General features: G+C 39.7%; 6 protein-coding genes across 17 annotated transcripts; 3 read left to right on the top strand and 3 right to left on the bottom strand.

Annotated features, from left to right (window-relative positions):
• Positions 1–33,958: 33,958 nt before the first annotated feature.
• Positions 33,959–52,590, bottom strand: LOC118249676 (prostatic acid phosphatase-like). 2 transcript variants are annotated; one of them, XR_007707898.1, is made up of 12 exons: positions 52,375–52,578; positions 49,111–49,206; positions 47,573–47,659; positions 46,601–46,753; positions 43,811–43,909; positions 41,865–41,969; positions 40,715–40,847; positions 39,231–39,313; positions 37,289–37,399; positions 36,571–36,736; positions 35,455–35,636; positions 33,959–34,318 (listed from the first exon to the last, which is right to left on the bottom strand). XR_007707898.1 is itself a non-coding variant. In XM_050709140.1 (11 exons), the coding sequence occupies exons 1-11, from the start codon at positions 52,486–52,488 to the stop codon at positions 35,518–35,520; spliced, it is 1,266 nt and encodes a 421-aa protein (XP_050565097.1). In that variant the 5' UTR covers positions 52,489–52,590; the 3' UTR covers positions 35,228–35,517. The 2 variants fall into 2 exon arrangements, 1 of the variants encoding a protein (XP_050565097.1); XM_050709140.1 differs by lacking the exon at positions 33,959–34,318 and having other exon boundaries at positions 35,228–35,636; positions 52,375–52,590.
• Positions 52,591–61,452: 8,862 nt separating this feature from the next.
• Positions 61,453–76,489, bottom strand: LOC118249574 (prostatic acid phosphatase-like). The gene is made up of 11 exons (XM_035549657.1): positions 76,376–76,489; positions 74,856–74,951; positions 71,552–71,638; positions 70,780–70,932; positions 69,703–69,822; positions 68,486–68,584; positions 66,767–66,862; positions 64,376–64,508; positions 63,096–63,178; positions 62,099–62,205; positions 61,453–61,609 (listed from the first exon to the last, which is right to left on the bottom strand). The coding sequence occupies exons 1-11, from the start codon at positions 76,487–76,489 to the stop codon at positions 61,453–61,455; spliced, it is 1,245 nt and encodes a 414-aa protein (XP_035405550.1).
• Positions 76,490–129,029: 52,540 nt separating this feature from the next.
• CPNE4 (copine 4) lies at positions 129,030–372,832 on the top strand. Of its 2 annotated transcripts, none has more exons than XM_050708809.1 (16): positions 129,030–129,099; positions 180,237–180,424; positions 258,478–258,657; positions 269,219–269,290; positions 271,817–271,891; positions 283,203–283,286; positions 284,194–284,283; positions 317,967–318,065; positions 328,271–328,357; positions 328,966–329,025; positions 332,820–332,953; positions 348,707–348,761; positions 357,709–357,760; positions 362,866–362,999; positions 365,307–365,543; positions 372,536–372,832. In XM_050708809.1, the coding sequence occupies exons 2-16, from the start codon at positions 180,245–180,247 to the stop codon at positions 372,665–372,667; spliced, it is 1,671 nt and encodes a 556-aa protein (XP_050564766.1). In that variant the 5' UTR covers positions 129,030–129,099; positions 180,237–180,244; the 3' UTR covers positions 372,668–372,832. The 2 variants fall into 2 exon arrangements, with proteins under 2 accessions (XP_050564766.1, XP_035405598.1); XM_035549705.2 differs by lacking the exon at positions 129,030–129,099 and adding an exon at positions 170,495–170,555.
• Positions 372,833–378,412: 5,580 nt separating this feature from the next.
• Positions 378,413–407,560, top strand: MRPL3 (mitochondrial ribosomal protein L3). The gene is made up of 10 exons (XM_035549872.2): positions 378,413–378,553; positions 379,935–380,113; positions 381,175–381,266; positions 382,098–382,196; positions 385,672–385,771; positions 387,332–387,392; positions 395,420–395,528; positions 397,093–397,170; positions 398,171–398,248; positions 407,313–407,560. Exons 1-10 carry the CDS (start codon positions 378,486–378,488, stop codon positions 407,460–407,462), a joined length of 1,014 nt encoding a protein of 337 aa, XP_035405765.1. The 5' UTR covers positions 378,413–378,485; the 3' UTR covers positions 407,463–407,560.
• Positions 407,561–461,842: 54,282 nt separating this feature from the next.
• On the bottom strand, positions 461,843–569,941 carry NEK11 (NIMA related kinase 11). Of its 9 annotated transcripts, XR_004779136.2 has the most exons (17): positions 569,670–569,890; positions 566,352–566,605; positions 550,229–550,394; positions 545,047–545,165; positions 538,900–538,964; positions 537,513–537,639; positions 527,686–527,835; positions 527,529–527,607; positions 526,928–527,013; positions 523,303–523,422; positions 521,084–521,177; positions 520,085–520,223; positions 496,458–496,582; positions 491,434–491,494; positions 483,507–483,603; positions 463,162–463,496; positions 461,843–462,006 (listed from the first exon to the last, which is right to left on the bottom strand). XR_004779136.2 is itself a non-coding variant. In XM_050709170.1 (16 exons), exons 2-16 carry the CDS (start codon positions 566,519–566,521, stop codon positions 463,292–463,294), a joined length of 1,803 nt encoding a protein of 600 aa, XP_050565127.1. In that variant the 5' UTR covers positions 566,522–566,605; positions 569,910–569,941; the 3' UTR covers positions 462,277–463,291. The 9 variants fall into 9 exon arrangements, 8 of the variants coding, with proteins under 8 accessions (XP_050565127.1, XP_035405563.1, XP_035405564.1 ...); XM_050709170.1 differs by lacking the exons at positions 461,843–462,006; positions 569,670–569,890 and adding an exon at positions 569,910–569,941 and having other exon boundaries at positions 462,277–463,496; XM_035549670.2 differs by lacking the exon at positions 461,843–462,006 and having other exon boundaries at positions 462,555–463,496.
• ASTE1 (asteroid homolog 1) lies at positions 569,919–575,840 on the top strand. Of its 2 annotated transcripts, none has more exons than XM_035549669.2 (4): positions 569,919–571,349; positions 573,089–573,299; positions 574,219–574,411; positions 574,700–575,840. In XM_035549669.2, the coding sequence occupies exons 1-4, from the start codon at positions 570,036–570,038 to the stop codon at positions 574,989–574,991; spliced, it is 2,010 nt and encodes a 669-aa protein (XP_035405562.1). In that variant the 5' UTR covers positions 569,919–570,035; the 3' UTR covers positions 574,992–575,840. The 2 variants fall into 2 exon arrangements, with proteins under 2 accessions (XP_035405562.1, XP_050565126.1); XM_050709169.1 differs by lacking the exon at positions 574,700–575,840 and adding an exon at positions 571,846–571,963 and having other exon boundaries at positions 574,219–574,364.
• Positions 575,841–576,716: the final 876 nt, after the last annotated feature.

Below are 576,716 nucleotides of genomic sequence, written 5' to 3'. Positions count from 1 at the left end.
TGTGTAAAATTAGCATACAGGTCTGAAGTGTATTTGGCAGTGGTCTTATTGACATGGGATTAAATCCATGGGTTGGCATCTGAGAGGCTAATTTTGCTGTGCATGTGCATCAGTTTTGTTTTCTGGGAAAGGTTAGTTGGTCTCTGGAGTCTGTCCTAGAAACGTAGTGCATGTCTGTGAATCTTAAATAACCAGAGACTGAAAATTTTTGGCTCATGTGGAGCGATTGGACAGCGTACTGCTTCTGTCAATTTGTTTCTATCTTTGGAAAGCTGTGAAAAATTAGACTTGTACATTACATCAGCATTATCATCTTCATGCTGTGTTGCTTAGTTTTATTTCCAATAGAAATGTAGGGATGTTTTGTGAACCACGGGAGTTGGAGATTAAGGATCTGATCTTCAGACAGCAGGGGTCTGACTGCATTTTAATGCTCGTTTTACTTGAGGTAGACACAACTGTTTTCACAAGTTTGGCAATTTCCAGTTAGAGGAACTCCAAATAAATAAGTTTGCAGGTTATATAGGAACTAAGCTTCTTGGTGTGCTTTAGTCACAGGTTTTTAATTCTTGTTCTCTGGGTAACTGGCTAAATGTCAAAATCCATTGTTTTTCAATATCACAAAATCCTGATGTGGTGTGTTCCATGCAAAGAATTAATTGATATTGGATAATTGGAATTCTCTTCTCCTTTATTCTTGTATGCTTTGAGATGATTAACCTTATTTCTTAGTCTGCAACTTCTTTTGTCTCAAGGTCAGCTTTCATTGAGTGTTAAAGCTTGATCAAAGCCTGTGTTTGAGCTTGTTTGTGGCTGGTAAATTCTGCGCCCATGCCTGATTATGCTCTGCTTAGCCTTGCAGAACTTCTTTGAATGGCTGAACAGGTGAGATGACATTAAGTCAGAGAGTATGAACAGAAATAGGGATTAGCCAAGGAGCCGTACCCACATATGCAATGCAAGCAGGTCCTCAGAAATGAACAAGAATGGGGTTTTCCTGGCAGTAGCCATATAGTGATGCTTCCTCCCAGGAATGAGAAACTCCAGTTGCTCTCAGTATTTCTTCTGCTTTCCATCACTGATGAAGGGGAGAGAGCAAATAAGTTTGGGAAATTACTGCCCCCTTTTTCCCAGAGAAGAGTGTTGGGGCTTGTCAGGAGGGTGGGTTTGAGGAATTTCCTTCCCCTGTTTCTGAAAGGAAAGCTTTGGCATCTGCTTAGTGGTGGCACCTTATAACTCCAGGGCTTGGTTCATTGAGGGGCTTGTTTTGAAAAAAAACGGGCAGGAGGATGATGATGACTTTATAGCCATGCTCTGAGCCAAGTGCGATGATGGTGTAGTCAATCAGCCCCTCTTCTCCTTCAGCTGTGATGGGTAAACCCAAGAGCAGCACCTCAGAGTGCAGGCCAAGACTCAGGCTTTAGACTCAGGACAAACACCAGCAATGGTGGGCACGGAAATGGGGTGTTGTAGGCAACCATTGTTTTTCTCCTGGGATACTCTGTTTGCTTCTGATGGAGGACAGGCTACCAAGTTAATCAGCAGTTGTGTGTGAAATGCTGGCAGCCGTGTATGGGTCTGCTCCCTGGAGCTGCGCCACTTATGTGGATTTACTGTGTTCCAGGTGCTGCTGAAACAAATTTCACTGTATTATGAAGCAGCCACACTCTAAGAAGGTTGATAGAGATGTCCCCTTTACAGAATTTTGCCTCAGTTTTGTCCTTCTACTTAAGAATAGCCACTGTTTAGCTCAGCTCTATCTGGAATATCATTTTCCAGCTTCTCTGCCAATGTAAAGGCTACTTCTGTTTGAATATGATATGGAATGGCTTTTTTGGCAAACTGAAGTATCTGGGGGTGGATGAATCATCTAATTTACCTAAGAAACACGTTATATTGTAGGATACATTTCCTTTCTCAAAATATGGCCATTCAGAAATCTAAAGAGAAGGGAGTAATTCTGCTTTCCTCTCTCTCCCAGTGGTTATCCCAGTGGTTGTAGATGGCTTCTCATGAACCGGAGTCTCCCTTCTCCAGTTTTATAACTTGATCCTGAATTATCGTGAAGAAATATTCTCCCATTCTTACAGAGGCTATTCTAGTTCATATTAAACAAATAAATGTCCTTTGGGCAAAAGCAAGAAAGACTCGTGTCCTCATAGCTGAGCCTGTGGTAAGGACCTATTGAGTTTTTTTGTTTTGTTTCTGTGAATGTGCAATATTTACCTCAACACAATTTGTACACAAGAATATGAAAATATGTCTTGGTGTAACATGGAAGGGATAAGGAATGATACAAATTAAAATATATATAAAAAGTGTGAAGAAATTGGAAGTTGGTGAAACACACAAAGCACGGAAACAATATTTGAAAGTACTTTTTTGGATAAGGAAAATAATTGCCTTCTAATTTTGTTTTTATTGGAGAGCTTTGCAAATAAACTGAAGATGAGAGCATGATTTTTGGTAACGCCTTGTTTTTCACACCTCCCATCATTAATTCAGACTACTGAGCTCAAATTACTATGTTTCTTTTTAGCAGGTAATTGATAGGCTCTTGCCTTGATAGGAGACTATAAAGTTTTGAACACTGGATTGTGTTTATATTTGCAATTAATTAGCATACAAATGCACTTGCATACTGTATTAGAAGACTCACAGTATGGTCTGCAAAATCAGTCTTAAACTTAGAAGATCTCCAGAATTAAACTATGCATTAGAAATGCTCTTTGCAAATATGTTACGTTTTTTTTTCCCTGTCCTTCAGGAGACAGGATAGACAGTACTTATTTAGGAGAGATTCATTTCACTTCAATATAGTTGCCTAACAATTAGGTATGTAGCTGAAACCAGAAGTCTAATTACCTCTAAAGTCTAAAGAGAAATAGAAGAAACTATGGATGGTTATTCTTCCTGCTCATCTCAGAAGACTGTCTTGGGATGCAGTGAATCCCCTCTGGAGATGCATGCATCTCTTCAGTGAGAACAGAGTCTACATGACTACATTAAAGTGGGTCTTTTACAAAACTATATTTAGGTGAGGTATATCCTGCCCTTGAGCAACTGTTCAGTGTTGTATTGCTGCCTGGGTGTTCAGTATTCAGTGCTAGTCTTTATTGCCATGTTGGTTAACGTCCTTTTCAAACCCACCTCTGAAGACAGAGAATTATTCATTTTCTCTGACCTTTTCTACAGCAATTGTCAGTATGTTAGCTGGGTGCTTCATAGAAATGACTTATAGCCACCTTGGGAGATAAGGAGATACTATTACCTCTATTTTATAGGCAACCTTTACTTTGGCATTTCCTTGGATTTTAAATATCTGACTTTGCAACTTCAATAATGTAACTTTAATTTAGATTCCTTATGCAATTTAAAAATAAATAAATAAATAAATAAAAAGCCAGCATGTGGTATTTCATTGACGTAAAAATCTTGTGATAGGCTATCTATCAGAGTCATCTCTTCAGTTTGAAACTCCATTCCAGAGGATCCCCACCTGGCACGGAAAACTTCTTAGAAACTGCTGCTTATTGCAAGGATCTGTTTCAGGGCTATTATCAGTTTGGAAGAAGTATCCTGACTCCTAGTGTTCACACAGCCAGCTTTGATTGCAGCTGCCCCTGAAGTTCTAAGTAGGAATACTTCTGATTTTTGTTCAGTTTTATCCAGGTTTTCTGTCATTAAGCAGCAGACTTCAGGATAAAAGATAGTTTTCTAGTAAGGAAAAGACTTCAGTACTAATAGCAAAGTTAGGAGCATACATCTGATGCTGAACTTCTTTCCTAGGTCTCACGGAGAAGTCTTGAGGAACAGAAGTGAAGGGAATCGTTCATCAGCCACCCCCAACTTCCATGCTAATTTAGGGGGATTTACTGTCCTGAAACTTCAGTTGGCCCACGAAGGTGCAAATTAAGCATCTATTAAGCTATACAGGAATGACTTGACATGTAAATGGACTTCAGAAAGCATTGCAGCCATAACTGGACCTTTTTCCTTTTCTGTAAGATTTTGCAAATACCTTGTTATTAAAGTTACCCACTTTGCAAAGACAATGTTATGGCTTGCTTCTAGAGTGCTCTCAGACGCATTACTGAAACAGATGCTGGAATGGGAGCATGGCACTTAGAAAGCGATTCCTTCAGCATGAAGGTTGCTATCAGATTTAGGGGTGGGTCATTCTGATTACGTTAAGAAAGTTAAAACCTTTAAAAACACTCTAAAGATCTATTATTCTAATGGATAACAAGTAGTTAGGGGATCCAACTGTATTCCTTCCCCAATGGACAGTCTTGTTCTAAACCCCCTATGAGCTTCTCATACAGATCTATGACGTATTCTAGCCCCCATTTCAAACAGTGAAAAAGTTTTTGTTTTGGTGTTGTTTTTTTTTTTTTTCTTTTTTAATGTTTTTTTTTAAATATACTGAAAAACACTAGGATCTTCCTCCAAACAGTTTTAAGTCTAGTCCAAAATTTCTCAAACACTCTTTGTGGAAGATATTTAGTGTGGAGAACTTTATCCTTGTCAATGGAAGCCATAAGAAACTGAACAGAGGGTCTTCTAATAGGAAATTCTGGGCAAATGTTATGTCAGACAGTGACTGCACTGGCACTAATTGTTCACTAAGAATTCTTTGTTACATAAAAAGTGAGTTTTCCAGTGCCCATATGGCATATATTACCATTTTTTTCAGAATTCTCTCAATGTAAAACAATCAAAGAAGCCCACAGAAATCATGACCATGTTAAAGAAGAGGTTTACTCTGACTATGTTTTTGTTTCCAAAATGAAGTTGTCATTGTACTGGGTTGCACTGAAAAGCTCTCATGAGAGCTCTTGCTGTGGTCAGGATTTTACCTTTGGGACAGATTATAGAGTACATACTTGAAAATGGCTTTCAAAATACCACTCCTTGTCATTCTAAGCAAAAGAGAAAGTAATGTGGGAGACCTTCCTGGTAGGGGAAAAGTTTGCTATCTGTTTTATATTTGATGCATACAGCTGTTAACTTGATTTGGGTTATACATTTTGCAGTCCCAAAATGAAGAAAATATTTTCTTCAAAGATATGAATTTGGGACACCTCAGAGTGTTTGAGAGGAGAGATTATACCTACGGATTTTTCTCCTTGTTAGAGGCAAATTTCTGGTTCTCTTTGTTGTGGAAAAAACCTTGAAAAAATAAATGTGAAAGACTTCAAGTGTCTTTGAAGTAAATGTAAAATTCTTAAAATCTAACAATGTTTTATCTTCTCCTTTATGCTCTATTAGTAAGATATTTACTTTCACAATCCAGTATCTTTAATTCAGTATCTTTAATACTCAGAATAGGCATTGTTTTTCATCTACATCTATCACTGAGATACTTGCCTGTTGGACAAATACAAGTTATTTAATTGCCAGTCTGAAATGTGCACAGATGTAATGTGATGTGATGCTCGAGGGCTATCGGAAAATGTTGGCCATTCTTAAAGTGGGTGGAGATGCACCACGTACAGAAAAGAGGTTATTGCTGCTGAGATGGGTATGCTGGTGAGCAGAATATCAATGAAAATATTTCTGTACTACTGTGCTCTAATGAACTCTGATTTCTAGAAAGTATAAACAGAATTTTATATGTGGAATTCCTGTATTTTTAAGAACTTTGCATGAAAACATCCCAACTGTCATTAGGCAGTAAAAGTAGCCTGTCTCCCTGAAGAATCCTTGTATGCCTGAGGCTGTGCCATGGCATGGTATCCTTCCTTCTTGAACCTCCTTGTAGGTGTGCTCTTTTCCATGTATATCAGCCTCCCTTCTCTCCAACTTGCTTCTTCATAAATTGCTCTTATCAGTGCTATACCAATCTCCCCTTTTTTATAATGAATTTGAAACATTGGTCATCAATCAACTTATATCTTAGGTGCCTGAATGTTTTAGACGTCAGAGCATAAGTGTGCTCTTGTGACTGAGCTTGAGTGGCTTGAAGGTACCACCTCTCAATTGCTGTCTGATATTCTCACCTCAGCTCAGGTGCTGTAGCTGACAGCTTGGGCTTCAACTGACCAATCTGTTGTATGTACTCTACAATCATCATAATGTTTGTATTTCACTTATCTTTAATATCATAATTCCTGGCATGTTATTGAATATCAAATAATTGTGGTTTTAACCAAAAGTCCATTAAACACTGCAATTTAATCTTGTTGATGATGTCTTGAATTCTCAAATTAATTTCTGAATGAAGAAATATCTTGAAAAAGCTTTGAAAAACTGTACTGTACCGGTCACTTATTTTTGCTTTTCAGCACTCCTTGGAGTAATACTATTCAGAACTTTTGACTGCATTTCTATCTTTATGCAAATATGCCATAATTAGTTGAATGAAAGTCATCTCTTTGACTTCTGTTTTTCAAAATTCCTTCCAAGCAATAGAGTATTGTATTCTAACACTTTTTCTGCGTTTTAATGCCTTCAGTGCTTCATTTGCTACATAACTTAATTCTGTAAAATGCTATCGGCTTTAGCCTACTCAAATGCAGTCACCTTTCCTTCATATGGATTAATTCAGACAACATACTGTATTTTAGTGCACAGATCGCTCTAGCAATACTAACTGTCCCTTTAGGAGATTATCATTTATGCAATGCTGCAGAACTTGGTATTCTGTCTATGAAGGTGATAGAGAAGTATTTACTTTAGTGTGGCCTTTTTTGTATAACTAGCTGCTGGATGATGGCTATCACTGCTCTTCTACTCATTGCTCACACACATTCAGCAATTGTACCACCTGTTTTTTTTAATGTGTGAATTTCATTAGTTTTTATTTAAATGTTATTTTTGACTTCAGTTAATTTTTTTTTTCAGCCAGGTTTGTTAGCTTGCTATTAAACCTTGTGCCAAGAAATTACAAGTCTTCCTGACCAGACCTACCTATGGTCACTTACTCTGAGTGTTGGCAGAGGAAGTGAGTGCCTGCTGCCTACCAGTGTACCCTTAGAAGCTAGGGCTAAGAACTGCTTTCTCAGTCAGGAATGTTCACTGGATTTTTATCAGGCCACGCAGGAGTAGGTCTGTCAGGTACAGCTTGTGCTCTCCCCTTTCTCCCTTCCTTCTTCCATCCCTGCTTTGTCTTGGGGACATGTGGCAACTCTTGAATTACATGATACCACAGAAGACTGCTGGATTTACAAAGCTGAATGGGGATTGCTGCCATTACATAAAAGCATTGCAAAGCAAATTCCTTATATCAGCTTGTTAGATGCTTATTACCAGAAACCAAATAATGACATTTGTATAATGAAATTGGTATAACAAAACTAGTAATCAACATTTTCATAGCTAGATTTTAGTCAAGCATCATGGATTATATTTCAGCATATTTAGTCAGTTCAAAGTAGCATTCCAGCAGTAAACTGTGTGTTTACCTGTCTGTTTTCCTTTTATATTCTACTTCTATTTTCGGACATGCTTGTTATAAAGAAATGTTAACTTTGTTTATAATGCAAGGGAATGATTAAAGGAAAGGAAGATACAAATTTAAAGTAAGATATAAGAGAAAGTGGAGCTGAAAGAGAAATTATTCAGAGAAAAAGAAAACAAAGGTAGTACAGATAAGTTATGGAAACTAAATTTTACAACATAGTAAAATATCTTTCAGGAGTTAAAGTAGGTCAAGATTTTGTAAACATTTAGTTTTAAAGCATTCATAAAATGATAATCATGTACTGGCAATAGCACTCTAGTTTTCAGGGTCATTTCTTCTGGTGAGATGTGATATTACTGGATACCTCTAGGGGGTGTAGCTTTGTTTTTTCCATTTACTTAAAGTTTTGTGAAAAGCCTGGAATACCGAAAAAAATTGTTTTTGAATTGCTATCTTCCAATTTTAAAGGTTGCAATATTATTTAAAAGTAATAATAATAATAATAATAATAATGATAATAATAAGAAGAAGAAGAAGAAGAAGAAGAGGAAGAAGAAGTCAGCAAAATTCTCACTCCATTGAAGTCCATAACAGTTTTATTGTTAGCTGTGACACAGGCACTGTTTCACCCTTAGTTTTTTCCAGTCATTTACCAAGTCAGGAGCTGTATTAGGGCCACCCTCATTATTAAAATAAGAATAGCATAGCATAGTTTTGATATCTTCCTGAAAGATAAAATGTTCAGTTACTTAAGTCTAGTTTGGAGAAGTGAACCCATCTTCATTACTTCTAGATCTTTCATTTGAAGAAATACTGCAAATGTCAACCTGACCTTGTCAGTTTAAATACTGCAGTTTGCCGAAGAGTTCAGGCCACCTCCAATTTCAGAAGTCTGTCCTTACCATGCAATTACTGAAGTCCAGAAAGAACGAAGAGTTCTAGTCCACTGCTAAACTATTTCTGTGGTCAGCACCTAATCTGAAAGACAGTGGTTTAGAATGGCTGAATTCTTCAAGCACTACAGTGCTTTGATAGAACAAAGAGCAGCAGTAAATGCAATGATTTTTAAAACAACCTATAATAACTGGACTCCCATTGTTTTCAAAATAGATTTACTGAGGTTTATAGCAATAATGTGGGATGAATTTCTGTCTAGGCTGCAAACAGTGAGCAAAGGACAAAACTCCTTTTGCCAGCACTGTCTGTAATGTTGGGGCAGAATTTTGTGTCAGCTTATGGTGAAAGGAGAGATTCCTCCACCCTTCCTTGTCTTACAAGGAAAATTTTTCCAGTAAGATTGGGAAGGTTCAGTTCACCTTCTTATTCACAATTTATTTACAGTGCAGGATTATCTACTCTGAGACCACTACTCTGCTTTTCTGCCACAAAATGATGGGAATCTGTCCATTCATCTTAGATTATATCCAAGTGGTATGCTGCAACTTAGTATTAATTTTAGTAGGATAATTCATAGGGGATATGCCTGACAATTGTATTTTTAGATCAGCAGCTAACAATAATTAGGTCATAATAATAATAATAATAATAATAATTTTATAATTATATAACATAACATGGTCATGGTCATATATAACATAACATGGTCATAATAATAATAATATTAGGTCAGAGGTTGGACTCGGTGATCTTGGAGGTCTCTTCCAACCTAGATGATTCTGTGATTCTGTGATAATATTTTGATGACCAATTATAGGACTTCTCTGCTAGAGAATAGCAGAAAGATTTTCATAGGGACAAGGGGGAGATGGGGGAGATAAGTGTACAAGTCCCACCTGAAACCAAAAAAGTAAGAAGCCTATGAAAATCTCTCTCAAATTTATCTCTTTTACTCCTAATTTATTGCAGATACTAACATATAAGATGCACGGAGGGTCTTCTGGGAATCAGACCCACATTACTGTATTACTCTTTGTTCTGCTCTTTGTTATCCCAAAAGTACACTGAGGCTATTCTGAGAGGGTGCCAGCACTTCAAAGCCCACATCATATTTTTGTGTATCTTTCTATATTTTATCTAAAAATAAATACAGATAATATTGGTAATTTATCTTCTCTGTGATATTAACAGGTAACTTTTGGATGCTCCTTATTAATAACTCTATATTTCCTGATAGACTTGTTAAATGATAACTTGTTTGTTATCTCAGCTAATAGCTTGATAATAACAGCAGCATAAGCTAATTATCTTCATGATACTGTTACTGAATTTTGTTGAATTATTAATAAGGAGCATCTTCAGTGCAGTGATTCATGCTAAACTGTATTCATGTTCATACAATTCCTTTCAGCTACAATAAGCCCTACTCTTTTATTTGGATACTCTTCTCATTTTGTCATCCACATACAGATGGTAAATGCTGCCATCTTAGCTTCTGATCTCTTCACCTTCCCATAGCTCTGTATAACTCAGTCTCTTTCATGTGTCTTTTGAAGATAATCAACAGATTTCCCTTTAACTTTTTACTTTCCAATGGGTAGATTCCAGTCTTAGATTGTGTGGATAAATCTGACATAACTATAGGGAATATAATAGATTTACTTAATATTCCAGATGTCATCCATAATACAATGAGTCTTTCCATGGTCCTTAATAGCAATGGACAGTGACCTAACAACTGGTAACAGAAACAAGTTGTTTAGTAATGCATAGTTACACGTTATTGTGGGTAAACTATTACTTTTATCAGTTGAGCTTGTATACAGGAAAGACAAGTGATAATACTTTAAAAATATGTTCCCATTGTAATGCTCTACTTCAAACTTTGATTAGCATTATCTGTTCAGGACTATGTTTTTCATATTGGTTGTCTGCCTTATAACATGTCTTGTTTTGATGTAAAGTTAAAGGTAAAATACTTTTTGTTTGTTTTGTTTTGTGTTTTTTTTTTTTTTCAAACGAAAAAGTAAAGGAGAAATACATTGTTAGCCCATGGAAAAGAAGATACCAAAACCCTTTCACGGAGAAAGTCCTTAATTACCTTCTGTTTTGATTGCATTTAGCCAGGTTGTTGACATTTGAAAAAAAAAAATCCAGATTCAGTGGACACAATGAGAAATCATAACAATGACAATTTCCAAATACTCATCCTGAGGTGGTTTTTTTTTTTTTTTTTTTTTTCATCTTAGCTTGCTGAAAGCAATCTGCTCTTTCTGGTTCTTGTGGACCATTTTGTGATATAAGGTACATGTCTCAGTCTTCTTGTCTTCCCACTGTGATGTGCAGCTCTTGCAACAGAATGGCCTGAAACACAGGCATTCAAGAAAGACTAGACTGTGCAAGGGGCCTAGGGGAAGAAGAAATTGGAGCATAGGAAAAATAAGACTAGAACTGCAAAGCAGGTACTAGTTGAGGCCAATGTCATAGCAAAATGTTTTTGCATGTGGGAATCAATATGTAAAGATCTTGGAACAACTTATAAGGAAGAAGGGGAGCTTCATAAAGGCAGACCTGAGAACCAGGAAGACAAGAATTATGAGGCTACAACTTGGGAAATTTTGAAGAAAAGAAAGAGGGGGAAAAAAAAGATTATGATCAGAAGAAACACTTATGTAGGGAAAAGAGGCGTTTTTCTCAAGGAGACTGGTGCAGAAAACCCACAGAGGAGGGAAGGTGACAGAAGGAGAGTAAGGAGAGTAACAGTGTTAGTGGTAGTAACAGTGGCTGAGAGAAAAGACTGGGAATGTCTAGGGAAGGAGACAGGGACTGAACTGAGGAATACTCTGGGGAATAGGAGTGTCTACATGAGAGGACGAGAATAGGATGCTGGGAAGAGTCAGATGTAGAAGGAAGGAGAGGGAGAAAGGCTTGGCAGAGCAGCAGTCTGGAAAAGAGGGGAAAAAAAAGTGCTCACAATAGTCTGCTAAAATAGACCTTAGGGTTTCTCCAGGATGACTCCAGCTGAAAAACGTAGTGCCAACATGTACTTAACATCATCTCTATTGGACAGCAACTTATTCTGTTGCTAGTTACTGTGCATGTCAGAGATAGGTGTTGTACATCTGGATGTGATATATTGTATAAATCCACATCATAATTCTGTGGATTTTTAATAAAACAGTAGAATTAGACATCTACACCAATAACCAGCTGTGTGATATTGACGCTGCAAAGCCAAAAGGCTTTGAAAGATAGAAAATTCCAAAAGATTAGAATCGTATTGGCAAATAGTTGCATGTTTATGTACTTTTTTTTTTTTTCCATGGGATCTTTGCCTTACTCATGCCACAAGATGAAAAGACTTATTGAATGAATGTGTGCAATACTGTGTTCTATACACATTGCTTGGATTGTTGGCCCAAGATTTACTTAGTGTATGCTATAACAGCTCTATTATTTGAGCTCTAGAGTTATTCATTTCCACACTGACACTTCTGTGACATTCTTCAGTACACTGAGTGATCCAGGAACATGAATGAATTTCTATTCATAGCATCCTTGTGATTCCAGTGATTGACTTCTTGAAAGCACATTAATGTTTTTTTTCTTTCTCTATATTCTTATGTATAATCTCCAGATATCCTAGAAGAAGCTTTAAAAATCATTTCTCTCTTTGCAAAACCACACTTACTTCTCCTGTTTTTTTTTTTTTTTTTTTAAAAAAAAGGGGGGGGGGTAACTATTAGATTCTCTCCCAGTGTCCTTTAATGACTAATAAAAGCATAACTGCAGATACCATGCATTCCAGGCTTATTCAGTGTGTTGATCTATGTGATACCATGTCATGTCCAGTTTTACCTGCCTTACATATTTGAGAACATGCTCCTGCCTTATGAAATTCAAACACTTGAACACTTGAGACTTGGAGTTGTCAATTTCTTCGTGAATTTATCTGCCTAAGGTTGATTCTTAGTGACGAAACTAAATATAAATACTAGTTCAGGAATAGAAATACTAACAATTTGAGAAACTGGTCAAAAGTGGCAAAAAGTTATGTTCAGCAATTAAGGTAGCAACAAAAAAACTCTTTTCAAAAAGTGACTTTAAATATTGCTCAGAATATTTTCAGCAGCAAAAGGATTTTTTTTTTTTTTGGTAGAACTACTCATGGAATCACAGTAAGATTTCTTGAATGTATATCTTCATTGTCTTCCATGTATTTAAATTTGGGCATCCAAACCAAAAAGAGCTCTGAAAGTCAAAAAACATTCTCTGTGTAGGCACTGCAGCTGACATCAGTGGGACTTATGAGAGGAACATGTATGCTTGATTCCCCACTGCGGCATACAGAGAAAAAGTAAGTACTAATCTGCCAATTCACCCAGCCTAGGGTCAAAATTCAAAATTAGAAACAATAGTGGGGTTGTAATGCCCAATGGAAAGTGGTTGTGAATGAGGCAACAAGAAGGAATTATTAACTTTGCCCTGAGTATCTCAGGAAATCAGAAAACTCTATTTTCAAAGAGTAAGAAAGTTCTTGAGAATATCCAGCCTTTCTTCTATGAGAAGATAGACTGTGAAGCAAATAAAGAAGAGAGGAGCTTACAGTGATGTAACTTTGACATTTTAGTCTTATGAGAAAGAATGTGGATCAAAAGGATTCCTTCATTATTCCTTTTTGGGGAAAAATAAAAATCAATCTTATTCTCCAGTACTACGCCTTTTACGTTTTAGAAGGGATGGTAGCTGAGATGTGAGAAATGCAACCGTGTATGAATGATGTAGCTGCACATTTGGTTTGCAAAAACAAAAGAACTTTTTATGGCCTACTAATGTTTCCCTACTCTAATCCATCAATGAACACTACCAGTAATAGCAGCAGAAATAAAAAATTTTCTGGCTACAAAATCAAAATTGCAAATTGTGGGGAAGCTGTATTATTTTTACTCCAGTTTAATCTCAAGCACTTTCTGTCTATAAACACAATTTACAAGCAGAACACATTCTCCTCTTGGAATTTACCGAAATGTATTTTAGTTTCATGAAATGTCAGTTAAACACGAGAGTGCAATTATCTGTTTACTGGCAAACAGGCAGTCCACATTAGTTCAGATCTGCTTCACTGAACTGTGTTCAGCAGCTCAAAGCATTCAATTGTTTCATTATAAGATTTCATCAGACACCCATGGCTCCAGCACCATGGCACAGAAAGGGCTGTGCACTATCCCTGCTGCTTTCCATGTTTTGTCTGCTGCTGCTTAAAAGCTGCCCCTGCTCACTACAGAAACTGTTTACAAGATTTTCAAAGGTTATTGTAGCTTCATGTGTATATGGTTTGTATTATTTGTGTCTTATCTAGGTTGTTCTCCCCCTTCATCCATTTTTTTTTTTTTTTAAACCATGGAAAGTTGAAAATTAGCTGCAGTGGCTTTGCTTTGACCTCATTTCAGTCACAATGCCTAAAAGTCAATAGGGATGGTATTTTGTACTATATTAACCACATGCAGCCTTACATCCTGGTGTAAATCCCTACCACTGCACATGAAGCTTCCGTGGTCTCTGCGTGGGCAGAGCTGGCATGCCATACACTGACAGCGCAAGGTACATCTGATTGAATTGCCATTTACACCTGAAACTTCTGATGGAGCCAGAAAGGCCTTGATCCTGGGAGATGTTTCAAGTGAGCTGTCCCCTTCCCTGATGCAGATGGATCTTAGATCCAAAATGTCATGCACAATTACCCTAGAGTCCTTGACTCTGAATCTCCTAGGAACTCTTAGCATTACTCAGGCTCTCATATTCCCTCTGATAGCTTTCAGGACTTGATTTCAATGAAGATTCATCCTTCCCAAGTACTGGCTCAGAAGAGAGCCATGACCTAACACAGGAAAAAAAAATACAACATTCATTCTTACAAATTAAGCAGCAGAATACAAACTACTAGGAAAAAGTCTGCACAGTGATGTATTCTTAGTGTTCTATCTAAAGATTTCCAGGCTATTTTTCATTTCCACAGTTTGAGGCATCTCCAGGGCAAAAACCTCCTTTTTCATGACTGGAGCACCTAGAGACCAGCACTCGGTTTCAATTTGTACTGTGATTCCCCTGTGTATCATAATTGCTATCTCATACTTGCGTTGTGATTTCAGCATACTGCTCCATTTCACTTATAAATCAAAATCCCACATAATGTCAAGCATTTTCTAATAAGTAAATTTGGTATTAAAGCATTAAACCCTCCTGCCATCTCAGACCTATTGAATAGACCGGAGCCTGTAGTCAGGACAGGCAGCTCCCAAGTCCCCTTGGCACTAAAGGGCCTAAAAATATCTGGCCTATGACTTTCCAAGCTCTTCATTGCTGTAGCATGGAGGAGACCTGAATCAAGTAGGATTCAGACAAGGAGAGGTGAGTGGCTATCCTTTGGTTAGTGCATCAAAGAGGTGCTTCGCTAAACCATGGACCAAATCGTTCAGCTTGGCAGCAAAAGGGGCATATGGGACATCATCTTTGGCATGTGAAGCATCACTGGTTGATGACACACATGATGACACAGTGGACACCATGGAGCAAAATGAGGGAGCTGAACCCATGGAGGTGGCCCCACAGGTATCCCCTATAAGCATATGCTTTCACCCTCAATGTGCACAGGCAAGAGGACTGGTCATTCATGTAACGAATGTATTAAACCTACCGTGCAACACGTCAGTGATTACTAGTGCTGATCTGAGTCTGGGGGTGGAATATCACTGTCCAAAACACTCCCTCCTTAGAAGAAAGAGAATAGGCACAGGCAATGTGCTTATGAAGCTTTTTTTATGAGCTGTGTACAGTGATAATCAGATTATATCTATGTTAACAACAGAAGTAGACTGTAACAGCATAGAGCAATAATGCTAAACTCCAGAACTGCCAACTGTAGACATAGAAAAGTTCCTTTTCTCCTGTTACTGAATGATGCCTAAACTGTAAGAACACCAGACAAAGTGAATCATTAAAAGAGCATCAGTCAGCATAATCTGCAGGCTCTTTCCCTCTTTTTACAATAAGCAGAAACAGGACTTTAGAAATGTCTGTTTTGTTTTGGATTGGTAGATTATTTTTTTCTTAAATCTTTACAGTTTTATATTCATTTTTCTCATGCTGTTTCTGCTTACAGCTTTCTCGTTATGATTGAATCATTGATTTCCTTACTAACTTCTTGGTATTGCAGGGATACCAGTATTTCAGCTTTCAGAAGTGTTGCTTCTGATGAGGAAAATGTTTTCATCTTCGATATCCTTAAAACTGTATGTAATCAGATGACATCAGATGTCTGTAATCACTTGACCGAATTAATGGAAACAGAAGCATAAGCATCTGAGAAAGCACAGCAAGCAAGGCAGAAATCTACACAGTAAGTTAACACCATTTCTAGCATCCATTTCAGGCAGTATATTATCCATATTATCTTCCCACCCCTTTTGCTTTGCTTTGACAAAGATCGTGACCATCAAACGATGCGTAAGGTACACGCTGTTGTTTTTAAGCATAAACATATGGATACTTATGTAATCTTATTTAGTACTAGTTGGTAATTATGCTACTAATGCTTGGGTTTGGGGCCAAATTTATGTGGAACTTCTGCTGTCTTATTTTTAGTGTAAAGCAAGCATGTAAGAAAATAAATTTGAATATATCCTTATTTACACCTCTTTATTTCTTGAAAGTGTTGAATCATTAGTGTATTTTACTAACAAAACAGGTTTGGTAAACTGAAATTAGCTAGTATGCCTGTTTAATTAATTGGCCAGCAAGTAAATGTTATCCAGGTTAGAGGAGGATAGTCTAAGGTGTTTAAAAATGTTTGAATGTGTATCTCAGTTGGGGTGATGTTATTGCAGCCATGAAAACAAACATTCTCTATCATACAAGCACAAAATTATTTTGTTTCTGCTCTTGATCCAAATTCCATTTGAACAAATCATTGTTCACAATTTCTCTACCACTATTGGAGTGTCAGAAAAAAAATCATGAATGCATAAATCAATCACATAATTGCTCAGGCTTTTTACTGATACTTCTTCCTCACAGTCTGTAAAATAAGTAGGGATAAAAATAAAATAAGTAATACATTTGTTATTAAAAAAAGGCATTGAGCATGTTCAAGCTGAATCTTTTATGAAGAGATAATTATTTGCATAACACCAGAAGTGACCTGATCCTTACAAGAAAACTTTTTTATGCATAGTAAGACTGAAGTCAAGAAAACTATGGAACATACCCTACAAAGAAATACCCTAAAACTGAATTGTTCAAATGACTCAAATATTGTTGGAATAAACTTTAGAATATTTATTTTCTGTTTTTTTTTTTTTCCTTATATAAAAACGACTAGCAATTATGTCTTTGAATATAACTTCTTTTTCTCTGCAACTAATGCTTAGAGATCTAGTGCACTCAGTGTTTGGGCAACACTAATATAGCTAATACAGAGTGCAGAGTGCTGACTCATCACTTGGCACTGTTCAGTCATGGCCCTAAATTTATTCAACTAGTTTACTGGTTCAACCAGTAAACTGTGCTGCAGTATGGACTTTGCCAACTAAAAACAAAACTTTAAAACAAACAAAAACACAAAAACAAAACAAACAACAACAACAAAACAAAAAAAACAAACCAAAACAAACCAAAACAAAAAAAAAAACAGGGTTTGACAGTGTTCCATCTTGTAACAAGCTGATCATGTGGGATACTGTTTTATGTTTGAATCCTGATAACTGTTGGATTCAGGCATCCCAGTGCAGAACATTACTGGTTTGATTGTTTGTTTTCTAGAAGGAATTTGCTTCCTCTTCTCAAATTCCTAGGTAAGAAGACTTTGCACCCTTGACCAAAATTTGAGGTGCTTACAGTTCTTTGGTTCACTGCTAATGCCCTTACCATATAGGAGGACCTACCTCTGCAAGCCTTTGCTTATGCAAGCACTCTGAGTGTGAGCAGAGTCAAAGGAACTATTTGCACGAGTGGTGAGAATCACAGAGGTGAGGATTTCCAGGAGGTTGCTGATAATATATTAAATACATTTTTTCCACATCTTCATGTTCTATTACCTATTTTTGTCTCACATATTCTGTGTTGTCGGAACATTCTTCAAGCAACACTGCTCTGTACTACAACAGGCAACATAAAGTTAGTAACCAGTTTTCGATCATTAACTTGAGCTACCTCAAGAAATGCCTTTTTTTTTTACTGTGATTACTACTATTAAAAGCAATATAAATTCATTGCAATAGTTAACTTGCTTTCAGTATATTTTAGTTTTTGATAGTTATGCCTAGTATAAGATCTTGAAGGGAAGCTTGGAAGTGGGAATTCCCTTGTCGTGGGATATTTCTCAAACTGCTACAGACTTAACTATTAGTAGATTGGTTTTTTTGTTTGTTTTGTTTTTCTGGAATTTTTATGTTCTAGATTCCCTCAAAATTAGAGAACTACAAAGTTTCAAACTTGCTAGGCCTCAAAAATCTGTTTATAGAACAAGAACATTGTTCATTGACTTCTGATGGAAAACTTGCATCTGTATATAATAGCATTTGACTTCAAATGACAACAACTGAAATTCCCAGTGTCGGGTTTGAGTGGCCAGATATGGTGGGATGGATTCATCGTTATAATCAACAAGAAATGATAAATTCTGGTGGAAGGTCTGTGCTCAGGATGGAAATTGACTTTAGCAAAGGTATGTTTATATCAACAGATAGACTCTGAGCAAAGATATTTCTTTCATTTTTGGATTCAGTTGCATTAGCTGACTACAGGAATTAAGTAGTTTGACTTGACATTTTCTCTACTATTATCAATAATTTTGTGCAAGAAGAATTTGAAAAATTAAGTTGTTGATTAAAGGAGCTTCCAACAATAACTTTCCGGTATACAGAAGTAACTCAGTAAACAGTTAGCTAAATCTGGTGCTTCTGATTTCAAGCAAATGCTTTTGGACTAGTAGTTATCATATTTGTTGTACAATATTGCATGTTACTATATATTAAAAAAAAAGTTTTCTATATAACTTGTTGAAGAAAGTAAACAAAAACTTCACACACTACTTCAGTACAGTAGAAGATGCTATAAATTAGCGCGTAGCACTAGGGAGATACTGATCTATCAAGCACAACATAATTATTCCTTCCTTCTATATAACACAGATTAAGATGGTCCCAGACTAACAGAAGGTCAGAAAAATGCAATCATTATCTGAAGTTCAGACATTGAATATGACTGAATAGGAGTGAAAATAATTACTGATTAAGCCCAGAACCAAGTGTGTAGTGAAGTCCTTTATTTTCTGATCCACTCATTTGCCACTAGTCTACATATCAACTTCCTGCATTCATGACCTAGAAGAAAATTGTTAATAGTCTCTTTTCTACTCCTGTAAAAAGGAAGCTAGCTTTGGAAGGACAGGGCTGGCCTTTTAGCATCCTAGATGAATTTGACTCGACTCTGAAGCATCAAAGTGGGCTAAATTCCATTTAAAACAGGTTTTCTTACAGGTTATGTGGAAAGGTGCAGGGAGCTTGTAAATGCAGTAGGTGGCAGACTGCTCCCAGTAATCAGTCAGAAATTGTGATTCAAGCTTTTCTGAATGCCCATGGGGCTGTAATTAAAGGTGATGTGAACCTTTACTGTTTTCAAAGTCTTTCTGTATGGACAGTTGTTACAAGTACTGGGGAGCGTCCTACCTGCTTTTATAAAGCGTTACAGGGACAGTCTGGTAAGGACTTGCCAGGAGGCTATGTTTTTCCTACACACCCTGAGTTATCAACACCTAAAATAACTGTGGCTTCTTACCATGCCCTGTAGCAGCTTGATGACACTGATCTTGCGTTGGAGTATTTGCCGCTGTTGATAGGAAACCAGTGCTCTCATGGTTTTGTCTCCCCTAGAGAACAGCATGTCTGTAGTTTACTCACTACTCTGAAATCCCTCCAGGTTAACTCCAGATACACAAAGGACTTTTTAAAACCAACACAGAATTACCACATTGATTATTATTTCTACAGATAAACCAAGGTCTCCACTGTTACCTGCATGCATATGAAATTGAAGTTGTGTCTAAACATTATCCAAACAGCAAACCATCCTGTTAAAATAGCTTCTGCATGGTACTCAAAAGCTGGGCTCCAGTCCTTTGACGAAGATTTTTTCATGCTTGCTGTTCCATAAGTGATGCTAATCTGGAACAAATCTCCTTTTCTCTACTCAGCAGATTTTTTTTCAAGCTTAGATTCATCTGCTGCTAATAATGTAGTTAGGGAAATACCTGGTCCCTTAGCTTTTGTCTCATGTTTTGTTGTAATGGAAGTTTGTGGTGCTTCCACAAAAAAATGGGTTTTCATGCTTTTGTTTTGTGGATTGCCAAAGCAGTATCTAGTATATGAGACATTTCACTACCCATCTAGGACTAGGCTCTTGTGTCAAAGTGAGGCACTGCCAATAGACTACTCAGAACAACATAACCCATTAGCTGGTAAACACTTGGGGGAGCTGCCCATCCACTCTACAAGAAAGACTTATGGAATGGTATGCTTAACATTCACCAGGTGATTTAAACAAAATGCTAAAACAGCTAATTTTATTAGTAGACAAAATTTAAGGGCAAAAGAATTCATAAATGTAGGTTTCCCATAATGGGAAAAACATTACAAAACTACAAAATAATCAAATATTAAGATTATATTTTTATTAATATTATAGTATTTTTGAAATTATACTTCTTCAACTGTGTCTGTTTTTAAGCTGACCTCTGGGACTGAGCCATCAGGCTTTGTTAATGGTTACTGGGGCATCATGTGCATACTCAAAGATGTAGTTCTTTTTGCTTTCCTTCTCAGGTTATTTAGCATTTCGACTGGATGACTTGATTAGACTACAACTATGCCATTAGTCTTTCTCCTACTTATATCTTCCTTAAAACACAATGGAATAACTTTCTAAATTGTACATAATTAAACATACAGAATGTCTGAATTCCTTTTCATCTGCAGTATTAGCTTGCTATCAGTTTTACATCAATTGCTTAGTGTATGAAAGATCGATATGAAGATGTGCATATGTGCATAGTTCCTCTTTTTCTTCCCTCATACACATGTATTCATTCAGACTTAGTGGAAATCCTGAATGATCTTGTCACAGCAACATTTACTAGGGCTCAATGCACATATAAACACATAATGTAAAATATATATATATACATATCTTTTTTTTTTTAACTTTTGGGAAGTTCTGGGAAAAAAATGACATTTTTTCACAGAGTGTCAGGAGATACACAGATGCTAGGAGAACAGAAAGAATAGCTTCAGGATCATTCCAATCATTTTCTGACAGAAGACTTAATCTTATTTATTTACTTATTTGATTTTATTATTAGGAATCTTTGAAATTCATACTATTCTATGACTATTTCTATGGTATTTGCAGTTCTCTTAGGATTTGCTTTGAACAGGTAAGAGTCTATAGCACCTTTCTGACTCAGAAATGAAGTACTTTAATCATTGTGACTTCAGGATATTTGGTCTCTTTCTTGAGCAGTGAAGTTCTGTCATCATAGAACTTTGTATGAGTCTTTGTATTTTCACTGATAACAAATATACTTAGGACTACATCCTAAAACTATGTCCTAAAGCAGAAAGATATGCTGTTATAAAATGACGTATTCAAGAAGAGTCAGAGTGTTTGCACATAATACGCATTTGCACATAAAGTGGCAGTTACTTCATTCAAGTATACAAGAAAGTTTGTTTAGAGCCCTTAGTTTGCTTTTGATAATGTAAGCTCTGGTTATGAAAATTTCACATTTTCTTCAGGCATATTTGTCTGAAGCATCAGGTAAGTAATTATTAAGTACTTGTACTGACTGTACACTTGCCTGCAATTCTGCAGAAAATGGGATTCCTCTGAAGTCTCAAGTGAGACTGTCATTAATGAAAACAACATTTCATGATGGAGAATGATCTTTGGTATTCAAATCATAATGAAACATCAACCAAACAGACCAACAAAGGCAGCTACAACTCAGCTAATAGCTTCTTTACAATATTGATATCCCTAAGTATGTGGTCAGAAAGGGAGAGATATTAATCAGTAGAGACTGTACTTCAGTACATATACTGTGGTCAAGTGTGGTCTTTAGAATGAAGAATTGAAGGGACTGAAGACCCATTTGATTCCCATCTATGACCAAATAGTTTTGGTGGTTAAAACATGCAAGAGTAAGCAACAACAACTCATACTGTTCACTACAGTTAGATGTATTTATAGTCTTTCCTACCTGTCCTGCATCCTACCAGTAGTTCAGAGGTGAGAGCAGATAGGCAGACAAGAGAAGACAAGTCAGTACCTATGCTGGAGATTGCCTACTCACTGCACAGCATAGCTTAATATATCCTGTCTTTGCCAGCTCTGTCTTTCCAAACAGTAAAGTGAAAATTAGGCTTTTAGTTGTCAGAAAGAGATTTTCGTGCACTTACCTAAACGGTCTTAACTTACAGACTAAGGTGTTTTAGATCTAGATCTTCCTTTACCAAGAAAAGAGGAGTCCTTATCTTTGTTTCTTGTGCATAAGTTGCTTGATACAGCACTCTTCTGCCAGGGTATTAGAGAGGATACACAAGATTCTCATGCAGGGCTGCTTCTATCAGTAGCAAATGTTCTCATCTTTTCACAAGAATGTAACATGCTATGTTTGAGTTCATTTAACTCATCTGATCTGGATAATCTGTTCCGTCCTGTAAAAGTACTTCTGTATTAATTGCACAAGTGAATTAACCGTAGAACAGCAAACAGCAGTTTACTAATCACAGCCATTTTCATCTTAAGTGTATGTGGTTCAAAACTTCTGAAAAATAAGTAGTCTTCAGGTATGATTCAGCTTTTGCTGCTTCCTGAGAAGCAGTCAGAAGAAGCTCAGAGAATGTCTTAGAGCTGAAAGAATGTAGAAGATGAGATTGCAGGAAGTACTGGAAATGTCCTCAGTCAGCTCAATAGCTGTGGGATTACAGAATTTTGCTACTTTGCATGTAATTATTGATTGAAATGCTGTCATGACTAGTATTTTGTCCTCCATAGAGAATGGAGGGCATGTCCTTACCTATTTGGGCCTTAGGTTAAAGCACATTACAAGGTTTTAAAGTCCATATAAGCCTTTCAATACTAATTTTACTAAAGAAAAGGCTTTATGATCATGCTGCATTTCATAACCATTCTTTCTGTAGTTTACAGGATAGATGAGCTAGAAGAATTGCTGTGTCCTGTGAAATCAGGGGCTCCTGATAGGAAGAGGGCAAAAGCTTTAGTTGCTATAACCAGGACGAAAAGTCAGAAGTGTTTTTGACATGGACATGACTCCAGATAAATACAGAAGAAGAGAGCTGGAGCCGAGACTATTTTCTTTTGCCACTATCTATTTTGAAATGAAAAATAGTATCTTTCCTGTCTCCACATTTTTATTTTATTTTTTTTTAAAGATCACGGGAACCTCAGTCTGCAGGAAGGAAGGATTTGGCAGTGTCCTATAATTCTTGGGAGAGGAAGTAGTGGCATTCCTCTACATGAAGAGAAATCAGAGAAACTAGCACAACTGGAATTTGGGTATGTCTTTATCCGTCCATCCAAATTGCATCTGATCTACTAGATGTGGTCTTACAGGCCTTGCCAGCGCTAAAATCCCTTTAGGAGTGAAGCTGGCTAGTCATAGAAGAGATCATGTAATGCAATTGTTCATATGATTTGCTGTTATTTCAGTAGCAACTCATGTTTATTTGTTTAAACGTTAATACTTGGCAATTTCTGATGAACAAGCCTTATTGTATAACTCAATAAAGCTAGTCCTTTGTAGATAAACATCCACCTTTCATCCCTATCTTTCCTTATAAGAAATGCTTTACGCAGTATAGTAGCTTTAGGCATTTCATGCCATGATGCAATCCTATGCAGTATTGCTAACATCACCTCAACATGGATTTGTAAAGGCCAAGATCATATGCCTAAGAATAAGACCTGTCATCGCTGTCAGATTCTACCAATGTAAATCTTCTTCATAGAGTGAAATTTTTAGCTTTGTTGTTGTTGTTGTTTGTAGAGAAAAAAATTAGAAACATAACCTTTTTCTTCTGTGGTTTAATCCAAACTCATAATTTTTTGTACTCAACTTTTTTTTTTTTAATGAATCCAGTGCATTTGTTATTCTGTTTTCTGTATCCTACCATACCTCAAAAAATGTATTTCAGTGAGAAGAAATAGTATCATTTGGACCAAGTGTCTCTAACATTACAGGTATAAATGAACACAAGTGCTTCAGAGTGATGTGGTATCACTGTGAAGTCAAATAGCTATGCTGTGCTGCCCCAGCATGTGCAACATTCAAGACAGTGCATAAACAAGTTCCAGAATGAAATCAATTCAGTAAGAGAAGGTTGTTGCTGATGGAACTGGAAAGTGCTGTGTATGCATTGCTGTCTGACGTATGTACCAGGAAATCCTGCTGCAGAGCTGCTTAGTCGCTACAGTAATTACAGTAGAGGCAGATGTGGGCAGTGCTAGAGGGCAAATGGAAGAGCTTGATGTCATTACTGTTAGTGTTATTCATGTTAAAGCATCAGTGCTTTAAAACTCTGTTTTTACAGAAGGACCAACACTAAGCATTCACTTTTATATGAAAACTATAGGCATACCAAAAGTTGCATTGCTTTTCAGTCCACTACAATTACAAATTTATTGTTTCTTTAGAGTACTTTATTGCCATACTACAGGTTGCTTGGAGATGAGTTGTCTTCTAATCACAGTCTGCAGATTCTACTGAGCAAATTGTAAATGTGGCTAAAAAGTGAAAAAAAAAAACAACACAAACTTGTGTAACACAACCTTTTACTCCACTGGAAAAATTATACTTGACTTAGAGCAAGATGAAGTGGCTTTACTACAAATAAGATTATGGGCTTACGTTACTAATGTATTGCATCCTTATTGTAACTTCATTAATTCTGAAGTTACAACATCTGAATCTATCCATTACATTTTATGCAACTTGCATTCACTGCTATCTGTTAAGAAAAAAGGTGTCTTCAATAAAATTACTTCATGACAGCTTCTACTGCAACTAGAATTGCCTCATCTCCTGAAATCCTTTGTAAAAGCTTATGCTTGAGTAGCATAAGCCACAAAAGATGTCTCAAGCACTTCACATTTTACTTTCTGTCTGGATGTGCCTCTTTTTGTAAGAAGCAATGTCGGGAAAAGCATGCTTCATTCTGCTTCTTGTGGAGTGCAACTGACCAACTGTGTGATCTCTCAGAAATGCTTCTTACTGCACATTATTAGTCAATGACATATCTTCACTTGTCAAGGATCTGACTACCTCTAATGAAAGATATTAAATCTATCAGTCAGTGCCAGTAGCACTGTGGTCGTGGTAACAGAGCTCAGCATCAGCTTGTCACTGAGTATATATTTTCAGGATCTAGGTTCAGTTTTAGTTTATGCTAAGCTCTGCCCTACTGTGATTCCACTGCTAACCACAGAATCACAGAACCGTCTAGGTTGGAAGAGACCTCCAAGATCATCTAGTCCAACCTCTGTCCTAACACTAGCAAGACCTCCACTAAACCATATCACTAAGGGCTACATCTAAATGTCTCTTAAAGACCTCCAGGGATGGCGACTCAACCACTTCCCTGGGCAGCCCATTCCAATGCCTAACAACCCTTTCAGTAAAGGAGTTCTTCCTAATATCCAACCTAAACCTCCCCTGGCGCAACTTTAGCCCATTCCCCCTCGTCCTGTCACCAGGCACGTGGGAGAACAGACCAACCCCCACCTTGCTACAGCCTCCTTTAAGGTACCTATAGAGAGCTATAAGGTCGCCCCTGAGCCTCCTCTTCTCCAGGCTAAACAACCCCAGCTCCCTCAGCCGCTCCTCGTAAGACTTACGTTCCAGACCCCACACCAGCTTTGTTGCCCTTCTCTGGACTCTCTCGAGCACCTCCATGTCCTTGTAGTGAGGGGCCCAAAACTGAACACAGTACTCAAGGTGCGGCCTCACCAGAGCCGAGTACAGGGGGACAATCACCTCCCTAGTCCTGCTGGCCACACTGCTTCTTATAAAGGCCAGGATGCTGTTGGCCTTCTTGGCCACCTGAGCACACTGCTGGCTCATATTCAGCTGCCTATCAACCAGTATTCCCAGGTCCTTCTCGGCCAGGCAGCTTTCCAACCACTCATCTCCCAGCCTGTAGCGCTGCTTGGGGTTGTTGCGCCCCAGATGCAGGACCCGGCACTTGGCCTTGTTGAACTTCATACAGTTGACCTCAGCCCGTCGGTCCAGCCTATCCAGATCCTCCTGCAGAGCCTTCCTAGCCTCGAGCAGATTGACACACACACCTAACTTGGTGTCATCTGCAAACTTACTGAGGGTGCACCCGATGCCCTCATCCAGATCATCGATAAAGATATTAAAGAGGACTGGCCCCAGCACTGAGCCCTGGGGGACTCCACTAGTAACCGGCCTCCAACTGGATTTGGCTCCATTCACCACAACTCTTTGGGCCCAGCCATCCAGCCAGTTTTTAACCCAACAAAGCATACGACAGTCCAAGCCATGACCAGCCAGTTTCTTGAGGAGAATGTTGTGGGAAACAGTGTCAAAAGCCTTACTGAAGTCAAGGTAGATCACATCCACAGCCCTTCCCCTCATCCACCAAGCGTGTCACTTAGTCATAGAAGGAGATCAGGCTCGTCAAGCAGGACCTACCTTTCATAAACCCATGCTGACTGGGCCTGATCGCCTGCTTGCCCTGCAAGTGCCGCGTGATGACCCTCAAGATAATCTGCTCCATGAGCTTCCCTGGCACTGAGGTCAAACTGACAGGCCTATAGTTCCCCGGGTCTACCCTCCGGCCCTTCTTGTAGATGGGCATCACATTTGCTAGCTGCCAGTCGACTGGGACCTCTCCTGATAGCCAGGACTGCCAATAAATGATGGAAAGCGGCTTGGCCAGCTCCTCTGCCAGTTCGCTCAGTACCCTCGGGTGGATCCCATCCGGCCCCATCAACTTGCGTACATCCAAGTGCTGTAGACACAGACACAGATTTCTAGGTTGGAAGAGACTTCAAGATCATCGAGTCCAACCTCCGACCTAACACTAAGTACTCCACTAAACCATATCGCCAAGCTCTACATCTAAACGTCTTTTAAAGACCTCCAGGGATGGTGACTCCACCACCTCCCTGGGCAGCCCGTTCCAATGCTTAATAACCCTTTCGGTAAAGAAGTACTTCCTAATATCCAACCTAAAACTCCCCTGTCGCAACTTTCGCCCATTCCCCCTCGTCCTGTCACCAGGCACGTGGGAGAACAGACCAACCCCCACCTCACTACAGCCTCCTTTAAGGTAACTGTAGAGAGCGATAAGGTCGCCCCTGAGCCTCCTCTTCTCCAGGCTGAACAAGCCCAGCTCCCTCAGCCACTCCTCATAAGACTTGTTCTCCAGACCCCTCACCAGCTTGGTCGCCCTTCTCTGGACTCGCTCGAGCACGTCCATGTCCTTCCTGTAGCGAGGGGCCCAAAACTGAACACAGTACTCGAGGTGCGGCCTCACCAGAGCCGAGTACAGGGGGACAATCACTTCCCTAGACCTGCTGGCCACGCTGCTTCTTATACAGGCCAGGATGCTGTTGGCCTTCTTGGCCACCTGAGCACACTGCTGGCTCATATTCAGCCGACTATCAACCAATACTCCCAGGTCCTTCTCGGCCAAGCAGCTTTCCAACCACTCATCTCCCAGCCTGTAGCTCTGCTTGGGGTTGTTGCGCCCCAGGTGCAGGACCCGGCACTTGGCCTTGTTGAACTTCATACAGTTGACCTCAGCCCATCGCTCCAGCCTATCCAGATCCTCCTGCAGAGCCTTCCTGCCCTCGAGCAGATCGACACACGCACTTAGCTTGGTGTCATCTGCAAACTTACTGAGGGTGCACTGGACGCCCTCATCCAGATCATCGATAAAGATATTAAAGAGGACCGGCCCCAGTACCGAGCCCTGGGGGACACCACTTGTGACCAGCCTCCAACCAGATTTGACTCCATTCACCACAACTCTCTGGGCCCGGCTATCCAGCCAGTTTCTAACCCAGCGAAGCGTACGCCAGTCCAAGCCCCGAGCAGCCAGTTTCTTGAGGAGAATGTTGTGGGGAATGGTGTCAAAAGCCTTACTGAGGTCAAGGTAAACCACATCCACAGCCCTTCCCTCATCCACCAAGCGCGTCACTTGGTCATAGAAGGAGATCAGGTTCGTCAAGCAGGACCTGCCTTTCATAAACCCATGCTGACTGGGCCTGATTGCCTGCTTGCCCTGCAAGTGCCGCGTGATGACCCTCAAGATAATCTGCTCCATGAGCTTTCCTGGCACTGAGGTCAAACTGACAGGCCTATAGTTACCCGGGTCTGCCCTCCGGCCCTTCTTATAGATGGGCGTCACGTTGGCTAGCTGCCAGTCAACTGGGACCTCTCCTGATAGCCAGGACTGCCGATAAATGATGGAAAGCGGCTCGGCCAGCTCCTCCGCCAGTTCTTTCAGTATCCTCGGGTGGATCCCATCCGGCCCCATCGACTTGCGCACATCCAAGCTCCTTAGCAGGTCGCCAACCATTTCCTCATGAATAGCGAAGGCCACATCCTGCTCCCCATCCCCTTCCGCCAGCTCAGGGCACTGGGTATCCAGAGAACAACCAGTATTGCCGCTAAAGACTGAGGCAAAGGCGGCATTAAGCACCTCAGCCTTTTCCTCATCCTTAGTAACTAGGTTTCCCCTCGCATCCAGTAAAGGATGGACATTCTCCTTAGTCCTCCATTTCGCGTTGATATATTTGTAAAAGGATTTTTTGTTGTCTTTAACGGCAGTAGCCAGGTTGAGCTCCAGATGAGCTTTGGCCTTTCTAATTTTCTCCCTGCACAGCCTCGCTACATCCTTGTAGTCCTCCTCAGTGGCCCGCCCTTTTTTCCAAAGATTATAAACCCTCTTTTTTCTGCTAAGCACAAGCCGCAACTCTCTGTTGAGCCAGGCCGGTCTTCTTCCACGCCGGCTCGTCTTTGGGCACGTGGGGACGGACCGCTCCTGTTCCGTTAAGATTTCCTTCTTGAGGAGCGCCCAGCCTTCCTGGACTCCTTTGCCCTTCAGAACCGCCTCCCAAGGGACTCGGCCAACCAGCGTCCTGAACAGCTCAAAGTCAGCCCTCCGGAAGTCCAAGACAGCAGTTTTACTGGTCCCCTTCCTGGCCTCGCCAAGAATAGAGAACTCTACCATTTCGTGGTCACTCTGTCCAAGACAGTTTCCGACCACCACATCTCCCACCAGTCCTTCTCTGTTTGTGAAGAGAAGGTCTAGCGGGGCACCACCCCTGGTAGGTTCACTGACCAGCTGCATCAGGAAGCTATCTCCCACGCTCTCCAGAAACCTCCTAGACTGCTTTCTCTGTGCCGTGCTGTGTTTCCAGGATATATCCGGGAAGTTGAAGTCCCCCACGAGGACAAGCGCCGACGATTTTGCAACTTCTGTCAGTTGCCTATAAAACTCCTCATCCGTCTCCTCATCCTGGTTTGGCGGTCTATAACAGACCCCGACCAGGACGCTAGCCTTGCCGGCCTTCCCGCGGATCCTAACCCACAGGGATTCAACCTTATCATTCCCAGCCTGGAGTTCCACAACATCAAAAGATTCTCTAATGTAGAGAGTCATGCCACCACCCCCTATGTGCTGCCTGTCCCTCCTGAAGAGCCGATAGCCAGGCATTGCAGCACTCCAGTCGTGGGAGCGGTCCCACCACGTCTCCGTGATGGCAACCAAGTCGTAGCCTTCCTGCTGCACGATGGCTTCCAGCTCCTCTTGTTTGTTACCCATGCTGCGTGCATTAGTGTAGATGCACTTCAGCTGGGCCATCGCCTTCTTCCCCAGCCTAGCCATTGTTTCCCCCGGCACAGCTCCAACAAGCCTTGTTTGAGCCCCGTCCCCCTTCTTGCCTAGTTTAAAGCTCTCTCTATGAGCCCCGCCAGCTCCTGGCCTAGGATCCATTTTCCCCTTGGAGATAGGGACCCGTCTGGGGCCATCAGGCCGGGTGCCGAGTAAAGCTCCCCATGGTGAAAAAACCCAAAATTTCTGTGCTGGCACCAGCCTCTGAGCCACCTATTAACCACGTGAGCTTTCCATGTCCTCTCCGTGCCTCTCCCTTCCCCCGTAGGGATAGACGAAAACACCACCTGCACTCCCGCTCCCTCCACCAATCGTCCCAGCCCCCTATAGTCCTGTTTGATAGCCTTGAGGCTTCTCTTTTCAAGATCATCACTGCCAGCCTGGACTATCAAAAGAGGGTAGTAGTCAGAGGGGCGAACCAGGTTTGGAAGCTTCCTGGTAATGTCTCTGACCCTGGCCCCAGGGAGGCAGCAGACTTCCCTATGCGTGGGGTCAGGCCGACAAATAGGGCCCTCCGTTCCCCTGAGGAGGGAGTCGCCCACAACAATCACCCTTCTTTCTTTCTTGGTGGAGGCAGTCCTGAGGCGTGGAGTCAACTTCCTCACCTCAGGCATCCTCCTGGGTAGGCTTCCTACCTCGTCCTCACCCACCGGTCTCTCAAGCTCCAGGGCCTCAAACCTATTGTTCAAGGGCACCTGGGAAGGCAGCGCCGGAAGGGGAGGGCATCTCCTGCGAGGTCGAGAAGGGACCCATCTCCATTCCTCCTCAACTCGCAGGTCCCCTCCCTCGGCCCGATGGCAACAGGGCAGGGGGTCCACCCCCCTTTGGGGCATCTCACCCCCTGTACCTCTCCCTCCGGTCCTGCAGGGAGTTGCTCCACCAATCTATCTCCCGCTCGCACTCCCTGATATCCCTCAACCTCTGCACCTCCTCCTTGAGTTCCGCCACCATGCGGACCAGGTCGTCCACCTGCTCGCACCTCACGCAAGCAGTCCCTCTGCCTCCCGCCGATGGCAGCAAGAGGCTCAGACACTCCCCGCATCCGGAGACCTGAACTGCCGCATGTTTGGACGGGCAGTTGGTCTGGGTGTGTACTGACTTCCTAGAGAAAGCACCGTGCCTGGTGGAGACCATTGCAGCCCAGCTGACGGGAGAGTGCTGTTAGAGGAGGTGTCCCTATGGGCGGGTGTGAGCGCTCCGCCCTTCCTGCCCGCCCTGCCCTCGCTAACTGCCGCGTCAGTCCCCCCGCGTCACTCCCTGTTTGCCGGCCCTGTTCGCCGCGCTCCTGGTCGCTCGCGCTCCCTAAGGGCTGCCTTTGAATGGCCGGGGGGAGGAGCTGTCGCTGACGCTGCTGGCTCCGCCTACGCCTCATCAGCCTCCCTCACGAGGGCTGCCGGTGCCTGGCGGCTCCCTCACGTAGGCTCGATGCCCAAAAAATAGCCCTGCCTGTCCCGATCCCGCGCTCCGCTGCAGTGCTGTAGCAGGTCGCCAACCATTTCCTCGTGGATAGTGAGGGCCGCATCCTGCTCCCCATCCCCTTCCACCAGCTCAGGGTACCGGGTATCCAGAGAACAACTGGTCTTGCCGCTAAAGACTGAGGCAAAGAAGGCATTGAGTACCTCAGCCTTTTCCTCATCTTTTGTAACTAAGTTTCCCCCCGCATCCAGTAAAGGATGGAGATTCTCCTTAGTCCTCCTTTTTGTGTTGATGTATTTGTAAAAACTTTTTTTGTTATCTTTAACGGCAGTAGCCAGATTGAGCTCCAGATGAGCTTTGGCCTTTCTAATTTTGTCCCTGCACAGCCTCGCAACATCCTTATAGTCCTCTTGAGTAGCCCGCCCTCTTTTCCAAAGATTATAAACCCTCCTTTTTCTCCTAAGCTCGAGCCACAACTCTCTGTTCAGCCAGGCCGGTCTTCTTCCGCACCGGCTCGTCTTTGGGTACATGGGGACAGACCGCTCCTGAGCCATTAAGATTTCCTTCTTGAAGAGTGCCCAGCCTTCCTGGACTCCTTTGCCCTTCAGAACCGCCTCCCAAGGGACTCTGCCAACCAGTGTCCTGAACAGCTCAAAGTCAGCCCTCTGGAAGTCCAAGACAGCGGTTTTACTGGTCCCCTTCCTGTCTTCGCCAAGAATAGAGAACTGAACCATTTTGTGGTCACTCTGCTCAAGACAGCCCTCGACCACCACATCTCCCACCAGTCCGTCACTGTTTGTGAACAGAAGGTCTAGCGGGGCACCTCCCCTGGTAGGCTCACTAACCAGCTGCATCAGGAAGCTATCTTCCACGCTCTCCAGAAACCTCTTAGACTGCTTTCTCTGGGCTGTGTTGTGCTTCCAGGATATGTCTGGGAAGTTGAAGTCCCCCACAAGAACAAGCGCTGACGATTTTGCGGCTTCTGCCAGCTGCCTGTAGAACTCCTCATCCGTCTCCTCATCCTGGTTCGGCGGTCTATAACAGACCCCCACCAGGATGCTTGCCTTGTTGGCCTTCCCTCTGATCCTAACCCATAGAGACTCAACCTTATCATTCCCAGCCTCAAGTTCCTCAACATCAAAACACTTTCTAATATAGAGAGCCACACCACCACCCCTTCTGTGCTGCCTGTCCCTTCTGAAGAGCCTATAGCCAGGCATTGCAGCACTCCAGTCATGAGAGTGGTCCCACCACGTTTCCGTGATGGCAACCAAGTCATAGCCTTCCTGCTGCACGATGGCTTCCAGCTCCTCTTGTTTGTTACCCATGCTGCGTGCATTAGCGTAGATGCACTTCAGTTGGGCCATTGCCTTCTTCCCCGGCTTTGCCATTGTTCCCCCTGGTACAGCTCTGACAAGCCTAATTTCAGCCCCATCCCCCTTCTTTCCTAGTTTAAAGCCCTCTCAACGAGCCCTGCCAGCTCCTGGGCTAGGATCCGTTTTCCCCTTGGAGATAGGGACCCGTCTGCGGTCACCAGGCCGGGTGCCGAGTAAAGCTCCCCATGGTCAAAAAAAACAAAATTTCTGTGCTGGCACCAGCCTCTGAGCCACCTATTAACCACGTGAGCTTTCCATGTCCTCCCTGCCACTGCAGGAATAGACGAAAACACCACCTGTACTCCCGCTCCATCCACTAACCGTCCCAGTTCCCTAGAGTCCTGTTTGATAGCCTTCAGGCTTCTCTTTTCAATATCATCACTGCCAGCCTGGACTATCAAAAGAGGGTAGTAGTCAGAGGAGCGAACCAGGTTGGGAAGCTTCCTGGCAACATCCCTGACCCTGGCCCCAGGGAGGCAGCAGACTTCCCTACGGGTAGGGTCAGGTCGACAAATAGGGCCCTCTGTTCCCCTGAGAAGGGAGTCGCCTACAACGATCACCCTTCTGTCTTTCTTGGTGGAGGCAGTCTTGAGGCGTGGAGTCGGCTTCCTCGCCCTAGGCATCCTCCTGGGTAGACTTTCTACCTCGTCCTCACCCACTGGTCTCTCAAGCTCCAGGGCCTCAAATCTGTTATGTAAGGGCACCTGGGAAGGTGGGGCCGGTAGGGGGGGGGCGTTGCCTGCGAGGTCGAGCAGGGACCTGTCTCCATTCCTCCTCAACTCCTAGGTCGCTTCCCTCTGCCCGACAGTGACAGGGCAGGGGTTCCACCCCCATTTGGGGTGTCTCACCCCCGTACCTCTCCTTCAGGCCCTGCAGGGAGTCGCTCCACCAGTCTATCTCCCGCTCACACTCCCTGATAGTCCTCAACCTATCCACCTCCTCTTTGAGTACTGCCACCAGGCGGACCAGGTCATCCACCTACTCGCACCTCACACACACGGTCCCTGTGCCTCCCTCAGATGGCAGCAACAGGCTCAGACACCCCCTGCACCCAGAGACCTGAACTGCCGCATTGTTGAGCAGCCGGTCAGTCTGGGTGGTTACAGACTTTCTAGAGAGAGCGCTCTGCCTGGTGTAGACCATTGCAGCCTAGCTAGCGGTCGACAGCCGTTAAAGGTGTCATTCTTATGGGCGGGGTGGAAACTCTGCCCTCCCTGCTCGAACTGCTGCGCCCCGCCCTTCTGACGTGCCTCGCCCTGTTTGCCCGCCCTGGTCGCCATGCTCCCTCGGGGCTGCTTTTGAACGGCCGGGGAGGGGGCGCTGATGGCTCCGCCTACGCCTTGACAGCCTCCCTCACGAGGGCTGCCGGGTCCTGGCGGCTCCCTCGAGCGGCGTAGATGTCGGAAAAAAAGACCTGCCAAAACATCTCAGACTTGTTTCTCAGAGCTGCTATAAAACTTTTGAATACAATATAGACATTTCTTTAAGTTTTTGCACTGAGGATAAGAACTACTAGTTAAATTCTGGAGCCTGTATATCCAAAACATCTGATTTAAGAATAGTCTTTTACTTTTTGACAACTTTTCCCTCAATTGTTGTACGATAAAAGATCCTTACCATGTAGGAATCAAATCCATCACGTGATTATCATATTTCCTAAAATAGATGAAATGGAAATATTAGGGAAATTTCAGGAATAATCAGGAAATATCAATACTAAAACCTTTTTACTAAGTGGGAAATATTTCTTCAAAAGATGAGTACCCCAATAGCTGAAGTTACTGCAGGAAAACACGGTGATTCTTGGAAAATACTTTATTTCCACAAGTTTTTGCTTTTCTGCTTGGTTTTTGCTATTTAAAATCCATACATCTAACAATATCACATTTTAAATGTGTCCATTGCTGTAATATTGAGGGCAGGTCTCTGTAGATCAGAGGTACTTCACCCAAGGTCCTGTGCTTCAAATTGCAACCCACAGATGTGAGTCAAAGTCAGTCCAAAAACAGCATATCCACACTGATGTGATGCTACGTGTGAGCTAAAGCAGCTCAATCTCAGCTTTTTCTAGGCTTCTGTACCTGAATAGGACTCATCAGCTTGAGCACATGATTGCTCATTGTGTCTGTCAGGTTGAACTTGATGTTGGCACCTGTCTGTATAGATGTCTTGATTTTTAGAAAGGCTTCTCCACAGTAATGTAAGTCACAGTATCCTCTGCAGGACTACAGGATAAAAATGTTGATTCAGAAGATATGGTAATAAGCAGTATTTTATACAATGTCAGTGCTTATGAGACTAGTTTATGATACTAGAGAGCAATTATAGAAACACATTCCCTACCCCTAGGAGCTTACAATCTAAACAAATAAAATATATTTCACAGAAGAGATTACTATACAAAAAGCAGAATTATCCTTATTATTATTTTTTTTTTCTTCCAGTGCATGTCCTGATATCTTGAGAACATAGGTGATTTTGAGTTGAAGTTGAGCAAGTTTTTTTTTTAATTTTATTTTGTTTTTGAGTAAAGCAAGCATTAAAATGTTAAAATGTTTAACAGAGTGATAGCCAGAGGAATCATTTGAGGAGTGGCTCAAAGAACTAAGATTGTAGAAGGGACCTGATTCAAGACAAAGTACAGATGCATCAAAGAAAAGATGCAGGGCAAAGGGTCATCCACGAATGAGAACTCAGAAAAATAGGAAAGAAGTATTTTTACAGAAAATATTATTTGCCTATCTATATTATTGAATCTGTATGCACGGACCAAGATCCTGTCGCATTAAGCTTCTTGATGCTTGGTTATGTGACAGTGCCCCCACTACATTCTACAAATTTCAGTGAGAGCTGTAGTAGTATAACTCCTTTGAGAAACAGACTGCAGGTTTTTATTAGCTGGAGGCCAGGGTGAAAATGCTGGTATGAATATTTCTCACACAGTACTTGCAGCTTCTGTTCACTGAAAACATTTTCCTATGTATCATCAAAATAGCCATTTATAGAAGTAAGAAAAATATTGCAGCCTATGATTTTCGGGAAAGGCTCCTTGAGCAGGGTAAGAGAGAAGCAGAGGTCTAAAAGGTAGTAAGCAATAAAAAAAAAAAAAAAGGCAATAGTATCCCTTCACTCCAGTGTTTGATATAATAATGTTTAATAGCAGTGGAAAACATAAAGAAAATAATTGGAATAATTTCTTCTTCCTACAAATGTAAATGCTTAATAATAACATATTTCTACAGTGTTTCTCACTGTAGATATTTAGTCTTTTAGGAGCTAGGCCACAGATACCTCAGCTCTTCAAGTTTGCTGAACATGCTTTGGAGATTAATTCGGCCAGAGTAAACTGATGGATACAAACCGGAGCAACTTAAAGAGTTGTCTGATGTCTAGCTGCTCTCTCTCCCATTTCTTCACCTCTCCTTTAAATGTCTTGGTAATTGCTTCTGTGCCTGCAGCGTCCATAATGATAAAGGAGGTAGAGCAGTATAAGGTCAAAAATGAACAACAAGCCAACAGCAACAACAAATCCGATAAAAATATCTGTAAAAAAAAAACGACAAGAATATTAAGGAAAGACATATATGTATGTCATCTTAGATACAAAGATAACAGTCTAATGACAAATAGGTACCATGGTAATATTTTCATAGCTGAATTTTGTTTGTATTTCTGTCAAGATCCCATGGACTGCATTTACTGACATATGCAATGTAGGTATGAAAATATACACTTAATCCTGAAAACACATAGATAGTTTACTGTGCATGATCAAATCTTACTGCTAGGTTTTCACGGGGCAAGTGTGACATTGCATGTGTAGTTAATGCAAACAGGAGTTTCATCAGGGATCAGCAAAATACTGAGTATATGCAGGAAGGGGGAAATACCAGGACTAATGAAAAGTGTCAAGTGTTGCCTTGACCCTCACTTCCCTCCTGGAAATAATATCCAGGAAGGAAGAGAGGAATTTGGCAAATGTTGTCAGCTGTCAGTAGTTCAAGGCAAACAGCTGCTATAGCTGCAAAGATCAGCTGCACTGTACATGTACAGTGGAAGCTAAGGTATCCTCAATACATAGTACTTATGCTAGAAATTCAGATGCATCAGTCTTACTGTGCATGTGCAAGCCATTTATGCTTTGCATCTGCAGAAGGTCTTGTGCATCTAATATAAACAGGACTCCTTGCATAGCACCTATACCTGTATTTCTGTCATTTTCAACAACAGGAACTCTAGTTTTGGTCGTGTCCTTACATTGCTCCTTATGTGAGTATGCAAATAATAGCACTAACTTCACACTGGTAGGTAAATCTATCCTTCACATTCTTAGAGAAATTTATTTTATATCTGCTTTCTTTGTCTATATTAAAGCTGGTCCACACCTGTTAAAAGGAGACCAACATATTTTGTGAAAGGTTCAAAGTTTGGAGCCCTTGATACGTCTTACATAGAAAATACAGAGCTGTTACACTACCTTTTGTTTTGTCTTTTTTCCCACATTCTTTTGACCAGCTTTCCGTAATTATAGGAGAAACTAATTCAGTGAACTTCTCAAGTGGGCAAGAAGAGGTGCATCCTGGCAGAGTGAGTAGGTAAGGGTCCTTCGAAGAGTCATTCCGATAATGCATTTCAATGCTATACTGCCTGATTAACGACATCGAAAATATTTTACTTTTTAAAGTTCTTAAATAAAAGGTTTCTTATGGAGAGACAGAATGTTGCAAATAGGCCCTAATCTAGAATTTGGTCTTCTGGAATAGAGGTTTTGTAAAAGACATCTGAAAGACAGTTTGCAAAAGCCAGTTACCACACAGATCACCAGTTAGGTCAAAAGGTCCTTTAGAAGAGCCTTCTGGCTTTTCCAAACCACCTGGTTTACCTTGGGATTTATGAGATGTCTTGGAAATCTTGCTATCATTTGAAGAAACAGGTAGGTTTGTTTTACCACTTATTTCCAACTGATAAAACTGTTTTCCTCTTCTTCCTGTCTCTCAAAGCACACGGATATACACATATCCAGCAAATATAATTTTTATTGTTTTTAATATAACATTGTGCCTGTGGACTACTCAATGAAATATCACTTTAAAACAAATTAGTATCTTTTTACAGTATTTGAGAGAAAAAGAATTTTGGGGGAAGAGGGAGCCAAGTTCCAAACACTCCTTGTTCTTACATAGATGAGAAGATACTTGCCCACTGCTTTCTTGGTAGAGTTCAAAAAACTGACAAGCAGCATATGGTGGCAGTTTTCCATTGAAAATATTGAGAGCGATCTGGAGGGCCCCAATTGTGGTGTCATGCTATTGGGAAAAAAAAAAAAAGTCCATCTTTTCATTCAGTAAAGCGTGAACTACCAGAATCATGAGAAGAGAAAAAGACTAGAGAGGGAGTAGAGATTCAGATAAAATAAAACCTGTTTAAAATTGACAATAAGACCTTATTCAGTATATTCACCATCAGGCAAAATGTTAACAGAGTACTACAGACATCAGGGGGCATTTTCAAAGAGTTACTGAAGTATGTGTCTTACATCTTTTGGCTATATTTCAGAGAAGAAGTACTGGAGGAAAACAAAATCTGATCTGAGAAATCTATTTTTTTCAGTGCATTTCCTCCCCACACCCTTCCTTCAGGAATGCTTTTTGATTACAAGATCAGATCGACTGTACGATGTAGTGCATCTCATCACATTTCAGGTAAAGATACAAGTCCTTTTTAAGATATTACACCAAACGGTTGCATACAAAGACTGTTCTCCTCACCCCTACATATGCTCCAGAACTTTTTAAGCCGTGGTTTCTTCTATTTTGACTTACACAGTAAAATCTCAGTTTGGCTTCTATTTTTGATGGAATCTGTTACCCTCCACCCACCCACCTGCAATCTCTTCCTCTTCCCATTATTCCTTCTTTTGCAAGGAAATCCAGGAGGAGGTGTTGAATTAAAGGAAATCCAAACAATTTGATACCTAAACTTCGTAGGCATCTCTGTATATATGTTTGCTAGGTTTGTTTATATTATAGTCTAACATCTGCATTTTAATTATTCAGGATCAGTTTCAAAAATAGTGAGTATACATGGCCCCACGATATTAAAACAGTAATGAAAATTCTGTATGCACTTCTTGTTCTTCTCAAAAAGAATATACTAGAGCTAGAAAACACACAGAAAATGCAGCAGGAAAAACTTTGGGTATTGAGCAGATTCTGTATGAGAAAAAAATAAATAGATAAGGACTGTCTCAGAAAAGGAAAGATAGAACAGATGAGGCAGAAAATAGTAAATTCATGAGTGAACCAAGAATGGCCATTCCCTGTTTCTCACAATAGAAGTGCTAGGAGGGAGATAAACCACTATTAAGTTAAAAAAAAAAAAAAGGGAAAAGAAAAATAAGGAATTTTTTCTTCCTTTTAAATTTAGAAGTCATTGCCACAGGATGTTGCAGAGGCCAAAAGTACAAATGTATTTAAAAAGTGAGTAGATAAATTGTTGGAAGAAGGTCTGTCAAGAGCTATTAAAAAAATAAAAAAATCTGTGACAGATTCTGTCACAGGAAGTCCATAAACCACAGTTTGCTGGGAAGTTGTATCACAAGAAGAATCACCCCATGCTGGCATTATTCTCATGTTCTTCCCTGCAGCTGCCTGAGACAGGATTGCAAATAAGCTAAGTGGATCTTGGTCTGAATGAAATGACCCTCTTCAACCTCTAAAATAATATAAATATAAATATATATATATATATATATTTTTAAAGAATACTCATCTGTATCATCCTTTTCATGTGTATGTGTTTGGAGACACAGCTGGGATTCTGCTATATGTCAGTATCTCTGGGTTAAAAGCACTTAAAGCAAGATGCAACTTATAGAGTCTGCATCAATAAGTTTCAGGAAAAAAAAAAATATATATATATAAAATACATAGATATATTTACCAAATACAGTTTGACTGAAACTGAGGTGTGAATCATGGTCCTGATGTATTCTGGTACTGACCTGTGTTCAGCTTATTAGCAGAACTGAACTATATATTATTTTCTCATTTAACTTACATGGAGACTGATTATTCTCATTCAGAGACTTTTACTAGTGAAATCATATCAGTATTTATAAAAGGTGAAGATACTTACAGCAGAGTAGACCTCCATTTTTCTTTCTTTTGAAGAATTGGCAGCTTGTTTAAAACTATTTAGAATAATATTCACAAGGACACCTTAAAAAAAGATGGGGAAAATGAAGAGGAAAATAACGATACTACATTTGCATAAAACAAAAAAAGCAAAAGATTTTGAGTGTCAAACAGAACGCATCTACTCAGGCCTCAAACTATTTTTGTCTTTTTTTTTTTTTTTCAGCTTTCCACAAGTACATAACTAGAGAGAAGAAATTACAAAGGGGAAATATATCATTCATCATCCAGGTCAACTGAAATGATGGTGTTTACAGAAATCAGAACTATGAGAATTATGCCTTTTGTGACACTTCCACTTTCGTTATGCTGAGACCTCTTTTTTTTTTTTTTTTTTTTTTAAGTGTTGTAATAATGACATCTGTGGCAGCCTCTTCCTTTCTAGATGCTGAAGAAATATTTTAACAGTCCAGCCAGTCACACAGTATCAGTTCTTGTTTTTTCCTAAGCTCTTTTGTACTTCTGGTCCAAACCAGAGATACTCCAAAGCAATGGAACAAAGGTAGCATAAATTTCTTGCAGCACGATTTGTATCATCTTAGAGGAAAAGGGCATAACTAGTGTTTCTATTAACACTAAAAAAGGTCTGACCTCATGTTATGGCAAGCTACCAGCTAGCAGGTCCAGTGCAGGTCTCAGCCTGCAATTATTATATGGCTTGACCCAGTGATGTTTATGCCCAGACGATGAGGCTGCTAATAATTCTTTACCTAGGTTTAGAATGCAGGTTGGGTGCATTGCAAAGCCTTGCAACAAACAGTCCAGACTGTGGACATTCAAGTCACTTGTCTGAGTTTCCTGTTCAAGGATACTGGGGGATCACATGCTGAACGCCTGGGTCTTTTCCTAGTGTATAGCCAGAATGTGCAGAACCTGTGCACCCCAATTTCAGAGCTAATCAGTAGTCCCAGTTCTTGCAATATAGACATAACTTGAATTTTTCATCTTCCATTGTGATCAGACTGTTTTGGAGCAGCTTTACATCGGGCTCTCAGGGAGCTATCACTGTGTTGCCAAGGTCTTTGCACAATATATAACCAGTACATTGAAGGGAAAAAAAAATCAAGAAACAACAACAATATATATTGGAGATATGCAATTAAACTTAAGCTAATATTAGACAAGTGAAGATTATACCCATGAGGCCTCATTTTTTTTTCCTTATATTTCTTTCTCAAAATCTTAATTTCTTAAAATGTACAGGATAGCTAACTAAAGACATTCATGTTTATACTTTCTTTCAGTACCCAATCCATGCAAATCCCAGTATTCAGCACATATTATCATGCTTAATATGGCATCCAATCTCTACAGTTACAAATCAAGGTTCTGGTAAATAATTTTGCATGAGCAAGGTGATTGGATGTTGTACATTATCATAAGCATTGTATCCTCCTTTCTGAGAGCTAAGCATTTTTTATTTACCTCCTTGTAGTCGTGATTTCTCTTCTGTTTTATAAACCCCAAACAGGGATAATAAGGACAATTCTGCCAGTTTTTCCATCTTGTCCACTACATCTTTGGTGGCCCATACAGGGAGAGAATAATTGTGAATACCCTAGTAATAAAGGAAAACAAAATGATTTTTTTTCTTGTTTCCATCTTTCTGTTGCCCAGTTTCACACTACTATATTTGGACTATGTGTGGCTGTCCTGCACTTCTTTGTTCATTTCTGGTTTTTATCATCAGCATGCCTTGAAATACCCTCTGCGGGAATTCGGATCAGCCTGAGGTGGATGAACAGGAAGAGCTGAATCATCTGTGTAGAGGGAATCTCTTGTAAGTACAATATATTCTTGCTATAATGGTACTTTCCGGGGGTGTTGCTAGTGTGAAAGATTGCAGACACATCCTCTTTCTGTCTTCTACTCGTAGGTCTTCAGGGTACAATCCAGCTCGAAATTGTCCCACCTTTTCTATGAGGTTGTCCAGATGCCAGTTCCATCACTGGTCATTTATAGACAAGTGTCACTCTCCCATCACATAAGAATGACTGTGTCTTACAGTGCCTAGGTACCTCTAAATGGAGGATATGTTCAACAACCTTCACGTACTGCTAATATTGACTGGGACCAGATGAAATCATCCCATGCTTAGGGAGTCTGACTTCATTCACTCTGAGCTATCATCACCTCCTAATTTTCTAACTTGCAGATCATAATCTTACCTCTTGTTTTCAACATGTAAGTATTTTGATGTTTACCTTTTGATAGATTAAACCAGATAACTTCATTTTTTTCTGTTAAGAATTCATAAATACAACCCAGCCAGCATGCTCAAATAATTCCATGACAACATATTGGAAAGGAAAAGGAGGGAACAAAGGGAGTAGATTTTGGTACCAGTGCATCAGGGTAAAACATCAAATGAAAACAGTAGTTTTCCAATCTGTAAACCATGTTTTTGAGGTATCTTTTACCATTGCACTAAAGTTGGATTCAGATTCAATGATAAAAATAATAAGCAAATTCAAGAGAGAAGGCAGCTCATTCCTATGAAACCACATTGGCATTGTTTAATTAAAACATATCTTGGAGTTATTTTCTTTCCCAACCCCTACTGCATTATTATTACCTCACAGTATAGTGTATCATATGTATTCCAGAGCTGGAAATTGTCAAGTATTTTAAGATGATTTAGTTCAAGTCCTGTGTTAACTGCCATTGTTTGTAAAAAATCCTGGGGGAAAAAGAAAAAAAAAGTGAAGAATACCACAGATACTCAGTACATACAGAACGTATATACATACAGATTCACTAGCATCCAACCTGGCAACACACTAGTATTTAATCTTACGCAGGTGAAACTATCATAAGGGAAGATTTTGATTGCAGTTTTCATTTTGTAACCATTTTAAGATGTTGATTTCTATTTCAGACACTGCTTCTTGCTCAGCCCTGCTATAGGTAAGTCTGGTGCTCTCACTGCTGCCGCCTTCTCTCCCTCTTCCAACTGCTCTGTCACCTCAAAACTTCAGAATTAAGGAAGAAGAAGGCATTAATAGAAAAGGAAGATGAGAAAATAGGTGTGGTGAAAATAGAAAGTATATATAAAAAAAAAAAAAGCAGAGGCAAACACTCAGGATAAGGCAAAAAGAAACTGAAGAGGAAACAAGGTTTTCCTTCTCTTATTTAAAGGAGGCTGATTGTCTAAGTAATAGTTTCACAACAGTTCCCATAAGGATTCTTACTATGTGCCACCATAGAAGAGTGAAGGGATTGGATAATATCCCTTATTCCTACATTACCTGTTTCATGCTGGCAGCTGAAAGAGAGGACTTCTATGAAGCTGTAATACGCCTCCCTGGCAGGTGAATGAATCTGACCAAAGTAATTGAGCTACCAGAAAGTTAGAATCCAACAAAAAGGAAGAAAAAAAAAAGTTGGGTTTAGCCCAACAAGCATAGAAAGTAAACCTGAAGTGACTTAGAGAGAATGTCAGGGTATGAGAAACACAAGACCCCTTCTTTATTAGTTCAGTAGTGCTATTACAAAGTGTACCGTATGCATATGAGAGCAGCAATAACCACAACTACTGTCCATATGGTTGCTTGAGGCAGGTATGCCATCCATGTACCTACAGTCTGCAGTAGCACTGGAATGAGAAATTTTGGATCACTGATTGTGGATATTTGTGTCAGAACCAAAACAGAAGCATATCTTATGATGGACCCAAAATGCATCTCTGAGAGAAATTTACACAAATCAAAGTGTTGCCTGGTTGGGTTTCTTTTACTCCTCTGTTATCATAGAATAGTTTGGGTTGGAAGGGATCTTGAAGATCACCTCATTCCAACCCCCTGCCATGGGCAGGAACACCTCCCACTAGACCAGGTTGCTCAAAGCCCTATCCAGCCTGGCCTTGAACACCTCCAGGGATGGGGCATCCACAACTTCCCTGGGCAACCTGTTCCAGTGCCTCACCATTCTTATAGTAAAGAATTTCTTCCAAATATCTAATCTAAACCTACTCTCTTTTAGTTTAAAGCCATTACCCCTTGTCCTATCACTACACCCCCTGACAATGAGTCCTTCCTTACCTTTCCTGTAGGCCCCCTTTAGGTACTGGAAGGCCACTATAAGGTCTCCCCAGAGCCATCTCTTTTCCAGACTGAACAACCCCAACTCTCTCATCCTGTCTTCATAGAAGCATCTGTTGCAGTGTCAATTTCAGAGAGTCACAGCAGCAAGACCTAAACCTTCCTAAGTTTCACGAGTTTTATCATATTTTTAGAGCTAATTTTGTGCTGCCCTGCGTAACTGGAAATTGCTGCATCCATGAATTTCTTCTCCCCTTGGATCACTGAACTTTAATTATATGAAGCTCTAAATAGTCTTAGAAAATGAATGTTAAATTCATATTTTAAAATACAAATTAGTATAAACAAACAAGCAAACATGAGAAATGCATAAATGTATCAAACATACTTTTAAATGGTATTGGCCTAAAGATAGATAAATATTTAAATAAAGATATATTTAAATAAAGATTGAAAAAATTTAATCTTTATTTTGTCTTACCATGTATGGTTGTATTCTACTTTGAAATTCAGTAGATGTTTGGGTTTCATTCTGAAGTTCATCAAAACGGGGACAATCACTCAGAGGAAAATGCAACCTCTGAAACAGGAGAAGTAAAACTTAAAATAGTTGTAGAACTAACAAACACACCTCTAGTTTCTCTGTTGCTGAGATTGCTGATGTAATATTTGTGAGATGAATTGTTAGTGACCCTGATACAGCTACTCCATAATAGTTCATTTGGATACCTTGTTCATGAATTCATGAATAGAGGAAATGGACTGTAGTAGCTTGACTTTTCAGTGGCTACCTGTGGCTATGATAGCTTGATTTCCATCAGTCTAACTGATTTTGAAAGGAATGCATGTCTGTCAGGAGTTTGCTTTGGAAAACTGGTCAGGGTCCATGATCAGGAATTTAAAAAAGATACCATTTACCTCTTTTAATTTCTGAATCTCACTACCTGCAGCTTGACTCTACCTACTATTGGAATCTGAATTGCTTCTCAGTCTGCATGTCTTGCTCTCAGCTGTTTGGAGGTAAGTAATGTATTATGATAAACACTTTAAGTACCACTTAATGGTCAGAACTTGAAATATGAGTGACAGATAAATCATGCTTCTGAAATATCCAAAAATATGAGCCTAATAGCTCCGCTCTTGTTTAGAAGCATGGTTTCATATTTAATAATTCCATGTCTATGCATTATGAGGTCACCTGATAGTACGTATTCGATCTGAACAGTGTGTGAATACATATGCATCCATCAAACTCTGTGTGTTGGCAAATACATGTTTTATGCCAGTTGCAGAAGGACGGATGATACCTAATAAAGTCTGCTAATAAAGTTATGATGAGCAAAATAAGCTTGTGCTGGTTCAGCACTTTATGCCACATCACTAGAACATTTTTGACCCAGCAGTAATATTATCCTGTAACCATACAAACTTTGTAATAGAACAGACTTAACGTACAGTAGAGAAATTCTCTCTCAGTAGAGGCTCCTAGGAAAACCCCATGCCATTAAAGTTGAATATCTATGGCTTATATAGGACTTAAAGTGCAAGAAGTTCTACTCTGACTTGGGATGAACATTAGCATGCAGCATTTAGAGTACATCTCTTTTTCTCTTTGATTAATCAACATGAGGCTTGCAGCAGCCACCAACTGACAGTAGCACACTTTCACTTGGACAGATTTCCAAGGGTACGTTTTCTCTGTAACAGAAGCACACTGCAGGGTGAAGTCTCAAAGCTGCAATATGAACCTTGGGAATGTTTAATTACACAATAACAAATGTTTCTCTGGCTGTATGTCTTAATTATCCCCTCCCTTTGGCTTCATTAAGCAGTGTTCAGTACTGTTGCCTGTCAGGTCTTGATGGATCTCAGTGGCTCAAAAATAAACTGTGATTATTTTTTTTTCGTTTTTTTTTTTTTTTTTTTTACAGGATTGTAGGTGGCCTCAATTTCCCACTTCGTGTTGCTTAGGGCTTGAAAACACCTGGCTTAACAAGGCAACAATGTTATTTTTCCAGGTGGTCTGCATATTTAACATGATTTTTCAATTACTGCAGAGGTGTGTTTCATCACCCAAAGTGAAAAATCAATGCCCAATGCTGAAGCAGCTGCAGAAGTGATGGGTACTACACATTTCTACAGATGAGCTTGTAGTCTGCAAACAGCTTGTGGCACTTCACTGTCATGTTCCTAATAACTTTGAGACTTTATTTGGCCAAAGCTCTGACTGTTTTGGTGCTTTTAACATCCTGGGGTATAGGAACTTCCCCTGGTATTCAATTTTTATATAATAGTGACAGTATTATTTTTTGTTTAGGGGCAGAAGCAAGTTTCAAGCTGAATCACATTGTGCCTAATCAAGTTTGTGGGAACCCCTTCTCCTTGTACCTGTTTTCAAGCATGGCTTTAAAATAGAGAAAGGCCAATGGGCGGGTAAGTGTGGCCATCCCTTATGAAAGAGTCCCTCTTCTGATGTTGGTGACTGGACAGGCAGTTATTTAACAGGTCTTTTGCATACGTTTCCTTTAAGTCAACTTCTATCCTCAAAGGCAGAACAAAATTAACTTTTCTGGCGCTACATCTAATAATTTTTTTTTGGTTCTTAATTAACATATTTCCTTACACAGTCCTTGTTACAGGAGCCAGTGGCATTAAAATCTAAATCTGAGTCAGCCAGGAAGAGGTGCGTACAGCAAAACTTCTACAAGACCTATCATTCAGGTAGGACTGCTCTTATCATGAACCGTAAGGCAAATGCTAGTTTCATTAAGTGTTTGTATAGCACTGAGCATAAAAGGGCCCTTGTCTGTAATTAGGGTGCCTCAGTGTTACCAGAACAGGAAAGTAATAATTGAGAGGTCATTACAGTGGCTGATGTAAATCCCATTCCTTAAATAAGCAAAGAAACAATATGCTAAGGAGGGGAAGGTCTGTCTAGCTGATTGGTGCTCAGAAAAGCACTTGTTCTCCATGCTGTTTTAGGGCAACTTCCTTGCAATACTGTCCACAAGCATCTTATGAAGAAGTTGTAGAGCTGTACCTTGAAGAAAATGGTATGTGGTTGACAAAACAGGTATTCTGCAACTATAGAGCAAGGATTTTCATGCAGCTATTACAGTTGACCTGTGACATGCTTGTCAGCCAGTAGATGCTTTCTATTAGATTGAGATCAAAGGGAATAAAATATTTTCTTTAATTTTTTGTTTCTTTTTTTTTTCTTCTTCTTCCGGGAAAGCCAAGACATTATAGGAAGTATCCAGACAGTACTCACCCTATCTGTTGCTTTTGGCACAATATGAACAGGAATGGGTTGCCAGAGAAGCTCAGGGTTCCAAATTTGGCTGCTAGTTGGTGGAAAGAGGCCAGAGAGGTATGACTGGGCACTCATAATTGTGCGATCATAATCTGTACTTTGGATATAAAACTGGAGATAGAATGGCAAAAAATTAACAAACAAAACACCAACAAAAAAAGGAAACTTAACTCATCAATCGTGGCTTCCTGTTTTCAGTTGTATGTTTTTGCATAGAATCAGAACAGTGAAGCTGTTAGTTAGAACTTTATAGGGCTCTACTTCATTTGTATAAATCAAATTGCCAAAGCATCTTTCAGTTTGGGATCTAACCTTCCAACTGTATATTCCAAAAAGTATAAGAAGACATGATTTTAAACGTGATTTTAAAGATCGAAGCTCTCCATCTGAGTTTAACAAAGTCTTTCTTGGAAGCTATAGTCTTTTATGCCTTCCCATCATTGCATTCCTCATGTATTGACCAAAATAGCAGTGATATCTTCCCCACAATGGATCTGTGCCGTATGACAAGCATATCCAAACAACAGTGAGGCTTCTCATTCACAAGACAAAGTATGTGAACATGGCCCATCACATTGCCCATACGTTCATCTTTAAACAAGGTAGAAAAATATTGGGTTGCTATGGATAAATATCCAATTCATTCGATGGTGTGGAGCTGCTCAGACCCAGAAAACTGAGCCATGGAAGAACCAAAATGAACTAGGAACTTTTAGTAGGAACTGAAAGTTATAGATTTGATCCTATGTTTTCACCTTGACATAAAAGCCTGACTTCCAAAAAGTTCTTCTGCTACCTTAATTTTTGTATTAATTAAAGAAATATGATGACGGATGTGCTTTTATCTATCACAAGTCCGTAGTTTATCTATCACAAGTCCATAGTTCTGCTATGCCGGAGAACTGTCCTCCAGACAGTTCTGCTATATACCTCTTTCCGGTTGTATGTGCTGTTCAGAAAGTTGGCATATCTCTTCCTCACGTACTGTCCAAGTTCATACAGCTGCTGCATTCCAGTCTGTGAGGCAAGTGTACAGATGGCTATTAGATTAAGGTGATTAGAGAATGTCAAGTTTCTTTTCTATTTCCTTTTTTGTCTTCAGCAATTTCTTTTTACATGATTATTAACCACATTTATAGCATACTGTATATGTTGTAGGTGACCAAGAATTTTTAACAGAAATAATCATTTATATCTATGAAAAAATGATACATTCTGAAATTCTAAGACTTCAACATCTGCTACAGGAGAAGCAATGCACCTGATTCTATATTAAATACTGTTTCCACAGTGCTGTAGCTCTGTAGATGCTGCTGGAGTTATTCATGAGCAACACTGTGAAGAGTATGTCAGTTAGTGATAGCTGAAAAAGGAGTGTTAATAACCTAGTATTCATTACTGTCATTGCTGTGCTAATTTATCAACCCGATAAATTATAGAAATAATTACAAAATAAATGATAAATTGGTGGCTTACATTCCATGCGTTTAAAATTTCTTTCCCATCTTTGTTTTGGTACACCTGCAGTTGTCTTACACTGCGCACTGTCTTTTCTATCATTCATTTCCAAGACTGTGAGCAGAACTTTGTATCTTTTAGCTTCAGAGAAGTACATTCTTACTACTGTTGCTAAGAAGATAATAACATAGAAAAAAGCTCTCAAAAAAAAAAACTTTACGAAAGCAGCAACTTTTTTTTCTTCTTACAAGTTACTTACAGGGAGATAGTAACCTGTTGTATGAATGCCTGAAGTTTACAGATCTTTAAAGCCTTACTTCAAATAATAAATGCTGAATTGTCTCCAATTCATGTTTCTGCATCATGATGACATATTGTTAAGGAATGCATTGGCCTCTCTTTGCTCCAGAATTTCATGTGCCATACACAGTTAAAAAGCTAAGGCTTGATCTTAATGTTGAAATGCCACAGCAAGAAGTAGGTTCTGTGTATCCTAGTGAAGGTCTGGGCTGAAAACAGCCTTATTAGAAAACACATTTCCCCAGAATTAACTTTCTCCTGTAAGACTTCCCTTTTTTATTAATTATTTGGGGGGGGGGGGGGGCATCCTTTCCGTGAAATATGAAATCAATATGAAATATGGATTCATTACTTGACCTGGTGGGAAGGTGCTATTCATTTATTTTGTCACAGATCCCAGTGCTTAATGGTCGTTAGACTTCAGCAATTTTAGAGTAAGGATAATCTTTAAATTTGCCATTTGTTTGAAGGCAGACACACTGTCAGGAAGTTATTGTTTGTAAGAAGATAGTTATATAGCTATGATGAACAAGACTTCAGAGTACAGTAGTTGGATGAGTACTGTTGCAAAAATATTTATGAATTACAGGGTATTGCTAATGGGCACTGTCAGTACTTGGAATTTGCTCATGTCTGCAGGGCACACATCAAAATCTGCCCATTTCTTATTTTTGTAGCATAGGTAAGTGCTACTGAGAGAGTTAACATACCTTGGTAAGTTGCCCAAATCCTTGGGGCCATTCACTTTCTTTGTGTAGATCAGTTGGAAAGTTTACAATTGGCGTTCTGTCACCATGTCGGAAAACCTAGTAAAATTCCCATTAAAAAAAAATCATCTCAATAATAAATCTCAATCTCAATAATCATCATTAATCTCAATAATCATCACGAAATAATTGATCCTTCAAATTCCCTTGAAAATCGTTGTGTACTACAACATTTATTACTCCTGGGTTACAGATAACCTTCCTGGCCTGTTGGAAGACATACAGCACAGAAGGATGAGAGAAAAGAAGGAGGCATCATAAAATCAGAGAAGACAATGGAAGGGTAACGAGGACATACATAAAAAGGACAAAGCACACCTGCTGGATGTATTCACTTCAGTTTCTTTATATGAAGTGCTTCACCTCTGTCTGTTCTCAGAAGTTATAGATGGATAGTTATTAAATACCCTCTCCTTTAACTCTAGTACAGCTTGAACCTGGTTTGGTGTCTGAGTTCTCCCATTGTTTCTTTACAACAGTGTGAGGGTGAGCATTTCAGATCGAAATGGCCATGTGAATCAGACTTTGACCAGCATTTGCTTCCATTGTTATCAGGCGAAAAATCATCCTGGAGAAAAACTAGGGTGGGGGAGAGGGTAAGCTGAGAGCATGTCATGTATAGTTTACAAAATATCTTCATTCAGAAATACCACGAATAACAGTGAATTATGTGCCTCTGAGTAATAGTGGGCCTCATAAAGACATTTTTATTGATAGACTGAACTTCAAGCAGAAAGATTTCTTGTTTTGAAGCTGGCAGTAGGAATGGAAAAACAATTGATCAATGGAATTAGTCATGCTGCCAGTTCAGAGAAACCACAGATGAAGAAATACTGAGCATGTTTTGTCAAGGTTTCAAACGGCTTGAGTTGATTAGACAAATATATAACAAGCTCAGTCAGCACTTCCTATCTTTACAAGAAGAAACACATTATGAAATCTCTGTACTTCAGAAAACCACACCTCTTTGTATATATGACAGGTGAAATGAGTGCCTGTGTGGAGGCAGAAGTTACAGGTCAGAATTTCCTTATAGAGATACAATAAATCAGTATTTCTACTTGGGTACCCGATGGTCCTAAATATATTTTTTCTGTTCTATTTCAAAATCAGTGCACAAGAATTATGCTGAAGATGAGTGTCAACATGTGAAAAGGAAAGCTAAAATAGCATTTTGACAAAATGGCTGGTGTTACAGCTTTTCAGCCAAAAAGACTTGTGGCCAATAATTAAAACACACTAAATCAGCACAAACATGGAAGTCATGAGGAGAGAGCGAGGCACCTTTCCATGGCACAGCAGAAATCTGGAAGTGAGCAAAAGGGAACGTTTGTCTGGTTTCCCTCCCCTACCCCACAGGTATGTTTTATCTTGTGCAGTTCTGCTAAGAAAGTTTTAAAAAGTCATTGTGACACATTTTCACAATGCAAAAATACTCTCAGGTGACAACATAGCAACTTACAGAGGATGGAAAATGACCACTGAATTATCTCAGAAAGACGTCTTTTAGACTTGCTTTGACTGTAGCCTGACTGTCATTTTATTCCATTGTATTAGTGTTATGTGCTGGGGCCAATTCCTGTCTCACTAATTTCTGTTTCTGCTAGCAATTCTGTTCCCATGTAAATTCAATGAGTGAGTTCAGAAGACAAAATTCAATTGAACACACAGAAGCCATGCCTTGAGGAAGGAGATATATATTGATAATAAGACTAAATCTATAGTAACTTTTTAGGCAGTCCATCTAAGAAAAAGTATCAGGGATAAAGGAAACAGTTTAAATTAAATTTACACATTATTTTAACTTCAATTGTGTCAAGTTACTTCATAAATGGATATAATGGTATCTTCTTTTTTTTTCTCTCTCTTTTTGGTGGTTGGGGAAGGTGGCTGCATAGGTGTGATAAGGAAGATGATTTCGGGTAAGAAGGCTCTTATCTCCAAATGGTAAGCATTTCCTGTAACTTTTTTTTTGCAGGACTATTGCTTGTTAGAACACAGTAACAGCTGCAATTCAGTAAAAGCCTCGTTTTCTTCAGCAAGTTAAATCTCTAAAGCCTTCTAGCTGCCTGATTTCACCCCTGTGTCTAGTTGTCCCTCTTAAATTGAAATATTTGACGATAATGCTGTACTCAGAACGTTACTGGAATGAGGGTTAAGTCCCTGCTTTGTGCACTGTCTGATACAGCAGCACGGCTCAAAAACAATAGGAACTGGTTTTTCCTGTGCACTCTGGCCTTTCTCCAAGTGACACATCTACATAATCCAGCCAATAAACAACTAACTATTAAGTGCTTTATCAAAATCTAGATCGTATGTTTTGGACACACTACTTCTGTCTGTTATGTGTGCACTCAATGCCTCAAATACAGGAAGGTGGAAGAATATCTTTAAAGTAAAATTCTTATTTATAAATGTCAGTTCCAATCCCTACAACTTTGTGTTGAAAATACAACTCTAGACTAACTATACTTTAGGAGTATACCTCTAATTAAAAAATAGATAAATTAGGATGAAAAGGGTTGTGATGCAACCTTCAGCATCCAAAATACTTTATTGAATTAATCTCTATTTTTCCTCAGCTATTGAGGAAACTGATGCTGGAGTACTGTCTAGTTGCTTTAAAACAAGTAACAACCCAGCAAAAAAACCAATTACAGTCCATTTTCAAATACCTGAAGTTAATGCAGCTTAAATCTCTACACAAAATGCCCTTTTCTGTTTTTTCATATACTACTGTGCCCATTCAGTTCTTCTGAAGTGGAAAATACTTCTCTTTTTATGGTGTCTTCTATTTTGGAATCTCAAAGCACCTTATAACATAAGCTTCCAAGCCCTGAGAAGGTAGGCCAGAGTCGCCAGTTCCGACTGTGCAAGAGTGTCAGCTAAATCAAGCAAAGACAGGTGGACTAGACCTCGGATCTCTGAAATCCTGTGTGCTATGCATCTATCACAAAGCTAAGCGGCTCAGTTACCCTGAAAACAAACAAACAAACAAATCAAAAAAAACCAACAATGTAGTGATTAGGAGATGAAAACTCTTGAGATAAAATGCCTCTAGTTATAAGTTTTTAAACTCTGTAAGCCAAAGGGCAGTAGTATTTCTAAGTCAAAAAGACTCAAAGCAACTGCACACCTTCTTTGATTCGACAGCCATATCAAATTCCCCATATTCCCCACTACTAAACAGAAAATAAATCTACTTACTACAGCCACAAACTTCAGTTCTCTTTCTGTGGTAGCCTGCTGAAGTAGGGTGAAGATAATATAGAAAGCAAAACACGGAATCCTAGATGGGTTGGGAAGCCGTATCACTCTCATCCTGGCAGCAGATGAAAAAAGCCTTTGTAGCTCCAGCAGCTGTTCAGGCTGAACAGCCCAGACGTGAGGCTGTACTTCAAAAGGGGTGGAACTGCTGCTGGTGAATTTCAAATCCAGAAGGAATGCTGTGTGACTATGCAACAAATCCCAACGCCCTTTGTTTTCAAATTACTGTTTACATTCCATTTAATGAAATCATAATTCATTTCCTTTTTCTCTCTGAGATTTTTCTCTTTTGGAGTTGAAGGATGAGGTTGAAATATGAAGGAGTTCTTAGGCATTTATAATGTTTCAACCTACCTGTTCTACTTCCTCTTCTTAGGGCTTTGAATTTTTCCAGACTACAACACAGCCAAAAGGATGAACTCAGAACCAAGAGCTAGGCAATACTGTTTGTTTTCTCTTTGCTGTTCAGTTCATCCTCTTTTCAGCTACCTTTTTTCTTTATTTATCTACATTGTCACTGCAAAATCAACATAATTATTTTAAACAAGACTTCATATATGTTAAAATTGCCCATCCCAGAGATAAAATAATCCTTACAACAAATGCATTCTTTAAGCTGCTTTCTGGGCAGTTATTTGCTCTTCAATTTGAGTGTGATGTTTTTCTTTTCCATTGGAGCATGTCTATACTTTGTCTTTTGTAACTAATTATGTCAAGTTGTCTTTTGGCCTCAATTCTCTAAGAATTTTTTCATGAATAGGCCCTGGAGCTCATATTTTTTTACTGTTCCTGATTAAGAGCACTGTTTCTGACACCCACTGGCTTTGAGCAGATTGCTCAGCTCTCCTCTTCTGGCTTTCTGTATATACAACAAGAGTAAGCATAACACTATTTCTGGGCTTCATATGGATTTTTGGAGCAAATGAATTACAGTTTGAAGAGGCCTATAAACACACTTTCCTAGATGTTAAAACTTAAAATCACCTGTGTGTTGTCTGAGTCATGCCATTCCTGTCTTTTTGAAAACAAATGTAAGTTGATTATCCTCCTGTATTATTTAAGAGTGCAGATCAAAAATATACATTTGTTAGAATATTTGAAGATGCCTATAAATTTAAGAGTGCCCTGCTTTTTTAATCTATATAACATTTACAGTAGATGTAAAGTCTTAAGCTTTTTGGATCAAGAAATCCTTGATTCTCAGATTTTTTTTTCTCATCCTTCATAAACCTTTACCATGAAATTCAGAACTCATGAGTTTTTATAAGGTTTACTGTTTCATTGTGTTTGTGTGATGAGTGGCTGTGACTAATGAAGGTGTGCATGCTGTAGCTTGAGAGTCTAATTATTATACAACCCTTGCAGTAGCCTCACTTTAGAAATGAACTAATTTGTGTGTTTGTGATGCTGAATGGCATTATTTAGGAATGTTTAAAAATACATCATGACTGCTTTTTGTAGAATACCTTTGCTAACATCTCTTGAAAATGACAGTTGAACCTGAAATCAAGCACATGATATAGTTCTACTTTGTGTGGCTTCATTCTTTCTTTTGGCATGTATATTTTACTAGTGGGATTTTTTAATGGAAAAATCACTGAAGAATGCACACTATAATCCTAAATGAATCCATATCCCTTGCAAAATGAAAAAAAAAAAAAAAAAGCCTCCTTCATGTGCAACAGTAGTTAAGACAGGGTCCTGCTGGCAACATGTAAGTATGTTAGTAGTATGTATTTCATTTGGAAAATTCCTTGTTTGTCTTGAATTTTAATCCCAGTTTGGGATATGGGAAGATTTCCATTTCTTCTATGATTTTGACAGCTATAAACTTGTCATATTCTGCAACAAGTAAATCCTTACTTTCTTTTTAGGCAAAGTTGCTTCAAAATAAAATAAAATAAAATAAATGTTCCAAAATTAGACATTAAGATTGCCCAAGTATCACAGTATAAATACACGTCAACTATTTGAATAATGCTAATGCTTTATGCTAATTTGGCTCAATGGCATATATTATAATTATTAAATTATGGCATTAAGTGGAATTAACTTATTCAGAATTGTCTATTTTAAGAGCTTGTATTTATCTTGAAGGCTCGCTGAAGCATAGCTGAAGTGGCTTTGAAGTGCAAAAGTTGCAAAAGAACCCGTTCGTTAACGTATGCAAGGGTAATCTTAGCTACCTGCTGTTGGTGTAGTGCAACCTGTGTACTCACTGGGTCATTGCATTCAAGGCAATCAGAGGTGAAACTTCTGCCTGCACTCTTGGATGAGCCTACGTACATGGGGAAGCATCTCAAGTTTGGTCACTGGCTGAATTTGCAGGTTGTCACTTAAACTGGTTTGGAATTAGGTGTAATCATTTTATTCAAGCTTCTTTTTTATTTATTTTTTGTTTTTTAAGAAGAAAAAAAAAGAGGGTAAAAGAAAAATTTTGGTTCCAGTAAACAGTGACACATTTCCAAGCACAATTCTGAAGCACTTATGACAAAAGCAAATGGCTAGGTCATAGTGTTGGGGTGATTTTACCCAATTGTGCATGAGGAGGATGCAAAATAGCTTTATGACACAAGAAGAATTAATGTACTTAGACTGATGACTGGACATGAAGCTACATCTTGCACCATGGGAGAAAATTCCATGAGCACAAAATTGCTTTCTTAAGACTGGCAGGGGGAAATCATCAACTCAGAGTCCTCTAATAATTTCTCAGTTTGTCCAACATTTGTAATATTTATCTAGTTACAGAGCACTCAGAATTTTTCCTTTTTTTTTTAAGATGAAGATGTTTGCCCGAAACATAGGAACCCAAGTTTTCCTGGACTGCAATGTAGAAACAGAATGAACAACAATGAGAAAGAGACAGGAAACACTATTTATCTTCATTTTCCTCTTTAAAACTCTGCAGCCTGGTGGTCATTTTATTTTCTGGAAGATGTAGTGTTTGATCCCTTTGGTAAAACAGGGTTTTGAAGTTGTGTCTGCCACATCTCAGATGAGTACCCAAAATACCGAGTAAAAAAGAAGATATATCTACTGGTAGCAGTCCTGTGAAACAAATCAAACATAGTCAATGGATTTGATCCATACTTGTGAATCATTTGCGGAAATTTTAAAAAATTGTTCTTATTTTTTGTGTTCATTCAGCTCTGTAAATAATCCGAAGAGAAAAGGAGGTGGTGAAAAGAACAAAATTATAAATCAGGCGATTCGGTACCACATTGCCCAAACAGCATAAAATTTCTCTTGTTTTTCTGCTATTGTTCGTTCCCCACCTTGCTGACATTGTTTCTGTGTATGATGGGAAAAATAGTGAACATCACAAGCTATATCTCACCTAAAATACAACATCTGTGACTATTCAGGTGTTATGTTATACCAAGTTTTCTTTAATATATGGCCTGACTGTTTATGCATTGTTTGTGAAAGAAGGGAGGGAGTTCCATTTTCGTGTGATCTTGCCATTGCAACATTATATATACATATATATATTAAAACAAAATTTAAAAAAAAAATCCTTTTCATTCTAAATAACTCCAAAGCTGAACTGTAGTTTGCTTATTTTCATTTTAAGAAAAATCGAAAGACAATTGCTAGTGATTTATTACCAGCGAAAGACTGTGGTACAGGTGTTTCAAATGAAGTTAACTGGTACAGTTGCAGAAAAACAACATTTTAAATGTTTTGCTAATATTATTAATTCACTGGCATCTTCAATTTATATTCATGCAAAAGATGTGGGTTTGATGGTCTAGCCTTAATGAACACTGACATTAATTTTTGTTTAGAGTGTGCAGGGAATAAAGAACATCTTTTATGTGTTGCTCTAGTGATAGTCTTAAGAACAAAAAAACATTAAAAAGAATGGGTGTGATGGGGTTTCTGTTGAACAGGAATAAGGGCAATAAAATATTTTAGAAATACTTCAGAAATTGATTTTTTTTTTTTTCTCTACAGAATTAAAAATACTCTAGGTATGTTTGCTAGGTCATGTAGCAGTGAAGAAAACATGGCCTGATGATGTAATGTTAAAGGGGGACCTTTTTTTTTGCAGTTCTGTGAACTGTTGGTTCAGCTAGGATGCACATCCACGTAGCTGTGAAGTGCTGGGGCCAGGCTCTAGCTCCATGGTCCCCTACCCCAAGACAAAACTTAGAGATGAAAGAAGGGTCTTCGTGTGGTTCTGAACATTTCTTAGAGGTGGATTTGGGTGAGGAAGGAGAGGAAGAACAAGGAACTGGGTGCTAAAGAGAATCACAAAGAATGTCTCAGCTGTGTGAGTACTGCACTCTCTGTGTGAGCCTGATCAGGTCTAAGACAGCTGAAAGGTTACCCTCCCCTTTAGTTGGAGGAGAATGAGTCCACCTTTACAGCACTTGAACTTCCACTTAAAAATATCTAGCCAACAAAACACTGAAAGCAACTCAAACTCTGGTTCAGGGGGGAAAAAAAAAAAGGAAAAAAAAAAAGAACACGTTCAGAATAAAAGAAAGGTCACCCAGAAATTTGGTTTTGGAAGCCAAGGTTATGATATCGTTAGTAGTCCAATGCTGATAAAAATAGTCTTACATTTTCCTTTCTAATTTCCTTTAGCATTTTTTAAAAGTTATTTATTTCTTGTTAAAGGAGGTGTGATGATCAACTTCACAGTTTTGAAATGCATCATGTAAAGCATTTACACTGACTCTTTTGTGAGGGCTGCCAGACCTGGGAAGGCTCTCTGCCATTATGGACATTAAGGTAATATGCAACAAGCAAGCAAACAAACAACAAAAAAGCTTGTTCTACTTTGCATTAGGAAGCAGCTACAACTGCTTGTCTTATTGTGTTAGAAAACATTTTTACCCTTGTTTAGATGCTATGGTAAAAGGGTCTGCTTTTTATTCACAAATAACAATCATTTATTTTTATCATATTTTTTAACCACTTTGCTGTGAAATCCAATTTTAGCTGTTCTTCCTGAACTGTGTTTCCTGTTCCACCTTAGGAAGTACAACAGTTGTTGCTTGGGCCCTGCTGATCAGAGAACGGGCTTTAACAGTGAGAATTCTGAAACTTAGATTCTTGCTAGAGAGAAAAGGGAACTTTTTTTTTTTTTGATTCTTTTGTAGTTATGGAGTAGCAGTTATCTGCTTATGCTGTAATTCTAAAAAAAAAAAAAAAAAACACAAAATATACATTTCATAAGCTTAGCCTCCATTTTCAAAGCTTGGTCCAAGCAAAGGGAGCCAGAATGTTTTCTTTTTTGGCATCTCATCTATTACTCTGTTTCTCTGTGAAATGACCTGTGGGCAACAAGGCAGTTGACAAAGCTTCTATCCTTTGTGAGAAAATAAAACATAGAAAATAAAAAGGCTAGTTTTTCAAGCAAAGAAGTATCCACTATCTTCAGAAGTCAGTTGTATCTGACAGTTCCAATCCAGCGTTTGTAGTAACAGCTCAAATAGTTTTTACAATAGCAACGTTAGAAAATGTAACTAGTTAAGGATTGCCAGCACGTTCTGCATGTTTTAACTAGCACATAGCTGTAGAGTCTTTTATTTTGCGTTGTCAGTAGGATCTTTTTGTTAATGACAAAAACAACACAGGCTGATGTATCAGAAGCACAGAATTTATATTATCAGATCAGAGTATATTATAAAAGTAACATAACAGAAGGAAGGTGTTTGTAAAGCTATTTGAAGTCACAAAATATTTTTCTTTCAAAGTTGACAATTAGCCTTGCTGTCTTTTTGGAAAGAGATAGAATGGCTCAGTATCTGAAGGCCTTGTTGGGTCAATTGCCTGACAGGTCTTAATGGTAGCCAGATTGACTGTAAGATTCTTTTAGGTCTAACTCCATGGTCCGTTCTTTCTGTAACTGTCATCCTCCTTCTATACAGAGGTGTAATATTTGTGTATGTACATGACAGAAAAAAAAAAAATCTCTTCAGTAAGTAAACAGCCGTTACCCTTATTTTTTGTAGCTTCTCAGATCTCTTAGTGTGAAATACTTCGTTATTTCTTGAATAAAATAACGTACGATGAAACTGGAATCATTCCCACTGTTGTGAGCTCCTTTTGAAGCACTGCTTTCCTTACCAGTTCTGTAAGTTGTTGTCCCAGTCTTCAAAACAGGACAACACTCCTTCAGAGAGATTTTCCAACTTTGCAGCAAATTAAGGCTATAGTTTTTTAAAACACTATACCTAAAATTGTGTTCTTCAATTAATTCTGCCAAATCACTTTGTAATGAATAGACGTTAAAAAATTACTCCATTTTCACAATGCATTTGGTTTTTATACTTAAAATAAAGCTAATGTTCATGAAAGATAAACCGCTTCTTTCTGTAATTATGCAATGTAGCTGTAGTGAGGAATGTTTTCGTTTGTTAAAGATCAGGAGACTGTTGGTCATGCTGATGGAAGTTAATGAGAAATGTTAGACTGTAGTAACATCACATCGTGGGAGGAGATTTTTCATAAGGCTAATCATGCTGAATGTCCTGAAGGGTACACCTAAAGGTAAGACAAAAAGAGAGTGTAATTTTCAGAAGAAAAAAAAAAAGGAAAGAAAAAGAAAATAAAAAGGGCAAATGTATTGATACTACTTGAACAAGTGAAAAGATCAGGCTAAGTACAGAAGGGCTGACAAATTTGATCCCATTTGGATGCAAGTAGAAAAAGTCTGTTGAAATGGTTAGCTGATCCACCCTGAAAACTTCCCAAGAAGACAAATGAGCACAGAGAAATGTTTTAACCCCTTCCCAAATAAGCTGAGCTGTCTTCACTTCCTATGTTCCATACTGTAGTCATCGTCATGTGGGGAAACTTGGCTCTGACTTATACCACTCTCGAAATACTGCTACCACTGTTTTGTGTGACCTGTACTAACCATACTTCCCCAATCACTGTATTTCCCTATACTGGGGACGTAAATCATCTCTGTGAACCTTCATTTAAGCATTTTGTGGAAACAGCTCTGTGTGGGAAATGTTGTCTCCATGTAGAATAGCTATCTAAGGTTAATTTTTGAATGCAGTCACATCCTTGGATTTCATTCCAAAAAATTACATTTATAAGCTCTGTTCATCAGAAGTTCGGATACCGGTATAATCAAAGTATTAACAAATGCAATAGCAAAGAACAATATTTGAGATTGTTTTTGACAAATCTGCAAACTGCTGAATCAGTGATGTTTTAATTGTGTATTGCAGGTGTGAATGTGATCTGTAATCTCTCTGCATTACTCCTCAGCTTGTTTTTGCTTCCTGGTGTTAACAGACCAATAGGTCAAGCCTATCTGCATTCACTGAGAATTGGTAATACATTTCGTCACTGCTCACACTGATTTAGCCCAGTACGGTCCATCTGAGAGCTTGCTGTGCTGTGCAGGTTTTGGAACAGTGTGTCCAGGTGACTGCCTTTTCCCAAGTGCCACTCATGCACGGCAGAGACTCTAAAACTTCTTCCTGCAGTTGTTATGAGTTATAAAACCCCCAAATAGGAGCTGATCCCAGCAGCTACTGAGATGGAATCATTCTGAACCAGGACAAAATACAGGAAAGTGTCAAATTTCGCTATGACAATATGTCAAATATTTTGATTGGAGAGTCAGTTGTGGTTATAATCTCTTCTGTAGCCCACATGCGTTTCCTACACTTAGGATTGCTGATGAAAGCAGTTGTGAGCAGCAATGCTGGACTTAGTGTAATAAGGCTGGATACCCTCTAACTTTTACTTAGGCAAAATTTGAGAATTGAAACAATGTGCAGCCTTTGTGTTGAACTTGAAGGCTAAATATTTGGGTCTTTATTAATGACAATTTTTGATTATATGGTAGATATTTTTTCTATTCATTTACTTGGTCAGTTACACAGTTTACTCTCTGAAGGAAGGGAACTAATTTCCACCAGACTTAGATTACTAAACGCTATAGTATAAGCATGAAGTATTTATCACTGTTTTCCATAACTATATTAGTTGCTTGGCAAAAAAAAAAAAAAAAAAAATCCTCAGAACCAACCTTCTCCTCCTCCCACCCCCCATTCCCCCTGAATCACGTTTTGCATATGGCAATTTCCTGATGCATTTCCTGAGAATGTGTGAGCAGTGAATACAGTGAAACATATCTAGGGAACCATTATTTTCTAATTATTCATCCATTCTAGCTGCAATATCTCCATTCTGTTTATGGATTCAAGAAATATATCAGGAAAGGCTTTGCAACAAAATGAGTTGGTCTGCCTGCATTCTTCTAATCTCTGAAATTTTGAATTCTTCTTGAGCTCAGTGGTACAGAAAGACATATGGGATGATCATCAAGAAAAAAAAAATAGGGACGTGAATCCTGGGGCCTCTTTGCTTTTCCTTTCTCTTAATAAATACAGAGCTGCATACACAAGAGACATTTTTGCCTTCCTGCTCCTTCTTTCTGCAAATGTAAATATAATCAGTGGTCAAAATAGAAAGCTAGAAATTCTAATATGGAGATATAGACAACCTACTAGGGAATGAATTAGTACTTCCCATGTTTGGCTATGTATGTTTGATACTCTGGTAAGCACCAGTTCGATATACTATTCCATATTCATCTGCTTTGATCTCTGAATGACTCCTAAAATCAAGAGAATGCATGGTGATGGTAATCAGCTTGGACACATACTCTACAGTTAGAAAAGATGAGGTGAATTAACACAGTTACCACATTTGTATATGTTTACTCAGTAACTGAAGGTCTTTTTGACTGCACAAAAATTAAAGAAAAAAAAGACACCATGAAAAATAGTATCCTAAAGTATAATCAGCCTTGATTCCATTTCAGCAGAAAGTTGGGTGGGGATAGATAAATCTACCAATAGAGCAACAACTATGGCCATGGATACAATTCTTTCTTACTGGGATCTGATTTTTTTTTTTCAGACCAGACCCTTATGAAAAAGACTGTAACTTCAAATGAGCTCTTGGCAGAAGATGTAATCTTGGCTTTAGTTTTGGGTACATGTGCCCAAAGCACTTAACTTACCTTTTTATGTTCTATATCCTACATTCTCTTGTCCAATGTTGTGTGAGGACTGGGGAAACCAAATGAGTAAATCTTTCTAGTGGACAGTGAAATTTGCAGCCAGGGAGAGTGAGGGGGTGGGGATCTCTCAAAGAATTATTCCGATAATACATTTCTATGGTGTATTGCCTGTTTAAAAAATACAGAAGGGTCAAAATAAAGTTAGGTGTGCACAACAGATTTTCCGTGTTATAAAGTAGGGATTATATTTTGAGATGTAGGGGTTTTTTTTTTGTTTGTTTGTTTTTTGTCTTGCTAATAATACGTATCATTATTAATCGGACAGTATCTTTTTAAACAACAGATGGTCAATACCAATTTGCATGTAGATTGTCTTATTGGTAAAGAGTTAAGGAATTAAATAGATAAAGAGGGTAGATTAAAATATCTCAACTGTAATGAAACAATAGATAGTGAGGTTTCAGACTGCAATGATGTGGTTCTGCTGCTGTCAATAACTCCTCAAAGGAGTCCAATTATAATAATTAAAATCAATCTGTGATCTTTTTCTGTGTAGTGAACCTTGTGTATCCAGTTTAATTAGTCTGGCATATTAGTAAACTGCTTTTAGGAAAAAAAAAAAAGTATATGTTAGAAGTACAGCTTACAGATACTTGCCCATTTTTTTCTTGGTAAAGTTCAAAAAAATGGCAGGCGCTGTAAGGAGGCAATTTCCCATTGAAAACATTGAGTGCCATCTGTAAGGCAACAATGGTGGCTGCATGCTGTAAATAGAAGAAACATTTAATTAAAGGTATATTGAAAATCATTGTGTGCATCTATTATTTAACAGTATGTCCAATATATTATCTATACATTTAACATTACTTATGTGATCTTCATTAATTTTTTCCCTCTGCCCTCTGCAGTGTTGAGCAAGTACTGTTCTTTTATGGCTGTACAAACTGAAATGCTGCATGTATAGAGGATATACATATTTAAATATTTAAGATGTATTAAGGACTTGCAGTTCTTATCAAAGTTAGTAGGATATGTGAAAACTTATTTGAATAAGAACTGGTGGTTTTCCATGGTAGGTAAACAACTGAGATCTGAAGAGAAAGCTCTTTTGCTGATATATGTCTTATACTTCATTATCAAATTGCAATTTAGCAATAGGAGCTTTTTACACAGAGCAGTCTAAGAATTTCCTTTCCGTTTGAGAGTGTCTGCTCATTCTAAACAAAAATACAAGGTCACAATTGAGTGACTGCTTTCATTATACCTTCTAAAATAACTTACATTAGCTTCATTTTTATGTTCTCCCCCCCCCCCCCTTTTTTTTTTTAACTTTTGCATCTGAAAAATGTGCAGGAAGGAGGAATTTTGTTTCTAAATTATCTTCGTGATACAGTTTCAATAAAACAGAGGTCTTTTCAGTTCTCTGCTCAATCAAAACACTACTACAATGAAATATACAATGCCATCAGGTAGAAAATGGAATGCTTCAGGTTTCAAAGTAGTCTCTATTCATTAAAGAGTGGGAATAATCCAATGATACTTAAGGTTAACCAAATAAAAATGCTTGTATCTGTATTTCATAAAGGAAATGAAATGCTTTCACTGCATTTAAAAACTGCAGAAAAGTAACATAAAAGAAACAGCGAGGACTCACCGCAGAATACATAACCATTTTTTGTTGATGTGAAGGCCTTCTAGCATCTGAGATATGCTTTAGAATAGTTTTTAAAAGAATACCTGAAAGAAAATGGGGAAGCAATGACAATGACTGAAAGAGACACTTTTGTTAACATCCTTATTGTTACTATTTTAATACTATCTGTCTTTAAATGCACCAGATTTATTCTATTGCTCTTATGGATAATTTGTACACAGTGGCCTGATAAGTCTGATATTAATTTTTACATGAACAGTTGGCCTGATTCTGAGTCCATGTAAAATATTTCCAGGATTCCTAATAGCCTCGAGAGCTTTAAACTGTCTGTTCAGAGCTGCTCTGTGCCACCAGAACAGTTCAAGAAGATCACTGTAATGAATACTACCCTCTGTTGTGTGTAACTGTTGACTTCCCGATTTCCAAAGAGCAAATTCATTGGGCTCTTGGCCTTCTTAAATTACATGATTTTATTTTGTTAACTTCTGAAAAATTGTCAATGGTAAACTGTATGAATTAAATCAATGTCAGTGCTAATATGTTAACATAAGATTGAAATCTTCCAGGAATTGAAGTCCTAAAATGAGAACTGTATATGCTAATAGAATTAAACATGCCTGTTTTCTTCAGCTACTGAAACAAATTTTAATAACAATTGGTAGTAAAGCAGAGGTTTGAGTTTCATTCTTAGTTTTGTATGTGAGAGCTCCAAGAAGGCAAACAAATTAATATATATATGTGATTTGTCCTTGTAGCTCACAGAACCTAACCGTACAGTGGCCATGTAAAGTGAAAATCAGGTCAAAGGGTTGACAGTGGACGAATCCAGTGGATTAAAAAGGTATAAGCTATCTTAAAATTTCAGTTAAAATTTGTTGAGCAGAATAATAAAGCTTAGAATACTCATTTTAGTACTCTCAGCAATGGAAAATGAAAACTCTTAGGAAACAAAGTTACCATCCTAGCGATTATTACAAATAATATTTTGTAAGTTAAGCATGGTGGCTTATGTAAATTTCAGAGTTGATTAATTTCAGTAATAATCTGTATATTACTTTGGGTTTCTTATGCAACGTAATCAAAATGCTAGCTGCTTTATAATGTTGAATTAGTATATTTGTGATTCATATCCTCAACATCTCTTGTCCCATTAGTCAAAATCTCTCAGTGCTGATCACCAATATCCAAATCACGGCATCTGTCATGTCCATGGTTATTACACACGCTTACTTCTTTCCCATTCTACTCCTTATTTTAAATGGGGTAAGAATTTGGCTTACCTCCCTGCAAACGTGACTTTTGTATTTGTTTGTGGAACCCGAATTCTGCCTGTAATAACAATTCTGAGAGCTTTATCAGCTTGGTCCTGACGCCATGAGTAGCCCAAACAGGTAAAGTGTAATTGTTAATATCCTACAGTGAAGAAAGAAAACATGATGATTTTCTTGTTAGTTCCTACTGCTAATTGTTAGTTCTTTTGGCACAAAATACTAGTCAGAACAAATTCTGAATGTTTTGCTCAAATAAATCTTTTTCTTCATAATGACTATATTTTGCATTTAGACAGCTGTGGAATTCTTATTTATAGCATCACACTGTTTAAAATAAATTTGAAAGGCAGTGTTCAACAAGAAGAGGAAATATGCTCAAAATTATTACGTAAAAAGCAAATGGCATTATTTATGACAATTTCAAATGCAGTTGTCAGTTGCAAAAAATTCATGTTGTGACTCTTCTTCAGCCATCTGCTGGAATACATCCTGAGATATTTACTGAAATAAATCCTATATAGAAGGTAAAGTATAATGGACTGATTTTTCTTTTGGGAAGCTGCCCAAGATAAGTTAAGGCTGGCTTCTGTGAGAAGGAAATATATTCCAGAACTCCTGGTTTGCACTGCTCTGAATTCCAGTTTAAATAAAGTTGGTATCCTTTTTGTATTTCAATGTAATCTCTATGAGTGTGAGTTGTTGGACTGAGCTCACCAGGTGGAGTTCTAAAGGCAAATGCCAGCTACTTAAAGACAGGATTTGTTTAGATAAGTGAAACAGAACAACAACATGTTAGGTTAAACCAGCTCAGGTCACTTTTTCTTTTAACAAGTGAGATTTGTGTCTTGAGAAAAGAATTGCCTAGTTACATGCTATTTAAGACAGTGCTGTAGGCAAGCAAGCACCTCAGTTTCCAAGCTACCCAAAAGTCAGATTACAGCCAATAATAACAAATACAGAGATGCATGCTAATGCAGTTTCATAAATTCTGTTTTAAAAACTAAGAAAGCTCTCTTTCAAGTGCTACACTTGAAAAAGTAAAAGTGTTTTTTGTGGCAGACATCTTAATTTATACATCCAAAGTCTTCACTGAGTAGTATGAAAGACCAAAGTTCAACAAATCTGATACTGGAAAGAATGACCCAAATAACTGGTTTTGTCTTCCAGTATTTAGCTAGCTCCCTGATGAGAGCTGCCAGTTTTTCACATTTCTCGGGTCACACAGGTTTATCAGTATAACGATTGAATCAAAAAGTTGTGGTCCTGAGATGTCCTGAATTTGAGCAATATGGAAAGGTAACCTAGCTGAAATTACAGTGAGGTACACCAAAATTTTAACACTTCACCTAGCTCAAGGCTCTGGCTAGCACTGCAGTCAAGACTTCATTGATCAAAGTTGGACCTACTCAGAAACTGCAGGACAGAAGGTAAACACATCAGCATCACACCCAAGTGCTACATGTTGGGTGTGAAATACATCTTAAAACTGTTTCAGTTTTCCAGGGCTATCCCAGTATTAATGAACAAGTTATTATTAATACTTGAATTTAAAAATAATTATGCTGTTAAGCAATTTTTAGCAAGTGCTGCCTGCAACAACACCACAGACATTTTTGACACAAGACCCTGAAATTTTCACTTGCTTCATCTGAGTTAAGTCTAGACTTGGATACGGCATGTAGTGGGATTTGTTGCTAAATTAAAAGAAGTCAGGATTTTTTCAGATCCCAGTCAGAGATACCAAACTGTTGGGCCTATACACCTATGACAGTTGGGCACCATGTACCCCTTTTGTACTAAAATCCATGCTTCTTTGTGATGTGCCGGGTCCCTTTGCTAAGAACAAGCTCCCAAACTTGCACAAATAACCTTTTGTACTATTCCAATGGCTGTTTAATTCCTGAAAATACTGTGACCACCACTGTCCATATGCAAATAATGACTTCTCTTTCTTATGCAATTTGTGTAAAATCTTTGTGGAGGGATTCCTATGTTTCTTTTTCAACAACATATTTTACTCCTGCATGTCTCTATGATGGGGTTTGGAAGAGTAAGAAGACAATTTTATCTGAAGATATGCTTTTGCCAAATAGTCCACATGCAGTCACTGACAAGATGTTGCATTTGGTAGGCCATTGGTCTGTGTTCCTTATAGTGGTGGATGACCCACAGCAGCTTCACACAATCATAGTGTTTTTAGAGGATTTTCAGTTGCAAGTTTGATTTTAAGTGAGGGTTTCTGAGTAAGAAGCTGAAAATAGACTGTGGTTCAGAAAAAAAAATGAAAGTACAGACTTACCTTCTTTTGATGTCTTTCAAACAGTAGAAGTAAAAGCTGAAACTGGTTTTAAGAAAGTGCAAGTATTTCTGTTGGACCTTGATAATTTTTGTATTATTTACCTCATATTGTAAAATGTCAGAGAGCTTCCAAATTCTTTCAGTGTTCAACTTCTTCAGTGGGTATCCAGTGTGAGAGGCTAAAAATTTGAGAAATGGCTGAAATAAAAAAAGCAAATTTTATGTTGCACACAGGGACTTTCTACATTTTTTCTACACACTTCGTACTAGCACATATCAATTTTTAGAAACAAGATAGTCTTTGCATTTAGTGCCTATGCACCATACCATTGTCTAGTGGTACTCACAGGCAGACAGTTACTACCTATTCCACTGGATCCTTTTCCTTTCTTCATGATTATAACCTGGCAGACATAAAATGAATGCTTGTACGAAAATTCATAGCGATCTTGTGAAACCTTGCTTTCATCCAAGTTTTGAGTTGCACCTTCCCTTCTGCTTCTACATTCCAGTTACAAGTTCTCATTTCTGGTCCTTCTTCCAAATGTTTTCGTTCTCTGATACATACTTCATGTGTATATCTTGCATTTGTGTTGCCAAGCACATGGCTTCTCCATTCCTACCTTGGGTTTTCCTTAATTACAACCCAATCTACTATTTCAGTCCACATCCTGATCTTATTTTTAGCCACATCCTGGTCTTACCAAACTATAAGACATAGTATCACATACTGATATTGGGGAAATTACGATATTGGGCAATGGGACAGGACACATACACCAAGAAAGCTTAAAGAAACTAATTTATAATTTATATCTGCTGTATACTACTAGTTTTTCTTGGAAAAACATCAAGATTCTCTTTTAGGCTGAAAAGAGAATTTGGCCTATTCATCTAGAAGAGGCTGGTGATCTGAGTTCAGGGTTGAAGTACATGCATAGTTTTTGCTTGGTGGGAATGTTCAGAAGTGGGTAGAGGAGATGCAGATGTATGAGGAAGTCTGGCAGAAATCCAAAAAGGGTTCAAAGGAAGTGCGATAAACACTTTTATTCTGATATTGCTACTGAGTAGAAGGGAGGTATGATGTAACTTTGTTAAAACTGGGAATTATGGTTCATTTGACTGTAATATATAGATGCAGAGCCATAGGTAGATGGCTGTTTCAGTGGCTAAAGATTAGAGAAAAACAAGTGAGTTTGGTGGTGCCATTTTGAATAAATCCATGAAGAAAGTTGCAATGGAGTAGACAAATGATTATGTACTCATGGCAAAGAATTTGATGGTGGAGAAAGCTAGGGAGACATTAAGAATGAACTTTAAGTGAGTGTCTGAATGAAGACTTCAGGTGTGAGATAACTGGTACTTGAGGAAAGCACTGAGGCTATTATAAAGATTTGAGGAATTGAGCTGTGAGAATTTTGTGGTGGAAGAGGAATCTGAACTAGCAAGGAGTTATACAGACAGAGATGTCAAAGGAATTACTAACATGAGACTGAAGAGAGAAGTATTGAAGTGAGACACTGATTTGATCTAAGTTTTTGTTTTCTCTGCTCTCCTAAAAGGTAGGTGTAGTAGGTTTTTTTGCAAGGTAGTCAACAATTCATCTTTTTTATGACTTGCAATTTTCAGTTGATGGGGATAGTCCAGTCCAGCTGGCTCTGTAATGTAATTGTATTTTGGGTAAGACGTATACACCCACTTTGAAGATGAGATATCTGGAAGAAGCATATTAACTGCCATTTTTAAAACCTACCTGTTAGATATTGTTGCCAGAAGTTGTACATTTGAATTAGAAGATATCCAGAACTAAAAATACCTTACCCTGTACTGCTTGAACTGCCTTTGGAAATCCCTTGTTGCAAAGGTTTCTCTTAGAAGTTCGTTGTATTTTGGGCAGTGTGAGAAAGGTAAGTAGAGCAACTGAAAATAAAATTGCAAAACATTAGTTAGGCAAGGCACTTCTTGTTCTGCAATTCAACATACACTTTGAGGATTGTTGTCCTGATTGGCTGCACTAATTAAGACAAGCTGCAGAAGTTTTGGGGAATGTTGTTTTCAAGGATATTCATCTTCAGGACCATAAGAGTCATATTGATGACTACTTACAAAATAATCTTTAAATGTTCAGAGGAGTAATAGTTACAGCAGTTCAAAGGTAAAGGACTCATCTACACAAGTTGAAATTTGTCCCTTGACAGAAGACTAACATAAGCCCTCATGTATTTCTTTGTACTTGGCTTCCTCAGGAGTGATTTTACTCGTTGTGTTCAGTCTTTGTTTAAACATACCATCATCTTTTTACAACAAATTACCAGCTGGACTACAAAAGGAGTCTTTGTGCATACTCAGCTCTATTAAATGGACTTAACACAGCTCCATTTAATTCAGCCAAATTAAAGAAACTTAAGTTTCCATAACTCAGATTTTTCTTTAATTCCAGGTACTTGAAGGTTAAATGTTACATGTGAGATGGATAATTTAACAATTTGTTAATTCATTTATCTAAGCTGAGTTTATTCTTGTTTGAAGTTTTTTGGTATTAAATTTTAAACAAAAGTTAAAACAAATTTTTACACTGAGATATTATTAACATTTTTCTCTAATGTTTTTTTTTTTTTTTTCAGAAATAAAGCTCTATCTACACAGTCCCACAGTTAAAAGAGTTTAAAGATAGAAAAATAATAATAATAATTGAGAATCGTGATGGTATAATTACCTAGGATAGCTTCACAGCAGTTTCTGTCTTTTTAAAAACATAATCTATCCTTTTCAGAAAGTAGGCAAGTATTTCTGAATTATAACCATAGGCTCATGAACAGGCCTGACTTTAGCAATAAATACATGATGAACCTTTTTTTTGGGGTGGAAGGATATATGTGGTCTCAATCTTACATGTATATGCAGTAAACATGAATATCGCTAAAACAGAAATATTAGGGAAAAAAGTAGGAAAAAAGCATATATATTTGTGACTATGATTTTAATTTTTTTTTTAAATAAACTTACTTGATCCCTTAGGTGTGAGTGAGGTGCAGTACCTGCTTGCTGAGGGTGATAGCAGTATTGATACTGGCCAGGTGTATTTGGCTGTTTGATGGAGTTCTACCGTCTGTGACAGTGTCAGAAGAAGCTCCTGACTCTACACCAGGGCTGTGTGCCTGCACAGTAAGACATACATCTCCATATCCTCCATCTTCATGCTCTCATCACCCCGAGGTGAGAACCAGAGTTCCACGTCCCTGTTTAAACTGATTTCCCTATCACAGACTGTGTTAACTAGACTTGTAAACCCACACAATTTATCTCACATAACGTGTGAACGTCCTGTCCCATAATGGGACTCACATTGTACACTCCTGTTTTTTCTTAGCTTTTTACCATAGATTTTCCACAAATGGGGAAGTCCAGCACCACTCATCTGTCCAACTTTCTGCTCTAGGCCAGGTATACGCATGTTACAGAGCTGCTATCTGCACAGCTCTGAGGTGAGGAGTAGAGGAAGGGAGATGAATAAGTATATTACCCTATGAATTCACGCTCTTAAAACTCTTAGTTATCTTTCCTTTTCTACTTTTTCTGCCAAATCTCAAAGTGCATGCACTGGCTTTCAAAGTGCAAGAAAAACAATACTGTGACACAATTCTCACTGTATTGAGAATCACAAAATAATTCTTTTACCTTTTTAGTTGTCTGGAGCCTAAAAAAAAGGTGAAGCACTAGTGAGAATAGGTATGCTTCCTCTTCTCACATGAAGAAAGTCATGGTTGTGATAACACCAAGTACAGGATCAATCTGTTACTATTTCTAAGGTGTTTTACTCTAATCATAAGTGTTTTGTTCTGTGTTGTTTTGTTTTTCTCTATGATTTTTTTATTTCTTTCTCTTTTTTTTTTCTCTATTTATTTTTTTTCATTAACTCCAGGTCTCTGTTATGTTCCATTCTTGTGGAAAATCTTGACAGTATTTCTACTCAGATTATTAGTCCTTTTTGCCCAATGCTTGTAACTTGATATACCTTTCTTTGTTATTACCCTGCCCTTTTTCCTGCTCCTTCATGTCATTTTGGATATTTTACTAATGCTTAAGGGAAAGCAAATGCCCCTGTTTATACTCACATTATCATGTGACAGTGGCACTGTGTGAACTGGAATTGGCTGCCAAAGGATTCTGGGGTTCCAAATCTGGCCTTGTGTCAGTGGATATAGCCCAGCAAGACTTGCCTGAGCACTCATAAGCGTTTGATCACAGTCAGTACTCTGCACATAAATCTGAAGGATGAAAAGAAAAGATTTAATTTTTTGGGGGGGGGGAGGAGGGGAGAGTTGGTTTTCTTCTGATAATTTTCTTCTTTTGGTAAAAAAGAAGGGGATTGGTACTGTACTGGAGGAGCTGGCATTAGAGTAGGGTAAAGAAAAAAGATGGGGGAGGGAGAAAGAAAAAAGCTGGAATAGGGCCTTGGAATATAATTTTGGTGGACAAGAGAGTTGTGACATGGTAGCTGTTCCCTTTGGGTCCTAATGAAAAATGTAAAACTGACTCCATTTGGCCAACTAGGCTTTGGGATGTGAGGGATGCACTGCGCAACTGGAAATGAAAAGTAAGCTGTATCTGCACTGCACATGGAAGTGTAGAATTGGAGATATCCAACACAGGTAGTCTGTCATACAGCAGTGAGGCATCTGAACCTTTTTACAGCCTTAAAAACCTTGTGCATGGTTTTCAATTAACCATTAGCTTGAATTAAAGTTGAGCCACAGCTTCAGGGATACTTTGAAACCACATTGAATTCAGTGGGTTACCTCCAAGCACACCAGGTTCAGACTCTCATGGATTCAGGAAGTTCTGGCATCCATGAAAAACATCCTACCTCCCAGATCCAGTACTTGCCTCACTCTGCTTGTAAACAACACTCAGGAAATGAGAGTATCTTCTCCGCATGTACTGTCCAAGCTCATACTGTTGCTGTATGCCAAGCTGTAGAAGTGACAGAAGAGTGTAAGAAGCTCAAGAAGTGTGCTGTGCAACTATTCCTATAAACCAAAATTTAAATAATCTTTAATAAATAATTTTGAGAAAGATCTTAAAATATTTCATTTCTAAAGGGGAGATGGAAAGAGAGCAGGAGAAAAAAATCAGTAAAGTCACTGTGTTGACAGTTATTTTCTGACTTGCACTCTGAAACAAGACCACTGTGTGAACATAGTCTCATTAACACTTACTTTCTTTAGCCATGGGGAAAAAAAAAAGAAAAAAAAGTAGAGAAAAGCTGTTTGCACTCAATCTACATATTGCATGCAAATGGAGATCATTACTATTCATCTCTGAAACTTAACATCTTAATGAGTTAAGCTGAAACTCATATCTTAATGGACAAGTAGTCACAGTCCCCTGTGCATATGGCTGTAGTTTAGGTAGATGCCGCTTTCTGCAAAGGGACTTAATTAGGAAGTAGCATGTCTGTAGTGATCCTAATGCATCCATCATAGGAAAAGGATTGCATTTTTCACCCTAGAATGCCTGAATCCTTGCTGAGTAAGTACTAAAGAAAATAAAGGTGTAATGTCCTTGATTAGAGGGGCATGGGAGTTTACCTTATTTAAAAGAGATTATCAGGCAAAGGGACAGTATTTGTACTAAAATAAATGAACATGAATTAGCCATGAGCATATTTGAAATGGAAATTGGAAGGACCATCGGGGTGAAGTTCAAGAACAACCTTTCAGTGAGAGCAATGGAAGTAAAAATACTTGACTAGTTTGAAAGCAGAGCTTGGTAAATGTATGAACGCAGATTGTATGATATGGCTTTTTGCCATGGCAAAAGACTGGCTTTGATTGCTTAAAAGACCCCTCCTATCCCTGTGTGATAAGAGTTGTCATATTAAAAGCTGCTTATTAATTAATGTTATCTTCACAATACGTTTTACTGTAAATGTTATTTGCCTAATTACTGGTCATATGACAAGAGTGGGAAGAATGGGCCATAAGGATAATATCAGATATGTCTTCCTGGCAGATACAATTTTTCATTTTGTTTTACAGTAAGCTATGTGGTTGTTTATCCAAGCTAATAAGATTAGCTGAGGGACAGGGTTACTTAAAGCAGGTACAGAGATGTCCCAACAAAGTTGTCTAGTTCCTGTTGTTTTGCTGGCTCACCGCTCATTAACTGGGAGTGCAGGCACAGCAACCAGCTGGCTATGAGGATATGTCCAGGATATGAATCCCACAGAATAACACCAGTGATTCCATGCAGAAGCTACACTTTCAACATGAGCAAGGTCTTCTGTTTTGGGAAGACAGAAAATCTTGAACAGAAGACTTTGAGTAAAAGTCCTTCATGCCTTTGGGTGTTTTATTGCAATGGTTAATTGCTATCTACAGTCTAAAACTTTTGATTCTTAATTCTGACCTATGTCCCCAGCTTTCAATCCCTGGATCTTGTTACCCTTTTGAATGACACATTCCTAGCAATCACAAATCTTACTCCCAGTAAGCTAATAAACAATAAAATGGTATCAAGTCACTTAATCTCTATGTTAAACTAGCTAGATGACAGTTCTTTACTCACACTGCCAAACAGGTTTTCTAACCTTAGCATTTTTGTAGCTCTTTGCTGAACATTTTCCAACTTAACATCATCGTTTTGTAAAGACATGACATGAGAATCACATGCAACGTCCCTGTAATTGTCTCAGTGTTTATGATCTTACTTGTACATAGTGTTTCCTGGACTAAATTGAAATATATTTGACTTTGCTCATTTAATCGTTATTCTGCACTGGGATCTGAAGTACAGTGATTATTCATTGCTTCCCAAAGTCCATAATTCAGGTTGAAATAGACCTCAGGAGGCCTCTAGTCCAACATCCTGCTCAAAGCGGAGTCAGCTATAAGGTCAGACCAGGTTACTCAGGGCTTTATCCAGAATGCCAGTCATGGCCCAAAATATGTGTATGTGATCGCTTCTTTCAGTTTCTGGAATTGTGCATAGGGGTTTCCTAGGAAATATGCTAGGCCTAGGCTTCTGCCCCAACTTGCCTAATATGTGTGTTGTTAAATCCTGACGCTTGGGTCTTGAACCCCTCCAGAGCTTACATGGCCTGTAGCACGCTGGCATGTAGCGCTGAACTTGTGTAGTGTACATGTGAAATGGTTGAGTCATAGCCGAATTAAGGTATGAGAAGCTGATCTTAACCACCTTTGAGACATTCACTGTTGCTTTCTGCCCGATAATGAGCTTTGCTGCAAAGCTATTGCTCCTTTTTCTCAAGGGAGGTGGTGTGAGAGGAAGTAGGCCTGAACTTGTATCAGAGATTGGTGTGGCCTCCTGAGAACAGAGCAGAGGAGAGGCCCTGTGTGCTGTTTGTTCTCTTCTGATTTTGTTGGAGACCTGGTAAGTGACAAGTTCTCCTCAGAGAGAGAAACATGCATTGTGCTGGACTTGCTGGATATAATATGACAAACAAACATACTGTACAGCAGCCTCACAGAGGCACACATACTGAGCAGTCAGCAAATACATGCACAATAGCCATTTGTCTGGGACTTTCAAGCTTTTGGCACATCTAAACAACTTCAGTGAGGCTTCTGGGTTCCTAGAATACTGGCCAAATGACTAGTGCATTTTTTGATACAAACAGCTTATCTTGGGGAAGGAGGAATGAAGCACAGACACAATGGATAGTGCTGGTGGGAGTGGAGCAGGAGAAGGGTTAAAATCTCCCAGTGCTCCCATATTCATCTGGAGCCTGATAGTACAGGATATTTATGTGATACTTCTGCTAGAACTGATCTTAGTAGTCATGAGCTAGGCATCTCTGCTCAGCAGAGACTGAGGGTGGTCTGTGAGTGTTTCCACCACCTTGTTCTGCAGTTGGTTAAAGTTATGTGTTTAGTTTCATGTGAACCGTGGTGCTGCCAGCACCTGTCTCCACTTGGAAGACCCCAGTCTACAATGAAATATCTCAACATGTGCTGCTATTGGACCAGAACAGGCCAACTCGGTGTCAGTGAAATCGGTGACTACTCACAGCTGTAGCTTCCCAGTATGTTCTTTGTCTGTCCTACAAGAGATCTGCATATACCAACTTAATAGGGGCTTTCTCAAGTTAAAACAAAGTACTAAAAAACAAATATCAGCAGACCATGCTCTAATATTTCTGTATTTTGGCCCTGGTAAACAAACACACCTTGGTAAGCTGTCCATATCCATACTGCCTTGCAACTTCTTTGTGTTTGTCAGTTGGAAAAAACTCCTGTGGGGTAAGATCACCGTGGCGAAACACCTGGTAAAATAGACAGAATTCCCTTCGTGTTACTGAGCTTTTTATGGTGGATATAGTTAGTGCAGTCCCAAGGATTATGCAATGATAGAGAATACTTTATCTAGCAGCCACTAAATATATTCATGGTACTTATCTTGGATCTACATAACTACAGTACCTGTTACTAGACAATGTAACTCCTGTTTTTTCCTGGCATTTGGAAAACAGTTAGCTCAAATAAATTTTTACAAGTTATAAAAATTTTATAATATTTTATATATTTTACAGAGGTTTTATGTATTTGTGGAGGTACAGACTACAACAGTGACAGACAGTAAACAAACAGAAACATATAAATAATTTTCCAGGAATATTGGAACATTAATATTTTCGTAGGACTAACTGGGAGTTCAAAAGGAAGAAAAAAAAAACAAAACTACTGCTCAGCAGTACTTTGAGCAGTATTTTGAGTATTAAAACAAATTAGTCTTAAAAAGCCACATGTTGACTTTTTCATCACAAGAGGTGATGACTGTGTCATCTAATATCCAAATACAGGCTAAACTGTTACTTGGAAAACACTGAACCTGTTACGGAGTTTCACTTCATACAAAGGATACATCTATAAAGATGCATCGAGATTTTTCATTCCTGTGATGAATTCTCTCATTGCCCAGCATAATTCCTGTAAATATATGTTATAAAATTGTAAAATTTTACCACCAGATTTATTTACTTACTTTATTTCTTTGGCCAAATAGGGAAAAATAAAATTGAATCTTCAGGAGAAAAAAAAAAATACAAGTGACTTATAAGCTTGTGTGATATTCAGAACAGACCAAATTCAGGCCTCCTGCAAAGAACAGTATGTCATAATCATTGCAAATAGCATTTGTTTTACAGCACGGGTTCTATGTTGCATATTCAGTGCCATCGTACACTTTTTTGGGTTTCACATAATTAAATTTGATTACTTGTTAATGCAGTGAAACCAGTAGAATAGCAGAAACTCTTCTATGGTGAAGAGGATTTTGTTAATGCAGTGAAAATAGCTGAATAGCAAAACTCTTCCAAGGTGAAGGGGGTTTTTGCAGGCCATTGAAATTTAGTTATGAAATCCTATTTTACAATTTAAAAATAATGATAGGCAATTTCTCTCTTATTGATGTAAAAATAATAATTAAAACAAACAAACAAAAAACACTCTTAGTCATTCCAGAAGGTTACTTTCAGTTACTTCCATCCAGGACTGCACAAAGGAGATAACATTATAAAATCTTATTTAAAAAATGGGGATTGCTTTTTGTACAATGTAACAGTGAATTCTGAGTATGCAGTACACACTTCAGTATTCACAAAGTACCCCCCTCTCCCACACTCCAGACCATAAGAAGAGCAGCAAGTGACAGGTTTGAGGTCCATTTATCCATGAACCATATACTTACTACGGACACAAACTTCAGTTTTCTTTTTGCTGTGGTTTGGTGAAGGAAGACGCAGAAAAGGCAGAATGTGAAGCACAGACTCCAGATCCCACACACCAGCTGCCTTGACCTCATTCTGGGGGTAGCGTTCAGTTATTTTGCACCCTGGAGCCCCTGGCTGAACGTGGTACAGTAGATATGTGGCTTAGAGGGGAGGAGTCAGTGGTGCTTGGTGGCGTCCAAAAGTGGGCTGTGTTTTTGCCTCTGCCTGTGGATCCATGAAATGAAAAGTGCATTTGGCACTAGCACTCAATTTCTATGTCCCACGTCTAATGGGAAGAAGAATTTTTGAGCTCTTCAATTCCTGCGCAAGGCACCTGCAATACAGGTGAATGTAAAGAACTGTACATGGCCTTCCATCAGTTAAGCTAGGATTTGGTATGAGTCAGCCTTCTCAAAAGTGAAAATGCTGCAGATATGTTGTCTCTTGCTATACCAATGCTCACACAGTCTTCTTTGAAAACTTTGAATTAGAAAGTGAGAGAGTACGGTGCTGGCAATTGTTCTGTAATCAAGGATCTCTGGAGTTACCAGTAGATTTGGCTGTGGTCTTTAGCAGAAATAAATATCAGAGGACTTTCTTGCATGGCAGCAGGGATAAGCCTAAACTGACTGCAAAAAATAAAGATATGTCTATGAACTTTTCATCTCTATAGTAGGTCCATTATGTGCCTAGTGACAAAGTGTGTGCCACCGTTTTCTAAAACTATGCCTAAAATTTCACAGTTAGGTAAACCTTTGATTTTCAAATTTCTCTTGCTGCAGATGTTATTGTTTATGCATTGTTTATGCATTGTTATAACATGCATAAATCGAGAGTTGTCTCTGTCATTTCCCCTATACATTTTAGATAAAGAAAAAAATCTAGCTCATAGACAGTCTTGCAAGAGACAGAATTGATCTTACAATCTTGGTCTTAGCGTATAGGTTCAGTCACAGTACTGTGTTATTAAAAGCCCTATTAACATGTAAAAATTGAGGGTGATTTCTGAGTGATCAAAAGGTCTCTGTATGTAAGAATTTTAAAGGTATTGCTGAAAAAAATCTTGTTGCTGCCCCAAAAGGTTATGTAATCTCAAGCTAGTTTAAAGCACAAATAACAAACTTTCCCTTGTAATTATTAGATGTGGGATTGCCTAGAGGGATCAGTTCTCTTTCCTGAAGTAACAATGCCATATCTTTCACATGTCAGAACTGAAGAGATTCCTCTATGAAACATTCAGAGGTCAGACTTTCTTGGTGCAAGATGGTTCATATGTCATTTTTGCTTTTGTGTCTGACAAATCTAACCTATTCATGCAAAAATAGATGGATATATGGAGTTGCTCACATTTGTTGAGAAAGAGAATTCTTTTATTATTATTATTATTTAATAAGAGCCCTCAGGGAGATGTGGGTCAACTGATTAAAGCTATCCACACTCTGTATGGTTTCCTGTCTCTCCTGTCTGTAAAATTTCAAAAATCTCTTTGAGTTGACTGTGTGCATTGCAGTTTCTAGAGGACATGACATCTGAAGACACTCCTAAAATACAGTACTTTGCAAGGCAAGTTTTTTTAGTTATACAAACTGGTATCAGTGAGAAAAAAAAAAAAGAGAGAGAAAAAAAACATTTTTGGAATTGCAGGGCTCCATTCAGGTTCTTCAGATACTGTAGATAAGTCTAGCGGGGACAACAGATACATGATAGGAGCAGAAAGTTTTAACTTTATTCTTTTCCAAGCAGTCATTGTCTCCCACGTTTTGTGAGATTTCTGAAACAAGGAAGATAAAATTACTCTGACTTCGGAGATGACAAAACATTAGGGTAAAATCTGATCTTGGTCCTGCTGATTCTGTGGAAAGAGACACATAAAGTGTTGGAGTTATTTTAAAGTACACCACGTTGGTGTAAATTTGTTCCTGATGAAGGTTGCAGAAGGAGAATGAAACTGTGCTGCATCACATACCCTCCTTCCTGAGAGTAAAACTCAGGAGATGGAGCTTTCGTGGCAGCTATCTCACACCTGCAGAAATCCTCTGTTGTGGGTGGTGAGTGATGTAAAAACTACAGCTGGTTTCAAAGTCAAGGTAAGAGATTCTTTTGTATGCCTGCAGACAGCGTAAAAACAGGAGAAGGTGGAAGAGGAGGAGATAATGATAAAGACAATAAATGAACCTCCCTGACTACATTAAAAGTACAAAGGAAAACATCTCAGGTACAGATTATATGCCTTTATCTTACCAGTAAAGTTGGTGAAATACTTATTAGATGATGTTAAACATAATATTATTAAGTAAAAGGACACCTTTGTGTGTCATGCACTGGGATATCTGAAAAGTCAGTGTGTTAAGTTATGCTGCTGACTCTGAATTGTTTAGGGAATACAAGTTTCATTAATGGACCTTCAGCCCTTCTAAGTAGGTTCACAGTTCGTTCTGTTGTTTTTAAAAGCTCTTTCATCCAAACGATAAAATTTGTAACCCTTACCCCCAAACTGCAATGTAAAGAATTTTCTCCTAGATGTGATGTTTGTCCCCCTCCACCATCTTTTATTAAGTGTAGGGTTAAATCTGTCTGGTATTTAGACACAGTATGAGATTGGACGTGTACCCTGATATGCAGCTTCTCCACTGGCAAAGGGGGATCAGGAGCAGTGGAAGATACACTGATAAGCAAGTTAAGAGAAGGCTCCAGTGTGGAATTAGTGGGGGTAGAAGGAGGAAGGTATAGGAAGACTCCAGACTTCCTACCCTGCCTCCTCTCCTTCCTCCTCCGTGAAGTGTACCCTGGTAGGATACTTGCTCCAGCCTCCAGTGTTGAAGTCATGATTCTGTGGCTTTTGCAGTCTTGATATCTATTTCCACTTCCATGTCTGTTCCATGTCTTCTCTCCCCAGCTCCACTCAGATCAGGGCTGTGTCTGTCCCTCAGCAGAGTTCAGTGTAAGGATGTTTCCTCTGGCTTGCAGTTCTCCTGTTTATCTCTTGCTTGCACACCATGAGCAAACAATAAAAAACACTGAGGGCATCATTCACTCAGCTGCAATAAACTTATGGCCAGAACAAAAGAGTTCCAACTCCAAATAATTTTCTTAAAGTCTAAATAGATAGGTATCAACTGCCTCTGTTTGGCTAATGCTTAACATAGACTTCTTTGGTCCTTTACGGTAGGAGAACAAAAGCATGTCATGTCACCTTGCCTGTGTCACAGGGACACATTACACCCACCTCAAAAAGAATTCTGCCCTAATCAGATGTACACTTTCTGTTAATGATTGCAGTGCTGGCATGCAATATTCTCTCAACCCATTTTAAGACTGGGTTAGAGGTATTTTCACACCTTCCCTGAGGAGCTGGATCAAGGCTTGTCAGCAGCATGAAAAAAATACAGCATCCACAGCCTGCAAATAAAGAAATCTGCAATGGTAACAGGATGTCTAGAGGGCTCTGAATGATGTTTTTGATGCTGCTGGCAGGAGCCATCATTTTCCTTCAATGGCATCAGAAAAAAGAGACAGCAGTTGGCGTTGGGACTTGTAAACAGTGGGGCTGTGGTCATTCTTAGGCCATTCAGCCTTCGCTGGTTGGGTCCAAAGCTGTACTGACATCAATCTGAGATAAAAAACTTTTTTTGCACAGTGGCCAGCTTATTCTCTATTATATTTATGCAGACATAGAGTAACTACACAGAAGCTGATGGAGTTATTCCAGATGCATTTCCCTTGAGGTTTACACAGCTGTTCTTCCATGGATATTACCCTCAGCACCTTCTGATCTCCATTTTGTGGCTGTGTTTATGTGCATCAGGTGCTCCAGATCATCACTCAGTATGATTTCAATTAGCTCTTTGTCTTTGATAGAGTTACGCTGGTTTGCAGGAGCTTCAAAATACAAGAGAAGGAGAACATGAAAATGCTTTTCCTCCAGCTGCTCTGATTAAAAAGCATTATCAAAAAATGGGAAGCTGGTGTTCAGGCAAACAGAGATCAAATTCCAGATCCAATCTTCATCTGGGGTTTTGCTGTGTTGTAAAGCCCCTTCCTTTCAAATATAAGCACTTTTTCTGCAGTTTCACATGATTTGTCTTTGTCATCATAAAGCGCGTGACTCAAGAGAAACAAGGCTGATGCAGAGGAGATTAAGATGCAGCTTGGTAGTTGTGTCTTAACAGGTGATGACTTTAACATCAGATTGAAGGTGGTGTTATTCCGCTTTGTGGTGATGTTTATTTTGGCCTCAGGCCATCCCTGAGACACAAACCTAAATTCTGCACTGTGTAAACCATCTTTATTTTTTTGTCACAAATTCCACGAATGAATGAATTCAAGCAACATTTTATGGAACAGATCACACAACTGGACTACCACTGCAGGAAAGAGGTAAGGTTTGTAGCAAATTTCTAGGACACAAAGGTCTTTAGACCACTAACACTATCTAATCATCAAGACTTACTAATTACTTGTATGGGACTGTCAGGCTTCATGTCATTTTGACAGCAGAAGGTAAGATATTTCTTGTACTGGAGGAAGAGAAAAACATTTTCTTCCAGCTAGCCGTCATTGCAGCTGTCTATCTGGGGTTAAAGCCAGAAGTGTTTCATCTGGGTGCTAATGTAAGTTCAAACAACCTCCTCATGTTTAATCAAGCATCAAGCTATTGTCCTTATGTGCCTTAGAATACCTGAGGGGTTTGGGCTCCTGCTTTCTTTAATTTTTAATAATTACATTTAACTTTGAAGTAACACACAATAACTATGATTAAAATGATTGTTCTGCTCAGCTGGAATGGTTTCTGATTGTGCCCTAGCACAATGTGGCAAGATTTGAAATGTAAATATGTGGGAGTGAAGATATGTTCTTTCACTATTTATTTATTTTTTTATTTCCACTGGAATAAAACAAAAAATACTTTATAAAAACACAACCTGAGGTCAAATGCAAGTCCAAAATTTTTCATAAGTATTACATCTTGCTGGTGATGAGTGCAATCTACATGTGGTGGTAGTTTCAGTTTTGGCACTTAAATCCTGAATTAGGAGTGAAAAATTAATAAATTAGCTGTTTGCTTCAGCAAACTGTCCTCTCCTTCTTCTCCCTTCTCATTCTGCTTGTGTGTTGTTATTATTCTTCAGTCTCTTTGGGTTCTTGGTACTTTTTGTTATTTTTGCTTTTGTTTATTTTAACTATTGAAGCATTTTATGCTAAGATATAAGCATACTGTAATGACACATTTCAAATCTGTTTTGGCCAAGTGTTTTCTTGAGAGAGTAGTGGTTGATTGAAATATTGACACAAACATTTTCTGAATGAAACTATCAGAACTGTTACAATGGAGGACTGTTATCAAACTGTCAAAGTTCTTGATATTTCCAGTGTGACTTTTATCAGTAAAATTTTCATTGACTTGCCAATGTGATTGTTATAACCAAATTAAATATGTTTCAGGGCATATATCTAATTTGTCTCACATTAAATCAAACTAGAATAAGTACTAAATATCAGGGTGATGGAGGTTGAGAAGTTTTGGAGAAAAACATCTTTAATTTGGTGACACTGAGTTGCTTCTGTCAGAAATTTTAATATGCTCTCTAATATATGTGTGTATATATACATAAAGTGATATTCCATCTTCTTACCTACTATGTTGTCCATATAAAGTACAAAAGGTGTAAAAGTGTATTCTGCAAAACTATGGAACGAGCTTTCCATAGGGCAATAGCCGAAGTGATGAACAGACAATTGTGGCAAGTAATCTGCTGGGTTTTTTTGGGATCTTTTACTCGTACCTCTTGTTGGCAAGGAGGGTAAGTTGGGTGGGTGAGTCAGCTTCAAGAACCCATTTTCATAGAAAAAGAAGGGACAGTAACAGGAAGGTAGGCTTGAATTCATGCAGGGAGGTGGCCAAGGCGTTTGTGAAGTGCTTCCATCACTGAGACAGATTAATACTACCTTCAGATGCTGATCGTTCTTGGAAACAACCAAGCTACCCAACAATTAGTAGCTTAGTTGATAATTATAATGTGGGTTTAGTTTTACAAAGTGTGGGTTTACAGGTTTGATTTATAACGTGTTGGGCTTTCCAAAGAACTTGGGAAAGTGCAACACCAAATACAGGTAAGCCAGCCAAAGTACTTTGGTTAACTGTGGTACAACCCTCTCTATTCTACCTGAATAATTGACTTGGCCTTCAGTAAAGGCTACATGCTCAGGCATGAGTACAAAATGGAGAAGCAATGTTAAAGCCTTAGGTAATGGAATAAAAGGCTACCCTAAGGAATCCTGAGTTTAACAGATATGTGATTAAGCTCATGTTCTGATTGACATCAGTAGATGGAAGGTGGTAGCCCACAAAAACAAGCTTTGCTGTGATTTACATTTCTCCAAGCATGATAGAATTGGTCAGGTTTCATCTGTGGTTCTTCATGTTTTCCACATACAATGAATAGTGAATAATATATAGCATCCTCTCAGTCAAACTGTGAATCTCTTCTGTTTTGTCAGCTCTAGATCAGAGTAGTGTCTTACCTTAATTCAAAGCATGAAATGAGAAAAATGCAATAGTATGAAAGTTTATTTTAGTGCAAACCAAATAAAAAATTTATGCTTAAACCCACAAAAGAACCAAGTAGTAGTACAGAGGTTAGAAAAATGTTTGCATATATCTACAGACACCTTAGAGAATTATTTTACAAAGTTATATTGCCATCTAGTGCTAAACTCCCATCTGTTCACTGTACTTTGAGCTAGTGCATTTGCAGTAGATTCCTGACTGACACTTTTATGAGGATCATCAGAAATTCAGTGATATATTGAGAAATGTAGAATAGCAGGACCACAGCCAGATATTAAGAATGCATGACTCCATTTCCAAATCTACATAAAGGTTAAGTTCAATGATTTTTCACTTCTACAGTCAGGGTTGCTGCCAATATAAATTTTCTGTCCAGAAAGAGAGAGTTTGTTAAAGTTGGTTCTTGTTTCAACATTGATATAAGTAATGAAAAAAGTTTTTTTTTGTTTTTTTTGTTTTTTTTAATATATACTTGTAGTATTAACCCTTAGAAAAATTCTCTTTGTGCATTTCATTTGTATAGGCACAAGAATTCAACATCTTCATAGAGAGAGATGAGTCTCAATTAATTTTACGAAGTAAGAGAATTTGATTAACCCAGCCTGATCTTTCTGGTCAATGTAGCTTCTTCTCTTTTTACATGTAGGCAAAGAGTTTGGCTGATTTTATTGCACACTCTTTGCCTCTTGTCAGTAGTGGTCTAACATAATTACTTTCAAGATGTCTCTTTAACTTCATTATCACCTCATGAAGCAAAGTGTATCTAAATCTATACCCTGCTGTTTAATGTTTAGTTTCCTGGAAACAATATTTCATGATGTATTTAAAGGCTCAGTGTGGCTTGATTGGTCTCTAAATTGTTAAATATTCTATTGGAAATCTATATTTTACTGTAGTCACTGCATTACAAATACCAAGTTTTGATAATGACATAGGCAGTCTTGGTGATTTTGGAAAAATTGCAAGTAAATGCAGTTTGGGGACTGATATGAATTATCCCCCTTTGGGGGGGAAAAAAAAAAAAGGAAAGGGAGAGATCTCACTGCAGATACCAGAATGCATTTTTAACTGATTTACCATCCTCCAAAACTATGAGACAAGCACAATGTTCTGGAACTGACTTGTTTCTTTATAAATGCTTCAGAATTATTTCAGAAGTGACACTACTATGGAGTTAAATCAGCAGAACATTGTTGATATACCTTCTCTGGTATCATCTCATCTCCTGGAGACATATAGCAGAAGGACCTGTGTGACTTTTATTTCATGGAGTTCTACATTTGCTCAGTGGTTAAAACTTAAAAGTACAACTCCCCAAAATGTGAACTAAACCCTGCTGCTTTATGTATAGTGTATAATACACAGTCCTGTTCATGTAGTCTGGTTACACATATTGAATATTCACTAAACCAAAACCACTACGAACTGGTGACCTTGGAACTTCTGGCCTCTGAAGCGATGGCATCTTAAACAGGACATCTTAAGCCACCTCTGATGTGAGATTTGTTTGTTTATGCACAGAGGCATAAAGTCCCCTACCAGAAGGGATTTATAAGTGTATTACAAAGAATGTATATTTTTCCCTTGCTTAAATACATGCTAGAGCAGAAAGAAGCAAAAGAAGTGAGAAAATATTAGGCAATGCTTATGAACATTGAAATGTTCTGTCTTTTGAAAAAGCAAGACAAAAAGCATATTTCTGATACAAAACATCCTGGTACTTCTGCCTGTTCATAAGACTTCATAAGGCCCTGTACCAAGTGTGGTCAGGAATTGGAATGGGCTGCCTAAAGACATGGTGGAGTCACCATCCCTGGAGGTATTTAAGAGATGTGTGGATGTGGTGCTTAGGGGCATGGTTTAGTGGTGGACTTGATAGTGTTAGATGATTGGACTTGATGGGCTTAAGGATCTTTTCCAACCTAAATGATTCTATGATTCTATAATTTCGAACAAGTCAGCTCCAACAAGACTCAAACATTATGTCTTGATGTACAAAGGAGTGTGAGAGACCTGTGGCTTTCCATGGCTCTGATCAGAACAACAAGAAAATTTTACTGAATGTTTACTCTTTGAAACAAAATGACTGTAAGTGGGAAGTGTCTTGGAGGAATGTGAAGTCTGGCTTGCAGTTCTGACTAGGCAACTGTTTATTTTACTGTTATCAAATTTCTTTCAAAAATCAAGGGCAGTATTATAATGCTACATGCAAATACATTTTCCACCTTTGTTCTTCAGGAAAGAAGAATTCTTTTCACTGTATTCCTTTCTATTGAATACTAAAAAAGACAAAGTGAAAACCAAAATGAAACTCTGTATATGAGGTACACTGAAGAGGTTAAAAGTTTTTTATATCTTTCTCAGAGCTCTTGAAATTTGAATGTTCATGTTCACCACCATTTAAGGTCTGAAAGATGTAGGGCTATTTAGAGTAAAGAAGACATGACAATAGCTTTCACATATTTAAAGGCTGCAAGTAAGAGGAAAGTAATAAACTTGCCTGTGCTGGGCAAGGGAAAAAAAAAAAAAAAAAAAAACTGGAATTGCAGAGAGGCAGGCTGAGCTTATACATTAGCAAAACTAAAAATAAGAAGAGTGAAGCACTGCCTATGGAAACTGAAATTTCCATCATTTAAGATGTTTGAAAGTGAGTTATGTGACTTTCCAATAAACAAATAGTTACACATCTGCTTCGTGGAATTGGAAATAGGCTAGATTGTCTCTTGGTGTCCCTTTCACTTCCATTTTTCACTAATTTTATGATTTCATAACACAAATGTCTTGGCATGTACTATTCACTAATTCTTAGTCTGAGGGAGCTGATGTTCTTTTGGGACTGAAAACTCTTGCAATTGAAAACTTTTGTATTTGGTCTGGGTAGCATAAAATAGTTATATTCTGCTATATATAGAGACAACTTGAAAGCACCATCTCCTGTGTGCTTTTAATTTCTATGCATTGCACAGTAATGTTTTTTGTCTCTTTCTAATTAATGAAGTTCAGTTTAAAAAAAATGAGTTAAGTTTCACCTGCTTAATATTTACATCTATTCTGGCATAGTACTGTAGAATATTTGAAGCTGATGAGTTTGAAGGCAATGAGGCCAAATTCAAAGTATAGCCCAGTTGCTAACTCCTCCCCATTATGATACAGATAAGAGATTACATTCCTTGCAGACAATTTTCTTTTTTTTGAGTTGTGTTAATGAAGAATATTGTGGATGCTTCTGCAGAAATGAATTTCCTCCTCAAACCACTTAACAATTCCACTTACTGGTGTTTTGCCAAACACTCTGTTTTCCATAACTAAAGCTTCTGCAGTCAAATTATAAAAGATGACAGCATGATAAGAAGAAATCTAGATAATTGTGCATAGTGTGGACTTCATGCCCATCAACTCCATGTGACAGCTGGTCCTCAAAGGTATGACTGTCTCTAATGCCTACTAGCTGTTGATTTCGATACTGTCAGGCTTCTGGGATAACTGATATTTAGCCTTAGTCAGAAAATGGCAGGAGACTGGACAAACTGTATGTGGAGTAAGCTGTAACATTCTGGAGAAATTACTTTTTTGATTGAAGCCCTGAACTGATTTGCAGACACCTGGCTGGAGTTTAAGACCACAGTTGGTTTCCTGTTTGATTTCTGATGTGAGCTTTTCGAGGCAGTGGAAGCAGGGTCATGGGGCCTGGGAAGAGTACGGGCATGCTGCCTGAATGTGCAGGGATGGGATCAGGAAAGCCTGTGATTGCAGTGCAGAGGCTGCTCCTGTTAACACAGAGCTAAGCTTAGCTGCCTGAGAAGCCCAGTGAATGAGCTGAGTCAGGGTGCTGTGAGACTGTGACTGAGATCCCTCCATGCTCCAGCCTCGCTAGCTTGTTACTGCTGCAGTTTCAGTCTATCCAGAAGCTAGATCTGTTACTACTGATGAGATACTTTCTTTGTTTAGAGGAAGAAAAGTAGGAAGCGTGCCTGCTTCATCTTCCTTTTTTTTTTCCCTGATTATGTATTGCTTGCATTTTAACCCAATATTAAACTTTTCTGTAATTACCATATTTTAAAAGCTCAGACTGGTGACTTTTCTGAATAGGTCCTCTACAGTAGTGCTCAGAAAGCAATCTCTCACTTAGATGTCCTGAGCATTAACTGATCATCAGATCATAAAGAAATGGATTCCCCTAGTATGCAATTACATAATTAGAGGCCATTTTTTTTGTTTTTGTTTTGTTTTTATACTTTTTTCTTTTTTTGTGGTCTACTATTATCAGGCAATGATGAATTTTAGCTAGATTGCACTGTCTTTATGCTGATCTTCACTGCCAAGATCCTTCTACTGGGAGATCAATTTCTGCTTCTGCTCACATGGGTAGCACTCATCTTAGCACTACGTATAAGACAGTGTGTTACAACAGCCATTGAATTCACTTGTTAGAAATGTCACACTGAAAGTCTCCAGCATACCTCTGTAAATGAAAACCTAAGTTAGTATGAAGATGTTAAGCATGAGAAATAATCATGTTAGGAAAGGTCAGACATTTCAACTGTATTGTTAAATCAAACAGATAACCCTCATCTCCATAAATGCTGACTCTAACTTTCTTCCCACTTCAGGGAATCCACAGATGTGTGGATATATGATCCTGAAACTGTATCTTTGTTCTTATCTCTACTGCCTTTATTCATAAACATTTCCCTGCCTCCCCTAGTAACACTTATTTCAAGGACAGACACTAGTGTGTAGGTAATAGAGTTCAAAGCTGCAACACCTTTTACTGCTTACACAGAGATGAACAAACCTGCTGCCTGTACAACCTTATTCTCTGTTCTCAGAAAGGGGGAAAACCCTTTGGACTTCAAGCCTACAGACGTCAGGCTGAGACGCAGTTCAGCCTCTGGCTTCTTTCCAATAATACTGCCTGGAAAGCAACACTTGGAGGTTTAAGAGTGGAGAAGGTGCAACTTTGACTTCCTGTGAGTCACAGCCTGAGATTTTCCTGTGGCTGTAGGCTGTATAGCTCAGAGACCTGAGGGCAGAGGGAGCAATGGGAGTGTTTCAGAGGGAAGGAACAGCTCCTCACTTAGCATCACACACTTTGCTGTAAGAAGAGGTAGCCTGAATATGCAGCTGGAAGGCGTGCTTTCTCAGCACTCTTTGCACCAGAAGTTCATGTTGGTTCGTTTCTTAACATAGTCAGGGGTTTGGATAAACCTTCACCCCTAGTGCTCATTGCTGCCGACTAAAGGTGGTGGTTTTGGCCTGGGAGCCTTTTTTTGGTAAGCATAATATTGATTCTTGGAACGAAAAAGGAAGTTGTCTGACCCTCAGGACCAAAAATAATAATGTCCTTTATGTGAACACAGTCCTGCTGCATTAAGAAATGTCAGTCACATCAACAGTGTGAAAGTACCCTGGAAACTGTGACATATCCCACTGTTAAGCTATTGGAAAACTGTAACACCTCATACTCAGGGAGAAAGGCAGTTAAAGAAATGGCTGTTTTAATAGCCAAGGATTTAAGCAAATGAAAGTTCCTTACAAACACTTCTTCATGACATTCTGGCCACAGGAATGATGAACAGTGCGTATGGGATAGACTGCCTCAGTGAAACAGAAATCATAACAGCTGTTTAACAAGGAAGCAGGGTCCCATAACCTCATTTTCAGAGGAAGAACTCCAGTTAAATGGTAAAAAATTTGAGTAGGGATATCTATAGGCTGTTCATTTACCTCTGCAAACAGTTACAAGGTGGGGTTGGAGGGCCCAAATGTGCATATGAGATTTGTCTGCTATAAAATTGCTGCGTAGAGACAGTTTGTGCATTGCTTGAGATACGTTCCTCTTTGTGTCTCTCAAGGAATCATTAATAGAAACTAGATAAGAGTAAAGCTCATGAATTAGCTGTTCATTTTTATAGTATGTCTGATCTCTGCTACTATTTTTTTCTCTAATTTTCAAGTAATACTAGATGTATCCAGCAACACTAATCTGACAATAGTTTCTATTTACAGCTGGTAACAAAGGTATTTCTTTTCTGAGACATGCCTGTACTGTTTTTGACTGGTATGTTGACCATGACACCAGTATTACTTGGAAAACTGAGGACCTTATTTGGAAAATAAGGATGGAATGGAATATAAAAAAATAAATGTATGCTGTAGTCAAACAGCACATTTGTTGTATTCTGCCTCTGTCTTAACTGTTTCTAATCGCTTCTCTGACTCAGCAGTAATCTCTGTATTCATACATGCTTGTGTGTGCCCAGACACACACATACATAGAAATGCATTCAAACTGTTGGTCTCCAGTAGTCCCAGTGACCTTACTTGCAAGAAGTTATAAATCGTTATGCTCTGGTGCAGAGAAACATATGATACTTGCTTGCATGCTTCAGACTCTGACATCTCTGATCTGTAAAATGTTGGTTGTTTTCTGCTGGGTTTTTCCCTTGAGGAACATGGGACTGTCTTTAATGTTCTTTTGCCGTGTAAAGAGAGCCAGTCTGTGCTGTTCTTGAACTCCAGTGAAAGTGAGGCTGTGGAATATCCAATGTGAGTCTTCTCTCTTTCTGATAATTGCATTGTGCAATCCAAATATTAATATTTACCTTGTGTATTTTGTAAGAATCACAAGTTAATTAGCCAATGCATAATTCAGTGCATTAATTTTCAAGTTCTGAAAAACATGCATTTTCTGCTGTAGAGCCTTATGGTTACATTAAGGCATAGAATATCTTCCCTGGGCATGTAGAGATGTGAAACGTATAGTGTATTCTGCAGTGACAACGGCCTTCCACAAGGCCAGCTCCTTACCCCCTTCTAAAATCCTCGATCAGGAAATCCTGCTGATGTAGACAATCGAATGTTGTGATAACATGGGTTGTGGCTATAAAAATGTAACTGGGATTCTTCCTGTAAATATGAGATGTTCCTGCTTGTGAGTGAGGGAAAAGAACGGATGAATAAGTAGGAACAGATACCTCTGAAGTGCTACCCCTTTCCAAAGTCTTCACCATTGAAACACTTGTGATTTCACATGGTATGTGATCCCTTTTCCCCCTGTCGAATGGGATCCATCCAACAATCTGATCTCATTCACAATGCCTCTGTAGTCGCATTCAGTTTCTTGTAGCCTATTTTGTGTTAGTACAATATACAATGCATTTCCCAAAGCACCAACTTGTGATTGCTTTTCAGACAAGATGTATGTTCTATCAAAAAGAAAGGATGGTTTCCAGGAGGTAAAGGGGAAATAAATAGCATCAGTGTTGTCTGCTAGACACTTCTGCATGGGCCTTTTGTCCCCACCAAGCTCTATGCACGTTTCACATCAGCCCTGGTTTGTACCTGCAGTAACCAACCTGTGTTTGTGTAACTAAACACAACACCCAGTAAAGCTTCCAAGCCATTGTATCTTGAACTATCCCCCTTTTGAAATCCACTTGATACAAAATGACCCACCTCTTTCTGCAGCTATTGTGCTGCTAAGTTTCCATTACATTCTGTGAAAGCTGCAGCTGCCTGTACAGTACCTCTGCAAGCCAGCATGGCCTGAGGACAACGTGAAGATCAGGAGGTTATCTTTGTACAAATCAGTGGCATTGCATATCCAGTCTCTGACTTTGTGGTGAAATATATGTTGTATTTAAGAGCAGGTCCTGTCTTCCATTCTCCCCTCTTGGCATGCCATGTTTTGCAGTCTACTGCAATGACATTTCTGGTTCTTGCCTTCAGTTTCACGGCTGATGAACTCAACAGGTTTCTCTGTCATGTAGGTCAGCTTTATGCATAAAATGAAGCTAACCAATTTTCAGCTTTGGAATATAAACTCTCATATCATCTGAGTGTATATATCTAGTTAGTAGTATTGGTTGATAACTTGAGGGCAGAGCAAATGGATGCACAGCACTTTGGTATTTTCAGGCAATATTTGTGGAGAAAACAGTAAGCTGAGGGAATTTTTATTGTTAAACTCCAAGCAGGGACAGAATTAAGCAGGAAAACCCAGCCAAAATATCCTTCTTTTTGTAACCCTTAGCAAAAGGTGTGAAATTTTGAGGTATCCAGACAGATAATGAACAACCAGAAAAGATAGTCCTCCACCACACACTAGTCTTTTTTAAAAGTGTACGAAGACTCCCAACAGGTCAGGCTGAAGTGTCAAAAAATTAAGTATTCAGGGACTGTAAATGATACAAGATGGTCCAGATTTGTCAGCTTCCACTACACAATCCTTGCCTCTATCTAATGTTGATGTTCTTTCCTTGTGTAAGTACAGCTTTAAGGTCTCTTGCTAGGTGCTTGCTTATTTCTTTATATTCACAAAAGACACTCCAATGCTTCCTAGCTCATACTTGGCTGCCATTTGGAAATATCTCTGCTTTACTGAGCTGTGTTATCTGCATTCATCATGTTTCAAAGTCTTTTTTTCTCTTTGTTTATTGATCTTATTAGCATATTTTTGCAGCTGAAAACCATCAGACAATTACTGTGTGGTGTGATTTCTGTGCTCTAGAAATGGTCTCTTTCCTTAGTGAATAGCAATACACTGTTTGTCCTTGGTTTTGAAGCATTAGCCAACTGGTAGCTCAGCAGCCACTGTACTGTATTTTTAGTTGGGTGGTAGCATAATGGCCCAGAGATAATTTTCAAGCTTCCCAACAGTTACAAACTCAAACTTTCTCTCTTGAGAGGGGAAATAACTGATCCAGGTTGTAAGTAAATGCAATTTTCATTAAACAAATACCAGGTTGGTCCTCCCCTTCATACTCCTCTGAACAGAAGCCTGGAAAGGCCTGTAAGAGCTGCAATTCTGCAACATACCTACAGGAGATTTTGAAAAGCTTTTCAATTGGTAGTTACAAATATTATAGCAAATTTTTAATGCTCTAACCCTCCTTGGTCATGTCTGACCAGATATGACCATGACTTTGTCAGGCTCAGGTGAAAAAACATGTCTATCGTAACCACAATTCATTCTTCTACCACATGGAGAAAGGTTCCAAATGTAGTGATGAATCTGGTCAACAGTTGTTTATAAAGTAGCGACAGGTGTTTTTCTTTGATTGTGGGGTTTTACTTGTTGTTTATTTTCTTTTACATATATAACTACACACTGCTCAAGGCATAGCTCTTCTGTTCTCTTTTCATATGGTTGACGCACATCTAGACTGACTGTGCAGTGGTATTTCTACCTTGTAGGGCATCCATTAACCATGTTTTTGCAGAAGTTGTATATGGAGCTTGCTCTCTCAGGACATATGTATTCCCTCACCTTCTCTTACTTTTTTTTTTTTTTTTCCCAGAGACTTTATACTTAATTCTATGCTAACTGTATTTTCTATCTGCCTCTTCTAAAATATTCCTTCTTACTTCTACATGCTGTCATTATTTCATTGTTTCATTATGTCCTTTTCAGTAGGAGATATTTTGTAAATATTACAGAGAGTGAAGGAGTACAGCTGGATTAATATGCATTATTGTGAAATGGCATGTGTCAGAAATCAGGAAGCAAATTCCACAGGCAGAGTTATATTAACAAAGTTTTTTCAAGACTAGTAACAAGTTTTGCTGGTCTAGTCTTGAGTCATCGCTATATGACTGGTTTGGGCTTGGATAGAGTTAATTTTCCTCCTAGTAGCTGGTATGGAGCTGGGTTCTGGATTTTGGATGACAGTGATGCTGATAACACACCGATCTTTCAGTTGTTGCAGAGCACTGCTTACACAGAGTCAAGGACGTTCCAGCTGTCCATACCGCCCTGCCAGCCAGAAGGCTGCGGGTGCACCAGGAGCTGGGAGGGGACGCAGCCAGGACAGCTGGCCCAAACTGGCCAGAGCCGTGTCCCATACCGTACGGAGGAGTAGTGTTGAACAATAAAAGGGGGGGGGCTGGCCAGGGTGGGAGGGATGGCTGCTTGGGGATGGGCTGGGCATCAGTCAGCAGGTAGTGAGAATTGCATTGCTCATCGCTTGCTTTGTACATCCTGTTATGATTACTATTGTCATCATCATCATTTCCCTTCCTTTTCTGTCCTAATAAACTGTCTTTATCTCAACCCATGATCTTTTTCTTTTTCCTCCTGATTCTCTCTCACCACTAAGGGGAGGGGATGAGAGAATGACTCTGTGGTGCTTAGTTGCCTGCTGGTTTGAATCACAACAACAACACATAGTTGTTTGCTGTTATAATTGCTTTTTTTTCCTGTATTGTAATGAGTTTCATGTAGGAAAGTATGACCCTATGGAAATTATTATTGCTGGTTTTGGATTAATTATGCAGTATAAAATCAAGGTAGAATGAAAAACAGGACATGGAGAAACACTGGGATTTGGTAAGAAAGACGCTAAGGAGGGATCATGACAAAAATATTAATAATGATGGGTATTTCTTTGTTTCTACAGAGCACAGAAACTTTGTGGAAGACACTGCTTCCAGAAAGTATTCCCAAGAAGTCAAAAAAGCATTCAGAATTAATATTGATTATTGAAAAATCCTCATTTACATGAAATAGAATTAAACTAACTATACATGGAAATGGTTAAGCATTGGGGTATAACCCAATGCAAAAGAAATAGGAAGAAGTTTCAACAGTGGTCAGTCTGTTTCCACATTATCTTTCTTTTCTTTCATATTGTCCCCAAAGGACCTACTTCTCTTTAGGGATTCTCGACTATACAGAGATACAGTTTTTTATGTAGTAGTCTTGGAATGACTAGACAGTTTACTCTTCACTAAAAAGGTCAGTGACGTGTTTATGTCTTCATCTTGCAATGTTGTATTAGTATGAGTTTAAAAAAAAAAGCCCATTTGTACAAGCAGCTTTGTTTTGTATGTTTGAAAGATTCCATTTTTTCTTTTCATATTTATCGATATTTTTTTTTAATCTCCACAGAAATACAGTTAGTAAGAACACGACCTAAAGAGGTCATTTGACTGCTTAGCTTCAATAGGATTAAGCAGTAGCAAGCCTCCACTCGTCATTTTCACAAAAAATAACTGTCAAGAAGAAAACACCTGATGGTAGAAAAAGGAGAAAAAGATTAGTGACATTAACGATGGAGAATGTATTAAGTATTAATGGATGACATTTATGCTCTCCTAATTAAGTAGGAGGTTTGCTTGGTCTAACAGCACTTATTCAGAAATACACTGGTTTGCCACAATGAATCATCTTAAGACACACAAGCAAGGTAAATGGCTCATGTTGATGCTGAGAAAGCCTATCTCATGTGGTTTTAGTATCCTAACTAGCAATACTCACAGAAAATGAAGCAGCTTTTTTGAACTATGAATGAACTCTTCCTCCTTTTACATAGGGGTACAGTTTGCCCATCATCTGTTGTGAACACATCTAAGGATATATTTCTCATAGTTTGTTATAGAATATTCTTCTATTGTCAGCAAAATTTGAAATACTTTACCGAACTTCTGCCACCATGTAGAATTTCTCTTTCACCATTTTTAATGCCAAAATCTTGCCAGATGAGTTCAGTGAAGGAACAGGTATTTTTACGACATCTGCATTTGGCTCATAACACGTTACAGTAATGTTCCTTGAAGAAATAGCTGGTGGAAGACTCCAATCCTTTGTTCTGCTTTGTTGCTGTTCTACTTCTTGACATTAAATTACTCAGGCAAGATGTTTCATTTGAATATCTACGGTATAAATTACCAGTGTTGTTCTTCCCTAGCATTTGCTTGACAAATTAATTACCAATACAGTTTTGTGCAGCCTGTGCATTTGCAAGGCTGTGTGAGGTGGCAGCTGAGGGTTCAGCTTGTGTAAATTAATTATAGGTGCAATTGACCTTGTGTGAAAGTGGCTGTGGCACACATAAGATTAAGAACCATTGTGTTAGGCTGTCACTGGGAAGCACCTGCTCTTTTTCATTCTGATTCAGTCAGTGTAATGAGTGGGATTGTTTCTAATGAGAGTCTGTGGTATCTCACTCTGGGAAGTGGGAGAGCAAGGGAGGGGGAATAATTTGGAAAGTGACTGTACTTCAGGTGCATCCATTACCTGATGCAGATGTGTTGAGGAGACTATGATCCAACTTTGTTCCCAAAGGGTGTGGAGTAAATGGCATTGTGGGGATGTTAACACTGGCCTAACTCATTTGCTGTGGAGGATGGCAGTGCTATGTGGAGTTATGCTAATTTTCCACTCCTGGGCGACATGCATCAGTTGGTGGTACCTATGAAGCCTTCTAAGCTCCCCTGATATACCTGCTATGTAGGAAGGAGGAGTCTTCTGATCAATGAAAATCAGGCAAGCAGAGGACAAAATGTAGCTAAACATTGGCCTCAGTTCAGAGAGACATCTGCTTAGCAACCCTCATGTGCCTCAAATTGTCCAGATACTTCTGTACTTTGCTGAATTATGACTATCATTTGCCTCCTTGTTTCTCAAAAAAAAAAGTTTGGAAATTGTTACATATATACTTTGCCTGCTGTTCTGCTTTTTAGCTTGGGACAGGCAAAAGTTTTCAAGGTTCCTTTTTTTTTTTTTTTTTTCCTGCAGATTTCATCATCATCTGTTAATTCCTCAGCTGAAAGAATAATCTATGAGATCAGTTGTTTGCTACAGGAAGGATTATTCACCTTGGGATAATTATGATTTCAGGTAGGGAATAAAAACAGGATCAGACACTTCGCAAAGAATAAGTAGCTTATAAAATTTCAGGTGTCCTTGGCAAAAATACATACCTAGTACTTAAAAAAAAAAATAAATATCTGAGTGTAGCAATGCCTTCTAAGTGTTACCTGGGGCAGAATTACAAATACAAACATCAAAATTATAGCATGCATAAGCTTTTACAGCGAGACCTGAAATGCTGAACACTGCTGAGGCAAAGTGCCAGTGGCACGCTGGGGTGGGGTGATGCTTTATAGAAAACTTCGGAAAATTCTCTAGACAGGACTTGATTTCTACCTACATCTACCTACATCAGCATAAATTGCAGTATGTCTCCTGGAGATGACATCAAGGGTTGGTGCTGAGATGAGAAGTGAGAAATATCTTCATATACAAAGAGCCCAACACAGGTTTTTTTTTTTTTATTCTTCCTTACCAGACTGAAAATGCCCGAGGTCTCTTCTCACCTGGGGAATTTTCCTTTTAAAATCTTCATTCTGGCTTCCATTTTCTGGTCAAATGAACATCATGACCCCAGCATGACAAGGCTGAACGTGGTGGGACTCACATTGACATAGGTGCAGGAAAGGAAGTCACCTCTGGAGGATTTTCATCCAACCCTTTGCTCAAAACAGGTCCAATCCCACAACCTCTCACTGTACCAGTGTTTGACCATTCCGCAGTAAAAAAAATAAAAATTAAAAAAAAAAGGAAATTTTCCTAAGTTCTAGCTTGTGATTATTGCTTCTCCACCTACTTTTTAACTGAAGAGTCTCACTCTCTTTTCTACACTTCCCATCAGGCAGTTGTAGACAGAAATAAGGTGTCCCCACGACTTCTCATCTTAAGGTTAGACAAACCAAGCTCTCTCAGGCTTCTGTCAGACATCACGTTTATTCTCATCTTTGATGTTTTAAATATCTCTACTGCTGCCGGCTTTCTGCCAAGCCCTGAAGGCACCGGTAATCCTAACTGTCACTGCCCAGCCACTCTAGCCCACCTGCCCATCTTTGCCTTCCTGGAGGTGCTCGACGCCTTTTCTTCTCCTGGCTGGGGCAGTGGGATGGGCTGTGGCTGGTGAGATCCTGCCCTGATGGACCCCTCAGAAAGCCCCTGCTGCTCTAAGCCCCCCAAGGGAGCTGCTTTCCCTGCAGGGCCCTGATACACCTCATCTTCTACAAGGGAATCCTTCTGTCCTGCTCATCATCATCTTCCAGGTTTCCATTAATTTCCTCCTCTTCCCAGTAACAGTTTCTCAGACCTTTCCCCATAGGTCTGCATGCACTAGGGACAAATCACTGCCACTGTTGGGATGTACTAATGTCCTTTGCTGCCATAAAACAAAAGCTCGTGTATAACACTGAGGCAGGGTGTGCTGTTGACCTGACTGAGGGCTGAACCTCCTTCCTTTTCTTCTCCTCTTTGCTGACCAGATTCAGTGCAGGGAGTGGATCAGTAGCTGCCTCAAGCTGAGGCAGTCCCTGTGCATGACTGATGATAACCTGAAAGGGCCAGACCCAGCTCACAGGCACTGCCCTTTCTGCCTCCCTCTTCCCTCTTATTTTCCAAAAGGGGAATTCATCTTTTCTGCTTTCTTATGTGGATGAGGGATATGCTAGAGGAGGAAACAAATGAATACCATTACCTCATTTTATATAGATTATAACTAACTGATACTAAAATGCTGTATGAACACTAGCAGTCTTTGCTTGTTTCAATGAGTGAGCCTAAAGGGCTCACCTTTAGGGCGACCAAGCTGGTGAGCAGGGCGACCAAGCTGGTGAGGGGTCTGGAGAACAAGTCTTACGAGGAGCGGCTGAGGGAGCTGGGCTTGTTCAGCCTGGAGAAGAGGAGGCTCAGGGGCGACCTTATCGCTCTCTACAGTTACCTTAAAGGAGGCTGTAGAGAGGTGGGGGTTGGTCTATTCTCCCACGTGCCTGGTGACAGGACGAGGGGGAATGGGCGAAAGTTGCGACAGGGGAGTTTTAGGTTGGATATTAGGAAGTACTTCTTTACCGAAAGGGTTATTAAGCATTGGAACGGGCTGCCCAGGGAGGTGGTGGAGTCACCATCCCTGGAGGTCTTTAAAAGACGTTTAGATGTAGAGCTTAGCGATATGGTTTAGTGGAGTACTTAGTGTTAGGTCGGAGGTTGGACTCGATGATCTTGAGGTCTCTTCCAACCTAGAAATCTGTGTCTGTGTCTAAAGGTGAGAATCTTCATATTGTATTAGATTCCTGTCTCATTGGAGTAAACAGAAATTTTCCTTTGACTGTTACCATTCAACACTCAAGAAAGCAGCTAGAATTTTGCTGCTGAATTAGATAGGTCCATAATTAAATATTTATACTGCACAAAGTTGCTTTGAATGTGATTGTTTCAGAGATTTCTGAAGAGCTACCAAAGGGCAGCTTGAACTGCTAGGGGGGACTGTACAGAGAACTGAGTAATATTTAACAACAAATGAAGTCATGATGGTAATGAAAAAACAGATGAGAGGAAAAATACACTCGTTCTCAGGAATTCAGCACAAAACCAAAGAAGAATGAAATTATTTGAGGCACCTCAGATGTATGGGAGCAGTGCGCTGTGCCTAGCTCTTACAGAGCTCTTTCATTTAATATGTCCTTCATATTAGTGCTTTAGAATTAGTTTATATTCCACAGGGTCAAACATCAGCATTTCAAATTCAGTAACAACAGTTTAACTCAGGAACACATTTATCATCCTTCAGTTCTGCAATTGTTTAGATACAAAAGTACAGGGAAAAGGATGGCTTTTATTATTGTTTACTTTTTTTCACAAAACTTGATTAAGAGCAGTTTACACTGAGTCTTTAGAAGTCTATGTGCGTTTACGCAGCATAATGCTGCTGAAGTGTACAAATACAAAAAAGTCTTCTCTACCAGGGACAAATCATTACATGTGTTTCTAACTGAGTTTCTTGGTCACCTGATGATAGCTACTTGATTGCTGATATGTGTTAGTTCACCTGTAGCTAATGCCCTTGAAAAGCACTCTCAGAGAGAAGCCTTGTAGAGCTATATTGCAGTTTTACCTGCCTTTGTGTTACCTCCAGATGACATTTGGAAATGCTTGAATATATTGATGAAATTCTTTACTGTGAGGGTGGTGAGGCACTGGAACAGGTTGCCCAGAGAAGCTGTGGATGTCCCACCCCTAGAAGTGTTCGAGGCCAGATTGGATGGGGTTTTGGGCAACCTGGTCCCATGGGAGATGTCCCTGCCTATGGCAGGGGGATGGAATTAGATGATCTTTATGGTCCCTTCCAACCCAAACCTATGATCCTATGAAGCTTATCTTCCGCCGTGTAGATGATAGGTACAGCATGCCTAGGTCCTTAAGCAATGAGATGTTGCCTGTTTTAGCCAGGGCATTAGCAAGCATTAATTGCTCTGAACAGCCACACCTTGGGTCCCTACCCACATCCTCTGCCCATGGGCCCTAGAGCCCCATTTAAGCTCAGCCCACCACCTTCAATTTCATCCTGAGCTATGTTGTGGATTTTTTTTTCCCCTCTGTCTCCTGGCTGGACCTTCATCATCTGCTGTGGGTGGGTTGTCTCTTGGCTGAGCCCCTTACTTGTACATTGTAACCTTGTCTCCTTTAGCTCCTGACTGGAGTCTTTGCTTGGACACCAGACCTCATTCGTTGCTTGATGTACAGGTGGTTACTGAAGGAATCTTTAACCTGTCCCTGGGTCTGCCCACTGTGATTGTGCCCTGCATAACTGTGCCTAGTTAGCGAGGGCACAGCCTGCACTGGGGTCACCTTTGACATCTGGTTCCTTTTCACACCCCTTGCTGCTCTCTAATGCTTCTTGGGAAGCTTACAATTAAAACTTGGCTAAATGCTCCTTAGATTGCTTCTTGTACCTTGTTTGTAGTGTTGTGAGACTGGTTCCCCGGTCATTTATTACTGATCTAATGAGAGAGAACGCTCATAGGCTAGAGTGGATCCATAGCTGATCCCACATGAATGTTCTAACAGTGGTTCTTCTCCCACATGTGTTCATACATTGCTTTCAGACTCATAACATTTGTAAAGAATCAAATATGGTATGAATTTTCATAGAAAAAAGAAGAAAAACTGAAAATCAAATGAAAATTGCATTACAGTTTACATGCAGTGTAACAAAGAGATAAATGGCTTATTTTTAAAATATGTATTTTATCACTTGACTGAAATATTAATATAAATCTTCAGAAACAATGTTCTCGGCTCACATTTATGTAACACTAATCTGAGTCAGAATGCTGGGGTAGGTGTCTGTCAGGTTTTAGGTGCTAAGCACATACGAATTCTGTGAAGTTTGGCGCTGAGGGTGTTCAGTTACTGTGTTGCTGATTATTATTATTATTTTTTTAAGAAGTTAATGGTCTTATGTGAATTGGGGCTGTTTCCAGTTAGATGGGCTGTTAAATCAGAACTCTCTCTTCCCAATATGTGTAAAGCCAAAAACTTTGGGAATTCTATATTTAGTTTAGCGAGAACACAAAAAACTATCAGATGTGCATTGCTAATTTATAGTAACTGTTTTGGGTGAACTCTGATTAAACAAAATGCAAAAATCCTGGAAGAGCAGGGGACAAATGTTTCACAAGGCTGTGTGTGTGCAGAGAGGGTAGGTGGCAATGGGTCAACCAAAAACCTGCTAGAAATTGAGTTATACTTCAAAATGAGCTTGGAAATGAATGGGGTAGGGGGTGTTACGTTTCTTACGGGCATGTAAATCTTGTTTTTTATATAAGCTGAACATCAGGTTTGTTCAAGGGAAGAAGTACTGTTGGATTCTTATATGAAAGACCACATCAGAAATAAGTAAGCCCTTAAAAATCAAAAAGCGTTTTGTACCTGAAACAGAATGTGCCTTATTTGAATTTATAAACAAGAAACGAAAAGTACAAGGAAATTACTTTGAATATTTGGAAGGAAGTGTTTTTTTTTTCTCCTGTTGTCCTTCTTTGAAGAGTTGTCATTTGTGTCCACATCTGGACCTGCAAATCATAAATATATGTGCACATATATACAGTAATATATGCAGCCCGGTAGTATGGTAATGGGCAGCAGTACTGTGAAATATTACTGTGAAATATTCATAGAATATCCTAAGTTGGAAGGGACTCCCAAGGATCATCAAATCCAACACCTGAGTCTGCACAGGACCACCCAAAAATCAGATCATATGTCTGATAGCAGCGTCCAAAGGCTTTTTGAACTCCAGCAGCGTTGGTGCTGTGACCGCTTCCCTGGGGAGAATATTCCAGTGTCCAGCCCTCTAAGTGAGGAGCCTTTTCCTGATGTCCAGCCTGAACCTCCCCTGTCACAGCTCCATGCTGTTCCCTTGGGTCCTGTCACTGTCACCAGAAAGAAGGGATTGATGACTAACCCTCTGCTTCCCCTTTTGAGTAAAACATAGATTGCCATGAGGCTTCCCTTCAATCTCCTCTTGTCTAGGCTGAACAAACCAAGCAATTTCAGCTCCTACAAATACGTCTTGCACTCTAGACCCTTTACCATCTTTGTAGCACTCCTTTGAATGCTTTCCAGTGGGTTTATAGTCCTTGTACTGTGGTGCCCAAACTGCATTTAGAAAACTGCATTTAGTACTCGAGGTGAGGCTGCACCAGTGCAGAGCGGAGTGGGACAATCACTTCCCTCTACTATGCTAGATATTCTTAGAGCTGGACTTAAGATCCTTATTCTCTGTATTCTGGTGATGATAATTGGTTAGCATGAGATGTCTTAGTTGTTTTTCTGTAGGTCTTTTGTCCTATCATCTCCTCTGGGGATTTTTCCTTTTGGAGACACATGCCAGTAATGATTGATTACCCTAACCTGAGTCATTCAGTGTTTGATATGTTGGCTATATGGTTCATTTCTATCTACTCTTTCTCAGGTTTGCTTGGTGTAGCATGAGGATTCAAATAGCCTTTCTATGGCTGGCCTTCATTCTCTTAAGAGCATGCAGCAATGTACTTCTAGTTTAATATAAACTCTGGTCCTTCTCCATTTGAGGAAAGGAGGTGCTCAGGAAGTTGGCTAAGTGAGAAGAAGAGTATTTTACATCTTTTCCAGTCTTGCAGTGGTTTCACTAATTAATGAAACTTACTGAACTACTTTTGAGGGTTTTCAATCAAAGTTACCAAAACTCATTTAAAAAAAAAAATCCAATTATATAACATGTAAATTTATTTTTAAGCATGATAACCACTTGAAAAATATTTCTGTAAATGATCATGAAAAAACAAATCATGTTTTTTGAACTTGGGTAAGCAATACAATTTTGAGGAAAATCATTCATTTAAAGGAAAAATGTTTGGTTAGATGACATTGACCGTTTCCTTTGAATAACTAGATGATGCCTTTCTCCAAGCACCCAGATGAAAAGCTTGCTTAAGGAGATTTTTGCCATTGTTTCTCAGTCATATATGTACTCTGCCCCTATACCTGGCATAGGTGGCTTTCCACCATGGATGTTCTCTGCTGTTCTAATGCCCTTATGCCTATGAGGAGGGGAGCAAACCTGATTAAAACTGCACTTTAAACAAGTTAGCAGTTCTATATAGCCCTGTTCATAAACTGGGTTTGACTCTCTAAATAATCTGCAATTTGACTCTTATGAGGTTGGTTTCTTCATTCTTTTTTTCCAATGGAAGTTATTTGGTGTTGAATATTTGGGATTGTAATGCTTTCTCAGTAGTTTCTTCCCTAGCAGAAAATAAGTCCTTTCTTATATTCTTCATTTCACTGCTCTAAATTTGGCCTGTGTATTGACCAGGGAATGAAGATTTTTGATAGTTGTACTTGGCTGTATTAATCATGGTCTCTTTAGAAAAAGGAACTTCATTCTTTTGGGAGAATCACATGAGATTTTATGGTATTTTCCTGGTAAGATCTGTGCTTCACAAAGAGCTACATGTAGAGTACCAGACCAAAATCTTTTGGCATATGTTAGTGATACCACATCAGCTGCCTCTTATTTTAATTCTGTAAATGAGTTAATGAATAGACACTTTCAGTAACTTAATTTTCAGTAATTTGAACTGAATTTTTCAGAAACTTAAACTGTTTAAAATCACTGAAAATTTAAATTACCTAAACTGTTAATTTTTATTTAGTAAATTGAGAAAGAACACTATTGGGATTCAGGCAAGTGTAGGAGGGATCAATGAAATCCTAATGTCTTTATGGTAAAATAACTTATTTAAAATGTTAAATTATCTATCATCTTTACATATTTTAATGTAGTATTTCTATGAATGTTTATGATAGTCCCAGTCCCATTTAACTATGCCTCTGACCCTGAAGCTCATCTGGGCTTCATGTTACCTGCACAGTCAAAGGAAGGAATTTTACTGTGTTCTGCACAGTTTTCTTTATTTATTTATATATTTATTTTTCCCCTGAAAGCAGTATGGGGTACTGCCACTGGATATTTTTAGCAATGTGGCCAGTTGCCAGTAATGATAAGCTATCAGCAAAGAAAAGGCTGGGAGGTTTTAGCATTTGGTAAGAGTCAGTACTGAGAGGATGGATAATAACATTGGTGTGTCAGGACGCAGATAGGGAGTTGTAGCCAGGACCAAATCTTTCTATTCTCTACTGCTGTTTGAGACATCTTAATTCCCCCCTTGCTTTCTGTGTGATGAATTAACTATACAGTCCACGGTCAACTGGAAGAAGTCTGTGCAGTGACTAGAACAACTCTGTCCTCATTAAATCCCATTGAGTTGCTGACAATTCTTTCCGAAGCAATTTTGTAACACTAAATTTTTAGGTTTAACCCTTGAAGTTGTCAAACTTGGGTGGCCAGGGGCAGGCATTGAGAGCTGGTGGCTGCACCAACATGCCTGGCACTGTACTGAAGCTACAGAGCTCCTCAGCACTAACCCACAGGGCTTCTGCATGAATCCTGAATTTGGGCAACTGCCTCCAGAGAGGCTGCGTTTGAGGGAAGCAATGTAGGAGAAACCCTACTGCAGGTGTCTTCTGCACTAAGACAGTTGATATAAGCAGCCCCAACTCCATCTTTGTCTTGGGAGTTTCTCCTGCCTCTAAAAGTCTGACCAAAGCGGAAGCCAATACTGCTGTTAGCATACTGCATAAGAGGCCACTTGTTTACACAAATAATTAGTTTCTCAACTAATATCTTCAATTACATTTTATTTCTGAGGATTTGTAACTTAGCATTTCAAAAAGGCAGTTAGAGAGCTTGTTCTTTTCTGAATTAAGTAGTCTGTACTTGATTTTGTTTCTCTTACTAAATTCTATTTAGCAATTTTTTAAATTGCTGTTGCTGGGAATGCAATGAATGTAAGTACTTTGAGACTTTCCTTTTGAGATTTTTCATATTTTGGACAGAGCATGCAGTTGCTAATATACAAATGTGGGAGAATGCCGTGGTTTTGTCAGTGCATACCTCTAGCTCACCATTTTCACTTTCACCTTCACGTTCACTTTTGTCACGTCAGCTAAGCTGTCAAGATAGTTTTGTGTGATGATAAAGTAGTATGTTAAAGGAATTGTCAGCTCATCCCCTGGACATAATAAAATAATATTTTACCATGAAAATTCAAACAATGAGGGGTTCAAAAGGAGCCAGAACAGAAAATCTATTATATATTCCCATATTCATGGGCCCCTATTAGTATGCTCTCTTGGCCAACTTCCATGAATGTTGAGGTCAGAAGCAGGAATTGTGGTATGGATGGATAATGCAGACTATGTTCCGTTCCTATGACAATCTCTTCAAAAGTGGTTCTTGACAGGATGAAGCTGTTAAGGACATTCCTGTAAGGAAGATGTGTGATGTATAGCCCTTTCCTCCCACTTTATATACCTTTTTCTGTAAGTACCAATATCAAATCATTCATTTTATTTTTGAGCTGATATGGCCAAGAACTAATGTTCTGGAGAAGTTTAAGCTGCATCTGCCATATTCCTGGAATGCTATTAAGCTGTCATAGATAACTACAGGATGTCACACAGCATTTATATTTTACTCACTGGCTTTGTATGTTAGCATATTTCATATTGTGAATGATTTTACCTGTCACAGTTCAAAGCTTTAATTCAAATAAATATTTAGGAGCCTAGGTGCTTTGTCTTAAACTTTTTCAATAGGTTAGAAATATATCTTGATAAACTTCTTGGATTTCATTCAGCAAGGACTGTCTTGAGGAGAACCTTTTAATATTTCAATCTTTCGTCCTGTGTGAAACAGGTACACCTAACTATGTAATATAAGTTTAGTTCACCATCAAGTTTGAAGCAAAACTTTTAGTTTCACTGGTTAATACTGATGTATATAGATTTTCATGGGAAATGAAAAATAAAGGTGGCATCTTTAAAGGTAAAAATCATGGAGTTTGCTGCTTCATTTCATTACTTAAAAAGTGAAAAAGGAAGTAAAGTTGGTTTTATTTCTGGTATAATATAATTGACTTCAGTAGAACTATATTGATTGCAAGGTGGCAGAGTTTAAGTAAGTTTCTTGCCTCAACAAAACAGTTAAATTCTAATACTACTAATTTCAATGAAAAGAAAGTGCTCTGAAGTTTGTACTTCCTTTTTTTTTGGGGGGGGGAAAAAAAGCTTTCGAGGGGATATGAGATGTCCAATACAATTAGTTTGTCTCCTCCTGAATATGAAAAATCCTGAAAATATACATCCCAAACAGCATAACTGCAAATTCCAAACATAAAAACTACTAAGTACACAGACTTTGTTCTTTCAGTGTTTCACTTTCTTTCTTGAGGCAAGAACCAGTTGAGGGAAGACTTGGTTAGGGTGGAAAGTCTACTGAGATCATGTTGCATTGAAACAGGCTGCCCAGGGAGGTTGTGGAGTCTCCTTCTCTGGAGATATTCAAGGCCTGTCTAGATGCCTACCTGGGCAGCCTGCTCTAAGGAACCTGCTTTGGCAGGGGGGTTGGACCCGATGATCTTTCGAGGTCCCTTCCGACCCCTACAATTCTGTGATTCTGTGAAAGAGGATTTATCAGAGTACAGTGTTTGCCTGTTTCAGAGCCCTAGTAAGGGCTTTCACTGAGACAGTTTCACAAAGTTTAATGTATTTAATAAGGTGACATATAACAGATTTGGAGTTGCCATTGATAAATACAATTCCTGCAGTAGTGCTAATATATGATAATAATGCTGGCAAAACGCTATCCTGGGTATTCCTCACCAAAGGATGAAGGTGCAGAGCTTGCGAAGAAGGTGTTCTTGTCTTGGAGAATAAAGGGCACAACCTATTCTATGTTTCTAGTTTCTTTCCCCTCACTCCCTTTTTTTCCCTTCAGTCTAACTTCATCTTTTTTTTTTCTTTGTACTCTTTTTTTTTTTTTTTTTTTCTTCTGTCTTTATGCTAACTCCTGATACTCTTATATCCTAACCTTATCTCTTCCCTTTCTGGGGTGATGTCTTGCATGATTTGGGTGAAGAGTTGTCATATATAGTCATATATGTTTAGGATGTACTTCTTTAAGCTCATTATCATATTCAGGGGTGTGAACTTTAATATTAATTTTATGCATAATGGAGCAAAAGGTTTCACTTGGGCATTGTGGCCCTCAAGATTCTGTTCTGCTGCCAGAATGGGGCTGTCCCACCAACACAAAACTCTTTCCTTCAGCAGCCTCTCATACCAAGCTTGTGGACCTCCATCCACAAAGTTTGTATAAGAGAGAAATAGGAAGAAGCTGTTCAATTCCCTTTTGCAAAAAGCTGGTGCTTATCAGTGACACTAACATATCTGGCTGTTCTCCATGGAACATATGCAAACACTTAAAGAAGGACCCAGTGTCCAAAGAGATCTTGAACTTTTATATTTTGCTCATCATCAAGCACTATCCAAAACTGGGGAATGTGTTTGTTTTTTCTTCCCTGCCTTCAGTATAACTGCAGTAGTGAGGAAAATCTCAGAATTGAACTTTATCTATATCACTAAAGAATTTCGCCTCCCATTCCCCGTAAATCAGTCTATAGGGACATGTCTTGCAGATGATCTACCAGTGACCAAACATTTCATGCAGCTGTCCCTATATCAGACATTCAGGTGCAAGGAGATAACATCCAATTTTGTTTGCTGGACGCTCAGTTAATGGAAGCACTGGTTTGATTTATAGTTGCATGACTTTATAAAGAGAGAAGTCAGTGCCATTGCATTCAAACAAAATAGCCCTCTCATTTTATGCGCAGGGCTACAGCCAAGTGCCCAGTGGTGTTTCATTTGTATTTGTTCCATTTACCTATCTTTTGCATAAAGATATCACCATTAATTTGATTTGTCTTTAATAACATAACTTTTATACTGAAATAGTAACGTTGGTACTGGATCAACATGGAATGTGTGTACTTAGTCAAAATCCTGTAGTTAAAAAGAGGTAATGTAAGGTGTGTTTTTACTTTTTACAAATGCTTAGGAACCTTGTTTGGGCGACTGAGGGTTTAGAGATATTTTTGCCATGCTGGGGATAAATGTGGACTCCTGGCATGCGACTGAGTTTGAAATTATGAGAGAGGACTCTGCTTGTAATCTCAGAGCAGTAAATGTTACTGTTCATCTGAGAATCTGCTTTATGAGAATGGTGCAGTGGATTCTTCATCCACATCAAGTTTCTTTCAAAAGTTTGAGCTCGTCACTGAAATTCTGTGTGTCTATGGAAAGAAGTACAAGTAAATATTTGCATAGTTATTAGGTTTTGATTTTTTTTTTGCAATAAGTCTGTCGCAGCCCGACATGAACAAAGGTGGAAAAATGGACTCAGGTCCACAAGGTGTTGTGGAGGCTGAAATACTTTGCCCTTGAGATTTTGCAATGTGATTAACAGCATGGATGTATCTTCTCTGCTTTTGTGATGATGAGCCTCGACAGGTGAGATTTCTCTAAGCAGAAGAATTGTAAAATCTGTCTGTCATTTTTTGAGGAGCACTAACTTAATTTTTAAAACAAACACCTGGACATAGAAGTATAAGATAGGAGAAATAAATATTAGGTCAGAGGCAAGCATCTTTTGCCAGTAATCTGTCCCGAAAACCCAACATTTTTCAAATGTAGATTTTGCTCAGACAAGAAAAAGTTCAGAATTGTTTTCTGATAAAGTTGTGGGAAGTAGAGACCATACTAAAGTGATCAATCCAAGACGGTCCCCAGACATAGGGTAAACATGTTGAGTTCTGCAGCTCTGTGTGGAATATGTGGTTTGCAAGCTGACTGGAGCACCCTGACAGGGAAAGGATTAGGGTTAAGATTGAGGAAGGTATTTCCTTTATTCAGTCTTCAACACCAATCTGGTAAATACTGGATTGTGGTTTCCACGAGTCAGCGTTACATATGGAACCCGAGTAACATTGAAGTCTCACAGGCAGAGGAATATAGAGCTGAGGGTAGCTGTTAATACTGAATGTAAGAGTAAAGGATGTGATTTGTTTGTGAGTACTGAAAACCTATGAAGAGAGGCTGAGACTTAGTATTTACATGGGAGTGTGATGATTGTTTGATGTACTGATGTCAGAATCACTTCGATGGATTTAAAGCAAAGCTTAAGGTTGTACAAGACAGAAACAAAACGTAGTTTATTGACAGACTATTGGATTCAGTAGAATTAAGACAGGACTGGTATTTGCAGGGAAAAATGTTGTATCTCTCTTTGTTGTCTCTGCTCAAATTAATTCGGACACAAAAATTTGGGTTAGAAAGAAGGTGCTGGCAAACCAGCCAGCTTACATAGACCCAGTATGAGTAATATGGATGGAAATACCACCTCTCATCACAACTTGGCAATGCTGGAGGATGTGGCCATGAACATGTGGGCTTCTCCTTCCTGTAAGCCTAAACCAAATCTTTTTCTATGGGACTTGTAATCACATGTGTACAGGGAAAAGGGGAGCCTTGTCTTTGATACAATTCCAGTAAAGTAACTGGGTATATCTGGTGTAAATTTGGTTCTATCTGTCCTGGAAGCAATATGCTTTCAGAGTAGGAAGAGAATAATTTTGCTTGCTCCATTTATGGTCTAATAATACTCGGTTATATTTTTGACCTAGTCATCTCGCACAAGAAATGTTTGTTGCACGTGAAAATCTATCCAGATTGAATTTGATAGTCATTTCAACTGTTGACAGTTGAACAGTTTCAACATTTGACAGTCATTCAACTATCCAGATATCTAAGAATGGATGCTGGAGGCATTTCTAGAGCTGCTACACGATCAGACATATTGCATAAAAACAAATGTTTCTGTAATAGAAATTTTACTTTAGTACAACTAAAAAAGAAATGTGTGCTATGGGTATTTATAGAGGGATATAGAAAGAAGGTTGCAAGCAGTGCTGGGAATTTGATGGTAGACTACTGAAATAAATTAAGTTTTCACTCACTCTAAAACGTTAAGGCATTTTGGGAATGTCAGGCAGAAGTACTTTGCCCCTTAAAATGATGTGATGCAGCTTATCCCCTGGCAGAAAAAGAATGAACAAAGCACTTTGAGTAGATGCTGACTGCTGGTGGCAACTTTAGGGAAAAATATGGTTCATCACTACTCAGCACTTGTCTTTTTGACTTTAGTAAGTAATTAAGTTGCAGTGGCCCTTTTAGTGAATCTGAGCTATGCACAAGAGACTCGATGTCCAAAATCCAATAGTGTGTGGTCTCTTGTTTCCTCACTAATCCTTTAAGGTGCAGTGGGTTGAATGGATGATCTAATAAGAGACTATAACTGCAGTCAGCTTACTCTTCTACAGAAATTAATCATGAAAATTCTCTAAAATAGAAAGTAATTTATAAAGGAATAATAAAATAGAGTAGAAAGTTGCTTTATTGGAAAATCAGATTTTGTAAGCAATTGTGCTAAGTGTCAAGTGTCACTGTGCAGCACGTGCATGTGATTGAGTCTCTTGTGTCTGCTCCCTCTAGTAACCACATTGATAGGAATTGCCCTGGGAATTTGGTTTCATGCAGTGAATCATTTAGAAATTTGGGCTGCAGAATCATAAGTGGAGACACATGAGATTTCCTCACTTGCCCAGCAAGTTTGTAAAATAAATAAAAATATATAACTACAACATACATGTAAGTAAAAACTGCATTTGTAGAAGGAAAGAGAAGGTAGACATTGAATTGCAGAAGCTGGTTATTGGGTCAGTTATTAAATCGTTTTTCTCTGTAGCCATATTACACTCAGTGAAGTATTGTCACATTCGTGTCATAAAAAGCTACACATGGAGCATATTTTGCAAGCTATGGAAATGATTAAATACCTCCTCACAACATTTTCACCAACCCTTCTCTTTCTGCATTGAGAACATCCCTTCTCCTGCTAGTGCTTCATTTTCACTTTGCCCCAGGACTTAGTCCTCCATGCCTTGTCCAGCTCATCTTCTGTCACTCCTCTCAGCCCCTCTGAACCTCTGATGTTCTGAGCTTGCCCAGAAACCAAAAAGGGACATTAAATACAAACTACATGTCATTCTATAAAGATGACCCGCAGCTTCACTGCGGCTTCTTCACCTGCTGCTTTGGCAGCGATATTGGTGCTCTCTAGCAGCTGGCAGCTTACCATACTGCAGCCCTCTGCAAGACAAATCGGGGCCAAGGCTCCTCAGCTGTTTTTAAAAAGTGATGGATGAATTTCCCTGGAAGGAAGTTCAGCTAGTGTTGTGCCACTGCCAGTACCAACACCTCCTGAAGTACTGTGAACTTGGTAGTTTACTGGTAACAAACTTTGTGAAATCTTATGTTGGTGGAGATATCAAAATTTTTCAGGGAAGCTTGCATCTGTAGTTATGTGCTCTTCTGGTGCATGCAACTCTTTTTTCCTTTCAACAAACATGCAGCTGGCAACTCCTGTGTCCTATGTGCACCTGGATCAAGTGCTGTCACTCTTCCCAAGGAAAACAAAGCAGTAAGTGATTACTTTCCTAATTTGCTAGTAGACCTGGGCAAATAGTAGAGGTTTCTGTCATGTATAACACACTTTAGGCCACATCTTGAGTGAGGAACAGTGACAGGATGAAAACATTTCACCTAACTCTCACTTAAAAATCAATTTGACAAACCTGCCTCAATCATCTGTAACAGAGAAACAGACTTCAGTGAGTGTGGAGGTATCACTGAAATACTGGCAATATTTAATGTAAGACTCCAAGGCCCTTTGGGTGAGGTCTCTGAATGTTTTTGAAGAGTGCACAGCACACAAACTTTGGTCTGAATGTAACAATAAGGTTCCTGACTGTGTATAGGCAGACTAATGACACTGGGCAGGCACTTCGTAGTTCACTTTCTGGACCCGGTGACAGTCCTACAGTTTCTGCCTTTGAGGCAAGACCTCTGCCCTGGGGATCTGCTCTCCCACTAGTTGGGTGAAAATCTGTAATTCTGAGTACCAAGAAACTGAGAGGAAAGAGGAGATGCTTGTGGTTGTTGACCATACTTGGTCATCTTGTCATCTGTAGGACATGTTCTTATCTAAAATGGCCACAGATGACATGTAGTTTAGCATGAATGCATTTTATATGATAAGTCAGTTACAGGATTCCAATACCTTAAGGTTTCATAGTGACAGATATCTTGGATTAATAACCAGTTTATGTATAATATCAGGAGTCAAAACATACTCAAATTCTTGGATATTCTGATGAATTCTTTTGCTGTTCATTGCTTCTGAACAGTGGGTTTTCAGACAGATCGCTATGTCAGGAAATAGCAATGTTGGTGTTTCAGAGGGTGTGTAACTGTGGGAGGCTTCTTTTGGGAGGTTTCTTCTGAGGCCTGGTTGGTTACTTGCCATGAACATGGAAAAATTTCTCGTCTGGCTTCTGCTTCAGCTATTGTTTTTGTGTACAATGGGTTGAACTCATTCCTTTTCTAGCTCCAGTCAGTGGAGTTAGTTAGGATTAATTTGGAGCTGTATTTGAACTTTAGCACTCAGGATTAGAGCACCTTGCTATGGGTTGTATTGCTCCTAAGGCTCATTCTTTATCTGTCAGAATAGTCTTCTAGCAGCTTTTGTCCAATCCTTGAGAATAGTATTGGAGGGAAGCAGGACCATTTGTGGTACAAAAGCTCAGTTTTGTAGGCGTTGACCAGGCTAGGGGAATCTATGTGCTTTCTGTAGGTCATCATACACCTTGTCGCTATCATAGTGCTGGATTTGAATCAATGCTGTTACACTGAAGGGCTTTTGTCATGGCCAGATCATGCCTGTTTCAATTCCTTTCCTTTTACTGAAGGAACTAGATCTTTGGCCTGTGCTAGCTATTTTCCCCAGAGACATTGGCATCCATCTTATAGTGATGTGTTTTGGGGTTTTTCTCATTTTTACTAAAAGTATGTCCAGTTGTATGTTTTCTTTCTTTACAGAACAAAGTACAGCTGAGCTTCACTCCCTATTACATCTGATTTTTAACCAGCAAAGGCAGGACAGCTATGAACGTATTTAGCACAATGTTAATTGCTGATAGAGAGAGCACTATCAGGTCCAAGACCCTCCTTCTCCTCTATAGCTGTCTGAGAAGGGGGCTCCAGTCAAAGAACTAGAAGCTTTATCCCTCCTATTTCAGTGTGTCTGTGCGAGGGATGGGCACAATCTTTTTCCTAATAAATGTGTTTTCCTTCTTAGTTTATGTTAAGGTCTATAACATGAATCACAACATAGTCCTGGTGCCTGTTATACTCCTACTCTGTACACCTACAGCTAGCTCATGACAAACCAGCTTACAAATTACGGCTTTTCCCTGCTACTTTTTCACACTGATACTGGTATTAGAACAGTAACTTATTAGACTGTTCTTTGTAATCCAATAACAACACTAATGAGGGAAGTGCATGAGATCTGATTGAAAGTGATCAAATCTGCCATTGATTTTGAGGATGACAGGTAGAGAATAAAGGTGGTTGAGATATCAATTACATTCATAAAATCAACCATGAAAGATTTTCTTGTAATGAAATGCTGAGGGAGGTCTATGATAGGGACTGTTAGAATGTTACTTTTCTTGTGTATGTAGTATAACTTCTCATATTTCCTAAAGACATCCCATTCAGGAGGAAAAACACATCCAGCCCAGAGTCACTGTCTTCCTGTGTGGAAAGAGAAAACAGGCATATTGTGTGATCAAAAATAGCATTGGCTGACATCCTCTAAAAATATTCATCACACACCATTAGTTATTTTAAATAGCTGGCTAAAGGAAGAAAACACCTCCAACATATCTCAATCATGAAGTATTGACATATTAACATTTTACATAAAAGAAAGAGTTCCTCATCAGCAGACAGTTATAATGAAGTTTCTAAGCATTCTTTAGCAATTTTGAACAATAGACTATGAAGATCCATTACTCTGTATCCTCAGAGGATACAGGTTTGGGAAATGCCCAGAGGAATTAAGTCAAAGGAGGTACTTGCTGCATCACCTGCAAAATGCTGCTCGGTTATATAAGCTCAAAATTTCTGTTAATGACACATGATCAGACTAACACCAAGCAAAAAGCAGCACTGAAGGGAAAATAAGACGATACAATGGGATGCAATTCTGAACCCCAGGATCATCCTGCAGTACCTTTGTTTACTTAAGGAGTGTTTGTTTTTGCTTTGCTTTTTAGCATTTACACTGACATAAACTGAGAATTATGACAGCCCTTAAGGACAGATTTAGCTGTCATCTTATTTCCCTGGATTTTGGAGCCTGGAAGTGAGGCATCCGTAGGTATTACAACTGGGATGGGAGCAGGCAGTTAAGTGTGTTGTCTTTCCTTACTCTATTTACTTTTCAGCACAGATGACCAAGCTATGAAATGTGCAATTATGTTGCACTTTTCCATCAACCATGCTAATACTCTTTCTCTCTCAACTACTACTTGATACAAAACAAGAAGGCCCAGGGAACAAAGATCATTACAGGAATGTCTGCAGTTCACGGTATCACAGAATCATCTAGGTTGGAAGAGACCTCCAAGATCACCTAGTCCAACCTCTGACCTAACACTAACAAGTCCTCAACAGTACTGGTGGGGTAACAGCTTACTTATTACCTCTTCTTCAAGAAAAAGCCCTGACGTGTTTTAACTTTTGAATGGGGCAAAAATGCTTCCTTTGGAAAACTTTTAAGTTTTATAGAATGGCCTGGGTTGGAGGGGACCTTAAAGATCACCTAGTTCAAACCCCCCTGCCATCGGCATGAATGCCAGCCACTAGATCAGGTTGCTCAGGGCCATATCCAACCTGGCCTTGAACACCTCCAGGGATGGGGCATCCACAGCCTCTCCGGGCAACCTGTTCCAGTGCCTCGCCACCCTCTGAGTGAAGAATTTCCTCATAATCTCTAATCTAAATCTCCCCTCTTTCAGTTTAAGACCATTCCCCTGTGTCCTGTCAATATCTGATTGAGCAAAGATTTCCTGCAATAGCTTTCTCTACATCCTCACTTTGCAAGTGGTCATTGTAATTTTTACTGAGAGGTTGACAGCAAGGGTTACTTGTGGTCCAGTATGACTTATGGGGCAGGAGTACACCAAAAGGGGCTCCGTATGCAGTGTGATCATCATTTTCCAGGGGTGCTAAAAATATTCTTCGGCACAGATCTGACATTAGGGGACTTTTTAAGGCATCCATCTGATCTTCATTGCTCAGAAGACAAGCATTTTTTATTAGAATGTGACATGGAGTAAGGAATTCAAAGCTTTCATTCTGTTGAGCTTTTAATCTCCTTTAATACAATTCTAAAATAATAGTTGGTTTGAGTAGAATTGTATGTGGATGTTTCCTAATTTTTCTTCAGTTAAAAAATCTCAGCAGACAGATAACACATGCAGAGTGACCTCTGGTTGTCTTTAGCTACACAGTATGAAATGATAATGTTTTTTTCAGGACTCATTACAATAAACATCTCTTTTGGAGACAATGTAGTCTAATTATTAGGACATGGGTTGTGAATTGAAAAAGGCTTATATTATTGGTAACGTTTTTGACTTGCTGTAAGACCTTGAATAAAAGTCTGTCTACAATGCCTCAGTTTTTTTCCAGCCACTTCTTCCCTGTCTTTCTGTAACCTCTAGAACACAGACTGTCCCTTAAAGAAAAAATAAGTAAGCCAACTGTCATATGTGACAGCTTTGCAGTTGCAAATAATAAGCAGATGTTGTTTGCTTTTCTTGCTTTTGGAATCCCTAATTCTATGAAGCTGAAATGGAATTTATTCTTTATACAATACAGAGTACAGGAAAGCTGTAAGAGTAGCACATATCCATCCTGGGATGGTAACAAATGCATAGGATGAATGTGCCATTGTCATGCCAGTGATAATTGTCAGTGTTTCCTGATCTGGCTAATACCAGATGAATTAAAAATAATATACTCAATAACTTGACTATACTTCATTGATTTGCTTTACTAATGAAACAAGAAATTGATTTCTCTTAAAGAATGGACAGGAGGAACTCCCTTTTTTGAAAAATGAATTTCTGGAGTAACTTACACTTCACATTGATGTAATATTAAGGAAAACATTGTCAATTTGAGAGAAAATATGTTCTATTTCTTTGGCTCCCTGTCTCACTCTTTCAAGAGCTCCTTTTCACAGAAGCCACGGAGTCCTGCTCTTCCTGATCTTATTCAGAAAGCATGCAGTGGAGTTTTACTGTCAGCTCATGAAGGTTTAATAGTGAACTGCATAACAGCATAATGTACTTGTGCTCTTATTACTGTTTGACATCTCTAGCTGTATTCTCTGGACAGCCTCAGAAAATGTTACTTCTGGGCAGCAGAGGTGATGTGAGAGTTATTGCACTTACTGGTCATATCCGAAGTTCTACTTTCTGTTTGTAGAACTGCGTGATGAATTTTCAGGAGGCTTAAGATTATCTAGCTGAACTGCCATAGATTTTTATGGTTGTACAGAAATATTCCTCTATGTGAACTGTCCACTGAAGAATACAAACTGCAGTATTTCAGGAAACCTGTTTCCCTTTAGAAGAGGAGACATAATTCGGAAAAATATTACACTTATTCTGGAGTAGACAGTACAAAGAGGTAACTATTCTGAGGTAGCTATCCCTCTGCCCCTCGCTTCCACCGGTTAGGCGTGCTCTGGTGGAATAGCAATGTGCAGTAAGCAAAAAGCTGTAATCCACTGTAATTCATACAGATCTATGGGGATAACCCTATTGGCACGTTAAGTTCAACTGGGAAGAATTAGCAGGTCATTCCCCATGTGTCATGTGAGGAGACTAGAGACACATTACCTTCTTCAGCAGCAATTTTGTCTCTGAGGTATACACTGAGTCTTCTTGCAGCATCCTTAGGGTTAGAATAAAGTCATGAGCGTTTCCTGTTTAGATTTGTGTAGCACTGAGAATGGGGAAGTATTTTCTATGCTCAGGTCTGTGTTTTATCAATAGGTAAAGGATATCTGTAAGTGGGTCAAGCAAATACAAATAAGGATATTTCAAAGTTTCTTTGGGATCTATGTGCCTGCCCCTAGCTGCAGAATGAATGCTTAAAATGTCTGTGTAGGGTAGTGGTAGGCACCTGAATATAGATCAGGTTTGACAACTGAATATAGATCGTGATGTAGAGTCTTGGCTTTATTCTTTATACTCACTGGTGCTTTTTCTTAAGTTAGTACTTGGCTGCATCTTTTCTGAAGTTCTTTCCAGGTTTTGTGATAGAACCTAATTATCTTTTTCACTTGGAGGCAAGGTGGCTATTTATATGGGGGTGGAAAAGCACAACAAATGCAGTTGTACCTAAGAAAGCCACAGACTGGATGTATAGATGTGGACAAAATCTGAGCTCCTGAAAGATACTTATGGTTTTGGTGATTTCTCAGTGGGAAATTGCATCAGTTTTCTTCCTTTTGTTACCATTGTTTGAGGAGCTGTTGTGCTCAAAGTGCTAGTGGATATAAAGTGCTTTAGAAATGGAAAGATTGTCTAAGCACTGTTGCTGTTATTGTTATCGTGACAACTCCAGACTAAAGGGGGTGAACTCTTCCCTTGCTATGTTGTAGCTGGTAAATAAAATAAAATGCAGACTTGTCACCTTTCCTAGTGCTGGCGTCAGGTGTTTGTCATCCTCTTCCCTCAGGTTTCCACAGCAATTTTCTGTTGTTGTGCTTCAGAAGTGAAGGACTTTGAGGCAGAATACTTCAGTAGGCTACTGAAAATAGATGTGTGCCGGTGGCAGTGTATTTGGGTTATGAACTATTTGGGGATAATGAATTACTCTTCCCCTTTATAATCAAGTTGTACAGAATCCAGGAGGGGAAATAATTCACAATAATCCTGATTATTGTGCTGTTCTGCAAAGAATGCTTTTGATAAGCCATCAACAGGAATTAATAAACATTAATAAAACTTGAAAGCAACAGCAAAGTGTTTGATTCAGTGGTGGTAAGCACTCACCTGCCGTTACCCTAGTTGATGTGTGATCTCCAGGCATCAGGGACTACTGTAAGGAGAGGAGAGCCCACTTCAATGGAAGCTGTGGTGGTGGCCCTGGCAGAGAGATGAAGGCTCACATTTCTCAATATGCAGCGTAATGCTGGCAGAAAGTGACTTCTGTTAGCAGAGGAGTAGGTGTGGGGCTGGGAAGAAACTCAAAAATGGTTTTGGAATGTGACTGGATAGCACAGTACAGATCAAAGCCTCTGCTCTCTTGGGAAGAGTCACAGGGGAAAAAGGCAGGAGATGGATGGCCTGGGGAGGACATCTCTGGTCAAGGTGGGAATGTGCTGCCCTCAGGTTTCACACAGTTATGAGCAGTGTCTAGGCTCTCCCCTGTAAGCGGTTTGTGTTTGTTGCTTGTCAGACTCTGGAGTGCAGAGAGCCCCTGGCACCAGGCTGGAGATGGCTGGCCAAGGTCGGTGGCTGGACTTCAGGGAGATGGCTGGTGTGGTGGATGTGCTCTTCCCCTCTTCTGGATAGAGGGCAGGTTCCAGCTCAGCTGATGAGCAAACCTCTGGGTGAATGAAGACGGACAGTGAGATAGGATGTGGAACAGACATAGCAAAGCATGAAAGCTTGTCATTTTGCAGATGGTAAACTGTGGCTCATCCTGTGCGATTTGACAGGACTCCTAGACCTCCATGTGATGGATTCTGTTGCCCTTGCAGCAGGTAGTGTGGGCTTCATGGGGCTGGGAGGAAGTCCTGTTGAATGCAGTCAAGAATAAAACTTTAGGCTGAACTGGAGTGGAAGAGGTGATGACTGCAGTACCTACATGCTGGTGCTATCCTACTCAGCTGGTCCCTTTTATTTTTTCACAGTGGTCCATATTTTTTTCAGTCCATAGCTGGGTCAAATACTTCATTTAATAGCTCCTCTCCAAGAGAAGACTATCAGCTGGAACTTCCAGGGCCAGTTATTCCCCAAGGGATGAGGACAAAAGGGGGCTTTGCAGGGCAGGGCAGCAGGGCAGGATATCTCCAGCAAGGGACCATCCTACCACCCCAGCAAGGAGCTGGGTAGCGTGGGCAACCCCAGGTATCAGGCAGCTCCCTGTGGCTCCACTGGGGCAGCGGCTGGCAGCCCCAGGAGGCTGAAATGGGGTCCAGGGCTGTGGTCAGGTGCGAGGAGCCCCAGGAGCTGGGCAGGGACAAGGCAGGGCTGGTGGTGCCCTTGGGGCTTGGCAGTTGCTGTGGATGGCCTCAAAGGAGCCGGAAAGACTTCAGCAGATGACTTGCATGTGGGTGGAGTGTGACATATAGGAAATAATGGGCTCTTTCTCTCTGACTTACAGCTAATGATGACCCTTGAGAGCAGTCTGTAGATAACAGATGATGTGGGCTTCTCTCTAGAAAACATGGGCAAATCTTTTGACAGGAGCTGTTGAACCCACTGATTCAACACTGATGAGTTTAATATGGGAAATAAACACTGTAGCTATGAAGGACCCAGTAAATAGGATCAATAGTTTTCAGGTTACTGTAAGCTGTATTTTAGTGGGAAGCCTTCCTGGGGAACCCCTGCTTCTGGAGCTCAGATAATTTGCTGTTCATGCACAGGAAGGCAATTATTTTCCTAATTGACTTCAGTAGCACAGCAGATGTGTAATGAAAGATTGTTAATAAAATGATAAAATGTCATTAATGATAATGTTGACAGACCTGAATATCTTTTGGAAAGGAAAGTAAAGCCAAATTTAAGGTTAGTGAGACAGAGATGGAAAAGAAGAATTAGCAGATGTGAAGTGAAGAAAAAAAAAAAAAGGAAGCCCAGAAGAAATACTTGAGGCAAGATTTGTGAAAAGAGGCAGGGTCTGCACAGAGAAGATGAAAAAGATCCTAAAAAGGGTAAACCAATGAGTTTCAGAATTTCTCAAGGCTTCCTGCATGGAGCTTCAGAACCACTCAGAGGCGTGGAAGCACACGAGCACTGTTTCCCTTTGGTCAGGAGTTAGAACTTTAGCCATCATTTTTAATTTAAGCAAGGTGTTATATATAAAAGGTTTTTAGCAGATGGTTGAATGCCTTCTTCACAGGTAACAATTCAAGTGCATAAGGGTAGACTCTTGGAACTATTTCATTAACTTGCAAAAAAAAAAAAAAAAAGTGGTTGAAAAGGGAACACCAGGAGATAACCCTTTGTCATTAAAACTTAGGTATAAATCACAGTGACCTTGAAGTTCTTCTCGTTACCTTCAGCCTCCATCTTCAGCATCTATGCAGAAAAATATTGGCTCAGCAGCGTTAGCCAGTGTACAAAGGAAAGCCTTCCTGCAGGAAATCTAAGGATTCCTCAGTCCTTTTATTTATGACACAATATGATTGAAACATCACGAAGCCCTGTTACAGGCTGAAAAAAACACAGGCATGCACACCACTCTAAGAAAGATTGCCATGCTCCTTTCTTTTTCTTTTATTTTTATACTTTTGTATGAATTAGAGTCAGATAGGATAAAAGTCAATGCTTTGGGGAAAACCTGAAGCAGCAGCATGCCAGAACTTTCATGCTGAATCAGACCAATGCTTTGTCTTGTTCTAACATTTTTACCTTTGTGGATGGCCACATTGCTTCAGCAGGAAGGTGATTCATATAGAATAATCTGTGCATAGGCAAAATTTCTTCTCAGTCTTGTCAGATAGTGGTTGGGATTTGCTGTGCTGCATGAAGAGCTGCAATCCTTCTAAACACTGAGATTTTTATATAGCCACAGATTCTGAAAAGTGTGGTTATAAATACAGTATTTTTTCTTCAAGCTTTCATCACATCATTTGTGACTGATCCCCGTGAAGTTCTGCAGAGCACCATTTGTAATTTGACAGAGCAAGAATCCCCCTTGGAAGGTTCACCTTATTGTGGCCTCACTCAGAGTATTTTCTTTCTTCTTGAATTTCTGTCAGTCATACCTGTTTAAAACACTTCTCCTGTTGCTAAGTGAGCAGAAACAACAGTAGAGAAACAAGTCAGCATCCTGTTTAACACTTTACTAGTAAAAAGCATTGCAAATAACACATTTTATGCATCCTTTTAGGTAAAAGTGCTTTTAATGTATATTTTCACCACCCCTGAAGGCCTCTTCTGTCCTTGATCCATGGTGAATTTCCTCTTAGTACTAACCCAAACAGCTGGCAGCGTGGCTCAGGCATCTCTGTTTGCTTCTGGCATCATCCTCACCCCGTCCTTGCTATAGCTCTCCCTACCCAAATGTGAAAAATGTTGTGTATAACATTTGGGAATGAGGGAGGGTTAATTCCTTACCTCCTTCCATAAATCTGAGGCTCATCCAAATCCACATTGTTTGAAATGTTCACTGAGGTAGCTGTACGTTTTCTAATGTAAAGCTTTTCCTTTTCTTAAATAAGGAGCAGTTGTTTAAGGGTAAGTGCTTTTGTGCTCAGAAGCAGAATGTGAGTTGTTATGATCCAATTGTTCGTGGGAGCACACCGGGATGGACTGGGAAAGGGTGACTGGAAGCTATGGATGTTCTCTGGGCTCTGACACTGGTTTGTTAACAAACCCTTTCAATAAATTATTGATTTCATCTGTGTCACTGTTTGCCCTCTCATGTCCACCTTCTCTAATCATCTGCTTTGGGGCAGGGCCTGGCTGACTATTTCATTACTATAAAGCCCCAAGGCAGTGGGCTTCAATTTCAGCTGCGAGCCCTGGGTACTGCTTGAAATACTTATTTTTTAGCAGTGAATTTCATTGATTTAAGCTTTGCAGGAGTGGACTGGTGTAGAGGCCAGCTTCTGCAACAAAAACAATTTTACTTCAAGCTTAGTTGAACTAAATCCTGTATTTTAAGAGAGGAGAGAGAATCCATTTCTCATCGGTTGAATTTCTTTTATAATTCCTGCTAATACGTTTATCCATGAGCTCCTGAACCTGTTCATTCCCCTACTCATTTTCTGCAAATTGTTTTCTCTTACCCGTTCCAGGTCATCACCGGTCTCTTTAAAGAGTGAGGGGTGAAGAGCACAAGCAGATATGCAATAATAACTTGGCAGGAGAACATACTGATCCTGTTGCACAGTATAGAAATGAAAACCAGGCTGTGGGCTCTTCTGGGTCAGCTATTGAAAGCAGTAGTAAGACGGATGTCATTGTTACTAGTCTGGGAGTGTTCACAGCCAGACATTAGTGGATTTAATTCTGATTTTTAATTGCTTTGCAAGGATAGTTGATAAAAATTAAACTCTTATGCACACTTATCCCCAACTGCTTTGCAGGGAACCTCAAATTTTATTTTTTTTTTTGGCTTTGCCCATAAATGAGAAACCAGGCCAGGGTATTCTTCCTTCTGCCACAGTAGGGAAGCCAACATTATTTTTCTGTTTCACGCTTGGAGGATATGTGTAAGAGAATTTTCTGTTGTGACAGTGAAAAAGTGATTTTACCTAATAGAATACTACTTTACTTTAGGAGAGAACAGGCTTAAATGTGTCTTTAAATTGTGAAGATGAGATTTTTATGGGTATTGACTGTACATTTATTGGCAAATTCCCATTTAGTACAGTATCTCCTCATCTGTATTCTCATAAAAACAATAAAAATCAAGCTGTATGATACAGGGAATATGGGTTATCTAATATCTTCTATGATATCAGAGCTCTAAGTGTTGCCAGGAACCATGGTACCGTGTAAAGTACCACCTCTGACCCTGATGGTAGGGACTTTTTATTACTGAAGCATTGAGATAGTCTCCTGCTGTGCGTGAAGCTTCAGCTCAAAAGGAGCTGGGTGTTTTTAAGCAAACCATTATTTCTAACAAAGGATGCTTTTCCTCTCTCAGCCAATTGTTGAGAGAAAGCAACAGCCACTTACTGTTAAACAAGCTTGAGAGTTTTCTGTTCCAAGGAAAATAGCATGAGGTTGGCATAATCAATTGCTATTTGACAGAGTGATAGAAATGCACATGTTATGGAAGAGCTAAAAATCTGTCAGGAAGCAGCCAGAATGGCAAATAACAGAGCACATTTCAGCAACAACATGGCCAAAGTTTTGCATGGAGCTTCATCTTTATGCTTTCTTAACTCATGGATGAGTAAAATGCAGTTAACCTGAATTCTGATTTCTAGATAAAATAGCGTGTTACATTCAGGGAAAAGAAAAAAAAAGCTATGATGGGACAATTATTCTCAGCTTGTTTTAGGCTGTGACCTTTTCTCATTCTCTGCTTTGCTTTTGGTGGTGTTGGTGGGGGGTGGACTAGAAAAAAATTTTGTTGGTTGCCTAAACGCAGAAGAGGCTGGTAGGAGAAACATGAGACTTGACCGTTAGACTCTTGATTCAGAGACTTGACTGTAAGAGTCTTGATTCAAAGTGGTATTATATTAGTATATTCTTGCAAAATCATCGCCAATGTCTATTAGATGAGCCCAGCTATAGTTCCTCCCAGTTCTGCCATTGCTGTAAAGGCAAACTTTCTTCAATAATGCAATGCCACTTTAAAACAGTATTTGTCTTCTTAAATGCTATGATCTGTCTTTACTTTTCTTTTGCATGATCTTCATCTAGTTAGCTTACATCTTAACCATCTTTTAAGTTCACCCACATTAGATTCAGATATAACGAAAATGGCTGTGAACAGCTTCCTTCCATGCATGGCAATCCTGCATCCCCCATCCCTTGACACCGTATGAAAAGGCAGGATGCTTATGACACCCTGAGTAATTCCTGTTTGAAACACTGTCAGATGCCATGACAGCATTCTGCCTGTTGGATAGGGCTTACATCGCCAGTCTGTTGGCAAGTGGAAGACCACATTGGATACATGCACTGGGCTTGAAGGTCCACGTAAGGGCAAATGCAGCCAAAATTGTGATGCTGTATTGACAGAGGCACAGCCTCTCCTAACTGCTTGTCTGATAACATGAAGACTTATAAAATATGTGGAGTGTGGGGTTTGTGGCAGAGCACTGCCCTTAACGTTGTGTCACAGTGAAATGCATCTCTGTCGTTGTAGCTATGAGAAATCCCTTGTGATTTTTCTGGGGAGAATGAGGGGGGATTGGATTTTCCTTGCAGTTTTGGGCAGTGAGAAACGTTCTTATTCAGAGGGAGAACTATTTTTATTGTCATCTTTATTGATTGACTTGCTGTCACTAAGCAGTGTTGGCTTTGTGAGATAACACAATAGGAATGTATATACTGGAGAGGGGTAACAGCACCACCCATGGCAAAATGCCCTCGGGATCTATTAGCAGGATGGCCAGACAAAGCTAAGGCTATTTTGTGTATCTCTATCACCATCCCTCACCACTTTCTTTATATTCCCTTCTTATAATTTTCTTCAAATGCATGACTTTTTCTTAGAGTGATGAGGATATCTTTGTCAGTCTCAGCCTTTACCCCCTCAATTCTTTCACTTGTCACTGCCTAGGGATGTCAAATAGCTCATCAGGTGACACTGAAGTTAATACAATCTTGCCAAGTCAGTGGCATCAATTTCTGTGTCAGTTATTGCTTGTGATTCTCTTGCTTGGGATGACTCTTGTCTCCTGAGAGCTGCTAGGAGCTACTCAGGCTCCTTACCATCATGCCATGGCATGAGTAACTGCCACACAGCAGTAGCAGACAGCATGAGATGATATTGCTTAGCAGGGCCAAAGGAGCCTTGCTGAACAGCACAGTGCCTTCCTTCAGGCTAATGTGTACCTTCTTCACATCACATTACCCAGTAACCCCATCCCACTGACAGCACTGATGTCAGCTTTATGGATAATTTGTGCCACTGAGCTGTGCTAAGGGATCCTGGAGTGATTAGGGATTGAAGCCAAGATGCTCATATGAAAACACTTTGTTTTGAAACCAGGATCTGAAAAAGCAAGAGGATTCAAGTATTGTTGTCTGCTGAATATTGCTACAGATGAGTGATAAAAGACAGCATGTCAAATGCACAGAGTATCTTTGCTGTGGACTTCATTGTGAAATTTGTAGAGAGAATCCAGAAGAAAGTACTCTTAACTGCAAAACAGTGAGGGTTTTCCCCCCAGGATTATTAATGCGTGTAAACTTACTTCAACAAACAACTATTATTTTCATGGGAAATTCCAGCCTTGTTTTCACCTATATTGGAAGTAAAATGTTGGAAATACAAATTATTCAGACAAGTCAAATGTAAGCAAATTTATTTACAAAAATATCGAAAAGCTTTCCTTTGTTTTCCAAGTGTTTTTTATATTTTTTATTTTTACTGTGTATGAAAACACAATAGGCAGTAAAATTAAAAACAAAATTCAGAAAAATGAAAACCTGAAATAGTCACTTTTTGGTATGAGTCTTTCCAAGCCATGAAAAACATCTCCTCACCATTTATACCATCATATATACAGTACTTGAAAAGTTTTGTTTCAGGGAAAAAATAATATTTTTTCTAATGGAAAAGTATACAGTTGTAAAGTTTTCTGTCAATTCTGGTGGAGACAAGTACAATGTATCTTTGATACAAGGGATTTGAGTGAAAAGCACTGCGTTCCTACTCATAAATGAATTGGTCTGCTCTAACTAGGGTAAAACTGGCAGTGTTCTTTAACAGTTCGGAGTGATGAATGAAAATGGAATTTGATGACTTTGAACTACCTCACAGTAAAAACACAGACTTTCTTTGACACTGGAAATAAAACTTTAGACATGTCCTCTAACAATGCATGGGCGGGCTGTGGGAATTGAGGGCACATTTGCTGTCTCTACCTGCAAGGGAAGCTCAGCTTTCAGAAGTCAGTGGAACATTTGTACAGAAGATGAGTAACAAGGAAGTACTGAATTTCAAGGTTATCGTCTGTAAGGGTTCAGATACTGTCATGCATCATAAGATTGCCTAGTTGATTTGTATAACCACTAGGATTCAAAGTTACAGATGTAGCCCCAGTTGTTTTTTTGTGCTTTTTTAAATGATTCTCTTGTTTTAATTTTCTCTAATATGTTCAGTAACTCCAAGTCCTGTGAATACAATGTTCTGGCAGAGGACATTGGGAACTGCTGGTTAAAATTCTGCTGCCAAAACTATGAGAGTTCTAGGATAATTTCCTGGACTGGGAGATCAGTTCCTCTCTAGACGCTATCAGAGCTGCCAATGTGTATCTGTTGTGCCTATCTACAACATACAGAAGGACCACATGCAAAATTAAGAACAGCACCATTGTTGACAAGAAAAAAGCATCTCTGTGCCACCTGCTCAGGTTGACTGTTGAATGTAGAGATTCATAACTCTAAATTTCAGGAGAATAAATCTTGCCTTTTTTTTTTTTTTGGGTAGTGACCTCATTAAAAATAAATTTATGGGAGGAAATGGAGAAATGGAGTTGTCCCTAGATCAGCACAGTTCAAAGCTGATTGTTAGGGCAGTATATGTGACTTCTGGTCCTGGAAACGCCTTAAAAGGACTCTGGTTTTCAGAAAGCAGCTGATTAGCGCCGTTTGAACCTCAGCATTTTTCCACATACCTAAGCTTTAAAACAAAACATTCCCTCTCACTAGTCATTGGGGAGATCGAGCATTTGGTCTCCAATGTGATTAACCCAGGCTTTTTTCAAGCAATGGTGTCAGTGAAGTTTCTAATGGAGTCTGGTACAAGTCTGGTAGAAGTCAGGTGTGAATGACAGGTGAATGGCTGCAAAGGCAACTGACACCAACTTATATCAATTTAAAAGCTTTTAAAACAGCAAAAAGAATATATATATATGTGTATTTTATATATATAATATATATATAAAGAAAACTTTCCTGATGTGCTTTTGAAGTTTTTGTTTTCCCCTGTTTACAGGTGGTGTGGCTGCAGGGCTAAGTGGATCAAGCTATACAGTGGTTATGGGCTCAGGCTGCGCAGCCTCGTAATATGGGCAACTGAACAGCACAAGTCATTCTCAAATTCTCAAGAAAGTATTTTGAACTTAACATGAGAATATGCTTTGTATTCTCATATATCATCATCTTAAGAAGTATAGGCTAAATAAAACTCCACAGGCAAGTAAGGCAACCATTTGCTCAGCAGTTACAGCCTTGTGGCTTTAGACACTAGTCACCAGTGCTTGTATGTTTGAGAGCATGTGTTGGCTTGGAGTGTGAGCTGACTTGTCTCAGTGTGATAAGGTCATTGCTGATCTGCACAGCTACCAGAAATGAGCATGACAGTTGTAATGTGACAGTGCAAAAACAGGGAACAGCCCTGCTCTGGTTGTGAGTGGAGGCCTTCTGAAAGCCCTTTACATCTGTCGCCTCTGTCACCCTGGCTTGCACTTACATGTCTGTGTCCTGTTGAACAACTGTGCTGATTCACTTGTGTTCATCAGTTTGTTACCGATTAGGTTGTGTAAATGGATATGAAACTACTGGTGATTATAAAGTTTTGATTTTGCTGAAGCTGTAGGTGCAGGGAGGTTTAATTGTACATTTGTATCCTCTTTTTGTAATAACTGCAACTCGTACAGGGCATGGGCACAAGGTGTGATAGATCTTCGTTTATCAGAACTAAGGACTGCTGGAGAGATAGTGATTCCAACTCCTCTAAATCTTCTGTTTAAATTAAACATCTATTGGTTTATGTGAGCTTAGCAAAAACAGCACTTGCACTGCAATGATGACTGCTGTTGGCAAACAGGAATATCATCCCTCTCCTCTCTCTTTTTCTAAACCAGTTTTGGTCTACTGAAGATATTCTGATGCCACCCACAGGAAGAAGCATGTACTTGTAGCAATTCTCTTCCTAATTTACAGCAGCTCTCTGTCCCGTTAAGGGTGTTCTAACAACACCAGCAGGTAATACTAGCGAGCAGAGGAAATGTCAAGGCACGTAGCTGTGTGGGCACATAACTACAGGGTGACATCCAATGCTCTTGTTATCTCCATGCCTGAGAATGGGAAGTATGATTTGAGTGCTGGAGCAGAAGATAGAGAACAGAAATCTCATTCTTAGCGTTCAACCTGACTTAGCTAAGTGCAGATTGGGGTTGGATCCTGCTCCCTCCTCTCAGTTTCTCGGGTGGTAGACTCCAGTCTACATCTGTACAGCAAATACATTTTGTGAAAATCTTGCCAAAACCATTCCCATAGGACGTGCTGGGTTTCTGACTATTTTCCACAGTGCTGAGCAGACTGTCCAGCATCCTGGTGTGCTGGGAGGCTGTGTCCTGCTACCAGGAAGTAGCTGCAGCTTGCTGACAGCTCCCAGCTAGGACACAGCATGCAGAGTCTGGAAACCAAGCAGCCTTGCCCAACAGCTGCCCAGGGACTGCACATACCTACCCCTGGAGATATGAAGGGAGCTCCTCTCGAGGCTTCACCAATAGGTCTTGGTGCTTTCCTTCTCTTCCAGCTGTACTGCAGTACAGGGCACTGTGGTTCTGCTGTTATTAAACTAAACAGGTTGTTGAGAGCCAAGTAAACCCGAGGGAAACCTTGGCTTTCCGGAGAACTTGATCAGTTCTAGGGTTAGGCTATATGCACTAAGTATTCTAAAATCACAGCTTTACTTCTACAAAAATACTTTTCTACTCACCTCTTCTTTGTTACAAGGGAAATCATACTGAGTAAGATGATAATTTATACTTAGATGAGTTTTATGTAAAACTCACTGCTCTATTAAAGTAAATTAAGTTTAGTTCTGTGGGTGGATAAATACAATGACTGATCTTTGATTTTAGTGCTGCGAACAAATTACTGATCAGCAATATTTTTTGCATGATATGCTCAGTAAAATGCTGCCATTAATTTGTACTTTATCTGCATGGTGAAAAAAAAATCAAGTTTATAATGTATATTTCTAATATGTGCTTTTGATGCTGGCAGTATTACGTTCAAATCTCTAATCGGAGGGCCAGGTTTTCCTAGCAGGGGGTTTCAGCTACACTGTAAGTGGTTTTTAATATAGAAGAGTCGTGATATTTCTGGTTTGGGCTAGTGAATGTGTTTGCCTGCTCTCCATTTCACACTTCTCAGTGCTCAGGGACAACATTCCAGGATTTGCCAGCTCAGCAAACATCTGACATTAAATTCATGGCAGAAGAATGATTTGTCTTTGTTTTGAGGTCCTTTCCTTTCCTTGACTATTTGCATCACTAGAGAAATCTTCCTTTCACAAATGTTCTATGCATACATCTTTATGCCTGTTCAGGGGAGGGCAGGATGCGGCTGCAGCATCTCTCTCTCGGTGCATATGCTACAGGAGTTCTGTCATTGTCAAATATGTGTGCCTGGGAGAGGCTTATGAATTTATCTTCATCAAATTCTTGTGAGATAGGGAAGAGAAATTAGATTATACAGATGGGGAGCCATGACACAAAGACGCTCTATCCCACGAACATGTAGGCACGTGTTTAACTGACAAGTGCAAATCCAATTCTCTGCGTAATCTGAGGATTTCTGGGAAGTCAGCCAGGCTTTTCACATGAACATGCTTTGGCATCACCACAGCTGCTTGGTACATGGAGAGCTGAATGGCCTCCATGGGTGGGCAAAGTCAAACAGTGAATCCTGCTATCCTCACTCCCCATGCTCTGTTTTAACTGTAGGAACTATTTTGTGCTTTGCTGGGGGCAATTCTCTCCCTTCTCCCTGTGTGGGTATCCACAGAGACCAGGGGTGCCTCAGCAACTAAGGCGGTGCTGCTCTTCCCTCGGCCTGCGGGCGCAGTGCTTGCTGGCATGTGGATGTGACAGCCTGCGTTTAACCTCGTGTTTAACTCAAACCAGGAGGCTCTCTGGAAATACCCCTTGGCCTTAAAGTCCACCTGTGCTCACAGAACCTCAAGCAGAGCCGTGCTCCTCCGGGGGCCGGGCGGCTCCGTGCCTGCCTCAACCCCCAGGCGGCGCTGCCGCGGGTTCGGCCGGGGCCGGGGCGGCTCCGAGCGGGGGGGAGCTGCCGCCCGCCTCTTCCATCCCTCCCTCCGTCCCTCCGCCCATCCCCTCCCCTCAGCGGTGGAGCCGCCGGGCTCCCTCGCTCCTCTTCACATGGGGCTCGCCCCGCCGGAGGGACAGCGCTCCTGCCCTGCCGCCAGCCGCTGACGGGGAGCGGGGCCGGGACCGAGGCAGGCAGGTAGGGGCGGGCGGCGCCCCTGAGGGAAGTTGGCGGGCGGGGCGGGCGCGGGGGGCTCTGCCGCCCGTTGGCGTCGGTTGTGCCGCTGCGGCCGTTGGTAACGGCACATGGCGGGTGGGAAACCGCTGGGGCAGCCGCGCAACTTCGGGGAGCGACCCGAGCTGAGGGAACCAGGGGCGCTGAGGGAGCCGTCGCCCTTCTCCCGACCGTGCCAGGTTGCCTTTGGGTTGTCGCGTTAAAGGTCGCGGCCGGAGAGCAGGTCGGTTATTTGAGAAACTGCTTTATTCTTTTTTTTGGCTTGTTCTGCTGAACACGGAGCGTTGGTGAGGTTGATTTCTGTGGCTGATAGATTAAACGCGGGACAAATTCCTGATGTCATTAAAGCAAGAGTTATGGGTTTCTAGAGTTCTTGTAATCTTGTGTTCTCGCAGCTCAAAATAAACCTTTTCGTTTCAAGGCAGAAAAACGGCTCCAGCTCTTGCTGCTTTTGATTGATTAGAGCTCCTTCGTGGAAATCGGCAGGGAGTTTCGCCTGATTAGGACCCGTAAAAATTGTCCTGAGGTTTGTTACACAATGGGCTGTAGGCATGCAGCCTGGGCTCCGTTAGGTAACTTGGCATCTGGGGCTCCTTTTTGCTGGTCCAGCCAAGTGCTGTAAAGTCACATTACTTCAGGTGCTTCACTTCTAGGAGCCAGCCCCTTAAACTTGGGATGTCTGAGAGAGAGGGATCGCCATCCTGTCCTCCTTAAGGAAAAATAAGTGTGTTGGCTAAATGAGTAACAATCTTTGATCATACTGAAGTTCAGAAATGCTCTGTGTGTTTAGATGGCAGTAAAGCCAACTGTTTTCATCCTGAAGACATTTTATTCCTTGATTGTGTTGCAGCTGTGCCTCAGAAGCCCTAGTCAAGAAGCAGGGACCTAGCTGTAATAAGATGAGTACAGGCACATGTACTCAGTCAGCCTCACCACTAACGAGCTTGCTTTCTTGTTGATTTATGCAGAAACCTTGCAGAAAGCAGAGAGCTGCTCACAGAAAAGCTTGCTGGTTACCAGTTTCCCCATGTGTGAACTGACTATTCAGTTATTGCTGTTCTGTTTTTTCTGTGTTCCTAAAATACCTGACGGTAAGCAGATATAGGGACTCCCGTCAGTTGCTTGTGGAACTTTTTTTTTGTTATTGCAACTGCAAGTGTTGCTGTAAAAATGCATTTGTTAGGGTGTGGAAGAAAGGAAAATAAAATGGTAACTTTCTTGTACTTAAAGTAGTAGCAACGTAGGACCGGACTGAAGTGTGGGGAGCACTCCTTGTGCTGTAACTGCTTTAGGATGAGAAAGCTTTTCTGGGATGGCAGTTCTCCAGTTCATTCTGGGGTCCTCAGAATTTCAGGTTGTGAGTCTGACTGGTTCTTTGAGTGAGAAAGAAGCACTGTGCTGCATTGTGTGTAGCTCAAATGCAAGTTGGAAAGTTTCACATAGCCTTAAAACCCCTCTGAAGCAGGTGTATTTGCTATGTTTGGGTCAGTTGGACTTGGTTACAAAAGAACAGGTAGCGTTTCTGAAGTAGGGCATACCGGTGTAACTGTTAGTTCTGGTGCTTAAGTGATGGCATTCCCACATTCAGACCTCCATCTGGTAGGAATATACACGTAAAAATTCAGTGTCTGTAGATAGATGTTTGGGGATTGCTAACCTCATGGCCACACTGGAGATTTGGATACCTGATACCCTGAAGCACATGCCTCGTTTTTTTTCCATAAACTTACTCTTAAGATCTCTTCTGGGCTGAAACCTTAAGAGGAAAAAATGTCACTGAAGTTAAGCATTCAATAATTTATTTTTTTTATAAAACAATCAACAAAGATTCTTAATAAACATGTGAAGAGCACTAATAGTTTGTTTAGCTGAGCTATCAAGCCGAGCTTTGGGGAGAGATTTTTCTAGGATAGTCTACTCAAAGGTACCCCAGTTTAAAATTCTGCAGTGAGGTGACTTATGGTGAGCTAATTTTACGAATAAGAACTTGATGTTTGTACTTCTGGCAGAAAGTCTGTGGACCAACTCTCTTCTTAGCAGTATGCCAAAGCTCAGAGCTCCTGATACACAGACAAGCTGACGGTGAGGTGCTATGTGTCTGAGGCTCTTTTACAGAAAGCATTATGTAGCAGCCATCAGTGATGTATCACAATTGCTGGTTTATCTTCACAGGGGTGGGATAGGAAAGTGCCATGGATGCAGAGAGACTAAGTGCCTCGCTGAGTCACTTAGGAAGCCTGAAAGAGCAAAAAGTTGAAGCCAGGTAGTAAAAGCTCTAGACTGGCAATCCTAGCTGCGCTGTCTGCCTTCGTTGCTATAGATTGTTTGAATTATGCTTTGAGAGAGGCATTGCTAGTTCTTGCATCCAGTGGTTGGCTGGGAATGTTTGAAGTTAAAACATTTTTTGACTATATGGCTTTCTATGTCTCTGCATGCACGTGCTATGTGGTGGGCAGCAGTATTTTATTGTGGTGCTTCCCTCTTCCTAGGCTTGCTATTTGAATGTTTTAAAATGACCTGGTAGCCTCAGTGCGGAAACAGCACTCTGTTAATGGATTGTTAGGGTGGGGAGTCTGAGTGTGAGATACCCCGTGGTCAGCATTATGGTTCCTGATGCAACCATTAGTAAGCAACACTTTGCATAAGTATCCAAACTAAAATCTAATATCATCTGCTGTAGTGTACTTCATCAGTAAAGTGACTTTAAGCAAGCAGAAAGTTTTGAGGAAGAATACTTCCCTGCAAAGAGCTGGGCTGGGATAGCTGTCAAAATAGTAACTGCATTTTTGTACTTGAAAATTGTAACACACGGTCAAAAAAGTAGCTAAATAGTTGAACTTTTTTTTTCTTTTTTTTTTAATACAAAGGTTCTTGACAGGAAAACCTGAGCCAGGCATGTTGCTCTGAGCAACCCGACTGTTGTATGTGCTTGGAACTGAAGTGTCCTTTGCTAGTGCGATTGCACACGTGTGAACAACAGCAGTGGATGCTGGCTGTTGGCAGTGGGGGCATTTATTCCACGTAGGCTCAGGTTTGGGCAGCCAAAGACCCCGAGGCTGTCTCCCACTAGTCAGCCAGTTGTGGTTTCTGCGTCTCCCACAAACTAATAAAAATAAATTGTGTTAATGTCCTTCTGCTTGTCACTTTTTCCTGCAAACACTGAGGGCTGTAAAGTCGCCTTCTAGCTGCAGTTTGAGTGTGTTCTCCACGCTGGTGCGGGTGTCCTTAGGCAGCGCTGATTTGCAGAGCAGGGAAGTCTGAAGGTGGCATTTGTGCCCTAGAAAAGCTGCACAAGAGAGAGCGCCAGCGAAGTGCATGCTAACACACGTTAGCGCTGTGGCGGATGCGCCTGATTGCTCTGCTGGATCCCAGCCGTGCCACATTTCCACGCTGTTGGGCCACCTGAGCCGCACGAAGAGGCTTCGTGCCCGCCGCCGGACAACAACGGAACCGCGGCGTCGCCAGAGCCTCAATTTAGGCTTTGCCACAAAACCTTCCCCGAAGTTCTTCCTTTGTCCGGGGCGCTCCAGCGGCCGCCCCGCGCTGAACCTCCCGGCCCCAGGCGCCGCAGGAGCGGGGCGAAGCCGCCGGGGGGCGCGCAAGGAGCGCCCGGGGCCGCCCGGTGCAGCCCGGCTCGGCCCAAATCGGCCCCTTGGAGGCCCGTCCTGGGGCAGTTCGCTGCCGAGCCCGGCTGGGGAGGGCTCTGGGGAGGGGGTGGCCGGCACCCAGGCCGGTTAACGCGGCTTTGGGCGAGCTGCTGGAAGAGAGGTGTAGGGCAAGGCGAGTGCTGCTTCTGCAGCTGTTTTTGTCCTGCCGCCGGGTCTCATAGGGGCTTGTCTAGCCAGCACCAGTTTCCCCTTCTGGCTGGTGTCCATCCCTTAGCTTGTTTTTCCCTTTTCTGACCTCTTCTTCTTACCACCAGCCTTTCCTACTTTCCCAGCCCAAGCCCGTCAAAGTTGGAAACAAAAGGTCTGCCTGCTTCTTTGGGAAAAAGGAGGGCAAGAAGCACCTCAGGATGGAGTGCTAAAGGACCGCTGGCCGAATGGACTGTTTGTGGCAAGAACAGTGACTCCAGGCTGTAGCTCCCTTTGTGACTTTTGTGGAATGGCTTGGGTTGGAGTGGACCTTAATGATCATCAAACTCCAACCCACTGCCATAGGCAGGGATGCCACCCTCTAGACCAGGTTGCCCAGGGCCCCATCCAACCTGGCCTTGAACACGTCCAGGGTTGGGGCATCCACAGCTTCTCTGGGCAACCTGTTCCAGTGCCTCACTACCCTTACAGTGAAAAATAAGCCCCCCTTAAGTATTGAAAGGCCACAACGAGGTCTCCCTGGAGCTTTCTCTTCTCCAGGCTGAACATTCCCAGCTCTCTCAGCCTTTCTCCATAGCAGAGGTGCTCCAGACCTCTGAGCATCTTTGGGGCCCTTTGATTTCTCATTTATCCTCAGTAGAGGCACATTCTTCAGGTTGATTCAGGGGGAATACCTACAGCATTTAGCTCGCTAATGAGTGTCATTCATGGATCAGCAAAGGTTGTGAGTGGCTGTTACGGAGAGTTGCAGTAGCGTGGAATAAGATTCAGTTTAGCTGAACACTGGACAGGTAGAAAACAGATATAGTATAAGCAAAAAAAAAATTTTGTTAGTGGAAAAGACTGTGAGCTGTGGAATTTTCTGTCACAATACCTGTGCAATTAATCCACACTTTCCTCATCTACTGCCTGCTATAATTTCCTCCAGTGCATTATTTACTGTGAATTAATCACTAAATGTTAGTTGGATTGTCATTAGTTGTCAGGCAGTGAGACAGAAATTCACTATGCATCTGGAGAGGGCAGGGCACCCTTCTCACAGGTGGTAAAAGCCAATTGTTTGGCTGTGGGGTGCGCCTTTGACATGGGTGATGCTTGAGATTAATTTCTCATTTGTTTGGTTTTCTGTTTGCGAGAGGAAAAAAAATCCCTCAAGTATTTTGTCCAGAGGCTGAATATTGTATTCTTCAGGAAGATCTGTCCCTGTGGCTCAGAGTAATATCAAGTAATAGGGTTGTTAGTATGTTAGTTGCTATCTAGAAAGATTCTGTCAATAAGCATCTGGATATTTTGATACATGCATAATTGGATTATTGAATAAACAATATTTTGGGAAAAATCTGCAGTAAAAGAGTATCTGTACAGTTAGGTGAAGGAGATGAGTGATTGGCACTGATGTCGATGCCATTAAAATCCTTGGCAATGTGGACAAATGAATAACCCACAGCTAGCAGGATGCTAAATAATGTAGACAGCTGTTTCTTATTTGGTCTTATGCTAATTGCTGTGAAAAAACTGCTGCAGTTACCATTGCATTTGCCAGCTGATGGAGTTGCGCATCGTTTGTATACTTCTGGTGCAAATGTTGCCTTTGTACATCAGTGTTGGTAACAGATAGAAACAGATGCTTTTACTTGGCTGTTAATTTATAGTGAAAGTTTTATGGGATCATTAAGTTTTACTGAGAAAGATTTAAAATGACATTTGGCTAGATAGGCTCAGCTTTGCATAGTGATGAAAGAAACGGGGAAATATATATTCATATTATATATATATGTATATAATATAAAATGTTTGTTCAGTAATAGTGTGTGTATATATATATATATAAAATATGATAATATTTATATGAAACTAGCATATAGATGAAAAAGAGGAGAAGAGCAAGAGAAACAGGAAATAGGACTAGCCTCTCTGCCAGGGTGGTTTAATTAATGTCCAGTTCCCTGTGAGGGGTTGCAGGCTTGGAAAGTGCATGGGTATGGGCTTTTTTCCAACTTGTAAAGGCTTTCAGTCTTCTAAGCTTGTATTAATGGTCTGGGCTGAGGCTCAGCTTCCGTTACCTGGAAGAAATAGAAGGTTTGCCATGCTACAGCTTGATTTTAGGTTATTTTGCAGTTGCATAAAATATAATATTACGTAAGCGTTGGGTCCAAGTGAGAGCTGGCCATAGCCAAGCATAGAATGAGCAAGCAGAAACTTTTAAGGCATGTGTAACGTTCTCTGAATTTAGGAAAAGACCTTTTGTCTTTTCAGCCAGATCAGCTGCTGCTTGACTAATTTGAATTTTGCTTCTCACTGTGACATAAGTATTCTTTTTTTTTTTCAGTTCTGATTTGATATAAAAGATCTCATGCAATTTACAGGAAAAATGGCAGCATCAGCCCTTCCTCTTCATATCAAACACAATATTATCTTCCAGAAGAAAGAATTGTGCCATAGGACTATAGAATAGTCAGAACTAGGGGAGGTGGTGAACTTTGGAAGTCACTTTTTCTTCACAATCTCAGATACCTTGTGCCCCTCTCTGTTGAGGGGCTAAGATATGATGCTTCAAAATAAATGCTTGTTGAACTGTAGTTACAACATGCATATAAAATGTCAGATGTAGAAAACAAGAGACTAAATCATCATTTGTATGAAGATGTAATGAATGGCTGACTTATAACAGCGTACACAAAAAGGTGTGGAAAAATGTTTAAACAAGTGTTTTTATGAGATTATACCTTAGTATTGAATTCAATATTGTCTCACGTCTGTAATGTTATAAAGGCCAAGAAGGGGTAACACGACATTGTCTGATTATACAAGGAAATCCTGTTTATTGGGATGGAATTTTCAGTCTTGTTTATAGGTGGACTGTGCTCAACTATGAACCTGTGGAAGAGATACCACAAAGTAGACCTAAAAAAGACCAAATAACAAATCCAGTCAGTATGAAAAATAAATGTAACTACAACATTGGATAACACTGACTGCAAGGAGAATTCTGTTAGAGAAGTGGTCTTTAGATGATTCTTAAACGTCTTCCGTGGACTGATGAAAAAAAGACTGTCTTCATGCGCAGAAACTGGAATACAAATCATCCAGTTCATGGGGACTTGATATGATCAAAGACTTTCTTATTTTGTCAGTGCATGTGTAACAGTAGAATTTTAAGAAGTATTCTGTGCACTTGGTCAGCAGCAGAAAGACTCTTGAATGCTTGTCGCTCTTTCAGACCCTGTCAACCAGCCCCATGGGAGAAAGCTACTGCAGTTAGCTGTAACACTCTCCGTTTGGTCGCTTTGTTCACCGTTCAGTGTGTGTAAAAAGACTATGAAAGCAGGACATGTGCAACTTTAAGCTAGTTATTGATTGATTGAGATGTGTGGTAGGTAACTGGGACTACTGAGCTACCAGGCAAAACATTAACATACCACCCATAGGTAAGGCATCTGGTGAGGCTTTGCTGGCCCGTCAGTTGTCAATACTGGGGAAGGCTGGCTCCTATTGCTTCTTGATTGGGCTCATTTTCAGTGTTACTCACTTGCTAGCTTCTGTGTTTTTTTTTTTTTTTTCTCCTTCCACTTGAGTTCTTGAACTGCTAACCACTACCATTGTCTTAAGGTTCTTATTCGTGGCTGCAAATTTACTGTTCTTATCTATCGTGGCTCTAGTCTAAGTATTGTCACGCTGCTTTCTTGCAAGCTGGCAGTTTCCTTAGAAGTTTCATCCAAGGTTATGCAGTTTTGCTGCGTCAAAACTAAGCCTTGGAGCACAGACAGCTGAACCCCTAGGAGGAAGATTCACACAAAGCTGAGGTGTGAAATCAGGATAAGCTATACTGTGCTGATTCCCTTAGGAGGACACACAGTGAATAGTAACTGCAAGGTTATTTGATCTACTTTCGAAATAACTGGATTTCTGCAGGAGAACTATGCAAGTTGAGCCTACCCTGTGCTGGACTCTTACTCGTCAGTGTGTTTTTGTATATATTTGACACACATGTGGTTTATAATTGGTTCTTGGCCTGGGGCTGATACAGATTGCCTGTGGTAGGAAAAACTAAAAAAAAAAAACAAAACCCTCTGAAAGAAATAGAGGATAGAGGAAGGTGAGGCTTAAAATGTTGACAAAGGATGTAAAGGAACAATGGAGGGGGCAGTCCAGTAGGTAAAATTGAAGAGAAGGGAAAATAAGAACAGGTTTTAAAAAGAGAGGATAAGATACTTAAAGATAAGGATAAGATAAGGGGGTACAAAGATCAGAAATTACAAGTAGGTTTTAACAAAGAAACAGTGGGTAAAATTCTGGCTATTGTGAAATGCAAAGCTTATATTGCCTTCACCAGTCGTGTCTTGGATGTCAGGAAAGAAAGAGAGCTTGACTTCTTTTTGTATTTGTAAATTTACAGATTTTGAAAGTTTGTTATCTGCAGTGAAAAATCAGGTGAAACACTAGGAAAAAAATTCTCACTTGTGCAGTAGTGTAACTGGAAAAAAAAATTCTGAAGAAAGTGATTTCCATTATCTGGAAGTTTTCAGAACAGGAATCGTCTGCCATGGGTTTTTGGGTTACAGTTTCTTCAGTTTTGGGGGCAATTGATATTTCAGTTGCATCCTTTGTGATTTTTATAAACTTGTCCAGAAAAATGACTGAGTTATGCTTGATCCTTTCCACACAGATGGCAAAACTTGCTTAAAGAAATTGTTGGTCTCCATGCAGCATGTGAGGGAAGCCAATGTATTTCTGATTTAACATAGCAAGAGTTAATATTGTGGGAGTAGTCTTTTTTTTTTTTCTGTGACCTAAGATTTATGATGGAGTGCATCAGGTAATGGTACTAATTTGTAAGCCACTTATTGATTTTGCTCTTTTTGCTGTTCTAGTTTAGCTAGAGAAAAGTATTTATATACATATATATAGAGACAACCGAAGCAGCCCTGTATAGCTTGCTATTATGCACAGATATTAGCTTTACATCTTTGGAAAAATCCACCCCTCTTCTGGTGTTAGAGTTACGTAAAGTGTGATGTGAGTGACTTCCCATGCTGCTTATGAACAGGGACAGAGTGTGTGCTATCTTCATCTGAGAGATGCCACTTAAAGCTGCAGACTTGGTGGCATAAGCATTCATCAGGTGTTATCAAGGTGGCTGGCCTGACACATCAGTCATCTTCTAATATCTGCAATAAAATGTAAGTAATTGGATTGCTAAGGATTATTTTATGCACCAGAGTGGTTATGTGTGGCGTGGGATTTTTCCTTTAGTGAAGTATTTATTCTGAGAGTAATGAAATTGCAGCAGTTACAGGACAGCTTCCAACTAGTTTTGTTTTTGGCAACAACAACTGAATGGATCACAGGACTGAATACTTTGCAAAATCCCTATTTTTATCAGTGTCTGGTGCAGAAGAAGGCTTTTCTCCAATCAATCTATGATCTTTGCTTCCTGCTGTAGCGAAACAACAAATTGTGGTGGTTCTTACGTTGAACTGCAATTTCTTCTAGCAGCATTCTTTCCAAGTGTTCACCCAGTTATATGTTGAATTTGCTGCCTGAGTTAGTTTTACTTTGTTTAAAATAAACAAAGAAGTGAAGAATATTGGAAACCATTTGGTTTTTTAGTAATTTAGTAATTTTTTAGTAATTTAGATTAGTAATAACATTTTTAACTCAAAAAAAAAATTGTCCTTAAAATGTTTTGGTGTTAATTGGTCAAAGGGGTGTATTTGAAGGTTGTCAGTGATTCTCAGCAGAGTTGGCCGGGAGAACTTGTAAAAGTATCTATTCTTGTCTGCAATGGAAATCACTTTGGTTTGAACCAAAGTTAAAACAGTTTAACCAGTGTTAGTAGAAACTAGTTTCACAGTGAAGATATTTGTTTCCTGCCTTAAACAAATGTTTAATTTCCGCATCTTGTTACTTGTGATATTAACGTATAGTTTCCTGTCCTGTTAAGTTATATCTGGCCTTCTCTTAATGATATGTCTTTCTGCTAGTTTTCTTAGATAAATACTGCCTATGTATTGTTAAGAAATTCTAAACCTGGCCTGTACTAACTATAAGATGAAACACGTCTCTGACAAGTGATAATAATGAAGCCAAAAGTGTTCTGTAGGCATGGTAGGACATAATTAAAAAAAAGCGTATTTTTACATGACTTGAATTTTATTACCTTCCTAGATATAATGCATTTTACTGTGGGCAAACAGTTGCTGTATAATCACCCTCTTTAGTAAGTAACCAAATTTAATTCGCTTATTTGCACTTACGTCTTGGTAGTGTTTTATTGTGGAAGTAGTTATGTTTAACAACCCATTTAGTGGGTGAATAATTCTTTCAAGATGTTGTATCCGTTTCCCACTAACCATTCCTGACTTGTCAGATACTAATTTTTTAAAAGGGTTGACTTTTAGATATGTGACCAGAGGCTAAATTGCAGTTGAACGAAATAGCACAGAGACGATATTGAGGATTTGATCAGTCTGAAATGGTCCACTTCTCCTGCAGCCTGAAAGAGTCAGGGAAGATGGATACAGCGAGTGACTTGCTTTGTAGCTTATCTCTGTAACTCCACTACAAAATACGAGCTGCACTTTAGAAATGCTCACAAAGTACCACCGTGTGAGTTGCCAGCAGCATGTGTGAGACCTGTGAAAGCAGCAGTGCCCAGTGGTTTCTGAAAGATATGGGAAATGAAGGAGAGAGTAGCCCTAGCATTTTTCATACAGCTGTTGCCAAGAAGCTCCAGCTGAACATAATCTCTTATTGACTGTGGTTTTGGTTTAGTGAGGATATAACAGACCACAAATTCAGTTTCCGTTAGCTAATTCTGGTGTGACCTATCCCTGGCCTTGATAGTAAAGAACTTTTATAGTGTGGATTTTGTGGGGTGTGTGCGTGTGTTTTTGTTTTGTTTTTATTTCACTGAGTATGGATACTGTAAGCAGATGGAAACCACCCAGTGGAACTGAAGTTGGAAAATAAGTTAAAGTTCAAGTCACTCATGCGTTGAAGGGTAGGAAAATTAGTATACAGTTAAAGGCTTCTGTTTAATCAAAAGATTGGTGTTAAATGTTCATAATAGCTGTGTGTTTGGAGGAAAACTCAGAAGCTGACCTCTGTGGAAAATGTCTTGCATTAGCGATCAGCATAAAATGTCTTGTGAGCCTTGTAAAGAGCGAGGGAGTTGCATTTGACTTTTTTGGTTCATAATACTCCACCAAGGAGAGTGGCTTACCAGGATGTCGGCTGCTGGTACCCATGAGCAGCAGAAGGGCAGGAAGGTGTTGGTAGGGGTGGAGATGGATCTGTTGAGTTTCTTGCAGGGAGTCCTACCCAAATTGTCTGTTAATACCTTCTCACCTGCCCATGTGTTTAAAAGAGCTCCTTGTGGCAGCTCCCACAGTAAAATCCCTTGTGTTATCTAGGTGTGATTCATGAGAGCTGCTCTCATCCCTTTTTTATTGAATGATCTCTGGGGTTTCTCTTTAACTCTTGGGTAGATGCTTTGAAGCTGTGTGAGGATGCTGGTGTGAGGCTTTTGGACTAAGGAGGCTGCACATTCCTGTTTTAAAACATAGTATTGTAGAATCATAGAATGTCTTGGGCTGGAAGGGACCTTAACTATCATCAAGTTTCAACCTCTCTGCCATGGGCAGGGATGCCACCCACTACATCAGGTTGCTGAGGGCCTAATCCAACCTGGTTTGGACACCTCTAGGGATGGGACATCTACAGTTTCTCTGGGTGACCTGTTCCAGTGCCTCACCACCCTTTGAGTGAAGAATTTCCTCCTAACATCTAATCTAATCTTCCCTCTTTTAGTTTAAAACCAATCTCCCTTCTCCTGTCATGATCTGCCCGAGCAAAAAGTTGCTCCCTGTCTTTTTTTAAAAGCCCCCTTTAAGTATTGAAAAGCTACAATAAGGTCACCCCAGAGCTTTCTTTCCTCCAGGCTGAACATCCCCAGCTCTCTCAGCCTTTCGTCATAGGAGAGGTGCTCCAGCCCTCTGATCATCTTTGTGGCCCTCCTCTGGACTCACTCTAACAGCCCCACATCCTTCTGGTACTGGGGGCCGCAGACCTGGACGCAGCACTCCAAGTGGGACCTCACAAGGGCAGAGCAGAGGGGGACAATCACCTCCCTCCCCTGCTGGCCACCCCTCTGTTGATGCAGCCCAGGACGCAGTTGGCCTTCGGGGCTGCAAGCACACGCTGCTGGCTCGTGTCAAGCTTTTTGTCCACCAGAACCCCCAAGTCCTTCTCTGCAGGGCTGCTCTCAATGAGTTCTCCCAGTCTGTCCTCATGTCTGGGATTGTCCTGACATAGGTACAACACCTTGCACTTGGACTTGTTGAATCTCATTGGGTTCATATGGGCTCACTTCTCCAGCTTGTCCAAGTCCTTTGGTTTTTAGCATTAGCCTGCTCCATGTCTTCATAATATCTCTCATGAACAAAAAATTGGAGGCAAAGATATTAAGAGGCTTTTGTTGTTAAGTTCTTACTTGCAAGGTGTGAGGTTTAGGTATTTGACGTGAGTGGAATGCTTTGAAAATGGAAAGTGAGACAGAAAACAGTACTTCCTATTATATTGTTTCTCTAGGAGTTTATCATGAAGTATTTGGGGATTTGATTCCAAAATATTAGTTAGGTTGTGACTTTGCACCTGCTGAGTGATCTAGGATAAAATGTATATTCATTTATTTCGTAACCAGTGAACTCTACTGGCTTCTTGTTATTTCTTTGAAGAACAGTTTCCTTACCCAACAGGATTGCAGCAGGATTACAGCATTTGCAGGGCCCAGTTTTGTGAGTCTATTCCATTTGCCTTCATCAAAAATGGAAGTTATAGAAGTTTTACTCATAAGGTGTCAAAAAAAAACTGAGCTAAGTAGAAAACAAAAAAAAATAATAAAAAAAACACAAAAACCAAGCCACAATATGACACAGTTTAATATTATACGTTGTTTGTATTGTCATCTTGGTTTCTTGTTAGCTTTCTTGGTCTCCACTTTTTTCTGTCCTGAAATTAAATGTAGACATCTGAAAAAGAGGGTTTTGTGTTCTATTTAAGGGAATGATTTATAAAGATTTTCAACTGAGCATTATTTTATTATCAGAGATAAAAAAAGATCTCTTTTTAAACACTCATTTAATGTCTAGTCCTTAGTTCTACTAAGCTCTTACTGCTAGTGTATTTTAAAAGAGAATTTAAGGTTTTTGTGGTCCGTCTTCTCCGTAACCATATTCAGATTGAAACAGTTGAAAAAAAAAATACTTCTAATTATTTCAGAGTTATTATATAACTCTTATTTTTCTAATTATAGAGTTGTACTTCTAATCCATTGACCTGGATTGAAGCAGATTTGCTTTCTGGCTTTCATGTGTCAGAAAACATTTATGTTTACTTGCAGAGTACGGCAAATAATGTGTTTTATTTGGTTGTTTGGCCAGTGAGCCAAATAACCTCAAATGCTTGTTTGGATTGTTCTGACACAAATCTTCACCTAACTTGGTTTTCACATTAGTAAGAATTTGGAAGGGTCAAATGAAATCAAGACAAAATATTCTGATTTCATCTGAAGTAGTTTTCCTGGCAGCAGAACATGGGGGTCCCTGGTCATTTGGTGTACAGGCCAGTGGTCAGAGCAATTCCTGTGGGTAGACTGAAACTTTTTTTTTTTTTCCTGTGAAACACTTGCTTTGGAGCTAGGCCAGCAGATGCGAGAATCCCGTCTGGTTTCCCTGCTCAACCGGCCGTGGTGGGGAAAGGAGGCACCGTGCCTCAGGCTTCAGCCTGGCTCCGTGTTGCATTGGATGTTACCCACAGGAGCACACCATTTGTGGGAGAGGCCAAGACAGCACCATGTGCTGGGCTGCTAGCACTAAGGTTGGGAAGGAGAGAGGAAAGCCTTTGAATCCTCTTGGGTAGAGGAAGGATTTGAACCTCCCCCTTTCCCATCCAGGACCAACATCATTTGGACAAAAGGAAGGGGCTGGCAACAACTCTGTGCTGTAAATTTCTGCTCAGTTTTTAGTTGAAAGCGCTTAGCAAGAGGGGTGGAAATCATGAATCTGCCACTTGGAGTGACAGACGGACTGAAACTCTAGGTGTTGGAGGGGTTTTTTTGTATATTTTTTCCTAATGAACATTCGTGTCAACTCTCCCTCTGCCTAATTCAGCTTGCTTGGAAACTCCAAGCAGTATTGCTATTGCACAGGATATTACAAGCTCTCAGGGACGGTGGCAACTCTGTTTTTTCTGCTCTTATTCCTGCAGGCAGAGATGAAGGTATTCTGGGGAAAACAGCATCCAAGTGCGAGGGCTGTCAGGGCAGTAATGCAGGGTCACAATCTGCCTTCAGTCCCTCTCAGGGTGTCAGTTATGTGAGGTGTGTATTTGGAAGTGGGTTTTTAGCCCTGAGGGAAGGAAGATGCAACATGAGAGGCTGAAGGGGGAAGAAAAGGTAGGGAAGATTAAAAAAGAAAAACTGCCTTTGAAGTCACAGTCTATTCAACATTTGCAAGAATTCATAGGCTGGTTACTGTTGTTCCTCAGTGCCTTGGTGTTTGAGTCATAAGCATTGCTAGGAACCAGGGGACAGCAGGGTTATACTGTTTGTTTGCAGTTGTACCATGGATCTGTGGCAGTGTAGCATCAGAACAGGGATGTTTGGACTCCCAGCCCAGAACACAATTAGGTGCGTTTCCCCGTAAAAAGGGTTTGTGTGATATTTTATATATATTTGAGAGAGAGCAGAAACCTGATCGCAATGTTATGTTTAATTTCTATTCAGACAGATTAAGTGCCGGGTGGAAATAGTTGCCTATTATATTTCAGTCGCGCATATGCTTTTGGGCTATGTGGAAGCACTTGTGGAAAAATTGCTATTTATGAAGAGATTTAGAGCCATTTGTCTTCTGTGAGCTATTTACTTCTTCAACTGAGTTAACATCTATTAAACTTTCATTCTAGTATAATATCCACAAGAGTCAATTTAGGTAAACTGTAGTACCTCTTTCTAGACTAAAAATTGCTTTGCAGAATGGACGTAGAAAAATCCATTAAATTAATTTTTCTTTTTCTCTCGGTCTTTATAATATGTTGAGATTAGAAAAAATAAAATTGATGAGAGACTAGGGAAGAAGGGAAGAAAGCTCCTTTGTCAGCTACATAAAGGGGCAGTCAGAGCTATTGTGTGTACAGTTTTTTTTAATCGTGTCTTCAATTTTCTTTTAACTTGAATATGTTATCATGACTGCAAATTTTCACACTCCCATTGTCATAAACCATAGCCTAATTACCTTTAGAGCTCTGTTATTTTCCAGCCTGGCCGTCAAATGAGTGTTTGGAAGAATGTTGAAGACCATGGCTTAAATTGTGTTTCAATGTGCTGTCCTTTACTTCCAGTACTGTATGTTATTTTTAAAGCCACATGCATTTAGATGTGGGTGATGTTGGAGAATCAGCATCACCTTTGATTGTTATCAAGAAGACAAGGAGCTGCATTCAGTTGTAGGCAAGAACCAAGATATGGATGAACTGTGCAGCTTCCTGAGCTGAGAATTTGTGGGGCTTGGAGGGGAGGGGAGCACAGATGCAGGTAAGACCTCCTAGACATGGGGGCCCTGGTGGGGACACTGCGTGGATTCGAGGCATGTTGTATGGTGGTGGAAGAGAATCTGTCTCCAGCCTTACCCTGATAACTGCTCACAGGTGTTTAAAACCCTGTAGCCCAAGACCTAGCTGCTAAGAGGTAGGTCATAAACAGCAGAAAGAACCACTGTGCATCAGATAGGGGCCTTGAGGAAATATTAAGGGATGGGACCTCAGCCCACAAAAGTCGGGAAACGCTTTTTCCTTAGCCACTAGGGTATTTATAGTGAGATTATACAAAAGTTTTAGCGGGCTGGCTATTCCTGTGCAGTGTCCTAACTTTTTTTTTTTATCAGAATGTTTTAAAGAAGCAAAAATTGAAAACACATTCTGGGACTTTGTACAAGGATTTTTCTTTGCTTCTTTAAGTCTGTTAATGCAACTTTGTTATTCATTGTTGCAAGATGGTAGGGCAACGCTTGTAGGCCATCAGTACATGGTATCATTATCTTACTGGACAAACTATAGCAACAAAAACAAATATCTACCTGTACTTAAGTGATCTTCCTGCTCCCATCATCCAAACACTATCAGCTATTTCCGGTCTTAGGAAGAGGAGTCATGTTACCTTGCTGGTATTTGCCAGGGCTCTGTTACCAGAGATTGTGACTATAGAGCTCTGCAAGTAGAAAGATTTTTAAGAATGTTCTAGTCTGCTTCAGGTTGAATCTCTGAGCCTAGTTAACCTGCTTTGTGTGGTGCTGGGTTCGAATTGGCCCTCTGACTTTGCTAGAAGGGGATTAGAGAGTACTTTCTATTATCGGAGCCGTAGGGAAAGGACAATTACAAGTTTAAACAGCACAGCTACCTATAGAAGAACTATGTGGAACCTGTGATATGACATCAGCGTGTGTATCTTCCATCAGTACAGATTTAAACGTGTAAAATTGCTTTTACTGGTATGCTTAAGGAGGTCCAAGCTATACTAGCAGTAGGTTTGGTTTAGTTTATCCTGAGATAGGTTATGGCCCTGGAAGAAGTGTTGCCATATTTTGGTGTCTTGGCAAAGTCTACTGAGTATAGGCAAAGATACAGTGTTGATTCCTTCATCTCACCTAGATTTGATTATTAAATAAATAAATAAAAATCTCTGCTTAATAAGCATCCAACCTTATCAGGTAAAGCAGCGTTAACTTGCTGCAACTCTGAGTTGATAGAGCCTAAAGTGATTTTCAAGGACACACATCTATGCAAGAAAGATGCATCGCTGTAAATGCTTAACAAACCCAGCCAATCATCTTCTCAGTCTTGGTCGCAAGATAACTAATTGTTGGTGGCTTTTTTATTTTTTAATTAAAATACATATATATGTTTTTCTTCTCTCTGTGTGCTATACTGCGCTGGTAGTTTTCTAGCAAACCACAGTTCAAGATGCAGGCTTCATATTCTTTTTGTTGTTTTCTCACATGATGCTTTTACCATCTATCTTTACAAAATAGTTGCATTTGACTCTAGTAGTTGTATTTTATGAGTTGAAAGTCAATTTTTTTTTTCTCAACAGGAATCTGTGGCATGGTGTTTGATGCAACATAAGAGTGAAAAACCTTTTATAGCTAGTCCTTCCCTCTCCCCCTGTGGTGGGTTTACTCAGGTGGGCAGCTGAGTTCCACCATGGCCGCTCTTCACTCCTCAAAGAGGAACGGGGAGAAAATATGATGAAAAGGGCTCAAGGTTTGAGATGAGGAACGGGGAGAAAATATGATGAAAAGGGCTCAAGGTTTGAGATAAGGATGGGGGAGATCACTCAATTATAGTGACAGGCAAAACAGACTCAGAGTAGGATGATAGTAAGATTTATTGCCTATTACTAACAAGCTAGAGAAGTGAGAAACAAAGAAAAGAAGCCAAAACCGCCTTCACCCCTATCCACCCTCTTCCACCTCCTCCCCCCAGGCGGTGCAGGAGAAAGGGGGAGTGGGGGTTATGGTCAGTCTATGGCACTTCTCTGCCACTCCTTCTTGGTCACTCTCATCCCCTGTGCTGTGGGGTCCCTCCCACGGGATGCAGTCCTTGCAGAACTCATCCGGCGTGGGCTGCCCACAGGCAGCAGCTCTTCAAGAACTGCTCCAGATATGGGTCCGTACCACGGGGTCCATCCCGCAGGAGCAAACTGCTCCAACCTGGATCCCCCACGGGCAGCAGCTCCTGCCAGGTCACCTGCTCCTGCATGGTCTCCTCTCCATGGGCTGCAGGTCTGGCCCGGAATCTGCTCCGGCAGGGGTCCTCCACAGGCCGCAGCCTCCATCAGTGCAGGTCCACCTGCTCCACCGTGGTCTCCTCCACGGGCTGCAGCGTGGAACCCTGCTCCACCGTGGTACTCCATGGGCTGCAGGGGGACAGCCTGCTTCACCATGGTCCTCACCACAGGCTGCAGGGGACTTCTGCTCCGGCACCTGGAGCACCTCTCCCCCTCCTTCTTCACTGACCTTGGCGCCTGCAAGGCTGTTCCTCACTCCTCTCACTCTCCCAGCTGCTGTGTGGCCACCCCCCCCCCCCCCCCCCCCGCCCCGTTTCTTAAATCTGCTCTCACAGAGGCGCAAACAATGTGGCTTATTGGCTCGGCTCTCGTCAGCAGCAAGTCCCTTACCAATCATGGGACAGCTTCTAGATCCTTCTCACAGAAGCCACCCCTATGGCCTCTTGCTACCAAAACCTTGCCATGTAAACCCAATACACCCCATTCTACCTCCCCCTTAAAAAGGGCCCCTAGCATACTTTAAAGTAGCAACAGTCTGGAAAGCTGTTTCAAACAAGTTCTTAAAATTCCTAAATCTTTCATATTATCATGTTTCTAGACATGAAATATAAGAGTTTATTTACAGGATGAAGTAGCAGATCTCTTGGCAAAACAATTTTAAGCTCGTTTTATTAAAAAATTAAAATATTGTACTAATATTGCAAACCATTTGTCAGCCGGGCATACTCCATATGACAGCCTTAAAGTAAGCTTTTTTTTAATAATCAACATATTTGACATTTGGAAGCACTTCTTATGGTTGTAGTGATTTCATTGTTATTGAAAGTCTTACTCATAATCAGTCTTTTTTTAAAGTTTTTCCTGTCACTCAAATTACAGCCCTGCTTTAAAATTTAGGTGAAACTTTATTCAGTTTCTGATGCAGGTTATCAAACATGTTCACAAGGATCCGTTCAGCCCTTAAGACAAAGTCCTGATTCTGTAACCAGTTACCATCTTTGTCGGGTTGGGTAACCTGTGTTATATTACTACATTTATTAAAATGTACGCATCCAGTCAGGTCGTGTCTGGGTTTTGGTGTAAATAATATTCCTACTGCTTTTCTACAGTAAAATGAAACTCTCGCACCTCTTGGGGAAAATAAAGTTGAGTAAGGAGAAGCTCAGTACATTCCACTGCTTTGGTGGTAGACTAGGACAGATCTGATGACTTAGCAATGACGATATAAGAAACCAGAAAACACCTTCACTGATTCATTTACTCATCTCTGGTAGCCATAGGAACAGATCTGAGAAGCCTGTATTTCTAGTTTTTTCTCTGTTACTTTACCTACTGTAAATTGCATTAAAAAAAAAAAAAGTGAAAACGGGTCTCCCCTAAAGACTGCCAGTTTATAAAGTGACAAAAGATTGCGGAAGTACTTGTGTGTATATATATATACACCTATATTTCCTCCCTCTTTCTATGATACTTAATTGCATAAAAGTTTCTGTAGCTCTTGTCCAGTCCTTGTGCTTTGCTGATTGCAGTGAAGTCAAATCAGTATTTTCTTTATGGGACTGTTCCATGCAGGACTATGGGGAAGATAAAAGCGCAGATGAAATCTCTGTATGTGTTTCCATCAAAGGTTTCTGAAGCATCAAGGAATGAAATTTAAGTTGTGTCTCTTTGAGGGTGTGCTGGGATGGGGGAAGGGTGCTAACTACTTGTTCCTTGTGTTGTACGAGGTAATAGTGTCCCATTTTAGACTTGCCCTGACCTGAATCTGTCATCTGTATGATAGGCTGTTTTAAAGTGTGTGAAGTCCAATAAATGCTTTTCCCAGCCTCTCCTGTACATCATTTAATTCTCCCTATGCTAATGGATTATAAGTAAAATACAAATAGCATTCAGGCTGTAGTAACTGAAGAAATGTTATGACTGGTAGGGTTTTTAAACAGAAAAATCAGTTTTGGGAAGGACTGCTTTTTCTTAAAGAGATTAAAATTTGCCAGTCTAGGTGAGTATTGTAGCCCTGTTGGATGCTGCTCATGAAGTGGAAAAGGAGATGATAGAGCTATTGAAAAGGCTAATTCTAAAAGACTGAAGACATGCAAGATGGATTTGAATGATGTGTGGGATGTGCATGCTCTGGCTGGTGGCATATAGTGTGGTTGCCACTAGGTGCAGCATGTATCATAGACTATTCGAGTTGGAAGGATTGAGTCCAACTCCTGGGTCCCCAAAGGACACCCCCCCCCAAAAAAAAAAAATCAGACTGTGTCTGAGAGCATTGTCCAAATGCATCTTGAACTCAGGCAGGCTCGGAGCCATGACCACTTCCCTGGGGAGCCTGTTACAGTGCCCAACCACCCTCTTAGTGAAGAATGTTTTCCTGATATCCAGCCTGAATCTCCCCTGTCACAGTTTCAAGCTGTTCCCTCAAGTCTTATCCCAGGTCACCAGAGAGAAGAGAGCACCTGCCTCTCCATTCCCCCTCATGAGGAAGTTGTAGACCATGATGAGGGCTCCCCTTAGTCTCCTCCATGCTGAACAATCCAAGTGACTTCAGCCACTCCTCATACATCTTCCTCTCTAGAACCTTTACCATCTTTGTTGCCCTGCTTTGGACACTCTCTAACAGCTTTATATACAGCTTTATATCTTATACTGTGGTGCCCAAAACTCCACACAGTACTCAAGGTGAGGCCGCACCAACACAAAGTAGAGCAGGACAGTCACTTTCCTTGACTGGCTAGCAGTGTTGTGCTTGATGCACTCCAGGGTATGGTTGGCCCTTCTGGCCACCAAGGCACACTGCTGGCTCATGTTCAGCTTGGTGTCGATCAAAACCCCTGGATCCCTTTCTGCAGGGCTACTCTTCAGCATTTTGTCCCACAGTCTCTACGTATAACCAGGGTTGCCCCTTCCCAGGTGCAGAATCCGACACTTGCTCTTGTTAAACTTCATATTGTTGGTGATTGCCTAGCTCTCTAATTTGTCCAGGTCTCTCTGCAAGGCCTCACTACCCTTGACGAAGTCAACAGCTCCACCCAATTTGGCATCATCCGCAAACTTGCTCAAAAATACTTCAAGTCCTTCATCCAAATCGTTTATGAAAACATTGAAGAGGACTGATCCTAAAATGGAGCCCTAGGGAACCCCACTAGTGACAGGTCGCCAGCCTGATGTAACCCCATTTACAAGAACCCTCTGGGCCTGACCCATCAGCCAATGGTTCACCCCTTTTATTACGTAAAGAAGATGTGATTCAGTATTCCCTAAAAATGTCTGTTTCTTTCCTCGTAATTGTTTCTGTCTCACTTCCTCCCTGGCTCTTGCTTTGGCTTCTTCTCTGGGAAGTCTGCAATTTCCCTTGCTCAGCAGAGATGGATGCAAAAGACCAGTGGGTGTCCTGGAAGACCCAGTCAGATGGACACATAAATGCCCATTTGATGTCCAACAACACTGTCTTAGTTCTGTGCAGTATTTGAATGGCATGGTCTGAATGCCTCTGAAGCACAGGTATCATCACATCTCTCCCCATTCAAAGCACATCTAGTTAATGATCGTAGAATATTATGTGACTGGTACGGTAACTGCTGTTACTAATGTACCATTCCTAGTACTACTGAATTGCATTGCCTCTGGATTAACAGCAGGGAGAATTGCTTATAATTCTCGCAGTAATAAGATTATCAACTTGGTTATGTCTGAAGGGACCTATTTTGGCACAGGCAGTGCACTGCTTGCTTTGCAGCCCAGCTGCTGGGGCATCTTGTATAGAGGCTGGAAACATGAAGTGAGGGATATGAAAATAAATGGTTATCAGGAAATACTGATTTGAATACTTAAAAGTGGTATGGTGGAGGGAATTTCCCAGTGAGTCCTTGTTCTATCATATATTGCCCTCCATAAGGGTGCCAGCATACCTCTGAAGTGCTGGAATGGTTGATATCCCAGCAGGTACTGTGCTTTTAAAGGAGAGAGTATGTATGGTTTTCATCCTTTCTGTTCAATCTACATGCATGCTTTCATTCTCAGTTCAAGTTCAGCCACCTCTAACTCACTCATGCAAGTCCTTTTGATTAGTTAATTCATTGCCCTTATTGAATGTCATTCTGAAATTAAAAGGCTGGCACATGAAAGCTTCAACACAGGACCTTTGCTGGGCCTATTTGTTGAACAGCCCAGTCCTTTTAATCAAGTTACTGAATTGCTCTGTTTCATCAGGCATGTTCTGGTCTCCTGAGACTCAAGGAGCTTGGTTGCAGGAAAAGAAAATGGTTAAACCTATTCTAATTTAATAATCTACGTTCAGAAAAGGGTAAAATTGCTATTTAGGTAAGTAGATAATGAGAAACCAATTTTTAAAGTTATTACTAAGTCTGCAAATATGCTTAGGCAATTTTTCATGGCAAATTCAAGTATTAAGGTAAAGCAATTTTCAAGCTTTTGATTTGTGTTGCTGATTTTACAGTTCTGCTTGACTCTGTAGAATAGGGTAAAGTGCTGTGCAAAAGTCATTCTGTGAGGCTTATTTGTTGTGGTTATTTGAGCCTGCACTATTAGCCAAAAAGGCTGTGCATGCTTCGGAGGTGGGCGACCGTGTTATCTGTTTGTTGCTGTAAAAAATGGAAAAAATATTATTGTTGAAGTTCCTAGATGAGATAACTGTGAATATAAACCACACAGAATAAAAAGATATTGTAAATCAATGTAAGGTCTCTGAGTCACTCCTTGTGTTAATACCCTTTCATTGATGCATATTGAAAACTGACTGGAGAATTGATCACTATGGCTAAAGTTATTGCTGTGTTGCAATATTGGGTTGGAAATACCGCACTCAGAGAGCTCAAGCAATATATACATGTAACCTTCAAAGTGGAAGGTACAAAACTAAGAACCATCTCTACGTAATTACTTCAGCATGTCATTTGGAGGGTGCGTCTTATCCATCCTCACCATCAGTTTTGTGATTAGATGATTAAGAAACAAAGAAAACCCCAACACACACCTCAAAAAACAAACAAACAAACAAAAAACACAGGATAGGGTGATTTGCTGAAGCTCTGTTGGGAAGTTGCACTTAGAATTTGAACATGACCTTCCCAAATCCTGTTCTAGTGTCTTATCATTTACATGAGGGAGCCCAGAAGTGGACCCAGCACTCCCAGCACCCTGCTGAGGTGAGGGGAAGGATCACCTCCCTCGACCTGCTGACAATGCTTTGCCAATGCAGCCAAGAATGCCATTATTCTCTGTGGCAAAGGCACATTGCTGGCTGATGGCTCCTGTTACACATGTTATTTCTTATTTAACTTGGAGGAAGAATGTGAACAACTGTAAGCATCAGACAACTTGACTCTGTGGGCTTTTTAGAATTGATTCAGCTGTTTGGCTGTCTTGAAGCTTACCATCCTTTTGGGGGGTCTGTACTGGAGATAACACACTGGAAGGTTTGAAACCGTGTAGAACTTCCAGAAGTCTCAGATCAGAAATTTGTTATGCCAGGAGATTAGTGTGTAGGAACTCTCCTTTAACCTGCTATGGAAGCTACAGTTTTGTGATGGGTCAGTCTGTTAAAGTAACTTTTTTCTTTAAACAAGCACTTAATGTATTAAGGCATCTGTATTAACATTTATATCTCTGCCTGCCTGCCCCCTTGTTCTTGCCATTCCCCCCATATTTAAGTATAGGCAGCATATATCATGACCCTCTCTAGTGTGCCTCCCTTAAATAGAGCTGACAGAGAACTGATTCTCCTGCTGACCCTTGTGTGATAAGGGCTTTTTCCACACTTTTCTTGTTTTTCACTATGACTCCTAGGTTTGGCAGGACGTCCGTTCTGTAGAAGTTAATTCCATCCTCATTTCCTGACTGTGCTTTTATTTGGATTTTGCTTGTTTTTAGAAGCCTTTCTTGAATGCAAATGCCCAGATTAACGTTTAGCTAATTCTAGTTTAGTTATTTAACCTAGGACAGTAATTAGGCCTTGTGTGCTTTAAAAACTCTTGCACTGTGTAGGCACGTGCCTGACTAATTGATCTGGAAAGTAAACAGGAAACATCAGCAAATGGTATCACACAGTGCAAAGGCAGAAATATATCTGCTTTACAGACTTAGTGTAGTTCACTCTCACATGACAACCAGCGCAAAGTCAGTAAGAGCAGGAAAGTGCACGGCTTTTCCCTGCAGCTGTGTATTAAGCATACACGTTGTCTTTCCAATGCAGGGTTTTTGCGCGTGTTTGTTTTTCAAGGAATGGTTTAGCATGACTCTATAAGGTGAAGGCAGTTTTTTTTTCCAGTACTATTGTCTGGATGTGAATTTGTAATAAATGGCTGAGTATTTCCAGTCATTGTTATTAGGTCTAATAGGTTAAATATTTTCTAGGCCAGTATTAATTTAAATGTGTCGTGATTATGGGCGATAGCTTATGCTTTATTTAGGCTTGTGTAATTCACTTAGTTGCCAGCTCCTTGGTGGGTGCGTGACAGTTACCTTTATAGCAAATTCAAACACCAGAAAAAAGAATCAATAAATTTTCAATATTATATTCTGAATTTATAATAAAAGCCCTTGGGAGTATTGCACAATGCTATAGAGCATATTCTGCATGGTGGCTAGGTAAGATATTCTTAATGTGAAATGTACTATTGATCTTTCTGAAGCTCATACATTCCTTGAATGCTGTTCCTCTGAAGACACTGAATTACTTTTTAAATGGCACTTTTGAAGGTGATGGCATTCTCTTTTTTTTTTTTTTTTTTTATACCATTCCTATCATTGAATGTGTAAGAGAATTTAAATCTGTTCTTGTGGAAAGAATAAAACCCATTGTGGATTAAACCCATTGTGGATGTGAGTCTGGGTAGAGCCACGTAATCAAGAGATGGTGGGCAATGATGAATGCTGCTGAATGTTTCCAGAACAGTTGGGGTAAAATAGGAAAGGATCCATTTGAAAGTACCAATTTTCCATGCGTATTTTTAAAAGCAAATTTAGAAAACAAACATGGCTTCAATTGCAGACTGCTTCACCTACAAAATGGTTCTGAAATTTTAAAATTAGGGTTTTAGACTTCTTAAATATTTCTTCCCTTGGGCTTGATGAGATGACCTCCCTTGCAATTTTAAGTTATTCTGACTCTCCACCTCTTTTTTTTTCTTTTTTTCTCTTTTTTTTTCTCACCAAAAACGTTTGGTAAATTTAATCTCAGATAATTTTGTTTTCCATGAAATTCTATTTTGTAAAGAATGTACTGCTTATTTAGAGCAGACTGTTTTTTGGTTTTTATTTTTTTCATAATAGTGATCGTGAATGGAAAGGTACAAATTGAAGGAGGACTGTGCTGCTAAAAAGAGTGTCAATACTGTGGGAGTATAATCAGAAGTTAAGATGAGATGACGCTTACAGAGCTATTTTCATAGCTGGTGCTGTTTGGCACAGATCTGCTTAAAATCAATGGCAACCAAATCAGCATTTTTTTTTGGCGCTGTGTTCTTTTAGTCTTTATATAACCAGTAAATTCACTTAAGTCTAGCATAAACCTCTCCTTTGAGAGTTATTTCTATACAGTGCAACTATAGTATGATCTCCTTGGTTTTGTCATTCACTTTTGTATTGAAAAAGTAAACCCACTGTTGACATGTTATTAAGGTTTCTGCACTCAAAGGTCAGTTCCCCTCGGAGTCTCCTTTTGTCTGGAAGATGGCATATATTAAAATTTTATAACAGTTCCCATTAGTTCCCATCCTATAATCCTGGGATCAATCTGGCTGCCCTTCTTCATAGCTTATCAAGTGCAATAAATGCCTTAGGTGAGCAATAAAGAGACTGCAATTAGATTCTTCTAAGCAAGACTTGTTTGTATACTGAAGGTTTAAAACTGGCCATAGTTGTGCTGATAAGGCTCCAACACCTCAGGTGAAGGTAGCTGCTAACACTGTCTAACATCTAAAACAGCTGATCTTATGGAATACAATATGGTAAGTATGGGTGTATGGCTACATACTGTAGCAGGTCTACAGACTTTAAGTTATAAATTATTTTACTTCATGTTCTGCTCTTTGTGCACAATTAAAAAGAAATAACCTCGTCTTTGTGTGAGAAGAGATAAGGTTCCCAAAGGGTTTCAAAAGGAAAAGGAATTATATGGTTCCCCGAAATGGTATCTGTCCTTTCCCATTCTCTCTGTATGTGGATTTGCTCATCATTTTGCTCATTGCCACCCCTGAGAGATCTAGAACTGGAGAGTCCCTCCCAGCTGCTGGGAAAGGGGATCTGGAACATCCAAGAATGTGCTCGCTTTGATTTTTGTGCAAGAAGACTGGCCCGTGGCAGTCAAAGTAAGCTCTATCGGTTTTCATTTGTGGGAGGAGTTGCCTTGAGAATTCCACTTGTTCTTCAGTGACTGGAAATGGAGGGTACTGAATGAACACCCGTGGCTGAAAGACTGGATTTCAGATATGTCCATCAGAAAACTTTAGATAACGTCAAGGCATTTTTTTTCCCCCTACAGATTTACTCTGCTGTGACTTACACAATGGTCTGGTGCCTCTGGACATTATTTCAATGTGGATAATAATAAGATTAACTTAAAAGCTTGGAGAGAGTTACTAAATTTGTATTTTCAGTGTGGGTTACATTTTTCTCAAACAGCATGACTTTTCATAATTGATTGCATTTTTTAAAATGTCAGGCAGTGTCCTGCTAAGCTTATTGATGAATGTAATGGGTGAAATGTAATACTAAGGGGAAAAAAATAACAGCATCTAACAAACAAATCACTTTTTTTAAAAAAATCTCCTCTTGCCGTGGTCTTTTCAACGAATGATGTGACATAGCTTTGAGAACTAATATTACATCTCACTTAGTGAATGATTAAGGTGTCTATCCTCTTGGCCAGCTCTTCAGCAGGGATGGTATTGCCGGGGCGAAACCTCCATGATGGTAACTATTTGAACTGCTCCTTTCTACTTTTGTAAAGAAGTCTAACTGTCAAACACCTTAACATAAAAAAGATTTATTGAGTTACGCCACAACTGTGAGAGGTTTAGATAGCTCCTATCACTACTGTTTGATCTGATATGTGCCCTGTTGGGACCAATTGATCACTCAGTGCTTTCCAGTTGATAAGTGTGTGAACTGGATTGAAAGGTACTGATTGAGCTGCCAGCTGCCCTTACAGAAAACCATTAGGTGGTCCAGTGTTCTTATATAATGTGATTGCTTAACTGGGTTGGGATTTTGTTTTGTTAGTATCTTGTTAGCTTTCTCACTTCATGCAGGCATTGAGTTTCCCCAGCAAAATAAACATGGCAAGCGACTTCTGTCCTGTTCTCTGCTTCAGTGTCTATAAATAACTCCAGACCTGCAACCCTCTGTTCTCACAGTTAAATGAATAATAAAGAAAAAAAAAAAAAAGGCACATGGATTAAATTAAGCACTTGATTTCTTAAGAATGTGGGGAGCCTTTCACAGTGTCCTGTGCAAATTGATGAATCACATGAAATTATTTCAGGCAGTAATGTCAGCAGAAGTTCATCTTGATGGATGCTGAAAGTTAGTTTAAATGTTATTTTAAAGAATGAAAAGCTCTAGAGGGTTGGTTATCTTCTGCTATGTTGAGTGAGGGGAAAGAAATCTCAGTGTTGGCATAATCTGATGGTAATTTGTTTTCTTCAGAATGGATGCTTTTCTTGCTGCAGATACCATAACACTGTATTGTCTTCAGTACTTATGCTCCTGAGACAGCTGAGACACAGCTTTGTATCCCTTTACATTAAAGGAAAGAGCATAGTGCCAGGTTTTATTATGGTTGTCCGATAGTTTGCACTAACATACTCCAGTCTCAATTACTTACGGACTTTGATAAACTTTTTTGTTGCAATTTGTGTTCCATGTCATGTGCAACCAACTAACTGCAAAGGAGTGACAAAACATCCCTCAGCAAGGTTCCAAGAAAATAACGTTTTTATATTTTTAAATAATTACAGTTGTCTTTGAACAAAACTAGGTTTTCTGTGTTGTGGATGAGGGAATTGAAATTTGTCAGTTTCAGTCTTCTGTTCCAAAGAATATCGGCCAAAAATAGGTGTATATAAGAACTACTATAAACTAGATTGAAATCCATTAAATCTGAACGTTTGCTGAATCTGCCAAGGTATCTCATAGCTCTGATTTCTCACCGGGATGCAAGTGTGTCTATTTCAGAGCCACTCAACACACTTCAGCCTACAGGGTCAGGTTAGGTCAGGTTTTGCATGTAATGGCCATTCCCTAGCATCCAAGCCTCTCTTCAAGTTGGTCTCTACTCTTCTGGCAGAAAGGAGCGAGAGGTGTGTTTGTGAAAAGAAACAAACATGTTTCTTGCCTGTGGTGGAAGGGAAGGAGAGCTATAGTTTAGACAAGGTAATTGGATGGGCCGGACAACTACTTGGTTGGGTTTGGGGAGTCCAGATGAGGAGGTGACAGCAGACTGGTGCAGTGCATCAGGGTGGTAAGGAGGAGGACTGAGCTAAGAGAAATACAGACTTAGAGTTGTTTAGGAGGATGATAGGGAGAACCTCCTGAGCAAGAAGGTTTGGATATGGGTGAGGGGAGCAAGAGGCAAAGAAGTTTTTTTTAAAAAAAAAAGAAATTTTTTTTAAAGCCAACCAACCAATACCACCCTCCACCCCCAAACAAGTAAAGAAGTGTTGTGGTAGGGAGACCAGAGTAGGATAGGAAGCTCTTCAGGCAAGCACTTGAACAAGGAAATGTGGTAGAAGATTGGTGGCCTTAGCCTGAGTGAAGGTCAGAGATAGTGACTGAGCGTAGGGTAGAAAAGTGACAAGATAGGCAGAGGTTGTAGAAAACTGTGCTGGAAGAATGAATAAAGGAGCAGTGTGTAGCTGCGCTACAGTCTGTAATGGGACCTGAGGTTTCTGTTTCTCCCAGATATTCTACATCTATTCAGAGGGGAGCTTCCAATGGAAAAAAATATATATATATTTGTTAACCAAGTGCTGCCCTCCCATCACCTCTGCTGCTCTTTTGGGCACAAGAACTTTTGTATTTAGTGTACTTGCTACAAAAATCCGAGTACTATATGCCTATGCCAGCAAACATAATCATATAGTAATCTGTTCTCCCATGTGACAGGAACTGGAAGTGAACAAGCAAAGCTTCTTCATACAGAGACAACTGCCACAGGCTGTGTTTCATCACAGCCTTTACTTTGCTGTGGTCTACAGCTGAGGAAAGCAGACTGCTGCTGTCACATTTTACTTTAGTTTGAACGGCAGATATCTGTGCAGCAAAAACCCTCTGTCTTGTTGATGTCTATAAAAGTTTGGTTCCACCAAGTGTTTGTTGGAATGGATAGACTGCTTATGGTTTGCTTTCAAAATAAATCTTGCATACTTCATGCAGCTTTCCCTTTTAAAAGCAAAGCCAAGCACTTGAGGATCAGGAAATGGCAGGGGGAAAAAAAGTCTTGTGAACTTAATTGAACTTTCTATCTGTGTGTGTTACAACATTTATGAAGTGATCATGTACCATTTTTATTTTGTGACAGTCCTGCAACAGAAAGGCCTTTGCAATTTTAGGTGGCAACCTTATCATTCTTTTTGAGAGCATATGGGTTTGTGATGAGCCACTACATAGCTTTCCAGCTCCAAAGATCAAATGAGGCAAAATCATGTGTCTACAGGGACTCCACTACCCTTTGAAGTAAATGGCATCTTCACATTCACTCCAGTAGGTTTTGGAGCAGGCTCCAAATTAAGACAAAATTTGGAATGGAATTTCTTCCTTTTCCAATGACCTAATTGCTGGGAAGACATGTAGAACAACTGCTTCAGTGCAGCTCAGTCACTTTTGAAAGATTTTTCTTCCCCCCTGACACTAAATGATATAAAACAAAGTTTTTTAAATATTTATCTGAATGCTTCACTGCTCAAGTGTGATCCATGATGCAATTTATTAGACTTCTCCTTAGGTGGAAAAATACCCTGACCAGTAAAGATTTATGTTCCAATCCAGTAATGCAATTTACAGTGTTTTAAAGGATCTAAAATTAGGTGAAAATTCAATTACTTTTATAATCAAGGGAGTTACAAAGAACAAAGCAGTTCGTAGCGCAAGCTGTGTGTAATTGTGATGGAAGATTCACAATACTTCATTGTGATATCACTGGAGAACATTTTAGGGGTTTTGGAAATCTACGTAGATGTATTGCTTATCTTTCAGTCAAGGAATGCTAACATGAAAAGAAAATAGCATAAACTTATTTTGATCTGGCTGAAAAACAGTTACTGAAAGCAGGTCTTTCCTTTGACACAAAAGTACCACTTCCATATATAAATATGTTGAAGGCTTACTGTAAGGATCTGATCTCCTTTCTCAGTGTGTAGCAGTTGTGCTAGGGGTAGTACTATCACATAAGTTGCTGGAATGCCTTGGGAAATGGGAAAAGGCTCTGGCTTGGAGAACTGCACTAGAATCCTGCAGAAACACTGGGGAAATGCCACTCTGGAGCCATAAAAAGATTTAAACTGAGCAAATAGTTTTGAAACGATACTTTATGTAATGGATTTTTGTCTTGCTCCCTGTGTTTGCTGAATGTCCATGAAGAAGGCGGTAATGTGCTCAGTGTATTTGCTGTTCAATAAAATTTAGGCAGCAAACAACATTCCTCAATACATATCGATTTCCTTTTTTTGTGTGTGTGCATACTTGTGACCAGAAGTGGGTGATGCTTCTTTCTGGTTTGACCGTATGTGACCAAAATCTCATGAAAAGAGGATTTTCTCTGAGTGGCATAGAAAATGCCTACTCTAATAAAGTTTAGTCGCTTGCTGCTTTGAAAGGGAACTGCAGAGAGAGGATAGGTGGGCCTGGTGTAATTATGGTCTATAGTAATTATCACCCTTTTTGGAGCAGGCTTCAGGCTTTGTTCAGGGAAGCTTACTGGATATGGTTGATTCAGTGGTCCAGATCTACTCTTTTTTTCTCTTGCCAGCTGAATTAACCGTATCACAACTCAAAGAGCACCTGTTCTTACTGGAGGCAGAGAGCTTCGGTGCCACAGTGTGTCCTCTGCAGTCTGCCTCTTATCCATAAAGTCTCTTTCTAGAGCAGCAGGTTCAGCTGTCCAAGGCTGATAATGTGACATCGCATTGCTGCCAAAAACGATAGGGAAGATGGCCAACATGGAGATGGGACAGAAGGGGCAGATAAGTTTGGTAAAGGAAAATAAATACAAAGGGAAAGTCGCAGGTATACTGTTTTTGAAAAGGGTTTCATGAGAACTGCAGCTCATAATGGTCTGAGTCCTTTCCCATCTCTTGGCTTTTGTGGCTCTCCTCAACTGTGCTGTAGCCACAGTGCCAACAGTTGTCCCCATAAACACCTTAAAATAACAGAGCTAAATGCATTAAAAAGTGTGTTTGGGTATTTTGTATTTTCTTCTTCCACAAAGTGCCTTTGGCACAAATACTGCCTTTATCAGATCTAAGCTTCAGGCTCTGGAGCTGTCAGGATTTTGACAGTGGTCAGTTTTACTGTGGGTTGATTGTGGGATTGGTCATATGCAAACGTCCCTGTCATTCCAAAAGGGAAGCAGTTGATCTGTGTTGATTATCAGCAAGATAAACTGTAGATTGTGCTGTATACTTCTTTTCTAACCAAAGAGAAAAGTGTGTGGGTATTGCTATTGTGTTGGTAGCAGAGGAAAAAATGAGTACCCCAAGTATTCTGTTTAAGCCAGAACATCGGCTGCTGGAAAAAGAGTAGCCCTCTTATTTCATGTCACAGCAGCTGAGCATTCAGGCCCCATAATATCTGCTCTGAAATGTGAGTAGGGTGGGTTCATTTATTTATTTGAAGATAAAAAGGGGGGAAAGGGTTTTATTCTTACTTTCTGTTATTTGGAAAGACCGGCATCTTTTTTTTGTTGGTGAATGAGCTTCATTGCTTCATGTTTTGACTTGGAATTAGTGAACTTGGAGACAATGCAGTAATTTGTACCTAAACAATCTCTTGATCTATGGTTGGAGGAGCGTAGGAAATCCCAAAGGTGGTTGGATAAGCACAAAGTGCTATGGCAAAACAAGTGCCCTGTGGAACCTGCCTACCCACTGAGCATATTTTCCCTTATTTTAAAATGTAGTTTGCAGAATGGATGTCCATCTTGAGTCCCCATGATCAGGAGGGAGAGAACCAGCCAGAGGTGCTGCTTTCTCCTTCTGGGTCACCAGTACAGCCCATACTCACAGGCATGACTATAATGTGCATTTGTGGTCTTGCTTATTTGAGCAATAGCAGAAATTAACTGGACAGTCATAAGTAAGCGCTGATAGTTTTAAAGTGCAACAAACCACTAGCTGATTCATAGCTCCTATTTTCCATACCCTTTCTGCCATGAATTACATTACCCAAATGTTTCAGTTCAGATAGTCACAGAGCTTTATCAAGCCAAACTTAATTATCTAAGGGATTCATCTGCCTCTGTGTGGTTTGACCTTGAATGACAGCTGTGTGTGATGGGACATTCTTACAGAGAAGAGTGGGAAAGGAAAATAAAGCAGAAAGCAGATGACTGGAAAGTATATTGTGGGCAGAGAGTAGAATGGTGTTTAAAAATAAATAAATGCATAGCAGTGAAGAAGCCATAAATGGTTTCCAACAGTGCCAGACAAGGACAGAAGCAGGACCGGTCTGTGCTCCCTGTGAGGAAAGGGGAAAGGTGAGAAACAGTGTGGTCTTTCAGTTATTTGCTGTTTGCGGATGTGAGGTTTTTGTACATGCAGGGATGTACTGTTGAGAAGCTGAGGTGCTGCCTGGTGGTCTGCATGGGGTAGTTTAAATTAGCTTACACTTTGGGTAGCCTCTTTTAGCCTCTTAGAACAAAATGTATTGTACTTTTAAGTACAAGGAAGTGCTTCTCAGTGTCTTTTGATGGCAGGTCCTGATCTTGGTGATGCAATTGTCAGTACTTGCCAGTTTAGTACCAGGTAAAGTAAGGTCAGACATCCAACTAAGCCAGGCTAGATTGACATGATTTCTCTTTTCCCCATAAACATTTGGTTTTGTTCTCATGTAAGCTTATTAGCTGCTAGTTGTTAGTTAAGTAATGCAGTTTTACATGTTGTTTGATATTTGATAACTAATACAAATTTGTGGGTTTGTATTGTGAATGAAAAAGATACCAGAATGACAGAATAGGGCTAGAGCCTGTGAGTGTTTAAGGAACAATATCAAATGTTCCTTGCCTTTGTGTCATTATCAATAAAAGATTAGCATTTCCTGAAATATACCACTGCAATTAAAGTGGTTTAAATACGATTATTATTTCATGGCCAAAATTGAAATGCTTGAGTACTGTGGGGGAATGGACTGATATTTGGGCAAAATATTTTGAATTTTCATGCAGTCAAATTTTGTGGCCTTTTGTCCTTTGTTAGACTAAACTTAGTGTAAACAGAAATACAATTTGTTACTGAAAGCAGTAAGTAGTAACTGAAATCAGTAAGCAAGCAGTTTTTGAGGAAGCATTTTCCATTTTTTTGGGGCACAAAACTTCTGTGTGACCTTTTATATAGTTCTAAAGATAGAATTAATTCTCTAGTTTTAGATGGGGAAAATAAGTTTTAATGGCTTGGAGCTTTTATCTTGCTCTTAGGGGAGTCTGAGGCTATTGTTTTGAAAAGAATACAAAAACAAGAGAGTTCAAAGATAAGAAATCAAAGATGAGAATACTGGTGATAAGGCTAGAGGAAAATACACCACCTGCTCTGAGCTGACTTTTTGGTTATTGCTTTTTACTACTAAGGAAAGGCAAGGCTTGCATTTATCAGACATGCAGGTTACAGCAAACTGAAAAATTACAACCTGTCTGGCAATTAAGAAAGCCATGACATTAATAACAGAACTAAGAGCCTTTATTAGAGTCTGTACCAACCTATTTGTTTCCAGACTTCTTTTGGATTTTCCTAAACAATTTTGTATAATGGGCAGATTTGAAGTGTTCTCATTTAGAACATGAGGTAGAAAGTAAAGCAGTAATTTTTCTAGCAAACTGCTAAGTTTCACTGCAATAAGAAATACTAATTGTAAAGGGCAGCAAATAGATAAGATGAGGAAACAGGAAAGATGAATGCCTTTTAACTTGCACAGCAATTTAAATTAAGCAATTTAAATATAGAGAAACTATAATCCATTTTAAACAACTGGAAGGTAAAAGCAAGTTTATTTATTTATTTTTTTTCTAATGCAGTCTTTTACTGAGCAAAATTTTGAGTAGGGGGAAAATCTCCAGACACCATATGTCTGAGTTCAAACATGTTCACTGACTGGAAGGAGTTATTCAGGAATTCAGAAATACCGAGGAGTAAAAGATGAGGTTTCAAGCAGTCCTCTTTATTATCACCGTATTCTACTAATCCACCTTTCTACTCAGAAATATCATTATAACAACCCAGGCTAAACTCACATGATTTGTTTTACCTTTCTTGCGTGTCCCTTAAAGGAATGCATGGGAAGTAATCCACCCCCATAAAAGATGTTTGTCTCTGTATTAATAGTTACTCCGTAGGCAATGTGTTAATGAGATGTTCAAGAGCTAGCTGTTTTGTTCATGGGGTATGACCAGCTGAAGTTTTCACATATTGTAAATTGCTTTCTGTAAAGCCATTTATGGATGCAGCTCCACTTCACAGAATCATAGAACAGCTTAGTTTGCAAGGGACCTTAAAGATGATACAGTTCTAGCCTCTTTGACATGAGCAGGGATGCCATCCACTATATCTGGTTGCCCAGGGCCTTGTACAACCTGGCCTTGAACACCTCCAGGGATGGGGCATCCACAGCTTCTCTGGGTGACCTGTTCCAGTGCCTCACCACCCTCTGAGTGAAGAATTTCCTCCTAACATCTAACCTAAATCTCCCCTCTTTTACTTAAAGCCATTCCCCCTTATCCTATCACTGTCTGTCCAAGCAAAAAGTATCTCTTCATTTTTTTATAAGCCCCCTTTAAGTATTGAAAAGCTGCAGTAAAGTCACCCCTGAGACTTCTCATTTTCAGGCTGAACATCCCCAGCGCTCTCAGCCTTTCTTCATAGGAGAGGTGCTCCAGCCCTCTGATCATCTTTGTGGCCCTCCTCTGGACTCACTCTAACAGCCCCACATCCTTCTGGTACTGGGGGCCACAGACCTGGACGCAGCACTCCAAGTGGGACCTCACAAGGGCAGAGCAGAGGGGGACAATCACCTCCCTCCCCTGCTGGCCACCCCTCTGTTGATGCAGCCCAGGACGCAGTTGGCCTTCGGGGCTGCAAGCACACGCTGCTGGCTCGTGTCAAGCTTTTTGTCCACCAGAACCCCCAAGTCCTTCTCTGCAGGGCTGCTCTCGATGAGTTCTTCTCCCAGTCTGTCCTCATGTCTGGGATTGTCCTGACATAGGTACAACACCTTGCACTTGGCCTTGTTGAACCCCATTAGGTTCACATGGGGCCACTTCTCCAGCTTGTCCAGGTCCCTTTGGGTGCCGTCCCTTTTTTCTGTTGTATCAACTGCACCACTCAGCTTGGTGTCATCTGCAAACTTGCTGAGGGTGCACTCGATCCTGTCTATGTCATTGATAAAGTTATTAAACTGTACCAGACCCAGGACAGACCCCTGAGGGACACCACTTGTCACTGGCCTTGACCTGGCCATGGAGCCATTGACCACCACTCTCAGAGTGCAGCCTTCAAGCCGATTTCTTATCCAATGAATGGTCCATCCATCTAATCCATTTCTCTCCAATTTAGAGATCAGGATGTCATGTGGGACCGTGTCAAAGGCCTTACAGAAGTCCAGGTAGATGACATGGTTCCGTCTTCCCTTGTCAACTGCTGCAGTCACTCCAACCTAGAAGGCCACCAGATTGGTCAGGCATAATTTAGTGTTGGTGAAGCTGGTGTATGCTGTTTGCTTAAAGTAATTAAACTCTTGTCTTATGCTGTTAACATGCAGAAAATGGCAGTCATCTTTTTATTTCTTTGTCCTAAATTGCTTTATTTGAGTTAATCAGAACTTTTTCTGATACACATAAGTTAAATAAGTCTATAAAGTCACAGGAAGTCCTGGAAGGACCTGAGAACAAACTGAAGTGTTAAGAGAAGAAGCTAAGGGGTAGTGGTCTTAGTGCTGTCATCAGTTCTATATAGGAGAACCTAGCAAAGATGGAGCCAGATTCTTCCTGGAGATACAGAATGAGTGGAAAGGCAAAAGTTGCAACAAGAGGAATTAAAATAAATTATTCACAGAGACAGCAGTTAAACAGTGCAGCAGAGGCTGAGAGGTTTGAGGATCTTTTTCCTTGGAGATACTCACCTGGACAGGGCTGTGAGCAGCCTGCTCTGACTGGACCTGCTTTCTAGGGCTTGGAAAAGGGACCCAAAGAGCTACCTTTCAACCTAAATTACTCTTTTGAGACAATTTTCCTCCATTAACTGTATTGAAGACCTAGTACAATTTGACTTTAGCAATAGAGCAACTTGTCAGATGTTGAAGTGTCAGTGGTTGAGAATTAAAGAGCTCCTTTGGGGTATCATTGTCTAACATGATGTAGGTATATTGAACCTGCTCTTAGATTTTTTTGTTAGGACTATCTCACTTGGAAGCATAATCTTGACAGAAAGGTGGAAAAGATGGTAGTAAAGTACTTGCTGTAGATGGAAAGAACACAGCTGACCAGAAGCTGAAAAAGGAGGTGAATGGAAAAGGCAAGCTGAAGCTCCATATCAGCAGTATCAACTAAATAAGAAATGCTGCTGTAATCGCTTGACTGAAACAGTTTTCTTAACATGTTGTAAAATGCCCACGTTCCTGAAAAGGGGAAAATTAAAATCCTGCTGAAAGGATAACTCAGCTAGGAAATGCACTTCTGTGCCAGACTTTCCAGCTTATGGTAAGAACCTTGTGAAAACAACTGGAGTTTTCCTCCAGTAAGTATTAAATCTTTGTCCTTGCTATTTCTACCTTCAATTAAGTTAATGTTTAAGATGGCTCTCTTTATGTGCTTCATTTAATAACATATTACACAAGTGAATCATTTGAAGAATTCTTCAGTGAAATATAGAAATAATTTTCTTGTAACATATCAGCAAATTACCATCTTACTTTGATGTATTACTGTAACTTAATATTCCAGCTTAGTCTTTGCTGATGTATTTACTCCAAAGTTGGAGCAGTTTAGTACACTAAATGGTGTGACTGTGTATTCGATCTCATTACAGACTTAGTGCACTAGCAGTCAAGCACCTGGTTATTGTATAACAGTTTTTTGTAGAGGGCAGAAATTACAGGTAAAATTTACATCTGGGCTCCACAGCATAACGAATGTCATACATCATTCAGCAGGTCAGATCTGAATTGCTATAAGGTTTGTAATTGGCAGACAGTGCTTATGACTGAAAATGGCAAGAGGCTTTAAAAAGGGTGTATATTTTCAGAATGTTTTAGAACTTCTTAGTACATCTTTTCCATAGGTATCCAGGACAGGATTTGATTATGCAGATCTATATGAAGAAACATTTAAAGATCTATCACTGAGACTATAAATTTGATACTGTGAGATTGTGCATTCACTGTGAGCCATGCTCTCTTAGCTTTCACGTGTGTGGGGATGGTGTTCTCCACTCCAATCACTTTACCTATGGGGGTTGCTGTCAATAGAAAAGAAAATAAAAAACAAGTCATCTGCAACTGAATAGGAACAGAAATTTAAGATCGCTGGTTCCATACTCATAAAAGCCTTTTTGTCTGGATACCCTGACATTTGGATAGACTGAGGCATGTTCATGCATTAGACAAATAGTTTTATAAAATTATGATGGCACCATTTGTTAAAAAGTTATGAAAAAAATCTGTCTCTGATTATTGGACCTATTTCTACTGGATTAATGCAGATCAGGGGTAAGACAAATAAACACAGAGGACATTTTAAATGTCTCGTGTATTTGGAGTATTCAAAGAGTAATCAAGGTGTCACCTGTTGGTATTGCCTGTTGCTTTGGTTACTGTGAACATGCTCACTCCTAATTTTAAGAGTATAAAGGTATAGAGCCTGATGACTATCCTACTTGAAGTTAAAATCCAGATATACTTGGCTAGGGAAAAGATCACTTTGTGCTCTGAGCAATGATCAGGTGGTTAGTGTGTTCTCAATTTTGTGTTTTCTTTAGTTCTTGGCAGCTCTCGTAGATGCTTGGAACCCAGTTTAGTTAGCAGCTGTCTTTTTTGGCTTCATGGAATGTCTACTGGGGCTACTTCATGGGCTTCTAGTCTTTGCTCTTTGGCAACGTCAGTCTCTCCACAAGAAGCATGGGCAGGCTCATGTTAATGTTTCTGTCTCTTGGTGGTGAGGCCAAGAACAGGTCAGTACAAGTTCTTCTTGGTCAATTGCAGGGTGTGAAACAAGTGTGGAGGGACTGACAGGCACAACCAGATCTTGCACTTTGCCTTCACACCCTTATTTTTCACCAAAACTGTAAGCATAACTTCTGAGTGAAGTTTTGACAGCTCTTGTACTTAGGCTTATAAAACTTGCAACTATTTTTGATGCTTCAAACAAACCAGCAACTTGGACATTGACCTAAGCTACTCTTGAGTAAAATGCTTGTTTTCTTTCCTCAGTGCTTCACTTATGCTGCTGCGATTTATGTTTAGGGTGAAGATTATCTTCATAGGTCTTCTACCACTGTTTAAAAATGGACTTGTTATATCATGGTGCTATTGCTTGCCTATGTAATCTCCTTGATGCTTTGTATCTGTCTTTTAATAAACAGTGTGTGAGAGTTGATAAATTTCTGTTTGGAGAGCAATCACAATCATGCTTTCTCTACAGAAAACTTCAGGTTTTATATATTATCTTACAATATAGCCTTCAAGCTCATGTAATATTCTGCTCTCAGTTTCTGAGAGTGTTTGTTTTCACTGTGAAATATTTATTAGGCATTGACTCATTCTGTCCAGGAGTAAAGAATCTAGTGGAATTAGTGTCCAGTGTGGTGAGTGCTATCATCATAGTGAAATTTGAGCATGTATTTAAACCATATGTCTAGAGGTATATGCTCACTTCAGAACTAAACTTGTGCACACTTTGGGGTCTCTTATTGCTCTGATAGTGCAGTAGCAAATGACTTGCAGATTTTAAATAGTATGCATTTTCTTTTTTCAAGGCACTTTGTTTTGACCCAGTAAAAAACTTACACTCCTCAAATGCAATTCACATAAAGTACAGACTTAAACAATGGAACAGAGACCAACAGGTCAGCAAAACAACACTGTGTTGCCTATTCCCTTAAAAATAAAGGTAAATTCTTTAGTAGAATTCAGTGGGCTTTTTCTGTGGTGGATCCACTTACCTTATTTTACCTCTTGTCCTTGATATAAAATAATGTTTTGAAGAACTGAGGACTGATGAGTGAAATTTCTTACCCTCATATATTCTGCAGTGGCAGATGAGTTTCAACAAAGCATTGGGGGGTGGTGGTGGTGGTGTGTGGAATTATTGGTTTTACAGGTTTGGGGAGAGAGAGCCTAGGAATGCCTTTTTAATTAATCCTTCGATTCATACAACACCATATCTTAGAAAGTCAGACCAGAACTGTTACATTTCTGAAGTGGAAACATATGACTGGGACTTCAATACCAGCCTCTTGTATCTCTTCTAATTTAAGTGCCATCACTGCTGGGGTATTGGTGTTGTTTTCTCTCTGTCGTTTTAACTTGCAGCTACACTGTGTGGTTTATGTACTTTATTACACTTTGTATAAATTTGTCATTTATAGACATATGAATGTAGGTGAAGTCCTGTGCAATGTGCCCAGAACATAGGGGTATTGCTCACTTAATGTGAACTTAAGGGAATACCGTCCTATCAAGTAGGGATGTCAAGATCAGCCGGGATGTCGTGCTCTTCTTAGAGCATGGTGGTTGGCGGTAGGACTTCTGTCAGTACCATTGATACGAGTCCTCATTGCATTTTACTTTTTATGTGCATTATTTAGGAATAGAGAACCCATTTCCTCCATCTCCAAACTCTGTAATAGCCAGCAAAGCTGAATTGTTCTATGCTTTTGGTGCTAGCGTATGCTAACAATGATTGATGTTGACTTTCAGATTTCACAAGGAAGACAGAACTCCTGTGTATATTTACAGGTTCCTTTTAGAAACTCTTAATCCTGTGTTGAAGGAAGCTTTATAAAAGACACTGCAACTATTTTGCTTTTCATCTGTATTAGTCATTAACAATGATGTTTACCAAGTCCCAAAAATTCCTGAGGGAGGGGAACATTTGAAAACACTTGGTGGCTTGGATTTGTAGAACTTGTTTTCAAAAGTAATGTTAAGCCAAATCCTTGGCATTGTGTCAGGAGTAAGTAGTTCCACTATAACATTGCTGACAAAGCTGTGTTGCTTCCAGGGCCCAGGTTAGGTTCTATGTGAGTCCGTGCCATGTCTCACCATGTTAGTCAGGACATAACTTTGGTAGCTCTGTAGAGCACTGCTCCTGTGCAGCGTCGACGTGCCAGTAGAGGAATGGTGAGGCACTGGCACCAGTGGCGTCTTTGGCACTGACAGAAGTTGGAGCTGACAGCATGCTGCAATTCTTTTATGAGTCAATTTGATACCAAAACCAGCTATTGGCTTCTTCAGAGACTGAGTCTATCACAGTATGGTGGTACTGGGATTGCAAGGCACTCCTACTAGGGATGCAGGTATAGCTCTACAGAGGAAAGCCTGTGTAGAAATTAATCTAGGAAAGAAATGAACAATTCCAAAATAAATACAATTTGGCTGGTAGACTTGCTTCTCCTTTAGGATTTGCTGGTGCCCACAGTTGGAGATGCAATGTGATTGTACCCCTGGCTGATTTAGCCAAGACTGCAGCAGTGTGTGCTTGGCCTAAGTCACACGGGTGACTCTTCAAACATTTGATCACAGATCTCGAAATGAAAACACAAAGTAAAGAACAAGAAGGTGAGAAAGGCTTACTTGACTAACTTAAAATAGTGGTATGAGCATGACCTGTTGTCACTGAACCCCCATCAAAAGAGAAGTGCGCTGAGGGCAGGAGCTACTCTGCACACAGAGGTGGCCACTGCCCTGCAGGCCCAAAGGGTGGGCAGGCTTCTGCTTGGGTAGCTGAGTCCTTGGAGCCCACAGGAGCTCTGGCTGGTGCTGAAAAAGGGATCAAGCATGTTGGGGAGCTACATGAAGTGAGAGAGCGACTCCTTGCACTACTATCAGGTGTTGCCTTTCTTCAGCCCCTGTCCTAATGGATGGAGCAATTTGACTTTAGAGGTCTGTCCTGGTTTTGGGCTCAGTGTGGTGCAGGGTACACTCCTCTTTAGTGGATAAATTTGGTTTCTTTCTGCTAAGAAGGCCTAAGCCAAAGTGCAGTAAGTATACCTTCTGTTTGCTTGCAAGTGCAGAAGCTGAATGGGGCATGGGAAATTCTCCCTCACTGTTTTTGATGTTCCTATCTTTGGATTAGCAGCGGAAAGCAGCTTCTCTTGTAGGATCTTTTTTTTTTTTTCTTTTTTTTTTTTCTGCTACAGGAAAAGCCGTTAGAGCCATCTGTTGCGGAAAATGAGCAGTTTGCAATATGTTACATCTGTAAATGGATAAATTCTTCCAAGCCTTATATGTGTGTATATACATACTTCAGTGTAATCGAGTATAACTGCGGAACACAACTTGCTGCTGCATTTCCCTGTAGCTGAGAGCCAGTGTTTTTTTGCAAGGTGGGTAGTGGGTAATTACCATTTCAAATGTATTTTATGTATGCATAGAAGATAATGGGAGGACTAAAATGGTAAAGTATTAATCTTTCTTGTTGTTCAGAACTGGCTAATTTTTTAAGTATTTTGGCTTAAATATGTTCTGAAGGCTCTTAGCTAGGGTTATTTGATAGCAGAATTGTAACTACTACAACTTGGAGTGGTGGGATTATTTGATTTTTGTTCCAGACTAATCTTTCTCTGAAAGTATAGTGGAATATCAATTGAGCTTAATTATTTAAGATTCTCAGATAAGTAACCATATTGGAAGGCTTCAGAGCTCTTAAGCCAAACAGTTTTGTTTTCCATTTAATACCTAACTCAGAGAGCTGTTTTTTCTTTAAAAAAAGAAAAAAAAAAGCAGCATAGCATGTTTAAAAAACATATATCTCCAGAACGAGTAAACATTTTTTTGCCTGTTTCGTCAGAGATATCACAGAGTACAAGCAGAAAAGTAAATTGGCAAGAATAAGAAAATCATAATAACTTTTAGAGATAAGCAGTCATATGTTTCATACGATAGGACAGCTTTAAAGTAATTCATTAGAGAGAAAGATTCAGTAACTTTTTTGTGTGATTTTTACTGTCTTTACATGTCACATTCACAAACCACACGTGCAGTTATTTACAGTCTAGACCCAGTGGTTTGCATATACGAGGATAGATTTTTGTGAAACTCCTCAGTATGGTATTTTAGCTGCATCCAGTGGTCCAGAGTTTTTCCATGTATCAAGCCTAGTCCCTATGCTTTCAGCTAGCTGTGCTTCAGGCACCATCTCAGTAGTAATGCGGCAGAAATCTGAGACCCAATAGCCAAGCTAATAGGCAAATCAGTTACTTGGCAGCCTGAATTTCACTGGGTTTTCACGTTATTCAGTACTGCTCATGAATCCTCAGCTCATGGAGTCCTGTTAGAGGACAGCCTGGACTCTTCTGACATTTTTCCTTTACTTTTTAAAATCATGTTTAACTTTTATAGCTGTGGGAAAGGGCTGTAGAACATCAGCTCTAATGGCTTTGAAAATGGAAGGGAAATTAAGAATGAATCCACTTTCTTTTGTTTTCTGAGATACAATATACCAGTTTCATGATTTGGAAGAGGAACACTGGGGCCGTTTAATGCTTTTGTTTGACAGTATTGAGTTGTAAGTGAAGGATTTGGATGGGTTAAAGAAACAAGACTGAGAGTAAGAATCCAACTGAGGGGCTAGCTGTTAGTGTGTCAAGATACAGATGAGTCTGTCTTCTCTCTGGCTTCTACACTGTTCCAAACAAGATCTACTCAATTACCACATTAAGACACTACACTGTCTTAGAAGATGCCATTTTATAAACAACACAAAAGCCCTGTGTGAGCTAGCCTTGTCATGGGAGAGGCAGATAGCTGGTGACTGATATAAATACAGTGAATGTAAATAATGTGGACTTTTGTTAATTCTGTAAAAGTCTCTGCCACTTGTCCACTAAAAAAAAAACACATCAGTACTGTTTTTCTGTAGCGGAGGACTGCTTTTGTCTTCATTTATCCCTGGGGAAGTTACTCTGTTCTCCTATCTGTTCAGTCTTCTGTCTTTCATGTTAATGATTTTTAGTTTTTTCCTGCATAGTACAACAGTGTAAGTGGGAAGGCAGTGAGAATATTGAGAAGGAAGAGGTGACGGGTGGTGTTAGCTGTGTCATAAAGGAACAAGGGAGAATCCTAGATTAATTTGTACAGAATACATGTATTTTAGCTACTGACTCTGATAGATCATTTGCATTGCATCAAGTCAGTTTGACTTCAGTGGGGACTACTCAGGGCATCCAGGAAGGAGCACATTCAAATACGTCCCAGTGCTTCAGGTCTTGTGGGGTTTTTCCTTCCCTTAACTGAAATGAAGTCATTTGTATAGGTGCAGCACAACTCTGTACATTGTTCTGTCATACCTTAGACGTCTCAATTTCTTTTCTGTGACTTTCCGTTATCCCCTTATAACTGAACCAGCTGGTTCTATGGTAATGAGTCCTTTTGAACTGTCAGTGTGTGTATATTTCCATTTACACTGCTGGCACATTGTTCTGAACCTTCTCCCCTTCTGTCCAAGTAAATTACTTACACTATCAGATCTGTCTCATCGTTCACCATAGCACTGCTGTGGATTCTCTAGATACTCCTTGCTTGCTGAGTTTATTATTGCTCATTTTGCAAAGGTATCTTTCAAACTTTGGTAGCTGTAACTTTATATAATCCTCATTAATTGTTGTATGAGTCAGAATCAAAGGGAGAGAGGAAAAATTGTATTCTTAATTGCACAAGCTACCCTGTGGAGGGGTCTACCTAACCTATTGACTTCTCGTTATACAAAAAATTATATTCAAATTAATTTTGACAGCTGGCATTTTGTCTGTATTAGCTGTGATCATTTAAACTTCTGTAGCAATTTACATGGCAGTTGACATTGACCAGAATTAGTTTTTAATACTGATAGGAGGAGACTCTTGTATAGTGATTAGAGATGTGGCTGATAATCAGGAGTCTGAGAGTGTGGTCAAAGATAAGTAATTGAATTTTCATGTTTTAAGATAGTACTGAATGATAGTGAGAAGTAAGTTTCCAGAGGTACACAGAGAAAGGCCACGAGGCAACAGTCACAGCTACAGCAAGCAACAAGGGAATTTTGAATAGACATAAGGAAAAAATACTTCATAGTAAGATCGGTCAATGTAACAGGTTACAGAAACCCCGATGCTGTAAAAATGCTATGGTGAAAAAAACATTGCCTTACAGAGGGAATGGAGGGCAATGAGAACTACTTGCTGTGGGTGATCACTGGTTTCCAATCGTTGATGAATATTCACAATAAAGTTAGGTCTGCTTTCTGTGTTATTGCTCTGGGCTCTTACTTGCCTATCTTCAGCTCTGGACCAACCACATATTTTAGAAAGTTCCTGAGTACACACATGGAATATTAATTTAATCTGTTTGCTGAATCAGAACCTCATGAGCAACATGAATTCCCATCTTTGCTCATTTGCAGAAAGCTTATTCTCTAGCCACACACATGAATGAGAAGGAATGGACTTTGCTTCTTCATGATCAAGGAAGCCTTGGTGCCAACACCTGATGGAGTAAATCAATGGGACTGGGAATTCCCAATCTCACAATGTTTCTTAAAGAAAAAGGATTGCTGATCTCAATTGGGATCATTCCCTGAAGGGGTCAATGGCCTGTATTTTACTGCAGTTGAACAGGTAGCTAAACAGAGGGAAACTTGTAAAAGCTCTTGTACCCAAAGTCCCAGTAAAATTTCATCCTTTTCTATAAATCTTGCTGATACTGTATTTTGTGTAACCTGGTCTCGTATCGTAATGGGAGATATCATAGAAGCACATAAAATCTTTAAGGCCTGAGAAATGGACGTTTGAAGCCAAGGAATGTGTTTAGTGGAGCTCGAGTCAGGCCCCAAGAGGCAGTGCTGATGTACTTGAACCTTTTGTGTCTGATGATTATTTTTCATTACTGTGTTGCCAAATGATAAACTACACAGGGAAAGGACAAGATCACTTGGGGCACTGTATCGCTAAAGCTGCTTTATTGAAATTAATGGGTTATTTTCTCACTGACTTCTGTGGATCTCAGATCCAACACAATAGAAACTTCAGTATACTTTCAGAAATGGCATTTTATTTATTCAGATTCTACCTGTAAATTAGAGCTAGTTATTTTACCTCAAAATGAACATCACTTTGATTTTGCTAGAGCTGTAACATAAAGTGAGAATCTAGAACAGAACTAGAGGAAATTGCTTTTCTAGTGCTACAAGGATTACAATTTTTAGTGTGGACAAGTGGATTTCCATTTCTTGCAATCTGTGGAGCATGGAGCACTAAGTATTTTCCAGCAGAAGCTTGTGGTCTTAGTTTTATGAATTTTAAGCTGCTGACAGGAGACTTGGTTTTCATATTTTCTTTCATGATTATGTGAACACTGGAAGATCCCCAAACTGGAGGTTCAAAGCCCTCCATCTAGAAAGTTCAGCTGCTCCAAAACATGCAGTGTTTTGAATTCTGCATGTCTTTTCTGCATATAATTTCTAAGTAGAAAAGAAGTCGGGAGCAGCTAGTGTTACAGCTTCCAGTGCTTTTAGGCCTTGCCATGTATTGTAGGGGTTTATTCAGTCCTATTTCATATAACTATCACTAGTATTTCCTACCACAGGTACATACTATAGACATTATTTACCTTTTTGGGAGTAGTGTCTTGCAATTTACTTGTGCAGAAGCACACTGATGCTCTTGGCTCATTTTCATTTCCTGACCAGGATGCCAGTAAAACAAATGATTCAGACACAGCCCTCAACATATTGTAATGGGAAAGCTCCTGTCCCAAAATCCATTTGTGTGTACTTTGCTCTGGAGTACAGGTTTCTGAATAACGAGCCCTGTTTTCAAATGCAGAGCATTTAGTTATTGCCTTAAATCTCACCATCATACTCATTCTCTTCTCATTTATTACCTGAACGGGAGGTGAGGCTGAGTGTGCATGTTTCTCTGATTGTTCACAAGGTACTGTAGGTGCTTCATACTTCACTCAGACAGCGTTCAGATGTGCTTTCTGAGATTGCATGTTTATAGTGTGTGTGTGTGTGTGTGTAGGACAGCAAAATGACAAACTGGGCAGGGGAAAAGCTGATATCCAGCTTCAGATATCATCATCAATTTATTTCCTGATGAGTCTCAGGAGCCGTGTTGTAATTTTGTGATGAGGTTCTCCAAAAATGTACATGGATCAACATTTTGTAACAAGGTGGATGTGTATGTTTGTGCTGTATTCAAAATTTTTAAATCTTGGAGCAGAAGCACATACTGTTTGCATTTCACATCACAGAGATCCTTACCTTTGTTAGGCACTAGATGACTCATCTTTAAGCCATTCAGACCTTATAAGAGGACAAAGAGGTAGCTGGCAAATGTGTAATACTGGTTTTCATTGTAATCCAGTTATTTAGTCAGCAACAAACTTTTGGGCTTCTGTGCTGTTGCTTTTAATGAAATATCTAATCATAGAAGCTGGTGGAGGTCTCTCAGTTACCAGAAATACTTGGCTTATGTCTGTCTTTTCATTTTCTGTATGGTTTCAGTGTCAAGGGGCCCAAGGCCTGGACTAGAACCTACCTGTGTTAAACCCAGGAAACACAACAGCTCAAAGGGAAGTCTGTGCACTAAACGCTTGACAATTTCATTGTTTTCTGCTCATTCAAAGAATAATAGAGGTTGCAAAGGACCTCTGCGTATTATCTATTGTAAACCTCTGCTTGAAGCAGGTTGCTTGGGCCATGTCCAGACATGTTTTGGGTATCTCCAAGGATGGAGACTCTACAGCTTCTCTGAGCAGCCTGTTCCAGTGTTCAACAACAGTAAAAATTACTCCTTTGTTTAATCAGAATGTCCTGTTTCAGTTTGTACCAATTGCTTCTTGTCCTGTCACTGGACACCACCGAAAAGAATTTGGCTTCATTCTTTACTCCTCTCACCAATCAGGAATTTATACATATCAGTAAGATTCTCCTGAGACTTCTCTTTTCCACACTAAACAGTTCCAGCTCTCTCAGCCTTTCCTCATATGATGGATGCTCAAGTCCCTTAATTGTCTCGATGGCCCTTCACTGGATTTGGTCCAGTAAGTCCATGTCTTTCTTGTACTAGGGTGTTCACAAACGGACATCCAGGTGTGGCCTCAATAATGCTGAGTAGAGGGCAAGGACCACCTCCCTTGACCTGCTGGCAGTGCTTTGCCTAAGGCAGCCCAGGAGGCTGTTGCCCTTCTTTTTGTAGCAAATGAGCACATTGCTGGCTCATGCTCAACTCGGTGTTGACAAGGACGCCCAGGTCCTTTGCCCTAGAGCTGCTTTCTGGCCAGTCAGCCACCAGCATGCAGTGGTGCATGGGGTTATTCTTCCCCAGGGGTGCAACTTCACCCACAGATTCATCCCTGCCTGAAACAGCTTTTGCATGAATCACTTTAAAAATAGCAGAACACATCATTTTCTACTAAAATGGCTCTAAGTATGTCAGATATATAATAGTTTTGGGAGACTGGAACTGTCTTCCAAGATCCTTGCTTTTTCTTCATATTCCATAGGGTACATCAAGGTCTTTCACACTTTTTTGTTGTTGTTAACGTAATACATTTTTAGATTTCAGTACAGTGTACTTTAAGATGGCAAAACAGGTTTTTTTTTGTTTTGTTTTGTTTCTTGTCCAATTGGTATTACCTTCTTCCTTGGTGTTTCACCTTGGAGAGGTGAAAACATAAGGCATGATCTTGCATCCTTGTTCTGTGCAGTCTAGCACTGGCTACTGAGTTTGTGTGGGAGGTGAAGTGTGGGTAGCATATGATGATACACTGCTTTCCTGTTCTTAAGGGGAAATGAAAGAATGTATGAAGCAGTGAATTGGAAATTTGGTAGTATGTGACTGATCACTTTGTTCACTTCTTTTCCTAGCTATGCTATCGCTTTCCTTTCACAGATACAGTGCTTAATCAGTGCATTCTAAAGCCATGTGGACATTGAAAGAATAAGGAGGTTATAATGAAGTGAAGAAGGAAGAGCTTGTAGCAAAGAAAAATGAATAATTTATTTCTCCATCAATAATGTATGTAGTTAATTGGGGGAAAAAAAATCTTACGCAATCTAACTTGTCTATGTTTAAGTAAAATAATACTTTTTTTAGTCACTTTCAGTAGGCTCAAAATCTATTTCCCAGTCTCCCAACTTCCTGGTAACATGACATCAGTGCAACAGCCCAAACTGGTGATTATATTAAAAGAATATAATGGGACAAAAGAATAAGACTATGGCTTGATCTTTTCCATTGATAAATTTAGAACTTGTAAAAGCTGAAGTAATAGTTTTAGTGATAAAAAGAAATATAATTTTATACTTAACCCACCATTCCAAAAAAAACAGTGTATAATTATTGTGGGAGGAACAAAAATATCTCTCCACCTCATTCTGCTTCTTTTTCCCCTTCTCTTTAGTACTGAAATCATCCGGTTTAATTAAATCACCAACCTATTTCTGCACAAAGGATGACATTTCATTAATGATGTAAGATGTGCATGAGACAGAATTAACCCAATTTTCAAATGGATTTCAATTTGGAAAGGGCAACATGTAAAAATGTCTTGTAAACGTGTGGAATGAGTTTGTTGAGCAGCTTTCTGAAGGAGATGGGATTATAGTATGATGAATAATTAGACAACAGTCCTTTCCCCCACCTCAGTTTCTAACTTTTTTAATCCAAGTTGATGGAGATGTAGGTACCTGACATCACGTAGTGGAGATATATTATAAATAGAATGAAAAAGTAGAAACATAATATAAACAGAATGAAAAATTTGCTAGCAAAATACATATAACTGTTTATGTAACTTTTAGCTAAATAGTAGCCTTTAGTGGCTTTGTCAAAGTTGCCACCACCTTTCTCTGTTCTCTTTTTGGGGAAAAAAGAAAAAGTGGCAAACAAAAAGATGAAACTGGTCTCACAAATGCAGTTTTGAATCAACAGGTTTGGTAGCACTTTTCCCAGATGCTTACTGTGGTGCTTAGCTGAGATATCAGATATCAGGTCCCTCTTGCATGCAGGGCATTGCTCCTCAATTTAAGATTTATCAAAGTGGTTCAGATTAGGCTAGAGCCTAGTTCCCCTGTGTATGCTATCGCCTTCAGGCTAGGACTGCAGTCTTGCCATTACTCATGTGAATTGACCCAGCACAAAATGGGAAAGACTTTAAGATCTGAGAGATGCTGGTCTATTTGCAGTTTCAAGAGTATCAGCTAAAAATATATGAGAGGCAAAACCAGCATATAGGAATACACAGTGCAGAAGCTGAGTATTCTCTTTGGGCTTAATAATGCAGCTTAACGCTGTTACCTTTTCCATGTTTTGTTTAGTTTTCTTTTTTTTTTTTTCCTGGTCACGTTTCTTTCCTAGTCGCAAGTCCACAGGAACACAGTTTGGGTGACAAAATTTGCAGGTAATTGGGGACGGCTGAAGGAGGCTGTTGTGATCTTAAGCTGTGGGAAGCTATGATGGTGGTGGCTCACATTTCAAGAAGCAAATTTTGCCATAAGGAGATATGCCCATAGGTCCTGAGCTGGAAGAGGGTGGTTAGAGTCCATCCACACCCATTTGACTTTGAAACATACTGAATCCAACAGTGTGGGTGAGGGTTTTCACAGCAGACTGTGGCTGTAGGGTACATTGCTGTATAGATTTGAATGGGTTTGAAGAATTGTAAATTGTTAACATGATTTTCTTTCATCTGCATGGAGAACAGATTGTCTGACTCATTGTTCAAACTTAAATTCCTGAAGTTTCTTTATATTTTTTATATGTTGACGTTGTATTGCAAAGTCTGCTTACTCTGAATTTACCAATACCTTTCAATTTTGCCTGTGTAATTCACAGGGAAACTGGATATTTTGAAGGTGGTTTTTGTTTTTATTTTATAAATTCTCAGCATTGAGGAAAGAAAGCTTTAATTTCTTTTCCAGAACAGCAAAAGTTAACTTTTATCAAAACAGTCCCAAAAATCATTAACTTCTGAGAACTGGGTGTTGTGGAAGAGACAATGAGGAGGCTAGGAACAGACCACAAAAAAACTGTTGATGATCTGGTATGATAAAGCTGCCCTCTAAAAGCATGAAATTAATTTTTTGCAGCCCTTATAAATGTGGGAGGAGGAGTGTGATAAGGCACTAAGCCTTGTATTAAGACACAGATTGTTAGGGACCAGATTGGGAAGCTCAGAATGAGTGAGCAAATTGAGGTGTTCCCAGAATCTTTGTTGATGAGAAATGAACGTATAGTGATTTTTTTTATTTTTTTTTTATTCAGCTCTGTGTTAAAAATGTCTTTTGTTGCTTCTTTTGAGTAAAGGCTCAAGCTGCAACATTTGTGTTTGTGGTGGTGGTGGTGGCATTTGTAATGAAGTAAGGCCAGAGGTTGCCACTATTTGAGCTGTGTGATCACATAATAGTGGTTTCTGACCTAAAAAGAGCAGACAGTGTATAACAACAAGAATTGTCAGCATAAATATCCTGCCCCACTGCTTAGACCATCAATCCAGACTGATTTCTTGGGTTTGGGAGGAAGTAATGTTCAGTGATAAGCATGGAAATAGAGAGTAAAATGTATCTTGGAAGTTAAGATTAATATGAAAGAGACCTGCTGAATTTACATACAGAGTTGTGTGATGTGAAATGCGTGCTTTTTAGGTGTACTCCTGCAGGTTGCAAGAGTGCTGAACAAATTTAATGAAGCCTTAGAATAAGGCACTCTCCGAAGAAATCCAGAATTACCACTGTCTGTGCTTTTGCCAGGGGAAATGTGGCCCAGAAAGCAGGAACAGGACTGTACGCCAAGCTCATGGTTCACCCCCAAAGTTCAGGGGCATGGTGGAAAGTTTCATTCTGAAGTTGGCTTATTTTGGAAAATATGGGATGATGTGTTCCTTTCTTCCATAGATACTTTTTTTTCCCCTCTTGTTCACAATGGCAGGGTCTTATAGGCTAGCAGAACATTGTGCTGGCTTCTGCATGGATGAAAGGGCTGTACTGTGCCTGCAATATTCTAAATGGACCTTTTCTCTCCTTACAGGAAAAGGAATGAAGAAAATGAGCAACATCTATGAATCAGCAGCCAATACCCTGGGAATTTTTAACAGCCCATGCCTGACTAAAGTGGAGCTGCGAGTTGCATGCAAAGGCATATCAGATAGGGATGCCCTCTCAAAACCAGACCCTTGTGTCATCCTTAAAATGCAGTCACATGGCCAGTGGTTTGAGGTGAGTGTTTAATAAAATAAAAATAATTCTTATGATGCTTTAGAATGGCATAACAAAACTGAGACAAAATTCAAATAGCAAGAGCAATAAAGAGAAAAAGCAATTGGAAGCCTGTGGCAAAATCTTGCAAGACAGATTTTCCATTGACTCTAACACTTTGAATCAGATTCTTAATGATACTTCGAACTTCTCTTTGGAATTCCTATTAAAAATTAAGATGATTAAAGTATAAAACATCATAAAACTTCTCCCTTTAGACATTCTTGTTTCATAAAAGCTATATAACAGCAGAGATAATGATAGTGACCATTATAACATGCTTTCCAATCAAGAGAAGTAAAATGCTGTGGAACAGAGGAGTATTTATTACTAGCTGGCAAGGAATTCAATAACAGCAGTTTGATTTGCAAATTTTGAGCATTGCAGTTGGATTCATAGTTGAAGTTAGTAGCAAAAGCTAATGCATTTGCCTTATCAATTTGCATTGTATTTTAGATTGCACATTTGATAAGAAAAAAATAACACTAAGTGAGAATCTTAGAAACCATTTGAATGATAAATAGGAACAAGATGTCCTAGAAACATGCAAATTGTTAATGAAGACCATTAAACTGAATGTTAGATTTTAAATGAAATCTTGGTGGTTATTTTACTTAAAAGTTATGCTTGAATGTCTGTGGTTAATCAAGCTAAAAGGCATGAATTTTTATGGACAGTATGCATGAGAAAACAAGGTATGTGTCAAATCCAGTTCTTCTCTCTTTTTGAGTGAGTATCCCTCATTTTTCAACAGTTTCAGCATTCAGAATACAATAGTTTTCTGTAAAAAAAAAAAAAAAAAAAAAAAAAAAAAAAAAGAAAAAGAAAAAAAAAAGGGAAAGGAAAATCCTAAAATGTTATGTTTTTTAATTTAGCATGTTCAGCCAAGTCTGTCAGACTTCAGCAGTCTTGTTCCAGTTATTCCAACTGTGTGGTTTTGATCTGTGGACCTCTGAAATTTTTCCAGTGCAGGGTCAGCACCAGCAGAACAAACTTCAGTATTTTGGCTGTAGTCTTGCTCTTTTCTGTTTGTTGCTGTGTAAGCATTAGATAGGTCTCTGGTAGAAAATGAGTCTTTAAGTAAAAGTAATTGTCTAAATCTCCCTTCTTTTACTTTAAAGCCATTCCCACTTGTCCTATCATTGTCTTCCTGAGCAAAAAGTTGCTCTCTGTCTTTTTTATAAGCCTCCTTTAAGTATTGAAAAGCTGCATAAGTTCACCCCTGAGCCTTCTCTTTTTCAGGCTGAACATCCCCAGCTCTCTGTCTTTCTTCATAGGAGAAATTCAGTGTCTTCATGTAATTGAAATGTAAGATGATATAATAGGAGGGGAAAAAAAAAGGAATTCTAGCTAGCCATGCAAAAAGGAGCATTTAGCTATGCTACATGGAATTATTCAGGTAGTAGGAATTAAACAAGTAGTGAATTAAACATCAAAATAAGTGAAATGCTCTAATTGGAAAGGACAGATCCAAACTTTTGGGGCCATTTCAGTTCTCCGAATAACTAATAACTTTGAGTACATTTCACACAATTTCTCCCTGGACAGTTATGGGGAGGGTAGATTTAAATTATGTATTCTTAGGTTGTAATGGAGGTTCCCTTTATTTGATGTGGTTTTTAATTTGAAAAGTGTTTGAATAGAGAAATTCTTGCAGAACAGATCTGCTTGCTGATACGATTGTCATCTTACGGCAGTTGCTCCTACTGTCTAATGAAAGTCCAGGGTATTCATTTTAGTATGAACAAAAAGTTTTTATTAGTTCATGTTCCTATCAGTACTGCAGAGTTAATACAGCTCTGGCATGATGAGCCATTTCCTATTCTGGCCCACACATTCTCAACAGAATTTTTAATTAAGTTCCAATTGCTGAATTAAATTGAGCAGAGTCACTCAGGTATATCTGAAGACATAATTTGGCTGGAGGAATCTTCTGCTGATGACAATCTGTTATCCAGCAAGACCCGAGACTGTAGACAGACTAATAATTAAAAAAAAAAAAAAAAAGATCTAGGTACTGGTAAAGTGAATACATTCAACGTAGAAGTTACTGAATGACAACACAAAGAGAATTGGAACATAAGAGTTTAAGAGTTTTGCATCTGTGGATTTAATGAATTCATGAAGATGTTGTGAACTTACAGACACCTGAAAGCCCTTATAGGTTGGATGTCTTCAAACAGATTGCAGCAAAATTCCAGTGTACGTTGAGGACTTCTGAATAGGGAGCAGCTGGGTTGAAGGTGGCTGAAATACAGGTTATGGTCTATATGTGGTTGTGCTCTTGCAAGTAGGTGCTGTAGAAATGTATGGAAGATACTAAGGACTGCCTGCACAGACCCGAATGGGTCAGAGGCAGCTGAAGCTGGTGGGCTTAGGCTATTGAGATTGCACTGTCCATGAAACTAGAGATGCAAGGAAGTGGTGAATTGGTGGATTCACTCTACAGAAGCAGATGATTGCTGAAAGCGAGGAGTCTGTGCATATTTGTCTTTGGGAAAATTTTGACAAAACATGGCAGCCTGTCCCTGTGGGAGAAGTAATTTTTTTTTTTCAGTTCTGCAGTACCGTATGTGCATGTGTGTGCGTTTGTATAAATTATGTCACCCACGCGTATAAATAGAGAATGAAAATATCTGTGCTGTTGTAGAGTGGGTAGATGCTGTTTCCAGATATTGGAAACTGCATGTGTAGTGTTTAAAACATGGTTGTGGGGTATGTTTTGTTTTTTAAAGAACAGTCATTGGAAGGTGTCCATGTTACTGCACAGCTGTGAAACCATTAGGAGCACATGCAGGACACAAGTACTCAAAGCAGTCTCAGTATTGTCCCCGGTTCTGGCACAGATATACTTGCTGTTTTTTCTTTCTTCCTGTCTGGGTAGGTGTTTCCCTAAAAACAGACATGCTCAAGCACCGTGTGCACACAGCTCCCCACACGCATATATCTGTATGCATGTTAATGCTGTCTGGAAAGTGCGGTCTGCACCAATGTAGAATTAAAATGATATATTGTATCTCACAGGAAAGTGGTCAATCTGCTCTTTCTCTTGCAAGAAGTTTGCATTTTCAGCCTGAGATGACAGGGTGTGATGTAGCAGAATTTAAGATTATACTATCCATATTTACTAAAAGACAGTTTGCTGATCCAGGGTTGAATTTTGGCTCTCCTGGGCCTTAGTTTTAGGCAGCTACAGTTGCAGAATGGCCAAATGTTGCATGCTTTTAATTGTTTAGGAGAATTATTTGATGGCTGTTTTTCAATATTAATTTGAGTTTAATTACTGAACTAAGCTTCAGGACAGTGAATAGCTGGATGGGGTACTGGAGTCAGGCAAAGGTATATGATGATAAACTCATTTTCTCCAATGATTATATTACCCACCTGCAGTGTGAATGTGCTTGTGTTATAAATGTTAATTTGCATGTAGTGCTGCAGTCTTCATCTGAGATGTGCTAGCACGGAAATTGTCATTAACTTGTTATTACTGAGAAAGTAGCTTGGCCCTTTTCACAGGTTGTTATCTGCATATGGCAAGTACACATGTTATTCTGAAAATGGGGTATGTTGCTGAGCTGTGTCTCATCATACGAGATTTACATGAGATCAGGAGGTGTAATACAACCTGATGCAACCAGATGGAATGTGTTGTCTGTGAAAACAGAAGAGCAGCTTTGGACAAGAGTAGCTGTGTCTGGAAATCAGAGAGAGTTTCCTGTAGCTGTATTCTTAGAGCTTTCTGCAGCAGGACATAGAGTATCTGCTACTTTGTGTACTTAAGGAGCCAACAGGCATTCTTGCTTTTTTCCTCTAAGTTTTTATTAGTCTTGAAGTAAGAGCAGAGGAAATAAAACAGCACCAAAGACAGCATGCAGTTGCTAAAATTCATGTTGATAGAATGGGGTGGTTTTTTTTTGGATGGATAGGTTTGTTTACTGAAATAGATTTTTATTTACTTTTTCATTGAAATGTTGATTGAAGACACAAATTCAATGAAACCCAGCAAGTTTTGATGGAAACACCTAGGGGAAAACCACAACTTTTCATCTTGGTGTTTTTAAGATATAAAGCAGTGACTTGTCATTTAGCATGGCACTTGATTTCAAGGATTGGTTTGATTTGCACCTCCCCCTGAGGAAACTGGTTCACTCTTTCCTTTTGCTTTGACCACTAACCCAGTACAGCTGCACGGACCCTCATGTAAGCAAACAGTAGAGAGCAGTTGGCTTGGAAATGAATTGAAGTGATTAACACATAAAATACCAGTGGAGTCTGCTGAGCAGGCTACCTAGAAATCAAGCTACAGGAAGGATACTGTCTTGCTCTTCAACTTTATCTGCTTTTCCCTTTAGTTCTCTTTAATTCTAGCATTCCTGTCTTTCCTCCTCCTCTTCTGCCTCCTCACTTGTCACAGCTCCAGATTTCCAAGAGTCTGCTGCCTCCTTTTGCTCCTCTACATTTTGGAGGATGGTGGGGCTCCCTGCCCCTTCCTAGCATGGGGTAAGGATCTGAGGAGAAGACCTTGAGGCAGACTTCTGCTACTTGTTTCCATAGATACCCAAAAGTCTCTCTTGTGTTATCCATCTGTAGCTGTTACAGCCCACCACAGAAGCCAATGAGCCATGAAATAGGGGAGTCTGTGGGTTGACATGTTCCATGACTCTACTGAACCGTTCCAAAATAATTACAAAAGCACTGTGAAGAGAATAGATATATTCTTTGCTGTATTTATTTGGTGTTTTATATACTTTTTTTTTTTCAGTTCATATGGATGAACAGACTAATAGATGAAGCCTGTGGATGGAAAAGAAAGTTTAATTATCAGAAAAAAGAGCTACCACCAGCAGTAGCCATACAGAGCCAGCTTTAAGACCGGTCTAACCCCTGTCTCGCATCTGCTGGTTGATGACAGTGAAGAAGTGTGTGAGATCGGGGAAATGTCAAAGTGTCTTTCCAGCTTGCTCTGCCAGTCTCCAGCTCAGGGACTTCTTAAAGGAGTTGCTTATGCCTTTGTAATTAACAATAGTAGATTTAATTTCCATAACTCAGTTTCAAATAATTTTAAAAGTTTTTTTGTATTTAAAAAATAAGCTTTCACAATACCCTGGGACATAGGGTTCTGTAGTTGTTCTTCAGTTGAGTAGTTGTCGAATAAGGTAATATTACTTGTAATTTTATTTCATTTTGTTGAAACTGCTGCTTACTGATCCATTTTAAGTTCCTCGTTCCTGTATTGGAGGAGACACTGAAAATCCCTATTCATTTTCTCAATACAATTTTGCATTTTAATCTTTTGATTTGTCTGTCACTGTGTTAGGTGACAACTGTAATGTCCTGTATTTTGAAGATTAAGTATATCTATCCCATCAAGGAGCATAGATTAGTTTGGATGGTTGGTTGAATGAACCACTTTTATTTCAAAATACTTCAGAGATGCAATGCTGAAAGCTTTTGCTATATTCCCATAGAGATTTTCAAGCAGTAATTTGAGATTTGTCCTGTGCTTTAAAGAGCTGTAAGGCATCGCAAAGAATTGGTTTATTGGATGTTTGGTGTCTTTGGGGATTATTTTTTTTAATGTTAGTTTTACGGTTTTTAATGTTAGCTAGAGCAGATTCTAGATGTTTTTTTCATGTTAAGATTTCAACTTGGTGAACAGACATCCTGTACAAAATTAATTGTAAAGTTAATAGTAAGATGAACATACCAGATTATGAAGATTTTTCTCTGGAATAAAAAAAAAAAAAAAGTGTTATGAAGTCCTGATGAGATGTTTTATATCAGCTTATGGATGGTGGAAGGGAGGTGCTTTCACTCAACAGCTCTCATGAAATTAGCTCCTCTCATTGTGAAGACATTTCTGATCTACGCGTTGGGGTTTCTTCTCTTCTGGATATAGGGAGGGTCTGATAATTGAAAATACTACCTGCATTTTTTCTGACCAAAATTAAGGTCAAAGTTTTTAATCAAATATTTCAATGGATTTATTGAAAATGCCTTTGGACTTATGCAGATCTTGGCTGATGAAAGTCGATGGGAAAGAATTGAGTCTTTAACTGAAGTGATCAAGACCTTCATCAGAAAAGTAGGGCAATGAGATTCTTTTTAAGAATCTCATTGAGATTCCCTCATTGAGGAAAGGCTGTGAGACCTGTTCAGCCTGGAGAAGAGAAGACTGAGAGGGGATCTTATCAATGTGTATAAATACCTGAGGTGCGGGAGACAGAGGGATTTGGCCAACCTCTTCTCAGTGGTTTGTGGGGATAGGACAAGGGGCAACGGCCACAAGATAGAGCACAGGAAGTTCCGCACCAACATGTGAAAGAACTTCTTCATGGTGAGGGTGACAGAGCACTGGAACAGGCTGCCTAGGGAGGTTGTGGAGTCTCCCTCTCTGGAGATACTCAAGGCACGTCTGGACGCCTACCTGGGCAGCCTGCTCTAAGGAGCCTGCTTTGGCAGGGGGGTTGGACCCAATGATCTTTCGAGGTCCCTTCCAACCCCTTTGATTCTGTGATTCTGTGATTTAATGGTACCGTGTGGCCAAGGGCCTACTATTTATGACTTGGAGCTGACAGTCTTAGTTGTCTGGCTTGTACCACCCAGATATCTCAGGTCCTTAGAGCACCTAGTCTTGCACGCAGATCTGTGCCCTGCACCTCTTGCAAATAGTGACCTGTTAGCACAAGTGTTGATTATTCACCTTTGCACCTAATAAGAAGAAATAGGATTGGTCTTGCTGCTTTCATTTCCCAAAGAGTATTACTAGAAGATGATGATGAAGAGTTTCACAGGCGACATTAGAGCCCTCTTGTTCTGACTCCTCAGACAGAAAGCTGTGATTTTATTTGCTCCACAACAATGTGCCGAAGTATATGGCTTTATTAGCCTATTGTATCCTCATAATTCAGTATTGTATTTTTCTTTCTTCTCATTCATTAAGTATTTGTTTGATACTAATGAATGCTTCTTTGCTTAAGAATACTTGGTAGCCTCTGTTGCTGCCAAGATTTGCTTTTGGCTTCTTTCTGCTGCTGATAAATTACCCATAAGTCTTTCTGTATGGTGAGTGACAAAGTCAGCTCATCTTTCTTGAACACCACTGGAAGTCTGTAGGGTCAGGCTATAGGCTAATTGAATATTTTATCTCAATCCACTCTCAGCCTGAATTCATCTCATTGGATATTTCACTTTTCAAGACTCAATATTTTAGAGGCCTACCCTGTTCCATGGGTTTGTCAGTTGAAGAGCTGCTGTCATTACTTCTTTCAGGAAATATATATATATTTTTCACTTGGGCATGGTCCGGTTCTACAACTTAAGCAGAGGAGAGGCCAGCAAATCACTAGCTTTCTTCAGAGAAACAGAGTTGGTTTGGTATCTTTCCTTCTAAATTCTTAGCCTGATGTGGGTATTTAAAAGTGACACGCTTTTTGAAAGACCATTTCATTCTAATCAAGACAGGTGGGACTCTACTGTGCAGTTTTCCCTCATATTCTACAGAACATCTTTCATAGTATTCTGTTATCTCCTAATACTTTGAGTACATTTTTTTGAACATATATGCATAAACTCAAAACGTAGAATTGCATTTTATGGTATCCTCCTTTTTAAAAAGAAACACAACTCTATTTCCCAAGTCTTTCCCAGCTTGTTATGCAAAGTCAGAAGTCTGAAAACTAAAGGTTGTAAATCTTTTGTGTTGGCAAATATTTTATTAAAGTGGGCACTGGGAATTTTTTTCCTTCTGTATCTAATTTAGAAACATGAACATCATTAGCTTTTGATGAGATTTTTCTTTTTATACCCCAGATAGTAATAAGTGACTATTTATTTTAAATCCATTTTATAATAACCGTTTTTGCCTTTATCCTTTATCCTATCCATCACTGCTGCTTTCTCTAGAGCTTTCTCCCTGCCTCAGCTTTTAGATGTAGCCACAGTGCTTTTTTCCTCTCTCTTTTTACATCAACTAGTCTTTAAATTTAAACTCATTTGAATCAGACAGATTGTCTCAACTGAAGTCAAATGCTGTCACTTTGAGTCAATATATATGAAATATCTTAATGTTCCACTAGCTCAAACAGCAATCTCTGCTGCTGTAGTGCAGTTTGTGGAACATGATGCAGGCACAAAGGAAATAGAAAACTTGCATTGTAGAAGTCAGTTTTCTTACTGAGAGTGGTCATGTTTGGGCTGGCTGCTTCCCCTCTACCAGAGCTGTGGGATCGTTTCCTGCAGCAGCAGCAGGATGATGGGTTCTGGTCCTATCTGTCCAACTAAATCTCTTCAGGTCCCCTGTCCTCATGTCATGGCAGAGTGAAGAAGTTTTTCTCATAGTTTGCATAAATGAATAGAAACAAGTGTACTCCTGGGAAGTCTGGAGGGAGAACTTTCACAGAGAGGTGATAAAAGCAACATAGTCTCTCCCTGGTACCATGGCTTGGAGCATCCTCTACTGGGAATGTCTGTTGTTGGGACCATTTTCAGGAGCCTTCCATCAGGAAGCCTTCCATCAGGAGCCTTCCATCAGGAGCCTTCCTGGTAAATCTGGGAGAACCACAGAAATAAAAGAATTAAAAAAAAAAAAAAGTGGGATCACATAGTAATTTTTCGAAGTTAGGAAAAATCAGTTTACTGTACTAACTTAGATGAAAAGCTGAATGACTTGTACATGTTTATATCCTGTTCCATGATCCAGTGAAGAGTGTCTTGTGAACAATTTCTATATAGCCATCCTCTAGGTGCCATTTTCAGTTATTGCACTACCATGGTTTTGCAAGCCAGGCTATACACATATCTTTTTATTTGTACTTGAGAAGGAGGGAACTTGGACTGGGTGTTTGTCTACCATATTTCTCCATGCCTTTGCATACGTTTGTGTGTTGTTGCTGGTTGAAATATCTTGAACAGTTTTAGGCTGCCTGAGAAGTTTGCTTCATCTGAACCGGTGAGCGATTGCAGTTGTGAAATATGGAGAAAAAACTGGAAGGAATTTTCTATCCTTGTATGTATCTCATTTGGTCAAAATACTCTGGCTGACAAACTATACAATTTATTTAATAAGCTTTTTGCTCCATGAACAGGGTACTTGAATGAAGTTTTTCCACACAGTTGTGAATACTTCTTTGTTATTGCATTTTCATCAGTATTTCTGATTGTCTTAAGACATGTTTGGAAATACTGCCCATAGCCATGCTATTTGGTAGTACTCAATTCATGCTTCACTAACTTTTCAGAACTTCATCTCGGAATAGCTTTCCACAGAGCTGTGACGTTTAAATAGGGGTCTCAGTCATATTAATAAAACAGGAGCTTTCTAATATTTACTTTTTAAACCAGGTCAACTCTTGTTGTTTTGTAGTGTAAGTAAGTTAAAAAAAATAAAAGGAAAAGGAAGAGCATTCACAGTGTTTTCAGAATTACGAAGACATGAGGAAAACGAAGGCTTTCCAGTGCCCATGCTGCTTTGGCAAGACTGGATAACTGGCTTGTTTAAATCAGTCATGATTTGTATATCTACAGAATAGGTATGAAGTTGTCGTCACCTGTAAGGTTAAATTCTGGTGTATGATGTTTACTATTTGTACTCTTCATATTACACGGAAGATATATATGGTCATGAACAGATCTGAGGGCTTGCAAATACGCAAATACCCTTCTTTTTATGTCTAATCGGGAATAATTTTCTTTTACAGCAGAAAGAAATCAGCATAATAGTCTGTAAAATCTATAGTAGTAAACCCTGATTGCACGAAAAAGGACAGTTGGGCTTATCTGTGCACAAGCAAGTCATGACAGCGTTTAAGCAGAAAGATGGCTTCATCAGGTAAAGGAGCTTAAGGGGGAGAAGTACCCTTGTTTTAAAGTGTCCCTGTGGGACAAGAGATGAGTAGCCTGCACTGAGAAGGCAGAGGTGTTGGGAAATTTTAAACAGTGGTTCCCTTGCAGGCTAAGGCTAAAAAATAAATAAAAAATTGATGGCAGTGAAGAATGAGTTAAGAAAGCTTGCTTTCTCTACATCCCTCTCTACTCAGGAGTTAAAACAAAGGTTGTAAAGTAGAAGCTGTGATGGCTTTTCTCATGCAATACTGTACTAGGTTGTTGCAGATATAGACACAGACACAGACACAGATTTCTAGGTTGGAAGAGACCTCAAGATCATCGAGTCCAACCTCCGACCTAACACTAAGTACTCCACTAAACCATATCGCTAAACCATATAGCTCTTCATAAGAGCTTTGTCAGTAGCATTCAGCAAAGGAAGGAAAACAAAGAGTTGATAATAAAAATATAAGTAATTAGAGAAATGTTAATGCTACTTTAAAAGAAAAAAAAAGTTTCCTGATGAAGAGGCATCACAGAATACCAGTAGCTCATGTGGCTGAATTACCTCAGGGAGAACTTTGCTGCAATCCAGTCCCAGTCTGTAAAGTGAGGGGATGCATTATCACTACACTTGGCTTTAAGCCTGCCTGGCTGCTTTGAGTATGCTTTGGTATTAACTGAAAGGAGAAATGCTACAGCTCTGCATGGGAGGAATTACCATGCTGCCATTAGCAGCCCAATGTTCAAAGAAAGGCATTTTTGATCCTTTTGCTCGCTTTCCCTGCAGTTTAATTATCTGTTAATCGGATATGTAGTTTTTAAACTCTAGACTAAGAGTGAAAGCCTGCTTTTATCATGGGCAGGCAGACACGCATTTCAGATTAGCTCAGTGATATGTCTGCATCTCATGAGCTATTTATTACAGATACACAAACTTCGTGCATCTCCAGGACAGATTTTAAGCCTGACTTGACTTTAGTAGTCTGACAGATTGTGATAAACCTACAGTAAACAGGAATCTTTGGAGCTGGTTTTTAAGTAGATAATTCATTTGATTGACTTGGTCCGTTACTTCTTAACCTGTAGTATCAGAATGGGGCAGACAGATTGTCAGCAACATCATGACCTTCTTCTGCTTTTACTGGGAGAGATTTTAGAGCTCAATATGAATTGTTTTGTGAAGGTACCAGCAAGGGAAGAGCCGTTACGAAAGACTGAGAACAACCGATTTAGGAAAACAGGCAGACTCAATGTGAGTGTTCTTTGGAAAGTCTTCTATTCCAATATTTGCTGACCAGAGATACCAGATTCATGAAGTTGATTTTGTTTAAAATCAGTGCATAACAAGGTACCATGCTGCTGATATGGATTGTTGGAGCTTAAGTTTATGCCAAGAAAAGTAAAAGCAATTTCACTGGAAGTATTTTTCATCTTCTCTCGTATTTGGTAGTAGCTTAAAAATATTTTGCATTAGTTATGCTGTAATCAGGCCAGAATGTAGACCTAATGAAATCTAATTGAAAATTGAAGTGTCCAAACTACATTTCCATATAGATATAGTGATCTTATCTGTTAACAGATATTTTCAGTCTTTGCGTGTTTTGTTTTTTTTTTCCATTTTAAGAAAAGAAACGGATTGATGTTTTTTTCTTTCTCCTTGAAATCTTTTCACTTTCACATATAAAAAATAAAATTCAAGCTGAGCCACTTTGCATCAATTATCTACATAGCTCTGAATTCAGATTTTTTTTTTGTATAGTTTGTAGTATTCAAGTTGTATGTGATACTTGTGGGTGTTTAGAGCAAACACAGAGCAGAATACAAAACCAGAGGGTATTTCTGCATAAATTACTCCCCTCCCATCCTGATTTCCATTTAAAAAAAGCAGAAACTCTTTCACAAAAATAGGTTTCTGTCTCTTCTGAATCTTACTTGTCAAATAAAAAGGACTTTTTGCCCATCACCTCACAGCTTGCAGACCACCTAATTGACTAAGTGTTCTTGTGCTTGTGCAGCAGCTTTGCTTTTAGTTGTTTTACATTTTTACTTTGCAAGCTAAGACTGCATCTCAGTAAAATGCTAGAACCACAATTTCTGCTTTTGTTCTTTTTACTACCCTTTGTGTTCTTCCACATGAAGATCCTAGAAGGTGATGTGTGAACTGATTATGTCAGAGGAGTAAAGCTCAGAGCTGAAAGTGCCCCATGTTCCTGGCAGAGGGCTTGGAGTGGCTGCTACCACCAGCAAACCACTGCTGCTGACAGGAAAGCAAACTACTTTTACTGATCTTGGCTCTACACAGGTGCTACTCACCAAAAATCTCAGGACACTGTGGACAGTCTGTACAACACCTGTACTGTCTGGGTGTAGGCTGCTTAGGTGATCAGGCTTGACAGATTTACTTGGCTTTTTTTTCAAAATGTCATGCTTAAAGATGGTAAAATGTGTGATGAGCCAATTCTTGGTCTAAATAGTCACTGGAACTGGATATTGACTGAATAGTCAATGGTCACTGGAACTGGAATCATTGATGTAGTTCTCTATCAGTAATTACCAAGTTCAAAGACACACAGTGTATTTTTCAAGACAGTTTCTTTACAGTTTAGTTGAAATTCATAATCAAATATTAACTACAACTATCTAAGGTAAATCTCATCATTTTGTGAGATGCTCAGTTTTTATTCCACACCTGCATGCACAGGAAATCGTGGTTTTGAAGCAGAAAACTGTCCAGTTTGATAATTACATTTTGTCTTGCTATACATAATCAAAATGAAAATATGGGTATGGAGGCTTTTGTTCTTCAAGTGCTTGGAAAAACTCATTATCTTACTATTACATCAGCAAGCTCATACACGCTGTGGGTGTAGAACTGGCTGCTGGTGCAGAACCAAGTGCAACATATCACTTCTGTATGCTTCTTTAGGGAAACATTACGGTGATCACTGAACCTTGTTGTATTTAACTTTAAATGCTGTTTGAGGACTGATTAGACTGCTGTAGCCTTGCTACACGTGTAAACTTAAAAGCTTATAATATGTCACTGTCACACTAACTATGGACTAGATTCAGTAACCTTACTGCCCTGCCTGCCCTTTTGATTCCCATGGGTGCATGAACTGTTCTGTCAGCGACAGTGACATTTATTGTTTAAAACCATATCTGCATTTCTTCTAGCTTATTTTGGACATACCAGCTGCCATACATGTTTTTCCTATTCTGCACAGAAAAATGCGATTTAAAGACCTGCACTTTTGTTTCTCTGTTTGACGTTGTGGCCTTTATGTTGTCAGCTCATCCAGTGTTTCAGGTATATTTACTGCCTGCTGCATGCTTAATTCTGTTCAAGGCCCTGTGCTTGCCTGCTTGCTTCCTTGGTTCTTTTTTATGTAAATCACAAGTTAGTTCTTTTATCAGCTTTGCATTAATCTTATTATTTCTCTTTATAAAGAAAGCAATTCATGGATTTTGTCAGGAGTGTTCCTTCTATCTGTAGGGTCATGGGTGTTACCTGATGTTCTTTTGTTTAGCTCAGTGATTAGGTCACTTCCAGATTGTTACAGCCAACTTGACTTTTCTATATATATAGCTGCTTCCTCCTCAGGAATGTGTTGAGATTCTCTAAATTTTGGAAACGAGGTATCATAACTACCCCGTGTTATGGAGAGTGGAGGGAGAGAGGGAGAGTGGAGAGTGAGACTTGTACTTTGTAAAAGTTAAAATTCTACATGCAACTCCAGGTCCTCACAAAAGTGTTATTTTGCAGTTCAACTTCTAGGTGATGCTGTTTGTTTTATAAACTTCCAGAGATTTTTTTTTTCCCACAAATTTTCATTGGTTGGGGATTTACTGCTCAACATCAAATCACATTATTGGCATTGAAAATAAAGTACTTGCACAGCTTGCATGCTCGTTTTTTAATTTATTCTATAGATTTTGCTTTTTAGGATTTATCCAGTATTGTAATGATTTAAAGTGACTGTATCCTGACCTTCAGGTGTCCCTGCTTTATGTGGAGGGGAAAAAAAAAAAAAAAAGGTGGTCGCAAGTCTCAGGTTCAATGGAAAATAACACAGTGCAACTCTCTCAACTAGATATTTTGTTTCTGATTATTATTATTATTTTTTTAATTATGAAACCTTCCCATTTTATATAGTTAGGACTTAAAGAATGAAAGGAAACATTATTGTACTTTAAGGAATCATTCAAAGGCTTGAAGTTTTCCTTCATATTTTAGGAGAACTGTGTCAGCAGTTTGCTTGTGTTATTTTTGGAAGGGTAATACTAAGAACCCCAAGGAATACATGCATCTTTAATAAACTTTGAAACCAAGGAAGCCCATATTTTTGAATACATTTTAATTGTATGAGTTGGGAATATTTTTAAATAGGATTCTGCCACAGTGATGGAGTTCAGAGTTTATATTGTCACAGTATGCCTCTTTCCATCTGTATATCCCCTTTTAAAGCAGCTATGTGCTCTTACTCATTTTACTGGAGCACAGCTGATGTGGGCTAATTATTTTTTTCCTCCCTTGCATTGTATCACTCTGCTTTTTCTGCTGATTTCAGCTGGAGTTGGAGGTCAGTCTATTTAAAGAGCACACACTTTTATCTTGATGTCTCTTGTGAACTGCTGTATAATTTGGCTACTCCTGGGGATCTTTGTGGTGAGAATACATAATTTACTGACCATCTGTCTGGCTTTTCCTTTCATTTCAGCTTTATCCTTCCCTTACCTGAAAAGGCTGCAGTTATGTAACATGTATGTAGAAGTGTAAGTAAACTGCTGGCCACATTACATACCATGATTGTCATTCAAAAGTCAACTTTGTGCCAACAATTGCTGTTACTACATGAAGTACAAAGGAAGGCTGGTGTGATGCATGTACTACTGAAGAGATATGTTTATAATGGATTAGTTTGTTCCAAAAGCAGTTTGAGCTTTTTCATAATATGATTGTTGATTTCTTGACAGCTATATATTGCCGATGGCCAGTGTTCAATATGCTAGGCTAAACCTTATTTTGTGACCAGCATTTTTTTGTAGCAGCTGAGAAACCTAGCACTCCACAAATCAAAGATTGCTCAGATACAGAGCTACCGGAAATCCTGAATGTTCTGGGTGGAGGGGCTCAAGCCAGTTATATTTGGCGATAGTATGTATGTATATATGGCAGAAAGATGGAAGTAAGGTAAGGTAGAAGAGGCATTGATGCAGATACAAAATGGATTCAGTCTAAAGAGAGGTAAACATGGAAATTTTAATACAGCCTGGAGAGCAGTGGTGGGTGGTCCCAAGAAAAGCCTAGAGAATAGGCTTTTGGATCTGAGATTTGGCTGAAGGACATTTATGGCTGTGAGGAAGTAAAAACTTTGGTTATATGACATTTTAATGAGTGTTTAAAATTATTTACATCAAAGCTGCATGACGCTAACCCCAGTTTTCCTTCTAAGTGGAATAACCTGACTGGACCCAAAACTTTGCACATATGAGATGGGCTCATACTTGACTGAGGCTTATAGCAGGATTAGCTTGTGTTTTTTGTTGTTGCCTTTTTTGCAGCAGTTGCAATATCTCTGGATAAAAGTGCATCTGTAGAGTGGCATTTCATGTAGATATAGGTGTGATGGAACACCATCACTGTTAAAGGTAATCTCTTAAAAACTGCTACAGGGATCTTGTGTCCAATCTCATAAATTGCAGTTTTATTCTAAAAATGTAAATATGCAAACTCAGACCTAAAGAATTTTTATTTATTTTTCCCTTACCCCAGTTGTTTCCCACTCTGTTGTCTGTGTTTATAAGTTACTTAGATGTAAGCTCTTAGGAGCAGGAAGTATCTGTTCTGTTTTATATGGATATTTATAAGGATAATGAGATCCTTATCTAATTCTCTAGGTGTTGTCACAATAAAAATAATCATAATGATAAACCTCTGAGTACTAGTAACTCAGATACAGCTGAGGCGAAGTAGTAGCTTACCCTGCAGTTAAAGTTTTTATTTGGAGCAGGAAGAAAAAAATGACAAAGCATACATGGATTTTTATTTCTGGTTATCTTCTGCTTAGAGAAAATATTAAACATGGCTCATCACTTTACAACAAGATAGCTTTGGCTGTTTTTTGTTTTTATTTTAAAACAAAACAATTATTCTGCAATATATGAAGTGTTTGATTTAGACACTTTTTAAAGATCAGCATTCATTGTACATACTGTGAAGTGCAATTGAAAATTAAAAGGCTGCCTTAGATTTTTAAGAGAACCTGGATCTTATTTTAGAAGCAATTGGAACTCTGGGCCAGCACCTTGTAGGGTAATTTAAAAGTTTTTTTTTTATTTTATTTGAGTACTTGGTGAGGAATTGATTTGAACAATGCGGTGCTGAGCTCTTCAGATTTTGAAGTACTTCCAATTCCCAATCATGCTGAGCTGCAGATCATGATCTTCTCCTCTTGGTCTTACAAGGCCAACTGTCTTAAGAATATCACTAAGAAAAAGAAATGAATATGGGCTCTTTTGATTTATTGAACATATTTTATCTCATGTATTTCTCTCTGATTTTTCTTGCTTTTGGCTCATGCATAGGAGAAATTCCTTAGACTGACAGAAGACACTTAAAAGTTTTGAAAGAAAAGATAGGCATGTAAAAGCGGTCAATTGCACCACATCATTCCAGGATTCGAGGAGAGTGTTGGCATCAGTAAAATATTCACAAGCATCACAGAAAATGATGTGTATTGATTTGTCCAAGGTAAAAGGGAAGATATTATGAAACAGTTCTTCACATATATTCACTACACCATTTGTGTGTATGGTCTGCCCTGTGCCCAGTATGAGACTGGACCTTATGGGGATGAGATGCAGGGGAAGAGTAGGTGATCACGTAACTACGGCTTGTTGTAATGCATGGGCAAAAAGAGAAACTGGCTGTACAGGTAGCCTCAGTTTTGGAAATTAGTATATTGGGCTCTTGACTTTGAACCGTAAATCTTCATTAAAATGGCTGCTTTTGGAATGTCCTATGCAAATACAGGGCTATAGCAATGCTTTACTCACCTGTATAGAGTGACACAAGGCAGTCATTTCTCAGCTTTATTTTCAAAAGCACGAACAATGTGGGGACATCCATTCTCAGCAAGAGGTAGTCGTTGTCCTAAAGGAACTGTTGGACTCCCTCGAGGGTGGAGAGGCCTTGCAGGGAGATCATAACAGACCAGTCGACTGAGCGATCACCAACCAGGTGAAATACAAGAACAAGTGCTGGGTTCTGCATCTGCGACAGGACAACCCTGGCTATACATACAGACTGGGGGGACTAGAGGCTGAAGACCAGCTCTGCAGAAAGGGATCTGGTTAATGGCAAGTTGAATGTGAGTCAGCAGTGTGTCCTGCCGGGCAGCCAGGAGGGCCCGCCATCTCCTGGGGTGTGTCAGGCATGTCACTGCCAGCCGGTCAAGGGAAGGGATTGTCCTGCTCTGCCCTGTGCTGCTGCAGGCTCACCTTGAGCACTGTGTGCAGTTTGGGACACCACAATATAAGAAGAATATAAAACTATTAGAGAGTATCCAAAGGAGTGCTACAAAGATTTTGAAAGGTCTAGAGGGCAAGATGCATGAGGAGTTGCTGAGGTCACTTGGTTTGTTCAGCCTAGAGATGGAGGGGAGGCCTCCTGGTCGCCTTACAGCATCCTCAGGAGGGGAGTGGAGGGGCAGGCACTGAGCTCTGCTCTGTGGGGACAGCAACAGGACCCAAGGGAACGGCATGGAGCTGTGACAGGGTTTGCTCAGGCTGGATGTTAGGGATAGGTTCTTCACCAAGAGGGTGGTTGAGCACTGGAACAGGCTGCCCAGGAAGTGGTCAGGGCACTGAGCCTGCTGGAGTTCAAGAAGCTGGAGTTCAAGAAGTGTTTGGACAACACTCTCAGACATAGGGTTTGATTTTTTTGGGGAGCCAGGAGTTGGACTCCATGATCCTTGTGAGTCCCTTCCAACTCGTGATATTCCATGATAGATACAGGGGGGGTTGTTCTATTTCTCCATGTAGCAATTAGCCCCTTGCAGACATGTACAGATGGGATTGCAAGCAGCTGGGGCTGTAGCAACGAGTCAGTAAGTCACTGGAGATTCACTGTGATGTGAGCCACCAGCAAGAAACTAATACAAATAGCTGCAATACAATGGGAAGCTGCCAACAGGCAGCTCGTGATAACAGTTTGCAACAACTTGTGGTGGTGCTCAGTGATGGTGTGGGGAAGTGTATGCCAATAAAGAAATGTTTTATAAACTGGAGCTGTGAAACAGTTAGGATGACATTAATACAGCATTAGCATGTCCCTATACTGGGCAGGTATCTTTAAGGGGCTGGGGGAAAGCTCAGTGTACTTTTGCCTTTGGGTTGAGATAAATAAAACATCATAAGATACATTAGAGATTTCACTGGAGTGTGGAGGAGGAGAATGTAAAGTCTGAATATTTTGTTTTCTGTCTGAATCACTAATGTGCTACCAGTCAGTTTAATTAGAATAATTAGTCATGAAATATATAATTGGTCTGAATCTTCCTGCAGATTATATAGAGATCTTTTGAAGAGGAATGTGATTATTTGATACTGATCCTGCAAATATTTATGCACACTCTGAGCTCAATGTGCATGAATCACTGTGTATGCAGCAACATCCCATTGACTGCAAAAAGAAAGCTTCCCTTTCAGCTAAGGGGCTTTTTCAAATTGAGCTTGATCACTGGGCTGCATTTTTCTGTGACTGGGATTTGTGGCTCGTACATTATTCTAGGGATACCTTCAGCAGAGTATTGTTTTCACCATTACAAATACTACTGGTATATGGAGAACGGTGACTTACAGTGGCCATGTGATGTCAGGTCCTCTGTGGCTCAATTTCTATCTTGGTCTCTTCAGAGGTGCTCCTCCTGTACCCACAGTGTGACGTTATTTTGGCATTACTGTGGCAGGTCCTGCTTTGGGGAAATGACCCAGTTGAGTAGTAAGTTTGGGGAAGCATGTGCTCTCAGTTTCCTGTGGACTCTGCCAGATCAGTTTCTGGATCCAGTTCAGCTTGGGGCTGTGCTCACACATGATCCCGCAAAACAGGACAAGTTGAAGAGAGGATGGGAAGTTGCTGGTGCTGTGTGGGACAGCAGGCCTTGGGTGGGTTAGACTGGTCAGGATTGGTTTGTTTGCTTTTCCCTGGGTGGGGGGAGAACTTGAAAAAATAGAGCAGTTATTGTAGATATTGCCCCTTCTCATATAATTCCTGATTACTTGTCAACTAGGAAACTGGCAAGATTTAAAATAGAATTCATTAAAATTGGTGCACTAACACTGAAAGTGAAAAATAAGATTTAATGATTGCAAAATGTGAATGTTGCATTGTTAGTTTATCTTCCTACTTCCCTGAGAAGCAGGTTAGTAGGTTGTTAGACAAGCCATGGTTCCATCTGAATTTTAAACAGAATTATTTTTGAAAATATCTGAATAACTTGTATGAAGGTATTATAATCAATGAATATTGTCAGAAGCTATCATTTTCCCTCCCCAGATGAGATTTTTTTAAATAGGTTTTACTTTTTTTTTTTTTGGTAGTATCTTTTAATTTTATATGTTCATTACAAGTCATATGGATTTGTGTTGTGTGCTTGATTTTGCACTGATATCCATGTTATTTCTGTGAATAGTCTGGTCCAAGTCAGTTGGCTTACTTTTCATAAGACAGTGAGGTATTTTAATTTGTTTGCGGGTTTACACTGGTATGAGGTTATTGTGAGCTGCAGGAAAGAGTCTGTATAAGAAATGCTACTGCTACTGTATTTCCTAGCTACTGTTTAACTGGATTTCAAATTTCAGATGAGGAGTATCTGAAACTGCATTCCTTTTGGCATTCCATTCTGTATGATAATGTAATGCTTAAGTGAAAATGAGGTATTTTCATCCGGAAACACAAAATGACATTTCGTCTTATCTCACATGCATATTCTCTAGTGATAAAGTTTTAAGTTCTCACAAATTTCTAAGAAAGTAATGTTAAGAGACTGGTTCTCTTTACCTTATTTATTTCTTACATCAAAATTGTTTCTTACTCTGAAATTATGTAACAGTTTCGTTATAGGTAGTAAAATTAATGCCAAAGAAGTCCTAGAGGGTATTAAGGGAACATTCTGTATGTGTAGATTTTTCTGCTTCTAGTACTTTGCTCTGGTTTGACAATATAATTGACCATAACAATAGATTCTGTATATCAACTGTGTAAGAAAACCTATAGTTTTCATTATCTTGTGCCACAAAGCACAAACGAAAGCTTATGTGGGGTTCTTGCAATTTTTATGGTACTTCAGTTAATTCCATTTCTCTATTTTGGCATACTGTGCAGTGTTTAATATAAAAATACATGATAAAGGCTGTATAAGGATTTTCATTACTGTGGTGTACAGCAGTGCAGGTACTGTGAAACAGACTGAAACAAAAGAAAGTAACGTGGTGTATCTTTCTGCAGGGTAGGAATGTGTTAACTGATGGCCTCATTTACGGGTCCACACAACTAATTGTGGTGTTCCCTTGAGTGTTCTGTATGGATTACAAACCCTGATGAAACCACATCAGATGGCCTTTCCAGTAAATGAAAGCTGAAATCCCCCAACGTTCAGTAAAGTTGCAGCTCTCCTTCACTAGTATCAAGAAGTTTACCAGGTCAGGCTAAACTTCTCAGAAGTGTTCAGCTCAGGGTTTTCCATCTCCCAAGGGCTGATCTTGCCTATTCAGTGTTTGGCATCTCTTGTCTCTCCCCCAGCAAGCTCACCAACACGCTACTTTAGGCATAAGCTGTCCTGGCTTTTTAGCCTCAAATCTGTGAAACACAGTCTCTCCTGACATATCATGGCCGGGGACGGTGGTTGTGGTCATTTTCTGTGCTCCTGTTTTCACAAAGGTCTGCTCCAACTGGGCTTACCCAGGACCCTCCCTCTGTAGCTCAGAAATGATCTTTGAAATTAGTAATCTTTCCAGTTTAAGTTGCATTTGCTGACTTTGTTGATCTCTCAGGCTGCATTAATAAATAGCACAGGGCGATAGTTATGGATCTGTAGAGCAAAATTGCTTGTGTTGAGAACAGGATACCCATGCTCCTCTTTATATTTTTTGTACATTTTTTTCTTTTTACTTAGGTGTAGTTCAAGCTATTCTAGTCTTGTCTGAGACACAGAATGCCCATTAGTGGTTGGAGTGCATCTTCCAGTTCAATTTCATATGAAAGGAGTACGGATCTGTGCATGTCATTACGTCACGCAAAGCATAGTAAGAATAGATGATCAGGTGACAGGCTTCAAAATTGTATTTCTGACTGAATTAAAACACTAATGTAAGTACATCATCAGTTAAACTGGATCACCTCAATCATAAATGCCTGTTTACTTCTGTGCACGCTACTAAGAAATATTTAATGTCCCTTAGTAGTCTGGGAGGGGGGACAAAGTGTAGCCCCTTGTCAGACACATTGCATATGTATTTCCACCTAAAAGTATTAAAAAAAAAGTCTTTTTACTACTACATTGTTAGTGTTAACTATGAATTCATAACTTACAAAGAGAAGTTGTTCCTGAACAATCATTGTGTTGTCTTTAGGTTTGATAGGTAGTCTTTATATATTTGAAAGTCCCATGGTATTGGTCACTTTGCATACTTTTCGTTCTAGTTCATGAACTGAGCGAACAAATATCAGTGAATGTAAGATGCGTTAAACCTAGTGTCAGATATGGTTTGAAACTCCTTAAGAGGAACCACAAAAAAGAATAATGTATGAAGTCCGTAACATGACCCAAATTTTATGAAGCCCAACTATTCTGTTAAGGATGCTCAACAGTTGATAGCACAGAATTTTCTCTTTAGAGAAAAAGTTTAAACAATTCAGAAAATAATTTTTTAAACTTTTATTTAACTGAAAATTTAAACAATTCAGATCAGTGCTTTTTGTCTCTTTTTAGATGCAGAGTACCACAAACCTGTCTATACATGTACTGTACCATGCTCTCCCAGTAAGATACAGTTTTTTCACATGCTCAAGTTACGGTTACAAGAGAAGACTGCGTATTTGGGATTTAGTGTCTTACTGACATGGTTTCCTCTGTTAGCATAATGTATCTGGGGGTAAGGCAGGTGACACACTAGTCCTTTTTAATACTGAAGGTCACAATTGTGGAGGTCACTTGCTGTCGCAGTTATAGAATAACCACACAGCTTCCAATAAGGTCTAGGGAATTTCAGGGTACGGTTGGTTCAGTTGGTTGCCCCAACTGAAAACAGCTCTGAAAGGCCTTATCTGAAGAATAAGAGTTCCTTTGTGATGCAGGAAACTGGAAATGTATATATTTATATATATACGTTATCTATTTCAATGACTTGAATTTATCTGAGCTACTGTATAATCTTTTGGATTCTGAACAGGCAATCAAACTTAGAATTTACATTTTAAAGGGTATGAATACAGCTTTGGTTATGTTTCAAATAACCATTCAGTCACATTGGTATGCAAAGCATGTCTACCCTATTCCAGCTCCTTCCCTAAATCTGACCTTTATTGTCATTTTGATTGAAGAAAAAAAACACCACATATCCCAGATTATACAGTTGTCTAGAATAACCTGTTCAGTTACCTCATTCTTGTGGATGTTAAAAGTAACATTGCTGCAGACCTAGCATATTTTACTGTGATAACTATTGTTAACTAACTTTTTTCTAGACAGCTGCTCAGAAATTCAGGATAAAGCTACAAAAAACATGCAGATGTGTAGAGAGGAGAGGGAAAAAACAGAAGAGGAGAAAGAGACAAGGGAGCTTTAACTTCATATCAGCTCCAAGTAGAAAAAAAAATAGAGGGGTAAAAACCAGAATGTTTGTATTTTTTCATGTATTTCATAAAGTGTTAGCAAATTGCAGAGCAGTGGGAGCTGAGGACTTGTAAGGAAGCTTCTAAAAAGATTTGAAGGGAAAACAATTCTTTTTGTACATTTAAGTTAAAAATTACTAGGTTCCTTTCAAGCAACCATATGTTGCAACATTTTGACTCAAAAAGTAGTATGAGTTCTTTATATATATATATATATATATATATATATATATATATAAAAGCTTGAATAATATAATGAGAAAATTGACATTTCTACTGTAACACAACAAAGAAAGTCATCTCCTGCCTAAGTTTTGGCCAGCTATGTCCCAGCCTTTCATTCTTTCAGGCATTTTTGAGAGGAAGGCAAGTACTGTTCCTTTGTACCAGTGGATGAGGAATTGAGAATCAAACATAACTGAGAATTAAGCACGGTCTGGGGCAGAGCCAGAGGGCTTGGCTTCTGGTTTACCTGTCTAGCTAATCTATCTCGCTCACACAACATTTGTTTACCAGTTCAATTATACTTTCATCACCTCTGTGAGGCTGACAAGTACTGTTGTGCTCTTTGTACAGATGGAGAATGCCAGAATAGATGATCTAAGTGATTGCCTTGGGTTACACAAGAAACCTGGGGAACAGAAGGGACTTGCTCAAAATTTAAGCTTTACTAAGAACACTATCTTTTGGGGCAGAGAAAAGCAGGGCAAAAATGTTAAATAAATAAGAATCAATGCCAAAGGAATTCTCTCCCTTGAGGACTGCTTTCTCATTTCGATTTCAGAAACAAAACTAGTCTCTTTCAGTTTTCAGAAGTGCTACTTTGTCCAGCAGGTGCCAGTTTTTCAGTCTGCCGTTTCACAGAGAGGTTACATTGAGCAAAGATAAGGAAAGAAAAGCAAAGGAGGAGGAAAGAAAGAATAATAGGAAAGGGTTCTCCCTCTGTTCCCAAAACTTTCCCGTTTCTACCTAGAAGTGTTGAGACTTCCTTTTCAGTTCATGTAGAAAATGGCTTAGCAGGATCCCTCGGGGCTGTCTGAGATGGGTGTTGTGTATTCAGTCAGAACAGCATCTCCACACTGTGAGGCATGGGGGAGCACACAGTGGCAATTCTAGCAATAAGCTCATCAAAATAAACAGTCTCACTTTTAAAATATGTATCTGGAATGTGTTGCCTGCTAATACATATTCATGTCTTATATGCAAATATCTCCCTTTCCTGCACACTTCGTGGATGTTTGCCCTCTCTATTTGGGTTGTGTATCATATGGCATGTAAATAAGAGATGACGAGTTGTGTAATAAGTAGAGGGGGTGGGGAGGGGGAGGAGAGGAGTGAAAGGGATTTGATTTAATAAGAAACATGCATAATTTACACGCACAGCACTTTTGCACTCTGATTCTGCATACTTTAATTGTAAATCCTGTGGCTTTATATCAACCAGTATCTTGAAAATAATAGTCTTTTTCTATCCTTAAAGATAAGATTTCTCAGGTGAAATTTGCTTTCTAGACTAGGCATTCTGCAGTGGTTTAGCTTTACACTGAAGTTTGTAAATGTCCTTGCTTCTTTGCAAGGTGAAGGCAGATCTGTCAGTTTAGCTAGATAAATCAGATATATGGTGTGAGCAAGAGAATGTGTTTCAGGTGATGCTTTTATCACACCCATTACATTGGAAATACAGAAGATTTTAAGGTGGATTTAGGTCTCTTTGATCTGTAAGTGATCTAAACTGAGGACAGAAGTTAATGTTAAGACGATTTTGTTACCCTAATATCCATAGTTGTTTGTTCTTCAATGTGATGGTGGCATAAAACCGGAGGGTAGTTTAAGAACAGTTGTTAAAATTATTGGTGTTTGTTCCAGTCATTCCTACTTAGGCCCAAAGGAACAAATGGACCTTACCCTGAAAAGTTAGAGCTAAATAAACACGTGGCTGCAAAAAAGTAAAAAAATAAAATTAAAAAATGCCGCAATAGGACCAAATGTTGAGCTGCTTCCAGAGCTTTAGGTATGGATTCTGCTCATGTGCATATCCTTCCGTGTACAAGGACCAAAATGACTCTAAATAGGCAGAAAGTGGAAAAGATATTGAGATATTCAGGAAAGCTTGGAAGTGCCCAGGTTCATGGGATATCAAACGTAGTCCCAAACTACCACTGGACTTGCCTCAAATAATCAGAGAAATAAGAGAGATGCACACAGAAATGGAAGAGAGACTCTGAGGAGTAGCAAAGAGAAAAGACATAGGGCAAGTGAAGTTTCTATGTGGAAAAGCTTAGGGTGCTTCTGTTTTTTTGTGGAGTTGCTAAATGTTTGTGTGAATAGCTAGCTATGCACCTCTGTGCCAGTTCGTTAGACCTTATCTCCTTTGTTGTATGCTCTGGAATAGCTTGTCTGTGATCTAACACCGTTGTCTGCCTCCACTTATTCGCTACATAAGCAGGATCCAGATTGCAGGTTGGTTTCCAGTACCCAAAGACACTTTTTCATGAGCCTACCTCTTGATGTTACCACCAAACCCAGCCCAGTATTTCAGGAGCTGGATCACAACCTGGGTCTAATATGGGGTTCTAAAATGAGGCAAACCCGTAAAATTCAAACACAGTTCTCAACCCAAACTCTGCTAGAGTTTGGGTTTTGTTTTTTAAACATGGGCTCATCTATAATTATCATCGAATTTCCATTCTCTCTCTGTTATTTTGGTGTGTGTGTGTGTGTGTTTTTTTTTGTTTTTTTTTTTTTCCCCCCCAGTACCCTATCCTTGACATCAGTATTATTTCAGGGAAGCATTGAATCCAAAAAATGCTATCGACCCGTTGAAAAGAATAGCAATGTTGGAAGTTCGTTGTAATATGGAGAGAGAGAGAGAGATGAAGAATAGAGCTATTTACTTTAAGATAGCAGTTCAAGGAATGTGCTGTGAACCTTTCTTCTGGCATGAAGTGAAACCTTGACAGAGGAATTACTGTGATGTTGCAGCCCTGACTGGTGCAGGCCTTCCTTTTATCCTGTGTGGGCTTCCCGCAGGCAGCAGCTCTCCAAGACCTGCTCTCACATGGCTCCGTACCACGGGGTCCATCCCCCAGGAGCAAACTGCTCCAGCACAGGTCCCACACGGGTGGCAGCTGCCCCCAGACCCCCTGCTCCTGCGTGGGCTCCTCTCCATGGGCTGCAGCTCCGGCCCGGGGCCTGCTCCTGTGGGGGCTCTCCATGGGCCGCGGCCTCCTCCAGGCCACATCCACCTGCTCCACCGGGGGCTCCTCCACCCACGGGCTGCAGCGTGGAGATCTGCTCCGTGTGGGACCCGTGGGCTGCAGGGGGACAGCCTGCTCCACCAGGGGCCTCTCCACAGGCCACAGGGGAACTGCTGCTCAGTGCCTGGAGCACCTCCTGACCTCCTGCTGCACTGACCTTGGGGTCTGCAGGGCTGGTTCTTGTTTCCCACTCCTTGCTCTCCCAGCTGCTGCCATGCAGCAGTTTTTTTCCCTTCCTTAAATATGCTTTCACAGAGGCACAACCAATGTTGCTTGTTGGCTTGTCTCTGGTTAGCGGCGGGTCCCTTTTGAGGTCCCTTTTGGAGCCATCTGGAGCTGGTTCTCATCTAACATGGGGCAGCTGCTGGGCTCTGCTCACAGAGGCCACCCCTGTAGTCCCCATGCTACCAAACCCTTGTTCCATAAACCCAATGCACATGCCTGCTCCTATGAAGAAAGATAACTCTATCCCAGCCAAAAGCAATATGGTGTAGCATGGAGAGGATGGAGAAACAGTTCAGTGTGCATTTTTGAACGCCTGCTGTTGCAGGTCCTTGACCATGTATGCTGTCTGTAGGTCATAGACAGAATCCCAGGCAAGAGAAAGAAATCAAATTGTACATCTGGATTTTGGATGCAGTTCAGTCAGGTTTAGTCTGAGTGACTATCACTGAGGGACAGATTTATTCTGCTGCGATTTTTTTCCTTTATAAGTAGTTTTTCAAAATTCCTCTCACATGTGTGACTGTCATAAAAACCGCTTATATACCATCTTGCAGGGGTGGGAAATCTTTGAAAGTAGTGTCATTTCTCTCTTCCCACTCCCAAACTAAAGAGACTCACAAGCAGAAGGAGTACCAGGCATAAACAACAAATAAGATTTTTCCTCCTTCTCATACGCATGCCTTAAGGATGAAGGAAGACACCATACCACTTCTTGTCCCAAGTGACAGTCCCTCACATGCCTATAGAGCCCTCTGTGATGGTATGAGCAGTTTCATGATTTGATTTCATATGGAAACACGGATAACTTCAGTATTTCTGTCCCCATTCCCAGCTATCCATCTCCCCACACATTGTCATTTCCATGCTGCTCTGCAAAGTCATGTGTTCTTCAGAGCAGTATGTTATAGATCTAAGCCCCAACTGGGAATTGCTAAATGCACTGAAATGGAAATAATTAGTGACAATTCTTTGCCCTCACTCCATATTACCTTCTCCAGAGAGACTGAGTAAAATAAGCAGCAAGAAAGGGCTACTCTCTGAACAGGTGACTACAAACTTGTCTCATGAAGGCTGTTAAATAAATATGGAAAAGAGTAAAAATTACTTTTCTGAATTTGTCAATGGATTTCTCAGCAATGAACTACTTGTTTCTTTAGTACCTTTCATCTTTTTTTTTTTACATCAATATGACAGTTGAATACTTAACATAATTTTATCTTCTAAAAAAGTAGAATTAAAATTGGTGAGGGAGAAGTTTACAAAGGCAAAGCAATTGTCTTTATCAGGTTTGCTGACTTTTTGTGTTTTCTCCATTTTAATGCTTTGTGCTTTTGAAGTTTCCTAATCATCCATTTGAACCGATAAAAATGTATTCTGGATAGATAGAAAAGCTCTAGTTCTTTGGCCAGCCAGGTCTCTTGACAGTAGAGGAAAAGTAATCAAACTTTGAGTTCTGATTGCTGGTACCTGCTGAGCCCAGGGAACAGGATGTTTTGAGACAAGGCTAGCTAAAGGGGAGGTTCTGAGTTTTGTAGGGTTTGTTCTGGAAAAAAATTGCAGACTGGCTTAAAAGGAGGTTGGTCTTCTGCAGCTCTACTATTGTCATCTTGGAAAGCTTTGTAGCTGCCTGTCAGTGTGAGAGAGGTGGGAGCTGCTGAACTCCCAGCTAGCTTGCACCTTTGCATGATAGGTGGGCATGCAGCAGTGGCTGAGCTCATCTGTTGCTGATGGGTCTCAGGCCTCCGAAAAGTGGCACAGGGTGGTCGTAGGTCCTGATGCTATGGAGGGACTTCAAGCTAACTGGGGAACAGAGGCTATGAAATGTCACCTATGCAAGGTAAAAATCTCTCTTCCTGCTGCAATGACATTTTCTATAGAAAGATAACCAGTGCACTGTCCACAGGTGAGCTGGTCAGCAGGTTACAATACTGTAGTGGTCACAGTGGTTTCCACTCTACTGAAGCCTCTGTACAGCTGGGAGCTAGTAGGTGTATGGAAAGTGTAAGGAAGAGCTAAAGCAGCTGGATGGTAGGAAGGGAAATGAAGGGAAGAGAAAGGTTATGGTCAGCAAAGCAGTTGATTGGAGAGGATCGTAGAAAGCTCAGTCTTTTTGCCACTTTCTTATACTGTATGTGTACTGCCATGGTTTCATACTTACAAGCCGCCATTCAGATGATTCTGTAGCCTGCTACAATGTCGGGGTTTTTTCGCAAACAAGTACCCATGTAAATTAATACGTGAGAAAAGTGTGATTTTGGGTGGGAAGCAAGTAGTACAGCAGGCTCAGTTTTCCGTTCCCTCCAAATATAAGTTCCTTTCACATCATTCTTACCTTTGTTGGCCTTACATCTTCCCAAGACATATACCCTTTACTTTACAACATATTTTATTTAAAACCCTTGGGTTGCAACAGCCACAGATAACAGACTGGAGGTGCTAGGAGGAGAGACAGGAAAGGAAAGAGGTGAAGAAAAGGAGAGCAGGGAAGATTAGTTCTTAGTACATCAACTTTGGAAGCCGTGCATGGCTTCTGAAAAAAATGGTAGTCCTGGCACAAAGGGGAAATCTGTCCTGCAGCTCCCTTCTCACATCCATATTCACCTCTGGTCTCAAACAGGAGGATATGGACTGAACATCCTGTGTGCTAGCATCTCACACTTGTGACCTGGACTGTTCTTTAAGCTAAGTAGTTTTTGTATTGCATGTTAGTTCATACAGTAGCCTAAGGAGATGAAAACAACTGTGTGCAAGAAAAATGCCATGTAAAAATAACATATTCTATTCTTTGGTTACATATTCAAAATGTTAAACACACAAAAATTTGTCAGATTTGTATAGACTAGTATCTTATATCCTTGATATTCACTAATATTAGGATTAACATGCATAGAGCAGTTTCTGATCCTCCCTGCTTACTTTGCATCAATTATCTAGGTAGAGAGACACCCTTCCCTCCCTCAGGAGTGCTTGCATATCTGGAAAGCCTTTGTGAAGGAAGAGGATATGGTTGCAACACTCAGGAAACATTTTTCAAAATCCCATTTGTAGCCCCAGATCCCCTCTACCACAGTGCCTGGTGCTTGCTGACAACTTCATGTGTTAGGGCTGGAAATGCAGCCTCTGAAGAGCAGGGCTCCAGGCAGCTGTGAAGTGGCCTCCTTGGGGGACCTCTGGCCCAGCCATGTGTTGAGGTGCCTCTGCGATGGGAGGTAGCGGAGCTGCCTGTTCTCACCCCAGCACAGCACCGTGCAGGTGCCAAGTTCAGTGTGACTCCAGAGTGTCTCAGCTGCATTTTTTTCATGCTGAAAGAGTTTGAGAAATCAGAGCTCACCACAGATCTCCAAGCTGCACAGTGTGAAGTCAGCTGCTCATGCTTTACAAGGGGAGAGTGCTTCTCCGGCCACCCAGTCTGAGGCTTGATTTAACCTCACAGGCTGCAGCACTGTATCAGGCAAACTTTTGGGCTGCTGCTCCGGTGTCTTATTGCCATTACTAATGCAGTACACCGCCCTGGCTGTTTAGAAGTCCTAACTCTGCTGTTTGGCACAGTGTCTTACAAACAGGATGCATAAATCAGATAAGCTGTTGCACCCCTAGCAAATGAGACTAATGGATGATTTACACTTCCATTGCTCTCTTGGTACTTGTCAAACTGATTCCTGTTTGGCTTTCAAATCCTTAATTTGGGTTTTATACTTGATTACTATTAAATATCCTTTTATCACCCCAACAACACTGTCAGCCTGACGTCTCGCTTGTCTGCCTCCCACTGACGTGGAAATATCAGTTCACTGCTCTATTTATCATTCCTTCTTGAATAGTCTCCCCGGATGTATTCTCTGGAAAACAGCCAAATCATTGTACAATGCTATAACTGCCAAAATCTAAATTAATATGAAATAAAATTCTCCTAGATTGTGCTTCTTGCTACTAGAGATTCCTACTGTGGGCTGACTTTTAATGGTTCAGGTTGATATTCAACTGCCTTTCTAGATGGATGCATGCACTTCAGTCTCAGAAGCACAATGGGTGCCTGTGCTTTTCTTACAAGTTGCTCTTTAACAGACACACATAGCTCAGACTTTTATGACAACAGGCCAGAGGCCAGAAGAAATGGGCTACTAAATCTTTAGATAGATTTCTTAAACCTCATCACTGTCATATCTAACAGTATGGAACGGCAAAGGCCAACTTAATAACAAGGGGGAGCTAATTAGGAAAAAGGATGTGTTGTGCCCTGCAGGAAATCATCACCTAAAATATGTTGCTTTCCTTAAAGCCAGACTGCCTGGCATAATGACGTTACACTTTTTTTTTTTTTTTCTTCAGAAAATGAGTGGGTTGATTTGTGTGGAGCAAGTATATCCATGTAAATTTAGAACTGTTGAATACGTACCTGTTTTAAAACCACGACAAAATCATCAACTCATAATTTTTGAAGGCATCATTACTATTTCAGATGCTGAGGATTGACTTGCAATTTTTTACGGACTTGTGTTTAGTGAGGCAAAAGGGAGGAGCAAATTTCAGCTCCTCACTTCTCTGGTATTTCAGTCAAGCAGCATTTGGTAGTAGCTGGCATCTTTACCCAGAAATAATTTTTGCTTTGCCTTTTTGTTCTCAGCTCTCAGAATGTCATCCTTTCTTGTGCTCTGTTCTTCCCTTTGCCTTTGCTGTCCTCAGTGACAGCTATTACATTTCTAATTTTACAAGATGAGCATCACTTCGGTTAGTTATCAGTGCTTCTGTACTAAGGGTGCTTCACAGTTCAGACCACCACAGTGCTTTATTGTGAAATTATACTGTAATGAGCTTACCAAGAACTGCTAATAACACACTCATATATTAACTAAAGTACTGATAAGACTATAAATGCCCCTTGATGCTTTCCATGCTAAAAATGTTTTCAGTTGCTTGTGATTTTGCCAAACTGCTTCTGTTTGGGTTGACATATTACAAGACAGGTATGAGACTCCTGGTTAATTCATTCTTGTGAAGGAAAAAGCTCTGCCATTTAATGGCTAGCCTAGGGCAAAATACAGTGTAATGAAACCAAACCAGCATTCAGAATCATACTCGAGCCATACAACCCATGAAGTAAGCTGCTCTAATCAAACCTCCTTAGTTATCATAGGATCATTAAGGTTGGAAGAGACCTCCAAGATCATCTGGTCCAACCGTCCCCCTACCACCAATGCCACCCACTAAACCATGTCCCTAAGCACAATGTCCAACTTTTCCTTAAACAACCCCAGAGACGGTGACTCTACCACCTCCCTGGGCAACCCGTCCCACTGCCTGACTGCTCTTTCTGAGAATAAATGTCTCCTCATTTCCAACCTGAACCTCTCCTGGTGCAACTTGAGGACATTCCCTCTAGTCCTGTCACTAATTACCTGTGAGAAGAGGCCGATCTCCAGCTCCCCACAAGTTCCTTTCAGGTAGTTGTAGAGAGTTAGTGCCAACGAGTGATGCAGTGTGTTTTACTGCCAGTGTTCAAAGATGCATTCACTTTTCTGGGGAAAAGGCAGTGCCTCCTAGCTGCAATTTGGTGAACAGGATGCCATTTGCTGTCTAGGAAAATCTGTGAATACGTTTGTCATTGATTGTAGAGAACTTAGACACCACTGTGATTCACAGCTCAGGAAATCCCATGAAATTGTTAATGCTGCCTTGAGAGCCTGGTTTAAATCATATACAGTAGGTAAGAAACCGTGTCACACATTGGACAGTAAGAAGAAAGGAAGAAGATGAATGGCTGCTCAAAAAAACTGTACGTGAATGTGTAATTACAAACTGTTATGATGCATATGGACAAAAGGGTCAAATTAGGATTGCACAGGCAACCCTGAGAAGCAGCAAGCATGTTTCATGTAGTAATTTTAATAATTTTATTTATTTATTTATTCATTTATTTATTTATTTTAATGCAAGGAGTGCGTATGTGTGCGTTTAAGCTGTATGCCAGTGGTGAGGCACTGGAACAGGTTGCCCAGAGAGGTGGTGGATGCCCCATCTCTGGAGGTGTTCAAGGCCAGGTTGGATGAGGCCCTGAGCAACCTGATCTAGTGGGTGTCACCCCTGTCTATGGCAGGGGGTTAAAAGTAGATAATCTTTAAGGTCCCTTCCAACTCGAGCCATTCTATGATTCTATGAATATGTAATAACAATATTACATGTCATAAAATTACAACCATTTTATCTGGTGTGTTCCCATTTTATTTTTTTCCTGCTATGCGAGAGGAAATATTAATTCTGCATCATATCAAATGGAAATACTAACAAAAAACATCCCTACTACTCTTGATGCTCAGAGTGCTAACTCACTCTAATTTTCATTAAACTTGTCAGAAGTCAGTTCTCTTTGAGGCTTCTCTCTCTTTTTCAAACTTTGTTAAAATTGACCAAGGTCCTCCAAAATTGATTAAGGTGCTTGTGCTTGCGGAAAGGGACAAGGCTGTGACAGCAGCTGGTTTTGGATGGCCATCAGGTTCCTGTGTAGCTGCTGGCTGTTTTTTTTGTTTTGTTTGTTTGTTTGTTTGTTTTTTCATTTTTCTTCTGGTTGTGCTTACCTGTGTGCCTCCCCTGCCTTCCCCAAACCTGGAAGCAAGGAGATGCCAATCCGGAGGCACACAGAATAAAACTAGACAGGGAACAGTTTGGCTCACTGTACAGGAGAGAGAACCAATAGCTGCTTGGCTGAATTGGCTCTCCAGCCTTCCCTGCTCTGCAAGTCTCCATTGGTCATAATGTGAGCACTGGCCATCTGGCTTGCCCAGAGGTACTAAGTTCACTTAAGGTGAACTTAAGTACCTAAGTTCACTTGAAGTACTAAGTTCACTAAGTTCACTTATCTTCAGTCTCAGGTTGCATCCAGCCCCCTCAGACACAGGTTTCCTGGCTTCTCTGGCTTGAGGCATCATCTCTGGAGCTGAGAACTGAAAATTACCTTCACACAGCTTTCAATTGGCATATGTTCTTTTTTTTTTTTTTTTTTTTCTTCCCATGTGTGATATTTTCAGTACTTTTTTCAGAAATAAGTAATGTTTGCTTAAAAGAAAATATTTATTCCTACACCTCGTAGCATGGTATTTTAGAGCAACAAAAAATAAAGAATCTGAAGAACCTGTGATATGATAATGGATGACTTCTTGTTATGTACCTCACATTACCAACAAACATCCTTTAATTTCAGGGAGAAGAGAGAAAATTAATAACATTTTAGTTTTCCTTCTGAGGAGGATTTCCCCAGATTTTTTTTTTCAAACACATTTTGTTTTAATTATTCAAAATCGTTTCATCAACGCAGTAAGAGAAAAAACAAAATAGTATAAATAGAATCTATCTTGTGAATAAAAAGAGGATGAGTTTAGCCTTTCAGCTGAATAATCCGACTACCTTTGAGGTGCATCTAATGTGCTCTTTTTGATTTAAAGGCTCAGCTGCTCAGGCCACATAGTGCAGGCTTCCTAAAATCCCAAGCTGCCAAGGTTGAAAAGCCAAATCGTAAGAGCTGAAGTGGTATTTGGGGGAAAGAATTATTGAGGACCAGGGATGTTACTGCAAAACATCTGGTATGTTACCGATTAAGGTTTTGAATTTATGGCATTTTATTGCAGGACGTCTTAATGTGTTAAAATCTTTTCTTAAAATTTACTTGACGGTCATGCCAATTAAACGCTTATGTTGCAGTGGATATTTGAAAGAGAAGATCCACCTATGTAAGCAGTGTTTTGTATGATAGAAGTGGCAATCTCTTGTAGAGAGTGCACTGCTCTTTAATAAGAAACATTGCTGCTAAGAGATCATGAAAAAGGTGTTACCTTAGAGTGTCACTCTCAAACTGGTATGTGTATTTCATGCAGCACTTATTCACAGGTTATACACTTACAATTTTCTTCTTCATGCTTTGGGAAAGACATATGGTCACTGTTATTTAGCCAGTCACAGGTATGGAAGAGTTGGTATCAGAAGCGTCGGTGTTACAGTCTTCTTGAACTATCCTGTTGGGTTGTCGTGCTTCACTTGAAGGTGTCGTCATACTGCCATATTTGTCTGTCCCCAGCATTGCCAGCAGAGCGCTAGACCCTGGCCTGGAGCATCCTCAGTGGTTTGCTTCTCTCACTTTTGTTTTTTTAATTTGTTTAAACACTTGATCGATGGTGTTATTATTTATCTTTTCCCAATATACCCCAGTGAGTAACAATAAATGAAATTTTGGATGGTAAATTTGAATGGTATCTCCCAATAGATACAATGCGTTTCATTTATATGAAAGTAATTTAAGTGGGATTAATCATCAAGAAATCAACCTCTTTGGAGATGTTGCCTATTCTATAAACTCTGACAAAAGATTAGGTACAAAAGCATTAAAATTGCTGATCATGTCATATATGGATGAGTCCTCACTCCTTTTCAGTGCAGTATCAATCACCTCAGTGTCTTAGCATTTGCAGCAGGTGTGCTCCTTGTTGATTGATTACTCCCCTGAAGACTTTGGAGGTTCCCTTACTCAATAGTCTAATGAAAATGCAAATGCAAATCGTCAGCTGGTGTAAACTTGCATAGTTCCCCTGCAGTCAGTGGAGCCAGGCCATCTTCTATCGGCTGAGGAACAGACTTGGAGTACCAATAAGTTGCAGATTGGTATGCTCTGATGTTTTGCTAGTATATGAAGTTCATCCATAATGTAATTACTTTCAACCCCAGGTTCTCCAAATGACTTCATCTCAGAAAAAGCAGAGGAAGCCGATCACTCTTTTAAACCAAGATTTATTTGTGAAGTCTCACTTTTGAGCAGAATGCAAATACCCCACTAATTGCTGCAAGTTATTATTCTTAGATCTTCTTGAGAGGGAAGATGGCAGAAGTTTCACCTAGCTCTGTGATTTCTTATCACATCCAGTAGCCTACTGGGGGAACTCAGACTTTTGTCCAATTGCTGTTAGATGTTTTTTCTTCTTTGAGAAAGTGGGTAAATCTGCATAGCTCCCCATTTGTGAAAATGAGTATTGTGACATGAAAGGGAAAATTGTCCTTTAAACTTTATTGAGAAATATTGTAGAAAGAACGGAAATGCAATGAAAACTTGACCTAAAACCCAAGAGCTGCCTTCTTTGGGCCAGGAGAAGATTGTTAATACTCTCAGATGAACGCAGACAAAAGCTGCTGCATCTGTTGTGCAGCACTTGGTTGGGAAGCAGGATCAGCCATCCAGTAGATGGTGTGAGCTCCCTGGTAACTGAGCATTTTACTCATTCAGAGGCTCACCTGTTGCCTGTGTCTAATGAAATTCCTTTCTGACTGTGTCTGATTCTGAAGTGAAACCTAATCTGGTAACCTCTGACACACAAAACGTGCTTTGACTAAAGCAGTAGGCATCACTAAGGCACCTGGGTCTGCCTGGTTTAGCTTTAGATTGGTGTTAAGGAAAACGCTTCTTTTTGCAGTATCTTTACCCATTCCTTTCACATTCAGGTAAGGACTGAGGCATGTCTATCTTGTACTGATGCTTAGTAGTTTCAGCAGGTTATCTAGATTTGGCTTCCTCTGGATACATTATTTCCCCTTTTAAAGGATCCCTTGTCTGTCCTTCACAGAACTGGAAAGGGCTAGGACCATGTCCATTTTCTGTGCTCTAAAAGCAGATGCAAGTCTTGTCTCTTCCTCAAGACTTCCAGCAATGGAAGTTCCAGAGCTTCCCTTGGCATCCTCTTCTAGTGCTATGTTACTCTTTAAGCTCATTTAACTGTACTTTCTGTTGCATCAAAACTTAGTTTTGCTTGCAGTTTTCAGCACTTTAATCCTCTGAGCATGGATAACAGACTTTTTCCTCCTCTTTGGAAGCAGCTGTTTGCAGTCAGTCTTTTCAGGACAGCAAACACAGTTTGTTCAGTCTTTCCTCATAAGTCATGTTTTCCAAACCTGCGATCGTTCTTCACTACTTTGCCTGTGGACATGGTTCAGGTGATCATATCTGTTTTGAACTGCAGTGCATAAAACTGAACAGGGCACTCCAGCTGCATAAAGTGGAGTGGAAAGATTTAGTTTGTGCTTTTCACAAGCTGTACCTCTCCTTAAGAGTTACTGTAAAACGATTCTCTTCTTCCCAACAGCATGATGGACCAACTGTCATTTGTTTCATTGCTGATGTACAGATTGCCTTCCCTCTAGTCAGGTATTCCCTATTTTGCACAGATATACCTGATTATTCCTGCTGAAGTGTAGAACTTTATACTGCTCACACGTAGCACATGCAGTGTCTATTTTCAGCCTATTCTCCAGTTTGCCAAGACAATTCGAATATTAGTCCTACTCTCTAAAATACTGAAAGTCCCTCCTAGCTGAGTGCTGTTTAACAAACTTTTTTTGCATCATTCAGTTCATTAAAAAATATTTAATAATGCCATGTCTAGAATGTTTCCTTGTGGAATATCACTGAATGCATGCATTTCTCTAATTATGATGAGAAATTTTTTTTCTGAATACCATTTTCCAACCATTTCTGGAGCCTCCTAATATTTCCACCTTGTTTAAGAGAATTTCACATGAAGTAAAAGTCAAATTTACTTAAGTAAAGCCATATGACAGCTACTGTTTTTCCTCTATCCCCAAAGGCCATTATCCTGTCATAAAATGAAATTATATTGGCTTGGTGGGGCTTTTTCTTGACAAATCTGTGCTGTCTGTTATTCATCTTCTTTTTTGTTTTTGTTTTTGTTTTTTTTTTTTTTTTCAAAGTATTTACCAGTAGTTTATTTATTCTGTTACAGTTCTGGGAATTGAAATTAAGATGGTGGGTGGCTCCTTTTTATTGTTTGCCATTTTGTAGTCTTCTGGTAACTCACTGGATCTCAGGGGACCTCCAAGATAAATGCCAACAGCTCATCAAGCAGCTCTTCAAGAGCAGTCAGACCAAACTGAAAATGTATGACTTACCAAAGTATTCTCTAATCTTTTTCTTTCCTCATTAGAGACTGATGTCTCACCATCCATTACTGGTATTAATTATGAGAACTAATTGATGTTTAATGAAATGATGTAAAAAAAAAAAAAAAAAGCATTCAAAATTTCAGCTTTCTGGGTGACAATCCTAGGCAGGTTCCCAGTTTCTTTCAGTAAACAGGCACTTTTGTTGGTTTTCTTCTATTGAAATACTTACAGGACAGTTTCTTGTTATTCTTGATGGCGTTTGTTAATTGCATCTCATTATGGCCTTTATTTTCCTGACTTTGAAAATATCAACTCATACTGTACTTGTGCTCAAGGTGCAGTCAGATGCATCTAATGTACCCTATCTTACCTCCACCCACAGGACAGTATGTATTTGTCATACTAACACTGTTTCTCTAAGGAGTAGTCACTCTTTGCTACCCTTTTCCTTCAGACTGGCATTCCTACGGGTCTGTAGCCAGTTTTTTGGGTGTATGGCAGTTTGCCTTTGGAGTACCATTGGCTTTTATTTTGTTGTTCCCACTTTCCTAAGTCAAAGGTCATGAGATCTTATAGCTGTTGTTGTCATTGTTCAGGTAGAAACAAAATGCAAAGGTACAAACATCTACATTTAAATCAGGCTTTTCAGATTTTGGAGATAAGCTGATCCTCAGTGGCTTTCTCCAGCCTACCTTATCCTTACTGAGTTCGAGGGAAAAAGTCCCCAGTCAGAGCATTAAGGTAAGAGCCTTAAACCCCCACCTCGTGGCCCAGTGAGAGCCACACGTCTGAAACTGTGAAAAACACTGGGACTGCATCCCTAAGATGGCTGTGCATACTGCAGCGTGACTACTGTGAATGTCAGCCACCTTTTCTCTTCCGTGCCTTCAAACCCCTGGATATCATGGAAGCAATAACTCACTGCTTCCAAGCCTTTTTAAAAATGAAAACAAAAGTCAACAGTTGCCTCTTTGATCTTTTACCGATTAGACAAGTTAACTTAAATTGTCCATAGCCAAGAATAGCAAAAACTTGCATTGAAATTTTGAGAAATGAGTAACTGTAATAATTTAAAAATAGGCTTTGAAATTTCATTTTTCTTTCGGCAATGTTGGTTGCCATGGAGTTCAAGTAATAGGTTGTGATGTTTAACACTGAATTAATTACTACTTCTCACTCACAGAGAACATCTAATTATACATATTCATGAAGAACGGTGTTTGGTACTCCTGTGGGAGAAAATATCTTTTAATACCATATATACATACTTTTGGAACCAGATGGGGTCTGTTAAATGCATAATCCTTTCTAGCACTCTTTCCGAAGGTTTATAATTGCTTCCTAGTTTAATAAAAATTTGTAGTTTTAAATATAGCCTTAAAATAAACTGCCTGTTGTATGAATATTTACGTTCAGTGAGTACAGACATTTATTTTTAAAGTACAAAAAGTTTAAATGAGTATATAGATAGGTAAGTAGGTAGGCCAACATAACTTTTTTTCCTGAGGCAAAACAGGACTACAGTGATTACTTAGAGAGCTCTTTGGCCCTGGTGTTCAGCAGTCCTTGCCCTGTTGAGATCTGGGCAGGTAAATTAATTGATGCTGATTTATAGATGTGAACCTGGGATGTCTGTGACGAGGCTGTTTTGCACTTCTGGCCTTGCAGAGCTCTTGTTCTTCCCTTCCTTTAGCTGCACAGTAGCTTCATAAACTAGAACAACCTTCAGCAGGGAAGCCTACAAACCTAAATCCCAATTTCAGTGGGACTTTAACTCCTAATTGTGTTTGTGGCTTTGGGTCTCTGTTTAGGAAGGTATCTCTGGAAAAGATCTGGATCAGCTGAGCGCATTCTTTAGTGCTGTCCTGAGCAATAGTCCACTTTTTGGAACCAAAAGAGGCAGAACTGGACATAAAACAATCATCCCTGCCAGAAAGCTATTAGAGATGCTATGGCTTACACAGAATTCCTTGTCTCTCCAAGAGTCACCATTACTTTCCTGAGCATCTCTGTGTAGACAGTCTTGATGGACCCTGTGAAAATCTCTTTTATGATACAATTAAAATAGTTGGTTCTGAATACAAGGGGGTTTTATTACAAAACATATGCCTAAGCGTAAGCGGTGTTTGCAGTACAATTTCTGTAGATCATCCAGTTTTGCACATAACTGTCTGATGCTTATAGGATCTGATCTTTTGTACTTGATGCCAAATTGCAGAAATCAAAGGAGGCACTCAATGCTGAAGCTATTTTCCCTTTAACATATAAAGGTGCATTTATCTTCAATTAAAAGTCATGTAAATAATTTGTACAGATGAAAGGAATAACGAGAATCCTTAATGTCTTTATTTCAGCGGATTTAGGCTTTTTAAATTATCTGCAGAAAAGTGTCTGATGCTTAGAGATGGATAGATTTATTGCTTTTAGAAAATATGTAGCGTTTCAGAATGAATACTAGTATCTTTGGCTTTGGTGAGTTAAACTGACTATCATCCTAGATAAAACAAATGAATTAGCTGCTTTCTGTCTGATAAATATATGTAGAAAGATTTTTTAAAAGCTGAACAACTAAAATCAGTTGAGTATTACTGTTGTTAACTAGAAAGAGGAAGGTGTTAAATCACCGGTGTTCTCTCATCCATCTCCAGTATATTCTGTTTTCTAAGAGTGATCAGCTGAGCTGTGCTTTTGTAATACAAAAACTCATAAAGGGGAGGTTGCATGAGTACCTGTCTTTTTCTTTCTATACAGCCTCATTCATTCTTTCACGTTCTGTATATCTTGTTGAAAATAATGAGATCTGTGCTGTCTTCCTTTTGCATCCAGTGGCAGTAAGATGCTTTTTGCACTAGTTTTCCTAAGACAAAGGATTCTTGGCTTTCCTACTTCTAAAATAGATAACTGCATTATCAGATATTAAAGTAATAGGCAATATATGAACTTAAGCTAAGGGAATAACAGAAACCATTGGAGACAGAGCTTGTCAGCAAGATTTCTAAATTCAGATTTCTTGCTTGTGTGCAGTGGATGCTAGAAATGAGTAGTGTAATATTAGTGGTTTTGCTTTTGGGGGGCAGTTATGGTAATTCTGTGTTTATTTAACATTTGCAAAAAGCTTTTAAAGACCTGTGTCAATTTCTCCTTTTCTGGCAGGCTAAAATGACAGTAATATTGATAAAAATATCAAGAATGAAGTAGCTATGTATGAAAAAAAAATTGATGAATGCTTACAAGTTTGCATGAAGACATCTTTAAGACATCTTTAAGATTTTTTCAAGAGAAAATAAATAAATGTATAGTGACTTAGGCAACTAGTACATTTAAGGAATCTACAGTAACTCAGGTGTTTTAACCAGCAATTGTCAACAGCTAGCAAACACTTTTTTTTTTCCCCATGGTTTCCTGTCAAAAGACAATATATATGTATATATACAAGAAAGAAAAGGTTTTGCTGATTTGCTTTTGTTGGCTGTGCGTAATCCACTCCTATCTTTTCTATTAGAATTTCTGATTTATTTTTTTTTGTCATCGCTGCCTGTGATGGTACTTGGAATTGCAGCTCATCCAGATTCTGGATTTTTTTTGTCTGTTTTTGTTTTAAATCTGGAATTTAAAATACTTTGTTTTTAGAACTGTTTCAGCATTAACTGTTTTCAATGATAACAATATGCTAGACTTTCTCCTGTCTTTTTGACACAGACTAATTTGCTCTCTATTCTTTGAATGACAAAGATGTGACAGAACCAGAAGTAGGAATAGTAATAAGAGAGAACAAAGGTGGTTATAACAGAATGCTTCATTATGAAGGTTCTTGTACGAGTAGGAAGTGTAACATGGGAGGCATTACAGCTTTCCTTTGTGAGTTAGTTCAGAGTATGCTTCAACCTCTTCTTGCAAGAACTGTAAGACTGGGGAGATGAAACTTCAGTACTGTTGTGTATGATATTGAAATTAAACAGGACAAGAGGCACTGGTATAGTTTTACTGATAACTCATGAGCTACTGAGAAATACAATGTTTTGTTTTGCTCAGGCAAAGAAGCTATATCCACCCTCCAGAAACTGAGGGAAGACCCTACAAGCCCCTACTAACCTATTTGTCTTGTTCATACAACAACCTTTTTGCTGCTTTGTAAGCAATAAGCAGCACCATCGTCTCCAAATCTAGTTTAAATTGGCTAAAATAGTTAATATAGAACTGGGTTCTGACCCTGCCAGTCTCAGGATTTCTTACTGCTTGTCATTGCCACCCTTCTTGTCTTGCACAGAGTGCATTACTATGTTGCTATTGCAGTTCTAAGATCATGTATTGTAGGTATCTCTTGTTCTGGGGAGAAAAAAAAAAAAAAGACAAATCATAAAATCATACAGTTTCTGAGAAAAATGTGAAATATGGTTTCATGGGCCACACTGGGAATCATAATAGCAGGCGTTTCACTTCTTTCAGATTCCCATGGTCTGTTCTCTCTATTGGCACTCTAGGAAAAAAAGCTTCTCTGACCTCTTTGGGTCTTGATATGTAAGCATTACCATGGACATTTCAGACTTTCTGCCCTTTCTGGGTTTCATTGTTGTTTTTTGGCAGTAAGTGTTCATCTACACAGTTCCACCAAAGCAAAAACCAATTTTGTGCCTTTTCTTTCAGCCATTCAGAGCAGCTCCAACTGCACTCACAGTGCTGCTCCTGCACACAGGCTCTTTTGCGTGGTGGCTCCTATTGTTCTAACTTGTGCTGTTCTAAAAAGGAGCTTAACATCTTCTCAGATTTACCAGCTGTTATGCCACAGCTTTGACAATGTTCTTCTCAGCTGCTGGTCTGCTGCAGTACTAGCCACTTGAAATGCAGTTTAATGAAAGTGGAATGGTTCAAATAAGAAGGCAATTTGGAAATGTCACCATTTCCCCAGGGAAACAGTTGCCAACAGTTCAGATGATTACAGACCACGTACCTAATGAGGCTGGACTTGGCCAGCTCTAATTTTGTCAGTGAGAAAGCTGACATTGAAGTTGTGGCATGGCAATTGTTGCATGCATGGGGCTTCTGCAGGAGCTGGGCAATAGGGCATGATGTTCCTGTGGGAGGGCATATCATCGTCCTCCCTCATAGAGAATTCTAGGAACCATCTCCCTTTGGGTAGATTTCAAGGAGTTGCTGGCTTTGATAATTGTCAACAAAATCTGCACTTTTGCTTCTTGGTTCGATCTGTGTTCTTGTTCTCTACTAACAGGATTTAGATGCATCTACATATTGACATGATTCTCACACACAGGTTTTTTGACACTAAGATACCTAAAACCTGCGGCAACTGTATCTAACTCCTTTCAATGATCAAGATGAATGTATGCTGTAAGTATACCATGATCATATTTTAAGGTGATGTCAGGTTTCAAATTAAATCTCTTTTGGCTGTATTAAAAAGAACAGAATCTAGCCAACCTGAAGTTTGTCATTTGTTTCCAAAATGCTTTTAGGAAGACAAATATATGGTAGAAAATAAAATGTGTAATTAGAAGAGGAGCTCTGAATAAGAGAGTTGTATTTAATATTTAAACCCATAAGTAACATTGTAATAGTATTTTCTGCCAAGAACATACTTTTATTGCATATTAATGCAATTAAAATTACATCACAGTCTGCTAATTTCCTTCCACTTCTGTACATTTAAAAGCAAGAGTAAATTCTGCTGATTTATGTTGGTAAAGGGAAATGTTTGTGTGAAAAGTACTGCAGAAAGGCCAAGTTGTACAGCATCAATGGGCTGTGCAACCATGTGCAATTTTTCTTTTTGCTCATTTTTCTCTCCCTTACCCTCATGTTAGTCAACTGGCAGCTTTACCACTGAAGTATTTGATTAAAAATAACACTGCAATTAAACAGCCTCTCTCTCAAGGGGGTCACATAGCTGTGTATGATGTTTTTTTTTGTGTGTGTGTGCAATGTAATGCTCTAGGCATCATATAACTTGTGGCACAAGAGCGCAGTATTGAGAGTAATACTGCCTTTAGAGGTGCCCAGAATTAGGCTGGTGGGGCTCAGAATGTCAGATGTGTTTCAGAAGCTTTTCACATTTCTAAAAGTCAATGAGATTTGATTCACATTTAAATTTTCCTCTGAAAGGATTTGCCATGAGTTTTGGACCTTGGAAATCTCAGGCAACCTTAGAGTTATGAACTAGGGTGGTAGGTTCCCACCTGGAGACCTTTGGTTCCACAGCACTCTGGCAGGCTGGCACTACACCTTGTTTCTAAAGCAATTTCAGAAGGATAAAACTTTTTTTTTCTTTTTTTTTTTTAAATTTGTTTGTTTGTTTAAATTGTATTCCAAGTGTAATGAATATGCAATTCCCAGTGCAAAACCACCATGCTGGACCTTTCCTCACCCTACTTGGTTTATACCGTGGAATTTAGAGGTGTCCCCACTTTATCCATCCACAGGACCTTCCAGCTTTTTCTTGGTTGCTTTCTTAGTACTTTAGCTGTTCCCAAATATTTCTGTAATCAGAGATACTTAAAGAGAAACTTTTGTTGTTGTTGTTCCTGTCTTCTCAAAATGTTTCCTGATGCTCTTTATCTCCACTTATCATCTATGTGCTAAATAGCTACTGATCAGTGTGTTTATTAATTCTTCCTGGGGTGTACTTACATTACCCTCTAGCAGATGCCACACAAGCATTTCTCTTTGTAAGTCATATCAGATTGACTTAAATAGTATCTTGGAGGAAGTACAGTTCAGGGAATGGCCCTACAGTTGGATTTGGCTTCTGCTCTGATTTTGCCACTATCTGACTCTAAGACCTGGGGTAACTTTCTCCATTTCCCTCTCTTCTGGTACGCTGCAACAGCTGCTAGTTCTGTCCAACTAATCTATAGCAGGGAGACATCCAGATTTAAAACAGATTGGAACAGGTAGCAATATTGTCACCCAAGCCAGCGAATCCCACTGGCATCAGCGTGATGCTATGGATTTTGAATCTGAGCTGATATATCCATAGCCATCTCAGATTGGGTTTCCACTAGATGGAGGGGATCTCTATACTGCACTCATTTCCCAGTAAATGAGCCATTTTTCAATCCTACTTGTCTCTTAGACAGCTATTCTGGTTTAACATCAATAGCTTTAATCCCCAGGGAATGACAAGGTGTCCTGGTTTCAGGTAGGACAGAGTTAATTTTCCTCCTAGTAGCTGGCAGGGTGTTATGTTTTGGATTAGGATGAGAAGAGCGCTGATAACATGCTGATGTTTTAATTGTTGTAGAGCAATGCTTACACCAAGCCAAGGACTTTTCAGCTTCTCGCTCTGTCCTGCTAGCGAGCAGGCTGGGGGTGCAGCAGGAGCTGGGAGGGGACAGACCCGGGACAGCTGACCCAAACTGGCCAAAGGGGTATTCCATACCATCTGACGTCATGCTGAACAATATATAGGGGTGGCTAGCCGGGGTGGGGGGGCCGGCTGCTCGGGGATAGGCTGGGCATCGGTCAACGGGTGGTGAGCAATTGCATTGTGCATCACTTATTTTGTACACATTATTACTATTATTATTATTATTATTATTATTGTTATTAATTTTCCTGTCTTAATAAACTGTCGTTATCTCAACTCACAGGCTTCGCTTTCCCGTTTCTCTCCCCCATCCCGGAGAGGGAGGGGGGAGGGTGAGCGAACGGCTGTGTGGTGTTTGGCTGCCAGCCGGGCTAAACCACAACACAAGGACTTTTGTATGTGCTAGCAACTGTCCTCAGACCTGTCCTCAAATCTCTTCACCATTATGCCAATCGGTGTGGTTTGCTCCATTGCAGTCAGATCTGTACTCTCTTTTGCTCAACCAGGGCTGTGACATTTTGTGAAAATCTGTTCCCTGCACAGGCTGCTGCCCTCCATAGTTTCTCTGAACCTCCAGGCACTTGGGAATTCTCTAACGGCAGTGAGCCTTACACAGTCATCACAGGCTTTCTTTAAACACCCAGTGCTGCACTTAGGAAGGTAAGGGAAGGTCTCCTGAAGTGACAGACACTGTTCCTGTTGCTGGCACTGAGATCTTTAAACTGAGGTAATCCTTGAGACACTAAGTCAAGAGGTTTAGCTTTTTAGATATGCTGTATTTACTCATATAGGGGCTGTGACTCAATCCCTGTCCTATGGCTATGTTGCCTTAAAATAAAGTTGCAGCCACTTAGGCATCACCGGTCATCTATGGCTTGCTACCAATCGGGAATCCACTTAATGGGTTAATACAGTATTTAAATTATTGAGCCCTATTACCAGCTCAGAGAGCCCCTGTGACGTGAAACAGAAGCTTCTCTGAGCTAGTTTTATTAGACTTTAATGGAACAGCAGGTGCCACACAGAATAATGCATACAGTCCATTTGCTTGGAAACGTTGTCCAGGCTTTTCTGTGTTTTATTTTTATGGCAAGACCGTAATTTCTGCAGTTCCACCTTCCTGTCTTCTTTTCCCTTCAGGTCTGAGAATATGATAATGCCATCTCTTTGAGCTTTGGGTCATCCAGCAGGTATTTGGTGCAAGTGACAGCTCTAGGAAAAGATGGAATAAATATTTCATCTTTCATTTATTAAAAAATAATGAAGTTTGTAACAGGGTTCTGGCAGGTGCTCAGTCATGCCTGAATCAAATCTGTGATTCCAAATAAGACTTCTTTGATCGGTTTGATTTGGCTTTTGAGAGGAGAGCAGCTCAGAGAAAACTGTGAGCATCTGTTCTGCACATCTGGCCTAAATTTACACTCTGGAAATATTCAGAGATTTTTGCTTGGGATCAGAAATCTCTTTAAGGTTGTGCTGTAGCTTTGTGCAGTGTTTGATTTATGGCATCTCTGCAAGGACTGCTTTAGCAGGATCTTAGGGTGGAGGTTAGTTGAAGGAAAAACCTTGCAAAGAATTATGAAATTATGAAACTGATTTAATTTAAATCTGAATTACAATACCTTATGTTTATATAATACAGGTTTTTAACTATTTCACTCATTGCTAATGATATTAATAGGAATAGGATTTTTTTGTATCTATTTGTGTGAGCTGCTGTAAATAACATATAAACCAAATTCTATTTATTTAGAAGAGACATCTATTTCAGTTAATCGCCTATATTTAGTAAAACGCTTTGTCATGCGCTGTTTTACATGCCAGTTTTAAACCACACTGATTTCATTTGTACTTAGCTATTATTTCATTTGGACTTAAATGTTTTATTACTTGGACTTACCTATATTATTGAGCATGCGGCTGACTGCGTTGGTGAGGAAAGAGTCACTAAAGTGCAACTTAGAAGCTTGGTTTAACTGGGGCTTATTGATATTTAGATGTATTTTAAAGTGCTTTCTTGTTTGATTTTGGACTTCAGTCTGAACAAAATCTAAAGAAGTGAAAGCTACAGTTATTACCTCATTTGTATATAACCTGTGATTCAGGTGCTTGAAGGCTATTGGGAAGCACATACTTTGAAAGCCTAGCAGAGAACTTACAGCATACATTTTGCAAGTGGGTTTCCTTTAAGAAAATTGCAGAAGTAGATTGATAAGGGAATGAATGCTTATGAAATCTTTTAGGTAATAACTTTCCAGGATACCTTGAAGACAATTATTATTAAAGCCAACCAAAGATCAATTTAAATTCAAAATGTGACCTGGCTGAACCTTCTACAGTTTGATCTCATTTCTACTCAGTGGTGCTTTGAGAGAGAAGAGGCTAAGTTCTGTCTTCCTGTATAAAGTACTAATCCAGATTTTCATTACGCAGTTTGAATGGAACTGACTTTATCTTTTTATCCTTTTGAATTTATTTTTTTCCAGCATTGACTAGAATTTCTTCAGGACTTAGTAGATGCCTCTGTCCCCTACCCCCCTTTTTTTTTTTTTCTTTTTTTTTCCTCTTTTGTTAAATCAAAGTGAAATGCATTGTTCTATAATGTATCTATGGGACCTGTACTCTATGACTTGGGCAGCAGAGCTGTGAGAGCACAGCCCCTTGCCAAAGATGCAAAGTAGACCTAGCAAAGGTGTTTTCTGCTGGTGTATGTAGACTTCCTCCTTCTAAGATGTAAACTAAGATGACAACAACTCCCTTCTGAATATACGTAGCATGGGCTTTCCAGGTATAACAATAGATTTTTTTCAACATGGAACTGACAGCTGTCCCAACCAAACCCCTGGGAACACAGATTGTGCTGAAGAATAATTCATTTTAGATTTAAACAATGCTTTTTCCCCTCTGTTCCTCTTCATAAATAATTTAAGTGTGTATTTAAATGTCCGGGGCATCAATTAGGCTTGAGTATTTGCTGCCCTGAATTGGGACAGATGTAAGGGTGTTCCTGAGACTGAACTTGCATTTGAATACTCGGTTTGAAGAAAGTCCTTGCATGCTGCATTTCTATACCATTTTATTAATCAAATTATATATTGTGCTATGGTCAGAAGGTTTCTAGTGGTTCAGGGGTCTACTGTCATAAATGTTAGACTGCAGTTGAATTTTTGTGGGATACGGTAAACCTAATAGACTGCTCATACGAAAACACTGAGGGCTGCCTCACAGAAAACAAAGAATGCAAATATTAGAGCAGATAACTTAGGTGTTCTGAGCATCCCTGCCATGACCCCGAAGTATCTCTATGAACAGGGCATGTTCCTGTTGGAATTACCTCTGTCAGTGCATGATGTATGTTCAGCAAATACCTCAGTAAGGAAATGATCCTCACACAGTTGAGTGATGTTTTGTTCTTTTTTTTTTCTTTTTTCTTTTTTTTTCTGGGTGGGAGAGAGGTAAGGAGAAAAATCATTCTCACGTTTTAAAGAAAGGACGTAAAAGTGGGTTAGACTTCCAAATCTTCCTGTTGGTCAAAAGAGTGTCATTGGGAGGCATTTGTTATGTGAGAAAACAAAGCTGTTTGCAAACTGCTGTGGTGCTGTATCTTTGTCACTTAGAAAATATCAGTGAGTGTGCTTAAAATGTACACAGAATTACTGCCCACGTTAAAAGTGAAAAAGCACGCAATTTAGAAATGTTCTCTCTTTGCTAAACTAGAACATATACCAAAGAAAGTATAACCGTTTTACATTTCTCTTCATGATGGGCATTTACTATTGCACAGGCTTTCAGCAAATCTCTCAGGTCAGTGCAAAGAGTCTCAGGTGTGTGCTTCTACTGTAGCAATCTTTTTTGGTTGGAAGTGGGACTCTGCTTTAAAATGGCATTGCACAGGTACAGAGGAGCTTCATGGACAAGGAGGTGTGAAGAAAAGACTGCATTTATGTATGTATTCTTGCCAACTGAGAAATTACTTGAACAGATGAGGCCACAAAGCCTCATTTTGTTTTCTATTACACTTCTGTTGAATTTTTAATCTCCTGTTCATTCTCCTGAAAGAGAACTGAGAAGTACTGTCATGTGATACTTTCATTTAGACAGTGCTAAGCACTATATCTTACCTTTTTCATTGTCTTTTTTGTCAACCATTTCTCTTTACCAGTCCTGTTTACTTTTAGCACAACACCAAGTGCACATGACCAGCTAGATTTCAAAGGCGCAGGTAACCAAAGTGTGGATTCTCCGTAAGAATGCACTTGCTATTGATTTGTATACATACATATTACACAGAGGTTTGTGGAGAATTCGTGGTTAGGTTGATGCGTTTGTGCCCTTTATATGCATATATGTACACAGTATAGAAAAAAAGAAAGAAAAAGCAGATCATTTATTTTTTGCACACTAGGAGAATGTAACAGGGAGTGGTGAAAAGCACCTTCTGAATTATTTTATATCCCCATCTCTCTCCCCCTCCTCTCCCAAGCCCTTCCTTGAATTCACGTGCTATAAATGTACTGTTCATAAGTTATATGTTTCCTTGCCTCGGATTATACAGAGGTTTTTTTCATTGTCTATTCATGTCTGTATTTGGCTGGCATTGTGCCTTTTCACAGCTAGTTTGCCTGCAGCGGATGCCATATGATGGTGGATTGAACCACCTGTGTGCACGGCAAGTGTCACTGTTAAAACATATGTTTGCTTTTCACCCCTAGTGAAACAATTTCAAGGCAATGTAATGTCAGTATGAACACAGGTGGGATTTGTGTAGACAGTGTTTTGCCAGGGTAGCTATACCACCAAACGGCTCCTAGGGGGTACAGCTAGCATTGCCCCTTGGCTGGCAAAGCCTGCAAACAATTTCAAGAAAATGCCCAGGCTGTTGGAAATATCTTCAGCAAAGCTGAGACTAAGTATGTTTGGTCTTAGATAATCTCATGGACACATCATACATGTGATAAGTAGAGAGCCCCCTGTGAACCAGCTCACACAGGTAGAAATGAAAGGCCATACTTAGTTACAAGTGCGTGATGTATTTGAACCTAGGCCAGGAACTTCTTTGCCTGCCAGACCTTCTTCTCACAAATGGAAACATGCAGATTATCCTGACAGTAAGTGTTCACCCTCATAGGAAGAAACCTATCTTGGTGACTGCGCTGAAGCCCTTTGAGTAAGAGGCTGTGTTCTTTTGTAAATGTGGTGACATTTTGAGCTTTCATACAGCAAACAGAAGCTCCATAGGAAGCCCACAGCTGAATGAGCTCTTCCTAGAGAGCAGTAAATGAGGTTAAATCAATTTCCTTCTGCAACAGGAGAGAGGAAGGAAGGAGAGGGAGAAACATTTCTCCCTTTAGCTTTCAGAGAAGTGTAGTTTTATTTACAAAGCTTTTTGTTATATTTCATGTTTTAGTTATCTCAGTTGTTCACATTTCCAAAACCAGGAAATATTTTGTCTTAGGTACAAAATCCTGTTGAAATATGTAGTAACAACTATGACACTGCCTTATCAAGAATCTAAATACTAAGAATCTTTCTTTTGCATTAAGCCCCTGCTAATGTTATGGAAAATCAGTAATCAGTATGTAGAAGTTTGGTAAAACACTGATACTTAATATCTCTTGTAACTGTCAGATATGTGAGATATTTCTGACAGCTGGTGGAAACATTGTGGGAGTGAGGTAGTACCTTTGTTAGATTGAAAGAGTGATGAAAAAATGCCTCTTTCCTCATCTCCCTGTCACCCTGACTTTGATCCTTGAAGCAAGAGAAGCTTATGTGTATTTTGTTACCTTGCTGTCCTTTTCATTCAGATGTGACTAGGTGGGAAGAGAGGAGCAATTGCATGAAAAAAAAAAAATAAAAAATGGGTGATTTTGGGCCCTCAGAGAAAGATTGACTTTGGTCCCCTCTGTGTTATGGTTGTCTAGTCTGATGTATATATCTGCATCTAATTTTGAAAATTCCTGGAAATCTTTCAAGGTGAGATGGTAACACACTTGAATGATAAAGAGCATGATCTGAAGCTCTGTTGGCATCTCAAATACATTTCTGACTAAAATGCAAGTGGATGGAGGGCTGATAACCTGCACTGTGTAAGGGCACTGCAGTGAGGTTTATCTCTGTATTAAAGAGTGTAGATTTGGATAGAGATATTAAAGATGGAAAAAACTTTATTAGCATGGTCTGGTTCAGAGATACCGAAAACCTCCTCCTCTGGTTGAAGTTTTCAAGTCCTTTGCAAATATGACTAGGAGTACCTATTTCTAAAAGCATCTATATATAATACGGTTATAAATATGTGTATATATATTAAAGAAGTGTAAAAAACAAAAACAACAACAACAACAACAAAAAAACACTTTCATTTGTCATTTGATAAATACAGGCTAGAAAATTTCAGTCGTTTTCAGTAGTTCCGTAACTCTGGGTTATACTGAGGCTATCCTAATTTTTCTCAAAACATCCTGGTATTCCATATTCTGTTATTTTAAAGCTTTATGGGAGATTCTTTTTTATTATTATTATTTTTGTCAGGCTAAGAGGTGGAGTTTTTTTCCCTTAAAGTGATGAGCATTTTGTTGCCTGTGTAGTATTACATTAAACAGAATTTCCTTCTTGTTTACCAGGAACAGTCCAATAGAACACGCTCTTATAGTAATTGTATTTAGAGCCAGGAGGAAGGTAAAGTAAGGACAGATTTCCTCAGGGTTGCTCTTTAATTTTAATAACTCACATTTATTATTTCGCAGTGTACTTGCATATGTCTTAAGTTAACTGTGGGCAAAATTCTCCGCATGCTGAAAAGGATGCTGCTACTGGAAAGGAATCAGAAGCTCATAGTAGCTTCACCACACATTTCCTGAGCTTTAGTTTTTTCAGGAGTATTCTATAACCTTAAAGCAATTATAGCTTTTGCTTGAGTTACTTCTCCCAAAGCTAAACACCCCATTTAATTCTGGTGTTGTCACTGAATACCCATGATGTTTATGGTGTTCACATCCAGATTTAAGTCCATTTATTCCCCTAACTGATGATATGCATCGGAGTAAATTTGTAGTAAATGACTTCTGCAGAGATATTTTTTATCATCTTCTTTGAAGATTAACGAGGGCAAGGAGAGATATTTCGTAATTTGTTGACATGAACTTTACAATTCTATACTTGATGTGTTCATGATGGGTTTATTCTCCCCTTACAACTGTGAGACAAGGCATTACTGTTAAAGCAGAAAAGAGAATCTTAAGTGACCACAAGGTTGAACGGACAGGTCCCTGTATTTGTAAAGCCAACACAGAGACAGCCATTTAAAACAGAAAACAAACCAAATTGTCCTTTTTTTTAAATGCAAGTGGGCGGTACATTCATCACTAGTTCTTTAGGACAGTCATCATTTGCTCTGGAGCACGTTACTAAGCAGTGATGTTGTTTTCTTTAGTATCTTAAAATGGCACCCTTTCCCCTCCTGTAATTCCCTCATAATATGTGAGCAGTTACTGAAGTACATGTGCATCCAGGCAATAGGATGCTTCAAACATAAAGAAAAAATGGGAAGAAAATATCAATGTTTGGATGCAATGTTGGTAAACAGTGTGTATAATTAGCAAGTGTTTTATTGGATGGCTAATGCCACTTCTGTTAGCAGTTGTTCAGGAGAACAGATTTCAGAGCAGATTCTATATGTGTGAAAATCTAAAGACATATGGACATGGAAACATATTTAGTTTGGATTTCCAGCAGCTCTTCTGTTGCTTCTGACTCCTCTCCATTGTTTTTTGGTGTGACAAGTAAAGCCTGTGGTGGAAGTGTGTTCACTGTAAGGTCTGAAGCTTAGAGGGATGGGGTATACAGCCTTCCTCCCTAATGTTGGTCTCCATCCTTTTGTCTGTGGGCTGTCTAAGACCTGTAGAGCAGTCAGAATTTGATGGGACATGCTTGGATTCTGTCTTCCTTTTTCCAAAGCTAAGGTGGGCTACCACAGACTTATACCACTGACAGATCCTACAAAAAAAAAAAAAAAAAAAAAAAAAAAGGCTAATCTTTGACCAAAGGTCTCCCTAGCTCAGCTGCTTGTCTCCTACAAGGGCCAATGACGGTTGCACGGAGAAAGGTACAGGAAACAGGTCAAATACCAGCTAATGCTTATTTTTGTATAGCTTCTCAGCATTTGTCTGTCAGAGGCTTAAGGTACCTTCTTGACAAGAGCTGGTTTACAGCTATCCAGCTTGGAGCACAGGTAAAGGAGCCAGGTCTTTGTAGCCTCCATCACAGGCTGCCCAACCAGGCTGGTTCTCTGTTTCACAAGAAACTCCTCCATGAAACGCATGCGTTTGGGTTTTGGGGAAGCAGGTGGGGATAGTAGTGTGTGCACACAGTTTGGAAATGATGTGAACTGCAAATGTGTTAAGTTGTAAATAGAGGTGTTGACGATATGGTTGGCAATAACAGATGTACTTGACAGAAGGTGTGGGTAGTTGTTTAGTGCTCGGGAGGAGAGCGTTCAGCCTCCCTGCTCTTCAGGAGCTTTATGAAACACTGTCAAATCCAGTTTGAAAAGCACCTTTATTCTTTAAGCAAGCAAGTCTGTATTTGCTGGAGAACACATGCTAGACTGGACACACACTCACTGAATTCTGTTGTGATATACATCTGCTGTGAACAAGTAAGCACTGTATGAACCTGATGCTTTTTTTTTTCTTTCTTTCCTGTTTGTCACAGGATGCACATAACAAGTCTTTTCTTGTAAGTGATCAGTGCAGTGTCACCAACTCAGAGATATCATCTTGCTTGTTTATTGGCCACTTCTAGTGCTGCTGAGAGCCTCCTAACCATATGCACACTCCTGCACATGCTGTTTAAATTTTCCATATGCCACCTGACAGGCCTCCCATGTCACTTTATACCACCTTGAAATAACTCCCACGTCTTGTAACAAAATGTGTCATGTGGGAATATTTTGCCCTTCAAAATATATCACAAAGACTTCAAACAGTCTCGTAAGATGAGCAGTGGATTTTCAGAAAGATTTGGAATTTCAGATTGTTACTACAGTAGACAGCAAATAGTCTGCCACCATCATAAGCCAGCAGTACATTCTCATCTTTTTGCCCCCTTCAGATCTTCTGGCAGCTTTCTTCCATGCTATGTTTGTGGTATCACTGTCTCCATGGGTAACTGAAGAAGCAAAAAGACTCTTAAAAGAAACTACATGGTATCTAACATGAGAACATTATTGGTTTCTCATTTTCCTTGTTGTTTACTATAGGCAGTACATCTGTACAGGTACCATCAGTGGTCCCTTTCCTGTGAATCTCAAGCCTCTGGTTGATTTACCATAGCAATCTCTTATGTAACATTTATGCACAGAAACTGGAATTGAAACACAGTTTCAACTTAAATTTGGAATTCTGGACTGGACAGACCCTCTGCAGTTTTCCCTAGTGCATACATCATCCAAGCATTACCAGCAAAATTTAGGATTTTAGTTTTTAACTCAGGAACATCTCAGCAATTGAGTAGCATGACCAAAAAAAATATATATATATCCAGAAACTTCTAGAAATATTCTTTTCTTTTCTTTTCTTTTCTTTTCTTTTCTTTTCTTTTCTTTTCTTTTCTTTTTTTTTCTTTTCTTTTCTTTTCTTTTCTTTTCTTTTCTTTTCTTCTTTTCATCCTGTGATTGGTCTTACAGTTGAGGAAAACTGCAAAGTATATGTTCATTTGCAGCTTTTTACATAAGTTACCTTCTAAAAAATAACTTGACCCAGTCCTTCTAAGTTCTTTTTCTGAGACTAGCTGTTTACATAGCTGTGTCATGTGGTGAAAAGATTGGTGATATATTAAGAGTTTGGGTGTACAGCATGATGGGTTTATCTTGCAGGGGTAAAAAATCCAAGATAATGCTCTGAACAGCTTGTAATTACTTGGATTTTTATTTTTTTTACCTTTACCTTATAGTAATTCAATGGCACACTGAAGTAAGAAATTGCTTTTAAATTACAAGTGACCCCTGCAGAAGACAAAGGAATAGAATCACTGCCCCCTGAGGTTTCATGACTAAGACAGTTGATTAAAGGCATTCTGCATCATGCTATTTCCGTGTACGGTGTTACAGTGTTTTTAGAATACAGGTAAGATGTTGATTTTTCTTTAAAGATATATATTACAAAATCCAGTTGCCTCTATGTGGAGTAGGTGCTGATGTTGAGAACCATAACTTTCTGTTGCACAGGAAATCTGTGGTGGTTTATCTGTGTGGATTTTTCTCTTGTATAAATATGTTTACAGCAGTCCTTTAAAGAGATGCCACAAAAAGCAGGCTTGCTACCACTTTGGATGCCGAGGTCTTCTTGAGTTTCCCTTCCTCATAGATAGTACTAGTTGGCTTGTTGAAGCCAGGGTTTGTGCACTCTGCCTCACTATGGTAGTTTTACCTCCAGATGATATGTGCTTGAAAATAAGCACGAGCAAAGCTTTTGTACTAGACTGGATAATGTTGAACGTGTAGGAAAATATTTGTGCTGTCGTGTGTAGCATTACTAACTGAAGGCACAATTATAACTGTTGCAAGCAAAGCTTGATTTAAACTCTTGAGATAATTTTAGGTCTTTGTCATTTCAGAGAGGTTTTTTAAAATTTCGCCTAGCAGTGACTAATTAAAACAGGACCTGTGTGCAATTTAAACAGCAATATTGTAATTCTTAGCAAAGATGACTTTTAAGAGTTATACTGGTACATAATTAAAGTATTATGAAGTGCTCCAATTCACAAAACACTTTGGTGCTTCATTGCCTTCTTGCAGTCTGGTCATCCATTAAAACTGCGGAGACTTATCCTGCACTTACATGAAAGGAGGAGCATAAATGCTTTACTGACTCAGGGTTAAACTTGCAGTACTACCTACTGTTCTGTGAGAACTTTGTATCTGATGAGTTTTGCAAAATCTGGAAGATCTGAAATATGTACACCAAATAAAATAATTTCCCTACAATAAATAAAGCAGCGTATGAAAAAAAAATAATAAAAAAAAAAAAAACACAATAAGAGACTGGGGAGAAAGTGGGGAGAAAACAACAAATCTATTCTAGTAGTATTTCTATAAACACTGAAAAGTTGAGCAATGATGGAAGAACATCTCTCTGCATTGTGGATTTACATGGGTTCTGAATATTGATACATCAGGCTTGGATTTACTGGCAGGGAAGCAGCATTAAACAGCTTTAGGCGGCATTATCACTGATACACGCTTCCACATCAGCTGAGATGGGTGCAGCTGCACAGATATCCTTCTGAAATCTTCCCATATCTCTGCCTGTGGTGAAATAGTCTGCTGCTGAATTAGATTATAGGAACATCCCCACCATATCTAAGAAGAGCTAGTTCTTGCCTTGAAGAGACTATGATTAGAAAGAAAATACAGACTGAAGTGGAACGATGGGGAGACAATGAAGAAGCAGATTGCTTGGATTTATCAATCATGTGTCTTGTTTTATAATTTTTGATTCAGGGTGTGGTGTTTTTTTTCGGAAACCAAAAATATACACCTATACTAATTCTGTAAAGTTGTGGGTCCTCTGTACCTGATTAATTAGATCAATTTCCTTGATGAGGATCATAGTTCATTATTCTTAATGGGGTCATGGCTGAAATGTTCTCTTCTGAGCTGTCCTCTGTGTTGTGGCATACCTGCCCCTTAAAAATGTTTTATCAGCAGCCTGTACACATCTTCATGTATTAAATCAACAGTTAGATTTCTTGGCAATATCTTTATGCTGTTAATGGAGTGAAACAGCTTTTTCTAATGGTGAGCTGGATTAGCAGAAGATTGCCCCTCCCTACACCAAAACTGATTCTGAAATTGAGATAAGTGATTTGCATTCCAAAGGGTTCATTAACCATCAAACTGCTATGGATTAAATCACTAAGGGCATCCTGATGGTTGCATGCAATTTCCAGCAAATTTGTTGGTAGCGAGCATTAAGTCCATTTGAATTATAATGGAGAGTCCCTAATACATAAACATTTATTAGCAGGGCTCAGCATCTGTAATGACTGCGAGCTCTGTGTTTTATTTTTCACTGATGGTTTTGTGATAGTCCTACATATATTGTTGGCCACATGACCAAGTGAGATGCAGTTTATTGGCAGTTTATGCCAAATTGAAATCCCAGATACCACAATCTAAAAGAATGAAATCCAGGATTTATTCCCTACATGTGACCCAACCAATCACCTCATTACAGAAGGGATTATGGAAGTCGACCATGCCAACTTCACACATTTGAGGCCATCATATCAACTGTTTCAGCTTGTAAGACAAGATTAAGAAAAATAAGCGTTACCTTCCTTTTCATTGTTTGCTGACATCCAGTTTTCAATTTATTAGATAATTCTCTGTATGTTTTCTTTCTTTCTTTCTTTCTTTCTTTCTTTCTTTCTTTCTTTCTTTCTTTCTTTCTTTTTTCCCTAAAAACATGAAGAACTTTAAGAAAAGTGGTATTTTGTCGTTTTGGATCCTCATGAGAGGTGCAAAAACTCATTTACTTGCAGCAAAATCAAAAGAATTGGTGACACTGGAAAGAATGGAAAAGATTATTGCAATTAAGTTTGTCATGCATTTACTAATTCCCTGGCCTACCTTCCTCCCATCCTCTCTCAGCAGTATCCGAGCGGAAATTTGTGCAACTCCCAGGATAAATTCCGTGCAACCCTCTTTGCTTGTGTTTCCTCTCTGCTCCCACACCTTGGAGGTGCCGAATGCTCTTGCAGGAAACCTCCAAGCTGGGTTGTGGCTGTTCTGCTACTCACTAGTTTGGATGTGACCTTCAAAAGTGCTGAGCACTTGCAATCCTCTCCGGAATCAGCTGGAGCTCTGGGAGCTCTGCAGCCCTAAAAATCAGACTGCACATAACTCAGTGAATGAGCCCTGAATCAAAGATGCCTGAAATAAAAGGCCTTTGTTGAATATATCTAGTCCTAAGAGATTTGATTTGTACAAATGCAGCAAGTGATGTTAGAGACAAAATAAAACTTTCAAACTGGGAGAAATGTGAAACCATCCTTTAGTACCTATAAAATAAAAGCTAAGGTAGAAAATTGAAGTAGACAAATAGAAGAATAGGCAGTTTGCGCGGCAGTTCGCACAGGGAGGGTGGAGAGGGCAGAGTTTCCCCCTGCCCATAAGAACAACACCTTTAACTGCTGTTGACTGCTAACTAGGCTGCAATGGTTTACACCAGGCAGACTGCTCTCTCTAGAAAGTCTGTGTCCACCCAGACTGACCGCCTGCTCAACAATGCGGCAGTTCAGGTCTCTGGGTGCAGGGGGTGTCTGAGCCTGTTGCTGCCATCTGAGGGAGGCAGAGGCTCCTTGTGTGTGAGGTGCGAGCAGGTGGATGACCTGGTCCGCCTGGTGGCAGAACTCAAAGAGGAGGTGGATAGGTTGAGGACTATCAGGGAGTGTGAGCGGGAGATAGACTGGTGGAGCGACTCCCTGCAGGGCTTGAAGGAGAGGTACCGGGGCGAGACACCCCAAATGGGGGTGGAACCCCTGCCCTGTCACTGTCGGGCAGAGGGAGGGGACCTAGGAGTTGAGGAGGAATGGAGACAGGTCCCTGCTCACCCTCGCAGGCAACGCACCCCCCCACCGGCCCCTCCTTCCCAGGTGCCCTTACATAACAGATTTGAGGCCCTGGAGCTTGAGAGGCCGGTGGGTGAGGACGAGGTAGAAAGTCTACCCAGGAGGATGCCTAGGGCGAGGAAGCCGACTCCACGCCTCAAGACTGCCTCCACCAAGAAAGACAGAAGGGTGATCGTTGTAGGCAACTCCCTTCTCAGGGGAACAGAGGGCCCTATTTGTCGACCTGACCCTATCCGTAGGGAAGTCTGCTGCCTCCCTGGGGCCAGGGTCAGGGATGTTGCCAGGAAGCTTCCCAACCTGGTTCGCTCCTCTGACTACTACCCTCTTTTGATAGTCCAGGCTGGCAGTGATGATATTGAAGACAGAAGCCTGAAGGCTATCAAAAGGGACTTTAGGGGACTGGGACGGTTAGTGGATGGAGCGGGAGTACAGGTGGTGTTTTCGTCCATCCCTGCAGTGGCAGGGAGGGGTACCGAGAGGACATGGAAAGCCCACCTGATTAACACGTGGCTCAGAGGCTGGTGCCAATACAGAAATTTTGTTTTTTTTGACCATGGGGCGCTTTACTTGGCACCCGGCCTGGTGACCGCAGACGGGTCCCTATCTCCAAGGGGAAAACGGATCCTAGCCCAGGAACTGGCAGGGCTCGTTGAGAGGGCTTTAAACTAGGAAAGAAGGGGGATGGGGCTGAAATTAGGCTTGTTGGAGCTGTACCAGGGGGAACAATGGCAAGGCCGGGGGAGAAGGCAATGGCCCAACTGAAGTGCATCTACACTAATGCACGCAGCATGGGTAACAAACAAGAGGAGCTGGAAGCCATCGTGCAGCAGAAAGGCTACGACTTGGTTGCCATCACGGAAACATGGTGGGACCACTCTCATGACTGGAGTGCTGCAATGCCTGGCTATAGGCTCTTCAGAAGGGACAGGCAGCACAGAAGGGGTGGTGGTGTGGCTCTCTATATTAGAGAGTGTTTTGATGTTGAGGAACTTGAGGCTGGGAATGATAAGGTTGAGTCTCTATGGGTTAGGATCAGAGGGAAGGCCAACAAGGCAAGCATCCTGGTGGGGGTCTGTTATAGACCGCCGAACCAGGATGAGGAGACGGATGAGGAGTTCTACAGGCAGCTGGCAGAAGCCGCGAAATCGTCAGCGCTTGTTCTTGTGGGGGACTTCAACTTCCCAGACATATCCTGGAAGCACAACACAGCCCAGAGAAAGCAGTCTAAGAGGTTTCTGGAGAGCGTGGAAGATAGCTTCCTGACGCAGCTGGTTAGTGAGCCTACCAGGGGAGGTGCCCCGCTAGACCTTCTGTTCACAAACAGTGACGGACTGGTGGGAGATGTGGTGGTCGAGGGCTGTCTTGGGCAGAGTGACCACAAAATGGTTCAGTTCTCTATTCTTGGCGAAGTCAGGAAGGGGACCAGTAAAACCGCTGTCTTGGACTTCCAGGGGGCTGACTTTGAGCTGTTCAGGACACTGGTTGGCAGAGTCCCTTGGGAGGCGGTTCTGAAGGGCAGAGGAGTCCAGGAAGGCTGGGCACTCTTCAAGAAGGAAATCTTAATGGCTCAGGAGCAGTCTGTCCCCACGTGCCCACAGACGAGCCGGCGTGGAAGAAGACCGGCCTGGCTGAACAGAGAGTTGTGGCTCGAGCTTAGGAGAAAAAGGAGGGTTTATAATCTTTGGAAAAGAGGGCGGGCTACTCAGGAGGACTATAAGGATGTAGCGAGGCTGTGCAGGGACAAAATTAGAAAGGCCAAAGCTCATCTGGAGCTCAATCTGGCTACTGCCGTTAAAGATAACAAAAAAAACGTTTTTACAAATACATCAACACAAAAAGGAGGACTAAGGAGAATCTCCATCCTTTACTGGATGCGGGGGGAAACTTAGTTACAAAAGATGAGGAAAAGGCTGAGGTACTCAATGCCTTCTTTGCCTCAGTCTTTAGCGGCAAGACCAGTTGTTCTCTGGATACCCGGTACCCTGAGCTGGTGGAAGGGGATGGGGAGCAGGATGTGGCCCTCACTATCCACGAGGAAATGGTTGGCAACCTGCTACAGCACTTGGATGTATGCAAGTTGATGGGGCCGGATGGGATCCACCCGAGGGTACTGAGCGAACTGGCGGAGGAACTGGCCAAGCCGCTTTCCATCATTTATTGGCAGTCCTGGCTATCAAGAGAGGTCCCAGTCGACTGGCGGCTAGCAAATGTGACGCCCATCTACAAGAAGGGCCGGAGGGTAGACCCAGGGAACTATAGGCCTGTTAGTTTGACCTCAGTGCCAGGGAAGCTCATGGAGCAGATTATCTTGAATGTCGTCACGAGGCACTTGAAGGGCAAGCAGGCAATCAGGCCCAGTCAGCATGGGTTTATGAAAGGCAGGTCCTGCTTGACGAGCCTGATCTCCTTCTATGACTAAGTGACGCGCCTGGTGGATGAGGGGAAGGCTGTGGATGTGATCTACCTTGACTTCAGTAAGGCTTTTGACACTGTTTCCCACAACATTCTCCTCAAGAAACTGGCTGCTCGCGGCTTGGACTGTCGTACGCTTTGTTGGGTTAAAAACTGGCTAGATAGCCAGGCCCAAAGAGTTGTGGTGAATGGAGCCAAATCCAGTTGGAGGCCGGTTACTAGTGGAGTCCCCCAGGGCTCAGTGCTGAGGCCGGTCCTCTTTAATATCTTTATTGATGACCTGGATGAAGGGATTGAGTGCACCCTCAGTAAGTTTGCAGATGACACCAAGCTAAGTGCGTGTGTCGATCTGCCCGAGGGAAGGAAGGCTCTGCAGGAGGATCTGGATAGGCTGGAGCGATGGGCTGAAGTCAACTGTATGAAGTTCAACAAGGCCAAGTGCCGGGTCCTGCACCTGGGGCGCAACAACCCCAAGCAGCGCTACAGGCTGGGAGATGAGTGGTTGGAAAGCTGCCTGGCCGAGAAGGACCTGGGAATACTGGTTGATAGGCAGCTGAATATGAGCCAGCAGTGTGCTCAGGTGGCCAAGAAGGCCAACAGCATCCTGGCTTGTATAAGAAGCAGCGTGGCCAGCAGGTCTAGGGAAGTGATTGTCCCCCTGTACTCGGCTCTGGTGAGGCCGCACCTCGAGTACTGTGTTCAGTTTTGGGCCCCTCGCTACAAGAAGGACATGGAGGTGCTTGAGAGAGTCCAGAGAAGGGCAACAAAGCTGGTGAGGGGTCTGGAGAACAAGTCTTACGAGGAGCGGCTGAGGGAGCTGGGCTTGTTCAGCCTGGAGAAGAGGAGGCTCAGGGGCGACCTCATCGCTCTCTATAGGTACCTTAAAGGAGGCTGTAGCAAGGTGGGGGTTGGTCTATTCTCCCACGTGCCTGGTGACAGGACGAGGGGGAATGGGCTAAAGTTGTACCAGGGGAGGTTTAGGTTGGATATTAGGAAGAACTTCTTTACTGAAAGGGTTGTTAGGCATGGGAATGGGCTGCCCAGGGAAGTGGTTGAGTCGCCATCCCTGGAGGTCTTTAAAAGACGTTTAGATGTAGCCCTTAGTGATATGGTTTAGTGGAGGTTTTGTTAGTGTTAGGACAGAGGTTGGACTAGCTGATCTTGGAGGTCTCTTCCAACCTAGACGATTCTGTGATTCTGTGAAGAAGGGTGAAGACAAGGTGTCTCAATCTCAGTGAATAATTAATTGATTGTACTGTTTACTTTGCGTTTTTCAACATGACTGGATAAAAAAGGCATTCTCCTTGAGCTGCTTTCTTCTGATGAAATAAAAGGGTTGTCCTATCAAAAAAAGGAGAGCAGAAATTTATTAGAAAGGGTAGCTCTTAATGCAAAACAAATTGGCCTTCTGAAGATGCAGATTGTTTGAAGACGAGTTGCATCTCTGTTGTATCTCAATATTGACATATGTTTTATCATGGTTGTTATCAGCTTCACCTGGTTCTCTCTATTTGAAGCTGAAGAGAGCAGTGTATGTTTATGACAATTCTTCTTTCATACCATTGCCTTTTTATTCCACCAGAATAGTAATGAGATAGCAGGATGAACAATGTTTCACTCCAGATTGTATCGTGGGAGCTTCATCTTTCTGCTGTCACTTTTCCCTAGCCTTTATTCCTCTCTAGCCGTGCTAGCTAATCACCTGTCTTCTCCTCATTTCACGGTATGCCACTCTGCTAGACCATTAATGCAGTTGCTTCAGCCTAGCAGCATGTGGATCCTGTATTTGTATCTCAGTATGCAAGGAGACTCAGCTCAACAACCTCAGCTGAAGTGCCATGTTGGAGTAAGTCATTCAGTGCAGTATGTTGAAGTGTGTTTCAGGGTTGGCAGCTGGAGCTCCAAGCACACAACAGACTGAGAGGGAAGGGATTACAGACAGGACTTCTCACACACATGCAGCAACCTACCAGTGCCCCATCAGGGACAGAATCATTGTTCGAATGGTTATCAGGGCTCTGTCACTGATATCTAAGCAGAGACAATACTGTTAGGATATATGCAGGCTGTGTCCTCCATGCCGCTCCTGTTTTCCAGTGTGTGGTTCAGCCAAGATTACTCTCATATTTGATCACTACAGGGAGATATATATATATATATTTTTTTACTTTGTCAGTCTTTGGAAGGTGCTAAAGGTTCTGCTGTACTGTACCTAAGGGTACATAATGCCAGTCTTGGTTAGATAGGTGGCAGCCTGGTGGAGCTTTTCACAAGAGTACATCTCAGTGAAGATGCATAAGTGTATTGCTGTAAATCTCTTCTAAATGGGAAGAGAATGCAAGAATGTGTTTCCTCTTCTGCCTTAAACCTTCAAAACAGTAACAATTTTCTTTAGTCATCCAGGTCTAAAGATAAACTTTCATCCAGCATTATTTACAGTTCTCATTTTCACTTCAAAAATGCCATGATGCTCAGAGAAGATATTGAAAAGAAGGCTTGTCAATCGGAATTTTAGAAGAGATATGTAGAAAGCAGGTATTGAAATTATTTTTGGATGGAAGCATTGGGTATGCTTTCTGAATATATCAATTGAAAAACAGCATGACTAAAATACATTAGCATATTACTATGCAGAAAGGCCAGTTTAGAAAACATCTGTTTTATGCAAAAACCTTGAATGCATTTCACAATGCAGATACATAATAGCAGTGCTACTGATTTCCATTGTTTTCCATTTCCATTGTTTAGCAAGACATGAAAATGCATATTAGAGTTTTGTTGACTTCAAAATTACTGGCATCATGCAAAGACCTCAGATACACCATGAGAGAACTGAAATCCATTTAGAGCTTTCTTTTGCTTGTTGCAGGTTTAGTTTCACTGAAAGGTGAAGCATGGAGAACCTTACTGCCAAATGTAGTATTTCTTTGTGATTTGAGTACGGCAGCCTCTTTGGACAAGAAAATATTTGTTCATATTTAGTTGCATTTGACTTTTTTTTTTTTTAAGTGGACAAAATGCAGGACATTTTAGCCAAAATGTCTCTCAGTGATGTGTTCCATCCCAGAGGCAGCTCGCAGCTTTTCAGCAGTGTCGGCAAAATTAATTTTTCCCACCCTATGCATAAAGGCAAGGTGGCTCATGAATTACTTACTGACTAATTAAATAAGTTCCATCACCCTGGTCCCCTGAGGCAGGTGGCATTGGAGCCTGGGGAAGGGGAAGTGTGAGGGCTGTGGACAACCTTGGGATTACCTTTTACAGGACTGTGTGCTCTGTATGCTGTTGGCTCTTTAGCAGTAAGTTAAAACCATATAGTGCCGGGGCTGAACTGTCTCATTGTGGAATATACAGATTCTGCATCAGGAAATGGCTCTTCTTTGAAGTCGTCAGTGATCTTTTATGTACCCTTTGTACTTGGTGTGTAAATCCCCAACTCCCTTTCCCTTATTGTGTGCAGTAATGTAAGGGGATGAAGAAAGAAATTGGAAGGTATAATTTCACCTTGATTGAATATACCTTGTCTTAGGTTCATCTCTTCATGCTATTAGACCTGTATTTTCTTAAGCTTACCGCCTAAGTAAGAAAGGAAAGCCTTGAAGTGAGTTTTCTTTGAGCCATGGAATTATTACCACCTTTTCAGACTGAGTTAGTAAGTAAAGGTTTAATTAGCTTGTTGCTGGTCTGGGGCCTGATTTGCCTCTGTATGGCACATCTGAAGTCTGTGCTATAAAGCAGGAAGAAATAATAGCTCTGACTGACAGGATCTGAAGGACAATGAGATTAGTTAGGAAATAAAGGGAGAGCCTGCAGAGATGGGAAATTGTTTAATTATAATGACTTGGTAGTAAAATGAAGTTTGGGGAAAAAAATTTGGAGGAAGCACTGTAAAAACTGAATAATGTTAGAATCTTCTCTCTTGAATGAAAAATAATGAAAATACCCTCTGGAATGGAATGATGTATTTAATTAATTGATATAATTAGGGTGCTCTTGCAAATGCAGGCATAAGTGCTGAATTGTTTTTTTTTTCCTTTACAGCCAATGAATTTTTGAAGACATTCAGTTATTTTCCTAAGAAATGACATAATTCTGTGTGTTGCCTTGTATCTGGTAAGGCACCTGATAAAGTAGAAAATCAGCTGGTGAAGAATATATATCACAGACAAAGAAAACCTCCTGTCTGAACTCAAAGCTCTGCTGCGCACAAAGGGAACTTCCTAATTTTTCTGTCCTTATCATGTCAAATAACATGGTGCTAAAACTTTTGAAGAACTTGTAGGATTTAGGCTCTCAACTACCTTGCAAATTCCAGCTCTAGAGTAATACAGTCAGCATAATATTGAATCACTATGGGGTATGTATAATTTATACCAATAAGCATGTGTTTACAATACACAGAATATAATAGTAGGAAATACGACTGGATACTTGGACTGCTTTTACTTAATGGTAGTACCCACAACACTAACACTTGTCATTTATGATCGAATCTTGTGCTCAGTAGTTAAAAAGTCAAAGCGTAGCATACCTGCTGTTGCTGACAAGCATACAAAGGCTAGATTTGGTGTGGTCTGCTCATTTGTGCCTGCTTCACAACTATGCATATACCAACCAATTTTATAAATCCATCTCTGTGAATATAAAAGGGATTGACATGTATATGTGCTGTGTCTGTCTGATGTATGTGGGCATGTCAGGCATATTGTGTGAGAGCAACTGAAAGACACAATGCTTTCCAGGAGGGCCTGCAGCCGTTAGAGTAAGCAGCTGCTTGCTGCTCAAAGTGGTTGTGTGAGCAAGCCAGATTTAGTAAAAAAAATGGTCCCTGTATGTAATAGGTCCCTGACTGCGGTCATTCTCAGGGAAGAGAAAATTGTGGTCATCTCAGGTTAAGCTTGTATATCTTTGGGTAGCATGCATGTACATCAGACTTAGTTACAAGATTTGGGTTTTTAGAAACCTTTTTGAAATACATATTCGCAAATAAATACATGAACCATAACTCACTGAGATCCTTCAAGACTAGTGCAAACCCAACAGACCCTGAGTTGGGAATCTGATAGGATGCTCTCTGCAAAACTGTAATATAGCTCACCTACACTTGCTCCCAGTTTCTCATCAGTTCGTTGTGTACTATTACATGCTAGAATATGTGCATATGAGTGTAATTGGGCTGAAAAACAAATAATGCCACATTCTATTGCCCTGTTATTTTGTGTGATAGCTCACAGAAGGGATTCCACTAATGTTCCTAGGTAACGGATCAGGCCTTTGGGCTGCTATAGTTTCAGCAAATGTCAACCCCCTTGACAAGTTTTTTTTTAAAGATGTGTGTGTAAAAGAAAAGAAAGAATGAGAGGTGCTTATCATGGACATGAGTCACAAGAAATCTGTTATTTTTCTTGGCAGCCATTCCAGCACAAATTCCCCAGTTGTGTGGGAAGACAGGAGTCGGTTTAATAGACCTTTTAAATGGTTACTTTTAGTATAGGAATTCAGGAAAGCTTGATTAAGTGGTGTGTATCTTTAGTAGTAGTGCATTGCCTTCCTGCTGCTAATACCTCAATGATATAATTGATTTAGCAGTTGAATTGCAACACTAAAAGTTAATTAATAAATCTTCAATTATGAGCACTTCATTAGCAAATGAATTTCTTAAACTAACAACTTGACTAGGCCTGTATCAATTGACATAATTCATTAACCCATATGAGAATCCATATTAGTTATGCTTAACTTACCTGAGTGTATGAGGCTGGAGATCTTTCTCAGTATAAATAAATTATCAAATCACTATTTATAGTCAGTTAATTAAAGAGCAAATTACTGAAGCAGTGTAGATTTCCTACTTGGTATAATGTAATCCTATTGATACTCAGTGAGCAAAGGATCTTCCCATCACTTTATTCTTCCCTGTCCTCAGTTACCTGCAATTTCATGAGAAATGCTATGATGCCAGATTTCTCTCCTTCTGGCCAATCTTGGGCAGTCACATGCTCTTCTAAAGGCCTCTTTGCAAGCTTAATTACTGCTCAACAGCAGCGAGCATCTGTACTTCTGTATGAATGTGCTGGCACTACACACAGTTGTCAAAATTCTAGTAAAATCTCTTGCCCTCCAAGACAGCAAGTGAAGAAGAAACATGTATTTAATTGCTGTGGAAACCATTTGCCCAGGGTGCAAGTACCTAAAGGTGGCAATACTGTAAATTAATTCTGGAACTCAGTTTTGGTCTAGTGAAAGGTGGAATTAGCAAATAAATACTTTGCATCTAGATTGGAGTACGTTTTAATGCATTTCTTTGTAGCCCAACGCTGCAGCAGAGTCCAGTTGTGTGCCACACTGTTCTGGCAATGAACTGAGGACTCCCTAGCAATGGCATTTGGAAAAAAAAAAAAAAAAAGAGAGAGAGAGAGACTTTCAGATACCTGGCAGATTTTAAATCTTATTCTCTGAACAAGTCATGTTGTAGCATTTTTTGTTGCTGTCATTCAGGCAAGGGTCCTGCGTTGCATTGGGAATCACAAATATATATATATATATATACTAATCAAAATTTACTTTGAAACTAAAGAACTTAAAATTTAGCTGATCAGGAAACATTAAAATACCATCTCTATTGGGAAAAGCAGTTAAGTAATGCATACGTTCCTTGATAAAAAGCTGTCCCTTCTTGCACAAAAATAACCAACAAAACTTTGTATCTCCCTACCGGCAGACTGAAAATGAGCAATCAGATAACAATGAAATTGAAACTGTCAGTGAAGACCTGTATTCCCAAGGCTCACTTTCTAAGTGAGGGGAAACTGTGTGGAGAATATATGGCTGAAAATGAGCTTTCAAATGGCTGCATAATGCACTGACTTTCAGCCCCCTGTCAGGCACCGCACTGCCTGCTAGCATTCTATGGCTAATAGAAAGTGAAGCTAAATGGTATGATATATAAATATTTTTGTTGCCACTTCGAAGAACCAGTCTTGTCCTCTACAAAAAGTCTGTGTCCTTATGGACATGCAAATTGAAAGAAGATTGAATTGAAACACTTGACCTAAAAAGAAGGTTGGGTAATAATAAATGGCAATTTTCACAGCATTTGAACATCTGGACTGTATGTGGAATATAATGTAAAGGAAGATTTAGCATCCAGGCTTCAGGGCTCAGCTTTGAGGTAGCATTCTAGAGTTTTGAATGAAGAACTTATTTTATTTTTATGCCAATGAAATTGCAATTGAGTGGGTCTCAGCACCTTATCCCATGAACCGATGCAGGTCATTACCCACTCGTGTTGATGTTCGCTGAGTGCTTGTTATATGCACAAGGAGCACAGCATGTGGGTATCTCCTTCCACTGAGAGATCTCTGTGAGGTCCTTCTTCAGTGCTCATGGCTGGGTCGGGATCTGTTGGCTACCTCAGAAGCAGAACTCTTTATTTCCAGAGTTTGGATAGCCGTCAATGTTACATGATTGTTACCGCTTTGAAGGCCTTACCAGAGTAAGATAAAGGGAAGAGTAAGATAAAGGGCTTTGACGTAATTCCATTTACTGTCTGAACCCTCTAGCAGGAGTAGCATAATCACTGCTTGTTTCAATTTAATGACTCTGCAGGAGCTAAACTGGTACAGGCGAGAGCACAGCTCTCTTACTGCTGCCAGCTCCAAGACACACCTCAGTCCATGGCCACGGTCACACTGGAAGGAATGGTCTCCGGAATATTGTCTCCTGCAGATGCTGGCGTTGTGCAAAGGCAGCCTCAGGGAGATGGCTGGACACCCCCACAGGGATGGAAGAGCCTGTGCCAGCAGGAGAGAGGAGGCACTGGGGCTGGGAGCCCAGGGCTCAGAGATGCCACTCTTTCCCTGTTACAGAAGTACTGTCTGGCCTATCTTCTGCTCCTGCTGCATGTCTCTGATCTTATATTCTGCAAGGAGTAGACTTTGTCCAGGTGACAGAAAGATTAGGTTTTGATATAAATTTATATTTAAATCATAGAATCAATTACGTCTATATATTTATATCTCTGTCAAGACTGTGCACTGACATAAGCAAACTTGAAGCATTAAAAGTGTGCTTTCAGTAGATGAAAACTCAAGCAGACCAGCTGGAGTCTCATGGAGCTCCTCAATATTTTTTTTAACTTTGACTTTAAGTCATGTGTATCCATTTAAGATGGGTGTTAATACAGAAAGGTAGTTCTTGAGCTATTGTAATTTGCCGTATTTGGCAGACAGCATTAAAACTGGAGGGACAGTGGTAATTCACATTTAACAGAAGTCTGCCCAAAACACTTCTGGAGTGGGAACAAATGATTTCAGAGATAGACAGGGAGGGTTCTTTGGGCAGCTTTTGGAAAATCACCTGTTACTGACACTGTGATCACAGCAGAGGCTTCTAAATGAAAATGTCCCCACAGCAGATGAAGAGCATTAAAGTTCTGATATAGCATTTACACTAAGCACTAGCTCTCTTTGGGGAGTGCCAGTTCCATCTCAACAGGCTGATATTACACTACAAATTATTTCATGTACCTCAAATTCAGTAAAATAACGATCATTGTTGTAAAAGTCAAGGCTTTAAAGCAACTAGTTGTTTGGAAATGTAAGCCTAAATTTTTGGATCTCCATGAGGGTGTTTTGTTATCTCTGGCTGACAGCTTGTAGCTAATTATGAGGACAATTCATGGTTTAAGAAGTCATACTGCTGAAAGAGCTTGCACAATCCCCCTACTAAGGCATAAGCCCTTACCAGGGCAACGGTAACAGGTTCTGAAAGACCAGAGATCCCTGAGCACCTGGGGGAAGCCACTCCTGGAGGCTCCAGCTTCTGCCTTGGCTCAAGGAAGGACAAAATCCTTATGCTGTTTTACAGGAAATTCACAGTCTCAAAGAAGTTGCCCAAGTCTTTTCTGAATACCTGAAGTGACATTCTCTCTTCAGATTTGGTCTTCTGATCTCTATCAGGGCTCAGGATATTACACATAAAAATTCAGAATTACAGGTGTTCCCATGTTAAATGCAACAAAATGTAAAAAGTCTTCTGGAAAAGCCAGTTATTACTATCTTGCTAAGTTATCACGGTCCTTTCAGTGTTCTGTCTACTTAATCATTGTTCATTGGAAAGACCTTAATTTACACTGAGTTAATGATACACTCTAAAGAGATATCATGCTTTTCGGGTTCACTGAAATGTTCTTTAACTGACTCTTCAAAACTGGCTGGAATATTCACAGTGCAGCAGCTAATGCAAGAAGTATTGTCCTTTATAACCCAAGGTCAAGAGACAGAAAAAGCTTCATGTTTTACAGATTTTACATACTGAAAATGTTCTGCAATTAGGCTCAGAGAAGGTGCTACACTTAAGTTTGTCCTCAGTTAAAATTTCAGAGTTGGAATTCTTTGCTCTTCCATGTTTTATGCCAAATCCTAATTCATAGGATGCAAATGAAAATTGCAACACATGAAAACAGAACAAAGAGGGAAACCACATAGAAAAGTTAATAGCCTGGTGGTTAAGGTGGTCACCTGTGAGAGAAGGGACAAAAGTTAGCATTTCTGGTCTGAATCAAACATAGCAGAGACCTTGGTCTGAATCTCTGATGTCCGGGAGAAGCAGCTGAGTTACTTTCAAATTTTTCTGGGCCAAAGTTTCACCAAAACTATGTGGCTAGCAAAGCCTTCAGAATTATTGTTTAAACTAAGTTCATGCTCCAATGAAACTTTCACTGGAAAAGTGAAAGATGGTTACCAACTAATCATCTACATACTTACTGGTACACTGCAATTATGACTCATCCCTCTGTTAACCACATGTGCTTTGCATAGTTGATTACTATGTGTATATGTTAGATACTTTTCATTTTATTCCTAGGACAAATTAGTCTTCTAGTTCTTTTGTCTTACAAGGCATTTTACCTTTTTAATATTTTAAGTGTTTTTAATATTTTAAACACTTTAACATTTTAATATTTTTCTTAAAATCAATATAATGTTAATTAACTTTAATGATAACATGTTAATATTTAATATTTGTATGTGGTGTTAAAAATACTTTTTTTTTTTTTTATTATTATTACTTGGAAGGGTAATTTTTAAATATTGATGGTAGGAAATAGTGGGTCACAATCTACCCAGATTGTATCAATCTAATCCAACTGAAGCTGTTGAAGAACCATGGCAGAACAGGAATCCCAGAACTGACAAATGCAGATGGAGTCCAATCAGCAATGTTATCATGAAAGCAGTCAAAGATCCAGGGGGATTACATGAAAGTCTCCCAACGTAGCAACAATTTTAATTAGTTTGCTTTCATTGCACTCCATACAGTGACTAAAAATCATTGCTGTGGCCCAGACTTGGGATTTGTGACATTAGGATGAAAAGACTTTAGCATCCTTTAACTCCCTAAACTAAAATTAGGTATGTACAGCCTTCAGAGTAGGTGTATGAATGTATTAGGTGAGTGCTAGCTTTTTATCTCCTATATCAGATTTTCTGAAGAACAAAGAGACCATTGTACTTTCCAGTCTTCATGCAACCTAGAAAGCTCAGACATACCAAGGAGGTCAATGATAATTCCTAGCAAGTGCGGTTTTGTAGCCTACCCAGAGATCTCTTTTATTCCAGAAAATTCGAGATTCCCATGGACCAAGGGCTCCCAACCAGTTTAGGTCCTGCTTTTTTCATACTGGGTAGCATCATTCCCATCCCTCTTGAAATTATCTCTGTGTTCAGCTCTTGAATAACATTAACTGGTTGTTAGCACTGCATATTCCACATTGTTTTACAGATTTTATAGACTTCAGAGTTTGAGGTTGCTCAGCTGAGACTCTGAAATCTATACTGGCTTGTAGTCTTCCAGGGATCAGTATAGATCCTCTAGTGCAATATTGCATGCCTTCTAGGCTATTGTAGTTATTATTTTGTTTCTGAGTGGATGAGAAAAAATGCGTGCAAGCAGTTGTAAACAATGACATTTCTCTTTTCTTTTCAAAGCTATGATTTTATAAAGCAAACTCCATCCAGGAATTTCTCAAAGAATTTGTACATAATATACATTATTAATTATCTCAGTTTCCTGGTTAAGAACAATAAAAAGTAACTGAGAAAGATAAGGAATTAAGCAGAGGACAGTTATTGGCTGTGAACAGAGAAATGGGCTTCCTTAACAAAGAACTTTCCAAATAAGAAATAATGCTGCTTCTTTGCTATCATCTCAGGGACTGGAGCCCCCTGAGACCTGGGCTGTTCCTATGTCTTTGTTTTTCCAGTGCTTGTCAGCAGGCCTTCCTGGTCATGACCAGGAGGTTTACAAGCTATCTAGTATTTATATCACATAAATAAAATAAAATATTTGCAGATAATTTCCAGACCATTCATGTTAAATGCTTCTCTTCCAGCCAATCTGTGGCCAAAAGCATTTTGCCAGTGTTGTCAGGATTTTCCTTAGCTTTGAGCTCCATCACCTAAAAAGAGTTAAAGGTCTGCTGGTTTCTTTTCACTGTTTTCAAACATCAATTAAATTGAAAACAAGGGCTATAAATTATAGTGACCTTTGGGATGACTTTTTGTTTGTGGAATAGAGATGTGATGGTGCGAAAGTGATGTTAATAACAATAAAAAATATTAATAACATCCTCAGGAGCTGCCAAGCAAAGTGTAAATTGCTTTCTGCTTGATATCAAATTTTCATGTAAGGCACTGTATCATGGAAATTTTCAGTCTTGTTAGAATTCAGATGACCTAAAAATAATGCTACCCCTTTACCTCTGTACATTTTGTCATCTCAGCTGACAAATGTGATTTTTCTGGATTTAATCAGCATTTTATAATGGCTTTTGCTGAAAATACAGCCTCTTGTTTTTCCCTTGGTGGTCTATAAAATGTGTGGGGAACAGTAAATTCAATTTTTTGGTCTAAGAACTTGCTGAAATAACAGCCACAAAGAGTATGCTTTGGCTAAATAGCTGCACCCACACTCTAGTGGAATTTACATGTTTATGGCTTTTCAACTGTTGTTTTTTTGTAGTTTTTTTGTTTTGTTTTGTTTTTTAATTAAGAAAAAACACCAAAGGAAACGCAGGACAAGAATAAGTTTTAAGATCATGGTTCTGTAGACCAAAGATTTTTGTTAGCTCATTAGGCAGCCATATCATTACCAGTTATAGCATTCCCATGCTTTTTCATGAGTGATCAAAATTTCACAATCATCTTCTTTTGATGAGAAGACAATGAATTCTCCACAGCCCTTTGACTCTTGGCTGCTCAAAGCTGATACCTCAAAGATATCAAGTAACATCCACTTAAAATTTGGGGGGGGGTTGTCCTAGTTATGTGTTTACAAGAAATAGCTGGTATCTATTTGTTCTCCATTCTATCTGTCCAGGATGAGTGAGTCCTCCACAGAGCTGACCTGTGCTAAATGCTCGTGCAGAGCCTTGAGGCACAGAGCTCCAGGACTTAGATAACTCTCTATTTCCCTGGTTCCCAAGGGCACAATAGGAAAGCTGTGTTTATGGTCATTTTTAAGCCTTAGATACCAGGTGGACTTCACCAGAGTGAACTTCTGCCTGATCCTTGTTCATCCTTGTGTATGTAATAGCTTATACTTCATCTAATTTTGATAGAAAAAGAAAAAAAAAATCCCCTCAGGCTGGCTTCTTCTCCTTTACTTCAGTTTTCAAATGAAGGTAGAAAATGGAGGGGAGATTCTCAGCCTGTACTTTAACAACTGTGCTACTTCCATCAGTGTAATTATAGCTAGGATGAAGAATTTTTTCCTCATGGAAGTTACCAAGTTTATCACAGTTTTACAGAACTCACTGCTTTTCTGTAGCTCACAGAGGAAAAGATGCAAACAGCATGAGAAGCCTGAAATTTATTATTTGTTCATCTGTCCTTTGAGTTTTCTTTAATTTGATGTTGTCTGACTGCAAAGGCAGTTCTGTAGTTCTTCAGCTGTGATGGTGGGTAGATGGGAAACCGGGCAAACACTTCTGCTAACTGTCCATCCACAGCAAATACTACTGAGAGAAAGCTTTCAGACCTAGCTTCCAGCTTCCTCTGGATTTGATGGGAGGATTCAGAAGGCCCAAAGCAAAGCCTGGTGAGGTAGATAAGATTAACCTGAAGAAACAGTGGAGAAATAGTAAGAAGGTTAGGGATGCGTGTTTGATTCTGTTGGCTGGAATGCCTGCAATAACCTAATCAAACCTCCAAAGTTTGGGGTAGGAAAAGGTCTTATGGTCCTAGAAGTCCTTTTCAATATTTTAGTTCATTCTACTGAGATGGAGCTTTATGCTGTGGAGGCCTACTTTGGTGTTTGTGTGTCATTCACAGTTCCCTAAGGGGAAGCTCACAGGGTGGCTGCATCCAGATGGGCCTGCCAAGTAATCCTAGCTAGTCAGCAGGGTGCCAGAGTGACAAGGGCCTAAAGAGATGAAGAGGGAAAGCAGCATGAGTCCATCCCGGGAGGGGAAGATGCAAGTCCTTTTTTCTGTATAAATTGTCCTTGAAGGGAATGTGCTGCTAAAGCTGTGCCACGAAGCAGATGTTCAGACCCTGGTGGCAGCTGAAGAACTGCTCTTTTTAAGGTCAGTTTTAGCTGATGACACAGCTGAAAGGTACATGTTGCTGTCCATTCTTTCTTCTGAAAAATCATCCTGCTTTAATGAATTGGAGAAATTCCCTGTTCCAGCAAAGTCCAGAAATAGCAGATGGCTCAAACATCAGGTGTCAACAAATCCGAAAGCTGTGGGCATGACCCTTGTCTGTGTCCTGAGAAATCCACCTGCCCTCAGGGTTAGGTTGCCCAAGAGTTCCGTGTTCTCTGTAACAAGAGAAAAAGTTTAAATGCTGCTTGTTTGTAGCATGCTGTTGTTGGACTTAAAAGCTCTCTTCAGCAAAAGTAATGGAAATCTAATATGGTTGATGGTGTTCGTCATTCTGTTTTGGCATGCAGGTGATGTCTTGTCAGCTGCTGGTTGATGTCTTGTCAACTGGACTTGTGCTCAGGGCTAGACTCTCTCTCTGAAGCATATCTCCAGATTTCACTTTAGTGAATTTACTGAATTGCTCTGCTCACCCGTGCTTCTCTAGCATGAATCAAACCTGATGGTTACTGGTGCTCAGCCCTGCAGCATAGTAGTGAAAACGAGGGAATGGAGCCGGACTTCCTGTGGTAAGGACTGTGTTAGACTTTCTAGGCAAAGCATAGAGTAACTGTGAAATACTGCTGACAAAGCAGACTGGGAACAGGGCAGACTAACAGGGCTTAATGCTATTGTACGCTGCTTGCTGCTGAGAGGGGAATGAAGAATTTTCTGTCACTGTGGAGCTGTTGGCATTGCTTCTTTCGATATAGATTTTTCTCACGTAATCCAATACTCTGACATGCTGGCTTGATGTATCATCTCAATAATGTGGGAAGACTGGGGAAATTCAGTGGAATGGCTTTATTTCAGTACAGTGCCTGTCAAGGGAAGGTTGTCAGTCAGTCACAGGCTGGAAAAAGCAAACAGTGTCCTACTGCTATGCGAGACTGAAATTCTTAATGTCACTGTGGCCAGACCTGTGCCTCCATTTTCAGGCACTTCACTCCATTGAGCAGTCACATATTTAACCTGTGTTGAGCATAAGTATAAATCTGCATTTCACGGTGGAGAGCTGTTTCCCCACATCCCAGCAGCAGTGTGCCAGAGATGAGGAGAAACAATGACAGAAAAACTTCAGTTACTGCCTGAAGAGAGCTGCCATACCAGTTAAACAATTTAAATGATTTGGTTGCCATTAAATTAGCGTTTTATACGCCTACAAGGAATGAATTTAGGAGATTACAGTGGTTGTACAGAATAGTTTAAAACAGATCATTTAAATGTTTTAATTATGGGATCTCTTGCTTCACTGTTTCATGAAATGACTGCTCTTCTGCAAGTGGATCAAATCACTTTCCTCTTAGAAGAGATCTCAGGACATCCCATGCAACTGACTGGACACCTGAAGTAGTGAATATTTCATGTTGTATCAGTTAGAGAGAATTCAAGCCACTCAATACCAAGTAGAGATCAAAAATTTTTTGAAATAGTCTTAGCACCTGAAGTAAGGTATCTAAAATCCTTTCCTGCTTACATTATTCTTAATATGCTTTGCATCATTGTTATCAGAACCATCATTTTTTGCCTGGTCTAAGCAATGAGATTAAGAATTGAGCTTGTAAGTAAGGCTGCTTTCTTTTATGTGATGGTTTTGTCATAGTCAGAGCACATTGACACAGCCCTGTGAGGAGACAGCACTGGTACCACTGGTTTGCATCTGTTTGATGACTGGTAGCACCTGTTTGATGATTACCTAAAGGATTTCAGCTGTTAGAGCTGTCAATCTGACACCTTTCATGAGCACTAAAATAAATCTCTGCTACCAGGAACTGATGATTTTTTTTCCCACTTTTGATTTACTCGACTCTTCATGTCCTTGCCGATAACTACTAGCAAGGCTAATGTGTTATAAACTCTGAAAAGTGAAGCAAGTGGCTGTCATTTTTTGCACAACAGATGCTCCTGATCAGGAATCAGACAAAGGATCTCATCACTCTTCCTCTGAGCAATTTAATTTGTCCGTTCCATGGCACACCAACCACCTCCTGTCTTGTGACTGATGTGCCCGAGTCCTCCTTCATTTTAGGATCAGTTCTTTTAATCTTCTAGAATTATCAGGGTTTTGTTTTTATTTTGTACCAAAGCAAAGAGACTGAGAAAAAGGAAATTGCTTCATTGCTTTCGCTGTCACCAGTAATGCATCATAATGAAAAGTAGCAAAGACCTACTTCAAAAATAGGAAACCCAAGTACCGCATTTTAAGAGAACTGGAAAACACTCAGTGAGCACTTTTTTTTTTTTTAGGAATTAAAAATGTAGATTCATTGGTGTTTCTTCAGCAGTTGTAAGGCTTGGAGGTAGTGGTAAGCAGCATATAATGCATCAGATTCTTGTAATGCTACTTGGTGAGGTGGAAAAATTGATATATTTTTATGAAAAGTTGTTTGCTATCTATCCAGTTCTCTACTCCTTAGTCGTGCAAGTTGTCCAAAATGAGTAATTTCTTGGAGTTTTGCTTGCTTTTTCACTTAGTTTGATAAAACTGTATCACTCTGCTGCTCTTCTGTAGTGATGGATTGGCACTGCTGGAGATGTAAATTCTGTAGTTATTCTGTAGTTAATTTCACAGTTATTATCCCTAGATAATCACAGAGCAAGTTATCCCATACCACTCTGCCACTGTTGTTTGCAATGACCACTTAGGGGAAACCCAGACCATATTTTTCATTGTGGGAAAGGAAATTTCTCATTGTCTCCCATGATCTCTCTGCTAAATCTAAGCACAGAAATATTGCTGTGACCAGGAGGTTCTTTGAGTATATATGCTGAGCTAAAAATTGCTTAGCAGTAGGGAAGGAGCTAAAGGTTGTTATTACCTTTGTTAAGTAAAATTAATGACATCTAAAGATATGAATATATGCTCCAAAGTGATCAAATTATGACCAGGTAGAGAAGATTTGGCCATCCAATAATAGGCTAGCAGACTGTATGTGGCAAGTCATCTCCAAGCTAAAGTGAGGTATGCCACCTTCAGTTGTCTTAGTTGCGGTAAAAACATGTCTTGGCTCAATTATTGTGATTAAACTGAAAGGGGATAACTTGCTGAGGCATGATAACTTTAACATATTTGATTGTTTGTCTCATTTGTTTTTAAATGGTTCCAATAAGAAAATAAGACCAGCTTGGTGAAGTAACAAGTCTTGTAGGGATTTAGTTCAAACCATCCTTATAGCATTTATAAGATTTTTCTCTTTTTTCCTGACTGGCCAAATTCATCCTTAGTGTAGTTCTGTTGATCACAACTGAATTGTTTTGTAGATGGTTTTACGTGAATTTACTTTTCACAGTCTGTGCTATTGTCTCCACTGAGTTCTGTATTTTCGTGACATCTTCCCTCTGCTGGAGCTGACTGTGGCTGGATCTCTCTCAGCCTTTCTCTGTTGATCACATCCTCTCCTTCTGCCTGATTTAATATCCAAACATTGTTTCACTAAAAGCTGCCATTATAAGCTCCCTAGAATTGTCCCACCATCAATGGTTGGAGCAACACAGCCAGCACAAGACAGTTGCTTTGCTTGTGCTCAGCAACTGGCTCTGCCTTCTGTCTGATCACATATACCCAGCTGGGGACAGTCATTGTTCACCCTGCAAAGGAGGCTGCACGCTGTGCCCTGTGTTCCTACCAAGACCTTCCAAAGATGTGCTAGAAGGGAGAGGCAAGGGAAGTTGGCCTTGCCTTGTGCGCACGGCCAGCCCTGCACAGAAAAGGCAGCTATGGCTATAGCTATGGCAGCTATGGTGCCTGTGGTCACAGTCACAGCTGTCAGTCCTGATAACTGAGCAAAACTGTGTTTGAAGGACTCATTATAGTCCATCACTGCTAGAACGAGAAGCCACTCATACGAGCTCTTTTCCATTTGGCAGGTTGACAGGACAGAAGTGATTCGAACCTGTATAAATCCCGTCTTCTCCAAGCTGTTCACAGTGGACTTCTATTTTGAAGAGGTGCAGCGGTTGAGGTTTGAAGTCCACGACATTAGCAGCAATCACAATGGGTTGAAGGAGGCAGATTTTCTTGGTGGCATGGAATGCACTCTTGGACAAGTAGGTATCACTGCTATTTTTTTCTCGTCACTAATCTGTTCAATGTATATGAAATATATAATTTGGTTAGAAGACTGATGGGTGAGATTTGTCATTCATGACAAAATTCTTAATCAGTGCTTTGAACAGGATAATTAAGAATTTCTGCTGGTTTGATTTACTGCTGTGTAGTGGAGCTTCAAGTCAGCCAGTTCTGTAGGAAACAGCATCAGCAATTGGCCATGTACAGTAAAAGCACAAACTCATTATGTCAGTGCTAATAGATAGGCTGATTTGGGAGAAAGTTGTGGTTCCTAGTGCTACATGGGATTTAAAGCAAGTTCCACGTCCAAGGTTTGCTTACAAATACACTTTATTCACATAGAGTAGTGCCTGGTGATGTGGCAAATAGAGAGATAGAGTTGGATTCATTTCCCTGACTCTCAGTCATCCTAAAGTTAGATGTCTAGACTAAGTTACTCTTCTGATTTCCATCTTCAGTTCAATGGAGAGAAACAGTTCCAGAGGTTGATTCATTCCACCTGAGACACCCATCATAGTATAGGATAAATTGCCTTCATGAGATACCTGTCTTTCTCCATCACTTATCAAGAGAGTCTAGACATCTGGCTTAAGAGTACATACCTAACTTTTTTGGTGACTAAATTTAAGGGTGATGAGTCCTACCCACAGGATCGATATCTAGAGGTTGTTGGAGCCAGGTCTGCAGCAAATTCTTATATTGCTGACTGATAGCATGCTACAGTGTCCCAGGTATCACAGAATTTATTTCTACCTGGCAGGCTTTTTGTTGTGTAGGGCCTTATAACACAGATCTCCGTTCTGTCCATAATAGTAATGCTGAGGATGGTCTCAGTTTCATTAAGCTGAGTATAAACTGGGTTTCCAGTCTGTGGTCTGGTGTAGATTGGGTGGTGAGATCAAGCAGTGCTTTTGCTTATTTTTTTTTAGTGTTTCCACATAAACTTCTGAACAGTGTTACTTGCAATGGAAGATGCTGCAAAGATTTTGTTTCTTATTTCTCACCTTCTGTTGTTCCTTCAGTATCCACTGCACGTTAATGCCTTTGTTTCTCTTTGTGCTGTTATTTAAGAATGGTCAAAGCCATTTGGATCAAACAAGCTGAAAAAGAAGTCTACTCAGTGAGAGAATTAATAAGAAATATATATATACCTACTAACTTGAAAGCTTAACATGAAAGTATTGGTAGTTAGTAAAGTCTGTTCTTTTCTGACAGACTTGTGGGTATTTTGTGGCCTTAATCAATGAAAATAAACTATTCCTGTAATGCCAAGGAGAATGAGAAAGAAAAAGTTATTACAATGTTTTTCTCTCCTAATTGACTTGAAAACGAGGGGAAAAAATGTCGTTGCTGCTGCCAGTAGCATAAACATGTCTTTATAATGATTTGATCTCTATAAATAGCACACAGCTGGGTTGGTTGCAGTGTAATTTTAATGGTATCCAAGAAAAAATAATAACAGTGTGAAATCTGTTCACAGTAACATAGCCTCGAGGGCTCTTATCCCATGCTTAGATTTTTTTGCTGTTTTATTTATTTATTTATTTATTTTTATTATTCCACTTTCTAGTTTGTTTGTTTGTTTGTTTTAACTTTATATGGTTTCTCAACTGATTTTAAATCCTAAGTTGTTAGTTCTGGGATTGTCATCGAAGCAAAGCCATTATTAGGAGTTCAAATTGAAAATCTTACAGCACAAGCTATATATATGGAGCTTAGACTCAGATTTAGCTGTTTGTTTTAATTACTGCATTTTTTTTTTATGATGATAATAGAGTCTTGGCTTTTCCTGAGCTATTTTTGACATGAATTTGTTGCTCTACATCAATTTAATGGCTGAATAAAATGCTGTGATTTTGTGTGCTGTGTGTTCCTGCCTGTCAAATCACTTTCCCATTGCAAGTAGGTCTTATCTGTGACATCCAGAAAGGCTGTAGATTTCAGGCATAGTCTGAAAGACTGATTCCCTACCTGCTCCCCATGAATGTGCCAACTTCTTTTGCTCTGTTCTAGGTAATAGCTGATCTAGAAGAGATTCACTGTTACCTGGACCTGTTGGTAGATCATCATTTAGATGTATAGTAAACCTACATTTTTGCCCACATTATGTAATACTCCTACCTTAAGGAAAATTATCAGAGTAATATGTAGTGGGAAAGGCAAGAGAATGGTTATGCAGTAGGCTGACAGAGACTTTGTCGTTCTTTAGCAATACCAGTCTGGGTACATCTTACATGCAGCCTAATTAGTACTATTGGAAATTTGGGATCGTGGATGAGAAAGACGGAGAAATGCAGTCCTTCAGAAAGTGTCGTTATTAATTGCCCTCTCCCAAATGCTGTAATGAATCTGTGTCCCAAGAGAGTAATAAGAGCTGTAGCCTGTTAGGTCCTGAACATACACTGTCCACGGATACCCTGCTGGATATTCAGCAACAATTTTCTCTACTGTTCCTGCTGGGACAAGCCAATTTTGTGCCTCTGCTGGTAAATAGTGTGGTTAACAGCATCCTGGCATGCAGTCAGTTATACCTGGACATGAAGAAGAGATATGTCAACAGGCATTCCATATGCTGCAGTATTTATACGCAGTACAACAGCTAGTCATGGACAGATGCCTGCTGAGTGTACATAACAAAAACTCCGTGCACTAAATAAATACATTTCCTTAAAGTGGTTTGTTTTTTCATCATGATACTCAAGAGTTCCCCTTTCATATAAAACAGTAGCAGATTATCTCTTGAATATTTAGGGAGGGGTTTAAATGATGTTTTTTTGTTTGTTTGTTTGTTTGCTGTTGTTGTTTTATTTTGGTTTTAGAGTACTAAAAATCTGTTCCTTTCACTCTGAAAGGCTCCATTTACATTCCATTTTACCAGCAACTTCAGAGTGTCCTGGTAATGTGCTGAATTGCAGAATGCTAGCAAATATGTTCTGTGCAAAAGCTAGTTGCCAATTGGCATGCTAATAAGATCAAGAAAGCCCTAAAATATTAGAGAAGGTACTAAACTTGAAAGTTCAAACAATTTTTTCTCAGTTAGTAGCATCGTCTTAAAATGTGGTCTGTTTTTATAGTAGCTTATAAAATGGAGTTTCGTAAGGAACTTTACATTGACAAGAAGTGCTATACTCTAACCAATTAAGCTTTCCAAGCTGTATTATTTATTACTTAAATAAAGTGAAATTGCCAAATAGTAGGTTAAGATGCATAACAGCAGACTGTGCTTTTTAAAAAAAAATTGTTAATATTTTTCATGTTGCAGTTCATTTCTAAGTAACTATAAAAATATCTAGTATCTATCAATACCACTTTTTAGCAGTTAATGAAGTGGTACAGTCCTATGGCATATAGAATCATTTACTTAAGCAAAGATACTATATGGTGTTGTGCTTGTAACCTAACAAAGATTGTTTTGAATTTGAAGCATACTTGTGAAATTCTGGAAGGTTTTTGCTGCATGTGACCGCTCTCTTCACTTGGAGCTTGAGTGTTGGGATAGAGCAGTGGTTTGGCACTGTGCATTCCACTGCAACGTTAGTGCCTTGGGATGCTCCATCAGGTTCTGCATCTGACTTGGTCTTCTGGCTGATTCTAGCTCTGCAACGTAGTTACCATTCTTTGCATAGACACTGCTAAGCATAGGTACCAGTGTCTTGGTGATAAGTAGTGAAATCATGATGAGTAATATTTTAACAGCTATTTCGGGACATCACTTTATAGAGGTTACCTCTTGTTTTCATACAGGTGCTTTAGGTGCTATGAATCACCTCATCCTTGTTGCTGGTTTTACAGATACTGTCTGTAACAGTAAATTCTTCCCCTTCTCTATGCCCTTTTAATCACTTTCCCTTTCCACATCCCTAGGAACAGTGTTCAGGCACTCACTCTGACTAATCACTTCCAACTGAATCCCCATTTAATGAAGCTTTTGTATTTCCGTTGCTTTTTCGTCACTCAGAAAAACTGTGTTTGTTTCAAGGGGCAAGAGATGTATTATTATTATTATTATTATCTGTCAAAAAACAGTGAAAAGAATCCTAGAGAGACAAACCTTGTCAAAGAATTGATAGCCTAATTGTCAGGGTAGTCAGTTGGGATAGGAAAACCCTAAACCCTTTTCTGTTTGTGTGTTAATGTTCTTGTGTTGTGAGCTCTCTTATTGGAGTGTTCTGTTTTGTATTGCATAAACTTCATAATGCAATAAAATTACATAAGTTAATACAGTAAGGGCTCAAACTTTCTAGTAGCCAAAGTTCAGTTCTTAATCACACAGGAATTAAGTACCAGGATTAGTAGCACCTGTACAGAAAAAAAAAAAAAAAGCAGATGCACTTCTTTGCCTCTCAAGAACCTTTTCAAGTATAATTTAGAGATTTCATGTTTTTCATACATGCATATATGTACAAATTATATTGAAAACCTTCTTGGTAAGGACTATTGCTGTTTCTTGTGTGGTTTTAATACTATATGTCATTAACAGATTATGCACTTAAAAATGCTTGCTAATTCAGTTTCAACCAATGCAAATCCCCTTGCTCTTGAATTAGAGAAAAGCTAAGAGAGCCATGATTGCACCTGAATTAATTAAACTGAAATTGTCTGTATGAGAATATTTGTTTAATAATCACTCTACTGCTTCTGTAGTGCAAAAGACATATGACCACTTTTTTCAAGGTATTTGAATTCCTAAATCTCATTAGATGTCTGTAGGCCTCCTTAGGTATCTAAATACCTTTAAATACTTGGCCTTTGATCTCCTGTAAATGAAGTTGCTCAATTCATTAGTGGGATGAATAATGTACTTTATTAGATATGAATGTCATTTGCTAGCAGGGCTGACTCAGAGCACAAGGAAGTCATTCACACAGTACACTTCCTAAGTTTACCTAACCATTTAAACACCTCAGTTATCCCCAGGAAACTCTTGGGTTTGCCATTGCAGCGTGGTCTCTGAAGCTGTAGGATTTTTCAGTTCTACATTAATCCTGCCAGTCAAAGTTAATGGAATTACTTGTACAGTTTGTACTGCTTTGTTTTTACATACTTTATCTTTTTGTATGAATTACTGTAGCAGTCTTTAGAAAACTAATTTAAAATTTAGTTTGCTATTATTATGAGTTATTATTATAACTACTCATAAATGGGTTGCATACACTACATACTAATTAAATTTGAAGACGTTTTATGCTATTGATAAGCTATTTCCTGTGATAGCATTATTGCCTCTTGTGATATGGATATCTTTTTTTTTTCCTGCATGTTTTCATTGACTATTTTCAGGCACAGATCTTTAACAGGAACAGGGAGAGGTGTAATTCAAATGTAAAAAAGCTGTGAGCTGATCAGTACTATAGGGAACAAAGCAAATCTTGAAGAGACATGAGTATGGTACAGCAAGTATCATATGTACAGAAGGGATGATTACAGCAATAAAATTGGCTCTACCAGCAAAAAAGAAAGAAAAGTGTTAGCAGTTATAGAGAATGAAATTTTCTTCATTATGGACACATATGTCTGAACTTCTTCTCTTGCAGCGTTTTCTTGGTATCTGTGAACTCATTCCCAAAACTTTTTCTTCATGAGAGCAGAGTTAAGGCCACTGGCACCTACCTGCTGTCTGGTCTCTCTTTGTGTTAAAATGTAGTACATTTGCTGTGTCTCTGCCACCATTCATAGAAAGTATTTGGTGGGTTCAAAAGTGGCTGGGGAATAAGATGTGCTATACACAGCTGGTGTTAGTGCCTTGGTGCTTTTATCCAAAATGTTGCATCTGTTAGTACTTCTTAAATAAAAATAGCAAGGCACCTTTTATATATTTTAAATTGGAAATAGGATCAAAGAGCAACATGGGAATTCAGTTTTAATCACAGCAATCTCTTAAGATCTGTCGTTACCCTATTTGTATTTGGATGTAGTAAGGCAAATTTAGATCATCTTTAGGGGAATTTCTTGCCTCTGTCTTACCCAGAGCTGATATCCCTTGGCAGTACAGACCAGAAATCTAGTTGAGATGACGTTCATAGGAGGTAAATAGGAATGGCTTCATGTGCGTGCCCCCCTCTATAAAACACAGCAGCTGCTTTTACATTCTGTTCCTATTCCTGCCTCTTGCAAATGTATTAAGTATGATACATATTATTGGACATGTGGCTGTCTTAGACCAGGACTGTGTAGTAATTTATATGTGGCTGTCACCACAAATAACCTTAACTTCACCTCTTAATTCTCTCTTTGCTTCACCTCTTAAATCTCTGAGGTTTCTACATCCATTTGTTCACTGATAGGTCATGCTTCTAATAAAATGTTCATGAAAAAAGCATGTTCTGGAAACGTAATGAGGTCTACTAGGTCTTAAGTGGATTCTAATGTCTGTATTTTCGAAAGAAGAGAGGCATTTACTTCCTGCACTTTTCACATCAAGTTGCACAAAATATCTTTTCTCTGAAAGCAAAGTTTTAAACTGAAAGTTTTTGAAGCTGAAGTCAAACCAGACTCCTGATGGTTAATTATAATAAGCCATTTTGCAAGTTCAGGCATGTCTTTAACCCTGAACTTAGGCAAATATTTTCTAGGCCCATGAGTTATTGCTGTTTAGGACTCACTTTCTGGCAATCAGATCATCTGATACTTGTTATGATGATGTTCAGGAGATGATTTACACTGATACATAAACAATAAATATGTTATATAATAGATGGCAGCATCTGGAGAAGTGGCTCTTTTCACCAGTGAGATGCTTTTTGTACGCTGCATGAATAAAAAGGGCAATTTCCTGCTAGAGAATACTGATTTCTTATCAGTTATCACAATGATAGTCTGCTGATCCTAAATCACTAATGACAGTTTGAGGCAATGATCTTGGCACATTATTGCCAGATGGAAGATTCATTTTGCTGACCATATAATTAACAACTGGTAAATGTTTGCACACAAATACACATATTTACATATGTGGGGCCCTCACTGTGTCATAACAGTGCTAATGGCTTAGAGAGCTAGTTTTATTAATGTGATCCAGTAATGGGAACATCAGAATAAATTACGTTCTCTGGAGCTGTGAGCTGGCTGTCACCTGCATGAGAGCTCCCAAGCTTTAGGTTTTTGTCTGCCCAATGCCACTTGAAAGCTACAAAATTTTCCAAAGCAGCAAAAGGAGCTGTAGGGATTTGAGTCATTCATGAGGAAAAGTCCTGCTGTCTTTAAAGGAGGCTAGCTGAAGGACAGTTTCCCTTCCAAGTTCTGCATCATACTGGGGATACATATATTTAACATATCTGAAGAGGTTTCTGGTACACAACACCCACAGCTTTCAGTGGAAGAGCTTAATGTATTTTACAGTGTTGTCTGTATGTCTTGGGAAAAGCAGAGAAGTCATAGAGATTTATCTGTCCTGCTCCCCAGATGCCATAATTCATTGTCAGATACAAAACCCACAATTTAATAATATATTGAGAATAATCTATCATAATTATGTATCACCTTTCATCCAAGAATCTCAAACAAGGTTGTGTAACTTGCTTCTCACAGTTCACAGGAACACAACAATTTTTATTTGAAGCTGTTTAGCTGGCAAGAAAAGAGAGCTATGAGTTAAGGGTGAGTTAAGGGGTTGCAGTGAACAAGATCCTAGGAAACAAGGACGTCTGAATTCTGAAATTACTGGTCTTCTTCCATGCTCTCTGAGCTGCATTGCTTGCAGCCACAGACCAATATTTTTGGTGAAATCCTTAATTTTGGAAATGTGAATGAGGATGGCAGCAGTTGGCTTATGGAAGGCAGTCCAAAAAGAAGGAGTGCAAATTATCCGTTTAAGTAATCACCAGATGCAAAATTGCAGGGTTAGAAACAGCTGGCAAAGAAAAATCTGAAATGATCATAAATATAAATAGTATCAGTGTCATGGTGCTCAGAAAAAAAGTCAAATGTAATTCTAGAGTATATGAGTACAAGACTTGTCGCTTGCAGGACATTAGAAGCTTCTCTTGCATAAGAAGGATCTCATAGAATCATAGAATATCCCGAGTTGGAAGGGACCCATAAGGATCATCAAGTCCAACTCCTGGCACCGCACAGGTCTGCCCAAAAGTTTAGACCATATGACTAAGTGCACAGTCCAATCTCTTCTTAAATTCAGACTGGCTTGGTGCAGTGACTACTTCACTGGGGAGCCTGTTCCAGTGTGCGACCACCCTCTCGGTGAAGAACCTCTTCCTGATGTCCAGCCTAAACTTCCCCTGCCTCAGCTTAACACCGTTCCCATGGGTCCTGTCACTGGCGATTACGGAGAATAGGTCACCTGCCTCTCCACTCCCCCTTGCAAGGAAGTTGTAGACCGCAATGAGGTCCCCCCTCAGCCTCCTCTTCTCCAGGCTGAACAGGCCCAGTGACCTCAGCCACTCCTCATATGGCTTCCCCTCTAGGCCCTTCACCATCTTCATCACCCTTCTCTAGACACTCTCCAACAGTTTAATGTCCTTTTTGTACTGTGGTGCCCAGAACTGCACACAGTACTCGAGGTGAGGCCGCACCAGTGCAGAGTATCTGAAGTATTATGTCCAATTTTGAGCATTGTTCTAAGAGTAGGATATGGACCAGTCAGTGAGGGCTCAGCAGAGAGTGTTGATAATGGTTTGTTGTCTGCAAAAATCTGGTCAAAAAGGAAAAATAGGACATACTTCGGTTCTGTAGTCTTGGAAAGACTGGAGATATGATATTAGCCTTCAGATATAAAGATTGCCTGAAAGAGAAAGGGAAAACAATTCTTACTTATTCATGGTGCATTAGACAGAAAAAATGGGCTTTAATTACAGAGAATCAGGTTAGTTCTTAGGCAAATATGTTTATGGTGAGGATAACAAGTAGCATAATAAATTGCTGGAGTAGGGTGTTTCTCGGCCTCTGGGTGTCTGAGACACATCTGTCAGGTGTAGGTGAGCCAGTGGTAGCTGGTCCTGCATTAGGACTGGGGAGCTGGACAAAGGGATTCTGAAGGTCCTGTCCACCCCTGTGATAACACCCCTGTCTCACATTTAAAACTCTTTTAAGGCTTGCTTCTGCCCTGCTGCCTCCATGACAGTAGCTGAGTAGAATCTGACGTGTTATTTCCGTGTTTCTGTTCAATTCAGAAAATTGATGAATCCCCATGGTGATGTTAGGCCAAAATTTACGTCCTATTTGGTCCTATCTCACAGCACCTTTTTTGGCTGGCTGCGATTTCGCATTACTCACCCTGTTTTGACTCTGGCTGCTACTTACTGGCCTGGCTTATTGCTGTAATGTGTGTAATGCCCAGGACTCTCTCAAAGTGCCTGGAGCTGTTCTTTTCCCTTGATGTCTGCCTCTTTCTTACAATGAATATTTCTGTATATTTTCCCAAAGATCTCTGTTTGTGGTTCATTTTATTTGAAGTGTTATGGATTAGCCATCCAGGTGAAGAAACAACCTTCCTAGGGCTTGTTGAAAGAACTTCCTAGGGCAGAAACAACCTTTTGCTCAGTGTCTGTGCAGCACATGGTAGGCATAGTGCAATCCTGCTCCAATTTTATTACATTAAAAATAATATTAATTGTGGCTCCTAAGGTGTGTATAGAATTACCTCTACATCTGGCTGCATTTTGAAGTTTTCCAATGAAAGAAAGAAAGAGAGAGAGAGAAAGAGGGGGAAAAAAAAAAAAGAAAGAAAAAGAAAAGGGAAACATTTTAAGACAACATTAACTTTATAGAGAGGAAGAAAGGAGAAACCTAACATTACTGGATGATCAACTGTAGCTTACCAGTTATGCATTGCTTTAAGTTTTTTTCCTTTTCTATTATTTTTACTGGTCTACTTTTAAATGTTACAAGATTGTTATGAAAATGTAATGGTTATTGGGATAGGAAACAATATGTTTTGTCAGTGTCACTTTAGTAATATTTATTTGAAGTATATTTGTAAATTGGTGAATGGACAAGTTCATTTACAGTGCTGAGTTCCAAAGGAGGTCTGGTACCTGGGAAGCAAAAGAGACAACTTTGGAAATAAAAACTGTGGGGCAGGGTGCTTGCTGCTGTCCTGAGTTTGGAGTGCTTGATGTCTTGAAATAAAATAGTGTTCTCTTTGAAATGGTTGTCAATTTTCTGCAAAAATAAACGTAGGGTGTTTTTTTTGTGTTTTTTTGTTTTTTGTTTTTTTTGGCAAGTCTGACGTCTGCCCCCTTGTTGGCACCTAAGTTCATTTAAAACTTGCTAACGTCCTGTTACCTCCATCCTTAAAGTAGTTGAGGAAAATCTGACATGCAGTTTTCCACAATTACTCAGTTAACTGTTCTTCCCATTCTGCTTGATCCTGTTGGGGTGCTTTGTCCTTCCATTGCATCCTATGTGCAAAACTCCTGGAGAAACTTTCTTCTCAGCAGTGGTCTTACTGTGCTAGAACTCTGACTGTGGATTAAGGCACTACCTTGATATAAAAACAAACAGAAAAACAACTTAAAATTGAAATCACAATTAACCATGTGTTTACTACAGATTCTAATTTTTTCCCTTTCATTTTTTTTTCAGATTGTTTCTCAGAGGAAACTCTCCAAGTCCCTACTCAAACATGGAAATACAGCAGGGAAGTCATCTATAACAGTAAGCTAGTCTTAAATGCACTTCTATTTTCCTGTTATTTAAAGACATCTAATGTGACTAAATCTCCCTAAAAGCACCATGCTAAGTCACCAGAGAAACCCTTGCTTGAGAAATGCATTTAAATTGTTAATTTAACAGATTCATTTTACTGTTTCTGACAAATGTTTCGTGTAAGGAAATGGCAACAAATAATGTATGATTTGAAAAAAAAAAAAAGTCATAACATTTACTACTACTGCTACTACTTTTAAGTACTTTGATGACAGCACAGAAGTTGTACTGCTTGATTATTTTTATCCAAAGCTCTAGAGCTTCAGAAATTCATTTTGACACACTTCTAGCTGCACTTAAAGTATTGCATACAAACAGTAATTAAATATAAAAGTCTTTCATGGGTAGTATTTGAAAGGTGAGGAGAAAAAAAAAAACAACACACACACCAACACCAAATGCAGAAGCTTTATCATATTAGATATTTTAGCTGTGTTCTAATGCAATTACAGACTGGATAGTTACTTCAGCCCCATGTGTATCTTGAAATCTGAAAATCAATGTATTACCTCTCTTTCATCTTTCTCTTTGCTGGCTTGTTTGCAAGATCAAGCTTGTCTGCACTAACCCTAGCATGCTTGTGACATTTGCAGCTCTGCATTAAGTTAGAGACTATAGTAAAATATTCTGCTTTGGGACTCTCTGCTCAGGAGAGAAGGGGATTGAGAAGGATTTTCTTCCCTGATGTACAATTAACCAGATGGGTTTCTTTTGGCTTTATTGTTTGTTTGTTTTTTTTTTTTTTTCTGGCCTTCAACCACAGAGCAGACTGCAAAATGTGAGAAACAATGCTTTCTGAGAGCCCAGGGAATTTTCTTTCTTAGATTAGATTTCCTTGGTGCCTGGTTGGGAAGCGATTTGCTTAAATGCCTAAGGTGAAACTACTTTTGGTTCTGGGATTGGAAGGAAATCCCCCAGTCTTCTTTCTGTCTGAACAGAGCTAGGAGAGAGTTTTGCTCCCTAAATAAACTGATGTGTTTTGCCCACTGAGATTATCTGGGCAAACTTCACGCCATCTATCCCTGTGGTGTTCTGGACACACCTCCTGTTCCATGAGGGACACAAAGGAGTTTAAGTCTTGTGAAAACACAAATACTCTACTTCAACTAAAATCACTAGGCCTGCTAGTAGAGTTTTCTGGCAAAAATATTTGGTCTGTGATTTACGGGAGGTGAGAGAAGTTGAGTTAATTGTCCCTTCTGGTCTAACACTGGATGATGATGATAAAACATGGACCCAAGTTAGCTTCATTGGCTTCTGGCAAGTGGTATAAAAGAACGGGTTGACTTTACTCAAATGGGAGAAAACTGAACTCAGACAAAAATTACTATGTGAAAAGATTGATGTCTCAACAGAATTAGTGGAAATGGATTCGTTATCATTATTTCTGAACCTGAGGTACTGGGTAAAAGTTCTTAAAAAGTCACGATGCTAACGAAATATATTGCAGCTGTAGGCAGCCTGGCTAACTGCTGGGGGCTGTATATGTGGCTAGTAAAAGCATCAACCACTGCACCTCGGTAGCCTTCAGTGGATTTGAGGAACAGTTGAAATACCCCAGTGGATCCTCGAGGACCTGGAGTCCATGTGGTGGATATGGTCAGACCCTGTCTGGGGAGCCAGTGTGGCTACCAAGAGAGTGGCTGTGGACGTGAAATACCCAGGAAATATGTTTTTTTAGGTGATGTAATCTGTGGGGGGAATTTGTAGGACAGGGAAAGACCAAATAGAATATAATGCAGTTAGTTTCAAAGAACATTTTTCAATGAAGTATCCCATCTTTAGTTAATACCTTCTCTCCACTAGAGTATTTTAATGGCCTAGTCATGAGGGATGCTTTGGTATTTCATTTTTTTAACAACATCACACAGCACAGTGACTTGCGTCATTGTCAGTAAATCTTATGTACCTGAAAGAACTATACTACATTGTTTCAGAGTTACTCTCTTCTGACCCGGTATACGGTAAATCATTTTGTAAATGTACCTATTGCAGTCAAATGATACCAGGAGAACTCTCCTATGGTGTATGTGCCTTTCATTGCAACTAATGAAAAGTGACTTCCCAATTTAGCTTGCTATAGACCTAAATAATGCAACTCATGTATAGCTTTTTTTTTTTCCCCTGGACACGGTGAGTCTGTGTGGAATTCTCCATTGTCCAATCTGAGGGAAGAGTACTTGTTCAGAGGAAAGGGCTTACTGAGGGATGTGGAGGTCTGTCCATTGACAGCTGCTTGATAAGGCACGGTCACATGATGAAAAATGATTCTGTTTTGGAGGTTTAATGAGTTGTCACCCAGCTGGGCAAGTGGTTCACTGAATGCTATTAGTCCTTCCTGATTGCAAAGAGAAATATATTAACTTGTACCACACTTCAGTTTCCTAATGGGGTCTCCAGTCTTCACATTGGCAAATGACATCTTTCTCCATTTTCATTACACCATGCAAAACTCAAATGTAGCTTTCCATTTAGGTGATTGCTGAGGAATTGTCTGGCAATGATGACTACGTTGAACTTTCATTCAGCGCACGGAAATTGGATGACAAGGTAAGCTGCTTGATATTAACCTTACTGAAAGTTGTAAGAATGCCTGCAAATATAATTTGATGAGATTTTCACCTACAGATATTTTTTGCCTCTTATTATTAAACACATCAGAGATTTCAGATCAGTGTTCACAATGAGGCTTTCCTTAAGTTGTAAAGTAATTAGAAAAAAAAATCAAGGGAATCTAATTAAAACCAAGACAATTTAATTATGCTATTGCTAAGACAACTTAATTATTTAAAATGGCACAGATCAGAAGTGCTTAGAGAAGTGAGAAGAAGTGCTTAGAGAAGTCTTTCTATAAGTAGTCAAAGATGATATAGTTGAAGCAAGGATTTTAAAAGCTAGAAAACAGCTCACTCATGATATACTTTCTGATAGTTAAAATCTAGCTTAAATGTGAGTAAAAGACTGTAGCATATTTGTTAAATCCTTTTTCCATTTTTAATAAGCAATTTCTCCACTGACTCACACACTACTCTTCATTATAAGAATTATCTTGCTAAAAGTATCTGATCTTGTTTAGCAATACACGTATAATAAGCACCTGAAGCAATACACAGCCCAGGAAATCTAGGTGACTGCTTGTAAGGCACACTGTCTGTTATTTCAGTGTAATAGATGATACATAATTATTTGAGGTAATCTGGGGAATATCTTTGTAATCTGTAGGTGTCATAAGACCATAACCCTCTTTTAGATAATAGGGCTTTACATATAATTAAAGATCAGATGTTTACAATTGCACTGGATCACAATATCTACCATTACTTTACAAGTAAAGAGTAAATGCTTTATAATGGTAAAGAGTCCCTTCCTACATATGAAGCTTCTCTAATTAAAAACGTATGATAACCCTATACAGAAGTTTACAATTCTGATGCTCCAAGCATGTGCTTGTAAAATTTGACAATTAAGTAGCTTAAAATCAAATCAGAGTATTTTTGGTTACATACATCAGATTTTCAAAATCATGCCATAACTGATGAATAGCATTTTAGGTTGTAACTGCCAGGAAAACTCAGGCAAGCAGAAAGTGATTAATAGTACTGGAATTTATTTATAACAGGTAAATAGCATTACTGTGGTTAGGATCATTAACAATCATAAATGATCAGGACCTTAATTTGTTTCTCATCTGAAAGATGAATTACCTCTTTCTCCAGAGTTGCTGGACTTCTAGTGTTTCTGAATCACATAATTTATTTAGGTGTCGAAATATAGGTTTACCAACCTCGTCTAAAGACAGGCATTTTTAAACCTGATTTCCAAAACTGCACTCGAGATTTTTACTGTTCCACACAGAGTCACATCTAGAAAAAGGAAAAGGTGTGTACGACGTAGTAAGACTTCACTTACTCATTCCTTCTCCACAAATGTAAAATGTAATCCAGTGTAAATGTTATGAGTTACATATGGCTCTTGTTGTTATTAACTGAAAGGATATTGCCAGAGCATGCTTCCAAATTAGGCCGGTGTTGTCTGGGCAATAGCTTTAGAGAGTAGTCGAAATACTTATGGGGATAAGTTAAGGAGGATCATTCAGAAATATTGCAAGAGCATGACCACTATTGCCATTTTAACATGTCTAGTCAAGGTGGGATTCATCTAATAAAAACAAATTCCTGTGTAGTACAGTGTGCAACTCAGGCAGTGATCTTTTTCTGTTATTTGAATCGAAACTCCTGTTTTCAGCTGATGAAAATCACTAAAAGACAGTCACTGTTGAAAGAAGTCTTTCAATTTGCTCCAGCTAGAGGCGTGGCTCTAAAGCTGGCTGAAACTTCGCTTATCTCATTTATAAGAAGAGGCTACGGCTTTTGATATGGCTTAGAATTAACTTTGATGTCAGTAGATGCAAGGCACTACTAGTAATTACTGTTACTAAGATTTGAAGTTCCTTAAATTGCACCATTCATCCATTGATGAAAAAGCATGGGTGCTCCAAAGTCACATAAAGTTTAAAAAAAAACACTAGAGAATAGAGGAAAGCCCATCTGGTGAAAGCCTAAGCATGGTTTTGCATGCCTGTCCCTTCTCAGTGGAGTGAGGATCTGTGCAGAGAGATTATATCAGAGAAGCAAAGTGAGGGCTGGGCCTGGCCTAGGAATCTCCTGAAAGATAGAGGAAGCTTGTGGAGCAATTGCTCATGCTCTGCTACACAGCCACCTCTGTCATATCAGGGTGTCCTGCACTGGTGTCTGTGGAAGTGACAGAAGATAAGTTAAATCTTTTTGTCTAACAACTTGTGGGTAAAAGAATGGGTGAGAGGAGATTCTGCATGTACTTTAAGGATTAAAAAAAAATTCTTCCCGTCCATTACCATCAGTGGTGTCTTGAAAGGACAACAATTTTCTTCTTCCATCCTTTAAAGGAAAGCTTGAAAGGTTATCCAGATTGTGATCCCTGAATAGAAGAGTTTCCTTCACCAGGGAAAAAAGTGTGAACACACATTTTTGGCAGATTAAACAAAGTTTGTTGGTATAATTTATCAGGCAGTATATTTTTTTGTTTGTTTGTTTTTTTTTACTCCCCCCATGTAAAACTGCAAGAGTTTTAGAGGTGCCATAAAACAAATAAAGCCTATGCAATTTTTCCTGAAGGGGTGACTGAAACATTCAGTACAGGATTATAGAAAGTCACAGTAAGAAAGTTTCCTTTAGTTAACTGACTTTGCAGAAATAAAGGTTGTGGTTTTATTACAGTACTTGTTTGGACGGTATAACTGCATTTTCATGTTTTATTGAAGCCCAGTCAGCTCAGATGGCACATCTTTGTTTCAAGAGATCCACTGAGAACACTTCACAGAGGAACAATAACTTTTGGAAAGGTTCTATTGCATTAATAGCTGTGTCACAATTACCATAACAAGCAGCTACATTTTTATGATAGCTGTAATAAATTATGAGCAGTGAGGCAGGAAAACTGCCTTTCCTGTTCTAAGAGAGGCAGTTATCATGGCTTGAGATTCTCCAGCAAATGTCTGTAAAGTAAAAGCTAATACCACTTTTTAATGTATTTCCTCATGCTGTGGTTTAACCCAGCAGGCAGCTAAGCACCACACAGCCATTCGCTCACTCCCCTCCACTCAGTGGAATGGGGGAGAGAATCAGGAAAGAAAAAGTAAAATTCATGGTTTCAGATAAACACAGTTTAATAGGACAGAAAAGGAAGGAAAAGTGATTATAATAATTATAACAATGGATTATATGAAACAAGTGTTACACAATACAATTGCTCAGCACCCACAGACTGATGTCCAGCCAGACTCCAAGAAGCAGCCACCCGACCCTGGCCAGCCCCCCCCACTTTTATTGTTCAGCACTACTCCTCCACATGATGTGGGACATCCCTTTGGCCAGTTTGGGCCAGCTGCCCTGGCTGTGTCCCCCTTGTGCAACCCCAGCCTCCTCGCTGGCAGGGTGATATGGGCAGCTGAAATGTCCTTGACTCTGTGTAAGCACTGCTCTGCAGAAATTAAAAAATCGGTGTGTTATCAGCATCACTGCCATCCGAAATCCAGAACACAGCTCCATACCAGCTACTGGGAAGACAATGAACTCTGTCCCAGCTGAAGCCAGGGCAGCCTCGTGTACTTCCCAGTGTTCTTCTACCATCTCCTCAAAAGCATTCCTGAGTGTGCATTTTACGGAATCCCACTTCTGACAACAATGAAGTTCATGCTGTGACCTTCCAAAGGTTTGAGCCCTTCAGGGATGCCCCCCGGCCTGCGGGCGTGAAGAGATGGCAAGTGGGAGTTGGTAGGATGCTGCAATACACAAGGACACGGAGGCTTTCTTTGCTGAAAAGTTCTCTTTATTACACATAGCCACAAACCACCACTAGGCAATATTCTGTGATTAAAGGCAAGTATGGAGAGGGGTATTAGGCTAATTAAGAAAAGCCATCTTGGAAGAGACCAAACCCAGGAGTGGGCCCCGGGGGTTGGCGCCAAGGAATCAAGAACAAAGTGTCACTGCAAAGACATGAGACTCCCATCAGAGAGTTCAGAGTCAGCTGGGCATCCCCAGCAAAGGTTCAATGGGTTAGGATGCTGTGTAGGCAAGAACAATTTGTGCAGCACAGGAAGTTCTGAGGGAGAGAGGCGCTCCATTTTGGGTTGAAAAGGAGTCCTTTTTCTATCAAGAGAGACAGAAGAGGGCAGAGGACACCACCTCCTTAGAGCAGCCAAAAGCCGCTGCTAATTTCTGTGTTTCAGCTGAGACAAGCGATAGACACCGATGCTTCCTAGTCTCTGAGAACGGCACCTTTCGCAGAGCCATTCCTCCTTCTCAGACAGTGCGTTGCTCTTGTAGTTCCTTGCTTTTGCCCTTGGTGGTGGTATCTTCAGGAAGTCTCTGGTTCTTAGGTACCCTTAGGCTGCACTTGCAGGAGGCCAGCAGCGCCTTCCAAGGATGCTGCAGGCTGCCAGGCCCGGTTCCCCAGCTGGCAGGCGTTCTCTTCTGGCAGGCTTTTAGGAGACTTTTGCTGTCAGCTTTTGTCCCAGTCGGGCCAGGTCACCTCTGTGGCTGCTCCCATCCCCAGCACTTTCCCATTCCCATGTTGACTTCTCATCCCCCAAATGACTTCTCACCCCCAAGTCTCACTCGGGGACCCGCCACCCGCAGCCGCTCCCCATCAGGAGCAGACGTCCCCAAACCAATCTGTGGCGCAGGCAGAGGACTGCGTTCAGTCCATCCCCCCCATCCCCTCCCCCCCGCCCCGCTGACCGATGCAGGAATAAGTGCAGGCAGAGGCTTTGCAGGGTGGAAAAGTTGTAATTTATTCCTGGGGTAATTGTGGCTGCCACCCCCCAGCCCGTCCCCAGGTGAGGCGCGGCCGCCTGCTCAGTTGCGGGGCCTGGCGTGGCGGCCCGCGTGGTCACCAGACCCCGGCTCCTCCTGCTGGACCCGACGTAGCCACTCTATGTCCTCGGTGTCGTCGTACCACAGGGACAGTGGCAGTCTGTGCCTGTCCTGCCCCAAGCGCCAGGAGCGGCTGCGGACAAGCTGTCGCGCTTCAGAGGGGCTGCGCTCCCTGCGCCTGGGCGAGGCGCTGCGGGAGCGGTAGCTTGAGGGGCTCCTCTGCCGCTGCTGCTGCTGCTGCCGCTGCCCCAGCCGCGCGTCGCGTTGGAATCTTCTGCGGGGTTGTTGGGCCAGGCGCACAACTGCAACGATGGGCCCGCGGCACAGCGGGCAGGTGTCTCTTTCAGCGGCCCAGGCCTGGATGCACTGCAGGCAGAAGGAGTGCCTGCAGGGGTCCACGCAAGCTGTGTTGGACAGCTGGTCCAAGCAGATGGGGCACGTCTCGTCCCCGGGGGCCTCCTCTGGCTGCTGCTGCTGTTGCTGGTTCATGGTGCCTGCAGCCGCTGCGACGTGGAGCTGGTTGTCCTCTGGGGGAGGCTGCCCTGGTGCCAGGCGCTTAGCAGCAGCCTGGGGTCTTCAGCACCTCCCTTGCCTCGCGGGTTGGCAGCAGGACCTCGACGCCTCAAGTGCCACCAGCGTGCTGGCAGCAGGACTACTGCAGATAGAACCAGGAAGAAAACAGACATCAGCTTTCTAGGTTCAACCAAGTTGTCTAGAGTACTGTAGCTGTCAACATTCCGCATATGGACTGCAAACATTGCTATTAGAATGGCAAATATGCTTATGATTGGTTATACTTGGCAAGACTGCGCTTAGGACAGACGAGGTACAGAGATGTCTATAGATTTGAGACCATTACCGAAGGCCCTCGATGGCTTGCGTGCAACAAGACTGGCTTCGCGTGTGCCTCTTGCCACACCTCCGCCTCTCTCTCTCCTTCCAGCCGTGGAAACTCGAGCTCTCGACTACCACCGGCCGGACTGGCCGCGGGCGCGCCGCTCAGGGCACTTATAGCCAGCCACCTTTTGTGAGGCCATAGGGTGACATCAGAAGGGTCTCGGGGTGTCGCTGATGGCAGCGCTGACAGAGGTCACCTGACCGTTGTGAGACAATGCTGACGTGAGATGGCTGCTCCACGCTGACAGGAGCCACGTCTGCCAGGCTGGGGTCCAGGCCAGGAGGTCAGCCTGGGAACTGCCCCTGGGAGCCAGGGATGTCCTTGACGTGCAGCTGGACACCTGAGCGTTGGAGGCATCCTGAAGAGACCATGGAAACAACGAGTACAAAACACAAAATGTGTAACAGTGACCCGAAGGGATTGCTGAAATTGCTCAGTTGTTGTATCAGCCTCACGCGATAAGAAGACTCAGCTGTATGCACAAAATCCAGGCTGAAGAAGGAACACGGTGCCCAAAGTAGAACTTAAAACAATTAAGTTAGCTGAGTTTATAAAAGATCAAAAGTGCTGAAGCAGTTAAACAATGACTGAGCATGTGCAAAACGGAAAGAAGTTGAAGACGAAAAAAGCTATGAGCCTTTATCAGAAAGCCCCCAAAGTGCGACCACCAGAGGTTACTGCGCCTGCGATAGTAGGAGGGGCAATATGATAATTAGGTCTGAGAAACCATTATCATAAATCCTGCCCTTTCTTGCAAACTGCATGAATAGGGATGTCACCGTACCATAAATAAGTAGTCCTTGTCTTGCTTAGGTGTACGTGTTGGGTGGAATTATCCCCCACATACCCAGCGCTGTTAATAAAGAATACCTGCTTTCTAATTCTCCCAAAGGAGTCTTGGAAAGTTGCATTGCCTTTTGCGTTCCACCATTGATGAGGACACAACAAGAAAGTGAGGAAGAACTTATCGCCTGGGAAGGTGGAAATTGGCCAGAGACAGTGGGAACGTGACTGAGAAACCTAGGGTTGTTTAGAGAAAATCAGGAGCATCGCCACCTCTTGGCTGTCTCAGGAGGACGATAGAAACGAGCAGCGCCTCATTGGTTACGTGAAGTGGTGGCATCCTGTGCCATCTTGTGTCAGTGGTGTAAAAGGGGCCTGTTTTTTACCCAGAAGGAAGCTCCCAGAAGGGTTGGGGATGGAAGGAACCTCTGGAGGTCATCTGCTCCAACCCCCCTGCTGAAGCAGGGCCACGTAGAGCCGTACGGCCGCTGGGCACCGCTGACAAGAGCCTGTGGTGGTTTTACTCGGGTGGGCAGCTAGGCTCCCCCACAACCGCTCTCTCACTCCCCCTCCTCAAAGAGGAACGGGGAGAAAATATGATGAAAAGGGCTCAAGGGTTGCGATAAGGACAAGGAGATCGCACAGTAATTATCGTGACGGGCAAAACAGGCTGAGCATAGGGAGACAGTAAGATTTATTGCTTATTACTAACGAGCTAGAGAAGTGAGAAACAAAGGAAAGAAACCAAAAGCACCTTCCCCCCCATCTACCCTCTTCCACCTCCTCCCCCCAAGCGGCGCAGGGGAACGGGGGAATGGGGGTTATGGTCAGTCTACAGCGCTTCTTCTCCGCCGCTCCTTGTCGGTCACTCTCGTCCCCTGTGCTGTGGGGTCCCTCCCACGGGATGCAGTCCTTGCTGAACTGATCCGGCGTGGGCTGCCCACAGGCAGCAGCTCTTCAAGAACTGCTCCAGATATGGGTCCATACCACGGGGTCCATCCCTCTGAAGCAAACTGCTCCAGCCTGGATCCCCCATGGGCAGCAGCTCCTGCATGGTCTCCTCTCCATGGGCTGCAGGTCTGGCCCGGAATCTGCTCCGGCAGGGGTCCTCCGCAGGCCGCAGCCTCCGTCAGTGCAGGTCCACCTGCTCCACCGTGGTCTCCTCCACGGGCTGCAGCGTGGAACCCTGCTCCACCGTGGTACTCCATGGGCTGCAGGGGGACAGCCTGCTTCACCATGGTCCTCACCACAGGCTGCAGGGGACTTCTGCTCCGGCGCCTGGAGCACCTCTCCCCCTCCTTCTTCACTGACCTTGGCGCCTGCAAGGCTGTTCTTCACTCCTCTCACTCTCCCAGCTGCTGTGTGGCGCAGCGTTTTTTTTTTTTCCCTGTCTTAAATCTGCTCTCACAGAGGCGCAAAACAACATCACTTATTGGCTCAGCTCTGGTGGGCAGTGGGGCCCTTACCAAACATGGGGCAGCTTCTAGATCCTTCTCACAGAAGCCACCCCTATGGCCCCCTGCTACCAAAACCTTGCCACGTAAACCCACTACAGAGCCTGGCTCCGTCTTCTTTGCATCCTCCCTTTGGGGATGTCTAGACATTGCTATGATCCCTCCGAACCTCCTTTCATCCGGGATGAATGCACGGTGATGCACAATGCAATTGCTCCCTGCCCACTGAGTGATGATGCCCAGACAGACCCCGCGTGGTGGCAGCCACCCTCCGGCCAACCCGCTCAGTCCCAGTCTTCAGCACGACCCCATACGGTATGGGACATGGCTCTGGCCAGTTTGGGCCAGCTGTCCTGGCTGCGTCCCCTCCCAGCTCCTGGTGCACCCGCAGCCTCCTGGCTGGCAGGGCGGTATGGGCAGCTGGAACGTCCTTGACTCTGTGTAAGCACTGTTCTGCAACAACTGAAAGACTGTTTTTTTATCAGCATAACTCTCATCCTAAATTCAAGACACAGCACCATACCACCTACTAGGAGGACAATTAACTCTATCCCAGCTGAAACCAGGACACCTCAGTATTGAACTACTAAAAAATTCTTAATTGCTTTGGCCTGCTACTGATGAATTTCCAAAACTGATTAGTGTCTTTTCTGAGGGACCTTTAACTTGACTCCCTAAACCTGAGTTTTAAAAACTGTCATGTTCTGAAAATGAGCATACCAAAAGATGTGTCAAACAAGGTGCTCAGAAACAGAGGTGGTTAATTTTTTAAAGTTTAAACCATGTATTTGTGTTAATATTGTGTAACTGCCACACATACTGAAAAAGCAGTGTGCATTATGCTAGGAGCAAATGCATTACATTAATCATTCAAGCATTATTAAATTATCAAAACATTAAACCTTTATTGCTGCTATTCTTCTTTCAGAAGATTCTCATGTGAGGTAAAGCAAAGCTGATAGATTTAGCGTAACAACAAAAATGCTTTGAAAATGTTAATAACTAAGAAAATGTTTTCATTTAGCATATCATTTTTAAGTTGTTATGGAACATCTTCAATATTGAAGGATTTGAGGCTTTTACCTTGATTCTGCAAGGAATTAAGCTTTGTTTTTGCATTGAGGAGGGGCAATAGAAGCTATCATCCAGAGTGAAAATCTTTCCCTTCAGATGGTATTGCCTTGGTTATTAAAACCAGATATTAAAAATTACTTCCCTAGTGCTGAGGTTTGCTCTGTCAGTTTTCATGATACTCAGCTCAAAGTGATACTATATTTTGAGTCTTCTTACACAAAATCCTGTTATCCTTTCTGAAGTTTTCTGCACTGTGGGGTGTATTCTTTTGGATGTATCATTTTGAGGTGTTTTCTTTCAGATAACTTTTCTTACCAAATTTGTGTTTCATAAAGAATCCATTAAACTTTAAGCTTTTACTCACCCTTAAACAATATGCTTATGAGTAAGAAGAGGCAGCTCAATCATTTTTAATCCCATGCACTCTGGATTTTGGTGTCACTATGATTAAACCAGCTGCCTCACTCTCTTCTCTGCTGCGCAGTAGTAATCTGGCAGAATTTGATCACCAAAGCCCCTTACAGACCAGAAGTTTCAAGCACTGAATTCAGTCCACATACTAAATCTATATCAGGGCCTTGAGGAAAACTCTCGAGTTACAGACTTTGTTGGGTTTTGTGCTAGTTCTACACACTCTTACATTAAATGTATCATAACAATGTAATTGGAAAAAATGGTCGAACATACAGCTTTGTTGTTTAGAGCTCCATGTGATAAAGTTTAACAGATGCACACATACATGCTTTGCATCAGTTTCTAAACACACCATTGCCTTTTCTCTAGCAGAAAAAGAAACAGGTCACTCACAGAACAACACATTGAACACAGCAGCATTGACAGATTTCATCTTTAGGGAATGGAAAAGAATTTAGGTTGCTTGAGTCTTGCCCAAGACTGCATGGTCCCTAGAGATCCATCTCCTTCTCCAGACATTCAAATTCTGGTTTCCATTTTCAAAGCTCTGATTTCTTTGCTTGCTTGCACTAGTAACATTGTGCTGAAGACAAATTTGACCAAAATGATGTGCCTAGACTTTAGCTAACATTCAAAGCTGTTCCTATCCCAATGGCTATCTTGCCAGTATGGCAGACATTTGGTGAGGAGAAAAGGGTAGAACTAACTATGCATATTACAATTATTTTTATACTAACACTTGCATAGAAACACCAGGAGAGCAAACAGAATTGCTCTCTGCCCCAGATAGATGCAGAGGTCTGTGGAGGTTTGGGATGTGGCCGATAGAGAAAAATAATATCCGTATGCATAAAGTTAGTCGTGATTCTGTTGAAGAAGGAAATGAAGATGGGAGTCATGATTCGAGAAAATGGATGGGGACCATTTGAATCCGCCTCCTGTGGATTAACTCCACAGTGAGCAATTTGAATTAGCTGGCTTTTCCCCTCCAGCTGTGGAGGTCTAACACCCAGCAACCCTTCCTCCAGCCAGTCAGCTTGCACAGAAAAAAGAGGATGTTGTTAAAACTAAAAAGGCTGTGGTGACACTGCGGCTCTACTATAGAAAGCAACTTAATTTAGGTTTAAGAATTCTCTGACTTGTAAGATAATTGCAAATCCATGAGAGGTATGTTATGGTACAACACGTATGTGAACCCAAATGCCTGTCACAGATTTTCTTGATAGAGATGCCAAGTAATATTTTGCATTTACCTGCTCTGTTTGTCATCCTTACATGGTTCATGTTTTCACATTCTAAAGAGGACTTGCTTTTCTAACCTTCTCTAATTCATCTTGCCAATGCTTGTGTTAGCTGGTAGCAGCATGATGTCTTGGCCAGTTAACTTCTATTTTGAGAGGGTGGACAAACAGGGTGTAATGTAGTGCCACTGTAGAATATGCTTCAAAGTACACTGCATGATAAAAACTGATGTCAAAAGACTAAGCAGGTTTGGAGGCAGAAATAAACAAGCTAGGTCAGTGAAGGAGCTAAAGCTCAGGAACTTAGACTGGGTCTACAAAGGTTAAAAAAAAAATAAAGTGTGATTTTACCATTCTGCCTACCATGATTGAATAGCCAAACTGAGAACAACAGCAGTGCCATGGAAGTCCTTGTGGAACAAGCACAAGAGTGAAATATTGCTGAGGGACACCAGGAGGTCTCACTAAAACCACGCTGGTACTCTTTTTTCATTAGCAGTCAGGAAAGCACAGGTGCAGTGTGTCTGAAAGGCTCAAAGAAAAAGAATTCTCAAGAGTAACCTGTCCTATGTTTTATTTTAGGATTTTTTCAGCAAATCTGATCCTTTCCTGGAGATTTTCCGGATGAATGATGATGCAACCCAGCAACTTGTTCACAGGACTGAGGTAAGGAATAGGGTTGGGTTTACTTTCCAAGGACACAGGTAGGTTGTCAGGAGGAGTAGTTTGTGCTTCCAATGTCAAAGAAGTATTGCCAGCACCCATGTTTAAAAACCCTTCTATCTCTGCTTTAATTATTGACTAATGGGTATCGGGTCTTGACTTATGCACACAAGGGTAAGGGAAGATGGTACTGAAGACAAATATTTAAGTTTAATTAAACTGGAAGATACTCTGTTTGCAGGTCAGTACTTATGCATATTTTATTTAGCCCAAACCATGCTACAGACATTTTCCTATTAATGCTATGTTACATCCGCTTGGCTCCTCATAGCTTGCTGTGATAAAAATATTTGTAATCTGGGTGCTTTACATTTGTTTCTTATGCCACAATATTGTTACTGCTTCCATGGCAATGAGTGGCAATGTCTTTAAAAGCAGCATCTAGGTGTACGGGCTGGAGTTATGCTGGGTATTTGGGGTTGTGATCCTATTTGTTATGTATCCCATAAAGTCTTCTACCAGGGAAGACCATGTGTCCATAAGTTGATACTGCCCATCCCCACTGCCAAGGCCTTCATCTCTTCCATGGCTTCCAGTTCAGAGATGTATCCCACAGCCTTCCTTTTGTGGGTTATGCCCCTACTACAGCGTGGCAGTGCTGGGGCATTCTCTGTAGTGTGAGCTGGACACAGGCCCATTTCCCCGCTTGTGCTCCTTTCTGGGGCTTTCCAGAGCAGGTTTGTTGGAAACTGCAGGTTGCTCCAAGGCAGGTATCCCGTGCATGTTGTTCACCAAACCTCCAGCTCAGTTGTTTTCTCCTCTTTATGGTGCTACTATTTTTAAAATTGTGGCTCTTGTTAGTAGAAATGTGCAAATATTCAGGCTTCCCTTCATTTCTTTTCATTCTCAGGTTGTGATGAATAACTTAAATCCAGCCTGGAAGACCTTTAAAGTATCTGTAAATTCTCTGTGCAGCGGAGACCAGGATCGCAGGCTAAAGGTCAGAAGCAGTTCCTACTTTCTGAATAGTTTTTACTCATAGAAAACAACTTTCTCTCCCATTTTCTGTTGAAGATTCCTACTCTGTTCTGCACTCTGACAGACAAGATGATCACACAGCTGTTTTATGATTACCACAATCAAATTAAAGATGCAGAGAAGTGGTAATCCACTGTAATCAGTAGATTATTTTCCATGTTTCCTACATTAACCTGGAAAAATAATGGGGCTGTTTTTGCAAACCAGTTGAATAATTTGAACTCAGCACCATTCAACTGGTGTAAGTATACTCAAGAGAAGTGGTAACCCTGCAACCGTTTTAGCTACTTCCTCACTTTTATGGCTGGAGACCTTCTGTAGGAAACATTGAATAATGAGCTCTGTTAACATATATGAAAAATGGGGTGGCCACAAAAAGACCCATGCTATAGTAATGACAGTGTAACTATTTAGCAGAAAGACTGATGCTTGGGCTCTAGGAGCTCTGTGCAGAGAAATTCATCTCCCTGTGGCTAATTTAGGTTAAATCATGGCTGAATCAGATTCTTCCATTCTTCTAATCAGGTTTAAGGTTAAGACTAAATTAAAGTTTAAAAAGGAGCACTGTCTGCAGTGTCTATTCAGCCTCTCGGAGCTGGTGGGAGGACATTGGACCCCAAAATGTCTCTTTTTTTTCTTGTCTCTTTTTTTTCTTATCATACCATGGTGTGTAGTAGTTCCTTCTCTCTGCATACTTGTCTTCTTACATCATTATAGTTGTATAACCCTGCAGAAATTATACTTTTATTTTTCACTCATTACATACTGTAGGATGTGCTGTGCAGATAGAAGAAATAAAATGCTTGGTCTCCACGTTATAATGCATGCCACACATGGGTGGAAAAGATAAAAAGGAGTCCTGTGAATTCTTGAATTTATATTGGTCATGCCGATTGTGGTTTATGACTTCACAAAATCAGCACTGTGTTTATGGAACAACAGTGATACCAACACTGTGTTTGGTATACATTTGTATGACACTGGGGATGCACAAGGAAGACACAGATCTTAATGGTATCCGTATGTATTTTTTTTGTCCCTTGTGGCAGTGGTGAGCAGACAAGATGAGACCAAAGGCAAAAGAAGCAAGAGTGAGGAAGTTTGAGGAAAGAATGAGACATGGAGCAAGGAGAAGTAAAGGATGGAGTAGATGGAGAGCAAGATGCTTAGGAGGCCAGACCAAGGTGTTTGTGGGAGGTTCATCTGAGATGTTGGAAGGAATCTCAGTATCTCAGGTGGTACAGGGAAGCAGTTGCAGAAGATCTTTCCATCTGTCTCTTAGTTGGTAAATGGTCAAACCAGTTGTGTTTGGCATGTCCACTGAGATTGGAACAGAGTTGTAGCAGATGAAATAGAGAATGAGATCTGGGGAAAGAATGGCCTCCATTTTAAAGTGCCAGCAAAATTAACAGTATTGACTAAAGAGGATTTCTAATGCAAATGAAGGAATGTGTAGGAGTTATTTATGGTAGCATGTGTAGAATGAAAGTAATGTGAAGTGTCAGGATAATGACTTTGTTATCTCGGGAGGTTGCAATTTTATAAATTTCTGGAGTAGATTAAATATCTATGAGTTATTGCCTGAAACATAAAAGACAAGCAAATTACTGTATGTTGTGTAAAGCAATATCGTTCCCCAGGACAGGGGAGAAAAAAAAAAAAAAAAGCGCAGCTATCCTCCAGATCTTGTAACATGATTGATTCAAAGGACAGTCAAGGACAATGAGCCCTGCCTTGTCTGGTGCCTTTAATGGCACCTCTGATGACCAGGCTGCTACTTCCTGACAAAAGGGAAGCACTGGAGAAAGCACAGAGGGTGTTGTTTGGACATTGAGTTCACATCACAGCTCCAGCAGGGCTGGGAGCTGAGATTTTGCTTTTGAATGGAGTGAGCAATGAAGGGCTTGGAAAGGGAGGCTGGGCAGTTCTTTGATCTACTAGAGAAAGGCAAGCCGCTGGTGGAAGTAGCTTATGTATAAAGTAACTTAAAATGAAATAGGTAACATCCTTTAGTAATGCAATCATAAAGGTTTGGAACAAGAGATGGATCATATTTCTGTTGTTCAAATGAGATTGTGTGTATGTGGCCTTTAAATCACTTAGATGAGAAATTCTAGGGAGAGATGCAAATGAAATGTGATGCCTAGAAATGTCAAGGCACTAGTAAGTTCATAAGGGTAGAGGGGTTTTGTTCTAGAGGGAGAAATATGCTTTAATCTTTTCAAGATTGAGGTGAGAAAGTGTGAGAAAGGATGAGGTTTCAGCTTGGGTGGAAGAAGACGGGTCTGGAAATAAAGGGGGAGATCTCTGAGCTATGAGTAGAGAGACAATAGTTGAATTTATTTGTGGATGATACTGCCAAAATGTAGAGTTAAGAGGGAGAAGTGAAAGGAAACAAAAATAGTCCTTTGGGACCACCTGTAGAGAAGGAGAAAGTGGAAGGTGAAGGAATGGGTGAAGAAGAGAAGTAAATCAAGATGGATCTTACGAACCTATTGACAATTTTCAAAGTAGTCTGATTCTTCACAACGTTTTCTTTTCCTTTTTTTTTTTTTGAGAGAGAGTATACGTTTTCATCTGTGTATGCAAATATTTGCAGGCCCTGATTTAGATGGCTGAATATTTGCCTAAGGCTGCAGTTCAGATATTCACGGGAAAGCTAAAAGTAGTAGGATTTGCACTAGATTCTTTTATGCAAAAATATTTTAAAATTAATTGTGGCTGTAAAATAAGAATCGAGCTTGAAGCTTCTTTCCAATTCAGGCCCCTTATACCTTGTGGTGGGTGTAAGATAAGGCTGCTATGGTAAAGCAGCCTCCAGAATCACTTCTGTTTGACAGATAGCATATAGCACTTGTCAGCTGACAATTCTGTTTTCTTTCTATGCAGACCATAACTTAGGAATTTGATGATAGCAAAGACAAAAGAGTGGAAATCAGAAGAATCAGAGAGGTGAAGTGTCTCTGATGGGTTTAGTGCTGTATGACTGTTTGCACTTTGATTTTAAGCATTCCAGTCTTCACGCTACCATATTTCTGAAGCATTGACTTCAGATGCTTTGTTTCACTCCATAAAGTATATAGCGATATGTTACTGTTAAATTAAATGTTGGAAGGATTCCCTGTGCCGTATTTAACACGGGGAGTTTTTGTGTATTCCAGCTACTATGCTGAGCTTCTCACAAGGATTGCCTGCTCACTGTGAACAGCAGTTGCTACAGAGATGACTGGTTATGAACCCGTACCTGCTGTTTTTTTTGACATACTCTGGAAGGCATAATTTAAGTTAAGGCTTTAGGAGGCAACAGGAGTGTTTGAAGGGAAATGTCAGATTGTGAAATTTTGCAAATGGAAGGAGACTTCTCAACAATAGCAGACACATTACACTGCCCACTGCCCTTGACACATCAGTGCGCAACATGCATGCCTCTGTAGGCTGTTTGGAGATCTGAAGTCTTGGCATTTCATCTCTGCCACTGAAATCGCATGGGTACTGAGCTTAGTGGTTTGATTTGTGTTATAAAGTGTGGGGATTAACAAAAATACACTGAAACAACTCAGCTTAATTTACTTTGCCCTTTTTAAGTCTTGCACCCCAAGCAACGTTTACACTGTCTGGGCATTTGAAACTCTTCCCTGTTGAAAATGTCTGTTTAAAAAGATAAGATGTGCAAGGTCACTAAAATCAAAGCAACCAATAATTAGGATCTCTCTCAAAAGTCTTTCACCAGCATCCTCTACAAAGTCTGTTAATTAGAATTCCTTACGGGCTTTAAAAAAAAACAAAAAAAACCCACTAGTTTTGCTTTATTTAGCTGTTGGACAGAGAGCAGTTATTTTTTATTCCTCTCAGGATGCCTTCTAAAACTTTATTGCAATTATTGCTGCTCTAGGTTGTATTATGAAAAAGATATATTAGATTTATGAACCTACTGAGCTTTTCTTCCCAGACATTGAAACCACCTGAGAAGTCTAGTCACACTTCAGTGCTGGTCATAACTTCTTTTAATGCTAATAATGCAGACAATTTGTGTATGAGCTAAAGTTAAAAGAAAATATCTCTTTGATCCAAAAGTAGTACATTGCCTTTCTAATATCTAAAGAGATTTAGTTCACATTGATGATTACTGACAAATCCAAATGAGGGTTATAATCCCTCTGAGACCATTGTTTTTATCCTATTCTGCTATGCTGAAGGTCCTCTAAATTGTGGAACTTTGGCACTCAATTTTTAGTTCTCTATGAGAAGTATGTTGCCATCAAAGTTTTATTTGAAATTCAGGCTTGCTTTGTGAGTGTCTTCTGATAGGGATATTCTACTGTCCATAAATTCTAGTAGTTGTAGGTTCCCCTTGTTCTAGTGGAGTCCTCGTAACATACAGTGAAAAATAATGTTTTTTTTGTGTAGGTATTGCACATTGTAATACTTAAAGAATAAACACCTAATAAGGTGCTGTAGAGGCACAGACCACACAATGCACATGGCATAGAGTAAAAAATTCTTCTGCTGAGGTTGTACAGAGAACCTCAATGAAAGACATTCTGCTCATAAGGAGAACAAGGAGGAAAAGAGGCCAAAAAAAAAAAGGAAGAAAATGGTTGCTACAGTAAAAAAGAAACTACAAGGAAAGGGAAACATGCCATATTTATGTGGAAAATCGTCTCCATCTTCTACCCAAATAGGGAAAATTTTCAAAAGAAGAATGTCCATTGGATATTTTTCTACCTTTCAGAATCTGTATGTTGCGTCTTCATCAGTGTTGTCAGTTTGTTTATTGTTTCATCACTCCCTGGCATAGGCAACATTTTTTTTGGTGGATCACTGTTAACAAGGTCTTCTTGAGAAGTCTGTGTTTTGCTGAAGTCAATAATCCACACAGTGTCTCTTCTTTGTTGATACTGTTATACAATGTGTTCCTTGCTTACAGTATTAATAGAATTTCCACAGCCCGCAAAAAAGATTTTGATGTCATGCTGGATGCAAATAGGCAAACACTTTATTTTAATTTTAATCTCTTCCCTGGAGTCTGTTACAGCATGTTGGGTGTGCGGAAGGTTGGGTCTTTTTCAAATAATTGTAACCAAGTTTCTTTCTGATGTCTTTAAAGTGTTGAATCTTTCATGCAAAGTGGTGGATCATTAGAGAAAAAAGTTTATTAAAGGTCTGTAAGTGTATTGATTACTCCATTCTGAGTTAAGGAAAAGCAAATAGCAGTGGTTATTTTGATATTCTCTGAGTTATTGCTGCAGTGTTCTCTAAATCAATAAGCTTTGAGTGACCTTTAATGCTTGACTACAGCTCTGCTTATACAGGTATATTATAAACTGTAATCCTTCAGTAAGCTCTCAGTATCTCTGAAAGCCAGTGGTGAAGGTAACTGAGCAGAACCTGTGAAGAAGGCCAAGTAAAGCTTAAGAGACAAGCAATAAATAATACGTTCAAACAAATCCATTAGTGCTTTTATTCTTCCACAATTTAGCTGTCACACAGTGTTTGATGCACTAATGTAGAAAGATACGGTTTATGGTCAACAGCAATGATTTGTGCAAGATTTTAGAAAGCATGTGGCACAAAGGACAATTCAAACAGTATCAAATGATAATTAGAAAAGTGTGAACTGAAGGATTTCACACTGCTCCATAACAGAACACTCATTTGTTGTTGCAGTTTTCTTTTCGCTTTTAATTCCATATAGAAAGCAACTGGCATTAAGAACCAATTACAGTGCAGGCTAGACTTGCTGTTTATTTACTTGATTGGGTGATTTCAGTCATACCTTATTAACTACATAGTACTACATTTTCCTCTTCAATTTACTCACAAAATTAATGTCGTTGGAGCCAATCATTCCCTCTATGTTTACCTTGGTGTCACTGAAGAGGTATTTGCATACGTAGTCTTTCTTGTGGAAAGTCTTTATCAACAAGAAAGGGATTCAATCTTTACTTGTCTTTAATATGAATCTAAAGATGTCTTGAAATGACTTTTTCAGTAAATCGGTAATTTTTCATCAGGTCAGGGCGTTTTCCTGGAATCTTTAGAATAATTGCCTCACTCTTGGAGGGTGAAGATCTTTCTCTAGTAACCTGAATAACATTTATTAGTCATTATAAGGATGTTATCTTTTTGTGAATTTCCAGAGAAGTTCTTATAAAACTGCAGAGCTGATAATTTTAGATAATAAATGTTCTTTCTTGGTGGTCAAAACAAGCACACAAAAATTTAGGTTTAAGTATTGGGATGTCTAATACAAGCTCATTTAAAGTAACAGGCATCTAGTAGAAGTGAGTAGAAATATTTGTATGTACTGCTTAACCAGAGTTTTAAAACAGTCTTCTGAGAGGATGATCCATTATTTTGAGGATTATTATAAAATGGAAATAAATGACACACTGTAAAAGCTGATCTCTATGAGATCGCCTTGCATAAAAGCCATCAGCTGTACTTTTCTAGTAAATAATTTATTAGAATACTACAGTTCTTAAATGTTTCTCTTGCTTTCTTTCATATTCACCCTGATTCTCTCTATGTGCCCATGGTTGCAGGACCACTACAATGATTATTAAAAACTCAAGTGGCCTACTTCACAAGATGTACAGTGATTGTTGGAAATTTGCTACGACTGCTCACCCTGTTTTGTCAGTTTGGGTTGATCTATAATTTAGCAATCAATTTATAATATGAGTGCCTTCTGAATTCATTAATCGCAGCAGTGTGTTTGGCACCCTGATTTATCTGAGCACATTGAGGACTGATCTAATCAATCTCCATAAACTCTGTGCAGGTGGGGTGCAAGATTTAAGATCATCCATAAAACAAAACTGATTAAGACCTGGTGTCTGTGATCTCAGCTCACAGATTCCCTTTTCCCTCTCCTCTTTCCTTGGCTGTACTCATGATAAATCCATTGAAGATACTGAGGAAGAAAATACCAGATTGCAGTGAAGATTGAGGATACATAAGTGGATTCGAGAAATGAGCTTGATCCATTTTTTGTTGGAGTCAGGGAAACTCATTCTGCAGACTTTGATAGGCACTGGTTTGTTCTCCATTATTCTAACTGCTGGATATATAGCAAATTAATTGCTAGATTAATTAATCTAGATTTGGGTTAATTGATGTTTGTGAATTTCTTTGAAGATAAAATAGCTATCTAACTGGCAAGTGTTTTCACAACAATTAGGGGTGCAAGTGGATTGCACAAGGGAGTGAGCATCTGATATGCAGTGGTATAAAAAAGAGTTGATATTCAGATCTCCAGGGTTTGGGCTGCTGATAAAAATGGTGGTAAACTGCTGAGAAGTTGGTATATATGAATCAAATTGGCAGGGGAGCAAGAGACAGAAGACTTGTGCTCTTCCCTGGGTTACTCTTGATAGACCTAATTTCCTAGTTGGCCCTGCAAGAGGAGATTTTTACTTTCTCCCCAAAGGCCCCCAGTACCACGAGCCCTGAGGCAAAAATAAAGAAACTTCACCTTAACATTTCAAAGAGCATTCAGTGTGTGAAACAAGGGTGAAGAGAGGACAAGCAACAAGAAACAATGTCGTGTATGAGTTTATTCCTCCGGTTTGAGGAATCCAAGGACTGTTTTCTTATCTTTTGCAAATAAGAGAGGATTTCTTCCACTTAACTTGTACTCTGTGTTTATTGTGATTCATCTTCCCATTGCTTACTGCCTCCACGGTTCCATCCGAAGATACATAAATACAGCCTTCCTCAGCTTTGCTATGAAAGTCACCAATATGAGAAATGTTCTGAAGGGATCTCTCTCCCTTGTCTCTGGAGCTGTCTTTGAAAGTGAGCATTAATCCCCTGGAATGAAACAGAGGCTCCCATACGTGCTGCTGACTATAATCCCAATCAGAAGTGTCTGCTTCCTTCACAGGGCAATAGCTGAGGAAGTACTAAATCCCATCCTTGGGACAATTTCGTATGAGATAAAGCAAACCACTGGTAATGAGGATCAGTTCCACGTTGGAGGGTGGGCACAGGAGATACTGTTGAATTAAATGACCTCTACATTCTTCCTGATTTTCAAATCACTGTGTTGATAAGGCACTGAACAGTGTACAGACACCGGTATACGCTGCAGAGCTGGTTACTGCAGACATTTAGGAACAAGTGCTACCATTGTGAATTAAAAGAATAAAATGAAGCTTTTCTTTCACAAAAACAGAGCAGGGTTAAGGCTTAGCTGTAACCCTGTAAAGCAGCTGAATGCTGTAGTTAGAGAATTTTAAAGTGTTGAAGTTGTTAAAGAAAATCCGTCAGTCTCACACTTTTGTGTCTACAGGACATTTTAATGTGTGACCTAAATTATCTTATGATATTAAAAATGGGAAAAAATGAAAGTGTAACCAATTTTTCATATCCTTTTTTTTTTTCATTTCTTTCAGTTTAGCCAGGAAAAAATAGTGAAAGTAATTTTCAGACAATCTCATTTCAGACTCTCATAAAGAAGCAAAGCATCACAATGGCTGCTGACACATAACCAACTTATAAACCCTTGGTTTCTTTTCAGATATCTTTTTACTGTGTAAATTGAAAATTGCACACTCATAGAAATTCTCTTGTTGTTAAATCATGTAATGTATTTCTTGCTATGAATGATATATTTTGCTACTTAAATACAAAGCTTACCTTAAAATTCTAGTCATAAATCATATTTTTATAGTTTATATACTAGCATACTGACATACAAAAAAGGTTGCACATTGCAGATAATAAAATATGTATATTTAAAATGAGAGTATTCTCAGGGAACATGACAGTGTCAAATTCAGGACATAATGATACATTTGCTTAAAAAAAATTACAGCAAGTGTCTTCAGGGGCCTAATTATAAACTAATGTTTGTGATACTCTGGGCAGCACTAGGGCAGAAATAGCTATTAAGTGTGTCTAAATTTTAATATTTTAGAAGATGTCTCAGTACCTAGGGGTCACTTGAAAAGTGTGAATTTTATGTCACACTGGAATTAGATATTTAACCTTTCTATATACAGTGATCTCACCTACCATATATTCTGTTAAAATAAATTAGAGATCTGTTTTTTCCCTTTGCCAAAAATATGTTTCTTCCCAGGTAAATGACTATGCACAATTTGTAAAGCGTAGATAGATGTATATAATGTGTATAAACCTTATGTAACACACAGAGCTTGGCTGTGTAATAATCTATATACTCTATCAAATCTTAAATAAACATGTCCATTTTTTACATTAGAGCTCAAAACAATTTTTAAATGCTCAATAACTATGCTCTGTATGATTCCCCAGAAGAAGAATTTAGCTGAACACAGTCCACCTTGTGTTAGTACTGGAAGAAACGGAGACTTCGTATCAAAGCTTTATGTCCTGAACATGACAGACATTGGGTCTGCTTTTCCTGTGATTAACAAAGGGATGGCATTTCATATCACAAACATACTAATCCTTCCTCTCGTAGAAAAGTACATGGATAGTCTGTACATCCTTAAGAGTATGCAGGTAATGTTAGAAATTATTGTGCGATATCACCAGTATTACAAACTCTTGAGTCTTCTAGTCTGATCTCTGAACAGGTCATGAAAAAAGAAGTTACGGGTGGCCTGTCCCTTACACTCTAAATGTCCTTGTTCTGAAGGCACGAGATATCAACAGCAACAGCATCAGCAGCTGATCTCCCAGAGAGCTCTTTAGACATCAAGTGCCTAAGGTTTGTTCAGATCTACTAATCACCTATTACACAGTCAGTCATCAAGTTATTAGCTTAGAGTTCCTACTGAGTGTCCTTATTTATTTCTGAGAAATTCCAGGATTTACTGATGACAAATTCTTTTCCATAATAGAAAATCTCATGGGATGCCAACAAGAACTATTCAGTTTTACACACTTTTACATGCTTTTGCCAATACTTAAGTGTTTCGGCAGTAGAGAATAAGTAATGGACAAAGAGGGGGCTTTGTGATACCTTTTAAACAGTGACAACAACAGCAGGACTAGTTCATAGAATCAAATTCTCTCATTCGTCCCCATCTCTTTAATAACACAACATTTTACAGAGCAGCATCTCAGAGATATGAAGATTGAGTATTATTTAGAGTTTTAATGGAAGTATATGTGGGACCTTGAATCACATCAGATGTCCCAGATAACTACAGGAGCCAAGAGACCAGGCCATTGAATTGGGCACCAAAAGAGGATGAATGCTAGCTCCACTTACACATTTGTGCAGAATGCAGTTAAATGTATATTAAATGACATAGTTTCTGTTGACAGCTTCTTCTGGATAAGAAATAAAAAATGGGAAGAAATAGAGGAAGTTATCAGAAAGGTTCCTGGTTCTTTCTGTTGAGACTACATATTCAAATAGTCATAAATGACCTGGGGAAAAGGAAAAATAATAGGGTAACAAATTTTGTAGATGAGAGAATTATCTGGGATTGTTTTGACTTCAAAATGTTACGAAAGAATCTTAGCAACAATGATTGGCACTAAGATACAAAGAAAGTCAACAAAATGATCAGAAGTATAGGAAGGCTTACTTCTACAAAGAGGCTAAATTCAGACATACAATCTTGTAGAGACAGCTGTGAAGTCATGAATGATTTGGGGAAAATGATTTGCTTGTTTTTCCTCAGAATATGTGAACTCGATAAGCACCAAGAACAGACAAAATGCTTAAAGCAAAAATAAATAAAATTTTTCTATACAATACAGTTAAATCATGGGACACATTATCAAAGGATGTTGGGTGGCCAAAAACTGTAAATATGTGAAAAAGGAAACTATAAAAATGATTATTTCTTTGGGTGGCTATTAACACTATATATCGGATGCTCTCTTGAGCTTTAGGAATGTAAAGTTGGTGACTGCCAGCATCTGAGAGAATATGGTGAAATAGAGATGAATATATCTTTCCCTTGTCTTATATAGTCTTTTTCTAAATATTCACTAGCATCTGACAGAAAGAGGTTCCTGATGACATGTAGTTTTAATATTTTCTTATGGTGAATGTTGTTGCACCACTAGGCTTCTGACTTTCAAGGTGAAATGTAAGTGTTGATTTTAATCTGAAAGAGTGACTGATGTTCAATCATTTGAGAAATTGTGTATATTCATAGCAGTGGTATGTCATGGCGCATGGTTTCTTCACCTCCAGTACAACTTCGTGAAAAAGTAAAAGGCAAATGAATAATTTAGAGCATAAGTGTGTCCAGTTTGCTGTGTATAAACATACAGATAAGCCAGGCTATTCCTTTACAACTCTTTGGCACCTGCAGGACAGCATAGGGAATTCTGCTGGATACCTTCAAATACTTGTCCTGATCGTGATTATACATGCACAGCCCTCTCCTGCATTTCTTTCTTGTCTACATTAGTTTACAAATTTTTCAGAAAAATACTACCCTCCAACAGAATCTCTGTTCGTTATCGGCTATTTCTGTTTTTTAATGTATCCATTTCTAGTTGCAAGCAAAAGTTTTGAAAATCTGATGATTAGGTGTCTGGAAGGGCTTATTTTTACAGGCTAATTAAAAAAGTAGGCTACTGACATTAAGCAATCACATTTCTACTCTTAGACAGAAAAGAGTGTTTCGGTCTCTGCTCTTCAAAATAGTGAAAGGAGTACTTTGAATGGTGCCAAAAATGATTCTTCAACTCATGACTCACAATGTGGGAGTAAAAAATTTGCCTATTGTCAGATTTCAAGGGCATTTTCTCTATAATAAATACTACAAACAACCATTTGTGAATAAAAGGGATCATGGGAAAAAAAAAAGTTTTGCTGCAGACTGATGGTAAACATTGTTAGTAAATGAGTTGTGTAGTGCTGAAAGCTAAATATTTCGTGATACTGATGCTAAGGAAGAAAAGTAGCAGGACACATCCAGATTACCTGGGAAAGGTTCCTGTGGGGAAGGTGTCTATTTCCTCAATAAGAGTGTGCTCCCCAACCTCTCTGAGCTGTCTGGAAAAGTCAGCATCCAGCCATGGGGGAATTCACCTTGTAGTTGTCCTGGGCACAGTGGGAAAACCTATACACCTTCCTACTTTATTTCAAGTATGGGATCCCTCTGCTACAGTTCAGTCCCGCTTCCATCCCTTCCTCGTCTCCTGGGAATCATGGATAGCCATAGCATGGTAACTCTGCTCTGACACTTGGCTGCAGTTGGCTGCAATGAGGGAAGCAGAAGCATGGCCTGGCTCCAGCCATTCCCTATTCCAGTACGGGTATGGAGAGTTCATGCACGTCATGAGAATTCCATTCACCAGCTCTGGAAAACAGAGGTAAAACAGAACGGTTGGCCAGAGCGGGTCAGCAGAAAGTGCCACGTGTGGTTGGGATTGACACTGTGATAGTGTCAGTCCCCAGGGATACTATGGACATTTGAAACTGTGATTTTGCTGCAATGCAACTTTATTTCCTGGCCCTGAAACCTAGTCTTGTGTGAGAGAGTGGCAGTCCTCATCAGAATGCAGTGCGTGCTTCTCCACGCAGACTTATGAATATGGAAAACTTGCACAAAATAATTAAAAATCACTAACTCATACTTTTAATCATCTCATGCACATTTTAAAATTTAGAAATGTGATTTTAGTAGCCTAAATTTGTTTGTTCACAGCACTTGAACCTTTAATCTCCTTAAGTGCTTTAAATCCTCAACACTACATGTAGCTTAAAGGTGACCTGCGAAAGTAAAATACAGAATCCTGGTAATGTAACGTTCATTGAATGCTCTCCTAGGCTGACTTGCTCCCCTTTTCTTGGCTGTTTAGAGCTTTAAGCATGTACTTGTAAAGCTGTTGACATTTGAGGTTGTTTTTTGTTTTTTTTTTCTTCGATCTTTAATGATACAGGAATAAGGGCCTGATCTACCTTTCAGCCAATATATGTCTCCTTGTGCTGATTTCTTTGGCTGTTAATTTCCTGCCTCTGTATGGAAAGCAGCCCATCATTCTGATCTCAACTGTGTAACTGTCATTGTTGTGGAAACAGGGACAGGCTTGCCACCATCTAAGTACAAGATCAAGATCAATTGTAGGACAGATTTTCGGATGTGCTTCAGAGTTGAAAGGTGAAGTTTGAGGAAGAGGAAGTAAGCCAAAGGAAGATACTCCTTTCTTAGTCAGGTATAGGCAAGCACTCCTTTTAAGACAAATGGTTGAGGTTTTCTGTATAACAAAGTATTTTCTCTGCAGTATATTACTTTTAAGCACTCTACATCTTGAAAGACATGCAGAGGTTTGCCTGTGGTCAATATTTTTTTATTGTTGTTGTTTTAATATTTGTCTTTCAAGGAGTACAGCATTAGCAGAAGCTGGTACTGGAATCAGTTCTGCTTGTGATGTTTTGGATGTAGGATGTGTTTCGCCTAGTTGCAGATGCAGATGTAGTGAACCCTCACAACCCCAAAAGCTTCAGATTCCTGTGAATTCTGCAACAGAGTCGTATTTTTAGTTTAGTACAGAAAGCTTCCCTTACTTAATTGTTTGTCAGGACTGAGTGAAAAGAAAAGATGTACATATAGTAAGCACTATTCCATTAATGGTTGCAAAAATAAATAAATAAAACAATTAATGCTACTCACAGAATATCCATTGCCACAATATCTCAGCATTGTGCAAGTTTTACTTGTTGGAATCATCCAGGTTTATTAATCATTTTTTTTCAGAAATATTGTCCTGTATGTTCTAGGAGAGTTTGCGCAAAACCCAGTGATGGAGGATCTCCTTGTGACTTTTACCCGTTTGCTTCTTTCTGTTGTTCTGTAGAGAGAGAAATATTCTGTGCAAGACAAATATCTGCTCATTCCATCTTATGGTTAACATATGTCTCCCAAAAGCAACATGAATACACAGAACAAAACAAAGTTTGTCTGAATTTTTGTCTGAATTTTCATCTCAGAGTTTTTCACCAAAACTGTCTGCTTGGTTCAGCTGAAAGAATTTGAATATATGACAGTTGTGCCAGACTGTTTCAGCAAAAAAATCTCCTTAACAGAAAAAATGCAAAGTTTTGCTACTCCAGACAGCATTTCATAGATAGTTACTTGATACTTTTCTTCCTTTTCTCCTTTGAATTTTACAGCTGGGAAATGAAAACCGGTGACTTTCTGTGTTTTTTGGTTTCTTGGTTGTTGTTTTTTTTTTTTTTTTTTTTTTTTTTCTAATAGGTTTGGATCAAACTGGAAAAATTTGTGCACTGAGTTTTGCAACCTCCAGTAAGGGTTGTGCTTCACATAATTCTGTTGCTTTGCAGGGAGACGGGATAGCAGTGAGCTCACGCGGATGTTCCCGTGGGACAGGCTCTCTAGTCAGCATCCTTATTGGTGCGGTACTTGATGTCCCCTCTCATTTTGTAGAAAAGTATATTTGGGAGGAATGCGTTTCATGTAGACAAGATCTGCACTTCTGAGCTGCCTTTCATGAAAGGGGACCACCGATAAGTCATTTTAATTTCCTACCTGGTATATTTTTTTAGATGAAATGTCTCAACTATATTCTGGAAATCTTAAAATACCCTGTAAATCTGGAGTAGTACTTAAGAAGTTACAAGTACTTAAGAAGTCACAGTGCCATTGGCTTTGTGATAAAAATGCTGTTTTCATCTACAAGAGACTATGTTACTAAAATGCATGTTAAAGCACTGCAAGGAGCAACTGCATGTTCCCTTTACTGTTGTTTCTTACAGTGGAGAAACGTAACCATATATGAGCATGAATTTGATTCAATGAACATGAAGAGACTGCTATTTTGAAATTAATTTTGCTTGGCGTTTATAAAAACAGCTTAACACATGGCTTCTTTTATACTCCAGTTTGATTTCCTAAAGGTTGAACAAACTGCCTAAAGCTTCTCTTCCTTGAGAATCTATTTTTCATGTGGCATCTCTATGCTAGTAATAATTCTTTAGTGCCTTTTCCTGTTCCAGACTTCAGTGATTTCATATTTTAAAATGATGTAGCAGTAGCTGGAAAAAGGTCTATCAGCATGTTTTCTCTCCTTCCCCTCTACCCTAGGTAGAAAATTTGCTCTGAAATAAAATGGTTGCCAACTATCTACTTCTTCTGTTTTTTCTCCAGTGCATCTCCTGTGCATTACAATTAAGAAAAGTTGTTCTTGTTGTTGGCCCATGCTATCCTTAAGCACCTCAGAGAAGGGCATTTGTTTCAGAACTCAGGAGTGTTTCTGACAAAGTTCATTTCTGTCATTTATTTACTTATTTATTTATGACAGAAAATGTGCAATGTCCTGTTACCCTGAATACAACAGTTAAGCAACAGTCAGTTTCTTTTTTCATACTTCGCACCTGCTATCTCTATCATGGATACTTAACTATATCCACTTAAGTGAAGCTGGACAATCACTTAACCAAGCAGGATAATATATTGTGATATTCAGGAATGGTACCTTGAATATTTTCAAGCCATTCCTATTTCATTGTTGACATCATGGTTAGCTAACATAATACCAGAATTTCTAAAGTGTTTTTTTTTTTTTTCCACAGACATTATTAATGTTACATTTACTTCCAAAGCCGCCACAGAAGTGCTTAAATATTTAATTATATCCACAATATTAATAGCATAAATAAGATATACCAGTGCAGTGGCTTAAACCATGAAAAGGCTTTCTGAGCTGGGATTAGATAGCAGGTGTTCTTTGGGCCTGGGTCTGTGCTGAGGCATAGGGTAACAGTCCTCACTAAGTTTCAGGAGTCATCTCTTAGAAAAAAATGAAGTATTTACTGGCCTTCTGCTAGTATTTTAGATCTAGATACCTTTAGATGATTACAGAATCATGGTATAATTTTGTCTGGAAGGGACCTTAACATTTTGAATTCAAATGATGTTGTTAACAGTATATCTCTTAGATGAATATGTAAAACTAGAGAACAAATATGAAGTATGTTTTTATATCCTAGCCCTTTCCCTAAACTGGCAGTAAACTGAAACCACACGACTTCAGCCCAATTCAAGTAATTTTAACCGAAATACATTGGAGATTTTTGGCTAGGATTTTTGAAAAAGACAAGTACGTTTGTGCATCCAAAAAATTTGATTGAGAACACATAGTGAATCAGTGCTAGAACAAGGGAGTGCAGCCACTTGCTCTTGACACTCAACAGCAGAGCTGTAAGGTGGCTGTCAAGTATAAACAGATGTTTTCTAGAGGTGGTTTTTCACTGGAAGAGTTTGGTTTAACCGCATCTGAAACTCATGGTAATACACCTACTTTGACAAAAGTTTTCCTTGAGAAGTATTTTAGACAGGATTGGAATTTCTGGTTAGAATGAGACAGAGAAAGAAAGAGGGAGAGCAATTAATGCTGCAAAAGCCAGAATATCTGGCTGAGATGTGGAAAACCAATTTGAATACATGCCATTGGCTAATTACGAGCTGATTTTACCAGTCTTTTCTATTCAAGGGGATCCGCATCGTATAGTTGTATTGAAGGGAGTGAACAAGAGAAAAGCTGATGCTATCATCTGATATTTATAAGCTCTCCTTTGATGTGGAAAAGTCAGGTTCAAAACCTTATAAAGAACTTAAAGATTTATGCAAAGGGAAACGGTTCCAACGGAGAAGAATAAGAAGGAAGCACCCAGCAATAGACTCAAATAGCTCCTTTACTGGTGGATAAAGCCTGTCACTGAAAAGTGGAGAAAACGGTGGAGCAGAAAGTCAAAGCAAAACGTGCCATACCCACAGGGTAGAAACACTGTTTTCTGTTTCTTCACTCAGTCCCTAAGAGAAATGTGAACACTCCTATGTTTGTCCTAATACAGAGGAAGGAGGCTTCTGAAATCATGAAAGTCCTCCAGGGAGACAAAACACTTTTCCCCCATGCTGTCATTAGGAAAAGGTGTTCTATTTACAAATGCTGTCAAAGACAGATGTATCAGGCAGGATCTTAGAGATATACAGGATAGTCAGGCTGTTCACTGACTAAGGAAGGGAATTACAGTATTGCATGAGGTGTCTGTAACACTTAACATAATGTTTCCCTTTAAAAGGAGCAACAACTCCTTCTTGGAGACCTCTTCATTAGCATATCTGAAGAAAGGTACTTAGCTTGAGTGTTACCTTCTTTTTGTAGATGAGTAAAAAAAAAATGCACAGAAGTTAACTCCTGGCCCCAAATTATTCTTGGAGTTCCAGACACTGCATCATGTGCTCAGGTACCTACCTGTCCTTTCTGAATATGAAGAATGTTGTACATACATTTTCCAACCAAGTGCAGAGGAAGTAAGATGGTGAGAATTTAATTACAGGTAACAAGTTGACATTTTTCTGCAAATTTCATGTTTTTATTTCACCTCATGTGTGCATAGTTCAAAACTGGAATGAAATTATATCATCAAAATGAGCAATCCACTTCCAGTCTGAGATGCATTATCAGTTATTTGAGTCTCTATTAAGGACTATGCCAGCTCTTTATACACCACTGGAATTCAGCCTAATAATGCATTGTGGATAGTCAGAAAGGAAAGTGTATAACAAAAAAATGGAGAAATTTCTATCCTATATGATGTTACCTTGTCCGGAATACAGGTTTCTATGAGCTTTGAGTACTTTCAGGCCTATTTATATAAAAGGTTGCTTACCTATTTCTTTTTATATTTCCTGAGAGATTCTTCCTTGGATTGCATCTTTCCACTTTTGAGTCCCCACTGATTGCTCAGCTTCACCTTAATATCTCAACTGTTAGCTGACTGCTCAGCAACAATATTTTTACTGCAGCCAAAGGAGGTCTCCCTGAGAGAATTTAGATAGCTTGGGAATAATTGATCAAACTGGTAGGTGGGGGCTAGCTTACAGGGAGATTGGCAGCTATTACTGACTTACAAAAATGCTCCTGATGATACTGCAGAATACTGAAAGAGAGTGAAGGTAATTGCTGACATGCTGGTGTATACCCAGTGGAAGTGAATGCTTTTGTGTGCTGTACACATTGCATGCTGGTTGTCTTGCAGGCAAGAGATACCTCTTTTGAGTGCTCCATAGAAGCCGAAAGTCTCCTGGAAACTATGTTTCTGTACACAGCAGAGTCATCACAAATTGGAAATATTTCTGTGTATGCAAGTGAAAGGTGTAGAAAAGTGTGTGCTGACTGCAGAGCTGTCATAGCTAGTACACTTTACGTGATTTAGATTTAGACCCAGGTTTAATGTGTTTCATAGCACAAAATAAAATATGTGGTGTTCCCTCATTTTAAAATATGTGGAGGTCCCTCTTTTTCCAAGTAGCTCTGTTGCAGAATGGTGCAAAGCCAACCTCCTGTTCCTGCCAACTCCATCATAAAGTTCTTGTAGTCTATGTACTAGGATAGGGTCAGATTTGGGGAGTATGGTGGTTGTGTACTGGATAGGTTCCTGGTACACAGCTTGCTCTTTTTCTAAAATATGGAAACACCATCATTATGTCTCCTCTTCATTTTCTCTCAATCCATAGCAGAACTGACTGCACTGTGAAGAGATGACATCTGCTTTACTTCTGGCCAACTGTTTTAAAGACCTCACACTACTATGCTTGCAGATTTTTTTTTTCCTCAGGTGTTCTTCCAACAGCCCTATCCAAAGGCTGTTGAAGGTCAATGAGACAGGTTCTCAGCTCATGTAACTGATACAGCTCCATTTACTTCAGCTAATGTTGACATTTTGCATCAGATGATCTCTCTCTCAGAGAGAATTGTTTTTCCTATATATGACTAGTATTAGATTGCATAAATTTTATTCATAGTGTATAGAGTACATTGCTAAGTAGGTTAGACTCCTGTGCTGCCTACTTGTCTCAAGAATAATGTTGTTTCATTTCATAATGACATAATGGTGCCACCTGCAGTTCAGAGCCTTATACAAGTGGTTTCAGATCATGGTTCCCAATAATAAATGCACGGAACATAGTAACATGAAGGATGACAATAATCAGTCATTTGTAGCACTCACTACAATTTAAGAAAAGCTGCTTTATTTACATTTCCATAATTTTCTCACTATTTGCCTTGAAAAGGAAGTCAATGAAACTAAAATCTTTGAACTGGTGACTTGTCAGAGGCATACAATAAAGCTCAGTAGCATTATTCTCTGTAGCTTTGTATGATACTGAGTGTGCTGGAACCTGCTAAAACACTTAACTGCAAATTTCAGTCCCTGTGCACACATCACAGATAAGGAGAACTTGGAACCTGACTAAACTGTTTGAAAAGAGATTTTTTTTGTTTTTATTGACAAGGTACAATCAGAATGGCTGATTCATGTTTTTCTTTTGTGTCCCCATCTGTCTGTGGGTTTTTCTCTTCCTTCCTTTCTTTCTCTCCCTCTCTCTCTCTCTCTCTCTCTCTCTCTCTCTCTCTCTTTTAATAGGGAAACTTGTCTGCCACTGCCAAGGGATACCCAACTACTGAGTATTCTGTTATGAATTCTTGACTATTATTATTTATAATATGTGGGTTTTGACATCGTTGCTGGTGCTTTATCTTCTTACTTTTCTCTGTCATTAAAGATAGAGTAATTTGTGCTTTACATGAATGTATGAGAATATCTTTCTAAAAAGCGGTGAACTGTACAGAGGCAATGTGCAAACATACCACATGGTTTGGGAAACTGGGAGAAGGAACATGATGAAGTAGAAAAGATATTCAAAAATCCTGTTAGTTCCAGTTGCAGTTGCTTAATAGGATGAACTTGGTATTTATTACTTTGATTTGTTTTTTTCAATTACTTTGCTTTGTGGGTAGTCTTCAGAGAATATGTAGTGACCAGCCAGACAAATCCCTTTATTCTGCCTGAATATTCTCTCTTTTTTTTTTTTTTTTTTTTACTGAATTATGATCATTGTTTAATAACTACCGTATTGATACAGGCACATGTTTTGCTTAGGTGTCCTCACGTCCTTTAATCATAGCAAGATAAATCACCCACATTAAAGAGGAAATAGGGGTTATAATTACATGGAATTAAATGTTTGATTCACCTTCTTCTTCCATTGGTAATTATTTTAATGATAGTTTCGTAATTCACCTAGCAGAGTAATGAAAGAATGTCCACACCTACATCATTTTCCTGAATGCAAAGGAAATTGCACATTAATCTGACAAAATGTTGACATTAGGGAATGAATGATCAGCTCGGTTTTAACTAGGCCTCTTTTTATTCACCTCCAGTTATTTGTGGCATAATTTTGGTTGTTTAAGCAATCTAAGTACCTGATTGCTTATTCAGAAAGAGTACTTAGGTATCTAAGCTCTGTGATTTCTACCATTTATTTGGAGTACAAACATAGAGCTCACCTATTATAAGTCTGGTTTTAGAGTATAAGCTACAGTCTTTGCTGAAGTTCTCATTTTTCCCAAATGCTGCATTTCTTTCCTTGAGAATCACCCAAGTCCTCTGCTAAACTCAGCAGTACCAGGCATTGCTGCTTTTTTCCAAAACTGTTTACTAGTTTTATACACCATAAATATATTCTGGAATGATAATTATATCATTTTTCTCCCAGTCTACCTTGTAGTTTTCTTCAGTATGGGGTATGTTAGTTTTTTTTGTTTGTTTTGTTTTGTTTGTTTGTTTGTTTTTTAACTTGAGAGCAGGCGTACTGAAATGTAGGGGATTTATTCTTACAGAAAGGTCACAGACAGTCAGCCATTTTCTTTCATTTAATCTCGTAACTCTTGTATCGCCTCATAGCTGATTTGAAGTGCTGATAAGTAAATAGAAAATGAGCAGATACGTATAATGTTTCCATTTTATTCTACGATGTTTAGCCATAGAAGTGCAAGTATTTTAAGTTGTTCTTTACAACCTAGGCGTCCTCAACTACGCCTAGATTTAATTCAGCCAAGGAAAGATGATAGAACCATGAACAGTGAAGGGTTTGGCTCTTAGTTGCTTTCAACACGGTAATTGCAAAGTCGTGCATGTGAGGAAGGCTTCATCTGCTGCTGGTAGGCACCTACCTCTGGGAGAGAACTGTGGCAACTTCTCAAGAGCATGCGGAAACGCTCTGTGACAGTTCAGGGCAGGAAGCGACAAATAATAGTATTGCGGGCTGAACTGCAGGAGTTGTTGAGTTGGTAGAAATTTAATTGCTTGTGCTGGAATCAGGCCAGTGAACAGGGTCATCTCTCTTGTCCTTTGAAGGAGGATTTCGGCACATTCCAGATGCTGCAACAGCACTTGGAGTTGCAGCAATTTTATATATATATATGTGTGTGTATATATATATATATTTTTTTTCAGTGAGTTTTGATCTCCTCCTGAATTTGGAGGGTGCCCCTGCACAGAAAAATCCACCCCATAACCCTGTCACTTAAGGGATCACTCAAATTATGTCAGTGCCAGTCACAGTCTGGTGCAGAGTATTTGTCATCACTACTATCTTTTGCCAAAATCATGTCTTGGGGTATATCGAAGGTTTATCTTTCCCTCCTTTTTAATTTGCCACTGATTATAGCCATATGTAAATTTCTTCATTTGGTTAATCTTTATTTGTTTATTTTAATGGTGGAAAGGTGGTTGGACACTAGAATATTTTCAGAACTGCTAGTTGTCTGTTGGAAAATTGATAGTTCAATAAAAACAGAGAAGTCCCAAAGATAAAACTTGACACTGGAAAACATGCCAAGAAACTGCTTTTGAGTAGGTATTTCCTTCCTGAAAATCGTAATACTGGGCTTCTCACCACTGCTTTCACTGCTGGACAGTTTGGACTCTTATTTGTGAATATGTTGTGAATACGTCAGAATTTTATTGGGCTTGTTTAAAACCAAACTTTGAACCTTCACTCAGCCACAACAAATTGCTCACAAGTGAGAAATAGGGTAAGCACAGAAACTCTTCGGAGTAATATATCATTTCACAAAAATCATCATCTGTTTGTAGACAGTTCCGAAGAGGGAGGGATACAAAATTAATCAAATGAATTACTTGTTTGTACATGTTTTGCTTTGCATATTTGGGAAAAAAAAAAAAGTCAAAGTAGTGATTCAAGGTCTGAACTACTTTCTAGTGTGTTCTGTGTGCAGTGAACTATTTATCTCTTAGAAAAATTGTTACGCCCTTAGGCATATTGCTACACTCACACAAAGCTGTCAGACTCCTTCTTTTAGTTCCTATATATATGGCTGAATTTCCTTGTGAGTAACTTTACACGTCGTCATGTTTCCTTGTTCAAGAAGCAGGGAAGGATATATATTCCTTTTCATATAAAGCAATGATTATATATGATTTTAATTGTTGGTTTGGGCAATACATGTAATAAGATAATATTTAATGTATTTTATAATATATTTTGTTATATATTAATATAAATATAATCTAAATTATATGTGTGTGTGTATATATGTACATTACACAGTGTCTCACCCACTCCATAGGGGAAGAATCTGGCCTCACTTAATGCTGTAACAAAGCACTCAGTTACCTCATTAGGCTCAGGCTTTCATCTGATTTCTAGATCATTTCACACATATGGAAATCTCAGTGGTTCTGCTTTCCTCAGCCTATAGTCTACCACAGTTTTCTCCCTTCCCTCCATATCCTAGTCTTTCCATATCTTTTTTTCAGAAGAGGCTGCTGAGAGGCTGGGGACATTTGGCTTGTCTATTGTGGAGAAGAGGAAGCCAAGAGGCAACCTCATGGCTCTCTGCAGTTTCCTGAGGAGGGGAAGCTGAGAGGGAGGTGCTGGTCTCTGCTCCCTGGTCACTGATGACAGGACATATGGGAAAGGCTCAAAGCTGTGCCAGGGGAGGTTCAGGCTGGACATGAGGAAAATTTTCTGTACTGTGAGGGTGGTCAAACCCTGGAACAGGCTTCCTAGAGAGGTAGTTCATGCCACATACCTTTGTGTCTAAGAGGCATTTGGACAATGTCCTCAATAATATGCTTTAACTTTTGATTAGCCCTAAAGAGGTCATGTGGTTGGACTTGATGATCTCTGTAGGTTCCTTCCAACTGTTCTGATCAATTCTATATATGCCAAAACCTGCCAGTCACACAGAGTAACCATGATGCTGAGCACATTGGGTTTCCAGGTTGCTCCTTCCTGATTCTATCTAAAGGGAGCCTACAAAAAAGCAGGATAGGGACTCTTTATGAGTGATAGGACAAGGAGTAATGGTTTTAAACTAAAAAAAATGGTAGATTTGGACTAGACATAAGGAAGACATTCTTTGCTCTGAGGGTGGTGAGGCACTAGAACAGGTTGCCCAGAGAAGCTGTGGATGCCCCATCCCTGGAGGTGTTCAAGGCCAGGCTGGATGGGGCTTTGAGTAACCTGATCTAGTGGGTGGTGTCCCTGCCCATGGCAGGGTGGTTGGAACGAGGTGATCTTTAAGGTCCCTTCCAACCCAAACCATTCTGTGATTCTGTGATTCTCAAAAGATGCTGGAAAAAGATCTGACGATGGGCAAATGCAAGAGCTCCCTGTTCATGCATCAATTTTCCCAGCAAGCTCAGTCTCAAGTTTCCATCCCACCATGTGGCATATTTACTTATAGAAAGCATGACATTCATTGTTATGGGAAGAGACAAACCAGGAAAATAAGGAGTAGTTTAAGTAAGAACTTAACATTTGTAATTTACATTTGTAAAACACTTGAATGGATACAAGCGGGAAATGCATAGAAAAGGGAAGTCTACATAGTTTTAGGCGGACCGCTAACATAGTCTGTTAAGGCCTATTTTCTATCCAGTACAAGAAAAAAAAAAAAAAAAAAAACTAGGTTACTCTGTGTGTACAAAAAACAGAGGTCTGAACAGTTACATAAAAGCTATGCTGTATGTTGAGAATGTTACCATCTGTTTCATGTTCTTAGCTTGTAAGCTTCCAAGAAAGAGGAAAATATTTGCTATTTAGCTGATATGTAATCTTTTTTGAAAGATCCAGACACCATGTCATGGTCTTAATTTAACTCTTACTGGAAATTTTTGATGATATGTTGCTGTAAGAGCTTGTGGCAGTGCAGCGGCTCAGATCCTTCATCGAGATGCTTTCAGTGTCCGTGCAGGAGATTAATTCAACAGTAAATACAATATAGGACATAAACCAAGTCTCTTGCCAGAAAACTAACTTAAAAGCAGTGCTAAAAGAGGCTGGAGGTTTTCTTTTTAAATAAATAATCTCTGTGGTAATCGAAAGGAGGTATATGGAGCGTTCACCTTCAGGCAACAATATGTTTGTATGATGGCGCTAACTGAAGCTCAGAGCAACACCAACAAAAAAAACCAAAACACTAAAACCTGAAATGAGACCACTTATACCCAGTGATCACTGCTGTGACAAATGCAAAAAAAATCAGCAGAGGTTTCACACGAAAGGGCTTTAAAAATCCTCTATGTGAATACAATAAGAGGAATCATGACCTTTATTCTCACAGATCTTCACCCTTAAATTAAGCTTAGGTTTAACCTTTAACATTGACCTCTTATGTTGTTTTAGCCATTTCAGCTGTAGTGGCCTATGCATCGTGTCTCTAATTAATCTAGAAATCTAAATATTTCAGTTCTTTGTTTTCCTTAGGAAACATGGTTTAAAATATTATTTTAGTAAACATTCAAAATTGCTTCATATTTGTTAATTGATTTCTTGTCCGCTTCATGCTAAAAACTCTCCATGTTTGAAACCTGTGCCAGTATTAGTTTCATAAATTACCCCAAACTGGGAAGATCCACCTCTATGTCTGTTCATACAGTGGTATTATCCACTGAACAGAGTGACTGGTTCAGGACCATTAAACCCAATGCCATTTGCCAGGTCATTCTTTTGGAATGATATATAAGAGACACGTGTAATTAACTCCCCCACTGGTTGACAACAGAAAGAACAGAGCAATCAGTCACTTTGTGTACACAGTCCTCATTATTATAAGTGGTGTTTGGGGGCAGATTCCTGCTGCTCTGGTAGGGAAGAGCACTTTGTACTCTTACTGCCAACCAACATCATCTTCCTTCCCTGCTCTAGACAATGGTTGATTTTTATCTGCTGACTGAAAGCACAAGATAAAGCTAACTTGAGTCTTTTGTTTAGGAACCGAGAATAAACAGTCGGAACTAGAGTCTTGTTCTGTCTGAGAGCTTACTGATATGCACCAACAAATTATGATAGATTTCACTGATGTGTCTGCAGCTTCTCCAATAGGTACATCAGAGAGGCCTGGTGATAAGCAATGCCTTTTTGGCACACAAGATTGTTTGCCGGGTGGGTATAAATCTCAGGTATATGCTGGTAATGAAGGGACGCACTACTATGTAGGTAAACTAATTTGTCACCTCTCCTAAAAGTTTTGGAAAGTATATTGTTTTGCATAAGGACAGGACAAACTGTGAATTAAGGAGAGATGCTCATGGAGAAAACTACATGCGAGGTACTGATAATCTCACTCATGAAGCACTAAATGAATTTTAGGACAGTGCTTGCAAATGTTTTTGCTCTTATTATGTATTGCTATTGTTTTATGTGTTTATTACATGTGTAAAAAGTTTAATATTATGGTATGGACTATTCAGGCAAAGACATAGGCTCAAAAACTGAAACCTCATTGACTCAGATGGACTGTCACTGTTTTATATTTGTTTTAAAGGTGCTCCAGAGTGCTCTTTTGTCTCTCAGACAATTAAGTCTTCATGAATACAAGCAGGATACGTAAAAATTATTCCATTTTTGTATTGCATATTAAGTTGCTAGGGGTGTTTTGGATGAGAAAATAGAAAAAAAAATGTAATTAGCAAGGAGTTCTTTGTCCTTACCATAAAAAGTGTAGTTATTAATAATTTAATAGGCAAGCAATATAACTACACAGACATTTGTTTCAAGCCAGTTTGCAAATCTAAGTGTGCATTCACATCCATGCTGAACTTGTTTAGTAACTGCACTGTTTCTTCCATATATGCTGACTGTTGCATAAACTTAACTGTGACTTTAAAGTAGATGTCTTTTTGTCACCATTGTAACCTACAGTCATTGAAAATCCAGTTACAAGTTGCTCTCTCAAATGTAATTTATTTTAGTGTATTTCTCTATTTCAGGGAAATATCTGAGGGGTGCATATGTAAGCAATAAAGAGGGTGAAAGTTCTGTGTCTGAGGCTCTTAGATACCCTTGTAATACAAGTAAGGGTAATCAACAAGCTATGGTTTTTAGTTAGTTGGTTTTGAAATTATCCTGATGGTTTTTACGTGCTGGGAGCTGTCAAATAGAGACAACATCCATTTGTGAGGCTTCCTGTCATTGCAGAGCCACTGCTGATGTGCTCAAATCTCCAGTGGTGGTATAGAGAGATAGGGTTGGTGATGATGGTTCTGCAAATGGTCCCTTTTTTCATTTGGCAAGAAGTGAAATAGGCTCAGGCTGGTGTTGTATTGCAGCTATCAATAAAGCATGACTCACTCACTCTGATCTTAAATCAGAGGACCTGCCATTCTTTGTAGAAAACTGTGAATTTTCCCTTCTTTCACTCTTCTTTCTCCCAGGCAGATAATTTTGAAACCAAATGGATCATAAGCTTAGATCCACTGCAAGATTATTTTTCTTTGTGTTTTGACTGTGGTCTTGGGTACTATACTTACTGTAGGATGTGGAAGGAAATGCTGAGTCACTTGCCATTAACCAAGAGGAAGTTATCGGTGTCTATCTCAAATCTCCTTCTGTGTCAATAGGCAAAGGATCTGAATCCAATACAACCCTGTCAACTGTAATGTATCAATTACCACTGTCTACATACAGGAGGTGAAGCACAATGGTATTGATGGAATCCTAGCACCTGTTAAAGTTAATAGGAAACATCTCATTGCCTGTAATGGAGCTGGGATTTTAACTGATTCTACTGGAGCAAACTCAGCTACGCTGGTCTACTCGTGAGGATCAGTCAATTCAAATTCAGCAGAAAAAAAGCTGTAGTTCTCAAAAAGAGTGAGGCTCTGTAGTCAAGAAGATAACTTTCGAAGTTGTTTCTAGGTTGCCTTCATAGAGGCTGCACAAGCCTAACAATGTAGGGTATAAGCTCTTTTTCTGCCATTAGTCCAGTTTTTTGAGTAGTTCGGAAACAGTTTGAAAAATGGAGTTAATCTTCCTGAGAGGAAAAAGTTCAAATATTTTGTCTACAGTGCTCTGAAGAAGGCTTTACTTCAGCCAGTGAGAGACTCGCAAGAAACATCGGTTCATTACATCTGGTACAGTCTATTCTCACTGGAGCCCAACTTCAGAGGAAATCTAAAATGAGGCATAAAAAAAAGTTTATTTTAAATTGTTGGAGAAGGACAGCTACTGAAAAGAGAAAACTAAGTGATGACCAGCTTGGAAGAGAAAAACACGGATTGAAGAATTTCATACAAAGGAAGAAAGACCGATTTATTCTCCAGTATGTAACCCAGGGTTGTGATGTGGGTAATGAAGATTCGAGCCTTGGAACATCATGAATATGGAAGTAGGATAACATGAAGTGTTTCAGCTTTTGTACTGAAGTTTTCACATACCTTTTCTCATACCCAAGTGGGGAGAATGTATAGGTAGTGGATAAAGACCTTCCTATAAAAAGACCTTCTTTGAAGTATTCCAAATGGGGTAGATACACTTCAGGGAGGTACAGTAGGTTTACTTCGTTATCAAGTAATAATAAACCAGATGAGACACAGACTGAGAAAAATTTGTTCCAGAAAAAATCACTTTGAAGATCAAGTAAAGTTTTTTTTTTTTTTCTCAGATTTTTTTTACTTTCTCTGTTGGGCTTTTCTGAATTTTTATTTTATTATTATTTTTATTTTTTATTTATTTTACTAAGATGTCGCTGATCACAGGTCGCTTATGCCACCTGGCGAGTTGGGGTGATTATAGAAGCAGGGCAGGTCACTGACATTTGCCTCAAGATTTTGTTTCTCTGAGAGATAATAGGTGTCATATAAACACTTACCTAAAAATTACTGTGGTGTTACTTTAGTTTAAAGTTTAAAGGTAAAAGCATTGTAACTGACTGGCTGTAATTTATTACATTCAGGTCCAAAAATGAGCATTCTCCTCATTGTCATATCCACAAAATACCTCGTTTCACAGAAGTGTAAGGAAAAGCCACCCAAGACAGTTTCTGTTCAGAATTTAACCACTTGTCCTGTACTGTTGCCCCAAAACCTCGTTAGGGACTGCAGGCATTTAATGAGCAAAGATAATTTCTTCCTTAAAAGGTATCCATTTCACTCCTTATTGAGTCTCAGAGGATAGATACTGAAGTAACACCACACAGAGAAATCTCTCTTTTATGCAATGTATGAGCTAGGTTCCTGCATGCATCAGAGACAGATCAGACTAGGGAGCTTCATATTCAAGGATTTTGGATGCCTGGGGCTGCTGCCTTTTTGGTGGTTTTGCCCTTTTTCTGGGAGAAGGCAGTTGGAGAGTGGACATTTGATCTTCTGTCCCACTCAAGCTGGTGTCTTGTGGTCCCAAGTTAATGAAGTGTTTTAAGTTAAGTAAGTTGTTATGCTGTTAGGAGATTTGTTAGAGGTCCAGAACTGTACCTCTCCACCTAGGTGGCAAGCTAATACCAGCACAAATAATACTAACACTTTGTGTTTGGACTTTGAGCACAAGCACAGCTAGAGAAACTCAGGCTGGCAGAACTGGGAATTTCTTAGTTTTTCGTGGCTTTGTACATTCTGTAATCTACAGTGTCTGGCTGGCTGAGGGCAACTCAAATGGATTGTTTTCAGGAAGTATATTTCCATGGTCTAGCTGTCAGCAACCTCCAGATAGGATTTAGTCATGAGACTCACTGCCAGTCTATTAAAAACTAACCTTCTGACCATGTTTTGGGCTGGGTCATAAATTACAAGGTTAAGTTACAAGTCTCTCCATTACCACTGCACAAAGGTGCTACATATAATGGTTGTCTCACTATGACAACCTAATGGGGACAAATCACTTTAAGCCTTTTCCCAAAGGTATATTGGGAAAATAACCTCTGCACCTACACACACAACCATGTACTTACAGTGGTCAGTCTTCGCTCTTAGTTCTCCTTGTGGTCGAAGCTAAATAGGACGGTGAGCATGGCAAGAATTCTTTTATGACAATTACATAGGAATTTTGCTTAGTGAAAATACTGTCCAACTCATATATTGAGACTTGGAACACCACTCTGTTGTGTCAAGTCAGGCCACATGAATAAAACTTTAAAAAATAAAGTTTGAGTTTGGATCATATGGTCAAAATCTGAGGTAGGAATTGTTCTTTTGCTGTTGAATTATCAAACAAGAATGCTGCCTCAATCTGTGAGAGACACTGGGTTTGGAAATCGTTTAGTTTCTTATCTCAGCATCATCACACCATAGGACATAAGTACTGACTGGAGCTGGAGAATGGTTAATAAAATCCAAATTATATTTTAGTGAAATATAGTTTAAAAAAATGAGCAAGTTTTTTGCTCACACAGAGGTAGCAAGGCTAGGAAATTCTGCCAGAGAAGCCCATGCAGTTGCATCTCCAGTGCAAATACATTTTTTCTTGCATGCTGCTCGGAAGTTCCTGTTGTAGTGAGAGTGTTGCCAATGTCTCTGCTCAGTGAGAAAGCTAGACAGAAATAAAATCAGAGGAAATTTCCATCTGCATCCACCTGAAAGACCCTTTTCTTCCTAAAATGGAGGCTTCCCCCTCCTTTCCCGAGTGTTCAATTTCAATTTCAATTCAGTTCAAGTTCAATTTCAGCCCTAAAGGAAATCTTTGATTTTGTGGCACTTAAAACAAAAGCTATAGGAATGAAAGTGCATGTACCCAGGGCTTGATCCTTTCAGCTCCTCTTTTAGTAGCAGGTATACTAGTTACCTCAATCAGGCATCAGTTCCTTGAGAAATCTTGAAGCAGTGTTCTCTTTCCCTGCAGCAGCAAATATTTTGGGAAGATGGAAAGGACCATGCAGGGATGGAGGATGTTGTCCATCTTTCCAGTCAACACTATTCCATCACCATCTAGGATTAGACAGTCAGAAGTTTTTATTCCATGTATTTGAACTTGTAACCAAGAGGTAAAAGACTGAATTCTTTCACTGGTTATCTGAACACTGATTTACTAGTGTTTAAAATTAAACATATGGAAAACTTACTTAATTAATGAGACTTTTAATAGAGTTTAAGTATGCTATTAATCACCTGCTTAAGCAACCTGTAAGAGGGCAGATCCAAGGAATACATTAAGGTCTACCTAGAGATAAAGGATTATCTATGAGGATTTGTTTTGAAAAGCACATAGGGACTTGTTTAAAAAACAAACAAACAAAAACCTTTAAAATATTTCATAGGAAAATAATCCTCTGACTACCACATCTGGTCTTTACCTGATTCTGCATAATTTGCAAAGGTGCTTCCCTGCTTATTTTGGTAGGTTTTTATAAAAACTTCTGGGCCCCAGTATTTGTATGTTTTAAAAATATTTTTCACAGGCAGTTAAAATGCAGAATCTTTCATGTGTACAGCATGTTTTTCAGAGAATAACAATTAATTTCTATGGCCCCATGTGAAGCTCTGAAAAAAGGAAGTTGTAATGGCTGTACTTGCAAGAGCTCCCTTTCTCCCTTTGCTGTAATTGTGCAAATGGTACTGAGATAATACTGTCATTGTTTGTCTTTTCCATGAAGCCAGTATGAAGATTAAAGTACCATCTGGCTTTCTGAAAGCTAAAGTTAGCAAACCTCTAGCTTGAGACAAACAAGAAGTTGGATCCCTGCTTGGGTGGGCATTTTAAATGTAACTTAACTTTGCTCATCTCCAGTTAAAATTCTCAACACAAATCAGCAGTCAGAGCTTTTCCCTCCTCCTAAGAATTAGCATTCTAGCAGAAGTGTTTCAAAGCACATTTTCCTGGAGGTCTGTTAGGTCTGTTCTTGTTTTTATGCTCTAACAGAGTGTAAAGATAGAACCGGCAAAGTAAAGCTTGTTGAAAAATTCACAATAAATATTTTGTTTGTTTGTGAAATATTTTTTTCTGAAAACATTTTGAAAATTAGCCAGCATTTTGCACATTTATGTCAATTTTGCTATGAGGTTTTGACATATCTTTTTACTTAGTGTTCCTTCTAGGATCTTAAACCATTTACACAATCATTACAGGAAAAAAAGAATCTTTTTAAGTCATGCTTTATCTCTGAAATCCATTTTTTCATGAAATATTTAGAAAGTAGTTTCAATACAAAAATAAGTTACATTAATAGGAAATTTCACAGAAAGTGAAAAGGAAGCCTTTTCAAGCTGTATGAAATAGAAATATTTTCAGATTGTTTTGTGAATTAAATTATTTTTTCTTGGTTATTTTTTTGTTACCAGCTCTTCTAAAAATTGTAGTTGGTAAGCGCATAGTGATTTTTAATGAAGATCTCATCAGAAGAATTCACCAGGGCTGTTAGTGATAAAAATACTGTGTCTAGTTATATTCCAGGCAATGTTACCACTAGCAGAACCAGAAACCCACTCTCATTTGATTACTGCTGTACAAAATGTTGTCTATAAACAAACACAGAGGAACCCATCTCCCTGCCTCTATCCCCCCTCCCTGCCAATGTCAAAGCAATTAAAAGGGAACTCTGTGTCTTGGAGAAAAATATGATTGCTTTTTGAATATCATCTGGAGATCTTACTCTCCTTTGGGTTCCCTGCATAAGAAAGTAAGCAAAATTGCAGGTGATAGAACAGCAAAATAACAGTCTTACGAAACAGAACTTTGCCTGACCAGTGAGCTATTTCTACTGATTAATGTCTGGAGCAATATGGCATATGCTTGTACTCTTTCCCTGTGAGCAGTTCTTTTTAGTACTGCTACACATCTTCTGTGTGGATCAGAGAAACTCCCCTTGCATCAAACCAAATCTCTTCCTGAGGCTAAGTAGAATAGTATTGAAAGTTCAAAAAAAAGGCTACTGTCATTATGAAAAAAGGAACCTAAATGATAATGTGGGTGGTGATATAGTGCATGGAGGAGTCCTGGGTATAAATTTAATGAAATCACCACCTGTGTTCCTTCTACAAAGGCAGCTGAGGTGCATGAGCTCTTAATAGCTTAATAAATTCAGTAAACTGGCTTAGATTTACGGATCAAATACCTTCCTACCTATGCTTCAAGTCAATGCACCTCATGTGGACAAATATTTTGTGCAGAAGATGCTATTTATTAATTTATGGCTGTGATGGGAGGTTGTTAGATGATGAATATCTGTTGTGGCAGACTTTGTGTGAGACCCCACTTGTATTAAGCTGTTAGTCTTTCTCTCATGAAAGTTTTTGTCCTTTTGCTCTTACTTAAAGAATTTGGTCATTTTGCCATTGCTGCAAGCTTTCTGTCAAGTCTCACACCCTCAAACTGAATTTACAAACCACTCTTTTGGTGGTGCAGTGAAAAGGGATTGGCCACAGTGCTTAGATACCAACTCTGACTGTGTTATTCAGTATAAATGGAGCCACATTAAAAGGCTGGCTAGAAAGTGTAGCCAGAGGAAGTGGAAGGCTTTTCCACTAAAATGCTTTACTGTAAATATTTAATGCTTGAGGTCCAGTCAAAATCTGGTGGTCTCAGTGGGTGAACTCTGGGTGAACTTAAAGTGCCCCTTTGGACTAGGCAAATTTCAAAAAGATTGAGTCTGAGAACTTGCTGAGCAGCAAACCTGTCTTACTCCTGTGTTGTCTGACTGCTGGTGTTGGATTAAAAGCACTGAGCCTGTCTCAGATGAAGAGGCCTGATGAAACCTACCGTCACTAAACCTGGTACCCCACAATTGCTGCCCCATCACCCCCAGTTATGGTCATTCCTGCCTTTCTCAGCAGAGAGTACCTCTACCACAACTTCAAAGTTACCCTCAAAGCCATCTGATAGCCAAATGCCAACACAGTGCTCATGTGACTGCAGAGAAGGCTTTGAAGCAATTCTACTTAAAAAAAAAATAATAAGGAAAACTGTTGTTTGGTAGCAAGATGCTGTGAGTAAAAGCTCCTGATTCTGTCAATGTATGCAAGCTTTAGCTAGTGAGACCATGAAGCTGAATTGGGAATTTTGTACTTTAATGTTGTAAGCCCCTTTGTTGTCTTTGCGCTAGTTTTAAAAATAATATTTAACAAAGCTTGTAGTCACTGCTCTGCATTTTGTCTTGGCTAGCTGAATTTTATTTAGAAATGTCTGCAACATAAATTCTTACAGCTCAAGCTCATTGAGATTATTCATGATGATCTCTGTAACTATTGTCTCATCTTCACTGACTGTAAAAATGAGAGGAGTAACATTTGACCACAGAAACTAGTGTTTTGAAAATTAATTGATATTTGTAAAGCACTTCAGTGAGGTAGGTTACTCCTAATTCAGGACACCACTTCAGCATGAACATGCAAACATACATAATAATTTTACACCTAGCTAAAAGATGAATCTTTTCCTTCTAAAATACATGACCTTGCTTTCATCAGCCAATTCGGTAACACAAAGCTGTCAGTAGCAAGTTGTGTTGAGATTCCACTTGTCATTTCATTTTGATCTGGACAAGAATTTTTTTTTTAATATCACTGGTGATTTCCTTCTGGATGAAACATTCCATCTAGTGCATATCATAATTCTTCCTGTAGTGCTTGTCAGTAAAACCTGTTTTCTGTCTGAAGAAAAATGTGCTCCTATGTTCTTTTCCCTTTTCTCTCCTCAGTGCATAGTTTGGGACTGGGATTCCAATGGAAAGCATGACTTCATTGGAGAATTTAGCTCGACTTTCAAGGAAATGCGAGGAGCTATGGAAGGGAGACAGGTAAGTGGAGACAACCCAAGCAGTGTCAGTATGTAAGCTTTGTAGAGCTCTGTTCCTCAGACAATTCTGTAATGCTGCAGATGACATTGCCTCATTATTTCTTGGAAGTTCAATTGTTCTGTTTATCTCCTGTATGTTCCTGGACATGATAACCTGAAAATGCAAAAAGCAACCTTTCCTGTACTTCCATGCCTGAAATAATTAGGCTGTTTTTCTAGTTCACATTCCACAGGCATTTCTTTCTGCTAATATTTTCTTTTCTTTCTGCTAATATTTATTAGGCATTGAGCCTAAGAATATAGTTTCTATAAGGTGCTGTGCTGTTATGGCAAAGCAGAGACACAGTCTGGGTACTCAAAGCATTCCCCAGCTGGCCTACAGCCTTTTTTGGGTGAGGGTCATTCTCCATCTTTCTCCATTTCTCATGTGCTGCATTTATTGATATCAGCTCTAAATTGAACCCATCATAATGAAACTAATCAGTTTCTGAAATGTCTTATGAATTACAGTCCTAAAGGAAAATGAAGTTGTTAGGTTATTAATAATTTCACTTCTTTATGTCAGCTTGGTCCTTTCAAATTGGAGTTGATGGTAATTATTGAATGTGATAAATGATTTGGCATATCTAATTTGAGAAATTGTCATTTCCTATTATTACTTAATCCTGAAGGTGTTTTGATAAATCCTCTGAGGGGAAGTTTAAAATGTTGGCTTTCTAATCTGCTGATAATTTGTAGTCACTGCTTCATGGTGATCTCAATACTAAACATAAGTGCATAATAAACTTTATTCAAGCTTTACATTAGGGTTCTGTTTACAATGGGTTAATAGCAAGCTAACAGAGACAAAAGGTGTTTATTAAGTGGTGCAGTCATGCTATTCTATAGGTCGAGAAGTTTCTACTGTTCTTCCGTGTATCTTCTATTGATGTTCTAGAGTTTTGCATATTTTGCTTATATGTAAAATACCACTGATATATATATACATCACTCATGTATTAACCCATTACAAATACATCCTGGACAGAACCTGAGTGTAAATGAAACCCTGCTTTGCTTTCTCAGAGTCAAATTAAGTTAGAAGATTAAGACCCATTTACAAGAGACTGGGCTGTATTTTTGCAGCTTTTACATCACTTACATGAAGTGTTACCTGCCAAAACTTAAACCAAACTGAACCTGAGTGGAAGTAAAACCTATCTAAAAAGGCAAACTAATTCCAGATTGAACATTAACAAGGGCAGTGTTATGATAGCACCCCAATTTTGAATGTAAGTGGCTATGGCTGGGAAAGATGCCATGTGAAAGTGGTAAAGGGTGAAACTTTTCAGTATAAACATTTCCTAAATGACATCAGAATTCTTCTCAAACAGCTTGTTGAACAAGACAAGAGCCTTGCTGTCCAGAGTATCGAATGGCTGTGAAGGATAAACTACACATTTTTTATTCTGTTGGAGAAACAGTATTCTCTTTTCATCCCCAGCTAGTGAAAAGGATGATTACCCTGTCAGGGGCATAGGACGTTAGCATGGTCATTTGTCAAACCTTGTTCTTGTCTATATAAACTCACATTGTATTAAAAGAGTGCTGTCCAGGAATATTTTAATGTTGCACAGTGCCTTGAGTGCCTAAGCCTTTATGTTGCTTCCCTTTACCATCCTGCAAGCTGCCTTTTCCCCTGTAACATCACAGACTGCTTTTCACTGTAAATGTGCAGCTTTTCTCCTCCATGCTTCTAAGCTGTTGTGGCATTATTTCTCCCTTGTTGCTCTCATTTTATTGCTCTTGTGCAGTTACTCTATGGGCTTGTACCTGCAAAACCTGATACTGTTGTTGTAGGTGGTTCTCATGGGACACAGTTGCCACTAGTATGAGACTCACTTCTCCCCCCACCTCTTATATAACCCCTGTTTTGTAGTGTAGTCTGGAAAAAAAAAAAAGGTTTTTATTGGATGACGTAGTAGGTAATAATAGTCATTTAAATGGTTAATAAGTATCACCCCAAAATACACATGTACATCCCAGACAGCTTTTGCACCTGATGAATGCAGGCCCCAGTTGCCACTAATAGCATAATGGGCAATTTGAGCAGGTCGTGATGGAAACAATTTTGTTATTGAGGTAAAAGTATTGTGGGAGATCACATGCTGCAAGGAGAGGTTGCTTGTGTGTGGGACCACATCACTTGTCTTCCTGGCTGGCCAACAAAGAGCAATTTCCCTTTCCCTTTTTCTCTTCCCCTTTCTCTCTGTTCCTCCTTCCTTCTTCTTCTCTCCTTTTCCTCTATCCTTCAGATGTAAATGTTGCTGCTAAAGGCAATTTGTGCTGTTGGCTGTGGACCCCATAAGTATGTCTTGGGTGCATAGTTTGTCTCAACATCTGTTGTGCAACATGGTGTGATATGATTAGCATTTGTCTTTTTTTTTTCTTTAGTTTTATTCTCACCTAAGAAAAAACATGTTCAATGGAGTGTTTACTTTGAATAAAGGGGGTTGAGGAAATGGCAGAGGAGGTGGAAAGTGGTTTGCATTTAAGTGGGTCCCCATGTGCCCAAAGACGAACCGGCACGGAAGAAGACCGGCCTGGCTGAACAGAGAGTTGTGGCTCGAGCTTAGGAGAAAAAAGAGGGTTTATAATCTTTGGAGAAGAGGGCGGGCCACTCAGGAGGACTATAAGGATGTCGCGAGGCTGTGCAGGGATAAAATTAGAAAGGCCAAAGCTCATCTGGAGCTCAATCTGGCTACTGCCGTTAAAGATAACAAAAAATGTTTTTACAAATACATCAACACAAAAAGGAAGACTAAGGAGAATCTCCATCCTTTACTGGATGCAGGGGGAAACTTAGTTACAAAAGATGAGGAAAAGGCTGAGGTACTCAATGCCTTCTTTGCCTCAGTCTTTAGCGGCAAGACCAGCTGTTCTCTGGATACCCAGTACTCTGAGCTGGTGGAAGGGGATGGGGAGCAGGATGTGGCCCTCACTATCCACGAGGAAATGGTTGGCGACCTGCTATAGCACTTGGATGTATGCAAGTCGATGGGGCCGGATGGGATCCACCTGAGGGTACTGAGAGAACTGGCGGAGAAGCAGGCCAAGCCGCTTTCTATCCTTTATCGGCAGTCCTAGCTATCAGGGGAGGTCCCAGTCAACTGATGGCTAGCAAACGTGATGCCCATCTACAAGAAGGGCCGGAGGGTAGACCCAGGGAACTATAGGCCTGTTAGTTTGACCTCAGTGCCAGGGAAACTCATGGAGCAGATTATCTTGAGTGTCATCACGCGGCACTTGAAGGGCAAGCAGGCAATCAGGCCCAGTCAGCATGGGTTTATGAAAGGCAGGTCCTGCTTGACGAGCCTGATCTCCTTCTATGACAAAGTGACGAGCTTGGTGGATGAGGGAAAGGCTGTGGATGTGGTCTACCTTGACTTCAGTAAGGCTTTTGATACTGCTTCCCACAACATTCTCCTCAAGAAACTGGCTGCTCGTGGCTTGGACTGGCGTATGCTTCGTTAGGTTAAAAACTGGCTAGATAGCCGGGCCCAAAGAGCTGTGGTGAATGGAGCCAAATCCAGTTGGAGGCCGGTCACTAGTGGAGTCCCCCAAGGCTCAGTACTGGGGCCAGTTCTCTTTAATATCATTATCGATGATCTGGATGAGGGGATTGAGTGCACTCTCAGTAAGTTTGCAGATGACACCAAGTTAGGTGCATGTGTCGATCTGCTCGAGGGTAGGAAGGCTCTGCAGGAGGATCTGGATAGGCTGGAGCGATGGACTGAGGTCAACTGTATGAAGTTCAACAAGGCCAAGTGCCGGGTCCTGCACCTGGGGCGCAACAACCCCAAGCAGAGCTACAGGCTGGGAGATGAGTGGCTGGAAAGCTGCCTGGCAGAGAAGGACCTGGGAGTATTGGTTGATAGTTGGCTGAGTATGAGCCAGCAGTGTGCTCAGGTGGCCAAGAAGGCCAACAGCATCCTGGCTTGTGTAAGTAGCAGTGTGGCCAGCAGGTCTAGGGAAGTGATTGTCCCCCTGTACTCGGCTCTGGTGAGGCCGCACCTCGAGTACTGTGTTCAGTTTTGGGCCCCTCACTAAAAGAAGGACATGGAGGTGCTCGAGAGAGTCCAGAGAAGGGCAACAAAGCTGGTGAGGGGTCTGGAGAACAAGTCTTACGAGGAGTGGCTGAGGGAGCTGGGCTTGTTCAGCCTGGAGAAGAGGAGGCTCAGGGGCGACCTTATAGCTCTCTATAGGCACCTTAAAGGAGGCTGTAGCGAGGTAGGGGTTGGTCTATTCTCCCACGTGCCTGGTGACAGGACGAGGGGGAATGGGCTGAAGTTGCGCCAGGGGAGGTTTAGGTTGGATATTAGGATGAACTTCTTTACTGAAAGGGTTGTTAGGCATTGGAATGGGCTGCCCAGGGAAGTGGTTGAGTCACCATCCCTGGAGGTCTTTAAGAGACGTTTAGATGTAGCCCTTAGTGATATGGTTTACTGGAAGACTTGTTAGTGTTAGGTCAGATGTTGGACTAGGTGATCTTGGAGGTCTCTTCCAACCTAGATGATTCTGTGATTCTGTGATTCTGTGGGTGTTTTGCTAGATATTTCTAATAAGGAAGGCCACATCAGAGAAATGTAGTTAAACGAGGGTGAGGAGATGGGTAGGTTAGATGTAGCCCTTCATTCCTAGAAGAGATCTTTTCGTAGCTTCAAATCAGAAAATGTTATGTTTTCCATGTAGTACTTTTTCCAGTCAGAGGAATAAAACTGCCAACAGCATCCTTCAGTCTGTGGCGTTAACCATTCTTTCATAAAGCATCTCAGGAGTGAGTGTCTTGAAGATGAGGACCAAAATCTGAAATGTGATCTCAACTGCTGTGAAAGCCAGTGCGAAGAGCAGAGCTCAGGTCTGACATCCTTGTTTGAGTTGCTGAGGAGACACAATGAAACTTTTTATTATGGTTGTATTTAAGTTTGTGCAGTAAGCTTTATGGCTAGCTACAGTACATTGCTGTAGTTCTGTCAAAAGATAATCAAAACATCCTAGGGATTGTCAGACAGGGTTTTTCAGTCTCCCAGACAAAAGGAGAGAATAAGAGGGAACATTTACCATTGGCAGGGATGAGGGATCTCTCCTTAAGTACCAGCTGCAAATCTGTGCAGGGTTAAAGGAGGCTATACCAGTGGCATGGGGCTCCCTCTGCCCATCAGCAGCATCTGTATTAGTTGGTGTCAGTTCCACAAGTTGTCATAGATAACTTTAATTGGTAAGGATGAGAGTAATATGGTAGTATGTGTTGGTGAGCAGGAAAAACTGTGTCTTCTGTGTGCTGCTAGTACTTCACATCATTGCACCAGTTTACCTCATCTCCATTTGGTGGATTTGAAAAGGATCTTGAGGTTGCCTTTTAATTGTTCATAGTTCATCCTCCAGAAAGCACTAATAGTATTCTATCCCATTCTTCAACCTGCTCCTCAAGTGAGATACGTCTTATTATTACAAGTCGTGTAGCCAAACTATCAAATGCTACAGAACCTCTTGGGATGGATATATGCTACAGGAGGTGATGGTGCTTCTTAGACCATTTCAATTCCATACCCTAGACTGAGTATTGATTATTCCAAATGTTGAGTGTCAGCCTCTGATCTGATGATCTTACGGTTGGCTTGCTGACTTGCCTCTTCTGTGAGATTTCTTGGAAATTTGTGCTTGAAACCAGGCATCATTTAGATAAATGTGAATCTACCACTGGCAGCTTGGTAGTGGTTGAAGCAGTAGTGTGTGAAGGAAGAAGAGAAGATTTCTTCTCTGAATGATTGATCACCTGTTTTGATCAGGAGTGGTGTGAGTAATTCATGAATGCCTTTCCTAAATGTGGAAGGTCCTGGGTGAGATTCACAAGTCTTGAGTTGTGATGCCTTCAGAATCAGAGTTGCTTCTCAGTGACTGAAATTACTGAATTCTGGAAAAGCTGGTTGGCCTTTGGTTTGTGATCCAGGTGAAATTAATTCATGCTTTTTAAGAAAACTTCCTGATAATGAAAAATCTTTTCAGTGAAGTAGGATAATAGCTTGGTGTGTGTTTCTGTTCCTTAATAATTACCTTGTTGTCACAGACTGTTGTTTCCTGACAGGTAGCCTATTTTCCTACTGATGGCCAATAAAAAAGGGGCAAACACATCCTGTTGTTTAAATGTATGTCTGAAATAGACATTTCTAAGCCTTCTGTTTAGCATCTCTCACCAAAATTCATCATTTACTCCTTCATCATAATCTTAACACACACACACAAAATTAAGAACAAGTCCATCACTTTTTGTGACAGTATTTTTTAGTGAAATACTAGTAAATACTTAGTTTATTGTATTCTATGATTAGTTCCAAATATATGTTATATGTTTTAATACATGTGTAGTGTCAGTTTTATAATATTAATCTTTCAAACATTTTAAAATAGAACTAGAAAAGCTTGATAAAAATTTAAAGACTATTAAAACCTTTCATAGGAGATATCCTCTATTAATGAGAAGAAAGTCTCTCTCCTTTTTTTTTTTTTTTTTTTTTGGGCATGAGGGATTCAGAGGAAAATGTCATAGAAACAGAAATCACCTGGATTCTCCTGCAATACAAGAATTACATAAGGGAGAAATCTGTTCCTGTGTTCCTATATTAAAAAAAAAATGAACACGTGTATATGTGCACACAGAGAAAGGAGAGGGGAGGAAGATACCCTACTGTGCTTACTATCTCTAGTGCTATTCCCTCAGGTTCAGTGTGTTATTGGAGGAGCTGGAAGGGCTGCTGAGGTCCACAAGATTGGGTGCGATCCTTCAGGAATCTCAGCTGGTTTCCCCCATTTGTCCAGATACCTGACAATGAGCCTCACATCAGGGCTTTTGCTTCTTTAAGTAACTGAGCATAGATGGGACATAAGCATGGTTTGGGGTTTCATTACCATCATATGCAACAGTACTTATATTCAATAAACAGGAGATACTTAAAACCAGGTAGTTTTCTGTTTCAGATTCATTGTGGTGTTTGACAGGGAAAGACCTTGTATTGCCCAGAACTGCCAGGCATTTGGAGGAAACATTAAGTGACTTTCAGGATGATGAATCCAAATTTCACAATGTTTACCATTATCATCAGTTTGCAGACTCTTGCATTAGTTTCCACTTAGCTGAAAAGTTAATTTAAGAGACAAAAATGAATCAATAAAAACAATGTCAGATACCAAATCAATACCGGGAATGTAAGAGCAGACTGAAATTTGGGCTTGTCCTCACAGTACAAACAAAATATTTCAAAGTTGTTTTGCATTATTACGTACCTGCTTAGAGCTGTATTCTGAGTTCTGTTGTCTTTGGAAGAGCTGGAGATGTGACGAGGTCTGTATAGGGAATTTCCTTCAAATGACACTTGTCACATCTTCAGCTTGAGCTGTGGGAACTGGCAAGGTCAGAACCACATCTTGGTGTGTTACTAAAGATTGAGAGTTTCATGTAAAAGTCTTATTTTTTTAAGCCTACCCATAAACTGGGGAAGGACTTCCTTTCCCTTTCCCTTTCCCTTTCCCTTTCCCTTTCCCTTTCCCTTTCCCTTTCCCTTTCCCTTTCCCTTTCCCTTTCCCTTTCCCTTTCCCTTTCCCTTTCCCTTTCCCTTTCCCTTTCCCTTTCCCTTTCCCTTTCCCTTTCCCTTCCCTTCCCCTTCCCCTTCCCCTTCCCCTTCCCCTTTCCCTTTCCCTTTCCCTTTCCCTTTCCCTTTCCCTTTCCCTTTCCCTTTCCCTTTCCCTTTCCCTTTCCCTTTCCCTTTCCCTTTCCCTTTCCCTTTCCCTTTCCCTTTCCCTTTCCCTTTCCCTTTCCCTTTCCCTTTCCCTTTCCCTTTCCCTTTCCCTTTCCCCTCTCTACTACCACATCAACAGATATAATAGGTGCAAATTAATTCTTGTTTTCTAATTTTCTATTTTCTAGGAATTTGCTAGCCTGTTCTTTCAATTGCTTTCTTATCCACATCACCCAATGACATGTTAGTGATTTGCATTCCAAATGTAGGTGAACATTCCTACGTATGTTTTACAGTTATCACAGAGAAGCTGAGAGGAGCAGATTTTTCTCCCCTGAAGTAGTTTTACACTGCTTTGGTCCTCATATAGTATAAACTTCTTCCAGAAACCAATGACATGAACATAATAAACCTTATGTTCAGGCTTAAACAATCTTTTTTTTCCAAAGGAAAAGCCAGGCATTATTGTCTAAACATAGAAATTGAAAAGTGTTCATGTTGGAGGAAGATAAAATTAAGGAACTGCACCTCGGACATTCAAGGGAAAGCATGAGATCTCTCCAGTGTAGTTCATTGGCAAAGGGAGGAACAAAAATCCTGACCCCTATTTTTTCTCTCTATTCAGTATATTACAACTTCTTTATGATGTACAGACAGCACAGATTCTCTGTAGGAATGCTTCCAATAAGTTTGGAGATAACTGTGCTAAACCATCTTGCCAGACAGCAACATATCAAGACGTGGGCAGAGATTTTGCCTCACTGTCAGAGTGCTTTTCCAAATAAAGAGCTTATTGTGCTCTTGCATTGTGTCACAACAAGCTCTCTGTAGTTGGAAAGAAGGGCTTTTATTACTTAAGCCTGACTACCTCTCTTGAGTAGAGAAAAAATGTTTATGGAGGATCTCCCCTGAACAAGTGGGCCTGTGTCTGCATGTCTTCTCAGTTGGAAAATTCATTTCACGAGACAAATAATTGAGCTGTAGGCTAACTGGGAAAGCAAGCAGATGTGCTTCCTGCAGTTGGACCATTTTTTTTAATCTTTTCCCATTCTTGGCTCTGTCACCTGTCTCCAGAAATGCAGTGATGAAAATACTCCTCCTCCTCTGTGCAAAAGAAGGTCTCATATTGCTCCAGAGCCATATGTTTTGCCTTCCCTTTTTTGACACTTGACAAAACTCCAAGCTTTAAATACTTCAGTGGCATCCAAATAATTGGTGTTAGGAAGTGGCTTGAAGCTCAAAATGTTCATAAGTTCATATGATAAAAGCGATTTTACATGCTAAAATGATTTTCTCAGACAAATCCAATATGAAGGTCTACACTATAGACACAGTATTGTAACAATTAGATATGTTTCATTACGAAATATCATAATGTGGATTTTTAGATAGTAGAGTGTCCTGGTTCCCTTTGGAGATATATTCTTTGTTTTACTCAGCATCTGGTTAGATGTCACCTGTTTTCTCCCACCACTTAAAAACACCTCCCTGAAAGAAAATAATATGTTCTTAACCTTATTTAATAACACATACACATACAAATCTGGTTTTAAAAATACCAATGGATACTTGCACATGCAAACATGTGTTTTACTCCTGCAACAACAAATGAATAATACTGTAGTAATTAGTGGTCAAGGTCTGATAGTTGGCTTTATCAGTCTGGCTGAAACCAGAGAAGGCAGAACATTTAAAGTGAAAATCAGTAAGACTCTCAGAGATGTTATGATGGAAATAAGGCAACATATTTCAGTAACAAAGTAGGACTATTTTGCTGTAGAAATGAGTATTTGTAAAGAAAACTAAACAGAGCATTTTCAAAGAAGTTTTAAAAATATATTCTTAGGGATAATTTACAACTTTTAGTTTGTTAAATATATCATTAACTAGCTGCATCTTCTTTCCACATTTTAGTGGTTTTCTTAACTTTTTGTTTTATTATCAGACTGAAAGGAGAAACTCTTGCTCTCTTTCAAGAGAGAGTGATATGATCTCTGATAAGAATTTGTCTAATTATAAGTTTAATAGAAAACACCAGTGATACTGTGTATGCAGTTTTGCAGCTAAAATAATGCATCAGGTGTTTTCATTTGTATTAAGTTCCCTTTTATTTTGTCTTCTTAAATAATCTCAAAAGATCCTCAGTTTTGCTCACGTAATACCTGAACCTACAGGACTGGAAAGTGACAATGCAAAAATCTGGGTATCTCTCTGAGCGCTGTGTCCACATGCACACAATTGAAGACAGATGTTTGCCTCGGGACCTTTTCTGTTAAGTTAATTCTCTGCATAGTTAATGTTTTTAATTATTTCTTCTGTGTGCACCATTATTGATAAGATTCAGTCAACTGTGGAAATCAGACACTGCCATCTTTGCTAATTATTCAATGTATACATAAATTTTCCTTCATGTAGTCACCTCTTTTTTTCACAGGTACAATGGGAATGCATTAACCCCAAATACAAAGCAAAGAAGAAGAATTACAAGAACTCAGGCATTGTTATCCTTAACCAGTGCAAGGTATTTGTGTTTTGCTTTTTGTCTGTTTCTTTTCTAAGCTCCTAGTGATGTATTTTAATGGTGTTTGGAAATGTAGACAACAAAGTGGAACTGTCTGGAGAAAGCAATAGAAACTGATCCACTAAAAAAAGTAAAGACAAGGACTTGGATCCCAAAAGTAAGCTAACTGTCCCCAGTGTTCCTCTCTAATTTCTCTTGTCCTGTCTCTACTGTTGTGCAATGGAGTAGGCAGTCCTAAATTCATGACTCCAGGCTTGCCAAATGGCCTTGTGTGTGTTTCCCTTCCAAAATTCATCTCTCTGAACATACAAAATTGCTCTTGTTCCTCCTAAGCCAATGGCAAAATTCTCATTGACTTCCTAGTGGGAAGGAATAGAGCCCAGTTCTATTTTTGATGTCAATTTATGTTTCTATAGTTTTAGAATCATTTTGGTATTTTTGCTCTTTAAATTTTTGTTCCTTTCTCAGACTGTATGAAACGCTTTCTTCCTGTACCTTATTTTCAGTTGGTCCCGCCCCTTCTTCTAGTTCACTTTTTTTCAGGGAGTTCCACACTCTGATATTTTAGCAGTACACAGTTAATTTACGTCTTGATTTCTTGTCTGCAGATCCACAAGATGCATTCTTTCTTAGATTATATCATGGGAGGCTGCCAAATACAGTTTACAGTAAGTGTCTTACTTCTCTAACATGTTTTAAAGAAAGAGAATCCCCTTAGTTACTGATTCATCACTTTCACAAAGAAAAGAATCTTATACATCATTCCTTAGTAAGTTATTAAGGTCTTATTGCAAAAAGTATTGTGCCCAGAAAATAAACCTATGCTAATGCAGTAGGAGTTTTGTGCACATACCAATTTATTATGTTTTAGAGCAATGACAATCATGTTGCAAAAAGTAAAGACAGCTCCAAACAGGGGGCAAGACGCTGTAAGAAATGGCTGTGTTTAAATAGATTTATAGATGTTTTCTTCGAGTGCATAGTGTATTGGCTTGTATTCAGTTTGCATGTTTGAAAGTGTTTGTATCCACTTAGCTTTGGGTTATCTGAGGAAACAGGGCAGGGTAGCTGAAATGAAACAAACCATTGATAATACATAACTTAAGTAAAGTCATCTGCAAGGACAGGCAGTGAGCACATAAAGGAGATGAAAGATCCATACTGTGAGCCACAGAGATGCCTAAATTACTGCTGATCTCAGTGGTAAGTCCACCAGCTACAGTATTGTACAAATTCATCACTATCAGTTTTCTACATACGTGGAACCAGGAAAAGTGGATGTCTCTGTGCCTATAGCTCTGTTCATTCATAACCTAGTGGTTCTACTTAAACACAAGCTGACTGTCTGCATGTTTTCCTTCTTCCTGCCTCAGTTGCACCAGCACCCATGATAATAGCACACACTGCTTGTCTGCCATATTGCTGTCTCTAGAAATGTATCAGGGATTCTCTTGTGGGCACTGAAGCAAAATACTGCAGCCTACAGAAAAGATATTCTGTGCTTCCTTGCTTTCTGTATATATCGTATGATCTCCATTTATATATATGCTATATATCCTATATATCTCCTTTTCACATAGGCCTAATTTGGTTACTTCAGACCACTATAACAGATCACCAGATTTCCATTTCTTTTGATAGGAATGGGACATTGGATCTGGAATTGTTTGAAACTGTCCCGATTCATTTATTGTTGTTGTTGCCTTAAAGTTAATGACATTTCCATTGAGTTCATGCCATGTACAGGCAGCATGATGCAGCTGTGATCTGAAAGGGCACTTGTTGTGGGAGGGAAACTGGGAAGCTAAGCATAGATTTGGTAACAGAAAGCTGTAGTATGATGTACCTGCTCATTTAAGGCAGTGATGAGGGCTTTAGTAACATCGTGCTGTGTGTTCTTTGGATAATTTGTACATCCATTGTAGGAACATAGTTTGTAGTTAGAAAGAATGTCTCTGAAAAAAAACAAGTAAACTTTTCCTTCACTTTAAATTTGGTTATTAAGAAGCCTTCATCTTCAGAGATCAATAGTGCTGATTCCAGGCCATTACTTTTATGCAGCACTTATTGCAGCACACCGTGTCTCTTATCAGACAGTGTTCCCTGCTGTACAAGAAGTGTTCAGAAGCTGGCAGTGCAAATGGGTCTGTAGTCAGAAGACATATTCATCACGGTAGGAAATACAGCAGAAAGAATGTGTAGTATGCATAAAAGAAACTGTAATAGAAAGATATATTGGACAGATTCTCTCTTAGACAGGTCATGGTGTTGGACAGGCTGATTCTTTGCTGAGAGATCTAGCAGGAGATCCTAGCTCTGCAGGATATTTTCAGTGCATTGAAAATCACCCTTTACGAAGCCGAGAAAAAAAAAAAGTGCTAAGAGTTATTGCTATATTATGTTTTTATTTAGATGTGGGAAGATGACTGGTACATTTGAACAAGTATGTTTAAAGATACACTGACAAAAATCAAATATCTGCACTGTAAAAAGGATTCCTGCTTTGCTGATCACAAGAATAGCTTATTTGTGATATTAGCCTAGCTCCTGTGTTATGCTAACTTCGTATTACAAATTCTTCTCCTACTTATTTGCGCAAGACCTCGGTACTGTCAGGTAATGCTAAAACAGAAGGGATCTGTGTTGTTATTTTGGAACCGTGACAAGTAACAATGGTCATCTTTCGTAAAAGTCTCTCCTTAGAGAACCAAATAGAAGTTTGGATCAAAATCAAGTATAGTGCATCAGAGTATGAACATTCATAACATGAGCATTTAAATAAACACCCCAAAACTATGCTAATCTATTCAATTATCCATGTATTTACCTTAGGTTTCACAAACCACTAGAGTTTCTTGCTCATTTCTGACGGCTGTGGCACAGATAATTATGTATATGCATGCTGGTTAAAACATCAGGGGTTTCCTTTTGATTTATTCAAGTTAAATCAAGTTGTCATTTTGGGAAAAAGATCTATGTGGAAAACTACCAGGCTTACTGCTCCAGTGCTTGAGCAATGATCAGGGAAGTGGAGGTGAAAGATTACTTTGTTTGCAAGCCAGATCAAGCTTACATCTCGTGACTGACACGCTGTGGAGCACGGGAGGCTTGTAGTTGATCAAGATGACAAAGGGATTTGCAAGCTAACTAGAGCCCAGTGAGAAATATTTTTCTTCAGCCAAGAGTTAGCCGTGGAAAATCAGAAAAGGTAGGGAAAAGCCATATTGAGTTGATGCAGCATGATATTTCTCTTTTAGCTTCTAGCAACAGCAACAAAAAACTTTCAGGACTGTGTCTTTTTTAAGGGAGAATGAAAATGCGATGTTTAATTTTCATTTTATAGCTGTGTAAAATAGTCTTCCCCATGCCAAGCAGACTCCAGCTGGGGAAGGTGCACATTCGCAGAGGCAAGCTGGGACTTTCAAAGTTCTTTTTGCAGCTCTCAGCAAGCCCCTTACATGTCAACTGCACAGTAGAACTACAAACTGAATTCAGTACATCTGTAGCTATTGAAGATCCAAATATAGTGGGGTTTTTGGAGGAAGAGGTCACTGAACAAAATTGTAAGGAAGTTTGTAAACGGCTTTGTTCCCTCTAAGAGACCATATGGTTTTCTTGATGCTTCTCTTCGGAATTCCTTGAAAGCAACATCACAAATTCAGGAAAGAGCTTTCCAATCCATGCCAGTCATATCACAGAAAAATGCATGCAAGATTATCTCTTCAGCGAAAAGGATAAACAGAATTTTAAAAGGGAGAAATTAATTTTAAAAGGATTCTTTAATATATTTGTTTTGTCATTGAATGCTTCCCACAACCTCCCATAAGCCTTTTCAACACAAAAATCTGTGCAGGATTCAAGCTGTATTTTTATCCTGCAGCTCACCTTTAAGCTTGCTATCATCTATGGGAGGGTTAATTATTTAATGCTTAGAAGATGCTTTGAAGATAAAAAAATCCACCAGAGTATTTACTGTAGACATGGAGAATATTATTACAGACAAAAGAAGGTGCAAAATAGCTAAGAAATGTGCCTGAATGGAGTTTTGATTTATAGTTTGAGTAGAATTTTTAACTCTCTAGGGACGTTTTAGCTGCACAGCGTTTATGTCCTGAACATTACCTGAGCTGGAATAATTTAATTAAGTTTGAGAACCTAGAGATAATTTGATTCATTTTTATTAGAGCATAATTCTCCACATAGAATAATTATCCAGCTTTTTTTTTTTTCTAGTTATACCATTTTAGTTTTATTAACTCTTATTTTATTAGCTGCTGTATACTTTTAGAAATAGTTATTGGTACTATCCTCATTCAAATTTGATTAAGTACACTGTGAAATGACCTTTGCTTTAAGGTTGCAGTCTCTGCAGAAAACTGGTTTTGGTAAAGATAAATGTTTGGTGTGGCTATACTCCTGCCCAGAACAGCACCACAACACATTGACTTTTCTTCTATTCCAGGTAGCTATAGATTTCACCGCATCCAATGGTGATCCTAGGAACAGCTGCTCACTGCACTATATCCACCCCTATCAACCCAATGAGTACTTGAAAGCTTTGGTAGCTGTTGGGGAGATTTGCCAAGACTATGACAGGTAAATAACCACATTTGATAACAGAGTTGTCTTTAGAAAGTGTTTTCACAGTGTGAAGTCAATGACTGCCTGCTGCCAGCTGCAGTAGCTCCATGTTTAGTCACGTAAGAGAAATGACTGCATGACAGAAAGTTTAGTGTACCATACCACGCTGTTGAGAGTGACAGTGGGTTTAGATTAGTTTCATGGCAATGAAAGGTCAGTTTTTTGGCTGTTTGGCTGATATATGTGCTACGTTTTGAGTTTCTATCCACATGCCAAAATTACATGTTTGAGTGGATTTTTCATTTGCATTAAGCTTGAAGCCTGTTTTGCAGATGCTGACAGCATCCTTTCTCATACACTTGGGAATATGGTCTGTGCCATCCTACAGGAAAGTGCTCCGAAGATTTCATATTTGAAACTGAATTTGTAGTTGCTTAAACTGCTTAGTGGCCATGTCTGTTCTTAGATTCAAATGTGTGGTCTTTTTCAGTATTCTGTTAGCCTCTCGAATATTGCAATATCTTCCAAAATGAATATTAAAAGATACTGATAATATGTGCACACAACACAACAGTAAATAAATAAACAAATGCAAGTAATTGGGCCAAATATGCTTTGATTACATTATGTACTTCTGTTGCTTTTAAATAGGCTGTCCATCTCTATCAGATTAATTGCCCATTATTAATCTAATTACCAAGTACATTTCCTTTAAATGTTCTTTCTTTGCTGGTGATGCATAGTATCTTACACAATTATTCTTTCTCGTCTTTGCACATGTAATAGACATCCACCCACCACTTTGCCATGTGTAAATGCCAGATCTCAAAAAAAAAAACAATGGTATTTCCAGTCAAATTTGATTATACTTTCTGTATAAATTGTGGAGGGACTTAATACCGTGGTTTATATGTTACATGTCGCATATGCTAATTAGCCTGCTCAGAGGCACTGCCATTTGCATGGTAATGAAATGCCTTCTTTAAAAAGAATGAGGAAAATATTGCCCTGATAAAATTTCTGTAAGAATTTGATGGTCAAATGTAGTTAATGAGTCTGAGAAAATTAATATTTTATTGTAAGTGAGCTGATAATTCCACAGTGATTATCCATTAATTTAATAAATGCTAATAATAATTCAGTGGATTAATATACTTAAAAATAATGAAAGGAATAAGAAATAAGAGCTGGTTCATGCACACAGATTGCTTTTTATTTATTTATTTCACCACTTAAGGTGCATTTGTTAAGAAAATGAAATAATTAAGTGACCCAGACCCTCCTGTATGGAGATATTAATCCAAAACCAGGATTATTCTCTCAATATAACATACTCTAATCAATATGAAAAATACTAGCCATTTTAAAATGAAATCATCACCTTCATTCACTTCTATTGTGCTACAAAAAATTCCTGTTGCTGCCAGTCAGCACAACTAAGGTCCTACAGGCTATGGACTAGGAGTGAACAAAAGCCAGATTTTCTTGTCCTGGGGAAGTGTCACTTTTCTGGCATGTGTTTGACTGATACATGCTCTCAAGTTGTGACACAATAAATACATGCCCATGGACAAGTTGATTCAACATGGTCAGTGCTTTCTGAGGAAAAATGCCAAATGAGGACCTCTTCTTTATACTTGCATGTGTTGGATCCAATAGGCTGGAAATTAAACCTTATAATAATTTCTCGAAAGAAAACAAAATTAAGAGAAGCAAACCTTCTCACAGGGTAATTTACAGGTTCTATGTAGGAGTTTGTTTTGTGTGTAATACTCTCAGACTCTTCTCAGTGGTGCCCAGCAAAAGGACAAGAGGCAATGGGCATAAACTGCAAGACAGGAAGTTCTGTCTGAACACGTGGAAAAAATTCTTTGCCGTGAGGGTGTCTGAGCACTGAAACAGCTTGCTCAGAGAGCTTGTGGAGTCTCCTTCCCTGGAGATATTCAAAAGCCATCTGGACATGATCCTGAGTAATGTGCTCTAGGGGACTCTGCTTGAGCAGGGAGGTTCGACTAGATGATCTCCAGAGGTCTCTTCCCACCTCAACCATTCTGTGATTCTGTGAAATCTTCAATATTTACATTTAAAAAAAAATAAGTTTCAAATTCAGTTGAAAATCTGAAATGTGGCATAGATCCGTTACTGCTCCAATGAGTTCAGTTGTGCTTCAAATGCTGGAGGATTTATGTTCCCAGGTAAAGATCAGCCAGAAGTGAAAAGCAGGGGCTCACTGAACCTAAAGGCTGTTTACAGCCAGAATGCTAATCATTTGCACAAGGGCATGTCTTCAGTAAAATTAAAAAACAAGCCTACAAAGGTAGCAGTGCTCTTACCTGAAATTTTATAGTTTGTATCCAGCAATTGTTTCAGTCCAAATCACGGAAAATACATTCAAGCCAAGTCTTCTCATAATGTAGGTTTCTGTACATATCAGCCTAACATAATGTAACCCTAAGTAGTTAATCCTCCAAATTAAGTGCTGCCTCGCATCCCTTGATACAGCGGAATAATCCCTGCTCATCCAAAAGCCCATTTATCTTCATGGTTCAGGGATTCCTGAAACAGTTAAATGAATAGCCCTGTTCTGCATAGTTAAGCATGAAAGAATAACATTCATTCTTTCATCAGCAATATTCAGAGAATGAGAAATAGACTTTGATTATTTACCTGATTGTGGAAACGCTGCAGTCCTGAAGGAACAGGCCAATCTGATAACGGTACAGGAAATGTAAGAGCTGTTCACTGGCACAAAAGACTTAATACTTTTTATGTGATGGAATTGTTTCAGACTAGAACAACATTTGTCATAAGAGAGAAGATAAAGTTTGTACGTGATATAATCAGTGGCTAAGCAACAACAGCAATGGATCATAAAAGAAGAAACATTCATTAGTTTCAAGGAGTTAGGCTCTAAAATGTAGTTTGAAATACTGGAAAGGGGAAAAGGCATTAAAAACTTATTACTGAAACTATTGTGTAAAATAAGCAGACAGCTCCAAGGAGAATAATTTATTTTAAGATAAATTACTCATGAATGTTAAAAGAGGACGTAATAAAGCAATAAGTGAGAAATATACATATCCATTTAAACATTTTCACAAGCTTTCCTTTATATAAAGAATTATATCACTGTTACAATTTTGTCTTGAAATTAAGCAAGTCTACTCAGCCTTTTTTGTAGCATAGAGAAACAGATGACAATGATAAAAAATCATTGGGCACTGAAGTATTTGATATCAAAAGGAACTGTTTCTGCCTCATTCCATATTTTTTCTTTACCTCAGTAATTTTAGTACTGTGTTCTCTGGATCAGAAGTCAAATGAAGTGACTTCTATGAACAGTATCAGCCTTTCCAGGATTCTAAAAATCAGTTTATTTGATCACTGCCAAATGTGCGTGAGTTCCCTCTACATGTTTTGGGCAATGAGTTGCCAAATGTATATAATACGGGTGAAGTTATAGCTGTCTCCTCATGCACTACAGCTGGCTTAGGACTTCTCTTCTTACCTTCACCAACTCTGCACGGTGGTTTTGGCCAACCCTTCATTTTGGAGACCAGTGGAGAGAATGCAAGAGAATGCAACTTTTAGAGGATAAATGGTAGGTGTATTTGAAAGATTCTGCAGGTTGAATACTCAGACATGAAGAAAGACAGAATCATTCAACAGTTAAAATATCAGACTTGTGAACCAGGATCTTATGTCGTGTAAACCATGAATCTCTGTAAGATATGTGATAATAATTTTAGATGTCTCCTGTTCTCCATGGCAACTGCTCCCGAAATACTCTCCCTTTGCATCATGAAACTGCCCATGTTCAGCATAGAACAACAATTCTTTGTAAGCCAGAGAAGCCTATGGCTAAACTGGGGAATCAGGGAATGCTTCCTTCCCCCTCTGTCCCAGTGGAAGGGCTGGCCATGTCCTGACTGCAAGTCAGGACCTGGCCTGCGTCTTCTCCTATCACCTTCACACATCCTGGCTTCCATCAAAAGAAACTGAGGCACGTGGACAGGGATGAAGCTCCTGTGCTCTGTAAGAGGATGTATAGTCTGAGTAACAGTTAGGAGACCATGCTTGTGAGCCTAAAAGCAAAGCACAGCTGCTTTGTGTAGGCAAGAACCAGCACCCGAATAGTACCGGGATGTGCCCTCAGCACATATACTGGCATGTGCCTAAGTCTGTTCCTGGTATCACAATCTGGAAACTTCTGTGAAAACTTCTGTCCCTAGATAAAACAAGTACTTTTCCCCAGATAGGTGTAGTTTTGCTGTGATCTCTCATGTAAGCACATAGAGCTCTATACCAAGGTACTTATATGTATACACCTAGAGTTTTTTTCCCATATCAGTATAAATATATAGGTATGTGTACAATATATATTAGATGGACATATATGTAATATGTATGGTTGACACTTAACCATGCAGTAAAAAAATCATTTCTCTTTTGTGCTATTTTATAGCTTCCCTCTCTGCAGATCAAAGCCATAAGTCACAGTAACAGTAGTGCACACTGTTTATTAACATGGCTGGCCCTTTGATCTTGAAGATTTGTTTTACCAGTGCTGGAATACAACCAACTAGCCATGAGTGTAGCTCATCTTTCTTTCTTTCCAACCTGAAAATGGGTTGGGAAGGGGCTGAAAATAGCTTCTTTCTTACAATAAATGCTGTTACATACACAGAGTGCTAAAAGCTGAAATACTTCCTTAATGATGTTACATTAGTACAGGTTTTAATGATGGGACTGTGAGTGAAGCTCATGGCAGGACCTGCAAAATCTGATCCTCAGTTTGAAATCTGATTTCTGCAGTTAGTAGCTTACCTTTCCCCTCTGCTTATTAAGAATCTTGTTATGTAACATGAAATATTTATTTTTGCATTAAAATCTCTGTCCTGATTCAGCAAGACACTAGAGCTTATTATCTAATCTCATTGAATTTAGCCTGACTTAAGAAAACATTGAAGTATTATGCAAAATATAGATGGCACGAAGATGGAGTTAAGAGTTTTACTGAATTCGAACTTTCCTGCTAATTGTTTCTCCTACACCCAAATGTTAAACCGTTCAGTATCTCCCATATACATGGATTATCTTTATGATTAATTTTTACACACATATTAGTACATAAATTCAGAAGTCTTTACTGGATTAATAAAAAGCACTCACAAAAGTGAGAGTTGGCTATTATATGGTCAAATCAATGCTTCTACTTTAAAAAAGACAAAAGATCTTTTCAAATACTTAAAGTATCTTTTCAAATACTTAAAGCATTTGTTACATCGGATATTTGTGGAACTTCCCATTCTTGATGGTCAATCCCTGTTCTGATCTACGCATTCAGCTTGTGTTTCTATGTGTTCTACCACATAGTTTTGTAAAATGATACCATAAAATTGGTCCTCATTTAATTCGTATTCAAAATATATTTCAAAAGTTAGTTCTTAATTATTTTAAATACGTATGTCTGTTAACTCTTAAAAATACTACATTTTATTGCTTTTTTGTTGTTCTTTTTTTCTTTTTTCCAAGAGCCCTTGAAACACGTGGAAAGTAAATTGTATCTATTTCCTGACACTAATGTCCTTTTTCATTTAGGCAAATGAAGTCTTTAAATTCTCAAGTAGCTTCCTAAAACTGACATTTATGCTAAGATTGTATGTTAACAAATAAACTGCTTTTGTAAAACACTCTTGTCTAGCAATATCCCCAAAGGCCATTAATAGGCAGAGAATACATTACTCCTACAAAATATAGAAATAATTTATGTGTAGAATATCTCTAAAATATTTAGAGTGTCACATTCCACAAAAGATAGGAAAACCCTGAAGTCAGTCAGAGTTTCAACAATCAATGAATTCTTCTGCAATCAATGAATTGCAGCAGTAGCTAACAGAATGCAAAATTTGCTAGTTATTTTTTCTTCTTCAGTATTTTAGGCCTGAGGGAGTGCATTCACTTTGATTGAAAATCATGTACAAAGCTTCCTTCTTTCATGCAGTAAAGTGCACTTGAAAATTAAGAAGGAAAATTTTGAAAGGAGAAAGAGTTCCCAGTCCAGCATATCCCTTTCAGTGAAGATCTAAGAGTGAAAAAAAATAAGGGCAGTCAAACTAAGTCAGGTAGAAAGTCCATCTATCCCAGAAACACATTTCCTGAGGTAGCCAGCAGAGGACAGTTATAGAAGAGGAAGAGGACAAGGTATGTATGATGCACTACATGCTGCAAAAGATTTGTATAATTCGGTACAACTGGTCCCAAATACAAAGGTCAGTAGGTAACTAAATGCTGTGTTCTGGATTGAGGCATTAGGTGGAAAAAAAGTTTCCAGAGTTTAAACCTTGCAGTGTGTTTTTTTTACTTCTGGAGCCTTGTCCCTGAGAATTACTTACCAGGTCATTCATTCCGAAGCTGTGTCTGGGTTTGTCGATGAAGAGTCTGAGAGAGTTACTTGTCTAGCGGGCTTTGAATTAAATACCTTGACGTAATTTGGGCAGAGACAAGGAGAAAAGTAGGAACTTCCTTTGGCTGAGATGGTAATATAATAGTAATTCATTAAAACCGGGACAAAAGATTGATGCCTAGAATAACTGGCACTACATGCAACATTGAATTTTAATGAAATCACTATGTAGAGCCATAGATGTTAAAATTTAATCTACCCATGAAGATCAATAAATAAAAAATATGGTTAATTATTTAGCATATCTCTTTATCACTTTAATTACAGAAACAACCTTTCTGGAGGCTCTTAAGCAAAAAAGCTGATTAGCATATCTAAACAAATTTAAAAACCATGGGGGAAAAGACATGAATCTTTTCATTTAGTGCTTTAATAGGACCAAATTTACATAGACAGAAAACAAAAGAAAACCAGAAGAACAATAACCTATAAAGAAGAACTTGTAGCTTATGTTGATCATTAAGCATTATCTCAGGTGTGGGTAAACATGCTGAAGTATTTGGATAACCCAGAACTAGAACCGCACAGGAAAAAACGGCATGCTAATACTTTTAATCACCAAGCTGGATTGAAAACCCTTGGATTTAACAGTTGAAGACCTAGGTTGGTACGATTATGTAGTACCTGCATACACAAATTTTGTATTTGCCTCTGCAGTGTCTGCTGACTTGTATCTGCTGACTGCTGCCAAAGAGGAGTTTCTACAGTCACCACTTTTTATCCCAAGAATTAGTACGGGAGATTTAGTCTACTACAACTGTGTTGGGAAGGAGATTTCGTAACAGTTCATATTCATATACTTATATGTATACATATGTATGTATCTGCAGCTGCCCTGTATCTGGTCAGATACTGTCAGTTTTTACAGCTCTGTCTTTTCCCTTACCAAGTTTTCATCTTTGTGTCTTCTTTACACTGCCTGTGTCAGTGTATCAGTCATGAGTAGTCCCTTCCAAGTTTCTTATCAAAACAACTTCTTTCTCTCTGTGCTATTCCTCCACCCTGCTGCATTCTGTCAGCTGGTGGATACATCAAAATCAGAACCTTCTGCAGGGCTTTTCTGGGCAGTCTTTACTATTTTTTTCTCCTCTGAGGTAGAGCTTTGTTCCACGCAGTAGTTGACACTTTGCCAGTACTACGCAGACTGGTACCTTTGTGATTTCTCTGTCAGCATCTCTTTCTGAAGAGAATGACTTGAAATACAAAACCCTACAAACAATCTGAAATACCAGTTCACCTAGTGGTGTAGTGACTAGTTATTCATATAAATAAGTATTAATAAGTATAAATATGTAAGCATAAATAAAGGAGACAGCAATTTGTTGTGCCATTTTTCCAGATGTCAAATGTTCCAACAGTTTGGTATCTGGTACATTTGCAATCAACACAACCATTTCCACAATTTCAGAAGCATGAATTTCCTCCCTGCATTGTTAAGGATGTAATTATTCTAGTCATCTGCTCTATAATAGCATGTAGCAAAGCTGTCAATTATTCCGATTTGAAAACCCATCAGCCCATAAATGAATACCATCTTCTAAATCTCTTGCATGTTTACTTCTTTTTGGAGAAACTGAACATCTTTTGCCTGAGTAGACCATAGCAAGATATTCGTGGATCCTATTGCTCTCAGTTAAAAATGGGCAACCCTTAATTCTCACCATCCCTTTCAAATTAATGTGAAATCAGCCTTGATCAGAGATTCCAAATCGGCAGATAACAGAGAGCATTTGCCCGTTTCCTCCTGCATATTCAATGATGCCTAGCTGAGTGTTTAGTTATCAGTATATTTCACTTAAACTTTTACTGTAGCTTGTTTTGATAATGTTCTTCATTTTGACTGGATGTCATTTTGATTTTAGTAAAATTACATCAACTACTCGTTTGGTCACATTAAATCACAATATAATCTCTATAACAGTTTTATCACACTCATCCTAGAAAGCTCATTTGTATCCTGAGAGCATTTGATTAGAAATTTCTCTCCCAGCACCTCCCTGCATACTTATGCCAACACAGACCTGTATTCCCTTCTTCCCAGCACATCCCTTATACATAGATATTTTTGTGATAGAATTTGTTTGCAGAGAAAAGTCTCTGACCAACCATTTTCACTGTAATTTGTAAAAAATAACAAAATTACTTAGCAAAGCTTTTGTTCTAGAGGTTGCTTAATGCAGTACACCCTCAAAGTAGAAAGCTACACTTGTGTTTCAAGAAGGAAGAGCGCCAGAACTGTTTTGTTTGAGGTTCCCCATGATCTGCATGTTATGTGATGGGATCAGCCTGCTGCCTAGTGTAGTCTTCAAGTCATGTCAAGTTTTTACCTTCCAAAATTACAGTCTGTATAAGAATGACCTCGTCAGTCATGGTACAGTTTTCCATATATGGTGCCACGTAGCCAACTTACTATAGTTAAGGTTTTAGAAGCTACAAGGACATACTGACAACCTCTTACAATTCATAGGATTGCCTGGAAACTGCCTAGATTTCGTAAGTTAAATGTAACTCAGTGTAGCCTTTTGCAGCATCCCCTTCCCTACTTTATTCCCACTTATGACATCCCACTTTTTCAAGATAACTTTTACTGAATTGGGTCTTATAAATCAGGTCATTGCAATTTATTTGTCATCTAACAGGGAAGCATGACATTTTGGTTCCTGAGTATGCCATTTTATTAAGTTATCCTTCTAGTAAGTAATATATCTTATTGTCATTTTGTTTTGCTTAACCTACTCCTCTCTCAAGCTCTGATGATTTTTTTTCTGTAAGTATTTACTTTTCCCCAGTCTAGGAATTTCTGAGTTTCCTTTCTATTTTTACCCTGCAGAGCTTCTTTTGCTGTTCTTCAAATGTTAACAAGGGGAAGCTTAAATCTATTGTACCTGGACTTGGCTTTGTTAGTTATTTCGTGTTGATGCCTTTCAGCGGTTAGCTTCAGGGAATTTGTATCCCCTGCTTCACTAATTATTTCCCTTGCAGGTGAGACAGGCACTTCTCTCATATTCTTGAAACCCAATTACATGACAGTATCTATTTCTCTGTATTCAGCAGATTCCAGCTCCCCTAAGGTGACTAAGAGCTGTAATTAAAGATAGTGAATGAATTTAAATGTAAGGATTTTGCAACATGAATGTGTAGCATCTCTGTCTATGACAGACCAAACAGTGTAGCTGTTGCGGTGACTTGCTATTGATTTGCATGCTCCTAGCTCTATTTTGTTACCAAGATGTAAGATGATCGGTTCATTCCTGCTACTCCTTTAAAAAGCACCATGCATTATGAACTGGATGCTAAGCCTTGTTACGTATGGTGCAGGTTTGATTAAACGCACAGTAACCCAGCCAGAATCAGAGATGTGGTTGTATCAAACCAGGCACAACCCCACAGCGGGTATGTTGTGACAGCGTACCAGTCCCTCAGAGCAGAATATTCTTTATGGGGAGAAAACACTGCTGCTGCCAAACTCTTGTTTGGTCGTTCTGACTCAGGCAGGGGGCAGACAGAGCTGGACTACAGCCTGGCTCTATCCCTACCCACCCTGGAGGAGTGCAAGTGGGTGTGCAGGACTGCAGGGGGTGAAGCAGATGGGCTCAAGTCCCTTCCACTCAAACAGGATTTTTTGGCCCTATCTGATAATACATATCATGTCCTTTATTTACCTAGCTCTGCTCGCAAAGCAGGAACTGAAGAAGTTTAAATATTTCAAATGATTTCTGTATTTTCTTTGGAACTGCTGCTAATCCCTGTAAGCTGTCATGATTCAGAATCTACTGGCATCAAGCCCTTCTAAGTACTAAATAATACACTCAGGAACATGATTCATTCATATGCTTTAGAAAAGAAACACTTAATTCAGCTCATTTTCTTCCACTTCACTCCTTGAACATGAAAGATTGCAATTTTAATTGAGTTTAGATATGGCTTTATTTTGTTTGTGTCATTTTCTGTTTTCTCATTTTTCTTTTACTTTTCCTTCTCCCCCTTTCCTGTTCCCTCCCTTTCCCTTATCCCATCCTCTGCTCTCCCCATTCTCTCCTCTCCCTCCCCACCCCATTCACACTTTTTTCAATTAAATGTGTAACAGGCACTCCCCTTTTATTATGGCAATTTCAAATTTCTTTTTAACAGAGGAAAAATATCTAATTTTATCACTAGAAAAGTGTGTAGAGCAGAGCAGATTCACGGTTTATTCTTTTAAGACTGGAATTGAAAATGAAAGGCAAAGTAATTGATTTTGCTGCATCTAGTGTTGCACTTTAAAAATATCTTCCTGGTAATTCTGATCTGACCCCAAACTGAAATTACAAGTGACAGCTTAATATCCAGGGATTCTAAACAGGTATATTCCTTGCAAGAATTTCAAGGAGCTGAAAATTTAAGGTTCTTGGTTGCTTGAAACCAAAAATGGGTTTTTAGCGTTGCTTTTATATTCCCAGTGTTTCTTTTTTTCTTCCTCTTTAACTGTATCTTTAGTACAACTACTGCAACTATATTGCTCCAGATTAAAGTGAGCAGGTTTTCATGATGAGGCTCTTTAAGAAGCCACCTGTGTGGCTAGCTAGAAGTTCATTTTTCAGAATGAATAAGTGGCATATAGAAAGATTTAGGCCATTTTTTCCCCCTACATTTACTCCCTGCAATAAGAAATTAGACTCCCAATTTAGATTTTAAAAAGGAACTAATGTTCAGGTAACATAGTCCTGGCAGTTCCTGTTTTCCTTTCTGAGTACAGGTGTTGTCACACTGATGAGTAGCCAGCTCTATCTCCAGCATCATCTAAACCAGCAGCTTCACAGGTATTTGCAAAAGACTCTGTAATGCCTGATTATAAAATAATTTCACCCAGTGGAACAATTTTATCTAAATACTGCTCCTTGTTACTAGGAAAAGAAAATCTTCAGAATAAAGCTGAACTCCAGGTCTCAGTGATACTGTATGTCAGAGGGCACCAGTAGTTAATGAGACATGATTTTTAAAATGTTCATTATTTTGTCTTCTTTAAATATATTTCTTACCTTCCAGTTACCATAGGCTTCCTAGTGAAACAGGACAAGATACCATTATCTGTATCACTTACTAACTTACAAAACCTTACTAGTGCCTTTGTTAGTCTCTTCTCCCTTCTGTGCAGTACAGCTTACTGAAATCTCTCTTCTGTGCCCCTATTAAGGTATTGATTTGTCATTGTGCTTCCTCTGTTTCCACTAGATAGCTTGAAAGGATAATACGGGATACTTCCAGAAGTCATTCTCTCCTGTGCATTATGTTACAGTTGAGGTGTTACTCAGGGTCTTTAACTGGTTATATTTCTGCTTAGAAGACTGCAGTCTTTGAGCCCTGACATTAATTCAGCTCATTAATTTACATTTACCAATGCAAACACTGAACCTGAACTCTGTCCTTGATTTTACGTTCAGGGTGTAATTCAGATCTGTTCAGTCTTTGGGATCTTTCGGTAATATATGCCTGTTTGACAGGGAAATGTACAAGCAGTCGTATATATCTATGCTTGCATGACTAGTCACAGCCCTTACATAACCAAATATAAAAGTCAAAATCCAATGCTTTTGCTTTTCTCATCTTCATGTCTAGTACTTCGGTGTGTTTTTTAAATTATGCCAAGTTTTAATTTTCAGGGGAACCTGTGTAAAACACAGAACTGTATAAAATGTGAAGACAATGCAAGAGAGTAATTCTGTAAAGATTCTGCCAGGATCCACCTTTTTGCGATTGATTTTGTAAATTTGAGGTTTTGTTGAACCCCCTTGTTTTTCCACTTTCTCTCCTGTCCTGTTGGCAGTCTGTCTCCAGCAGGACAGTGCTGGCAGTTTACTTTCACGTGTGGAGGACTCTCTGGCTACATTTAAACAAAACAAGTCAAAGGTCCTTAAGTGGCCTGAGGCCAAGGGTTTGACAATGCCCATGTCCTTGTATCTCAACTTTCTTCCTCCCAGCACAAATGGGTGATGCCCGGGCTGCCATCTGGGAGCAGTCTCAAGTACAGCTGCCCCCTGCTTAGTTCATGGGAAGGGTCTGGGGGCTGCTGGTTGGCATGGGCCAGCACTTTGCCAGGGACAATGCTAACAGACCATGGGTATCATCGCACCCCAATGTGTAAGCCAGGGTCCTGGGCCCATTTTCTGGCATAAAATAGGCATAATTGTCTGGGCAAGCAACACAAAGGAAAAGAAAATTGAGTGAGTTTAAATTAAAAAGGAGGAAAAACAAAATCATTACAGCAGATCCTTTTCCTACTAAAATACCAGGTTACGAAGCAGGGCTGGAGTCTCTGATGCATGCAGTTCACCCCTGAGGCAGGAGGAAGCCTTCCCCTCTTCTGACTGTAGTTTCAGTCTCTGGATGGCCTAACCCTTGGCATGGCTTAGAGGCTGGGAAGCTGCTCTGCTTCCTGCAGCAAGCAGCTGTGGTAGCCTGGGGTCTGCTAGAGCAGCTCTGTCATGCCTTAATGCTCTAAGGGATTGTCCTGGAAGCAGGACACTGTAGCTACTTGGAGAGGCTCAGCTGATGCTGTCCTTTATCTCCTATGACAAAGTGAGGGGTGGGTGGGAAGACTAGAGAGGGTTACTTTGTAGAATGTCAGTGAGCCATTAAACAATGTACTCTTTTCAGAGTGAGTCCTTTATATTAGCTAAACACCTTGTTTTATGTGATAGGAAGAAAACTATTGTTTACATTAAAATTGGAATTTATTCTGAAAGCTGTCAGCCACAAATTTAGAGATGTTGTCAGAGGATACTATAATAATCTATTGTGCAACGATTGTCACTTGTGATGATCAAAAGGCTCCCTTCTTCCCTTAAAGGTCAACTTTTGGGAACACATGGAAGTTAATTCCTTGGTCCCAGCAGCTTGGATCAGAATATCAGGCCTATGTGTATAAAGTCTGGAAAATGAGGATCTTCCCAAGGGGAAGCCAAGCTCACTGAGCACAGTGCTACCTGAGTGGCATGAGAGAAGGCATTAAGCACGGGAGTAGCTGTCAGGACACCCCTCCTCTCTAGGAGTTCATGCAGTCATGTGGAATCCCGTCTTGAGGGTGCACATGATCAAGCTTTACTCTGTCTCAAGGCAGTTGTAGCAGTACATGGCTCTTACTCAAAAAGGAGATATGGGAGATTCAGACACGGAGTCAGGCGTCCTGAGGATGTGGTGGAAGAGCCCTCTGGTGCAGAATAGCTTCCTGTTGGGGCTGAGCCACTGGTGCTTGGGAATGGAGGAGTCCTGCCACCAGGAGAATCCAGTCTGCTGGAGCTATCACTCAGGGCAAGTCTCTGACTCGTAGCAGAACAGAAGATGGAGCTGCAGTTACAAGATTCCCTACACTTACACTCAAGGAACTTTACAGGACAAATATGTTCACTGTACGGGTTTAGGCATCTCCCAGGCTGGGTAATTGCAGCCCACGTCAGCTTTCTGGATTGCTTTACTGAACTTGGACACTTACTTACATTCCACCTAAGTAAAACTGTTTTAGTCTTTATTTGCTCTCACCCAAAATCCATTAAATTGCAGCTCCATAGGGTTTGATTCTCTAATGCAACCATGGCTTAACTGTTAATGTAAAACAAGATTTTTTCTTCATTCAGACTCTTTTCTAATGGCCTCCTATTTCTTGCCCTCTAAATGTGTGCCTGAAATCTCATCCGTATCTATTTATAAGGGCTTCCCCACTTCCGGGATTGTTTAATCAAAGAGAAAGCTATCAGCAGGTGGTTAGCATTAAATGTCAGCAGCTACTTTGTTTCTGACATCTCTGGAAAAAAAATGTTTCATTACCATGCAAATTATGTTAGTCCTCCTTTCCAAGATCCATTGTCATGCAGCTTAACATATGGTACACAGTATTGTGCTCCCAAGATTTATGTGGCAACTAAATTTTGTAGCAGAACAACAATTGTGCAAGCTGAGCCATCAGACGACAATAATTACTGTTTCCCAGTGATCTACTGAATATTCCTCTATCTATTCTCTAGTTGGTGGCAACTCCAGCTTCAGGGTGGGAGGGGGCTTATTTCTTGTTTTTCCTGGCTTTTATCAGAAATGTCATGGTGCTTTAAACAGACTATGCCGGACAACATGGCCTGGCGAATTTAATGGGTGCTGTTCTGTGTCTTGAGTATGTCTGGGAAGTGAGTTATTCACTTGACACTTGGTGTGGCAATGTCTTGAACTACACAAAGTCACTTGAAGTTGCTGCCCCTTTTTTGATTTCTGAAAGTGTCAGTAATGGTGACAGGAACTCAACTTTTCCAAAAGCCCTGAAACTCTTTAAGCAGAATCAGATAAACCTATGAGGGATTTGATTCATCAGAGCACTGGAGCACAGTTCAGTGACTTCAAAGGGACTTCAGGATGTGTTTGGAGTTAAGCATATGTTTGGGTGAATTGTTAACCTCAAGTGTGTGATCAAGCGCTTTGCTGACTCAGGGACGAGACATTCCTTACAGCTTATTTTCTACATGCCATCTGGGAAGAGGTAACTTGACAGGATGTGGGCTGTGTGAGACTTTACTGCATTTCTGAAAGGGTATTAACAGCCCTGAAGCTTCCAGGTCCTCCGAATCAGGAATTTTTGTCTCTACAGATCTAATTGGAGTGGAACAACCTCACCATAGTGTTTGGAAGCAAATTTACCATGCCACCACATTTTCTAGGTTATCAGTTAATCTATACATAATGAAAATAATTTCATGTTTTAGTGGGCGTACTAATGATACAGGTGGAAAGCCTTACAGAACCTGCAGGTTTCTGGGGGTGAATTTTTGAATATTATAGGAAATGTCTTTTGCACCTGGACAACTGTAAGAACCCACATTTGCAAACACATTTAATTACAGAGTCATCTCTTCACTAAACCCATTTTTTGAGCTGGGGGAGCACATCCATATTTATATTAAATAAATCTGTTGTCACAGGCTGTTGAATAACTCCCTCTCACACTACAGCCAGATAGTGAAAAAGAGGAGGTAATATGGGTCTATTATTGCATTTGTGGAAGTGCAAGATATCTTGATTCATTGGTATTCTCCAAGTGCTTTTAACTTCTATACTAGGAGTTCACCTGAAAAATCTCCCATGTCGCTTATCCATCTGGCCAGCACACACTCTACCTTCTCTAATACATAACCCTTCCATTCTGCCATGTAACACTCTTCACCTAAAAGACTTTTCTGTGCCATTGTGCTGCTTTGCATTTTTGATCAATGCTTACAGAAGAATAAATGTTTATTGTAGCAAAATGCATTTCTCTGTGGGAACTCTTCTTTGTTCTTTTCCAGTGACAAAATGTTCCCAGCCTTTGGATTTGGAGCAAGGATACCCCCAGAATACAAAGTAGGTGCATAAATGAAATTTTCTCATTTCCTTGGTTTATGAGGTACAAAATAGGGCAGAAATGGTTTGATGCAGAGCAAGGGTTGGGGGAAGCAGTTCCATTTGCTTGTTGTGTTTCATTTGGTTTTCTCATCCTGTGATACCTCACTAAAAACAGAAATCGAGATTAAACTTAAAATAGGTGTGTTACAGCCAAAATATTGCATGGTATTGGCAAAGGTTTTTAATGGATGTTAGTCTAGCAGGAGGATAACTGAATTTTAGAACAGCGCTTGCCAAAAATATTTTGAAACTTTGTGAGCGCTGCTGTGGCAGAACCCATTTTTGTAAGATGTGGTTCAATGAGTGGCCTCGTGTCTATGAATGTTATCTTTCTGATGAAGAGATTCAACATCTTCCTGAAAATACAGACCCTAGAAAAGCTTTGCTCAGTAGCAAATTTCTGTGTTGTGGTAGACATCTTCAATACCAGGAAGAGAAATACAAGAGCCATGCTAGACAGAAGTGGTATTTTTAAACAAAGCGGAACAAAACAAAATAAGAGTGATCTGGTGTGATGGTGCAACTAATTGTGGGCAGCATAAATGTTGGTGTGTTGGTAGTGTTGGAATGAGGACAGTGGAGTAAAAGAAGGAGCATCCAACAGAAAAAGGCATGAGAAGAAATAGACAGAAGTTCAAATCCTGTGTTGCACATGCAGAGTAAGAGTAGGCAGAATAGTAGCTCTGCACAAATAAGTAACCAAAAACTAGCTGGGAATTCTGCAACTCGGATACTATCTGGAAAAGAGCATCATTGAACTTCCAATCATGCAGACTTCATCCAGGTCCCATGCTCTGAGTTGCTTCTTTCAGCCGTGGCTGCAGCTGGGAGGTGAACACTGGCCAGGTGAGAATAAAAATGTACCAGTGTGTTCTCATGGCTTGTAGGTCTGTTATCTGCTTGAAATACCAGTAGTGACGTACAGCAAATCTGATAGGTGTCCTGCAAACTAGTGTCTAAGGTAAGTCAACATAGGTCTAAACAGCATTGACTTCTAAGCGAAAAAGCTCTGTTATTAAAAAGTGGACTGTGCCTGACAGTGCATTTTGCAGAGAAAAGTAACACCAGTGTTAATGCTTCCCAAAATCAGAGACAGCTTCCAGAACTTTGACAGAGATTTTAATGTGGTAAATGCATATGGAACATCTGTATCTGTTGAATATCTGTTCCAACTGCTGCTGCTGCTAACCATCTCTGCTGTATGAGGGGGAGTGTTTTGCAGAATATACATATTTAGCAGCCTCTACTACCAGACACATTAGTAAAACACAGTAGCTACTTCTCAAATGTTCTTCCATTTGCCACAAATGTGTAGGTCTCTACCTGTGGTTGTGTAGCAGTGTTCACTGGGTGAGCTGGTCTATACATCACAACCAGATTGCCCTTTCAGGCCCAGTACTGGCCATTACTGAGAATGTCAAGTACTATTGTGATTGTCCTAAACAAAGGTACAAGGTTGGTGGTGTGGCAGGGGCTGGATCTGCCACTGCCTGTGAGGTGACCATTATTGCACGGGGCAAAACTTGCAGTTCTTTCAGCTGTTAAGAGACATACTTATCTGAAGGACTGCTTGAAGGAAGATGTTACTGTGCCAGGTGAAGTCTTTTAACTGGTTTGCTTGTGATGGCAGTATTCACGGTACAGGACAGCTTCTTTCTCAGCCAAAATAACCAGCTGGTGGCATTCATGCCCTGGGTCATATGAGCATATCAGCAATGTACCAACTTTGTTAGACTCAAACAACAGTCTCTTTATTTGATTGTGAGAGCATTTCAGGTGCAAGGTGAAAGACACGTCTGGCCAGAAAGTGATTTCAGGGGTCCTTTGTAACCAAATATTGCTATGACCAGCGACACCAACTTTCCTACTGCATGGGCAGAACTGGCATTTGGATACTTTTACTGACAAGTACTCTTAAGAAAGTGAGAGACTTGCATTCAACTTTGTAGCCCAAATGTGCATGAAGGGTCTTGCACAATAGCGTGAACTGCCCTGATGGGTCTGTATGTTACTAACCTTTCAGAGCAAGGAAATGTATGAATCAGGACCTTCACATTTTGAGAAGTTCGGGAAAAGTAATGATAAACGTAAGGTGGAGCTATTTGCTTATGAATTACATAAATGTGAGTAAACAAAATAAGTCCCAAAGTATGGAAACACAAGCGAGGGACAGAATAACATCTTTAATCTCCACCGTGGAAAATTGCCACAAAAAAAATGACAAAGACAAAATGTTCTGACATCAGCTTACTAATGTAGTGAAACTTTGAAGAAGATAAGAACCACATTGCTGGGGGACTAGCCTTTCTGTGCAACAGATGGGGACAAGTAATTAGCTTGCTGTCTGTCATGAACACTTCCATCTGGAATTGGATTAGGATTTAACACTCATCTGTGCTATTGTTCAGTCCCTCCCTGTGATACTCTTCACAGTTCATACAAGTATCTGTCACCTTACCTAAACTCTGTGAGCCCTTTAGAGTCCCTCCTTGGCTTTTGCTGCACTTCTAAATCAAAAGATATGCCCTCTAAGAGAGTGAGGAGTTAGCCTCAATAGAATGTATGAATAAGTCAAGACCAATAATCTTGAAAATCCTTCAATAATTTAGTCTACACCAGTATCATGAATTTAATTTAAAGCCAACAATGATTAGTGTTTTATGTGGAGTGTAGCCAAGATGCATAGGAAACAGTGAATAAACTGGTATAATTAAAAGTAGCAAGTAAAAAAAGAGTACTTGCAACTTGTCTGTCCTAACTTATCTTCTGCTGGAAAAATACAGTAACACTACAGACACTACAGCAGCAGTGTTGATCATTTGCTATTCAAATGCTCTTTTGATACTTTCAGTCAAAATTATTACAAGACATACATATCTTTTATTAAAGGACAGCAGTGTCAGAACTGTTATAATTCACATCTTCAAATCCAGGCTGTATCATTATGAGAATGTCTAAGTTCTGACCCCATCATGTGGATAAATCAGCTTTTCATTTTAATTCAGAGTGCCTGCTTTCGAGCCTCCAGTCCTTATTAGATGATCTAACCTGCTCATAGCATGTTGGTCTCTGCACACCAGCAGCTGCTATCTTTTATTTCTTCCAGTAGATGACAAATTGCTAGGGCTGTGGAAGAAACGGCTCCCACTGCCAAAGGTTTCTAACTAACCATGAGAGCCTCCATACAACGGTAAAACAACAGTAAAACAACACAGCTTCCGTAGAAGTCTAAATGAAAGCTGGCCAACCCATATGTGGCAGGAACACAATAAGAGAAAGCCAGAAGAAGGCAGCCTGATAAAAATAGCGAGCAAAGTGAGTAGATGTAGTGGATTCGGGTCTAATTCATGTCATACTTAGTTACAAGCTGTAGGAAAATGAGGCCTGTAACTCACTATTCAGCATAAATGAATGGTAACAAATCTCCACTTTATGATCAGTGCTGTTGACCAGCTGAAGGCCTTTGTGATCTTCACGCATTCCAGAAGCTTTAGGGCAAAAATATGTGCAAACTTTAAAAAAATATAAATAAAAAATCAGTAAAAGGGTGTGTAAGAGACCAACAGAGAAAAAAAAAAAGTATAATGTCATCTTGTCCCTGCAACCTGGATTTAGACATGGAAGCTGGGCAGCATGCTCAAAAATCAAGTACAAAGGCAAATCAATGGGCAAGCATTGTCAGGCAGAATTTTCTGCAATGTGGTCTTAGCCAGAGACACAAGCTGTCCAGCTCCCAAACTATTTGATTAATGAGCATTCTGAAAATAATAGCTTTTGAGCAATGGTTCTTTAAATTTGTTAGTGTCTCAAACTTTTGCAAAATATGCAGGCATCCCATATTTAATTTTCAGACTGGCGGTAGCTTAATAGTTTTCAATTTATTCACAGACAAGTGTTCAACATTGTGCCTCTTAGCATTTACGCTTGTATGCATCTATTGTTCTTAGATTTTTGACAATCTTTATTTGAATGAGTAAGAAAGCATTCCTACACATGACTGAATTTGTTGGATTGTTTGTTAGGCAGTCCCAGTATCATCACCGTAGAGGTTTCTGGAAAGCTGGAACTGTTTGGGACAGGGAGGTAAATTTAAATGAGCTCAACAATCTAGAGGAGGGAAAAACAAAAAAGCTTACTAATTTTTCAGAATTGAGGCATCCAATATCAACATTTGCAAGTGAATTAAAACCGTCTGGTTTCTGATTCAAAGCAGCATTTTGCTTCAAAAATGGAATGAAATTTCAGGTAGAGTAAAAAGGATTTAAAAATATGGAGGCCAAAATAGAATATTTTGATGTGACTTAAATACAATGCCTTTGTATAGACCAAAAACTTTCTGGCAATTTGCTCTATCACTTTTATGGGGTTTTATTATTTGTTTTATTATTTGTCAGATTCCAAGATAAGGTTTTTGTTTGCATTTTGAGGTTTCTATATGAAGGTGAATATAATTACATCCCAACATGAGGGAAGTAGTTACTTGCTATGTTAAATCAAGGTAAATTTTCCACTAGACTGTGCCTACACATGTGGAAGTATGGTTATGACTCCTGCAGGGGTCTCATGGATACTGTCACATTCGTTGACATCTACCTTTCTGTATGCAGGTGACTGTCAGTGTATATGTACAGGGAATGGAAGCATTGTACAGTGGTAAAACCAAATTTTGCTATAATCTGCCTTAGCAGAAATATTTTAGACCGTGTATTTAGTTGATATATCCTCAGAAATGCTCTTGTTGTAGTGGACATCTTGGTGTACTTACAGGCATCATGATGCTACTTATTTTTCTTGTTAAAACACTCAAAGAAGTTACCTGAGAAAAAATCTGTGCCTGGTACAGAATGTTCCTGGTCATCTGTCTTTTAATAATCCCACATTCATGATGGTATCTGCTAAATAATTTATCTGGAGTCCTGTAGAGGAAAAAGATTAGCACATAGCCAAGTGTGGGTAAATGTCCTTAGCGGGAGGCTTTGATTGGTATTTTATGCAGCAAGCCAGGCTATGCCAGGCTGATCACACGTAATCACCTCTGCACTCCAGAATTTCTCTCTCCATTCCTTTTATGGATGGATTTTAAGAGCGAGCAGGAGGTCTCAGCAGAGGGTCAGCTACATATTCGAAACTTAATCCAGGGCCTGTGACACAATCACAGTTCTGCAGGGACATTCCTTATCATGAGGTTGACTTTCACCACAAACCATAGTCTGCAGTTCTTTGCAAAGTTCTTTGTACCAAATAGTAATGTAAAGCAGCCCTTCAGTGTTTGTATGGTGTGATGTATTCCAGGATTTCCTGACTCTTAAATTTGTATGACTGATCAAGTCATACGAATGACCATAGGAGATTTCTTCTGAACAGCCAAGTGTCTTGTTACATTTCCCCTGAGGATTTCTTAGTCTTCAGCATCTTAGGTGTTTAAACTTTTGCCTCATTTTCCCCATTAGCTTATCAGTTTTAGAAGTGCATAAAGGCTGTGTCATTCAATATCAGAATGATGTCATTTAGTATACCAACTTTTGGTCATCTGGCATCAGCGTTATTTGAGCCTCATCCTCAAAAGGCCTTGCACGTTTAACTAAACTAAAAAAAAAAAAAAAAAGTAGTTCATTACTTTGCACCATGTTTAAAACAATAACATTGATTGTTAGATCCAAAGCTCCTAAGAGTCAATCAAGCGCAGCTTCTGACATGTTTGGGCTTTCCATGCAGTCCTATGAGGTAGGAGCCAGAGTTCAATAATGCCTTCAGTACATCTCATGTGCTTGAAGTCTCTTCTGGTTTGGTCCCTCTTGAATTCCAGCCACCACAGGGGAGATGGTGCACAAGCAGGATGAAGCCCAGCTGATTTTAAATACCAGAGTGGGGAATGAGTTCTGAGCATTTGGAGAAACCCTGCTTTAAAAATACCTGCCCTTGGTTTGCACTGAGTGATTATTTCCTGTTTGTGAACCATCACTGAGCTGCTCAAAGAACATCTCTCCTTCACATTATTCTTATATCTTGTTTACATTCTGACATATTTTTCAGAGAGCATAGGAACCAACCAAATTCTCCTTTTTTCACTGTTTCCTCTCCTACCTTCAGGGTAAATTGTAACACTGGTCTTTGTGAACAAGGGTATCAGTGTATGAGGTCCACTTGATTTAGGAGAATAGCAGCCGTTGATCAGACAGGATTATTTCTTGGATCATTTTACACACATTCTAGACTTGGGCTTTCTTATTGGACCAAACTGTTGCCTACATTTTTCTTAAATAATAGCCTGGGTGCTATAGCTTTGAACCATATAAATTGTTCGTATAGTGTGATCTGATCCTGAAAAAGAATAGTAACAAAAGCATTCAGCCTATGCTTTTATAGTGTGAATAAAATATTGTATTCATGGCTCTGGAAAAGAACTGTGGTGCTTCTTTTGCTATAATTTCAAATGCATTAGGAATAAAGAAATAAAATCACTGAAGAGGCACAACATTGGAAGAATCAGCCTGCAATACATATACATGCATCATGATCCTTCTTGCTCTTAAGATGCAGTTAATACAAAATACAGAAAGCCTAAAGGAAAAAGAAAGGCTATTGAACAACAACAACAATAAAAATAATCAGTGAGTGAAAACCCACACAACTGTTCCTGACAGCTGCAATTACCTTTGGCCTGCAGCTGGTCATGAGACTAGCAGATACCAGCTGGGCAAAATGTGCCAAGAGACATACAAGAGCAGCCAGACAGAAGTGCTCTGGAGCACCTCTGAAGCATATCTGACAGCCCTGCTCTTCTGTGCCTGCTCAACAAGGAACATGCCTAGTGACTTTCTGCATTATCTCCCATGGCCAAGAAGGGTAGCCTGAATAATCAATTTAAAATCCTTTGAAAGAAGCAACTGATGCTTGGTGTAGACATACTAAATTCCAGGCTGGAGCCAAGCTGGCTGACGTCTCTTTGGTGAGTTCTTGCTTCCATCCTTTCCCATCGTGGTAGAAGTCCCGCTTTATTTAAACTTTTATTAAGTGATGGTAGACCTCACTGTTGTGAGCAAGAACAGCATATAATAGGAAAATACTATTTCTCTATGACAAACTCTCTGTGGCTTTAATTAGCCAATCTATACCACTTCAAGAGAAACTTCTCTGTAATCATACATTTGATATCTTTCTTACTCAGTAAACAAATCCACTTGTATGGTTGAATATTGACTTTCACAGAGAACTCTATCAGGATTCCTGAAGTTATTCCTGAAGTTTAGTTCTGTTGGTGCATTTCCTGTTCTGTACGCTTTAAGAGCCACTTTTAGGATGAACATTTCAGTGATGATAAAGCTTCTGGTTAGTTCCAGCTAGAGACCACATTTGGCACGTTTGACATTACACGCTGGGGAAAATTAGACTGATTTAAGTTAGCTGGCTCTAAGGAATCCTTTCAAACAGTATAGGAAAGAGTGGTTGCTATTGATGCGTTCTGTGTGTAGCGTCTATTCACAGATCAATTTCTGTGCTGTCTATGTCCTAGAAATGGAAGTCATCTAAACTAGCGAATAAAACAGTGACATCCAATAAATAAATCTCTTCCTGCAAATAATCCATGTTCCATTGAACAGGGAGTAAACAGGTTTCTTTCCATATGACTGGGACTGCTGGCAGTTCTGAATGTCCTACAGAGATTTATAAAGTCTCAAAGGTATGTAACTGGAGTTAGCCATATTAATGCCCTCATTACTCTGGAATGATATACCTGAGCTCAACTTAAAAATAGGCAAATTGCCTGCTCAAGTCTCAGCTATATCCATTTTTGCAAACCAAAAAATATATGTACATTGTGCATTGCAAGACAAAAGTTAGGCTTCATTCAAGACAATTGAAGATAACAGGAAGCTTGAGAGGAATCAAGCCTTCTCAGTGGTCAAAGAACAGTGCAAAAAGGAATCTGGGAAGCAAAGCAGACAAGAACAAACCTTAAAACCAGGAAAGTGCATCTGAGTAAAGTTTCAGTCCCAATAGATTTGTGCTGTGGTTGCAGATCTCTAAGTGAAGACAGATATAGGAAGCCTGGAAACTGAGACTTACATTGTCTTGTATTATTTATGCATACAGAAGTCTTGTATTATTTTCCCAAACCACCAGAGATACAATATATTGTTTTATTAGAAAATCAGCAACATTTTTTCATTCACAGTCATTTCTCTTAGAAAATATCTCTGGGGTATTTTATTACAGACAAATTTGGAGTATGAGAAAATGGTATGTTTATTAAATGTAAGGAAAAAAATCCTTTTCTTTTTTTTTCTTATTAATTTCTCCCCAACCTACTCTAATTTCTTAACCAGCTTAGGCTCCTTACATTTCTTACATTATTATTATTTCACTGTGGGTCTAAGTGATTTCACTGATCTCTCTGGAGAATAAATTATTTTCTCAGTAATCCCATGGCCTTCAGATGAAAAATTGCTCACATGTGTGAATGGAGAATTCAGAATAGGGGTGAGCTTGTGCTATCAATGCTGTAACACAACCCGCTTTAGCTCTTCTGCAATCTGAGATGTGGATCTAGAGAGTGCTTGCATTTAAATCTCTCCTCAGCAATCGGTCCCATGTGGCTGACATTGATAGCCCAGTCCTGACACCACATTTATGTGATTTCTCAAACACTTAGGTGTTTTTTCTTTATGTTCCCCCCCCCCTTTTTTTTTTCCTTCGTTGTTGTTATCGACAAGTTTGATTCCATTTGTGGTACTTTGTTTTTGCGGGGAGTTCCAACTGGGACTGTACATCACACTTAATGCTGAAAGCTTGAAAGATCTCTTTGGTTTAACACAGAAAGAATATAAAGGGTGTTTAACCGCAAGTAATCTTGGAATAATTTTTCCAACTACGGTCTTCTTCTCTTCTTTCCATTTATCGGCAGGTTTCTCATGATTTTGCAATCAATTTCAATGAAGACAACCCAGAATGTGCAGGTAACACACCAGAACAGACTAACTGTTGTATTTTCTGCTGTCTGCAAAATGTGTTTGTATTTTTTATTGTATCCCTTGAGTATTGTTCAAAATGTTTGTTTTGTTTTGTTTTGTTTTTAAAGAAAGCAGCTTCAAAACCTGACAGATTCCAAGCCCATGGGCTTAGCTTTAGAAACCGTAGCAAGTGCCACACATTAATGTCCTGAAAAATAAGTCCCATTGAAAGTACACCATGTTGGACAATCAGCATTGCATGTCCCCAAATCACTAGGCATTGCTGAAAACTAAAGCCATGTTTTCTGGGTTCATTCCAGATCTTTGGCTACAGAAACATAGTTTGCACAGCTAAGAAGGGCAGGACATGCAAAGACAAAGGCACGCTGTGCACCTCTGTAATCAAGTACTCCCCCTGTTTACAGCCAGTTGTTCGGCAAGACCTATAGCAACAGTAGCCTGCTGCCAGTCATCCCAGTGAGATCCAGCACAAGAGTCAGAGAAGCAGCTGAGTACTAGTGTGAGAGCTGTTTTAACACAGTATAAAAGTGGTGTGTTCTAGCAACAGTCACTAATCCTCAGTAGTTAGGAGCCAGATTCTTGTATCAGATTTTGCTTTATGTCTTGTATTTGTGAGGTCTGCAGTGACGATGCTGTTTCTAGAATCTCCTGCCAGGATTCATACATTTTGTAAAAGGTGAGGATAATAGGAAAAAATTCTCTAAATAAGCAAGTAATCTTAGATGAACGCATATCTGAGAGTCTTGGCCAGATGATCATTGCTGTCTAAAATACATAGGTTTTTGTTCTTCCTTATTCTTCTGCTATCTTCCAAACACTGAAATGAGTGTTTCAAAATGAACTTCTCATTCAAAGTTTCTAGCTGCTCCTTTCAGCCCTTCTCAGGCTTATTAGTGGTTTTCTTCCTGGTATAGTCAGGAGAATATGTTCAAGATGAGAATTAACATGCTGGGGAATAAAGTGAGGAAGAGAAGAAAGGACAAGCAATTCAATGAAAAGAGACATTAAAAGATTTCAGATTTCACACATTTTAAATGCCAGACCTCTGTGTTTGGTTCAGTGAGCATTCCTGCTTTGTAGATACACTTGGATTGTTGGACTGCTCCAGCCTCTGTAGGTCAGATGCTTGAAATGTAATTGAGCATAAATCCTACAGCTGCTTGGTACATTTGCACAGTTTTTACATTGCTTTTAGGGTTTTTTAAGGAGTTAAAAGAAGCAGAAATTACATGTATGCATCTAGATGTGTCTGTAAGCCTGTGAGCCAGCTTAAGCTGAGATTTTATTCACACTGATGATGTGGAAATGAGGTGTTGAACAGACCTCATGGTTTTGTCTTGTCCAAGGAAAGAACTCATATTTTAAAATATATTAGCTTGGCTGCTTCTGAACACAGACACGGGCCTGATCTGTTTAAAACATCTGAGTTAATGGTGGTCAGCATTATGTGACAATACGTTTATGCATGTAGTGTATCTTTGTTTCCTGGTCTAAATGCAGAACATTTCTGATCTTCTGCATACCTCAAAAAGGCCCTAGCTGTCCATGCAATGACAACATTTTTAATCCCCCTTTTCTACCTTTCTTGAATCCAAGGCTAATTCTTTTATCAGGCTGACCTTGTTATATAATTATTTGTATTGATTGAATGGTATTTGAAAAGGCTGTCACACTTATATAGTGCCAACAGCAGGCCAGAGGTTGGACAGACAAACCCTCTGCAAGTAAAGGACTTCCTATTCATGCATCCTGTGTATGCAAAAGAAGACATATCAGTGGAATTGAGAGAGATTAAAAAAAAATAAGAGGAAGGAGCTGCTCTGTGAACTTTGCCTAAGCTTATGTCACTTAGTATTTATTATGCATTTAATCTTTATTTGTTCTTCACATAAGAGTCAGTTATCTGGGAAGTTAATCCATCACCTAAAAGTTTTAGGGCTTTTAGGGCTAAGAATCTGCAGCAGTGGGTTGCAGCGTGGAAGAAGACCAGGCAGGAAATTTTAGAGCATTCATACACACATCTACAAGATATAAAGGCACTTCTGTGTCCTAAATTATACCATTTAAAATAATGTCCATCTGGATGAAAGCAAGAAAAGGAGACAGACCAGAAAACATGTTGTTTAATCATCTGCTGCAGCTTGCTTATCATCTGCCTGTAACGGATGCTTGATTAGTTCCTACGGCCAGTTGTTCTGTGATGTTTCTCCAATTTTTGTAGATGCTCTCAACTGTATTAAGTGGCACAGGTTGCAGTAACCCCAGCACATCATGTGAAGAGAGGATGCTCTTTGGGGAAAGAGTGGAAGGGAGATAAAATGCCTAGTGACCATGCTATTTAGCTTGTAATATTCAGTATACTTGCCAAAAAAACACACAGAGAAATTGCTGAAGTGTATCTTGCTTCAAGCCAAGAAACAGAGGCTGGATCCAATGTAAAGAGTATGTGTCTGATTTGTTTTTGAGGAATGAAATCCCTTTCTTTGTGGAAGTAGTGAGCTTTCACCAACACACAATAGTGTTAAGTATCACTCTACATTGAAAAGGGATTACATTAAAATGTCAACTCTTTAATGAACAAAGGGGTGATCAAAATAAGGACTGAGTGTTTTGTACTCCAGTTAATCCCTCATATCCTACTAGACTAAGAAAATGTATATTTTTAATTCTACATGAGGGAAACTTTTTCTGGAGTTTCAATCTCCCACTCCTGTGAATACCCACCAAGACTACTAAAAAGGCTGATGCTCATACAGTAGCAAACGGGGACATCCTGTGGTCAGCAGAAACTTCCTTCTCAGTGGTCACGTATGAGCTGGTAAGAGCCCTGCTTGGCTCGGTTAGTAACCCACCCTGTGCATTACAGTCTCTCCTGTAACTGCAGTTTAGGTGAGCACTGCCAAGATAACCTTGAACTCAGTACCCCTAACATTGGGTCCAGTGCAACTGCAGCAGCATAGAGTTCAGCATAGGATAAATATTAAATCAGGGTAATGAGTGGGTTTTGTAGTCCCCAGTAAACCCACCCAGTGTCTGTAGACAAGGCTAGCTCAGTACGCCCATACAAGCTGCAATAACTCTTTGGACTCTATTGTAGATACACCTGTATGTTCAGAAGACATGCATAGGACTTGGTTGTAAACTGAGAATATTTGATATGAAGATCACTGGGATACATAAAATATGGATATTCTTACCTTTCCTCTCCTATCACTATTTCCATTCTAGAAAATTCTAGCGTTTATAGTCTTATATTTAGTTTATTTATAGTATTTATAGTATAGTGTGTTTATAGTCGTATTTAGTATTTACTTATTTACATATAGTCTTATATCTAGTATTTATAGTCTTTATTGTCTGAAGAAGAAAGCGATAAATGTGCATGCATTTTACATGCATTCTTCTACACACATATGTATATGTGCATACACTGTATTTCATTAGAGCTATGAAAAGTGGATTCCAATTAAAAATGTAAAGAGACAAATTGTGAGGAATGATGCACGTTGCTTCTATCTAAAATAAAAGTGTCCAAGAAAAGTCAGCCACTAGGTAAGCCACTCACATACTCTGTTGGATTTGGATATATAAGGAAAGTAGATATTTTGAAAAGATATTATACTGAGATTGCACACAAAAAAGATGTTTCTAGAACATGTTGCTTCCTAAGATGCAAGCACTTCCTGACACAAAGCATGGTAAATCTGTATGGACTGCAGGGAATAAGCTTTATCTCATACTATTTTAATGCATAAGTAAAAAAACACAGTGTATCTTGTCAGCAGCTTAGGGAAGATTTATGAGGCCTTCATGCAAGTCCAGTAAGAACATGTAATGAAGTCCTTAGCAGGTTTAAAATTGGCAGTTAACAAAGGGCCAGTTTTGCAACATGCAATTTAGTCACTGCAATTACCAAGGGAAATTTTGTGACATTACATTTTAGCCAATCACAGCTGTAACTAGAGAGTGTTCTTTTGGCTGCAAGCATTGCAATGGAAGAATATGTTTGTAACTATCCATAAAGAAGACTATGTTCTCTACCATTTCATCATAGGAGGTTCGGGTATATCACTGTAAAGTAATTACAGCTCCCTGTGATTTGTTAGTAATGGATCTGCACTCAAATATCCTGTAAACATGGTTGAGTAAAATCTCATGAGTGAGCCAGTCTCAGTGCAAACTGGCTCAAGATCTTATAGAAGCCATTGCATTCTTCAGCATTCTTTACAAAGCTCTTCAGTCTATTACTTTCTTTCCAACTTTAGACCTCTTAATCCTTTAGGTCTGGTAGGCTGGAAGTTCTGAATGCGGAAGCTAATGTACATCGCTTCAAGAAATCCTTCTCCTCAATGACTGAAAATACCAATTCCCATTCTGTGATCTGTCAAGTGTGTCAGCAGAAGTCTGTTCTCACTGGTCTGGCTATATATCTTGAAATGAAAAAGCCGTAAATAGCTAGTTCTCCATCAAAACTTCTTGACTAAAGCTCATTTTTTCTGTAGAATGGAAAGCATCCTTCTGTTTCTTCCAAGATTTCACAGTTTTTGGTCATGGTTGAGTTCAACCTGTGAGCAATTATGCAAATTTACCCTGAAAAATTGTTTTCCTAGCACAAGGGAGCTAGGTATTTGAAAAGATGTTTGAATTTCTTGACAGCTCTAAGTTGTAAGTGCAAAGGGTAGATTTGTTGGTAACTACCATGATAAACAGAAATAAATATTTATCTGAAGAGGAGAGAGAAGTGTTGAAGGGTTTCTAATTTGTGTCTACCCTTTTAGCATGAATCAGCAAGTGATCACTTACACCTTGAACTGAGAAGAATGAAACCTATTGCATTGCAAGCTGATACCTGAAAAATAGACATTAAAAACTGCTGGGAAGTATGTTATAATGAATTATATGTTACAAACTAGCTTCAAGGCAGCTAGAAGCAGCTTCTTGGAAATTATCTGAGGTTGTTAGTTCTTGCTAATTGTGTGATATTTACAATTTACTCATTAAGAACCTTCCTTTTATTTATGCTTTAAATAAGCGTGATATTGGTGATATGCTCCACATTTATTTGCCTTTTGTGTGGCTTTTCCTGCCAGGAATACAAGGTGTTGTGGAGGCTTATCAGAGCTGCCTTCCAAAGCTGCAGCTGTACGGTCCAACAAACATTGCTCCCATCATCCAGAAGGTGGCAAAATCAGCATCGGAGGAGACCAACACCAAGGAAGCCTCAGTAAGGGCATAATGCTATGTTTGGCTTTTTTCTTGCTTTGTCTCTTGTAGGCCACTACAACAGGGCCTTTCAGTGTATGTGAATCAAGCCTTAACAGTTTTTACTAACTGCCTTCACAGAAGTCAACTTGAGTCTGTGTTGGTAGGAGTAGTGTATCTAACCTTTACCTCTTCGATAGTCACAACTGTGAACTCTTCCGTCACTGTTCTGTTCCCTGCTTTTAGCATTCTTTGACTGTAACACACCCAGGTCTTCACAGAGGAAACACAAATGGCAGGACTAGAGTTACAAAAATTTAGGGGTCAAGCCCTAGCAGTGTTGATTATACCAGTAGAGGAGTTTGAATGTTTCCCTACACAGACATTTTCAAGTATCTTGCAGAGGCTGCATTAAAACTTTGTTGTTGTTGTTCAGCTGGGGCTTTTTCTAACCATTCCTCTGAAAACAGCAGTAATACAGTTTTCAATTTACTATTACTGACGTAGTATTATGTGCCTTCAGAAAATCAGGAGACAAGTCTGCTAGTCTGCATCTGATATAAACACCATGCCAGATTTCTTGGGCTATAAGATTTAAACATAGATGATGTTTTTAATGTACACCTTTGTAATGCATTAGGCTTACTTTTCTCCTGCCTTCCAGACAAATGTGAGAAAGGAAGAGTGAGAGAAAGGGAGAAAGTACGTGAGTGAGTAGGTTTGAGACATTTATGATTGTAGAGCAGTGCTGTGGTAGTCAAGGATGTAAGAGACAACTCGTATACTGTAGCAAGAAGAATGATTATGTATAGGAACAGAACAGAGCTGCACATGGACGTGCATCTCATCATCAAGTCTGGAGCTTTCCCTAAGCTTTCTTCATGTAGTAAGCTTTTTTTTATTTTTTTCTTTCTTTTCTTTTCTTTTCTTTTCTTTTCTTTTCTTTTCTTTTCTTTTCTCTTCTTTTCTTTTCTTTTCTTTTCTTTAAGTCCTGTTAAGGCAGAAGTTCTGAAGTTCCCAGACTATTCTGTTCATGAATCTGGGCTTGTGATTGTCACTTCATTACAATTTACGGTATATTGTTACTATTTAGGGTCTCATTCCTACATTGGGGTATTTTCATACCTACTTAATCTTGAGGTGGCTCACTCTGTTCCCAGTGCTGTCTCTGAACTATTATGTCACATCGAATAAATTGCTTCATTTTCCTAAACCTAAGCTTCCCCACTTTCTGTTTGTTTGAAGATCAAATTAGTTTATATCACAATTCTTCAAGGTAAAGCTATCTTGCCTAACGTTTTGTTTTACTTACGGCAGAAGACAATGAACAGAACTCTGTGTGAGTTTATATAGCTGCATATAAATAAACTGTAATGATGCTTTGTGTGTTGGTATTGCTCATGCAGAGTGACCAAATTCTATGACCTGTACATTTTTCTTATTAATGTACATTTGTTAAATGACTCCAGCTGCCTAGCTGTTCATAAAGGACCCAAGTGAGAGTTACTTTTCCCCATTAGTGAGTGAAGATGTAATAGCCCATTTGATTCTAGTCCGGTGAGCCTTGGAGTATTGGGAAAGAAATGACAGGCGCAGAAAATTGCTTGCTCTTCTTTGGAGAATGAGAAAACCTCTCTTAAGGGCTCCATATAAAGTGTTTGAAAATGGATATATTCCTTCCTGAACGTGACCTTCCTCTCCTCAGGGATCCCATTGCTCTACAGAATACAGTAGACCTGCTGCGGTGGGTGCTTCTCCCACAGGCACCAGTGGGTCACCCTCCAGTTTGCAGATGGCTGCACCCATCCCACTTGCCTGTTAGCAAAGCTCCTCTGCAAAGTGCTGTCATAACCTCCCTGACAGCTCTGCTACAAGCTTGTAACGCTTCAATACCCCATTCCTCCCTGCGTCCCACTGGTTCCCAAGGGGAAAAAATGCAATCAGAAACTGTCAGCAGAAGTGATTGTGCAGCAGATGGAAAATAGGGCTAGTAAGGATCTCAGGTCTATTCCAGACTTCCGAGCCAAAGTCCTGACTCTTCCTGCCCTAGCAGCTAGAATCCCCCTTTTCTACACTGTGCATCCCTTGGCTCCCTCCAGCTCCTGGAACTGATGTGAACTACAGCCAAACTGCAGCAGAAGAGAAATCAGTAGCTGAGGAGGTTTACATGGCAAGTGCACTTAACACTTGAGTCATTGTAATCGCTCTTTTCTATTTAAAAAAGTCTGTGTTTGACAGTTATCAGAAACACTTTTATACAAGAAAAAGGCAGGCAGGTTTGGAAGATTAACTAATGATATGATTTTTACTTCTCATCCAACAACTTCAGCAATATTTCATCTTGCTGATTCTGACGGATGGCGTCATCACAGACATGGCTGACACCAGAGAGGCTATTGTCCACGCCTCTCACCTTCCCATGTCAGTCATCATCGTCGGGGTGGGGAACGCCGATTTTAGTGACATGCAGATGCTGGATGGCGATGATGGGATCCTGAGGTCTCCCAAGGGCGAGCCTGTGCTTCGAGACATTGTCCAGTTTGTGCCATTTAGGAACTTCAAACATGTAAGCTGACTTTTCCATCCATTCTGCAGAAGGGTGAACATGTATACATATAGCGAATGATCCCTGGGGCTGGGCCTAACTTTGGATGAAAATGGAGTGTTCAGTAAGTCAATAGCATTATTGTGCCAGAAATGGGGAAAAAGAAATACAGAATGAAATGTGCTCTATCAGTGAGATGGTGAAGGTGGGGAAGGAAGAGATGGGGGAAAAGTGTAGTGCAGACCTCCATTTTCTCTCTGATTTTAGTTTGATTTCCCTGACTTGTTTTTCCTGATGTCTCTTTTCCATTCTCTTTTCATCTGTTCTGTTAAGGCTATTGTATTCCATTTCCATACATGTACACTGTCCCTTCATTTCCACAGAGACCTGAAATGGTTGTGAATTTGTACTCACAGTGTTCCCCAGGAGGCTGTTTCCATATTGAAATTCAGATCCCTAAGTCCTCAAAGACAGAACTATCCACCCAGAGCATCCTGGTTTCCTCCACACCTTGCCCCAAATTCTGCACAAGAACACAGTCAAGAAAGTGGTGATACTAAAAGTTTCCCTGTGCCTTCAGCCAGCTGTTCCTGTGTGAGCCCAACATGGTATAGGAGACACTCTGGAGGAGGAAAAGTGACAGACCAGCACTAACTTGTCAAATCTGAAATAATCCTTTGGCCATGTACTTTTCTCCTCAGTCACCTGCCCTACATTGCAGCATCTGTCCCAGGAACTTCTTCAGCAGCCAGGTACAGACAGTATTCACCCATAGAAGCTTTCCCGCACACAGCATGGTTTTTCAGGGTCCTTTTCCTCTATATGGAGATGTGGAATGGCCATTGTGTTCCTTTACAATACTGATCCCATCCTTTTCCCTCTGTTTTTCCATCTTTCTCTGCCCTTCTTTCCCTCATTCCTTCCTTTATATTCAACTGTTTTTCATTACTGTGTTTTACTCACCCTGGTTGTGTAGGAAGAATATCCTAAGTATTGGATTTGAAAATTCTTTTACCCCACAGAGTAACTGACTCATTTTCATTGTGAGAGTGTCCTTCCCAAACTGTTCTCATTCCCCACTGATCGTTAGCTCTGGATTTGTCACACAGAAGTTTTCAATTCTGGGTTGGTTTTGGTCTGCATATGGGTTTGCAGTGCTTACATTTCTTTATTTTTTTCTGGACTTTTTGTTACCACATGACATTATTTTTTTCTTTTTGCCACTTCCAAAACTTCACCTTATTTTCCTCTTCTCAAGTGTTGTTCTTTCTTCTCTCTTCAAAATAAATTTTGCCATATTTGTCATAGATCTAGACACCCTTCTTATTTTCACAAACTCTACTGAGGTATAAGAGAAAGAGACTTGTTCCTCCTTTCCCTCACCTTTATGTAAAGAATGGATCCTCGTATGATGTAAAACTCACCTTGTGCTATTAGATCAGTGGTACCACACCAAATGGCTGTGGAGTTGCTTCCCAATTGTAGATACATACATTTCTGTGTTGACAGTGCTGCTCAGTCACCTAGTAAGTATCTGCTGGAACAAAGTATGAGCATGGCCTGCTCATAGCTCATGATCCTCCTTCATCGGATAATCACAAGTGTGTAGTGCTGCACTGTAGTCTACTGCAGAAGTGTCAAAAGGCAAGTTATTTATAAACCAGTGCTAGACCTGCCTTCAATTAGTTGAAAAATATGTTTCTGCAAGGAACTGGCAAAGCCAGCTGCATTTGTTATTTTTAGTTTTGCTTTGTGACTTTATTACAAAGTTGAAATCATCCTTGATTGAATAGGTTAACACTGACAGTTCCAGTTCTCTTGGGGCGCTGAATATATTGTGCCTATGTTGTTAACTTGCAAGTGATTCTACGTGTGGTTTTAATAGCAAGCATTGGTCAAATGAAAAGTATATCTTATTTTAAGCTGGTTTAGATTAACTACCCCAGTATTGAGAGAGGGTAGCAATCTTAAAAAATTATTGCTCTTATTAAATAGAGATATTTTACTCCCCCTTTGTCTCAGTAATGGAGATAATACAGATTTAAAGATGGATAATGTGTATGGTATATCGCAAAAGACAATATATCTTATGCAACTTGATATTTAGTCTGTTTATTGTGATCTTCCAGCATTTCAATAAAAGTCAGTGAAATGGATGAGTGCCCATAACAACAGCCACTTCTGGTTGAATTTCTTTGTTGTGGAAGTATCCCAAATAATACCTCTCTGAACAAAGTGACATTCACAGCTATCTTGCGTACTTATCCTCAGCACAAACAAAAGGCTATGTCTTTTCTACCAACTAGTGAAATAATTTTTCATGGTAGAAATGAGTATGATGTTTTGATTCAAATTTATTTTTTCTCACGGAAAAATGCAGATTTAACCCCAAGTTTGGGGGGGTTTTGTCAGATTGGTTTTGATCACATACAAGAATTACCATAAAACAGAATATTGCATTTGACAGCTTTAAGTAAAAGATATATTTGGTTAAAAGTCACATCCCTTTTGTAAATTTTGTCAATTTTGTACCTTGTGTTTATTTTTGCTACTTGGGATGTTCAGCTATTGAGTAGAAAAAAAAAGTTGAAAGATCTCATTAGAAAGACTACAAGTCAAGCTGTATAGGGTTTATAGATTTTTCTGCTAAATCAAGTATTTATTTACACCTAAATCCATATTGCCTCTACTATTGATGGAAGGAGGGATGTTATGTGTGAGCAATTTTATTTGTTTTGCTGGAATAGTAAACCAGAATTCATTTGGAGTCAACCCAAACAATATTTTTTTCATTACTTCAATTCTCATGTCAGCCTGCAACTGAAAAGCTCATATCTGTTGAAAGAGATCAGAAATAATATATCCAAAAGCTGCCCCTCTGAGAAGATCAAAACGAGGGGAAAGGATGTTCTAAAAAATAACCTGTAGGCCGAATACCTGTTATTTTGTAAGATTGACTTCAGGGAAGGTTCTGATCCTCCACAGCACTCCTACAGGTATTTAACTCAGACAGTTACAAATAATAACATACTTTAAACTTCAGACCCACTTCAGTGTTTTACTGGCTCAAGACCCAAGACAGAGAGAGTTTTATTATTCGGGTTTAATCTTCTCATACATGATGTAGTGTATCAGGAGTACTTCAGTAAAGCTTTAGTAATTGTATTGATTCTTAGCAAATCTGTAGTTGCAGAGGCTTGAAAAATGAAGGTAACCATTACTGTTTAAAATAATTGTCCCATATCATATTAGGTGATATGTGCATTTCACTATAGGGGAACATAAAAAGAAAGGGAAAATATTTTCTCTGAACCCAAATGAGTTTCTTCTCTCTATAATTATCACCACCGTGAGCATCCTTCACTTGAAACTGTAGAACAGTGATGCTCACAAAAACTGAAATGTAGATGAAGAAAACCACCTGTCTCAATTAATTCACAGTTTTATTTTAAGAGGTGATTCTTTTTGCCCTTAAAATTTATTTTTACTGTGCACAATTGTGATGCAGCAAGTAGATTGTATTGCACTCTGCATTGTGTTTAATTATAAAGCCTAACAACTGTGACTTAATAACACCTCACAAATGAGTGTGGAAAGCATAGTTCTTCACCACTGCAAGAGGCAATGTTTTGCACTATTCACTGTAATTAAAGATTAAGCATGGTGAAGCTATAGAACTGAATCAACAGTCATTTGTAATATATACCAATTATCATGATAGGGGATTATTTTCCTGCTGCTAGGTCATCCGATTGTTGTGTATTAGCCATCAGTTGAGAGCTATTCATCTTGAGGTGTTTATTGCTAGGATGCTCTTCAAGCATAGCATTTAAACAGTGGCAAAAACATTACAGCAAAACATTCACCAGTGAAGGTAACTCTTGGGTAGCACTGCCAAACTGAGACTGGTTTTTAGCTCAGAAGGTATTGGTCCAATTCTTACCTACACAAATGCTGCTTTGCACCATCTGGTCTAGAAATGAGAGTGCTTTACCACAAAAAAAAAAAGTACACACAGTAAAGGTTGCCCAAACTGTTAGACAGGAAATCACCCTTAACCCCATTTTGGTGATGCTCCCTACTAAAAAGATCCCCAGGACCAAGAGACATCATGGGCATGGTGAAACATTGTAATGCAACAGTTGTCCATTTTCAAAGGGAAGTGCTGAGGCAAGCCAGTAACCCCAGGCAACCGCGTGTGGAGCCACAGGTAGCCTCTTAGCCTGCAGGCACAATAAACAAGATAGTTTAAACCTCAGTGTAAGGCTTTTTACTTCACCTGCACAATGGGTGAGAAGTGCGTACCCAGGTGCTCCTGTAGCTCAGCTGACTCCTTACATGGCAGTAATTCAGCTGCACATTTGAGCCCTTACAGAGTCAGTTCTGAAGTGCTGGTCCAGGAAGGTTGGATGTGGCATCAGAAGAGAGAGGCAGCGCTGCAAGGATGATGCAGAGATGAGTGATGGCCCAATGTTCAGACATGTGGACTACACACATGATCACTGATGGACTACACACATGACACTGGTGGCAAGTGCCCCCGCCCAGCATTTTTAAATATAGAGCAAGGTTTCCTGATTGCTAGGGTTTGTGTGTGCAGTGATGGCCCAGGATTCTTCTTTCCCCACTCCCTGTTTTCACCCTTTTCGCAAGGTTGTATTTCTAGTAAAATGGCACAAAGGCAAGTTAAGGTATATAAGCTTTGCCACACTTGGGAGGGAGATTAAAAAAGCCAGGAATTCTCAGTGGTAACGTAGAAATGGGTTATTTGCCCGACTCCAAGGAGTATTTTCTGCTGATTTCAATGAGGAGAGGTTTAGGCAAGAACAGGGCAACTGTGAAAAAACATTCATTTCACTTTGAAGAATTAAAATAAATGGGTTCTGTTGCTGTGTAACACCTGGGAACAGTTGCTGTGCTGTCGCACAAAGTACGGGTTCTGCCTTGCCAGTTTGTTTATGCAGAAATGTTCCGGACTTTTGCCTACTCAAATATTTCCTCGCTCTGGGAATACTGGTTCATTTTTTTTTCGTTGCTAATCACATATGTGACTCAAAGTACCAAAATACAAAAGACAAAAATAATTGTATTTCTAATTTTGCTAGCATTGTCTTTGTATTTGTAGTACTGTAACATAATACTCCATGGGCTTTCTGCACCTGTGGCTTAGCATGCCTATGAAATGTTTACCATTTACATCCTATGTAAGACTAATTGTAAGACTCTGAAACAATAAGGATCCAACCCCATGAAAGAAAGCAGGGCAATAAGTCATAGAATCATAGAATCATAGAATATCCCGAGTTGGAAGGGACCCATAAGGATCATCAAGTCCAACTCCTGGCACCGCACAGGTCTGCCCAAAAGTTTAGACCATGTGACTAAGTGCACAGTCCAATCGTTTCTTAAATTCAAACTGGCTTGGTGCAGTGACTACTTCACTGGGGAGCCTGTTCCAGTGTGCGACCACCCTCTCGGTGAAGAACCTCTTCCTGATGTCCAGCCTAAACTTCCCCTGCCTCAGCTTAACACCGTTCCCACAGGTCCTATCGCTGGTGATTACGGAGAATAGGTCACCTGCCTCTCCACTCCCCCTCGCGAGGAAGTTGTAGACCGCAATGAGGTCCCCCCTCAGCCTCCTCTTCTCCAGGCTGAACAGGCCAAGTGACCTCAGCCGCTCCTCATATGGCTTCCCCTCTAGGCCCTTCACCATCTTCATTGCCCTCCTCTGGACACTCACCAACAGTTTAATGTCCTTTTTGTACTGTGGTGCCCAGAACTGCACACAGTACTCGAGGTGAGGCCGCACCAAGTCAGTCAATACAACTTTGTGACATGCTAGTTTTGAATCCTGGCTGAAAATATTACATACAGAAAGAAGGAAAGTGTTCATTAGTGTGGGAAGAAGGACTTGGTGATCCAGCCACAGGCCATGGAGTTCCCGTGCATCAGTTGAGCTGCACTGTGTGATCCATGTGTGTTGTACCTGGAGATAAACATGACAGTTTAAGCATGTGCATTTTTCCTGTGTTTTTGTGGTGGGCTCAGGGGAAGCACAGTCAGGTAGGCTGGCTCAGGGGACCTGGAATCATCTCTAACCCAAATTTCTAGAAACAAGCAAATCCAAGACACAGGGCAAGGTGTTTTGGGGCTGCATGGAAGAACAGGGCTCCAGTTCTATCACTGATGGGTACAGGGTCTGAAGAAAATCCCTGCGGCATGTGCAGGTTAATGGTTGCCCATAAAACATCCACAGGCCCCACTGAAGCATTATGAGGGTGTGTGTGAGGCAGCAACTGTCATTGTCAACAGAGGGCACAGTTGCTCATGTGGCCAAGGGGTAATGCTCCTCCCCACCTGGAGCAAAAGCCACTGGCCATCTTTGCATCTCAGGGCCATCGGTTCTTAAAGGAGCTGCCTCTGGTTGACACCCACCATTTATACATTGTATGAAGAGATTTAAAACCTCCATAAAGTGTAGGCATGAAACCTTTTCTTGACAGTGATTTAATTTCAATGCAAACAAAATATTTTTATTTACATTAAAAACTTCCCCAGGCATTAAAACACCATGCCAGAACTTGGAAAGCAGAGTGGTGACGAAGGCCTCCCTTTTACCTATGTTCAGCATGAAGTTGTGCAGGGTCCCTCACTGAGTACTGATGAAGGAAGTCTTTGCAGACTATCACATCATGATATGGTGCTCTCTCAGAGTGCAGAGAAGTTTGGGACAACAGTTGCCCTAGCTGTGAACTTAGAAGAGTCCAAATTGTATCTGAAATACATGCAGAGCACTTTTGGCTTTAATGTACTTTGGGCAGCTACAGGTACATGCCCCGACCAGCCTACAAAATGAGTTTCCAGCAATAGTGCCACTCACTTTGAGTCTTTTTTGCCTTCCATTTCTGTACCATACTTCTTGCCTTTATCTCGTGGCACCAATGCCTCTGAAAGCCCTGGCATTTCTGGCACAGACACAGGTTAACACTTGTGTTTTCTACCATTTCCTGCAGGCATCCCCAGCTGCTCTAGCAAAAAGCGTTTTGGCTGAAGTTCCAAACCAAGTTGTGGACTATTACAATGGCAAGGGGATAAAACCAAAATGTGTGTCAGAGTACGAGTCTTCCAGGACACTAGCTCCATGAACCTGCCTGCACTCTTTTACAAAATTAAAAAAAGAGAAATGCTACTGTCTACAACTACTGTACTTAAAAATGAAACAAAAAATAGCACGTTTTGGTGATTTTTAACTAAAATAACCATTTTTTTTTTGCATGTGTAGCCCAAAGGCTTAAATCTGTTAAGCGGTTGTATTGTTGAAAACTTTTTATGAGGAAAAAAACATCCAGAAAAAAAGTGAACTCTTTACATTACAGCATGTCGCCTTGAAATAAAAAGTTATCTGTATCTGTTTTTTATACAGGTTTGTTGAAATTTTGCTAAATTTCTTATCTTTACACTGTAAAGCATTTTGAAATATTTATTGAGAGTCGATAGCCAAAATGTCTTTGGTTTAATCTGCTATGAACTGAGAGATTTTTCGAAATGGCAGATGCATGAACTGTATTTTGCATGTTTAAAATAAAAACAACACAGTTTTGCAGTTGTTGTCTTTATTTCTCTCTCTGCCACAAAGCTGCCTGCTTTCAACTTCCGTATTCCAAGAAAGGAGTAATAAATTATTTCAAGAGAGAGCTGGCTCCAAGCATGGGCATTTCTGACATTAGTGGTTTGCAACATGGGTGTCCAAACATGCCCACTCACTATGTGGCCTGAGCAGCAATTTTTCAAAAGCCTGACACATCCAGCTGTTACAAAGCGTTCAGATCTGGCTTGGAGGGCATGACCCACCAGGACTGCATGTCTTAAAATATAACTACTTAATCCAAACCATCTGGCTGGCTTTCTAATGGGGCTACCCACGTTTAGAATCTATTATGCTTGGGAATTCTTTTTTTTGTTTCATTTGTGTGTTGTTTTTTTAATCTCACACCCAATATCCAAGTCTGCGTGACACATTTTCCAGCAGAAATTTTGCATGGCCTGAATTCATGACAACTAATAATTTGAAACTTCTCACACATGCATCACTTGTGTGTGATAGAAAACTTTATTTTGTACCAAAAGAATAGTCAAGCCACTTTTTTAAAGAGGACAAACAAGAACATATTAGCAGTGGGTTGGTTTTTCCATTGAAATACGCATATATATAAATAAACAAATTAGATCAGTGTTATTCTTAGTGTTTGAATTTAGGCTTCCTCATTTGCTAAAAGACAATAGTGAAAGATGTAACTTGTTAGAAGTTTAAGAAAACATTTGACCAAAAATAATTTGTGTGGGATTGTCCAAAAGGCATGGCTTTGGATGAGTTGTGTTCCCATTGAAGCGAATACATTCTTGTTGCAAGTTCCAGAAGAAGGCATTTTGGGCCAGCATTCAATATTTTGGAAAATCTCACCTGTGGGCAGGCTTTTTTTGTTTTAGATATATGTATTTTTCAATGACTTTGCAGATAATATAGAACTCTAATTCCCGTGCTCTCATTTAGAAGCAACTTCCACGGGATCAGCTTTGATGGATGATTTTGTACCATAAAGTGAAGGCCATGGGACAGCCAAGATGCATGGGGCTGTCTTTGCTGCACATTCAGTTCCTCTCCATCTATATCCTGCAGTGCAGTCTTTCACACTTGCTAGTAAAGATTTCTTCAGGTGATTGGATATGGAACAGCAGCCAGTATTACTTGGTCATAGGTATAAATTGTGTGAGGACGTCCCAACTGATAGATCTCAAATCCACATTTTCATTTAATGGCTGACTGTTCATTTGAGCAGGAGGATGCACATTTCCCCTCTGTGGATGTATTTCAGCTTTCAGCTGGAGGATGCTTTGATTTCCCCTTATATCTCATATACCACTCAGCCAACGTATCTTTATTCTTATCTAAAACATCTCTAGTTTCTTGTTCCCATTTCCCCCCTTTTTTCTTTCCTATTCTCAGAAGGAGCATTTTTCTACTGTTAAAGCACATGACTGAAAAATCAAGGGCTCCATGTTCTTTGCTCTTTGTATCTTATTTTGTAATCTTGGGCAAGTTGTTTAACTTTTCTGCACCTCAGATTCCTCATCTATAAGATGAAGATCATTGCCATGTATTCATGAATATCTCTTAATGGTACTGGGGGAGTTTTGTATTTGAAACGTGATTTGAGTTCCTCAGAGGCATGATGATGCTCTTCCAACATAAAGAATATTACTTTACCCTCGCATGCATTTAGGGATCTAAAGGGCAGCTGAGGAGGGGCTAGCTTTTATTGTTTGCTAGACTGAAGGAAAATAAAAGAAAAATTTCAGCAAGAAAATTAGGAAACTGAGAAATTGTTCTTCTGGTACATACAAGCCTTGGCTAAATTATTTGTGAAGTGTTCATGGTTACATGGAATTGGGCAGTTGCAGCTTGTCCTCAGCAGAGGTGTTGCAAGGAGCTTTTATTATGCAGCACCACACAAAATGCAGCGATTAACGGGTGGTTTCAATGGTTATTGTGTGCTGAGCTAGATAATTCACCAATCATTTTCACGTATGTAGATGGTCTGTATAAGTGTCTCAAGAGAATCACAGTTGCCGCAGATCTTTCTGTTTACTTCACACAATTCGTATTATAAATGCTGTCTGCTTAAAACCAAATCATCATCAGTGGTGATATAAATCAGCAATCCTGCACCAGCCCACAAAGTAATTGAAAGGACACTTCTATGATATTGAAAACTCAACTGGAAATCTTCCTAAATCTATATAGATTCCAGAATGCCAAACAAACACACAATAGTGTGGTGAGATGATGTAGGAAAATGCACAGAAGATAAAACTAGTCATATGGTAAAGGGTTTCTAATGAGGCTCTGAATGTTATTTTCATTGCTCCAGGTTACTCAGTGCAATAAGATAGTATGGGCTTTGTGCATAGTAATGTCTTTAAATATATGAATATATCACTGAAATGCCTTTTTTCCTGTTTTTATCTACTTAGGGCTTAGAAAGGCCATTCTCCCTTTAGGCTGAACTGTGGTCATTTCTCTTGTAGATATTTTATGCAAATTTAAACTTCTACTGACTTTTGATGGATCATTTCAAATTCTGAAAACTCCTTTATAATAAATTATACATTGTCCTTTTGAGGTAATTGATGATATAAAATATCTTCTCTGCCTACTGCAATCCTGCCTTCCTTTTTATTGTTACTCAAATCCAATCCAATATCCAAAAGTCTCAGAATACTCAAAGATATTCATCATCCCTATTAGCTCAAAATATATTAACATCCATAACTCTTGAGCTAGATACTGAGCTGAGTTATATTTTCAGTTACGTAGGGTAAACTAAGTCTATTAATAAAAATTTTAAAAAAAGTGCTAATACACTGCTAATTTTTTATTATGGTAAGGTAAAACCTATCCATGTAAAATTCTTACTGTGATCAGCAATATCGTATTCTATAGCATTTGATGAAAGAGTCTACAGGTATGAAAAGAAAATTAAATATTAATAATTGTATACCTTTAAAACGTGTTTTATTTTAGTCTGCAAATATCAAAGTTACACAACTGATGACAGCCAAAAGGTTTACAGTTTCACCTGTCTGAAGGCCAGCCAAAAGTGGGCTAGGCCAAGGCTTGCTCCAGGTTTCAGAGGTGAGACTGCAACAAATGCACGGGTGGAAGGCCCTGGCTCTGAGCAGATGTGCTTGACAGAGCCCTGCAGGTCTGCAGCACCCAACTACATCCCTTGGGTTTACCTACTCATGGGGTATTGTGATGGAAGGGCATCTGGTTTATTGAGCCTCATTATTGTACTGCGTTAAAATGGTTGCTGATGAGTTAGAACAGAGCTGCCTCCTTCAGCACGGCTCTCCAGCTGCACAAACAGAACACGGCTTACCCCCAGAAAGCACCCAACTGCTTATTCAGTGAACTTTCTCACCTGGGATTGTGGGTCTTGCAGTCACACCTGGTATGCAGGTGTAAACATATCTCTATCCTTTCCAGAGTGAAAGAGGCACTATAGACACACTCCCTTTACTGCTAAGTGGCATGGACATTTCAGTCATGTAACATCAGTACATTTACATTGTTTTTTTGGAATAGAAGGGATGAGCTGGAGGACTCCTAGGGTAAGATTACATTTATTAGGTTGTTTATTCCCCTTTATTTACAGGAAGTGCCATTTGCCACAGGGAAAATACAGTTTATCACTGTATTTTCTGAAAAACTGAAAAACTGAAAATACAGTTTATCACACCATCCAACCTCCTTGGCTGATAGGTCTTACTTGTACCTGCAGCCCTGGGCTGAGAAGGGGGAGTCGCATGTCAGTGGAGGATATTCCTGGAGTCAGAGAGCTCTACGAGTGGTACTGGTCAGGCCGGCAGCACATTTGGTCATAACATCCACTGCAAACCTTTAGCTGGCTGCACTCAGCCCCACTTTCCCGTTTTCCTGTTTTCCCCATTTCATTGCACAGTTAGGGAGCTCCCCAACACAGACCAGGTGAAACCTAGGTGCCTTCTCTCTTGTGAAGGTTGCTGGTTCAAAAGTTCCTGTCCTCAGGACTGGTTCCTCAGTCCTGCAGTTCTGAGGACTACTCAAGGCAGCAGACTAGCAGGGAAGGTTATTTTCTAATGGGCGCTGTTTCTTTCTCATCCTTCTTCAAAAACATGTTAGTAAATCCTGCTTCTGTGCAGAAAAACTTTTACACTGTGCTCAGGAGGCACTTGAACTCTTGTCCCACTGATTACTGTGCAGGCAGTTTGCCATCTGATTGCCCTTCCCACACACAAATTGACAAGAGTTGAATGCTTGTTTATCATCATGAAAAAATGAAAAAGAAAAAAAAAAAAAGGAAAAAAAAAGGAAAAAAAAGTTTTGATGCATCATGTCCAAAAGAAGGTGAAAAGAAGTACAGCATTAAACTTTTTCTCTCCAGAAATGTATTACTTGCGAATTGCTGGCACATGAAATCCTCAGTCACTTCAGCTGTGCAACATGCTAGATAAGAAAAGCACCAAACCGTGGCAGCAGGGCTAGCGAGCATCGAGGGAGCCCTCTTCTCTGTCTGGAAACATCCATCATGACTCGGCAGTCACTTAATCTTGCTGTGTGCCTTGGTTCCCCATCTTTAAAATGGGGATAAAAAGTATTTTGCTACTCCCTGGGGACTTTGGTAGGGTGGGCACCACTGTAGGGTTGTCACAGTGTTTAGAAATTGGGAGGTATCACTTCTCACATTTTGAGACCCCTTGCTCCTGCTGGCATAGAAGTCTTTGTTGGAGCAGCAGCATGAGGTACTGGTGGGCCCAACTAGGAGCCAAAAATTTAGCAGTACCCCTGTGGGGTTGCTGTTTTCCATGCTGGGGAGAGAAGGGAAAGACACAGCAGTCCCTGTGTCGGCGGAGATGAGAAGCCAGCTTCAGGGAGGGGGACACCAGCGGGATGGCATGCTTGGGGGATTCGCTTCTGCTCACACCACCAGCTCACTGCTCAGAGGGCAAGAAGTAAACACAAGGGCAGGGCCTGCGTTTGAATGCTGTGGGTGGCTTTCTGCGTCAGTTTTGGGGGTGAACGCCAAAATTCTGCCCAGTTACCCTATCTCTGCTGCATACAGCCCCTCCTGCCCACACACAGAGACACACACAGACCCAACCAGGCACACACAGACACCACAGCGGCGAAGCAAAACGGGGACGCAGGGTTAAAAAAAAAAGAAGCCAGGCGGGACAGCAGCTGGCCACGCCGGTTCATGTCGCTTCTTGTCGGCTCCCGGCCTCACACGGGCAGCCCAGCGCTGACAGAAGCCGCCCGCCCACCCGCCCGCCGCAGCCGCCCCGCCCCCCCGAGCACCTCCCGCCCGCCATCTGCCTTCCGCGGCGGCCCGGAAGGGTTTGGGCGCTGGGCCGGGCGGCGGCATGGCGGGCTGGGCGCTGCTGGCCCGCCTCGGGGCACGGCTGAGGGCGGCGGGGGCGGCCGGCCACAGGTAGCGGGGACAGGCGCGGGGCGGCGGGGAGGGCCGGGGCCGGGGCCGAGTCCACGTTTCGGCCGCTGGAGGCACCGACCCCGGAGCCGGGGGCTGGCGGGGCCCATCTCCGTGCGGTTCGGGCAGGGGACGGTGGCTGCGGCCCGAGTGCCGTGGGGCTCGCCCGGCTGCGTTTGGGGTCGCCTCCGCTGGCCGCAGCTCGTCGCCTGCGTGCTCTTGTCCTGGCATGGCCGCGAAGAGATAACAGCGTTTAAAGAAGCTGAAGGGCCCGCCCTCAGCTTTAATGTCGTTCCGGGGAATATGAGGGCACGTAGATTAAATTATTATTATTTTTGCAACTGTGAGGTGGCTTAGGATTTTGGGGTGCCTTTTCTCCGCAACACTGCTGTTTAAGCTTTCAGGGTATCGTTAAATGCACCGTTTCAGTTGTACTTGCAGAGAATTAGGAGGCTTTGTCCAGTTACGGCAGTACAGCTGAACTGCTGCAGGTGTTCAGCAGTGAGCATTGCATGGGCAAGTTGTCCAGAGTCCCTATGTCCTGCCTCCTGCTCACAGCAGCGTGGTCAGTGCTGAGGCCAGACCAGGCTGCTCAGCACAGAGGTGGCACAGCCCCTCTGGCACCCTGTCCCAATGTTTGACTGTGCTCAGGCTGAACGCTTTTTCCTTGCATCAAATCAAAACCTCAATATTTGGTTTATACTTAATCTTCCATTCTCCTGCCTGCACCTCAGTAAACATGGCCTGGCTCTGTCTTGTCAGTGATCTCCTTGTAGGTATTGGAAAGGTTAGGTCTGCCTTAAGCCTCTTCTTCTCCAGACTAAACAGGCCCAGTTACTGCAGCCTCTTCTCTTAGGGCAAGCACCCTAGCACTGGAGGAGCCATGCTCCAGCCCCTGACCATCTTTATGCAGCACTGTCCCACCTGCTCAGTTAGAAACATCCCTGCTGTTCTTGGAACCCAAAACTGGATTTGGTATTGGAGATGTGGTTTGCTCAGAGAGCTAAAGAGAGGGTGATAATCGCTTTCCTTGATTTCCTGACCAGTCCAGACAGACTGGCAGCTTTGCCCTTGAGCATTGTCAGCTGCACTCTCCTGTTCAGTTTTATTCACAATCACCCACTCCTAAGATCATTGATAAAGATATTAAACAGGATAAGTTCTCACACAAATTCTTACGAAACTCTGCTTGTAGCTGGCCTTCTGGTAGAGTGCAGATGGTTGATGGTGGTTGAATAGCTTACTACCATAATTTCAGTCTTTTTTGGCAGTACACTGTATTATGTAATGATATAATCTTGTAGTATGTACATTACAAACATACATGTTATGAGTCATTATTTGAACTGATCAGACACTTGAACTTTTTCCCCTCACTGGAAAGGGGGCAGCTGGGCCTTGTAGCCAGGCATGGTAACGATGCAACATGGTGGCACGAGCATCTTTCTGAAGAGAACGTTCAGTTCCTCAAGAAGACAACTGCAGAGGAATACAAAGCACAGACAGCCAGCAAGCTCTGCCCTCTGAAGGATGAGCCGTGGCCACTGAATGAGTGGAAACCAGGTAAGAAAGTCTCTCATCTGGAATAACAAAATTACGATGAAATTATTGTTGTTGCATTGTTGCATTCAGTAACACTGGGATTCTGTCTTATATTTCCCTCTTTGCTGTTACCTCAATCACCTTGCCCTCTACAAGGAACAAAATGTTCTTTGTTGCAATTTCTGTTGTCATCCCTGAGGATGTTCTCTTGGATTTGCAGACTGTATCACGTAGTTGTTTAATGTCAGGTGATGTGCCCCTTTTAAAGAGTCAAAAAATTCATATGTTCTAGTCCATAAGACTTTGGAGTCACTGAATAGAAGTGGGATAAATTCTACGACAGGTTTTTCTTCAGCCCAGCAATATTTACAAGAACACTTTCAAGTTCATACATTTTACGTTTCTAGGAGGTCTTTTTTGATAGGTTCTGGTTTTTTTTTTATTTTGTTGGCATTGAGTGGCACTGAAACTGACCAGGTGCTGATTTGGACTCAAAGCTGAGTTTCCACAAGGTTAAGAACTTGTTTTAAATGCTTTTTTAGAGAACTGATATATTATGCTTACTTACTAGGAAGCATGTTGGATTTTTCAGGCTTTAAAATATTTATTCTTTATTTTAAGTGTTCTATTTTTCAAGCTCTGGGCCGTCAGAGGCCAGACTTGACAGGGTGCTTTTTCTGTATGGTTACAGTGTCAAAAATATGCAAAGGTTGGGGTAGGAGAAACCTACAAAAGGAAACTTTTTAATAGTTGTTTTGGTTCTAGGATTCTGCATGGGTGTCATGATTTCACAAAAGGATGAGTCTGAAGCACTGATTGCTTTAATCTTAATGATGAACTGGTTTGCATGCTCTATCAAACAGAACTGGAATGAACAGAACTTTACTGCTAATAGGATTAAAAACAGTGAACAGGTTATTCCCAGCCCGCCCGCAGCGAGTCAGCGATGTTTTCTCTCCATCCTCAGCTCCTTAGGAAAGGTCTGAGCTGATGAGACTTCGCAGGCAGTTCTGTAGGTTATGAGTTGGGTTCTTTCAAATATTAAGTGTGGAGTTGCATCTGTCTTTTCGTCTGATCTACAGATTCCATCAGAGTTGGTGTTGTTGCAGTAAAACTGGGAATGATGCCAATATGGACCAAATCAGGAAAGAAGCATGCTGTCACGCTACTTAAGGTGAAATAAATCATGTAGAATTTCATCCCCTTTGCTGTATTCAGATCGTTAACCAGAAGTTTCAGGCAGAAGTGAAATTTATCATTTTACGTAGCAGGAAATTACTTTAAAAACAATCTTTCAGCCCTGCGTAGCACACTGTGCCTATTCTGTCTATTTGCTAAACTTTCTAGAAGTGGTCTGTCTTCTGCCTCGAGTATTCAAGTGCTGCAAAACTGTATGTGGTACACCTCGCTCAGGGAAGATGGGAGGACAACATAAAGTTGGGTTTTGCTCCCTAGCTTTTCTTTTTTTTGTCACATGCAGGCACTTTGGGATTAGTTTCACTCTGGTTGCTGAGCCTTTGTACGCCTGAAGCTATTTCTTTGTAGTCTCTGGCAGATGTTCACTGTGATGAAGCTGTTTTTCTCACCTGTTGCTGCCATGTGACGAACAGGGGCTGTGAGGACACCAGGTTTACAGGGTGAGGGAGTTGGAGTCCAAAATGTATTCTCTTATTGTATGCTTTGCAGCTACACGCTGCAGGGATTTTGCACATCTTGCATGTAAAAGATGGCTCTAGGAGTTTATTCAATTTCTAGCATATTCTCAAAAATACAGTTTGCGTTTTAGGAATATTTTTTCCTAAGATAAGCCTTTAATTGATTGGGAAAAGAGTGTCTGTGGTAAAAGGGTAACACACTGCCCTATCTATGCCAAATCTTGTGTTATGTGAATGCAAATGAAACAGAGACTGGCTTTGTTTGGCTTGTCTTGACAGCACCTTATTAGGTACTCAAACCGTGCACATCTGCTTACACTTAAGTAATCACTGTTTCCCTTTTTCTTAAGGTGCAAGACTGTCACGTTTTAAGGTACATTTCAAAGGAAGAATCAGAAGGAAAAACAGCTAAGCTGATTGTTGGAGGAAAAAATGTATCTCCTTTTTCTGTAAGTGAACTGCTTTGGGTGTTTTTATTACTTGCAGTAAACTCATTCACCTTCATCACCTCTTTAGATGACAGTGTTCTATAGCTCACTCCTCCATACTGTTTTATTAGATGTGGTTGTAATTCTTCCACAAGTCTGTTGAGATTAATAATTTGCATATAGTTTTACTGATGAAAGAGTTCAAGACCAGTTTTCAGGAAGATAGCTTCATGATTGTAGCTCATCAACAGTGATGTCAAAACCACTCAGTTGTTTAGACACCCCGAACGCCTGATGTGGAATTCCCAGCCACCTTCAATGGCTGTGGCTGTCTAGCAGAGCTGTCACTCCTGACAAAGAAAATTGAATTATAGATCAAAGCAGGAGCAAAGCTTTCCTTCAAAGGATTGCTGTTTTTGTGATCCATTATTTCTATAAAGTATCACTTTTCATTTCTTGCAATATCCTGAGACTGATTTGTTTGATTTAAGCACGAAAAAATAGGGCTTGTGGTTATTAACCAGATTATCTCAGTTTGTGATTTTGGTCTTTCAAGGACATGTATTTCCTTTCTTTCAAACAGAAGGTTTTCCCAGAGCCTCTAAATAAGTCTGTGTACTTGTTTGTGCTTTAGGGGAGGTGAGGGAGTTAGAGGTTTTTCATTTGGTAAATGTTGGCTTTTACGGGGTATTCTAGTGATATCTTTTTTGAACAGGCTCATACTTTAAGGTGTCTTCCTTTAATTCAGTGGATTTATGCCATATTTTACCATCATTGCTTCTGGTTTTTGTGTCATTTTGGCCCGTTTCTACTTTCCAGGTGTGATGCCTTTCCTGGAGAAATTACATTAGGGCTTTATCTTTCCTGTAACCTTAGTTTAAGATGTGCAACAACCATAACAGTCTAATAATTTTCAAGTTTTATTTTGCACGTTAGACCTCATACAATTAATCTTTTTGTGAAAGTGATATCAGTAGTGATTCTTTGATTGTCAGAGTCAAAATGTGCAGTGAACAAGGAGGAATAGAAACTATATATAGCAGACCTAACGATGAGAGGGATTTTTTTAGTAATTTGTGCTATGTCAGTGATTTTCTTGCATATAATTTTTTCCAAGTTACCACCTGTTAATTTGGTTAAAGTTAGGCTTATTTTAATAAAGAAATTGACTAAATACCATTGGGCAAATCTGTGGTGAGGACCTGGCCTAGAACAGAGCTCTGTGTTATCATCATCTCTGTATAAGCTACGTAGTTTCCAAGAAAGAATTTGGCATGCAGTTTCTGAAAAATGTTACTTGCCAAGGTACCAGCAAGTGATGTATTCTTCTGGCATAGCTCAGGTTTGAATCCATGCTTTCCTATGTTATCAGTCTTTTTATGTGTTTCATTTCTCTCTGAAGTGTCCAAATATGAGAATTAAAAGAGAGCTGAAAGATGCTGTATTGTATTAGCGTAAGCAGTTTATCTTCTGTTAATTCCTCGTAGGAACACCTGTCTTCCTCGGACTCCTCACAGCAACTGATTTTTTAATGAATTCAGTCTAGTGATTCCCTCAGTAATTTACTAATAAAGAGTAACTCATGTATTTGAGTGTCAAACTGCTTTTTTTAAAAAAGAAGTATTGTATCTTATATCCGCAATATTTTTTTTCTTTTTAGCTTGATGTCAGCCCATTACAAGTTGACAGAGGTTTTTAATGATTTTTAATGCAACATTGTTCTCCAAAGTACTATTCTATCAGTGTTGTAACAGCTTTTGCAAAAATATTTTCTTTCCTTAAGAAAGAAGAGCATATTGATCATTTTCCTATAATGGAAGATACTGTTGGTATTTTTTAAAACAAGAACATTTGAGAATTGGTTCAATATTTTTTTTAAGTATTTCCTTGTAGGAAGGTTTTAGTAAAGACTGCAGTGTTTTGTTAGTAGAAACGCATCCCTGTGACTTTACTGCTTGAGGAAACCTTGTTGCTGAAGTAGAATGGTGAAAGGCTATCGTAGGGTGTTTTTGAGGAATAAGCGATTTTCACCCTTTGATTTTCGTCTACTTTTCTTCAACTGTGGTAGCTCTTTCCAGGCACGCCTGCAGAGCCCAGAGCTCCACTCGATGTTGTCCAAGGAGGGAGTTTTACATAGCAGTGGAAATAAAGGATGGACGTGGAGGCATTTATAGAGAGGGAATCTGCTTTATTATTCATCCTCACTTATGGTACTACAGTTTAATGCAGTTGTCTCACTGATGCCTCAAATTTTTGTGATCTTTTGGGAGATTTTGTATTTAATTGAATAACTTTTATTTTAAAAAAATGTTATTTGAAGTGTTTTGTACTGTGAAATCAAGTTAACAAATCACTTAATAATAATAAAAAAATAACCTTCAGACTGTGTATCCACGTTTCCTCCTCAAGTAAGGGCAGATCTGTAAAGATAATAGTTGAGTATCTAAGTCAGAGGTGCTTCATCATCTTGCTTCCTCATTCTTCACAAAGCTTCCCCTTCTCATAATGCTTTTTATATATATATATTTTAAAAAACGAAGAACAACATGTGTATTTTCTAAATAAATTAAATGTTTTAAAGGTTTTCAGGTTATTTCGTCTGAAAATGCAAAGGGGTTTTTTTTGTTGTTGTTTGAGAGAATTGCACAGAACTGTTGAAAAGTGGACCTCGGAGATGTGACTACCCAAGTGTGACAGTATTGTCAGATGCTGAAATTGCTTTCTAGAATTTGTCTGAAGAAAAATCAGCTGCATCACTTTCCTGCAGCCTCAGTTTTCCTGCACTACTGTTTCCATTGGCTGGATTTTCTTAGTGGTCAGCTGTGCTGTGAATTGTCTCATTTAAAACAGCTGAGAACAGTTTAAGTGTTTTTAACTTTATGTGAGGGTTGTGAGTTTCCTAAACAAGGGCTCTTCTTTTTCAACAATGCTTTGGCACCGAGTGTGCTTGCAGTATCTTAAAAATACATGAATTGTAAACTTGTTCTTTATCCTTTTTCCGTTTTAGTCCATTGAAGCTAGATTCTCTTCTGTAGAAGTTTCTGCAAGACTGGGCTTTATTTGTCTGGTTTTGTTAAATGGAATAAATGTTATTTGTGGCGCTGTGGAACTAAGTCATTAGCAGCTTTGAAAAGGGGAAAATGCTTTTAAATGATTATGAAACTCTTTTCAAGAGTTAAACTAGTGAAAAACACATATATATTTTGTGTACATTCTAAAAGATTGCTTGCTTTCTTGTGATCTTGGAAATCTTCATATCTCTTGTCTGTATGATGTAACCAGGGTAATTACTTGACAGAAAACAAAATGCAGACCTGGGATTCTTAAATTAATTTTATATAGAGTTAAAATGCTACTCTCGAGATAAAAATGTAGTATGTTATGTCTATCTGGGTGATGTTGGCAGTCTGTAAAATCACTTCCTGTGCTATACCGATGACAGAGTATTTTAAGATAACTTTTTGTGCCTTTTTTTTATGGCTACACTTTGTTACAGAAATCAGAGGCTGCAATGGAAATTTTTAAAGAAGCTGGAGTACCACAGAAGCAGAAAGTTACAGCATTTAATGTAACAGATGATGCCATAATTAAACCAGGTAGTTTTTTGATTTACTGAATGTTACATGCATAATTAATGCCTGCCACTTCTTCTAGATCTAAACCCAGTTAAGTTGATTTCTTTCCTGTTTTGTATGGAAATTGCTGAATTGTTATTTCTTTGTCATTGAACAAAAATAAGCTCTTTTTTTTCTTGGGAAAAAAACTAGAAAATGAACTTCATTTTCTAGGCGATATAAAGTAGAATTTCTCCTTTTTCCTAAATAGTATGTTTCCATTACTTAGAGAATAAAACTAACCCAAACTAGCAAATATGGACGTTGAGTGAAGAAATAAGTATTTGTAACTTAAACATGCTTCTTGGGAATAAAGCTGAATGCATTCCAAAAGTTCTCTGGTTATCCTTACGAGAGGAGCACCAAGGTGTTTGCGCTGTGTTTCTCAGGAGCCTAAGACAGCAGTTTGAGGTTTGCTTCTTCTTCCTGCATTCAGAATTGTGGCTGACTGTTGTCATATATGATGCTTTTTTGGCAGTTTGCAAAGTAAAGCACAGTAAGACACATGACAAATGTCCTCGCTGAAAATCAGTATCAGAAGTTAAGAGACTTAATTAAAAAGTTCTTTGTTTTTAGGTGTTAGTAGCTTTTGTATATAGGCTGCTTTTATTTTGTACTTTTTGACAGTTAACTGTCAATATTTTGACATGAGTTATATATGGTAGGAGATTCTAATGTCTTGCATCTTCATTTGATATTAGAGAAGGCTCTTGCAAGAGGTTTTTAAGACAGTGTGGTAACTGATGAAAATAAAGTCTGATGTGTAGAAGTATGGGCTAATTAATTGAAGCAAAAGCTTGAGATATAGCAGAATTGCAAATTTTCAACAAATTGGTATTTATTGAAAACAATAAAAGAGCATATATTTTGTCCATAGCATGCGTCATGTACCTCATATTATATCAGTTGTTTGCTGCTAACAGGCATGTTACCCCACGTTTGTATGGATCATACAAACAACATTAAATAATATGAGGAATTTATGCTTGAGATGTGACTCAGATGAGTGATGTCACTGACACATGGTAGCATTAATTCTACTAAAAGGTAGTGTGTAGATAATTCCCTGTGGTTGTATTTCTATCTTCTGTCTTCAGTTTGGAAACACTCTGTCTTAACAAAGAGGAAGCATTGTAAAACTTTTTTTTCATTTTAAAAAAGTCCACTTTGTGGGGTGCTAGTAGATACAGGGGAACATGTTCTGTTTTCTTGCCGAGTTTGTTTACTGTGAGTGCCTTAACTAATTAAGTATTTTGGGTTTTGTTTCTTTCAGTGTCTGGAACATTTCTAAGTACAGCCCAAACTCTTCTTTCCTACGTAATTCAAATTGGGCTAGTAACTGAGAAATGTGACTAATTAGCAATTTCAAAGCATCTGGTTTAGTCATTGAGGTCTATTAAAAAAAAGAACAAATAATGTGTATAAAAAACAAAAGTTTGCTCCCTTTCTTGTGACTGCAATCTGCTCTGGATGGTAATGACTGGAGAGTGATTTGAGGATTTTGGCACTTGGTTAAACGTGATCTGTCCTCTTCTTTTGAAGGTACTCCTTTGTATGCCGCTCACTTCCGTCCAGGGCAGTTCGTGGATGTTACTGCAAAAACGTAGGTTCCCAGCGTTTTAATGCATATGGCTCATCTTTCAAACAGGCTGGTTGATTTATTTTTTTTTCCCCTCTGCTTTGGCTTGAGAAGAGCTTTATGGCTATCAAAAGCTGAAATACAACTGCGAGGGGGGAGTGGCAGAATCTAGAAATCTGTTCACCCATTGGGTCAAAAATATGAGATTATCTTTCTTTGAGGCTCTTCAATTTCAACACTGTTGGTAAACAAACTCTTTTAGGGCTGTGGTTGTCTGTCGCACGCACATGATTATCATTGGAGCACTTGATATACAGCTTGAGAAAGAGGTGCTCAAGCTTAGCACAGGTCAGGAAGTCTACAGTCTGCCTGTGGTATGTGGAAGCAAGGAATAAATGCGGAAGGGCCTCAGTCTCAGAAAAGCTGTTTAATTTTGATTTGGGGAAGAGATGAATCACGATGACAGCAGAGCAAAAAAAATAGAGAATACATTTAGCAGGACAACAGAACTGTCAAATTCATGTATTGTTTTCTCTCGTATTCCAGCTCATCTCATTTGCCAGCAACTGTTGATATCTTTCACTTTAACGTGGGAGGAATGATTTCCTCTCGGACTACTGCGAATGCCAGATTAGGGCTCAAGTGGTAGAGGGTGTCAAAAGAGTAGCTGGCATCTTGCCACGGAGACTCGTCATGCCTCGTTTGTTACGTGCATGATTTCCACTGCCCAAGAGAATTGAGAATTCCTATCTCCATGTTTTAGTGAAGTGTATTTTGGTTGCCTTGTGCTACCAAGATAATGTTCTCCATTTGATATTTAATTTTTTGTGTAATGGAGATAATACCAAAATGGCTTTGTTGAAATACCATCCATTGTAATTGTCTAACGTGTCATACTTACAAATGTCTAATATTATTCACAGAGCTTTGCAAAAAGGGAGAAATGTCAGCTCTAATATAGCTCCACCTGAAAACACTTACAAATGCATCTTATTTGGAACAGGAGGTCAAGGACTGGAATTAGTGTTTTTCTATGTTGAATTTCCTTATGTAAGACTTCAACCTGATATATTATTCATTCAACTTCTAAACTGTGTTTAATGAACAGCCTATGAGAGACAGTAGCTTGTCTGTAAAGCTAAGTACTGTATCATCACGAGTACAGGCATTTCATGCAGAGTGAGTGTCACACTTTGTTAATGCAGAAGATCCCTGTTTTTGTAGAAGTATTTCCAAGCACCAGGAAAGTTTCTTGGCAATTGAAGAGATACTGGTAAGCAGCCATAGGGTATTGATTTGAATTTTGCAATGTGTATTGGAAGTACTAGCAAGCTGAGAACAGACGGGGTTCCTGGCTATGTTTGGTGAATCCATCCCATCTTTTAAGTCAATATTTTTAATCTGTATGGATGATCCCAGTTTGGAAATTACCTATTTGTTTGTACCACTGATTTTATTTTAGTAGTATATTGCATGTAATCCTGATGTACAGGTACCTAGTATAAAAGAAGAAAAATTTCTTAAACAAAAGGGACATGTCAGGATTTTCTTTATCAGATTTTCTTTCCTGTTAATATGATCCCCTAATCATCCTAGTTTTTCTAGATCTAATTTTATTTTTTAAACCTTTTTCTGCGCTTTATTCCCATTCTGGTTTCTGCTTTTTTTTCCTTAACTACCAATTTTTTGGAACACTGCATTTATCATTATATTACCTTAATTCTTGGGCAATAATTAAATTATTTGAGTACACTCCAGTTTTTCTGTGGATCTTTTAATTTATTCAATGAAATTTCGTGCAGTGTTGCTTAGTCCCGTACTTGGGTGGGGTTTTGTTTCTAATTATTTTTCGAAGTACCATATACATCATTCTTTGTTACTGTACATGTGAAAAATACAACTTTTACAATGTCACAAAAACATCCAAGAAATGCTTTGTTGAAGGGTAAACAAGTTACCTAGGAGTGATTACAGCATTGGGCTATAGCGTTTGGGTTGCACTTTGGGAAAGAGATGAGAATATACTTCATGTTAAACTTATGTTCTGAACCACACTGAAAAGGAGCCAGCTTCCACCTGCTGAAGAAAGACGGAACCTGTGGAGGTTTGGTCTGCAGGCTGATATTAGCCTTTGTGTATTACTTTTTAGAGTTGCATTGAAGCCATAGGGACATTTTGAAAAGCAACATAAGAGTATTACGCTGAGTCATAGCAGGGAGCAACTTCAATTTTCCTGATTTAAACTATTATGGACTTAAAAGCCAATAATTCCTAAAAAGTTCTATTGCTGCTAGTAAAGTTTTTAGAAATATTTTTACATGAACATGTTCTTCAAATTTTTAAGATCAGGAAACTTGTTTTTTGTCAGAGAAAACAAAGTGTGCAATGCTAGAAATCATATAAATAATAAAATCAATACTGTTCTTCATAGTGATGTTTATTTTAATTATTCTTTTTTAAAACTTAAAAAAAAAAAAGTCACTTCAGTGAGGAGATAGTGGAATATAAAGTGAAATGTAAATTTTTTTACCAACTCCTGATCCAGATGAGCAAGATACCTTTTGTATGCTTCCTTCTGCTGAGATGGAAATCAGAAATATGGTCCTTAGAAATGAGCGAGCTTTTCTTAGTTATTGTAGTTTAAACAAAATACTAATTCCAGAAAAGACTTGGTTAGTACCTTGATTAGATATGGTTATTAAAATGTTGAGTGGGGTTTTTTGTTTGTTTTTCTTAGGATTCTCTGCTTTTAAACTTTCATTGGAAATGCATTTGCCTGTCTTTTGAAATATTTTGATTCATTTATTCCTCTGGAAAAAAAAAACACACAGAAAGAAGAAGGGTCAGTTAAAGATGTGTACAGTTTGTTTTTATTTGAAGTTGCTTAATTTGTTCAGCACAGTGTGCGTAGCTTTTAAAACACTCACAGTAGACAGTGTGTCTGCAAGCTGCCAATCTTGTTTAGTGCTGATTTTTTTCCTTAATACTCATTTTCAGCAATTTTAAAAGTCCAATCCTTAAATTTCATAGCTATTTTTAATTATAAGACTTGCCCTTCATTTCAGAGGTGTGTTTCAAATATGTCTGAAAGTTTAGTGCCCTGTGTGGGACAGGAGTAAACTTTAGAATTGCTGTGGCCCAATAGGTGGTTTTAGCCCTAGTACACTTTGAAATGCACAGCACAAACCAGAAGTGCTTCTCTCATGGGCTATGCTTTTGTGGTGTCTTTGAGTTGGCATAGTAGAGGCTGCTGCCCAAAGGGGGAGGTGGTGCTGGCTTCCACAGAGTTCCTTCTGCCTCCTGGTGCTGGTGTTGGCCTTGTGAGTTGCATGAAGGAAAAGGTCTGTGTTAATGTATCCCTCTTCTTCGTTGTCTTGTATTTCAGGTGTTGCGTGCCCCAGTTCTTTTCTCCTCAGTAGAGTGAGCTTCATTACTGGTACAAAGGCAACAAAAACGTGAGGATGGGAGGAGGTGGGACTGTGCTTTGCATGGTAGCCTGAATGCTGGATGGAGTTTGAGTTGTACTTGACTACAACTCAAAAGAAAGTTGGCTTTCTGCTGCTTCATGGCCTTTTTCATGAGCATTTCAGGAAACCATTGAAACATCAGAAATGTTGCCACTCCCAAAAAAAAAAAAAAAAAGCCAGTGGTGGTTGTCTTCGAAATGTGCAAGTGGTGATTCTGTTGTACTTAGTGGCTTCCTTGAGCTTTAGTAGGCTAACAGACTAATCTGAGCCTGAAAGTACACTCTACAGTTGTCTGAAATTATTTGACTAAATAGTTGGGATATTTTTCCTCTACAGTATCTAACTGATTGTCCTTTAAATGAGCTGAATTTGAAAAGTTAATAGCAAACTGAAGTGTGGTGTAATTACAGTGCTTTATTTCAGTAGTTCTCTAAATGACGGTTGGCTCATTAGCTACTGGCATTTTGCTTCTGTCAGACCTGGAAATTGAGGTTCTGTACAAAATTGTGTGGTTGACTTGAATAGCTGCTTTCCAGCAGGTGAGACTAGAACTACTGTGTCTAATTAAACTCTAATTCCACAGAATGATTATTTTCATTTCATTTAATGTTCATGTTAGTTTTGCAAATGCCTGATTGTTGCCTGTGGTTCCTTTATGGGACCCAGCTAATCATGCTTCAATGGAGCTAAGTAAAGTAAGTGACTAAATTCCATGTATTACAGAAAAGTGGTGTTATACATATCTATACATATCAAGTCTGCTAAAGACAGACTGATGCATGCTTGTTCAGATACCCTGTTTAATGTTGCCATTGTCAGAACAAAAATAGAGTCCTTGATTCAAGCCAAGACAACAGGTAGTAGATGTCTTATCAAGAAATCTCAACAGTGTAAGTAGGATGACAAATGTTATACTTTAATGTAGGCTCTTGGTAGCCATCTCTCAGAGCTATGCCTATTAAAAGTTTTCAGAGTTGTACCTTTTCTTATGCATGTTTGAGTTTGTTCTAAATTAGAATTGTATCATCTTTATTTTTAAAGATTCCATAGAGATTAATGAGCAATGTAGGGGGATGTCAGCATTTCTGACCTTAATGGGAGAAACCACTTTTGATGTATTCTTAAATAACGTGGTGATGTAGATCAAAAGAGAAGTAACTCCAGGAGAGATGCATGTTTTGTTGGTATCTTTTATGCATAATTTGGCCAATGTGAAATTACATGAAATAGTACATATATAGTATGTTAAAAATATTGCATAAATACGTAGTAACTATATGTTCTAATCTTTTAATTTTTGGCTAGATTAATGTTAAGAAAAGTCACAAGACTTTTTAAGTAATAGAAGATGCAGTATTCTTATGTGGGATATATTCTTTCAAACATTCGTTGTTGGCAGAGTTCAGAAAGTTTAAGATAAATGTAAACTTGGTATAAATCTCTGATTTTTCCATACTATTAGTTGAACAGCATGCATCTTAAGTTTGCTTCCAAATGCAAAGAGCATTTAATACAATTGGAAAAATGGAGAAATCCATTACCTGTCTGAGAACAGATCAGAGTCACACATCAAGAAGGACCTAGGCTGGAAGTTGCTGCTTCTAGAGCAGCAGAGGTCTATTGGCTGAGCTAGTAAATGCCTAAATGAACAGTCCTCCTTTTAAATTTGATTTAAACAGATGCTAGTAGTTCCTTTATTTTAAATTTTACATTTGATTTGCATGTGGTTTTTACTCTGGTTCCAGCTTTATTTCAGATAAAGGATGAAGCTAGGAAAAAATATATACTGTCTGTATAATTGTTTTTCATCTTGACGTGTGCGTAAAGAACACCATACATGGTTTATTCTTTCTTTAAAAAAAAGTAATCAAAAACTCCAGAATGAAACAGGGCTGTACTTTCTTCTTATTATAAATTATTTAATTGAATGTATATAACTTATAAATCTTTCTTTTAAATCAGGATGTTGATTGAGAATCATGTTGAATGGAGAACTAATGTTCAAAGAATCATAAAATATTTGTATTGTATTTATAGGTAATTCAGAGACCTTCATTCAGTTCTTCACACAGGAAAAATGAAACTATTCCAAAAAAGTACTGAATAAATACGATGAAAGAGTGTTAGGAGTTAGTAAAGCTTTAAGTGGTATGTAATATTCTAGTTTCACAATTGAGATCTTTCTTGACCTTTGCCATTATATTTCAGATATTGGAGACAGTTTTTGTATTCCATATTAACCATAAATGTCTAAAGACATCTGTTCATCAGCATGCTCTTTTTTCAGTCAGTCCATACTTACTATATATTTCCTAAGCCTTCAGTAATTTAAACTCTGAATCTTTGTTCACATTAAAATGTGTGTGTAACTGGAAAAGACCAAAAAGTACTTCAGCATTGTCTGTTGCTTAAATCATTAAACACTAGCAACTCTTATCGTTTGATATAATCACTCCTTTTTGAAGATAGAGCATTTTATGAAGTAAATATTTTCTCAAAATGCACCTCTTACAAATATTAACCATTTCAAGCAACATTGCTTATTTATATTTTATTGAAAAGTACAATTTATGGGATTAAAAGTTGTTGATGTCTAAGAACAAACCACCTGAATGAAATATTGAGGTGATTCATGATGTCAGGGATTTTGCTTCTTGATTGAAGTTGACAGTAGTGTTTTCTCTTGAAACGGTAGCTTTAGCTGATTGTCTGGTTTTCTGTGAATTGCAAGAACATTTCTGCAGCTGAAGAATTAATCATGCCCCCAGTCTGCTCTCTGGTAACTGCACAGCTGTTGTTATGTAACCCGCTTGCAGTTTGATTTTGGAGAGTTTGCTGATTCCATCTTCCAGCTAGAGATGCCAGGAGTAGTCTACTTGGAAAACATGGCCAACAGTAGATAGCTTTGAAGAAGTAACAGGGGTTTTGCAGAGCAGACACAAGTTCTCCTATGGCTCTAGTTTCTGTTCTGTATTTTCAAAGTTACTAACATCTACAGGTTGCTGAAGGATTTAAAAAAAAAAAAAAAGCCACTCAAAGCATGAATGGAAGCAAACTTTTTCCAACCTTCATGTTCAAGCTATGGCTTGCTGGCTTGCTTGTTTTTTTTTCTTCCCTCTTCCAACTGTTGCTGCTTGCTGTGACTATAGGCTTTTAAAATAAGCTGATTCACGTGTCCCTGATCAGGGAGCCCTGCTCCTCCCTCTCACAGATACCCTCAGCTCCCTGTTACTTCCCCCCACTGCACCAGCATCTGTTGGTCTGAAAAAGTCTAGTTGGTGGAAGGCACTTGCATGACTGGTCAGCCAAAGGAAGGAATCACTGCTTTAATCGTGTTCTAGTGTTCCTTAATTAGTGGTAGGAAATGAGCAAACCAAATTCAGCACTATCTAACCAAACATCTTGATTTTAGACACTAGGTATCTTTCTGCTGTGCTGAACTTAACTGGAAGGGACTGCTAGGTTCAGACTAGGGAAGGGGAAATCCAAGAGACAGATGCTGCACAAGTCATGTTTCCTTAGGAGTCTGTGGCTTTAGAGAGTCTTTCCAGTTGTGGCTGCTTTTAACTGTATTTTTAATTGCTGTAGGCAATGAGGCTAGCAATCACAGGAGAATTATTCAAGTGGAAGAGGAAAGAATCTGATTTTTCTATATGTGGATGTTTGCAGCATTTGTACGTTTTTCTCTCTAGTTTTTAATGACATTACTTTTGTGATCAGGGGAGTAGGTAAGATTTTGTCCATATGTCCAGCACGGAGTATGCGTGCTCGTTCACAGTTTTATTTTCCTGTGTCTAACGCTGGAACTAATAGGACTGTGGCACTGCAAAGTGCATTAGCAGAGAAAGGATTTCTGTAAATTCGATCATCTCGTTACATTAATTAATCAGTGCAGTCACAAACCCTGTGGACAGACTTTTCCTTTTGGAAAATGACAATGTGGGTTTAAACACACACTGTAATCTGCTTTTCTCATGCAATGGTGAGACAGATTTTCCTATTGAGCCTTTCCTTGCAATAAATTGAACTCCAGAGCCAGTAATGATATTTGCTTGAAATATTAAGGCAGTGAAGATGCATTTATTTTGTCTTAGAGCTTATTTGTCAGATGGGTCCAGATCAAATGTGTTAACTGCTTTTATTACACACACAATTGTGTTCAAGAGACGAACCTACTGTAGTGTAGAAAATAAATGTTCCTTGGCTTATTTTGATGACAGTCTAAGCAGTCTTCCCTTCTCTCTCCTAGTGCGTACCGCCTTTCATTAAGTTTTGGTATGTGTTGTTATACAGTTACTTTTCTTTGTTTGGTGTTCAGTCTTGATATTAGTTAGTTTCATCGTAGTACTATGTACAGAGGATCATCACAGCATATTTGACTCCCTTCCAGTGCTTCTTATTCTCTAAAGCAATATTGAAATATTGTACGAAAATATGTTTGTGGTATACAATACAGATATTTTAAAAATATTTTCATGAACTTTGCTAAAAGTAAAAAGATCATGAGCCTGACTGAAATTGTTTATTGCTAGAACCTTTATTTTAAAGCTGACTAACCTAGGTTTATTTCTGTCTTCTTTTCAGAATTGGTAAAGGATTTCAAGGTGTCATGAAAAGGTGGGGATTTAAAGGTCAGCCTGCAAGCCATGGCCAAACTAAAACTCACAGACGCCCTGGAGCAATATCTACCAATGTGAGGATTCTTATTTCTTCTCACTTTATGATGTAAATATTCTTCTGTGTCTTTAGAACTAATTACTAAAAGTGAATTATTTCACAACAGCAAGCTGTTACCATCTACTCTGTGGTAGGAGAGAATCGCAAATGTTTCAAAGGAGGTTCAGGAACCTGTATAGTAAACAATCCAGATAGCTGTTCTTGTATGTCTTAATTTATGAATATTTATTGTTGGTAAGTAACTAATCAGATGTTTTAACTGAGCAAATTGTGGTATTGTACTATAGCTGAGAGAAATAGTCTTAAAAACTTCAAAGAGAGTTATAAAAATCTTCTATCACAGCATTTATACATTGGAAAGGATTTACCCTTCGCTTTATACTGCAGATACTATGCTATTCTTTGAAGAAGTAGGTGGTTGTACTGTGGAACCCCAATTCCTTTTATCGCCTTTCCTGGTTTGTGTAGCTGTTTAATGAACTCTTCCATCCCCAAAATAGCTTCTTGGTTACTTAGCATTTTTAAGCAGAATACAGAATATTTTAAAGTTTCAAACTATAAACAATATTGCTTTAAAAGTTCTTTGGAACACATGCTTCAAAACTTTGTCCCTATAAACCTTGCATAAGATATAGACTGAATGAGGAGGACTTTTTTTAAATCATTCGCTATGCAGAATGAAAACCAACTGAGTCACAGTACTGAACCTGAATTGTCTGATATTTTCCAGTCTAGTGTTGACCACCTCACGTATTTTTTGTGATCCTGCATTGTGTAGTACAAAATCTTGTCCCTAGAACTTGTTGTTGATTTCCTGAAATCAAGACTTGTGTAAAAGTTAAATAAATAAACATAATTAATAATGAGTGGTGCAGGAAACTGAGTCAAATCCCTGGGTAATGCTGTAGAACTGAAAATTATTTCGATTATTCCTGCCCCCTCCTTTTTTTTTTCCACACTTGTTCTCCAAGTTATACTCAGCCAAACAAAAATGGGATACAGAAATTACACAATAGCAGGACATGTATTTTTCAGAACAGAATTTAAAATGACATGCTTTAAAAAAAATAATAATAATGTCATCAGTATAAAACTTGTGGACTGGAGGGAAGGGAGAAACTACAGTATATCTTAACTTTGGCAGGGCTGCTCTGGAGCCCTGTGTGGGCATCCACAAGTATTTCAGGGGAATTTGTCAGTTGCTACTGACTGTGATGTAGTTGAGAGTAATGTTTTGACAGCCGTTTTAGAGAACTGTATATTTTCTTGTTTTTCTATAAATGAAAGCATAGGATGAGTGAAGATTTTGATCTGTATTTATAACCATTACATATTAAGAAAAGCTAGAATCCCTTTGTTACAGTACTATTACTTACAGTGATTTTTATGATTGAGGTCAAGTGTTTAAGATAACGAATAGAGTAATACCTAGCATCCATCAGGTAAGGATTAGCATTTAAAATGCTAATCAATATTAGATGTTTTCAACATTGTAAATACCAGCATATTTTCTTGCTGTAACACTCAAGTTTGAAAGTACTGCTTGCAGGTACATAATTTTGGGGCCTGTTTTTATCTAGAAAGCTGCAAAAGTTTACCGTGGAAAGAAAATGCCTGGTAAAATGGGTAACATCTACAGGACATCTTTTGGGCTAAAGGTAAGTACCAACCATACTAGAATGTGTATGAGGTGGTTGCATTGCCAGACAATGGACTAACCATCCCTGTTGCGGTGTACTGTCTCATTTGTTAGAGGTAAGCAAGTTGGAAACACAAGAGCAGCAAATATGTGCTCCTGTCTTGTAGCTTACGAAGAAGGTATCTAACTCCCTTTGTGTATATACAGTCCTGGGGACTGGGATTTCAGGTGACACTTGCACATCTCATGTGTTTTTCACTGTTTAGGTAAACTTCTGCTTTGCTGTAGAAAAAGCATTGGGCCTCTGGCATCCTACAATACATGTTTTTATGTCAAACGGGTCGTTCAAACCCAGATCAAGTCTAAGTTGTCTGAAGCCATCCTTACTTTATTGTGGCCTTTCACTTTCCTGTGTGAAAAGGGGACTATAGTTTCTATTTAGATTCTGAAGTGTGCAGGACTCCTGCAGGAGTTCTTGGGCTATTACACCCACTATTCTTTCTCTGCAGGCAACCTCTGTAGTTTGCACAAAAGCTTATTAGCCTCCAGGTTCTGAAAAACTGTGCTGCTGCTCTCTAACTAGAACTTATGTTTCGTAACAAGAAAATGTGCGTGTTCAGTTGAGCACCTCATAGAATTAAGAAATTAACAAATGGTTGCAATAACATTTGCATGAACATATTTGTCTTAATTTGTCACATACGAATTCTACAACAGCTCTTGCTGTTAGAGGGGAAAAGAGAGTTAGGAATTTCAGTTGGAGTTATGCTGAGCAAAGGGCTGCCTTAATCTGCCTGACCATGAGCCCTTTAAAACTGTTCAATGTACTCCTGCAATAGAAGGCTGTGCACTCAAAATAGCATGTAACCAAATTTTGTGGCACATCTAGGTCTCTGAAGAACATTGTTCTTCTTCAGAATGCCCCCTCCATTTAATCAGTTTGTGCTTTGCTTGGCTACTGTTTGTAAAGCTGTGAATAGTCTGTAAAATGAGCTCGTTATTTTTTTTTTGGCTCCTAGGTGTGGAGGATCAACACAAAACATGACATTATCTATGTAAATGGCTCTGTTCCAGGTCACACGAATTGTCTGGTGAAGGTATGTTTGATAGTTTCAACTTACATAGTATTAGTGAATGCTAAGCTTTTTACAGCTCTCTCCTTAAAATAGGAAAAACATCGGTTCAATGCGATCTTCATTTCTTTTGGGTTCAATCTTTTACTATAGAATTAAAGCAAGTAGGATCATCTCTGTGGAAGAGTGATTAGGAGCAGTGGGTTACTGCTTATTGTAAATAATTTTTTCATAGCTTTGCTCAGGGGTTGTGCATGTAGCATACATAGCATATGATAAGCCAGCAGTCACTGGACCCTTACGGAAAGTGCCTCAGGGCTAGGTCCATCCCCTTTTAACCTGAGTCCATAGTGTGTTGGTGAGATCAACAGAAGGTTATTTACGGGCTGTATTCACGAACAGAATACAGAAATACACCGCAAGCACTGCTTTAAAAATTATTCAAAGCATTCACATACACAGTGGCAGTTACCTTTCTAAGAAGTAATCGAGAAGACAGCTGGAGTTCACAATAATGATATGAGTTCCCTTTGCAATCAGTATAAATGTATCAGTGTCATCTTCTGTGACATTTTACAAAATTAATTGTTAATTGCAAATTTTATGGAGATTGTTTCAGGATTGTCTATGAAAAGCTGGAACAGTGAGAAGTAATACATACCCATCAAAGCAAGAAAAATAGTGCTAAGTATTTTTTTCAAAATAGATGTTTCTTCTAATTAAGTATATTCTACGTATCTGCAAACATTCTTTGGAATTTTTTTTCCTTTCTGACTTAACAGATTACAGGGCATCAAACATCTTTAGTATCATTGATTATAAAGATTGTCAGATATACAGATATATGTATAACACATTGTTTAAAATCCTCAGAAACATTGTAGGGATTTAAATGGTCCGAATTTTGAAAAGTTACGGAGTTCAGAAAGTTCTGATATTTTGAACCAGTTTATTATGTTCTTGGCATATTTTGCTATGAGCGGTCTGTTTCTATGTATTTTCTAGCTGTGGAGTACAAGTCCACAGTTACTGGGCAGTAAGTAAAGCAGAGCTGCTTTTAGAAGAGGTGATGTCTTACAGAAAAATGAAGTTTCTTTTTATGTTTCTCTCATTGGAAATAAGTCCTTTTTTTTCAGGGAGGTGTCTCTAACTTGATTTGACTGTCATGTCCACTCCAAGCCCGGAGAATACATCACACATTTCTTTCCCAAGATTTCAAAGTTAAAATGAGTTAACAAATGTAGAGGAGAAGTTTTCATAGTCATTTTTCTGCAGAATTCCTGGGCATGACGTAAGTGATGTAGAATTAAGACCAGTTTGACTGACTTTTCATCTGTATATCAGACTGAATGACCTTTTCTTCGACTATGTTCTAAGTATCTTTGCTAACCCTAAGACGTGAAACTGGTAGGTAGCTATATGTTGGTCCGAGGTTTAATTATGAATTGGTTGTTGGATAATATTTAACTCGTGTGTATACAAGCAATATAATATAGCTGAAAAAATGAATAACATTTGATGCCCTGTCCTTTTTGCTTGATCTTAATGGTACTCTTAAGCAAGAACAAACTTGTTAACAGGAGACTGGGCCGAGCCATCTGAGCATATCCAGTAAACAACTGTTGACATCTGGAATATGAAGAGGATAATAGGTTTTGATTGTCATGGCAGTCTGCTGCATTACCATCTAAGTGCTTGCCGTTTCTAGTGGCGATTTCCATTCAGTTCACTCACCATAGATGTTGACTGGAACTTTACCCTAGTATCAGAAGAAAAAATGCCTTCACTGCCTTTTTTCAATGCTCTTTTTTTTCTCACTATTAACTAAGTGACACAAGGCACTGTTCTTACTTCTTTGCTAAGTCTCTTTTGTTTGACATGTAGAATCTGTGTTAATTGTATTTGCAAGTTACCTTTTTGAAAATATTTCAAGACATAGTAATCAATTCAAAAGTCCAACTATCTTTGTATGCTTTTTGGCATACACATTTCAGAGTTGCAGCTAATTCCATTATCAGAAATGAGGGTTGAGTATCCATGGGAAGAATTATAGGGATTTCATCCCTTAGGTCTGTTTGATTAACATAGTATAATATTTGGAAGAATTTCTAGCTAAAGTGCTACAAACTCAAATTTTCATGGGTTTTTAGTTTTAAATAACCCTGTATTTAAATTTTAAGTTTTTAGAAATTGCCTCCACTCACATATTTGGTGAGGAGGGAGTATGTGGTTAGCAACAGCTTATTCAAAATCCTTGAGCTGGTGAATCCATTCTGTGTTTTTTATTGTCCTTCATAAGACACATGAATTACTGGAGTTGTTTTACCCTGCTGGCAGCTGAACTCCACCACAACCGCTCTCTCACTCCCCCTCCTCAAAGGGGGAGAAAATGCGATGGAAGGGACTCGAGGGTTGAGATAAGGACAGGGAGATCACTCATCAATTATTGTCACAGGCAAAACAGGTAACTGAGCATAGGAAGTTTGATTTATTGCCTAACACCGGCAGATTAGAGCAGTGAGAAACTAATACCAAACTGAAAACACCTTCCCCCAATCCACCCTCATCTACCTCCCCACCCTGAGCAGCACAGGAGAATGGGGAATGGGTGCTGTGCTCGGTCCATGGTGCTTCAGCTCTGCCTCTCCCTCACAGTCAGCTCCACGTGGGGTCCCTCCCACGGGATGCCGTCCTTCCCAAACTGATCCTGCGGGGGCTGCCCACAGGCAGCAGCTTTTCAAGACTTGCTCTCACATGGCTCCATACCACGGGGTCCACCCCCCAGGAGCAAACTGCTCCAGCACAGGTCCCCACGGGCAGCAGCTCCCCCCAGACCCCCTGCTCCTGCGTGGGCTCCTCTCCACGGGCTGCAGCTCCGGCCCGGGGCCTGCTCCTGCGGGGGCTCTCCATGGGCTGCAGCCTCCTCCAGGCCACATCCACCTGCTCCACCGGGGGCTCCTCCACCCATGGGCTGCAGCGTGGAGATCTGCTCCCTGTGGGACCCATGGGCTGCAGGGGGACAGCCTGCTCTGATCTGACATGGGGCAGCTGCTGGGCTCTGCTCACAGAGACCAGCCCTGCAGCCCCCCTGCTACCAAGCCCTTGCCACGTAAACTCAAGACAATTACACATATTCATTTAAAAATATAAGGGAAGATTTTTTAATATATCTCTGAAGAGAAAGATTTAATTAAAAAAGCATATGCTGCAATACGGTACAATGTGTGTTCTCTAATTTCTTGGAGGAAAAAAAATCTTCATTTAATCTTGCTGCTGTCATCTGTGGTATTTTTAGCTTGTTTTGAGCCTTCCTTCCATGGTGTTTTCTTGTTTACGTACAGACTTTGACTTTCTATACATTGATATATGGCTGTTTGTATCTGTAGCTGAGGAGAGAAATTACGGGATATTAGCTTCCATTATTACTGTTTGTTCTACTAAATACCTGCCTGAATCTGGGTACGAGTAATGTCTAGGGGCTGTGGAACCACCTGTCTTTCAGCTTGAGAAGTGGAATATCACATAATACTTTCCTCTGTGAGTGCCTCTAAGAGGAAGGCATTTTTTGTTCAGTAACTGTTCGTTGTTGCCTGGTAACCATGAAAACCACAGTGCACCTTAAAGCGTATATTTATTTTATGTTATATATTTTTGGAAACTTAGTGCATCAGCACTGTATCCAGACGGAGATGAAGCACTTAGATTTTTCAAGTTTCATCTTCACTGTAGAAGGTGCAGAAGACTAGGATTGATGGACTCCTGGTTTAATTAGGAATCAGGTTTAGTTTGATGTTGCATGCTGAACCATGCAGTTAAATAACTGACACCAGTAATGTTTCTAGTCAACTGGAAAATTAATCAAAAAGGCTGCTTTAGCGTGGATTTCTGCCTCAATGGCAAGGTCTGATAAAATTAAGAAAATTTAGGAGTATGCTAGTCTGTATGGAACTTCTCTGCTCTAAGTGTAGCATCGCAGTGAACATTTGTAAATTGTGTTATGCTGTTGAGATCACCTGCCTCTTGTGATACCTTATTACTCTTGGTGTATCCTCTTAGATTACAGGGCTTAGAGTTACCTACTGTGGTGCTCATCGTCTAGGAGAAAAACGCTAATAGTTTTTTTTCCCTTTGGAACCTTATGTTGCTTGATTTTTTTTTTCTCCCCAGTAGATGATCAAAAAGTTATCTCTTCAGTTATCATTCCAAGGAGAAGCATAAGACTAATTCCTTTTTTAAAGGGATGCTTTTTAATGGAGGTGATACTGTAATATGGTATAATACAGGATGCTGTAGTTTAGACTTGATAATGTTTTATGCATGTCCTATTTTTAAGACGCCTAATTTTCTTAGTATATGCAATGTTGGTTACTAAGTTGCCTTTTTGCAAGCTAGATTTAAACTTGAAGCATACCATTGCTTTAGTGTAGTACTGTGCTTGAGCTAAGAAACTTAGAAGTTAAGTCTTCTGCTACTGCTTTTTTCTTCCTTTTTTTTTTTTAAGAGAAGTCTGTAGTAGTTCACATCCTACTTATCTCACTAGCCAGTATTGCTGTCTGTGTTTTTAGCTGCTGACACCTGTTTGGTGTGCTGTGCTCAAATTGAGGATGTGTAGGAATAGTATGATACCTTGACTTTTTTTGTGTTCCATGTCCTGGACCTTGATAGAGTGGTGTAAGTTTTTTTTGTTTGGTTGGTTTTTAAGACAAAATAAGGCTGATCATAAATTGGCTATAATTCTTGAAGTAAATTTTCTGCCTAACTTCAAAAAATAGCATAGAAACTGAGCTGGGTAATGTATGACACTTGAGATTATTTCTAAAACTGAGTGTATTGAAACACATTTTTCTGTCTAGCAAACAGTTTGCATTCTTGGCTGTGGTTGCTAACACAGCCCGAAGCCCTGTTAAACAGCAAATGTGAATTGTGACTTCAGCGTTAAGTTTTGATGCCTGTTTAAGACCATATTATTTTGTGTTGATAGATTTCTGAATTTGTATATACTACCTATTTTTGCTGTCAATATATGGGACGTGCATACATGCAGTTTATTAAGTATCTGCAAAACTCTTTGACTGTTTTAAAGATCTAGTGCCAAAATCATGATCAGGTCTAATTTCAACTTTCTCACGTTTTTCTCATTTACAAAACTTCACAGAGAATATACTGTAGCGTATTTATACTACTATGTATAATGTCTATCTATAGGATAGTGTACTGTAATATATAGCAATATTAACAGTAGTTAAGCAAGCCAAGTGGCTATGTTATATTGAGTTATACAGCGAATGCTTATATGGATCATAACAACTAGCTGGGTGCTCAGCCCAGTTCCTTCTCTGAGTGAGAGCTAAGTTCACTGGATTTTAATAACGCAGAGCATTAAAACTTACACAGATGTCATGAGGTTCTTCTGGTTTTGTTTTTGTTTTTTCCATTCTTTTTTCCTTTGAGAATTGTCAGGAAAAGAGTTGAAAGGGATCAGTGCTATCAATTGTGAAAATAATGGATTTGTATTGCCAGAAAACCTGCAGAAGAGCACTTAAAATCTTAGACATGACGTCATTAAACTTTTGAGTTGTAAACTGTTTTTTCTGAGGGACTAAACACAGTTATGAGAGAAGCTTATATGTGAATTATTTCTACATAATTACACAACTGTTAGAGACTACAGCCTTATTGTAAAAGGTTACCAAAGCAATTGCTTATAGAGCAGTTTCAATATAGAATGTAAAAAATATTTTGTGAACTTTGGGAAGGAAGTCGGGAAGTGAAATGTTACTTGATACAGCTTTGGATTCTTTGCTCTAAAGCATAGTTTTGCAGCTGTGGGATTTTGACTCTGAGGAGTAAGGTGAAAGACATTCAGTGGCATTTTTCCCTTTATTAGGGATGCTCTCAGAAGATTACTGTGAGAACAGGAAGAGCTGTGCTGGGTCATGCACAGTACAATGTTAATGCAAACAAATGTAACTGCTGCTGTGTACTGTCTAGCTTCTTTATAATGCTGCAAAGTTGTTGTGCAGCGGAGATAATGAATACAGAAAACTTTCCGTATGTTGCATCTTTCCTAAATAAAAAGTAGGCCATTCATTAATTCTATTGAGAATACAGACAAAATGTATCATGTTTTAAGTTGCTAATTGAGTTTTCAGATGTAAAGTGAAATTGAATAATCCTTTTGATAGGAGTAATAATACCTGTCTAACAACTTTGGGAACTTTGAATGAACATGCCTCTTTCTCCCTTCTATCTGGTATTGATGCTTCAAGACGATGCTTCAGGAGTAGAGCTTTACTTGCACTTGAAAGCCTTGCGTGTAGAAAAAGACAGAAAAAGAGCTAGTTTTCACTAGTCAGAGAACATACTGTATCAGTTATAGTGATCACAAGAAAGAGCATATCAGAAGAAAATAATTCTAACACCCGCCATGGCTCATGTGTTTGGGATCTGCCAAGCTTCTGAGGAGTTTAAAAGGGGCAAAATGAAATATTACTGTACAGTGGCCTGCTGAAAAGGTCCCTTAGGAATCTTGAAGCTTCTTTAAGAACACTCCTTATTGTGCAAAATGCACTATCTGCAACAACGTTAAGGTTGAACAGAAATCTTACATTTACTTAGATAAACTAATGCAGGAGAAAGATTAGAGTGTTGGGTTTGCCTTCAGTTAAGAACAGATGTCTCACTCGTAAGTCCTAGGATAAAAAATATCTGCTTTAAGAATAGAAAGGAAGAAAAAAAAGGGGGGGGGGGAGAACAAACATTTAAGTTCCTTTCACTTTCCAGGTGTCCAAAACAACCTGTATGTAGAACCACAAGATGGTTTGGGTTGGAAGCGACCTTAAAGATCACCTTGTTCCAACCCCCTGCCATGGGCAGGGACACCTCCCATCAGACCAGGTTGCCCAAAGCCCCATCCAGCCTGGCCTTGAACACCTCCAGGGATGGGGCATCCACAGCTTCTCTGGGCAACCCGTGCCAGTGCCTCACCACCCTCAGAGTAAAGAATTTCTTCCAAATATCTAATCTAAATCTACCCTCCTTTAGTTTAAAGCAATTACCCCTTGTCCTATCACTATACTCCCTGATAAAGAGGCCCTCCCCAAATATGTAATACTACATATTTATTTCAAAATGAGAATAAACCAAAGTAACAAAAAAAAATAGGTATGAAAAACACTCCAGTAAGATGCATATGAAATAAATAAGATATCAGAAATAAAGCAATTTATTTTCATCTTCCTAATATATTGTGGCTAGTGTAGAGACCATGGATATTTTCACTATATTTCAGAAGAGAGGTAGCAAAGAAGGCTTATGCTGTGTCATGGGATGATGGAGGAAGAGAAAAAGGAAGAAGGGAAATAATGGGTAACTGGTGAAGTTACTAAAACATGTTTATCTAGTAAAAGAAATAGCAGCAGTATATTGAAAGGGAAATGTGACTTCTCAGCCTCAGCAGTTCAGATGGAATGGATGAAGCTGTTTGATTTTGTTTCCCATGAGCTCACTGTTGCTGGAGCTGTTGCAGCTCCAGCTGTTGTCTTTGGACCTGCACCTCAGCCTAGTTTATTCCATGTAGATACGTAACGTGAACTGCTGTCTGCCCTGGGCATGGGTACTTCAATAGTTATGCATGGCAGTTGACAAGTGAACAGGAGGTGTCTGGTGGAAGAGTAATGATCTACTCAAAAAGCTAAGTAGCCATCCTAACCAGTACGATGTGTTGAGCATTTCTCCCCCTCGTTCTTCACAAAAGGCTTTCTTTTGTTTAATAAGCCTTCATTTAGAAAACTGTTGGAACTTCTTTGGATAAAATAAATAGCAGTTTTAAAAGCTCAAGTTTAAGTAATTTATTGTGCATTTCGTCTGCAGAAATCCTCATGGACTTCTGCAAAGGCTCAAGTAATAACAGATATGAATCTGGTAAAATCAGGGCTATCAGAAGAGAACTGTCAGCAGGCATAAAATTGTTTTATCTAATTTCTGCTGTAAATCACAGTTGTCTTATGTGAGGCTTTTTCTAGCCAAGTAGAAACAAGCTTCCAGCTCTTAAGAAGACCCCCCCAAAAAAGGGGGGGGGGGGTAAGGGGAAAGACAACTTATCTTCACTACACTAAAATTTTCCCTAATCTAGTTGTACTTTTTTAAATCCAGTTGAGTACGGTGGCTGAAAGGGATTATTACAGCTCCAGGAGGAAGATCATATGTAACAATATAAAAGTGAAGAACCTTATTTTAAATGAAATTTCATTATTTGAAAATTTGTCGCTCTTTTTTTCTTCTTCAGAGATAACACCTCTCTATCTTCCACCGCAGACAAACTGCTTTTTGCTGATAACTCTAGCTACTAATTTTCTTCAAAGATTGGAGTTTCAAGGGCTAGATTTTAAATCTTTTCACCATGTAGAGAGGTCAGTAAAGGAAAGTTATTTCTGTATGGCACTACAGTTCTTGGAAATGAACTTTTCTTAAAGGCTCATGTTCCACAAACCTGGGTACTGATTCCTAGGTGAGGAAGTCTACATATTTAATTCTGTAGTCACTGATTAGCCTTGCAGTAGCCAGAGGGACCACATACAGTACAGATGCGTATTTTTGTAGAATCAGTTGCCAGAATTAGTTTGTATCATAAATACAGGAGCATGTCTTGCTGGTTGAAGAGGTTATTACACTGCATAATATAACTTAATATGTCATGTAGGAAAGTAATGCGGGATATAAACACAGTTAAAACAAGCCCTGCTCGCATACGTTTATGTTAATAACATTTTAAAACATTGAGCAATGAATTCATAAGAGTAGATTTCCATTCTGTCAGTATGGTACAAGTGATAAATTCTCCTTGAGCATTTTTGTTTGCAGTGTTGGTTTTTTTGGGGTTTGTTTCTTGTTTTTTTAACTCCTCAATGACTTCGGTACAAAAAAGAGCAGTTTAAAGTAACTGAAGATTATACAGGATATGCAAGTATGTTGTGAATGCTATTGTTTCTTCTTATACATGCAAGGTGATTTCTTTGATTTTTAGTGCATTGCTCTCTGAAAGTTCTCTAATATTTATTAACCTTCCTTTTCCTCTCTTGCTTTTTAGGTCAAAGATACAAAATTGCCTAATTACAAAGACTGCAATAAAAACCCTCCGTTCCCCACATTTTTTGCTGATGGAGATGAAAAACTACCTGAAGACTTGTACGATGAGGAAATTTTCCAGTTCACGGATCCATCTGTCACATATGCATAATGTTCTTGACATCTTTGAAAATGTGCAGTTTTGTTATTTTCATGAACTTTGCAATGCTATATAAGAATAAACCTATTAATTGCAATCTGGCCAACTGACGTGAACGCTTCAGATATCACTGTTTTGGTCGGGTAATAAGACTTAAGACTATCAATTGCAAATCTGTATAAATCAGCAAGTGAGTCAGACAGACAGGTTTCAAAGCACATTAGCTTGTCTTCAGTGATCTTTTGTCCTCTGTCACGGGCTGTGAAAACTTAGACATTTCTAAAAAAAAAAAAACTGTCCTGAAGATGGGTCTATTTGATTTTTTTGAATGCTACCAAATTCCACATTTCTCTTCTGTGGAAAGTATTCTGGCCAACTGATCAATCAAAAAAAAAACAAAACTTTCATATCTGCTTAGACATCTGAGGGGATGAATAAATCAGATGCAAATCCAGATTCACAAAGCGTAATAACCTGAAATTAAAAAGGGAAAATACATTCATTTATAGCAGCATGGGTTGATTTTTATTTCTTTCTTTTTACTAGAGCTCTTTTCTTTAGCTTTAATGTTGTGTTGAGTTTAATATAGCAGATACCCATCAAATTTCCTAGGGTAAAGATCTTCTTGACCACTGTCTGTCTCTTCAGAGAGTGCTAGCAGTGTGAACAGTGAAGGGGTATTGGGAGGAGAAGTGTTTATTAGCAGAGAAGCACTAAGACTGCAGTGGCCAGCTGTTTGTCGCCTTTGCTGACAGCTTATTCTGAACTTCACAGAGGATCCCTTGCATGCTCTCTGGAGAAATATCACTCCCTCTACAGTTGTCTATGTATTGGATTCTCATGCTGTTACAGGAGAGCTCTTACAAAGAAACCAGGCCAAATATGAAGGATTTGTCTTTATGCTAATGCTTGTTTTTCTTCTACACCACCTTTTAATAGTTGGAATCTGTACGCTTCTTTCATTCTTCATGTGATTTACTATTTATAAGTCTGGTCTTTGAACACTGTAAACCCTCTCACATACCAGAAGCGCAAGTATCTGCATAACTGTCAGAGTGCCATCTGAACACTTATTTACAAGCCCTGCAGTAGTTCAAGAATTTACATATCTTAAGCTATTATTAATACTGTAGTAGAGCTGTCTATTCATCTTTGCAGCTTTATCACAAGATGACAAATATCTTGAAAAAAAATTCTAAAGACCTTACTAATACCAATTTAAAAGTGATGTTCTTCTCTTTATGATATCTCAGCCACTGAGGATGTTTTGGATTTTTTTAATAGCTTGAAGAAACCACATACCATCCTAAAGAGGCTGCATAGAGCTAGCACATTGAAGTACACTGGGAGAGATCGTTAGAGACTCTGGTATGAAAATTTCTGCAAATAGCCTCTTAGCTGGATTCAGTCAAATTTAAAAATTAATTATGTGATTCAAATGAGTTAATCAGAATGCTGAATAACAGCACTCTCCTTCTGCTTCCCCTTCTCTTCAGTAACACTGTCTCTGCAAGCGCAGGTATCACGCAGCAGGTGTGGTGCAAAAAGCCCACATCCTGTAGCAAACACCCAGTAGGGTGTCAAGTGTTGGCTGTGAGACTAGCAACAAGTGCAACTTGCCACCTGTACAGGATAGTTGCCGTTTCCTGAAGGGGTGTTTGTTGTTCCATCTTTGATAATGCAACAGGTTTTAGAAGTTGCAGCATTTCAAGTGTACTTGCTGCTGAACACGTGTAAATTGGGGTGTTTTCAACTGCGTAGATCGCTGTCCTGCTCTGCTTTATGGGATAATGCTAGCACACACGTACTTCAAGTGAGGAGACGGTTTCTTGCCTATATTGAAATGGCATCGCAAGTACAGAAGAGTAAGTTGTGATCATGGTGCCAGACCAAGGAGGCTGTGGGGCTGGACTTGTACTGCTGCTGCTGGGGGAGGATGGAAATGGTGAGGGAAGCTCCTTGCCTGGGGCAGGAGCCAAAGCCTTTGAGCTACTCCTGTGATCTGTTTCATAATTCAGAGTTAAATGTCTTCTGTTTTCAATTACTTTGTTACTAAATGTATTCTTATTATTATTATTTTAATTTATAATGGCCGTGGGCTGTTACTGAGGAGGTTGTCATGGATAGATGTGCTTTCTACTACTTGGTTTCTCAGCCAGAAGTTCCAGAACTTGGTGATCCTCTCCAATATGTTATAATATATCTTGGGGTTGCATTCAGTGTATGCCTTGGAAAACACAATATATCAAATGTGAGCTTAAAGGGAGCTGCAGGTTTAAAAAAGTAAATGTGAATCCAAAGGAGATTTCAGCTTGAGGGGAAAGCTGACAACCTACTTCAGTTCCCGTTTCTTTGGTAAGAGATGAACTGCTCCCTTTTTGCCATAAACAGTGAAATTCCAGTGATCTGCTCACGCTACTTGTTAGCCTCAATATCCAGCTTTCGTTGCCTGAATAAAGACTGACATCCTGAAGGTAATTATTTTCTGTAGAGCAAATGTAGGGTGAGATGAGTAAGAACTGCTAATGTGAGCTCAGAGTGTAGTGCAACCTAGATTGGAACAAGAACGTCTGTTAGACCTGTTCTTCCATCAGGCTTTAGAAGTCTTACACTATTTCATGTTACATTTTCCATGCACTCTCCATCTCTCTCTTGTTCTGACTAATGAAGGGACTTAGTGCAGGAGGAAGGCTGAATGTACAATGACACCAATTGCTCTAAGCCCACCTGCAAGTTTGTTCTTAGGGAAAGACTTATTGAGGGTGCTTACTGAAGTGTTTGTAAATTTTATCAAAGGTGCTGGACCGAAGTATTTATGCTTTACTCCTTCATCATGGCTGAAGGTGGTTGTGGCTTGTTGAGCAGATGTGCTTTTAAGAATTAGAAGCAGGCAAAATTAGGCAAATACAGAGCCCTCTTGTCCCAGATGGACCAGCAGTCTCTTGTGCTAAGGGATACGTTCATTTTTCTGAAAAGGTAAACCAAGGGCTCTGTTGTAAGTGGGTTTCTGCACGTTTGTTGCTATTCCTAAGTATTGAAAGGTTCGAGGTGTCGTAGAACATGTGCACAGGCAACATCACTACCACAAATTAAAAAAGCTTTTAGTCCATGTTACCTGTAGGTTATCAGAGGAGGAGCTGAACATGTTACAAGGAGACTTGAATCCCATAAGGCAGCATCCTACCATACGTTGTAGTCTGTTTTGCTGTCTAAGGAAGCAACTGTTGGCAAGCTCTGCTACCACTAGTATTAGTGGTGAAGCAGTTGAGATTTTTGAATTGTGTGCCTGTTTCAGCACAGAGAGCAAATTACTGATCTCCTCTGAGAAAATAATGCTTGAAAGTCGTGTGTGCTCTCCTCAGTCTCTTCTGTGTCCTTGGGCTGGTAAAGGGCCTGTGCTTTCCCTAGCACATACCACTTTGCTTTGCGATGCTCAAAAATCACGTGGGGGTGCAGCAGAAAGCAGGAGCGCTTTTAAAACCGTGAGCGCAAGTAGGTTTATTGACTCCTCTACTTTATTACTGTCTCATCAGGAAACCTGTTGTGCAGCTCTTCTTTTCATATGTTTTCCAGCAAGACACTGATGTTCACCAGTGCATCCATGCCCTGGGGATTCAGCTGTGCCTGGAGCTGCCCGTGACATGGGGCAAAAGCCTGACTCCAAGCACTTCTTTCATATTGAGCCTGTTTTCTGTAGGCATTTGTGAACATAAGGGCTGTGGATGAGGCATGGAGCTCCGTGTCCAGGAGCACGTTACCCCATCCTTAGGCTGTTTGGGGAGGGGATGTTTTTAACAGCGACACTGCTTTGGAGGAGGATGTAGGGTTAAGCATCAGCTGTATCCATGACTGCATGGCGTGACTGCTCTGAAAAATAAATACTCTTGATTAATAACCCCTCTCAGTGGTTCTGTAACGGTACATGAATAAACAGTGGCAAGCATACAATATAAGTTGAAGGTGAAAAGACAGCAGGAAGTGGAAATCAAAACACTCATCTTTCACTTGACAACATAATTGCAGCCGTTGATGATAAACAAGGAGAGTTTATTTCCCTCAAATCCATACTTCTAAATACCATTGCTCTGTCATTATGTGAGACCGATAAACATTTTCCTTTGCTATTTTCACTTGATGGGGAAAAAATGTGTTATGTTAGCATTTAAGAAATATTATGGTAGTAAGCTGAAGGGATGACAAGTTTGTGTGTAGAGTTTCACCTTCCTCCACCTTCCCTGTGGATTTCAGAGTATGGTACGGTCTGAGCTTTTCTTAAAATAATAAAATTATTTTTCTTTATTGATTTTAACAATCTAACTCACGAGTTGGGCTTGCTAATGTAAAATTTTGTAACCAGCTTCACCTCTGAAAGGCGAAGGGTAGCGCAATCAGATAGATGTCCATGAAAGCACGATGATGGAATGGGAAGTGACAAAACCCCAGAAGGACTTTTGGCTATAGAAAGCCTTCCAGCACAGAAAGACAGTTGCTGGGCAAATCTTCCAAAAACTGTGATCCTCTGAATTACACCTTTGTATCGCTACACTGATAGCAATATAAACCACGAGGGAGGCTGACTGGTGCCCTCCAGCTGCCTCCATAACATGCAGCAGCAGTGAGCCTGACACCCCTGCCAGTGCGATGGGATTTACGCTGCCCTGTGCTGGTGACCAGGGGGGTGCTTCCTGCCCTAATAACCTCAGCTGAGAACAGTGGTGGGTTCATTAATTTCGTGAGTGCTGTATTTGTAGCACTGCTCGGCTTGGCTCACTCTCCTGATTTATTTTATTCCCACGTCTCCTTGAAATTTCATGTGGGACTGCCTCTGTACCCTGTGTCTTCTAGTAATTAGCTCTTATGCCCTTCGGTGCGCAGACATTGCTTATTAATTGCATCTTAATGAGCATCTCTCACCTGCAGCAAGTTGCTCTGCACTGTTGCACACCACAGTGTGTAACACAGCGTAGTACAGTTTATTGTGTTTGTATAGCACACTTGATGGCTCTTAACAGCTGTAAATGCATGCAAAAATGCTGACCTTGATCTTGGGGTTTTATTGGTTTTGGAGAAAGTGTTCAGTTTCTGCTGGAGGAATTTAAGTCAATTATATGTAGCTTTCTCATTATAAATAAATCACACCAGCAAAGAGAATTAATTTCAATTAATTCTCTGCTGTGCTTGAAGCATGGCAGCAAAACAAACCCGTATAAAGCTGGCAGTTCTTTCTGGGGGCTGTGCAGGTATGGCAGCAAGGTGTGGTGTCAGGTACTAAAGGCATATGTTAAGGCTGATGGTCTCTAAATTAATGCAGCCTGCTGACCTACCTCAGGAAGCAGCAGTGAAGATAAGAAGATGTGATACAAGCTGGGGAGGACTGCTGTGCAAATAGCACTGGTTCAGCCCCCTGTCCTTCTGTCAATAGGCTTCTCCTTGCATCTTTCCCCTCACTTCAGAGGGGTGTGTGTGTGCATGGTGTGAGTGTGTCACTGGGGTGGGCATCACAAGAAGGATTTCCAGCAGCACCATTTTCCGTGATAAGATTAAGACTAATAATGCCCTAGTTCTCTATTTGGCCTGCTTCCCTCATTCCTGTAGGATGCCACAGGTGGACTCCCACCTACACGGATGGTTGACATGCCACAGCAGACTCATTTCTGAGTTTGAATACTGAGCCCCCATGGTATTGCCTTGCTTTCCGATCTAAGTGGGCAACCAGTCATTTGGGGAATTAGAAACCCCATGTAGCCACTGCCCATGATGCACTGAAAATCACTGATTGTGAATAATTTGATTTTTGGATTAAATTAATATGCATTTTCATGGCAACAAATTTGAGTACTAGAACAGAACTCAAAGAGGCAATCAGCTAAGAAAGCAAATGCAGTTTCCAGGGTGAATGCAGACAATGGCTTAAATTATTTGCTGTGATCTAATGAGCGTCCACTGGAGATTGAGCCTTCTGTGCTCCAGTGCTCACTGCTGCATCTCAAATTCTGGTGTGTAAATTCTTCTGGCAAAAAGCTGTACATACTGGAGTCACACCATGGATGAAGCCAGCTTTTGGGGATTTGAGAGGAACGGGCTTGGAAGGGAGGTTGTTAGCAAAAATTGTTCGAACCAATTTCCTATTGTTCAGTTTGTGCTCTGTAATTTGCTTCATATTTCTCTGGGTGACACAGGATTGCAGCCAGCTAAGTCGAGTTTTCATCTGTCTGTTTTCATTTCCTTTCTCATTTCCTTTCTAAATAGTAGAAAAACTTAAAAAAAAAATAGTTTTCACAGGTGTTCAAAACAATAACCTTAAAGAGGGTCCCTTGGCAACCTGCTGCTCTGCTGAAAAGCACTATGATTCATCTTTCATAAGCAAGGCACAGTAATTTTATAAAACTTTTTTTTTTTTTTTTTCTAGAAAATTGAAATGGAAGACCAACATTGCTGGAGCAGAGGCTTTCCTGCATGTGGCCTCTGCAAAAGCAGTGTTATAAAATTCTTGCCCAATCCTGTCTGCAACAATGCGTTGTTGCTCCATGCAGCAATGAACTTACAGTGGCACGTACAGGTTTGGTGCCTCAGTCTTGTAAAGAGTTTGAATGCGTGTGCCCAGTGTCACAGAAAATATGCATGAGAGGATTTGGCAGAGGGTGATGGGAGAGTTATTTCATGGTGCACATAATTCAAAAATCCCTCTGCAGTTAACAAGAAATGCATTTTTGTCTGCTGGTTTGTTCTCAAACTGCAAGACCTGTTTCCAAAGGGAGAACTTTCCTCAGGCGCTTCCATGGCCTTCCTTAGTCTAGCCTCAATTTTTTCTTTATTTGGCCTGAAAGTTTAGCACTACATATGGAGCAAGAGCCTGATAGACAAGAAACAGATTTGATTTCTCTTCCCTCATCTTCCATTTCCCTTGATCACAGGTCAACAGAAAACTTCTTTCCCTGTATGCCACTTAAAGAGAAAAATCAATCATTTTCTGCAAAATTGCCAGTTGATTTCTAAACTGCAATTTCACCTCCGCAGAAAAGGTGCTGCAGAAAGTCCTTCAGCTCTCTCTCACCCAGCCTTGGAGACATGAGAGCATGGCTCTGAGCCCGAAGGCTATCGGCCTGGGGCAGGATTTCTCCAGCTCTGCTCTGTGAAGCGATCTGATGAGGCTGCAGTGCAGCCACTTGGCCTGCACCCGCCACCCACCCCTGCTGTACACACGGCCTGGAAGGAGTCTCCGGGAGGCTTTATCTTTTCTATATTGAAAAATACCTGGCCTGGCAGCTTTTATAGCTGTGAACGTCTGCAGTTATGTGTGCTAACAGTGTGCCTGGTGAAGGCTCATTTTACCAGCTCCGAGTTGGAAGCTCCACTGCTTTTTGCTTGTTTCTGATGGGAGGCCCAGTGACAGGCTTTCAAGCACTGTCTGTTTACAGTTCAGTGAAACTGCTCCAGTTGGCAAAGCAGTCTGTTCCCTTCACTCTTTGAAGGGAGAAAAAAATCAAATGGAGTCCTGAAACTTCAGTGGCGATGAGGCAGGGAAAGCACCGGCCTGCTCCCCCACTGCACGTCTCCCACCGGCAGAGCCGTCGTGTTTACTGGTGTCCAAAACGTGTGCTTTGATGCGAACACAGGACTTGCTCTTGTCTGAAATACAGTCCGTATCAGAAATATAATCATATGCTGTCATCCACTCTTGTTTAAGCCAGTGTTTTAACTGGTCACCTTGTCTAAATCACTTAATGAGCTTCATTGCAGATTATTAAAAGTAATTGCTTATTTGCAAGCATAGGGAGATAGCAACAAAACAATTTCATAGTTAGTAAACATCGATGTTAAAATAATTGCTGTTTTATAAATATGTAAGTGCCCTATCTATTCAGACATATTTAGGAAACCTAATGAATTATTAGTGCCCAGCTCTTTGTTTACGAAGTATTTTTACAACCACCAACTAAGCTGTTACATATGTACATTTAAGCTGGTAAGCAGAAACTTCAAGAGAGCACAAGTTCATCGTCTGTTGATAAAGTACGAGATTTATCTTCCATTCCACAGCCTGTGGGATTTAAATTGAAACACCACAGAGGATAAGCATTTGGTGAGGTGCTGGAGACACGGGGACTACACAGAAGGAGGCTTTGAAGGAGAAGAGCTGAGCGCTGGGCAGATGAGGAGTGGGCACCAAGGGCACCACACCTGAATGCTGATGGCAAAAGAGAGAAGAACAATGAGGAAATGAGGAGAAAGGTGTGTGGGAAGAGTGAGGAACCCTAGAAAAACTCCTAGGAAGGGCAAGGCTGGAGGAAGAATAAAGATGTCTCACCCTGCCATGAGCTTGTTTTAACCCAGCTGGTAAGATACGCAGCCCCCTTGAAAGGGGAAGTTCAGGCACACAATCTTCAGAAGAGGCATCCGGACACTACATTATTTTCTGAGGAGAGTGCCTGCCGGTCACCTGCAGCTGGGCTTTAATTCCCAGATTAAGAGCAGGATTTAAATCCAAGCCCTGTCTTCAGTGACTCCTATGAGCTGTCCTAAGCAGTCCCCTGTCTGCTGTGCTGGCTGCTGCGCACTCTCGGTGCCGAGAGTATTTTGGTCTGGGGCCAACAGGACGTGGGGATCTCTCATGTTGAAAGCTGCGGATCTGCGCTGAGGTGTCCGTCAGCTTCTGCCCCTCTGCCCTTGTCTCATTTGTCTCCATTTGCCTCCCCGTGGCAGCGGCTGTCAGTTGTTTAATGACAAACTAAATTACTGCTGGCGACCTGTTGGGTGTGTTATGGCCTCACAACAGCCACCAGGACGTGGAGAAAGAAGTAAGATGCAGTGCATTGGATCGAGGGAGGGAGAGAAAGGAGTGGAAGGAGCTTGGTAGAGGAAACACTTCATTCTGTACCTCATACACACCCACAATTATCTATAGTGAAACTTTTGAGTGGGGGGAGAACACAGGATCAGAGCTAGATGTAATTACACCCCTGCTACTTGACATCTATGGTGTGACGATTTTCGTAGTTCCACTCCTGGTACTTTGACAGGTTTGCCTGGAATTTAACGTGTCTGGCAGTGCCTGTGACTGATCACATCTGCAGCTCCCCGACAGTTCTGCACAGCATAGATGATGTTAACATCTCCAGAAAGCTGTTGACAGACAAAATCCTAAATGGTGATAATAACAGCTAAGCTTTATTCTTCTTCTTTTTTTTTTCCTTCCTTTTTTTTTTCTTCCTTTTTTTCCCCCTTTTTCTTTTTTTTTTTCTTATTTATGTATTTATTCTCCATACCTCATATTAACTGCCAGCCAGGTCTATAGATCCTGATCATCTCTGCGTGTGGAAGTCCAGTGTTTCAAGTTTCTTCTGTAAGAAACAAAATATATGGCTCCTTCATTGCAGAAAGATGGAGAATAAATTTAATTTCAGCTTTTCCTCAACTGCTTCTTTCTCTCTCCATTCAGTTTTCCTTTCTGTTTAAATAGAGAACAGCAGGGCAGGATCTGAACATTTTTGCCCTTTGTGGGTTAGAACATGAGTAGTGAAAAGAAAACTTTAATTCCCCTAAAGTTATTTAGTTTACAGATTGGATCCCACAAAATCTAGCTCCAAATTTTGTAGGTTCACATATTAAGTAGGCAAATTGTCAACGTTAACTAAAATCTACCTTGTAGATATAATTCCCAATTTCATGGCATTTCAGTGCAAAGCCATGCTTTAAAATAATAATAATAATAAAAAAATCCCTGAATATAGAAACGTACATTTTTGTATGCTCTGCTGCAAAGCCTGACCCAAGGGAACGTCTGTGGAACGAGTGTGTGTGGGTGTGCTGTCCCCACAGCAACAATAACTGGGAAGAAAGCGGAGGGCAGGCTTTGCCAAGGGAGCTTGCCACCTGAAGGACAGGCTGCGTGGGGGTGGCTGGGAAGGCAGTGGCTGTAGGACAAGGCCTGTGTTGGAGGACTGCGGGACTGAGTGTGATTCCAGCTCGGGAGAAGGTGTGCTCCTGCCCAGCCAAACGCTTCCTGTCCTGCAGAGGTAACAACAGGGTTATGCCTCCAACCTCAAAATTGATCCCTGTCACCTCCAGTGAGCCCTGCAGACCAGAATTTCACAAGCCTCGCTGCAGCCCTCACTGCTTTAGCACAGGGAAGCCTTTGAACCTGAGTATAACTCCAGCCTGAGGGGCTCTAAGGGCTCTGCTGATGTGGTAAGCATTACAGCAAGTTACAGAAACCTGCATTTTTGCTTCCCAGCAGCTTACCATACTCAGGTTAATGTATTTAACATAGTCTCTGCTTGGCCCAGTGCACAGCTGAAGGCTGTTAGCTCCTTTTGCTTACTATTTTTTAGGATTATTTCGAGGACTTATTTTGGGAATATAATGAGGGACATGGACCTCAGGGTGCTGCATCTCAGGGAAGCTTGCAGCACCCTTCAGTTCCTGTTTGTTAGTGAAACATCCATTGATTCCCATGGGAACTCAGGTAAGGTGATGCTGAGTACCTTGGAGAAGTCCCTACCCTTAGAAACATTAATTATGCCCCCAAAAGTAAATGTGCAATAGAGAATTTGGGTTAAATTCAGTCTGGAAAAAAAATAATAAATAAATAAAAGCCAGAAAAAGTTTTGTTTGTATCCAGGAAAATTGCCTAACTCTAATGTTAAAAATTCAATACTTTCCTACCTTCCTTCAGTAATTGTCGTCATGAAGTTTCATGCAGTTACTGCAAAGTGCTGTAGGCTACAATATTAAATTGAACTAAGTGCTCAAGTGCTAAGATTTTCAATAAGTTCATCCATCTGTAAACCAGCCATCCCTATATGAGAAAGAAAGAAAGAACTTATCTTGCTGATAATTTATTACTAACAAAAGCAGTGTATGTACTTTGCATGGACAAATGCAGTTCAGCTCTCCTTTGTGTGCTGAGCAGATGTAGCACAGCTTTCAAATGAGTTGCAGTGGCACAGTTTGCAAAGCAACAAAGCCAAGCAAGTCCTCAGAGACTTGCAATCACTATTCAGAAAGTCAGAGAAAAGCTATTCTTCAGTGTGAAAAATTCCAGGTCATCTAATTACAGGGTGTGCACCATTGGCACTGATGGTAGGAAACTAACTGCTTGTTGAAAATTTTTCCTCACCTCTATCTTCCCCTTCAAGATTAGTTGTGTTTTGCCCAGCATTTCAGTGTGTGATGATTCAGGTGGGATGTGCAGGAGCTGGTGTTAGCTGCACTGCCCCGCAGTGCAGCTGCTGCTAGATATTGACTTTATGGGGAGTGCTGATATCTCTTCCCCCAGCTCAGAGCTATTTTCTGTTCCTCACAGCCCACAGAGGGCTTCCACTGCCCTGCAGGTTTTCTCGAGGGTCACCAGCAAATTACAGCAGCCAAGCACAATCTCATTTACTGTGTCCATTTGACAAACAAAGAAGAAGCAACCAAGCCATTTCAGCTGTTCCAGGTGGTTTCTTTGCAGCAGCTCCTGGTCAAACACAAGGACTGAGGGCTCCCTGTGAGCAAGGCAGGACTCACCCTGCACTGGCTGTGCTAAGAGAGTTTGTGCAGTTGTCTTGGTTTGTGCCTTGGACCACAAATGCCTTTGGCAGAGCAGGCAGCAATGCTGCCTCTCTTACACAGGGAAAATCAAACAGGTTTTTGCTGATACCTTAGCAAAACCACATTACTGGAACTGCTATACACTTATCTAATGAGATCTATTTGACTCCTGGAAGGAACCAGAAAGCAAAAATAAGAAGTTAATAATTAGTTTATTTTCTTTTAAAAAGAAACTGTTAGCAGCTTCTCTTTGTCTTTCACTTTAATTAGTCTAATGTTCACACGAACACTGAAATTCAAACAGCACATGAAGTCTCTTGTAAATGTAAGTTGCATCCAACCCTTGTCCCCCATTGCCACAAGTGTCCATGCCAGGAAAATGAGAGAGCAGGAGATGAGCCCCATTTGTAAATTTTATTATCACAACTAATCTTACTAATTCACCCCTTTTCATTTTGGATTGACCACCTTTTTTGTTTGTTTGTTTTTGTTTTGTTGTTGTTTTTTGTTGTTTTTTTTGTTTGTTTGTTTTTCTTACAATCCTGTATGTCACTGTTTAATTAAGGTGTAAAACAAGATAGATAGAGAAGGTGGCCCTATGCTTTCAAACATTTGCTTTACACATGACTTTTGTTGCTAAATTGAATGGGCTTCCCTTTCAGGAAAGACAATACCTCTGCCTCTGGGAGAGGTAACTCTGAGAGATCACAGATTAAGCAAAGTTCAGACGAGTGTCTGAGGGACAGTCAGAGATGTGCAGGTGATAGGAAGGCAACTGCTGCACATTGGCACCAGTGGCACTCATTTCTGTGACTTTGTGAAGACCATCCTAACCTGTCTATATTTCAACTATAAGCCAGCAAGTTGATGTTCATGGCTATGAAAGCGTCAAAATGAAAATGATAAAAGAAAGCAGTTTTTGTTCTGCTCTTTGTTCAGAAAGGAAAAGGATTTTTTTTCTAATTTATTTATAATTTAAGCACTAGCTGTGTTTCATGCTGGAGCAAACCATGTCACTGTAATCACATTTTCAAACAAAAACTCCATCAAAGTTATCTTTATTTTTGCCAATAAGGAAAGACCTGGGGGTCCTGGTGGACGACAGGTTGACCATGAGCCAGCAGTGTGCCCTCATGGCCAAGACGGCCAGTGGGATCCTGGTGTGCATTAAAAGGAGCGTGGCCAGCAGGTCAAGGGAGGTGATCCTCCCCCTCTACTCTGCCCTGGTCAGGCCTCACCTGGAGTACTGTGTCCAGTTCTGGGCTCCCCGGTACAAAAAAGACAAGGATCTCCTGGAAAGAGTCCAGCTGAGGGCCACAAAGATGGTACGGGGCCTGGAGCATCTTCCCTATGAAGAAAGGCCTGGGTCTGTTCAGCCTGGAGAAAAGAAGACTGAGAGGGGAATCTCATCAATGTGTATAAATACCTGAGGTGTGGGAGACAGAGGATTTGGCCAACCTCTTTTCAGTGGTTTGTGGGGACAGGACAAGGGGTAATGGCCATAAGATAGAGCACAGGAAGTTCCGCACCAACATGTGAAAGAACTTCTTCACGGTGAGGGTGACAGAGCACTGGAACAGACTGCCCAGGGAGGTTGTGGAGTCTCCTTCTCTGGAGATATTCAAGTCCTGTCTGGACACCTACCTGGGCAGCCTGCTCTAAGGAGCCTGCTTTGGCAGTGGGGTTGGACCCGATGATCTTTCGAGGTCCCTTCCAAACCCTGCAATTCTGTGATTCTGTGATTCCGTAATCACATTTTCAAACAAAAACTCCATCAAAGTTATCTTTATTTTTGCCAATAATCTTCAGCTACACTAGATCGACCTGCATATTTCTGTGGGCTCTGTCTTCAGTTTTTCACTGGTCCTTCCTCAGCCAGGTTCTTGCTGGATGCATGACACCCATCACAAACAGCCCTGTTGCACTGCACAACATGGGGCTGAACAGAAAAGCTTGGGTCGCTGTGAATTGTCTGAGTATGTTGCACGTTAGATACAGCCTTAGTGATACACGTTGTCCTTGCTCTAGTATTGCCTCCAAGTGAAGATATTCCTTGATAAGGTTTCTAGCCCCAGACATTCACCTCTGCATCTTTAGTGAAGGGTAAGCTAGTTTTGTCACATCAGTCCCTCTTCCTATGCTTCCCCCATACTTCCAAAAATATTATTTCACCCTCTCCTGATAGATGACTTAGGTTCAACATATGGTGGCTGAAGATTCAGCCTCTCTGATTTTCACCCGTGTTGGATAAAACTGGCTGTGAATTATTTATAGCATCAATCTAAGTCCTTTTTCTTTTTTTTTCCTTTTAAATTCATGAATTAAGCGGAGTTCAAATGAGTGTCTGAGAGAGAGGTGGTGGGAGGCTTTAAAGAGGTGAAAATAACAGGAAGACAGCTGCTGCATATTGGCTCGATCAGTGTGGTTCAGCACCCCCGTGTCGATCTGGGGATGGATTGACTTGCATTAATCAGAGTACAGTTAATATTAAAAAAGCAGAGAAACTCTTCTGACTGGGTGCTGGGTTTCCATTAGTTCTGCAGTTTAGCTTTCTCCACAGGCTCATCAAAAATAGAAAGAGCCATTGTTACAATGATTGCTAGGTTTCTTTTCAGAGAAACGGAAGAGGGGAAACGAGACACAATTTAGGCTTTTCAATTTGGAGATTCAGGAAGGGAAGTCCAAATGGTTGCTGTTCCTGTTATTACCAAAAATCCTTTCAGCCTCTCTGTAGAAGCCTATCCTGCCAAGTGGCAGGACTGGAGATAGCCCTGGGAAGTGCTGAGCTCCCCCCTCCCCACAGCTTCTCTACAGAGCCCAAAGGGAGCACAGCATGGGCACAGGGCTGAAGTATCCCAGGAAGATGCTGGATAAAAGCTCCCACAGGTTGATGGAGGGCCACAATCCACCCATTTCTCCAAAGCGCACCAGAAGTCTTTGTCCTGGGGTGGGGGGGCACTGGTTCCCTCCAGAAAACCTTGGCTGAACTCTGAACAGCTATTCTCTTCCTACCTGAGCTGTAAACACTTCGGTGTAGGTATTTTTTTGTCCTCAGTTGCTTGTAAAAGCACTCCATAGTTTTGTTACTCTGTCAATAGCAGTAACATTTGCATCCGGCTGAGAAGTATACTCAGTACAAAGTCATGCAAGAAAATGAGCTCACTCTCAAGTCCACGCAGTGGGTCTCAAAGGGGGCTTCAGCTCTCCAAACAAAGCTCTGAAGGAAAAGGAGCAGCTCTGTGTTGTGGGACAGGAACCTGACCTGACGGCATGGCAGAGGACAGGGACAGAAGAAGGGAAGTGAGGAAACCTGTGAATGACCTGCATGGATCCAAGCTGCCATTACAGGGTGGCTCACTGTGGGCCCTTGGGCACAGGAGCATTTTCCATTACAGTGCTTAATTTATATAACCAGGAGAAGCAAATAATGAGGAAGGGACTTGAGCAAATGAGAGGTTTTCAGGTAAAGGTGCATAGGACAGAGGTAGACAGATGTAGCAGGACTGACAGAACATCTGACACCACAGACTAAGTGAAGCCCATGTGAGTGGGAACTTCAGTGCCACAGGGGCAGTGGAGCTGCTGCTCACTGCCAGGCATGGACAGCTGGGGCCAGAGAAGAGAAAATAACCTAGTGGCACACTTGTGGGGATGCAGTTTATCATTTTAGTCACTGACAACCGGCAGCTCCTTGCCCTGGGTCAGTAGAAGCACAAGGCAGTGCGCTGGGCCCAGGGGCCTGCAGCATGCAGGGAACATGTCCGCTCTGACCACGCCAGCCCATGGTGCTGCAAAGCACCGCCTGGGACCCACCACAACATGTTTTTGTTTTCCTTTCCCAAGATGATTTTCATCAGCCACTTTGGTTATGTTGAAGATGCCTATGTTTTTTTTGTGGTGTGGGGTGGCCTGGCCCTGTGTGTTTGCAAAGAGGAATTGTGACAAAGCCCAGGGAATTTCCTAGTCTTGTAAGGTGCTGACATATCTGATCTGCCAGCAACCAAACAACACTCTGCAGTGCAAAAATAACAAATGAGAACAAGACCAGAGAGAAAAGTGTGGTAGTACCTAAGGAGCCTTTAGTTTTCTCAGTTACTTTTGTATTGCTAGTAAGTGCCCCACCTAATTATAATTGCTCCATGTGCATCCAAGGATTTTGTCCTTTCCTCTGCTTCCATCAGGAACCACCTGCTTCTGTGGAGAAACATTTAAAGACAGTGCCATTTCAAGACAAGACAAAATGCTCCATGGGATCCTTGTAAGATTTTTGCCAGGCTCCCTTAGGTGAGAGTGAGGTTTCACCAATCTGTCCCAAAATAAGCGACTGTCACCGCCATTTACTGCAAAGACCTTAAAACTGTACCATCTTCAGTTAGAGGACTCTGGACATAGGTGTGTTGGGGAAGGCGCATGAGGGTCTCTCTGCTGTGCTGCAAAGCCTCCTCTATGTGGTATTAACTTCTTGAGTTTTAGTTATGCTCAATTCCTTGGCGTGGGGGTTGATTTTTACCATGTCCTTATCTGGCAGCTCAAGCTAACTTGTGAGCAAAGCTGAAATTAGAGCCATGTTGTGACATTTGGAAAGGACATAGTGAAAACTCTGAATGTTATTGGGTCACTGAGAAAAGATGGGGTTGGCACTGATGCAGACACAGCACTTAAGAAGGTTGTGTGTTTCTAAATAGGCTTGTGCCCTCTTTTTTCCTTTTTACAAACAACATTTGACCCCACTATTGTACAGCCATCTGGGAAAGTGTGGATGAAGGAGAGCTCTTTCCAAATGCTCTGTTTCAGGAACCCACCCACTCAGGTCAGAAGTTGAGAGAAACTTACTTTACTGTAAAGGGTCACCTGAATGAGCACAAAACCATCCCTATGCCTGCCAGCATGAAGGGCTGTCCTTAAGGAAGCCCTTTTACATAGGATTGTGACTAAAGGGCCATATTAATCCATAAAACTTCTGCGAAGATAGCAGTATTATTATTTCCATGTGTTTCTTAACCACATCATGGATTTTCATAGTGAGGATGTTCTTTGGAGGACTATTAAATTTCCTCCCAAACACTGAAAAGCTACTATTTTTCATTAAATGTGGTAGAGTTTTTTTTCTACAGGACTTGAAATAACTGTTTGTTTCTAGTAGTTCTGAACTACACCTTCTTAATTTTCCTCTGCACAAATTTTTTGTTATGGCTGCCTTTAAAAAGCTCTTATCATTATGTGCCTGCTTTATGCTCTTGATTTTTATTAGTGTTACTAATAACGGAACAGGTTCCAACCACAGTGACTCTGCTTACACAGTCATCCGTATCAATCAAAGGATACATTCTCCCCCTTCAGAGAAAAACTAATTGTTTGCCTAAATTTATTGAGGCAAATTAAAAAAAAAAAATATTACAACCATCAACGCCTCTGCCTTTCTCTCATTAAAGTCAGTAAAAATTCCATCTGATGCCAGGGGTCTTTGAATTGGGCCATTATAAAGAAAGAGGATTTGAAAAAAATATATTTTTTTCTATTCTCATAACTTGCAGCCACAAACTTGCTGGATTTGATCACTGGTGGTTATGAAACTAGTTCCAAGAATACCAGTTTAAATGCCAAATCCAAAGGACTGAGTTTTTCATTGTTGTTGATTTTTTTTTCTCTTCATTATTCTGTATTTATCAAGGCAAGGTTTATTTTCACCCTAGAGTGCAGTCACACTCCCACTTTAAGTCTGCCAGGATCAGCAACACTCGTGGAAGTGACCCAACTGTGCAGACTTCCCCATAAAGATGGAAAGAGGCTTCAGGAATAAAAAGACTCAGTGATGAATGTGGTCCCCATCTTACTGGGGCAACCAGCTGGTTGCATTCAACCACGTAATGTGAAAAGGTGATTTTTCACTGGGTAATGTTAACCACAAAGAAACAAAGCCCTCATGTCCCCCACATCTATTTCCTGGATTTGGTCTAGGATATCTGCAAAATGAGTGAGTCTGGGTGGATTCATCATGCTCAAGGACATGTTATGTTCTGGCTTGATAAAGAAGCTCAGTCCTGGTCAGAAGGGGCAAGGATATTCCCAACAGCATGTCCCAAAGACTCTCAAAAATACAGGATAAACAAAGGTAAACGGGGGTGGAAATCCACAGAGACTGTCAGGGCTGTAAGCTAGGGCAGCTCCTTTGACACCAATAAACTGTACCCAGGTTTGGCTCAGGCAGGGCCAGGGGAAGTATCCAGCTCCCTTTCCACCACCCCTGGCCACCCGTTATACTCGGCAGGTAGATGAGAGCACTGAGCCTGAGGACTGGCACCGCTCATCAGCCTGGGACAACATATTAACAAACAGACATATTAAAGGAAGGACTCAACTTTTTCCTGGGGAGCGCTGAAATTTAAACAATCATTTTTAGGCAGTCCTTTTCAGGAAGTCCAGCTGTGAAGACCACCTGCCTTCTCTGGGCCATTGTGATAAGACAGCAAACTACCTTGGAGTGCCTCCCCACTGCAGGCAGCCACACAGCTGGGGCCTCCGTGAGCCTTTTGATGTGTTGGGGAATCAAAGGGGCAGACACAAAGAAAAGGCAGAAGTCATGCATATGAATGTTCACATACATAGACAGTAACCTTTCCTCCTCTGATTACCCTAGCAATAAATGCTTGTGATATCAATACTTGATGAGAACGAACCATGCGTGATTACCAAATCCTGCTCTGGAATTGCAGATGGAGGGAGAGGTGTTGCTCACTTTAGTTTAAGTTAGTTTAAGTAACTATGAAACTCATATACTCATAAGCTCAAATTTTATGGAGCTGGAGTGAGTGAATGGCAGGATAAGCCATTACATCTGCAAGGTAGTTTCCAGTTATAAAACATATTTTATATGAATTTGTTGCATGGACTTGTTTGCATGTCCTACTTCATTTAAAATAGTATATATGTATGTATTTGTGTATATATGCATACACACACACATATATATGTCTGTTTAGAAATTTTTATACATTTTATACGTACACGTATATGTAATAAATATGTATGTGTGCGTATAGAGTGACATATAATGCGTGTATAGACATATATCTATATATATGCACACATAGAGAATGCAAAAGTGATGGGATGCTTTGACACTGACAGCTATTTTTAGTCGAGTAAATAAGAACAGGAAACATTTCTCGAGTCTGAGTTTTTGCCAGCTGTTAAGCTCTAGCCAAGAATAAGAGGAGTGTGTGTGTAGGTTTTGAAACTAGATTAATTAACGTCACATTTTAACTTCCAAATTATGCTTGATTTTGGTTGATTTTTGTACTTCTCTACGTTTTATGCCATTCAGCAGGATTAAGCTTCCAGGTGTTTTCAGTAGGGAGGGCAAAGCCTGGAGTACTTTGTGCAGCGCTGATTGCTGGTGTTAAAGATGCAGTTCAGAGGATGCAGGTGCAGAGGGGGCCACAAGGACAAGGGATGGGGAACTTGCCGTCCAAGAAAAGAAGGGCCTTTTTACCCTTTTTACTGAGGAGATATGCTTGTTCTCTCACAATGATGCCAGAAGGTGGGGAAATGAACACCAGGAAATAAAAATGGTTTAAAGAGGGCCAGGGATAAAGTTTAGCCTAAAACAGGCTTGAGAAGTACAGACTGAAGTAATTATTGAATTTAACATGGAGCTTTTTCAGTTTATGAAGCTGACCTGGCCAGGAGTGATGGCTACCAGGCCTATGCAGCTTCTTCCCAGTCCATGTTCCCAGCTAGTCACCTCTATTTCTGCTACATTAGTGATGGGGATTTAGCATCTGAACACAGTTAAAAGCTGAGAAGGAGATGGCAGCATACAGAGAAGATGAAAACAAACTGCAGAGTCTTGTACTCACAGGGCTCTCCTGGGAATGAGAAGTACCACCGGCTCCTGAGATCGTGGCAGCTCTGACTGACTGCACAGATGTGCATTGTTTATCCTACCAAAGAAGTTGTTTCCTTTTAAAAAGGTGAGCTACATCACTTCTCTGAAGCTGGAGCATCCTCTGCAAGGGAAGATCATGCTCTTTAAAATGAGGCATTTGGTTTATTTAAATGTGGCTAGAAAAGAACTGAAATTGCACATCAGTTGGGGCCACATGCCTGTGACCTCCCGGAAATGCCAAGGAGTCCAATAAGCACTGGCAGCCTTGCTCCTCAGAGGTAGTGCACCCAGCCACCACCCTATCCGTGCACTTGTTTTCCTTGGGGCTGGCAGGGAACTGCCCTCGCCTGCAGCCACGAGGAGCAGGCAGGCTGGATGCCAGGATCTGCACAGGTGATCATCACAGCTGGAAACTGCCAAGCACAGGGGTGCCCTGAGCACCAGGCATACACACAGGTGGAAAATTTATATTGGAAATTGTATTCTTCGATAAAGAAGTAATTGGCAGACCCAGCAGCTTCCTTTTAGAAAACCCTTTGAAAATAAATACCCGTCAACAATACAATTTATTCCGATATTTTAACAAAACGGTTAACAGAATAGCTCTTGAGTAATGTGCTGCAAACAAGCAGGTACATAACAAATATTTAGAGCAGCAAAGATGCAAGATGCACTGTATTGTGCTATATTATATTTAAAGGATCTGAATGCTGAGAGAGGAAAAAGAGCAAGAACTCAAAGAAATGATAAAATATTAAAGCTTTGAGAGACAATGTTGTAGGCAGCAGTTTTTGTAGACATTGCTATCAAAAGATAGACAGCAAGCTCTGAAAAAAAAATATCTGGTTGACTGTGATGAAATGCCTGGTAATTGTCTGTCAGTTTTAGCTGAGGAAATTAGCAAATGACTCATGGCCTGCAAGCAGTGGGGAGCGCAGGGAGCCTCATCCATCATCTCCAGAACAGCCATCGCTTTCCTGCACTCTCTGCTGTTGCTTAACTGAAGGACAATATAAAATAAAATGTGAAAGGTCATATGTTTCAGGAACTTAGAGGTTTAATCCAAACAGACACAATGAAGGGCGATATGTTGGGTTGTTGTTGGTGGTTTGAATTTTTGTTGTTTGTTAGCTTGACTAGTTTGGTTTTTTGTTTTTTTTTTTCATGGCTGATGTTCAGAGAGGATTTCCTGGAAGCTTGGTCCCTGCCACAGGGCTGGAGAGGTTTGGCAGGGTGAGAGTCACAGTGCAACGAGCAGAGCTCGTGCAGAGGAGCATCAAACAGGACTGAATGCCAGGGAGCTCAGGGGCTCATCTCCTTCCAGATCTGCGAGAATTTGGTACATAATTAATTTGGATGGTACTGTAATCACAGTGGGAATTTCTTTGCATCTTTAGGGGAGAAGATAAAGCCTGAACAACCCATCCAAATGTTTCTTACTAAGAAACATGAAATGGGGTTTCTCAAATGATCCAGTAGATTTTGGAAGATAAGTGACCCATTGCTTTTGATAAGATATGAACCTCTACTCTTACCCAGGATAATATAGGGAGTATCCTGGAGTGGAGGAAGACAAGGATGCCCTAAAATAAAGAATTTTATTAGACACAAGGGAAAAAATGCATTTTGTACTAATAGACTACAACAAGTATGATTCTCCCTTGATAAAACCAGAGCTGTTCTGTTGTAACTCCATTGACAAAACAGAGTGTAGGTGGACTGGTGAATCAAACCTTGTATTTATTTATAATAACAACTGAACGATGAAATGTTTTCCCTGGCAAAGTAACTGCTGTGAATTCAATCTCTGAAATTGTGACTAGCTCTGTTTATAGGAAACATATCAACCAGATGAAGCAAAGGCCCTTTTGAACCCCCTGTAAACCCAGAACAGAAGCAGTCGAGTTGAGCCTTATTCACTTTCTCAAAAAATAACAAATTGGGATGAAATTAATGATATCATTTTCTGCTAAAGAATTTTCCAAGAAATGGAAATACACAAGCAGTCAAGTAAACGTAGTCTCAAGCAATATGGCAGCAGATCAGTCACTCCTACGTTGAATAGCAAAGTAGTTTTGCAATATTGAAAACTGAAGTTGAAAAGAACAGTTTTTCAGCTAAATTCCCTCAAGAAAAAGAGCTCAAAATGTGCTTCAAATTATCACCTTTCTTTACAAACCAGCAGTAATTATTCTGTTTCACACCAAGACTGATAGACCTGGAAATTGGATTAAAAAAAAACACCAAACCATGATCAGACAATATGCCAAAGACAACTCCTTTGATAGCAGACTACTTTGCTTTTTTTTTCTGTTGTAAAGGGACTAAATGTAATGTTGTCTTCTGAAGTGACTGCTAAATTACCAAGAAAATGGCTGAATGTCTGTGCATTAGCTCTCTACATGACCTAGATACATTTTTTTTTATATTCTGTGTTTATATTGTGCTTTTTTTTTTTTTTAATTTATATTGTTAAATTATAGTCAGACTTCTGAGTAAGAAGTTTATAGATCCCTGTTGGGAAGCAAAAGCTGTATTTTTGATAATTATATATGATTATGGGAAAAACAACATTTTCTCTGCTTTTTCACAGATGATATACTTCCTATCCTTTCAAGAGAAAACCGTTTTTACAGCAGATCCCATTGAATTCCCCCCAAACTAGTGGTGAAAATGAAAGTGCATTAGTATGAGAGCTAATAGGTGGTGCTCAAATGTTGCATGAATCCTATTGATCCGGGATATCTTTAATGTGCTTTTTCAGTTCTCTGCCCAGAACACAATTCAAAATTATTTGACAAAACCACATTGATTTTCCTCTGTTCTCAGAGGCTGGGAGAAAGTCAACCACGGAGTGAATGGCAGGAGGTCAAGGTCAACCTGCTGCAAAGGGATTTGCTGAGAGCAAATTATGTGCTCCTTCAGCTAAAGCTGCCCTCTCAGTTGCCTTGTCCACTTCATGACACATCAGAGGAAAGGAGAGGCCCAGAGAGGTGGTGTTTAATCCTCAGAGCAACAGCTGGGGATTCACTTGACATGGAGAACAGTATGAGGATAGTTAACGGTAAGAGGTTTGTTAAGGCAGCCCCATGCACTGTAGCCTTCATGCCAGCCCTCTTGTTTTGGGTGTCTCCCAGTTCCACCACAGCATTACCTCCCTTGGATGCTCCCCAGGGCTGCAGCAGTCCCTTCCAGCCCATGCAGCTGTCTGACTCGCCATAGCCTCATGGATGGTCGTTCCCTTCAGCCCCCGCAATAACCTTATCTCGTGCCCCTCTCAGAGCCTCCTAAGATACCACCTAGATATAAGCAAAGAGGGAAAAAGCCACAGTTTAAAAAGTGAAGCACGGGAGGGGGTGTCAGTACAGCATTATTAAGAAAGTCTGGAAAAAACTTTATTCAGTGGTGGTATTTCTGGCAGCGCAATTTAACCTGGACAAACCTGTTTCCTAAGGCAAAACAGGCTCTTTGATAGCCACAAGCCCAAAGACACACATTGCTTAGCCAAACTTAAGTCTCATTCCTGGCAAGATGCTTCCTCAGACTTTTCAACACCTCACTGAAGCAGAAAACTGAGCATATGGGTGGGAATAGTTCCCCCCCCACCAAGGTACAGCAATGAGCAGCTCGCCTGGCTGCGTTGCACTTGCCTGTGACAGGCATCGTTTCTTGCAAGCAGCAGGTTTGTCACCTCATGGTTTTTCAGAGGCAGAATACGAATGTTATTTGGTAAGTGCAGGGAAAGAAGCTGCCAACTGGAGGAAGAAGATGCTTGGAAATGACTGTAAACAGAAAGTGATGAACACGTACAAAGTGTGCTCGGGGGACTGGGAGGAGCAAGGAACCCGCACCTGAGCCCATAGGGAGGGGGAACAAACAATTCCAGGATGGTGGGGCATGAACCAGGTCGAACCACCATCAGAGGTATGGGCTGCCTCTGTCCACTCTCTGCTGCCCCAGTTTCCACCTGCTGCCCAGGGACTGGTCTCTAAAAGCATTGCCTTTGGGTATCGCCCCCCTCCAAATGAGACAAGCCACTCTGCAATCAAGACAGCATTTCTATAACGCTGCCAGAAATTCAAAGCAGGTACTGTAAGTCAACAAAATGCTAATTCCCAAAAGGTTAATTAAACTGAGCAGGACGTCTAGATGAAATGCAACAGCTGACTGCTGCAATTAACTCTGGCGTTGTGGTTAGCATTAGGTGGCAATCTCGTGGGGGGGAGCTCCTCAGATGAGCTATTTTGACAGTTACTCTCTTGGGGGGCTCCTGCATATATCAGTCACCTTGTTCTTGCTAGCCTTTGGGTGACAGAAATCAGTGAAAGCCAATTCAGACAACTGGGGGAAAAATGCATTGCCACTCTACAACCCCTCTTAACAGAAACTCATGAACATTGACTGCTAAAATATGAGTCTCTATTTGAAGTCAGTTTTCTAATCTAAATATAGTATGTAAGTACTCTGTATTACTTCATATCCTCTATCATCCTTTACAGGTAAAGTTAGAGGGGACAAGACTGAAATACAGTTTTGTGGGCTGGGGAAGGATGGGCATTGCAGCCAATGGCAGGAAATCATAGAATCACAGAATGCTTTGGGTTGGAAGGGACCTTAAAGATCATCTAATTCCACCCCCCCGCCACGGGCAGGGACACCTCCCATCAGACAAGGTTGCCCAAAGCCCCATCCAGTCTGGCCTTGAACACCTCCAGGGATGGGGCATCGACAGCTTCTCTGGGCAGCCTGTGCCAGGGCCTCGCCAACCTCGTAATAAAGATTTTTTTCTGAATATCTAATCTAAATCTACCTTCTTTTAGTTCAAGACCATTACTCCTTGTCCCGTCACTACACTCCCTGTGATAACAAGTCCCTCTCCAGCTTTTCTGCAGGCCCCCTTTAGGTACTAGAAGGCCTCTATAAGTTCTCCCCAGAGCCTTCTCTTCTCCAGGCTGGACAACCCCAACTCCCTCAGCCTGTCTTCACAGGAGAGGTGCTCCAGCCCTCTGAGCATCCTCGTGGCCTCCTCTGGACTCGCTCCAACAGCTCCATGTCCTTCTTGTGCTGGGGGCCCCAGAGCTGAATGCAGTACTAGAGGTGGGGTCTCAAGAAAGCAGCAGTGCAAAGGAGGGTCATATATTGTTATTTATTCCCAGTGTGAATGTCTCAGAAAACAGGGATTCAGAGCCCCAGACCTTTCCTACTCCATCCCACAAGGACACAGGGTCTGATGCAGGCCCTTTGGGTGAGGCTGGCAGGAAAGGCAAGCCGAGCAGTGCTGGCTGCTGGGCCTTGCAGGTGGAGCTTTTTTGATCCTGGTCCTGAGGAGAGGGACAGTGTGCACATGTGTGTGCTGCTTTCTGAGCTGACTCACTGAGCCTGTGAGACAGATGGAGCCAACAAAGTTCATCTGCCCAAGCTCCGCTCTTCATGGGAAAGAGACGGAGCACATAACTTCCCCAGGTCCACAGCAGCTCCCACGGGCAGCTCTGAGCTCCCTATGGGGGACTGTTGCCAGCAGATGAATAGCTATTGTTGTTGTCCCCAGGAAGTACCTGCCACATAATAACTTTCAAGAAACTATTCCAATTACTGCCTTTTATAGAAATATGAGGAACAATTACATAACAGCTGCATGCAATTACTACATCAGGTGATATGACCTTTTCAAAACCAAGAAGTAATATAATTTTACAGGTAGAACAGGAAAAAAAAAGTTTTTTCTTTCTCTCTTTGAATTTGAAAAATGAAACCTAGGAGTTCAAAACAAAACTTTTTTTTTTTTTTTCCTGTAGGCTTTCCTTTTAAAATATGGGTAATGGTTGTTCTTTCAATTGCATCTCATGCCACAGTCTCTGGACGTCTGGAAAAAATGGAATACAAGTCATAAAATAAGTAAGTATTCCTATGTATCATGAAAAATATGCAGCCTGTACTAAGACCTTGTGCTCTGATATAAAGCCCTCTTTTCTGTAAGATGAGCTGAGCTCAGCTTGCAGCCTGGAACATCCTTTGACATTTTTGTACCTACCCATTATTTCATAGAATCACAGAATGGTTTGGGTTGGAAGGGACATGAAAGATCACCTCGTTCCAACCCCCTGCCATGGCCAGGTCCCACCAGACCAGGTTGCCCAAAGCCCCATCCAGCCTGGCCTTGAACACCTCCAGGGATGGGGCATCCACAGCTTCTCTGGGCAACCTGTTCCGGTGCCTCACCACCCTAAGAGTAAAGATGGTGCTTAATGTAAGTAGAACAAACTTCCCTTCTGAAACGCCAGCCTGCCAAATGCAATTACAATTGACCTATGGTTTCAGAAGTTATTGATAGGCACCCAGACAGCACTTGTGCGTTCAGACTGGGTCCTTGGGCTAACACACATTGTAGTTTTTCAAGTGAGGTTGTAAGAAAAGCTTTGGAAGAAGACAATGGATAAATACATAAATAAATAATATGTAATGCATGTTTTGAAAACAAGAGCTTAGAATAATTGTTTCCCTTCCTACTTTGTCGCCAAATATACTTTTGTATGGTTTGTGGGTTTCCTTCTCCACCAAGGGCTTTTCCCTTTGCAAAAGGTTATATCCATGATTCCAGTAGATACTTCTATGCTTTTCTCCTTCATTTCCTTGATATCTGGCAGGGCTGGCATAAAACCAGTTTGTCCTGAGTTGGTCTGGGTGTGCAGGGAGGGGACGGTTGTCAGGGGGAGATGCCTGGATGGAGAATGGGAAAGGGGTGAGCAGGGAGCTCTACTTTATACCCATAGAAGACCATAACACCTGTGGTCCTACTCTGACTTTGAACTGGACCAAAGGAGAGATGTCTCTATGATTGTCCAGCCAACAGCCCAGGAAGAAGAGCACAGGCTCTGAAGTTCTCAACTCCTGATGCTTTTTATATAACCTCCATGGGTATTGCTGCCATAATTTTTAACAGTGAACAGTTATCACTTTGCTAACTCACACAAAAATTATGACTATTTTCAAGAGCCATGCCTTGCTCCTGAACCTGGCCTACATCATTCAGAGCAGTCTCCAGGAACCCATGAACCTCTTTTCTTGGACTGCAAAAGACATCAGACCACAGCACAAGGCTCCATTGCAGCACTCCATCCTGTCCTGCTAGTCTCTCTCCATTCAGCATAGCTAGACAGAGATGTGGATAAAAAAGAAAACTGCATGGGAAGGTGGTCTGAGAGAGCACATCCTGTCACACTTGCAAATCACACTCAGCATTTTGTTTTGCTCATCCCAAAGGGCTGGAAGGTCATGAGATCCCGACAAACAGCCTTCATGCTGTTATCAATGGCTTGTTTTCTCCACTTAATTTGCTCTCTGGTATCATATTTCCTTTGGATTACAAAGAAATCTTGTTCTGAAATAAATCTGGAATTACACAAGTTTATCTAACAGGGAGCTGGGCAGGGGCAGATATAAAATGGCACATAGAAGTAATCAAGTATTCTGAAATGTTACTGTTCCATGTATGATCCCTGTAGCAAAAAAATCAACTTCCTGAATGGCCTCACAAAGACCTGTAAATGCCCAGTTCAGCCAATTTATATGCATGTGTCTTCCAATGGATGTGATCTGATGTAGCTTATTAGTCAAATCAATTCAGCTCCTATTTTTCTGAAAGCTCTAATAGGTTAATAAATAATGCATTCATTATTTTGAGATCTATCCATTAACACTCTACATAGCTTAAATGACATATGGATGCCCAGGACTACAAAACATTCAGGAGTCATTCCTCTCTTTTTTGATAATCCCTTTTCCTCCTGCTGAGAACTTTTCCATCCTTGTGATTGCTTTTATATGGCCCCATCCTCTTGCATGAAAGCAGATACCACAAATAATATTTGAGGAGGCTGAAGGACCAGTGATGTGAAAATTGCTTCAGTACTAATTCTACTTTCTAAATATAGGCACATTTTTCTTGAATACAAGGACAAGACAACACAAGGTGAATGGTGCTGATATTTACCTACTCCTTCACAACAGCTTCTGCAGTGCATAGCTGGGACTACTGGGAGGAGGCTGTTTTTTATGCCATGAGGCTTTATTATCAGGTACTTTACCTAAAGTCCATTCCACCTGCTGAGGAAAGAAATATACGTTTGTATCTGTGTTTGTTGATATATATATGTATATGAAGAGAGAGAGAAGGAGACACAGATATGCATTACAAAATGAGCTCTTTTTAAAAACTACATGGGTTTAATGCTCCTGTTTTGACACTTGTCTATTCAGAAGAAAGATTTGTTATGGGCAGGAGGCACAATGTTTATTATCATTGTTCTGTCATGCATTCATCCTGTCCCTAGCTCCAGGTGGAGTCTTTCCAAGCTTATTCTTACAGTCAAGTGTCATTATAGGCTGGACTTGTAGTATTTCAATATGCATAGCAATGATGTCACTGCTGTCATTTGCTATTATTTTTTTGATTTATTGGTTTATTTGATATTGTACCTGCTGACATGAAAACTTTGTTTCAGGCATCTCTTCCTATTTGCTCGTCAAATGCTTCTGCTGACTCCCAGGTTTCCTTGCCAGGATATAAGATGCATTTTGATAACTTCTCCTTTACATGCCATGGACCTGATAGATGGAGCAGTCTTTGCATTTTGATGTGGACAAGAAATAAATCCACCCGAGGGAAAAAAAGGAACACAAATTAGAGCTCATAATGCAACACTGCTGCCAAAATACCAGCACTATTCCCTAGCATGCACGGAGATGAATTACAAGTAAAATCAAAGGGTTGTGTTGTCACTTTCCGTAGGCTTGTAGCAATCCTTTTTTGAAACTTGAACAGCATTTTAAAGGAAACTTGACCCATGTCTTACCTTTTTCCTTCAAGGGTCTTTGCAAAACCTATTTTGCCCATAACACATCCACAGAAGATTACAACTCAGTAAAACTGGAGAGGAAGTTGTGTTATTTGCAGCAGCTAGGTAAGCATTACATGTAACCCTCTCATTTAGGTTGTTCCGTCTCCCCTTGTCTCTTACCTTGACTCACAGTTTTCTTTCTTTCTCACTCTCATCATGCATAGGATACCAAAGTCCTTCAGATATGAGCTCACTGTGGGCACAAGATCCCACCACCCTCACATAGGGTCGTGGGGGTGGTTAGTGTGCAAGATATCCTCAGACTGAACCTGTTGTGCATAGTATTACTAAGTCCCATTAGGAGAGGCAATATTTCTTGTGGGACACAATTTTGAGAAGTCTCCTGGCTCCACGGAGAAATCTTCACTTTATGGTAAATCCCATGGGCTAGAAAACTAGGACAAATCTCTGAGTTTTCTCCTGGAATCATAATGCTCCAGAAAGTGCTGGTCTAACATTACAGTAGTAGTTGGATTTCATGAGGAGGGAGAAAATAGTATCTGGGTCATGGGGAGAGGGAGTTGTGGTGAGGGGATGAGGGAAGAAGGGACCTGTATTGAAAATGTGACTAATATCTGAATGAGTATCTCTATAACCACCAGATCCTGATTTCCTGTGACTTATAAGCTATTTCCTATAACTCTCTCTTCTGTCAAGTCTTTAATGTTTGAAATAGAGATACTGGTCTTGAACCTGATGACAATTTTGTGGGCCAAGAATTTTATTTTTTCCTGCTATACCAGTTGATTTCATAAGAGGATATCACTCCTCTACCCATTTCCATGACTGTTTTCTATTTTCACACAACCTGTAGAAAGTTAATGTTAAGACATCTGAACAGCTATCAAATCTGCTTGAAACTGATACACACATAACCAAAAGTCATCAAGGGGGACAGACTAAACACAACTACAGCAAAATATTGCAAGACTTTCATTGGAAGCTAAATTAAATAAAATTTAAATCTGAGACAGTAGCACTCAAAGCTTTCTGACCCAACAGATTTATCATTACAGAAAAAAGAGAGAGGTTCCAGTTAAAACACTCCTAAAATGTTTATATAATCTGCTGGCTCTTAGTGCACGTAATCTTGGCTCCCTCAAGTGGCTGGTCCCAGAGACAGGACAGCTTTCCTCATGTTTCAAATCTCTTAGCAGAAGTGTTAGAGGTCTCTGTTTCAGGGATCATGGCTTCAGACCCTCCTAAGGTGCGGTGTGTCTGTGTGCAGCTATGGTTTGTTAGAAATTGGTACTGAGTGAATAAACTACACAAAGGTCTGAGGTCTTGTCGTGTGAGGAATGAGTGAAAGGACTAGAACTGCCTTTTATGTTTCTCATGTAATTTTTCCTTTTTCTTGCCATCCCCCAGAGGATTTCCTTGCCATTATTACTTTTCTATAAATTCAGCAAGAGATCCTAATGGTTTTGCTGCTGATTGCAGTACTCTTCATTAGCTATACTAGCTGAGGTCTGCTCTAAAAAAGGCTGGCTGTGGGTCCATGGGACCACATCCTGACTGTAGTATCCTAGTGTTCAGCAAAAATGAATGCAAAATCCTGTACTTGGGACAGCCCTGGGACTGTGAGGAGCAGCTCGGCAGCTGAATGTGGGGCATCACTACATCCTTGCAATATTTAGGACAATGGCCACAGGCTGTAGCCAGGACAATTTTGACAGCATAGAGGAAGAAAAAAAATAATAAAAAATAACACATGAGAAGTCAAGTGCTGGAGACTCCATCCTTTGAGATTTTCAGAACTCAGCTGGATGAGGTTCTGAGCAACCAGCTCTGACTTAGGGGTTATTCCCACTGTGGATTGTGGTTGGACTGGATGATCCCAAACTCCTTTCCAACCTCCGTAGTTCTGTGGGCCAACAAACACTTGGAGGGGCTGGATTTTCCCCTTGTCTGCTGCAGGAACGCTTCAAAAAGGGCTTGCAGATACTGGTGTAGACCCTGAAACCCAGCCAGCCTGCAGCCAAGCTCAGCCTTGCTCTTGCTTTCCCACCCCTTCTCTACCATGATGTGCAGGGAGTCAGGTTTTATCCTGAGTGCCTCAGCCAGGTTTTGACCAAAATATACTCTTACCCACCAATTACTGGGGCCACACAGTTGTACCTTAGGTGGCTCATTTTTAAAACTGAGATGCTGTTAACCCAGTAGAGCTTGGTACACTCTGCCCCCCCTCAGAAGTGACTTAGCTGCTAAAGCCAGTTTTGTTGTCCGCATTGCATGTAAGGCTGCCTCAGCACCTGGGAGCACCTACTTTACAGGAGCTGCTGCTACAGTGGAGAAATAACTAAGCCCCCAGGGAAGTTTTATCACAGGAAATGTGAGGCTGCAAAGCAAATTCGCGACGGTGTATGTCTAGCTTTGTTGCAAGAGATTGCAGTGCAAGAAGATGGAGACACATCGCCTCTGTGATCGTCAGCAGGCAGGCTCTTTGAATTCCCCGGTACACACACTTCTTGTGAGACAGATCTCTGAATTTATCTCCTTCAAAAGGAAAGCTTTTGTAAGTCACCTTTAATTTATTAGGTCTTTCTTCAAAGAGAATCCTCATCCTGCAGCCCATTGTCAGCCACAATTTATCTTCTCTGTTTTAACAGTTTTTCATGTCCTTACAGGCAGAATTTTTCTGGGTTTCTTCAAGGACATATAAAGATTGCTATTTAATGCTCACCAGCGCAATACCTGTTGCTTCAGTCTGATTAAGTAGGAATGCAACTTCATCTGTTTAGTTCTGAGATCAGCTGGACAGTAGCAGGAATGGGAACTTAAAGCTAAGGGAGAAATACTAATACAAACTCTGAACTTAAACCTAAATTGCACTTTTCATATCATAGAGTAAGACCTCCAGAGTATTTACTGATCAGTAAAAAACTTCAAAGCTAAAAAGCCACTGTCACAGATTATGCCTGCCTGTACAATATCGCAACAAGCTCCTAGACTTCAACATGCTATTTACATGTGCACAACTCTCCAATACTTCTTTAAGTGAAGGCTTCCCACTTCATTTATGCATCAGAAAACATAGCTGATGCTGCAACAGGTGCTGAACAAACTTGTGAATTTTCCTTTTCCTCTTTATTTATTTATTTTTCTTTTTCTGGGTGTGAGAACTGGGTATGGACCAGAAATACCTGATGTGCTTCTTTAATTGGTGTGGGTTTTCTTTTCTGCTTTGGTCCAAATCTTTGTTCAAATCAAAAGAGAACTTTTAAAGCAAATCTGTTTATCTTAACTTCCTGCTCTTTGCTTTTCATCACAGCATAACTACAGAGTGTAAACCACTGAGTTTTTCCAATGAAACTAAACTGGAAGATGTGGGACATCCACAATGAGTTGTTCCAGTCTCTACTGGCCATTGACAGGACTGGACTGGAGATCTTCCAAAGGCAAGTGTCCTGATGCATGGATAACGCTGGCTTTGGACCTTGGTGCAAACTCCATTGCTCTACAAAACTACTCCTGTGGGACTACATTAGTTATTAATACAGACACCGCCTTTTCTGCATTGATGTTCTGCCTTTGGCTCCTTATGCACAGTAACAGGGGATATCTTCTCTTACTCAAATAGTAAAGGTGGAAGAATACGTATTATTTACCTTTCTATTCTCAGGATAAACATATGCTGACAGACCAATAAGCTTAGAAATGTAATGAAGATATTCAGGTCCCATAATTTGGAAAAAAAAAAAGTCAGGACTCATAAATGATAACACCAGGGTATTTTCAGATATAAGTTTAAGCGCTTCTCATGCTTATTGAGACAACTAATAAAATTGACTTGAGGTTAACCAGCCTGCTGTCCAATCTAGCCAACACTTCAGTAATCTTTGCTGAACTGAAAAAACAAACAAACAAACAAACCATGTTTCTGCTCCTCCAGGTGTGAGAGAATTTCAGCAGGACAATACTGGCTCTTTGAAAAGACCAAAGGAAACCTTCAATGTTCCCAGCAGCTTTGACCTACCTAGGTAAGGGTTTAAAGTTCATTGGAATCGGGAAATCATCATGGATATTCTCTGAAAACACTTTCCTGGCTGATGCACCTTCCTTGAAAGGCAGGCTGCTAGGGAGAGCCAGAGTGATAGCACTGAATATTGTCATACAGGAACTGTAATAAAGCTGAACTACATCTATAACGCAGCCCAATATTAGTCTCATGTTTGTCATGAGATTAGTTTCCTGCTGAGCCATTTCTCACCCCCATTTATATCCTTGTGGTGAGAACAAAGCAAAGACAAATGATGGCTCCCAGTGGTGGCCAGGGGACAGTATCAGCCCCCTCTCTGCCAAATAATTCTTACAGGGCTTTGTGTGAGAATACACCTGTGTGTGTCTTTGATTTGGTTTAAATACCATCTCAATCATTTATTTCTGAATGACTTCTTTTTTATTACCTGCTCCCTATTCCAACATGAGAAGGTAATTTACCTCCTTCCTCCTGCTCATCCCTCCTTCCTGCACTGTCACAGAAGGACTGCTGGCTGTTCAATCTCCTTGCTAATGAAACTGGGCAGCCCATGCTTTGTTGTGTCTTGGTGGGTCAAGAGGAATATGTCACTCACTTATAAGCGGTCAATATATGTGCTAAAATAAAATCACTAAAATAAAATTTATTCCAATGCCTGAAAACAGTGATACTATCCAGTCCACACAAACCAGGGGAGCAACAGTGGTTTAAGACAGTGGACTGAATGCACACTGAGCAAGACTTCTACCATGTATGAGAGAAATGCCTCCGTTTTTCACCCGTGGAGACTCAGTCACGGCTTACTTCTGAAACCATTTAACTGCCCTAGACTTGAATGGGCTCCTCAATACACATCTGTAGCATCCAGAACAGTTACTGACATCAGAAAAACAAGGAGAGCAGCAATCGTGAAAATCTGCCTGTTACAGGGAAGGCACCCAGGGGAGAGAAGGGCTGACAGCGGTGGAAGCAGTGATGAGCTGGAGAGGAGGCTGGACCCCCTTCAGGGTGAAAGCATATGAGCCCTCCAGTACACAGTGAATTTGGGTCCCCTCTCTCTCCTGTCCATTCCAAGAGACAGAGTAAAGGACAGGGATGAGCACAGAGGTCAGTTATTATGGCTGGCCATCATGTGAGCTGGGCTGGAGAGAAGAGCCCCCAAAGCCAATCCATAATACAGAACTACTCAGGAATAGTTGCAGGGTGCACAAAAAGCTCCTGGAAGCTGAACCAGTCTGAATTATGAACACCGTGTTTCATTATAACCAAGAATAACAATATTTTAAATGAAAAGCAGAAGGGAAACACTAGTGGATCTTTGCATACTGCCCAAACACATTTTTCTTCCATCATCTAAAGGCATGTTTTTCTTTCCTGTGGTTATTCAGATGACAGCAAAACCTGACCTGGGCCTCACACATGTTAAGAGGTAGGTCTCATTAAAATTCACACTGGGTACCATTAAACAACATCAAGTTAATTAATATATATGAGGCACCTGGGATTTTAGGCAGACTGCAGTTTCATCTCAGGAACTTGCCCCAAAGTCTCTGTGCACATCCATCAACTGTTGTTGGAGGCCTGGGAGAAAAGAACATTGCTCTGCTGCAGAAACAGCGCTGCTGACCATGCCTGTGCTGTACAGAGCTGAAACAGGAAGACAGCGGAATCACAAACACCCTTCTACAGCCATTACTGGTACTCAGGAAAAGACAGACTACAAAAAAATAAAGTTTTTAGTGTACCAGCCCAGAGATGTTATCCTCAAGAAGTGAGAAAGACGGAGGAACTGCTGTTCATCACAAATTTGTGAGTACATTTTTAGGAAAAGGGCATCAGGGTTAAGATGCACATAAGAGCCACGTGAAGGCAGAACTAGCCAAGCTTTTAGGTGCAGATGAGGTGATAAATGCACTTTATTAAGTTGTTGCTAAAATTGAAGCAGATGAGATAGGCTTTGAAGGAGATACTCATTTAAGATTGATGTGGAGTAAGCATGGAGAGATAGCTGTTGAAAAGACTGCCATAAACCAGCTCTCCAAGTTGTCATTCACTAACACTCCCCAGTGTTTTCTAATAAAAATAATCTGTTAAAATCAGACTCTGGAGACAGCTTGTCTTTGACTGCTACTGCCATTTCTCATCATCATTTCACATAGCAAAACTTCTTGGAATAAGAGAGTGACTGTTTGAAGAAGTGAAAACTTGGATTTGGATTTTTAAGTTACTGCTATTTATACTAGCAAAACGTTTCATACAGCTTTAAAACAGAAATAATGGTTTCACGTTCTGAAAGAACAAGGAAGGTCTTTTTGTTTTAAAAAATTGCAAGTAGCTAGCTAGAACCACTTAAGGTGCAGATAAATAATCCTTCCATGTACAGGTCTGCGGTATCATACAGCCATGGAGGGCTGTAACCTTGTGCTAGCAGGGGACCACAGAAGCGTTGGTGATAATGAAATGCTGTAAGCGAACAGGATAAACCAATAACTAGGAACTGCAAAGTACTGCGGAGACCTCATGCCGACACATTCCTAAAATACCTGCTTACACAATTGCTGTGTAGTTGGCTATCTAAGGCAGCAAATGCAGCATTGCACATAAGAGAGCAGAGACCACGAGCAGCCCGTCTGGGGCAGGCCGTGCACACAGGAGCGTCCTGGGCCTGAGCACAGGGCCAAGGTTAAGGCACCTCTGCTGGAACCAGGGCTGCAGAGCTACAGACCTTGGGATACATCCTGCACCAGGGGTTGGTAGAGTCTTACTGTCTCCCCTCTTGAGATTCCCAGAAAACTGCTTGGAGGGGAAAGACCAGACCCCCCTTCCTACATATCATCGTCTCCCAATTCCACAATACCTCCTCAGTAAAATAAGAGTTCAGTGACATTTGCTTTTCAAACTAGAGCTGAACGGAGACTAGAAAACCTTCAGGAATCCACCGTGTCCATTTCTTGTATGTGCCATAAACTTCTACTCGCTATTTGGCCATTAAGTTTGAGAGATGGCTGGTAGAGTGTCTCTTCATTAGTGACGACCCTGTGCCAGGACAGGCCCGGTGCAGCCAGGCCTGGGGGAGCAGTTAATAGTAATTTTTCTGAGATGACAGCTTGAAATTCCAAGCTGCTTTCACTAGCGAGCCATAAAAGTCATCTTTAACTCTTCTGCATAAGTCATGATTTTGAAACTTATAGTTTGAAAAAACATCCTCCTGCCTTGCAGAGCCTTGAATGTGCTTACAAGCAGCGTTCATCTACAGGAAGATTTTCAACCACGGAACTGTGCAACAACCATGTTTCATAAAAATAAAAAATAAACTTTAATTTGTTGATAAGGTCTATAGAAAACATAGCTACTTGGAAATAATTCTGCTATTTATCACTGAAAAAAAAACAAACAACTCAACCTATTAAAATATTATTACCAATTCTAAATGGGGCTTTTAGGAGCTTCCCTCAAGTGCAGATTGTTGCCTTATTGCTGTAGCAGAGGCCATTTAAATATAAAGAAGCTGTTATATGCATTTTGCTGAGGCACTGGCTCATTTTGGGACATCCTCAGCAGGAGCAGGACGTATGGACTAACACATCCCTACATGTTGCTGTAGTACCCAGGGGGTGGGAGGCTGCTGCAGGCCAGTGTACACCCTAAAAGCTGAAAGAGGGCAGGGGGCCACCCAGAGACCCCTTGGTCAGAGCTTTCCCTTGGTGTGAGGGAGAACCTGTGTGAATCGGCCAACAGGAATTAATTTCTACAATTTTCTAAGTCATTTGCAGGCTTACGTCCCTGTCAACAAGTGGCTGTCTATATCAAGACTTGGATGTCTGCACCCAGAGACATCCACGTCTCCCCTCTGGGCTCACGGCCTCTTCACGGCCCGCTCTGTCCCAGCTTGTTATGGGTGCAACTTTCATATGTGACGCTTGCAAAGTGCTGTGCCATGGTGTGAGGATGAAAAGGAGCTATATAAATGCAAATGTAATGTATTCATTTATTCCATACTGAAGGTTGCACTGAAGGCCAGGTAAATTACACCCACGGCATCTGCCTGTCAGCTCTTAAGTTCACCCACTTCAGCAACAGTAAGTTTCCATATAATTTGTTAAGCATGATTTTCTTTTGTTAGTCCTTGCAGACCATGTTTAATCAAGTTACACTTCTGGAGGTGTTTTCCATCCAGCCGGACCCACAAACTGCCAAAGTCAAGGAGCCTGACTCATTGCTACCTGCGCCATTTGCCTGACCTTGCCACGAGACCGAGCAGCAGCCTAAAAAGGGAGGTCTGTCTGTCCAGCACAGCCCTGTCTTTACCCAGCTCAGTGCTGAGATCCTCAGGACCCCAGGATAAACCCTTGCCCCGAGACTTTAACCACCTGCAACAAGAGAGAGCCCTTTATCACCTGCTCTAGCATTACCTGGAGTCCCTTCATTATTTCTTTCACTCCCCTTGAAAGTGTATGGCTGTCCCTGGCTTCGCTCTCATTATCACTCTCTGAACACTGGAAGAAGAGTGTATTTACATTTTCTGAAGTACTTCATATTCCTGTCATCACCCTTCCCTGAGACTGCCCTGACCTTTGCAGTCATCTTTTTCACCAGCTATATTGCAAACACTTCTTCTTTTTGCTGCTATTTCCTGTGTGATTTTGCCTTCTTTTTTCCAGCTGTATTTTTTATATTATTTTCCTGCTTTGCTCTTTTGTGCTCTCCCATACATATCTCTTGCTGCAGTGATGACCCAGTGGCCCTTTCAGATATCATTTTCTGGCCTCTGACATTACCACTGCAAGCCCCATTGTGGGCTGTAATGCTACTGGATCCTGAACATAGAGACATTAAGGTCAGCCATAAGTGAGGATCAGTGCACACAAGGAAGTTTTGCTTGTGAAACTTTGGAAAGCTCAGCTATTCTGCAGCTGGATGCATGTGCAGCTGGCCTCTTGCAGAGATAGTGTGCCCAGAGAAAGGACAAAGATTGCAAATGCCAGCATCACTAGCACCGGTGCTTTAAGCCTCAGGTGTTTTTTAAACCTAGCTGCAAGATCTAGACCTATGTGCACCTGTGCTCCAAGTCCATCCAGAAACAAAAGGTGGTTTCTGTCACCTTGATCTGTGTTCTAGCTCCAGATTTAGCCCCACATTTGGAAGATCACGTGTGCTGGTGTGGACTTCTGGTTTTGTTTCGAGTCACATCAATAAGAAGCTACAGATTCATGAAACATAACAAGCAAGTTTTTGTATTTATCTGTAGAGTCAGTAAGTACCAGAACGTCAGCTGCCAGCAATCTAAAACTTCAGTGAAGGCAGAGGATTTCCACTGATTTACATTGGCATAACTTACAGTCAGCAAGAAGAACACAGCTTATTCGATTTCCGAAATGGAAAGAAATATTCTCTTGAAAATGATACAAAAGCCAGTGGGTACTAACTAGGCTATCCTTATCACCACCATCCATGAGTTATCCATCCTCCTTTATGGGTGTAACAAGACTGGTGTGGTTCAAAAAGGCACCTATTAATTGTTTCTTTTTTTTTTTTATCCTTTCTTTTCCCTAGAAGACATTGTTTACCTGGCAGCACTGAGGTTTTGTACCATCAGCAGGTGATTTCCAGGCTGATTAGAGAGAAATGAATGCTGCTCCTGTGAAGGTCTATCCAAATCCTTGCAAGAGGCACCCAGCTGGTCACCCTTCACCTCTGGAAGTGTTCCGGGGAAGCAGCCCAAGGAAGACAGATGCAGAGCAAACTGAACAGTAAAGATTTCAGCAAAGGCTGATGCTTATTCCACACTGAAAGCTGACATTGTGGTGAGGAGGTTAGCAGGGCAAGTCATTTCTCTCCCCTGGAACCAAACAAAATGCTTTAGGCTTCTGTTTGTTTTTGCAGCCTCACAGAGTTTTTTTTCTATATTTTGGGGAACAGATGGAGTGCAAAAATGCTAGTAGCAACTCATACATCTGACTACTGCTGTGGGAAATAGCTGGGGGGTAGGGGTAGGTAAAACAGTTGAGGGACACAGGGAATTTGTCAAACAGTTCCTTGGGAAGAGCCAAATATCTCCAATAAATCCAATAGAGCTAATGGATCCACCTAACTGTACCTGTCATCCTGCCCAAGCACTTTGTCCTTCATTACATGACTGTTTCTGTCTTTGGGTGGGAAGGTAGTGCCATCCCTTTCCCTCTGGATTAGGAAGGGGGGTCTTGTTCTCTTGGCCACATATCCTATACCCACTCCCTCTTGTGGCTGAGATGCACAGATCAGACATGTCACACCAACACGGCTCGGTGAGATACTTAACAGCTTTCCACACCAGCTCCAACCTTGCCTGGGGACCCACCATGGCATCACCAGCCCCACATAGCCCTTCTTTCCTAGGAGTCCCCAGGGGAGGAACCATGGAGAAGGGCCCTGTTGGCATCTGCTCAGGCAGAGAGCAATGGGTAAGAAGGACCATAAGTAGGGTTCCAGACACACCTGTTTTGCACAGGTATCAGGGTGCCCATGGGTTGGCCAAACGGAGGTGCTAGCAGGGCAAGGAGCAGCTCACAGGGTCAAGTTGCACAGGTCAGAGCAGGTCTTGTAACTCAACAGAATGAATCTTAATTTCTTCATATATGTTAGCGCAAGAAATCAGGGGAAGAAATCATCTACCTCACCCGGAGAAAACAGAGTAAAAATTGTTTTAGTTCTAGATATACTTCAGAAATCAATTGCAATTGTAACTGCTCACCCATCTTGTTAGAGCTTCTTGTCCCCTTTGACAGAAATAATTTTCATTAAGCCATCTGATTTCTCTTTGTGACTGGGGAAAACTAACTCACTGAGCACAACAAAATTTCATATAACTTTTGCTTCTTCCTGGCTCACACCATTAAGCCTGAATGCAGCCCTTGTTGGTGCCAGTTGAGTTCTAGCAGATGGGTTGCGCTTGGAAAGTGAGGAGAGAGTGCGAACACTGAGGTTTGGAATCAGGCACTGAATCTTCTGGAGGAAGCTGCCCCTAAAGATTGGCTCGTTCTTTACTGGAGCGGTGTGAGAGAGTGCAAACTTGATGCTGGGAACCAGACACATGGCAGGCCCCCTGCCCAGCTGGCCAAATCCGTGCTGCAGGTTCTCCAGGCACACTAATGCATTGACAGATGACTTACCAGTCTGATACGCAGCTGTGTACCAGCTGCCCTTTCCAGTTGCCCTTACAGAGCTAGAAGGAAGAGTTGCACAGAGCCCAGTTGCTCAGTTATTGAAAGTAGGCCTTATGCAGCAATGCCTTAGTCTATGTAGTGTAATAAGAGCACGAGAACCAAGGTGTGCACTGTCATCCCAAGACAGACTTCTGAAAGAGCCCTGGGAATCCTAAAACAGTTATAGCTTATCAAGTTTTGGGGAGTCTAGATAGATTTTGGAAGATGTTGTGCAGTGAGACCTCTGTACGACTGAGCATATCAGAAGGGAATTCTGGCAATTTATTCAGTTTTTCCAACATAACTGTGGCAAAAAATCTGCTGCCTCTACAGCCTGTCCACATCAAAACTTCAACAAATCCTTCAGTGCCCGTGCTGCAGTGCTCCCAGCCTTCCCTTCCCGTGGGTGGATCTGGAGCTGTAACCACATTTTTCCAGCAGTGGCTTATACTTCCCATAAAAATGAGCACGAGAGGAAAATTAACAAGAACAATCAGCACTTCCCAGCTCTGGCGTCTGAAGCAGGGGGAAAGGGGACCGTCTGGTGGGTGACGCAATTGCTTTCTTGGGCTGTTTTGCTTCTCTCTGAGGATGCTTTAAACATGCTGCCTCGAATTCCGATAACAGTGTGGGGAGGAGTGTTGGTGTGTTTGACACCACCTTCTTGTTAGGGTAGTGAGGAAAGGACGACCATCGCCTTTCTGCAGATAGAGCCACGGGGCTGAGAAGGAACCGAAATGCTATGGGTCAGGGAAGGACAAGTAATGGATAAATAGCCTGATCTGTGCTGCCATCAGTAGCCTGATGTACACATAGAATAAAGACAGCAAATATTTGATAACGTGTGTTTGTCATGCTAAAGGTGTAATTTCCAGGTCCTGCTTGCCTCCCACACATCCTTACACACTACCCCCCTGGGCTGGTGTACTCTTTACCCCAGCTGCAGGAAAAGCTCGACCTGTGCATTAGCAACAGATTCAGCTCCCAGCATCTGGTCAAGACCCTGTCTCGAGGCATAGCCATACCCTGTGGTTTTAGTCAGAGTTTCTCAGCCCACCCATGAGCAGTGGGCATATTCCAGCAGTCTATTAAAAATAACCATTTTGGCCTCCAAGGTGTGTGCTCCGTCCTTTCTCCATTGTTTCTGTACAGAGCCAGGGACAGTTGTAGGTGGCAGCTGGTCTGAATCACTGGAACTAGGATGTCAGAAGAACTCCTTCATAGACTGAATAGGCTCGATCAAATCAATTAACAGAAATTAATTTAAGTAGATAATTGAAACAAGTAGTAGGAAAGTAACAGGAACAGCATACCTGGATCCAGTCAGTGGCTCTGAATTGCTTTTCAAAGGTTGAGTCATGCACAGGGTGCAGATATTGGATGTAAAGTAGTCAGCAAGGGGATGCTGCCTCTGGCAGACTGTCAGTGTACAGCTACCCACAGGTCTTTCTGCACACACCCTGCTGAGACCTGTTTGCCTCTCTCCTCCATCCTGGGTGAGCTCAGACACATCTCCCTGCTCCTCTCTAGAATATCTGCATGTCCATGGAAACATGTTTTCATGTGCTGTCTCCCCTGCATGCCTTCTCTCCCCAGTATGCCCCTGAAGCTCAGCCTTGCATACTCCTCAGCACGTAGTCTTCTCAAGCAAAACTATCAGTGAGCTCTGTTCTGAGGGGGTCCACGCGCTAAAGTGAAGGAGAAAACCATTTCTTGCACCCCTGTCATTTCAACTTTGAGAATTTGTTTTGTTTCCCCCAGTCAGCCTCTGGGGAATTAAGCCAATTAAACTGCAATCTGTCAAGCCTATTAGGCATCCCCTCCTTCCAATAACAGCCCTTTTCTGAGTGGCATCAGCTGACTGGGGGAAAACTAAACAGGCAGGAGCAGCAGCAAGTTGTTTCTAACTGAATAATTGCAGTGTTTCATATTCTGATGCACTTTCAATAGGAGGTGATGATCTTTTCAGAAGCAAATACACTTCAGCTGAAACTAGAGAAGACTGATTTCAGCTTTTGCAATCAGATGTGGTAACACCTCTGAAGGTTAGGGTTTTTTCTTCCTTTTTTTTTTTTTTTTCTCCTGATTACCTAAAAGATGCTGTAGCATAAGTCAGAAATTCTCTGCATCGTTTTGCTTGGAAAAGAAAACCAAGTGCCGTGGCTGACACTCCCAGTGTGATGTTCCTGAAGAGGACACCTCTCCAATCAGCTGACGTTCTCCCAAGCACTTTCAAACACAGAAAAGATCATGCTGATAGAACCAACTACTTCTTGCTTGGATTGATGCATAAAAACATACCTGCAGAGCTGCCCGGGAAGCCAGAAAGGCTATCACTCTCTATATGTCACCAGTCCTTTTATTTCACCTATGGAACTCCACACTCAGCTGAGACTTGAACCCTGTAGTTGCACTGTTCGTACCCCCACCAGCACAGGTCTAGAGCCTGTCTCCAAGCATTGATTTGCAGATCACCAGAGGCTGAGAATCAGCTTTTTGCCTGGTCCTCATGGTTAAACATGCCAACCTGAACATGGCTGGATTCCTTGCTCAGCGGCAGGTTTTAGTACATATTTTGTTAAAAATATGGCATTTTCCCCAACATGATGGATCAACGAAGTCATCTTTTAATCTTCCATCTGCCCATGGCAGGGGAGCGAGGTGATATTTAGGGTCCCTTCCAACCCAAACCATTCTGTGATTCTGTGATTATGTGTTTCTAAAATAAACTTTCTGAGCTCTGAGTCTCTGTATAAGCACTTGAACACTGTTGTGAAGCTTTTTTGTCCCCCTCCATTTTCTTCAGAGATGTTCTCAAAGTCAGGCCTACAAAATGATAGGCAAGCAGTCAATATCTCCCACCCTCCTATTTATATTTGCCAGTCCTTCACCTATGCCTTAGGAGATTCCATTAGCAAAGGTTTTATCACATCACTACATTAAAAATGCTCATTCAGTTCTACAACCACTGTACAGGATCCTGACATGTAATTTCTAGTGGTGAACAAAATTCCTCCCTGAGGAAATGAGCTCAGTGGGTACTGCACAGAGCTACCCAACAGGCAAAGGCGCGCTCGGTGCAAGTCTTTCTGAGTCAAGCCATGCTTGTGATCACCTATCATGCACGCCCACACACATACTGATTGAAGAACTTAGTCAACGCTCCTCTTGGCGTATCAAAACCATAAAGCATATCAGACTCAAACCTCATCTGGCTCCTGGATTTAGCTCAATTACTTCCTTGCCACCTCAATTTCTTGCCTTCTCTCTCTATCCATGAGAGCATACACGTTTGTATAATTTTCTAACTTTCACTATTACAAACATCTCTACTCTGACTTCCCTCCCATCTTCATCCTTGTGCACTAAGTGCTCTCACAAGATAATAACTCAGTGCTTCTCTGGAGCTGTGTGGTGCATATGGGCTTACCTTTGGTGTTATGTCCCACTGGTTTGCCCTCTTGCCACTTCTCATTTTGTGTCAGCCACCAGTCACAGCTTGTTTTTTCACCTCTACACCCTTTGGAGATGCCTCTGCTGCCAAAGAGATACTCTGCTGGTGATCCAGCCTGGCTGGCAGCTCTGGGTAAAACCATAGCACAAAGCTTATACAACAAGAATAGCATCTCAGAGAACACTGCTTGCACATGGCACTTTTTCCATAATTTTCCCTAATGAAGGAGTTTATATGTCATCAGCAACTATTTGCTGAAGAACACAAGCTTCACCATTACATTGATAAATCTTAAAACAATGGCATAATTCAAACAACCGATGTTCAGCCTGCTGATGGATCAAGGGCTTTATTCTGAATTGAGTTCAAATTCCTCATGGTGCCAATGCAATGAAAGGCACTCAGTCAGTTTATTAACATGAAAAGAATTATTTCTACTTCAGTATATCTTATTATCCCAGGAAGGGAATTCAGTCAGTCTGCTCTATTATGTTTGATGGTTGATATTAAACTCATTAGACCCAGTTGTAAACTCGGACACTTTTAGCAATACTCAGATATAAAAGAAGGCCTCACACTGTGAGATCCCTTATTCATGTTTGATTTGCTGGGTAGGACAAGGAACATTGCCTCCTCTCCAGTGCTCCCCAGTGCCCTGTTCTGACTGGAATCAGATGACTGAAGGGATGTGCCCTGGCCATGACAGCTACGGGAAACATGAGTTCAGCCCTGCCAGTCCCATATGAATTTGCAAAGGCTAGCATATTTACGGTGCTGCTAGTTCTCAGATGACATAATTGCTGTTTTGTTTGAGATCTGTTATAAAGTTGATGGATACCCACAGGGATAGTAGGGACTCCTTACTTCTCTCTTCAGAAATGTGTCTCTTTTTCAGGGCTTCCTACCTGCTGAGGAGGTGAATTCATCCTTATATACTACATTAGGTTTGAGGTCTGCAGCTCTCTTCAAGGCATGCTGCCTTTTCCCCTCTTTGTCCTGTGCTCATTTGGAGTCTCTGCATGTCCCTTCGTACATCCCATTCCCAGAAACAGTTTGCTCAAATATCAGCCACAGCTCTTGGAAACAGTCATCTGGTGAGTCTGGGGGGGCTGCATGGCCCTTGTGGGGTGAAATGAAAGAGCCCCTCCTACCCAACCCACCGCAGACAGACAAGTGTCACAACCAGTAGCAGTGACCGAGGAGTTGCTGCTCCACGTGGACAGCCAGCAACTGCTGCAGTGCTTGTGCAGGGAATGAAGAGAAGGAAAGAAAAGTGAAAAGTCACAAATCTGAGTGAGAGAGCTCTTTTAGAGAGTAAACGCCTGAAGCTCACGTCACCACCAAATGAGTTTTCGTCCTGCTTCCGCAACGGGTGTTGAAGCTAGTGGGTTTTAATGGACATTTAAAGGCCACATCCAGGGGCAACTGCACACAGCATTTGAGGGCATGGTGTACTTCTTTCAGGCTCCATCCCTGCAGGCTCATCAGTTCTTTCCCTGTTCCCACTGGGAGCACACATCTACCCCTCAGGACTGCTGTACTGGTTTCTGAAACAGAAGCCAGGATATTAGCAAATCTGCTGCTGACATACAGAGCATAATTGGAACCCCTCAGCCTAGCTGCTTGCTCATTAATAAAAACAGATTCATAATGTACCTGGCTCCTTCTGCCCGCTCCTCGTCTATAATTAGCTACTTGTGCGTAGGTGGCGGTAAATTGCTTCCAGTCTTCAGTGACTGTAACTCATAGCTGTGAGAAGGGTATGACAAAGGCACAAGGAATAGGGATAAATGGCTACAATAATGCAGGAAGTTATTACCACTAACCAGCAGCAATAACCCTTCACATCTCAATCCTAGCTCCACCACTGTTTAGATGAGTCTCCTTTGCCTTGTTGGCATTGCAGACAGATATTACCAGCTGGGCGAGGCAGGCACCTTGCAGAGGTCCAGCAGGCTCCTTTTATACAAGTATCCGCAGTGCTGAAGTTTTACCCTTTGTGTCCACAGGAAAAAAAAAAAAGGAAAAAAAAAGAAAAAAAAAAGGAAAAAAAAAGAAAAAAAAAAAGGAAGTGCTGGGCTGGCCCTGGACCAGTGGTGCTGGACAGCACAAACCTGCTCCGCCTGGCCCAGGGCTGTCAGGCAGAACTTCACCCTATCCTCATCCTGTGAAGTGGGTGCTTAAATCTTCGGTGCTCCTCCAGGATCACACTCTGCCTGAGGGGTGCCACCAGTCATGTTGTTGTCCATGCAACGTTCCACATTCCTGTCCCCATAGATCCAGAGAGAGGCCCAGAGAGCCACAAGAGGAGCTCTCGATGATCCACATCCTGCATCAAGGCGTTGGAGCAGCCAGGCCAGATGCAACTGTGGGCCCTGGGCAAGAGCTGACCTCTCTCACGGTCCTCTGTCACTGCTGAATTACAGCACAAGGAGTAGATTGAGAGGGCTCTCTGGAGGTCTCTTTTACTAGATTAAATGCCTGAAGTAAACCCAGCTCAGTATGGATTGCTTCCTGAGTTCTGAATTTAGCACAGTGAATTCCACATCTAGAAAAGAGCTTGTGCTGAGGTGAAGCAGATTTATGGACAAAATTGCCATACTGAGGGCTCGGCTGCTTACCACCTACAGATCGTGGCTAAGGATTAATGTTCCTCTCCCTGGAAAAGCCCTGTAGTTTTAAGGCACCTTTGCACACCTCTGTTTCTGCCAGAGGTTGTTTCTTCTGTTGTTTCAGGGGCTGAATACAGATGGAATGCCCATGGGGGCTCCCAGAGTTCCCACAGGTGGAGAACGGACCAAGATCCCTGCTTTGACCTAAGATCCGGCTGCTACTCATCCCTACCACCATGCACTGAGATGTGATCCCAACAAGGAACTCCGTGTTTCTCCCAGTTAGTGGCTGTATGGGGAACAATTTCTCCCTGCTCTTGGGCAGCTTTAGTTGCCCTGGTACTCCACACCATGGAGAAATAGGAATTTTCATGGTTGTGAGAACACCACTCATGATAATTCACGGGAATTGTTATTAAATCGACACTTCCTCAGGCTTTGCAAATCCCTGATTGTGTTGATGAAAAAAAAAAAAAAAGAAAAGAAAGGAAGGTAGAAAGAAAGAAAAAAATGAGAAGTCATTTCTGTCTAGTCTTTTTGATTGCAACTGAATATACTGCAAGTGCAAAATGTGTCTCATTCTTTTTGGGAAATCAAAGCTCGTTTGATTGAAGCTCATTTTCACACAATCAGCTGATATAGTTCACACTTCAGACATGTTCACATTCCTTTTACTTTTCTAGAAAAAGACATCAGTCCTGAAGAAAAGTATCTTTCTCCAAAGTCATTTGCCCAGGCCTTTTGGTTCTTGCATCTTTTGCTGCCAACCTTTTGGTTTATAAGTTGAAAAACTGCATTTTCTTAGATGGTAATAATGATAGGACCTTTCTCTATTCTCTTCTGATTATTAATGCAGCAATAAAACAAGCATTTTGATGGCAAAGAGTTATATTCAGGTGCTGATGATACTAAAATACTGTAGATTTATTTTGTAAGAACAACGCTTAAATCATGCTTCCTCTTTTTAATACAACCTTTTTCTTTACTTGGCAAGAATTCTGAAAGCCTGTTCGTTCTTTTGGTAGCTGAAAACCCAGTCCTTTTCTAACCTGTCCCTCTGATGTTTGGCTTTGTGGAGTCTCTTCAGCCGGAACGATATTTTTGTCTTGCTGTGAAGTATTGCTTGATGCTTTGCTTTCATCCCCAGGAAGAATTCTTATTCATAATTATTTCAAACATTCAAAACTAATTTAAAATGAAGGCAACACTTGGAAAGGGTAGAGAAAAAGTTCAGCTCTTAAAAAAAGGAAAGGAAAGCAAGAGGAGGGGTTGTGACACTAATATAGTTCTGGTGCCTATTAATAAGTAGCTGTTAATAGACAAATAAAAAAATGCAACAATTGATCCAAAGTTTCTGAAAAATTATACCCATAAACTTTACACCTATCATCAGGAATGTAAAGGGAGAATTTTCTGAAATATTGCAGGGACCTGGAAACAGCTGTGATGCCCAGTACACCAAACTCAACTCACAAGAAAGCTTCTTTGAGCCAAACAAATGCACAGAGAAGAGGAGTTGGTTTTCTTTCTGTAAACATTGGAGCCCAACATATTTCATTAAGAGTTATGAGAAACTGAAGCAGAGATGAAGCAGGAAGAGAAGCTGTACCAGAGAGACCTGCCAGATTAGTGACCAGTGAAAAAACGTGTGATATGGAAAGAGAAGGAGACTATCAGAATGAATAGATATGGTTACAGACATCAACACCAGGCCAGAGTTTTCCTTTGGTTCAGGTTAAAGTACCCCGGAGGTGCACATTCCTCAGAGCTGAATGAAACAGAATCAAATGAAGGAGTGCCTGCTGGTTGCATGTCCCCCAAACACTTCATTTTCTGTCATCTCACTTTTGGGGACTTCTTTTTCCAGCTCATTTTCTGGAATTAAGAAGAAGAAGCTAATTACAGACGTACCTGCTAGCCTCTTTTAGGTACTGGGATGTCACTGTAAGGTCTCCCCACAGCCTTCTCTTCTCCAGGCTCAACAACCCCAACTCCCTCAGCCTGTCTTCGCAGGGGAGGAGCTGCAGCCCCCTGAGCATCCTTGGGGCCTTGCTCTGGACTCGTAATACTTCCATGTCCTTCTTGTGCTGGGGGCCCCAGGGCTGAACGCAGTGCTCCAGGTGGGGACATCTGAATGCCTGTTGCTTCAAAGCTAGGGCTTCTGAAGACCTACCTGATGAGCAAAAAGTCCCTGTACTGTGTTTCTCTCAGTACTGTGTACCTATGTTCCCAGCAGCACAACCTGGCAGCAGTGGGACTGGTCCACAAAGCTAACTACATGCTTAAATGTTTGATGGATTTAGGGCTTATTTTGTCTCCTTTCATTTGGGCCTTCCTACTGTCTCCTGCTCAAAGTAATACTTGCACATTCAATCTGATGGAAAATAATCTAAGCAGACATCAATAAGGACACAAAGCAACCTTTAAAAACCCCATTTGCACTGACCCGGTGATGTGAATTAGATTTTCCATACTTTAATAATTAACCCATATTTCATACAATATAACTTTAATTACCTCATTGATACAGAATAACCTATTATTCTACCAAATTAGGCTGAAAATAACTTAAATTTTTAACAATTGTAAAAATGTACTTTTTATCCAAAGAGGCAGCAAGCACACAGCAGTGTTGCTTTCTCTCATTACATTATTCTTGTGGTCTTTTCCACAAATGCCTGGGTGTCTCTTAGGTATTGCTTTTTAATCATCCACCCTCATTACATATAGTGTTTTCTCTTTTTTCATTTTACAGCACAAAGCCAGAAAGAAGGCAATTAAAATTCAATAATGGTGCAGTGCTTAGACACTCATTAAGTAGTCATTAGGTAGTCTGGAGACTCATTGTCTTCATGAGAGTTCGTTTTCTTGCTCTGGGTGAATCTCGTCAGCACACTATTAGCTCAATACAGCAAGCACGTCATGAATGTGAATCCAGAAGGGTTTGTGAGCCTCCTGGCCCCACCACAAGTTCTCTGCTGCCTTTGGGACACTCACCCACCCTGGGACACCCACCCACCCACCCACTTCAGATGCTGCAAGCTCCTGGGCTACCCTTGGAGATGCCCAGGCCTGGAGCTGGGGCTGCCCTACTCCCTGGCTGGGGCTGGTGCACCCTGGCAGTGATTCCTGTCCTCCTCTCACAGTTGATCTAATGCCCACTTCCACATCCTCGCTTGAGTAACATCTCCCCCCTCCCAGAAACACTGCCCCCAGTTACCAAGACAGCTTGTAGAAGGATGTGCTTCTCGGCATGAGGAATTGGCAAAATCAGGTCACCAGGGAGTGAGGAGCAGTCACTGTCAGCATCGGGAGCCAAGCTCCTGCCAAAAGAGCATTCAAAACAAGCAGACTCCATTTTGAGGTGGGAAAATCTTGCTGGCAGAGAGAGGATGGTGACAGCATGCCGCTGATTGTCAGATGCGCAAAGGCATCAATAAAATAATGCTCGCTCTCAAAAACTGTGTTACAACATGAGAGGAGCAGCCTCTCTCAATAATAGGGACTGCCCCTGGACAAGAAATAACAGTTTCTGTTCTCCAGACTCTGAGCATCTTGAGTTTTCTTTGCTTTCTGTCCTTGAGGAGAGAGGACAAAACGAGCCAGCCCACGCTAGGGAGGCTCCACAGCAGCTTTATGGAGGAGTTCACTGGAGCTCACAGACAGCAGCAGGAACAAGCTCCAATGCATTATTTAAGACTAGCCTCACTCTGCTGACCCTTGTTAGATGTGGATCAATATAGCGGCCTCTGCCAGAGGCTGCAATATGAAAAAAAAAATTAAAATAAAATTCACATTAGAGATGCTGAGGGAAAATAATACAGCCCAAGGGACTATCCAGGTGCAACGGCACAATAAGACAATCCCTGAGGGGTCAACAGGGAGCAATTGAAGGATCAGTGTGATCCAGATTCCCAGCTTGTTTGTCACACCTAGTCACCTATGGTGCATAAGGCTCTGGCACAGAATCACTTTGTCGATAGTCTGTCACCTAAACACTTGCTTGCACAAGCCACAGAGTCGTATTTCATGAAATAACAGATTTCCTTATTAAAACTTATTTCACCTCTCACTAAACATTGCACTGTTCCTAAACCTTGCCTTCCCATGACACTACAAATAGCTGCTGCTAGCTGGCACCATATCAGGTGCAGATCAAGCACAACACGTCTCTGTAGGCTGCTTTTTAGATTTTACTGCACATACTCAAGCTACTTCTCTGTGCCATCCTCTATTCACCTTCTTGCTTGCTGCTTCAGCTGTGAGGTCTCTGAGACGGGGGTTACCTTGGGGCTGTTTTGTACAGCGCCTGGTCCAGTCAGTCATCACTGGCTGGAGTTTGCTGCAGTGCCTTTGTACAAATAACACACAGGTAGAAGCATTTATACACAAGTTTTGATGTTTGGAAAAAGGCTGGTGTTACACCCAACCACAAGAATGACAAGAAGGGAGACCTAGGCATCTACTGGCTGGTGATCAACCTCACCGTGGTCCTGCAAAGATCAGGGAACCCAAGATCCATTTCCAGACATGCACAGGCCAAGATGGCAATCAGGGATAGCATAAATTTACCCAGGACAAAATATGTTTGACCCATCTTCTATGGCGAGACAGCTGGCTATGTGGCAGAAGGGAGAAAGGTGGGTGTTATACACTCTGACTTTAATAAGACTTTATTCTCTGTCAGTGTTGTTTATTTGGACACTGCAGTGATACAGAATGGATGAATGGACACTTAAGTGAGTTTAAAATTGCCAGTCTCAAAGCATAGCAGTCAGCGGCAACCAGTAGCAAGTGGATTGACCCAGGGTTTGACCCAGGGGTTCAAAATCTTGTCAGCAACTTCAATAATGACACAGATAAACTCAGCAAACCTGTGGATGATACTAAATTAGAGGAAGTGGATGAGAAGACAAATGGCAGGACTTCAGTCCTTTCCTTGTCAAACCTGAGGACTGAGCCACCAGAAATGTCATGAAGTTCAACAGAAGAATGCAGAGTCCTGCACGTGGGGGAATAACCCCATGATCTGTCTGAGCAGCACATCTGCAATGGAGGATTTACAACTTGTAGTGGCTGCTAGATTGAGTATAAGATAGAAAATCCATTCTCTTTATCATTCTCAAGTGACACAAATTAGGAGGAACGTGTCCACTAGATGGAGTGGAGTATATTCATAACTCAGGTCAGCTGAAGCAGCATGTGGAATAGTGTCCAGGTTTTGGACCACTTAACCTCCCTCCTCCAAAATAACACAGTATTGGGAAGAGACTGAGTAAAGGGTTTTCAGTTTATGATGTGGTGTGAGCAAGTTACAAACAAAATATGAGATCACTTGATTTCATATGAAAATATGAAATCACTTGATGTAGGCATGTCTACATGCCTATTGTTCCTGTCTCCAAATTAATCTCCTGCATTTCTTCTCCTACATAATAAATTAGTTCAGATAACACTGGTCACACCTACAGTGCACCAAAAGGTCAGTCTTAGAAGTAGCTGTAAGCATACTTTGCTGTCTCTTTTTTTCACTTATGTGTTTGCTCAATGCTCAATTACTCCAGTTTAATGTGGACTTGTAGAGCTCTGGCCATGCCAGGTGCAGGTTTGTGGTCTGGTCCTGAATGCACCTCTGAGCTGGTCATCACAAAGCAGTACCCACAGACCCACGTCCTGTAGGAAGGATGGCCCTTTCCTGCAGACAGGATTTTCAGACACCGGAAACCTCTGACAATTCATCTTATAGAAAGATGCCTTCTGGGGCCTAGTAAGGGATTATTTGGCAAGCCAGCCACCTCTAAGAAAGGACTTCTTGTTTACTGTGACAAGTATAATTAGTCTGTCTCCTAATCCAGCTGTGGACAAGATGTTGACAACTCTACTTTTATGAAAAAACTCAAATGTTCTTTTTGCTTTATAGTCCAAGCACTCTTTTACCAGGCTCAAGGCCCCAAACCATTAAATAATTATTCACTTCACTTCCTTTGTTTGCAATACCTCCGCATCAAGTAATACAGATTGTAGCATCTTTAGGAGAGTCAATAAAAAAGCAGGGAGGTTGCCTGATGCTTCTGAAGCTTTTGGTACAAATATGTAGGTCAAATGGGACCTTTTATGAAGCCCTATCCACAGCAATCTAATGTCTTTAAATTTATATTCTTACATTTACTTCCAGCTGCTCTTTTGTTGCTTCTTTATTACTGAAGATCCATGATACTAACCATCCTGTTCTTTCGATATGTCTACTGCTAAATACCAACAGCGGGATTTTGCTGGAAGTCAATTTGCTTTTATTTCATATACATTTTCATGTATGAAATGCATTTCATGTAGAAAAGATAGGGATTCCGTCTTTTCTTCATCATAAGCCCTTTTCCCCAGCAAGCAGAATAAACCTGTAAATTAAAATGTATCTTATAGAAGATCTGACCTTTTAGGAAGAGGGTGCTTTATTTTTTTTCCCTTTTTTTCTTTCTCTTTTTCTTTTTCTGTTTCTTTCTTTCTCTCTTTCTTTCTTCCTTTCTTTCTTCCTTTCTTCCCCTTCTTCCTTATTTTTTTTTCTTTCTTCCTTTCTTTCTTCCTTTCTTTCTTTTATGGTGATTTGTTGCATTTGCCTAATAAATCCCAATATAACATGATGAATTTGATTTATTTCTACCCTTCCAACAATGTTTTATTAGGTTAGAAAAGGACTCTGCACTTCCATCTTTGTACATGGACTTGTTTGTAGAAGAGTGAGGCCTGCTTACAGCCTGATGGAGCAAGACCATTGCTTAATGGACTTTGTGATGCAGTAGTCATTTTGTCTGCTCCCGCTTTCTTGAGACCTTTTGCATTTCTAAGGACTTACTGATCTCTAAGGACTGAGTTCCATACTTCTTTTGTTAATTCAAAATTCACTACTCTCTTTATAGTACACTTGATTACAGAAAAATAATTAAACTAATAACCATATACAGAGATTATCAGCACGGCATCAAATGCACCTTCACTAAGCTCAACAGACTCAGTCTATCTGGCTGTGTGGCACCAATCTCTCTACACCAAGATGTATAAATTGTTCTGTGTCACAATATTTGTCTCACATGCCCATCTCTGCAAGCTTGGGGATAGCATGCAAAATCTCCACTGACGGCTACTTACTGTGCAGCTGCATAAGTTCAGGAGAATACTCAAAGGTCTTTAAACACCACTAAAAGCAACCCAAAACCCAGCTACAGAACAGGGTTAATAAACTGCAGAATTGAGTTGAACTCCTCATGTATATCCTCTCCCCAGGATACCAAAGACAGAATGACAGAAGACATTCGACGAGTTTTATAAAGTTTTAGAGGGGATAGACCTCATTGTCCCTGAGAACTGGTCGTGACCTGGGTTATGCAATTTCAGGGCTCTTTGGAAAGCCCAACAATTTGCTGAGAACTTTGGAGCAGATGCAATCTGCAAAGGCCTGGAGTTATTGGCAGATAAGAGTAGTTTTGCCATTTTTTCAATTCCGTGATTACTTTATGTGAGTATGCTTACATCTTGATTCAAGATTTTGCTTCTGTTTTCTAGACTTGTACTGTTAGCAATTGTAGAAGTGCCCAGATTCTCAGGACTGAAATCTTTTGTTTTCAAAGGAATAAAGAAACCATTTAGAAAATAACACAAAGAAAACATTTTCAAAGGGACTTCAAGACTGTTTTCAAGTGTGCTTATAATTATTATGTAGGACATTTTTCACAAACACATTGCTAATTCTGCTACAAAAATATACAGTCGCAGGCATGCTATTCAAAACACTCCATAATGTATTCAGCAGACAGTTTGTGCTCTTCGTAAGCAACAAATTATGAAAATCCCTAAAAATAAAACATAGCCCAAACCATGTTATGTCCTTGAATTGAGATAGCTTTGATCTGTGAGCAAGCCCTGGATTAGAGACAAAGGCATATAATGCCACCTAGTGCTTTTTGAAAGTGACCCTCAATTTAAACAGGGATGCAAGAATCTCTGTCAAACCCATGGGATTTATTACTATACTTTTGCTACAGCTCAAAGACAAAAAGCCCCCTGCTGAGTTTAACATGCATACCATGTTGCATAATTGTCATATGATTGACAGGGGAAAAACAAACAAAAACAACACCAAAACCTAAACACAGCTTGAAGCATATAACTAGTAAAGCAGTAACCTCCAGATTCTCACATAATTTGAAGGTCATATCCTGCAGGGAGAATAAAGCAACTGAGTAACCGTAAAAGATGTTATGATTCCTTCCTTGTGTGCAACAAGCAAATGTACTGCTCATCAGAGAGCAACCACTTCCCTGAGGGTAATCTGCATGGCTAAACCATGCTTTCCAGGCTTTAAAGGTTGCCCTTTAATGATCTCCCTGGTGCCTGACTTCTCCAGAGAGCTCGACCCATTCCTGTGCAGTTCTTTTTTCTTGCATGCTCCAGGAATGATGAGGTATTGCTCCAGTCTGATGCGGTATTGCTCATTAATAAATAGCAACTGATTGCTTACAGAGTTTGTTTTTTGAATTTTTTTTGATAAATTGGTCTGAATCGTAGCCAGAGGTAAATGCAATAGTCAAGGCTGTATCTCGCTGAGACTATTCCCACCATATGCCACTTACTTTTTGCTTTTTGAACTGTTTAGTTCCTGGAATATCCAAGCACTCGTCTTCTTTTTTTTAAGTGTCCTTAAATGACATTGTGTGTAAAAAACATGGAACCAAGTACACAGACACAACATTGAGAAGGACAAAAACTGAAGCCTGACTGAGAATCTGTGCTTCAGACTGCCTCTCCCGTGGGATCTTAACCACCACATGGAATTAAAATAAGTCTCCCTACCTCAGTGAACGTCATGTTGGATTTCAGCCTCCAGTTTGTTACACCATGTATTCCCAACAGAAGCTGAAGTCAGATGTGTCAGGATCTTCTGTTACTTTGGTTGGAAGTATAGTGCCACATCTTCCTTAGCTGGGCATGTCCTTTGATTCTGCTGCTTGTGTTGCTGCTGAGATAGATTAAGGTGACTACTTGCCTTTCCCTTTGGGTCTTTTAAAGCACATCAAAAAGATGGATCAGTACTACTGCTTAATTTACTATCAATCCCACTATCCTTAGTTGTAGCCCAAGTCAAGCAGCAACATTTTTTGATATTTACGTTATGAATTTACATTCATTTATTTGATTCAGTCCCTGAGTACTTGAGAGTTGTGGCACAAAAGCAGAAAACACAGGTAATGGCTAGATGCCTGAAATAAACTTGGTCCACAATTCACTTGAGATTCTTCTATGTCATACCAATTTATTTTCTGTTAGTGTTTTACGTAGATGGATGAAGGAGCTCAGAATGCAGAATAAAGAAGGAACAGGGAGAAGGAAATAATCAGGTATCAGAGCATGATATATACTTGAAATCAGCAAACGTATGATGCATAGGATGAAAGGAATATAAATGCTATGAAAAACAAACAAAAAAACGATGTCCACGTGCAAGCCAAAAAAATAGTTTATTGTTCCATCTGTGTACAGTGAATTTGATCTAAAACTCTCAGAATCCACAATAAGGATTCCTAGCTACCACAGTCATCTACAGCTCAGGCCTCGTGTCTCTGTCTATATACACATAAACATATATGATGATGTGGTCAAACACCTTTCTGTCTCTATGCATATACACACCTATCTCTATGTAGATGAATATGCATATATGTATATAATTATACATGCATGCTTGTATCTGTACAGTTCATTTGGAAGGCACATGGATTAAATGCAGTCTTTTGAACAATGAATGATAAGACAATTTCTGGCTGAGTAGCCCAATGCATAGATGTGTGTATTCAAGGGTAAGTCTGCCAAAGTACAAAAAAGATGTGCTTAAATGCCATGACGACCGGTTAGCACAGTAATCAACAGCAGCTGGAGTCTAATCCTGCACCGTTTCCATCACAGGCAGCTTCACCAGTGACTGAGTGCAGGATTAAGCCTGGCCAGTGCCCAGGAGAATAGCTTTCTTAATGCTGTTAGTGGTGAAAAGGGGATGTTGACAACTGTGAATCCCCCACTCCACTGCCACAAACTGTTTTTCTTCCCGCCCCTGCAAATGATACTATATTTACCCACTTCTCACTGTACAGACTGGACTCCCCAGGAGTTTGCCCACCTGTTTGTGTACTGAGTTACCCTCAGTAATTTCCTCCAAACACCTCTAGGATTTGCTTGCTGACCTGAAGAAGGCAGCTCACCACTTTTAGTCCTCCTTTCTGCTTCCCGCACTGTTACTGACAAACATTTTACAGCTGAAGATGTGCTTCCGAATCCTGTAGCTGCTCCTCAAAGTAGAGAAGCTGATCCACCTCAAAGCAATCACTTGCTCTAGAAACCATTTTCTCCAGGTATCTCCTGATCTCCTCCTCTCTGGCTTTTTGCTGTCTTGCTTGCTTCAGATAGGTGTACACTTTCTCAAATATCTCTGCTCCCAGCTTCTGGATGGCAGATCTAAGAATAAATATTACACAAAGGTCAAGTCAAAGTTATCTCAATTATATATTAATATAAGCAATTGCTATAACTTTTTTTTTTTTTTAAATATTGTGGCTACTTTTGATTAAAATCTTATAAGGATACACCTTATTTGTCTGACAGTACAAGAAATTCAAATTTCCTGTGCATTTTCTCTATGGCTGTGTTATACAAATAGCCCAGGAGTAAAAACCTGGCCATAGTAAGTCATGGGACATGCAGACATCACCACTGCTAAAAACCAAAACCATTTTCACACCAAATCTGACATAGTGTTTTATCCACAGCAAGTCCAGTATACACCCATATATTATTGCCTCTGTATTTCATCAAAACCGAGAGAAGCAACCCTATTCAGCCATAAACCAGCAGCCTTTCATGAGAACAAACACATTTCAGAATTCATTGCTTTATTTTAGCTTCTATCTAATAACAAGGAACCTGTTGTACCAGATCAGCATGAGCTAACTGACTTTTCTGTCTTTTCCTACAGCACTATCCTTTTATCAGTAGACAGGTCTGTAATTCAGTGACAAAGAGTACACTCACAGGAACTTAATGTTGATTTACAAAGATTCAGTTGAAAACTGCAAGACAATGAACAGAACTTGTTTTTCTAAAGGCAAACATCTTTAAATTCGTATGTCACAAGGCCTGAGTAATGTAAAACATTCCAATCAGTGGTGGGTTCATAATATTTTGATGAAAATAACGGAGTAATTTTCATTCAGTATATCAGAAAGTCTCTTTGCATAAGTCTGCCACAGGAACTGTGTTCACTTCCCTGTTTAAACAAACCTGCTTTGTCACAAGCACACCAAGCCAGTTTTCCTCCAGTTTCCTGCTGGATCTCAATGGTGCCAATCCATACAATGTCCACGGCAGGACTGGGACTCTGAATGGCATCAAGCAAGAGGGTTTGATGGCAAACATGCTGTGCAGTGCTATACAGACCTTATGGTGCTTATCTGGAAGAATTTATAGAATATAGCTGGTGAGAGAAGTTTGGGGTGAAGGGATTTCAAAAACAGCTCCTTGAGTGTGATTTATCAAAGAAATTCAAGGGTGTGAGCCAATTACTGGATGCAATGGTACCACAATGCAGTGTAATGCTGACAGACAAATGGCATGGCTGGCTGTGCAGCCTTATCCGTGTTTTTTTCTTTTACTGATTTTTTGTGTTAGGACAGTTGAGATTTGATTTTCTTTTAGTGTCGAACTTGCATGTTCCAGAGGTAATGATGCATTTGGGTGGTGCAATCATTTCTTTTTCAGGAAATCTATTGTGGCATGGAGACCTCTTCAGTAAAGCTTCTTAGTGTAGCTAACAACGTTTCTCTGAAAAATGACTCTTACCTACAAAAAAAACAAAACAAACAACAACAAAAAAACCTGACGATATCTGTGACTCTAATGCTGTAGTGCATTTTTCAAGGATTAAACATACTGTGTCTCTAGCATGTGAAAACATTTGATGCCTTAGCACTTTGCTTCGTGGAAATTCTTTTAGACAAAATGGAGTTATTAGGAAATTCGCTGTATAGTTTTATAACATTTCAGCCTGAATATTTGTGCTTATGTTCCCCTTCCACTGACTTTCTGTTGCTGTTTTCTATAAATTTAGACTATGATAAACTGGGAGGATGGACCCCAGAGTTGTCCCAGGATGGGAACTGTCACGTTTATCATCCCAGCAGTGAGCTACCTAGTATTTATAAGGGATTAGCAAGGCTCCTGAAAAATCCTAACATTAAGAACAGTAGGACCCGCAGCTGATAAAATATACCCAATACATTTTCTTTCCTGAAAGACAGCCTTGACGACTGCTCTGATCTCACAAGGAGGAAGCACTTCTCCTCACATCCCGCCTGCTGTCACTGTTTTGCAGCTTGGTCATACCCAGCTGTAGTTCACCTTTCGTCTATACACTATATATACGTCCTGCTGGCTCCTGACAGGTTGGGAACTGGCAGCAGAGGCAGCTGAGACCCAGTGTAAGAAGCCACGGGGCTGGGCTGGACTCTCCGCAAGTTCAAATGTGACTCAGTCCTGCTTCTCATAACTAGAAAATGACTTTTTTTTTCTTTTTTTTTTTCTTTTTTTCTCCCAATATTTCTGTCTAGGGAAAAACACAAACTGCTGAAAGTGATCAATTGCCAGAGTCTGGCAACTTAAGGGTTAGATTAGTACAGTAAGCTAAATAGGGATTTGTTTGTCAAATAACATACATTTCTTCATCAAAACTCAACATAAATATTATATTTCTCTTCAATGGTTAAAAATCAATACCTGAGAAGCAACCTTGAAACAACTACTGTTTCATTAGTGTCTTTACTGACCCCCCTCCCTCCCTCCTAAACAAATACATTTTTTGTCAGTCCTTTCTATTTAAAAATGAAAAAATAAGCAAACACATAGACACAGACACAGACACAGATTTCTAGGTTGGAAGAGACCTCAAGATCATCGAGTCCAACCTCCGACCTAACACTAAGTACTCCACTAAACCATATCGCTAAGCTCTACATCTAAACGTCTTTTAAAGACCTCCAGGGATGGTGACTCCACCACCTCCCTGGGCAGCCCGTTCCAATGCTTAATAACCCTTTCGGTAAAGAAGTACTTCCTAACATCCAACCTAAAACTCCCCTGTCGCAACTTTCGCCCATTCCCCCTCGTCCTGTCACCAGGCACGTGGGAGAACAGACCAACCCCCACCTCACTACAGCCTCCTTTAAGGTAACTGTAGAGAGCGATAAGGTCGCCCCTGAGCCTCCTCTTCTCCAGGCTGAACAAGCCCAGCTCCCTCAGCCGCTCCTCGTAAGACTTGTTCTCCAGACCCCTCACCAGCTTGGTCGCCCTTCTCTGGACTCGCTCGAGCACGTCCATGTCCTTCCTGTAGCGAGGGGCCCAAAACTGAACACAGTACTCGAGGTGCGGCCTCACCAGAGCCGAGTACAGGGGGACAATCACTTCCCTAGACCTGCTGGCCACGCTGCTTCTTATACAGGCCAGGATGCTGTTGGCCTTCTTGGCCACCTGAGCACACTGCTGGCTCATATTCAGCCGACTATCAACCAATACTCCCAGGTCCTTCTCGGCCAGGCAGCTTTCCAGCCACTCATCTCCCAGCCTGTAGCTCTGCTTGGGGTTGTTGCGCCCCAGGTGCAGGACCCGGCACTTGGCCTTGTTGAACTTCATACAGTTGACCTCAGCCCATCGCTCCAGCCTATCCAGATCCTCCTGCAGAGCCTTCCTGCCCTCGAGCAGATCGACACACGCACTTAGCTTGGTGTCATCTGCAAACTTACTGAGGGTGCACTGGACGCCCTCATCCAGATCATCGATAAAGATATTAAAGAGGACCGGCCCCAGTACCGAGCCCTGGGGGACACCACTTGTGACCAGCCTCCAACCAGATTTGACTCCATTCACCACAACTCTCTGGGCCCAGCTTTCCAGCCAGTTTCTAACCCAGCGAAGCGTACGCCAGTCCAAGCCCCGAGCAGCCAGTTTCTTGAGGAGAATGTTGTGGGGAATGGTGTCAAAAGCCTTACTGAGGTCAAGGTAAACCACATCCACAGCCCTTCCCTCATCCACCAAGCGCGTCACTTTGTCATAGAAGGAGATCAGGTTCGTCAAGCAGGACCTGCCTTTCATAAACCCATGCTGACTGGGCCTGATCGCCTGCTTGCCCTGCAAGTGCCGCGTGATGACCCTCAAGATAATCTGCTCCATGAGCTTTCCTGGCACTGAGGTCAAACTGACAGGCCTATAGTTCCCCGGGTCTGCCCTCCGGCCCTTCTTATAGATGGGCGTCACGTTGGCTAGCCGCCAGTCAACTGGGACCTCCCCCGATAGCCAGGACTGCCGATAAATGATGGAAAGCGGCTCGGCCAGCTCCTCCGCCAGTTCTTTCAGTACCCTCGGGTGCATCCCATCCGGCCCCATCGACTTGCGCACATCCAAGCTCCTTAGCAGGTCGCCAACCATTTCCTCATGAATAGCGAAGGCCACATCCTGCTCCCCATCCCCTTCCACCAGCTCAGGGCACTGGGTATCCAGAGAACAACCGGTATTGCCGCTAAAGACTGAGGCAAAGGCGGCATTAAGCACCTCAGCCTTTTCCTCATCCTTAGTAACTAGGTTTCCCCTCGCATCCAGTAAAGGATGGAGATTCTCCTTAGTCCTCCGTTTCGCGTTGATATATTTGTAAAAGGATTTTTTGTTGTCTTTAACGGCAGTAGCCAGGTTGAGCTCCAGATGAGCTTTGGCCTTTCTAATTTTCTCCCTGCACAGCCTCGCTACATCCTTGTAGTCCTCCTCAGTGGCCCGCCCTTTTTTCCAAAGATTATAAACCCTCTTTTTTCTGCTAAGCACAAGCCGCAACTCTCTGTTGAGCCAGGCCGGTCTTCTTCCACGCCGGCTTGTCTTTGGGCACGTGGGGACGGACCGCTCCTGTGCCGTTAAGATTTCCTTCTTGAGGAGCGCCCAGCCTTCCTGGACTCCTCTGCCCTTCAGAACCGCCTCCCAAGGGACTCGGCCAACCAGCGTCCTGAGCAGCTCAAAGTCAGCCCTCCGGAAGTCCAAGACAGCAGTTTTACTGGTCCCCTTCCTGGCCTCGCCAAGAATAGAGAACTCTACCATTTCGTGGTCACTCTGTCCAAGACAGTTTCCGACCACCACATCTCCCACCAGTCCTTCTCTGTTTGTGAAGAGAAGGTCTAGCGGGGCACCACCCCTGGTAGGTTCACTGACCAGCTGCATCAGGAAGCTATCTCCCACGCTCTCCAGAAACCTCCTAGACTGCTTTCTCTGTGCCGTGTTGTGTTTCCAGGATATATCCGGGAAGTTGAAGTCCCCCACGAGGACAAGCGCCGACGATTTTGCAACTTCTGTCAGTTGCCTATAAAACTCCTCATCCGTCTCCTCATCCTGGTTCGGCGGTCTATAACAGACCCCGACCAGGACGCTAGCCTTGCCGGCCCTCCCGCGGATCCTAACCCACAGGGATTCAACCTTATCATTCCCAGCCTGGAGTTCCACAACATCAAAAGATTCTCTAATGTAGAGAGCCACGCCACCACCCCCTCTGTGCTGCCTGTCCCTCCTGAAGAGCCGATAGCCAGGCATTGCAGCACTCCAGTCGTGGGAGCGGTCCCACCACGTCTCCGTGATGGCAACCAAGTCGTAGCCTTCCTGCTGCACGATGGCTTCCAGCTCCTCCTGTTTGTTACCCATGCTGCGTGCATTAGTGTAGATGCACTTCAGCTGGGCCATCGCCTTCTTCCCCAGCCTAGCCATTGTTTCCCCCGGCACAGCTCCAACAAGCCTTGTTTGAGCCCCATCCCCCTTCTTGCCTAGTTTAAAGCTCTCTCTATGAGCCCCGCCAGCTCCTGGCCTAGGATCCGTTTTCCCCTTGGAGATAGGGACACGTCTGGGGCCATCAGGCCGGGTGCCGAGTAAAGCTCCCCATGGTGAAAAAACCCAAAATTTCTGTGCTGGCACCAACCTCTGAGCCACCTATTAACCACGTGAGCTTTCCATGTCCTCTCCGTGCCTCTCCCTTCCCCCGTAGGGATAGACGAAATACCTCGGGAGTATTTCTTTGGTTAATAAACGTGACCTGCAGACTGGAATCTTTTCAGTTTAGCTTGGCAGAACATGCAAATTAGCTAATCCGTATAATTGCTGATACAATAAAATTAGGGAAAAAGTATTCATAGGTTGAAAATTAAGGGGTAGGTAACAAAAATTATAACCTCCTTTTACAAAAGAACACATCAGACTCTATTTGGGCTTGAAAGCTGCATTAATGTGAGTCTGCTACCACATAATACATTTTCTGTGATGGGGACAGAAAAGCAGAAGCTAAGACAGTAAATTTTAAAGAGACATTACTGACTAAATCTTTTTTAGTCTACCAGTGGGGTAGTTTAGTCTACCAGTTTAGTCTACCAGTGGGGGGTGGAGGAGTAAGTGACTTCCTAGAAAGCAAGGTTTGTCCATTACAGCCCTGATCCTGTGCTAGTGGTTATTTTTCCATCCATGTTAAGACCTACAGAGGCATAATTATGGATTTTTCGCTACCCTCCTATTCATAGTTCCTATTTCACAGAAGGTATGGAACACCTGCATTTACACTTCTGAAATAACTAAAAGCCTTACTTCTGAATGCATCGTGAGAACCAGTACAGAGATCCCACGTTTTCTGATTATCTGGTATTTACTCTTGTTATAGCTCACACACCTACAAACTCACTATTTTCCCCCCAAAATGAGCCATGATCCCTTTCTCAGTGCAGATACACAAGCTAAGGGGATACTCGACATCTGGGGTTGCATTACTCAGACAAGTTTTGTTGGCCAGAACCCCATCCCACACTGTCCTAAATTGCTTTTCACTATGCTGAAATCAAAGCAGTTACATCAGCCTCTACCATCCAAGGAGCTGGTCCAGGATGATAAGTTACTACGTGCTTAAATGTGGTATCTCAGATATCTCCTCAGGTATCTCCTTGTGCAAACAAACTCATGAGCAACTTTTGTGTTGCTTCACTGAGTCACAAAGACATACATATACCAAGGGATTCTTTGCTGGCATTTGAGCCCTGCAGTTCCTAACTTTCAGGCACCTCATTCCTGCAATAGCATTCACAGCTCTGTGGCTGAACCCTAAGCTCCCTGTACAATGCAGACACCCCGGAAAAGTATCCATGCAAAACATCAGCCCACCACAACTGAAGAAAGGGAAACGTCAAATCTGATGCCTGTCTGGCTTTAGTAAAGTTTGGAAGCACCTCTCCCCATGCAGGACTTGCAGCAATTTGACATGATCACTTAGGTACCCACTTGTTCCCTTTTATCCCTGGTTAGAGGTTTCACCCAGAGACCTAGAAACCTGGCAGTAGCAGTACCATAATCACCAGTGGTACTGGGGAAAGAAGGACTCTCCTTCACCCTCATTTTGATTTGTATAAAAGTAGGTGGGCCAGAAAAGAATGAGGAAGGATAACTCTGGACAGGCTGAGAACCAGGGACAACACTGGAGGTGTGTGCAAATGTTATTTGCATGAAACAGTCCCTGGATAAAACAATGCAAGCAGTCCTTGGAGTCTTTCAGTCCTTGGGACTGAAATCCAGGTTACCACGTGTAAGTGAGTGCCCTGTGTGTCTGCTTTCTCACTGCAAATGGCAAGAAATTCAACAGTGAGCCCAGCTTCCCTCACTCCTCCTGTCTGCAGAGGGCAGCCCTAATGCTCCAGGCAGAGGTGGAACAGGGCTGGGGACTTCCATAGCGTGGAGGCACGCTCTGACCACCTGCCTACTGGCTGGTGATAGCAGATATTGCCAGACTCCACACTGTCATCCCTGGAAGCAGTGCTTTGGAATAAAAAGCCTCATGCTGCCAGCTTCTGTTCAGCACAAAACCTAAGACTAGAGAAAATTAACTAGAACAAGGCTCAAAGGCCACAAAGGCAGACAGATATCTGATTTGTGGCTAATGATACGGTTTTGGCATGAGATTAGCAGTTGGTTCTATCAAGGATAAGGTGCTTCTGAGCATGTGAGAAGCAGTATCAATATCAGCTAAATCATAGGTACTTAGTGCTTTGACTCACTGCCAGTGTTAGAGGGGAGCTAAATAGGAACCTTCAGAACTGCAATTTTGTACTCAGGGTGTCTAACTGTGCCTAAAAATGTGCCAAGTCATTTAGTAGATCTGGGCTCAAGTGAATTTATCAGGATATCTGGTGATTTCCTACACATCAGTGCAAAATTACTAAAATTTGACAATATAATAATGTTGTGTTCTCAACTGGCTGATGAAGTTGTTAATCTTTCCCTGGGTGAACAAAGAATTTTCTATTATCCCATGGGCCTTTATTTTGACTATACTGCTACTAGCTATGTATTAATGTTTCTTTTCTGGTCTGGAGATCAATTACAATACACTTACCTTTATGCAGCACCGACAAAAGCCACAAAACAAGATTAATGCTTGAGTTTGCACTCTTCCATGTGCGTTAGCAGCTGGGTTAATATCTCTCAACAGCTTGTCATTGCCTGCCTTAAAGGATAACTATGACACAAATCAGCAGCTAAGGGGGTTTTCAGCTTCTCACTTGAGAATGTCATTCAGCATGATAGCAACTATCATTTAAAACTGTTCTGCTCTCCCTCTTCTATCCCCAGAGGGAAGGAGCACTTTTCACAGAGCGTTTTCGCCAGTGCTTCAGGGAGTGGTGGTGTGGGTTATTCCTGGGAGCATGGAGGCTTGACAGTTGCTGAGCCACCACATTCTGCACAAGTCACAACTGAGCACACCAGAGAGATACCATGGAAGTCCCCCTGGATCAGACATCAGCAATAGCATACCATCTCTCCTGTAGCAGACAACTAACATGCAGCTCCTAAGTCAACAACAGTAAAATTATTTGTTTATAAATCCTCACAGCTACCTCAATATCAACCTTAAAAAAAATAAGCTTTCTGGACATGGAATATCTGTCCAAGTGGGCATTCATTTATCCTTTCAGATGTTGTTTGCATCCTACTCTGACAAGCATATTGTAAAGTAGGAGGCAAATCTATTGTGATTAGGGCTCATGGGGCATAAAAGCCTGTGCAGAGATCTTTGAAATAATAATTTCAGCAGACTTCACTAAATTCTCCCTAAGTCAAATGTACTCTCATGGAGTCCAGCAGTGTTATTTAGGATTCCTACCAATACATCCAATTCTGATTTGTCCCTGAACATGCTTTCTAAACATTCATTTATTAACCTTATATTTCTATTTACAACAGAGTGTAATCTTGCCACTTTGCAGCTAAACATTAGCAACATGAACCTTGGTGAAAATGATTGTTATATTTATCTCCTGAAACAACTTTCTGAAAAACAATCAGGAAATTACATCTTTGATCTCATACAAAATACTGTTTTCTAACTGTACTAGAAAATCTTAAGAGTATCTGCTACAGCATCTCGTGGTTCAGTAAATAGGTTTAACTCAATTACAACACAAAAGGTCCTTGATCTCTCAAGTTATCTTCTCTTCATTCAGTATATTGACATTACTGACTGAATCACTACAGCTTCTCTGGAACTTGAAAGAAACTGTCCTGGGTTCAAAACTTCATTTGCAGCAAAGATTGTTGGTTGCTCTGTAAAGACCCCTGGAGACCTGCAAATAGAGGTGCATTATAAGCTCCATGATTTATTTTTTAGGAATTTACTTCTAAAGGCAGGGTACTTTCTAGTTCTAGCTGACATATGTTTGGTCTTGGGAATGTGACAAGTATAGCAAAGTCTAAGAAAAGTGCATATTAGAATTAAAAAAAAAAAAGGAAAGAATTATTTTATAAAAAGGTAGTAAAATAAAATCTGAATTGTTAAGATTATCCCCTACCTTCCACCTTCAAGCCTCAATGGACTTTGACTTTCATCGTATTACTGCTGAATGAAAATTTCTTCACTTGAAGGCACAATGATAATTTTCATAATTCATCCTTAATTACTTCATAATTCCTGAATTAAAGCATCTTAATTTGATTGCAAACAAAACTCTCTGATGTCCTACTTCAAAGACTTGCAAAATCTAAAGCATATTTAGGACATGTTTTCCCATGAGATAAGAAGAATCTTATTATTTAAAGCTGCAGACACAGCTGAAGAAATATCAACAATAATATTCTCCATGCATTTCATTTTCTGAGATAAATGAATTCGTAAAATAGTAATTGAAGTTAACACCAGCTCTTGGAAGAACTGTGAATTAGAATTTAGAGCTGTTAGTTGAATACTAACTACTGAAATCAGAATAAAGTTTGTGAGAAGGGGAAATTGGTTTTGCTTTGTACTTTATGCACAATACCTAAGCCAAAACCCCCAAGAAACTTACCCAACGAATTAATTTACACTGAGCATTTAAATCTTCATTGAATATGAACGACTGAACAAGTGGAATACTATCATAGGCCAATCACTTAGGGATAAAACTTTTCTTCCGGGACAAACTGGTGGAAATTATAGGCCAAATCCTCACTGATCTAAAATAGACTTCATGACTCAGTGGGAGATAGCAGGAATTTCAGCAGAGTATTTCTCTCCCTCTGGAGCTGTGTGCCTAATCAATTTCCCACAGGAAAGAAAACCAACAACAACAACAAAACAATACACAACAACACATGGTGTCTTACATTTCTCTGAAAAAAAGGCTTTGATTTTTCAGTGAAACAAGAAGCAAAAAAAGTAAATTTCATGATGAATAAAGAAGTACTCTATGAGCCTATTCAAACTGTTTCAGCATTTCCCATTTTCCGTGCCAATCCTGTTCTCAGTGGGTAAATATACAAAATTATCTTAAACAATATCCTGTTTTTCACCAGCATCACGACATCCAAAGAGTCTCTGGCAGAGCCACACAAGTCAATTAGTACTTCATACTAGAGAGAAAAGAAGAAGAATTTCCAACAATGGACAATAGACCTATGATTTTCAGAAAGGCCTTGGAAGGTTTATACATTCAACTTCCTCCAGCTCTCCATCAGGACAAGACAAGCTCTGTAAACCTATTGAGATATTTAAAGAGGCAGATAGAGGTCTAGTCCCTTTTTTTCCCCTCACAAATAATAAATATATGACGCCTAAGCACTTTTCAAAACAGGACCCTGGTTATTTCTCTGTCTCAAATCTCTTGGAAAATCAAATAATACTGCATCTAACTGCCTGGAAATATGTCTTGTAAAAGACTAATGAAGATTTCTATTAACACCTATAGAAACACAAGAATCATAATGTAGTATCTAAATAACTTGTTTCACCTAGTAGACTCACAGAGATAAAACCCAAACTTGCTCTGAAACATTACCAAACCAGAGTAATTACCTCTTCTCTTCAGGATCAAAATCATACTTCTGCAGAAAAAAAGTTAATGAAGATGCATGTGTTACCTTACAACTAAGAGCTAGGTTAGGTGTTTTAAGTCTTAGTATCCTCTGTTTTTGTAGTAACTTTTGTCCGTGTCTGGTTAATGATTCCACTGCAAATGGTTTGGTATCTCTACACCCTGAAGGCCCACAGCTCAGGAAAACAAGCTGCTCAGCAGGGAGCTTCACTGAAGAAGGAGATGGACCTGTGAAAAAGCCACCCCTGTGGCTGCTGTACCCTTAGAAGTGGTGGCTGCTTCCTTTGGAGCCATGAGAAATGTGGTGTTTTGGGTCTGCTAACCTCTCTTTCACACGGGATGGTTTGCACATTGCCCAGCTCTCTGCTATTTTACCCTGTGAGCCATTTTTTGTTATACCAGCTCTGCATTGCTCACCTCCTTCCACATGGAAATATGAGATTTATACCTTAACGACTCAGGTGTATAAGAAAGAAATCATTGTATGATGACTGAGGAAAAAAATGGTTAAGGAAAGAAGGAAATGGACTGATTTTTCTTCCATATAATTACATTACTGCAGTTGCAAGCAGATGAGGACAAAAACAATACAGGAAACAGTAAACATCAGCAGTCCTAGCAACGGTTTGCTGAAAGCCCTTTGTGTATTCACTACCTGTATTACTTCCAAGGGCCTCTGTGAACCTTCCAAGGTCACTGTGCTGCATCTAGCAAACACTGCCAAGATTCTGCAAGTGTTTCTATATTGAAAACAGACTATATAATTAACGTCACATGAGATCATTCTCGCATTTGGAAACTATTGACGAAATCAAGGCACTAGAAAACAGAACAGCTCAATCTATGTATTATGTATGCACAGCATGAGAAACTAGGGAAATCATGCTTTTTGTGCAAAACAAAAAGATGTATTAGTATAATTGTAATGTTTTGCGTGTTTGGGGATACTTGACATTTTAAAATGAATGAGTCTATACTTATAATTATGTGTTTTATAACTGGAATACAATTTTCAGACTGGATGAAAACTCTCTACTGCTAAACCAATTATGACATTACTCTCCACTTAAAAAAAATCCTTAGAAATTCAGGATAACAGAATGGCTCATGGATCTATGAAATGCAGCTCAGTAAAGAAGCTGAAAAAGTCTGGTTACAAGTTTAAAAAAAAAAATCTGTATCCAAGTAAATTCACAAAATCTTACACATTTCAAGGGTTGGACCTGAGGCTCAATAACAGGCAAGCGGAGCACCAGGATGAGCATCCCAGTACAATACATCACAGTTTAATTGTACCCTTTTGTATATCAGCTAATAGATCCTCTACCAAGTTCATTCTCTTTATGTATTCAAAGTGAATCACACCAAATGTAAAGCTGCTAAGAACAGCTGAAGCGATGGCATTGGCAGCTCTTCCCATCCCCAGTTGCAGGATGGAAAGGAGCAGTATAAGCTTCTCAAAGAATAATCTATGACTCTCAAGAAATGAAAGTACCGGCAAAAGCACAGTGAATGGTCACCCACCCTAACTTTATACACTTACCTTAGTTGGCTACCACTTTAGGCACCAGCATGACAGAAATGAAATTTATCTTCCAAGGAAATTCAGAATAGGAGCTTACAACATATGTCTTGAACTATCTTGTGTCTTTCCACACAGAGAGCCCAGAGAAGTTTGCAGGCTCCCAGGAAAGGTTTCTAAAACTGGGCACTGTGAATATCCTCCTTTGTGGCTACTCTGTTCAATGCCTGATTAAGCCAGGCAGTTGAATATTTGCATAACTTTAAGCATCTGTTGTCTTTCTGAAGACAAAGGACTACTTGTGTTTAATATTATGCACATTCTGAATTACTTTGCTGAACTGGGACTTCAGTCTTTGGCACCTCTACTAGGACAACAAATGAAGAAACTAAATATTTGTGGCCAGTTTTATGACATGTAGCAAATAGGGCTACAAAAATGGTGAAGGGTCTAGAGGGGAAGATGTGTGAGGAGTGGCTGAAGTCACTTGGTTTGTTCAGCCCGGAGAAGACGAGACTGAGTGGAGGCCCCATGGTGGCCTACAGCTCACGAGGGAGTGGAGGGGAAGGCACTGAGCTCTTCTCCCTGGTGACAGTGACAGGATTAGAAGGAACGGTGACAGGGGAGGGCCAGGCTGGATGTTAGGAAAAGGCTCTTCATCCAAATGGTGGTCGGGCCCTAGAACAGGGTGGTCATGGTACCGAGCCTGCTGGAGTTCAAGAAGCATTTGGACAACACTCTCAGATATATGGTCTGATTTTTGGGTGGTCCTGTGTGGCCCCAGGAGTTGGACTAGATGATCCTGGTGAGTCCCTTCAGAGTTGGGATATTCTGTGATTCTATGATTCTAAATAACCTAGTATTGATTTAATTTACGCTACAAGGCTGAAGGTTTTGTACTGGAGACAACTTCAGAGAAGCCAACACACATCCTATTCTACAGACTGAGTAAAAATTCCAAGACCACTTGCATTAGTGACCTGCAACTTCAAAATGTAATCCCATTTTCCAAAATCAGGCTGGAGAGATACATACACAATATCTCCAAAAGCAAACAAAAATAACGGTAAAAACACACTGTTCTTGCCAAATACTTGTCAGTAGCATCTGTTCAGTTCCTACATTGCTCATAGCTGGCAGGGCTGCACATTACAATCTATATAATCAGTACATCCCCATCTAACAAATTATGAATCACTTGCAATTTTCACTTAGCTCAGATGCATTGCAGAACCAGCACAACTTTTGTTTCATCCTTCTTTTCCTTCCAACAGACACCTCCAGGATGAAACCTTCTTGAGAATAATAAGAGGTCCTAAAACTGAACAGCCACTAAAATTGAAGGCAAACAATGATAATACTCTGGGCATGTGGGATGAGTGCTCTTGACTGTTTTAAAGACGATATCATTTCCAACTTAACAATACAGAACTTCCCATTACAGCACAGAAACACACATTCAACCTGCACGTGTGAAACCTGAGGCTTGCTAATTATTTTGCCATTGCTCTCTGTGTGATTGTGCGTGCATTATGCTGAAAAGGAGACGCCACTAGTAATGAACCATTTCTAAAGAAAATTGGATCTAATCAAATATTTTGATTTATTTCTTGTATGGAAGCTAGGCAAAGTCTACATGAACATAATGGATTTTCCAAGATTTACACAATTTCACTTCTCTCCAGACCTACCACTCTAATCTTGAAGATGTAATTTGATGGAACTGGATACCAGGCATCACACTGTTCTAGATGTGAGGATAAAATGCTATGTGCATGCAGACTGAATAAGAACCAGGAGAGTATCCTAGGGGAGTCCTGGAGATTAGGACCCTACCAGGCCCTAAATGCTTAAGAGATGGAGACTGGTCTTTGAACTAGGTTTGAGGTGTGAGAAAACCTGTGGCAAGGATGATGGATATGAAACTAATATTTTGTCTTAGCCCATGGAAAGCAAAAAGCTACTATTATGCTATAAGCTGTCTTGGGATCACCACACAGAAATTACTACCAGAAAATGGAGTGTTGAACAGAGTAGCTGAAGTGTGTATAAGAGGAAATCTCATGCTCAAAAACATTACAGGATCAATATCCTCCAGAATAATATCCTCTACCTGGCTGCAAAAATCAGCCGTAGCTCAGCCAATGACAATACCAAATTTGTCTCTTGCCTGCAGGAAAACATCTTAGTCCTCATGCATATTTACATCATGATTCCTTCAACATGACAGTCAATAGCAATCAAGGTCTCTGTGATTTTTTAATTTTAGTCTAAAACCCCAATTAACTTTTCTATATTTACTGCATTTTGCTTCACCTAAAGATGTCTTCAGTGATGTCAATAACAAAACCAGTTTCAGTAGGCTCAGAGTTGGTCCTGATGAAGGTCCACCCAACACCTAATAAAGCACTAAATCAAATAGTTTTTTTACAGCAATACTTCAAAAATATGTGGAAGTAAATGTACACAAAGTCTTCTATGCTTTAGGCATTTTAGGACTACTAATCTTACAGAATATCCACTGCCTATTCAATCACTTCAGTATGACCTTTCTTTCTGAATTTTTAAGATGAATGATACATTTGATGTCAATGTCACAAGCAAAAGAAGGATATATGCATACAGCTCATGAGTCTAAGCCAATAGTGTTATAAGCATTCACAGGAATAGAATAAAAATATGACTAAATGCCTTTTCTCTATGACTTCTGAAAGACAACTTTACTTACACTCAGCGGGTGATGATGAAGCCTTTTGCCTGATCATGGTATGCTGCTGTGTATAAGACTTCAGGGACTGACTAAGAGGTGCTTACTGCTGTGCTAAAGGATTTTAATTTACTTAAAAATTGGGGCATAAAAGACTTCCTTTTACTGGCATGCATTTTATTGAATTCTAAATTGCATATTAAAGTTCACTGCTATTAAAATTACTCATTGTATGTATTCATGGATACCTCCACAAAGGAGCACAAAGTATGCTGTACTAACAGTTTTTTTTCTGCATTTTCTACATTTTTATTTCTTTTCATATTTTCAGGACAGAGAGAACAAGACATAAATTCTATTCTATATATATTCAATTATGCAAAAAAACAGACTTTGTGAAACACAAATTCTCATTTTACAAAGCCCAAGAAATGAATTTTTACTACAGTGATGAGAAGGTTTCAAAGGGATGCCTCCACTCACTGGACACTTGGGAAACAAATGCTACTTAATAAAGGGAGGTGAAACTGTGAATATAATCACTGTACCAAAACTTGAATAAGGCTTTTTCTTTTCCACAGATTTCTGCACACACTTGTCTAATTTCTCACCATCTCTTTTCCATTTTAGATCATGAAACCCTGCAGTCAGATCTCAAGCATGCATCGTAAGACATTCCACAGAGCTGTGAAGAGCCATCTGAGGTGGTCACATACTTGGAAAGAAGTAAGACACAGTAAGATGAAAAGAAGCAGAAAAGCTTTTTTAGTTACACATCTAAACGTTCTGGGTCTGTCTCTTTTTATGCAGATTTTGACCTCTTTAGCCTCTTATAAGCTACAACAGCTATCAGTGCTGTTAGTTCATAACTGAAGAAAGCATTTGGTTTTGTCCACCAAGCTTTTCAGACACTGGCAGAATGCAAGCCAGTGTTTGCTACAACTCCTCTAGGCTTTCCCTAGGGACAAAGCCAATCTTTCAGGCAATTAGTACTAACAAAGCTTCTGATATCGTGTAAAGAAGGCTTTGCCAAGCTTTATGGCCCTCAATAGAAAAAAAAAAAAGAAAAAAAAAAAAGAAAATGAAAAAAGGAATAGGTGGTATAACAATTTGATCTGATGGAAAAAAATGCTTGGCTTCAGGAGTTGTTTCTGAAGAACAGTGTGGCTCTCTTCTGATATGTATTGTTGTAAATTCTCTGTAGGGGAGCATCAGTGGAACTGCCACTAATTTTTCCTCATTTATCTCTCTGGTGAAGACAATATGGCTCTACATAGCATGTGAGAGTATAGCTTATTAGACTGCAGCATGCAATACTGTCAGGAATGGGAACCACCATGAAAATGAGATGGTGCCAGGACAGAAAATACTCCTCCTGTTTCCTGCATCTAACAAGATTCCTAAGCCTAAAAACCCAATATGAGGGATATGAGTCACAGAACTCTGATTTATATACTTGGCTGACTTCCCACCATTAGCAGGCAAAGCTGTGAAGGAACATAATAAGAAAAAGCTCAGATAACCTTTGCAGGAGCTAGTTCAAAAAACTGAGATTTCTCATCAACACAGTAGAAGATCCTAATACTGAAATTGTTAGCACTGAGGTAGAAATTTTTGCTGAGAGAATGAACTACACTTGAAAGATAAAGTTAAATTTCTGCTACTATAAACTTTATAATGAATACTGATACCAATTATAACAAGCTAGAAATTATTGTCACCGGAGTAGGTGATTTTATCATAACTTTTACAGAGAGGACAGAAATTCAAAATGCCGGAACAGGGTGTGCAATAGGGATTGGAAAAAAAATGTCAGAGGAAACATTCAGGGACTTCAGTGAAGGAAGCTGGTGACTGTATCATAAACACTATCAGGCTGTCTATAGGTTAAGCCTTGAGCAACTTTTTATTTAAAATAGGAGATGAAGGACACCTACCTACCTTATTCAAGAATATCAGTGGCTTCCTTCTACACTCCTGTAAAGGCTTTTAGCACAACTTCCTGATACCTTCTCACATGAATATATGTATGAAGGCCTGCACAAGAATACATTAGAAGCTACCCAAATTGGCACTCTGAAATCCAGCAATTCTCTGCACTGTCAAAGAACACATTCAGTGCAACACACTGCAATGACTCAAGCAATGAGCACATCACACCTTGTCAGGAGAATGTCCTGCTGCAGCTGTTTGCAAGCCCACATCATTCACGTGTCAAAAATAGTTAAAGGCCCATTTGCTGTTAAACCTTATGTTCATTTTACATGAATCTACCATTTTGTCAGAGCTAATGAAAGAGCTTTTTTTCATTAATGTTATTTATAATATTTAGGTATAATGATTACTTTCTGAGCTATTCATGATGGAAAGAAGAGTTTCCCTCATCACAATCTATTGTTTTTGGCACCAATCCCAAACTTTTATATTTCTGTTTCTGCACTTCCACATTGTTTCCACTGCTCTTCTCCATTCCCTTGCAAGAACTCCAGCTACTCATTTCCTATGAAACAACAACAAAAAACATATTCTCTCTTTCATTAGAAGATGTCAACTCAAGACCCCAAAATAAGTCCATGGTTTCCTGAGTGAAACTGAATAGCACGTCTAAATTCTTTAAGCCTTCCCTAAGTGGCCCTGCTGTGCAGATGAAGTACAACACATCGTGAAGTTTGCTGAGGAATGAACAGAGCAGCTAAGGCTACATGCATCATCCTGCAGTCAAATGTACTTGCTTCTTACCACTAAAAAATCGTCCACTGTGCTCTAAATGCAGTTTGGCCATGTGGGAGAATTTGCAAAGATCTCCTTGTGTATGTGTGTGCTGGGTACTGTGCTCACTCACTTGTTCCTTAACACTCTAACTTCCCGGCAATTAACATGCTAGCTCACCTTTAGATATTTAGATATCTAGATATTCAGATATCACACGATCATATTACATCTAGAAGAAAGAACAATAAACTGAGTAGATATTTTGATAGACTTCTTTAAACTAGCTATTATAGTTCACAAGAAGAGATCTGCAGTCTTATTTTCAAAAAAAAAAACACAAAAAACCACCAAGCAAAACCAAAACATTCTCCCTTCTCCCCTTGCCCCTCTCTTCCTCCCTTCCTCCACCCCCCAAGTTTTTAATAAATTTAATTTTAAAATGGTTCACAGATATGGCTCACAGAAACAGTCTGCCACATGTTCTCAAGATGCCAGCTGGGTGGGCATTTCAGCCCACAGACCCAGCTGACTATTCTCATTCAGGAATTAAATGACTAGGAAAGTGTTCCAAAACTGTGAGGTCTAATGCATTAAATGTGAATTACTGAAGCTAATCAGCTTTTTCATTAGCATATGACTGTTTTATAAATTATGCTGAGGCATGTCATTTCCAACAGATCATACAACAGCACTCCCAATTTTTTCATTATGTAACTCCTGTTACATGCTGATCCTATCAGAACCAAGAAACTGTGAAAACCAAGAAACAGCACTGAAAAATAGACTTTGATAGAAGTAATTTAATTATACCCGAGCCCTAAAGATGATGACCATGAAGTTCAAATGGTTAAGGTTTATCCTATAACTGTGAGAACACAAGGTGAAGGCTGGAAGACAGGTGGGCATTTTGACTAAACAAACTCACCTTGCAACTAGCTGGTGCAACATGATGTGTTTGGTTTTTTTTTGAATTTTAAAAGTACTTTCCAAGAAAAGAGAATGGAAAGGAATCAGGCTGGCAGACTGTGAAGCCTGCTGACTGGTTTCACAGTAAAGACTAAGCCATGAAGTGAAACACTAGGGACAGCTGCTTCTTGAAATGCCATAAAACTGAAAACCTTCTACCTGGAGTAAATCTGATTAGTATGTCTCTTCAATACATGGCGCATTTTGCACTGTAATGTATTTTACACAGTGATTGGCACCCATGCTGTTACAGTTGCATTAATTTTCTTTAGTGGACTCACTTAAATAACCACCAGCATTAACTGTTTGGACTCACTTGTATTCTGACAACATGCACCAGATAACTGACACTGCCCACCCACACAACAGAGAACTGCCCTTTTTTAAAAAAAAGCTTACAATCTGAAATCAGTTGAATGTTGCAACACTGCAAAGAAAATCTGAGTTCAGAAATAATGCATAGCATTCTGATTATCAGATTAGTATCTAAATTAGTGTAATAAATCTTGGAAGGCCAGAAATTACTGACAATTTACTGGAAGACGCTCAAGATACATTAACCAGTACATTATAGAAAGGAAGCATGGATCTTTGTTTTACTGAGACACTGAAATCTTTATTAATAAAGTTTGGGCTTTAATGATGATGAAAGCAATCAGACAAAGAGTTTCAAAGGTAGCTGCACATGTAACTTCCCATGTCTCATTTGAAAAGTCAAAGGCAACAGCAATCACATTTGGTTTTAAACAGCATATCATCATGGAAAACAAACCTTAGCCTTTCCATGCAAGAATGAAGTGTGGGTGGGGGAGCAAACATGATGGGAACATGGAGATCAGCAACTGATTTATGTACATGAGTTGAGCTAATAAAGAAAGAGAAGTTCAGAATGATCTAGACAGCAGTGAAGACATACTGGAAGGGATGACAATAGTTGTGCAGATTACAAGAAAATAATCAGAAGTGACAGTCAACCTTCATCCTCTGTTGAGGCAAGTATGCATCTGGTTTGGAAAGAATAGCTTAGCATCCACTTCATGTTGTTGCAGGAACTTTTTTTTTTTTTTTGCGGGGGGGGGACAACACATGGTTTTATTTAGTGTGTTCTGCTGTTTTTCAAATCCCCCCTCTTTCCTTAGATATTGGTAACACAAAAATATGTTACTTACTCCCTCATGCGTTTCAGTTTGGTCTCAGCCATAGTGCTGTTGAGAGCTCTGAATCCCTGGGGAGTCCCTGGAGCCACTCTGGTGACAGTTCCCGAGCCTACAAATCAATGCAGACACACAACCTTATTCACCTTCATCCCCTGAGTACTACTGCATAGTCAAGGGCAGTCGGGAGGAGGAAGACTATTCCTGTTCCTCACAAGGTGCCACATTAATTAAAGATGAATTAGATTATTAAATGCCTATTAAAAACAATTCCTTTCTTAGGGACATGTAGATTTATAGCTCAAAGGCAACAAAATTGTAATGTGAATTTTCCTGCTGTGTAGCATACAGAGAATTACATTACAACAGAAAAGACCCAAGGAAATGCTGGCACAGATAAATATTCAACGAAATGAAGTTTACTAGGACAATATTTATTTTTCTCCATTGTTCTTTCCCTTATTTGTAACAGTAAGAACCTTCTTCCTAACAGGCAAGTCTCTCCTTTGGCTTGCTTAAAATGTAAAATGCCAGTATTTTACCAATCAGAGAGTAAATTGACTTATGATATCACTTTTCCTTTCAGATGAAGGTAGTCCTTAAATCCTTTATATACATATACACAAACATACATACATGCATGTATATGTAAATACAAATTTATATACATATGAGGAATACGACAAATATACATATGTATATCCGCCCCCCCCACACACTTTCTGTTCTTTCTGTTCACTTCAGTTGCCTTGTTGGTTGTTGCAATATTTAATGACCTAACAGTCGTAGAAGACCATGGTTTTCATCTACAGGAACCTAGATCTGCACAGTCACAGAGGACTATCAGGGTTGTCAGATCAAATATCCTGCAATTTTATGCCACCACTGCATCACACAAACCTCTGCCTAACCTGACCAATACTTCAGGTTTAAGTTAGTGATTTATTTATTTATTGCCCCTACTGCCTCCACTGGAAGACAATTTCAGAGCCTCACTGTGACCTGCTGGCTAAAATCCCCCCTCTAACTTCAAGCCAAAATTTATTTACTGGCCAGCTTGTGCTCTTTTTTCTCCTGTGTTAATCCTTTTCTTTGACTTACTCAGTTCTTCCCTTCCCTTTAAATACTCCTTTAATTTATTTGCGTTTGGAAAAATAAAGATCCTGCTTTCAGCTTTCACTTTCCTACAGCTTTTTTTTTTTTTTTTCCTTGCAGATTATTTGGTATTAGGATTCCACTTCCCAAAAGAGGAGAATGTATATCATGGTGGAACTCATCCTGTGCAAATGTGCAAGCTGTGGCACACAGCACCCACTCTGAACAGACAGAGCAGGGTTCTGCATAGGGTATGAATAAGCCAAAAGTCACACAAACAAGTTAACGCAATGCCTGGTCAACATGGACACACTCTTCCCTCCTGGCAGGGGTTTTTAGCTTGGAGTCCACTGCGTTTTAGCTTGTATTTCATTAACGTTGATCATGTACAGCCAGAAGGAGCTTGCAGCTACCTTTCCGCTATAAGCAGTGTAGACACACCCAGAGAGTACTGAACACTTCTCGTGAATGCATAATCATTACCTTCCCAGGAGTTAAGCTCCTATGTCTGACGTGGTTATAGATCCCGACCATAGAAATTTGAACACTGAGAGTCAACTTTCTGTCCTGAAGGACCCGACTGAATCCCTCACAGTGAGCATCTGCTGGATTTAGAGCTTTACAAGTGAACACAGGAAGCAGGCATGGAGAGAGACTACAGAAGAAATGGATTCCTGACTCCATTGTCTAGCTACGGAAAAAAATGTTTGAATTTTTAAAATATTTTCTTAATTTCTCTGACCACTTAATGGCTAATAGTTGACTGGTATTACAATTGAGGTATAGTTAACATAGTTTATAAGATCAAAAATGACAAGCTCAGTTCTTATGAGCAGCCAATAACTTAACACATCATAAATATATATATATATTTTCTGATGATTTACTCTAATACCACACATGCATACCCATACATTTTAACGTGGTCTTTAAGCATTCAATTACTTTAGCAGCACTGAAGAATTCAGATATCCACAGAGTGACCCTGAAGAAGCTTCAAGTACTGCAAAGCAACGTTCATGACTTACAGGGTGTCTCACTCCTCTTTGAGTTGGTAGAGAAATAGGGTCCAGATGTGAGGATTTGTGCTTTGATATCATTGTCAGACTTCAAAAGCAATAAAAAAAGTTTTGCCCTGAGCACCAGTGGTCTAAGGAAAATGTAATTTTTGCATTCTTTCAAGACAGAGTATATTTAATAACAGACTCCACCTAAATTCTGGTATTACTATTATTACAGGATATATCATTGTGGTAAGAGCTCAGCATACTCTTTCTGCTTAGTGGGTTCAGTCTATTTATTGCTACAATACTTTATCTCCCTCTCCTATGACATTTCATTATTAAAGACATCCTTCTTGTTTCTTTTTTGTTTGTTTGTTTGTTTTGTTTTGTTTTCTGGGATTCCAGGCTAAATAATTCTTACTTTGTCTACTCTCCACATTGGCAGTTGGCCAAGCAAAGCCTCCTCTCTAAACACAGACTAATATCTATCTTTCTCTCCATTAAATATGATCTTCTGGGTACTGTGAAGTAGCTGCAAGGACTACAGATTGTAGGATGCTGTAAAGCTGTGGTTAGTCATAAAAAATGAGTTCTCAGTGAAAACCACTAAGAGCTTTTCACATTGTTGCTATGAAAAACATCAAAACTTTTCCTAGAATGATTCATAACCCACACCAACTTCTATATCACAGGCATTTTCTTAGAAGCATTTACTTGATTAATAGTATATTTTGCACCCAGCTTTCAGCAGTTTGCCTACCCATACATCAACACAGAACTATGCTTCTTCAAAAAGTGGCCAAGTAACTATTTCCATTTTTAAGCAATTTATCATTCTTAATTCATTAAACAAAATCAAACAAAACAACAAGAAAATTGATATTTTAAAACCAAGTACTGGCACTTTCTAAGTATGTTTAAAAGATGAATACTCTCCCAGTCTTTAGCCTAATACAAGGCCACAGAAAAACATAGGGCAAAATTGTCCTCTCGGGTCAAAGAGCACCAGTTTCAAGGCTTTCACTGCATCCTTCCCACTTTGTCTAAGGGAAGAAAGATGAAAGGTTCCATAGGCAAAGAAATACTGTGTCTCACAATTATTCATAGATACAGTTACAAAGGATGATTATGATTAGCCAATGAGACTTCCATGCATTATGTCCCAAAGGAATTCTTACCTACATTTCTGCTAAAAACCCAATTGTCCTGGTTTCAGTTAGGACAGAGTTAATTTTCCTCCTAGTAGCTGGTAGGGTGCTATGTTTTGGATTAGGATGAGAAGAGCGCTGATAATATGCTGATGTTTTAATTGGTGCAGAGCAGTGCTTACACCAAGTCAAGGACTTTTCAGCTTCTCGCTCTGTCCTGCCAGCGAGCAGGCTGGGGGTGCAGCAGGAGCTGGGAGGGGACAGACCCAGGACAGCTGACCCAAACTGGCCAAAGGGGTATTCCATACCATCTGACGTCATGCTGAACAATATATAGGGGTGGCTAGCCGGGGTGGGGGGCCGGCTGCTCGGGGATAGGCTGGGCATCAGTCAGCGGGTGGTGAGCAATTGCATTGTGCATCACTTGTTTTGTACACATTATTATTAGTAATACTATTATTATTATTATTGTTATTGTTATTATTATTATTATTGTTATTATTATTATTATTATTATTATTTTCTGTCTTAATAAACTGTCTTTATCTCAACTCACAGGCTTCACTTTCCTGTTTCTCTCCCCCATCCCAGAGAGGGAGGGGGGAGGGTGAGCGAACGGCTGTGTGGTGTTTAGCTGCCGGCCGGGTTAAACCACAACACCAATGAGTGGTGATAGAAATCTCTTGCATCTCTTGGTAAGTCATTATGTGTTAAGAAACTATTATCTCCACTGAATCATAGACTTCTAGTTTAGATTTGTTTTTTTTTTCAGCTTTCACTTGTACATATAAGATCCTCCAGTACCTTTTTTTTACGAGATTGAAAAGCTCCTTAGAAACAGATTTATTTTGCTGAGTTTAAAATATTTATAATAATACAAAGTGATCAAATTGCCTCTAACTTTCTCCTCTTTTAAGCTAAGGCAGACTTAGTATATCTTAAAGATGGTTTTTCAAACTTTCTTTCATTTTGAAGCTCTGTTCCGGGATCTCCCCAGTTTTCAAACTTTACCAGCATGTACTGTGATATTTCAAATCTACCCCCCACAGAGCTGTGTAGCTAACCCCAAATGAACCTTGTACTGCATTGAAGTGCTGGTATTCACAGTGATTCAGTGGGAACTCCTGGGGAGAAAACTCAGTTACTTTAAAAAGTCCCAGGCTTTTACCATTCACTACTGAGGTTTTATACAGAAGAAACTTCACCTGTGGAAAAACAATGCATATTTATTGCATTCTATTTATCACAGCCCTTGCTGACATTAAAAAAGTTCTATTTTTTTCTCTACTCAGATGTTCTCTAATATCTGCTATAAATGGCACATTTTTTTTTTAATTCCTTTAACAATGAAAAATGCTATGAGAAATTCTGTCCAGGCCAAACTTCTACATCCACCTTACTGCCATGAAATTTCTACTGTTTTCAGGAGTAGCTGTCACAATAATGCTGTGGGTCTGCAGCCCAGAAATGTGGTATTGCCACTGCAACTACCAGGCCACAGGCTTGGGCCTGGGTTTGCAAGACCTCAGCACGGAGGTCTGTCAGACTTTCTCTGACCTTGTCTTGGCCTGGTGGAAGCTTTGATTTAATTGCTTAAACTGTAACTTCAGTTCTTCTAATGATCTTGTGGTTGTTTTGCTTTATTTCCACCTATTTTTGTATTGTACAGAGTTTTTAGATTAATAATGAACAGTTATCACATAGAATATATATTTTTAGCTAACATAATTAAAGAAGAAATGTAGAAAAATACACATCTAATACATAAGCAGAAACCTTGAAAAGTGGAGACATGGGATAAGTCTATGGGTATGAGATTGTAAGAAGTGAGGCATGAGGTGGCACTGGGGGCCCCATGGCTATAAACAACTCATCAGCTATTAAAGAAATGAAGACCAAGGAATGGGCAGAATTAGCTTTAAGGATAACAAAGATAACACCTAAACTATGTAAAATGCACATACCGTTTTTGATGCGACATGAATTTGCAGGTCAGTGAAGGAAAAGCAAGGTATAAATGCATATTGGCAAACACATGAAAATGACCCCAAGTGGAGGAAGAAGTAACCATGATCACCATTCCTGGTGAAGGACTGCAGGTACTGAGGGCTCATCACATCCCCTGACACGTCAGGCTGAAGCTACCAGTGTTAGGACCATCAGGAAGGTGAGCATAGCACCAAGCAAAATGGGAGTTATGAGGAAATGCATGTATTAAAAATTAAGACCTTCTCTTATAGTAGTAATCATTCGCTTATTTCCTTTATCTTTCTTTTCTGTAATTATTAATTCTGAACTAACAATAATTCTTTGATTAGACTGTTAAGATTTCAATAAGACTAATGAAAAGTTATTGGCTTTACATGTAGATGCATTTTCTTTTTGACTATAACAAGACTTTGAGATTACATCTCCCTAAATTCATGACAAATATATATGTTATGTGAAAACTAAGCTAAGGTCAAGGGGAAAATTAGCCTTATGAATTTCATTTAAGATGTTGGAAAATATTCAAACAGACCACAAACAAACATAATAGGGAAAGGAGCAGATAGTATGTACAGAATCTCACATTCAGTTACCTATTCTTTGGTTACTGAAAGATCAAGATATTTGTACTATTTTTTTACCTGTATGTTTTTAAATATTTTCACAAATGTGGCTTTGAATTAGTCTAAGAAGTTGAAACTTCAGGAGATGTTCTCCCTTCGGTGAAATGCTCACTTCCTTGTTACAAATATGAACCACAGAAATCTTTCATACAGAAAGCTGTGATACAAAAGATATCCCACAGAGAACAAAAAGCTTAAGAAAATGTTCTCCATGTATTTTGCAGAGTTCCTTCACTTCAAACTATGCAACAGAAATATCTTTCTGTATCATAGATGGACTTTTTAAATGAAAAATGAGTAAATTGTTCTTACTTCAAAAACAAACAAACAAACAATGACGACAATATCACCACCTCTTTTCTTTATGATACAGGCATTCCTAGTTGATAGATAAGATACTTCTAGGTTTTACATCCTAATTCAAAATAAATAAATAAATAAATCATGTTTTATAGGATTTAAGATGTGCATCTAATTAAGATGCACATTAATAAGATGGGAGATACATTAAGTTTATTTTAAAGATAGTTTGTACTTTGTTCAGCTTTGTAGCTAGACATTGGAAGAACTTAAAAGAGTAAATGTTTAAAGCTCCTCAGTGATACCGAGCATACAAAGATAAAAGGGACCCTCACAGACTTCTCTCTTATTATCATCACATTTATTTGTTTGGAACAGATCACACAAGCCTAATTACTAGCTTAGCTTGGAGAAACGCTTTAAGTTTCACTACAGAGTAGTCACACTTTTTTTAATAATTAAAGCATAATTTAATTCTTTAATATAATAATTTTAAAAGGCATCTTCATGTTCTTTGTACTGAAAAAAAAAAGAGGAAGCCAAGAGTCTCTTCAATACTATGATTTATTTTTTTTTTAAATGACACTGTTTGGTTTTGGCTAATAACAGAGTATTATTCTTTTACATTAACATAACAAAATATTAAATTGTAGAGCTAAATTTTGTCCTCATTTCCACTTCTACAAACCTACTGCAGACAAAAGTGATGTAAATTTTTAAAGGACTGCAGAATTTGAAGACTGTGGGATCTCTGTTAGTGTGAAGACAAAGCACACGTAAATTGGCCTTTGTTCAGTCATAAGGATCGCCCTGACACAAGACACAGAAGGTGACCAGAGAGTGACAGCCACAGCTTTAACTCACTTTCACTCTTTTTCTTCGGTTTTCTGCCCATCAGCCCATGCTCATGAGGCAGGGTGAAACAGAGCTCAGCACTGGAGGAACCTCTGCAAGGAGGATGTACCCTATGTTCTCATTTCAGAGCCACAAGGTAATAACACCAAGTCAGGTTTATCATGACTGAATGTGTCTAAATGAGGAACCAAAACAAGAAGCAACAAGGTTGATTTCATGCGACCCACATGCAGACTGCTGTTGGCACCACTCAGCCTGGTGGTCTTCGAGGACAGTGACACCGCCCTCAGTAAATATCCTTGCTTCACTTACACCTTCTTTTTAGCTTTTAAGTACATGATAAACTAAGAACATGAGAAAACTCATGAGAGAGAAAAGAAATTAAGAACATGAGAAACTAGAGTATGAAACTCTAAATTTATAGAGAGAATTTTCAGGAGACTTTAGGATTAAATTGCAAACTTAAATTCTCAGTGATTTTTCTATGCCTGTAATGAAATAGTGTAAGGTAAAATAAGTATTATCCTATCCTGGATCATCATTTAAAAGAAAAAAACAACTTATTTTAATTCATTTTATTTTATTGTTACCAATATTAGAAGCTGCAAAAAAAACTTACATATTCTTAAATGTTTCCCTCTGAAGAAGAAAAAATGGCAAAAGCCAAATTTTTAAAAGCTTTTATTTTAACATTCCACAACTCTGGCCATCATGTTTTACGATTCTGTTATTTTCAACATAAGCAATTAATTGTGTATGCCAGTGTATTTGGCATACTTATACTTCTGTGCAGTAGATTAAGGGAGAAATTTTCAAGAAGATCACTTTTTTGAGTTGTTCTTTTGCAAAATGGAAGTAATTGGATTGTGATGAATAAGGACTATTAATAAGTGCTGTTATTACATTTAGAGAAGAGATACCATCTTACCGAATGAGCTGTTATTCAGGACACTCTCCAAATACTTGACCATTGCCTCAACATCACTGTCCTGAGGATAAATGAAATAATGAATAGCATTAGTGTGTGCAAAATCTTAAATATAAACATTGTATACCAGAGGTATGATCCCACAAGCATAAATGACATTACTTACACCAATGAGCATCAACACTTAATACAGTTAAGGGAATACGTTTCTCAGAACTTTGTATGTTTTATTCCCCTAAAACAATAGGCTTGGGAATAATATTATATACAAACAATTTATTTAAGTCAGATTCCTTGCAGAACACAAATACGTAGGAGAGCTGTGCATGGAGCTTAAATAATATGTTTATTGTTGAGAGTGGTGTGCAGTCTTTGAAAACAGACAAGCATTTTATCATTGGTTAGTCCTGAAATATCTAAAACAATACCAGATTGAGAAAGGAAAGTATGTACTTCATAACTATCCCAAAATGTATTAGTTATGATACTTGACTCTGCAAATTAATACTTACGTTTCATTTAATCACATCTACTTACATATCTAGTAGCAATGAATAATTAAAATTTTAATTAAGAAAAGATTTGAGCACTTTTCCATTGTAAGCTTTCTGTTACCAGACAAATAATTAACAGTTTTGCTATGATATCTTTCACTTGAAATGTTATTTGTGTATACTGATGAAATTTAAGATCTAACCATTTAGCAAAGATTGTGGTCCATGAAGGACAGCAAATTTCATTCAAGTCTATGAGACAAGCCTGAGTTTCTAGAAGCTCCCATTTGACAACATGGTGACATGGCATTCCTTGACTATTTAAAACTGAAAGTCAAAATCCTGACTTTGCTGAAAAAAACACCCAAATCCTGTATTTTTAAAAATATCAAGCAGCCTATGGTTTTAAAAGAACTGGTAAGGGAGTTTGACAGATGCACAGAAAAGAGGCCCTCCTACACGTAAGAGCCAGCATGGAGGAATACTTGGATATTTCAAATTCCAAATAAGTGAACCCCTTTCTAACAGCAACAGCTCATGCCAAGGATGACAAGGCAGGCGTTAGGAACCTAGTGGCGCAGTTTTGGGGTGATAACACACAGACCACCTACAACCACTGATGGGACACTGGAGCTACGATAATTTATGCAATATCGTTGGAGCTATGATAATTTATGCCAGCTGATTATGTTGCTTGACAATCTCAGAAGCGACCTGGAAATTGAAAATATGGAGCTAATGTACCGTATTGCTAGACTTTGTCATAATGAAGAGGGCTAATTTGCTATTATTATGGTCACTAAAAGAAAACACGAAGAGCAAGGTGATAAACTGAGGTAAAAAGCATCCATTAGCATCTCAGCTAAATCAAAGCCAATGTGAAACCCTCACTGTTCGCTAACTTTTCAAGATGAAACCTCTTCTATACTACATATTTTCCAATTTATTTTTAGAAACAGTTTCTTATTCTCTTTCATGTTTTCCCCTTAATTAGCTCTCATACAATTAGAAATCAGTGTTCCTGGAAATAAAGAAAAAGAGAGAAAGAGAGAGAGAAAGAGAGAGAGAAAGAGAGAGAGAAAGAGAGAGAGAGAAAGAGAGAGAGAAAGAGAGAGAGAAAGAGAGAGAGAAAGAGAGAGAGAAAGAGAGAGAGAGAGAGAGAGAGAGAGAAAGAGAGAGAGAGAGAGAGAGAAAGAGAGAGAGAAAGAGAGAGAGAAAGAGAGAGAGAGAGAGAGAAAGAGAGAGAGAAAGAGAGAGAGAAAGAGAGAGAGAAAGAGAGAGAGAGAGAGAGAGAAAGAGAGAGAGAAAGAGAGAGAGAAAGAGAGAGAGAAAGAGAGAGAGAAAGAGAGAGAGAGAGAGAGAGAGAGAGAAAGCGAGAGAGAAAGCGAGAGAGAAAGCGAGAGAGAAAGCGAGAGAGAAAGCGAGAGAGAGAGCGAGAGAGAGAGCGAGAGAGAGAGAGAGAAAGAGAGAGAGAAAGAGAGAGAGAGAGAGAGAGAGAGAGAGAGAGAGAGAGAGAGAAAAGTGCTGCAAAAGAGAAGGAAAAAGGACACTGAACTCAAACTTTACAACCAATACAAACAAGATGAGAGGTTCAGATGTGGCTAGGGTGATAACTCCACATTTACAAGTGGGCAACATAGCTGAGAGCACATGGGCTGTATTGAAAGTTATCAACAAAGGGAAGTAGCTGTGTCAGCTCCCATCCTAAAGCTTTAAATTACACTAATGGAGTGCATGACTCTATCTTCTTAACTGAAGATGGGTTGATTCCCAAGTAAGACCACTACTTCTCTTTCTGTCTTGAAAACCATGGGAGCCTAATATAACTGGAATACATAGCTCAGGTCCCCTTCTACATTATGCACCCCATTGTGTAGTTCAATTAATCTGTGACCCCACGCTACTGCATATCAGAGTCTTTATTTTTTGTTTGAAGTAATGGAGTCACCATGGAATACTGCTAGAGATAGACTTTCTGCACTGACTCTGCACAAAAGTAACAAGTAATTCAATCTTGGCATTGGAAAATTGAGAGGTTTGCACAGATTAGGATGGTAAATACCTTACAAGTCTTTACCCTGCAATGCAATGGAATGACTTCTTTATTCACACAGTCCTCCAAAAGCTTAATTTATAGAAGTATTTTTGAAGAAAGAGTTAAAGAGTATGAATCCTATCATAGAAATAGGTGTAGGAGTTTTGGTATTAAGTAGATGACTGCTGAAGCAATCCCCTGCTATATACTAGCAAGATCAAATCTATTCTGGTAGGTTTTGAAGCTTATTATTATTGTTGAGCATGATACCACCTACCTTTGAGTGGGATTCATCTCACATAACTGTTGACATCCAGAATGAAGATGTCCCATGCATGCTAATAACTGTAGATCCCTTTACAGTCATCAGAGAGAAAGAGGTACCTCCCAGCATATTCCATCTGACCCATACATTAAAGGTTTTTGCCAAGATAATATTATTCCCTAAAATGTTTATTTCCCCTAACTGTACAGACTTTATATTCAGTTAGGTCAGATGTAGTTGCACAGCTAAGTTCAGCCTGCTTTGCCTTCACACTCATTTCAGAATTTTTCACTCAAGAAAGAGAAAATTGAAATTTCTGTTCACTTCCCAAGAAAAAGAAAAGGCGATTGTGTCAATACCTGCAAACACAGTCCTGTCTTATCTAAGGTGCTGGTCAATATGAATGAAAACAAAGACAGACTAATTGCTTCTTTGATGGAGGAAGTCCTGAAAGGCAAATGCTCAGAGAGGGTGTGCTTTCCAGTCAGTCTGTGCAGGCCAATTTGCAGAGGGGTAATGATTATGTGCACATGGACTGCTGGTAAAGCAAAGCCACCCAGCCTATAGGGGCTGGATCATGGCACGAGATGTCAGTGGGACAGCTCTTCCAACACACAGTGTCAGTTCCTGTCATCACGGAATTCTGAATCACTATAAAATGACAGAACGTTGTTGTTCAAATCTGGCTGCCAACACCTAATTTATTCTGCATTATTGAGAAATCTATTTTTATCTTCTGCCCTTCATTAATTCTAGGCAGCAGTCTGCCTGTTCAAAAGCAGTATTGATTGACACTTAATTATATCGTCAATGAAATCTGAATGAAAATTTTAAAAGTCATTCTAAAAAAGAAATTAAAAAAAAAAGTCTTATAAAAGTGAGCAATAATTTCTTTTCAAGAGTACATTATGGTAGATTTTTCTGGCAACAGAGTGTTTGTATGTCTATGTGTTGTGAGTAAACACAGACCCAGCAAATTGCAACAAAACACTGCCTTAGATATTCCAATGACTTACAACTATTTGTTTATATTACCACTGTATTAACTGTTAAAGCATGTTATGTGTTTAGTTTGAAAGCTAGGAGGACATTTCTAGATTGCATTAGACTGTCTATGAGTAAACTTCAAGTTTAACTGGTTGAGAGAACTTCAGGATTCCCTGCCACTGTGGTAAAAGTAGTGTTCTGATTTATCATATAAACATTTAGCTTCTGCTTTAAAACTACAAGAAACTTAAAGAAACTATTAGCTCACACATTTTAAACAATATTACAAGTTATTTATAATTTAATGAAAAGGTTTTAGCAAACCTGGTTGGTTCCATAAAATGTAAAAACCATCATACTCTTCCCTGCATTTTTCACACATGACCTCTGACTAACATTTGTGATCCTAAGGAAAAGCAGACAGTACTGTTCAGAAGCACTGTAACACAATACCTTACGTTGATGACACAGGGTAGAAATTAATTGTTCCTGAATGCCTTAGGAAGATCGATTTTCAGAACTGACTTGGGCATTTTGGTTCATTGATTTCACTGAGACTTGATCACTGAAGACACGATTCATCTTGGTTCATTCTGATCAGATCTAAATTAGGTGCCTTTTCCAATCATCTTCAACATCCTACAAACTGCAATCCCTAAGACTTTCTTGTGGCAGCCTCACCCGATAAAGCTTCTTTAAGCCTTTCAATAATAAGTTTTCTTTTTATTTACACTTTCTAAGATTCTTGGGTAAGTCTACAGATATGCTGGTCAAGACTTGCTGTTGTTTAGGCTCATGCTAGAAAATACGTCTAATACAGACTGGAAGAAGTGGCATCTGAAGGTGCCTATCTAACCCCAGGAAATAAATCTGGAATTTAGATCTTATGCTTGAAGTATTCTTTCAGCTTTAACTTAAATAACACATAGCTAACGTTACATATGAGAACCCCACTCAGAGTGTGTGATGGCCACAAGGGAGTTTACTGACAACAATTCACCCTAAGGCAATCATAGGAGCATTATTGTTAATCTTGAAGGAATGCAAGCATCTTTTTCATCAATGTCTCAGATTAATTACACATATGCATACTCACATAACTAATTCATGATACTGCTATACACACACATTCCTGACAAAAGCAAATTTCGGTAATGTCAATAGGACAATCCTGAAAGTAGTTTCATTTTCCCTCAGAAAATGAGCATCAAATGTGTACTGTTTTCCCAAAGGTCACACACACCTGGTGATTTGTCTTAGAGACAGTCTGTGATGCTTCCACATCCTCATCCTCTTCACTGCTTTCTGAACAGGATTCAAACTCATCATTATAATATTCTTCTGCAATTTGTGGGTCTTCAGGGATCTCTAAAGGCAATTAAGAGTTTATAGCATATTGACAGTCTATATGAATAATCTTAGAAAGATGCGATGGATTTTATATCACCAATGTTATGTCACTAACAATGCATTCTGTAACTGAAATCATTGGATAGATTCTCAACTTAAAAAGTGATCTTATGACATGATAAGCAGTGCTAAAGCTGTCTCTGCCAAAAGGTCAGATCCTCATATTTATATTAATGACCTCGAAGAATCTATATTGATTTTGGGCTGAAATCACTAAACCATAGAATAATTCAGGCTGGAAAGGACCTCAGGGGATTCTATAATTCAACCTCACTCAAAGAAAACAAAACTTTAAATTTACAAGAGAGAAAATCTGCATGTCTTGCCAAACTCTCCCAAAACAAAAACATTAAAAAATGAAAGTAGTGAAAAGTCAAGCTCCATATATCTAGCTCTCATGCTCACTCAATTTATTACTATCACTTGAGAAGTTATAGAAATAGCAGTGAGTGCAATATTAAAATAGACAATGAGCCTCTGAAGCCCAAGAACTGTTATTAAAACTCAACATATTCATCACAGCATGAAAGACACCACTGCTTCTCTGCTCCAGGAGAAATCTTTGAGCATCCCTGACTCCATAAGAAATGAGTTAGTAAAATAACTTGAGGTCTGACTGCACCTGCTTCAGCGAGCTGCCCTTTCTCAGCAAAAGCCCTTAAGCACTTGTTCAGTTTTAAGTATAGGCTGGACTGTGGTGACTATCAGAATTAACAGCAGAATCTCTGTTTTTCTAGATAGAAAACTGCAATGCAAAGGGCTGCCCATGGGAAGCACAGGTTAGTGGCAAAGATGACATCAGAACTTGGGGAAGACTGTCTCAGCAACTGTCCCATCAACTTCAGCATTTGTGCAGGGGGATACTCCAGGAGAGCTTCCTTACTTCCTTACTGAGTTATTTTCAAGACGATTTACATCCAAGCCTAGGTACAACATTTTTTGTCCTTGGCTAATTTTATTACAATAAATGTTAATTGAAGACAAAAACAATCTAATATTAACCTGTCATAAATCACTGTAGTCTTAACATTAGCTCATGCTGACTTCTCCCATTCTCCCAATCGTCTCCCTCTTTAAAGAAATGAAAACTGACTTATCTTAAATATTACTGCATTGAAATCAATTAAATTCAAACCATATGCCATAAAAAATTCAGAACGCTTAATATATTCTTTTTACTCATTTCACATGGATAAAAAGAAAACAAACAAACAACAACCAAAGTATTTAAACAAGTGAATACAAAATTAAAGATGCCCTTGGATATTAGGCAGGAGGAATGATTCTAATCTTTAAGGAATAAGAAACTCAGGGAAAAAGAAAAAAAGAACATTTATTTATCTGCTACACTAGGTGGTTGAAGTTCTCCTGTTGAGATATTATCTCTACTATTATTTACTGTCTCCAGAGTATTTTAAAAATTACTTCCTTTCTTTATAAATTTGATTTACCTCCAAAATGCTAACACATTTTCACTTAGTTTTCTATGTTTTAGGACATTTGTACAAACTCCATTGCCACAATTTCTAATAATAATAATAAAAAAAAGATAACTTGTGCTTCCATAGGAATCTCCCCCAACCCTCCAAAAAAACTTTTCCCACAAAAGAAAGCATTTGCTATTGTATCTAATTGTTTGAGTTCTCCAAAGTGCCATTTGAGAGAAAAGCCTAACATTTCATCTTAAAACAAACAAACAAAGTAAACCCACCCTCAAATATCATTCATTTTTAGCATGGGAAGAATGCTACTAAATGAAGATATGTCTCCATTTCCAGACAGAGTAAATGTGTTTTTCTTTCTTTCAGGCATACTGTCATACCTGTGATTCCTATGATTTTATTAGGTTCATCTGCATGCTATCTGTGTGTGTATAAGCATTCACGAACATATGAATCAGCTTATTTATTATATTATAATGCAAGCATTGGACTACACCAGTGCTTTCTGAGTTTTCTCCTCCCACTTTCTGCATTTTTTTACCATTATACTAAAAAACACAATCCTCTCCTTTCCAACTGAACTATGCACAAAAATTAGTCATTTTACTCACAGTTGTAACCTCAAACGATGTGTTCTGGCTACAGTAAAGCTCTGTACCTTGTGAGTAGCCCATGACCAGGCTGAACTGAGGCTGATGCATCTGAACTACGTGGAGGGGCTGGCACTGTCCGAAGCCCACTTCCACGCCAGCTTCTGCACCCTTTCCAGAATTTCTCACTTTACCATTTCTGATATTGTTTTGACAGCTGCACAAAGACAGCCAGTTAATCCGAGTTCAGTAACACAATTTTAAATGTTAGTTCAGACATGAGAGATACTCCAGGATACAGATGTTTCCTGGCCCTAATTCAGAGACTGATACTGATACAAGTGACATTTCTCCAATGAAGACAACGTGTCCAGTGGAGTTTGGGAGCTAACAACAACGAGTCTTTAGAACTTCTCTTTGCACGACACGCATCTCTTTGCATGACACGCATCTTTTAAGCAGGCACTTTCAAAACATCAACATATTCATTTAGAATACATGGTTCAATGTAACAGTTTCTAGTAAGTAGAGCCAGCTACCCTTTGCCCATATGCTACAGATGCAGAGACTGCTTCTCTGCTGAACTAATTTGGATATGCAAGAGCTTATTTAGCTGAGAGACAGGATCAGGAATGAATTTCAGGAACGCATAAGCTGGCTTTAGCACAGCTGGTATCAAAAGTCATCACGACTAGCTGTGCCCATGCTAGCTGCCCACAGAAACTCTCTGAATATTGTAGCATTGTAGCATGGTGCAGTATAGCTCCACGGAGTGAGGCACCAAAGAAACAGCTGAGACTGACTCACCTCTGCTAGAGCCAGCGTGAAGAAACCTAGTAAAATTCAAGTTCAACCCCCAATAATGACATGCTTGACTCAGTCCTTTAGTGAAGTGCAGATAACTTGAGTGAGCTGAGGTTTGGGCTCAGGGGAGACACTGTTAGGGGAGGCTGGGCCCCATATGCTGCCATTTCCATGTCTGCAGTTGATACTTTGGGACATTTACTACCTGAGTTTTCCCATGATTCTCAATATTTCAACTCTTCCCCTTTCCACCAGCCAAACAGCAAAGAGCTGGTTACTGCCACCATCTCCTGAATGACCTTGGCACAGGTTCACATCTCAGCAATGCATCACAGAAGGAAAAAACTTGGTTTGTGCTTTCATATGACTAGCTTTAACAAAAATGTTGTTCTTTGGGCTAGGTCTGTTTGACCCGTTTATGCATTTTTGCAAAGCCTAGCATGGACTCCAAGGTCAGGACCTTGGCTGTCCTTCTCTCTGATACAAAACAGAAATTAAATCTATGTGTGTCTGGAAGGTACTTTGGGGAAAAAAAAATAATAAATGATGCTAGTGAGGTGAACACAAGTCTATCATATCGAACGAGGGAACCAAACTGCTGCTGCAGCACCCAGGATACAGAGGACCAGGAGAACAGCACTGTATTTCAGAAGGTCCTGACACCAACATCAAGCAGCCCATTGGACCCGCTTGTTCACACAGCACTCCTGATCTTCCCAAGAACAGCAGGTCTAAATCCACCCATTCCTTCCATGCAAGAAAGTCACCCTGTGCAGCATACGTATGGTAGTCAGGGGCTCTCCCTTCTTCCCAGAGCCTTGGAAAACAAACATTGCAATAACATCCAGTGTAAAGTTTTGTAATACTGTGTCAGATAAAACATGGCCCCAACACCATTGTAATATACTTGTCCCTCAGTCACCTGTTCTTCCTCTGATACAGCCCACTTACACACTCCTGATGGAGCACAAACCAAGGTCTCTATTGCTGTTTCCTCACATTCGTGATCCCAATCTGTCAGCTGGTATCTGAAAATACATGACATTTTATCTAGCTTTGTATACTTCGCTAAAGACAGTCACAGCACCTTTTATGTGCTCACCAAGCATTTCATTCAGAACAAACTCAGCTATTGCTTACATACCGCTAGGCAGCTTAGGTATAGCATTGAGAGATTCAATATTTGTAAAGTATATTATATATTCAAAATAAAAAAGCTCTGAATAATAACCTTCCCCTTTAGATTTCTTTCTATATATTACCATGACGTTAATAGTAGAAAGAAGGGTAAAACCCCATTATCTAAAGATCATAAAAGCCCAGCTATTTCCCAAGAAGACAAGCTATGCAGAAAGCAAAGAAATGCAATACTTGCAATATTTTGTTTAAATCCACCAAGAGCTTTTTCGATGTAACGTAGTATCTTGGTGACAACAACGATTTTCTCCAAAGAGATTAAAATACATTGATAAATATCTTTAATTTTCTCTTGCCTTTAAGTCATACTTGTAATCAGTATATTAATGCAGCATTCTCACATTGCAGTGCATGCAGAAGACAATGAGTAAGGCCCCTTTTGTTTTATTAAAAAAGAGGGAAGAGAAGAAAAAAAAAGAAAAAAGAAAACTGACATATAACATATGTTCATTTTCACCACTTGTATTCACAATAATGAAGGCACACTCAGCACTTAAGGACTATTGACTATTGCACTTTTTTTTTTTTAATCCCAAACTTCAGCACACACCTGGAAAAAACTAATTATCTCAGCAGTCACTTTCTGATCTTAAGGAAAAAAAGTAGTTCTGGTTCCAAGCCTGCACACTCCTCTGCCTGCACAGTACCACAGACAGTAAAGCAAGGAGAAAAGCATTCTACTACTCTGACATACATGTGCTCTTCAGAATAGCACATCATTTATTACAGAGCTTTCATAAGAGAGAAAACAGAACGAGCTGAGGCATTGTAACTAGGAGAGAGGTTTGAAACGCACAGATCTGAAACACCTGAGTTTCATAATCCCAAATGAGAGCAAGGGCTCCGTGCCCCCCCGGGCTCAGGTCAATACTCATTCGATTAGGAAAAAATAAGATAACTCCATTATTATAATTTAGGATCACACAGATTTTGTATTTATTTTCCCTAGGGTGGGATAACTTTAACAGTTTCCATAAAACAGAACCGCCATCCACTGGTTAGCTATAAACAAGATATACATTATTAAGCTCTGAAGATTCACTGCTCGGCAAATCACTTGAAGCTTTTGTCCAACTAAACTAGGCTGAAAATGACTTTGGAAAATGCATTGTTTAGGAAATGAACTAAGGGATATAACAGGACTTTTGTGTCCCAAAACATCTTGTATGATCCTTTTGCCTAAACACAAAAGGATCACTTTTTAATAACAGACGTCATTAAAAGAACTAACTTCTGACACAACCATGTACAGCATAGCTGTAACGAAAAATGATTTGTTCTAAAATGAGAGCCAGAAATATAACCAAAATTAAACATTAATATTTTAAACTTCTGTTTTTAGCATTATAAAAAAGGAAAAAGTATGATTTACCTGTGGACTTCACTGAGTAAATTTAACTATTGTGAAATGTCTAGGAAAAATGGAGATAAAGAGAATATAAATCAGAGTGGAGATTGTCTATTACTCGATGTTAGAAACGAAGTAATTACTTCAAAGTGTTTTTCCATACGGGAAAAAAAATCTCTTTCTTTTAAACCCAAATGAGATTTCCAGGAAAAATGTTTTATTTCAAGAACATAGCTCTTTTCCTCAAACCTTCTACATCTTGTTATTTTATCTGTATATCCACAGACAGAGCATGAAAGAAAAAATGGAGTTGCTAAAAGGAGCTGTTAAAAAAAAGAACAGCAAGAAAGCATACTTTTATTACATTTTTTCCCTTAATTTTGAGTGTTTTTTTTTCCTTCCAATTTTCTAATGGTCATGCATACAGAAAAGGGAGCTTTAGCAGGCAGTGACAACGACATGATGCCATACTGCCTGTCATGAGCAGTTTAAATTTCATCAAATCTAGAAGCTTTCCAGATATTCAGAAATCTTTTTAGTTCTGATGGGTGAATGAAGAGAAAAAACAAAATAACAATGTAGCCAATAACAGGGAGCACTTATTGAGTCCTGGAAGCCATTTCCTTTATGCACAGAGGGATGCTTTACACACTGTTACTGTAAGGGTTGTTCTATTACTTGTACAACATCCAGCAGAAACAGAGTAAGAGCTGTACATTACAGGAAAAATGACCATGAAGCTATCTTACAACATCAGTTTAAAACTACCTTAGCCCTTGCTTTATTTCAAACTTTTTGATCGGTCAAAGCTTATTCTCAAATAAAAATTCATTTTTCCTGTTGAATCTGGCATAGATTGCCTGATACTTTCTGTCTCGGTGGGATGACAGTGCTGGGAAGGAAAGAGTCCATGTATTAACACAAAGAGCTGCCTCTTAAGGAAGCCACTTCCTTCTCCCCAGGGTTCAGTTCAAGAACGCCATTTTCAAGAGATAAAATGGGACTGTTTTCACAATGAGAGTAGAAAACATGGAACGGTTCAGATCAGAACTTGGTGTAAGCAGTGTGCACATGAGATTCTGGATGTAGTAAAGATATATGTAAAATACATTTAATTTGGGTATAAGTAGTAATGTAAATTATATGTCGGACACGTACAAAAACAAGTAAATGACTGCAGCCAAGCAAATCTACAAACAAAATACTGAGACCTCCAACACCCAGATGTAATTAACTGGTGAAACTCAATGTATTTTCCTAGATTGCAGGGGTACAATTTGCTCCACGAAGCAGATGAAATAGCAGGAGAATATAAACTCAGTGTCTTTATTGCTGTCATCTTCTCATTCCCTCCAGCTAGTTGTCTGACTGACACGCACACCACTCAAAGCTAAACTAGTAGAAACTGCAAACTAATTCAGTATATTTCAGAGCAAATTCTCACTCACTCGGAATTGGCTCCAGTCACCACATAATTTGGCCCAGCTTCCCAGAAATGCTGTTTAGTTTGATAAGTGAGCCAGAATACTACAACTGGGGGCAGACTGGGATTCCTTCTGCAGTGCTTTTCAATACCATCCTGTTCACAGATGCTTTGTTTGCAAGTAAATGCCTGGTGTGTCTTCATTTCCATCGGTTTGACCTGGAGTCTAAAGTGTGGTGTAGAGTTATATTGCCCACTAAGCAAAACAACTTGGAACAAAAGTTAGTACCTTTCTAACAAAGATTTACAATACTGAAATTGTAACAATATCTGCCATAGGATCTAGTATAAAATATTTTGTACATATACAAATTTGGTGCACTTGCCTCCTTCCTAAATTCATGCAGTGTTTTGTAAATGGGTTTTAACATAAGGCTTTGGAATGAGTGAAGGGGCTTCCGGTGCAGACTTTAAAATGACTCGGCCAGAATCATTTTAACTGTTGTCATTGACCAAGGTGACTTATGAGGTAGGCTCAATTTATCAATGCCAAACTAAATCAATATGAAAAAGAAATCAGAAAAAAAGTAGGAACTATAGAGTAGCATGATTTGTTTTCCCCAAATGTTCAGTGTTCGTAGAAGAGGACAACACTCTTCTACATACAAAGGACAATGCTATTCTACAAAGATGCTTCTAAATTACCCGCAATGCTAGACAATCTGAAACTTCATAAAATTTCCAAGAATAGTTCTTTAATTCTATGGCTACCCTCATGGAAAAAGGATTTAAATAGGGAGCAATAACCAAAGAAAGAGATCAGTTCTCCAAAGGCAATACTTTCAGGGAAAATCCATTGAGACAAGAAGAATATTCAGTCAATAAAATAAAATAAAAATAACATAAAGTATAGATTCCTTTTCCTACTTGTGTCTAAAACTTGCAAATTTTGTTAAACCTTAATCCTGCTAGAATAAATCAGATTTACTATTCCTTTAATTGAATCTGGGACAAAGTGGGATCTCAATGCGAAACCAAACCATGAAAAAACGAGACAGATGAGCATGCTCCCAGTGTGCCTACGTTCTCAAACCCTGTGAGAGTGGCAGGAGTTTTGGCACCCCATGTGCAAAGGACAAGTGAAGGACTGGTAGCTGTAAATTTCAGAACTAAACGGGCAAGATTCTCTCAGCAAGCATCCCATAGTGTCATTTCAGCAAGTAGCAAGTTGGGTAATACGCCTTATGATTCTGGAAAAATTCCTGCTTATAACACAGATCTGTATTTTTACAACTACTATGACATTATTCTTGTGTGCTAATTTACTCACTTCTTAGCGGTTATGGTCCTCACCTTCCTACTGAAGTAACGGCAATGTAAATCAGTATGCACAAATTATCCCTCAAGAATAAACACACTTTGCTGTGACTCCAGTAAAGATACACGTTATGTCTTAGATGAGTTTCTCCAATTATTTTTATTCCCCTTTTGCTTTTCCTAATTTGCATAATTTAATTTTGACATGGAAAATTTACCTTTCTGGCCTAGCTGCTGCAAGAGTGGTTCTGAGCAAGTATTATAGAAGAATTTTTCGTCTTTCTTCACAGAGGGGGTCCATGGCAGAAACTCATCCAAGGCTTAATTCTTAGCTCAATAAAAGCTCTTTCCTTTAGGGCTACTAGGTCTACTGGTTTTGCACAAAGTAGGGTAACCACATGCAAGAGGAGACCAGTGGATAACCCACAGCAGAAATCACTGCAATGTTATCTTCTTGAGACAAGTATTTCTGGTTATAAAGGATATTACAACAACAGCAATAATAATAATAACAACAATAATAGTAATAATATTGCAGAAAGGTCCTTACTACTTCCTATGATAAATATTATACTACTCTATCTTGACCTGCCAGACTGAAAAACAAAAGAAGACATGATTTTTCTAAAAGCCTAAAATATATGTATGTGCAGAGATGCTTAAAGATGCATTCAGAAATATTTCATGTTTTTTATCTTATAGGATGAAAAAAAATCCTGTCAATTATTCAGAAAAAAAATTCTGAAATATTACAAAATATTGTAAAAATTATATTTACAAAATATTGTAAAAGTAACAGTAGAAAAATACTATAATATATATATATAATATATAATGAGTGAACATTTCCTACTTGAGAGTCAGCTGAACTTTACCTACTTGAAATTCAAAGCAATATGTCCATAACTTACAATTAGCAATGGAAATATTGAAATAGTGTATTCAATTACTGTAACGTATTTAGCCATTTTAGAATTGTAATGAAATCAGGGGTTTGCCAGATGTAACATATTGCAACATATTAAGGTCAGGAATTTAACATGATGATAATCTTTGGAATATAAAGAAATAAAAAGAACAGAATACAAACCAGAAGGATTGTGTGATATGTCCCTTTAATTTATGTCTTTAGTTTTTATTTTCTTTTTTTTTCTGTACAAATAATTTAAATACAGCAAGTAGCTAGTTTAAGCTATTTTGCTCCTCTAACTTCACCCCTTCCCACACACAAACAAGGCTAGTAAGAGCAGAAGAGTAGCTTATGTGGAACTAGCACTCTTATAGGAAGGGAATGAAATGGATGCGAATGCAGGTGAAGTCCCAACTAGTAATGTACTGATGATCCAAAAATGCAAGACATAATATTTTATTGGTAGCCCGTAGGTCCAGTGTTGTTTTGCTATGTGATCTTTTTCATTCTAGTCACTTAAGTGCAATGAGGACAAGCCCTTAGAAATAGGGATGTATTAGTATATATAATTTATTGAATGCTTAAAAAAAAACCCAACTTTCTCACTCTAGTTTACCATGTATTATCAGCTGTGAAATTGATATGAATATCAAGTGGCACATTTAGCCACAAATGCCAGTGTGTGGCTTTAACTTTTCATGCCTGTTAGACTGTAGCTTGTTGAATTTAATACTCCTCATGGCCCCTGTAAAAAGTATGGGATTCTGATAACTGAGATAGCTTTCAGCCCAATATCTTTCAACTGCAAAAATTGATCCAAATCAGTATCAAAGATAAGGAAATGGTAGTTTTTGTTGCACGTGCAATTGCACTGAGCTTTCTGGGAGCACTTTTAGATATAGTTAATGAATTTGCAGCCAATTTCAAGGTAACTTCTACTGTAGAAATTGAATCAGAAACTTTGAACATTTAGCTATTACAGTTGTATAACAGGATTATATCTTGTTCTTCATGCTTCATGCCACTGCAAAGACTGAGCTTCTCTACCTAGAGGATTTTCTGTATAGTAAACTAAGAAATTGTAGATTTTCCACACTAATTTCTCACATGGATAAGTATAGTGCATGCTCTGACAAAGATTTCTCTGGTTTCATTACAAATAAATCCCATAACTAGTCTTTCCTATTTATTAAATACATCTGCAAACTTAGAGCCAGCCAATGGGAATCAAGCTGTATACAGAGTTGAGAGGAATTATGCTGTAAAATGTGGCTTCATTAGATAATCCTGCAACTGAAGCAAAAGGTATTGCACACAAATAATTAATGTGATATAGTGACAGAGCTGCAATTTTCCATCCCAGCCCAGCATGAGGTAGCCCACAGAGAAAAGCTGCAGTGATCTACCGGTACAACAAAAATCCCTGGAAAAGGTGACTGTTGGCATCAGAACCTTTTCTCAATACCCAGTTCTCTGGGAAAATGGACATCTGCTCATCTGATTACATTTTTCGTATAATCAGAAAAATAGACTATGAGCTCAACAAAGTTAATTAGTTGATTATGAGTTATATTGCTCATCATCAGTATGATCATGAGCTATATTGCTATATTAGAAAGTAATGCATGATGTTTTGTGATGTTTCCAATAGCTCTTCAAAAGGAGGCCATATCAGAAGGAACATTAAACATCTAATGAACCATACCCAGCTGGAACAGACATGTTCTAGCTGGCATAGGAAGGCACTGACCGTATTCGTCCATAACATCAAGGCTGGGTACAGCTTATGGATACTTTTATCTTTTGGGTGATGATTTTTGCTCATGTTTCAGAAAATAAATCATTTGTTCCACCTGAACTTTATACCTTTCATGGAAAAGAGCAGTTAAATACGGGCAGTCCTTCTTCTTTACAGCATTTTTTTTTCTTTCTAATATATAAAAGTGACATCTAGTTGCCCAGCCCTATGATATAATTTGCCTGGTCATTATTCTCACAAGACCATTATTGAAACAAAGTACATGCACTCACAAGTTAGCTAGTGATCTTCAGAAAGAAAGAAACAAAAACCAAAACAAACAAAAACAACAACAAAAAATTACATTACTGTATCTACCCTAGTCCAAATGTGTTTTTTTTTTTTTTTTTTCAAAGGAACAGGTCAAGAGACAGGAAAAAAACAAACAAAGCAAAAAAATAAATGTGCTGTCAGCTAATTCATGTCAGCTAATTCATTGCAAAGTAGCTTTTCCTTTTGATGATAGTCAGAGAGGATGAGTGTCTAATTTCCTAGATAAGTATTAACAAAAATAGTAAATACAGATACAGGTTTATCCTGACACATTTTTAATGATTTTCAGAATGTGCTTTTTAATATTCAGAAAAAAAATAATAAAACGAGCTGGAGAAATGTAGCAAAAAAAAAGGGGGATACAGATACATTTATCTGTAAGTACTATAAGAATCGGATTATTTCTTCGGATTATATCAGATTATTAATTATTAATCGGATTATAAGAATCGGATTATTTCTTTAAGTTTCTGGAGAAGTTGTTGTACAACCTGTGAACAGTCTGAATGGACCTCTTCTGTAACAGACTGAGTTCTCCTCAACATTGAAAGCACAGTGTGTGCTTAGATCTCTTTCACATTCCCAAAAAGTAAACCCTTTTGAAGACTAACAGATTGGTCAGCTATTTGCGATTTCAGACAACTCTTTTAAATGTCCCTCAAGTGTACAGAGGTGGTAACTAGAATGAATAATATTCAAAAGATCATTGCTGATTACATAAAACAAACATGGAGAGAAGCTTGTATTTCCCAGGGAACTCTTCAGCAGTTAAATGTTCTTGACTTTGCTGAAACTTGTCCATCATGAAATTCTGAACTCCAAACCGTGATCTTGATTTTCATTCATCTAACTATACTGCCTTCCCCCCCCCCCCAAAAAAAAAACACAACAACAAACAAACAACAACAAAAAAACCCACACAGATTAAAGCTGTTACATAAAGGTTTCAAATAAAGAAAATCATTTTCCATTGGTTTGTATTTACAAAGGTTTACATTTCTGAGGAATGAGGCAGTGCTCTAATTAGCTGAAACAATACAGGAAAAGTATATGCTATTCTAATAATATATTCAACAAACCACTTCAGCCATTTACTCAGTATCGTTAGTAATAATTAGAAAGGCAATTTTTCTAGGTGACTCTTAGCAAATCTGTAGTCTGCCTTTCTACAAATAAAAGAAACATTTATTGCTCCAGATTGTATGAGTAAAGATGTAAAACTTCAGAAGATTATTACCGTAACTTAAGAGAAATAGAAATGTAAAGCACATATTTAAACCTTTGCAAGTAACATTATCTACCCACCTGCGACAACTCTTAGTAGATCTGCAATGTGCAGAAGAGTAATTACCCAAACTTGAAGAATCCTTTGCTCTAGTAAGCATGCAAAATGTAGCAAAACCTAGGACCAGGAGACCTGGTCCTCCTAAGATCCAGAGCCCAAAGATTTACAGAGATATTTCTTAATAACCCACTGTGGATACCTACTTCCCCTGCTGGCAGTGCTTGCTAAGAGGATTCCCTATGCTTTTGTGATTATGAGTTCTCCTAACATATCGGCTGATGTTTTATGAGAGGAGACTTGATTTCCTTGCAAGCTCAGCCAGCTCTGCAGAGCAGCACTTCAAATGCTTCCAGCGCTGTAAGGATGGTGACAAGAAGGGTGGGAAGGGCACAGAAGCAACACACCACTGTGCAGAAAAAGTTTCAAGGAGACATCTAAAGAGTTAGCTTAGACTAGCCAGACATCTCTGAAATAAGCTCCCGGTACTAGAATACCTACTTGATCCCTCGAGGACCTGCATATCATGTGTCAAATTACATAGCTCTGAACTGACTAATCAGCTGTGGTTTTGCTGTTACTAGATGGGATATGGGAAGGGCATGTTGATTAGATGGTATGATACGTAATCTGCAGCTGCAAATAATTGAGGAATTAGCTTGCACACTAAATCAGTGGAAGATTGTTTGCACCAAGTCTTGCACATAGCAGTTTATGTAACAGTAGCAAGCTTTTATGGTCCAGGCCATTTTCACCCTTCATCTTGGGAAAGGTGTCTTAATACAATTAAAACATACAGTTACCACTTTACACACGGGTTATATAAATCTATGTAACCAGGAAAAACACAGCAAAGCTGGCAAGGGAGAGGTCTGCTCTGCTGGAGTCAGTATGTACAGAACCACTTTCCAGAAGCTAAGCTAGAGTGAATCACCAATACAAAGAAAGACCAGAATATTATAACAACATACACAGGCTCACCATGAGAACTGGAATCATGGGAAAGGAAAATTCAAAGAACAGAGTCCTAGCAGAGTGCAAGCATTACAACAAAAATAATCTGTTGTAAACTGGGAGATGACAGCTGGGAAGCATCTTAAGGAAGGAGGGTTCAGGTATGCTGTGAGTGACCAGTGTTAAAAGGTATGAAAAATACAGAAGTATTTTATACAAGTGTTACACAGAAGGATATTAATGGTGCCATGCTGCTTATGAAATCATGAGGAGACTAAACAAAGGAAGGAAAATCACTATTTCAGCTGCAAGTCAATAGAGTAATGCATCCTGCAAATGCTGGCATGAAACAGCCAGAGGTAAATCTAAGGCAGAACTAAGAAGGTTCAAAAACGCTGCAATATTTTGGCCCAGAAACAACTTTCTACACAGAGAAGCAGAGGGATCTTTCCAGAATATATCAAACTGGTCAAATTCTTTAGGAAAGGGGAAGTATGAGCAGATACATATGGCAGCCACACACTGGACTCAGTGGTGCAAAGGAAGCTTGTACTTTTTCTACGGAACAAAAGCAAATGGTGGGGAAATGATGCCACTGTGGACAGCACTTCTCTAGCAAAGCACCGAGAGCAGCCAAGATAACAGCCCTGAAAATGTGTGTTCTCAATGCACAGCTTCCTCTCCTGGGTCACTGAAACAAAAATAGCATAACTTGCTATTCACATAACTTTTCACCGTTGCCCGCTCCCATGTTAAAACTGGACCCTTCTTGAGTTCGATTAATCACAGAATCACAGAATTACCTGGGTTGGAAGAGACCTCCAAGATCACCTAGTCCAACATCTGACCTAATACTAACAAGTTCTCCACTAAACCGTATCACTAAGCTCTACATCTAAACGTCTTTTAAAGACCTCCAGGGATGGTGACTCAACCTCTTCCCTCAGCAGCGCATTCCAATGCCCAACAACCCTTTCAGTAAAGAAGTTCTTCCTAATATCCAACCTAAACCTCCCCTGGCACAACTTTAGCCCATTCCCCCTCGCCCTATCACCGGGCGCATGGGAGAATAGACCAATCCCCACCTTGCTACAGCCTCCTTTAAGGTACCTATAGAGAGCTATAAGGTCGCCCCTGAGCCTCCTCTTCTCCAGGCTAAACAACCCCAGCTCCCTCAGCCGCTCCTCGTAAGACTTAATGTTCCAGGCCCTTCAACAGCTTCATTGCCCTTCTCTGGATACGCTCCAGGACCTCGATGTCCGTCTTGTAGGGAGGGGCCCAAAACTGAACACAGTACTCGAGGTGCAACCTCACAAGGGCAGAGTACAGGGGGACAATCACTTCCCTAGTCCTGCTGGCCACACTGTTTCGTATACAAGCCAGGATGCTGTTGGCCTTCTTGACCACCTGAGCACACTGCTGGCTCGTGTTCAGCCGACTATCAACCAATACTCCCAGGTCATTCTCTGCCAGGCAGCTTTACAGCCACTCATCTCCCAGCCTGTAGCGCTGTAGTTGGGGTTGTGCAGTGGCAGATGAGCAGCTCCAGGTACTGATCCCATAGCGTCTCGCTCAGGCACAGGGAGTGCAGCCCCTCCACAGTGCGACATCCAGATTTTCTCTAAACAACCCTAGGTTTCTCAGTCACATTCCCACTATCTCTGGCCAGTGTCCACCTTCCCAGGTGATAAGTTGTTCCTCAGTTTCTTGTTCTGTCCTTATCAATGGCTGAATGCAAAAAGCAGTGTAGCTTTCCAAGACTCATTTTGGAGAATTAGAAAGCAGGTATTCTTTATTAACAGCACTGGGTTATGTGGGGAATAATTCCCTACAACACGTACATCTAAGCAAGACAAGGAGTACTTATTTATGGTACAGTGACATACACATTCATGCAATTCACAAGAAAGGGCAGGACTTATGCTAATGGTTTCTCAGACCTAATTATCATATTGTCCCTCCTGCTATTGCAGGCACAGTAACCTCTGGCGGCTGCACTTTGGGGGCTTTCTGATGAAGGCTCATAATCTTCTTCATCTTGTACTCCTCTCCTTTCTGTTTTGCACATGCTCAGTCACTGTTTAACTGCTTCAGCACTTTTGATCTTCTACAAACTCAGCTAACTTATTTAAATTCTACTTTAGGCACCGTGTTCCTTCTTCAGCCTGGATTTTGTGGATAGAGCTGAATCTTCTTAGCACGCGAGGCCGATAAAACAACTGAGCAATTTAAACCTTTGTGGCTGCTACCGTCCCCAACACTTTCCCATTCCCATGACGACTTCTCATCCCCCAAATGACTTCTCACCCCCAAGTCCCACTCGGGGACCCGCCACCCGCAGCCACTCCCCATCAAGAGCAGACATGCCCAAACCAATTGGCGGTGCAGGCAGCAGGAGAGGGCTGCGTTCAGCCCCGCCCCGACCCCCGCCCCTCCCCCCCCTTCTGACCGATGCAGGAATAAATGCAGGCAGAGGCTTTGCAGGGTGGAAAAGCTGTAATTTATTCCTGGGGTAATTGTGGCTGCCACCCCCAGCCCGTCCCCAGGTGAGGCCCGGCCGCCTGCTCAGGCAGGGGGCCCGGCCTGCCGGCCCGCATGGTCCCCGGCCCCCAGCTGCTCTTGCTGGACCCTGTGCAGCCAGGATGTGTCCCTGATGTCGTCATCCTGAGGTGACCGTGGCAGTCTGTGCCCAACCTGCCCCGAGTGCCACGAGAAGCTTCTGACAAGTTCTCGTTCTGCGGAGGGGCTGTGCTCCCTGTGCCTGGGCGAGACACTGCGGGAGCGGTAGCTTGAGGGGCTCCTCTGCCGCTGCTGCTGCTGCTGCTGCTGCCGCCGCCCCAGCCACTCATTGCGTTGGAATCTTCTGCGGGGTCATCGGGCCAGGCGCACAACTGCAAGGATGGGCCCGCGGCACAGTGGGCAGGTGTCTCTTTCAGCGGCCCAGGCCTGGATGCACTGCAGGCAGAAGGTGTGCCTGCAGGGGTCCACGTGAGCCGCGTTGGACAGCTGGTCCAAGCAGATGGGGCACGTCTCGTCCCCGGGGGCCTCCTCTGGCTGCTCCTGCTGTTGCTGGTTCATGGTGCCTGCAGCCGCCGCGACGTGGAGCTGGTCGTCCTCTGGGGGAGGCTGCCCTGGTGCCAGGCGCTTAGCAGCAGCCTGGGGTCTTCAGCACCTCCCTTGCCTCGCGGGTCGCCGGCAGGACCTCGACACCTCAAGTGCCACCAGCGTGCCGCCAGGAAGACTACTGCAGATAGAACCAGGAAGAAAATATTCTAGCAGCAAACAGACATCAGCTTTCTAGGTTCAACCAAGTTGTCTAGAGTACTGTAGCTGTCAACATTCCGCGTATGGACTGCAAACATTGCTATTAGAATGGCAAATATGCTTATGATTGGTTATACTTGGCAAGACTATGCTTAGGACAGATGAGGTACAGAGATGTCTATATATTGGATAACATTGCCGAAGGCCCTCGATGGCTTGCGTGCAACAAGACTGGCTTCGCATGTGCCTCTTGCCACACCTCCGCCTCTCTCTCGCCTTCCAGCCGTGGAAACTCGAGCTCTCGACTACCACCAGCCGGACTGGCCGCAGGCGCGCCGCTCAGGGCACTTATAGCCAGCCACCTTTTGTGAGGCCATAGGGTGACATCAGAAGGGTCTCGGGGTGCCCCTGATGGCAGCACTGACTTGATGGGAGTCTCAGGTATTTGAAGTGACACTTTATTCTTGATACCTTAGGGGCCACTCCTTGGCCCACTCCTGGGTTCGGTCTCTTCCGAGATGGTTTTTCTTAATTAGCCTGATACCGCTCTCCATGCTTGGCTTCTGTCAGCCTGGAGCAGCCATCTCACGTCAGCATTGTCTCACAATGGTCAGGTGACCTCTGTCAGCGCTGCCATCAGCGACACCCCGAGACCCTTCTGATGTCACCCTATGGCCTCACAAAAGGTGGCTGGCTATAAGTGCCCTGAGCGGCGCGCCTGCGGCCAGTCCGGCTGGTGGTAGTCGAGAGCTCGAGGTCCCACGGCTGGAAGGAGAGAGAGAGGCGGAGGTGTGGCAAGAGGCACACGCGAAGCCAGTCTTGTTGCACGCAAGCCATCGAGGGCCTTCGGTAATGATCTCAAATCTATAGACATCTCTGTACCTCATCTGTCCTAAGCGCAGTCTTGCCAAGTATAACCTATCATAAGCATATTTGCCATTCTAATAGCAATGTTTGCAATCCATACACAGAATGTTGACAGCTACAGTACTCTAGACAACTTGGTTGAACCTAGAAAGCTGATGTCTGTTTGCTGCTAGAATATTTTCTATTTTCTTCCTGGTTCTATCTGCAGTAGTCTTCCTGGTGGCACGCTGGTGACACTTGAGGCGTTGAGGTCCTGCCGGCAACCCGCAAGGCAAGGGAGGTGCTGAAGACCCCAGGCTGCTGCTAAGCGCCTGGCACCAGGGCAGCCTCCCCCAGAGGACGACCAGCTCCACGTCGCGGCGGCTGCAGGCACCATGAACCAGCAACAGCAGGAGCAGCCAGAGGAGGCCCCCGGGGACGAGACGTGCCCCATCTGCTTGGACCAGCTGTCCAACACAGCTTGCGTGGACCCCTGCAGGCACTCCTTCTGCCTGCAGTGCATCCAGGCCTGGGCTGCAGAAAGAGACACCTGCCCGCTGTGCCGCGGGCCCATCGTTGCAGTTGTGCGCCTGGCCCAACGACCCCGAAGAAGGTTCCAACGCGACGCGCGGCTGGGGCAGCGGCAGCAGCAGCAGCAGCGGCAGAGGAGCCCCTCAAGCTACCGCTCCCGCAGCGCCTCGCCCAGGCGCAGGGAGCGCAGCCCCTTTGAAGCACGACAGCTTGTCCGCAGCCGCTCCTGGCGCTTGGGGCAGGACAGGCACAGACTGCCACTGTCCCTGTGGTACGACGACACCGAGGACACAGAATGGCTACGTCGGGTCCAGCAGGAGGAGCCGGGGTCTGGTGACCACGCGGGCCGGCAGACCAGGCCCCGCAACTGAGCAGGCGGCCGCGCCTCACCTGGGGACAGGCTGGGGGGTGGCAGCCACAATTACCCCAGGAATAAATTACAACTTTTCCACCCTGCAAAGCCTCTGCCTGCACTTATTCCTGCATCGGTCAGAAGGGGGGGGAGGGGTGGGGGGAGCTGGGTACTGAACGCAGCCCTCTCCTGCTGCCTGCGCCACAGATTGGTTTGGGGACGTCTGCTCCTGATGGGGAGCGGCTGCGGGTGGCGGGTCCCCGAGTGAGACTTGGCGGTGAGAAGTCATTTGGGGGATGAGAAGTCAACGTGGGAATGGGAAAGTGCTGGGGATGGGAGCAGCCACAAAGGTGACCTGGCCCGACTGGGACAAAGGCTGACAGCAAAAGTCTCCTAAAAGCCTGCCAGAAGAGAACGCCTGCCAGCTGGGGAACCGGGCCTGGCAGCCTGCAGCACCCTTGGAAGGCGCTGCTGGCCTCCTGCAAGTGCAGCCTAAGGCTACCTAAGAACCAGAGACTTCCTGAAGATACCACCACCAAGGGCAAAAGCAAGGAACTACAAGAGCAACGCACTGTCTGAGAAGGAGGAATGGCTCTGCGAAAGGTGCCGTTCTCAGAGATTAGGAAGCATCGGTGTCTATCGCTTGTCTCAGGTGAAACACAGAAATTAGCAGCGGCTTTTGGCTGCTCTAAGGAGGTGGTGTCCTCTGCCCTCTTCTGTCTCTCTTGATAGAAAAAGGACTCCTTTTCGACCCAAAATGGAGTGCCTCTCTCCCTCAGACCTTCCTGTGCTGCACAAATTGTTCTTGCCTACACAGCATCCTAAACCCATTGAACCTTTGCTGGGGATGCCCGGCTGACTCTGAACTCTCTGATGGGAGTCTCATGTCTTTGCAGTGACACTTTGTTCTTGATTCCTTGGCGCCCACCCCTGGGGCCCACTCCTGGGTTCGGTCTCTTCCAAGATGGCTTTTCTTAATTAGCCCGACACCTCTCTCCATGCTTGCCTTGAATCACAGAACATTGCCTAGTGGTGGTCTGTGGCCCTGTGTAATAAAGAAAACTTTTCAGCAAAGAAAGCCTCCGTGTCCTTGTGTATTGCAGCATCCTACCAACTCCCACTTGCCATCTCTCTACACCTGCAGGGCGGGGGCATCCCTGAAGGGCTCAACCCTCCGGAAGGTCACGGCATGAACTTCATTGTTGTCAGAAGCAGGATTCCGTAAAATGCGCGCTCAGGGATGCTTTTGAGGAGATGGTAGAAGAACACTGGGAGGTGCACGAGGCTGTCCTGGTTTCAGCTGGGATAGAGTTCATTGTCCTCCCAGTAGCTGGTACGGAGCTGGGTTCTGGATTTCAGAAGACAGTGATGCTGATAACACACCGATCTTTTAGTTGTCGCAGAGCACTGCTTACACAGAGTCAAGGAGGTTTCAGCTGCCCATACCGCCCTGCCAGCCAGAAGGCTGCGGGTGCACCAGGAGCTGGGAGGGGTTGCAGCCAGGACAGCTGGCCCAAACTGGCCAGAGCCATGTCCCATACCGTATGGGGTCGTGCTGAAGACTGGGACTGGGCAGGAATCTGATGTGATAAGTCAGACTTCCGCTGCTTGGGTGCTGGCTGGGCATTATTTGGCAACTGGTGAGCAATTGCTTTGTGCATCATTTGTTTCTCATATTCTTTTTTCATTACTCTTTCTTTTTTTCCCTTTCTTTTCTGTCCTATGAGCTATCTTTCTCTCAGTCCTTGAGTTTTACTTTTTTTCCAGTTCCCTCTCCCATGCCACCACAGGGGAGTGAGCGTACACATGTGTGGCGCTCATCTGTCTTCCAAGGGAAGCCACAACAAAAATACAGCTAGATGGTTTAATAAAGAACATAGTGTTGAAGAACTAACATTTTTTTTTTATTTAGAACAGTATTTATATTGCCCGCAGCATTTACCTGTAAGTACTATAAGAATCGGATTATTTAAGTTTCTGGAGAAGTTGTTGTACAACCTGTGAACAGTCTGAATGGACCTCTTCTGTAATAGACTGATGTCCTGGTTTCAGGTAGGACAGAGTTAATTTTCCTCCTAGTAGCTGGCAGGGTGCTATGTTTTGGATTAGGATGAGAAGAGCGCTGATAACATGCTGATGTTTTAATTGTTGTAGAGCAACGCTTACACCAAGCCAAGGACTTTTCAGCTTCTCGCTCTGTCCTGCCAGCGAGCAGGCTGGGGGTGCAGCAGGAGCTGGGAGGGGACAGAGCCAGGACAGCTGACCCAAACTGGCCAAAGGGGTATTCCATACCATCTGACGTCATGCTGAACAATATATAGGGGTGGCTAGCCGGGGTGGGGGGGCCGGCTGCTCGGGGATAGGCTGGGCATCGGTCAACGGGTGGTGAGCAATTGCATTGTGCATCACTTTGTACACATTATTACTATTATTATTATTATTATTATTGTTATTATTTTCCCTGTCTTAATAAACTGTCCTTATCTCAACTCACAGGCTTCACTTTCCCGTTTCTCTCCCCCATCCCGGAGAGGGAGGGGGGAGGGTGAGCGAACGGCTGTGTGGTGTTTGGCTGCCAGCCGGGCTAAACCACAACAACTGAGTTCTCCTCAACATTGAAAGCACAGTGTGTGCTTAGATCTCTTTCACATTCCCAAAAAGTAAACCCTTTTGAAGACTAACAGATTGGTCAGCTATTTGCGATTTCAGACAACTCTTTTAAATGTCCCTCAAGTGTACAGAGGTGGTAACTAGAATGAATAATATTCAAAAGATCATTGCTGATTACATAAAACAAACATGGAGAGAAGCTTGTATTTCCCAGGGAACTCTTCAGCAGTTAAATGTTCTTGACTTTGCTGAAACTTGTCCATCATGAAATTCTGAACTCCAAACCGTGACCTTGATTTTCATTCATCTAACTATACTGCCTTTTTTCCCCAGCTTTCAATAAATGTGCATACTACTGCTAAAATTGGATCAGATGCCATGTTTTTTAAATCTACTTACTAAAACCAAACCTCAAGCTTTGTATCTGACACCTTCCCCAACCACATACACCTGTGTTTCATAATGCTTTAGGTAATTTTCAGTGAAAGCACAGTAGAAAGTGTTTTATTTTCTATACCTCTCCTTAATCTTTTAAGAGCCTCATCCTGTCCTCCAAGTCCTATTCTTCTCTTCACATTGCAAATTTTTCAAGGACTTCAGGATACGAGCTGAAAATAACTTCAACTTTCCTTCCTACTTGTTGGGATTGGGATACTATCCTTAGCTGTTCCCAACCACTTTTCCCACTCCTGAGAGAATTATTAGGTCTACACTGAAGTACCTTAAAGGGTGCTGTTGCTGAGCCTCCCTGGTATGCATGTACGGACTCCCTCCCCAGCCTTTTTGCCCTTTCCTCAATTGCTTTTAGTTCTTAGTTCTAACTACGGAGCTTGTTAGTCTGGCATTCATCTAACTACTTCTGCTAACCTGGTATAGGTTAGCCAAACGTATTCACATGTAAGACAACTTTACAAAATCATTTTATAGCCTTGCTTCTAGATTTCTTGTTTTTCTATTGTATAGCCTGTTTATTGAGAAATTCTTCTGAAAATCAATAGCAGAAACTGTTTCTACATTTTCAGATACAAAGACTCCATTAATAACTTAATTAATAGCATGTAGAACATGTATGGTTGCACTGAAATTTTTAACGAAGAGAATGAATACTGAGTAGAATAAGTAAGAGCTGTGATATCAGGTTCAGGAACAAGGTATTCAGGAAGCAAGGAAGAGAAGCCATGTAATTCCCTTTGTTTATCCGTAAGCTCTTTTTCTCATGAATCTGCCACTTCGGGGAGTCTGACAAAAGCAGTGTCATTAAACACACACTCAGTTTTGTATAGCTTTGGATTGTCCAAACTTTTCTATCACAAATATAAATGTACCTTACTTCTATCATTATAGTTTAACAATTAAATGACCTCTAAAGACAGAAACATCAGTTTCTTTCCTTTCTTGCATGTTGTTCTGTTTCTATTTAGGTTTCTTTGTATGCTTTGCCCAGTACATCTCCCACACACATTTACTGCTTTCTCTCAGTCTCCTACTTGCAAGCTTCTCCACCCTCCCCTCAGGATGTATTTCTAGCAGCTGGGTTCTCTCCTACACAGATCATCCCTCCTTGTACTGTGAAATAGCAAGCCAACCACGTCAACATAAATGAGGCTACACTGAAAGAAAAAAGCCATTTGCTATTAAAAAAACCACCTCCATCTCAAACAAACTGATTTTGATGTCTTTGATTTAATGACACATCCCTTCACAGACACACATAAAGCAACACTAAAACACTGAGCTATTAGTTTCTAAATTTTAAATAATATTAATGCATGCTTTCAAGATTGTAATCTGAATAAAAATCTTCCACCATAATAGTGATTACACAATGATTCTTAAATATTAAAAGGTATGGCATTATTCCAGAAGACCGTAGAAACAAAACGTATACACGTGCTCTGACAAATATTGTCCTCATAAAGTACATCTCCACAGTCTAACTCTTTTTCAAAAGCTTGAATATTTGTCTATCTACAGTTAAGCATATGTTCTATAGTATTCATATCCTCTAAACAGTAGCTACGTATTTGAGGACAGTATAGGTAAGCACAGTTTAAAGAGTTTCCATCTGCTTCTCTCATTGCTATACGTAATGAAAATGGTATCAAAGTATACCAAAGGTGCAAAATGCTCTGCATTCTTGTACTGTTTTTCTTGCACTGAAGAGGTAATTTAGGAAATGTGTTTCTAATGCAAGTCATTTCATCTGTGCAAAGGTTAAAGCTATTTTCTTCTAACTCTTCATCTCTTTTGGAGAAGGTGTGTTCACTTTCTTTGCTGCTCAGAAGCCACTCAAACTCTGGACACCCAGACCTCCTGCCACATAACCATGCTGTACATCCAGTCTACATGCATCCACCTAGATTATTTCCCAGTTCTCTTTGTAAATTATTTGACTACTGTAAAATCTGACTGTTTTTTATACTGCAGTTTCTGCACCATAGATTAAGTATAGGGGACAAAATCAAATCTTGGTTTGTTTATTGGAAGTTTCATTTCAATATAAAATTTTTAATTCTTACCATGGTCTGTAAGTTTAGACATGCAGAGTTGACTTGATCTCTCATTTCCACTTTGTTCATCGTATCCTACGGACACAGAGTCACATGTAATGACTGGCTCAGAATGAATTAGCAGTTTTGAAGTCTGTTCATCAGATTCCTTAATCAAACAAAGCAGCACAGAGAAAAAGGTACAGTTAGAGCTTTCAGCTGGACCACAATACAATGGCTGCCCTGATCCACACAACTGCGGGGACTCATATTAAGCAAAAAACCAAACCAAAACAACAACAAAAAAAACACCCTCCTAACTCTTTTCTAAATGATCAGCAGTGACTCAGCTGCAAGCTAACACAGATTTAACATGCTTTTTTTCTCCAGAGATAATGAGAAACAGAAACTAGAGTACACGCTACAGAAAAGATAGAAAACAAAACACTAAAACAAATCTTATTATTGCTGTGATGCTTTTACTGACTATTTCCAAACTGATGCTGTTCACTGTATGATAAAACGTAGTACCAGTACTGAACAGGATTATCTTCTGTTGCAGACACCCTAAAAGCAAAGGTCACGTTATACTGGGAGGCATTCCAAGACTTTATTCTTACTAAGAAGACAGTTTAAATGTTAATATTCTTTACTAATCAAATTAAAAGAACCCACAGCCATGCCAAATAAGAGTGTTTAAAGGATTACAAATCCTGAAAATGAATGTATTTTGAACTCTGATATCACACAAAAGATCAGTAAGTCCATTTCAGAGAGCAGATTTAGATTTACGGGTGTCTAAACAGAAACTTGTTCAATAAATAGAGAACTTGTTGAACTGTGTCTGAACATCTGAATATAACTGCTGGCACAGGGTTCAGCTAAGTGGTCCAGGCTTCAATGCACTTCCAAATTGTTAATCTCTGGACCGGACTGTCTGTGTAGTCCTAAAGAAAGTGTGTGTAGAACAGAAAAGAGGTACACTGAAAGTGCATAAACAAGGTATCCAAAACAACAGCCCATACTTACATGTAGGACATCGACATTCAGCTGCTGAAAATTACGGGACCTGAATTCTTGCATTCTTTTGATATTTTCTTGATATTTTTCTTCTGCCAGCTGTCTGTAAATACAGAATATTTGTGATTAGGATATGATATCAGGGATTGCACAAAGGGATCTTCTAATAGTAGGTGTGGAAAAGCAATTTCCATAATCAGCGTGATATAGTGCCAAACATTCATGGCATCTGCTCAAGGTAAGGTTAGATTTAGTGAACTCAGAAACAGATCTCAGGCCTTATTTCCAAACAGTTTTTATATTTATCTTTCACAACGTGCATAATTTAATTGAAAAATAGTAAATTATCAGTCCAAGATGCTTTTGTCTCTTCCAAAGATCTTAAACTTGTCAGACTTTATTCCACTGTGTAGTCCAGGGTCCTTTCAGATAAAGACAGGCACACAACACTTGTGTGCTATGAACACTTCTCCTGGGGTACAGTTGGTAATTGTGCTTTTTCTGTGCAGGACTACTTATGCTACGTCCTACATTAAGCAAACCCTCCAGTTTCCATCACTAAATATCCTAATCTCTTCTATGTCTAGATTTGCACTGCTGAGAGCAGATCTCCACTGTGAGCAGGTACTATGTTTTTGCACTGTTTCATATTTTCAGGCAGAATCAGCTGGCAATAACCCAGAGCTGAAGTTGAATTGATCCATTTTGAAGATTCATGACTGAGAATAAGATTAATTTTTAATTTTAATCTAAGATTCTAGGTTAATATGTTGCCTTTATATTACAAAATAATATATTTACTTTTGTTGCTGAGGAAAAATGTGAAAAATAAATAGAAAATGTTAAAATGAAAGAAAGTAAAGAAAATGAAAAGCAAACTACAAATATCCTGCAATTAGTATTACTTTCTAATTTCCATCCAGTAAAAAAAAAAAAAAGAGAGACTTCCTATATATAAATTTCATATAAGAATGGGCCTACCATATTATTGTAAAAACCATGTAGAAGAGGTGTTACATTTTATATAGTGGTTTCATTTCAATGAGTTTTTTGTTGTTGTTGTTGTTTTTTTAATGAGAATAAACTTGCATACCATCTCCAGTCTCAAACGCGAGAGTTGGTGTCAAACAGACATAAATGCTGATCAGACATGTTTTCCAAAAGGAAATGAAAGGCTTTATTTTTTTATTTGCAGCTTTTGGGTATGGATACAACAGGCTGGCACAAGTAACACTAGTGATTTTACAGAAAATTTTCTCTCAACTGCAATTACTATTCATTTGCAGGTAGATGCAACAGCTACAAAGTTACTGAGGCCATAAATTCAGACTTCATGTTACTTACCAATATTTCTCTGTAGTAAGATGTCATCACCTTACTGAACTGCTAGCTTGCTTTGGCATAACAGTGTTAAGATGCTGATTCTCATGATCAGAAATAATTATTCCTCTATTACCCCTTATAAATAACTGAGTAAACATTTGTTAATTTACATTGCACTTTGCAAAACACTTTTGAAGAAAATGTTATAAATGAATGTGGAGCTTTTCTGATTTTCATTCACATCAGATGAAACACTGAACATTTTTAATGGGCAAAAACTCGAGTGTGTCATCAAAACAGTATTTTCTTTCTATTTAAAAACGGAATTCATGCACAGATACATAGCCTTCAAGATGTTTCCCACATGCCACTCAGAAATGGTACTTAAAATCCTCCCTTTCATTGCAACTTTCTTAATAAAACAATAAACTATAAAGCCCTTGTAACGTGTTGATTACCCCACTGTCTGGTCATTTGATAAGATTATTTTTTCTGAGCTATTAACTTCCATTGACAAATCTCTTAGGACAAAAGAATTGAAAAAAGCTGTACTGTAACTAATTGTCTGATTCCTCAGAATATGCAGTCCTTAAAATGACAAGTCATTAACAAAATCCCCTACTGTAATGAATCTGTAAATCTCTCATGTAGTTATTTAACCCAAAATACTATGCTCAAAGTACCAGTTTTGGGCTAAAGCTCTGACTTTTTTTTTTACAGAAATAATTACTATGATTTAACTCATCAAAGTGAATGGGGATTCACTTTGAGTAGCTGAAGACTCTTTTTTTTTTAATTTAATCTTATTTTTATTTTTAACTTGACTGTTCTAGTTCTCTCATTAGACTGCTGAAAGAGGAAAACTGCACAGTCAGGGCACAAAACTAACGTTATGCACAACTTACTTCAACTTCTTTGCTTTCTCATCTGCTGCATTTAACTTCCTCAGCCTCATTCTTTCCCGTGGTGTCATTTTCTGAACTTCAGACAGTTCCTGTAGAGTCTGCAAATGAACTTTCCTCTGCCTGAAATTGAATGCATGCCAGCTTATTTTCATATAAAAATGTAAATATTGGTATTTTGATTTGATATTGAAACATACTGACATTTCAAATGGAATAATTAGAAAGTCACAGGTACTATAACAGACTAAACAGACCTTAGTGTGGAAATCAAATGCTTCTTTTACATTGAAATGTTTAAACTTAGAGTAATGAAGAACATGAATCATTTCAGGCATTTCATGTGAGAACAGAAAAACATAAACTTAACTCCTTAAAAGAATAAATGTTGAAGCACAGTGAAATATTTACCCTGTCAGGATTCATTATTGAGCGTATTACAAATCCGAAGGCAGTTTTCGAATGAGAACCACAGAAAAAGAAGAAATACCATTCATACATTTTGCATTGATTGTTACAAGTTGGCTGCAATAAAAGATAGCATTAATGAATCTTCAATGAAAGTCATAATTATCACGTTGTCCTCTTGAGTTTCTGGTCCTAATCAATAAAAACAATTCACTGGTAAAATGGACTCCATGGACCATCCTTGAAAGCTGAGCATCAGTTATTGACGTTTGTATCTCAGCTGTATTTATCCATACAGGAGAGCAATACTAGACCTATATCAGAAAAAGGATATTAATTTCAGATTTTACCTCACATCATATAGTAATTGCAAAAATTGAACCATAGTTTGCAATGACATAGCACTCATATTTCACTCACACCAAAATTTTGCATTCTTTTTATTCATGATTACAAGTTCTCATTTTAAATGTCTATTTTTGCTCTTATGAGATAAACTCACTTACCATCTAAGAGCCCAGTTCTGTAAGCATATAAATTGCAACACTCCTTGCAGACTACCATTTTGAAATCAGTATTTTAATAACTGAGAAGCTTTCATTATGCTTTTCAAATGTTGACTACAGAGGGAAATAGTGTAAAGATACAAACATTACTGTGAAATATGAAAGACTAAGGACAAAGACAAGAAGATTTTAATTATTAATAAGAATGGAACGAACTCCTCAAGTATGAATAATGCAGAAATATTTCTAATATATGGGCTTGAAAAAAATATTTGGCATTTTGCTTACCAGTAGCAATACAGAAGCTAACATTCTCATAAATGCAATAAAAGTCATAATAGAATTATGCATGCATGTGTATTCTAAACATGTAATCAAAAAAGAATCAGACTATAGTACATTTGAAGATGATTTATAATGAAGCATCTCCTAGGACTCCTCTTTTTTTTTTTCAAATTGATGCTCTGAAAAGTTCAAGGTAAATTTCTGTGCTCTAACAAAAATAGCTCTTATCCACTGCTGCACAGCTTTTAGGATTCTGGACTTCAGCACAGAGAAGCTGACTTTTTAATGCTTTTAACAGAAGTATAAGAAAAAGATGTTTGTAGTTAGAACTTGCTCTTCATCTTACACACTTGAGACTTCCTTTTGAACAAAAATAATTATAGACCCTGGGATATGCAATCATGTCCTGCCTGTGTGTTAGCTCTGTCAATAAGCGATGTCCACTTGGAAGGTGATTAGACTTGATATATTCAAACTAATGACAAAGGAACATAGTATATTTTATGGATAATATAAAATAGTTTCATCAATCTGTTCTAGAAACACAGGGATGTTTGAGGTGCAGGTATACATTTCGCAGGTAAAAATACTGCTTCCTGAAAGCTTCTATAATCTTTTGATGCATATGGATAGTTTGAAATCCTATACGGAATGTAGGTGAAAACCCACAAAATAAAGGCACGGATTAAAAGTTTTTTGAAGATTCTCATAGTGCATGTTTTAATAAGCATTTAACATTCAATATAATTTATAGAGAGTTGGCATAATATTTGGGCAAGATTTCAGTGCCTCAAAACTAGTTAAGGTATATCTCTGAGGAACATCTCTGCAGTTAACTATATTTCATTTGAATAAACAGGAATCCACTCAAGAGTTAATTAATTCAACCTGAACACAGCAGCAATAAGCAAAAGACATGTCTAATATTTCCTGAGTACAGCACATCCGCCTGTGTAACTGTAGTGTTTCCAGTATACTAGCAAAGAGCTATTTGTAGCAGAAACAAGAATAGTAGAATATTAAGAATACCAAGAATTAGACAATACAGGCATCATTTGTTATTGCCTCTTATATCTATGCTTGCAAAGTTCAACAATGTGTTTATACTAAAGTGGAAACCAAAACAGAGAACTCCTGTCTGATAAGAGGACAGAGACTCATCTGACAATGAGAGAAAGCAAGAACAGAAGTGACAGGGTGGAAACTCTAACCACAATTTCGAGCCATGAGAGCTTTACAGGTATATTCTAAGCAGTCACACCAGGTAACAAAAACATACAGAATATTTTTCTGTGTTGAATCCAATGTCTTTATTCCACATCCTTCCTATCACTGTTATTAAACAACCCTTTCTTTTGCAAAGTTGCAGCTGATCAGTTCTCCTAAAGGAACACTAGCAAGCAGTAGACTTGGTAACAACTGCAAACTGACCACAGCTGAAAAACTGCAGGCCTACACTGAGAACAGAGGTCACAAAAAGAATGAAGGGAAAAGGCAAATTCCCTTGAATCTACTGTTAATTCTGAATTGGTGCATGGGCTTCTTCATTGCTACTATTTACTCATTCAAAAGAAATTTCAGATAGCTGTTGAAGTCTTGAAAGTTATTTAGAGGAAATAAAAAATGGAGATGACTGCTATGTCTGCACAGGATCACAAACTCCTGATTTTGAATGTGCTACCTCCTAACAGAGCAAATCCACATCAAGAAAATTCAGGGACAGCAAGCAAAGAGGAATGGAAGCTGCCATTGAAACCGCGCAGCTAATTTACAAAGGCAAAATGAAATTGCCCGTGTTGACATTTGCTTTAATCACTGCTGCACCATAATTTGAAACAATTAATTAATATATATTCAGTACCTAAAAGAGAGATCATGTGCAAAGGCAGTACTGATTTAAGAGCCAAGAAACACCACTAGTCTTAACTTCTCACAAGAAAGCTACAAGACAAATATAATAGCATCCTATGGATGTATTAGCTGAATTGTTTAAATGTTTATGTCTTCATTTTTATGTCATTTAGGAATCATAGTCTTCACATTCAACAATTAATCAGTACACAAACAACAGTACTATAAATGACCATGACTTAACTAAAATGATGATCTAAGCCTTCAAAATATACAGACAAAGATCCTAACTTAATTATATACCCACTGTTACTAAATTAATTTGTGCATATGCTACATACACATGCACAATTTACGGTTCCAGAATAAAAATATTTAATTATTACATCCATTTTTTACCCTAAATTCTGATTATACAACTCATTAATGTGGTTGTCTTGTATTTCTGGGGAATGGCAAAATCCCTTTAAATGCAAAGCATAAGGAGATTAACACAAATATTTGTTTACAACAGGATAGTATTTGGCAACACCATAATTGTTTACAGTTCAGCCCACGAAACACTTAAAAATACTTACACAGCATCAAAAATGGGAGCAGCTTCTTTCTGCCAGTTAAGCCCCTTGTCTTTCACATTCATATTTGTGTATTTGTACTGTATATTCTGTAAAGAAATAAAATAGAAGCAGTATCGATGCTTGAGGCTAAAGTGATCCAGATTCCAATATGACACAAAACAGCCCTAATGTAAAAAATGATTGAGCAGTTTCCTTCCCTAGTTCCTTAGAAAGTCATATAATAAATACGTTGGAACCAGGGACCAAAAAAGAAAGATGCACTGTTTTTCATTAAAATTATGACTAACTAGAACAGTTAGAGATTACACATACACAGGCCAAATGATCTGCACTTGTTATGCATAAATATCCATTCCCCTTATTACTCATAAGATTTTAAAGGGGGGTATATTCAGCATGTAGAGTGAGCAAGGCTTAATTTCTCACTGCCTCTCTGCCTCAGTCATATCATAATTTAGCTCCAAAAGTCCCCTAGATTAATGTTCCCACTGGCTGCTCTCTAAGTTATTTTTTCTCTACACATTTTCTGTCTCCACTCCACTTTTGTAAAATACATACTCAAGTGGCAAGTGTACAGCTATCGCTTTCTCTTCTTAGATACCTTTAGTTGTTCATCAACATAAGGGATTTTTAGGATCTCTGCTGCTGCTGGTCTCGTCAAAGGATTCTTATTTAACATGCTGAAACATTAAGAAAACAGAAGTGATAATTCAGTGATTTTCCAAATTAAGAAACTGATAAACAAGAGAGCAACATACCTGCTCAGCACTGCATTCAGTTTGCTTGGATATCTATCAGGAAGAGAAGGTGTATCACCTTCTACAATTTTTAGCACAACTGACAAAAAATTGTGTCCAGAAAATGCATGGTCCATACAGCACATCTCGTATAAAATGCATCCCAGAGACCTTGAAGGATAAAATAATTGGAATAGTATAGATGTTATTTTTACAAGTAGCATGCATAGTGACATTACAATAAGAAAAGTTACAATTGCATTTATTTTTTTTTCCTGAGAATAGCATATTTTACTATTATGCTATTCTTTTCATCTGCAAAGATTATGATTCATTATTCAGGTCAACAATTGGCATCATATGAAACAGAAGCAATCATCATTCTATTTTGATAAATGCAGGCAAAAACCTACAATCTGTATATATATATACACATAAACATATATACATATATATATATACATATACAAATATTATACACATATATACAGGTATATAAACACTCATTTGGCCACACATTCAAAATAGATTCCAAAACTGGTTTGGACTCAAAGAGTTATCAAATTTTAGATGACCACATTATATTGAAACACCTAAAACCAAATTTCCTCAATTTTTTATTTGGAGATGAAAAAAACTGAATATGCCAGGCTGGAGACCTAGCTGAGAACCAGTGTCAGATTTTATTTATCAGATATTATATTTATCTTATTCCTCAATCCTAACAGAGATAGCAAACACCACCAAGTTGAATATTTTAACACTCTCATAATGATTTATGTAATGACTACTCATAACAGCTTGCACTTTGATTGGCCTCTATCTGACTAATACATATTTTTTTAAATAGAGACGCTGTGCTTTCCAGGCTTTGAAGCATGCCCAGTATCAACTCCAGTTGATACTGGAGTGCAGGAGAATACTGATACTGACACAGGAGAATACAGATACTGATATTCAGGAGAACAGAGGCAGTGCCAAGTGACTTGATCAAGGTCATAGAAGACGTTGGTGAGAGCCAGCTACAGGACCAGACTCACCCAGGTAACCAACTTAAACAGCACAGCAACTTTACTCTTCATGTAATATTTGATTGGGGTACTTATAATTTACAGCAGTATGAAAATAAAGCATACTGGTAATATTTAGAAGAATGTATAGGTGAATGGCTTTGGTAAAAATGGTATAAACATTATCTTTGAAAGCAAATAATGAATAAATTTAAATTATTCATTTTGGTTAAAGAAGAGGAATAAGTTCAGTCCATCTGACAATAAAAGAACATAAGCAAATAATTGTAGAGCTGAAACTCATGCTCTCTGTATGATGTAAACAAGCCCAAGGAGCGAGAATAGAAGGGCTTTCTCACTGGTGCTTTCCAAAGATCTATCTGAAAACAACTAGGAGAACATTTTTGCTAAAAACTGCCTAACTATAGAGGTACCTAAATAATTGCCCAGTTTCTTGAAGTTTTAACTGTCAACCAGCTTTCAAACTTCCAAAATCAGTAAACAGTAACACACAGATGATGCTCTGCATTTACAATCTATGTTCAAACTCTGAAACAAGATAATGACTACATGAGAAAATACTTTACAACAGAAGTGCACACATGGCATCTGAAAGCATCAAACAAAAATGAAAACCAACCAGAGGGAAGAAGAAAAGGAAAATCTCAACTTGATAGACTGTACTAAAATTTTTTATTTTTTATTTTTTTTTTCAGAATCAGTTTTTGGAGGCTGCTTAATTCCGGCAGCTAAAAATTGTTTAATGAGCCATTAGGAGAACAGGATTTACCACATGAAGGAAGCCCATTTATTCAGCTAGCTGAGTCCTCTGACTACACCTGAGAAAGAGATTCTTTTTGGAGAAAGATGAAAAAGAACACCCGAGGCATTCTGGTAAAGCTGGGACAGCGAACAGGCTGCCCAGGGAAAACCCCATCTGTCCCATCACAGAAAAAAATAAAGGAACGAAAAAAAAAGAAAGAAAAAGCAGGGAAAAAAATAAAAAGTGGATTTTTTTTCTTTACTGCAAAATACAACTCTTTGAAATGAAATAAGTAGTTCCTATGCTGAGAAATGTTGTCCTGAATCCTAGAGCAAGGCCACTTCTTCCCAGGACAGCTGCTGAGCTGTAGTTGCCTAAGGAAGTTACCAAGCTTTTGCCTCAAGCCTGCATTTCTCAGAGCAGTTGTGTTTCTACAGTCCCAGCCTAAGCATGTTGTAAGAAGCAAATTCAGCAAGAGAAGATTGCTTCCTGATTCCCATGAGCAATTTGCCAATGACCAAAACATATAATTTAATTACTTTTATAATCTTAGCTTGTATAACTGCCAGTGTTAAAAAGTTCTAAAATGGCCATTAAACTATCCAGCCAGAGCATTTGGTTTGACAGCTTCCTATGTTTGTGAATAGGTTCAACAAATGTGCTAAACAGCACTTCATTTCAGCAAAACTGATGCATGATCGTTTCACATTGAAGCCACTTATGCTCAATTATATAATAAAAAGGAGCATCTGCACAGGTTTCAGTATATTCTCTACAATATCAACGGACAGACTTCTAAGTTCTTCTCAGGAGAAACCACCCTGTGGTTTTTGGTGCTACTTGTTTACATAAGCATCGCTGTCCCTTTCACATCTCCTGGTATTTTGTAGAAATTTCTAAACTTTGCTACAGTCCTTCAAAGACTGTAAGATGCACGTTAGCTTTTTAATGAAATGGCAAAAGCCAGATAATCTAAATGCCTATACCTCTGTGGCTTGTGCATCTCAGTCTGACTGTACGAAGTCTTAAGAATTTGCTGACTCCAAGGTCTATGAGAAATACATACATGTACATACATATGTATCATCATGACACTCTCATCCATGGCTTTTCAGATCTTCATGGCAGGGTTTATCCAGCCGTAGCTGTGCAGTGTTTATCATAAATCTTCCTGCCTATTTCTTTCTAATAGTCATTGGTGTCTAAAGGACACAAGTAGATCTTGATCATATGGCTCAGTCTTTTAAAAGTGAACCAATTGGATAGAATGGCAGCATACTAAGTCTCATAATAACTAATTGCTGTGGGGTCTTTTGGTGGGAAAGGATCGAGGTAGTCTGTGCACCCAAAACCTCACTTGATTTTTAAATACCTCTACATAATTGATGGATACTTCCATTGAATTATCCCAAAAGACTCTCCTGACTGTCCTCTCAGGGAGTGATTAAGGCTGAGCGCACAGCAGCTTTTGAAAAATAAAACAAAACAAAACAAACAGAAACTGCACATATAGAGATTACAATATTGCTGTATATATTATTTATCAGATTTACTTTTCATATGTCATTATGCTGACTATGCATCTCCCCAGCACTTTCAAACATTTTGAGTTTTCAGGAATCCTTCCAGCTTCTATCAGCTATTTCCAAATACAAAGCCAGTAACACTTGGGAAATTCAGAAAGACTGGGGAGTCTCCCAGAATCACATGTACTCCGTGTACACTCTGTACAAGCTCCCTTTACAGCATTAGTCGTTCATCCAGTCAATAAACAATACTTTATACTACATATCATAGAATAGGCAGATTTAGAGTTAGCAGCAAACCATTTATATCATCTTCATAAATAAACTTGGTTTCAATATAAAAACCCCATTCCAAAATGTTCCTCATTACAAGATTGATTCAAGTAATAACCTCAAATGCTGTGGAGACTATTATTAGTTATATAGATTGCATATTTTAGAAATAAGTTTGGATACTTCCAAACCTTTATATCTTGGGGTAAGCAGCCCACTTACACCAGTGAAGTTATATGCAGCAATAGGGGCCACAAGCATGACAAAGATTGCCTGGCTTGGGTCACTGTAAAAAGAACATTTCTGTAATCTTTTCAATAAAGGAAAGGTTCTTCCTCTTTTTTTTCTCCCTCATTCATGGGGTGGAAAGGGCTTGGCTGACTCTTGGTACATGTATATAATAGCAATTATAAAAAGATTTTTGGTCAGCCCAGACATTTAATAGTCTTACAACCATGTAGCATTTCTACAGTACAAAGAAGTGGAAATAAAAAAAAAAGAATATTTAATTCCTTCTGAATGTTTTATTGGTTCTTATCACAAGATACATAATCTCAGCAAAACAAGGTATGAAATGTTTTCAGTAACAGCTGTTTGAATTCAGCTCAGATGCACTGAATTTTCACTGGGTGACAATATAACTGCCTTTATTATTGAATTGAAATAGCTCTCACTTAAAATAACATAGGTATGCATTTGTTTGTTGCTATCTCTATCTGGGATGGTGAAAATAATTAGAATTAAATACCTGCCACGGTTTTTTTAAGAATCCAAAATAATCAGCACTATTTCAATAAAAAAAAAAAAGAAATCAAATATTTGTGCCCAAAATTAATAAGATTATCGCACCAGCATTATCAGCTATAGGAATCTTGTTTTTCTAATTATTTTGGGACTAGATAGAGGAATATGGGAGGAAAAGATATTTTAGACACCTTTATTAATCCAAATTACAATTTGTGCTTTACTTGAAGACCTATAGTTTGGGAACTCTGGGACAAAATCTTAGAGACAGAGTAGGCTGAAATTTTCTCTCATGAGTCACATATTGGCAATTTCTTTCTACCTTAAGTTCCATAAAATAAATACAAAGCATGCTAAGAAAAAAAAAAAGATTTAATGAGAACATAGCTTACAAATCACAACTCGTATTGCTTTTAAGAAGTTTTTGTTCTGCATTTATCTCTGAATTAAAAGCAGGGATCATTTCAGTAGAGCCTTGCTGATTCATAACAATGAAGATCTAGCACACCTTTTCAGCATAGATGAGAAATCTGTGATGTCTGCTTCAACCCTTGCTTTCATATAAAATTGCATTTTAATAAAATCCATCGGTTAAACATTACTCAAAAGACCAATGCATGAATTTTATGGCTACTTTTGGTAATTATTCTACATAAAATTTGGCACTAAAAATAATCTATTTTTGGATTGCTATTATTAAAGGAAAAGACAAACTGGGGCAAAAGAACAGACAAGCAAGCACAATTAAAATGAAAGTCCCAAGATGTGTGACATAGGGAGCCCAATTTAACCAAACCCCACAGAAAAAAAAATTATCAAAATATGGCAACACTTGACAGCTGACATAGAGTATGATGGATTCAAATGTCATATTCCTTTGTCTCTGCCAGACAAAAAGAAAACAATTTATACCTCTCTTGTAAAGAATTTGCTATGTTTCCAAATGACAAATACATTTGTTTTTCAACTGAATTGTTTCTGTTATCATTTCTGCCTCTGAGATAATTTGTATTACATAGTATGCAGAAATTCTTTGTGAAGTTCATGGGTGGAGTTTGCCATATGTACTCATAGCTTTGAAGAGAAGAGAGAAATATCACTGTTCATAACTGTTTGCATACACTTTAGCACATCTACTCAGAAACAAAGTAAGATTGTTTTAATAGCCACTACAATGGAAGCACTCGATATTTGCACTGAGGATTTATACTGATCCTGGGCGTAATACAAGCCAGTGCAGATTACAGTCTCATTTAAGCAACCCCAAACTCTCAGGGTTAGAAAACCTGCAAAAAATTGCACAAGCAATACTGTGCTAACAACTAGTGGTAGGCAAATACCGTTAACTTTACAGGTGAACACAGAGACAGTTTCAGGTGTGACGAGAGAGTGATGTTCATTCCCCAGTATGAAAAAAGCAGAATCTAAACTGACTGGGAGCCTGTGTGACAAGGGAACCTCCAATTTTCTGAAGTAAGAGAGGTCTCTGGGAAAGCTACAACAGTCCACTTTAACTTTAGGACCATCTGTGGGAGTTATCATTGACCTTCTTGGTAAGTTTAGGCTTTCTAGGTTGCATGAAGACAGTGGAAAGTACAAAGGTTTCTCTGTTCTTCAGAGATCCTTAGACATGGGATATGTATCCCAACATCTAGCCTCACTAACACCCTTGCTATTATCACTATTTGTGCAAAACTAGCAGTTCTGAGTGACGACTTGCTTTATCATTAGAAATATTTCTATTTCATTATATTTTAACTAATTTTAGAAAAAGCAATCTGATCTAAAAATTTGTGGAATTAATACTGATGGATGGGACATGTATTTGATAGATCTAGGTTAGGCACAACAAATATCATAGAATAAAAGTTGACCAGAAGGTCTCACCCCCTCAGCCTCGTGCAATTCCTACAACCATGTTTGGTCCCCAGTAACAGAAATGGCACAGTTTTGCTGCACGTGGTATGGCTGAGAGTAATGTTTATGAAGTTTATATGTGGAGTTCACCTTTACTAGGGCTTCTTATGTGTCATTGCATAAAAATTGTGTGAAATGGGAACAGGCTGTTCCACAGCTCATCTGATCTTTCTGTCCTTTCCTCCTCTCTCACAGATGGATGCATTCGGGCTGTAGAATGTTCTATAGTTTGAAGGACACAAGAGCAGCCTTATCAAATCTGAGCTCAGATATAAGAATAAATAACCAGACAAGGAATAACAGTACTTTCTAACATTCCTACATATTCCTCTACTGAAGTCAGAACTGAAAAGAAAATATTATTCCTCAAATTTCAAAAATACTAGGTCATTTTAGCTATCTCCTGGGTTTTTCATTCTATAAAAGGAATAAAGATATGATGCTATATAGGTACAATTGCATAGGCCCTGTTTATATAGAGATGTTACTATTATAAGCAATGATGCCAATATAGACATATTTAGACATAGTGAAATAAAGCTGGGATCAAATGAACTCAAAGGCAAAATCCCAAGCAATTTTAATAATGCTAAGATTTTACACTCTTTGTAAGCAAGGGAACTAAGAATGCTAGCAGGATGGTGTGCTCCTTAAGGTAGAAACTCGCTATCACTTTTTGAAAGAAACCAATTTATTTAATGAATTGAAGTTTCTGACTCCTGGAAAATGAGCTGTCACACTTTAAAAAAAAAAAGCCCCTAAAAACCAAAAAGACTAAAACAATAGCAGAACTTGAGTTCTCACATGTCAAGCAATTAAAAAATGAGCTTTCATGAGCTTTTTCAAAAAGCGTTTATATCTCATAACTAGAGGTTTCTCAATAGGAAGAGACATTCAAATTTACCAGCCTTTGTACTAACTTGATAACAAAAAGCTGCAGAGAGACTCAGCAAGCTTCAGTTAACTGGTCATGATTGGCTAAAAACTGTTGTAAAATGAACTTGGAACAGAATCTGTCTTCTACATACTTTCAGATAAATAAAAGTGACTTCGGTTTTTAGAGCCAACAGCTTAACCAATCTCTTCCATGGCATTTTCACCTCAATCATCAAATTCTATTTCAGGGAATGGACTTAAGATTGTCCTTGGAGAAAATATGCTTTCCATTGAATATATGGAAAACAGCTTTCCCTCCACCCACCTCTTCCCTAGCTCCCCAAAATCAGATGAAGGACATCTGTTCAAAGATGCGGCACACTGATTGCTGATCAGCAATATCTTGCTCTCACATGCACACTTGTTAAAGCTTTTGTCTTTGATCTTTCTAGTTATCACAGGAAATAAGTAGAAAAACATGAACAGAATTGATGGTCATGACTTCCACAAATGTTTAGCAAAAAGTGCACTGATTTCAAAATCAAAAAACATATGCAAAGTTGCAAAACGTTTCAGAACCTCAGCACATCCAGCTAAAGAAAAAGGAGAAAGTAGGAAACAATGCTTTATGAAATGAAAATGTGAAATTATATGAAAACTTTGGTGCTTACTACTACACAACTATCGCAAAACTGAGGGCTGGAACCAGATGCACAGCTGGTGGGCCAAGACAGTTTACAAATAGATTAAGTGGGATGGACAATTCAAACTCAGATGGTTGAGTGACTCCTTACAAGGACAGCAAATGTAAAATAAACTCAGAATCACTACTAAAATATTAAATGAAGGAATTAAATGACCAACGTATCAATTCAATGTATGACTCTTCGTAGTTGAGAAGTCCTTACAGAAAGAGAGTTTCTTGGCTCAGAAAGAGAAGGCTTTTGTGGTCTGGGGTTCTAGTGAGACAGGGCACATCTCCTCCTTTGTGCCCCTACACCAAGGGCCAAGAACCTCCTTGTGAAAGCAGTTCCACCCTTGGTTGAGTACTCTGGGTATTGGTTTGGAAAGATTACAAAATGCATAAAGTATAGCAAAAAGCCAATAGGTAGTGACTTGCTCTAGGGGCTTTTCTCTGCTATTTTGTAGATTTTAAAAGAGTGATCAACACATCATTTATAAAAACGCCTTCAAATTCGGGTTTCATTTACTCTGTACTACTTCAGTGACATATGGATTGACACTTGTAAGCATGAATAGAACTTATATATATTTACATTCAGTGTCAACTGCAATAGAAATTATTCTTTACAGTAATAGCGCACAGAAGTCATGTTTTCCTGTCCAGTTGTTTTCACATCTTTTGAAATGTTCTCACAATATATTTTTATTGACTACATGTATTAACTCATATTTGTTTTGATACAGATGAACAAGAGATAATCTGACATTAAATCCATCTCTGTTCAGCTATAAAGACCACGAGATGAGTTTCCTGACACATCTGTTGACTGGATTGAAGATGTTAACTGTGAAAAATGGCTGTTAGCAGTTAAAGGTACAGATGACTGTTCTGAACTTCTAGAATTATACCCTGCAGTCCCAAATATATTTTGAAAAGTCAGAATGGAGCAGAAGTTAGAGTAAATTGTCAAGTAAACAAACTACATTCCAGTGGACAAATGCTTTTTAAAGAAAACTTCCTGGATTGAAATATTCCTAAAAAAGAAATCTTCAGATATGCATAACTACAGAAACAAACACCTTTTAAGAGAAGTAACAAAGTATTTAAAAAAACCACTATGACAGAATTAAAAAAAAAATAGTTTTAACTGTCATCATGAAACACAATGAGTGTTTTAGAAAATAACCAAGACAGGTATTTTCCCCACTCCAAAAATCATTCCTCATCTTAGCTTGAAAAAATACCCGCACAACTAAAATTTTCCTTTAAAAAAAAGACTTTAAAGACTTAAAAAAGTCTTTCAACAGAGACAAAAGACAAAAAGTCTTTTCAACAGGTTCTCAACTTGATTCTTTAATCATTACCTCAGAAATCAATATTTTGTGCCATCTAAGTGCAGAACTGACACTTATCTTTCTACCTTTGAGCCTTTCATGAAACTGATTGTGTTTTTGCTTCTGTCCAGCTATTCTTATACTCAGCTCTCCTTTCAAGAATTTTCTTCCTTTTGCCACTTCCCAATGTTTTTCAATTCAGTTCGTAAGAAGGTTCTCCTGTTTCCCTCTCAGCCAGGAATCGCTCCTTCCTTGTCCACTTGGAAATTTCACAGACAACTGTTTCTTTCTATTTATCTTTCTCTATAAGAGAAAGATTTCCCCCTTCCTAGCAGAACTCAAGATTAATCCACAATCATCTTGTGTCATAGCAGAGACTGGACCTGAATCTTTTTCTCTTTTGAAGTCCCACATAACCCCATATAATAGTAACTACATGCTTCTCAACACAAAGAGCAAACCTTTAAATTGCAATACATAATGCAAACATCCTGGAATAGTTTTAGAGGAGTAGTGTGAGCACCCTACTGAGGAAGCCCTGCTTCCTTTTTCACTAAACCCCATTGGTTTGCTTTTCAAAAAACAAACAAACAAACAGTAAAGGGTAGTTCCTAAATATAGTCAAATGCTGATCTTGACAATATATGACGTTTTACCTTTCATGACATTTTCTTTTCAATAACTGTATAATCCTACTGAAGTAGCATGCTGACTACTCACCAAATATCAGATTTTGTGTTATAGCCCTGGTGTTTCAGTGCCTCTGGACTCATGTAGTATGGTGTCCCAGTAAATGTAGTTGCCAGATCACATGAACCCATCAAAAGACAAGAAACTCCAAAGTCCCCTAAAAGTAACAACAGAAAGATCCACCCCCAAACAATTAAGCACAATAAGACTAAAATTCTTACAAAGAACTTAAACATTAACACAGCTTTCATACACGTCTGTTCACTTTTCATTTTTAAATTAAGATCCATATCCTCAGTTTGTATAAATGGTCAAAATTCCAGACATGTCAACACAAAAACATTGTTTGGCAGAGAACCAAGAATATCAGTAATGAAATAGAGAACTTTTAAAATTCCTACTTAACACTTCAAAGGCAACCCAAGTTGATTGTAGTTAGTAGGAATTTCTTATCTAGGTGTCCATCTTATGTAAAATTATGTGGAATAATGGGCTGACCTATTTCCCCATTTCCACCTACAATCTGTTTCAGAGGGAGGGATCAGCCTTTGCCAACCCTACTCATATTTCCAGGAAATGGCCCAAGGGATTAAAAAAAAAGAGTTTTTGTCCATGTGCTCTGGTAACTTCTACAGATAAAAAACAACTATGCTGTTGGGATACTAAGGTTGTCAATGTGTATGTAGTGAATAGCTCTAGGCATCAGAGTTTGATACTTCAGTACCACTGTGATTAATACTACAAAAAAATCAGAATTGTGTTTAAACCAACTTGTTATAATAAATGCTTGGAACTCTTTATGAAAGTGAAATTAATACAAAATAATTTCAGTGGCAACAAAGAACTTACCCTGTAAATACTGCTTTTTGTAAATAAAGAGGATAAATTAGGACATAGATGAAAAAATATGTTAGATTAGAAGCACAAATGACAAAAAGGCAAGATACTAATTAAATATTTACATTTCAAGAGCATATGCAAATATTTATCTATTTGTATAAACTCTTTATTGTTAGACACAATACAATAACTGAACATTAAAAAAAGGCAGAACTTTTAAATATGGTTATTCAACCAAAATTCTATGGTTATCCAAAATAAGAACACCACATAGAACAACATAGTTTCAAGAGGCCTCAGGAGGTCATCTGATTCAAACCTGACTCAAATCAGGGCCAGCTTCAAAGTTACATGAGGGTGCTCAGTCTATGTCCAGCTGAGCTCTGAGCACACTCAAGGCTGGGATTTCAGTGCCTGTCTGGGTCCCTGTTCCTGTGTATGCCTGTCAGGTAAATGTTTGACCACAAATCAAACACTACATCAGACATCACTTTATGTAAATCTCCTTATTCACAGAATGTCTGCTGGATTGTTCTATCATAGTAAAACATATCTTTAAAAAGTAGGCAAGTCTCACCGATTTTAAGAAGATTATTCTTCAAAAATATATTCTTGGCTTTCAAATCTCTGTGAAGTATTCGCCTGGAATACAAAAAGAAGTTCAACCTCATCTAACTTGAACGATTCAAAGTCACTTATCAAGTATTTCAAGTATTTATCTTCATTCCTTGCTAGGAAGGCCAGCACACCACTGCTACAAGTCTAACCCTGTAAGTGACAATGCACAGCAACCGGCATTAAGGAGCTTCACAAAAACACAGAGGTACATTCACAGACACCCACATGCAGGATGAGAGCCTAAGCAGCCAGGATAATAAAAATGCACCCAGGGATCCCAGCTTGAGAATACAGATACAGGCTTAACATGAGCTGCAAAGGAAAAGAGAAAAGCATGTCTTCCTATACGGCTCTTCTTAAAAGCATGACATCCTATTTTCAGCCAGAAGAATAAGATGTATCACAATAGAATAAGGGATGAGAAAAACAGCAATAAGAGCGATAAGCTCAGGTAACCCTCCTGCAGAGAAAACGTATTAACTTGAAAGACAAACACGTATACAGACTAGGATAGTTGTACAAATTTTTACAGTAATGGTCTGGAAGATAAAAGAACTTTACAAAGACAGAGATCAAAAAGGAAAAGAAAAAGCACAACTAGCTTTTACAGACTTATTTTTCCATCAAAGACTGAAGCAGCATCATAAGATACACACCATGCCAGGACAAACAGCATCTCTTCCATTTCTAGAGATCTTAATGCGTGACAGTAATTTTCCAGCTCATTAGGGAAAAAAATATATCTCTACAGTACACAAAGCATCTTCTCAATTAATTCGTATTAATAACACTTCCAAGAGGGTTCCCTACAACCTCAGCCAAACTTGAATTCAACCACTTTTAAGTTCCTTACAACTAATACTGTGTGTTATCAAGCCACCATCTCTGCTCAGGAGGAGCTTAGAATAGCTTCAGTACATAATGACTGCTGAAACTGTGTTTGGTATTACAAATACACTACTTGTTTAGTCATTTAGAACAGATAAAGAAAGCAACAGAGACTCTAAGATTCCTGAGAGGCTCTAAGATTCTTGAGATGTGGGCAGAAAAACCCAATATGTTAATAGATTTTAGTTGTTCTTGAGCAATCCTCAAGTATTATGTCAAATTTTATTAAATTATTATAGTCTAATGCATTGAGATACTGAAATGATTTCCAAAATAGCTTCCATATGAAGTCCAGAAAATACTTATTCTACAGCACAATTAAAATAAGCAATTTAGTCCACGCCTCATTGGAAAATATTTTTTGCAAGAAAAGAAAAATATTATTTAATTCAATATACTTAGTTCATAAATGGGAGGGGAGAGAAAAATAGGTATTAGAAGATATTGTAGTACACACGTAGCTGAACATGGAAACTTTTCTATTTTTATGGGGCATAAAGAAAAGAGTTCTTTATACATTATGGATTTTTTTTTTCCAATTTTTGTCCTGAAAATAATACTTCTAGTGAGAGATTGCACATTTGGAAAAATGAAAGTTTTATTCAGCAGGTCTCCACTGATGTTTATAAATAGTTTATTCTCTACTTGGTAACTTGCTTGAGCAATATACGTATGTTTATCATGCATTACATCAGTAAGGAAATTAAGCTAAGATTATATTCCTTATTATTTTATAAGCCTATATACACACACAGTTGTATATAAATCTTGCTCTGTCAATTTAGATTCATAAAGTATTTCCTTACCATTCATCACACAGAGCTTTGAAAGAACTTGACTTCACTGACTTAGATTTTTAATTTTTTTAATTATTATTTTGTTGTTGTTGTTTGTAGCTTTGTAGAAATATAATCTTGAACCTAAAAGTCAGCTGGGCAACTGTGATTTGAATGACAAGTATCTTGATGTATAAAAAATATGCAGAAAACTTTCAGTAATTTATTATAGGAGATAAAGAGAAGATATTTTGGCTACAGTGGTTTGAAATGGAATATAATGCTAATGTAAACGTGCAACATAGTGATGAAAATGTGATGCAAATTAATTGTGTTGCCAATAATTATAAGATGCTTTTATGTATTAATATGAGTAAGAAATTTTTGGGGTAATTTTTTTGGAACTTCCCATGATTATATCCCTTGATACCAGCCACTTCAATCTGCCAGGGTATGTCAGAAGATTAACAAGTTACAAGCTGAAACCTTAACTGAAACAACTACTTTAATTCTAGCAAGAAATAACTATATGTTGCCAATAAAGGTAACATGAATTAACTGGACTCCAGCAAATCTTAATCTAACTTGACAGTTAGCGAAGTGGTTATTGAAATCTTGTGTAGAAATTAACACTTCAGGATGGTTTTAAATTTAGACTATAAATACACCCATACCTATGTTCTACAGATTACCTGCTTGCTGTCTCATAGTCATAAAAAAGCAGCATGGATCACTGAGCAGTAGGCAGCCTCCTTCAATAAAGATGCCTCTGCAACATACCAGCAAGTGAAGCTGATTGAAGCTGAAGTAGTTTACTTCTGTGAAATATTCAGCAATAAATTCCTCTTTCCTTGGTCTGAAGAACTATTCTGAGAACTAAGAGGTTCTGGGCAACTGTGAATCCTGTACTAGGAAAGACAATGTGAAATCCAGATAGACTTGGACAGAGTATGCTACCCTACAGATTGAAAGCAACAAACTTGTTTGAATGAACGGTAACCTTATCAAAATCTCTGTGTTGGCATATTGTTCATAAAGATTAGCAAAGCGATGGATAACATAATGGTCAGCTATATACAAATTGAGGTTAAATGAATCAATGGCCTCATTGCCTGAGTGCTGTGGGATCAATTTTGTGCACTAATATGTGATGGGCTACAGATATGCCAGAGCGACCAGATGATGGTTTCATGCTAACTCTCTCTGTCTAGATAAGACCACTGAACTATGCTGCCTGTCCTCTACTTGTCTCTTTCGTTGTATCAATGACAGATGAGGATTGCATCTATTTAATTCTAGATAATTTAGCTTTCAAGTTTAAATACAAAAATCCTTCAATTATGTAAAATAGAGAGTAGATAGCAGAGTCACCAGGAGATATTCATAACCACTTTGGGATTTATGAAGCATAAGTAAAAGACATGAATGCCTAATCTGTACAATCTGCTTTATTTGGGGGGAAGGGGGCAACAGAAGGTAGAAAAACATTTATTTTTGGAGGTAAATCTCTAGAATGAGAGTTTTCAAAAAGTGTAGAAGTTCAACTAAAGGTGCACAAGAAATAGATCCACAGAATAATTTATGTCTAGAACCAGAAATAGTCATTTTTGCTGTTCTGGGATAAAAATCCCTCCTAAAGCAGCTAGATTTTCTAAGAAATGGCATGAAGAGGTCCAAACCACAGATAATGAACATTTTAAGATTCTATCTCTAGGGCAAAATTTTCTTGCATTAAAACATAGTTCAAATATTTATTATACCTTTTTTTCCCTTATCAGTACAGAAGAAATCACATACAATTCCTTTATACATAAACAGAGGACTAAACAGTTTATATATAACATATATTATGTTTATAATATATATATTATAATATATAACATATATATATACGTTATATATAATATATATATTATAATATATAACATATATGTTTATAATATAACATATATTATATGTTTATATTTCAGTAATTCCAACAAATTTCTGTAGGTACTTTTAAAGCCTTTTAAGCCTCAGCTTTGCCATTTAAGCTATTGTTTGGCTCTATAATAATAGGATAAAGAATAGTTTTCTAACGTGAATATAGTTAAAAACACAATATAATAAAGGAAATACAAATAAAACTGTCAAGTCATTTCTATGTGTCTGGAGAGGTGCTATTAAATAGCTCTAATTCAAAGAGAGAAAATGAAATGCTGTTTGGAAAATCAAATTGTTATTTTCACTGGAGAATTCAACTGTACTTTTCAGGAAACCCAGTAATTTAACATACATATTTATCAAAGTGTTTATTTATAAGATTTTTTTGAAAGATTTATTTGAGAACAAATAGAAGATGAGAAAAATAAAGGAGAGAAAAGAAGAGTAGACAAAAGGGACCTGTGAGAAAAGCGGAGATAACAGAGGCATAAGGATATACAGAAGATAAAAGACAAAAAGAAAAAACAACTTATACAATCCATTATTATTATTACTCTGCATTAGTCTACACAATGCATCCTCTAAACACACAGTATAAAGAAAGGATTTTACCAAAAGCAGACCTTCCAGATTACTAACATTTTCACGATAAATTATTAAACCAGAATTCAAGAAGGGGGAAAAAAGCCACTAATAGTTCAGTTAAACAGTCAGGATTTTTATTTCAATTTTCCTCTGTCCTTTCTGCCTGAGGTGAATGCTGAAAAACAAAGCATCCCAAGAGATCTCTCTTTGTTGTGCTTCCATCACTGCAGTCTGTGGGGATGGCATGGCACATCACGTACAAGTCCCAGATAAATTGGCATTTAGGAACCAAAATGTTCTGAGTCACAGACAGTAATTCACTCTGCCCTTTTCCCTCTACAGTCTGACTCTGCAGGTGTAAAAACTCATTAGGCATCTCTCAGTTTAGGTCAAACGTATCCTACATACTTCACTTCAGCTCAACTGAGAAAGAGTTGTTCTTGTTGACCGGTGACTATCTCTACCTGCTCCTCTCTTGAAACTCAAGTTCAAGCAATCAAATTTGGCCCAAGCTACTGTGAGATAGATTTGAAAGAGCTACATCAACTTGGTGCTGTTTTCAGCCTCAATTTAGCAGATAATAATCTTTCTTTTTTAACTACTCATGCAAAATAGAAGACTAATTATTCTAGTTCACATTCTGAATAGAAAAAAAAAAGACAAAAAAAAGAAGAAAGGAAAAAGAAAAAAGAAGAAAAAAGAGAAGAGAGAGGAGAAAAAGGGGTAAAGAGAAAAAAAAGAGAAAAAAAAAAAGAATTCTCATCTCCAGACTCTGGATGTAACCTAACTTTTCTCTCTTTCTGTCTCCCTCCACTAGCTGTACTAATAATTTAAGCCATTATTCTTGGCAAAACTAAAATTATTATTTTAATTTTTCATCTCTGGAAAACATGCATCTAAATTTGAGTGAGGTAGTGTGCAGAATAGTTATTTACAATTGGCAGAGTAGGTGTCACACAAGGTGATAGCAGAGACATATCCTTAGGCTATGCTAAGCCAGTCCTTGCAGCAATAACATTCTTATTTCTGAAAGTTCAATAGGAATAATAGTCCAAACAGTTCGTCTTGGCAGAATGAAACACCTTGCAAATCACACTGGAGGTAAGAACTACACTCACAGAGATGACCAGGTAAGTATTCACCTGTTATTATCCCTGTTCTAAACAAGTGAGGTCTCCACAGCAGTTCAAAAGTCTGCAAACCAGTGCAAGCATCCTGTGTGGAGCATGCTACCAGAGAATCCAAGGGACAGTCAAGAATGTTGGATCCCTAAGGCTCACATAAAATTTTTTAAGCCTTGCATTGAGACCTTATTGGACCAATACTCTACGACTCTCCATCAGATGACCAGCTACACCTGTGGTGTCATGGAATCTTACACTATTAGTTATGAAATGCGTTAATCAATCATAGTCTCATGAAATCACTGTCTTAATGATCTGCAGTATTTTTTTAGGTTAATCTTTGATGTGTTGTTAAAAGTAATGTCAGTTTTCAAAGAATACAAGATTTTAAGGGGATTACATCAAGCACATATATTTGATTCTTCACATTAAACATCTGCAAGAGCTCTTTGCTAAATCCCCTTAAAAGCTGTCTTTATTTTAAACTTTAAAACTATTTTATTCTAACAATATTGAGCAATTTCTATCGTGTTAAATTTTTCACTTGGCTCTTAGAAAATTTGTCTAACACTGAAAGACATTTATCACTGCACTGCGAAAGATATAACATACAATATTCTTGCATGATAGACAATTAATTACACTTTATGTATACTACATATACACTACAGCAGTTCATTGACTAGGATTTTATACCAATAAAAAATAATCAATGTGGTTCAAATTCTATTTGAATACATACAAGTCAGTAAAAGCTTACTCACTTCCCTCACGAGTTAAATGATCTTGTATTAAAGCAAATGACTGTACCTTTCATGCATATAGTTGACTCCAAGTAACAACTGTATAAACCAGTCTATTATTTGTCTTTGAGTGAATACTTTCCCAGATTGTTTGTACTCTTGAATTTTGAAGTCTAGATCTCCACCCTGAAAAACATCGCAACATATTTAAATTTAAAGTACATTTAAAGTTAGTATTTAAAATGTCTTCTCTTTCATGAAATCACAGGATGCCATTTTCTTACACCTTCAGGCTCCATAGAACATAGGCAGTAAAATTAATGCTGGCACATGAATTCTGAACACTCACAGCACCAAAAGCATACAGAACTGAGGATCAAAAAGAGATCAAGCTGTCCGGCTGCAGAAGGAAATTAGGTCAGTTCTCTCTCAAGAGTTACATAAAATCACGAAAAGTTTTCAACAGTTCTCACTTCATGTCACCCAGCTTTAGACATGTACATCTGAGCTAGTCACCTCAAACTCCCTTAATTACAATTAAGACAAAGCAACAGTCACTTACATAGTGCAATTATCTCTGCCACGTCTGTCTTAGGAAGGGATGGATCATGTTGTACAAATGCTGTTTCTCTACAAAGGTTTATGATGAGGGCCTACATTGTCCAGCTCAGATGTAAACAGCTAAGTTGAAGAAAATGAATCTGCCCCTGAATGGTTCGAACAATAGTTTGTAAATCTAGGGAAAACATTTCCACTTGAGTTGAACAATGCACAGTCAAGACACATTCTCATTTTTTACACTAACCATATCAGCATTGAAGAAACTATGCTGTTCTCTTAAGAATTAAAATACAGACTCCTAAATTATGATACTTTGTCTCTCTTCCAAATTCTCTTTTGTCAGAAACAAAGCAGAATTAAACTGTCTATAATCTGTGGCATGTGTTATTGTAAGTACTTCATTAAAATTACAGTTGAATGTAGAAGTAACACTAGAAATGGAGCACTATGATACATAGCAAGAAGTGCCAAAGAAACCAGAAAATATATACAGAAAAAGACTACTTGAAGACTATAAAGGCAGATATTTGTAAAAATCAGTCAAACAGCATGATGAAAGAGGCTCTTGAAGAAACTTAAATGAAAACTGTTTATTTTGCTAAAAAAGAGAGAAATGGTTGTCAGCTGGATGTTTATCCACTTTATAAAATAAATGGATTTTGTTTACAAGAATGCACATTAGTGGCAAGTACTACGTTGAGGTAACTAATCCCAGAGCAAAGGGATGGTGAGTCTTATCCCATTCTAGTGATTAATTACCTCACATCAGGACAACTTACTCTGCATAAATCATTACTTCCGCATAAAATCAGAAGTACTATGTGCCACATACAAGAAAACAGTTTAACCTGTACCACTGTCATAAGCGTATAGAAAACAGACCACTGGTTATGCTGATACATGCCATTTCCCATTATCAACCCTTCCCTGTGCTGTTGACTCCAAAAGGTTATGGTCTCTTCAATATTCCTCGTTTTTCTGTTCCCAAAACCACAGTGCTTCATACCGACATTACAAAATAAGCAGGTTCTGTCCTTGCAGATCCATACATTTCTATTTCAACAAGAGTTTACAGTAGTGTTTGTGGTTCTTCAGGATCTAAAAGTTGCAATATTCAAAAGTGATTGTGTTGAAAAAGAAAATGTTTTGTCATACATCAAAAATGTGTTCCCTGACAATGTCCTGCAATTTCTAAAGTGAAATGTCTGAGTCATCTTGTTCACTAGGGATGGGAATAGGGCTTCAACTCTCCATCTGCATCCCTGCTGCAGCCCAGAGGGAAGCTCTTCTGGGAACTTGGAGCTCTGAGCAGCTGCTTCCCCTTTGCAACTCCAAATGTTCAACAACTTCCCAATGGCTGCTCACAGCGGAGCAGAGGTAGCGAAGAAAAGGTATTGCTGGGTACTCTGCTGCATGGCAACCAGATGGGCTGTGTCTGAGCCTACACACCTCAAAAGTAGTGACTCACCTACTCCAGATGGCTGCCCCAGACCACCGAGAGGCAATAGTAGCAGTAGCCCAAGATTCACGGGCTGCTCTGACATGTGCTGTTGCAGGCTACTGTCCCCAGGGGACTGTCCCAGTAAGGACAGCTGAGGTGCAATAGGCTCTGATCACCATTTCTCACTGTCCAAATATGTAATCTCTCAATCACACATTGATGGAAAAAAAAAAAAAGCAAAGAAAAGAAACATAGGACATAAAGAGTTAGGCTGGTGGGTACTCTGAAGTAGAGGGGGGTTTCCTTCAGATGGTCAAAGAACAAAATAACGATGTGTGCCCACAAGTTAACTGTATTGCTTTTCACAAGACTGGTTTCAATGTCCTACACACAATTTAACCTTAATTTTGTGTCTAAAAAGGGAAAACAAAAGTGTATCATAAAAAATTGCTGAGATACTGCTGCCCAATTTTGCACTCTGGAAGGCCAGTATAATGAAGTTCATAAGGAAGTTAACAAATGAAATACAAATAAAATAGGAAGTTTCCAAGCTGCAGTTTCTATCTAAATGTCAAAAGCATCAAACACACCAGTAACTTATTTAAAACAGCTTAGTAGCTAGGACAGATAATGTGAACAGGCATTCATTGCTCTAGTTATTGCTTTTCCTCAGATTTCCTTAGCATATGTATACTCACATCACAGTGAGACTGCAGTGAAGAGACAGAAATAATTATCTGGGGGAAGGTGTAACTAGTTCTGTTTTATGATGTACTAAACATTTAAAAGAACTACATTATTTTAATTTATAAAAACTATATTTTATTGAAGTCCAATTTACATCACAAAATTAAATCCAAGGTTCATGAAACCCAAGGTTCATTTTTGTTTCAAATCTGACTTATATGACAAAGTTTAGACTGCCTATAAGACTCTGAATGAGGGCAACTGCCAAAGAAGCTCAACGAGAAGACTGAAACTGAATACATGTACTTCCTTTCTATAAATTTGATAGAATTCAGTCATAATAAAAGATGTCAAGCTTTTTGTTCACAGGACAGGTTTAGCACAGGGCAGCTGCATTGGAGGCTCACTCTGAACAAGTCAAGCAATAATGAACAAAGTACAGTAGCTAATGAATAAGTCACAGTACTTTGGAGAAAACAGAATAAGGCTGAGAGGGTAGTTCTGTTTCCATGCCAACTGGATGTTTATTCTTTATTTTGAGTCTGCCCAAGAGTACAAATTACTGCCAATGTGGTAATTATTCTATGCATGAGAAACTGAATGTACCAGACTTCCAAACAAGGATCAGATCGGAGAGCAACACATTTTTTTCATTCTCAATTGAAATCGACATATTTTTCATAAAAAGATCCTATTCCCACCACATTAAAAGATAGGCTATAGAGAAATAAATACAAAGGTATACCTTCTAGAAATACCCAAGGTAAAACAGAAAAGAATCTTTATAGCAGTATGAAAAACCTTGCTTTGTACATCCCTTGCCTGAGTATTTGATTAAATACATCCTAATTGCTTAAATGCAGTGATACTACATAGTCTGTCCTTTTGGAAAAATCAGAAGCAAATCCTAGTGGAGTCAGTGTCATTTTGGCCTGACCTAGCAAACTCAAAACTGAAAAGATTCAGCTGCACAGCCAACACATCTATTTCCACCTTCTTTATTTGCCCTGTTCTAATACATTCTCATGTGTTTGAGTATATGTCTCCTGGATCCTAGGGCAACTCCGCACTGAAACATTCATTCAGGGTAGTTTACCTGAACAAAAAAAGGCTCTAAGGGGTGTTGCAGCAGCTTTTGATTATTATTCATTACTATCATGCCCTTTTTTATTCACCAATAAGTTTATTTAAGATGGAAAAATAAAAAATAAAAAGCAGTGGACTGAAGCCACCTCCATAATGCTGCTGAAAGAGATTCCTTTATTCCTATAGGATCAACTGACCTGGTTTTGAGCAACTTTCTACCACCGATAAAGTGATTCACCATGCACAGGAATATCTGGGTAGTTAGGATAATGTTTCAGTTATCAGGTCTGGAATTCCAGTGAGAGTTGGCAATATAAAATTTCCACCAAGCCTCAGCTGTCAGACATTCAGGGCATGAAGCAAAGTAGCCTCTGCATGGGTGTTAAAATAGGATGTTAACAAATGTTTAGATTCTATAACAGAATCAAACATTTCAGATTAAATAAAAATAAATAAATCCCAGCTAAAATGTGCATTTAAGTGTCATCAAAGAAGGCAAGAAAGCAATGACTGGCAGGAATTGTACTTCTTTAATTATTCACACCAAAGCTGGATGCTTGGAGAAAAGTGATTACAAGTCTGATGGTGACAGATAACGCAGTGGTCCAATGTCATTAGCTTTCAAAGCATTTCAAATGTCTAGCAGAGCATGACTGAAAAGTCTGCTTCACAGTTTCATAAAAAGAGCACTGCATGTACAACAGATGTTTCTAGAATAGCATATCTATATTTAATACAAAAGTAGGCACTTGTTTCATATAAACTCTTAAAAAGTTGGCTTAAATATGTTTAAATACTTCTTTTAAAAATGCCTTAAGACAGATTTCATCAACATGTTTTTAAACCAAATGCTGCAGTCAAAAAAAACTGGCAACTATACTGTCATATAGCCTGTTTTAGTATTTATTGTATCCTCTACACTCTGGTCTTTGACTCATACAGTGTTCTCCACTTTATAAAGCGAATTCTGCTACCAAATTCACAATTCATATGATTAGGCTTCAGCTTCTTGTAATCAGCTCCAAATCACAAGAGAGTTTTCCCTTCCTCATTTACATCAAATTTCACACTGCTCCCCCTTAGACCCAGCCTCATCTTCTCTTATCCCTTAGTAGTACATATATGGTGCAAACTTTCTAGGCTCACCCAGAGACCTCATAATGTGTCTGCCTTTAAGTCTTTCTTGTAATACTGATTATAGTGAACGAAATGAACTAGTATTTAAATTACCTGTTTTCTCTTCTCTGGCTGATTGTCTATAAGCTATGAATTTGTGAGCTCAAGTGACCAGGTAATACTGTGTTTATGAAATATGCCTAACAAATAGCAAGTGATGCCACAATTAAAGAATAAGTTGAGAGTAAAATTCAAACTAAAACATTAAAAAAAACACAACTGAGTTATGTTTCTTTTAAGACCCTATTTTAAAGCACACATTCTGTCAAATTTCTTCCAAGTAATCTAAAAGTCTCACCTCACAGTACTCTGTGATAATGCAGAAACTATCTCGCTCCACAAAGCTTGCATAAAATTTGACAATGGATGGATGGTCTAATTTGGAGAGTAGTTGTGCTTCCAGATTTGCTTCAACTGTTTCGTTAGGGTTTAGGTTTCCAACAGAGATTTCCTTCAGGACCTTTCTAGAGGAAAAAAAAAAATCCTCATATTAATAAAAACAGAAAAATAGAAAATCACATAATGCTCATAAACCCATCATAATTTCTTAAAATGTAAAATAATAACATTAACCAAGTAGTTGGCAATACAAAATAATGAGGCAAATATGGGTAAACAAAGAGAATGCATTTAAATGCCATAAATATGCTAGTCACCATAGTGATTAAGCAACATTTTAAAGATGAAATTTTGAAGGATTGTTCACACCAATTCCCTAATGCACTGTTTTCTTCATGACATGTTTTCAGAGCCATGGATTACTGCATTATAGTAAACATAAATAAAAAAGTCAAATCTAAGTGATTTCAAACCCACTCAGAGCATATGTTCAAGATTCATACAAGAAATAAGAAGTAGCAAGAAACAGTCTGGTTTTGCTGGTTCTGCCAAAGTCTCTCCATGGATGCATGAGAAAAATCATAGGCTATTATTTCTGTGACTGTTTTTCTGATTAAAAGTCAGGACAATGATTTATTTTATTGGGCAAAAATACCAGGAGACCTGTATGGATGAACAAGGAGCTCCTGAACAAGCCTGAACAGAAAAAGAAGGCATACAAAGAGTGGAAGAAAGGACAGGTAGCCTGGGAGGGATACAGAAACATTGCCCGAGCAGCCAGGGATCAGGTTAGGAAAGCCAAAGCCCGTTTAGAACTAAATTTGGCCATGGACATATAGGGCAGTAAGAAAGGGTTCTATAGGTATATCGGTGATAAAAGGAAGACTAGGAAAATTGTGGGCTCTCTCCAGAAGGAAATGGGAGACCTGGTCACCTGGGATATGAAGAAGGCTGAGGTATTTAATGACTATTTTGCCTCAGTCTTAAGAGACGCTTAGAAACGGCTCATCGATCTTTATCTGAAAGTCATTTGAGACTACTAGAGAATATCACGGTAATTTATTGAAACAAAGTGAAGAACTTCCAATAAGTTGAATACATGAAAGGTGAGTTCCACACTGAAGGAATGTCTTCACAGTGCTTTTGATGATTTCCTGTTCGATACTGCATGGTTGCAGAGTCACAATATTTAAAAATGACAGGGATAAAACTACAGTAATTCAATTGATCTAAGGACAAAATGGTGTATTCCTTCATAAGAAAATTTCTTCCTAAATCTCAACCATCAGTTACTAACAATGCATGAATTTTTACTTAAACTTGCCTAGTCCTCATCTGGCAGTGTGATGAAAAAATGTGCCACTTATTTTGTCTGCATCTCAACAGACAAGCCTCATACTGCAAAAACAGATAATATCTACTACAATCTTCTCATCTTCAGTTGGCATGGGGACATTATTCTTTCCTTCATATTGATCACATCACAGAACTGACAAACAGAATGAGTCTTTGTTAAACATCACTTAATACAACTTCCTTGTATGCCCAAGACAGCAATAAAAGCCTGATGTGTTGATGTGTGGGGATAGCTTGTCATCTTAGTCACTTGGTGATTTTGATGCTGTCATCAGCTGTCAGACAACAAGACGGGTGTTTTTCTCATTAAAATTCATTCCCAGCAGAACAAATCAGGAAAATGTGCTTTTGTAAATAAGTTACTAGTTTTCTGCTACATAATGCTAATTCATAGCCAGAATTGGAGGACATTTGGATCTAGAAAAAAAACTTTTGTCATGAAATCAAGATTAAGCATATTGGCATGCCACTGGTATGTGTACTGCTTCTGCAGGTGAGTTTGATTTTGCCACATTTAATATGAAGATGACTACTGGAGTTTATGCCTTTTGCAAAGCTTTTTTATCTACTTCAGTAAATAAACTCAAAATTATATTTAAAAGACTCTGTATTGGTTAAGTATTGGCAAAGAAGTTATGTCAGGTTCTCAGAAGTCTCGGAGAGAAAATGGTCAATAGTCTCCAGATCTAAAGTGGTCCTTACTGATAACCTTAGAAGAAAAAATGCTGAAGCTAAAAGCACTCAGTTAGTCTATGTAAATTAACTGTATTTTTCAATACATAAAACACATTCATGTGCTTCAATTCACTCTACCCTATCCTTCTCTGTGATTTAAGAGACTCCAATGTATCTCAAATTTGGCACCCCTAGTAATATCAAATAAGCTGATAGATCTATAAAGTTGATAGTCTTTCAGTCTATCAAAAAAAAAAAAAGTAATCTTAAGAAAAGAACAAATTTCTCTTAGCCAACCATTCCTGAATGAATGTCCCCTCTACCAAAAGAACCTAGCTCTACACTTTGAAAGAGACAAAGTGTTTCTGTTTATGTGATGCAACCTGCATTTTAAGATTGGTTGATAATAGTTACCTCTGCACATAATTCAGTTACAGTACCTGTGTACCATCTGCTGAAAATCTGTATGCATTGAACAGTTTAGAAACATGCAGTTAGGTTACACAATGCATTTTAAACAAATCTTTTGAAACATGTTTTCAGAACATATAGTATGAATCTTGGAAATAATAGACTGTCCTGCTAAGATTTTGTTGGGTCTCCATCTAGAGTATACCAGCCCATCCAAAAGTCAAATTTTTCATAAAAGCTGTCCCTATCTTTTCTGCCACTAAGACTCAAATATCAGCAAGACTTAAAAGGTCCAAAACTATTTGAATGAACTAAGAAACCATAGATTTGAGTGGCACATACAAAAAAAAAACCAAAAAACAGGTAAAACACTTAAATGTGGATGTCCTCTGAACGCAGTATTTAGAACTACTCCTTTTGATATAACGTCAAAAAAAAAGATGTGCCAGTTTAGATTTATTATTATAAATTGCACTTAACTTAGAATAGAAACAGAAGCACATTAGATACAATGTCAGTGACCACACAACTGGAAAACTTAGTTATTGAAGGGCTAGCAGATATCTTAACATTCAATACAAAGTGCCTCCAGATTTTAACTGTGTGAATAGAAAGCTAGCCTTGCGATTTGATAGCATGAAGACACTTTGAACTTGGTCTTGAACTGACTGCAACTGAAAGGGCCTTTGAAGTGAATGCATTCACATCTAAAGAGTAAAAAGCACCGTCTGTCACTGTTTACATCCATCCTAGAGAAAAATGGATGTGGTACCGACAGCAGCGATCCCCTCTGAGGTGGGAAAACACCAGAGACAAGCCCACTCCCCAAAACACAGAAACCAGCTGTCCCATCTCTGAAGTCCCCCAGCTCACAGGACTTCACTGGGAACACCGCCTGGCCTTCATCAGCAAAACCTTGCCAGCTTGCATTGTCACGCTTTGAAACGCAGCCATGCCAGCACACCGTGCCTCCAAGTGCAGTAATGTGGAGCAAATGGGCAGAAATAGAGCAAGACCTAAAACAAGAGAAAACAAGCACATAGGTGGAATCCTCGAGGATATGGACACCCAGTGGGAATCCTTTCTCGAGTTTTACTAGTGACTGACAATATGCCACATCAGTGTTTATCTCAGCCTATTTGCACTGATCTAAAATTAAATGTTTTACAACCCATCTGGTATTTGTTTACATTGATGGCATGCTTTATTATTATATAATTTGGTTTATTGGATCAGATGCAATTTTTAAAAGACAACAGCCTATCTCAAAAGGCACTCTGTTTATTGAGTAAACTGCAACATGAATTATTGACTAGGTACATTTGATAGTTGATAATGAGGTAAAAGAAATACAACACTCTTTTAATGTCAAGAGTAAGAATGTTTAATAAACTACCACCGAGAGGGTGTGCTCTAGGAATAAATGAACCAAATTTGAAGGTTTTAATTAAACAGAAATTTCATTTCATGCAGGCAGTTGTTCAGTTACTTGCACCCTGAGATTACCAAGACCTGATAGCACATAATCAGCGTGCAAAGCTGGAAATTCATTATTCCAAATAGTTTATATTTCTGAATCACCCCAACTTCAATATGGAGAGTTGTGGCAAGACCCATATCTGTATATTGTATTTACATCCACTCTGACCTTTGTAAAACTACCTCTTCATGCTGATAACTCTTCAGTGCACGGACCACATGCAATTCTATCAAAACGTACCACCTTGTACTGTGTCTGTAATTGGGTATGAAATTGGTCATAAACATTAAAATTAGGGGACTGCCTATCTAATTAATGATTTCTTAAATACTGTTCATTAAATGGCAAATTGAGAAGGCACAGTACTACAAACAGGGACTAAAACAAAGAAGAGGCCACAGCCCTCATGCACAAATCCTGTCTACACAACAGCTTCCACTGTATTAAAACTGCTTCTTTGGGAAATTCAGTAACAAGGATACAATCTGCATACAGACAAGATGAAGTCATCCATCATTACTGCTTCTCAAAGTCAGTTGTCTTCTAGAGTATTGTACAGTTGATGAGATTTGCACATTACAGCCAATGGCATAGTTCTAAAATCACAATTTTAGATTTCTGTTGATAGCTTTCATGCTGAAAATACTGTATTATTGGAATCTAACTTTTGATACATAGTCCTGCCTGCCCCTAGCTCAAAATCCCCTTCCGGTACACTTTACATCCTGCTATTGCAGGTTCCCTTTGACATTGCCCTCTGCACATGAGGCACTCCTCACGTCAAGCTACTTGCCCACTGCTCCAGTTTCCACATGCTTTCTTTTGGGCCTCGCACTTTTGCACTTCGGCACATTCAGGTTTTACCTGCAATTAATATTTACTGATTTTATGTAACACCCTTTTATCTGGAATCTATTTCCCTCACTTAGGTTGGTCTTGTAGTTCCACTGTAATTTTCACCCACCACGCATATAGCTTTCCTTTTACTAGTAATCTTAACAGATTTCTTTGCCTGCTGTCAGTGACTGACTCTCCTGCAGCTTACAATTTCCTATTAAAAATTCAAATACTTCTTCACATTTTACCCATTGTGTTTGGAGCACCAGTATCTGCATGCTCACATAATTTAAAAACATCCATTCACCTGTTAGAGAGAAAAGGAGCTGGTGAAAACATAAAATGAAAGAAGTCAATATACACAAATGAGTTCTACCTAGAAAGGTTACTTCATTTTAATTAAGGAAAAAAAACCCTATAGGACATTAACAACACTTGACATCTGTGGGAAAATCAAGAAGATGTACAGTCACTTACCACACTTCCAATAAAAAACAAATGAGGAGTGCTATATGTTATTTCGACTTACATATATAGGTCTACTTATTAGCCAAAACATTTCAAACCTAAGTATTACTACACGACTTCTTAAATCAAGTGCTGGGCTCCTTTTATCATTCCCATGGCCAATAATGATTTATTAGTCAAGTCATAAACCCATTTCACACCTCAGAATTGCAGCACAACTTCTTAAATCAAATGCTGGGCTTCTTCTATCATCCCCACAGCCATTGGGATATTGATTTAATAGTCAAGCCACGAACCCATCATTTCATTAACAATTGTCCAAAACAGTCTATTTTTGCTATTCATGAACATTCACAAGCATGCACCATGGAGAACTAATCCCGAAGTTAACTAAGAATTCAGTTGCAGTATGAGCAGTGTACTGTGATGTCCATAGATGGATTAAAGATTATTTCAGTTTCTGAATAAACATCTTAAGGAATTTAACAGTGCTTAACTATCTTCAAGCAGTGATGAGATTTCACAAGCGAAATGGATGATTCACTTTTCATTTCCAACAAGTCACAATGATAGCACCTACAAATATTTTTCAAGATGTTTAATTTTTAAATGCCCTAACATATGCAGTAATGCTGAACAGCTTAGCTCCTGATGTAAACAGTTTGCGGTTATTTGAAAATCAACAGTTCCTAATTAGTATCCCACAGAACCACAGAATACATTTGCTGGGACAAGCATATGAAAGAAGACATTGTTGAAATAAATTAGCTCTGAGCTTATATAGTTTTCTTCTGCACTTAGCAATTTCTCATATATACAAAGGGGCATACTCCAAATTATTCTTGGACAACCATATGTGCCAGTATTGGAAAAAATCTGTAATTATAAAGCAAAGCAGAGTATTTGTGCTATCCTTCATAGAACTGAACAAGCCATATTACTATTATGTATGAAAGCATTATTAACATTATTTATTGAAATATTCAAATGTATTTACTTTTAATAACTCTGTGAGACATTTTGCGTTGGGACATTTCAGCTCTAAATCAAATACTGGCATACTGTGATTAAACTGAAGAGATTTGTGTCTACTCAGGAAATTTATTAAAGACATTATGGGGTACAGGCTAAATACCTGCATATGTAGGGCTAGTTTTTTTTTTTTTTTTTTTTTTAAGCAGTACTTCATCTCTAAGTGTTGCTTTATCACCATCTACTGTTCATTCACTTTTTTTCTACAGCCTAGTCTTATTTAAGAATGTAATTAAATGTAATACTGCTACTAACCTAAGTGGATTTTTAGAGAGGAGTGAGACAAGGACTAAATATTTGTTTATCCTCTCTGTCTTTGAAGACTTAATTTCACCAAACACCAAATCATTTTAAAACAAGCATTTTACTATTGTGTTTTGATTACACACACACGATACATTTCACTATTAACTGTTCTCTGCTAATTAATACTCCTTTTCGAAAAAAGGAGATACCATCAGAGAAATAAAGCTTGGATGCAGCATTTTTTTTCAGGCATTATGTTATTGAACATCTCACAATTGACATGCTACATTTCTTCAACTTGCAGTCTTGGGCTACAGCATCTGCCAAAGAAGAGTCTTGATTTATAGGAATTAGTTTTAATTTTGAAATTAGTTTGAAATTAGAAATTGTGAAGAAAGACCCACATATCACGTCGTCTATATGCATCAGTTTACCTAAAAGAGAGACAATTTGGAAGAGCAGGAAGTTGCAAAGGAAAACCAGACACACTAATAATTGCTGTAAGAATTCATTGCATAGAAATTCAAACTACAACATGTTCTGATGTAAAATATAATTGGTTCTTTTCTGAATGTAAACATATTTGTAAGCAGAATTATGTTCCTTTCAATGTTGCAAGGATATTTATGTCAACAGTATTGTCTCTTCTGTGAAACTAATTCCCATAAGTAATTTAAATACTAATTGCTTCAACTTTAATGAGAAAACTCTTTCTTCCTACATCTCTTTCCAGCAGGCATCTCCTTCAATGTTTATTTCTGATACGCACTGAATTATCTATGGTACCAAAAAAAAAAAAAAGAGGCTGTGTGGGGTGGGAAGAGAGAGACAAAAAGACAGCTTACATTTTTTTAAAGCATAAAGCTTATAGACTTTGCTGAATAGTCTACAAGCAAAGGCAAAGCAGATCAAGCAACTGGGGAAATCAACTGTATATAATATCTATTGTTAGATAAAAATCTTGTAATACTTCCTAGGATTCCCAAATAAGATACTGTGGTCTTAGAAGTCCGTGAAATACGTGCAAATCAAACCCAAAGCAACTACCCGGCAACACTGAGAAGTTATTTTAGAACACATGAAGGGCACACCATGCATGTAACAGAAACAGTGAACTAGGAATTCATTTACTAATGTGTCAGATAAGCACAACCTAAAAACAGAAAAAAGGAAAGAAAAATACACTGACTGTCCAGCAAATCCAGATTTTATTTCACTCACTGCAGTGGTTTTCTCATTACAATGTGCTGACTGCAACAAAGAGCCAGAGGCTAGTTCTGCATAGAAGAAGCTACCATATCCTTGAAGCAAACTTAAGAGAAAATATCTTGTCAACAAGGCTATACTGCAATGAGATACAATAGGCAGGCATATACAAATATTGCAAAAACGTACAGTATCTTTGAGGCAGGTGGTCACAGTTTAACCTGAAGTAATAATATTGTAACCTGTCATTTTCTTACTAAAATTAGCTTACAAATGCATAAAAATTGAACTTCAGTTTAAAAAAAAAAAAAAAAAAGGAAGAATGTGATGTGATCTCAAGGCATTGGCTTAATTACAAAATCATTAAATTCTGTCTGTGCTGTTCACCTCAAAGTACCAGTAATTCACCAGCAATTCCTTAAGCACATTTCTCTGCTCAATGTTGAAAGTACTGCTTGTAAACATTATGAAAAAGGATTAAGTCAACCACCAGCACCACTCACTGCCTGCACACAAGATCACAACCTGGCGGGTGCTGCAGCTCTGAGCTTATGGGAGATCAGCTCTGTCAAGGATGAAATTTAGAGTAAACCCAAGTAGTATTTTCCTTAAGGAGCTCTGCCTCCCACTCACGTAAATTTTCACTGAAAATGAAAAAGTTGGCTACTTAGTCAAAGTCAGTCAAACTGCCAACTGTGGTGTTCTATCAATTTTATCTGCATGCCCCTCTGCAAAGATGCGTGAGTGCATTAGTTTCCAGAGCTTTGTGACAGCTGTGTTTAAGCGTAGGTTTACTGGAGAGAAGGTGGCAGAGCTGTAGTGAGCTCTAACAGCAGCTCTGGTCTTCTGTATCTCTGCTGTACTCTGGCACCATCACGTTCTCACTGCAAGGTGGGCCTGCAGGTCCTTAACACCATGCTGGGATGCAGAAAAGACTGGGTACTGGCAGGGATGGAGGAGGCAGGGATGAAAGCACCTCTCCACACAGTCTCCAGTGAGAACTGGAGAATTGTTTTGACTGAGCCCAGAGTTATCGAACGGGAAATGATCTGAAAAATTCTGGCCATCGCTGCAACTGCCTACCAAAAATGAAACAACACATTTACAATTTCACTCCACGGCAATTTCCATTTGCAGGAGTGCTCTTTAACTAAAACACATGAGCATTAGCCACTGATACAGAGGTTTCAGCAAGGACTTGCACATTTACTCAGGTCTCGACTCCCCTAGCACTGCTCACAGAATAGGAAAGTCACGTTTAGCCACTTGAGTGGAAAGCTGATGAAGGCCAACTGCCCTAGTGAAATCAGCAAGAACTTTCTGTCCCTGTTTTGTCATGTTACTCCTTACATCTGGGGCCAAGAGTGGCTGCGCACCTAAGAAGCGATGGCAGCTCAGCTGACACACGGTAGCCTGAGCCTCACATCAAGGAGCAACAGCACACCTGCCTGAAACGAGCAAAAGATGGTTCACTAAGAAAAGCTCATTTAAAAACAGCCAGCGATCAGGAAGGTCCTCGAGGAACTGCACCTTTGTTCAGTTTCCAAGGAGATCATGAGTGTCTGTTCACACGTCTAAAACAACCTGAAGAATTTTAATCTTTTTTTTTTCTTTTTTAACCAAATGAGGGAGTTGAAAAACGGCCAACAGCATGACTGGGTGAACAAGCACACGGCAACTGGCAGGGAGTCATTTTTATTGTTTTAATTGATTCAGTTTCAAACGAGCATTCCCTTGGAACATCTTCAGAGAAGCAAACAGGCAGCAAACGACACAGCAATCTGCTGACTTGCTTGGATATTCATAAGTTACAAAACTCTTCCACCTTTAGATTTTATTTCATTTGTAATAAGCATTCATAAATAATTGAAAGCCATGCGATAAATTATTCAGCTAAGTGCACAGTTTCCAAGGCATCATAGCATGAGTCTGGATTAATCGTATAATGCAAGTCAGACGCAGAAGTTGGGCTGACACCCCACAATTACCACACACAGGAGCAGTCCAGGGAGTTTGGTGCTTCTCAGCATGTGCTTTCCACCACAGGGATGTGCAAGCACCTGCTGAATATTTATGAGCCAGAAGTCCCTGTCACCTACTGTGTACTTCGGCTGCTTGCCTATGCATGGTTATGAATTAATGAAACTTAAGCCAGAGCTTCACTCTGCACAACTGATTAGGGCATTCACTACCTATCAGGGACTGTCTATAAGCACTGTCCCACAAGACTAATATTGAACATAAATCTGTTACAAAAAGACTTTGTCCTTAATCATAATTGCCTGTTGTAATAAACTATTTGGGGGACGGGGATAGAAGTGACTGCAGGGACATTAACATGTTGGCTGTTATAAAATGCTGGTACAACCCTGCTATTTTTTTGTACAAATCATGTTATTTAATTATTATGGGTAGGTAAAGAAACACTAGTCCATGATTGCCAGAAACAAAAGCAAATGCCTCAAAAATTGAGATACGCTTTTGCATAATCAAACACAAGTCATGAATCTGCAAGAAAAACAAAGAAAAGTATGTCCTGCATTTTGAAGGTGATTTGTAAATTTCACTGAGTCAATTTTCTCTAAATATACCAGTAAATTTAAAGCCATACTGACACTTCATTTGTAAAAATCCATATAAACTGTTTCTTAGAAACCATATTGAAATCCCTTCCTTGTCTGTCCTATTAGAGACTGTATTTGAACAAATCAATGAGAGTTTTATAAGTCGGTACTGGCTTGATAACTTCTGAGCTGCTAAATAAGCTTCACTTGTACCTTTGCCAATAAAATTGGTGTTGTATTCACACACAGGAGTGACTTGAGTTTCCTAGCAAATAATATCAAATATGGCCAAAAGCATTTACATATTATATGTAAATAATAGAGTAAGTGAACTGACTATGAACTTAATGTAAATAACAAATATCAAGTAAATTGGAAAGTTGCAGCAGAATTCAGAGAGTAATTGTTCCACCAGCTTTTCTGAATTTTTCCAAATGTCCTATGTTTATAAACCTTGTTTACCAAAGAAAGAACTGTCCATCTAACAATCACTACTCAACTTATGGATTTACCATCCAGTTCCAACCAAATCTGCCAGAAAAGTAGCAATTTCAAGGATGACATTATGTAATGATTAAGTAGAAAGTTCAAGCGCCTTAGATGAGTGACCTTGGATCTCAAAAGTTCTGTATTTAATAAGCTATTTAACTTCTGTGTTTCTTGCACGTTTGCATTGGGTAAAAATATTTCACAGCTTTAAAAAGTGCTTTGAGATCCCAGAACACTAAATGCATGCAAAAAAAACGTTCTTAATAGACCGTATACCACAGCAGGTATACATGGGTCTGGAAAAGTGACTGAGTAGCACTGTTTGTCCCTTGCTGCTAACGTTTAAGTTATACAAATGTGAAGAAAAAAATGGCACAGATGCAACTTCACTACTTTGAAACTTCTATAGAAGAAAAAGAGGAGAACAAACAAAACTACATACAGAAATAATTTTTACCCTGACTAAAGTTATAATTTTTTCTTCTTAAAAGAGCCAAACCCTCTAAAAATTATGAAACTCCACTAGCAGGCAACCAGTGATTTGCAGCTGCATCTACCATGCCTAAATACAGTTCAACCCCTGGAAAAGATTTAAAGCCACAACAAATATTTGCAGGAGCGTGCAACCCTTACTTGGACCCCAGTTACATAAAACCTAACCCAGTTTGCAATTTGAAAGAAAGATTTATATAAGCTCATTTTAGAAGCCACTAGAACAGAAAGGTAGTGTCAATATTATGCAATTCAATTTCACTTTTAATGAATGTATAGTACCTGGCTCAAAACCAGAAGATCTGCATATATATAATGAGGAAAATATCAAGTAATACACAAAAGCCATTCTGCATAAACTGGAACTAAGAAGCTTGCTTTCCTACAAACATGCCTCTTGTGTTTACCTGACCTTGGAGTCTAAGATGATAGAAATTCTAACCATAGCTTCTTACAGAACAGCGAGACATCTATGATGACTCTCCTGTATAGGTTGTCCAGTACAGGAGAAACAGTCTTTCACAGTGAAGTCACCCCAGGTTCTGGCTTCTGTCTTTATGAGGGCATTTATTTTCTATTTTTATTTCTCTACTATAAATTTTATTTCTCTACTCTGCTACTTTCACTTAAATTGCACAAATTTCTATCTTTGTACAACGCTCTGTCATATTTGGAGAGAATCATCCAACAGGATCAAAGGCTCTTGTAGGAGATGGAGAACAGATGGCATAACTTTCTACACAAAGAGGACAAAGGTCACCTTCCCTAGTCACAAATCTAAACCTAGAAACTTGCACTTTTCCTTTTAGGACATTATTATGAAACTCAGAAAAGCTATTCACCACATGTCTACAAAAAGCAGTCATCAGAAGTGTAATCCTTAAGACCAACGGCCAGTCTCAAATAACTACACAGGGCACCATGTAGATTCACTTCAGAATCCTAATCACTGTTTTGGTTTTCTCCCTCTCCATTTTGTATAATATACCTTGGGAAAAGACAATGTGCAAGGCATCCAGGCACAAAAGTTATTGCTAAGTAAACTAAAATGTGAGCAGATCCTATGACAGCATATTAAAGAATATATGATGATTAGCAACTATTATTTTTTTAAGGGAAAATAAAGTTCATTGACATTATAAAATGTGTTTTGTGACCAGGGATTTTACCTAGTTTAGACATTCAGCTGTTTAGCTATGTCTGTAACTGAGAGCTGTTTACAGCAATATATAATTTTCTAGTTGAGAGAGGGCAGAAGGCAAAATTAAAGTGAAAAAGGCTTACAGAATCACCCAATAAAAAAGAAGGCACACAGGACCATGAACATAAAAAGCTATATAAAATAATATGAATTATAAACAATACAAATTAGGAGGCTAGCAACAGGCAAAGAAAGAGTCATTCAACACAGCACTTAAGAGCAATGTACAGCATGAGACCTCCACACGCCACCACACTGGCAGAACAATTCAGCCATTTCACACTTGATGTTTGTGATCTAGTGTGATCTTGGAAAGTCAGCAGTCCTGATCCCATCCAAGCACCACGTACTTCCGTAAAAGACGGGTATTGCTGGCCTGAACAGCTCTACGTGGAGACTTTTATGTGAAGTAACTGTTAACGTGAGGCATGCCCCAAATAATCAGCCCTCTCTCTGTCCCACCTGAACCGTCAGCATAATACTTTGCTCTCCACAGCTAAGATCTTTTAGGAGTATCTTACAAGGCATGCCCCAAAATTACCAGAATCATGCAAAAGCTATGCTGAGCATACCTTAAATTACGTGACAAGCATTGTTAGCCTCTGCATTAACTCATTCTGTAGACATTATGCTATTGGAAAATTGAAAAAGATCCCTGGAAAATTTCTGTACCCATATCCAAGATTTCACTCATCTCGGGAATTTGTACTCTTATGATTTACTCCTATGCTCCTTCATAGTGCTTTAAACCATAACAACTATCTGAGGCTGAGTTCATGCTGTACGTAGTTTTTTTCTCAGTACATTTTAGACCATCTCTGAAACAATAAAAACAGAATTCTAAGTCTGTTGAGGCCAAATAGGACCTAAATATCTCAACTCTTTTTTTCTGTCACAGTGCTTTCAGAACTCCGAGGTTTTTGGTTTTTTAAAGAGTAAGAAACAATTTGAAACATAATCTGAAAAAGTAAGAAACATAATGAGAAAAAAAAATAGATTGAAAATATACATATTTCCCAAAGGAAAATATACTGGTTATTGCTTCTGTTACATTTTATCACCTTAAGAAATCGATATTGTTAAGTAGAAAAAAGTGGCTACACTCTATCTCGCTATGCTACTTGGGGTTTCATGTTCACCATGTATTTTTGTAATCTTTAAGCATATAAATAATAGAAAGCTGGGGGAATCCATTCTTCAATCGACCTTTGAGGCTCAGAAGGAACGGAGAATAACTGTGATACACAAGTACCCCCTAGTGATGAAATGATGAACTACTTAATAGCATCAGCACTAGCTCATTAAATAGTGTTATAGCTGTAAAAAGAGACTAATAAAGCAAAAAAAGAGTATGCCATTTGATACTCAGCATCTGTCCTGAGTAGCATTGAGAACAAACTCAGCCTCATCCCTGACAAAACAGACATGAAATACAGTAAATGCTTGTCTAAACACAGTAACTAAGAATTAAAGTTCTCAAACATAAATTCCAAAGAAAAAAAATAGAAATGACAACTACTTAAAGCAAAACACACTTTCCTTGTTTTTTGAAATTTGGCATCATTTCTGTAGCAGGAAAAACAAAAACTGAAGACACACATTTCAATATCCTGTTAATGTTGTAAGAATGAGTTCAGTAATAGCTGAATTCTGAATGGTCTTATAAGCTCGAAGGGTTCCTGTGATCCTATCTGCATTATAACTGATACTACAAGAAAAATAAAATTCTGAAAATATTAGTGGAAAGTATTTCAAAGTTTTCATTACAGAATGTTTTTGTAGCAAACCATAGCTAGGCCTAAAAAAGAGATCCAAAAGCCAGACAGAAAAAAATAAAAGCTTAGCAGCCTCTAACCCTGACCCAAGGTTACAGCTGTAAACTGACATGGAAGGAAAATAAAGGAAAGATTAGTATGTCTTTGCTACACATTTATTAAAAAAGCAGCATTGCCAAGAATGCATTGTCATAACCAGCAAAACTGAGGCATACATAAATCAGAAAAATCTCTTTTTATCATATAAGTGCTCATTAACACGTCCATCAGTAAGGACAGGCAGACTCCCAGACTCCCACATTTAAAGGAAGAATATATTTCTGGCTGAAAACCACATCGATTGGATGTTGAAGACTTTAAACAAAAAGCTTCACAAACTTTAATAGATTAAAACAAAGCCATTCACATTTAAATTTCATTTGCTGTAAGTATTAAAACCAATGGACAAACACAGTTCTTTACAGAGGAAGTCCAGCCAGGAATGCATTACCCAAGCACCCAACTTCAAGCTCACATACAGAGATGTCAGCACTCCAAAAATGTGCTTCAGTCTTTATGGCTTCAGAATCCTAACGGGGCTCTCAGCCAAACTTTTGAGACCTGTCCTAATTCAGGCAGGTATAAAAATCAAGATTTGCTGGCAATTAAAAGAAGATTTGCTGCCAGTAAGGTAGATATCAAATAGAAATGTTGTTTACTGGAATTACTGTAACTATTTGTCTCAAGTTTCATTTATACAACTCAATTATAAAATAAAATAAAATCAGAACAGTACTGTAGAGTTTCTTTTGTGACACCTCACTAACAGTCCTTACAGTGACATAGTATCAATTCCTGAAAACAACCAATTAGGTGTTACCAAAAATTCACCTAGAGTAAATAAGAGATCATCATAAATGAAGAGGGAAATCCATTAAAATACATTCAGAAATTCTGATATTTTCATGTTCATGTTTTATATTTCAAAGCTTTAACAAGCATGTAGAACTGGCTGAAACATTATAGAGCTAGATACTGTAGTAGCTGGACTTGATTAAATTACGGATTTTCTTTCTCCATGTTTTTTAAAACAAAAATGGCACATTCGTGAAGAGGGAGGAGCAGGGAATGGAACGCAAACCTCCAGCATTTTATTAAGTGTTCTGAAGAAAGAACTTGAAGAACAGGGTTTATTTGCAAAATGCAAAGCCTGCACAAATAAACTACACAATTATATTATACACACACACACGCATAATACATTTATACAATTACTCAATTATAGTTTATAAATTATAAAGCTTTAAGCCTTTAATAAACAATTTTGTTACAAAGAAGAATGGAGAATTCGTGAAAACTGGCATGCACCTTTGCCCTGCTGCTTATCATTGTAAATTTCACAATGATGAAATTTACTTCAGTTCTGCATAAACAAAGGGGTCCTTTCCACAGTGTGCATCTTACATTACCAACTTGTCCAAGGAATGACACTGGGGAATAGGTAAGTTAGGTATATTTTTCCTGTTCTAACCATTATTTAGAAAGCTTCAGAGGTATACATTACTATGGAGAGGAGGGTCAGAGATTTGCTACCTACCTCCACTCTGTCATACATAGCAAATTGTAAAGGATCTAGATGAAAGCACAGTAAGATAGACATATCTAATGAACTGTTTTAAAGAGAAATTCAGTTGGAATGCTGAGTCAGCACAAAGTCTGTTCCTGTCTTAGGCTCTCACTAAAACTGAACAGTTAAGGCTGCAAAAATAACACCAAAATCAGAGATGGAACACAAGTTAATGCAAAGAAAACATCTAGAGTGCAAGAAATATAGTCCAGTTCTGTTTGAAGTATGTGAAGAGCTTACTTACAATTTGTCTCCTTGTTTTGCTTTCTTGTCAGAAACCAGATACACGCTTCCAAAGCTTCCATTGCCAAGTTTCCTCTCAATAGTGTATCTTCTTGCAATCATAGCATCTGAGCAAGCAGAATTAGATCTGGCAACAGTGACATGCTTCGCAGTTTCTTGAAATTTCAGCATTGTTCCACATAAGAGAAATGATAAATTTCTCTAGAATGCAGCTTTCAAATTATTTTACTCTCCCATGGATGTTCAGAGGAAATACTTCAAATAGAAAAAAAAAAAGTCAATGATTGTTCTTATGAAAATATTCACTTAATTCTATTGCACTGTTTATAGTGCTCAGCTTGCAGCACAACAAAATTAAGTGTAATAATTAGTTGCTAAGCTGTAGGCAGCAGACTTGATTAAGAAACACCAGATAATGCAGATGTGACATAGTCAACCTTCCTCTAAAACAACCTTAAATGAATTCAGTGAACTTATAACACAGGAAAAATGAAACATGGGTGTATATACATTGCTTTATTAAAAAGTTCGGGCACTTTTTGCAAGAACAAGGACAACTACACCTGTTATTTCATCTGAGAGTTCCCTTCAGATATGGTACTCTTCTTTACCATCTGTCTTTATACCACCATAGTATCTGGCATCAAAAATGTTTTGGGATTCACGTTTCATGATTTTTGCATATAATGAAGCATAATCTCTACACATAATTTTGAATTCACTTGCATCAATAACTACAAAGCTGTTTTCTTTGCTCTTTCATTTGCTGCTCAAATTTCACCAACTGTTTTTCTCCTGCCTTTCAGTGTTGACCTTATAGCTTCTGTGGGATTCACCGCTATCTTCTGAAAATTAGAGCTTCCTGGCTACCTACAAACCTACAAGATTTTTAATAAAACCCACTTCTTCCAAACGTTCTGCCTTTCTCTTTGCTATAATAGTTCTAACAGCTTAACTTTGATTTGTAACTCTTGTATAACTGAGGTCCTAATTCTGCAAACACAGGGACTGCAGAAGCAACCCCCTGGTGTTTCTATGGCTTTCAATAATTGAAAATGGCTTTAAAATGACTTTGTTTTACCTTCCCCATTCCAAATGATAAAGTGTAGGTGCTTCACTACACATAATAAAACAATATTGCTTTCATTACCTTGCCTTTTTATTTGCATTATTTGTACTTGAGGATCCTTTGGAACAAATAAAGATGTGGCAAGGTCCTTCAATCAGCAGCGCTATTACTGCTGTCTAATCAGCACTGCCTGCTGCAATGCAGTATGACCACACTGTGTTTGCTCACCATAGCATTTCAAAGTCAATGCAATGAAAATACTTTGTTTTGGAAATGAGAAAATGCTTAACTTTAAAAGCCACATAACTGCTAGTTCCACGTGATTGTCTTCACTTCCTAAAAATGCAGAAAATAAATGAAGATTAGGCCAGTCCAAGTCAGATGAGGCCCTGGGCAACCTGATGTAGTGGGTGGCATCTGCACCCTTGGCAGGGGGTTGGAAATGGATGGTATTTAAGGTCCCTTCCAACCCAAGCCATTCTGTGATTCTATGAATTTGTATTTTATAACAATAACTGTGTGTGCATGTGTGTGTGTGTGTGTGTGTAAGAACCTATTTTAATACTCACCTGCTGACCTCCTGTCAATGCTCTACCAATGAGCTTGACTTTGCAGTGTCATCATATAATGAAAAACAGCCAAACTGTAATTACCAGAAGCCACCTTGACAATGATATAAATCATGTACTTTTTAAAGCAAAAACACTCTTGAAAGTCTGTTTCTGTGTTCTCCTTCAAATAGCAAGAGGGACAAAAAAAATTGAATTGCAAAGAACATCAGCTAAAAAATCTACTGCTTCAGTAACTCTAAATCTGTCTTAGAAAGCATAAATGGACCGTGTTGAGTGTTTGGGAGTGGGGCGAGGCACAGAATGACAGAAAGATGAGTTCCATAAAATATTATATTGCCAGTTTCGGAAAGTTTCCATATTTTTCATTTATTATTCTCCCAGGAAGTTGATGTTTTATGGATGCCATCATAAATCCCAGATACAGTCAGTAGTTTTAAAATACATACTTTTTAGAAATAACTACACTTACAAAAACTGCTAATCTATTTGTTCTTTTTTCTGGAGAAGGGTCACTTAACACCGCTCACCTTCTGATTTTGATACTTACCTGGCCCTAGGAATGGGTTATAACCCTTAACATCACAATATCACCCTTGAGCTAGAGTACCCAACTGAAACTAATTGCTGTGCTTTATTTCTAACCCTGCCTTGCACCTGCTACTCTCCACACTTCAATTCCCCCTATATATAACGAGAGTATTGATATAACTTTGCAAATGCTTTGATACCTACTGCTGAGCAATGTTACAAGGCAGGGCCAATGACTGTAGTTGTGGTGCCACAGTCAGATTTTAAGGGCCCACAACAGATGGATTGCTGAGCCCCTGCATTTTGAAAGAAATATCCCAGAAGAGTCAACAGACCCTACAGCCTGACTTAACTGTAAGAATGATTCTTCTAGAAGTTTGCCAGCTGGTAGTCTCTCCTACCACAAACCTTTCAGTCCAGCCTTCCTGGAATTTTTGTACCAGTTTCCATATTCTCCAACTTCAAGTTTCATTAAAGTTCTTCAGAACAACTAGAAATAACTCAAAGAAAAGAACTGGTAAGCCTCCTTTTCCTCAAAAAGCTCAGCATGCTCTATCTGGTAATACTTTGGAAAACAATTTATTTTCCTTTTTTCCTCATCAAACCCCATTCTATAGCATGGCACATCGCTGATGCTGAACTAATGCAATTACATTGTCTAGATTACCTTGTGTCTTTAATTTTTCCTTCTTCCTCGGCTGTGGTTAGATCTCTCTCCCCTTTATTACCACAAGGTAAGGTAGAGTGGCACTTTAAGGTTTCTGTGCACAGCACCGCACTCCCCCAAAGCCCCCCTTTGTTTACATACAGTGCTGGTTTTTAATTCCTTCAGGTTCCTTTAGCAACTGCTAACATACTCTGGTACTTTCTGATCGGCAGGATAAACTCTTGTTTTCCTGTTCTGTCAGGTTTTCTGTTCACCCCTTAAGAACTCCTGTATACACAAGTTACCGTTTCTCACCTCAAAATCAAAACCCACTTTTTTTATATTTAAACTCCAAATATTACCAGCATATACTACCTCACATTTATTTATTTTCCTGTCTATGACTTCACTGGCCTGGTTTTTAACCATTTCAAAGCATTTTTTGAAAATAAAATAGAAGGTATTTGCGTTTATTTTTATCCCTTCGTTTAAAAACAACCAAACCTCCTGAACGCCGGCTGCGTAGCCAATTCCTCCAACAACTTTACGAGGATGTTAAGAGTCCTCCAGCCGAGACTAAAGCAGCGTTATTATTGTTCCTGACTGCTCCCGGAGTGAGGACGCCCAGGGTTTTACCGGCAGCCCGGCTGACACGAGACCAACCGCCGACCAGCCAGGCGCCTCCCTGAGTCGCTCTGGGGACGCCGGGACCCCAAAACACACCGCGGGCGGCCCCAAACTCACGCTCTGAGGGGTCGGGACCTCCCTTCCTCCGGCCCCTTTCCCTCCCCGCGTCCCGCCTCGCCTGGCCCCGTCGCTAGGAGAGGCGGCGCAGGCGCCCTGCGAGGGAAGCGGGCGCCCGGCGCCATCATGGGCGTCCCGGGGCTGACGGGCTTCGTGGGCGAGCGCGGGGCGTTCTTCACCGAGCTGCGGCTGCGGGACACCAAGCTGGTCATCGACGGGAGCAGCCTCTACCACCGGCTGTGCTTCTCCTCCGCCGCCGAATTCCGCCGCGGCGGCGACTACGGCGCTTTGGCGGCGACCGTGCGCCGTTTCTTCGGCAGCCTACGGGCTTGCGGCGTCGCCGCCGTCGTGGTGCTGGACGGCGGGCGCGGCGCGGCCGATCGCAAGCTGCCCACCCTGCGGGACCGCGCCGCCGAGCGGCTGCGGGCTGCCCACGGGCTGTCCCGGGGCCAGGGCGGCTGCCTGCTGCCGCTGCTGGCCCGCCACACCTTCGTGCAGGCGCTGCGCCGGCTGCGCGTCCCGTTCGTGCAGTGCTTCGCCGAGGCCGACCGCGAGATCGCCGCCCTGGCCAGCCGCTGGGGCTGCCCCGTGCTGTCCCTCGACAGCGATTTCTGCGTCTTCGACCTGCCCGGGGGCTACTGCCCGCTCAGCCGCTTCCAGTGGCAGGAGGTGTGCCCCGGGGACGGGGCGCCGGGCTGTTTCATCCCCGCGCTGTGCTTCTCCGCCGACAGCTTCTGCGGCCGCTTCGGCCGCCTGCAGAAGAGCCTGCTGCCGCTCTTCGCCGTCCTCTGCGGGAACGACTACGGCGAGGTGCCGGCCCTCCAGGGCTTCTTCGGCAAGCTGCCCCTGCCGGCCGGCAGCCCCGGGGGGCGGCGGGGCAAGCACGGCCTCATGCGGGGCCTGCTGGAGTGGCTGGCGCAGTTCTCCGGGCCCGCAGAGGCCGTGGAGCACGTTGTGAGGCACCTGAAGGAACACCGGAGAGAAGAGGTGAGGGAGCTCCTGTGCAGTTCCATGGAGGACTACGCGCCGTCCGACGTGAACCTGGAGGACTTTTTTCAGGGTGGGAAGTACGAATGCGAGGCGGCCAGGAACTCGGGGTTGCCACAGTGGGTGCTTGATGGCTTGGCGAAAGGTGAGCTGTCCCCATTCCTCAGCGATGCCCTGATACTAAGAAGTACCTTCCTCCACGTTCAGGTGGAGAACATGCAGAGGCCTAGCGCGCACAGCACAGCGCTGCCCATCCGACAGGTTATCTACGGACTGCTCCTGAAGGCATCTCAAAGCTTGGAAGCTGCTTCTGCGAGTAAGCAGGCCAACAAGCCGCCAGGTGTGTTTGAATTCGACAGAATCCAAAAGACGCTTAAAAAAACTTTTGTTCAAGCAGCAAACCTACCCCCGCGCTTTTGCGATGATCATTTTTCTTTGGACAAGTTAACGGAGGTAAATGGCTGGCACCACAGATCATGGTTAACAATGTTTCATGAGTAACAAATAGTTGGGACTGATGTTTGCCAGCTGGTCACTAAACATGATGCCTGAACCAAACAACTTCAGTAAGTAAATACCTCAGTGCTGAGGTACTTATAGGGTTCTGAGCTTAGCTTCTGATAGTTGAGAAGCTACGGAGATTTCATAACTTTTTTTCCCCTACTGTACCAAGACAAATTCTATGAAAAGCAGGTAGTGTGTATATATTAGCAGTGCCTACGTTTTCCGTTATATGCCCTTCTTTCATCCTGTGTGTTACGCTAAACTAGTATTTGCTTTTGTCATTTCAGGAGAGAATTCATAGCTTTATTAAATTTAGGTGCAATTTAACACTACAAAACTGAATTTACATTTGATCAAGCTATAGCTATTTCAGACCAAAGGCAGACACAAAATCTGACACATGCTTTTTACTAAAAATGAACGTTTTTTTCTGTGAACCTTGCAGCTGGTCCAGCAGTTCCTCCTGCCACGAGTATGCATCCTGCTAACGTGGTTCCCTGCTGCTTGCCAGACAGAACAGCACCTGAAAAACACAGCTTGTAATCAAAGGAAGCTTGTACTAGGTTAGTTCTAGTCACCATAAGTGATTCTGTATGTGTAAATTCTAATGGTTAAGGCTTTGTAACTCATCCTCTGAATGGGAAATAATCTCTCATTCCCAAAGTTGCATAACAGATTCTGTATGCATTTTTTTAACTTTTGGAAATACAATCTGTGCCTTTTAATAGCGCATATTTAAGTCATATGCTCTATCTATTCTGGCATTCAGATCAGCTGTAGCACATCTGTGTGTTTTTATCACCTGCTGGTGGCTATTTCATTAAGAACCTGGTCCATCACTACTGTGATACAGGTTTATTGCTATTTAAATGAGCAACGTGCAGACATTCAAGAGTTTGAGAAGTCATTGTTTGGGGTTTTAAGAAACTTTAATGACACCTTAATTTGGCCCTAGTATGTATCCTCTACCAAATTCAAGTTTCTGCTATTACAACAACTCTCCTCACTAAATAAATGTGAATTATCAATTCAACGGAAGGTTGCAAGAAGAAAGGTTCCCCTGCATTCAAATCACTCTTGGCAAAACTGATTTCAGTTTGTCTTCTACTTCTGGGATTCATGTCTAGATACAGGCAAAATCATCCTAATGTAGATGCACCAAGCACTCAAATTACATCTGAAAAGCTTGCTGCAATTCTGCTGCAGGGTCTATGTGTAGCATAACACCACATTTTAGTAGTTAAATAACACAACAAAGAGGGAACGTGCTAGGAATTACTATGTTGCCAATAAGAAAGGCAAGCTTCACACTGAAGACTTCATGGTAATTACAGGTAGGTATGTTCTCAACATACCAAGAATAGGCATTACCATTCAAGTAAGCTAAGTTTTGCACAGGAGTGTAATTTAAATCATCTGATTTGTAGGAGACTTCAAAACCTCTTAATCTAACTGACCTCAAACAATTGTAAAAATAGACTTTTACTGCTTTTCCTTAACATTTAGCTGTATTTCAAAAATACTTCCTGTTCAGAGTATCTGTGAAACTTACTCAAATAACTTTTTTTTTTTAAATAGGAAACATGAAGTATTAGCTAGCTTAAACACAATCTTCTTTGCATTTTGGAAATCAGTTACAGCAAATGAAGTCTGTTCCCTTTATTTTTCCACTCCATTTTTTTTTTCAGGTGCCTATGTCACGCCGTCAGATGCTTTTGCTGGAGACTTTAGGAGTGAAAATGAGTTTCCTAGAATCTATCCCCAGTCACTTACAGCTCCCTGTTGCTGTAACCTGTTATTGGACGTGTTGTTCAGAACCAAAAGTAAAATTGCTTCAATTAAAGGCTCTACTTCTAACGATAGTATCCGGAGAACTTGACAGGGTAACTAATGATCCAGGTATGTCTCTAAAAAAAATACAATTTTAGATGCTCAACTACTGTGAAAATCTGTCCCGTAACTTGATTTTCCCCATTTATGGTGAGTTGTGCAAATTCAGATGAATTAGCTTTGATTCACACTATATCCTGAAGTATCACATTCTTTGCATTGATACAAAGCAGAGAAGCAGTGCTAACTAAGAATTTAACACTCTAAATAGGTAGAACAGTGCTATTCTATCATGTAAAACATTTTTTAAAAAAGGCAAATCAAGGACTAAAAGATTAATTAGGTGTAATTAGGCTACAAAAATTTTGTTGACATGCTTATGCATCAGAAATGACTACTACTGATGCATTCTGATAACTTTTTCCCTCTCATGAGTTTTTCTAAAATCAGCTGTACCTAAAAATTGCACAGGTACCTGTTATCTTCCTGTGCACTGAGAATACTTGAAAATGAAACAATTTCTTTACTGACTTAATACTTTCAAGAATATATTTATACATAATAGGGTGTAAAGTGGCATTTCATTTAGGAAGAAGCCTTGATGTGATGCCAAAGATTATGCGTGCCAAGGTTATTCAATTTATTTAGGTTCTAAACTGTAAAAGCTGGTTGAAAATGGTTGTCACCTGCTTCCCAAGTAGGCTGGAGTGAGATGGCAATCTGTTTTTCAAACTGATTCCCTCACAGAACAGCGCAGCAAATTCCCTGACGAGTAGAATTACTGATTTCACAATCTGAGATTCTTGTGGAAATTGATACTTAAAGTATTTTGTAATTTTATGCCTTTAAGTTTGAGATTTGAAACATTACCATGTAGGCTTCCTGAGATACAACTGGACATTTGAGGTTTGTAGACCCTATACGCTGCAGATACCTTTCATACTGTTCACAGCAGACATTTGTCTGTCCTTTTCTATTCACAACCTAGATTCCACAGCTTTACATGAAGATGACAGTATTGCATATAACCAATTCCTGAAATGGAAGGAAAAGAAATTGCAAAATAAAGACTTTGATTTAGATGCTGCACACAGTTTCTGCCAGTGGCAGTGCTGCCTTCAGATGGGATTGTATCTCAACCAGCTACTCTCCACTCCTCTCTCAGAGCCAGACTTAAGTAGGTAAGGATGTTCCAGAGATCTGTTTTCCACATAAGCTCTTATTGAAATGTTTTTATATACTGTTTTATTTTCTGGGTCATAAACTCCTTTGGCCAATTTTACTATATTTAGACTCCTTTCTTTAAAGATAGGAATATGGAAAAAAACACTGTTTAGAATACGTATTCTTTAGGAGCCCACTGTTGAATATTGTATGTAGTTGAGATTTTTTTTTTCACTGAACAGCATGTTTCTGTACTTCTGCTGAAGTGTGGTTCTAAACGAGGATTCTCTCCTTCCTTTGAGCAGGCTTTATAGTGGGACCCTTGTGCACAGTCTGTATCAAGAGCTTAAATCAACACCTTCAGTGGAAAATCTGTTCGGTTCATCTCCAAAAATGACTCAGCTTTATCAGGTTTTGTTGAATACAGTGAAGTCAAGTGTATCTCCGGACTTCTTTCAGAAGGTGACAGAGACCAAGTCTGAGTCCCGCAAAAAGAAGAAAGCATCTAAAAAGACAAAGGCCATCAGGCGTCCCATACCAGAAACTCAGTATTTATGTGATGTTAATAGGTTTGCATCACTTGGAGTGGATGACTGAAAGCATTATTACTAGAATAATTTCACCTATGAAGATAGAAATTATATTTCAATATGTGACTGTATTGGAATTTGCTTTGCTGTTTTCATACAAGTTCCCAGTTCATCTTTACCAAGAAGTCTTCCTTCAGGGATGTAGTATTTTTGTAACCGAGGCTCTTATAAAAAAGGTGCTACATGTAAGTTGTATTGCTTTCTGTTTTTCTGCGTGTGTGTGGTTTTGGTTGTTTTTATAAAATACTAATCAAAAATGAGGGTAAAGAAGTTTAGCATTTCAGAGCTGGACTACTTTAAAGTAATTGTCTTCCTGAACGTTTATAGTTCACTGTCTCTCCAACTTCCTGAACACTTCTAACTTTGAAAAAAATAGTTTTTAAAGTTCATGTTTGAGGAACAATTGTCTGTGCTGTTATATGATTACGGTTTTACAGATCAGAGCAAACTGGAAATCCACATTTTAAAAAACATTGTCTTTACAGGTAGAATATTTGTACTTTCAGTGAGGTAATTTTCATCAGTGAAAACCGATTAAGTTGTGCTTGCAGCATTGTAAGTACTGAAGCATGTTCAGAAGCTTCAGCAGAAGCAGCAATTTTCCCCTTTCCACTTGGCATATTTAAATAGCAGTTAAGTACCTACATAGATACATAAAGTTACATGGTAACAAATTACAGCAGGCTTGCTAATTCGGAGTAATTGTGTACAATCTGCTGTCATTTGTATTAACCTTTCTTTAACAGCTATACAGACCTGCTTTAAGCTGCCCCAGCGTACACTAAGTTACTTTGCAAACCCTTACTCTCAGTATGGTAATGTTGAAAAACAGTTAATACAAAAAATCCTACATTGTCAGTATTTCTCAGTGCTTTTTTGTATTAGCAAACTTCGCAACAAAATGAGACACTTCACAGAAATGTTTTTGTTGTAAAACTGATGGTTTCCTGGTATCTTCCTTATGTGAAGTCTACATTTGTTTTTTCTTCTCAAGACTCAGTATGCTATTTCTTAAATCCAGGAAAATCATGATTTAATCATTACTCACCAGAATTCAAGTTTGACGCCTGCATCATCTTGTGCTCAATTTTCAGTCCAGCTTATGTAAGCTTTTTCTCACATTTAAACTAAAAGAGAGACTGGTCTGTGAAGAAAACAAGATGAACTCCCTCCTATCCTCATAGTACAAATGCCTTCAGGTTAAAGCATTTCTACTCTTAGAGGCATGACATTGCTCTGAAACATGCTTTTTCCACAGACTATGACAGAGGACATATTCTTAGATTTGTTTCAGTCATCACACATTGCAGAAAACGTATTTTTACTTGGAAGGTAAGCTATACCTGAGATAGTTGCATCTGCCCCTTTAAACAGTGTACTTTAGCACTCCAGTTATGGTAGTAGAAAAAGAGCACTTGACTTGCTTCTAGAGGGGAAAGAGAAGAAAATTCATAGTCGCAGATTACCTGTCCTTCAGGCTGTTCTTGCATCTGACAGTCATTATTTAGGTGGTGTTCTTGCATGTAGAATAATCACAAACTGACAAATTAAAAAGTAAAGTGAGCTACCTGGAATAACCAAGGCAACATCTGCCTTTGCTCAGTGTGATCAGGAGCACTTGTACTAATGATGAAAAATATTCCAGGCATGAAGAAATCCACTAAAAACCATCAAGCACCAAGAACTGAGTACAAAGCTTTTCTCTAGAGGTCTTGCGCTAGCAACAGAATTA

This window comes from Cygnus atratus, chromosome 2, assembly GCF_013377495.2.
Source record: "Cygnus atratus isolate AKBS03 ecotype Queensland, Australia chromosome 2, CAtr_DNAZoo_HiC_assembly, whole genome shotgun sequence".
Lineage (NCBI taxonomy): Eukaryota > Metazoa > Chordata > Aves > Anseriformes > Anatidae > Cygnus > Cygnus atratus.
The sequence above is the reverse complement of the archived record's forward strand: the minus strand, read 5'-3'. Positions and strand labels throughout refer to the sequence as shown.

Bases quoted from the DNA above. Each gene is read 5' to 3' on its own strand.
- LOC118249676 (XM_050709140.1), bottom strand. From the start codon at position 52,488: ATGAGAGTGATACGGCTTCCCAACCCATCTAGGATTCCGTGTTTTGCT. The intron at 46,754-47,572 runs GTATATAGCAGA...TTCTATCTCCAG, and splicing joins GCACATACAACCGGAAAGAG to TTTTATATCCAAAGTACAGA. The intron at 37,400-39,230 runs GTAAGTATCTTC...TTTTCCCAATAG, and splicing joins AAATGGAGGTCTACTCTGCT to CATGACACCACAATTGGGGC.
- LOC118249574 (XM_035549657.1), bottom strand. From the start codon at position 76,489: ATGAGGTCAAGGCAGCTGGTGTGTGGGATCTGGAGTCTGTGCTTCACA. The intron at 66,863-68,485 runs GTAAGGTATTTT...TTTTTATTTCAG, and splicing joins GGCAGTTCAAGCAGTACAGG to CCATTTCTCAAATTTTTAGC. The intron at 64,509-66,766 runs GTAAATAATACA...TCTTCACTGTAG, and splicing joins CTGACATTTTACAATATGAG to GATATTAACAATTACACTTT.
- CPNE4 (XM_050708809.1), top strand. From the start codon at position 180,245: ATGAAGAAAATGAGCAACATCTATGAATCAGCAGCCAATACCCTGGGA. The intron at 269,291-271,816 runs GTAAGCTAGTCT...CTTTCCATTTAG, and splicing joins CAGGGAAGTCATCTATAACA to GTGATTGCTGAGGAATTGTC. The intron at 363,000-365,306 runs GTAAGGGCATAA...CAACAACTTCAG, and splicing joins CCAACACCAAGGAAGCCTCA to CAATATTTCATCTTGCTGAT.
- MRPL3 (XM_035549872.2), top strand. From the start codon at position 378,486: ATGGCGGGCTGGGCGCTGCTGGCCCGCCTCGGGGCACGGCTGAGGGCG. The intron at 382,197-385,671 runs GTAAGTGAACTG...ACTTTGTTACAG, and splicing joins AAAATGTATCTCCTTTTTCT to AAATCAGAGGCTGCAATGGA. The intron at 397,171-398,170 runs GTAAGTACCAAC...TTTGGCTCCTAG, and splicing joins GGACATCTTTTGGGCTAAAG to GTGTGGAGGATCAACACAAA.
- NEK11 (XM_050709170.1), bottom strand. From the start codon at position 566,521: ATGCTGAAATTTCAAGAAACTGCGAAGCATGTCACTGTTGCCAGATCT. The intron at 527,608-527,685 runs GTATGTTGCTCT...TTAATGTTTCAG, and splicing joins CTGAATGCAGTGCTGAGCAG to CATGTTAAATAAGAATCCTT. The intron at 527,014-527,528 runs GTATCTAAGAAG...ATTTCTTTACAG, and splicing joins ATGTTGATGAACAACTAAAG to AATATACAGTACAAATACAC.
- ASTE1 (XM_035549669.2), top strand. From the start codon at position 570,036: ATGGGCGTCCCGGGGCTGACGGGCTTCGTGGGCGAGCGCGGGGCGTTC. The intron at 573,300-574,218 runs GTATGTCTCTAA...TTCACAACCTAG, and splicing joins CAGGGTAACTAATGATCCAG to ATTCCACAGCTTTACATGAA. The intron at 574,412-574,699 runs GTAAGGATGTTC...TCCTTTGAGCAG, and splicing joins TCAGAGCCAGACTTAAGTAG to GCTTTATAGTGGGACCCTTG.